Source organism: Eleginops maclovinus, chromosome 5 (assembly GCF_036324505.1).
Source record: "Eleginops maclovinus isolate JMC-PN-2008 ecotype Puerto Natales chromosome 5, JC_Emac_rtc_rv5, whole genome shotgun sequence".
Lineage (NCBI taxonomy): Eukaryota > Metazoa > Chordata > Actinopteri > Perciformes > Eleginopidae > Eleginops > Eleginops maclovinus.
The window spans coordinates 12,318,890-12,723,303 of NC_086353.1; the positions used below are offsets into that span (position 1 = coordinate 12,318,890).

Consider the following 404,414-nt stretch of genomic DNA (forward strand, 5'->3'; position numbering starts at 1 on the left):
CACCATACACAAACAAACAGTATAATTATGTTAGCAGATAATAGGCACCCCCTGTTGGGCCCATGAGGACTGCTCCTGACTTCAGCAGAGAGAAAAAACAAAAGATCAAGCCTCTGAGAATCAGCTGTAACTTCATGTTGTTACAGCAGCAGGAGAGCACTGACACCCTGTGGCAACAACATGGCATCCTCCGGTTTCAGCATGTTGTTGAGGACACGGTGCACCGGTACATTGCAAGTGGAATTCAATGCAGAGATAAAGTAAGCACAGGGGTGAGAGATGCAACTGGAAAATATTCCTCACAGGCAAAAACTTTTTTCTTTTATGCACTTTGAAGTGTTTGGGCTATTTTCACTGAAAGAAAACATAACAAAAGACAAATTTAAGTGTTTATTTTACTAACTTTTTGAAATAATTCCTGTAAAACTGTGCACATTTCTAAATACATTTCTGATAAAACTTGTAATACCATATTTTACCCTTTATTCAGTGTCTCACAGTGGTGAGAGATGCTTCTGGAAAGTCTTGTATAAAATTTGGGCTTATAGGTCTACAAAAAGTCCTGTCAGTCTGTGTTATTAGCTTAAGAGTATGATGCATTAGGCCTTTTCGTTTTTTGTCTTTTTTTCTCAATGCTTTTAGTTCTTTAAAAAGGGTGTTCCAGCAGTTTAGTATACTTCTAAGCTTTGGAGCTCCCAAAAGTCAGATTTTAAATTTTAAAAGAAGAGTGTCCCCCTACACTGAAAAAAATGAAAGGTTGTCACCCAACTACAGTGGGGCAAAAAAGTATTTAGTCAGCCACCAATTGTGCAAGTTCTCCCATTTAAAAAGATGAGAGAGGCCTGTAGACAAAAATGAGGAAAAAAAATCCAGAAAATCACATTGTCTGATTTTTAAAGAATTTATTTTCGAATTATTGTGGAAAATAAGTATTTGGTCAATAACAAAAGTTCATCTCAATACTTTGTTATATACCCTTTGTTGGCAATGACAGAGGTCAAACGTTTTCTGTAAGTCTTCACAAGGTTTTCACACATTGTTGCTGGTATTTTGGCCCATTCCTCCATGCAGATCTCCTCTAAAGCAGTGATGTTTTGGGGCTGTCGCTGGGCAACACGGACTTTCAACTCCCTCCAAAGATTTTCTATGGGGTTGAGATCTGGAGACTGGCTAGGCCACTCCAGGACCTTGAAATGCTTCTTACGAAGCCACTCCTTCGTTGCCCTGGCGGTGTGTTTGGGATCACTGTCATGCTGAAAGACCCAGCCACGCTTCATCTTCAGTGCCCTTGCTGATGGAAGGAGGTTTTCACTCAAAATCTCACGATACATGGCCCCATTCATTCTTTCCTTTACACGGATCAGTCGTCCTGGTCCCTTCGCAGAAAAACAGCCCCAAAGCATGATGTTTCCACCCCCATGCTTCACAGTAGGTATGGTGTTCTTTGGCTGCAACTCTGCATTCTTTCTCCTCCAAACACGACGAGTTGAGTTTTTACCAAAAAGTTCTATTTTGGTTTCATCTGACCATATGACATTCTCCCAATCCTCTTCTGGATCATCCAAATGCCCTCTAGCAAACTTCAGACGGGCCTGGACATGTACTGGCTTAAGCAGGGGGACACGTCTGGAACAGCAGGATTTAAGTCCCTGGCGGCGTAGTGTGTTACTGATGGTAGCCTCTGTTACTTTTTTTCAGTTTTCCCAGCCTGGTGCAGGTCTACAATTTTGTCTCTGGTCTCCTTTGACAGCTCTTTGGTCTTGGCCATAGTGGAGTTTGGAGTATGACTGTTTGAGGTTGTGGACAGGTGTCTTTTATACTGATAACGAGTTCAAAAAGGTGCCATTAATACAGGTAACGAGTGGAGGACAGAGGAGCCTCTTAAAGAAGAAGTTACAGGTCTGTGAGAGCCAGAAATCTTGCTTGTTTGTAGGTGACCAAATACTTATTTTACCGAGGAATTTACCAATTAATTCCTTAAAAATCCTACAATGTGATTTCCTGGATTGTTTCCCCCATTCTGTCTCTCATAGTTGAAGTGTACCTATGATGAAAATTACAGGCATCTCTCATCTTTTTAAATGGGAGAACTTGCACAATTGGTGGCTGACTAAATACTTTTTTGCCCCACTGTATATTAAGTTAGTTGAAAGCAATAATAATAGGTTTAAATACAACATATTAGCTTCAACTTAATATTATTGCGTTCAACTAACTTAATACAATTATGTGAAATTTGTTGACATAAAAAATGTAATTTATGTCAACGTTTCAGTTTTTTGAGCGTATATACCTGTAACGTCTTGCGAGCGGAACAGTTATGACCCAGGTGCAGAAAAATGCTTTATTGACTGTTAAGCAAGGCCAAAAGCCAAAAGCCAAAAACAAAACTTTCTCTCTCTCTTTCAACCTAAGAATTCAACATCAAGGATCTGACAACAACTGAAAGACAAACAGAACTTAAATGCCAGCAAGACTAATCACAAAGACAAGACACAGGTGGGGAGGGAGGAAAAACACAGGAGCACCATGGTGAACAAAATCAGGTAATCAAACAGGAGCGAAACAGTGACACAGGAAGTCAAAACATACATTACTAGGTGGGTGAACACTTTTCAAAATAAAATGGGAAAACAGTCAGGAAAAGACAGATCTTGACATGACAAAATAAATCAGAAAACACAGACTGATCATGACACCACCCAAACTATCAAAAAGGGACTCACAATTATTTGTCCCTCCCGACCCCCTTACAGTCAAGATGGCGGCGAATATAAAATACAGGAATTATCACTGGATTTAAGGTCTCGCCTACTTTTAGTGCATTATAATATCATGTACGGCGTTGATTCAGACCAAACTTTTCTATGGATGTCAGTGTTTGAACCGCGACAGCCTAAATGTGTACCTGAACATGTAACAACAGGAATGAGTTAAGTTCTGTTGTCAATTTAGCCTATGGCCTGAAATGCCTTTTGCTACCTAAGCAGTTTTTGATCACATCCGGTACAAACTGGACAGTAAAACAGTATTTAAAATTGTTTTCCTAAATGTAAATTACCATTACCACAAAATGTATTGACCATGATGAACGATTTTTTTCTTCCACAGCCCTTCACAAGAGTGTTATCTTTACATGTGTAAACATAAATTCATACGTTTCTTTGGAGGTCAAATCTGACTCTCAATCTGACATTCAGAGCTGGGCAATAATAGAGTGACAACTATATTAAAAAAAAGTTATTTATTGACTAATACAAACAAGCATAATCATGATCTCATAGGACACTCAGTGTATAGGTTATGTAATGTCAATGTGATATAGATATAAGTATTTTATATAAAATAATATATATTTGTATAACATATGCAGGAGTTCTCTCTGTCAGTGTGTCAATAATTATAACGTTATTTGTTGACATATCCAAACCAGAATAATAATGATTTTATAGGACAAGCAGTATTATGTTACATTTACGGCATATGTATTTTATATAAAAAATGATCTACGTATATTATATAATATATGCAGGCATGGGTGCCGCCAGGGGGGGGGAAGGTTAGGACGATTCTAAGGGCCCAGCACTGACAGGGGCCCTTTGAGGGCTATCAATATTATTTTAATAGTATTGTCTTGTTTAAGTTTTTGAAATGAAATAAATCATTTGATCTGTTAAAATATATAGATATGTTCCATATATCATGGCATTTTCATTTTAAGGCAACAGTCTATTCAGTGTAATTCAGACAGTTGTGGATTTTTTTATTATTTGGGTTTTTTGGGGGGGGGGGCCTAAATTGAAATCTTTCATGGGGCCCAAGATTTCTGGCGGCGCCCCTGTATGCAGGAGTTCTCAGTGTGTCAGTGTGTCTATCTCTCTTTGAATCAGCTTCAATCCCCCGTTCTTCACTCTCACCCGTCTCCTCCTCACCACCCGACTCCCTCTCGGTGGGGTCCTCCCGGTGTACTGGGCCAGGCTCGCGACCTCTCCTCTAAGGATCTGAGGTGCATGCGCCCGGTCGCCTCGCGTCCTCTCGTCCCCCACCTCTCGGTAGCCGTGGCGACGGAGGAACGGTTCCAGGGTTGCTAGGCGATTGGAGAGCTCCGTGATGCGCTTGCGCAGCAGGGAGACTTCTCTGAACAGGTCGTTGACGGACTCGGACAGAGGGCGCACCCTGCAGGATGAACAGGGAAGGTAATATGATATACTCCAATATCTTAATACTAGTGTGTCGTGACAGGGTGGAAGATTATCATTTATTAGGAGGATTATCAAAGCATTACAATACATTACAGACTAATTATTTTCTTCAAGTATCACTCTCTAGGGTTTAAAGTTGTGCAGCTTTGGAGGAACCAGCAAGAGTATAGAGTTTATGTAGTCTATCCATCCAAATTCACAGTCCCTTCGTTAAGGCCTCTCATCCCATAATGCCATTCTTCCAAAACACATGAATGAGAGAGCATTGTACAGAGAAGTGTGCTGATGTTATAGCTAATGGTAGGCGATGCCTTCGAAGGCCGTTTTTGAACTCAAGGAGTCAAGCTACTTTCCCTCATAGGACGCTTGATGACCCTGACACTTGGCACCAGTCACCTGATTGGACGACTGACTCTACATGGCGACTTGGTTTGACATTTAACTTTTTACATTCCATAAAAAGCTCAGTGAAGTGTGTTTCTGAAAACATTTGAGGCAATTCCTAAGTTTGTCATTACTTTTCCTTTAGTTAACAATTATCGTAAAGTTAATTTGAAGTTTCCAGGGGCAGCCAGACGTTTTGGATGCTCCTTATTTGCATAAATCAGATATCTCAAAATCAAACAAATGAGCAGCCAATGCTATGCTAGTCTCTCGAACCACACCACACCTCTACTTTCTGGATCTCAGTCTCCTTTGACTTTGTATTTTAACCGAAATTAAGGAATTAAATAAGTGAATGCTTGATCTTTTGTGATCAGATAAACCCGCTGGGCAAACATTAACAGCTAGCTTGTGAACCAGATTTATTCACTGTTTTCACCGCTTTAAATCACCGGGTCCTGAATGTTCCCTGAAGAATATACAATGAAGTGGAAATAACCTACAATGCCAGTAATGAGGGAGAAGATTTCCATGATCCCACTCTCCTTCCACTCCTTCACAAAAGCACTAACTACTTTGCTTTATGTTTTCATTTAGAGGCCCCAAGAGGCCGGAAGTGTCATATTGTGTGACCTGGAGTTACCTGGAGTAGTCTGGCAGCAGTGTGTTGGGCTGAGAGTGCAGCAGAGTCTTGATCTCACGGAAGATGCGTTTTCCCCATGCGTCCAAAACTCTGGTCACACTGCGGACTGAGGCCACATTCACACTGTCGGCTGGAACCAAAACACCACACCATCATCACGCTTCAATTTACAGTCAAAACATCCTGACTGAAAAAAGAGTATTATAGGCACATGTACTGAAAACTCATTTTAAGGTCCAAATACCCAACAATGATCATTATTCACAACTTCAATTATTCAACAGGCCTTGTGTCCCTACAACGTGAGGCAATCAAATGAGGCTCGTGATTTACCGCCCTCTCTGTAGTTCCAGTACCCATAATCCAGTTCATTATCCTCGCTGGCTGCACGGGCCCCAGTTACCACAGCAACCACCATGAGCAGCATCAACAGAGAGGGAGGGGCCATGATGAGATACTTCCCCCTTTAAAAAGAAAAAGAGAGAAAAACAATCAGCACAGGTTATCTGTTGAAAATGAACAGAAAGTGCAAGAAACTTCTTGACAGGTTTCTTGCACTTTCTTTCTTTTCTTCTAAACACACTCAGTAATAAATGAAAGAAGTGATGAAACACCGACAGGCTACTTGTCCTACAGCTACTTTTATCTGACAACTTTAGTTGCTCTTTAGTTCCAGATTGTATATAAAATGTGAAATAAATATGGTCAGCTAATGAAATGTGATGCGTTTGATGGTTAAAGGCAGATTGTCTCCTTCTTTTTGCAGCTAATCCAATTAACACTGTTATGCATACATACATGATATGCATTATAATATAAATATATGCATTTATATTTAAATTTGGTGTAAATAACGTTTTAGCATTTTCTTTTTTGATGCCAAATAGCTTGTTATTTTTTAGTTACTTTTACAACTTAAAGTCCTTGTTTGTGTAAATGTACCTGGCAATAAACTAGCAAGTTTTCATGATCAATAGTTTTTGTTTACTTCTATAGACTACTTTTATAGCTTATTTTACACTGGGTATTCTTCGCGTTTACGAGATTTGATACTCCTTCCTCCACTTGCACAGTTAGATGTTTTTATTTATTTAAACATTCAAATCCGTCAATAACAAATACCTGTGCTTTCAATGAATAACAAAGAAATCCCTCCAAAAATTGCACTTACTTTAACTGAAGACCTTTTAATCCTGTGACAGTGAGTCCTGTGCGTCTGTTACGAGAAAAGGATGAACACAGTCTGATCTGCCAAAACAAAGAGAGTCTTTTTTAGCTCTAATCAATGACTCCAGGTGTGTGAGAGGAAAAACAAGAGAGGAGGGGAAATCATGCGACCCAGAAAAGATTTGAAAAAAAGGAAAAGCACGATTGCATCCATGTGACCTAGTCTTTGAATCACACTGGACAATAATAAGCTGGTGACTCATTGTTGAGGTATTATAAATGATTCAGAGGATATGAATTTGGAGACCGACAAAAGGCGCTGGGAAAATGAACCAGGCTATAATCTCCATTTTTACATCCGGACAAACACATCAACATCACTGAAAATCAAGCGGATAACAGTGTCCCTTCTCTATGATGATTGTTTCGTTCTGAGAAATCTTAACTTTACAAACCAAGAGTTCACTTGTACAAGCATCACAAGATGTAAAAATAGAGCAAATGAGCCGATACTCACGACTTTGAAATGATGATGATGCTTCAACTCTCAGCAGGAAGTCCTTCCAAAGTAGTTTGAATACCATATGTTTCTGTTGCCTCTCCACTCTTGACACTGCTCCGGTCTTTTCTTCTTATTTCTTCCTCTGTCTTTCTCTCTCTCTTATTTTCACCCTGGCTCTTTCCCCCTTCGCCTCCCAGCTGTGTTATAATAAGTAGAGTGTGGCAGGTCCAACGCACAGGTTTAAATTCTCCTTATTTGTGGAGAGCTGTCTTATCTTTAAACTGCCACACATGCACAACTCCTACTCTCTATAACTTTGCCACCAACTGCTGCCAGGTGTGTGGCACTTCCTCTTCAGTCTCTTCATATAAATCTCATAATTTTCCTTGTTTTCTCTTTTCTCCTCACCCCTCTGTGGAACCGACAGGTATATGTGTCCAAGCTGTGATTTCACTCTGCTGCAGGATCCAGTTTCTCCTCAAATTTGAGTTATAGATATTTTTCATCTATTCCCTGCTTCCTACCATCCAGCTCCATTTCCACCAGGTCCAGCAATAATATACTGCTTAAATCATTGATAATTATGGAAATATAATATACAGCGTATACAATCTGAGAAGAGGTTGTTACTGTAAGAAGAATTCAGATCCCTTATATCCCTTATAAGTAAAAGGCAGCTGTTTCACATTATAAAAATATTATATTACAAGAAAACCTACTTTAAAACTACTTTTAAGTTGTAAACTATTGTTTGGACGAAGCAAAACTTTTGAAATTATAGCAAGGTGGCGTTTCTTTTAAATACCATATAATATGGAGCAGTTTCACCACATAAGAAACTACTGTTGCAAAACAAACTTTGAGTAAAGTCAAAGTTTTCCCTCTGAATTGGGGTAGAGCCAAGTATATAGTATCAGAAATTTAAAAACCTGGCTTCTCAAAACTGCAGATTGTATAGTAAGGTTAAGTTCCTATTTATTTTCCACCATGTAGACATCAGGGGATATCACACATTTAATCTACAATCATTTTCCCCAATGAAACACTTAGTTTTGATATACAAATATGTATTATCTTAAAATCTGCAGGTGCAAAGATGTTTGTTTTTTTTGCTAAAGGGATCTTTTAAAAACCTTAAGAAAGACAGGAGATAGGCATGCAGGAGACGGGATATGAAATGGAACAAATGATTCTCTATTGACTGGCATCCAGATGTTATTCCAGCTCTCTGTGTCTGTTTTCATGCTGCGGCTAGGGTGAGGTCAGAGTTGGCCACTAATGCAGCCAAGAAAGAAAATGGTAATAAAATCTAGTTAAGAGTGAAGAAAGAAGGAGGCATAAAGTGAGTAGTGGGGGTGAGAAATACAGACAAACAAGCAGAGTTAAAATATAAACATTACCACTGCAGTTCCACATCTGCATGCCTCTCCTGGCAGCGTCAGAGAGTTACTGCTGTGAAGAAGTCCCCACCATCAGCCACATGGTTCACATTAACAACAGGCAGTTTGTCACCTTCAGCTGAATTCCTAACACACACACACACACACACACACACACACACACACACACACACACACACACACACACACACACACACACACACACACACACACACACACACACACACACACACACACACACACACACACACACACACACACACACACACACACACACACACACACACACACACACATACAGAACTATTTTTTCACTCCCTGCTAGAGTCTTTTTTGCTTCTTCTATCTTTTACTTGCCACATGACAATGTGGTTTGTGCTCACATTTATTTCTCCAACACTGTCTCACTGTGGGGGAAGGCCAACATTGCACTTCACTTTTCCAGGAGCTGAAGTCACAGAAGAAATGCAACAGGAACTATTCCCTTTTAACACAATGCAAAGCAAGTAATAATATTATATTGTATTATTATGTGGAAGTAACATTATGCTGTGCATTGATTTCAAGCTTTAATGTTACATGTCTCAGTTGTCAATGCCCTCTCGTTAGGACTTTGGTGTGTCCGCAATGATCACAGAAAAACAGAAAAATTAAGGAAGTGATTTTGCCAGAAACAGGAAACCCAATGCTGCAGTTTATGAACCAAGACAAACTGAAACATTCAATAGATTTGTGGAACAACCTCAACAAAGAAGACCATAAACATCTACGCAAAAACCCAAAGATCAGATCATGGGAGCTCAACAAGTTTGGCATCTTTCTTTCATGTCAACCTGGATATTTGTCTGTTTCTTCCTTTCTGCATGCAGAGGAATGGACGCACCAGGTAAGCCATACAAACTGTTTTTCTGAAAGAAATAAACCTTTGTAAATGACTTACGTAACTATTTGGTTGTTGCTGCCAAAGAAGTTAAGATATGTGTCAACTTCAAATCAAGTACAAACTAATTATTATTCTTATTATCAATCTTTTTTTTCCTATTGTTTCATCTATAAATGTGTCATTGTTTGTAAAAAAAAAAACCAGGTGAAGTGATCAGATTACTAGATTTTGTCCGGCCAGAACACCAAAAGACTTCGTCTTCGATTTCTCTAATGACTCAAAAGAGAGATGAACTGAAAATCCTCACATTTATGAAGCTGAAACCAAAGCCTGTTTTATGCTTTTGTTTAATAATTGATTTTTTGTTCAACCACTACTTGATTAAACGACTCATCATTTCCTCTATGTCCTTTATGGCATGTCCCCTGACAGAACTCAGCCTTCAGAATCAAGTTTTCGTGGGATTAAGAGGCGAAAATCTCGATATTGTCTATCAGTTGAAGATTCCAGTGAACCAAAGCCGTGACACCTTGACCTGCTCCGATTCTCTCCAAAATGAGATATATAAGATTGACATCCAAGAGACTCACATGGCACACATTTTCAAGCAAACATTGAACCTGAAAAACCTGAGCATTTCAGGAGAATACAGCTGTAAATATAAAACAGCCAAAGTGTATTGGTTTCTTCGTGTGAGAAGTGAGTACAAAAAGAAGAAAATGTGAATGAAAATGAAATTGATCATTTTAAATGAGTTAGGATTTAATACCCACTGGATGTGGCATAAGTTTGCTCCTCTTCATTTTTGGTTTCAAAGCACTAGAATAACATAGGATTCAAAATTAATATCAATTTCAAGACTGAGCAGAGGCATGAAAATAGTCATTTAGATTAAATGAGGAGACATTTGTAGTGAGGAAAAGGTGATGTAGTAATGGGGCAGGAAGTGCAGTCTTTAGCAGATGGATGCATGCCAGTGTAAACAAAATAAGGCATAATCAAAGTTTGTCTTGGCTAGTCATAACTCGCTAGAGAACATATTTGACACAATGTTTGCTAAAGCTAACCTCCTACAAATGTCATTTTGTAGGATTTGCTTTTTTCCCATTGAGTCAACATTTGTTTTTATGTCGTACTACTAACTGATCGTTTGATTTGAAGGAGATTTAGAGCCCCACAAAAGCTGCATTTTTAGTATATTTTACAAGAAAAACTCAATATATCTTTTTCAACATATTTTGTTTTGTGTGACAACAAATGTCTTTTGTTATTCTTTAATGATTTTGTGACCTCTGATTTATTTTGTGACCCTCCAGGTTGGAAAGTACTGCACAATTAAGTAATGTAAAGCCATTAGTGGACTAGTACAGATGCTGAATGAAAGTTTTCAGTTTACATAAAAAAAGCCCAAATCTGCCAATTATAAAACCTTGCCGCACATACTGACATTAACTGTTAAATGGTGTTTTGCAGATGAGGGCTTCAGGCAGCAGGTCCTTTTAGATAACGAAACAATCATTGCGGTCACCGTCTTCACGGGTGTGCTGCTGGTTTTCAGTGTGGTCGGGTCAGTGTATGTCTTCAGAGGACATGTGGTAAGAAACAACGTGTTGCAATGTGAGAATATCGCTGTTTGTGACAGGGAGTTTAGTAGATTAATTTCTAAAGTTTAGGATGATGTTGAGTCCTTTTTCAACACTACCTTTTTTTCATCGTTTTTTATGGTTTTAATGGCCAACAAAATCATCCTTAGACTGCAGGACAGGAACAACTTACTCTTACTCAAAGTCACACTCATTGTTACCTCATCTTGTGACTGGTGTTTTCATAGCTCCAGTCTAAAAGCAGGTCCCTATAGTATAAAGCCAGATTATTATGTGCAAATTATTAGATTTAAGCATTTCATTAAGTCTAGTCAAATGAACAAATTAATCATGCGCTTTAGTCTAATTTGCATGTTGTCCAGTTTTGTTATTAATTCTTCTCTTGATGTCTAAAATAACCTTTCTGTAGAAAGATTGCATCACTGAATGTGGCAACCGAAAGCAGGACAGTGAAGAAAGGCAAGAGAGAGAGATGGAGGAACAAAACATCAATGCAATAACAGCTCCTTCTACGTCTTTCTATGCAGTAAGCACCTTGTTCTTCATCAGAATATAGATAGACACTTTTCACTTGAATTCAACTATACCACAATACTATTCTGTCCACTATCTTCAATGCATTCATGTTAATTTTTCTGATTTGTTGAAAATTGATAAATTCTCCCAGAGTCTCGAGACTCGGCCCAGGTCCATTTATGATGTGCTGGACCACTCAGCTGCTAAGAAAGAGCCAAACCAAAAAAAAGCTAAACCCAACAAAAAGGAGCCGCAAGAAAAGGTTAGTTTGGACTTCAGATGCTTTGTCTCTTTTGCTGTTATCAGAGAAAAAACAAGATTTTGTTGTAGTTGGTCACATGTCATGTACTTCCTCCACAGATGCCACAAACCCCACAAGACCAGAATGAAGGCACGTTTGATGCTGTCTATGAGAATTTTTGAATCATACATAAACATGTGAATTGTTGCAATGTTTTGACCATCAGGGCTAGAGTGAATGCATATGTTTTAAATTCAATTGTCATGTTTCAATGAGTTCCTCTCTCAAATGCAGCGGAGCAAAATGATAAAATAGCATACATTTTTCAGCTCTGTACTGCACACTTGTACTACAGAGTCTGATTCTTGCAACGTTTCTTCTTATTTACATGTTTTATGGCTGAAGGAGGAGGAATCTACAAGCCATGTGTGTTCAGAAGTCTAATTTATGAATGTGATTGCAAGATTAATGACTTCAATCATTTTGGGGCTTATTTAACATAAGGTTTAGTGTGTTAGGTTAAGTCAAGTTATTTCCTTTTTTATCCATGTGATTTTATTTTTAAACAGGATTTGTATGTATTTGACCCCAAGTAGTATATTGCATTTTATCTGTAACCTGAGGCTATAATAAAGTGTTCTGATTACAATTTTGACATTTCATTCTTTGATATGGGCTATGGTGACCAATGAAATTGTGAGGTGTCGATACTACGAGCCAATGGCAACGCTCCATTCAGCTGCACTTCCTGGTTCGGTTTGTTGTGTTTTTCTGCGTTAATCATGGCTGCAGAGGGGGATTTTCTGGCGAGATACCGTGCTGTGTCGAATAAACTAAAGAAGTAAGGCGTTGAGTTACATAATTTCAAATGGATAGACGACCGAATATCAGGAAAAGCGTAACGCTACGTGACAATAATGCTGCATATTAAACAGCTACGCTAACAAGCTAGGTTAGGCTAACATCAGATGACTCTATTTAACCCACATTTGTGTGCATGATTGTAGTTGTATTATAATGCTTATATCATGTCAGTAGGTCTTAAGTGCTTGGTTCATGAGTAATAGTGATGATGAGTTATGGCGTTTTTCGACAGCTAATAGCTAAAATCCGGGCTAGCTAACCCTACTAGCGAAGCCTCATTCATTCAAATGTTAAGCACCTTATATATTAGATTAAATGTATTAGTAGAGTTTGCTTAGTGTCATATTTTAGAAAATTGAAAGGCTTTTGTTTTCTTGTCGCAGACGTTTTCTCCGGAAACCCAATGTAGCGGAGGCGAGTGAGCAGTTTGGTAAGTGACAGTTTCTATGAACAACCTCACGCTACCTTTACACTCTAGTCAACATTACAGTATGCGTTCAGCACGACATGACAACAGCTTTTCTCCTTATTCTCCTTCATGTCATCTATAATGTTTACCGCCAGTTTCTTCACAATTTGCTTTTTCCTGTTTTCACTTGTGCTCACAGGTCAGTTAGCAAAGGAGCTGAAGCAGCAGGACTGCCTTCAGTATGCGGCTTTCTGTAACCTGGCCATGGCTCGGTGAGTTTAAACTCATACATTTTGCTGTACTGACCTGAACCACCTCAGTGTCTAACATAATATGAGAGACACTCTATAGCCCAAAGTACGTGTTCATTGTGTATTGCACACAATGGCCTGGTTCCTACTTTACAAGGGCAACAATTTGGAAAATGCCCTTTTCAGTGTTTGCCCTCTTGCAATAAAGCAAAGCCCATAAAACATTGGTTTTCTGAGTTTGTGGTTGAATAGCTCTACTTCCCTAGACACGCTCTGACATCGACCAAACCCAACAGTGTTGACTGTAATCTAGATTGTGTCACCCAACAGCGGCTAACATTATCTTTCCCGTGGCTACAGAGGAGCAAATCCCTCAAGCCAATTTCAACATTTCCTGTAAAGCTTACCCAGAAGAGTATACTTCTAAAGTGTATGGCTTTTGGATAAGATATACAACAATCACATATGGGTGTAATGTTCATCTGTTGTTGTTACCCATCCTGAATGTCTTGACTGCAGGTGTGAGCAGACTCTCTTTAACGCTCCGGGAGAGGCGCTGGCCTTAACCGATGCTGCCCGCCTTTTCCTCACGTCTGAGAAGGAGAACAGGGCGCTGCAGGCCCCGGGCTTCGACGAGCATCTTCAGGCTGCACTCAACTGCTACAGTTTTGCCATCAAGGTGCATTGTGATTCCCATGTTTTCTTAAAAATGCATGAAGTAATGCTGCTTTGATGTCATTTTGTCACTACACATTTATTAATGCAAGAATTCATGATCACAAAATTGGAATATCTATAGAAGGTTTTGGATTTTATCCTCAGCTTTTATTTATTGTGCATTTTGTTTCCTTTATTTACAAAATATTTACACTCAAAAAAGAACTGTAAGGAGGTGGAGAGAGAATCTTTGACCAGTAGTAATACAATTTGTTTTATATTTTATGAGGATTATGTGGTATTCATATAGTATAGTTGTACATACTGTATTCAATTTATGTGGACTACAGATTAATGGTTTGCAGTATAAATTACAAAGTACATTACTGTATTGTTTCCACGTTTAGCGAGAGAGACTGTAAGATAATACTGAGGTATGAATGGTTTACAGGTGCACATTGAGATGAACCAGCCTGTGATGGCAGCCAGCCTGAGTTAGAACTTGGCAACGCACTCAAGGTAAAACTTCGGATCAGAGTTGTAAAAACAATAAAGTATCTTTCTTTGATTTTAACTTTCTATACTGTTGTTCATCTGACCTGTTAACCTCACCCCCTCTGTGGGTTCTACAGGAGATGAACAGACCCGGGGAGGCTATAGTTCATTACCAGAGGGCTGCAGAGTTGCAGACACAGACGCCAATTGAAGCGCTGCTGTCGATGGGAGAAATGGCTACTTGTAAAATTCTCACCCGTGAGTTCAGTTTGTCAAGTTATATGTAGATTATATGTGTTTTACGTGAGCATGTGATTTTAATTGATGTCTCTTGTGTTTTTGCAGGGGATTACGATGGTGCTCTGTCAGTGTTCACAGAGATGCAGCTGATGTGCCAGGAGAGAGGACTGCAGCTTCCAGGCATCAGCACCCCTGTTGGTGAGGCTCTGCATTTATCTACAAGCTCTACCTGCTTAAAGTTGTCTTTATGGGATTCCAGTGACATAGATTAAATGGAGACATGTGGAGACATGTCAAACAGAAAAAAATGTAGCAATAAGAACTTTTGAATAACTATGATAAAAAGCTGGATATTGTATTAATTTCTGTTCTGTATCTTAACTTTCCTTGACAAAAAGGGGCTTTTTTGGACATTGTTGCAAAATGTGAGGTGTCCAGAGTACTACTGCTGATGTTGCTTGAGGTAAGCATGTTGATTTTAAATATAAAGGCAAGACATTGCAAGAAACATCTATGTAAGAATACCACTGTAACTGAAGCAGTGTTGCCACAGTTACCTTGAAAAAGTAATCTGACTACTGATTACTCCTTTAAAAAGTAACTTAATTACTTTACTGATTACTTGATTTTAAAAGTAACTAAGTTATATTACAAGTTACTTTATTAGTTACTTTCTGCAGCTGCCGACAACACCCCCCACCCCCCCACCCGCCGCCACAACATCAAAATGAGTCCCACACACTACCCGACCAACTTCTTCAACTCTCCCCCACTTACTGGTTTTGCACCGGAGTCCAGCTTTTATAGTTTGGGTGGTGGGAGACCTCCTGCTTTAGTCGCAGCTCTCTGCTTCGCTCCACCTGGTGGGACTTGCTCTGTAAGTCTGACTGTGCCGCGCTGCGACTCCAAATGTTTCTTCAAATTTGACGTAGTGTTTTTGAAGCTAGACAGCACTTTGTCTCCAGCACAGTTCGTGTACAACGAACCGTAATATTATCATCTTTAGCTGACACAAACTCAAAATAGTGACTGTATTTCCAGCTAGTAAACGCGCATCTCTCTCCTCCCTCCATTGTTGTTCACGTTTGTGTCCCTGCGTGGTATTACACGCGAGTTGTCCTCATGCTGAAAACGTGACTTAATTGTCGCATAGATGTCACTCCCCGAGACGCAAGAAGAAAGCAAAAACATATCTTTTTACAAAGGAAAATGACAAAAATAGTAACGCGCAGTGACTTGGATAAGTAACTTTAATCCGATGACTTGTTTGGAAATAGTAACACGTTAGATTACTCTTTACTGAAAAAAGTGGTCAGATTACCAACATCACTGTAACTGAAGTATACAAATACAGCCGGAGAAAATAATTGTAGAATGTTTTTAGTATTTTTCACTTCACCTATGATAAACTATGTATTAACAGGGTTTTATTGGTGGTGATTCCTGTATTTTTAACCACAGAAACACAGCTACATGAACACCTACAAATACTTCACTGTCATACAACCATCAAGGAATTACCCCCATATAAGACTCAAATAAAAACATTGCATTACTAATGGAAAGAGTTTTAGTATTGTATCACAATGTTGGTTATTTAGACTAAATCTGTTCATACTCACGATAGCGATGTTCCCGTCAAAATGCATTTGTGCATGCTGTCAGTTATTAGACTTTTAAAGATGTGGAAATAAGAATGGGGCAAAGTAAATTGCAATTTGTTGCATCAATGTTTTCTGGTGCAGAATCACTTTAATGGTCCAATATTTGTCTTCCTTTCCAGCCTCCACCTCAGAAGCTGCTACCAGAACACGCCCAGACCCTAGAGAGGTACGCATGGGAGTCTTTCGACCCTCACAGCCAAGGTAAATGCACCTCACTATTCATACAAGATATTAGAGCAAAAAGCGGTGATTTAAACCACTCTTTTTATTGAGTGCCATGTATTTGAAGTGGTGTAAGCGTGGCTCTTGTCCTCTCCTCCAGTGACCTTCCTGCCTGAGAATGTTTTCCTGCTCCTGCAGTCCGTGGTGGTGAGTTTCATCATTCACATACTTTGGACGGTTCACAGGATTTCCTCACAGAGATAAGGCTGCTCATGTTTGTCTTCCTTTGACAATGAAATTATTATTTGCAGCTTTCAATGTCAGTGTTCAGACTTTAATGTGTCTTTTTAATATGACTCAATTATAAAATATCCAAAGTCCAGATTAATGTTTATTCACAACAGACTCTATACAATGTTAAAAAATGTACTTAAACATTGACAAAACCCTGGGGACTTTTCAAGGTCATCTGATTTTGCAGTTATGGTTTTATTTCTGCGTAACGGTGAATCTGTTTTGCAGATGGCATGTCAGGAGAAAGACACAGAGTCCCTCAAGTCTCTTCAGACTGAGCTATGGTGAGCATTCAAAACGTTCCATCATGTGACAGGGGATTGAGAAGCATTTTTATTGCTTCTCCTTCTTAATTTTCCATATTCATTATGTGTTTTTTCTCCTCAGGCCATTTTTGAGTGCTGAGCAGAACCATCTTCTCCATCTGGTGGTTCAGGAGCGCATCACGCCGTCTGGCCAAGGCATTTAGTGCAGTCAAGGTTTTAGTCACTTCCTCTGGGAGCGGTACTTTATATAACGGAACATTCCTGTTTCTGACTGGGTCTGTTGTAGGGCCTGAAGAAGAGTTGTTTTCAAAACCTCAATGTTGTAACTTGCAGAAATGATTGCAATGCAAAACTTTTGACCTTATTAAGTCTGTGAAAATCCAATCGCATTTTTAAGAAGTATTTAGGATGCTAATTTCGGAGTTAGTTTGAATTAATTTTAATATAATCTTGTGTCCTCTCGAGTTATGACTACTGAATCGGTCCACATTTATTATGTAACAGTGTCTTTGTTGCATTAAGCGCAGTTAAAAAATGAAACATGAAGGCTTTGTGTTATGATTTGTTTTATTAATAAATGATATGGCTTAAATTCCAATGTAATTACAAAAACACAAACCTATTGCATAGTTTTGAATTATGGTGAAATGAAACACCCTTGCCCTCCATCCCTTGTTCACTTTATGTTCACCTGTACACATTGCATGTACTTTTCTTATGATAGCAGCCAACTACACACACGAAATCAACCAAAAACACCTGATACAAAATGTTACAAAAATATAATGGTTACAATGTACACTTAATAACAAAGGATACACTATACTTCAGTTGTAAAATAATGATACATGATTAAACTTGTACTATATACTAAGGCTCGTCTTTCCTGATTTTTGGACAGGAATCTTGTAGTTTGTCCCACCTGCCGTACCTTCACAGATACAGGTTTTTTTCAGTCTCTGGAAATGTGCAGTATTAACAGGCAGCCTAGTGAAGCGATTTAAGAGGGGTACTTTCTACGACTAAATCTTAAAAGAGACTTTGCAAAAACATTGTTTGTGCTCTGGTAATCAATTCTCTTCCTCTCTTGCAGAAAGTTGGACGAAACGATTCGATACCTCTCTTATTTTTGTATGTTAGCAAAAGACTGTCAAAACCATCCACAAACCAGCCTTTCCAACGCTCTCTAGCTTCTTGTTTTTAATGAGCGCTTTACCAAACAAACACTCAAGTTGAAATCAGTCCTAAAACCATCAATTGTAACTGTTTCCAGTCTTTTATCTTAATAAGAATGGCATCCATCTTCTCTGCAAAAGTTCTCCAAACCTGTATGTAATTACTTTATAAAAGAAAACTGATTGATGAATTATTTGATGGTTACACTATTGTGAAATTAGCACTTTTAAAGGTTTCACCATCTAATCCCAACCATAGTGTTGCACTGCTCTACTGACTGAAATATTGCTCTTTAATCTAATAGAAATCTGTGAAGTAATGTTGTCAAGTTCACCCCTTCATGTATTGCAAGCATGACTTCCATTTAAAACAATTCAAAATATAAACAAATGGCTCTTGTAAGCAATTAGACATAACCCCCCATCCCTCCTATTTTCTTAGCTGCAGATGTAGATCAAAGATCTTACGTTTTTTTTCCTCCAATTTTTAAAACAAATCCTTTTCTTTCATTTCCCAAACTCAAACTGGGAACATGATCCCTGGCCTGACCCCCTTCCTTCCACCCTCTTACTCGCTCTTCTTCCGCAGGATGAGGTAGGTGATGGATAAGATTAAGGTGAGGACAAAAGAGATCCAGGCCAGGACGTAGGAGTGTCCGAACCCTCCTTCTTTCTCGATGGGGTGAAACTTGGCCGTGTAGATTGAGGCTGCTATCATTATACACAAGCCTGCAGGAGAGAAAGGAGAGTATTGTCAAATACACCCAGACAGGCTATCAAGAAGTCATTATTTTTCCTATTATGAAATAACACTCAAGGACGGCTTCAATGCAATTACAATTAAATGAGAAACATGACAGTTTCAAATTTCCAATTTCCCTACGATAGTCATTATAAAACGTGTTCAAAGACCATTACTTTTACACTTCAACTATTTGTATATACTAGCAGCAGTGTCCAATATAATCCATCATTAAACCTCTTTACTTTATTATATTATATATACAGATTAGTGTAGTTCATTTAGCATGTTAAATTCTACAAAAAAGCACAGCATGAGATCCTAATGTAATATCGATAAATCAGTGTTATGAATCATTTATTCTCACTATTCGGTTTGAAATAATTTAATGTTGCCGACCAATAATAATCAGTAAGGAGAACATTTCTTTGTCCCAGTCCCTGCAATCTGAATATGATTAGTTTTATTTGTTATGAGATATGCATAAATAATTTGTGCAGCCATTATCAAGTTCATTTACAAAAAAGTCCAGAGAATATCTCACTTGTGCAAATCTCAGCATTTCAAAAAATATTATTTTTGTTACCATCTCAGTTTAACGTTTAAGATTCAGAGGCTGAAGTTTGAGAAAATAATCTAAACATGATGACAGTACAATCTCAACCGCAATCTTACACAATCAATATTTTTGCATCAACGATTAATAGTTGCAGCTCTTCATGTGCCACTAAGGCCTGAGATTCTACTGAGATACTCTACTTCTGAAGTCAGACCAGCTGATTTAGTTTTCGGATTAAACTGAAAACCTGCATTCTCTTGAACCTGGATCTGTATCTGCATCCATGTCTGTTTTTATATAAACATGCTGCTATTCCTAATGTCCTCTAAGAGAAAGTTAATGAATTTCAATATGTTGTGCTGTCAGTCGTTTAACATTTGCGGATAAATACATGTCTAAAAACACACAAGTCAAGCCTTTAGCAAACATCCTTGTAGAAATGAACAAATCTCAGCTAAAAACTGATAAACATTTCTTTCAGCCACAGTTTAGACTTTTCACTCTGGGTTACTTACAGGAGATAAGCTGGAAAATGCCAGAGAAGGTGAACCTCTGGCCTTTGGGCAGGGTGAACAGCTGAGCTACAAACACAAACAAGGCCAGGATGGCAAAAATACAGGCCAGCACTGTCGTGGCCTGCACCGCCTGGAGATAATCTGCAACAATGGGACGACAAAACACAGTCAGTGAAGGACTCACAACACAGACACAAGCACAGTTTAAATGTTACATCAGCTGTAACTGCTCTGCACAATAACATTCACATAATAGTAACTGAAAACGTATTAACATACTGTAGAAGAGTACACATTTTCTCAGCAGCATTTCTTTATCAGCAGTCTTTCTGTTTGTACAGCTTAAAACATTGAATCTCTTTTCAGATCAAGTCAATATATGAACTTTACCCTCTGGGTAGTCTTTCAGGTTGGTGTAATGCCATGCAGAGTTTGCCAGCTCCCACCTGCCCCACAAGTCAGTCGACACTGTTTTAGTGACCCACCAGGCCTGAAGACACACAGGAAGGTAAGAATAAATACATATCATAATATGAAGACACATACAGAGGTTGCATCACGTGTAAAGAAATACAAAGATTTGTTTTTTTGTCCTTCAATTACTTTCCTGTTCAGTGACCCCTTCCATGAGCTCTTAATGAGTTGCCTGTTTGTTTTTTTAAGATGCTGTAAGAGCTGGTGAAAGTCTGTCTGTAGGTTTTGCAACACTGTGTGTGGAAAATTACCAAAAATTAATTTTGACATTTGACTGGGTATTTCCACGTGGTTTTATGACACATGTGCGGCCCTAGGCTTTCATAAATGTATATGATGTAGTAGGGAGTTTGGAAAATTATGCAAGAGCCAGTGGTGGTAGAAGTATTCCCATCCTTGATAAGTGGTAATGTAAAAGTGTAGAAATACTATACTAGTAAAAAAATCCAGCATTCAAAATCTAAAAGTAAAATCAGCAACATTTACACAAAGTATAAAAACTAAACACTCGTTTCAAAGTACATTTTTACCATCTTTGGATTAATATTACTGCTGAATTAGTGCTGCATTTATGGTTGTAGAATGTTGTATTTTTGAAAAAAAGTTTGTGTATGGTTTTCACAGGACAGAAATAACAGTAATTTGAAAAGCAGCTGTCAGACAATTGTAGTTGAGTAATCAAAACACATTATTTCCTTCTAAAATAGAGTTGAGTCCAATAATAAAGTAGCATAAAATACAATGGAAATGTAAAGCACAGTACCTTGAATGTGTAATATGTAATTGCAGTACTTTAGTAAATGTACTCAAGTTACATTCCACCACTGGAAAGAGCCATTTGGGTGGAATTTATTAGCCCATGCACAACCTGCTGTTCTTAATCTGATCTCTCTGAGTGTGATGCATGAGAAAACAAAAGATAATACTAATCCACTTACATTATCAATGGCGGCCACCAGCAGCAGGATGATAGTGGTAATGTGCAGAATAACGATTCCTGCCAGCATCAACATCGTGGCTTTTATGAAAACTGATAACCTGGGAAAAGAGAAAGGGTGCACACCATTATTTATTTTTCAAACACAAACTTATGTTCAAAAGGCTTGTGAGGAAACATCCATTCAAACAGCTGTCACAAATTAAAAGTGTTACTTACTAAAGAAAAAAAAACAACGGAAAGAGAGAGTCGCTGCATGCAAGCTCAAACTCGCCCCAGAAGGACACATATTTGAAAAACGCAAAACTGCTACCAAACACTTCACAGCCACTAGTTACACATTTGTTATTACATTTCTTAAATACTTTTTTCTTGTTTATGTATAACATATGTTGCCTGTCAAGAAAGACAGCCCAAAACAACACGTATCCGTTTGCTTAACGACTTCTTTAACGGCCTTAGTCTGTTTCCGTCGAAAAGAAAGGCGCATTTGTTTAGACGGTGTGAGGACATTCCCAAATGGGTGCCACACACACACACGCACACACGCACACACACACACACACACACACACACACACACACACACACACACACACACACACACACACACACACACACACACACACACACACACACACACAGGCCCTGTACTACAGTCAACAACTTTGAAAAGAGCGCGAGAATATGAGCCAAAATAAACACACCTCTTACTTATACGTACTTTATATAAACACTGTGGACTGATCAACTTTGCATTCACCTACAGAGCTTGGAGTTGTGTGTTCTTTAAAAAACGTTTTGCGCTCAGTCACATCCGCAAAATTCTTCAAAGCGCTTAGGAAAATATATTGTTAACTTTTCTACACAGCGACCAAAACACGCACATCATAAGTAAGAGCGTTTTACAGCGTTTGATACACAAGCCACAATTTAACAAAGTAAAAACAATGAGGATAAACGTTACCTGTAAGTATTTTAACGCGCACGGCACCGGGAGTTTTTGGGGAATGTGAAACAGTGTAGACCCACCCAGTTTTGACTTCACAGCACACACATCCCCCTGTTTTCACTTTCCATTCCCTCTCTTTCCTCGGACCAAGCCACACCCAGAAAGTTTATTTTTTTCTTCCCCTCAATGAAATGTCCAGACGAACCAAAAACCTTCAGGTTGTTCTCCACCCCTTCATTGCCCCTTCATCTCCAAAAGGTGCGTAAAGAGGATCCAACCTAGGATCAGAGTCTTCTAAATCATTCATTGTCATATAGAATTTGAATACCTCTTTTTATCCTGCTATTACCTTCCCTACAGATTATTTATAAATTATTTACCTACCTGGGTGTCCCGTCTTTTTTAGATTCTGGCCTCAATTATTATGATCATTGCAAACACGTTCTGCTTAAATAATGTGCAATATGAATAACAATGTGCAATAATAACTTGCAAATTACGTATCAGCCACTTGTCACCATTGCAATATTGCTCTTCACTATACAGTTTTTTAATGCATTATTGGACCATCTATATTTCTTACTGCACTGTTAGTGTACAGTTTTATTATTATGATTGTTACTTTCTTATTATGCAGCTGTGTTTACTGTATCTTTGTTACTCTGGCACAGCAATTTAAATAAATAATGTCCTATCTTATATCTCTTATCTTATCTTAATAGCTGTCCTGTTTTCTTATGAATATTAAATATGAGTTAGGGCTCACAATAGTTACTGTTTTCACACACCCGTTCATTAAGCTCAGAAAATGACTTCTAAAGATGGGGCATTAAGAAGTGATATAAACAGCAGCACCGACATCAGCGACATCTTCCTAGCAGCAGTTACACTCTGATGGCAAATCTGTTCTGCAGCAAGTACAAATGTAATTAAATATGGGATGGAGTAGATGAAGATTCCATTTGGTGAAATTCAAATCAATAAAAGCCTTCAATAGATAATTCAGTGTGATGACATTGATTCTGCTGTCATTGCAGTAACACATGTCAATTGTGTGTTAAGTGGACTAGAAGCAAGCTGTGCAGGAGCATGGTGGGATCTTCAGTGTGGTCCTCACTGTCCAACAATATGATAATTTCTGAAACAGGACAGTTTTCTCACAGAGACATGTGAATAATTTATTCATCTCATTGAGATGAAAGAGATGTGACTAAACGGTGTCCTGGCAGCCACTACCTCAACCATCACCTGGCCAGCCTAAAGGACGTCATCGTTTTAACAAAGCTCCATTTACTCTGCAGGGATCTTGCCGGAATTCAACATTAACACACTCTGGAGATCATTTTGGAAAAGTACTGCTCTGCAAGGGAGAAAAACTCAACTTTAGTGTCGACAGAGCAGGATAAAAGCAGAGACAGAGATATGCTTCTGTGGAGCATGTTCGGAGAGAAGAGAGAAGACAGTGTTAATGTATGTACTGCTATACACCAAACCAATATCCTTGTATGTAAAATCCTAATTGCCAATAAACCAGATTCTGAGCATGAAATAATCCTACTTTATTTTCCCACTCTTTCTTGCAGATTAAGCTAATATTCCCTAAATTCCCACATGTACATCTACATACCAGAGTAGATCAACGCATTCATTGTGCCCTTACATGAACTCTTAATAATCCAATTCTGAACACTTTTGGTGGAATATATATATATATATATTGACATTCAAATCCTTGGTATTTCCAATTGTTCTTTTTTTTACAAGTGCTGTGAGATGAAGTTTCATTGAATTGGAAATGTCATCCATATAATACCCATAGGAAGCTTTTTCTGACATTTATAAACTCACAAGTTGACTATAAGACATTTAGTTTTTCCTCTGGACATTGGCCGTGAGAACATAAAAGAGTGGCGTGAATAGAAATACTCCTTTACATTATCAATGGTGGCCACCAGAAACAGTAAAAGGTGAATTGACTCTTCCGATAAAGACTAACTGTCATATTTAAATAGATACTGTCAGGCTGGTATTATTATTGTCTGCAGTCAAATAAAACTGTGTTACTATGAGATTACTTTGCCGCAGTGCATATCTAGTAAAGTCTTTATCATCAGTCTCAGATGAGAGAAAGCCTGTGAAGTTATGGGTTTTCTTACTTCTACAAAGAAGCATTACATAAAAAACAGTTAAAAACAAAACATTTACGTATAACGGTATTATATTTCTCCTAGGCCTGTGTCTTATCTCCCCTCAGGCCGCAGACTCCTAGTGAAGACCACATGGAATGAGGAAGTCCTGATCCCTGTTCTACAATGGCTGCTTTATCCCCTGAAGGTGGGATGAGGATGGATACCATAATTACTTCCCTTTGCTCTTTTACAGAGCACCCCCTAATTTGTTGACAGTACAAATTCACTTAGTAACCTGGAAACATACCAGGATTAGAAATTATCCTGACACTTGGGTCATCTGTGGCCGGTAAAATAGTACAGAAACAAGAATGAAATAACCAGGCCCCGGCCGTGGCGCAACTGGCTGGGGCACCTGCACCGTACGCCGGCGACCCGGGTTAGATTCCCGACCCGTGGTCCTTTCCGGATCCCACCCCGGATCTCTCTCCCACTTTCCTGCCACTCTCCACTGTCCTATCCGATTAAAGGCAAAAAGCCCCCAAAAAATATCTTTAAAAAAAAGAAAGAATGAAATAACCAGTTTACATGGCTCACTGCAGAAAGCAGAGAAAGTACAGCATGTGCAGATACTGTGATTGAAGAAAAACAGAAAGAGGAATGTTTATTCTTTGTGGTTTGGCACAAAAGGCTCCCTTCTCATACTGTTGTTTGCTAGAGGGAACATTTGCCACATAAAAGGTCATTTTAACATCATTAGGTATTTCCATAATAAATACTTCACCGAACTTTCTTCTGTGTTCTAATCCAGGAGTCAATGACATATTATTGTTGGTCTTTTTAGAAATCATATGCAAAATATCAACACATTTTTCTGTATGAAAATGTACAAAGAGAATTGGACATCATTATACCAATTTAACAGATTTTCTTTTCATTTGTAAAACTTACTTGAGCAAGAAGTATTGCAATTCTTTACTTAAGTATACGTTGTAATACTACACTGTTAAAGAAAAGACTAACACAAGTAAATTACTATATTTAAAGTATCAAAGTAAATGTCCAAATGTAGTTAAATGTACCCTGTGACTCAAATGTTATCATAGGTTTAGATTGATTTGTAATTTCTTCACCCCAATCGTCAAAAGTCTTTTGGAGAATTCTGAAAATACCTTCAAGAAAAAATGCTGTATCAAAGATTGCCTCGTAGTCCTTTTCCAAGAATCTTTGTGACTCAAATGTAACTCTTTAACATCAGAAGGGGAAACTGGGGAGAGGTATGATGAAGTCTAGTATCTCTGGATGAGACCTATTGAAACCAAATATCTCTTTGAGAGGAATGACATTTCTCACAAGTTCTGTGTTACATGACTAAGTGCAAAACAAAATGGTACAAATAGAGCCACTATTGTAAGTCTGTTTTTAATCATAGTATTCCTGAGATGAAAATCATTTTGAGAGTGTTATTGCCACAGTTTTTAGGAACAGTCAAGGGGAAGTATTTTCTCCTGGCAGTAACTCTGAATAGAAGTCAAAATTGAAACCATTACATCAGACCCCTGATGGTTTGTCATATCCTCACAGTGAACGGTGAGTGGGTGCTCATCTACCACATCTGAGACACTGGAGTTTTCTATTCCCATCGCAACATGTGGGCCTCTGCATAAAGTACAATCTAACATCCTGTGTGCTGTGGGCATTCATTGGAAAGGCATTTTACAGAACTAACTGCTTGTGAAAAGACCTGATTTAAAACGGGGAAATCTTTTAGTAATACATGCTGAAAATAATTCAATCCTTGTGTTTTTTTGTGTACACAATATAGATATTTCTTAAGAAATTCCACATCCAAGTAGACATCTTAGGCTTTTAAAAAATGAAATTACATATTCTTACCTTTCCTAAAGAGGCGTATAACATCATTACTTGAGAAGGGATGGCAGTTTTGGTCCATCACTTTTATCCAGATGGATCTAAAACTACCTGATGGATGGCATGACCTTTTGTGCAGACATTCATGTTTTACTCCCAATCTATCTTGATAACTCATGGCGATAACTTTTTTCCTCTGACATTCATTTAGCGCCATCATCTGGTTTGGATTTCATTTGGTCCAATACTTTGGTTTATGATTGAGGCTGTTTTTAAAATGCCGTACTAACATACTGCATACTGCATACTAATTAGCATGTTTGCTAAAATGCTACTCAAAGATGTTGAACAAGCTAGGCAATATACCTGCTCCTCATCCACATATTAGCCTTGTCATTGGAAGTATGTTAGCATGCTGATTTTATACATTTGAGCAAGGCTCCAAACACAGTTTAAAACACGTTTTCTGAAAGGGAAATTAGTGTACCAGAGGCCACGTGCAGCAACAATGTGCTGAAATGTGTTTTTCCACAACAAATCCCTACTCCCCAGCTCTGCCTTTCTTTGAACTGTCGGTGCACATTCCAGTAACATCCAATCATTGACCAAAGCTGTCACTGCAGACTTTATGTTCAAAAAGTCTGAGCTTTATAGATTAATTTCAGAGACTCTCGTTGCCTCTGGACACCCAGGCTTACAGCTGGTCTACCCCGATACGTCCTGTTGCCAATCTGCAGGGACACAATGACCAAGAAACTTCACCACAGTCACATTTGCCCTCCGACATGACTCATACTGCACTATCCCTTCATTTTTCAGTCCTTTACGTAACAACACTCCTAACACCCCATGACATTGCAGATCGGGCGTCTTCTTCCAGACTTGGAAAAGACCAAATGTAAGTTAACTATAGATAAAAAAAGAGACAGATTCAGTATTTTGTTCTTATTTTAAATAAAATATTTATAATATATAATAATAATAATAATAATAATAATAATAATAATAATAATAATAATAATAATAATAATAATAATAATAATAATAATATATTAATGGGAAAGAAAAGCAGTAACAAAAAAAAACTACAGAGCATATATTGTATTCAGAGTGGATTCTTCTTACACTTGCTTGTAGGTAAATTACATCATCACAACAGAGAAAGATGCTCAGCAGTGTTTATTCAAACTAAAGGTGTTGGTTGCAGAAAGTACTAAAAAGCAGCTTTAATGATGAATGAATCAAATAACCTTAAATCAGTGTAATGTCCAGCAGTGGCTCAGTCAGTAGGGACTTAGACTTTCGTAGGGTCGCCGGTTCAAGTCCCCGAACAGACTTGAAAATATGGAAGGTGGACTGCTGCTTGGAGAGGTCCCAGTTCACCTCCTAGGCCCTGCCGTTGTCCTGCCGTTGTGCCCTTGAGCAAGGTCACGGACACCTCCAACCCCCACTCCCTATTGCTCCCTGGGCGCTGCACAATAGCTGCCCACTGCTCCTAGTACTAGGATGGGTTAAATGCAGAGGACAAATTTCCCTGTGTGTGCTCTGCTGTGTGCATGTATGTGACTAATAAAGAGGGTTTCATCCTCCGATTCTATCTATCTATCTTCATCGTGCCATATGTTGTGAGATTACAGTTAAAACAAGTTATCTGATAGCTCCATCATGACCTTAATATTCACGTCTTGTTTCGTGTTTGTACAGGAGCTTAAATAGACGGCTTCTAAATGATTTAAACGAAATAATTATTCAATATAAATGGGTAAAGTGTCACTGTGATTACCAAAAATGGACTCAAGCGTTTGGGCTCCTTACCAGCCTATCCGTGCAGCTTTCTCATTGGTCTATTGTTGATGACTCTTAATTGATCGCACTCTTGTTCACACGCTGGAGTGCGCATGTGACCAAAAAAGCATTAACAATCCAGCATGTCTTGCGAACAGAGAAGAGGTCATATTACTTTGTTTTTATTTGTTGCAACGCTTTGTTTGTTCACGTTTCAAGGAAGTTTTTCGGTAAGTTTAGGACAAAGAAAGGAAGGTTTACCTGCGTACCAAGTTCATTACAACGACGCCCAGCAGCAGGGCCCAGGTTTGCACAGATCCAACCCACCGGACCTCACTGAGCTTCGGCCTGATTTTGTGGTTTCTCTCGGAGAACCGGACCCACATGTCAGCGCACCGACGCGTCATGACCGCCACTCTTGGACTATCGGAAACATCATAGCGGTTGAAAGGACCTCGAAGTCTGCCTCGAAAGACGAATATCAAGCAGATTTTACAGGTTAAAGACGCCCTATACGTTATTACTTTAAATCATTTAGCAAGTGATGTAGAGTGGGCCTACTGCTGCACATGTGAATTACAAAGTTGTATAAATGTGGCTCCAGAGGCAGTGGCATGAAGAACTGACCTCAAGTAACGTCACTTGAGTCAGCGTCAGCTAGGTTTGGAGGCTGCAAAGTTTTTTTAAAAAAAGGCAAGAGTCTGTGGTCGAGAAATACTGTAAGTGAGTTGAAAATAACTCTGTTGCTCACCATCTCTGTTCGAGGTTAGCAGCTTGAGGCTAAATATGCCGCTACTGAATGAAACACCTGAAACACATTACAGTGGTGGAGTTGCTTTGTTGGTAATGTAGGCCCAAGTTTTTGACCATGAGACCCATTTATCTGAATAATAATTGAAGGATAGACTTAAATATAACCAATGGGGTAACTTATAGGCTATATTGATTCTTAATGTAGTTTCTTTAGATAAATCAGTAATGAAGTCACTGTATTTAAATGTGACTAGTTAAAGGCTAACAAAATAAATAAATAAATAAAACCAACGTTTAAATACTGAGAGCATGTAAAGTGCTTTGACAGGGAGCTGTGAAGTGCAGACTATTCTACAGTATGTTAACATGCTGTTTTATATCCTTTAGGTTTTCATGTGCAGGGAAAGGTGTCTGGCCCCACCTCCAGTCCACATTTCTCTAAGTGGGTGGCTATGAGGCCCTTTCTGAAGTGTGATGATGGTGTCATGACCTTCACCGCCTCTGGAGAAGAATTCACTCACCTGTTGGTGGACAGAGGTAAAATGTATGAAGGTGGTGCACTGCTGTTTGAATGTTTTTCATCTTGGGTGGAATATGAAAATGAACAGCAGAACATATTTTGATGATCTATTTTTTTTTAAATGTACCATTGCTTCAAGTACTCCTATTTTAATTACCTTTCTCTGCTGTTTTCAATTAAATTATAATTTGTTTATCCTGTTCATTGCCAGTAACTAATTAGAGAAGTCTATTACAATTTCCCAGAGTCCTCAAATTGCTAGTTTTGTGAAACCAATGAATGAGATGCATAATTAAAATCAAAGAATATGAAAATCCTCACAATTTAAGGAGATGGCAGATGTTTGGTATTTTGATAAATACATCCAATCCACATTTAAATACATTTTCTCTTACAGGAACAGCTTCTCCAATCTCCCTGTCCCAGTTACCGCCATACTGTGGTTACTTGGTGAAGACGTCCTGGAGTGACCTCGAGATGATGGTGCCTTATGATGCATGTTACATAACACAGGAGGTACCAGCAGCAGCACCTGCATTTCATCTCAACCAGTGATTCTCTTGTCCTGTGTTCACCCCCCCTGTGTGTTTCTCTCAGAATGGCAGTTATGTGCTGCCCATGTTGTGGTGGGGCAGCCCACTGAAGCTCTCCTGTCCCGTGCAAGCGTCCTCCCACTCTGCCCCCTGGGTGTTCTGCTCCCCGTACGGCATGGCATTGCAGATACAGGGGATGGAGCAGGATATACAGATACTGGGAGTTGCGGGTATGTTGGATTAATCGGGGATTAATGCTGAGTTTTCTTACAAAGTACTTGTTTTTGAGTACATGCTTGAATTTTAAATTGTCTTTACTTTGTTTGCCTAGTACTATATATATTAATAATATAATCCACTTAGATAACAAACTAACCCTTTTATTTAATTTGTTCACTGCACATTGTAGAAATTCATTTTTATCTGAAGAATAATTGAGGTCTAGATTTAAATCTGAAAGGGATGTAGCTACATTTAGCTGTGTTTACACCAAACTGTTTTGCTTTTAGTTTCTTTTGTCAGGATTATATTCTTGTCCGCAGTCTTTGAAAAATTATCCATATTTTCATTTTAGGAATTAAAATGGTCATACTTTATGGGTCCACACATTCCCCTAATGAATTATTTTAGACATTTTCCTGAAAAAAATCTGATATGTCAAGGTAAAACAGGCTAGAGTAGGAGATAGTTATTAAGAATCGAAGAATAACACAAATGTTTTATTTAGATCCTTTAAAAAAAAAAAATGTGTACTTAAATATTTGACAGGAATTAAACTAGATGTAACTAACATTAAAAAAAACACATTAACTTCAACTTTTCCTGAAATCACTGCTTATCTTTACAATGTTTTCAATGTGAAATTATGGATTTGTAAAAATAACGAGTGACCGTTTAAATTCTTGCATAAAACTCTACATTCTGTCTCAAGTCATCTCAACAATAGTACCAATATAGTGGAGATATACTGATCTCTAATTCATTATTCATTTTTATTAAAGCGGCCTAATTTAAATTTAGTGAACCAGTAAGGTTATAGAATCCCCCATATTTCCAATACAATACACCAAAGTCTACAGCCCTGAATCTGAACTATTATCGACCTAATGAAACTGTCTCGAAAAACACATGTTCAATGTTTTACAGTAAATGGAGGTTGGGGTCCGCTTGTATCTCAAGAGTGCGCCTACCGTGTCTCCTCCAGTCCTGGGCATTTCGCCTTCTTCATCTCCCACAGTGCTGCTTGTATCACACATGTAGTAAGTTATTTAATGTGAAATGATTACTGTGGTGGGCTGCTGGCTTGTGCTGCTCATATTTTTACGTGATGCTTTTTATTTCAGGGTTATCCTCAGCTCCAGCTTGTATTAGATGATCAGATATACATCCTCTCCTGCCCAGTTAACCCTGAGTTTCCCAACAACCCAGATCCCATTAGCCCTGCAACCACCACCCCTCCTCCTACTACTCCTCATCTTCCTCAGCCTACAACCCAGGAGCATATTGCTCAGCTTCCTCACTTCCCCCATTACCCCTATCCTGGATTCCAGTACCCCCAGCTTCCCCAGGTCTTCCCTCCTGGACCACAACCTGCTCATACCCCTTATCCCACTCCTGGCAGTCCTCCCTGGACTACAACTTCTCCTCCAGTTACCCACCAACCCAAGCATCCAGCAAGTCCTTATTACCCACAGTATTATATTCAGATGCCCTATTATCCTGAACCCACTCCGGCACCAGTGAGCCAGGCACCAGGTCCTCTCACACCCAGCCAGCCATCGCAAAAACCACCTGCGGGAAAACAATACCCTGTCCATCCATTCTATCCTCCCGCTTATTATAATTCGCACCATGATGGACAGTTTTCCGACCCTGCTGTTGGCGTGCAGTTTACTCCTACTTCACATCATACTGCCATCACTAGACCCTCCCCTCTCCCAACTACAATCATTAGGACAATGGTTCCCAAAAAGCCCAACATTCCCAGCTATCCCTTCGATCAGTCTTACCCCCAAAAAAACCTTTATTTCCCACATTTTACAGCTCAGCCGCCTGCCAAAGAGTCGGCTCAGACTGATCAGGAAACTGTGAAACCAGCTACTCAACCCAACACTCAAACGATGTGTGTCCACCCCCCGTATCCCCCGTATCCCTATTACCATCCTCTCTACCCTCCACACCACCGCCTGACTGACCCCCATTATCCAGTGACACATCCTCCAACCACCACTACTATTACTTCTCCTACCACCACAAGTTCTCCAGTTTACCCTAAAGCTGCACCCCATCTCCAGTGTCTGATGGGGACGTTGGTTGTCTTCCTGCCTTTTGCTCACCCAGAATCCATCCAGGTCAGAGGTCAGTGTTTGTGTAAACAAAGGGGCTCTCCGTGTGGGAATGACATGTGGCATTTCAAGTCAGACACCCCAATCAGTGTGCCTGCATCAGCTTTTACTGCTAAAATTAAAGTATATTAATTGCATGTCATATTAACTATCTAACAATCCTTGTTTCTAACAGACGAAATGATGACGTGGCTGTTCGTCTCCAGTGTGTCCCCAGTGTGTAGGTACATGCTGCAGATAGCAGAGGGCTCTGGGGTAATCCTTCACTCTCCTCTGCCTGCCTGCCACAGCCAGCAACAGGTGAGATCTTCCATAATGCCTTGTCTATGCCTGAACATGTCCTCTTTATATAATTGCTTTACTTTAACCATGTCCCTGTTTAGTTTTTTTAAAGGATCTCAATACATTCAGAGCCTTAACAAACAACTATTTGCAATGTAAAGATGTAGAGGAGTGATGTCTACCTGAGCAGAGAATGAAGTCTCCCTCTGTGGGTTTGTAATCTGAGCTTCTCTGTTCTTTGCTTGCATAGCCAGTCCTGCTGCGCTTCGCCATGTTGACAGCTGTACGAGGCCATCCCTTTAATCATAGATATGCTCTGAATATTGTATTCAGAACCTTTTTAAATAAATGTTTTTTTTAATGTCGTTTAGGAATCTAATGACAATATAACCATTTGGGGGAATTATTTGTATCTTTTTGAAGTCCCTAATGAAATGGCTTTGTTTGTGCCTTGATGAAATCAGGATTAATTTAAGAAAAACATTTGAGATGCTCAAGGGTTCAAAGTAGTTCTTGGACATCACAAAGTCTTAGTGACAGGTGTGTAGGATCAACAATTCTTGACTTGCAATGAAGAGTGAAAGTCCTGTTCTTCCCTCTGGTGAAGGTGTTTTTTGGTCCCAAAAAAGAAAATGGTAAAAATTGTCAAGACTTTACATCTGTAATAAGAATTAGACGAACCAGAGAAAGATGTAATTGTGTCGAAGAGGTCATGAGCTGTCCTGTGAGTGTTTATTTGTGGTGGGGATTTTATTACACATTATTATATTGTGTAGTGTTTCATATGCCTCAACAAAGTCCAAAACAATGACACCACAAAGTACAAAATTAGATTGCTGATGCTGGTGGTTTTTTCCTCTTTGGTTGTCATTACAGCGATTTATGACACCAATCCTGCTTGTATAATACAGACCAGCAGCTTTTTCCTCAGTCAGCGGCTCAAATTTACGATTTATCCCATATGGAACATATGCGGCATTAGCTCTGCATGCTTTTGTATGTGGTAGTGTTTTTTTATGTTCTGTGCAGCAAAACTGGTACGAATTCATTCATTTTGTGAGTTGAGCTCAGCTTATAGGCTCTATTTTTAAATGCAGTAGGAAAGGAAACCATGCGTGGTGTGGTGGCTTATACTGACTTTATTGATCTGTTTTTCTTTAGACTCCCACAACTATTTCCTTACCTCTGATGTTTTGGGACCTTTCCATGGGGCAGTATAGGACTCTGGACCTGCAATGTCCGTATCAAACTGCCCCTCCTGCTGTAGTTACCCCATTAGTGTTTCCTACCCCACCCAGCACCGCCAAGGTCAGCCCGCTCCCTGTTGTCCCAAAGCCTAAAGTCTTCTGCTCCTCCCATGAGATGGCTGTGGAGCTCGCCTCCGGTCCCATCTCAGGAATTTATGTTAAAGGTATGTGTGTGTGTATGTTGGAGGTGCATATGGTTGCCATCAGGTCTGCATGACTTGAATTGGTTCAGGGGGGCCTCTCTGGTTTACAGTTAAATGAGGAAAAGGTAGGCTTAGGTTTTTGTTTTGACTTGGCTGTATTTAATTCTTGCTGCCTTGCCATGCTGAGAGCTATAATTGTGCCATTTTAAGGTCTACACAAAAACACAATTGTATTGCACATGTACTTCTTCAGACATCAAAGGGAACCAGATGATCCTTCAGGATGCCCCAAAGGACTGTGGGTATTCTGCAAGAAAAGGCAAAGATGGCAAAATCCTTTTGCGTCTGGAATTGCGCTCACGCTGCCACATGAGTGTGCAGGCAAGTATTGACACAGCTTTCAAACTGAGCTCATGACCTTTTGTTTAATTGAGCATTTGCTGTGCCCATTTAACTCTTGTATAAACATTTTTCACTAAAAGGGTAAACTGTACATCATCACTGTCGTCTACATGACGCTAAATGGGCGACGGGAGGCTCGGCTTTCCTGTCCAGTTGTCATCCCAGGGTCTGGACAAGGTAAATGGATTTTATGTTTACACCTCTGAAAGGCTATTCAATTTGCCAAAGGGTGTTTTTTCCTAGCCATTCACAGTTATTTTAACTGATGCAGCTGACATTTGTCGTGCTGTCCCTCAGAGTGCAACCTTCCCATCGAACAGCGTCTCCCCTGCGGACCCCGCTCTGTATCCCAGCGACAGTGCCTCTCCATGGGCTGCTGCTTCAGCAAGTTCCCCCCTGCCTGCTACTACCCCATGGATGGTGAGTAGTTTGTGTCCCGTTGGCATTTCCAGGCCACTTAGCTGAGTACAGTTTAGCTTTTTTGTGTGTGTGTAATTATTATCTATACAGCAGCTGGATGTTTAAAGAGGCATATTTAGGGCCAGTTTGGCATCTTTCAAACTGGAATGAGAAAAGGGTATAAATACCTTGGGTCTCATTATCAACTGCCTCCTGAGATTACTGACCTTTTGTTCATCTGACCTTTACATGACTGCATGTTTGTGTCCTCCTCCAGAATGCACTATTGACCGCCACTTTGTCTTCTCCGTGCCGGCCTCTCTCACGGACCCCCCTCTTACCCCCGCCATGCTTGTCGCTGCTGGGAACTACACCTGCAAACCTGAGAGAGTAACTTCCGACTATGCCTTGTTCAAGATCCCAATGGACGGCTGTGGGACACACAGATTAGTATGCTTTTATGAATGAAAGTCTTTTTAAGTTTACAAAGAACCTGAGTAGTATATGCATGTCTGGACTATTGATTTCACTAAATATTATATTGATTAAAGGACTTCTCTGGTGATATTATTATTATTATTATTATTATTATTATTACTGTTACTGTATTTATATCCAAATAAACTAGTTACTAGAAGAGCGCTCCAAAGCTTAACGTGTCCATACGTGGCTCATGCTGCACCTTTTCACTGGTCTCATGATGATTGGGCGAGTAGCTTTGCATTATCCTTCTGACAAAAACAGATCCAAAAACTTTTTTTTGGATCTGTTAAAATAGGTAAAAATAATCTGATCCTATACACGTTTCCTGTGTTGCCTTACTGATCCTGGAAAATTAGTATTTATTAATGTCCAAATCATAAATGACGTGTCCTGACAGATGGCGGGAAAAACTGTGATCTACATGGTAGAGATCGTAAACAAGGTTCAGACACTCAGCCTCAACTACGGCACCATCACAAGGGATTCTCCTGTCAGGTTGGACCATGTTGCTTTTTATTATTAGAGTGAAAGTTACCTGAGTTTTGCATTTTGTTTTGACCAAATGCCAAAAAATAGATTTTACTTATTGCTTGAACTATTGTCAGTTTCACTAAACTCTTTCAATAACAAACAAAAGTTGTGAAGATGGGACACGTCATCTTTTAAGTTAATGGAGCAAACTTCTCTGTCATATCCAGCAGTTATGGAGAAACATTATCATTGATTTTGAAAGTTTTGTTTGTGTCCACCTGATAAATCTAAGCCCAGTATGTATCCCTCTTTTAGTTTTTTGGTCCGTTTTTAAACTCTTGAAATAATTGTCTGGTTCTTGTGTGGCTAAATGCTCCGCTATGTTCACTAGCCAGTCCAATGGCCTGCCATGTAATCGAAGCGCTTCTGGTTTAATTCCAGCTTGGGGAAATTGACAAAAACATAAACAGAAGAATGATTTATATGTATTAAGCTCTGTCTCATTTTCAGGTTGTTGGTGGAGTGCAGGATTATGCCTGGCACCGTTCTGAGTGTGAGCTACTTGGTTAAAACTCCCAGTCTGGGACCTGATGTTCAGACACAGGGAATATTTGGAGTCCAGCTCAGGATTGCCAAAGGTAGGTGTCGTTAGTTAAATACTTACAACAGCTTTGTACAGTTAATAACTTCTAATATTGTGCTATTGTGTCTCTGGACACAGGAATAACATATATAATTGTATCATTTGCTTCAAACATATCCTGATCGGTTGTATGAGAAATAGCATGGTGTGAAGTTTGGTTCTCGTATAACATCCTTCCACTCAAACCAACCTCCTCTCGTCCCAGACGCCCAGTACAGCAGCTTCCACCCTCAGTATCACCAGCCCCTGCAGATGCTGCTGGGGAGACCCCTCTACCTTGAAGTGCGGCTCCTCAACGCCCCGGATCCCAGTTTGGTGCTGCTGGTGAACTTCTGTGTGGCCTACCCCCGCTCTGGGAAGGCTATTTGGATGCTGCTTTACAACGGGTATGTCCAAAGATCTGTCAGCAGAACATCAACAACTAAATATTGAGGAAAGGCTTACTGACACTTGCCACAAATAAAGATTCACTGCACACAAATATCACATTTTGAAGTGCGTTTCACTGACATAACAGGGAAGATCAGGGAAGTATAATTGTGATACCTAATGATGCAATATCACTCCATAGGTGTCCCAACCCCTTGGATCCAGCCCTGCAGCAAGCTGTTCTCTCTGATCCTAAGCCACCCTCTCCTCAGGCTCAGACCCGCCGCTTCACCATCAGCACCTTCCAGTTCCTCCCTGACGGCGACATCAAGGACCCGGACGAAGAGGTACGCATAAGCAGAGACCATTTCAATCACTTTTGGCAGGAGAACAAATATGCGTATTTCACCAAATGTCTCACAATGCTTTTAAGCCCACTTCCCCTATAGTTTGTATGTTTTCGAGCAATGGAAAACCTTTAAAACGTTCAGCTGTCTACCTAGGGTGCTTGGGCATCAATGTAGTTTTATCTTAGAGTGGCTGTTGGCATCGGACCTTTTATTCTAGATGTCTTTATTCTGGGGAGAAAATAAATGTAATGTAAAATGATATGGCTGCGTGCCATTTATCATGGGCATTAAGTAGATGGAGAATGAAACCATTGACAGCTGTATCTCTAAATCTCCTAAATCAGCATTCATTGCAAGGACATGTAGCAAGGCCATGTTGTAAACTGCAAAGTATGGCCAAATCTCAATTGGTAGCAGCTGTTATTCATAGTATGCTGCACACTCTCGGGACTGGACTCGCATCCAAATCCTGCTCTTCTATCCCCTCCCTCTCAGATCTACTTCATGTGTTCGACTGAAATCTGCTCGCCACGGGATGGGCCTTGTGTCGAGGGATGCTTCGGCCAGTGACGGTGAGGAAAATGAGCACTCTTTCCTCATATCACCCACCACGCACTTAGAGAACTTTGAAGATCATATGAAAACACACATGAAGAAGCTCCATTACAACCCTTCTCACTGAATACCGCCTGAGAGCTTGAAGTAGCTGCAGTTCTACTTGACAGCAGGGCAATGATTTAGTAATGAGAAGAGTTTTTAATTATTTATCAAGACTGATCCATTTCCTGTTTTTCAGTAATGACATAGAAGGCAATTAAAGGTGGTGGAGATGATGGTCATGATTATGACCTGATATGCACTACTTGTTCATGTAAAAATGTTATTGTTCTATACTGAACACAAATACGCTCTTCTCCTTTTCAGTTCTGGACATCACTTGTTCAACCACCAATAAAAGCTCTCAAAGGACTGACTGAGTGTGTGTTTGTGCCTGACCTTGCAGCCACTAGGTTTTACAGCAGGAAGTGGCACCCGCACAAATACAGGGAGGCAGTATTTTTTACATAAACATGGTTGAGACTTGGAATGCTGTGCTGTTCTGCCCTTTAATGTACAGGTTATCTTCAGCAAAATGTTGGAGCAAGTTAACTAAAGGCTTTGCTATTAACCAGTGTTCTGTAAACAAGGTAGACGACAACAACTGATGCAAAGAATACTATTTTCAATCATCAGAATAAATGAATACTTCCTGGCAAAACGTGCGAGTTGGTTTTAAGGTTCTAATAGGACTATTCAGTCAGTTGAATAAGTTTTAAAAGGTATTGGACCACCCGAAGAGCAGTTCTGTAGTATACATGTTTCTCATAAGGCTGTAACAGCTGCTAAGCTGAGCTAAAACAGTTGGAAACAGCTGGCCTGGTCTTCTGCCTATCATCACCTCTGAAGCCTAAACAAAGCAATTTGTCTTTGAATGTAGGAGTGGATCCAAATGATTAGGCAGATATACACATTGTTTTTCCCTTTATGGAAACGCCATTGGTGGAAGTCTGCGTCATCCAACAGCCATTCTAGTTAAAAAATAGCCAATATGTTGTTTGTTAAAGAACCAAAGTATCAAATTGTTGCCTATTTGATTTACAGGGTGGCAAGGAATGGAAAGTCACAGCTCCGTGAAAAGAAATAGTCCCTCAAATACTGCTAGTAAAAGCACAAATTGTCCTTTTTAAAAGTGCTGCTAAGTGGATCATGTTTTCTTTGTAGAAAAAATGATAGCTTTCCCCCTCACTCCCAGGCTTTATGCAAAGCTTAGCAGATGATCTCCTGGCTGTAACTTCAAATTGATCAAACAAAATGTGAGTGATCTTTTCTTCTAACCCAGAAAAAGCACCTGCACTTTTTCAAAAAGGCTGTTTTAAGCTAACTTTGTAAGGGAGAAAGGAGGCTGCACAATATCCATATAATTGTTTATTTCTCTTTCCAGGGATACGTTTCCATCTACAATATCTTTCTCAGGCAAGAGGAACTAGAGACACACAAATCAAGTGTTTATTTGCAGACAATGTGTGACTTTCTTACTACCCTGCAGTTAAGCATTTTGTGCCTGAATATGAGCATGAACACAAATACTGGGACCTTGGCATATCCAACATAAGATTGGTGTTATAATTAGGGGAGGCTTACCCATTTCATGCTCAAGTCAAATGGGAGACTTTTGAAATCATATTTTGCTTGTGTTAGGCCTATAATTTGTTACAGCAAATTGCGTTTGAAGTATTTGCTTCCCATGGTAGCCTTTGACCACTGGGTGTCATCCAAGCAATAAAAATGCCAGAGGAACATAAGGTACTCCATGCTGCATGACTCACAGCTGTGCTAGTGTGAAGACCTTGGCCTATTGGTTGTGTAATGAGTTAGGAATGAAATCTTCTAGAGCTGGACTTGATAAGCCCAGGCTCTGTTATTCTGCCATGTAATGTGACCACCAAAAAAAACAAGATTTAAAAAAATTAGGTGAACTCAGTTTCATTTAAATATATTATTGAAATGATGTACCGGTAAAAGCGAAATGAACACTTGATTTAAAGGTTTAGGTTTGTTCTGTGACAGCGTGGTCGTATCACTGCCATAAGACCCCCCCCCCCCCCCCCCCCCCCCCCATCACACACACACCTCCCCTCCGTGAAATGTATGGAAGCACTGCGGCACACTGCGTGTATTCTGCAGGCTGCATGGCTGCCTGGCTCAGCGTTCAAAGGGAGAGCGGAAGATAGGAGGAGGGGAAGGACTAAACCAAGAGGGGAGGAGGGAGGGAGGACAATTTCCTTTCTGTAACACACACGCTACAAGATCACACCGGGAAAACGAGAGAGGAAAGAAAATTATAGGCGAGAGAGAGGAGGAAGGAAACACCGCAGCACCTCCGTCCGTTTGGTTGCTGTTTTTTGGGGGGTTGAAATCGTATCTTCTTTTCACGCAGACTTGCGGACTAACATGGGGGGAAGAGAGCGCTCCTGACGCGGATTGACTTTCAGAGAACCTTTGCTCTTTGGTGCAAGTCTGTGGCTAATAGGCAGGGAGGACATGTTGAGGTTTTTTTCGTCTTGAGGTTGCCGTAGGATGTTGATGTGCTCTTAAAAAACAGACGGCTCCTCGTAGAGAAACAAGACGAGGCCAAATGGAAATTGGGCGGTAGGTTATGCTCACGAGCCATTGTTTTAATCCGTGTTTATTTAATTGGCGTGTTGTGATCTGAAATAACGTAGGCCTCTTAGGCAGCCCTGCAGTAAATAAATACACGGTCAGCAAACGTGATACAAAGCTGAAAATTAACCCGACAAACCTGGTGGTATTTTAGGGGGACATGTTTGGATTGAGACACTCTGTTTTGCAGTAAGGTTAAAACAGCGTTTAAGAGCGTTCTGGTTTTTTTTAAACAAACGCGGTGGATGAATTACATTCTTAAACCAGAGAGCCAAAACATTTAAACTCTTCAGGGGGGTCATACAAACGCCCAGTACAGAATACAGTAGAGGCTAATTTGCATCATTATTGGACTATTTTATCTGCAGTGGAACACCTTCCACAAACTGACTTTTAGCACAAAGGTGCACACGATTAGGCAGTCTATTTCACCCCCAGTTTAGCAAAAGACAGGGGACAAACGAAGATTTTTAAATGTTAATGTCTACCGACGTTGCATCCATCATGCTGCCTGTGTCCCGGGGTCTCATGGACCGGGATAGAGAGCTGGACTCCATGGCCGGGGTGCACCCCAACGCCGGCGGCCCTCCTGCGGTTGTCCGGGGCATGAAGCGCGGAGACCCGGAGCCCGACGGACAGACAGCGGCTGCTCTTGTGGACTCGACCGGGGCGGAGTGCAAGCGTCCCCGGATCGACGGCTCGGGAGGTATTGGCGAGGTTGGCCAGGTGAGGAGGATACTCTTTTGTCCAAATACAGTAATGCAGGCACGACTTCTGGGGCAAAAGACAAGCGTGGTGCAATGATATCTTGGGTATTTTAAAGTGAATATCTATTTCCTATGTTTAAGTTGTAATCTGTTCATAGTTGCAGCAGAAAGGCCACCGTAGACTCAGTCCATTAGCAGCACTGCAGGACATACCACCACATTTCACAGCTGTACATGACTACATGCTGATGATTCAATTTTACCAGGGGGTTGCAATAGTAAGCATTTAATCAATGGTGCTCACTTGGCTGTTTAGCTACACAATAGCCTTGTAGCTTCTTGTAAACCAATTTCAGAGGACTTAACAATGCCTTTGCACAATTAATATACACCATGCCGTTCTGATTATTGTCTTTATGTGCGTAGTCTACCAAATATCCTGTTACCTAAGGTTAAATAGAAATTCCAATAGTCCAGAGTATCAATTTGTTACATCACATGAAGTTTTTTTTATGCATTTCTGTTTTAAGAATGTAAATACAGCCCAGGGAGTCTCTGCTGAGGATGGAGAATGTAAACAAACGTGGCCTTTCTATTATGCAAAAAACCCTCTGCCATGTGGCATCATGGGACAACATTTGGTTTAAAATGTAAATTGCTGTCAGTGTTTGCTTGTGTGATCTTTGAGGAAGGGGAGTGGACAGGAGGGGCTACTCGAAGTAAACAAATGCCTCCAGTTTTATTAGAGGCCAAACAGCCCACACCTAATCAACCTAATTACCTTGAATGTCAGACCCCTGCTTTTATCAACAACACTGCTGCAGTGTTTTGCCTCTCGGTCTGTGCTTGAATCAGCAAAAGTGATGGACTCTCTTAACCTATTTTCTTAAAATGTCAGTAAAATCAATTTGCAGGTTTTCTCCCTTTTTTGAAGCCCAACAATGGTGAAATACTTCTTAATGGAGCACTGTAGGAGGATGTCCTGGACATCATAAAGGTGTATTTTTTAGGGTGAGGCACTCTATTGGAAAATGGAAAGCTATTTCTTTGCCATTGAAAGCTCTAGTAATGGAGGTGAAGTGGCCTGTTTGCCTCTGTGTGGAAAACTAAACGGCTGGCTTTACATCCTCATGCTGTTGGTGAGTGCTGACAGACAGGCTTAGGAAGGTAATGCACTTAGAAACAGATGTGAGTGGAAGAGTGCGTATGCTTGTTTGTGTGCGGGTAGAGAGACGTACAGATCAATAGCTTCAACCCCTAAAATGTATTGAATGTGAGCTAGCTGGACAATCCGGAAATGAGAGTGGGAGAGATGCCTCCCTCCCTTCCACCCCCTCTCTCAGTTGGTGCAGGAACAGATTTGCCCTATCACTGGCAGTAAAGAGGCTTTGTTTCCAGCTAATGGGATCACATCTCATACTGGAGGGGGCATTATAACCACACTGATCCTGTGATCCTTATCTAAGGCAAAGGGGTTTATACAACACACATGCACAAATGCAAACGCATACATTGGTATGATCCAGTTAAAGATTATTTATGTTTTTTACTTATGAAATTAAACTAACTTTCCTATTGGAAGGACCAAAAATGTGCTGTTTCCAGCTTATCAAATATGAAGATATCCTGTTTTTAATTGTTACTATTTAACTGTAATTTGAATATATGTTGGACTTACTCAACTTAATTGTGCTGTGCGTTTTCCCTAAAGTGTTATTGACGATTCATCAAGAAGATGCCACCTCAGGGAAACTATAATTGACAATGTATAGATTAAATGATTCATTGATTTAATTGATGCAATATGATGAATATACTTGTCAGTTGAGACCCTCATTTTAATGCTTCATGCTTCTAAAGACTGGCATTCACTTTGTCAGCTCAGCTTTGAGGTTTTAAAATATACCCGTTTGTGTACAGTTAAACACTTTGATATATTTTTATACCCCATAACAGGCTGACTCCATCGATATTCAAGAAGCCAATTGGGTTGAGTGACGTTTAATTTTCCTACTTTAAATCGTGCTTTCAAAGAGGCATCTATAAAAATGCACACTAGCTCTTTATGTAAAGCTAATCTTCAGAGGGGCATAAAAAGATGGAAAATGTTACAGCAAACAGTTTCCTGGCACTCACAAAGAACCATGTGTACTTTCCTCCATCCCTATTCCATTTTGAATTTAATAACGGTATCACGGCACAAGTTGAACTCTGACTTGTAACTGAGGCCAACACAACGGGGTCTGGTTGTGATATAAACCATTTGTAACACTGCAGTCCAATAATGGGATCTTTCCCATTTGGCTGTTGACACTGCTGTTTTTCTCATTAGGGGCATGATGTCAACACAAAGCGGGGGTGGAAATGCTCTGTCGAGTCAAATCTGCAAAGTTTTCGCAGAGCAGCAGTGCATATATAAATCATTGCAGCATGCAGTGGATGACTGAATGCTCAGCTAATACGGGCGAATAAATAGCACTAAGCGCATTCAACAGTACAGGTTTAAATGTTTATGGCTGCTCATAGAAATTAGCTGCTGTGCTGACCTCCTGCCATGGACACTGTGCCTATCCAATAGTATAGATTTTAAATGAATATTAATCTATCTGCTGCACAGGCCACCAGCGGGAGTTCTCCCAATAAAAATAACCCCACATTTTGCATTCCAGTGCTGCTCTGGGGAAGTCCTGCGTTTTACCAGATGGCAGGGGTTTCATAACATAACATTCATAACTCTGCATCTCCATCTCGAGTAAGGTTTGGGGAAATTTTGAAAGTAGGTTGTCCTCTTCAATATCCATCTGCCTTTCTGCTGAGTGGCTCATGTTTTGTTGCCACTCCGGGGCTCTCTCTAACCTAATAAGGTCTTGCCTGGGGTGACAGCGGCGAGGACAAATGACTTGATTCGGACATTTATGTTGTTGGATCACCCCTCTGCACTTTCATCTCAGCCCTGGCACTGAAATAGAAGAAAAAAGTCTCCAAGAAAAATGAACTCTTGCTCTTAGTTAGGAATATTTATTTAGTTTTCGGGACCCTGTTTTTATGTGATAAATTGACACCAGACTGGATTATGTTGGAGAGAGAGAAGCCTTCGTGTTTAGTTGCTCCGCTGGCAGACAGATTGGATGTGCTTTAAGTGTAGCTATCCTCACTTGTCAATTATAATTAAGTGATTTGTTACCCTACAGTGATGATTATGATGCTGTTTATATGCTTATACTTAATCATGTTAATTTGGATCTAAAGCTTCATCCATGCTTAATTTGTAATGATCTTTTGTTTTATATTTGGACAAAAACAATATATATTTGGGCTGGATATCACTGGCTGATCCTTGTACTTTTCAATAAAATATTTGCTGGCAGATCGACATTTTAATGTAATAAATATATAGATCCTCCAAGCAATATAATGAGTTAATGAAAATAAGTGAAGTCAATATTCAAATATGTTGCTGATTCACTAGTTGTTTAATTTTTGTATTTATTTATGGGCAAATGAACCTTTTCCAGCCCTTTTTTGTAATGTGAAAATTAACTCTTTATTTTAACAAACATGACAGGTTCATTTAAACATAATTGATTTTATTTGATCTGGAAACAAGGACATTAACTTGGGTTCTACCTTTTTTTTTAAAGCAGATTTGGTTAACTTAAAGCAAAACAACTTTAAGAAAAACTACACATAATTATTTGTAGCAGTGCATAATTAACATATTGTACTGTAGAGCCCTATGCTCATCAAATCAGGGATTCACTGATTGACCTTTTTCAGACCTAATACCCATTATTAAATGAATAACGTATGTACCGCATTGTATGCAAGCAGCTTGGAATATTCTTATGTAATAAGGAAACGGGTGTGATTTCAACATGATTTTCATATGATTGTAAAGCAAGATCTGAAGAAAAGGTTTAAATGTCCTGAATTGTTATCTATAAAAATATTGAAACCCAATACCACATAGCCTATTGTCACCAAAACCTCATACAGCTATTTGAGTCCTCGTCAGACTGATGTCCGATATCAGTATCTAATTTCAAACAGAAATGTAATAAATGCCAGATGAAATATAAAAATAAACACCAGACATTTCTTTATATAGTCATCACCCTGGTCCCAAAAAGTCCAGCTCAGACTCAGATGTTATTGTAATGATGTTGTTATGGAATAATCATGGAGCGTGATCATAATAGGCAATTATGTTGTGCAGTAAATAATTACATGCAAATGCTAATCTTCCCCAATCAGGTCTGAAATAAATGTGGCGTTTAAAATAACAGCTTTATCTTAACATGCAGATCAGCACAGTGCACCAGTAGATTGGTGTGTGTGTGTGTGTGTGTGTGTGATGCCCAGCCGATACTGCTATATGGTGATTACTGTGGCACAACTGTCAAGCTAAAAAAAAATATCCTCCTCGTCTGCAGCCAACACCGCCCTGAAAAAGCATGTATAGGTTTACTTCAGAAAGTCAGAGGCATGTGAAGTACATTAAACTTCAGATCATCGGCCGACTGTTTGGAGGCTTAGCACATAAGTGCTCTGTGGATGAAATGGATTCACATCCTCCTGAGTGTGTGGAGTGCCCTGCTTTGCAGTTAGGTAGGATGACTCTCGGAGCAGTGAAATGTAGTTCCTCTTCCACTCCTCTTCAAAAGAACAGCAGTCCCAAGGCACGATAGGAATAGATACGAGTCTTGTGCCTAAATTAGACACCACACACACTCGCAAAACAATCGCACATAAACACCTCTCACCACATGTAGTTTTTGGAGAAGAGTGCAACGGGTTTATGTGTAAAATGAATTGTGTTGTGTTAAGGTAGTTTTTAAGGAGAAAGTTGCTCTGCACCATTTGTACATAGCTTGTTCTCCGATTTTATTATTACAAGGTCGGCCCTGTTCCCTCCCCCCGAGCTCGCCTTTCCTCCCCCTCCTCACCATCTGTTGACTTCAAGTCATTTTGTTACTTTCTCCTGATTGCTCACCCGGTCTTCCCCTACAGTCTATTCTCTTGTTTTAGCCACCCAACCCCCTAAAACACCATCACCACCCCCAGACAAGAATAAGCTGTGTTTCATTCGTCATCACAGACAAAATAAAGCATGATTAACTATCGTACAAAGTCGTCTTGCCTCTCATGTACTGTGATAGTGTCTGCGGTGCTGAGAAGGAGAGGGATACACACTCGATTTGAGCAGCCCTCCCTCTCTCATTCCTCCCAGTTCCTTGAGGAAATTAAGCACATGACTCCGCTCATGTATGAGTCATTGTCTTTGCTCCCTCCATCTCTTTTCCCCCTTTGCTGTCCATTTCCCGTTGTATTTCCATCTCTGGTTCCTTACTTAGCCTCTCGCAATATGATTTCCAGATGTGTTCAACTTACTGCCCCATAAGCCTCTTCTTGTCTCTTTATTTTTTTGGTTTGGATTTGATCCTCCTTTACTCCGTACCTCTAGTGTGTTGTGTTTAGAGTTTGGCCTCAGTGTAAAATACGGTTTATACTTTATTCATGTTATTCAAGCCTCTAAGAGGCAATACATTATTTAGAGCTTCTGCCTCCCAAAGCCAGTTCACTAAGTACATTTTTGGCTCTGAGATAGACTCACACAAACTGCTTTTTTTTCGACCGGGAAGATGCTTCCTTCTCCTCCCCTCCCCGAACAAGCTTGGTGCATTTGGAAACATTGTTCTTTGCTTTAACGAAAAGGCCCTGTGGGGTCCAAAGTTAGATGGCTACAGTATTAATCAGGCGAACTGAAGCTTTAAAGCACGCAAAGCAAAGTGTTCCCCCTGAGGACAGAGCAGATGAGGGACATTGGTTTCAGTTGAAAGGAAGATCATGCAGAGGGGGGGTAGAGAGAGAAAGAAGGGAGGAGCTGAGTTGTTTTCTAATCTAGTGATATGAATCCAGAGACAGGCAAATCTGTTTTCCTCCTTCAAACCGTGATGTAATTGCTTCGTAAAGCTCCCTTTTTAATGGAATATTTTAGCTTAAAAGCAAGAACACAGTGTTATGAGTGCAATAAAAGAGAGTTGCAACTATCTCCTGTAATGGGGACATATTTTTTGTAAAATGTTTTGCTTCCAAATAACTCATTTTTTGGGGTAACGTGCCGTGTTAAACTGTAATAACTCCACAGATGTTCGATGTATCCGTCTTTGCTTTACACAGCCTGAACACTGAGAGGAATGTGTCAGGGATTGCATCAGTGCTCATGATGCCGTTTCACACCAACGGGCTTCATGCTCGCCGACACTCCTGACCTATTTATGATTTAAGAGCTGTGGTGAAGGCTCTTTCTTTCTGCTCGTCTTTCATCTTTTGCTTGCATGATCTCACTCGCCCCCGTTATCACGTCTTTACAAGCAGACAAAAGATCCGCTGGGTGGAAAACTCTGGAGGAGATGGCAGGAGTGTGACACCGGGCGAGTTAATTTGATTAAGAGTCAGTAACACCACAGAGCTGTAAAGTCAAATAAAAATGTGTGAAGGAATGGAGTCGCGTGTGAGAGAATGAAACAACATTACCGAGTAATAAAAAAAAAAATGACATAAAGGGAATTTTGCAAATTACTCACCATGTGTCCAAAAATCTGCTCTCCTCTCTTTCAGAACAACGACCCTTTGACCCTTGGTTACCATGGCTACCCATCTCATAGTCAGGTAAGGACTCAAACCAAATGTTTTTCTTTAATTCACCCATGCTGTTTTCTGATATTTCTTTACCATTCAAAACACATTGTTAGGGCTAAATGAAGATCCCTAAACCACAAGGTGGGGGTGTAGATTATCATTTATCAGTCATGTAGAAGAAGACATGCCTCCACACCCTTTACTCCCCTAGTCCTGCCCTCCCACAACTGTCCTTTCTACTCTAAACAAAAAGCTCAGATTTTAATCCCCTTTATCTTTTCAATCCGATGCATTGTTTTCTGTTTTTGCCGTTTAACCAGAGATCTTCTAGTTTTTCCCTCTGCAAATGAATAGTAATAAACACCCATACAGAAGCCTATTAAATATGTGTGCAAGGCAACAATCTGTTTACTGGTGTCTGTATTAGCCTACTGATCGTGTTATTAGACTGTTCAGTTTATGGGGTTAATCCTTAGATCATCCTCCCTTCATCCACTCAACCTCTCGCGCTCTGCCAATAATCTCCTCATCCCTCGCTCTGTGTGATACCCAAAAAACCTCTGGCTGCTTATCTGCACTCTATCTGTCTTAAGCCTTTACTTGTACGCTCTTATTTGCTTCAGTTTCAGAGATTGATTTCTTGGCAGTCTGTTGTGCCATTTAGCGGAAGCCTGGAACCAATTAGCCAGTTTTCATTTCACCGAAAGATGATACATCTTTGATCCGTTTCCTTGCTAATAATAATGTTCAAAGTAGTATTGCCTTGTGCGAGCAATCTCACGCTAGGATGTAAAGAGGTCAGTGAGGAGTTGCTTAAGGGACTCGAAGTATGAACCGTCCTCTAACCAGGCAAAAAAAGTCAGAGAGGAAAAAAAAAACAATGCGGGGCGTTGGAGGCTCCCACAACACCGAGGTGCTAAACTATCAACAGCGGTGTGAGGATGATGTGATCAAAGGCTCCTGAAAGGAAGAGCCTGGAGAGCAGCAGAAATCTGATGTGTGAAGAGAGGGGCGAGCACTTTTCAGACTTGAGATATAAAACTTATCTAGCTTTTTTTGTTTTAAGCTGAAATGATTTTAAGGACGACAAGCATTTTCATTGTGATGGAGGTTAAACCCTGTTTTACCATTAAAGGCCTTCAACATAGAGCAAAAAGAAAAGTAATTGGCTACTATTTGGATAATATCAGTAATTTTTTATGCAAAATAGTGAAACAATTTCTATATTATTTGAGTCCAGACTCTCAAATTAGACGATTTCCTAAGTCATATCATTTTGTAAACTAATTAGTTTTGGCATTTAGACTTCAAGTTAAACCATTTTTTCAAAAGACATCATGTTTGGCTCTGAAGTTGAATTGAATTAGCAGATAAATCAATACATTAAATAACCAGTAGTTGTTTCGTTACATCACAATAATTAAGGACATGTGGGTTGACGGTGAAGAATCTAATTACAAAATAGATTCATGTTTATTTTCTCTGAATATTTAAATCTCGCAGCAAACCCTATTATATCCAACCTTTCGTATTAAAATGTAATTATTTACATCATTTAATATGCCCTTGCTGGTATAGTAGTTTTCATTGTTACTCAGTGAGTTTGCCTTTGCCGTGCAAGATTTAAATTGCCTTTCCATGCACAACAGATTCACAGGAAACAATGCGTGCATCTGTAGTGCTGTTTATGAGTAACGTATTACCATGTTGGAGGGCATGTTGACTGCTTTATTAAAAATGATGTGACATGATGAATCCTCTCGTCCCACGGTTTGTTTGGCTTTGATGCACACGTCGTCCTTTTGTTGAATTTATGTTTGGAATAACTGCCCAAGGCATGTTCCCTGTCACAGTGGTTGATACACCCATATTTAAGTATGACTGAGAAAAGATATCTGGCTCTTTAGCTGCTAAAGGCTCTACTGCACTATGTTCTTCAGCTAGTCGCTAACCTGATGTGTCTGTGGTTTTGCGGACCAGGTAGGGTACACTGTCTTTTTTTTGCTGACGACAGATGTCTTGTGCTGCTTGTAAAAGATTGATGGAAGTGGTCCGAGTGAAACAAAAGAGTAAAGCTGTCAAACCAAAACAATGAGCTGAAATATGCTAAAACGCTTTGTTTGGGGAATTGATCTACAAAGCCCTTTGGTAATATTGATTAGGGTTTCCTGAAGGATTATCAACTTCTTTCCACTTTTAATGGTCCGCAATGGAGCAATCTTTTTTGTATGAAGGCAGATAAGATGATAAAACATACAAAAAGCCTAGGGGACATAAAGAGGAGGGGGGCACTGAGGGTCCCAAACTTGGTAGAAAAACAACTGTTGTCCCAGGTTGACCTTATCATCAGTTCTTGCATACAAGAAAAAACTGCAGAATCTTTCTCTTCAACTATAAGGTGCATTATAACTGAGTGTATTCAGACGTCAGCTGTGCTGTAATTGTTATGGAAACGTTTCTGTGTTGATCTATTTAGAGTGCTGTCATGACTTTTACAGAAAAATGACTTGGGCTCTTATTCAAACATGAAACAAACATGTAAAATGCGAGAACATTTATGTAACAACGAGCATCTCTAAAAAGGGAGAGAGAGAGGAGAGTCTTCTCTTCCTCTCCCAGTGGTGCCAGCAGCCCCAGTTAACTCACCTACATGGATAAAGAGAACAGAAGAAGAGAGAGAGAGGCGAGGGGCGGGAGGAACTGCGCCATGAGAGGGAAACAAATGGGAGGGGAAAGTTTGCAGGTGTGACAGAGGCAGGGAAGTAAGAGGGGGGAGGCGTCAGGCTATCTGGGTGAAAGAGGAGGAGAGGAGGAGGGCTGGAGAAGAGACAGAAGAGATGAGCAGGCAAGGGCACAGCAGCAAAACACAAGGCAGGGTATAGAGGGATAGGAAGGAGCGAGTGGGAGAGGGAGAGAAAAGAGTGAGTGGGAGACCGAAAGAGAGGGAGAGAGAGATAACGTGGGGAAAGGAGAAGAAAGGGTGAAGTAAAAGCAAGCGAGGGAGAGTGACAGGGACAGAGGCCAGCACAGGAGGAGGCGGAGGAATAGGAGGGAGAGGAGGGGGGGTTGGCATGGCAGACAGAGCGAGCGGGGGCAGAGAGAGGGAGATTTTGAATCTGTGAGACAGACAAGAGAGGCTGAGCGGGTGAGGTGACACAGGCTCTGGGAGGGAGAGGAAAGCGAGGCAGCGTGAGAAGAGGAAAGGAGAGAGAGAGGAGCAGTTTGAGTTGTTGCACAGAATACGATGATGGGACTGTACTATCCTTCCGTGTTGTCGGTGAGTGTTTATCGCCATATCTTTTTCATATCGTGTGTGTGTGTGTGTGTGTGTGTACGCGTCTGCTGTATCTCTTTGCCGAGCCTCCACTGTACATGGAACGGCATCAGAGCGGGCTGTCGTGGAGCATGAAATGTTAATTAACTGCTAACAGATGAGGACTCTTCTTGACCCGCTTCACTAGAGTGGTCTGGTCAGGGCATTTCAGACTCTCGTTAGGAGCCCAGTTGCTATGAGGTACACAAACAGAGAAGCTAGCCGAGTAGGCGTAGATGACACAGCCTTGGAGATTGTATCTCTACAATTATATTTGCTACGGTGAAATGCACGAGTGGCGATGGGTTATTGTACGCTGTTGTTGTGGCATCTGTTCTCCTGCCCAGAGCTAATAGCGCACGCACTCTGAACATCAAGAGCTGCCACTGCGAGAAACTCTGCTCTGCCATGTATTATGTATGCTCCGAAGATACATAAAGTACATCATGTTAGTCTGTAGCAGTATGCTGTTTCTGCGGTAAACTCTTTAGACATTTCTGAGTGGAAACAGTAAAGGAATAAGGGGGAGGGAGAGGAACGTAAAAAGTCTTTCTTCTTTATTGCCTCTGCAGCTGTCTCTGCACATCGCTCAAGCCCTGTGAGCGAAAGGGACAGGTGTCCCCAGAACAGTTGTCTCTGCCTTTTTACTCTCTTTCTTTCTCCTCCTCCTTTCTTTCTTCTGCATGTCCTCTATTCAGTGCAACACCTCCTCACTGTAATTTCTGTGTCACACATTTCACAAACACACAGCAGCTGAAGCACACAGTGGGCTGCAAAGTTGGTGCGTGAAGTGTCTCGTTCATATCATTACATTTTGTTTGGTGTGAGTCAGGCTCAATGTGTGCGTCTCTTCCTGTCTTTGCTTGTGCTTCTCTTTCAGCTGTACCTTGGATTCCTGCTCTCTTTACTGTTTGACCTCTTTTCTCCCTCCTATTGCTCTCCCTGGGGCCCTGGCAGCTGTTATCTCAATGTTTTCCTCTAAGAGCCCCTGGAAGAGGGGGATGGGTTGGGAAAAGAGTGAAAGAATGGGAGCGGGAGAATAGAAAATTGATTTTTAAGGTGATGGGACCCCCTCAGGCAATTGCCAGGGAAGCTCATGGATTAAGAAGCTGAAATTTTGCAGAGGTAGACAAATGAGAGGAGTTGAAAGAGACGGAGCACAACAATATTAGGTCAACTGGAGAGAGCTAGTTTTCTCTGTGACGCAATTTCATATTGTAGAGCTGACTTTACAGTTTTGTGTGTGTGTGTGTGTGTGTGTGTGTGTGGTCTTTTGTTGTGTGGCTGAATGCTAATATTTTTGGCCCTTGCTGCTGCAATAGACTTGAAGTAGCACATTAGGTGCAAAAGTTGAAATATTTTCTCAAGCCCCACATAAGTGTGTGGCCCAAGGCAAGGGAGAGACGCCTACCTGCTGCAAAACTACACACACACACACACACACACACACACACACACACACACACACACACACACACACACACACACACACACACACACACACACACTTGATAAACTGTAAACAGGTCATGAGGTTTCATCCCCCTCCTTACCCACCCTTTTGCACCTCCCACCCTCCACAAATCTTGTTATTGATTTTTTTTGCAGGGTTAACAATAATGGTCGGTAAGTGATCCCAATGAGCTGTGTTGCCGTGGCAACTTGCATGAGTCATACATTTTGTAAGGATTGTTAAATGGTTTTAGGATGAGGAAAATGTTGTCGGGAAAGCCATGTGAGGTAAACACCTTTTGAACTATGCATCTATAAAAATGAAAAAATAAGATTATGAAATTGCCCAAACCTGGTGTTAGAGAAACCGTTATGGCTTTTTAAGCAGCTTTTTGCATCTCTAATCACTTTAAAAGCACTCTCAGTAAGGTATCTGCGTGAATTTGAAAATAACCTGCCTTGATAGGGGTTGCCCTCGCTGACTCTTAGCACTGTGCGGTTGACAGTGACAACACTGTCCTTTGGCCGGTTTGTGTGCATTTTTAAGCAACACACAACAAACAGGCGAGTGCTTTTATTTTTACAGAGCCCTACTTGAGCCTAAAACAAGACTAACTCGTTTGATGGTCATACCTAATGTATTGAAAGAGCTGTATCCATGTTTGGTAAACATGTGTCCAGCTGCTAGTTTGTGTGTTCACCTGCACATGTGTTTGTTAGGGGTGCGCGTTGCTTTTAATGAGAATTAAATGTGGACAAATAATGTCATCATCCTTTTGTTTGCAGTGTTTACCTTTCATAAAATGCTGCAGTGGAGCGCAGCGGACCATTGACACAGCTTGTGGAGAGATGACACGGCTAGTCATGCGTGTCTCCCTGCACACTGTATGTTGAAGTGGGGTCTCCCAGAAATGGTTCGTGAGAAAGGGGGCTGATGTGACAACCTACAAGGGAAAGGATGGGGGTTTTAAAGGGAGGAGTTTGTTTGACAAGCAGGCATGTTACCCTATAAGGAGATTGAGAAGCATAAAGGAGGAGGAGCCCAGGCCTCAGCGATATCTTGTTGCTATGAAGCAAATGTTCTTGATTGACATGAGTGGGGGCGGGACGTATGCAAGGGTCCCGTCTGGATTTTATGAAGCGTAAAGAAGCGCAGCAGAGAGAGTGGGAGGAAAGGGAGAACAGCAGCAAGAGGAGCGCAGAAGAAGTGCAAGAGGGGGAGGAGGAGGAGGTTTGACGTGGGATGGAATAATTTATCAAGAGGGTGTCTCCTGGCTCATCGGTATGCCACAGACACGCCGTAAATGTTTCTCCAGCTGTTTGCAGCTCGGGTAGCATCACCACGGTGTCAGAAGCCAAGATCTGAGTTGTGCACAGCTTCTAATACAATTATTGAGCCAAAATGTGAGCTGCTGCTAACGGCATAAATCACATTTTCTACAGTCAAGTTTGTTTGTTGAATTAGGCTACAGACTGATGGCTGCGAGCCCGAAAATGTAATATACTGAAATGCCATTATTCATGTGAAATGACCCGGTGTTGTCCTACTTAGCTATTAGCCACGTTCCTCTCCTCCTCCCTGTCTCCTTGTAGCGCAGTGAGACTGCTGCAGACGGACGATTTTATAACGTGTCTCCTCAGAAACACTTGCTGTTGCTAACTGACCCGAATGTAACCCAGCTACAGCTACCGCTCTGAGTCACTGCCTTTGCCTGGCCAACGCATACACTTACACAACCCTTAATGCCTTAACGCCCCAACGGCAGGGGATTGGAAGCACAAACGCGCACACATGCTGATATGCACACGACATGTACACAAACAATACGTACACAAAGCTGAGTGCTGGCACAAATGCAGAGCTAATACTTTTGTCTACAGGGCAGCACCTTTCTTCAAATTTCACAGGATTGCCCTCCTTCCTCCGCCTTTGTGTTCCCCATCTTATGTGTCCATTTATCCAGCACTTGCTATTATCCGGATGGGAAGCACAAAGGCCGCTCGCTGTCAGCAAAAGGCCCGTAACTTGAGGTTCTGAGAGGGTGGAAAAAAAGCAGGCAGGCACACGCACACTATTTTTGTAGATACTGGGCTGTTGACACGGTGTATCAGGAACAGAGGTATGTTGAGATGCAGCTAAAATGGATCTCCTCTGAAAAGGCCATTCGTCCAACACAAATACAAGGTTGTTTTTGGCTTGTATTCCTGCTTCTATTTTTGTCTGGCAGAAGGAGCGGCAACAGCCGGGGTTGTCCATTCCCCTGCTAGGCTGTAGTCTGTTTCTGTGCGTGAGCAACGACAACAATGAGGAGGATGTTATGATTGATAGGGATATAATCTTCTCAGTGGTATAGACTGTGGATATAATGTATAGTATCACAGCCAAGATTTGAAAACCTCAAGTCCTAAGTGTGCAGTAATAAACATTCAAGTCACTATCATACTGTCTTGGTTGCATCAAAACTTGTCAAGTCCAAGACTGACTCATCAGCAGATGAGTGAGTTTTCTCATGACTCATCAATGTTGGGACTCGAGTAAGACAACAAGGGAGACGCAGCGAACGTTTTAATGCAGAATAGGAGGGTAGTTTTCCCAACAAATTTGATAAACGGTAGAATGTTTTTGCTCTTCGTCTGTTTGTACACAATATTCTCTGCATCAACCATTCAGATCAACAATAAACACATTTGCCCTCCGATATCGGACAACACAAACAAATTCTTAAACATAGCAGTGCTTTGGGAAAAAGCTCATTTGCTAATGTTCAGAAGGTGTTAGGTTTAACAAGTTCGCCGCCTTGGTTAAGCTTATTAGTGTCCAAACATTTTCAAATTAGTATTTAACATAAAGTGGAGCTGGGGCTTATAAATGTCATTATTTTAAAGGTTTTATGTAAAAAGTATTGAAAGCATATTATTTTTACCTGACTTGCTAGATGAAATGTATTCTCAGGGGAGGCATAAAAGCCATGGATGGATCAACATTGTCTTGTTTTTTATTTGTATAATAAGCTGTTTGCCAACATGTTGCGGCAATAACATAAAACTCTCAACACATAGGTATAGTCCCAGCGTATCGCCCTCATTGTACTTTTTTCATTTCAACACTTGAACCAAACCAGGGTGATCAACTTTCCCTTTCTAGCGTGACACAGGAGCAGGTCTAGTTTCCTAATTTCTGTTTGTTATGCAGGGGAGCTCTTACCTGGTGACTTGGCATGATTTGCTTCACAAATGCAGTTAATGTAGGAAGAGCTGATGCAAGACGAAGACAGCAAGTGTATCATTTAGCACATCATGTTTTTACGTCTCCTGCAGTTTAAAGCCCAATCTAATCTGACTAATGTTCAGCTCTCTATTTCTCTCACTCTCAAACATAATGAATTCAGGATGTCTCATCCGAGGATTTCAGCTCATGTGCACATTATTACCATCAGTGATGTAACAGTGTAACAGAGAGAAATCGCTGTGCATATTTACACTTTTCTGGCCTATTTTTGAGCTTTTGTTAATTAATTAGAGCCTAGATTTATAACTACTATAAAAAACCTATGAAAAGAATGGTTGTCAGGAAAGTAGGTACACCTCGAAATCAGTTTCTGACTGACTGTGATTGAGATTTCACAGGTCTAAATGCATATTTACTTGCATGATGATCTTATATCATTAAAACATGTTTAGGGCATAATGAGTGACTATATTAAACAAAATGTGTCTGGAGACTCAGCTATAAGACGCTCCTGCTGCTACATCAAACTTAGTTAGGACAGGAAGGCAAGGATGTGAGGGATGTTATCACGTATCAAATTCTTAATCTGGATGCTTGTGGACAAGATTGGAAGAGGTTCATACAGCTGCAGCATTTAGAGGAGTGGACACAGCTGCTATTTCAAAATGTGAATGCAGTTAAACTTGGACTCTGTGGTCAGTAATCTGGCGGCTGTGAGGCTCGAGTGCTCGGAACAGGAGATGGAGAACATGGTTTCTATTCTGGCTGAGGTGTGGACTCTTCACCTGGTAGAAGAGGCGGTTTAGGTACGAAGCGGGGATGTGTGCAGTGAGTAGGACTTCAGTGCAGATGGATGATGAACACATATTTACTGTACGTTGTCGGGGAGAGGAGGGAGTGAGATAACAGGATTGCTGGTTGTGATTATCCTGCTGAAATCACGCCAGTGCTGCAGTAATAAAAGGTTAAAAGCATCTGATAGTATTCCGTGTTTTCTGTTAAATTTGCTCGGAAAGTGAAATAGACATCAGGTTAACTAGGGTTTCTGATGGCACGATACATTTTCTTTTAATAGATAATAGAGAGCAGAGATTAAATATGTTGGTGATGCACGTATTTTATGTGCCACAGATTTGTGGTGTTGCAGAGTTAAACTGCCAAGAGCTATTCTTTTTCAAATAATAGCTCTTACAGTATTTACTGTCTTAAACATGTATCTGTGTCTTCACTTTTTTTAATTACACTTCAATTTGGGTTATTAGCTTCATAGTTAGTGGTTATTTTTTAAAGCTTGAGTATTGAGGTCTGATTTAATAATAGCTTATATGTACTTAATTGTTGTTAGTGGAAATAGAGTAATACAATAATTAATAGAAATGTTTGTTATAAAGGTTTAGTGCCTGAATCAGGGTTCCTTATATCATTTGTAAAAAAAAATCCTAGTTGTCTTGACTGGCACAGCAAGGGGTGGTATTTTCTAAAAACAAAACAAAAACATTTCATGTGTAATTCAATTGTACCCCAAGCAATGAGTTGATGTTCAAATATAGATAGATACTTTATTTATCCGAAATTGGTAAAAAAGAAAATATGTCAGCATCACTGTCAAGCATTACACAAGTTAAACATGTTTAAAAGATACCATAAGATACAAATGTAATACAAATTAACATTAGCGGTAAATATATATATATATATATATATATATATATATCATGACAAAAGTGCAACTACAGAAATGTCTTTACCTTTAGTTAAGAGATTATTGCTGTAAAGGTACTTATTTTTGATCTTAAAACATAATACGGAAGTCAAGGTTGTATTCACATGTGTGTACCTGTGTTATTTACAAGACAACGTGTCCCTCTCACTGTCGACTTGGTGCAGCTCTGCCGTCGCTGCTCTCGTGTCACAATATCGATGTGATCTGTGTCGACCGTGTGCATCACCGCTTTGTTGCTGAGTCGAGGGGCCCGGCTACCGTGTCACAGGTGTGATGCTGAGAAAGGTCAAAAGCTGGGAGACAGATGGCATGTGCGCGCACACACACACACTCCAACACACTTGTAACACTCCCAAAGGGACAGAGATCTATTGTGCAACTCAGATGGGCATTGCTGCAGCTTGACACACACACACACACACACACACACACACACACACACACACACAAGCAGATGTCTAGTAACCTTTTTATCAGTAGAAAAAAAGCTGAATATTTATTTTACTAATAAATTATTGTTATTATTACTTGTTCCTAGTGCCACCATAAGTACTGCTGCTAATAATAAAATATGTATAACAAAATAATTACGAGTTGGAGTGAAAACGGAAAGACAGAAAGAGCACAATCATAAACAGAAGCCATTGTTTGCCCTTTTTTTTTTACTCAATTATGTAACCTCCCACTATTTGCATCTACACTGGAGTAGCAACCGCTGTCTTTCATGATCTGACTTTGTTTTTTAGGTGTCTTTTTGTCCTTGTATTCTTTCATAAAAGATTTACTGGATTTATAATTTGAGTTTTGTAGTTCTTTATTTACATTTTGTAACACATCTTAATGACAGAGTGTTACATATTGCCAGTGTCGTTTTTATTTAATGGTTGAGCTGTAAAAAACACCGGGGACAAGACACATTTAAACCAGGACATTTTTCTAATTCTTCATAGTATAAAAGCCATGCTAGCTGCATTGAATACTCTTCTGTACAGACATTCAGGATGAATTATAACTCTTCTCATGATGCCATCAGCGGACCAATATTGTCCTTTGTTCATACTTTCGCCCATCATCGTCAGCTATTCCTCGAGTATGATAATTACCTTAGTTTGCTTATCAAATGCCAGCATGCTAACTCCTGAAAGTAAAATGGTAAACATGATTAAATCCAAGTTAGCATGATGATTCATCCTTAATCTCAAATCTTCAGAGCAGAGCAACATGACTGTAGACTTAGTCTTGCTATAAATATATTATAATTCTTGGTCAATAAACCAAACATAAAGATGTTCTCACTACTGTCTTGAATTTATCTGCCATATAGTGCGAGTTATAAAAGGATCTGAGAGACTGTGGAGGTTGGTGTATCTTTTGCAGCCATGGATCAGCGACAGGGTCATGCTTCTTCTATCACTCATCACCTACCATCCCCCCTTTTCTCCCCCGTCCCTCCTGTCTCCCTTCACTCTCCTACTGTTACCATTTTAGGGTATCTATGCCCCACTGCCAACAGCCAGGAATGTGTGTGTGTTATGTCTGTGTCGTGTTTGTGGGTACCGGTATTGTTCCCCTACGCTCTAGAATATAAGTACCATGTTTATTTTCTTGGGGTAAAGATGTTGTTCCCTGTCATGTAATAATAGTGATACTTGGGCAGGCTTCCTCCCTAACAGTTGTTCTTTGTGCAAGCATTTAGGTATGTGGGTGTTTGCGTGTCAAAGGTGGCTTGTGTGCAGAGGCGTTTGTGAGTGTGTGTGCAGGCGTTAGACACTCACCATTGTAGAACATTGAGTATGGAGGCATCTGACCCTCAATAATAGATGTGGCTGAAGTGAATATTTAATAGGTGGGGGGTGTGTGGATACATGCACGCATTTACACACCCGTACGTGGGGAAATGGAAATATAATATCCACGCTTGTATGACTTTTAGACTGAAGCTCATGGGAAAGTGGTCTCTGTGTGGTCGGGTGATGCTGTCTGTAAAAGATACTGTGGACGTTAGCCAGGCGGCTACTTTAGCTTTCACTCCTTCCTCACTCTTCTCTTATTTTTCAAACAGGGCTCTCAGGATAGTGCTGGCGGACAGGAGGGGCTCATACCTCCGCCTTTCTCTGCCTTCCCTCCACCTCCACCACCGCCCCCCCAGAACGGCCTGGCCCTGGATTACGGGGGAAGCCTGTATGCAGCGGGGGCCGTCCAGGGCCCCGTGGAAGCCGGCGGAGCTGTGAACAGTGCTGCCAATGCTGCCAGCCTCAGTGTCCAAGTGAGTGCCAGGCTCTTCCTCTGTGTGCAGCCCACATCAGGTCTTTCCTTGAAAGGTCACTGACAGCGAGAGCGTGGGGGATCATGTTTTAAGGATAACAAAATAGTAGTAATTCTCTCGGATGCACCAATCTGATTCTTCTTTTCCCACCCATAGCGCATGCTAATACGCTGAAGTACCCACACAAGCAGAATAATATAACTGTGACCAGTTGAAATGAGTGCACAATATAAAATGAATACCCAGTATTACAGTAACACAATGCATACACACAATGCGATAAATCTAGTGAATGACTGGCCAATTATTAGAGAAATAATTGTCTGTTGCAGGCTGGAGTGTAAACAATAAAACTGTTCCTCCTCCTTTCTTCCCAGCAGTCAGATGGGTCTTCCCAGATTGACGGTCAGTCAGTTGTTGGCTCAGGAGGAGGTGGAGGGAGCATTGGGGATGATACAGACGCCAAGGGGACGCCCAAACGCCTCCACGTGTCTAACATCCCCTTCCGCTTCAGAGACCCTGACCTACGACAGATGTTTGGGGTATGTAGACCACAATATCCCCCCCTTTTTTCCAATATGCATTATTACATAACCTAGAAATTTCGCTTTAGATTAAAGCATCTAGTTAGTAAAAAGAACGAGTCATAGAACCAATACAGTGATGACAGCACTGTATTAAGTTTTCTTTTTTAACTGTTTTATTTTGTGTCCTTAAATGGGATTTCCACATGAAAAAAGGCTTTGTCCCGTCAATTTCGACTAAAAGTAATTACATTTGAACCAAGAAAGCAAAACCTTTACTTGTATAGCCATCTTGTAGAAGGATTGTGTATGCCAGATGTAAAAATCTGGCCTCATGTAAGTTTTTTTTGTAAGAGGAATGTTTTTAAAATGTGCTGCAGAGGAAAGAAACATATAGGGGGGGAAAAAACTGCCAAAGCTGGCTGAGTGCCAGCTCATCGTGGTTGGTCAGTGCTGACACCCTGTGGCAAGAAGCAGTACAAAACTCACATGGTTGTTCAGTCTCTAAATCTTCTTCACCTTTTTTTATCACAGCAATACGGCAAAATCCTTGATGTCGAGATCATTTTCAATGAAAGAGGATCCAAGGTATGAAGTTATTAAAATGTGAAGAAAAAAAACATGTTAACAGAAATGAGCTCAGCAAAAGATTAACGTGTATTTTCAACCTTCTCTCGCTCTCTCCCTCTTTTCTTTTTTCCATCTCCTCGTCTCCTCTGCTCTCAGGGCTTTGGTTTTGTAACATTCGAGACGAGTGCAGATGCAGAGAGGGCCAGGGAGAAACTTCACGGTACGCTGGTGGAAGGACGTAAAATCGAGGTAACTCACCACACTTGCCCTTTTTTTGAAACGGCAATCATTTTCTCCTCTGTTTCCCCCTTCATGTCCGATAATTAGACTGAGTTTGATCTGGTCGTTTCTGCCACAGAGAAGGTTTCCGGGTGGCTGTATGTGTTAGACTCTAACCCCTCTGGCTTCACTATAGCATGGTGCAGTGGTGCCACGCACACAGACATCTCTCTGACGGCACTTCCTGTCGATGTTTATGCTGTTGTTGTTGTTGTTGATGTTGTGGGCTGTCCATTGCACCTTGATCTTAAAGCTGTGTGGTTTGCAAAGCATGCTGTGTGGAGTGGCTACACAACAGGCATGGCCGGAAAGACATCACTACAACACGGGCACTGTCGATATCCGCTTCTGTAACAGCATGTAGGATCTTTTCTCTTTTATTTGTTTCTCCTGCACCTTTTCCATCACCATCATCACTTCTTTCACGGTCATGATGAGTGGCCATTTATGGTTTATTATTGATGGGAAGGGGAGTTATTAGCCTCTCAGTTATTTTTCCTCTGAAAAAAAAGTGCTTGCTGATGATTGTGAGAGGCTACTCTATGTTGCATGGATGGATGAATAATAAGGTCAGATATCGCCATGGAGTTTTTCACTGTTAACATCACACGGGTGACTCTGGGTAGCAGTCTTTTTAATGAATGACCGGTAAGCAGAGTGATGCATGATGGGAAGCATTTCAGGGGGCAGTTTTTTTTTTGGAATGAGACTGCCGTGAGAAGTGTGGTGCCATTTCTGATGCTTCAAAAAAAGCTGTTTAATTTCAGACGTGCAAGATGGATGGTAAAAAAAAAATGTTTGTTTACACACACACTTGCATCCACCGCTGCTGAAAAGGACACCAGATATCACAGAAGTGCATTTTGTTGTGACATCTTTTATTATTTGTCAGCATGAGTTCGGATTTCAGTTGCAAATGGCCTTGGAGATCAGATACACCATGCTTATGCCATTTGCTCTGGCTCTTAAATTCACGCTTTTATTTTTTAACTTGCCACTAAAGCTCTTCTGCATGCATGATCTCGAAAGTCTTGCACTCCTCTCTGTGTGTGGGTGGTGAAGGATTACAAATATGGAGGGCGGAGAGAGAATGCAATAGATAGCTGTCGTTCCCGCTCCTTTTTTGTTTCCTTTCTTTTTATTGGTTCTCCTCCATCTCTCTCCACTCTTTTTCACCAGGCCAGTCTGTACGTCTGTCTCCCAGTCTGTGTGTCCCCATCTACATTTCTGCTGTCCATCCCTCCCCCCATATCTCTGTCCATTTCCCTGTCCTGTGATGAAGTTAGGTTTGGAGAAGTTTGATTTTGAGTATTGATTTTGTCAGTTATTTGAGTATAATCTGGCCAATAATAACAGGTAGCTTGCCTCCTAAGGTATATATTTTTTATTTCTGATATTTTCTGTTTCCATTTGTTTGCTCCTTTTATCAACTTTTGATCTGTGTTAGTAGTGAGTTTAAACCAGCAGAGGGTAGGTCATAGTCGAAAGGCTGATACTTGTAGGTGACTGTTGACACGTGACCTGTTACATCACTTCCTCTCTACCAAGAAGTGGGGGTTGCTTTTCATTACCTCGTTTTGTTTATGTTTTTTTTTTGGTTCATCATTTCTTTCTTACATATATTTTCTCTATTTCCCTGATGATTTTTGTATGTTGTTGTTGTCAGTCTCCACGGTAACTGCTCGCGTGTCCTCACGCCGTTTCCCTGGCAACGGTAAGTTGTGTACACATGGCATCATCTTTGAATGACCCCTCCCCCCCCACCCCATCCGTCAAAAAAAATCTATGAAATGCACCCAACACCCAAATGACGGCCCCTTTTACTGACGGGAGCCTGATTGATTGACAGAAGCTGATTGGCTAATCCTGTGATTGATTGGGGAGGTGGTGAATGAAACGATTACGAGGTTAGCCATTGATCGCATGGCATTATAAAGGCCACTTGTATAACTGAATGTACTGCATCTATCTGCAAGTGCAACAACTATGACTACCACTTCTTATGCATTCATTCCAATCACCTCTCTAACTGCATTCAGCATTTAATTCCAGAGCTGTATCCTGCATGGTTTACTCTCTTTCTCGTCATCTGTATGACGCCATATAGTACTACGTCATCTCTCTTTGTCATGTGTCAGCCAATAGCTGCATTTCTGCACCTTAGTGGGACAGCATGCTGAAGCATGAGTGCTATGTTAGCTTTAGAGAGAGAGAGAGAGGATACTAGTTGTCTGTATATCATGGTGTACTGTAGTACTTGATAATCACTTTGTACCACTTTGTAGACTGCAGACAGTTGTAGAGGTATGGCTGTTAAGAATTACAATTCTAATTAAAGAGATATATATAGATGAATATTGTGCACCCCAAATAAGATGCTTACCTAAAGCCAATCTACTTTTCATTAGTAATATGTACACGTTAAGCATTTCAGTCCTTTGTAATAAAGAAAAAAAGCTGCTATAAATTCATTTGAAAACCCCATCATAGCAAACCTAAATGCAATTGATTAAGACACAGCAGATTTGTATTTGTTCTGATTTGTGTAAAGAGGTGTCCTTTACTTTTTGATCAGTTTGGTTCTGGATGGTGTGTGTTGGTGGTTGTGTGCTTCGAGGTCTCTCTGGTGTGGGACACTGATCTGGAATGCCTGGCAGTGTTTCACAACCATGAATGATATTTGCATCCCCCATTCTCTCTGTGTTTATTTAGTCTTGTCTCTCTCTGTATTTGTTCTTGCTCCATTTATCATTTCTCCATTGTTGCTCCTGTACAGTTAGATCCAATGTAGGCAAACGGTCGGATGTACTTTTGTATGTGTGTACCGCATCTTGTTGTTTCTGTTTGTTCATTAGAAGAATTGCACATTTGGATGGATTGTTCACTCTCTCTCTTCTCCACATCATGTATGTGTTTTTCTGTGTCTTTTCATGTGGACTGGCTCCTTCTCCTGCATCCCTCTATATTTCTCTGTCGTTCTCTCCCTCCCCTCCGTCCTTTTTCTGTATGATGTGTATTGGACTGGGAGGGCTGCCAACCTTTTTTCGATTGGTCTCTTGCTGCATCTGATGCTTGCTGATTGGCTAGTTTTTGCTCACCTCTGGTGATGTGATGCGCTCTTGATTGGCTGCGTGTAATTTGTGTATGAACTCTTTGATTGATGTTTTTTGCATTGTGTTCAACTGATGGATCTGCCGCTTAATTCACCTTCTTTTCCCTCCTTTTTTAAAGGTAGCGATACAATGTTCTTGGATTTCTTTTTGAATGCTTTTGTTCTGAAATATTTTATTTTATTTGTTCTGTGTGCCAATGGTTGCATTGTTTGTGTGCAAAACTGCCTGACTTACTCACCAGGATCCTTGTTTTCAATGTCTTTCTCCTTTAAAAGAAGTGCATGCATCAAATACCATGGCTGCTCATCAACAGAATTAACCTCTGTCATAAGTAAAAAGAAATCAAGTATAATTCCACCTCACACCTAAAGTACCATATGAGGAGGCTGATCATCATGTGTCGAGGATCTCCCTCATATCTCACAGAATACATTTGGTTAAAGTAAACTATAATGTGATTGGATTCTGCATCATTTGACTAAAATTCCTCACTGCTTGTTTATCTGGTAACCTGAGTTAAATTGGCTCCTGACCATTTTTTCTGGTGTGCAGGTGAATAATGCCACAGCCAGAGTGATGACAAACAAGAAGATGACGACCCCGTACTCTAATGGAGAGGGCCTCGCTACACTGCCATACGGTAATGCAATCTTTACAACCAATTCCAGCTCTGTGTTTTGATGAATTGTGTTTGGTAATATGGCAGGCATTATATAATGATCATATAGATACAAAAATGAGTTTCCAGAGTAATGAAGTTGCACAATAGAACTTTTTAAAATTACAACTACATTTCTGTGATATTATAAACAGAATATTAACACATTTTATAAAATATATTTACAATAATTTCCCAATTTTGCATCAATCCGTCTATCTTATAATGAAACTTGATTTTGATATAACAATAATACAATAAAGTCAGTAATGGCTTTACTGTAAGCAAACATAGACATTAATTTAACTTAAGGAGTATTGCTGCTTTTAATGTAAAAACTAAATGAGAAAACGCACTTTATATTGGAAATACAAATTAGGTTGTTTAATATAAAATACATTCCTAGGTTTGTATTATACTCATTTACATGCAGCAGCATCAAAAGGGATTTTCTAAATGAATGGTGAAGTATTATGATATTAACTTGTCCTGGTGGTGACAGATGTGCTCTATGCAGACAGGAAGCTTCAAATATTCACTCTAAACTGTCCTCTGTGTTTTACTATAGCTGGGTGGAAGTTGAGTCCCATGGTTGGAGCCATGTACAGCCCTGAACTCTATACAGGTGAGACAAAAAGGATCAATAAATGAGTGTGATGGAGAAAAAGCACAAGTAATATAAAAAATCTCAAAGGGATTGAAGACGCTTTTCCTTCCACCTTCTCTCTCTCAGTACCAGGGTTTCCATACCCAGCGGCAGCCACAGCAGCTGCCTCTGCCGCTGCAAGCTTTCGAGGCGCTCATCTGCGCGGCCGTGCCCGGCCCGTCTACAGTGCAGTCAGGGCGGCTGTGCCACAACCCGCCATCCCCACCTACCCTGGGTAAACACACACACACACACACACACACACACACACACACATTTACTAAGTTATAAATAATACGTAATAATCGTGCATGCTGCGTGTTTGAATAGATTTGTTATTGAAAATTGACGTAATTTGCTGAGCTGAAATACCATTTCCTTGTACCGCAGAGGTGATAATGATATGATACTTTAGTGCTCAAATAGAGTAGTATTTTTCTTTTAATAGACATTTGTGTCACGGTAGTATCACTCTAAAGTTGGTGCATATGTATACAAAGAGGTGGTATTTTGTCTTGCATGTTGCACGGTGTGTAATAATATCACCCTTCTTTCTTTTCTCTCTCACAATCTGCCCCGTTTTCTCACCTTTCTCTCCTAAATTGTCACTCTGTCATTCTCTACAATGCCCACATGGTGGCGCATCACACCATCTTTTTGTTTGGACTTTCCACCACCGCTCCTCTTTTCCTTTCCTTCCCTCCTTCCTCTGTCGTCTCTCTCTCAGTGTGATGGCCTATCAGGATGGCTTTTACGGTGCAGCTGATCTCTATGTAAGTATGCCTCTCTCTCCTCTACTGCTCACTCCTCATCTACAATTTCCCCCTCTTGCCTGTGGGTTTTCAAGTGTGAAACGACACGGACCAAACCCATAGAGACGTGTACTTCTGGGTGTTTTGTTTCATCACAGCTAGAGACATTTTTACCCTAACTAAATCTTAAAGGACAAATAAATTAAACTCATCACTTTAGTATTCATGAACCATCTCATATACATTACACAATGCATACATATATAAGTCGCAGCACATTCAGGAGTAGACACCTCTAGGGTTTGTCTCTGTGCATTTGTGAGTTTAGTTTGTACCAATGTGATTATGAGTGTGTGTGTATGTGTGTGCGTGTGTGACCAGGTTGACAATAGCTGTTTCTGTTCTCTCTGTAGACTAGTGTTTCAGGACATTAGTGGCAGATTGCCCCAGGTAGGGTTGACACACTCTTGTGTGAGAGCCAGTGTGCATCCTCCTCGTCTTCAATGACTGCGTGCTGCTAGACATAATTGACCATCTGAGATTGAAATGCCTTCTCTGTCTTCTTTACTAACTCACTGGATTCTGACATGGGTGGAGTTGCGGAAGGGGGAGAAAAAAATTATGTTGAAATCTGAATCACGGAAGAATTATACCGCATAAAACCTCCATTCACAAAAAATCTACAGGAGAGATGTACACCAAGGGTAATTTATGGAGAGGGCTCACAGTTGATATTTTTCCATATTACAGAGGACAATAAATCCAGCTAGCAATGTACATATTGTTCTCGAACTTATCATTTTGCTCAGTATGAAAAAAGACATTTTGTTTTGGTGACACCACACACAAAAAGGCATCTATGAATTGTATACTTCTCATAATGTTCTTATGAAAATACTTATTTACATGACATTTTCATCACACACTTGTATTCTGAAATAAGAAAAAAATGTAGGGTTAAAAAATACTGACAACCCATTTTCAAGGCAGGACATTTTGGTGTTTTTAAATGTAATTAAAAAAACATATTGTACACAAACCTCGCATATGAACAAATACGAGTCCATAAGCTTTATTGCCATGCATTGATACAAACAGGACTTAAAACAAACAATACATAAATACAATATAAAGTTGAGACTCATCCAGGAGGACAGTTTTTATCAGCAGATAATTCAGACCCCTTCCAGGAATCTCCCTATCTGTTTCACCTGTGGCATGCTAACTGAATCAATGTCGGCATGCAGACATATTTACAAGGCTGACTCCTCCCCCTGCCCCCCCTCCCAATATTCCTGCCCGCTTTCTCTTCTCCAACTTTAAACTTTCTTTTTTTGTCACTCTTTATTTCTTATCTCTTCATTCTCTCAGATAATCATTTAAACCTTTACTGTTATTATTCTTTCCTTCCTCTAAGACTCCTCCTCTTCCTCACCTCCTCTCTCTTTTCATCCCTCTGTACTATTCATGTCATTTCCTTCCCCCCCTTCCCCCTCTCCCCAGTCCAGCCTCCCTCCCATAGCAGCAGCTGTGTGGTCCTGAATGCGGGGACTTGGTCTTGACTGATCCTCTAGGGTAGAATGCAGTGGTGTTTGTTTGTTTTTTTAGGGATGTTTGGCCTAATACGCTGTACGTTCTGAGTTTTGGAAAGCATGCTGTGTCTGTCAGTGATTGGTCGCTGGCCCTGTGAGTGTGAGCGTATGCGTGTGTTTTTAATCTGACTGGCTGACTGTCTTCTTACACCTGTAGTTTATTTTGTGTCTGTTCATCAGCTGTTCATCCTCAACATAAATAATGACACAATCATTCCGCCACCCCTTCCCCTTTCTTTAACTGTGTGTTTTTGGTAGGGGAACCGGGGTGGGGCACAGTAATGGGTATGAACTCTCTCTCCCTCCATGTCCAACGCATAGTGGGAAAGTTAAAAGCACTTTAATGTTACACAGGGGAAGGCCACAAACACTGGAACACATAATGTACAATTACAGATGATGTTGATTTTACTGGGTTAGTCATGGAGGGAGAGACCGACAGAGCCTGAGCTACATCCTTGTGAATGCTGTACTGCACCAGATTAGCCAGTTTTGCTGACTGTCTGCTTGTTAATCTTTCGCTCTCTTCTCAGCAGTTTCTCTCACAATGTAACCATTTAGATCAACTAATAGTGATATTGTAAAGAAAACGGCAAACTTTAAACACTAACTTACTCTTGTTTCTGTTCCGTCCCACCTCTCCCTTCATTGTTTCCTCTTGTCACACACACTACCCCCTTCCCTCTCTCCCCTTCATCGCCTCATCACAGGGTGGTTATGCAGCATATCGTTATGCCCAGCCGACTGCGGTAGCAACTCCCGCAGCAGCGGCAGCTGCAGCAGCAGCTTACAGTGACAGGTGAGTGAACACAGAGACGTGTCCTCAGATGATACTCTTTTTCAGGAGTCACTTTATTTAAAAAGCACATTCAAAAAATCTAATTGTATTACAATTTCAACAACCTTTCCTGTAGTTACAGTAATCTTGTCACGTGGTAAAAGCCAAATGCCCTTTATTTCCACTAAAAAATATTATGAGATAACTCATGTATTATGCTTTTGTCTTTTTCTGATAGCTACGGACGAGTTTACACAGCAGACCCCTACCATGCTGCGCTCGCCCCAGCAGCCTATGGCGTTGGAGCAATGGTAAGTTCCCAAAGCCCATATTATGTAAAACAATTAAACAATAAGGCAACGGATATATTATTTGTTTCTTATTGTCAACAACTGTCATGAAAGAGCAAAACCAACAACGTGTTTCTCTCTCAAAACTTTATAACTTCCCTTTCCTGTCTGTAGCACTTCATAAGCACACTAGTATACTGAAGATGTAAATATTTGCAAACAAGTGTAGCTTCGTTTCATGCTCAGTAATCACTTAAATTGAAACATCTTGGCACTTTAGTTATGAGCAAACATTTTTAAAGAGGAATAAATAGTACATTGGTTAGAAGATCTTTTTAGCTGCTAATTATAATGTAGTGAGTGCATCGGTGTTTACACGTCTTAAAACTGGATTACGAACTGCAGAGCATGGAAAAGCCCTGAGGCGCTGAAAGCTTGAGGTTAACTTAATTTAAATGTTGTTTGGGAATGTGTAGCATTCAAAAACAATATCTACGGACCTAATGGAAGAGACGTTGCACAAATAGTTTCATTATTTTTGTCCAAGGGCCCTTCACTAGTTTAATGTGGTTATGACCATTTAGTGTTTATGCAAGATTGGTTTTGAAATAAAATTACAGTAATGTGGCTCAATGATAGTTTATGGACAATAATAGACGTCTGCCAAACAGACGGAAGAGATATATATCAGGGTTTGACGACGCAGACAATACTTGTTGTTTGTGGAGTTTTTATGGAGTTTATTTACAATAAGGATAATATAGATGCCAGAATGATATTTGAATGTGTAAAGTAATTGTGAACATTTGACTAACCTAGTTTTTTTGTGTGTGTGTTTCACAGGCCACACTGTACAGGGGAGGATACAGTAGATTTGCCCCTTACTAAAGACACTACACTTTCCAGGAGCTCCTCTCTTCCATTGATTTTCTCTGAAAGAGCTCCCTCTGTTGTCGTGGAGGTGGACTGCACCCAGTTTTAAAGTGTGGCGTCGACCACAACAAGATATTTCAGATCCCACCCCAGAGCAGTCCCAAGTTTTCTTATATACGCTACTACAGAAATAGAGGAATGCTGTATTAAAGACTGATCGATGGCCTTTATATTAAAACAAAAAAAGAAGAAAAAAAAGGCAATAAATGGCCACCTTCCCTATTGCACGGCTGTATTATAGTCTCCCCTTCTTAATCCCTCGGCACTCAGCAGCACAAGACTTGTGATGGAGCCCAGATGTTCTTCCAAAGGCTGAAGGTGGATAACTAAACAGCTGACAACCAAGTATGAAAAAGAGCTGAGTGATGTGTGGCCTGCACTCAACATTTAAGGAGAAAGAGAGGGGATCAAAGTGTCCATGAAACTTCAGAGCGTTAGAAAGCAGGAAGGTGCCTCGAAAGAGCACCGAAAGAAAAACATTTTGAAGCAGAATGAAGAGTCACTAAAATGATAAAAACACCCACTGATGGATTTTTATAATTCCTGCTTAAGGTGGGCGGATAGTAGTGAGAGGATTTCCATTCTCGCTGTGTTCTGGTGGAGGAGACTGAACATGGCGGCTTGGAGGAAGGATGATGGTTTATAACGCTACAGAAATCACGTCCGAAGGCTGAAGGGAGGGAGGGTTATTAGAGCTGTTCCTTACCTCAAGTTTTCTTAGTATGTGGAAATGGTGAACCTTTAAACTTAAAATTGTTATGATATGCAAAGAAATTAGTTTAGAGAAAAAAGTTACCAAATTATTATTATTATTATTATTATTATTGTAATTATTCTCATTTTTATTCTTATAAAACCATTATTTTGTTTGACTCGGCAGACACTGCTGATGTAGAACATGTAGATCCAACAGTGAACCTTGGGGTTAAAACTGAAAATGAACATCAATATTACAAATATTTCCCCTTTCTGACTATTTGACACAAATATGGTCTTCATCATATTTTTCACCCACAGGATTTCACTACACTCTGTGTGCAGCCACCACTCAAACACTACAAAACTTGCAACACTAAAACATCGTCGTACTTAATTGATTTTAAACCTTAGATCCAAACAAAACCATCCAACCACAACCCTGAGGTTCATGTATTTTGTTGATCCTTTAATGTAGAGATTTATTATTTGGATTTTCCCCTCATGCTCCATCTTTTATAGAGCAAAGTCCAACATTGAATGAGTCTTCCTGAAACATACTTTAGTAGGTAAGTGTTTTCGAGATGCTGCCAGCAGCGATTACTGAGCAAGAGAGAGATTGTGGCGATGAGTTCATAGAAAATATTTAAATGCAAAACACCTTACTATTGTGGATATTTCTATACCGTTGTATTCTATATTTCCAGATTGTGGCTTTTTTTTGGCTTTTGTTTTTGTTCCAAAGATTTGTAGAAAGCACATTTTTCTGCCGTATGTATAAATATATTATCTTTATCTGTTATTGTTATTATCATAATCCTATGGCTGTCTTTATTTACTTATTTTCCATATTCTGTTTGTCTTTTTTTTATATATCTGTAAATGTTGTTCCTTCTCCAAGGTTCAATTTCAAGTTTTATTTTTTCTTCTTTGGAGTAAACATCTTGAGCCGGGAGCGCTTGAGGAAGTGATAACCTAAAGTGTGCATGTGACACTATCAAACTATTGTCCTCTCGTTAAATATTGAGTCAATCTACACACTTTTTGTTTTGTTTGGGTTGAATATAGAATCTGTTAGCATGACATTGATTATATATCGAAAACATTTTTAGCAGGAGACCGAGACATTTGGAATGAATTGCCAGCAAACCAGCTGTGCTCCTTTTCTGTTTGAGTTTTACATTTATTTAATAGTTTTGTTGTTTTGAAGCAGACTCCTTACATTTCAGTGGTTTAATCTGTCAGCCTGACCTGTATGGTCGCTGCAGATTTTATTTTTTTTAAAGATAACTGGTAAACAATGTGTTAACCTCTTTCATTAGTAGTTAATATTCCAACATGGTGAAAAACTAAATGTCATTGTGGGATATGATCTAAGTGGTGTGTAAAATGGGGCCGATGTCTTTTTTTTTCTTTTTTTTTACCTATTAACTTCAAAGCTAAGTTGTTTTTCATTTCTCACATTTGGAAAAACAGGTCAATATGATGTTTTTTTTCTATAAAGTGTGCTGCTGTTGGATTTCATCATGACATTTAAAATTTCTGTTGTAATATTTCAAAATTATTACGAATGTGCTCTGGGTAAAAAAAAAGTTTAAAAAAAAGAAACCTAGCCAAAGATGCTAACCCACAGTCCCCAACACGTTCTCAACTCAAGACGTGCTACACAAAATACACAGACGGACTTACTGAAGCCCTGACGGCATGGACAAACCAGCATGAGCGATACTTGTCAAGTTTAAAAAAGTTTTGCATGAATCTTGTGTCTTTAATATTTGACTCCTGAGCAGCCGAACCCAGTTGCGTTCTTCTTTACCACTAAACTCTCCGGAGAATGACAGGCAGCTAGCCATTTCGAAGCTAGCTAACACAAAGAGCACAGTGCGGTTTGGCAAAAAGGCCTGCTGACAAACTAAATGGCTGCCACATAAAGTGGCACCTACATTTTCCTGTCGCGGTTTTCTTGCCTCTGTATGATAGTTAACTGTGGCCATACTTCATAGTTGCTATGGTTTCTCAATGAACAGTCCTCTCCTCCTGTCCTGTCTATATCCCCCTTGACTGCCATTATGTTTTTTTGTTATTGAATGTCCATATAAAATGTTTTATATAAAAATGTTTTGTTGTGATCAAGCTTTCAGTTTGCTTTCTTTTGGCATTCTATTGTTAGTAAGATGGATGAGTGTCATTCTGTAGGTTATTACATTATTGTACACACAGGTAAGCTTTGATGGCTTATTATTTATAAAAATGTTAATGATCCTCAAGTCAGTAACATTGAGACATGCGGCAGAATTATTTGGTAGTTTAGAAACACACAGGACTTAAAGGGGCCCTATAATTTGTGACTATACTGTGACATGTTTTCATGCTTTAATGTTCAAAAAGGTCTTCATTTTTCTCATACTGCCTGTGCTGCAGCACCTCTTTTCACTCTCTGAAAGCAGAGCCCAGTCTGCTCTGATTGATTCGCCAGCCGGCTCTGTTGTTATTGTTCAACCGCTTAGAGATGTCCCGCCCCTTAACCTATCACATACAATAGTGCCAATATTACATTTTGATGTCACTATGTGATGCAAGTAAACAAAGGAGTACAATTGAGGCGTTTCAGGCAGGGGGAGGAGTGTGTGGGAGAGAAACCCCCTCTGGAGGGAACTTTGGGATTTTATCCTTAGCAGACCATTTACATGCACAAAAAACTATATAACGCACTATAAGAAAGGGAAAACTCCAAAAATCATAATAGGGCCTCTTAATAGAGCTTATTAACACATCCAGCAGAACTCTGGCAACATTTGCAATCATTTTGAGTCTCTGGTTTAACCTTCATTCCACTTTTGCCTTTGTTTTGGTCTCCACCAACTCCTGAGAGAAGTGATGGTGGCTGATGAGAGCACATTGGTTTGCAGGTGTTTAATCCACTGTACTGGACTTCTTTTTTTGGCTAACCATTAAGTTCTACTGTCTGATTAAAGAAGACAACTTTTCTTTGGGGAAAACATTTATTCACATTCTAGTACTTTGTGCACACATACATTCATGGTTCATAAAAATAGAAATAGATGTATATATATAATAAATAGCTGTACATTAAAAAGTAATAGCTCCAAAGAGGAGGAGGGTAGTGGAGCAGAAAAGGCAGGAGTCAGTAGCGAAGGTTTAGTGGTGAAAAACTGCAAAACAGTGATCAAACCTGCTTACAACAGATTCAGTCCATTGTCTCTCAGAAATGCACAAACCAAGTGCAAAGTACGGGGGGAGGAAGTTGAAATTATTGGTCATAGCTTTGACCCCTCAGTGAAGCACGTATAAATAATAATTGTATTATATAACTTTATTTTACATTTGCCAATTTCAGATCAGCTTTATTTAGATATTTGTGCAAAGTTTCCGAATAACCAGGTGGGCCTAACACAACAACAGACATCAGGTCAGGTATTCTGGAAGGTGATGGAGAACAGGGCGAGGTAGGTGGGCCGGGCGAAGGAAAATCAGTGCAGGTAGGTAAAGTGATTGTGGTGAAAACGATGCAGGGTTTCTAGACGATTCCATATTTTGCCAGGTCGCTGAGCTCCATATCCCCGAAGGCTTCCCATGGGCAGACCACTGTGATGTCTGTGCCCAGACCCTCCATGCCGGGGATGTCGTCTCCGAATCTAGAAAAGAAACAAAGTGAGTCTTACATTTCCTGGGAATGTTTGACTTACGATTTATTTGACTTTAAACTGTAACAGACACATTCAGATCCTTCAGAACCACTGGCTTCATTTAATAAGATGTTTGTTGTTATTTTTAAGACAGATCTTAATCTGAAAAATACTTTGTAGCTTCAGCTGTCAGATGCATTTTGTGGAGTCAACAACACAACATTTCAGTACATTTTAGTGGATAAGTTTGAAGGAGCAGAAAATGGAAGGGCTTAAAGTAAACATTGCATTTAAGTACAGTTCTTAAATTCTTTCTTACCCCTTCTGGCCGGGTTTAGGGGCCTTGCTCTTGAAGGTACGAGTGGTCCTCTGCTTAAACTTGGGAGGGGCCTTCTTGTCAGCAGGAGCTGCAATGCCTGCGTCGGCCATCTTTTAAGCACTGAGAGAAAAACAATGTTCTTAGTCTTCATATGTAAGACCTTTCCTCACCTTCTAACCTCTAAGCCCCATTGCTCTATGTTTGGATAATATTACACCTCCATGTCAGGTCACCACAAAGCTCCTTCAGACGCTGTTCCATAGCAGCTTTCTCTATTTTTACACCTTGGCTTTAAGGATTACTCATGGCCAAGAGACCAGAATATCACTAAATTCATGTTATACTTTAGCTTCTCCAGGGTCAGCAAACATACTGTGCCATATGTTTCACGTAATAAACCCTGAGTCTAAGGAGACTTTGCCCCCAACGACTTATTTTCAAACTCATCTAATCATTGAAGTCTTAACTTACAGTAAAGCTCTGTGCTGTGGACTTGTTGGGAAAGTACTTTGACCTCTATGGTGATACTTTGAACACGCAAACAAAACTGGTTGCTTTATTAACCACCTAGTTTGAATTTCTTCCTGATTTAAAGTTTGATCCTGCTTTTATTCAGCCACAGTCAATGATGTTAGCAGTTTGTGTGTGCTGTATGAAAAAGAATTGACACTTGAAGCAGTAAATTGATTACTAAATTGATTAATGAATTAATACAATTTTGTATTTGCGACCAGTCAAAGCACTTTTACAACACAATTCAGCATTCACACATGCATACACATGTACATGCATACAGAGGTAAAAGTTGCCGCAAAATTCATATTAATTCACACACAATTGGATTAGCCATCAGAAAAAAAATTAGGGTTCAGTGTCTTGACCAAAACCATTTCAACTGATAAGGAGCTGAGGCTTGAACCTGAACACCACAATCTGTGGATAAACACTCTACTTCATGAGCAACAGTGGCTCCTTAAGTACATGCTAATTAAATAAGACTTCAAAACAGTATTAAGAGTGGCATACATAAGGTAGAAAAGTAGACGAATAAAAAAACATATAATACAAAAGAATGCAAATTGCACAAACAATCAAATATAAAGTAACACCATGAAGGAAAAGCTGCAGGAAACCATCAGGTTCTCACTGATTTAGCTTAGACTATTGGATACATTTTTTCAAAATTGTTCAAAAACAGCACATCTCAAGCACAGCTTCTTTTGTCTACAAACATAATTCAGGTTTCTACAAATAATAGGTCACATCCATTACATGTGTTCTTCCCCACAGTATCTACCAGAAGCCATGCTTTTTATAACCACTCTTATCTATTCTCCATATTTAATCCTTCCCAAAATGTACAGACATCAAAAGCTGAGTTTGTTCTCACCTGTTATTTGCTGTGGGCTTCTTGCTGATGTCTCTCTGGTTAGTTTATGTGTTTCCCGTCTTTGCCGTGTAGTCTGCTTATATACTCACTCTTCCTAATCCCCCTGAAATAATTTTCTGAGCTCTCGGCTATGAGGTCAAGGAGGAGCTCAAAAAAGTTATGTTGTGCCATGTGAAGACGTATGAAACATTACATAATGCAGAAGGAGGTCTCCACCGGATTTTACTGGAGGCTATGAGTTGTTTTGGCAGCTCAATGTAAATATGTCAATATTGTTTTTTAAATGTGTGCATATAAAAAAAAAATTGTATAATGTTAAATCATATAATGACAACAAATACATTTAGTTGTTAATTAGGACATTTACAATGGACTGTTAAACTCATTCTTCACCTTGTTAGCAATTTGACAGATACATTTAAGCTTAAAATCATTTTACTACCTCAGAGCTTTCACCAACATGTAACAGCCTGAACCAGCTAACAACAAAAGGTAGAAAGACTTCTGTAAATTAAGATTTCCTTTGTCAAATGACGTCATTTTTTTGAGATTTTGGGTCAAATTTTGATTCTCGTTTAACAATGGAGAGTAGCATTAATGTTTAATTCCCCTCAGACATTTCTTTTTATGTCTCAATGATAAATGAATCAGTGATGTTGGCAGATGCTGTCTTAGTATTGTCCCTCTTTAACCCGAGTCCACGCCGTGAGGCCAGGGATTAGAGCTGATTGGTTAAGTGGTCTTTATTTATCTCTGTGATCTGAACGAAGCTCAGGGCTCTGTCCGCACTTTCCGGATCCACCTGCAAGTTATGTGAGGACGAGTTTGTTTACAAATAAAGTCGACGGGTTCCCAATTTTAAGTATTTAAAAAAAAAACCTATTATTTTAAAGTTACTGCTGTATCTTAAGTGATGTCATTATGACTAGGAGTCTTAAGTCTCTACATGGCAGTGGATAACCTGCATACAACTGGAAACTAAATATTAAATACGGTAATGTGTGTTTAACATACTGATGTATGTGACAGACTGACAGACAATGAATATTAATAATGACCATGATGATTCTGATAATGTTCTGGCTTCTACTTTATTGTCATTTTTATTACTATCAATAAAGGACACCTCTATGATGTCAGCTGTCTGCTTTTAGATACCTTTAGATCCTCTACTCCTGTCTGAGCTGGACCAGGAGTGGCCATAGCAGAGTTGGCATATCAAACAATGCCAGAACATCTGAGTGGATTAGAAGCTCAGAGGACTTTAAAAGGCAAAAGTCAGACAGAGACAGAGAGAGGAATACCACACGTTCATCTGAAAAACACTTTGAGACTTCGACAGAAGGTAAGATGAAACTGCAGATTTCTCCGCTCGAGTGATGGACTCAAAAATGTTTAGAGTGTCATTGCTAAAAGATCTGAAATGAGATTTGAGATTCATACTAAAAAGACTTGCTTTGTGCTAGACTTCATTGTGCCTCTTTTTACTTATGACATCCGATAAAGAGGATTTTGAAAACTGGTTGTAGTTTTATGGTTGTATATATATATAAATATATGGATGTTGACATGTCTTTACTCACACCTCTATCTCTATATAGAGGAGATCACTGGTCGAATGTTGGAGAGTAATTGGAAAAGGCAATGCACATTCATTTGTAAACCCCCTTTAAAATAATTTGTAGAGCACCTTCTAAAAGCACGGGCATCCAAAGAGCTGTATATAAGACTTAAAAAGGCATTAATACAATATGTTAAATGTACACAAGACAAAACAATATTAGAGCATACATCTGTGTATGGGATATCAGAAAAATTGCATTTAAAGTTATGTTGCCGCGAGAGACTTAAATAACTTTGTGACAAAGCAGTGGCAAACAGAGACAGCTTTATGACTCAGAGGATGTCATGTTTTTCCCCCACTTTTTCAGTAACTAACTAAAATGGCAGACGTAGCCATTCCCAAAGCCGCTCCTAAATTCAAGCAGAGGGCCATGCGCACCTTCAAGAGCAAGGCACCCAAACCAGGCCAGAAGGGGTGAGATGGATTTAAGATCAAACACATATGCAATATTTAAAGTATATTTCTTGCTGTGGCATTTCAGATTCACTCTTTTAATCATTAAGCACTCATCCAATCTCTTTTGTTCCTGCACTCAGATTCGGAGACGACATCCCCGGCATGGAGGGTCTCGGCCCAGACATCACAGTCTGTGGGAAGCCTTCGGGGACATGGAGCTCAGCGACCTGGCCAAATATGAAATCGTCTAGCCCCGAGTTTTCACAGTTCTCGTAGCAGCTGAAATCTTGTTCATTTAATCTTGTTGGCTCCAGAGAGGCTAGAGCTTTTGATCATTGAAAGGTGTAACCTGAAAACAAAAGTAAAAATCCAGCACTATCTCTTTACTTTAACAATTCTCCATCATTCTCAAAACGAGTGGTGTAAGCAGCTCTGGACCTGAGCGTGTACTTCGCCCAGAGGAAGATAAGAAATTCAATGCAGTACCATTTGTAATATAAAAGAGGTTTTGATATACAGTGGGGCAAAAAAGTATTTAGTCAGCCACCAATTGTGCAAGTTCTCCCATTTAAAAAGATGAGAGGCCTGTAATTTTATCATAGGTATACCTCAACTATGAGAGACAAAATGAGAAAACAAAATCCAGAAAATCACATTGTAGGATTTTTAAAGAATTTATTTTCAGATTATTGTGGAAAATAAGTATTTGGTCAATAACAAAAGTTCATCTCAATACTTTGTTATATACCCTTTGTTGGCAATGACAGAGGTCAAACGTTTTCTGTAAGTCTTCACAAGGTTTTCACACACTGTTGCTGGTATTTTTGGCCCATTCCTCCATGCAGATCTCCTCTAAAGCAGTGATGTTTTGGGGCTGTCGCTGGGCAACACGGACTTTCAACTCCCTCCAAAGATTTTCTATGGGGTTGAGATCTGGAGACTGGCTAGGCCGCTCCAGGACCTTGAAATGCTTCTTACGAAGCCACTCCTTCGTTGCCCTGGCGGTGTGTTTGGGATCATTGTCATGCTGAAAGACCCAGCCACGCTTCATCTTCAGTGCCCTTCAGTGACGTGTGGTGAAGTTCATGGCTGGTGAGGCACTGACGTCATCACAATCAGATTTGAACTGGACTCACTAGCACCCACTGCCATGAGGCAGGAGAACTGCGTGCCTCACCTAGTCTCTCTTCGCAGCGGTTTTGCTCAGCACAAGAGACACGTTACAGACATACAGTTGACAAAAAACACTGTATATTATATACACCAGCTAAAGTATGGAAATTAGTTAATATAGCCAGAGTGTTTGAACATTTTAATAGCGACATACAGACAGACAGCAGTTACAGTCTCACTGTATAGCATGTCAGCAGGTTGGTGCCTCACCGAGCAGCCGTTCTCAGTGTTTGAACGTGAATATGAAAATTCAGCGATTTTGGATCAAAATAATGTAAAACTGGTGAAATTAAAAGGAAAATAACTTTATAATACAAACAACTGGATAAATATGATCATTAAATGTATTTCTTCATTTTACTTTTCATGATGACAGGTGAGGCACGGCCTCACATGCCTCCCCTCACCGCACGTCACTGGTGCCCTTGCTGATGGAAGGAGGTTTTCACTGAAAATCTCACGATACATGGCCCCATTCATTCTTTCCTTTACACGGATCAGTCGTCCTGGTCCCTTTGCAGAAAAACAGCCCCAAAGCATGATGTTTCCACCCCCATGCTTCACAGTAGGTATGGTGTTCTTTGGATGCAACTCTGCATTCTTTCTCCTCCAAACACGACGAGTTGAGTTTTTACCAAAAAGTTCTATTTTGGTTTCATCTGACCATATGACATTCTCCCAATCCTCTTCTGGATCATCCAAATGCCCTCTAGCAAACTTCAGACGGGCCTGGACATGTACTGGCTTAAGCAGGGGGATACGTCTGGAACTGCAGGATTCAAGTCCCTGGCGGCGTAGTGTGTTACTGATGGTTGCCTCTGTTACTTTGGTCCCAGCTCTCTGCAGGTCATTCACTAGGTCCCCCCGTGTGGTTCTGGGATTTTTGCTCACCGTTCTTGTGATCATTTTGACCCCACGGGGTGAGATCTTGCGTGGAGCCCCAGATCGAGGGAGATTAGCAGTGGTCTTGTATGTCTTCCATTTTCTAATAATTGCTCCCACAGTTGATTTCTTCACACCAAGCTGCTTACCTATTGCATATTCACTTTTCCCAGCCTGGTGCAGGTCTACAATTTTGTCTCTGGTCTCCTTTGACAGCTCTTTGGTCTTGGCCATAGTGGAGTTTGGAGTATGACTGTTTGAGGTTGTGGACAGGTGTCTTTTATACTGATAACGAGTTCAAAAAGGTGCCATTGATACAGGTAACGAGTGGAGGACAGAGGAGCCTCTTAAAGAAGAAGTTACAGGTCTGTGAGAGCCAGAAATCTTGCTTGTTTGTAGGTGACCAAATACTTATTTTACCGAGGAATTTACCAATTAATTCATTAAAAATCCTACAATGAGATTTCCTGGATTTTGTTTTCTCATTTTGTCTCTCATAGTTGAGGTGTACCTATGATGAAAATTACAGGCCTCTCTCATCTTTTTAAATTGGAGAACTTGCACAATTGGTGGCTGACTAAATACTTTTTTGCCCCACTGTATTTTATGGAATTCATGTCAACATGCACAGATATCTATTTTGTGTTTTAACTGAATATGTTTGAGAAATATTTATAAACTTTTCAGTAAAACAACCTGTGTATTTTTTTCTTTATTTTTGAGAGAAACAATTCCAGAAACACAATAAATTATTACATTATGTATGTGCCTCGACATGTGGTGTAAATCAGGGGTTCTTAACCTTTTTGACCTTGAGGCCCAATTTTTATAGTACAAAGTGGCCCGGGGCCCATTAAATATTTACACTGTATAGGTTTAATTGACCTCACTCACGGTTTGATTTGTATTCAATAATAAACCAAATCCACTTACAGTTTAACAAGCAAAAACCTTGTCAAATAAAATGACATGATAAAATGGGATCATCACAAAGACTTTTATTAGACATGTGTATGTAAACCTGCACACACATCAAGCCATTGAACAGGCTGATAATTCCTGGCACAAATCAAGGCGGGACAAGAATTTTTTTTAAAGGATCAAGTCAGGCTTTTTAATTAAAAAAGGACTACTATTTAGATTTTACTTATAATAAAAAAAAAGTACAAATATATATATAAATCAATCAATCAATAAAAAGGTGACAAAATAAATACATTCAAATAATATGAATATTTTTTTTTAATGAAATAAACTGTAAATAAAATTGAAATAAAGTGCAAATGAAACTTTAGCCTTATCATCTGTGAAGTCATTTGACAATTGCTTCAGCAGGCATGCAGAACCAGAAGAATCTTTATATCTGACAAATCAACAATAACAACAATAATAACAACAATAATAACAACAATGAACAACAGAAATACAACTCCCTTTTTTATCTTCACCTGTTAATGAGACATTTGGGCCTGCCTCTGAGACATAATCAGATCCAGTCTGGGTGGAATGGGGGAAAGGCTCACTCTCAGAGTAGCCTCCAGCATTGCTCTGAGTCTGTTTCGGGCTTTGGTCTTGGTTGTGGCCACAATGGAGAATCCTGATTCACACAGGTATGTAGTCGTGAATGAGAGAAGGACTTTCACGGCCCTCAGTGCAAGACATGGGTACTCCTTTGAGACAGCAATCCAGAAGGAGCCTAGGTCCAGTTTGCCCCACTGCAACTTTAAAGTGCTGTCAGTGGAAACTTCCAGAAGCTGGGATTCCAGATGTGAGGGCAAAACAACATCATTTTTAGTGGGATCCACTGAAAATGGGTCCAAAATCCACATGTTTCCCTCTCTGGGATCCTCAGGAAAGTAGTTATCAAATTTCTCTGCCAGTTGTGAATGGTGCTGAGAGACTGAGTCACTGATATTCACCTGAGGGGAGTTTTCCAAAATGTCAGACAAAATGGAAACATGTCCATCCTCTTTTCCTGGGCCCTCCTGGTCCACAAAGCAAGTTTCCTCTTGAAAGCTTGAACTTTGTCTGCAACAAAAAATATGTTGCTGTTGCTTCCTTGAAGTGAGATGTTCAGTTGGTTCAGCAGTGAAAAATGTCACAGAGGTAGGCAAGTTTTGCTGTGAACATTGTGTTGGCATAGTACTGTGCAAGATGATTGTTTTTCTCAGTGAGAAAAGAGAAGACCTCATTCCTCAGTTCAAACAAACGCTTGAGGACTAGTCCTCTTGAAAGCCATCTCACTTCACTGTGATACAGCAGCTGGATGTGATCTGCTTCTATGTCCTCGCAAAGCTTAGCAAAACATCTGGAGTTCGCAGCATTGTTTTTAATAAAGTTTATGGTTTTCGCACTTACATCCATCACCTGGTGGAAATCTGGTGACATCTTTTTTTGCTGCAAGGCTTTCACGGTGGAGAAAACAGTGTGTCCATTTAGCTTCTGGTGCACGATCGAGTATCTGTCTGATGACACCCTGATGCCTGCCAGTCATTGATGCTGTACCGTCACTGTAAACCCCGACACAGTTCTGCCAGTCCAGGCCGTTCTCAGTGAAGTAGTTATCCATGCAGCGGAAACATTCCTGAGCCGTGGTACGTGTTGGTAGCTCTCCACAAAACAGTATGTCTTCGTGCAAACTACTGTCACAGCGATAGCAAACAAAAACCAGCAGCAGTGCAGCATTCGTGACATCCTCGTCTAGTTGTAAAGAGAAAAACTGGCTACTTTTTATTCTTTCAAGAAGACAGTGTTAACCCACACTCCACACACTGGGCTCTCGGCACTGCTTCGGTACCTCCGTTTACGAAGCCGTAGTTTATAAAATCGGGATTGTACCGACGCAAAAATGTACCCACACTCCACACTAAATGTAAAAGAGTAAAAGAGTAGATGTTCATAATTTTTCCGTTTTAAAAACTTCTCCATAGTTTTATATATCTATAAAATATATATATCTAGCGTAGAGAAGAAGACAGTCTTCTTCTCTGTCTATTGCAGCTTGTTAAACAACTGACTGATGCATTACCGCCACCACGTGGTCGAAAGCTGCATTGTAACTGAGCTTCTCATGGATAACATATCTCTGGTGTCTCCAGTTGATAACCTATGCAGTCCCGCGGCCCTTGCGGCCCACAGGTGCAAAACTGAAAGTTTTTGGCGGCCCTCTAGGTGGCGCTGGCGGCCCAAGTTTGGGCCGCGGCCCTATGGTTAAGAATCACTGGTGTAAATAATGGAAGGACACAATCACAGCTGGTTTATGGAACATTTATTGATTATTGAATTGTTCCTCTCTAGTGATAAAACACAAGATCGATATCTTTTACTGAAGAGGGAGGTAGATTTTCTCGTAATATTAGATTTGTACTTATAAATATTTGTGCTTGTTAAATTAGCAGCTTTCAGGAAATGTTGTAGAATCATTGAAGAGCAAAACATAACTTGAATTCCACGAAATATAGAAATAACTCTTTCATATTACAAATTGTACTGCATTGGATTTTCTTTTTTCCTCTGGGGAAAGTCCATGCCCAGGTCCAGAGCTGCTGACACCACTCGTTTCCAGGAAGATAGAGAATAGGTGGAAAGACATGGACAGATAAAGTGCATGAGTAAAGAGAGAGTGCTGGATTAATTTTTTCCCAGGTCAAACCTTTGACGTATCTGAAGCTCTCTCCTCTCCGGAGCAAACAAGATTACAAGATTTCAGCTGCTAAATCAACAGTGGGAAAACATGAGGGACAACTGTGATAACTCGGGTAAGGGAAGAGGAGGTGGGGCTAGACGATTCCATATTTGGCCAGGTCGCTGAGCTCCATGTCCCCGAAGGCTTCCCATGGGCAGACCACTGTGATGTCTGTGCCGAGACCCTCCATGCCGGGGATGTCGTCTCCGAATCTGAGTGAAGAAGATGAGAGGATTGGATGAGTACAAACTGAGAGATTAAAGTTTTTATTGCTTGAGAGTAGATCTGAAATGACAAATAAAGAAAGAGACTTTAAATGTGTGTGATCTTAAATCCATCTCACCCCTTCTGGCCGGGTTTGGGTGCCTTGCTCTTGAAGGTGCGCATGGCCCTCTGCTTGAATTTAGGAGCGGCTTTGGGAACGGCTACGTCTGCCATTTTAGTTAGTTACTGAAAAGAAAACATCAAAATATGATATTGGTGCAACTCTCAGTACTTTTAACCTTTATTTTGTTTGCTCCTGCTTTGCAACATGACTGAATGCATTTGGTTTTACTTATTTGAAATCCCATTTATACACCTAATTAACATTGCCTTGTGTATATTTAATATATTGTCTCAATGCCTTTTTAAGTCTTATATACAGCACTCTGTTAGATAGAGTTCTACAGTAAACGTGCATTGCTTCATCAAATTAGTCTGCAACCATTAACCAATGATTTGCTCTCTATAGAGGTATCATTACAGACACCTTTAAACATCCAGACACCAAAGCATAAATATGTTAGGTAGTGATGAAAAAGTCCAACATGAAGACCGGGGCTCCAACAGCATCAACAGGAAGTCCAGCACAAGTCTCCTTATGAAGACTCCTGAGGAAGTATCTCAGATCTTATTTCAGATCTTTTTACAATGACACTCCAGAAAAAAGCTTTAAATCCATCACTCTGTCCATCTTTCTCTTCCATCAAAGCAGTAACAGCCTCTCTGTACTCAAGCGGAGAAAACTGCAGTTTCATCTTACCTTCTGTCGAAGTCTCAAAGTGTTTTTCAGATGAGCTTGTGGTATTCCTCTCTCTGTCTCTGTCTGACTTTCGCCTTTTAAAGGCCTCTGAGCTCCTAATCCACTCAGATGTTCTGGCATTGTTTGATTTGCCAACTCTGCTATGTCCACTCCTGTTCCAGCTCAGACAAGAATAGAGAGGATAAAGGTAGCCAAGTTTACATACAAGGTGCATTAGAAGTGCCTGCAAATCTGTCAAAGGGTCAGTAGATGTTATGTAATTTGACAACACCTATACTTTACCTTTTTTGCATTACATTCAACACTTTTAATTACTGAACAAGTAAGACTACATTTCAATAAAGACACAGGAAAACATGTAAATGTTAATGCAAAATCTTCATGAATACAGCCGCTCAATTCCTCAAAGATGTGCTGTGTCAGCAGCTCCTCCAAAGCCTTTTTATTCATAATAAATGTATCAAATATTCTCTTACCTTTCTGAATTTGAGAGCCCCCGTTTTTTCCTATTTCTTTTCCAGTGTCCTCCTACCTTTGGTAGGATGTAATAAAGGACACTTATTACTTACAAGTTACTTTTTAGATTAAAATGAAATGGCATGCTTATATTATACTATGCAGAACTATGTTTCCAATCTACCCATACTAAGCAATGTTTCTAAAATATTTGGATTTATTGGCAATAAAAACATATTATATTTTATAACATTTGTTTAAGAGCCATTCTTCATAATTTAGTACTTCTACCTCTTTAAATACATGTAATAATACAATCTATATGTCTGATGTTATGGAATAGCTCAACCACACAGAACACGTTGGTATATATAAAAAATACTAAAGTTTGGAAATGCTTTCACTTGTAAACAAACATGTGTCATGATGTTAATGATCTGACAATCTGGAAAGTGCAAGCAGAGCCCTGAGCCCTGTTCAGTTCATCTCTCACTTAAAGACAAATAAAGACCACTTAACCAATCAGCTCCTAATCCCCGGCCTCATGGCGTGGACTCGGGTTAAAGAGGGACAGCATCTGCCAACTTCACTGATTCATTCAAAAATAAGTAATGCCGAATTGTAATCAGTAGGATGCATAATAAAGGCAACATTTTATTCAGTGAAGAAAAGTATTGAAATCTTAAACATAGGGAGGCATTCAACAATAATTTAATTTTATGCATGTAGCAAAGGAAAATATGTTTACAGAAATAAAAAAGGGAAGTATCTTACTGCATTTAAACACAGTGCTTAAAGTTTCATTAAGTGTCATTTGATTAACGACCAGGCCGGTCAGAATATTAAAGTCCCCTGACGGATTGTGTGAGAAAACACTCAACACGAGTGAACACACATTTCTGAAGCATTACAAGTTCATGGCTCAAAAAAAGTATTGATCATATGAGCAGAAGGAATGAGTGTCCTACTCTCAATGCTTTGACATTTTTGAGAGAAAAAAAGGCACATTACAAATAATCATCACACATAAAATGCCTGATTAAAAACCTATACTATTGGATGAAAGACAAACATGTCTTTAAAAGTAAAGAAGATATGAGTTAGCTGTGAAAAGACTGTTGTGTAAAATAATTAATTATATCTAGTGTTTATTGTGTTGTTGTTGTTGTTGTTGTTGTTGTTGTTGTTGTTGGTCTGCCCATGTGCCGAATCATCTTAAAAGGAGATTATCAGTCAGAGGCGACCAGAGCAGTCTGGTTTTTCCTTGAGGTCACAGGTTGTTTTCAGTTTGAAACATGATGGGCAGCTGCTGGTTACTGAGAAGAAGAGGAGTTCACTGATGCAGGTGTGGCATGAAAAAGATGAGAAGAGAAATATCTTATGATATGGTTTGTATTTTTTAAACCTGAGCAACTTCTGAGTGTATTTGGTATCTGGACTAAAATGATCCCCTCTCTGGCTGTAGGATTAGACTTTGCAATGTCACTGAAATCCCATGCACAGTAATCATCCTGACTACTTCCCACGGTGTCCCTTATTATGTGTCCTCATTTTCTTTTAATCTCCCCTCCAAGATAGATTTGTGGCGGTGTGAAACTGCTCTTGCACTTAATTTGCCATGCGTCCTTATAAATTCTTTCTTTTGCAATATCAAACAACCCTTGCAACACCGTCTTATTATACAACAAGTTAAACTGTTTGTTATCTTCTCTATCTTCAAAAAGCAGATAAGAAAATAAGAAAATGAACAAAAGTCCTACTTATTACCGGTTATGCAGAAACTTAACAGTAAGAAAAATCAGGATGCTTTCAGGACCATGCATTGCAACTTCTCCCAGTTTATGTGAAATCATTGTGTACCAAAAGGGTCTCTGATAGGCTTTAAAGAAAAAAAGATGGATATGCGTGTGTGTAGAAAATGACACACTCTTGGAATCGGTAACATAATATATATGAACATACAACGAAGAAACAGGAATTAGCTAACTGTGCCTCAGCCACCGGCATTTGATCAGTTCATCTGCCTTAGAGGTGGTGGTGGGGAGGTCCGTAGGGTCTTGGCTTGGGAACCGAAAGGTCCCTGGTTCAAGTCCCTGAAAGACCAAGGGCTACCGAGGTGTCCCTGAACAAGGCACCTTTCCTCAAACTGTTCCCTGGGCGCTGTACATATGGCAGCGCAGTGCTCCTAGCACTAGGATGGGTGAAATGCAGAATGTAAAAGTGTTCCTTCCTTCTTACATTTGAAGATTAAAGAAATAGTTCTGCTAAACATTTCACATATTTTATAGGGGTATGTGTACTGCAGTGTAGTTTCATTATACTGCTGACTATAAACCAAATCTTTCCCTAAATTGCAACCTATGGGTCCAGAAATTGCCCACAAACTATGGCACGTGTGTATTAAAATACAGACCCTAGAAAGAAAGGGTTGATCTGCAAAGCCCATGTGCTTGTGAGTACAACATGTAGACAAACATCTTATTCCTCCTTAAATCCCAGTGGCAGGTCTGCAAAACAGACACAAGAAAAACAAAAAATAACTCTGAAGGCTGATTGCCTCATACCTCAGGTGATGCCTGTCAGGCACTGACATGGTTTCTGTCCACTTAGTTGTTTGCTTTGACACGAAGGTTCAACTCTTCACTCTGAGGCATGACAGGCTGCCAGCTTACAGGCTGTAATAGGATTGGGACTTGTCCATATGGGTCAGCGCAGACATGCAGCACCTGCAGAGTGCTGCATGTGAGTTTCATCAGTCAACACTATCCTGCTTACCTTGATCTAAAGTTGATCGCTACAAACAACAGAAACATGTTCTGGGTGTTTTTGCCAACCGGGCTATTTTTTTATTTAAAGTAAGAGGGCAAAAACTGATGAAATATGATCATGCCTTAATGATTGGCATCTCTACACAGAACTGAATGCAAGTCTGTGTGCACAGCGAAAAAAGGAAAGAGGTCTGCATGTATTTTTGTTTTATTTATATTTTAAATTATTTGCTTTTATGGCATCCCATGTATTTAAACTAGAACAATGCACATATAGTGGGGCAAAAAAGTATTTAGTCAGCCACCAATTGTGCAAGTTCTCCCATTTAAAAAGATGAGAGATGCCTGTAATTTTCATCACAGGTACACTTCAACTATGAGAGACAGAATGGGGGAAACAATCCAGGAAATCACATTGTAGGATTTTTAAGGAATTAATTGGTAAATTCCTCGGTAAAATAAGTATTTGGTCACCTACAAACAAGCAAGATTTCTGGCTCTCACAGACCTGTAACTTCTTCTTTAAGAGGCTCCTCTGTCCTCCACTCGTTACCTGTATTAATGGCACCTTTTTGAAATCGTTATCAGTATAAAAGACACCTGTCCACAACCTCAAACAGTCATACTCCAAACTCCACTATGGCCAAGACCAAAGAGCTGTCAAAGGAGACCAGAGACAAAATTGTAGACCTGCACCAGGCTGGGAAAACTGAATCTGCAATAGGTAAGCAGCTTGGTGTGAAGAAATCAACTGTGGGAGCAATTATTAGAAAATGGAAGACATACAAGACCACTGCTAATCTCCCTCGATCTGGGGCTCCACGCAAGATCTCACCCCGTGTGGTCAAAATGATCACAAGAACGGTGAGCAAAAATCCCAGAACCACACGGGGGGACCTAGTGAATGACCTGCAGAGAGCTGGGACCAAAGTAACAGAGGCTACCATCAGTAACACACTACGCCGCCAGGGACTTAAATCCTGCAGTTCCAGACGTGTCCCCCTGCTTAAGCCAGTACATATCCAGGCCCGTCTGAAGTTTGCTAGAGGGCATTTGGATGATCCAGAAGAGGATTGGGAGAATGTCATATGGTCAGATGAAACCAAAATAGAACTTTTTGGTAAAAACTCAACTCGTCGTGTTTGGAGGAGAAAGAATGCAGAGTTGCATCCAAAGAACACCATACCTACTGTGAAGCATGGGGGTGGAAACATCATGCTTTGGGGCTGTTTTTCTGCAAAGGGACCAGGACGACTGATCCGTGTAAAGGAAAGAATGAATGGGGCCATGTATCGTGAGATTTTGAGTGAAAACCTCCTTCCATCAGCAAGGGCACTGAAGATGAAGCGTGGCTGGGTCTTTCAGTATAACAGTGATCCCAAACACACCGCCATGGCAACGAAGGAGTGGCTTCGTAAGAAGCATTTCAAGGTCCTGGAGTGGCCTAGCCAGTCTCCAGATCTCAACCCCATAGAAAATCTTTGGAGGGAGTTGAAAGTCCGTGTTGCCCAGCGACAGCCCCAAAACATCACTGCTTTAGAGGAGATCTGCATGGAGGAATGGGCCAAAATACCAGCAACAGTGTTTGAAAACCTTGTGAAGACTTACAGAAAACGTTTGACCTCTGTCATTGCCAACAAAGGGTATATAACAAAGTATTGAGATGAACTTTTGTTATTGACCAAATACTTATTTTCCACAATAATCAGAAAATAAATTCTTTAAAAATCAGACAATGTGATTTCCTGGATTTCTTTTTCTCATTTTGTCTCTCATAGTTGAGGTATACCTATGATAACAATTACAGGCCTCTCTCATCTTTTTAAATGGGACAATCATCTTTTTAAACTTGCACAATTGGTGGCTGACTAAATACTTTTTTGCCCCACTGTATGGTTGAAGCATTTACTGTTGCGTCCTAAGTTAACCTTAATTTTTCAGATTTTGACATTCAGGTTCAGGAGCTAAAAGCATTGCACGACCCATAATGAAGGAAGAAAAGTACCACAACCAGAGAATCACCTTCATTCCATGATTCATTGTCAAAACATGTGTATACATTACCCAACATGCAATATAAACAACGTCAGTTTGGTCAGAGATTTGGTTATTAAGCTGGCGGCTAATGAAAAAATGAGGAGCGAGCAACCAAAGTGGTGTTAGCTAAAAAAGTTAATTAAATTAAATTAAATCAAATTAAACCCAACACCCAAATATTTCTTTTATTTTCTGACTTGTAGTCTTTGGACCTACTCTCTCCCTTTGGAGCAACAAAATGCCTAAACTAATACAACAATTTTGTGCAGCAATATCTTAATATGAGGAAATTGAATAATTATTTGGCAAATGCACCCTAAATATTACAAAGGATTCAGAGATAATAGTTACTTCAATTATTAAAAATAAAAGCCACCTATACATTTCAAGATGTGAAAGCCCAGCACTCATTAGACCTACACTTTTCTGTCTTGCATGACGTTCTCTACAGTCAATAATTTTGTGTTGGGTTTTTTTGTTTGTTAGGGGGCACGTCCTCCTCTCAAGTACATTTTTGCATTTTCAGACAACATGAGTGATCGTTACTTTACTTGCTTAACTTTCAATAAAATCTCCAACTTTTACAATTTTAATTTCATTGAATTTCACTGAAGTTGTGCACATATTACCTGGTGATTATAATTGAACACCTTTAGCTTAGCCTTTAGTTTACAGTGTATCTGATGGTATTTATTTTACTACCATTAATGTTTAACATGGCTCTGCCATCGTCTGTGGATCCCAGACAGATCAATCAGGAATCCTGTAAGCTGTTTCCAACACACACCTGAAATCCATAAAGCAAACACTCCCACACTGCTGACACACTGACCCGCATGATATTAATCCTCCTCCATCATTGAACACTTATATTCATAAACATGATCTTTTTTAGAAGTTACAAAATGTGACTCCTCCTTATTTTTTGTAATTGTATTTAGTTTAGTTTATTTTTTAATATTAAACTGTTTATAATTTAGTTTCTTTTGTCTTTTCTCCAGTACTTTGTTGAAGATACAGTATATTGGTTAAAATTCTTGTTATTCAATATTAAATCTCTATGACAAATAATAATAATTTCAATTTCTATAGTGCCTTTCTAGGTACCCAAGGCCGCTTTCCAAATTGTGAGGACAGAAAAACAAAACAAATAAACAAGCAAAAAAGTAGGGCAAATAAAAGAAACAGAAAAAGTAAATAAAAATAAAATGAAAAAACTAAAGAATGGCAGTTGTGGTAGAATAACCGGGGACTAAGTTGAGTTAGTTGTCAAAGGCTTGTCAAATGTTGACGGTGCGTATTGCATCAGAGACTCATTGGCATTGTGAAGAGTTCAGCATCAGGGTCTGAGGATTTATTTAAGACCTTTACAGTCAGAGGTTGAGTCAAAGCCTCACATGGTTAAAAGTTGTGTAATGGTTTATGGAGACGTGAAAGCTTTAACTTTGAAGCCAGTAATCCCCAAGCCTCATGTTTACCTACATTACATCACTGATTTCACCCACAAACACGCACCTGTCACAATTTCACGAGTACAAACGCAGGTTATGCTCCAATATCTATCCCACAACTATGTGCATGTTTATGCTTATCTAAATGTTCTTTTCTATAATACAATACAAAGATGAATTTAAGTCTTGAAGATCTTTAAATATTGCTATAATTAATACAGAGGAGTTTTCATCTATATTCAATGTTTAACACCTATAAAAGAAGAAATTTAAATAAGGTAGATTAACCCGTTGAATGGTACAAATTATCCTGATGTTTTCTGCCAATGCTTGTATTGTAGTCAGCACTTTTGTAACTACAACCATATGAGCAACTTGGCCATGCCCTTAAACTGAATCTTATCTTGGTCATTTGACCAGAAATGTTGGTCTTTCCCGCCAAAAAACATTATAAGTTTTTGTCATTCATTTTAAATTATATCTCCAATGTTACAGAATATTCTTTCATTACCTCCTTCGGTCGGGATTTACCTTACCGCACATAACTTGCTATGTAAAAATGTTTAAATATGGGATACAAAGCTAATAATTGTGACGTAGTGACCGTAGTGAACACTGCATATCTTAAAAATGTTACAATTAAGTTTCATACACCATAGGAACATTTATGTTGAACCTATTTTTCGGATACCTTGTGTACGCAGTCATTCATGGATTATAATCTAAATCTTTAGCTGTGTCGCTGGAGACAGTATAAGTGTTTGTAAGAAGCTTTATTTTCACCACCTCAGCAGAGCTGCAGCGTCACTGTCACAGACCTCACCTGTGTGAGCTTGCCGAATAAGTCAGTGACGTGTCAGGGTTTCCCTATATCCCATGTGAACAAACATAAACATGTTTTTGTCTGAGGAAACATTTGCTAATGTTGATATGATGATATATACATTTAAAGTTTTCATTATTGTTCTTATCGCTTTGCACAAAACACATTGTGATATTTGACATGTACAGCAGCTTTGGGGGGCTTTTTATCCTCTTTTTCTCAATCCAAATATATATATATTTTTTATCAACTTTTATTTTATTGAGAGCACTAGAGAACGTTTACAGAGTTCATAGCATCCTGTCCTCATGAGTTCAAGGTATTTTTTAGGCATCCAGCTGTTTTTTCTGCAGAAACAACACTTCTGTGGTGGTGTGTGGGAGATGCTGTAAGTTTGTGGGCTTTTTTGAGTTATGTGAGAAAAAAGTTATGTGAGAAAAAATGTTGTATAGTTATTTTCTTGACCAACAGTTTTACATTTAATGGTTGTTTTTCTATTATTGTTTATGGTTCCATGGTAACAACGTGCAACAGCATGGGTTTGCATGACCAATACAAGATCTTATTTAATTTTCATGAATTTGTGAGATAATTTCTTGCATGCACTCTAATTAAAAACGTGATTAATAAACAAACTGTTATTATAATGACACATTAAAAACTCTGTTCTTTGCAACTTAGTATGCTATTTTTTTAGCCAATTTAATTTATTGAGCACCATTATAGATATAGATCTCTAATTCATAAGATTTTTGATTTTAAAACTATTCATATAAATAAATATCAAATACAAATAGTAATAAACCAGTTGCCCATGGTCATTTACTTAAAGCTGCAAGATATAATATGCCACAAAAAACTACAGGTAAAATATGTTTTTAGGATAACAGAAGAAAAAAGTGTTCATTGTCTCTCCAAATGCTATATTCTAAACTCATTTCACATTTAGGTAAAACCTACTTCGCTGTGTGCATGGATATGAATAGGATATAGGAGTTGTGTCCCTCCTGTGGTGAATTTAGCAACAGCAGCTAAGTTGGCTGGTCCTTCCCTGGCCTCTTCACTGGATATCAGCATCCTGCATGTTATCCAGCCTGCTGATTTATGTATTGCACAGCAGCACACATAAAAGTTATTGAGCAACCTGCTGGTAACAAGACACAATAAAAGGTGTCGTATGTTTCACAAAAGCAGAAGTCAAATGGGATCAATGTTGTCCCTCTCAACCCTCAGATTTCCACCATACTAGAGTGCAGTCACACAGTTACACCTGTCCCCAGTCTCACAGTGACACGTAGTCCACCACCCCTACTTATCAAGAGCACCTGGCTGGTTCCCATTGAGCCTCCAATCACATCCCAGAGAAGTCGCAGCAGCCTTTGCCGGCTGCCAAGTGGCGAGCGTGAGAGACACAGCATAGGTGACACGATTCCTAGTACAAAGTCAAAAGCTACAAAGTCTTTGGGACTTTCCTTGGTTTTCTTTCTCTATCTACATTCAGATCAATAGAAACATGCTGATCACTCTGTTTCTCTCCCTCCTGGTGTCGTCTGTCGCTGCCACAGAGAAAGGTAAACTTATACAAGTATTCTTTTTCTTTATGGTTTTATTCCAGAGTTTCTCTCACTTCTTATATTATTTGTTCCTCAAAATGTTGAAACTCTGTACAGTTTTTAGATGTTGGGGCAGTGTTTCACCAGTCTAAGTTGTTATTAAATGTTTTAAGAATGTTTGGATCCACACCTTAATAGTTAACGAGGAAGAATCAAAATCATTTTGGTGACCCTGTCTCTACCCCATTTTTGTAAAATATCAGGAACAACATGTATTGAAAAACATTGCAGACAAGCATGATCCCCAGAGGTTAATTCCTGAACTTTTTTCTTAAACCCATATTCAGATTTACCATACGATGAATCTTTCTAGGTTTCCCTTACCCTTCAGCCCCATCAAAAAGTTCACATTTCTGACGATTCAGATTATACAGATTATTGGATAAAGTTATGAAGTTCGGTACACACGCATCCCTCTCCAGATGAATTACTTTGGTGATCATCATGTCAATATTGTGTTTTATGAATAATTATCGGCAAACTGATGACATGCAGTACCTTGTATATACAGGAGTTCTTGTTAGCCAATGTTAACGAGCTAAAATGATCAAATAAAAATTGAAATATTTGTTAACATTATGCTTAACATCAGCATGTAGGAAATTAAGGATAATTTGTGAGGATTTTAGCATGCTGCTGTTAGCATTCAGCCTATATTTGTGTGGCTGTACTCTTGTTATATTGTTGTAACAATTACTCAGACAGTAAGTTTCAAATACCTTAAATTGAGTGTCTCCTGTCTTTCTTTCTCAGAAAGTGCCCTCCCCAGACTGACTGACACAAAATCTGTCGAGGCCTTCATCGACTCTGCCGAAGTGGTGGTCATCGGTTTCCTGGAGGTCAGTCATGATAATTGCATATACAGAAGAAAAAAACTGTCTGCTCAAATCAACTTTCAGACATCTTTGAAGCCAGAGAGGCTTTTTTATGCCTTTGTTTATTATGCATGCGGCAAACCGGTCATGATCAGACAAATTAGACGAGAGTGAGACTGCGAGAGCTCCAAAAATACAGCTCTTGTTTGCAGCCTGTGTTGGTGATGCTGCTGTCACAAATAGATTTGGAAGGAGAGTACTCTTCCTGTGGCCACACCTTTGGCAGCGCTGTTGCTCCGTGGATGCCGTCCCACAGAGGCGAGCCCTTTGGCCAGGCCCTGTGTGCGGGGGAAGATGGCCGGCCACTTGACAGGAAAGCCACACATATCTGAAGACTTGTGGGATTGGCTTCATTGACCTTCTTGTAAACAAACACAGAGAGAAGGTTCATGAGAAGAGAATACAAGACAGAGCACATGAGGATAAAGCATAGTTGAGCCATGATGCTGGAGGTCAAAGGAGACCAAAATATCGGCGCTGTGACTCACTAGGGAAGAACACATATTACAGGCTGCAAAATGATAAAATGAATAGCCAGAGCTCATGCAATGCTGTCTCAAAAATAGACATGATTCACCTTCCTTTGAGTCAGCTCCATCTCTCTCCTCCTGCTTTGACTTTCTCTATGCTCCCTCCAAGTATATATCTGAGGAACAGGATGGTAACAGGACATTTGTCTTGTATACCTACTGCTGATCTTTAATGAAAAGTAAGAGTAATTTTAAGGAGAAACAATGCATCACAACTCTGAAAAGTATCCTTATATGCCTAACCCTGCATCCATATTTGGGATACTGTAGCAGGCACCAAAAGTGGTTTGTTAAAAATAGAAAAAAAGGAGAGATGGTCATAACAAATAAAAAGTAATGATAAATCTCCTGTAAATTTAAGGTAAGATACTATATTTGAAATGTAAGATATGTCATGACCACTTGTTTGGTAAGAATTGCATTGGCCAACATGGGTTAATACCAATGGAGAACAAACGTTGATTGTAAAGTAACTTTGTTTTACATCTTTTCTATTGTTCATGTTGTATTTTGTATGTGAAATATCAATGTGTAAATTAAATAGAATTTTCGTTTTGTAATAATAATAATAATAATTGTAATAAAGAATATAGCACAGTATTGCAATGTAGCACAAAATTGCTTTGCATATCAGCAGACCTTCCCTTCATTGAAAAGGCTAACCTTACAGCTGAATATTTTAAAGTTTAAGATCATAACCTGTGGATGAAGGCATTCATTTTCCTCTCTTTAAAACAAAATATAATCTTAATGACCTACAAATGTTAAAAAAAAAGACAAGAAATTGTATCAAAGTTTCTACATATCAAGCAATAATGAAAGAAAAACAGCAATAAAACATAAAAGTAAGTCTCTTGTGTCTCAGGGAGAAGAGGGTCACGGCTATCAGGAACTTGTTGAAGCTGCAAAGCGAGTCGACTCCGTGCCTGTCGCCATCTGCACTGAGAAAGAGGTGTGGGCGGACTACAGCCTCTCCTCAGGCACCATCACACTTTTCAGAAAGGTATTTTTTTTTAAATGTTATTACATGAAGCATCTTTTAAACAATAAATGATGTCAGTTTAATAACAATGTGTTGCGTGATCCAGGCAGATAACCACCAGGAGAATCTTAGCCTTGACGAGGCCAAGAAGGTAGAAACTGATGGTCTTTTGAACTTCATCACCATCAACGAGGTCCGATACATCACAGAATACAACCAAGTGGTAGGTCAAACTCACGTCTACATTAATAACATGTATGATACCTTTTCTTTCTGTTGCAGTCTGCCTCTGTCTCAGAAACTGTTATTTATTTCCTGCCATCTATCCTCAAAAGCTTTACTTCTTTCATCATGAAATACAGAGTAAAAAGCAACTTCCCACTAATCAACCAAAGATATTTTACATAAGAAAAAGTAGCAATACCATAGGTCAGAAATACTCTACCTGTTACACTCCTGCGTCTATTAAAAGTACAGTGTATTAGCAACAACATGTTTTTAAAGTATCAAAAGTTAAATTACACAATATGCAGCAGGAAGTCCGCTCTAAGTGTTATTTCATCGTTTATCACGTCATGTTTCAATGTGCAACCAGCACTTTATTGTTATCTTGCAAATATTATTTGAACTTGTTTAAAAAAGGTTGGGTAGTTATTAGTAGGCAATGTTTGATATTTAAAAGTCCCAGGTTTAAATGTGTCAGAAAAATCAATACATTAATATTACAATATTTCCCTTGTACTGGACACAATTTAAGTTGCATAAAATAGTTAAACTCAAGTAAAGTAAGAACCACAAAATTGAACTCAAGAGCTGTGAGTAAACGTAATATATTTATAACGTTGAGTAATTGAGAACAATATAAATATATCTTACATGAATGACAGGTTGAGCAGGACAGATCAGATCAGGGTTGGCCAGAATGTAACTTCTCCCTATTTAATGCTGCTGCTGTTGTCTCTCTCCTCAGACTGCGGTGGGTCTGTTCAACTCGGAGGTGAAGGCGCACCTCCTGCTCTTTGCCAACAGGGGGAGTAAAGAATACACTGAGCTGAAGGAGCGACTGGGAGCTCTCGCCCCCCAGTTCACAGGCAAGGTGAGGATATTATTATCACCTTTCAAAAATGACAAACTGATCTTATAGAAGCTAGTAAGATTTCTGCGGTTACTTAAACATAATGTGACATTTCTTCTTTGCTCCTGTGTCATTGCTGTGGTTGGCTACCAAAAGCTGTAATGAAGTGACTTTTAATATATTTAAAAGTCACATTTTACAGGAGTTATTAGAGATACAAGCATAGCATACAAAAGCTTTTACCTCACAGCCGCTCTGCTCGGTGTGCTGTGGAGAAACAGTGATTTTTTAAAGTAAAACTGTGTAATTCAATGTTTTCTCCAGCTTTACTCACTCCATTTATTTTGGAGAGGATGATTAGTGTGGGGATAGTAAATCTCCCTCTGAAAAGATCCTGATACAATTAAACAATTAAGCTATCATAACCAGGAGACTCATTGTGTTGTTTTGAGTCCCCAACTAGTCGAACATTACATATTGCACCTTTAATATTTTAATAATTTATCAAATTTGTGTTCCAGCTTTTGTTTGTGCTGATAAATGGAGCAGTGAAGTCCAACTCCCGGTCGCTGGGCTACTTCGGCCTTAAGTCTAAGGACCTCCCTCGAGTTGGTTTGTATGACAGTGACTCCGACATGAAATGGCTCCTGCCTGAGGGAGAAATCTCTACAGAGCGAGTTCAGGAGTTCTGCCAGTCCTTCCTACAAGGGGAACTGAAGGTGAGCAGTCATTATGGCCTATCTAAGATAAGTCAATGTGGCTGAATGTGCTTGAGCAACGTCTTTTTTATAAAGTGATTTTTAACAATTTAATGCAGAAAGGTTTTAGTGATTTAAGGAAGCAAGATGAAACAGCGCTTGTTCACTTGTCATGTCCGAAGAAGTGGCTGAAAGGTAAGTGGTAGTGGTGCTGTAAAGTATAGAGACCACACCACAGACAGGAAACCTCACTCTGCTACACCACACTGAGCTGCAGCTGGGTGTCACACAGTCTGAAGCTTTACAGGCCTTTGATAATCTTAGCTTCATGGTATTTCCTGAAGTAAAGGCCTTGAAAACATCCTCTTGACAAAAAACACATGTCCACATTGATCACATTTCCACTCTCATACCTTTTAGATATAGTCACTGTATCGTTCATCTATTATTACTAACTTTTAGTTTTGTTATTATATAATATCCTATCTCAGGATTTGTGGACTATGGTATTATAACAACAAAAACCTACGAAAATATAATAAAACATACAATTAAAATGATTTCACAGATCACAACAGTTTTGCTTCTAAATATAAACATATTAATTATGTTAACTACCTGGTGAAGAAAACATAAATGAAAACAACAGCAACATGGCTTAAAGGCCTATGGAAGAAATGCTGCGCTCTCTTCTTGAAGGTCATCCTGACTTCTGGTCGACTCAATAAGAATACTGTCAGCATACAAAGACCTCTTTCTTTAGACTCTTGTCTTTTTCCTTTAGTCTTTCTTATTAAAGTGTTGAATGTTAAGAGATAAATGATAAAAGTGAAGCAGAGCGAAAAAAAAATTAAGAATTTCTTACAAAGCAGAAACATGGTTGGCATAGAAGAAGCTAATTCCCCAATGAAAGCATTTCTAGAGCCTTCTTCTGAAGCACATTCAGGCTCATTATGTCTGTGAAACGCTTCATAAATACTCCTATGTTAAATATATTTTCCCTCTCTGCTGTATTTAAAGTTTGACGTTTTTATGTTTTCCAGGAGGTGCCGCAGGCAGGAGTAGAACCCAAAACTGAGCTATAGGACAAATGCAAAATGAATGAAAATGTATTAAATCTAAATGGAAAAAGCATCTGATGTGAATTCTTTCTTTAATGAAAATAGTGTGGCTGGGTGTCAGACGGTCAAGCCCTGCAATTCTTTCCTCCAACACAAAAGAAACAAACAAACAAAATGAGCATTTGCATGTGTCCTTCCTTATTTACCTGGTGTTATGTTTATGCAAGTGAGCCCGTCTGCGGTGTGGTTAGTGGACCACAGGTCACTCACTGGCCACAAGTCGCAGAGATCTGGCGGAGTTAGTTAGTCTGTCCACAAAAGTTATTGTCAGTACCACAACAAAACAACCTCAGAGAGACTGACAGTAGGAGAATGGAAGAAATGGAGCAAGGCAGTAAAGTTGCTCATATAATTTATACTGGACAGTGTGTAAATAAAGTCCAAAACATAATCTCTACATGATTGACTTACATAAATAACCCAGTAAAAAAAATCACAGATCAAAGCATCAAGCTCAAAATTAAGATTTAACTCAAATGAATATTGGTATCTAAATATGGATATAGAGAGTTGTTAGCAGTAAAGGCTCTATAAAAGAACAGCAGATGGGTTACATCAAGGGTGAAAATGTCTGGGTTTGACCCAGAAGTATTCTCCCAAGAAACAAGGGAATTTCAAAGCCAAGTCTGGGATCGGTGTAATTAGCGGTGTTGTATTGCCAAGCCAATGCTTCCGGCGGAATTTGGAAAGCCTGGCAAGAGGAAATATAACGTGTGTCGCCTGCCATCCGAGTTTGTTTACAGCTACAATCGAGACACTCCACAGATGAGACATGCTACATGGTAAAATGTCATAGGGTCAGTGAGATGGCTTTATACCTCCAACAAGCAAACTGCGAGATGCATGTGTATCAAATAGTTAGCCCCGTAACGACTGACTTGAAATCATTTTACAATCTCTTTCGTATATGTAAGGTAATATATTTCCCATTTATGTCAGCTTAATGTTTGCATGACGATGCATTATGATCCGAGTTGATCATAAACCAGAGATTTTCGATATACCATTTTTTATGTTGATGTGAGAACTTGAAATAACATTTACTTTGAAGAAGTCATGTCATTTTCTAACCTCTTTTTCAACAGATACTCCTCTATTCAAACTACACACAAAATTCTGCAAAACAGATTTATTCTGGAGATGTCTCGGCCCTGTTCGTCTAAACTAAGCAGTTACACTTACAGTCCCAAAAGAACCTCATAAACCTTGTTCCAGGCAAAAATATGTACTTTAAGGTCCAATGTCCATCTAAATGTAAACATAAAGAACTAAATGCTGTATCTACTTCTTTACCCAAGTTAACAATTTCTAACTCTCTCTTTATTGTGTATTTCTCTTATGTCCCACCTTGCTTGGCGCACACATACACTTTCCTACATCAAGAAATCTCTCCCTGAGTTATGAGCATCCACACGTATACTAAAGCAACGGTTCAAAACAATAAGTCTGGAAGTACGCCGGGAGCTCATTTAAAGGTGGTTTGTTGCAACGAGAGGATGCATGTGTATCATGCCAATGGAGCAAAGCTGACAAGAACAAAGTAAGTACATTTACACAACAAAACTCTTTGACATAAAAGCATTATACAACATATAGACTGTGCTGTGCAGAATCACGTTAAAATATTAACCTGCTGTTGTTACTCGTTTCGGGGCAGTAGACGGGTAACAACAGTGGTGCAGTAGGGCCTTGATCTTTTAACCGAAGGGTCACTGGTTCACGCCCCTGGTTCATGTCCCCGGTTCACTTCACGTCCCCGGTTCATGTCCCCGGTTCATGTCCCCGGTTGTACTGGAGAGGTGCCCTTGAGCAAGGCACCGAACCCCCCCACCACTGCTCCCCAGGCACTGTACAATAGCTGCCCACTGCTCCTAGTACTAGGATGCAGAGGTTACATTTTTTGTGTGTGCTATACTGTGTACTGTACATGTATGACGATAATAAAGAGGGTTTCATCCTCTAATTCTTCTATCTTTTAGATACAGTTGTGTTAATATGGAGAATTATTTGTGGATGAATTTTATTTTTTAAAGCTTAAGTTTAGACTTAAGTTAGATTATTAGGTCTGAGGTCCAGGACCATCTATGTGTCAACTATTTCCAGTGCACAATTCTGTTGATTTTCTATAAGTAAGGAACGAAGGGGAAGAGAAATATGATAAATCTGAAGAAGTGGTTTAAAAAGTACAATTCATTTTTATTTATTTAAACTTTTTTCACACTTTTAGCAGGATTTTCTTGGGCCAGCACTATTCAAAAAGTGTGCAACCCTCTGCAAAAGTTAACATCTACGTATTTATGATACCAAAACTCAATGTAGCCTTTTTACCTTAGTTACATTTTTTTTGAGAGAGATAGTTTAGGCAAATGCATCCCTTTTTCTCCGATATCTGATCCAGTGATTTTGGCCAGTATCGGACCGGTGCTCATACCTTTTTCTATTACTGATATGAGTTTTCAGCAAAGGTCTTAAACTGTCCAGCATATGCACCTGTGCATGTCCAGTGGACAAACAGGAGAGAAAAAAACAAGTCAAAGATGCCATCATTCACTGTCTATATCAAATGATTTCAAAGCCAAGGGAACAACAACAATGCAGAAATGCACCAGATCAACTGTATTTCCTGTCTATTCAGGGATGCTTTGGCAATTGTTTTCTCCGACTGCCTCTCTCCCACAAAAATGGACACTGGACCAGACATTGAAATTACACAGCACATGGTCCAAGATAAATCCCAGACGCCAGGAATAACACTGACACACGAAGGACACCAAGGTCACTCTGCAGCAGCACTGAAGTTCTCACTGAATGACAGATGGAGCTGTTTGGGGGCTCTCTGAGATATATATACACATGGAGTGATATGTGTGCATAAACTTTTGGTTATCTAGACAGTATTTAAGTTGCAATAGGGTTTATAGGACCAAGCTGCAAACTCCAAATACCAACATGAACCGCAGCAGAAGGCACACTTAAATGGTATCGCACAACAGAAAGCTGCATCCAAACCCGCATGCATAGAGCTGCATCCAACACATGGGGGCTGCTTTTATTTATATCCGCTGAAATACATCAAGTGATGCTTTGTATTGGGCCACGCGTTGGTAAGCCATGGCCGTGCCTGAATCCAGCCAGGAGTTGATCCGAGATGGTTCTGTATATAGCGACTGACTGCGGTTCTGGTGGATCTCTGCAACACTGTAATCAAGCTCTGTCGCATAATGAGGCTCACTGCTGTTCAATGTCACTCGATTAGAAGCTTGTGGTCAGCTCGGGCTATAGTTTGGGGTTTGTGGGGGTGGCCGATCACATCTGGGGCAAAGAGTGTAGCAACATAACAGCACTGGCAGAGCTGGCAAAGTTCCTGTTAACAGTCAAACATCCAACAATCTCCCTGATTAAAATCCCATTTACATTCGAAGTGTATTTTTTAGAAATCAGTAACACCACTGGCTTGGAGTCTCATATTTTAGTTTTACTATTTGTACTCCAGTGGTGAGGGATGAGGATTGAAAGAAGATGTAAAAGTTTGGTAAACATACATATGAAAAGGATTTGGTTTGACAGGGAAACAATGGCATTTTTGTAGGAAAAAATATGAGAAAAAGTACATTTTAGATAACCCAAGAGCCAGAGAGAGACACTGTGTCTATTCAGTATTATATCAGTAGCCATTTATCTTGGGTTCTTAAAGGTGATTTAAAATTAAAGGTAATTGTTTAGTAAATATAGAGGGTGTTTTTTGATGTGGGAATCCCCTAAAATATGTTTTTCCCACAGGTCTTTCCTCATGTTTTCCCTTTTTTTTTGTCTTGGATTGTCTCTAATTTCATGTAAAGGAAACATGCATACAGTACATATAGGTTAACATACTGTACACGTTCCGTACGTACAGATGAATGCCAGGAATTCTTGTGGCCGTGTAAGTCTGTGTGCGGGTGAAGGAGTTTTTCAACCAAGTGCCAGGGATGCGTGGGTGTTACGGGAGCTTTTATGAGAAGTGGAAGCGGAAATGTTGACACTTGACTCCCCAACCAATCAGAAGATCATCACTGGTCTGACAAAAGGAGGTGGACTACGGTATATATTGACCTGGAATTGTGCGAAAGAAATAATGCAAGCCATCGAAGGAAGGTTGAGAAGAGCAGGCAACAAAGAAATCAAAGTGTCTACAGCTTGAAAGTAACTTCAAGGCACCATGAAGACTCTGACTCTCCTCTCCATCTGTGCTCTTCTGTCAGTGTGCTGGTCCATGGGAGGTAAGGCAGACTCCACTCATCATTGCTGTGATTCCTGTTCTCCTTGTTTCATGAAATAATGCAAGCCCTTACAGAGTGCATATAAAGTGTAATTTTCTGCGATCCCCAGGTGTTGAACCAGAGGTTGTCGTGGACCCTGCTGACGACACAGCTGATGAAGCTGCACCTGCTGATGAAGCTGCTGACCCCACGGCTGCTGCTGCTGCTTCAGACTCTTCCTCTTCCTCCGAGTCTGATTCTTCCTCTGCATCTGACTCCAACTCTTCCTCAGACTCTTCAGCATCTGATTCCAATTCTAACTCGGACTCGTCCTCGTCCTCCTCCTCTGAATCTTCTGAATCATCTTCATCTGAGTCCTCTGAGTCTGACTCCTTAGCATCGGACTCTTCTTCTTCTTCTTCTTCTTCTTCCTCCTCATCTTCCTCAGAGTCAGCCAGCACTGAGGGTAGGGAACGTTTTTGTCTTTGGAAAGAATCTTTGCACGGTTTAAAATGACTTCAAATGTGTCTTTATTACAAGGACATTCAAGAAAGTTTGAGCTTTGTGATGTTTGTCCCCACAGCGCCTGAGGTGGTTATGACGAGGGACCTGGCTGCTGTTCTCTTGAGAAGAAGAAGAGCCGCCCCAGCAGGAGACCTCTCCCTTCTGCAGCTGGAGAGGTACAGTTATTTACTCTACATGGATAAAACTGACTTACTACAATATACTCTGTACAGAGATTGATTAGCTTGAAGTTTTCTTTTATTAATTTGTCAACTATTCAACCTAAATCATTTATGCACACTCCTAATAAAAGTGAAATACTTATTTTAGTTTGGATATATCCAAGTTAAGTGCAAGAGGTTTTAAAGCAGTTCTAATATGTTTTTTCCTCTCTGCCATCCAGTCTGAAGGAGGTGTGTGAGCTGCACGACGGCTGTGACGAGATGGCTGAAACTGCAGGCATCGTCGCCGCATACATCGCCTACTACGGACCCGTCCCTTTCTAAGAAAAATATTCCTCATTATTCACATAAGAACTGTTTTCTCTGTCATTTTGTAATATAATGATGCAACTTCCCTGAACCAGGACTAGCCAATCAAAGAAAAAAAGTATGTAATGATGCTCAACAGAGATTTTTTAAAGCATAAATCCTTGCACATGTGACCAGCTTTATTGGTCCAGTATGATTAGGCTTCTTCCAGGCTTCAGAGAGGCACATGGAGACTAAGCCTGTGAAGTAACCCTCACAAGAGAACTTATTATTCATGTCTGGTGTATAACGCAACAAATGGTGCTTCCAATGCAGATGTATTGTATGTTAATGTATTGAAGTTGTTTTGTCATGCTTTAGTCATATTTCTACTAGAAGCAGTAGTTTTGTAAGTAGTAGACGTAGTAATGAGGTACTGTAGTTCAGGTAGTAGTGTATTGATAGTGGTAGTGTACAGTGTGTGTAAAATGCACATCAGTTATCTGTAATGACTGTAACCAAACATTGCCTCTGGGTTTCAAAATAATAAATTATTTTGTTTTGTCGAATTGTTGTTCCGTCCTCAATGACCAAATAATATGAGCTGGTAAAAAAAAAAAATCACATATTATGTTTAAACATGCGGAACTGGAAGATAACTTCTGTGGTTCCTCTCTGCAAATAACACCTTTCAGATTTTCAAGTAGACAAGTTATCCATTGTTGAATAAAAATATTAAATATATCTAATTGTGGCTAAAATGTATTTCGTACTCGATTGGTGTTAGATTATCTTTCATAAATTAACATACACAAATGGTACCAGCATTTATACCTCTCCTCATATTTGCCACTAGATGACAGTGTTAGTCAGTCAGATAGATTTGAGCAGTTTTGTTTTAGTCCAAAGTCAGGACCAGGTGCTGTATTTGTTGAAACACATAAAAACTTTCTTTAAGAATATAATATAACATTAATCTAATCATACTCCCTACTGAAATGAAATGTAAGAAAACACAATTTATTTACTTATTATGTTATGGATTGCCCCTTTTAACATAAATTATATTCTGCGCAGAAAATCTCAATCATCCAACTAAGAAAAAAACTTATCCCAGGACAGATAGTTCATTATGCAGTATATAAATTGTTACTATTGTTAATCCTAATGCATTTAGTTTTTGTAGTCTTAATCCAGTGGTTCCCAACTTTGTGGTTACAATGTGAACTTGAAGTGTGATGTTTAGTAGGATAACGTTGATAACGTTCTGCTACACAAAAGCAATTTGTTGAATTATTCAAGTTAAGTAAAATACATACAATTTGATGTACTTTGGCATGTTGACATGTTGGCATTTGATAGTTTCACACCATCAACCTTAATGTACCAGATGGGACGATAACAATTGCAAGCTGCAGTTACGGATACAAGTGACTGTCAGCAGCATTCCTTTGAAAGCGTCATGGCTAAATCATAATTGACAATACTGTCCAAAAAGTGGCAGACATTGTAAAATAAAATTTGCCTAAGTAAAGAGTATTATATTGAGTATATATTTATTTTAGCACAGCTGTCGTCAATATTGATATATTGATTATCAATGTCATGTTGTTGGCAATTGGTTAACTGACATGTGACAGTGACACATCAGCACAACAGATTCCTGGAAAAACAGTCATAAACAGGAGAATTGGAACTGTATTTGAAAGACAGCAATTAGAAAGGTTGTAAAATATTAATAGTGATAATGTTTATGGTACTTGAGATAAGGAGAATGCTGATTATCTCCCCTTTATCATAATTGTTACTCAGAAAAGCAACACCCAGGCTCAGATACACATTAGGTTTAGCTAATGACGGAACATTCAAAATGATGAGTCTAGTGGTTTCTGCCAGGTGAGTGGAAAACACTTTCAATTAGGTATCATTTATTAACATTTTGTTTTTAAATGTTCATATAGATACTATGGCAACACAATAACAAACTCATGATTAAGTATTAAGAGTTACAAACATTTAGTCAGATGCACAGTCATCTAATTTCAAATTTCATATTCCTTGAATACGATTATCTGTCTCAATTACAAAATAATTATTTTACACCTTAAAACGATGTGATAAGGATCTCAATGTCTCTTGTACACAGTAAAAAACCTGTGATTTTGTGCAGCTGTTATTCTGAGATACTGTATTTCCTGTATAGTAGTGCAGAAGGGCCATGGCATCCTCAGAATGTTCACATTTGACTAATATAAAATTTAAAAACACCTTTGCATTGTTTTGCTTTTTTAAACAACAGTTTGTTATGAACTCCAGTTATTGATTTAGCATTAAATACCGGTAACCTAATTTATATTGAATTCATTTAGTAATCTCACGATCTCATCAAATGAAATAACTATTTCAAAAATGTAAAATTGTGACTCACCTATTATAGCTGTCTAAGCAGCAGATTATTCTGCGTATTAGAATAAAGTTAGAAAACCAAATGATGTAGAATAAGTCTGGTGATGTTATTGTTCACAGACCTTAATCATAACATTAAGACATTTTCCCTTTTATTGTATGGCTCTTGATACGCTTACAAGTTAATATTTCTTATTAAACCATTTAATTATGACAAAATAACATATATTTTAAGTAGATTAGCCTGAATGTGTTTGGTTTTTGTGCCATTCCTAATGCACCTCTTTGCATTATATACACATAGTCACAAATATATATTTTAAATCTCAAAGCCTGGACATTTTCAGAATTTTAAGCTCATTTTCCACCTCCTTCTCTGCACTCATTGCAGGATTATCATACACTGCTATGTGTGATTTGCTGTTATTTTCCACAGACTCTTTCTCACTGTGTTTTTCCCCTTCAACAGCAAGCTGGCAGCATTTGCAGCAGCAACAGCATTTTGCGGTACACACACCAACCACTTTGTCCCAGGGCTCAAGGGAGTGGGCCCATAGAGGGAGGAAGTCCCAGGATCGCAGTACTGAAGGCAGGCACCGAGGTTTCCTTTTTTGCAGCACGTTAATCACTATGATGAGGATCAGCATGACTACTAGAGGAACACCCACGCCCACCAGTACCTTCCAGCCGGCCAGAGACAGGCTGAAGATGAAAAGCGGTAAAATGAAGAAGAAGCTGATGATGTAGACGGCAGCAAACCAGCGGTAGGAGGCTGTGATGTTTCCCAGGCTTTTTGCCAACCGGATAGGGATTCGGGTGAAGGGGATTGGATACCACAGAAGGATGCCAGAGATGTTGAACAGGAAGTGTACGAGAGCAATCTGGAAATAACATTAACTCTGTGAAAACAAGCTTCCTCTACCTAATCCTTTTTTTATATCTCCAAAATAAATACAAAACATATGAAAAAGTACTCGTGGTGTATCCATGATCATTTGCTTGTGCAAGTGACTTACCTGTAGAGCATTAGCCAGTGTGTCTCCAGGACTAGCCATAGCTGCCAGGATGGCTGTGGTGGTTGTACCAATATTTGAACCCAGAGACAATGGGTATGCTCTCTCTATGCTGATGACGCCAATACCTATTCAAATAAACAGGAGGCTGATTAAGATACATAATTACACACCCTCCCTTCAACTACCATCACTTTCCATGCCTGTGTAACCAGGAAGTTAGTCAACAGAGGGTTTGTGGATTGTTTTACTGAATAATAAAGATTTACAGGAATTTTAAGCAAAAAACTGTCCATTTAAAAAAAATGGAGAACACAAATAGAGATGAATGAAATGGATGAATGACCTCACCTACAAGTGGAGTGATAGCAGAAGTGAAAACAGAGCTGCTCTGCACAATGAATGTCATTCCAGCGCCGACAAAAATGGCAATGTAACCGGTGACCCAGGCGAATGGAAAGGGAAAATCTGCACACACACGCACGCACGCACGCACGCACGCACGCACACACACACACACACACACACACACACACACACACACACACACACACACACACACATACACACACACACACACACACACACACACACACACATGCAACATGCATGAGTTACTAATCAACACATTCCCATTAATTTCTACTCTATTTGAGTGTGGGGTGCCACTCACCGGTGTTGAGGATCGTCTTGATGACTGAGGCCACCTGTCCCTTCAGCATGGAGTTGAGCAGCTTAACGATGAGTATCAGGCAGGAGCAGAGCACCAGCAGAGAGAGAATGAGCAGGATCAGACCCACCGCCAGGTCCGGCAGATTCACATTAACAAAGATATGCTTACCTGAGGACAAACAAGAACATTGGCGATGACTGGTATCCTTCATGTTTTAAAGCTGAATTTATGTATTTTTGCTGGCCCATTGCAAATAAAGAACTTAACATGCAACAACAAATTGTTAACGTTGATGTAATGTGAGGAAGCTCCTCATCTGTTTCTGCTGGTGGAAATGGGGACAATACAATTGTAACCCTTAAAAACCTAAATATACTGTATTTAAAAAGCTTCACTAAAAGAAGGATGATGTTACACTACCTGAGTAGCTTGTTTGTGCTTTGTTTAAACATGTTTGCCACGTCATGTGGGATGAGGCCAATTTTCTCACAGAGAGAATAATATACATCCATTTAATGGAAAAATTACACCCAAAAAAAGTGTAAACTTTCAAAACTGCTCTTACATTTTTGGAGGTTGTACGTTTCAGAAATGTTTTTCAGTGTAAAGGTGTAGTTGCCATCAACCCAGCACAGGGACGGAGACGTGCAGTTCTCTGGACCAGGAACCGTGACGTTCATTAAGGACTGAAACAAATTGCCAGATTGACAATAAAGATTTGTATCTTTTTAATGTTTTGAATATCTGATATGAAGCTGAAATGTTTTGGTCTTACTGTATTGGTGAAGGTTTGGCACCATTTCTTGATGAGACTCTTATTCCTGGCTGCTGGGTCTCCGGTGGCAATCCCACTGATGACAGACTGGTCCAACTAAATTGAAGGGAAGTAGATCAAAACAATGACTCTTTGGTAATCAAACTAGTTTTTCTCCCTATGATGTAGTTACATTTCTTAAAGTGTTAAGTAGTTTCTTCCCCAACACTGACATTAATGTTATTTAGTGGCGTCTTATATGTCACTGGTGATTTTATTTAAGAGTGTGAAGTTGAGAGGTTCAGTGGACCATGTAGATTACACAAACTATGTGTACTAACTTCCGTATTAGCCCATGTCCACAAGAGTATTTCTATACAGTAATTGATGAATTGTTAGTCATTTTCATGTAACACTTGCAGAAATTCCCGTTTTTAGCCTCCTTAATATGGAAAAATCAGCTTTTCTCTATTATATACCATAACAAATAAGATATATTTGGGTTTTGGACAGAAAAAAACACATTCATAGACATTAACTTGGTCTTTGAGAAACTAAAAGGAACATTTTGCACTATTTTCTGCAAATTTATCACCTATGATAATGATTATAAGATATTTCCAGACACTTCCAACATGCTTATTACAAAAACATTAGTGTTTAATGAAATTCCAAGTGGATATAAGTGCCAGCTAAATTTCAAAATGATTAAGCAGTTAATATACAATTAAAATATTTCTTGTTTTTTTTTAATGGGATAGCTTAAATGAACTAATAACCAGAGGTGGGACCAAGTCACTGTTTGGCAAGTCCCAAGTAAGTCCCAAGTCTCAGCAGTCAAGTCCAAGTCAAGTCCCAAGTAAAGACAGAGAAGGGCAAGTCGAGTCCAAGTCCAAGTAACACCAAAGCCAAGTCGAGTCCAAGTCCAAGTCCCAAGCTTCTTCGAGTCCTGAACAAGTCATCATGTACTCTTCACTTAATAATGCCATTATCAGACTAACGATCACACAATTTCAACATATCAACCTAATCTTCAGTATTTTTTTATACATACAGATTAAACTATGCATATATTTTATATATCTGTATATACGCATGCGCCCAAAGACCTTCAAAGTATTGTGTGTGAATGGTGGGTTAGAAATGTATGAGCACGGAAGGCACCACTGTCATCCTAAAGTTGGTAAAGCGCCTTGACTAGTGAGGCATGGACTGTGTGGATGCATGTAACTGGCATTGATGCTTCAGTGGATGCCAGTTACAGTAGGTCAACATTTTGCTTAAATCACAAAGAAACCTAATATTTCAATAAAACAATGTTTAATCTGCATAACAATTAAGCAGCATGACTACACACAATGAAAGGTGCTGGGGGTAGGCGCTTGAGAGACAGACAGACAGAGAGAGAGACAGAGTACACCTCCCTAATCTTAGTTATTTGTGTACATACCTGCAAACTCAGAAGGGCTGAAAAAGGTGACAAACTAAACCGTTGTAGGGGGGTCTGGGGGGTCTGGGGGCATCCCCCCCCACCCCCCCAGCCTTTGTACACGTTGCCTAGCAACGTCGCACATGCGCATTATATCCTGCTCCGCTCCGAGTTATAGTAGTAGGCTATTCATGGGAAACGCATGAACAGCACGTTAAGATCTCGGCCAAGTCGTAATTAAAAGCAGTTGTTCATTATTTAAGTTAAGCGGCGGTAACGCCAGTGTTAAACACGGTGTTAAACACGCAAATGCCGGTTGGTGTGCGTACGGTACTGAGTGTTTATCGGTCCACGGCCGTAATGAACGTGTCGCATTGGTCCATATGTAATGCGCACGTTCTGTTGTTCCCATTGGCATAGAGCTATTGAACATTAATTTTAACAAAGGATACGGATAACATATCGCCCACGGCAGTTTTGTCATTGTATGTATAGCCTATATTTGTATTACGCTATCATCATTCAACATGTAGAATGAACGTGTTATCTATAGAGTCGATTTACATAGATAATTCACAACCATGAACCTAATCTGGATCTTAAACCTGCCAATTGCAACTGAGAGAGACGCAGACCAGACGGACAGCTCTCGACTAGGCTTCCCTTCCGTGGCACAATTGCATCTTTTCCGTAGATGAAATCCGGGGAAATCGTGAATATTAATGAGGGGAAACCCGGGGATTATCCAATCACGCTGGTTAGGTCCCTGATCCAATCCAAAAAGGCCAAAATCCACCACATGATTGCATTGCTCGCACTTGCCTGCCGGCTCTCTCACTTTGCGGTCTTTGGGGCTTCGCAGGTTCGCATTGCAGGGAAGGATGTCCATGATCAGGAAATTTAGCTTTTGACTCGAGGCATGTCAAGTCATTACAAGTAAAAGAGGCAAAGTCCGAGTCAAGTCTCGAGTTAATAGTATTCAAGTCCAAGTCGAGTCGTAAGTCATGCCGAATTTGATCAAGTCAAGTCTGAAGTCATTAAAATCATGACTCGAGTCTGACTCGAGTCCAAGTCATGTGACTCGAGTCCACATGTCTGCTAATAACATTTGGTCCAGATTTGAACAAAACACAACATAATCAGAAATTATGCAAACCAATTTACCTCTATAATTGACTCAGTGAGGATATCAGTGATCACATTTAAAAGGTCCGGGGCCTCTCCACTCTGAATTTGGAAGGAGTCGATGATGAGCTTTGTGACCTCATACAAATATCCGCTGGCGACCTCCAGGGGAAGCAGAACCAGCACGGAGAGCCAGTTGAAAAAGTCGTGAACTGTGGCCCCTGCAAAGGCCCTGGGTACATTTTGAAAGGAAGTAGATAAATGCAAACTGACCTTCGATCTTTCTAATAGGATTATTGCTGTACAGGAATAAGTCATCTAGTAAGACGGCAGGAAAGTAAAACTATTGATAAAAGATCTCCAATCTCCAAATGTTGTGATTATTTAAATACATTTGAGAATCCTAAATGATAGGTTAAATACAGAATATTAGAAAAAGCGATAGATGTAATTTTGAACATATATTTACATGTAGGTATTGATGATTTCATAGATTGCATAACTGTATGATTATATCCACAACCATTGCCACCAAATAGAAATAAGGCTATTTTCTTTGGACATCAAAGGCTGGTATTTGTTTGGGATATGCTGCACGTGTTTGGTACAGTCTGTTTAATCACATTTTGTCAAACAAATCGCTGAATTTGCAGCTCCAATGCATTTAGTTAGAGTTGACTGTTAAAACATTACCATATAATTCATTGCAGTCAGACAGGTACTGTTTCTTTTGAATGTGATTCAAAGACACAGTTTGTGCTCGATAATATCTGTATGCCCTTGTAGTTCACAGCAGAACACACTGTTCTTGAACATGTTGTGGGCTTGTTGACTGCAGAGAAAGGCAGTAAAAGGAAGCAATCCTTCAAATACAAAATGATTACCTGCGAAAGGTGCTGCGGTCACCAGCCTGCGTCATGGCGACGAGTGTGTTGGTCACAGAGGTGCCGATGTTGGTGCCCATGATGATAGGAACGGCCAGCTGGACGGATAACACTGCCGGAGCAACAAAGGTAATCTTCATCAGGTGTGTGTGTGTGTGTGTGTGTGTGTGTGTGTGTGTGTGTGTGTGTGTGTGTGTGTGTGTGTGTGTGTGTGTGTGTGTGTGTGTGTGTGTGTGTGTGTGTGTGTGTGTGTGTGTGTGAGTGACATGTAGAGGCCCATACTCACATCCAGAGGAGACCATGCTGACCACTATGGAGGAGGAAGTGGATGAGCTCTGGACCAGCAGGGTGACCAGGATACCGATGACCAGACCAGCCAGAGGATTGGACAGAACCGTGTTGTCCTGAAAGATGTCCCCCGCAGTTTTACCTGGGAAAGGTGAACATAGGAGTATGTGCATATTACCTCCTTCAAACATTAACAGCATCATTGACTTTCTGGTATAGCATTTTTCTAAACAAGGTTACAAAACATAGGAATAAAACAAAAAAGGTCAAATACCATACAAATTACATCAATACAACAATGATAAAACAATATTAAGAAATAGAATGAAAATGTATTATAATTGTTTTGATGTTACTCAATTATATGTGCTTTTTAGTAAGCTGTTAAAACGTTGCGTTGCAGTTGCTGCTGTTCTGAGCTCTCCATTGTAAAAAGAGACCTTGAAACTCAATAGGACAAACCTGGTTAAATTAAGTTAAATAAAAAATAAAAAATTGGCAGGTTTAGCTGTGTTTACCTCCAACAAGCTGGAAAGCTGAACTGAGGAGATCAAGAGAGCATATGAAGATGTAAAGGAAACCAAGCAGCAGGATAAACTTCCCCACCGACACCAAAACTCTCAACACCTTCCCTTTGGTATCCAAAGCTGGGACGGAGACAAGACATGAAAGAGACCAAACAAATAATAAACATGGGAACACATTTTTAAAGGTTGCATTTAACTTTCTTGTGTTTGTCTGAGCATGGATAGAAGGAGTGATTATTAAAATAATCAATGGCTCTGCTATGAAGTGGATGGACAATGAAGGTGGTAAAGATAAACAGAGTGCAGCCGTCATTAATATTAATGATAACAGCTGTGCTTTTTCTGCTAATACATGTTAAAATATCTGAAGTGATGACAGTCTGTTACACAGCCCACATGACTCATAGACAAGAGTACAGTATGTTGGCACATGCTGAGCTGTCTTTTTGATGACTACTGTCTTTATTACATACATTATTATCTATGACTTCCATTATATCTTTCTAAGTAATCAGATAATTGACATTCATTTCCTTTATTGTCGACTAATAGGGCAATAATGTCTTGGGCCAACTAATGTGTTTACCTTTCGAAAGTGTTGATGTCTTTATTGTTCAACAAAAGAACATTTAATGTGTTTTCTAATGTCAAAAATACTGTTCTGATGACGAAGGAAAAACTAGTTATCTGAATAATTTGCATATGTGAGATCCATGTTTGTATAAGAAGTTCCCCCTGTTTAATCAAACACATATACAAGTGGTGCAGCCAATTGATTATTAGAAATAAAATACTTTTTCTTAGTTTCAATAATTTTAACATACATAGACATTTAAATTGAGCTTCCACGAAACCAAAGGGTCACTCCAAGAAACTTAGAAATAGCTTCTCTATTGTGAATTATTGCATACCCTTATGTCAATATGAATTTCTAAATGTTTGCATGTCTTGCACTAAACTGTCATACTGTACATATTTGATAAAGTATTTTTAAAGAATCCTCTTCAGATTTTCTTTTTCAACCTTGTATTTCTCCGTTATTTTGTATGTGTTTGTAATTGAAGACCTACTTGGCAATAAACCTGAATGTATAGCTCCTGTGTGGTTGTGTAACTACGATATACGGGACACTATATCACATGTACAGTAAGCTATGCATTCCATTAGTGGGCATGTAAATGTATTACTCACTGGTCATGTACATCTAATCAGGACACACGTTATCCTCCAATAGTACAATGATAAGATCACCTGTCGTATTAGTAATAATTGTTACATTACAAGTCTTTACCTGACCATGGGATCCCTGTGTCCTTCAGCTCCGGCAGGTCCCACGGGTCTATTTCCTCAGGCTCCTTCTCAACCAAAGCCACAGTGGAGTGTGCAAGGCTCGCTTTGACCTCTAAGACAAAAACATTTTTTATTGCAACTATATAAATTACTTTTCCAAAATTCATCAATAGCTTTCTGTTGCTTTTCACACAAAAATAAATACCTTTGCTCTTGCTGTCATTCCTAATATTGTCGCCTTCCTCACAATTGTTTTGAGCAGCCATTGGCTAAAAAAAGAGAGGAAAAATAAGATGTTATATAAGGATTTCCTTCCAAATGATTATGGAAAATGCTCCTCAAATGTTATTTTTCACAAATAAAAAGGTCACAGAGCATACTTTCTAGGAAATGTATTTAAGTATAATTTGAGTTGTCTGAACATATATTATCTGAAAAACACATTTCACTCAAAAAAATCATTACATGTGACACACACATTTGACTTGTATGTGTGTGTGTCACATACTTAGAGTTGTTTAACAGTTAATTATGAACTGTTCGACAAAGTATGTAACACACACTCACACACACACACACACACACACACACACACACACACACACACACACACACACACACACACACACACACACACACACACACACACACACACACACACACACAGACAAACTTTCCCTCACATGCCAGGGTATTGATCTTTTTGGCACGTGGTCTAGCTGCAGTAAAATTCCATTCGCACAACATTATGATCAGTAAGCTATTGGAATGAATGTGTTAACTATTATTACAAATCTTTATCAATATAACCTCTAAAATATAAATGTACTTATATTATATATGTAACTTTCATTTATGTACATCACACTCTGTGAATGTACCCATGTCCATAATAGTATCACAACATTTTTTATTAAACATTTTTATGTTTCAATGGTCCACACAGGTCATCTTTTTCAAGTTAAATGTCAATGTGTTGTCTTATCACCTGATGTGTGATCAATTCCATATTATTATTAATACTATACCAGTATTTCATTAACCTGGATCCCTTTTGTCACTTGCGTTTGGAGCCTGAGCACATATGTTTATAGATATACAAGCTCATGTAAATCATTTATAAAAATGAACTCTTAACATAGAAATATGACTTTTTACAAACTAGAAGATTATCATGTTCATTATGTTACTATGATGAAATATGTTACCATCATAATAGTAACAACATACTTAAAGGCCTCATGTACAAATCTTATCATTTAGTTCTTTAAGTTTAGAAAAACAGTATTCAGGTATACATAATACGATCAATAAAAGCAAGAGCATCATTTTGTGATTAATTTACCGGTAATACATAACATTTATTGTGTTTTATTCAATCTCAGATAGTAAATTAATATGCAACAGTTTATACATCATACAGATCAGTAGAAGCCATGCTTGTCCTCACCTGTGGCAGGCCGAGCGAGTCCATGCTCCCTGACTGTGGTGAGCTCACCTGGGCTTCAGGTTTAGAAATGATTCCTCCACGCAGGTAGAGTGAAAGGTTGGAGGTTGGAGTGTGTGGAGGGCAGAGGAGAATGTGATGTGCACCGTTCACATCATAGTGGAACTTCTGTCACATAGATAAGATGACCACGCCTTTCAAACCTTGATTAGTCTTACCTATAACTGTTAGCTGTAATCTCTCTGCAGATTGTGTTGCAATCCCACTCACATGGTCCCTGATAAGTCTTGTGTTGGTGGTGTCTACCTTCACCTGCACCTACACCTGCTGTTATTACCCAAACACCTGGTTTTAGGCCTGAGATTTATTTAAGGTTATATTGTTTGTTTGTCCTTTTTTCAAATTTGTCCATCCATTTAAAAACAAATTCCTGTATCGTCTTAACACAAGTACTCTACAGCCCTCAGAGGGATGCTGGCTCCAACTGGTGGTCCAATGTGAGAGGAGTGGCATCAAGAATGACTCCCTGGCAAAGGTTTATCCCACTAATAGATAGACCACATGGGGTAGAGAGGGGGTTGCCGGATGTGCACTATGTTCTATTTTTGGCACATGATGAGATTTTTTTGGAGCAATCTATTGATTCTCTTTATACAGCTACCCATTGTTCAATACTTCCAACACATCAATGACTTACGTTTAGCCCAGAAAACTGTTGATGATGGCTCAGAGAACTGAGAGGGACATAAGTCAGCCTAGGCCACATGGATTTCCATGGAAGCTGTGACTGGAAAATGTTTGGTCAGGAAATCTACAATTCAATATGCTTTATTGGCATGAATATATTAAAGAACATATTGACAAAGTGTCACATAACTATAAAGAAATTGATAAAGGAAAGGAACAAATAAATGTCTTCTATCTTTCTGTGTGCACACACATACAGTCCTTATCTCTGTACTTTTAACATCTAAATGCACAATCAAGTTTTAAAGATCAATCCATTATTTGTTAACTATTAACTGAATGTTCAACTATTTTGATAATAGATTAATAATTATGAGTAATTGTTTCAGAAAACCCTTTGATTCCTGTACAGCACTTTGGTCAACGTGGGTTGTTTTTAAATGTGCTTTATAAATACATGTGATTGAGTGATTGATTCCAGTCTTTTTAAATGTAAATATAGTCTAGTTTTCTAATTCCTCTATGACAGTAAACCTGAAAAACCGAAGTATTGGACAAAACAAGACATTTGAAGGTGTCATTGTTAGCTTTAGGAAACACCTCTCAATATATGCAGTCCTGGAGGGATGATGGTTGTAAAAAAAAACTAAAAAAAGCCGATATGGTTCTTGTTGAATCTTGGATTTTTGGAGAAAATAAACTGCACAAAAAGGTTTCTGTTACTTACATGTTCGTTAGGCAACACTATGTTCAAATATGAACTCCAAATGTATCATTCTACATGCATAAACACAACTGCTAGAAGGTTAAAGCTATATTAAGCTCTATATTAGACTAAAAAGGAGCTAAACATGACTTCAAGTCTACCACTACAAAGCTAAGAAAAGTGTGTGGTGGGATAACATACAACCTGCCTCTTTTAAGGAATTGTTAAAAGATTCAAACTTATAATTTGAGGTATTTAATAACATATATCATTAAATGTTGAAAGCTGTTTTAGTTTGTGCTAACCGAAAACTTTTTTTTTTTTTTCATTTTTCTTTTCTAAAAATAACCAAAAACATTTACTTTACGATGAGGGGACTAGACATGCAAAAATGCCGATTATAGTTTCTAAATGTTAGGGATTATTCCAGCAGCACTCTGTCTTAAGTGAGCTCAGCAGGTAATTTGCACCCATTGCCCAAAACATCACACTGGAGACATAATTGACTGTTAGCTCAAGTGACCAATAATTCATCACAGGTGCCCCTCTACAGCTTAAAGACAGCCAATTTTACATTCGATTGGCCCCTAAGAACCAAACTGCTTTTGTCTAGTGCTTTGTGTCATGTCATTTTGCCAGTATTATTGAATGGATGATAACTGGGACAACAAAGGAAAATATACACCTCTATTTTTAGTTGTATCGATAAATGTTAGCCTATTGATTGTGTAGTCACTCATCATCACCCCTCAGTCTCTTCATGTCTGCTTTGCCTGAACAGACACTCCGTTTCAGATACTATCTCTTTCAGCACTAGCATAAAAGATGTGTATTACTTTACTTTAGGCAACCACATGCAGGAGGCAATCAAAGTTTTCTTTGTCAATCAGTATCAACAGCATCACCTAGGCACCGTACAATCTCATTACAAGATTTCTTAACTTCTTGACATTAAAGATTTAAATAACTTGATTTACAGGTTTCTTTTAAATCTGGAAAGGGGGATTGTTGCCGTAGTTTGTAAAAGTGAATCACACATGTTACTGTAGCAGTGTCAGCAAAAAGTTATAAAATTGATACTTAATGTAACTAAAGAAAGTAAATGTGCAAAATATAAAAAATATAAACATAACAATGAAAAGTAATAGTGTAAAGTTATATGTTATGAAGGAAGTCCAGTTGTGTAACTTGTGCAGCAATTAGCCTACAATATAAAGGACTAATTGTGAAAACTAAATACAATATGAATGTTTATAGAATGTTTACTATTACAATAAGTATTACACTACTACTTTGTGTTGCCATCTATTATGCCAAATATATATTCCACTGTTATTCTTTAATTATTTTAGGCTACAACCACTAGATGAAATAGGTCGACAATATCATAACTTTGCAGTGAGACAATGAGAATTTTCAAAACAAAAGACCCAGTTAAACGCCCATTTTTTCTAATTGATGTAATCTTTTAGTATTTTGTGCCTTTATAGTAACGTATGATAACTTTAAAACTAAAAATCAAAAGCTCCGAATATTGTAATGACAACAACACTTTTGACGCTTCACCTTCAAATTATACATTTCAACTTCCGGGTTATGTCAGTGCTAGCTGGAGCAATGACATTGTACCAAACAGGGAACACACGCCGCCAAGTGGCTTACAGTTCGTTACTTCACAAGCATTAAAACATTAAATAGGCCAGGATATTGCCGTCAACATGTCGTCCACCACCGCGGGTTATTCAGAGGATGGGACGCAAAAGGGAGCACGGGTAAACACACTTATAATCACGTTAAGATGCTAACGTGTTAGCTTGCTAGCTTTAACTTTGGATGAACTGCGGATAGTGTTGTCTGCTGTTGAAAGCTTATTCGTTTGTGAGGTGGGATTGTCTTTGTCGCTTGCCAATAAGCCTAGTGCTAATTAACTAACTAGCAGAAGTAAAGCTAACTCTGGTGAGTGTGTGTGTGTGTTTATCTTCAGGAGCCTGTGGGCATTGCGTACATTCCCACAGAAGAGGAGAAGAGGGTGTTTAAAGAGTGCAGCCAGGAAAGCTTTTGGTACAGGTGTAAGTTTCTCTCTTTCACATACAGGTCATATCAAATGTTTTAGGTTGTGTAAAAAACACAGCTAAAATAAATATGTCTTCTGAAGTCTGACTTCAACATGCTTCCTTTGCAGCTGTGCCCTTCTCTATGGTCAGCATGACTGTCACTCAAGCCCTAGTTGCCAGAGGTAATAAAATGCACAATGGAGAGGAATAAGCAACATCCCTGTGAAACAATTATGAACATACCTTAAACTTTCAATTGACCCTGTTTTATTTTTTTTACAGGTGCTCTGTCTTCGCATCCAAAGTTTGGAAGTATACCCAAAGTAGTCTGTAAGTTCATTAGTCTTAGTCTGTTAAGATTGTTAAAGCTGGAACATTTAACATTTTCCATCATGTTAATGAGTGGACTAAATATTACGAACACATCTTACGATAAATAGCACATAACAACACAAACTACAGCGACTAGAAAATAAGGATTTTTAAAGTCGATTGGTCTGGTGTTACTAATATATCGATTATCAGAGTCAATCGACCGACACCTCTCCAAACCAGTTTACTGCATCTGTTTACTGAAAAACTTAACATTGTAAAATGTTTAAGGTAGAAATGGACTGTTATTGGACTGCACTAATTTGGACTGCATTTGCCAAATAATCAGGCAGTTGAGTTGTTATTATTAGTGTGATTTGAAACTGGACATCCCCTCTGACAGCATTAATGTTAAATTAAAGTGGACTGCTACTTGGAGAGGTCCCAGTTCACCTCCTAGGCCCTGCTGTGGTGCCCTTGAGCAAGGCACCGGACACCGCCAATCCCCCCTCCCCATTGCTCCCCGGGCGCTGCACAATAGCTGCCCACTGCTCCTAGTACTAGGATGGGTTAAATGCAGAGAACCAATTTCACTGTGTGTGCTCTGCTGTGTGCATGTATGTGACAGATAAAGAGGGTTTCATCCTCCGAGGCTATCTAGACTATCTAAATTAGGAAATGTTTTAAACTTGTTTTACTAGTCTATGGGTGAGGACTGTCGATACTGTATCAATTTCACTAACAAAACTCTTCTCAGTGATGATATCACCTGCCTCTAGTTTAAATGTGCCTTTAATATTATATTTTTAAAAAGGAGCATATAGTAATGGCCCAAATAATGTCTTATCGAGAGTGAGGTTTTAAATAATAAAACGTTTAATTTCAACTATGTTTGCCTCTCCAGTTGCTGCTTTTTGTGCATTCTTTGCTGGGAAAATGTCATACATGAGAACATGCCAAGAGAAGTTCAAGAGCCTGGAGAACTCCCCTCTGGGAGAGGCCCTCAGAAAAGGATTACCTCCACAAGTGTGAGTAACAAACACACACAACACACACAGTTTTGTGACACTATATGTTTTCATCCTCCAACTACTACTTAACAATGTTTCTATTCTCTTCCCCAGTTCCAAAGCTCCTCAGTCAGAGATGAGTGACCCAGACTCCCAGTCATTTGACACCATGTTCCAGGCAGCAGAAGCCCCCAGCCAGGCGCCCGTTGTCAGTGGTTATGGCTATAATTCGGAGTCACCTGTGCCAATGGGCAAAGCAGATGACTTCAGCGCTCCAGGGAGTTACCGTATGTTTTTCAGTACTGTGTAATAATGACCTTCTTTTGTGCAGGAACCTGTAAAGACAAAATCAGCTTGTCTGGGGCCAAAAACGTTTCCAAATCAATACAATGATCTGTGCATTTGTTAAACAAATTGTTGATAAAAGCCTTATATTTATCAATATAAGCTGATTTAATGAGCCATTCGCAGTTTCACTGTACCGGCCGTGTGTATTTAGACTTGCGTGGCTTAATCTTTGAGACAAGCGTATGCTACTGGCAGGATCAACCATTTATATTTATAAAGATTTCATATTGAAAACAATGAGGGAAAGATTGAGCAATTCATAAATATTTTTGTTTGTTACATTTTCATAGTGATAGAGTTATCTGGTATTTTTCAATTCAAACTGAACAATGCTGTTTCTGACTTTTATATATCTTTCAATAGTCACAGTACATATTTTACTTTTGATCAATATTAAAGAGCATCGTGATGAGGTTTTATGTTTATAATTGAGGCAATCTTGCAGAAGACAATATGAGCTGAGTGTGCTCTTTCAGAGGAAATAACTGAATAGTATTTCTTTAAGATAGTGTATGCTTACTGATGGCACCATAAATGGTTTTGCTTATTCTCACGCCTTTCCATTCCACTCAATTAATCCCATTATAAAATGTGTTTCCTACTTCAACTAAGTTTCACCAGCTCAACAGGGATTCACTTTTCTGTCAACCTCCTAGATAACGCTTTTTGTCCCTGTCCTTGTCCCCACTACTTTCAGTGGAAGATGAAGAGCCCAGTAAGAAGTCCATCCTCTATGAGGACCTGAGGCTCAAGAACAGAGAGAACTACGAAGTCACGCTCACTCAGAAGTCAGAGACACTGCTTAAACCATCACCTGAGAAGGAGCCAGGGAGACCCAGGAAAGACGGTAAGCTTCGGCAGCAGAGATGTTGAAAACACTTGCTGGGTTGGGAAAAGACTAAGAGTTTAAATTATTGCAGCTGGTGTTTTTAAATGATTCAGTAAAATACTTAACTCCTTCTTCTCTTCTCTTATGTTACAGTGAAAAAGAACATCTATGGAGATTCTTGGGAGGAATGAGTCCTTGTGTGAAATAAAGATGTAATTTGTACACTGGCGTCACATATACTGCAGTATAGATGGCAGCCCAGTGGTTATTTTGTTCCAGTTCGACTTTTGTCCTGAAGTTGTGGAGTTTGATGTATATCTTTGCGAAAGAGTCAAATAAACCAAAATACAAGAAGAAGAAAACTGTCATCTGTCCTTAAACACAAACAAATAATATTCAAGCTATTCGAGCACAACTTGGATTGACAAAGACCGATTCGGATGAGTTGTAACTTATATTTTATTAATCTATCAGGGCGTATTGAATATCTTTTTAAATGATCGCTTGACCATAACATCAGCAGATCATAGTTCGTTTTGTGACGTTTTTCTAGTTCCATCAAGTTTTGGAAGCTTCAGTCCAGTTAACATACAGACAACTTAATAGCACTCTTCAAATATATTGGATGTGCAAAACATTGTCATATATATTTTTTTTCTATCAAGACTTTTAATATTTATTTAGGACACAAGTTTATTTGAAGAATTTAGTGAAAATAGTACAAAAGTTGTTTATCTGTAAATGTATGTACAAAAGTTACACATGAACTTCAAACACGTAAACAAATGTCATTAAAATACAAGCTGCAGACAGTCAATGAATAATGTAATACCCTACTGTAAAATCAAGCCAAAAATGAGAGACGCTGCAGGTGCCTGATGGCAAGGCTCATCTATATGGTTGGATTATTGTAAAGCAAACAATTACATAATCATGCTTATAAATGACCATGAGCATGACTATGACCGTGGCTATGGCTGTGGTGGCAGCTTTGGCCAAAACTCTGCTGTGAACCATGTCCGTGATTTGGCCCTGAGCTATGTGCAGAGACTTGGGGAATAAAAGGTGGTTTGAGACCGGAAAGGGCAGCAGTTGAATTCGACCAGCCTTCATAAATATTGGCTTTCATATTGGCTGGGTTCGTGCTGGACAATGGAGCATAAGCCTGGACTGGGTAGGAACCAGGGGTTGGGTTGAGTTGTGGAAGGAGTGTTTTCTTCCTATCCTCTGCGGAAGCAGGGACAAACTTGATACCCCTGATGCTCCTCACCAACCTGAAAGGCATCATCTTCTCCAGAGCACCCGCCTTTTCTGCAGACATATTCAGAAGAGAGAACCATCCTTTCCCATACATCCAACCGATCAGGATGGCAATAATGTTACAGGGGAGGACGCTGTACGGAACGACAGCAGTGGTGATTATGAGGAGCACCCAAGGCAGAGCCATGGTCGGGAAACTGACCCCACACAGGAATCCTTTAGTCGTTTTTGTGTGCATTGTTGTGAGAGCCACACATGCCAGGGCTACAGGAAGCAGCCCCTCGGCGTGACTCTGGCTGCCGTCTTCCTGCATTAGATCCACGAAGCTGTAGAACAAGCCTGTAGTGGACGACAGCAGCAGGAACAACAACAGGAAGCGAACAGTGCCAACACCTTTCTCCAGATTACCGCTGAGAAACACCAGAGCTGTGATGTTCAGGAGGAGCTGAACAGAGGTTTTGTGGTAAAAAGGGTACGCCAAGAGCCTGTGGAGGTGCCCATGTTGAAACACAGTAGCACCAACACTGAGCACTCCCGGACTGAAGTTGAAATATGTTTGCATGCCGAACAAAGCACACGATAAAAGTACCACTATCACAATCCCGCTCGTGAGGTCAGGAACGAAATCTTTGAACACTTGAAAGATCATTTTGAAATGTTCATTTCGCATCATCTTGAAAAACAACTTCAGATATCCCCGGCGAGTAGGCGGAAGAAAGTTCACCTGTGATTCATTTGTTCAAAAACAGGAAGTAACGTTACCGGTATATCCAGACAATTAATTATAATTTAATTATCAGGTTGATATATTCCCTATTTGGATAACTTTAAACAGCGAAAACAATTTTTTAAAATGGGTAACACTTAAATTAAAGTAACGCTGTTCAGTGACAGGCGGTTTCCAGACGGAAGTACGATCGCACTGCTTGAGTGTTAAATGACAACTTTTGGTCAAACGTTTCAAAATAAAATATGTATTGACCAAAATTGGCACATTTCTGTGTGAAAGTTCAATTTATCTGCGTATGAAATCAAGGCCTTTGAGTTGTATCTGAGTTGCAACTGAAATCTCAATATGTATCGTCTGTAGGGTTGAGATTCAGGCTAAATGTAACATCTTTAATGCCGTATTTCGAAGGATTGTCAGAACAACTTCCGCTTGGCTCTCATAAATATTATAATCATCATAATAGATTAATTTACATATAACCAGTTGTATTTATGCTATCAGAAAATCGTCATTAATTATAAATTAATACATTCTGGCAGGAGTGGTGAAAAATAAATATACGTATTTCCTCTTAAGGTGCTGTATTTTAGTTGATTATTTCCTATTGAGTAAACTTGATTTGTAAAAGCTTATTACTTCACAAAATGTGTTTGATTTGTAAAAGTGTTAAATGCAGAACACAAGATATTCTTGACATAATGCATTATTCAGTTGAATTTACTCAGCATTTCATACAAATTGGTTTATAGAAAGTAGTAAACCACTCATACTTACTTCAGTTCTGGTCCAATCATATCTTAATATGTCCTCCTTTTTTATATAACCCTGGTATTGTCAGATGTTTTGTCCTACTGTTAACGTACATAGATTGTCTAACATTTTTCTAAAACACTATAGACAATAATTAAATATTGTTTTAAATCAGGGAAAGGAGTTTGTTGTAAGAATGTATACATTTATGAATATAACATATGTATACTTAAAATATACTTACTGAAGTCATAGTAAAGAATTAAAAATGAAGTAAGACAAATGCTGCATGTTATAAAGCACCCTTCGATCATTTTGTTTTAAAAAAGGAAAAGAATCTGACGTAAGCACGTCCGTCCCCCTTCCGGTGTCTTCCGGTTACTGCGGCGGATGTTGATGTTTTGTTTCGGAGCTGAACGATGTGAACTGTATCGTCTCCGGGACGGGTGGATATTTCTGTGCGGTTGTCTTCACGGTTCTCTGTGTACTCTTTTAACGGTAGCGTTTCACTGTTCGTAGGCATCGTGTCTGTCCCGGTGTCTGTCCCGGGAAGCGCGAGGCCGAGTTGTGCGATGATGGAGGACTTTGACGAGATATACGAAGAGGAGGAGGAGGAAGAAGAGGACGAGGACAGGGCCGCGGAGGAGCAGCTCCTCAAGTATGCTCCGGACCCGGTGGTGGTGCGAGGGTCCGGCCACGTCACTGTGTAAGTACCCGGCGACACTTATGGGCACCCAGAGAGGAGTTTACCGGTACCGTTAAACGATCAGCAGCCGCCGTCTCCGTGATCACTGGCTGTTAGCTGAGTTAGCAGGGTGACTTAGCGCAGCCAGCTACTAAGTTAGCATCTAGCTAACTGGCTATGATTGGCTAATTAGATTGAGCTTTCGTTTTAGCTAAAGTAGCTACATGACAAAATAAATAATTATATACTTTTGTATGTTGTTGTTGTATCTGCTATTTTCGTGTCAGGTAAAGTAGAACTACCAAAGAGCAAGGATGCTCTGTTAAAAGTAAAAGTACAAAAGTATTGGCTTCAACATATAATCAAAGTACTAAAAGTAATACAAAATCATTATGCAGATTGACCCATTTCAGAATGATGTATTTTATAAGTTTTGTTTATAATTATTGATGCATTAAAGTGTTTACCACAGCTGGTAAAGGTGGAGTTAATTTTAACTCCTCTGTATAGTGCAGGGTAGATTGTGGATTTACTCCAGGTGTAACTAGTCTTATTGAAGTGTTGATTCAATTTCATATCAGTAATAATTTATTAATCCAAATCTGCAAAGTAACGAAAAGTATTAAACTAATGCATTGGAGTAAAATAACACTATTTAACCACTGAATTGTAGTGGGGTATAAGTACAGAGTAGCAAAAAGTAAATGAGTAAATGTACCTAGTTACTTAACATCACTGCAATCCCGAGCTGGCATTAGGTTTTAATGATGCATATTTTGCTAAACTGTGCTCACAAATTGGTACTTATACCCTAGAATAAGTAACCACTGTGCTAGATTAGGTGAATATTAATATTGGATGTTGCCAGCCTAAATAACTTACTGGTACCCTCAATAACGTTACTGTGCAGCTAGCTACTTTGTTAAAAAATAAACACAAAGTTGTTGTTACAGTATAAACTCAAGTTGCTGGATGTTGCATCTTGTCCAGGCAGGTAGGGAGGAGCATACAACGTGCTGATGATTCCATACAATTAAAAAACTGTCTTATAAGGTGTCTGTTTCATGGGGCTCCTTGATAAATTAGATGGTACTCATCAGGAGGTTTATCCTTTGGCATATTTCACTTTTTAAAAATAACCCCTGATATCTGCAGGAGTAACCTTGGTGGCCTGAAATGCAAATTAGTGGTAGACTCGATGCCACTTTGCAAGTGTTAATTTTAACAGCATGTTTGCCTTTCTATAACTGAGTAATGTTTTCCCTCTCCCACAGGTTTGGACTTAGCAACAAATTTGAGTCAGAATTTCCTTCAGCACTTACAGGAAAGGTGAGTGTGTTGTTGTAATTAATAATGCATAAGAACCATGGCAAAATTACATTTTCACATCTAAAATATTTACCTTGTATTCTACCAGCCAATCATCATACATAATATATGATGCATGATGTTGTATGTTCTCTGTTGTGAGAAAAATGTTACTAACTATATCACGTATATATCAGGTGGCACCAGAGGAATTCAAAGCCAGTATCAACCGTGTGAACGGCTGCCTGAGAAAGACACTGCCGGTGAATGTGCGGTGGCTCCTGTGTGGCTGCCTCTGCTGCTGTTGCACATTGGGCTTCAGTTTGTGGCCGGTCATCTGCCTCAGCAAGAGGGTGAGATACCCATCCATTTTGCATATGCATCAACATCATAATGAATCTTAATTCTGGAAGAAAGGACAATAATGTAAAGTCATTTTTCTATTGCCTTCCAGACAAGAAGGTCTTTAGAGAAACTTCTGGAGTGGGAGAACAGCAGACTTTACCACAAGGTAAGGATTGAAGATGTAAATGTTTTTGTGTGTACGAGTGAACTTGTTAGAAAATGTCTGATCAATATTTCTCTCTGTTTACAGTTGTGTTTGCATTGGATACTAAGCAAAAGGAAGTGTGAAACAAACAACATGATGGAATATGTAAGTATCTGTTGTGAGACACAATGATAACATATAAAACACAAAGTCTGCTACTAAGATGACATATTTTACAACTTGAAATGTATATAATGGCTTCAATAATTGTATTCTTGTCTAGGAATGACAAAGTCCATGTGGCCTAGTAATCTGCAAGGGAATGTATGCTTGAATGTATTTCATTGTGAATCCAGTGACTAGTGGAAGTTAAGCTTGGCTCAACATTTTTGCTCGAAAACCCTGCATTTCTTTTCTGGGGCCCAGATTGCTAATGTTGGTTTGAATATGGCCTTGCACATACAACATATGATAAGTGGTAACCCATTGATCACAATGTATCGGTTATAATATCATGAGGTCATTGTATTTGTTCTATTAATATTAGTTAGTGAGTAAATAAGTAAGTCTGTTTTTGGATATATGGAGCTGGTGACTGTAAATATTGGCATTCAAGCTCTTGCTCATGTGTTTCTCAAAGACATCTTCACACTTTTACTTCCTCTCACTCGTGAGTTGTTTTCATTTTCAACTTTCTGTGAAAAATGATAATGAATAATCCAGCACATTAATGTACCTGATTTCATTGATACACCCTACGTGTCTGTAAATCTGATATTGCCGTGATTTGCAACGTACAACCTGAGATATTAAAATGATATCCACTAAGTAGAAACGCCTTCCTAATGCTTCCTAATCTCCACCCTAACAGCTTTCTCTCTTATCTCTTACAGGTAATCTTAATAGAATTCCTACCTAAGATCCCCATCTTCAGACCGGACTAGCCCGACTGTGGCGGATCTTCAACGTCCACCGCTGCCCAGATCCGTCATAGAACTACAATGGCTGCCAAGCTCCTGAAGAATTCCCTAATATTTATGTTTACAGGGTAGCATCGATTTCCCTCTTCTCTTTTACCCGTTTCCTCGCACATAACTTCTCTTTACCCTTGTTTACAAATCCAGCATCCCAACACTTGTTAATGGAGTGCATTCACCAATAAATCACGACTTACCGAGCAAGCTGGCACATTGTTAAGCCACGCTAGCCAGCACCAGCCTGGGGATGTCAGGGGAGAACCAGCTATGGGCAGCATTATGGATATATGGAGCTGGGAGACTGGACTCCTAAATTGAGTTTTCTGAGCTATGACTGGAATTGTGGCCGTTGTATGTTCCCTAAACTAAGCACATGGCACAGTCAGACCATGAGAACTCGTTCACGTTACCAACTGTCTCATCGCCAACTTCACCTGCAAAAAATACACCCCAGTGCTTTTGTAAGAGTTGTTTTGGTGCTCTAGATCATTATTTAAGGCTGCGGATGCAACATGACGCAGCACTTTAAAGAAACCTTCATCCAAATCAACTCTGTAGCGGACTGCCTAGTCTTACAGGAGCATGCTGGGCTCTAAAATGTCACTCCTATTCTCCACTACCAGACATCCTCTCGCCTCCTTTCATGTATCTGCATCACCCCTAAGTGACAATCACACAGTCTGACTGTGTTCTCCGTGGTATGAATGGGTCTTTAAGCTGAACAGATTACCTGAAACAACTTGTCTTTGACATTATGTGTGTCCAGGTGATGGGCTGGCTGCCTAGCAACTGCTTCTATAGAGCAGTGGAACAAGTAAGCTGGAAGAAAGCCACTAGTGAAGAAGAGACACTTTTTTTGCTTTCTTTTTTTTTAACATCCAAGTTTTGTTTACTTAAATAGTGAAAGAGAGCAGGCCAATGCTTGCAAAACTTTTCACTGTTATGTGTGTGTCTTTGCGAGAGAGAAACAAGCAAAAAAGAGACAAATCAGACATTAAGAGAGACTATACTCTTTGATGCTATTGTTTGCCATAACAAATCTTTGTTGCGTTTCTTGTAATTTATGAATGCTCGAGTGGGCATTTAATCTGTGCATTTATGATATGGACCTGTTTTGTTTTTTGATAACATATGCCATTGTTTTCTTTTTGTCTTTATGGTCACATGTCAACACTAAAGCACACAATGGGTCCTTAACACCTCCACATGGCTTCTCTTCCTTATCTGCTGACCTTCGCTTACCTTTATGAATGCTCAAGTTAAGGATGTGGCTCTTCTGAGAAATATCATTTGTTAAGATACTATCTGACTAATACAGAGGTCTGGGGTTACCATAGGTGTTAGGTAATATAAGGGTTCTGTATCATGAAGCAGGATTACTTAAATTAGCTTGATAATTGTGCTGACTGTCACCAGACTAATTCAAAGTCAGGAATATCGATATAAAGCTGCAGCACTAATCAGTGTTTTCATATTCAAAAGGAAAATGGCAGCGTTTTCCAGCAGCAGGTAGATGTTTTCACAGAAAAGGTTGTGATAAACCCAGTGTACATTTCCTGCTCAGGAGCACACAACAGACAGACAGAGGTAGCCACAAGCTGGTGAAAACTGTAGAGTGTTTAGCAACTGAAGAGCCAGATATTTCCCTCAGGAGTTAGTGACCAAAACAGAGATAAGAGGACTCATATTTAGCTTTGTTTCATCATTTGGCTGCAAACACGTATCCAAATGAATGTTCATGTTGCTTTTTTTTATTAGTCATTTATCTAGCATCTCATTTGTCTTGCAATCAGTCTTTGTGAAAAAGGCCTAAAACTAATTTTAAACCTTTCCACATGTTATGTATCATAAAGCACATCTGAGTTTAATGAAACGTACAGCTATTTCTCCATAAAGGAGATGGCGTAGATTAAACGTTTCCCACTCGACACACCTCATGATTTATTAAAACATCCACAGACTGAGATTGAAAAAGGCCACTTTGTTTTTGGTCACACAGCTCCAGTGATTGTATGGGTCACTCTCAGGGGATTATACTTATAATAACAAAATGTATTATTGGAAAATCCTACTGTCGGGTTTGTTCCAGAGTTACACTACGGGCTCATGTACAATATACAGATCACACAGTACTTGAATAATCATGAACATTGGGCGTTTGTTGTGAAAAATACCCCTTAAAGTTAAAGAAAAATAACCTTTCTGTGGTCTTCCTGTTCGATAGTAAAGGAAGCACATACTCCATGGACCCACAAAGTGCAGACATTGTGTTGGTTTATATGTTTAAAAACACAAACATTTACACTATTACCCCTGGGTAATGAAGTGATTTCATCAGTCACTTTTCTATATTTCTGATTGTGGTATGTTCTATATGAATCAAGGCATAAGGCCATATGCAGATATTTGTGTGTGTGCGCGCGTATGTGTGTATGCTGATTCAAATGTTCTTCGTAGATCTCAGACTGTGATTGGATCCTGCACAGAAAAAGAGTCCTTTTTTATATAACCCTGAGTGGTCTGTGTGTGTGATTGTGTGTACGAGGGAGAGAAAGATATATGTACATATGACTCATGAGCAGGTGTGCAGATGTACAGTAATAAACTACCAATAAACAAGGCTATGGGCATCCAAGTCTGCATGATTTTTTCCACCCCTGTTTGTTGACATTAAAGTTCCCCTATTATACTCTATTTCAACAATATATTATAGCTCTCAGATAGATGCCAAACATGTCTCTGAAGTGTTTACCTCGAAAAACCAAACAGACCCTGGAGTGTAGCATGCCGTATACCCCTTTGTTTCAGCCCTGTTCCAAAAGTGCTGTAGCTTTAAATGCAAATGAGCTGCTGCTGGCCACGCCCCTACAGAAAACACAATGGTGTTCTAGGAGGAGATTCAGGCGATAAGGTGGGCGGGTGTTATCTTGGTTGGTTGTGGGCTCATGGTTTCACAAGCCAAAAAACACTGTGACATCACAAAGTTGCCACAAATCTGATCAGCTCATTTTCAGACAGGTTTTTATATAAATTAATCAATCAATCAATCAGTCAATCACATTTATATATAAAGCACAATTAAAAACAACAACACAACCTTCTTAATCAGGAAAAAAATTCTGGATTTATGATTTTTTTGTTTCTCTTTACGAATTCTTTTTACATTTTTTGAATGAAATTGTCCATATTTTTTGTTGATGTCTGTTTGTGCAGCAGTTTGGACAGTCAAAATACACTTTTCACATTACGTTCAGTAAATAGTATTAATAATATTTTTGCTTTTGATCGTGTTGACTAGGTCGGAGCCCATGTCATATATGCAATTGGTTAGATTTGTGGCCACTGTGGAGCGTCATCTGGGCAAAAACCTGTGAGGGAGACAATGTATAATGTATTACATTTATTCCAGGGGAGAGAGAATGTTATGGTTTATGAACCATGGACTAAATTTTAAAAGGCACAGACAAAAAAAAATTATTGACTTGTGTGTGTCCATGCTGTGCTGTGTCATGTCAGGTTCAAATCAGTACATTTGTGTAAAATAATGAGATCTAATACAAATTAACTTTGTTGTTTGTTTCCCTGTTTTAGTTAATTTGACAACATGTATTTGACTACTGGCTGCACTGTGTAATGTTTGTGCATATTACACCACAAGTGAAACATTGCTGCAGCGGATGTACAAATGAGGGCTCAGGTTTGTTTGACTATTGAAAAGTACAGGTATATTCACAGATACAATATAACAAACAGAAAACTAAACTTATTTACAACCGCAGACTACACACTGTTGAATAAAGACATATGGCTTCAAAGCCTTTAAACCAGATTACATGTGTGGGAGTTCATACCTGTCTCTTGGTCCAGGATGTTGGTAAATTCACACACTCTGCCTGCCTCTTAAACTCGTTGACGCGCCTCTCCCCTCTTACAACCAACCAAACACTTTTTCCTAAACTTGCCGCTCTATTTAAGCTGCCAGATCTGCCTGCCTCTGCCTCGCTAATGCTGCTGCTGCAAATGTTGCGTCCACGCTGCTGCTGTGTTCACGCTGCTGATGCTTGCCTGCCCCACCACCACCCCAGCTTCCACCCCAGCATCCACCTGTAGGCTCGGGGGGATACTTTTCAGATTATCACTCAATGTACTATGTAAATCTGTGGAGTGTGTCTTAAATCATACTCAGAAGCCGGAGTCCTCTGTGTGTTTTTCCTCCAAAAGTGGAAGATTGACACTAAAAACTAGTGAAAGGTTGTGCTGGGGATACATAAGAAATCACATCAATACATACACAAAGTGATGTTGCAATGCTGGACACAAAGTCCAAATGTGTTTGTGCAGGTAAATGTTCAGTCAAAATGTTTGATACTCACTCAAAAAGAGTTGTGAAAGTGTAGCAGAGGCCAAGCCTTTCAATAAACAGACATTTGAAATTACATTGAATGTTTAGTTTGTTTAATTGGCTCCAAAATCACCTTCATTGAAATAAGGCTTTAAGTTACATTTTTGGAGACCGAATCACATTGATGGTATCACTCTCAGTAGCAGCAGTGATTTCCAGCCTCCCGCTCTCTAGTATTATGTTGGTCAGCAATTTGGCTTCTGGGTAGTCTGTGCTTTCGGCAATGGCCGTCCAATTTCCCAGCAACTAAAACAGACAGTTTGTCCCATAAGATGAGAAATAGTTACATTAAAGCACCGATTAAAATGCATAATGTGATAGTGTGTCTATGAGACAGTGTCTTACCAGCTCTCTTCCACGGATTTCAATCGGATGGATGAGACTCTCACAGCTGCTCACAGGACTGTCCAGCAGACAGAAGACTGAGAACAGCCACAGCAACATGGTCGTAGCTTTGGTCTGGTTGCTATGCTTCAATTTGAGACCTTTATAAATACAGTCTATGGTTTGGATACCCTTTCCATGTTTGTTTTTTTGCTGGTAATGCCGCCATTCACAGCGTTTAAAGAGCTTAATAGTCACAGTTTATACAGTGGAGGAAATATGTATTCGATACCATGCCAATTTAGTTAGTTAACCCACTTACAAAGAACTGAACAGTCTTTAATTTTTATGGTAGGTTTATTTTCACAGTGAAAGACAGAATATAAAAACAAACTCCAGAAATGTACATTAAATATAGATTAGATATAAATTAATATGCATTTAATCGGGGGAAATAAGTATGTGATCCCCTTGCAAAACATGCTTTAGGAGAAGGAGGTTATCAGCCAATATTCTACGACACATGGCCCCCTCCATCATCCCCTCGATGCAGTGAGTGAACCGCCCTGTCACCTTAGCAGAGAAACACCCCCAAAGCATCATGTTTCCACCCCCATGCTTGATGCTGGAGATGGTGTTCTTATAGCAGATCTGTGACTGAGTATAACATGCCGTTTTCTATCTGCAGATGAATTGTATTTATTTTGAGGACTCTGCATGTCTATTACGGGAATCACTTCAGTTTCACTTTCTATGCGACTTATTGTTAATAAAAAAATTTAAAATTGGACCTCTAATCTAAACTTGGAGTTGCAGTTTCTTTGTTACCGTACTATTTGATTTGAATAATATCTCTGGCCTAACTGATTAACTGATTTGTAAATGCTATTATTGCATTTGATTTGTTTTTCATACAAAACTTACTTTAAATCGCTTTCAGACTTAGAAAAAATGTATAAAATATTCGTGGCTACTTTCAAGTAGAACATTCTCTATGTGTGTTAGTTTGCTTATTTGTAATTTGTATAACCGTGTCTTGTTATTTTGTTGTATTGTTAGTGCTGCTGTCAACTTGTGTTTCTTCAATTTTGCTTTTCCATGTCTTCTTGAGGGGTAATTGGGAAAAAAACGAAATAATAAGAAAGCAAGGGAGTTCCTCTATGTTTATTGTTATTACATTTTATGAATTACTTGTGTGTTTCAGGAAAGAAATTCCACACTTTCTTTTACAAAACAAATAGAAAATCAGTTCACAAACTCATCAAAAAAAGCATCCAGGAATCTTGCCAACTGAAGTCCAATCTTTGCCTCTAATAAGGAGTTGAGTGCACTGATCCCGTCTGAGGGTGCAATGTTGTCTGGGCAGATTTCTGTGTACATAAACATCCAGTCAAACAACAAACACTCTCTATAGCATTATAGAGGCAGTGTGTGGCGATAAAAATTCTCACCGTAGTCTGTGTCTGTTATCATGACCGATGGCATCCGTAGACATTCTGCTTGTGCCTTCAACATCTCCACAACATCAGGTGAGACACTCTGTCTCTTGCCTGCAAATAAAGAACATTTCATTACAAAAAGAGTCAGCTGCTTAACTAAGAGTCACCATAATGTTTTAGGACATTGTAAGTGAGATTCTTACTAAAAAGCATAAGACTGGTGAAAGTGTCTCTGCCGGAGATAACTTCTTCATATGCAATCAGACAGTCGGGGCAGTCTGTCGGCAGGTAGACCTCCCTCAGATAGAAAGGTTGTTCTGGGGAAAAAACCACACACACACACACACACACACACACACACACACACACACACACACACACACACACACACACACACACACACACACACACACACACACACACACACACACACACACACACACACACACAGATTCAAAGATAATGTGCATGTTTGAATAACGGTTTTCAGTCTAAATAATATCTCTCACTCACCAATTACCATCGTGCTGTTTTCAAAGGTCGCATTGTATATCAAGCTGGAACATTTGCCATGTCTGCAAAAAAGGGAAATAAAGGCTGCATCAGAACAAAATATCACGATGGATTCTTCGGTAAACTACGCCTAATGAAGACTTTAGATGACATGTGTAACAACTTCAGCTGATAATATGTTAAAGGTTGTGTAAGAGCTGGTTTGCACTGCCCTCAAGTGGCAGAAAAATAAATAATGCAAAAACATCAACCCAAGAGCTCAATCGGACTTTACAGTGATGTGATAAAAACCAGGAACACCTTTGTTAGTCTCCAGACATACAATAGATTTAAAATGCTAAACAAAGATATGCTAAAAAAAACAAAAAAAACAGAAGGTCTGCAAACTGACAATGAAGCATGTGTATTACTTGGACACTGTCAATAATACCATGTGGCAAAAAAAAACTACTTCAATAACAAGAATGTATCTTTATAAATCCCAAGGGAAGCTTATCGGTTGGAGAGGACTAACGTCTCAGGAGACACTTCAGCCCTGTGGTGGTGTGTGTGGAGATTTACATTCTCTGAGTCTGAATGATGTTGAGGATGTTGCTCTGGGAGGTTGCAGTGATGTCCAGCCAGACACTGGACAACAGACGACCCAGAGAGCGACTTCCAGGGAGGTCCGAACTCCCCCCGATGTACAGCCACTTTCCCATCATCTAAAACAAACCAAAGATCCTCAATATATGTCGTGTCGTGATTTGTCAGTGTTTAGTGACATGTTTTTAAGGGCTCAAGGGAGGGACATTTTTGAGACAGATTTGTTTGAATGTAAAATTTCCCCTCTGTGGGATGATCAAGGGTTCCTTCTTCTTCTCTTCTTCTCGATATACTGTGTGAAATATAACTTTAGTGTTAAGATAAACAGTTGGAGTTCCCACAATGCTCTTGAAACTATATAACAAAATGATACAATATTTAAGTTTGGTAAAGCTTTGTATCACAGGTCTACATTCAAGGTTTGGTCTGAAAAATGTCCTAAAAATCTTTTTTCTTTGTACCACATCATTCTTTCCAGGAAACTTCCTAGGAAGTATTGGGGAAATGAGGACATGCAGGAAAAAAAATGTTTGCTTCAGTTATAAGTGCACTACACTCATTGCTATGGCCCAGAAATGTGTGGGATCTAGAACGTTCATTGACCATTACAGAGAAACCGTGGCATACACCACATCAATTATCTTTGCAACATGTGTTGGGAAAGGACAGAGGAGTAACACTGCAGGTTACTGCCGTTCCTCAGAATACAATTGTAAAGCAAAGTCGTATTTTGGGCTTTTAACTTTATTTATTGTGGTTTTAAGTGAAAAATAGTCTTTGACACCAAATTAGTTGCTCTTCTTTTGTGTGATAATTAAAATTGATTTATTGTTCTCACAAAATGGCTTAAAAAACATAAAGGTGAGTTATAGTTCCAGTTTTCCATCACTAAAAACATATATTTCACCAGTGTCTTCAAACGTAAGTAGAGGTTGTTAAGCTATGAGAATGTGGATCATGTATGCGTGTCCTTGTCAAATATTAGCCTGAAAGGCAAAGCAGCAGTGCACTTACGTATTCATTGCTGACAGTGATGGGTTTCAGCAGACTCTCACAGCTGCTCAGAGGAGCAGAGTGTCCCAGAGAGAGAAGACTCAGCAGGACAACAACAGAAACACACTTCATCCTCAAGATGGCTCGTTTGTTGTTTTTCTCAAGTTTTCCTTCTGCGCCTCGTCCTACTCGCTCAGCTTTGCTCTCTTTATAGTCTCCCCTCCGGATTGTATCTCCACTTTTTGTGTAGTGATGTAAGCAAACAGCCCAGGGGACAGAGGGAGAGGAGACTTTAGCCCTGCATTTAAATCCAATCACATAACAGCAAAGGTTCAAAGTGTAAACCAAAACATTTAGTAAGCTGTTCCTCGCACCTTCACTGTTCATGTTTTGTTTTTTAAAGGCGTTTTTTATATTAGTTAAAGCCAGTTAAATGCAAAAAGCAGTTTTGATTTAATCTCATATTTGTCCTGTGTTGAGATTCAGGGACATTTTTGTTTACATTTTCAGTTGCACACGGATCTCGCACAGGCTTTGTTTGGTTTTAATTTACGTATGTGTTGTAACGTGTACCCCCTTTTGTTCTCTCTCCACTTAGGGGTTCCTGATCTCCACTAATCATTAATACTAAGGAAGGCTGGAGGAGAAGGAGCCGTCACTCTGCTGCCACACTGCAGCACTCAGTTGCCCTCAGTTTGGGATTTAGTCTTATTTTGTCATTTCTTTTAGTATGGAGTATCTGTAGTTCTAGGTCCTGAGGCCCATGTAGTGGCTTGCCCAGGCTTCTTCCATATTTTTTTACATTTTTGGCCAGAACCCCAGACATGTATAGTTTGAGTTCAATTAAATGTTGGTTTAAATAAGTGTTTTTTGTAAACTCCCTCGGGTTTGGTGTGTGAAATTTACTTTGAGGGTCACAACCTGAGCAACAAATGTTGTTTTTATGCTGTGGCCCTAACAGGTGTGTCTTAAAATGTACTTTATGCAAATTGCTTGGCACATATTTACTTATTGTTGTATTTTTGTGTGTGCAAAAATGTAACTATTAATGCTCAGAAAATGATTATTTATGAAATCTCAACAGCTACTGAGCTACAGCTGAGCTTGTAGATCAAATGAGCCGATCACTTGATTGAAACATTAAAATGAAATCAACATATTAATACTATGAGCTGAAGCCAAGTTTGAAAAAAAGATGGGTCATGAGTCCAGAGACCCCTTAGTTTGCAATATTTGTAAATCAAACATTAATTTGTAGTTTACTTGAACTTCGCCCTTACCTCCTGATAACCGCGGCTATGCGCTACCTATTGATCCCAACAGAGAATTGTGAGCATTTAAGAATGTGTTGGAATCGCACAGAAATACTAAACTGCTTTAATGTGCAGAAGAATCTTTAACGCGTGTTCTACAAAAACCCTGCTATGAGTATTTTGTAAATGACATCTACTCTTATCTCGACCTACATTATACATTTATTTTTGGGGATGTTTTTATATAACTGCTGGAAAAAAGTATCTTTTACTGCTTATCTTCCCGGTTATAGTATGTATGTAAATCACTATTGGAAAAACTGGAATTAGGTTAATTGAACTTGAAAAAAGTCACAAAACAGCATCTTATCAAAAGTTTTTTTTAATTGAACTTAACAAACTGACAGCTCTCTATAGATGCCTTCATACAGGACACAAACAAACAAATGACAGGAGAAAAAAAAAGAAACAAGAGCTTAATCTGATGGTCCTCCTGACTATACACTGAGGTCTCTGAGCATGACCTATTCGTCATCGCAGTGCTCTGAGGGGGATGAAGACAAATTGATGCCGTGTTGGGTGGGCTAGTGATGGAAAGACGGATGTAACAAGGACGACCATCTTTCCTTCAGCAACTTTCTGCTCCATCCATTCTCTGCCTGAAGTGATGGTGAGGTGACCGACAGCAGGATGCAGGATAATAGAGATTGATGGAGAGGGAAGTGACAGGACGCATCAATCACTCTGCGACTTCCTGGTTTTGCTGGTCTGTGCTCATCTTCTCCTTTTTCCTCTTGGTGGAGAGACAAAACCGGAGAGACAGGACAGTAGGGGGAGAGAGGAAGACAGGAGGTGGTGATCACTACTCCATGCCCTCCTGGTTCTCTTGGTCTGCACTGATCTCCTCGCCGGCATCTTTGCCCTCCTTGCTCCTCTTGCTCTTCTTATGTTTGTGCCTCCGGTGGCTGTCGCCTTCCTCGCTGTCGTGCCTCCTCCTGCTACTGCTGCTAATCGAAGGAGAAGGACCGAAGTGTGGAAAGGGCAGAGGAGGTGAGGGGAGGTAGAGTAAAGGGCAGGGAGGGAAGACAATAGGGGGAGAGAGATAAAAGGTTAGGCATGAGCGAGGGATAAATAGAGACAAGAAGATCAATGGGGGAATGAAAGAAAAGGTGAAGTGAAATGGAGATGGACGAAAAGGGTAAAAGGTGATGTTAGGGAAATAACAAAGCTAACCCAGTGCTTCACCGTCAACAAACTGATCAAGATTTCAATTTTACATGTCCTTTCTCTTTCATATTGAATTAAACAGAACACACCTTTTATTTCCATGTTCTAGATTCCTACAAATGTACAAATATTTGCATACTTCAATAATGAAGTTTTTTTCCCCCGCTCAATTGCAGCAGAGGTTTCTACTGCTCATTATAAATGTCAAAAATGCAGCTGATGATGTGCATTTGATGCAGTGCTACAATTGACCATTTGCTTAACTCTAATTCCTTTTTTAATTTTAACTTTTATTTGGAGGTTGACAAAAGCAGCAGTGACCGAACACAAAGGCAAAGTCTGCTCTTGTAGGCCTACAAGTCGCTGGCAGATTTGAGCCCTTTAGGACAATATAAAAAGGTAATAGATATAACACTTAATGGCTACACACATGGTCACAAGTATGACCAGGAAGGTACTATTGGTAAGTAGTTACAAAGCTATGATTTGACAACCACTGTTTTCCCTTTTTAACAAGCAGGTTTTGTGTGTTTACGTACCTGCGAGAGGACTTGTGGCGTCCCTCCTCTTTCTCTCGGTGCCGTCTCTCTCTGTGTCTGTCCTCTTTCTCTCGGCTTGAGCGCTCACGATGTCGCTCTGTTCCATAACCGCGCTCCTGGTACTCACGGTAACGATACCTCTCCTCCTCGCTGTGGAAATACAACGAACAAGGGCTTTTATTTTACTGTTTGTATACGTTGCATGAGTAAATTAACTCGTATTTTATCGATCTATATGCATAAATTAATCAAAGCTTTAAAAACTGAAGATAAAATCGGATGATCACTATTTCAATACCTCAACTCGGGATATCTGCCATTACCAAATACCACTCTGATATCAGTCATCTCTTTTTACTTATTTTATAATCAAAACATCTCAGTTTGATAAAACTAGCACTTTCTCCATGCCATATACAGGTAAATGTTTGCTGTGGCAGCTATACAATTCTGGCCATTTGTCACTATAGATTCAAATACACAGATATTAAGGCTACACGATAACCCCATTTCAGATTTTTGGAACGACTGATTCAGTGTCTACTATATTCTAAAGAACTCAGAAGGGACAATACAATTGAACGTAGAAATGTGAATTGACTTCAGATTTATCAGATTGGCAGACCCATAGAATGAATCTGTGCTTGGTTTTTTTTCCTGTCCCCATCACCTGGTGTAGCCCATAGCTGACGGGCTGTGCTCCCTCTCTCTCTCCCGCTCATGTGTCCTCTCTCTGGGCCGTTCTCTCTCCTTCTCTCTCTTTTCTTCTCGACGGGGATAGTAGTCCCAGGGCTTGGATTGGTCCATCATGGGGGGCCAAGGAGGAGGCACACTTCCTGCCATGGGTGGAGGGTACGCACCTGAAGAGGTAAAGAGGAAGGGAGCCGAAGACTTGGTTACTTAAAGTGTTTCCTGGAAATGAGACTTAAATCTCAATAAGCAAACTTTCAGGCAATAATGCAAATTAAAATACACTGTCAAACATGTGTTTCCTACAACACTAAAACCAACAAAAGCTAAAAAAGATAAGAAAAAAAAAATCTGGTGGGATATTCTTTTTACACTACTTCAACACATTTTTGATTATTTTCAAAATATTTTAAAACAGATCCCTGATTCAGAAGTTCAAACATTTCTGTGTTGGTGATTACACAGACAGCTTACTACCTTGAGGGAACGGGTAGGGAGGGACAGAGCGCCCATCATAACCTCCAGAGTGACTGTGGAGAGAGACGAGAGGCAATGTGTTACAGAGTGAGACAGTAAGTGAGTGAAAGAGAGTGAGTGAGCGAGTGAGAGTGTCCTTTCATCACAGCACATTTTTTATTGTGATCGAAGATGAAGTCCAATGAAAGTGTCGATATGTAGGTGGAAAATGAGAGGCTCTCAGAACCTGATCTGTTTCTCGCACATTAAACAACTGTGATTTTGTCAACAAGGGCAAACTAAATATGTATATGATGACAGAATAATACTAAGAACATAATTACAAATGTGTAATAAAACACTGTTTAACCAGTAGGTACCTTAAACCTGAATATAAAATCATGTTTATTGTGGTAAAACATTCATACGAGTGATTTCAAAATGATCCATGCCGTCCACAGCTCCTTTTCACTGTGTCATTGAATTAAATCATTACATTTATGCAGCAGGACAGACATTCTTAATCTGTAGCCTATTATACCCAACGTGTGTTTGTTGTGTGTTACCTGTCCAGAGTGGGGATGATTGCAGGAGGGGGCCCACTGGGTGGAGGAGGAAAACCAGGTGGAGGGACAGTAATGGGCAACCCTAGGAGTAAGAAAGAGAAGGAGAGAGAATAAACACAAAGAAATAATATAAAGCAAATGTAGTGCACGGTATTATAAGTGCTTGAAATTAAAAACACCAAGAGACTAGCTGAGAAGAACTTACTGGGTGGGGGGATGAGTGGGGGTGCAGAGTTGACGTTGGGTGGTGGAGGGAGGAATGGAGGTGGAGGTATGTTCGGTGGAAGTGACCCAGGAGGGAAGAACGGGGGAATCTTAGCCGGCTGAGTCGGCTCAGAGTCTGTGTTTTCAGCGATCACCTGCAGACAGCACACAGGATGACCACACACACTCAGTGCAGATTCTTACAACAGCCGTTTATCCAGAGACACACATATTCACACCATATCAAAACAATTATATAGAATAAATGTCTTTAAAATGAGTGTCTGTGGTGCCTGTGTGTACCTGGATATTGTTGCCTTCAAGGTTGTGTCTGCGTCGCCCTTCAACCCTGCTGATGGTGGCCGTTCCTCCTCCGATCACATCTATTGTACCACTCGTCTTCCTGTGAAAAGAATATATATCAAAAATAATAATCCATGCACTCAGCCTACACCCTGTCTACTTATATAAATATAATCAGAAATCAACCTTAACTCAAGATTAACCTGAAAGTCATTCTAGTCTTTAACAATGCAGTCCTTGCTTTCCACAGGTGCTTAATTCAAATGGGATGAGAACCATTGAGCGACACCGAAAACAAATGACTTTTTTTTATAAAAAAGGGCTCAGACGTTTATTCATAATGAGTAAGTGTTACAGTTTAATAATGATTTTTCAGGGCTCTCTGATTTATAAAATCTGTCAGTGATACCATGTCTAAATGACCTTAAATCTTCTTAAGAAATTCCTTACGGCAGTTTCTATAATATATACACCGCTACCACTATATGCGCAACGACCCAACATCTCGATATATTGGTGGCCGATTTATTAGTCTAAAATCAAATTTAGATGTACTTTTTAGGTCTGATAAGTGATTTTACTTCAGGCTTTTAGAGGTCTTTAAAATCCGCTTTAGTGCCTGAACCAAAGGTGTCTCTAAAGATAGATTTAAACACCCAATAAAATGGTGACCTATGGATCCTAAATCCCTTTATGTTGCACCAGTGTGTCTCTCCAATGGAAACACTTCTTGCCCTCTAAAGGAGAAATATCTTATAAAGAAGTTAAGGATGTCGTTAAAGGGTTTTATCTTTTACCAAATAAATGACGACCCTTTCGGTAAGGTAGCAACTTTCTGTCAAAAGGACTGACTAATGTGGAGCATGTAACTCTCATACTAACCATCATCAAAACTCAAGGGATGCTTTTCTTGTGTCTCTTTAAGGTCTACCTTAAGTTACCTTCCTAAGTTATGAAACATGCACAACTGCCACCACAAAAGAAAGAAAGAAATATCTTCGGGGCCTTGGAAGTGGCACCGGGAGCTTTTCCTGTTTTCATGTTTCATGGTCAAGAAAAATGCCAGGCCCCGATTTAACATCAACACATTTACCATCAGACCCATTTCACCTTGTAGGGACCACGCTAACTTACGTATAATAGGACATGTCCTGAAGAGGCGGGCCAGGCCACTGAGGGGGAGAGATCCTACCATTTTGAAAAGAACAAAGGAGGTAAAGTAGATCAACATCGGCAAAAACACAACATACAGCCAATGGGGAGACCTGTTGTAATCACAGGAACACTGGTGAGGGCCGGCTGGGGTCGAGAAGGTAAAACAGGTCGCATTAAATCATCTCACAAAACTAAGGAAATAAATTCCAAGGGATTTGTCCTAATAAATACATTTTAAACAAGGTTGGCGGTTTGATCCCCAGCCCCGCTTGTGTTGTGTAAATGTCTTTACAAAACAAACTCTTGCTGCCGTACACACCACCTGATTTTAACTACATGTTTCCCCTCCTCTTAATCCCACGAGAGTTATTTTCTATATCTCAACCTAGCATTTGGCAACTATTTTTTAAACTTTTTTTCACTTATCATTGTAAGTCATGAAACATGTTGAGGGGAAAACATTACATTTTCTACTACATTTCTGTACACATCACTGCAGGGGCGCTAGATATTTCAATAAGTGAGGATAAAGCAGAAGCGTTACCTGGGGACCTGACTGATAACGGGCTTGTACATGTTGATAGGAGATGTAAAGTCTGGTTTGGAGGTGTGAACAGGTAAAACGGATATGTCCTTGTCATTGCCTGTCCTGCCTTGCTGAACCTAAGAAAGAGGCAAAGTAAGCTTGTTAATATAATGCATTCTTCTGAGCTTAAAAAAAACATTTTATAATATGGAGTTCCAGGTTAAACCAGATATAAAACTGCTCTGATTCCAACTAACTGATGAAATGGAGGGTATTGTGAATATAACAGCTGCTGAAAAAGGCCAGAGTAAGCGCTAGTCTCTCACAGTGATCTTGCTCGCCACAGAGCTGACAGTAGAGACCTCCAGGCCCATGCGCAGCCTCTTCTGTTTTTCACAGTAAGACTTCCATGTGTCTTCATTGAAGCCGTAGTTAAAATAGTCTGACAGATCCGCTCCTACAAACACAAACAAACAAACACACACAGTGAGATACTGTAAATATTTGGCATGACATAATAACAAATGCCAATAATAATACATTTTAACGGTGCCTTTAATGTCACTCGAGGATGCCTTACATCACACCAACTCAGCAAGGAAAAACATTCCATTAAGAACAGTAATAAACAATAAAACATTAACTATGCATCAGATCAAATTAATTATGTAAGGAATACAATGCAGTTAAAATAAGTGAATTATTTAATGTTTTAAGAGTTGTGTTGAATCCTTTAGTATACATATCTTTACAAACAAAAGCAAATATCCTGAAAATTAACAATGCTGTTCCAAAAGGAACAGCGACACATTTTTCCTGGGTTGGTTTTTTTGCTACAAACACAGACCTGGCTTCCTCCAGGGTTTCTCTTCAAAGGTCTCCATATCTGCCTCCAGCACTGGAACCCCGTTTATGTTTCCAGGTCCATCCAGATCCACTCCTTTCATCTTGGAGGCTACAAAAAATAATAAACATAACTTGTTAACTGGACAAAACTTTTTCCTACTCTATTTATGTATACATTTTCACTGTTTTGAACGGAAGAGTTCGGAAAACAGGAACCCTTTCACAATACCTTGTCCATAAGGTCTGGAGCCTGACGTCTTTATGTTGAGATTGACAGGTGGAGCTCCATACGTTCTGGTAGGGAAACAAATACAAACATGTAATAATATCACAAGGTCTGCTCTTAATTAACAATAATTAACACCACATTCATGAACATTTACAAGTTAAGAATAGGAGCAGTGAACTCTGTTGTTAATGAACTTCTTAATCTGCACAACACTTTAAATAAGACCTACGTGTACTGTGGTGCTCCAGTTTTAATGTCTCCAATTGTGACGCGGACGTCGTCGTCGTCATCATCACTGTCGCTGTCACTGTCAACATCCTCGGTTACTCCTTCACCCTCCACTGTCGCCTGTGAGACAAGGAAAATACTCAAAAAATTAGGCATGAGCAAGAACAGAACAGAAAACAACTATGAGAGGGATGAATATGTGCAAGCAAATAAATAAAAAAACAAGAAAAGAATAAGTGTGCATGCACGTTCCTACCTCAGAGGCGACTCCATTGCCTGTAGCGTGTTCAGCAGCATCCTCTGTTGAGGCATCAGCAGGTGCACTGTAGATGTAATAAATAATTAAACATAAAAAGACTTTGAATTACACAAAGCACATAATTAAATATTCTAATGTCCTCAAAGAATGCTAAAATAAAACCTTATTTTAAAAGAAAAATCAAATCCTGTTAAACTTTTAACAAATGCTTTTATAGCATAAGTGGCAAATAAAAAATGACGTTGAATATCAACACTTACATCTTTTACTTCTAAATATAAAGTTAAGTTATATATATATATATATATATATATATAGCATATCTAACATAACATATATAAAATAACACTGCAGTTTAACACAAATGACACAATTTTATACATTTTTTTCTTTCTTCAGTTGTTGGAGTTGCTTGTTTATGCAATACAAATAATGTATATTTTTGTATTAATCTGAAAAAGTATTTGATAACATTAGGGAATATAACTGCAATGTGTATGAGATGTGTAATGGTTTTATGATTATTTATGGTTTATTAAACATGTGCTGTTGGGGAAGGCAACTCCTCCTCTAGATGTAAACAGGTGTCCCTCTGTCACAGGTGAGAGGGTATAAATAACTTTCACAAATCCAAATGTGTTTCATGGATAATGATACGTGTTAAATACCTGACAGCAGCATTCAGTTTGGCTTCCTCGTCCTCCTCTGTGCCCTCGGGCTCATCTAACAGATGAAAACACAAAGTTATTACAACCATAGCAACAGAGGCCATTCATTAGCCTTCCCATGTTAGCCTACTCCTAACACAGAACTAAGAAGGAATTGTTTTCCACATTTTAGGTTGAACACTAGCATGTTATGTAAAAGAGACACATTTTACCACTTTTTTCCCTAGCACTTTTTCTCAAGGCAAAAGGCTGCAAAAGGCCGGGAATTGCAAACAGGCGCTGATAGCTTAGCTTCCATGCTAACTCTCTAATCTCCTTAGCATTGTTGTTGAATAGCAGTGGATTTAAACAGCAGTACACACACTGATTCACATCTCGTTTGGTCAAAATGAGTTGTTTCTGTGGAAAGCATGTGTGTTTTTTGTACCTCCATACAGCCATTCCTCCTCCTCATCTCCACCGCTAGCATCAGTGGTGCCTGTTTTGTCCGCTTCCTCCGCAGACATGTTCAGAAAGCACGGAGCTACACCAGCAGCAGCAGCAGCAGCAGCAGCGGCACAACAACAATGTTTACCTCGGCTTCTAAATGCAGAAATACAGGCTCAGTTGTATCCCTTCAGCGGGGGAAACGCGCTATTGTAGAACAAATTATGCCTTCATCTGATTCATCTCCAACGACTGCGAGTGAGTGTGACCCCGGAAGTGGTTGTTGGCGTCCCGCTACGTGAAGGTGTCTCTGAAGAAATCACAGCGCCCCCCGCCGGATGAGGGCGGTCCCGCTGCATCCAGGCGCAGCTTTGACCTGTGGGTCCCTGCATTTGGGCGTTTCTCATTTCAATGATGCAGCATGGATTCTCGACCAATTTTACTGGGGGGAGGCGTACTGGGGGGAGGCGTACTGGGGCCAGTTATTTTATGAGGGTGGCACATTTAATGTGGGAAAAAAGTTACAATGACAGTGTTTGAAGACATAGCACACAAAATAAAGAAATACCATTGTTGTTGTTCAAAGGTTCAAAGGTTTTATTTGTCATATGCACAGCAGATACAGCGTATATGTTGGCAATGAAAATCTTATATCCCAGGCTCCTCCAACAACTCAACATGCATAGTGCAAAAAAGATAAATAAAATAATGCAAAAATTAGACAAGAATAAACCAGTGTAAACAGCTAGTGCAATAACGTAAGGTGCAATACCAATAATAAAGATGTAAAGATGTAAAATATATACATATGTAGAATGAATTGAGATTATTTAAATATACTGTACAGTAATTTAAATACTTTACACTGTTGTATGAGGAGGTATAGACAGATGCATATATTACATATAAACAGATATTTATGGCAGATATGTATAATATATAGATATGTGTACTATACAAAGATGTGAGTAGACATTCACAGAACTCAGGAGTTATAGCCTTATAGTTATTGTGTCTTATAGCCTGTGGAGTAAAACTGGCCCTGAGTCTGGTGGTCTTGGTCCGGATGCTGCTGTACCGTCTGCCAGACAGCAGTAGACAGAACAGACTGTTGCTGGGGTGATGGGGGTCCTTTAATATCCTACCGGCCTTCTTCCTACACCGCTGGGTGTAGAGGTCCTCCATGGACGGCAGCTCCGTCCTGGTGATGTGCTGAGCAGTTTTCACCACCCTCTGTAGAGTCTTACGGTTGAGGGTGGTGCAATGGCCATACCAGGCCGTGATGCAGCCAGTCAGGACACTCTCGATGGTGCACCTGTAGAAGAGTATCCTGGAGTCCATGTTGAACTTCCGCAGCCTGCGGAGGAAGAAGAGCCGCTGTCGAGCCGTCTTGGATATGACCCTGGTGTGATGTGTCCATGTCAGGTCCTCACTGATGTTTACCCCGAGGAACCTGAAGCTGCTGACTCTCTCCACAGGAGTCCCGTCGATGGTGATGGGTGTTTGCCTCTCTCTGCCTCTTCCTGTAGTCCACAATCAGCTCCTTTGTTTTGCTGACGTTGAGATGGAGGTTGTTGTCCTGGCACCAAGATGTCAGGGCTCTGACCTCCTCTCTGTACGCTGTCTCGTTGCCGTCTGTGATGAGGCCGATGACGGTCGTGTCGTCAGCAAACTTGATGATGGTGTTGGAGCTGTTTTGTGGCCTCCGGTGTTGAGGGTCAAGGTGGAGGATGTGATGTTCCCCATCCGCACTGCCTGGGATCTGCCCGTTTGTGTTAGAAACAGAATTTTTGTCACTGACTTGGTTGCAAATTTTTCATTTACATAATTTAAAAGAGGAAACATTCTTGTTAGTTTTGGCCCAAGTTACAGCATAGTATTTGTTACAAAACTATCACAAATAGTAGAGAAAATGGATATGTTGGGGACAGCGAACCAGTAGAAGTTATTGAGGACAGGGTGGTCATGGGTGATTCTAGCATGAATCACGTTTAGCAGCAGAGAAAGGGAGTGAACGACAAATCAAAGTTATGTTTTTTTGGTGATCTGATTTATGTTGTGTTTTAAGTATTCTGTGGGTTTTTAGTGCCGTCACAAAGTATTCTAAATGCATTATTATTGGTTGAATGTGCCCTATAATGCACTTCAGATGTGCAATGGAAGTTACAACTTTAAAAAAAAAAAACCTTGAAAGTGGTTACACCAGCTCTAAGAATGCAATGCTTTGTTCCTGTTAAAAAATATATATTTCTGCATTGATTTTGAAAATAATGTTACTCCTCTAACATCAATTATACTTTATAAAGGTAAAGAGCTAGAGATGTTCAGCTGAGTGAAAGGTTGCAGGGTTGTATCGCTGGACTGCCAAGGAAATAAACAAGGCACTCTTCTCTTCTCCAGTGGTCAGCATTAAGACTGTGGTTGTTGAATTTACTGAGCAGGAACGAGGTGTAATAATCTATATACTGCAATATGCAATATATAACATTAGCTGTGCACCCAGGGTAGGGCATTGCTGGAAAAGAGAAAACATCCTCAACATGTAACATACAGCCAGGAGTTAACTGTGAGTCTTGTCATTAACTGTAAGAGCAGTTATTTCTGTTGACCTTAGTGTGACCCCTTGCATGTATTGGCTTAGTAGGTCTTTGAGTCTATCCATTTGTGCCTTATTAGTGGTTGTCTATTTATTTTCTATTTAAAAAAAGACTTTTTCCAATGTATATGCAGAAAGCTACACATTCTTCCCATACAATATGAGATTGAAATGTATTTTTATTTAAACTCAGTGACAGTCATACTGCATCCTTTTATATATTTATGAAGTCAAGCAGCAGCTGCAGCCTCATCATCAGCAAACTGATTGCTGCTGTGGTTCTGTTTGCACAAGAAGTTGCCCCCGTTAATGCAAAGAGGATTTTTAATGCATTTATGGCCTTTGACCATTTAAATGGAAGCCACTTTAGCTTTTCAGTAAATGGCAACACAATCTATGGATTGTCTTGCTCTCTCTTTTCTCCACTGCTTCAGCTTTTCTTACTGGTGGTCATAAAGATGTGTGGACAACATTCACACTTACTGTGAAGTATCTGACTGAAATTAAATCAATGCAAGCAAGCACACACACACAGTGGTAGTTTTATAATTGTGAGTACATTGAGTGAATACGTTTCTTTTACCTCGATGAAAGAATTACACATGGGGTTCATGTAAGAATTAGCTACTGTATCACATCAGAGCTTTTGTGTAGATCTCCATATGCTCAAACACACACATACACACAAACAGACACATAAACACACACAGTAAAGAGAGAGCGAGATACCAATGTCTTTCAGTGAGACGAATCATGATTTGTTTTGTTATTTATTTCACTCCACTGACCCCCTTCATCCTCCTTTGTCTTCTACTCCCTCTTTCTTTTTTCTCCTCCTCTTTTTTCTCATATCATTTGTTATTTCAATCTTTTTATATTTGATCATCCCACCCTCCCTTTTCATCATTTGGAGATCATGTTATATGGGCACTTACTATAAAATCACCCCGGTTTACTATACTGAAAGAAAAGGTTTATGTAAACAAATTGAAAAAAACTACAAAACAAAGAGACATTATGACATTTGTGAAGTAAAGATTAATCATCAGACTTTTCAGTTAGACTTTTGTTCCTAATAAACTGGCAACTGCACAATTCGACAAACAGTTCGGTACAGCCATTTCATGTAATGGTGAGATCCTTTCAAGAAAAGAGCGCAATAAAAGGGGGAGGCCTATTTTGAAGGAGTTCAGTACAGTTTCACGTGGTGCTCCTCTAGTTTTCCCTCAGGCTGTGTCCTGCTCTGACGTATTTTGCTGCCTCTATTCATATTTTTCCATGACCTTTTACTCCACCCCAGTAGTTTACCCCTCTGCTCCCCATCCTCTTGCACCATGTTTTCTTTTATTTCCCTTTTCTCATTCCTTTGCCATTCGCCCTGTTTCACTGTATCATCCTGTCTTGTGTTGGGTCTGTGCTCCTTCCCTCCCTCTCTCCCTGCGTACATCCTTCTCTCATAACTGTGGATTAGGGTATCTCACAGCTTAGTCGATGCTAATCAAGTTTATCCACACAGAGGGTGATCATTGGGCTATCAGTAATTACACACGCAGATATTAGCTTACTAAGATAACTGCTTTGGCACATTTTCAATCCACACCATCTCTTTGGATTTAACATTGGTTATCTCTACACTGTGATGCCATACATGACAGCTTAACACAGCAGTTTCTGCTCTTTTGTTTTGTTACACAAAGATCCATCTGTTGTGAAAAAATGCACTTTTGTTTCAAGCTAAGGCCTTTGGAATAGGAGATAATTGTTGCAAATATGATTACAGAAACTGTATTCTTTCTTCTAATGTGCAATTATGATTTGAGATGATAAATTATTGTTTTTGTCCTTTTGTTTCTGCAAAAGGACAATTCAAAAAGCCACATAGGTAAGAATATCCCTCTATTACAATGTTCAAAGCAAAAGAGAAACAATGAGAATTGAATCCCTAGTTTCTGCTTAGATTTACATGACAACATTGATATCACTCTCCAGGGGTGTATGGAAAACAAATTCAGCCTTACACCCTCCTCACAAGGGAGAGGTTAAACTTGTTAAAAGTGTTTTCTGCAAGAAATGTCCTTAAGATAGGGCAACAAATTGTGGTTTTAGTGATAGTTTGAATCTTTGGAGTGGGTTTGTGAGGTACTAGTCCATAGTTAGTTTATTTCCTTTAAATGACAGTCAGTATTGACGGTACAATAACTGACAGATAAGACAGTGGTCAGAGTTTCATATTGGCATCTAATGTGAACAAAAAGCAGAAAGTCATTTTTCACAATATATATGCAGTGATATTAATCACTGGTTTTAGTTGTAATAAATGATATCCATGAAATGTAAGTTTACCTTGTTTCTCTGAGGAAAGGATCTTTTTTTTTCTTTTTTTCTTGCCCACCTCTTAGTCTGAACTGTTCAATAGGTCATAATTGATATGTGCAACACCACAATTGAACCATGGATGGACACTCAACAACCACATAGAGTGGGTTAAAAAAAAACAACCCTCCATAGCACTGACTGTATTAAAGGGGAGGGAAGACAAATGGACACAGATATCAGGTTTATAATGTCCAGTCAGCAGAGACAGAACAGTGTTGGATTGCATCAGGGGAAAAAAAGGTTGTATGCGCTTTTGGCCAATCATTGAAAGGAGAAACGGTGAGGGTTTAAATGTGTGAGTGCGTTTAGAGGAAAAAGCCATAGAAGGTGTACGTACGTGCCTGCCTGAGGGTGTGAAGATCCATTTGTAGGTTATTGAGTTATGATGTGTGTGTGTGTGTGGGGGGGGGGGGGGGGACGAGAGAGAGAGAGAGAGAGAGAGAGAATGTTTTTCATTACGCAATCTAATCTAAGTGGTTATTTTTCTTGTATAAAATCTCCGTCGCCCTCCATGAGACCGCTGTCCTCATCTGTCTAAAAGCACCGGGTGAGTCACTGTGGATCCATACACACACACACACACACACACACACACACACACACACACACACACACACACACACACACACACACACACACACACACACACACACACCAAGTGATAGTGAGTCAGCCCATATCTGCTATAGATGCTCACTTAAATGATGAATAATGAAATAGGGAAAGGCACATAAACTGCTCAAATGACATGTGAACTGAGTGGACAGTGGACATATGGATGATCCTGATAACCACAGTCTCACACTAACAAACTAACAATGACATCCTCATTGAGCGTTAGGGCAGCTGGACTATGGGCTGAACAGGTGTTTGGTACTATGATACCTTGAGGTACATGTTTCCTTTGTTTGCAAGCAGATTACTCAACAAAAAAGTATGTTGTTGAAGTCAAAAATGTATTCACATTTTGAAAATAGAACGAAATAGCTAGCTTTTCCTTGTGGGATACATTTCACTGACTAGAGCCTCTAAAGTTAACTAATTAAAAAGTGTTATGTTGTTTGTTAAATCCCTACACAAACAGAAGTTAAATAGCACAATGTTTCTCGGTTTGCTAATTGCTGTTTCGTCCTTTTTCAAGTCTTTTTGCTAAGCTATTTGCTCATTGCATTTTTCACTGAGGCCAAAACCAATATAGGAGCTCCACCTATCAGATCCCATGTCCTTCAAATTAGGTGTGTTTCCCAATTTTTTGAAGAAAAACTTTTAAAAAGTCCAAAGGCTGGGTCTAAATGGGTGTCTGTTATGAGAGTTTGATCACCACCAAAGTTGTTTTCTGATGACATTCTAATGAAACCATTACTTGTCATATTTTTTCCGGAGAATTATACTGCAAAAACAAACTAATTAGGTACGAAATTAAATTAAAATGTAGTTCTGCTTCTGTTCTAGTTTGTTTAGCCCCATCCTGTCATCATATGCTGAGAAAGGCGTAATTAGCTGTGGGGCGAAGCAATGAGGTTTGAGATTAATCATGTGTGTAAGAAAAAGAAAAAAAAACACAACGGTCCCAGTGTTCTTTCTTTTCCTAGAGCAACAGGAAACCCACACACACACACACACACACACACACACACACACACACACACACACACACACACACACACACACACACACACACACACACACACACACACACACACACACACATAGACCAATAGATAAAAACACACAAAATCCACTCATAACCAAACCCATGCAACACACAAACACACTCTTAAATGCAACACTGGCCCTGAGGCATTAAGTGAAATAAATGGCTTCTCAGCCACCAGGAGGCTCTGATAATATGCAATGTGTTTCTCAGGAATTAATCATTTTTCTTGGAAATAGAATGAATGAATCTCATTCTATCTGATGTTTCTTCGCCATTTGTTTTTACATATCTTTACATTCATAGCCCATTAAACTGTCCAAAACATAGGCCTTATTATTACTGAGCTTTAGTTTGTGGGATTGGAAATGTTTGGTTTTGCACACATCATGACTGTTAAATTAAGGCCATTTTGGGTTATGAAGTTGATAAATCTGGGAAATATACTGTCATACTGATTAGAACTGGGAAATGTGAGACAGTTAAGTGCATCAGAAACTGAATGGGGATATCAAGGGAATCTCCTGCCTGGTGAGAACTGTCATATAAGGACAGGAGACCAAGAAAATGTTGTCACCAGAATTGTTGTCCGAGATAAACATTTAGAGTCATACTATTGAAAATATTAATTTGTGTTTCAGGGACTTTTTTCCTTTACTGGGAAGTTCCTTGGCATTCATTTTCTCACAATGACTGCAAAAAACGTTTTAGATGTCTGGGATACAGGAGCGTGTTTTTTCTTCCCGGTAATAACCGACTCATCACCTTGGCCCGGGTCCAGCCAATGCGGGACAGCAAGGAGTGGTAGGGATCCAGAGCAGGGAGGAAAGGCGCTGTGTCTTTAAGCTCCAGTGAGATCCATCAGGGGGAGTCTCAGCACACGCGATCATTATTGTGTTAGTGCGTCCAGTACTGTGGAGGGACCTGCTCTGTGTGCATGTGATCTGTTGTTTTGTAAGGCACAGGATGGTTATTCCTGCACTTGTAAAAGGCTTCAACCCTGCCTAATCATGAGATGCCACTGGGTTGTCTTTGCCTCACATTTTGTTTTGCTGCCACTAACAGGTAAGAGAACCATTTAAATCTCGCAAATACTGCTTCATGAGGACTCGTTGTTTTCTTGATGTATAACTTTATAGTGACCTCGTTTCATCTCTTCACCTCACAATAGTTTCAGAAATCATGTTTTAATGCCAGCCTTTTCCAAAGCACGTTAGACAATGCTATGTCTTTGGTGAAGAGTTTAAAATGGTCGTAGGCAACTTTATGCGTAAAATTGCATATTTATAGCATTTGTGTAAGAGTATGTGTCTTTTCAGAGAGTTGTTCTTATTTCTCCACTTGTTTTAGTGTAAGTATTTATGGTCCTTGTGCACTTAATTAGACTAAATTCAGGTGTGAACAGAAGTAAAAGGCTGCATATCGTTGCACAGATTCTCTTCCATGAACCTGATACTGAATTTGGTGCCGTGTCCTCAATGTTAAAGGTGCTTGATGTAAAAGAAACACAAGTGTCGTTTAACGGTTCAGGGTGATCAACCTGTCAGCTCTTGTCTCAAGATCATTTCATTTGCATACTACCATGTGCAAGGTACGTAGGAGATGCGTTTGGGTTGCCTTTCCCGGCAGGCAACAGGTGCGTGTGTGCGTTTGAGGACGATTAATTATTTATAACACCGAAATAAAAAGGATTAGGTTGTACGCCTGGCATGGCACAGAATGAACAAAGAATAACCAGAAACACATCTTTCAACAAAAACCACACCCAGCAGCACCTTGACTTTTAACCGCTCTTGCAGCTGTTATGATAGCTTTGTGTTTAGTCACACAGCCTCCGGATTGTTTGAAACCTTATACTTACTCAAAGACCAACTGCGGAGCACACACTCTTACAGATAAAAGCTACAAAACATGCACTTAGAGCCTGCGAAAACACAGATATTGATGTTTTTCTAAAGGGGAGTCTATCTGCACACATGCTTCTTGCTTTCTCAGCCCCTGCTGCCAGGCCTGAAGGCACAACAGTCACATGAAAATCCTGAAATGGCGCCTATCATGTGGAAATCTGCAAAAACATACTGTAAAAATAGGGAAGAACAGTTGAGGGGGGTTGGCTGGTGGAGTCAAACTAAATATACAATTTTAGCTTAGTGCGCTCCTGTTAAAGGAGTGGATATATGGGCCTTAATGCATGATTACTCAGCAGGTGGACAGCTCATAACTATTGATTGATCAATTGAGCCATGGTGGTTTGATAGCACTCTGTCCTACGGGCCCTTTGCCAATCATAACATCCCATTTAACCATCACACTGTGAACATCTTAGGTTTTAAGAAAATGTGGTTCTAATTAATGGATACATCCATGAAATAATATAAAATCTACTGAGTTATGAAAGTTACCTGTAGTGGTTTTGGAAAGTATTTTTACTTTACTTGAGTATTTCCATTTCCTGCTCCTTTATACTTGTGCTCTTCTATAGTTCAGAGAAAAATAGTGTACATTTTTTTAAAATCATTTGTTGTTATAGGTAAAGATAAAACTGTATTGGTCCCTTTATGAAATATATATAGTATGATGAACACATGAAGGCAACAATAATTATAACTAAATATTAAATGATTCATTGTGCAGAATGAGCACTTTTCCTACATGTTGATGCTAAAACTTTTATACTTTTACTTAAGTTTAATTTTAAATGCAGGACCTTTACTGAAAAGAAAGTATTTGTACACTGTGTTATTACAACTTTTACTTTAAAAAGTCTGAGTATTTCATCCTTGGCAGTTTTCAAAGCTACAGTTTCTTTCCTTTTGTGCTGGATCTTTACTCGAGCAGATGTCAACCATTATATATGTGTTTGTTTCAGCGTGGTGCCAGCCAGTGATCTCCCCCGGTGGACCTCACATTGTTGTTCCCAAGAGAGGGAAGCTGGAGCTGAGTTGCCATGACAATGCCACAATGTCTGGTACCCCGTCCAGGTTGAGGTGGCAGAGGGAGCGTGCTCGCCGACTGGAGGGAGAGGTGGAGGAGGACGGAGCGGCTTATGTCAGGGTGTCAGCAGCGCAGGCCTACCACATGGGTCGTTATGTGTGCATTAACCACAGCACGCTGGAACACAGCTCCATCTATGTATATGTGAAAGGTCTGTGATAGAGCTCTAGGGGGGAGAGGCAAGTAATTGTGTGTCCATCTAAAAACATTGATCAATCCAAATCTCCCTTTCATCTCCTCAGACCCCCAGAATGCCTTCCAGCGCACCATGGTGAATGTCATCCTGGTGCGAGAAGGTGAAAACTGCACCATCCCCTGTCTTGTGACCGACCCTGAAGTCACCCTCTTGGCTTTGGAGATGTGCGACGGACGACCTTTGCTCTCTGGAATGAGCTACCACAGCAACCACCAACAAGGCGTCATTATCAGCAATGTGAGAAAGGAATATGATGGTTGCTTCGTATGTGTGGGGCAGCTTGATGGAGCCAAAGTGACGTCTATCCAATACACTGTTGATGTACGACTTGGTAAGTGAGAGATATGATGGAGGGCTGTTTCTCTTTTTTCTTCTGATTTCTGAAGACGCATCATCATAGTAGTTAAGAAAAGGAAAATACATGATGTTGGCTTCTTCATGTTCTTCGCACTGGAGGACTGAAAAGCAAAATATGGGTTTATTGCTGAGGAATTTTCTTTGGTGTACTGATTTTGGTTCATAAGCATGAAACAAAAACATAGATGACTTTCTGATGTTTAATAGATACAATGTTTATAACATTTCCCCATCTTACTTCTTTTAGCATGCTAATTGCTAACAAGCAGTAAAATAAATAGTTAAAATGTCGTAAATTCTGATGGGGTTTGGTCATCAACCAAATATTTAGAACATTTAATCACCAAAATGAGTAGCCACTCCAAAACTTCATGGTACTTCATCCAAAAGGCCTTGTTGTTGTGATATTTCAGTCTGGACCAAAGTGGTGGCTAGACAGACCAGCAGCACGGCATAAATCTTCATAAGAGACCATAATGCATCCTGGCAGGGATCAGCAAATATCCACATTGCATATGTGTCATGGCAAGAGACAGTTTTTCCTCTTATCTTCTATATAAATAGAAAAGGAACCATAAGAGCATATTTCGTCAGAGGAAGCTGATCATGTTTCTATTTATCCCTGCACTGCATCAGCATTTATAGCCTTGCCTGCAGTGCAAAGAAGACTCAACAAACACAAGCTGGGAGGGGCCGGGGCATAATGTCCTTTTGACTGATGGAGAGAGGGAGTGAGAAGATAGAGGTGAGGGAGGAGCAGAGAGATTACATTCCCACACTGAACAAAGCGTTGTAACGGTGCATGAAGGCTGTGTTTGGGTAAATAACACGACCTCAGTCCTTGTCAAACACAGCTACCAAAGTTAAATCAGCAGGCATATAATGTCTGGAATTAATCATCCGGGTTATACGCACAAAGCCTACGCATATATTGTACTGTTGTAGTTTGTATTGTATATCTAGTGAGTGATTGTCCACTGATGCATTCCCTGACACTAAGCAAAAAGGAGTTATTTTTAAGATTATGGATTTCAGACTGGCACCCAATAGTGAGTGTTAATCAGTTATACATGATTCATGCTATCTCTGTTTTGCATCTATTGATCCAGTGCCAGAGGTGCCTCCGGTGATCACGCTGTCCCACAAAGACACTGTTATCCTGAGAAAAGGAGAACAGTTTAAGATCACCTGCAGCTCCTCTAACGTCAACACAGACTTCAGTGTCAAGTGGGATTTCCCCTCCACAGCGGTGAGATTGATGAAGAGATTGACTGGCTTTTCCTGAGTTTCTGTGTCAGGGCAACTGCCAGGATGTGAGAGTTAGTGTGTTTATATCTGGCGGACTGTTTTTTTTTAAAGGCTTGCATTCACAGGTTTAAAGGGGTGAAATATAAAATAGGATAATCTGTATTTGTTTCAGCTAATGAGTCCTTGGCCGGAAAAATGTAGGAGACCCCGGCTTTAAAGCACATTTACTGTAATAATAATAATAATTTAGGGGATTTTGCAGGTTTTGTGACACAAATATTAGTTAACGTTTGACACATGTTGGGTTTTGTTAGACAGATTGTAATATTTCTCACACTAAGTATTTTAATAATAAAACTATTTTGGCAATGCATAATAAACATGCCAGTCCAAGCAAGACTTACAAATGAGTTTTAGGATTTCTTTATATACTTTGTTAATATTATTGAGTTTGGGTTATAGCAGAAGTATTTTTTAAATCATGGCAACAACCCTGGACTGTATTGAATGTTAAGTCAGCTGTTTGAGATTAATGTTAAAACGCTCACCTTTACCAATGATGTCTTGCAGCATCCCGAGGAATTCCACTCCTCACACATCCTGTCAGGTTCCAATGGTGTCGACCGTGTGACCATACTGTTGATACAGGATGTCAGCAAGTCAGACTCTGGGACTTACCGCTGCCATTCCCACAATGAGAAAGGCTCCACTGACACCGTGCTGCAACTGGATGTCCAAGGTGAGTTTTTACAAAATACTCTCTCTAACAAAGGAAAGTGTTTGTGTCTAGATGGCAAACCTCTATTTTCTAAACATTTACAAAAATGTTATTTCCTTTGCAAGTCCTAATGTAATATTTCAACATTAAACAAGAACATTATATATCTACATAGCTAATATATGTTGCATTATAAGAAATGAGTTAGCTGGGTCATACACATACTTACGTTTAGGTTATCCTATCAAATGTATAATGTTAAAGATCTGTGTTGCCATTTGAAAGTTTGTTACATATAATCCGACCCATTGGTCTCAAAACCTGCAATTTTTTTTACTGATTTGTTTCTCTGAACAATGACATTAATACAGGACCCATTCACAATATTAACAGTAATATTCACTCTTGATCACAATGGGAAACAATATAATAAAATGTAATTTTTTCTAAAAGTATATAAATTAATTTGTAGTCAACTTAGCCCTGGTGGAAAGAACTATCATTATGCAAAGTGTGATATTATTACAAACCAGTGAGAATATCTGTAGTTACGCAAGACGCACTTGCCAGACCACAACACAATGATTTGTTTTACTCTGTGGATTTGTTTTGTTCATGAGGTTTCAGTTACATGACTAATCACAAATAAAATATTATCATATTATACTGGGCATACCAGGGGAAAAGAGTTTGGCTCTCAGTGAAATGTCCCTCAATAAATAACAATAAAACATGGATCAAGCTACAGCATTTTACTTTTAATTGTCTGCGTGTCTGTCTTTATTTATGCCCCATATCAAATTGTCTTTGTGGATTTATAAAGTTCTTATGTATTCATGTGTAGCTAATATATCTATGTTCAGTATCCCAGGTCTCAACAACAATTTAAGGTGGGCTTTTACTTTAACATTTCCTGATGCTCTTCAGATCAAGGCTTCATCACCATGTTAGGCAGCCCAGCTCCAGTGCAGGCTGATGTCAAAGAGGGGGAGAGCCTCACCCTCAGAGTTGAACTCAATGCCTATCCTGCTCCACGTTCCCTGTCCTGGTCTTACAATGACAAGCGGCTCCTCAACACTACAGAGCACGTCATTACAATCCATCGCCGTAAATATAGGTACAGCAAGTATACATTTCACTGCAAATACCTGTGCGTGCACTGCATCCATGTACACACACGGGACCTAATGTTTGTCTTGTCAGACTCCTCAGCGAGCTCAGACTGGTGAGGGTCCTCGGCTCGGAGGGAGGGATCTATAAGTTCTCAGCGAGTCATGAAGACGCATCTGTAGATCACCCGTTTCATGTGTACGTCAACAGTAAGTGGCCCTCACTGTAGCACTCATGTACTATTTCAGTGTTAAATATGTTTAATATGTCTTTTTTTCAATCAATCTGCCGATGTGTTTCTCTACAAGGCAAGCCACTTATCATCGCCCAGGAAGGCCCTGTTGATGGACAGGTGAGATGCGTTGCCTCTGGTTACCCAGTCCCTAAAATCAGCTGGTACTTCTGTGAGCTGCCCCACACAAGGTACATGTATGCTTCAAATCTATTGCACTACTTTCATTCAAACTGTTTGTGTCAATTTATTTTAAGAGATCAGAATATGACTTATACACTACTATACTATATTGATTTAACATGAGCTGGATGTTAACCTTTGATATCTTGAATGTAATACGACTGTTTTGTCTGAAAAATGAGATGTTAAAGGGCGATCTCGTAATGTACAAAGAGGAAACAGATAAGAAGAGTTATCATGTAATCTGAATTGGTTCAAATTAAGCATTGTTTGGGATAAATCGCTGCGTCACTTTGGGTGTTATAACATAATTTTACATTCTCCATGTAAATATTGTTATATAAACAATAAGATAAGAAGAAATACTTCAATGCTTTTAAATGAACACATTCATATATAATTCAGAACTTTGGACTCCTTAGCCTTTATGCTTCTCATATTAAAAGCTGTAACCGAACAGCAGTGCGATTGCAGACCATTTTCTTCACCATTATCTCCAACACCTTCTGTTGTTTGGTCTGGCAGTCCCTCTGAGAGCAAGAGTGGCTCATGGGAGATGAAGAAGTTGGTTTATGTCATGTTATACTCTCATTCGCATTCAAACCAAAAATGATTTGGACTCTTGGTCATCACAATATCAGCAAGACATTTAGAGCTCTGTTAAAATAGGCATTAATTGTATAGGCTAACAGTCGGGTTTATTATAAGACAAATTCAATAGTACAGAAGCTCTAAATGACCAAGGTTGAAATTACTTTATTATTGTGTTAACCCCTCAATAGGTGCTCACACCTGCCCAATGCCACCCAATGGGAGACTCCGGATGTCGCCATGGTGACAGAGTCTGTCTTTGGTAGAAGTGAGGTGGTTAGCCATCTGAACGTGAGCAAGGAGCACACACACTATCCCACCCTGGAGTGTGTGGCGAGTACGGAGGAGGGGGAGGAGGCCTACACACTGTTTTCCATCAGTGGTACGACACAAACAACAAACACGTATATATGTATATATTTATGAATATATAAACTATACTCATTGCCCCTCAGTCTACAGAGTTGTGTGTTTACTGGATGCAGATTCAATAGGATTAGTGTATTATGACTGTGCGGTTCGGGATTATAAAGTGTGACTCAATCTTCAAACAAACACCACTGCTGCAGCAGCTGTCAAACATATAAATCTGCTTAGTGTCTGTGCCACTATTTTCAAAGTTCTTATAAGGGGATCCCAATTGACATATCTCCATTATGTTTTATATAACTAATATATTTAATGTAATATTATTTGTATTTTACAGTAGGGCACGCATTTTAACATAAAGTGAAATCCTGAATGTACACTATGCTTACATCCCTTCTTAAAGTTGGGCAAAATATCAATCCATATATACAGTCTATGATATCAATATTGTGATATTAGACACGATAATATATTTAAATGAACACATAAGCTTCTTTTCCTAGTTTATAAAAATTCTAGTTGTGCTGTTACTTTGTTATTAAAGCCAAATTACTGCTTATTAGTTTAACAGAAGTATAATTGTGTAAATATTTGTTGATCGCACCAATGGTCAACCCTTAATTCTCTCTCTATTTTTTTAACCTTTATTTATTCAAGTCATCATATTGGAGTGCAGGGTTTTATTCTCAAGAAAATATTAATGTTGAGGTAATGAATAAAAACCAACAATCGGAAAGAAATGTAAAAAGAACCATTGATTGATTTTCTCCATATCACCTAGTACTTTCCTTTCTTATTTTTCCAGTGTGCTGCTCTTTTGTCTTTCGGCCGTTGCTCTTTTTCTTAATTTATTCATTCCTCCACACCTTCACATTGACCCCTTCCCGCCCTTCATATCCCCCTAGAGCCCACTCATTCACAGAGTACATTTCAACCAGGAATGTAAAGTAAAGATGAACAAAGGGTTGTCTCACTTTTTTATATACTTGTGATAAAACACATACATGTTTCTGATTACTCTGATGTGTGTTTCCTCTCAGAACGAACCGTCCCCCATAAACTCTTCACTCCTCTTCTGACCGGCATGGTGGCCACTGGTGTCTTCCTCAGCCTCATTCTGGTGGTGCTGCTCTATAAATACATGCAGGTAAAACAGAGCGTAAATCATACATTACAATACCATTACTGCAATGAAGAAATAGTATTTAATCTGAGTGCGAGAGGGTCATAAATCTCTCATATGTCATCAATCAGAACCTTTTTCAAACCCTGTTTAAAATTCCTCGACTTCAATGTGAGATCAAGTTCATCTACCATCATTGAGATGCAGTTTGCAACACAGAAAAAATAACTGGCTGTGGGTTTCTGGCAAAAGGCCAACCCCCATTTATTAATGACTCATTCCTCCATCTTGAGTATTGTATTTTAAAGATCGAAGCCTATTTCTAAAATCAGGCACATTTTTATGCAGGTTTTGGAAACGGTATACAGCAGATAAGAGTGTCCTTTTAATCAATATGAATGTGCTGTAATGAATTTGAAATGAATCTATCAGCCATTCAGAGTGCAGACAAGCTGTAGTTAAAGGCTTTTTTGACACTGCGATGATGCCATTAATGTGCATGCTGCTCTTTTCGCACTCAGATGAGTCAGACTACTTGAGAACAAGGTTATGAATTCACTGTGGGATCATCAGTTCTGACTTGAGTTGACAACTGAAGTGCATAGAGTAACATCAAATTAAATATAATCACTTTTTTAATTTCAAACATTACCAGAAACCAAAGTTTCAAATCCAGTGGAAGGTCATCGAGAGTATCCATGGCAACAATTACATATATATTGACCCCACCCAGCTGCCATATGACTCCAAATGGGAGTTTCCTCGACAGAAACTACGCTTCGGTATGATATCCTAAAGTTACTTCTTGTTGTGATTACTTGACTTTGACATTTGAGTTTCACTGTGCAATATGATGTATGTGAGTGTAAAATAATTATTTTTGGCTGAATAAGGGAAAATGTAGATGTTCCCACAGGTAAAACTCTAGGCTCTGGGGCTTTTGGAAAGGTAGTGAGGGCCACGGCATACGGACTCTGCTCTGCAGATACTGTGACAACTGTCGCTGTTAAAATGCTGAAACGTAAGTGTGTGTGTGTCTCTGTGATCATCTGTCACTTACACATTTTTTATTAACAAGATTATTCTCCTTAATAGACTCTAGAAGTGGTGGTCATAACTCATTAGTAATGCAGTAAAGGAATATCTTTTAACTAATACAAATCATCTTTTCTTTTATAGACTAGCATCATTATGAACATCATCATTACCTATTGATTTATAACCCATTATTTGCTACATGGTTTACATTTATACGAATGAATACAAATGACTTTTTATATTTCTCAAAAACTCAAATGAAATGGTGAATGATAATAACAAAGCACTGAGAGGCAGCCAGCCTGCGTCTCAGTGTTGTAGAAACGAATGAGACGCTGTAAGAGGTAATAAATGTCCTGATGATGTCATCGCAGCCAACGCTCATGCTACGGAGAAAGAGGCACTGATGTCAGAGCTGAAAGTGCTCAGTTACCTTGGAAACCACGTGAACATTGTTAACCTGCTGGGAGCCTGCACTGTCGGAGGTGAGAGAGATTTTGGGCCTAATTTGGTTGTGTTTTTTGTTGGGTGAGGACGCTATAACCCTCTTGCTTTAACATGTTTATTAAATATTTATAGACTGATTTATGGTATTGTTTTTGATTTATATGCTGACTAGCTGTGTTCCCAGTCAATATTGACCTCATATATTGGAGAGTCAGTATCATTCGACTCCAATATGGAAACATGCTGCATATTTACTTGTCACAAGTTGACGATGCAGTGGATCAATATTATCTACCTGTCTAGACCTAAGCATTGATCATAATGCAGCATTTAGGTTAAGTATGCACAAGTGCATATAAGGAAGTAAACATTTAGACTTTAAAAATCCTATGGCCACATATTTGTTCAATATGTTTCAACACAAGCATAATGATAAATGCTTTTGAACATACATATTGTCACATGAAACACTTCTTGTTGGCTCATTACTCAAGTTCTTTGTTCATTGTTATCTGATTTCTTGCGGTTTTAAAATCAACGAGTGAGGTTTCTTTTTTTATCTTTGCCAGGCCCAATTTTGGTGATCACAGAGTACTGTTGCTATGGCGACCTCCTTAACTTCCTGCGGAGAAAAAGAGAGTCCTTCCTCAACTCCCAAGTTGGTGATGGTTACTATCGCAACGTCTCGAACCAAACAGAGCCTAAAGCAAGGTGTGTGTGTTTGTGTGTGAGTGAGTGAGTGAGTGAGTGAGTGAGTGAGTGAGTGAGTGAGTGAGTGAGTGAGTGAGTGAGTGAGTGAGTGAGTGAGTGAGTGAGTGAGTGAGTGAGTGAGTGAGTGAGTGAGTGAGTGAGTGAGTGAGTGTGTGTGTGTGTGTGTGTGTGTGTGTGTGTGGTATTCAAAATGTGATTGCAAATGCTTAATGGCTACCGTGTCAACATGTAATATTTGTGTCTATGTGCAGTGGAGATGTGATTGGTACAGAATATATGCCCATGCGTCCCTCTGAGAAAGAAAGGGCTTCCCAATCAGGTAGGAAGTCTCTCAGTCTACATTTCTTATCACACATAAAACAACACTGTTCGTGTCTGTGGAAGTCTAACAGTGTGATCTTTATCTAGCGGATATTGAGGAGCTGTCTCTGGACGCAGAGGATCTCCTCAGCTTTTCCTACCAAGTGGCCAAGGGAATGGAGTACATTACTTCCAAGAATGTAAGGCTTTTACAGGGCATGTGCTTATTTACAGGGTTGTTACAGTAGATAATGAAAACCGCTGCTGCTAGTTTATGAATCACTTTGGCTCAGGGCCAGCCTGCTTTGTGCATTGCTGTCATCTACAATAGTTCATAATCGGAAGGAAATATTGTGAAGCTTCATCAACATCACATCATGGTCTTCTTCACTCCTGTAAATAAGCTCCTACTCAGATGCTTTAGATTGTGTATAAAAAAACCTTGTTTTCCTGATTCAGTTTAAATAAGCCACTGTAGGAGCATTATTTTTCTGAATCAATACTCATTTCTGTGTGTGTGTGTGTGTGTGTGTGTGTGTGTGTGTGTGTGTGTGTGTGTGTGTGTGTGTGTGTGTGTGTGTGTGTGTGTGTGTGTGTGTGTGTGTAGTGTGTCCACAGGGATCTTGCAGCCAGAAACATTTTGCTGACTCACGGCAGGGTGGCTAAGATCTGTGACTTTGGGCTGGCACGAGACATCACGACTGATGCCAGCTATGTGCTTCGGGGCAATGTGAGTCTGTCACTTTTTTTCTCTGAATCTTCTTCCTCCTCCCTTCCATTCTTCCTTTTTACCTTTTTTCCTTCACTACTTTCTTTCTTTCTTTCTTCTGTCTGGGATTCATAATTCCAGAGAAAAGCTATATGTTTCTTGGATTGAAAGACAGGCAAACGTACCGCTTTTGTAATCATGGCACTCCCTCCTGCAGGCTCGTCTGCCGGTGAAGTGGATGTCTCCTGAAAGCATCTTCGACTGCGTCTACACCTATGAGAGTGACGTGTGGTCCTACGGCATTCTGCTCTGGGAAATCTTCTCTCTGGGTAACATTTCCAGTTAGAGCTGCACTGTTGCATCTGTTGTCTAAGCCGTTATTAGCATCCATTTGAGCTGACTGGGGCCTTTTTATAGGCTCTAATAATGCTCCCAGGGAGCAACATCACTTAACCGGGTGAAACGGACAAAATCATATTATCTGTGTAACAGTGTAGCTCCAGAAACCAGTATCATAGTATGAACCTATTATTTCTTGTCCTTGAAATCTGAGGCGTGAATGAAACGAAAGGAACTTATTTGAAGTGTGTGCATACTGTTTGTTTGTGTTACAGGTAACAGCCCGTATCCTGGGATGCAGGTGGGCTCAGTATTTTACAGGATGATTCAAGATGGAAAAAGGATGAGCAGGCCTGAGTTTGCTCCCATTGAGATGTAAGTGTGTGTGTGTGTGTGTGTGTGTGTGTGTGTGTGTGTGTGTGTGTGTGTGTGTGTGTGTGTGTGTGTGTGTGTGTGTGTGTGTGTGTGTGTGTCTTTGTGAGAGTGAGTGTTATAACTAGTGCTTTCAACTAAATGTTTTACCTATGAGATGCCAGATTGTGACAAGAAAAGTGACAAAATTTGAAGGAGCTGAAACCAAACCATCATGCCTACAAATCACTGTTTACGCATCATTCGATTATTTTAGTTTTTCGTCACATTTCTCCAAGTAGAAACTAATGTCAGCCTCAACTCTGCAGGTATGACATGATGTTGTCTTGTTGGAGCCACGATCCTTTGAAGAGGCCTTCCTTTAGGAAACTGGTGGAGAGGACTGAGCTACTGCTGTCAGAAAATACCAGGAATGTGAGTTAAAGGAACCATAAATGTAATTTCTTTATCTTTAAAAACATAAGGCATATCTCAGTATTGGTTTAGGAATTGAAACAGAAAGCCTGAATTACAGTCAGGAGAAAGATTGAGATTGATCATGATAATGGTATTTTTGGAGCTTTGACATTTCTAAGTAAAGAGACTTTTATTTTTTTGTTGTAACAAAGTAGTATCATCAGAGCCGCAATAAACCAGACCTTTTTTAAATTTTGTTTCTTAGGTGTATCTGAGACTGAGCAACGCTCCAGGTCATCCCGAGCAGCAGAGGGCGCCAACGCGGCGGCTGAGCTCAGTCTGCAGCACCACAGCACCCACTCAACCTCTACTGCAAAGCACGGCTGATGTCTTCATGGACTATGTCTAACAAACACACCTGATCATGGTCACCAAGAGCCAAATGCACTCTGTAAACTAACAACAACACACTCAAACTAACTGTCATGTGCATCTCTCACTCACACTCACACTCTCACACACACACACACACACACACACACACACACACACACACACACACACACACACACACACACACACACACACACACACACACACACACACACACACTGTACATATATATTATATATGTCCCTGCACTGGTCTCTCAGTATTGTGCTCTATCTAATCTCCCCATTGTTGTATTGATCTCTGCAGGTAGGTATTTCAGGTGCAGTCTATATAAAGCAGACTCCAGCATTAACCGCCATCAGATACTTACAACATCCCCCATCAACAGCAAAGGGAGTTTGGCTCACATTCAGCCTTAGATTGCATCTTAAAAAGCTTTGGGGAAAACAGAGACCTTTGACTGAGGAAAAGATAAGCACAGTTGGCGCTGTGATTGGTGGACTTTATTTTGTGTCTACGTTTTTACAGGAATATTTTTGTCAGTTTGGGTTATATAAATGAATACAGCTTTTTTTTGCAGAAAGCAGTGGTTTCCAGGACACCTTGTTCGAAACCTTATTTAGACTTGTTTTGCAAATTTTATTTTGTTCTTAAGAGTCTTAACAAGTTGTGCTTATGCACATGTTTACTCATTGTACATATACAAGAGCCAGGCTAGCAGTTTCCCCATGTCTTCAGTCTTAATGCTCTACACTAACTGACTGCTGGCTCCTCCTGCAAATGTAATTGTTATCATCCAACCCTCTGCAAGAAAGCAAATAATATCTTTCTTTTAAACTCTTAAAAGTCTTACTTTACTGTTAGAGTCACTAGATTAACATGAGTTGATGTCTGCAAGCCTTACGAAAACTGGTTTTAATTGGGCTTGTAAGACAAAAGATGCCTTATAGTACCTGAAGCCGCTTTTACATTATAACAAATGAGCCATAGCTAGGTGGCGTGCAAGCGATAACTCCTAAAAAACAACATAAAGTGACCATAAGTCACAGAAACACTGATTCCCACCTGTGCGTTGTAGGTTGAATACTGTGACTAACTGGTGTGTTGCTGTATGTATTCTACGGTTAGCTTTAGTTTAGTCTGTGGCCAGGCGTTTAGGACTGTTTGCTCTTTTGACTGGATTTATGTCAAACATGTATGCAATGTAAATATAATAGAGATGTGCCTTTAGGTTCTTTTTGTGAAATACTGAATACATTTGATTGTGACACTGTTATTGTCAAGAGCCAGGATAGTTTCTGTATGCTGGTTTTGATACAGTTGGATTACTTGTAATAAAGAAAGTACCTGTGATGGTAGAAACTTAAAAGGTGTCCCTCTAATTCTTAATTTTCCTAATTCTGTAAAACATGAGTAAGCAGCTCTCTAAGACTGCAGTGGGCATTGTGGTGCTCTGAGCTGAATGCTAACATTAGCTTGCTGATATTTAGCAGGTACAATCATATACATTATTAGTTGAGCATGTTATCATGTAACATTTGTTTACTGGCCCTTAACAACACTAAGTACAGCTAGGGCTGATGGAAGTGTAATAAGTATTCCAGATATTTGATTTTCAAAAAAGGACATTCACCAAAGTCACTAAGATTCTTCCTCTGTTAACCATTAACCTCTTTACAAACATTAATTGTAATTCTTGAGCCACTAATGTCTGGCTCCAAGGTTGCTAATAACAGACTAACACACGTAACAAAATTGCAGCAGACATGTGTCACGTATAATATTTGCAACTGTATTTATTTTCAAATTGACCAATAGGGTGGGGGGAGGGGGGGGGTCATAATTATAGCAAACATTTTGCTTCAAAATTTTGATTATTATTACATTTGACTTTTGGGTAGATAAAAGGAGCACAGTTCAAGAGCAGAAGAAGGGATATACATACATACAGTACAGGTAAGCATAGCACCGTTTTACACTGAATACTGGTGTAGGTGTACAGCTTTGTGTAGGTGTACAGTTTAATACTAGAACTAGGACTCTTGAACCAGATTGTGTAGTGTAAAGGTGATCTGTGTATCTGAGGAGGAGCATTTCAAATATCCTACACTTCATCTTCCAACACCTTTTAAACTCTTTTTCCCACAAGAAATGTTTGAAATAGTGAAACATTCAGGGGGTGGTTTGAGAATGCAAAACCGGTCAATGAGATTGTGTTTCTTTTGTGTAGATCATTGTAGTGAGAAACAGGATTTTCTTTCACAAGTCATTTTCTTTCATCACTCAGCCCGCCAAAGGTTCTCTATAACCAACAGTCACAACATCCATTAGTCTCTTTAAAACACCTTTACATTCTTTGGGCTGGGTATTAGTGACACAAACTATAAATATTTCAACATTACCCTTAAGAGTGATGCCTTGAACACATACTAGTCTACAGAGGATTTATATCTTTTATGTGAAGGGTGGAAGACCTGGTTCAAACAGTAAGACCTTCTAAATCTCTTTCTTTCAGTCATTATTTGTAGACAAAGTAAAGAGAAGCATTTTCCCTGCTTTGTCACAAAAATTGTCAATCTGCTTCAAAAACGTAATCTCAGAGTGTAACCATTTGAAACCTGTCGGATGTGTAGCTGTCGTGATAAGTGTTGGTTTAGCAATCTCTCGTTGTAAAACAATAACACTGCGCATTTTTTTTCAAAGCCCGACAGGTGATACATCCATTTTTTCCCAGTCACACATCTGTTTCCATATGAAAATATAACAGGTTACAGTGACATGCACACTAACTTTCTTTCACACAAACATGTTTTCAAGTTGAGCTGTCCCACACACGGGCTTGCAGAACACTGGGCCCAACCGGAGAGGAAGTTTCTTGAATATTACAATTATTTCTTTTTACTGCAACGCAAGAACTGATTGGCAATCGCAAGGGGAAACCAGTACTGACCCCCCAGTGATACAAGAAGTAGAAGACGCTAATCACAGAAGTGCACACACACACACACACACACACGCACACACACACAGTCTTAACTACAGTCAAAACAACAAATTCTAAATGCTCCACTGCCAACCATTACACTTCCTCCAATCCAAGGCTTTTCTGTTTGATATGGCTTACAGCTGTAGTAGAGGGGCTGAGCCCACCTCCATCCATGTATGGATAGGGGCCCAGCTTTGTTTTACCAGAGGAGTGAACTGAACTGCATGAGGGTTTCTGAGGCCTAGGAAGAGATAGAAGGAGAAACATTGATGATACAGAAGACCACGAGACAGTGAGAAGAAATGCTGGTGCTATGGAGTCAATCTATTCCAATCTGGAGGAATAGCTGAAAATCCCTTTTCTATATTTCTAAACTGTCATATCTTATCAACAGAAAAGGATCAAGTTTAAAGTCAGATTTTTAGATACTGAAATAACAGGATATTCTTACTGTCTTTAAGACTTTTCCCTTCATACTATTTGTATAAGGAAATGAGAAGGGAGAAATCTGGGACGGATTTTACTAGCACCAGTCGCACTTTTCACACTGACACTTCTTGGTCTTTGCAGCATCAACGTCTTATCCTTCCATGTCTGGTTCCAGACTGAGGCAGAAGCAAAAAACTTTCCATGTTCCTGAGAATACAAGTACCATCCAGCAACTTCACCCTTACTAAGTCAAATATCGTAAGACACAAGGGGCAACAAGCATACACACACACACACACACACACACACACACACACACACACACACACACACACACTCTCATGCCCACTCATGCACACCAAGATTGTATTCCCAAAAGCACACACTAGCTCACAGAATCACACCACAGATAACAAACAACTAGGTCTTGACAGTGATTTACTGTACACAACCACATCAAGTGCTAAAGTTTCAGGAGGTTGAGGATATACCGTTTGTTACTTATAGGGCTCTCTGACTGTTAAAAAATAATCCCTACTATATACACACACATTAACTTTAATAGGGGTAATATCTTGTTGGAAAATATATATACGCCTTTGAATAGTCTGCTTTAAAAACAAAAAAACATTACTGACTATGTTATTGGCACTTGGAATCACTAAACCCGTTATACGTACAGTGATCATTCTGCAAACAGTCAAACTGTGGTCTTGTTTTTTTTTTTTTTGCCAAAGATAATTTGTACTTACAAAGTTAAAAAGAGCCATTTTTGTCTCAGAGACACAGTGTTTAAAAACACAACTTCCACAAAAAAACCCAAACCCAACCAAACTGCAGAACTTTAAAGCCGTGTTATTCCGAACCGTGTTTTTTTGTTAAGAGAAGGGGGTGGGAGAAGATTGACAGAGCATGTCATTGCTCCATCTTTGACCAGAAAACACTTGAACAAAGTAAAAATTCAATTTTCAAAAGCGACTAATAAAAGCTTACACAGTTTTTCTTTCCATGCAATCATATAAAATACTACATTTCTGTTTTTCTGTTAGGCTATATATGATATTTACAAGTTTTTCTTTTATCATACAGTAAATCTCTACAAGGTCACAGTCCACTTTGACACACCTTCGAAACAATCTGTTGTTACCATGGCGATAAGGTGTTCTTTGTATTTTTGTCAGGTTTCCACGGAGACTGGATCTTCCTTCACAATTGGTGGATTTGAATCAATCCTGTTGCCATGGTGACAATCTATGGTGAGTTCCTTGAGGACTCACGGGCTCTCCTCTTTCCTATGATTAATTTCTTTCAGATGGAGGAAGATGGGACGACACATTTTTTGGGGAAAATGGACTTTGCGACAGCCAGGTGAACAAAACCAATATACGCAGCAACTCCCCTCCGAGTTCTAAATCCCAATGTTTTCTCCTCCAGACTTCACTGCGGCTGGCTGCTGACACTCTCAGTCCTGTGCGACGATGGGGCTTTCTGCGGTTTCTGGGGCTGAGGTTTCAGCTGCTGCTGGTGCCTCTGGTGGTGGGATTGTTGCTGCTGCTGCTGTTGCCGTTGCTGCTGTTGTTGCTGTTGTTGTTGTTGCTGCTGTTGTTGCTGTTGTTGTTGCTGTTGTTGCTGTTGTTGTGGTTGCTGTTGATGAGTTGCCTGTGTGAAAGTGCCCTGTTGTTGGAGTGGGAAAGCTGCCTGCAGAATCAGCTGGGTAGACTGGTTACTGTGGAGAAGACGAGTGCCCTGATAGAACAACAGAACAAGGATTAGAAAACATCACACATGCCATTTTATTTCTGTATGCAACATAAAACAGATTGATAACTTCTTTTATCTGTCAAGATGTACAGTATATTCAAACTGATGGTATTTGCTGCCCTCTTCTGATACCTGTAGGAATTGCTGTTGTTGCTGCTGCCCCTGCTGCCCGCCCTGTGCCACTACAGTGGTCTGGTTCTGGCCATCAGGCTGACCTTGGGGGGGCTGGGCTGGTTGCAGGGTCAGGGTCTGTGTCTGCCCCCCCTGCTGAGAAGAGACAGGAGTTATCACAGAACAACAAAGGTATGAAGTGACAAGTGAAACAAACAAGAAATTGTGTTTTCTTTGGAATATTGTACACAATTGTACTGCTATACCTACTATATATTCTTATATCCTGCATTGTTTTATTTAGGCTTTAAGGACATGACAAAAAAAATATCAATTTGAATCTCTCAGTCTCATTTTTCCAGGCTAGACTTTTCATTTTAAAACATTGTTACTTTCTTTGTGTAGTTTTAATTTTCATGATCTTCTTCATATCACCAAATAAAAGCATCCAATACAAAACATGTTGAATAACTTAATTTATAAGGGGGGGGGGGGGGACATTTGCTGATCAAACAAGCCAGTTTTTACATATATTTCTAGTTTTTCATTTAACACTTTCACACTATTACAACTCTGTCAGGAATGAGCAGCTGGGTGCTTATGAGCATCACACATGGTCCATTTGATTATACTCTATGTAAAGCAGTGTTGTCTGGTCTGAGATACAGTTATTGAGTTGCTCTGAGACTCAAAAGGGCTTTGCCCGTACCTGTTGTCCACCAAAGGGGTTGTAGGCAGTGACCACCTGCCCCATGAACATGGAGGTGGGCACCATCACTGCTCCACAGGCCATTGGCGCCGTCACCAGCTTGGTCACCAGCTGCTGCCCTGCTGGGAAGCTGGGGAGCGTGAAATGGAGAACAAAGGTTATAACAGTAGCCATGTACAATACTGGATGTATACTATACAAATCTTTAGACAGCTTGGTTTCAGACAGGAACTCTGCTTGGTATGTAGCAGTACTTTAACAAGGCTATGCTACACACGCAACATACACACTAACAATACATTTTGGGATGCACATTTGGGGATTTTTCCCACCTATTTTGGCTGATGTCATAGAGGAATCTCTGTGGTGGGGTTAACATAATATTATGACAGCCGTTATCGTCCTACTTACCGGATCTGTCGGTCTTGTGTGAAGGTTGCCACCGCGGTGCCTTGCTGTGTGTTGGTCTGCGGCAAGCTGGTGCTGATCTGCAGCACGTTGGGCTGCCCGGGCTGGGAAATCATCATGGTGTTGTAGAGTGGAGCAGAAACGGAGCCCTGGGCCTGGGGCTGAGCCTGCGGAGGTTGTTGGGGCTGACGCTGGGGCTGGAGAGTGGTAATGTGGGGAAGGAGGGAGGGACATGATATGAATTCCTTTAAAAACAGAGTTAACTGTTAGAGTACTTTTGAGGTCATTTTGCTTCTTTCTCCCACAACAGATCATAAAGCCATAAATGAATGTGTCTGAATAAAAAAAGTCCCAGACTGGGTTGTATTAAAACTTTGGTAAAAAATACCACACAGCTCCTATTGGGTTATAGTATGCCTTCCTTTGATGCAATATATATAAACATCTCCTGTAATGTGTTGCTCTTGTTGCCCTGGCCGATTAAAATGGACTGTAATAATAAACAACAAGATAACTAAGATCAACATTACGAAATACCAGAGGATACGAGCATATGTCTAAACGAGGTAGATATGATGCTTTGTTTGTTCTATAGCTCAGCATTCTCTCTCACTGAGTTTTTGAATTCTCAGGTGATTGAACAATATCAGCGTGCCCTGAGGCTCTTCCTTCCAAGTTTCATGAACACTACTGTGTTTGTGGAGTTTGTGAAATGCAAATACGAATGACATATAGTCTGAACAGTTCACACAAGGTCATTGTTCTAGCTATCGTGTTGGATCTTTTCCCTTAAAAATTGCAGACAGTCTGTCTGAAATGTGTGTGTCCTACCTGTGTGAGTGCATTGGTCTGCTGCTGTTGCTGTTGTATGTTCTGCTGGGGGGGCGGGGCCTGCTGCTGGATGGTGAGCTGCTGTGTTCCTGAATGGACGGGGTTAATTGTTGTTTGCTGGACCTGGTTGGTCAAGTTGGCTGTTTGTTGGACCGACCCCATCTGAGGGAGCTGCACATTCATCGCTCCTCCCTGCTGCTGCAACAACATCTGTCAGGATGGAAACACTCAATACCAGTTTGTCCAAATTTCACTGTAGGTACTTGTTATTGTACATCCATCTGCCAATGCTAACCATGTGCCTATTTTTATAATAGAATGAAATTATTTAAGGAGTACGTAGTATCAGGGTACACATGCGGGTAGTGAAACCGCTGTTTCCTCTGAATAGAACAAAAGTAATTCATAATGCATGATTCTCCTCCTGATCTAGGTCAGATATAGGAAGAGACAAAGCACCACACACCTACTGATCTTTATAAACAGAAGGGGTTGCGTGCTAATCTTTTTCAAACAAGATGAAAGAAAACTAATGCTATTCTAAAAGGTTAAAGTGCCATTATTCTGAGAGTAGGACAAACCCTTTCAATAAACTGAGGAATGCTGTCTTGTATATTGTTTGAAAATATATTTTGAATATAAAAATGCCCTCACATTTAAGAAATCTAAATAAAGTCTACATATAAAAAATATTAAATGGGCGTAGTTTACCTAAATATAACAACTATATGTCTAAAGGCTACATTATACCACCATCATGTGTGTGAATCCTACCTGTATGCCCTGTCCCTGCACCCTCTGCAGCTGGTCTTGGATGTGTCTCAGCTCGTCCTGCTGCCGCTGGATGTTGGCTTGGATTAGTCTTGTCCTCTGTTCCAGTTGATCCTTCAGATGCTGCATGGCATTCACCTGCGCTGAGAACTCCATCACCGGCTGTGGGTGGAGAAAAAAGGTCACCTTTGTGTACATGCGGTTAGCAGCAACTGATGTTTTATTTTCATTACGAAACACTGGCAAATGAACATCACTAAGTCCACAGTGGAGCTGCAGCTCATTTTTAGTATTGATTTGTCTTACTATGATTTTGTATTTCTAAAATAGTAGAGAATAAAAATCGAAAAGCTCCATGTACCGTCACCAAATGTTGATTTTTAGCACAGGCAATAACTAACATTCAAGAACACCTGCAACCCCCAGATGTTTATTTTTTTTAAACTTGAATCAGGAAGTCATATTGCAATACAAACAACTCTCTTAAAAAAAGACACCTGGCCAAACAAATACATTAAAATACAACATTTGAAAAACATACACAGTGGCCTCTTAAGAGTATAACAGCCACGCCTCTATCATGGTTTCTTGTATATTATTCCATGTGCAAGGTGCATAGAAAGAAAACGCAGTTTCTACAGGATACCTTAAAAGACAACCCCTTGAGGAGCATAGCTGGTATGTAGCAGAGGTAAGAACAAAAAACGTCTCCCCAAAAAACAGTTAATCTATTAAATATGAATCTATTATTGATCTGGGCAATTAATCAGCACAACGTTTCTAGCTCTAAACCATAGAACATTATGATGTCATGCAGTGAAGCCCATTCTCACCTGTACGTTTGCCTGTTGTGGCTGTGGCTGTTGCTGTTGTGGCTGTTGCTGTTGTTGTTGTTGTTGTTGTTGTTGTTGTTGTTGTTGTTGCTGCTGCTGCTGCTGCTGCTGCTGCTGAGTGATCATCCCTGGAGTTACACTCTGGCTCGTGGTCTGAGAGCTCATCGACTGCAAACATACAGATAATTAAGATAATTATGACACCTGATGTGTGAGATTGTGTTTGTTACTTGTGGTCACAATAATAAGTTAAAGAAGTCCCAGTTTGCTATTTGTGTAGGTTTCTGTCTAATCGTGTCTCACCTGGCTGCTGATTGATGAGCGCCGCTGTGACGTCATCACCATGGTGGAGGCCATGGACTGCCGAGGAGGTGTGGCTGTGTCCATGTGTAGCTTAGAGGCTGTTGCCGCAGAGACAGAATCATTGATGAGTAAGTGTCACAATATCGTATCATCTCCCCGCAGGGCTTTTCATCCCATTAGACTCCCGAAGTGATGCGTCACTGACTCGTCTTACGTCAGGGTATGACTGATTAATATGATTATACTAAGGCTGGAAAACAACATTGCCTCTGACCCCAATCATGCCCTGAACAGCTAAGAGAGATAATTGAATCAAATTGTAATTTAATAGTGAGCCATATTCCAAAACAAATGTACATAATGGTTTTGAATGTAACGATTATAATGGTGTCTTTTCTTGTATCAATTATTTTGGCCTTAGTTTTTTGCAAATGGAGCTGCTGTGATGAACGTCAAAAATTCTGACTTCATCTGAAAAGTGAGTATAAACATCATCATATTATTTATGTACGCATGTTTCCTTACAGGTGCAAGTGTTGTCAGAGACATGCGACGAGGACTTCCGAGAACTTCGTGAGGATGTTGAGGGCGTTCGGCTGCGATCAAATCGCTCCAGAGCCTCCTTGAGGCTGGAGGTATTCAGCTGTGACTCTGACTCCGAGTCCTGACTCTAAAAACAAAGCAACAAAGAAAAAGTAAACTTGGCATCCAATCCTATAAAAATCTAATTCAGACTGCATAAAGGGGAAAATAACAGGGCGGATGTGTAAAAGAGCGGAGCATTATTCACGATAAATACACATATACACACAATACAATATTTTACCCATACATACTAATTATCAGCTTTTAGATGACAACTTAATCAAACCAACATATAGTAAAATATGACTGAATGTGAGATTAACAACCGTTACCCTATTGTTTAGAGTCTGATTTACAATACACGTGTTGTTCTCAGCTTGATTTTGTTACTAAAGAAAAGGATTGAGATAATATAGATAACAGTCAATTCATTAGAGAGTTGTTGTTTTTTGAATACACTGTGACAAGTAAAAGCTAAATTACACTACTGATTTTATTACTTAGGCTTAAACAACAACTCTACTAATTCAAACACAACATTTTTAGTTTTTTATTAAAATACATTTTGCCTTCACACGTTATACACTGCCTGGTCTAGGTTCAGCAATGTTATGTGCCCAAAGAATGAGGTCAGCTGACTACCTGAATATACTGAAGTTATTCCATCAATGGATTTTTTCTTCCCTGATGGCACAGGCATGTGCCAAGATGACAATGCCATGATCCATCGGGCTCAAATTGTGAAAGAGTGGTTCAGGGAGCATGAGGCATCAATTTCACACATGGATTGGCCCCCACAGAGTCCAGACCTGAACCCGATTATGTGCTGGAGAAGACTTTGCGCAGTGGTCCGAATCTGCCATCATCTATACAAGATCTTGGCGAAAACTTTATGCAACTCTGGACCGAAATACATGTTGTGACATTGCAGAAGCTTGTGGAAACGATGCCACAGCGAATGCGTGCCGTAATCAAAGCTAAAGGCGGTCCAACGAATATTAGAGTGTGTGACCTTTTTTTTTGGCCGGGCAGTGTATATTGTAATACCTTTTATTATTGGGTTCAAGCACAGACAAACAGATTTCTAGATGTAATTCCTCACCTTATTCACAGTCCCTTCCGGGTTGGACTCTTCAATGCCCAGCTCTCTGCGCTGTTCGGCCCTGACCTCTGCATAGCTGTATTTAAGACAAAAAAAAAAAGTCTTAAGGATAACCGAACAAAGAAGCATAAGGCTGTGTGCATAAAAGATCTGATGAAAATTTGCAAAATGCGGTGTCACTAGTAAATGAAGCATAGAAGAGCATCTGAATTGTCAAATGACCTGAACACAAAATGTCTCTGATATTGTACCACCAGTAATGAGGACTGAGGAAGCTGCAGTACCTGACTACTGTGTGCGTACAGACGATAAACTCAGGTCGAGAGTTCCACTGGTGATAGGTGATGTAGTAATGCGTCTGAAGCCAGATCCACTGTTGACCTTTAGTCAGGAAACGATAGTAGCAAGACTTTCCTTTACCGTACTGCATCACTGAACAGGAGAGAGACGAGAGTTGTTAGAAACAACAAGAAGATCAATGTTTAAAAATCATGACTGAAAGTGCGTCACATGAGCCCTCACAGTGTTCGTGACACTTGGCTAATGTCTCCAGGTCGTCCACATGGTAATAGTCGTACCCTGATGTTCCCAGAACCTCGAACGGCAGGTAGCCTATGATTGGTGGAGCTCTGAAAAGGAGAAATTGTATCCTTATAATTCGCTTTCACAAAAAAGCTGAATGCAGGCTTCACAAAGTAAGAGCACTAGACCAACTAAGTGCTTTTAACTTTCAGTAAAATGTAACCAAAGAAGACAAACTTCAGTAAAAAGTGTTTAAAAGCATTACTCCTCTTCTAGTCTCTGAAATGCTAGACATCAGAAAATTGCACCGTGGATTCACCATCATTTTATCACAACACACTTTAATTATACCGATTTTTACTTTAAGTCCAAGGCTGGTCAACATCAAAGTATATTCAAATATCTCTAATGTTACAATTATCCCCACCTGTGTGTGTGTGTGAGTGTGTGTGTGTGTGTGTGTGTGTGTGTGTGTGTGTGTGTGTGTGTGTGTGTGTGTGTGTGTGTGTGTGTTTACCTGTGGTCTAAGAAGAGGAACTTCCATTCTAGGCTGTGCCTCGAGGTGAATTCTTCATTAGGCTCTTCCACTGTACACATTTCCTATGTTTATAAAAATGAAGCGAGGTTATGTTCGATTAAATGATTTATAAATGACTAATCATTTCGTTTTTGTTTTTGAGAGTGTGCCCTAGGCTACCTTGATGAACTGAGGTTTGGCCAGCCGAACTGTGGCTACGAAGCACACCTGGTCGTCGAACGCAGGCTGCAGTGAGCGCTGTAACACCCCTGCTAGACCATTCCTCGTCACGTTGGGAACTGCACACCACAGAGCAGAGTTGAAAAAGTTGTTTACTCTGTCAGACAAAGAAACATTCTTCACAGTGTTTACCTCTAATTATAACAAGCTTTACACAGCCGGCTGTGCTGAAAGCTATTTGAGTGACATACCATTGTTGAGGGACTTGAAGTTGCCAATGAACTTGACATACTCGTAGACGGGCGGTTCTTTGGGGTCAATGGCCCCTCGCAGCATATGGCAGCAGAACTCCATGTGGTTCTTAGCTGGAGAGAATAAAAATAATAAGTCAATATAAAAGTGTTGTAGACGTTGTGTTAATGGATCCATAAAGTGTGACTGGAGTTGTTAAGGATAATGAAAACCAGCCTTTTTTTTACATTAACTTTTATTTACCTTTTTTTATCCAAAGACACAGAGTGCTGTTTGTGTTGCTGCACTAATAACTATCTGTCTTTCACTTTAAATCTTCCAATGTGGTACCTTACATACAAGACGAACAGGACAGGATTCAAACTGAACTAACTAAATAAGTTGCAGTAATGAAAACTCTTTCTGTCAGAAATACATTCAATAACTTTCATCATAGTCAATGGGAAGAATATTTGTTACTACTTTATCTTAAGCCGTTTCTATATCATTTTCTTTGGATATTAAGGCCTAAACAGATCTAATAATTTTAAAAACTTGTAACAACAGCAAGAAAGATATAAATATTAAACTGAATTATATTCCCTTTAAACCACGATACACATTACAGTTGTATTTTAATCATTCTAAAACAAGTAGAAAGATGTAGCATGTCGTGGGGAGATACTGACTCTTTTGGTAATCGGAGCTAAGGTTGTCGTGGTCGGTGGGGTGTGTGGACAGCGCCTTGTACACATCAGAGTGTTCCCCGAGTGGCAGGAAGTTTAACAGGTTCTGGTCCACCAAGTCAGTCTGAGGGACACACACACACACACACACACACACATGCATGAGAACACACACATAAACAAGAAGAACGGCCAAACCCTTTTCTCGGTACACACAAAGGTCACCCTAACATCTGAACCACATGGATGAAAGCTTGGTCTATAGCAAAAGTGGATGACTCATGCGACCAGGCAAAGAAAGAGCCAGTGTTACTCACCGGTAGATGTTCAAGTAGTGAGGTGACACTCTCAGAGACGTAGAGGATGTTCCCATCAGTCATTATTGCTATAAAGAATCCATCCAGAGCCTGATAATGCAAGATAGGATACGGAGAACAACCGTAAATGTTGGCCTACAGCAGTAGAAGTAAAAGCTCATTCATTTCTATTAGGAGTATAACAAACGGGGAGATAAAAAATGAAAGGAGAACAGTACAAAATGTTAAATATCTGACCTCCAGCATGAGCTGGGTGAACTCCTCATTGCTGAGAAATGGAGGCTTCCAGTCCTGCCTGATCTCACTCGACTCCGACTGGGCTGCAATCTCTGGTGGAGGAAAAAGAAAAATCGAATTGTTAAGAAGAAAACAGGGTAAGTCTTACGGGAAAAAGTATTGTAAGGAAAACATGAGGAGGCGACGAGACCAAAAAGAGACTACACAAAAGAAAGCAGGCACAATGAGAGAACAGGACCAGTAAAGTGGCAGCTAAATTAACAATCACAAACAACAATGAACAGAGTGAGGAGTAGAAAATTAACACGCCCAAACACATTCAATATTTCAGCCTAAGATAATCACAGTATTCAAGTAGTGATCAACTAAGATACAGTATAGTGAAGTATCTCTACATGAGACACTTAAGTGGTTAGAGTATGAAATTACTATTGATCATAATGATTGAGGTGTGACATAAGTCAACTTACGCCTTCGAAAGGCAAGTCTCCTAAAAGGAGCAATAAGCTTTAGCAGTGAGAGTAAACAAGCACAGACAACAACAGTGTGTACACAAGAACAACTAAATATAGAACAAGAAGTGTCCACCCTGTGCCGTGCCCTGACCTTTGTGTTTACACAGGAAGTCAATGCTTTTCTGCAGGATGGTGGACTTGTCCATCTTCCTGGTGTTGCCCGGCAACATCGTGCCGAGTTCCTTGATGAGGACATTGAACTGGTCTCTCCGCTTCTTCTCAGACTTGTTACGGGACACGCTGCGATCAAAACCAGAGTTATAAAATTGATTGTAAATGTCAAGATTCTGACAAAAAACAAAAACAATCCCGACAATAAACTGGTATAAGCATTTTTTAATGAGACTCTATAATGTATAATGACTTAAGGAAGTGTGGCTGCTGTGTATGCCCACAATAACGTCAGATTAGACATGGTATATTCCCTGTAGATAAAAATGTCCCCAGGTAGGACTTTCAAAAAGTGGAGATTTAATCCTTTAAATATCATGGGATGTTTTATAAAAAGGACTGTTTTATTATTATAAATATCAAATACAAGTAGCACAACTTCAGTGTGTTGCTCAGCTTTATATCTAACTCACCGTTTTGCTTTGTCCTTTTCATCTTCTTCCATCAACCCATCAAAGATGCTACAATCATCCCTAAAAAAGGAGAGAATAACATTTGAATATTTTCCCGTCTCACGTTGTGTTTTCCTGTGTGTGCACGTTTGTTGGCAGCTTGAAAGCAGATACGTATTGTTAATAATAGCGAATGACGGATGTTGGTAATGAGAGGATTCCTACATGCCAGCAGCAGGTTTATTTTGGGGTCAGGGAAAGACAGAGTGAGAGACGGAGAGAGGGAAAGACAGAGTGAGAAGGAATGTGTTGTGCCTGCCAAGAAGATTACGAGTGCACTTGTGAAAAAGGGCGTGTTCTCTCGAACATTTCTACTAAAATAGGTCAATAAAAATGCTTACGTTTTTTATTTTAATAAATGTAACTTTGTTTGGAGGCACATCATGTCATGATACAAAAGGACCATTTTGTCTGTGTGTGTTGCAGCCTACCCTATGCTTGATGTCATGGTAGCTGCTGATCAGGCCTGTGGCTGCAGTGATTTGCTCTTTAGGCGTGAGGTAGGCATTTGGAAGACCACCTGGAGAGACAGAAAAACAATTATATTATTTGCTTAGGTGCCAGTTAGAACTTACATACTGTAAATAGCATTTCAGTGGACTAAAACAACAGTGACTAAATGTTTTGGCACACATGGTACAGCAGTTAAATTGATGAGATTCCTGTTAAATCTCATCAATCATGATTCACTTTGGACTTATAAAATATATTCTGATTATTAAATATATTCTGAATTGTATCTTAAAGATTGAAATCAGACCAAAGTGCATTTACAAATGTGTTGCAACCAAAACAATTAATTGCAGACACAGAATAGCATACTCATCTTGAAAAACATAACTGTTCAGGCTAGTAACGGAGACCATTAGATTTGTGTTAACTTGATCAAAGCAAGAGCTGATTGGCAAATAGGTGTTATCTATGCATGAGTAAATAAACAGACAGGTATGGTGCATCTTTTTTTTACCCATAGTGTCCTTCACCAACATTTATCACATTATTAACATGGGGCATTAGCATGAACAACAACATAATTATAGTCAACTAAGCTGATTCCCGAGTCATGGCAAATAAAAGTAATACATTTTTTAATAAAAATGGCATATTTTTATATTACATATTTTAGGAAACATGCAATGTCTAATATAGTGTATTTTAATTGATATGTGATAAGTGATAAAAGATGCAGGAACAACCTGCAGTGTGTATATGAGTGTGTGTGTGTGTGTGTGTGTGTGGTCACTTCTTACCCCAACACAGCTTATGCACGTGGTCACTGAATGTCTTTTCTCAGGGGTCAGAGAAAGGGTAGGGGGTCAAAGCTGACTCTATGGTCAAAACTGCTGTTGAGGTCATTGGGGTCACGAGAGGACAACGGGCCACAGGAAAGACATGGCGATACCAAACCTGCAGGAGAAATCACAGCAGAAAATTAGGGTCATGAGGGGTCATTAGGTCAACTTAAATGTGGCAATTTTTGCTCTTGCAGCTAACCAATATGTTTTTATTTGTCAGACTTGGAAGAAGTCCTCAGATCTTAGCAATACTACAGTGTAGAAATACTCAGTTGTAAAAGTCCTGCATTCAAAATGGCTCTTAAATAAAAGTACAAAATGATAAGCATCAAAATAAGGTTAAAGTATCAAAAGTAAAAGTACTCATTACGCAGTATGACCCTTTTCCTAAAATTATAATATTATTATAATATATATATATATTATAATTATTTTATATATTATTGTTACAGCTGGTAAAGGTTATTTTAATTACTTGATACAGTGTTGAGTAGCTTAGCCTAGAATAATATGCCATAGTTTATTGGTTGATATATTTGTATTAATAGTTTAATCTGGAAAGTAGTTAGTAACTTAAGCTGTACAACATAGGTAGTGAAGTATGAAGCAACAAGTAAAGTACACCAGTACCTCAAATGTGCTCAGCTCACCACTGAAATATATAAAGTCCTAAAAAGGGAAAAAATACTCTTGTACAAGCTATGAAACCTCCATACAAAGACTACAACAAACAATACAACCCAACATAACCACAGCATACTACTTAAAATAACAATAATTTCATAAATAATCACAATTCAGTTTTATTTACAAAAGATTATTTTATTACTAGAATGTATCAAATCTATTTTTAACTACACCCTCAAAACTTGTTTTTACTCTTTTCAGAGAGAATTATTCCAGCACCAAGACTTTAAAGTGCAAATAAAATCAGTGCAGCGAGGAAATCCTGGAATATTCAATTATTATGCTTACATTAATAGTTCTTCAGTAACTTTCAGCACAGTGACCTAGATACGAAAAAGTGTTAAGAAGGTGTTTTGTAACTTACTTTCTGGAATGTGAAAAGCTAATTAAGATCCTATCCTTCCAGGCACTGACAACTCTTCATGGGTGAGCCACACCTCACCTGCAACATAAAAACCCATACTCATTCACAAACATATCAGGGGGCCAGCCTGTGTTCACTATTTACCATGCATGCAAATTCTAAAGGCCAACAACCAAAGTAAATATGTTAGTTGTTTCAAGACAAAAACATGAAACAAAGGCTGCAACTAGGGCTTGGTATTAAAGGATATATATTGTTTGAAAACTAAATAAAAATAAACCATCATTTGTATTTTTTTAAGTATTGTTTCTATAAATAGAACATGAGAGAAGATGTTGGCCATAGTGCCCAAACCTAGCTATAACCATCTAAGCCAATCAGTCCAAAACCAAATATATTCATACTACTAAAAGATTAGGGCAGCAACTGATAGTTTATCAGTGTGTATCTGCCAATTTCTATTTTTAATAACCGTTTTTGTTCAGTCTATAAAACAGTCGATTCATTTAAATAACCAAAAAAAAGGAGGTCAAGATTGGGTCTGTCCCTCAATCCAATAAACAATGTATTACGTTTTTGATATAAAGCTTATATGATTAAACCACAACACAGACAACCAGTATATCTTCACAATTGATGGAAGCTTGATATCTAACTAATTGAACCAAAGATATTTAGCATTTATCAATCAAAAAGTTGATCATTTTCTGACAATTGACCAATCCTACGAACTACATTATCCCCATGAACGGATTACTTTCTCAGTAATGTGGTCTACAAATTGTGAAAATGTGAAAGTAGCAATGCCGACTTTCCCACAGCCTCAAGAGGCATCTTCAAATACTTTGATGTATTGCTAAGAAGCCACCTCATGAATATCATGATACTATCACAAAAGATAAAGAAAAATAAAGGAAATCCTCAAAATTCAGAATCTGCAAATCTAGGAATGCTGTAATCATTTGTGGAAAATCACATTGATTACTTTGTTCATGTCTGGGTGAATAAGCTAACAATTAAGTTCCCGCACTAGAGATTTAGCTGCAAGTTACAACTATCAAACCCAATGACATTATCACCCTGCTAAATTATGTATTGCATTCTCTTTTGTGGGAGATTTAGGCATTTTGTTAAATCATCCGGGGTTGCCCCATGTGTCTCTACCAGAGGTGGGAAAAGTACTCAGATCTTTTACTTTAGTGAAAGTAGAAGTACCAGACTGTAGGAATACTCTGTTAGTAAAGTAAAAGTCCTGCAATTAAATTAAATGTTACTCAAGTAGAAATAGAAAAGTATTGGCATCAGAATATATTTAAAGTACAACAAGTTAATGTACACATTATGCAGAACGGCCCATTTAATATATATATATATATATACCACATGTTTTGATTATAATTATTAACGCATTAAAGTGTTCCAAAGCTGGAAAAAGTGGAGCATGATTTCATTATTTTGTAAACTGCAGGGTAGCTTGTAAATTTTACTCCAGGCATAACTGAAGTCATATTTAAATGTTGTTTATATTTCCCATCAATAATCCAAATTTGCAAAGTTAGTAAAGGTATTAAATAAATAGAGTAAAAGTACACGATTTACCTCTGAATTGTTGTGGGCTAGAAGTGCAAGTAGCCAATAAGTGAAGCCTCATTACACTGAGCTCCTTCATTGGAAGAGTCTGCTCACTGTACACCTTTGTCAACGAATAAACACGCTTAATGACAACGTAGTACATGCAAGGCAGTCAAACAAAACCACAATTAGCTATCAGATATGCACGGTTGTGATTTTAATTCACCTTTTAGTCCACAGGTGTTCGTTATACAACCCAAAGAGAGCATCCCATAAAGCTAGCTAGCAGGCTAACTAAGCTTGCTACCGAAAATTGACCATTTAACCCAGAGATTTAATGCTCTTACTGGCCCGCATCTCACGCCAGATTCACAAAAACTCAATGACACAGTTATGACAGGTAGACCCGGTTGTGAAATAAACAGCAGGAATGATCAGCCTGTGCCATGGCAAAGCTGCCGCCGAGCCTCAAGCTGTCACGCAACAACTGACATTGAAGACAAAATAATCTCTAAAAATGTTACCGTGTGTCCTCACACCCAGCGCGGGGAAAGGTCCTCACCAAAACAGACCAAAACATAACAGTCGGCCGCGGAGAAATGTCTAAAATCAGCGATGGTGATAACATTTTCGCGGCAGATGTAATGTACACAGATACACGGTCCCCGGGCACACACACTCACACATACACACACACGGAGACGCGCACGCTCGGCCACTCGTGCACATAGACACTGCTGGCTGCTTCGAATGTGGGTCACTGGGCCTTGCTCTCCCTCGAGCGTGCGGAAACAGTCCCTACCCCTCCTCTGCAGTCCCACCGCTAAAACACACACAGTTAACGACCACCGCGGCCGTGCTATTCCATAACAACCGTTTGCTTTGAATATGCATTTAAAATAAAGCTTACCTTCCTGAGTAATCGTCAGCAGCCTCCGTGTTTTGCTTACTTGAACGTTGCATCGAGTCGGTGGGGGCTCGGAGGACTCCGGGTTGGGGAGAAAAACAGGAGGCCTACTTCATATTACGACGTACAGTCATGCGCAATGGAGACAGTAGGGCGCACTATTTTGCACAGTACAGTAGCAGCAAAACTGAAGGGATCGCTGTGTGATCTTCAGGGAGGAAATGACTCGGCTTGTTTTTCTGGCTTTTCCAGTCGGACCAGTAGACTGTCAGTGCCATCTAGTTTTTAAATCATATAAAATAAAAGCAAGATGGAGATTGTGCCTAATGGCTTGCAAATGAATGCACCTAGAGCGAGAATGGCGGATACTATACCGAATAGGAAATATCCCTTTAAATAGATGTACTACAAAGAATGTATTAAATGCAACCTTTTTTTTATTTATATTGACAATTTTAATAATATGCATTTTTAATACCACCGTATTATTTGTCAGGAAACACATATGTTATAGTGAGTGGGCTTTGAATGTGACATTGGACTGTCGCCAGGAGGTTGCAGCGCAGGGTAAGGATGGCCCTGCCTTCCGGATGGCAGGGGGTTTCCCCTTTCATTGACATCCAATCAGTAGCTCTATAGACCGTGACGTTGCACCTATACTGTGTAGAGGTTCCCCTACATTAATATTATTGAACTTATTGACCTTTATAAACCTTATTCAGTACGATGGTCTAATCCATCCATGTCGGTGGAAAATGTGAATTTCACATTCTATTCAAACAACCATGTGATTTTTGTTGACATGCATTATATTGACGTGAATGATAAATACATGTGCATTATTGATTAGAATTAGTTAACAACATATTTCTGGAAAAATGCTAATTTAATAGTAGGAGTCTGACCAGGTACTGACAAATCCTGATCTTAAAACTAAATCCAAAGCAATATCTTAATTGTTGCTAAATAGGTGTATAATACACGTTGAGTGTTTACCTGTGACAGCTAGAGTAGCATCTTATTACATCAGTGCAGCACAATGTGGCCACTATCTGCTCTCAAAAAGAGGAGTTTGGGAATATAATGGGAAAAGTGATCTCATATGATGAGGAACAGTACAATAGCTAGTAATAAATTGTGACTAACTTTTTGTGTAAGTGCATTTAGAGTCCTTTGCTCATATTTTATGCATTAAGATTGAAGTATATAGTTCAGGGGCTTCATTACTGAAACGTTTAAGTCCATAATCCCTTCTTGTGAGATCTAAATAACATTCATGCATACGGGTATAACAGAAACATGTCTCCTAACTGCATTTAGGAAAACATTGTCATCTCTTTTTAGGAAAGGAATAGTTATCACAGAAATGTCCTTATTCAGGAATTTCAAGACAAGTCAGCAATCCAAAATTATGATGGGATGGCTGGCGTTATTGCTACTGGATTTGGCATCCCCTGTGTCACTTTGGACCAGGATGGTCATAATCTTAACGAAATTTCACTGGTGTTAATTATTTCCTTTAGTTTAAGCAAACAATATAATTTTACTTTGGATTCATGGTGTATACAATTAAAGAGTGCTTTTAAATCTGGCAGAGCTGGTGTTATGTCAGCTGGATTTGTCGCCCCATTGTAAATTTGGACTACCATATTCATGCTCTCCTTTAGTTTAATTGTATAACAGTGTCGTCATTATTTCTGTACTCCTGCCTGGATCCATAATTCCTCAGAATCTTTGTTTTTTTTGCTAATTCTTTATCCTTTCTTCTTTATTTTTCATCATCTCATCCTTTTCCTTCTTCCCTAACATTATCCATCCTTGCAGTGTTACTCAGATCTTCATTTCATCCTTGCTGCCAGGTTCTCTGACTGATAGCCCTCCTCTTAATAATTTTCAAATCACATTTCTTCTCTTTCTAAACCCCTCCCATATAGCCTTTTGTATTATAATTGCTGTTCGTTTGGTTTTCATAGCTACTCACCTGCTGGTCTAAACAAAGTCACGGATTATTGGAATGCTTTATGACAAGCACACCATTCTCTAATAAATACAGTGAAGACTTACCATTGCATACAAATAGAATATATTCCAAGATATTACAACACTACTCGTATGCCTATTTTGGGATTCCTCCAACTATTGTAAATAAGAAATCCTTTTAATGCTCATGAACATACATACTGGGGTTGAAGATGAAGTAAGTACAATAAACCTCATGTGTTATTCATGAGATTCAACACTTGTATATTTCCTCTGCTCCCTACTTCCTGCTCATCCGCTCATCTTTCCATCTCAGAGGCATAAAGCCTTTCAAATGAACACCCGCAGAAACCATCAACAACAACAACAATAAAGCACTTAGCTATGGAGCAACCCATCTTTGTTTTCCCAAATGTGACAAATCCAATGGACCCACACTTTTTCCTTCAAACAAATCAAATCAGAGCTTTGGTGTGGTTCATTCTGAGGTTTGTTTATGGAAAAGTATTCCCACATTGTTTCAATCCTCTCACAAACTGATTTTTTTTTTCTTCTATCTGTAATTTTGTGTTATTTTTATCAGTACATTTAGCATATTTGTTTCATGGAGCCATGGTCCCTAAAGAAGTGAACTTTATGTGCTTGTAAAATCCTTCCATTGAAGTGCTTCACCCCACTTGTACCTGTTCTCAGAGATTGAATTACTACAGGGTAATGGAAACCATGCAGAGTGCTGTGGGACATCCTTTTCCCACACAACAACATTTAATCACAGGCGAACATTGGGCGCTTTGCCACATTATATATCAACATCTACTGTATATGTGAGTGAGTGGCGACAGAGAGACGGAAAGAAAGACACTATATGTTGTGAGGAAGACTATAACTACATAATACCAGGATAAATTACTGTTTGTGTCTTTATTTGAGACACTCAAAAAAAGTAAATACAATATCAGGACAAAAATCCATATTTGCAGGAAACAACAGGATCAGCCTCTTAATGGATCTTAATTGAAGCAATAAAAGAGTAAGATGATGAAGCGATTGGACTTTGTTTGCTCCCTTCCTATAAAGTCCCTTGTGGGCCAGTTGTTATGAAGGCAGTACTGTAATGAGAGATTAACATAAAGCATAAAAAATTGACCGCCCAACAGTGAAGTGTGTGTGTGTGTGTGTGTGTGTGTGTGTGTGTGTGTGTGTGTGTGTGTGTGTGTGTGTGTGTGTGTGTGTGTGTGTGTGTGTGTGTGTGTGTGTGTGTGTGTGTGTGTGTGTGTGTGTGATAGAGGGAGCTAATTTCACACACAACCACATACTTTTCACGTGGTCTGACCGGAGGAAACCACCTCCCATCCCACCGCTGCCAGGTTTCAGTGATCTTTTGGATTTTCTCATCTCTCTTGTTTCTTTCCTGCTTACTGCTTGTGTTTCTTTTTTGAGCTTTTTCCCACCTTCTGATCTTTATTCTACTCTTCCTCCTTCCAGTGATGTCGTCTCTTCTGAGGGAGGAGATGCAGAGAGTTTTATTCCGACCTTCAAAACAGAGACTGGTGGAGTACATTGAGATTGAAGAGCCAACACACGGAAGACATTTTCTCTGTGTCTCAGGTAAACAACTTTCTTTTTTAACAGGTACGCTTATGAAAGCATTTTTAACGGGTCAACCAGTGGAATTTACTGTTACAAGTTGTACAGAACATCATCTTGCTGTGTATAATCTGTAGGGGAAATTTACTGAATGTGTCCTTTGCCCAGCCTATGAGGCCTGACAAGTCAAGGTTATACTTTTGCTGCAGATGGACTGTCTGGTGCTGCAGCGATCATATTTCTATGCAAAAATACCAACAAAAACCTTTGTTGTTTTCCTTTTTGCAGTTGCTAAAAACAAATTGGTGCAGTTATGTATAGTGCGATGTCAGATATCTCAGACGGCCCTGAAGTCTGGATCCAAAGGGTCCCACACCCAACGCTCCAGCATACAGGAGTGCTATAGGAAGGCGGAGGTTTGGTCCCTGCAGGACCTGACTCTTGTTGACGGACGGGATGCTGATGTGGTAATTAACTATTTTATTACATTTGCTTTTCATTGCTCATTTTTGCATTATCTGCCATTGTTATCTTTACAAATGATTACTCTTTACAATCATAAAAGACTTGAAAAATGCCTACATTTCAAATAATTTAGTGCTACCTGCTGTATATTCTTATGGGTTTTTATTGTGTGGACCCAAAAATGGAAAAATCAAGGGGTGTCTCTTTCGGATAACTACAAAATAAACAAAATCTACAAGTAATAATGATAGTGACAACACAGCTCTATATATGCAACATCACCAATTATCTTTATTTTAAGATTGTGATCTTGACTTGAAAAAAAATTCCTAACTCAAGGTCCATATAGTTTTAAGTTTCTCAGCTGGGGATCAATTAATGACATCTCCGTAAAGCCTTTGGAAGAACGTAAAATTGTTTCAACATTTAGTTTTTATTATTTAATCAAGATTATCGCAAATGTATGCTTTCATTGCCAACTTGCCCATTCCCTTTTAAAAATTGCATGTTGCCAATAGTTTCTTGTCACATTTAATTGCCTTTTTTTTAAATGTATCTTTTCATACAGCTAATGCCTTCTCATTTTGTGTCTCTGTGTCTCCAGGATGACCCCTGTTTCCTGCTGCACTTTGACAAGATCCGTACAGTGACGGCTGTCAGTTGCTCGGCCAAATATTCGTTTGTGCGTGCCCTGGTGGTTCTCAGCGACCAGCACTGCCAGAAGTCACTAAACCTGCGGAACTTTGACTGGGCCTACATCAAGCCCACCTCCTTCTACTCTAACAGAGGCGACTGTGTTGTTCTGACACAGATCTGCTTCTATGCATTCAACTTGGTTTGTCTGTCCATGTGTCCCGTGCCTCTGGATGCATAATGGAATGACACAATGATTGTGTGTGTGTCATTTCAGGTGTGTGTAGTATGAAATGGGTGTAGTATTGTGGCTTCGGATATAACAAAAGGGCTTATCATGAAATGTCTGTTGCATCAATACTCTTGCTGGCAAATGCAAGTTTTAACCTGCTAAGTGTTTGTTAACAGTATACTCTTCTATTGTGATAATTTCATGACTTATCCCTGAAAGTATTATATTCTCAGTGTTATTGTATACATTTCCATTCAAATGGACAACAAATAAAAGAACTGCACATTTCTTACCTTTCTCTGACTTTAAAATAAAATGGGGTTTCAAATGAACGATTCAGTGTTTTATAAAAGGTTTAGATTTTTTATCTGAGTCTGCTGATCTGTTGGAATTATCTTAATAATCGAATTGCTTTAGTGCATTTAAAAATGTATAGTTTTATATATTCAATAGGAATCATATATGTTTAAAATTTGTAAATAAGAAATATGAATTGATTACGTTTGTTTCTTCTGCCGAGAAACTGGGATTGTTAGACATGACTAATATAGCAGTCTGTTACACTGAAAAAATGAAACATTGACTTTAAATAAATGTATTATGTCAACACTTCCACATAATTGTATTAGGTCAGTTGAAAGCAATAGTATGAAGTTGAACCTATTATTTTTACTTTAAACTTTGAATGTAGTTTGAAAACATATTTTTTCGTCAACCTGTGGTTCAGGTTTCTACCTACAGATGGCGCCAACACATTGCTACACAAAGACAAGGAGCAATTAGAAGCCTAAGATATGCCTGTCGGAAATAAATTTAAATATACATTTAGATACAAGTAGGTTCATTGCATATTATTTTTGAACTGCAAATCAGTCATGCAAAAATATTGATCCTTACATTGGTAATGTGCACAAATCATGTAAAGATTGTTTTTTTCGTCCCGTCGCCGGCACCGAGAGGACAGCCTAGCGGGTCCATACCTGCCGCCAAAATTCAAGTGAGAAGAGAGAGGACCGAGTTTTCCTGTTGACGGTTGTAAACACTAGGCAGTTTACCTGGTGATTCACTTTTAAGTTACCCATTTGGTTTTCAAACAACCGCAAGTCTTTCCACCGGAGTGTGCGGGGATAATAAATCCTAAAGATGCACATCAAGTCTATTATTCTTGAAGGATTCAAATCCTACGCACAGAGGACGGAGATCAACGGTTTCGACCCGCTGTTCAACGCCATCACAGGACTCAACGGCAGCGGAAAGTCAAACATTTTGGACTCGATTTGTTTCCTTTTGGGTATCACCAACCTCAGCCATGTAAGTGTGTTATCGGATTTAAAGTATTTTATTACTATGCTAAAAACCACTGAGTTTCGGCCGGGTTGTAGGGTTTGGTTTGGCAGTAGTAGGATATATTTAATCTTACTTTGAAGCTACTGTACTGTGTTGATATATTCAGTAAATGTGTATATAAGAGTAAGTATGAACGTTCAGATACGCCTCTGACTAGGAGTATTTTTAACTATCAATATATTTTTGTATTGTATTACATTTTTTAAAGTAATTTTGTAATTCCAGTATTATGACTTTCCAGGGAATTTCCAGCTGTTTCTTAATTTGCTCTTTTTATATTGATATAAAAAGTAAGAATTCCAATTTTCTTTTTTCTATGTACTACTAAAAAGTCTAAATAATACTTTTCTTTCATTTTGACTTGATAGGTGCGAGCCTCCAACCTCCAGGACTTGGTGTACAAGAACGGACAGGGTGGCATCACCAAGGCAACTGTGTCTATTACCTTTGACAACTCCAATAAAAGCCAGAGTCCTCTGGGGTTTGAAACCCATGATGAGATCACCATCACCAGACAGGTTGGCAAACAAATGGATACAAAATGCTTTGTAATTGGTGAACACGGTCGTTGTCGGCACATCTAACACAAACACTTTGTAATAAATCTTCCTTTAAGGTGGTAATTGGTGGCAGGAACAAGTACCTTATCAATGGAGTCAATGCCAACAACACCAGGGTGCAGGACTTGTTCTGCTCTGTTGGCCTCAACGTCAACAACCCACATTTTCTCATCATGCAGGTCAGTCTTGTGTCTGCGGCATGGTTGTGTTCGTACTTTGTTGCACTTCTACAGTATTTAATATCATGTGATGTTTCCAATAATTTAGGGAAGGATCACCAAAGTTCTAAACATGAAGCCACCAGAGGTAAAGCATATACACGTTGTCAACAATCTCACCATCTGTACTATTCCATAACATTTTCCAGCCTTTTCCAAAGTTTTCCAATAACCACTTTTTCTCTTTCAGATCCTTGCCATGATTGAGGAGGCAGCGGGAACCAGGATGTATGAGTGCAAAAAGCTTAGCGCTCAAAAAACCATTGAGAAGAAGGAAGCCAAGCTGAAGGAGATTCAGACAGTATGTCAGACATTCTTATTTTTAAACATTTTATCTCTGTTCCTCCCGAGAAGCTGCAACAATTATGTAAACGGCTTGATAGCTGTGTATTTAAAAATCCTCTTTTTTCTAATCATCTTTTCATCTTTCTTTACTCTTAAGATTTTGGATGAGGAAATTACTCCAACCATGAACAAACTCCAAGAGGTAGGTTCATTGCAATACTGTATGTGCACATGATGCATTATCTAGGAAACGTTATGTTGTTTTTTTTTACATAGCTTCTCTCTTTTCTAAATCTTCCTCCCTCTGCAGGAGCGATCATCATACTTGGAGTACCAGAAGCTCATGCGTGAGATCCAGCACCTGTCTCGGCTGTATGTGGCCTGGCTGTTTGTGTGTGCTGAGGAAACCAAGGTAAAGTCAGCCGAGAATCTGAAGGTGATGCAGGACAACATCACCAAGATGCAAGCAAGCATGGCTGAGAATGAGAGCAAAGTCCAGGAGCTGTCAGCCCAGATTCATGAACTGCAGAAGAAAAAAGACCAGGTAGACTGATTAGATTTTTAACATTAGTCCCACGTTGATTTGTTGAACTTTTGAATCTTTCTCCTGAGTGAACGTCTTCGCTGTAACATCCGTTTTTAAAGAAGTGTTCGAAAGGATCTGTAGCTCATCAAAATTCTGAAAAGTACATTGTGTCATTGCTTAGTATTTGATGTCTGTTGATTGTAGGAGGTGAATGGGGTATTGAAGTCCCTGGAAGAGACTCTAGCTGATATGCAGCGTGTGGATGCAAAAGGTCAGAGTGCACTTGACCTGAAAAAACAAAATGTCAAAGATGAAACCAAGAAGAGGAAGGAACTTGTCAAGAGTATGGAGGAGGTACTGGGACAATTTTTATTTTGTTCCTATGCGTTGTCTTTTCTTTTAGCACACGGAAATCCCTTGCAACAAAGGGTATCTGCGAAAGTGAGTCCATGCTCTTGATCAGCTGTTTTCCTCATCCTTAGGACAAGAAAATGCTTGTGGTAAAAGAAAAGGAGGTTTCTACATTGAAGGAGCAGCTTAAGACGCTTCAGGATGAGGGTCAGAAGGACAGTGTAGCCCTCGAGGCGGCTGAGCAGCACTTCAGGGCTGTGTCCGCAGGCCTCTCTACCAATGAGGATGGAGAGGAGGCCACACTGGCCGGTCAGATGATGACCTGCAAGAATGACATGAGCAAAGCAGATACTGAGGCCAAGCAGGTGAGGAAAGAACCTAATCATATCTGCTGGGGAAATGATGTTTCAGGTTTGGTTTTCCAGGTTACCTGTTTATATTCTACAGTAGGTTTTTAGTACAGACATTTATGCTCTTCAGTGTGGATAATTCAGCACAGGCCTGCTGTTTCTAAAACGTTTGGTGTTGAGAAAGTACAATTTTTTTAGCAGTTGATTCCTAAGATTGTTCAACTGTCTTTTCTGAATCTTTGTTTCGTCCAGGCTCAGATGACCCTCAAGCATGCCCAGGCTGAGCTGAAGACCAAACAGGCGGAGGTGAAAAAGATGGACGGTGGCTACAAGAAGGACCAGGACAGCATGCAGGCAATCAGAAGCAGCAGGGAGAAACTAGAGGCTGAGCTAGCTAAACTCAACTATGAAGGTACTGTGCGATTATGTGAAGAGCTGTGCATGGAGGCAACCTCTTCTACTCATGCAGCTAACACACCTTGTGTTTACATTTTGTAATTTTTGCTGACTGTGTTTGCATTTCTGTCTTTATGCAGAGGGGAAAGAGGAGAATCTGCTGGACAAAAGAAGGCAGCTGTCTAGAGAGGTTGCTAAACTGAAAGAGACCTACGAGAGACTTGTGTCTCGCTTCCCCAACTTGCGCTTTGACTACAAGTAAGGATTTGAACGATGAATTGAAAAAATCTAATCTTAATTAATTCTCGAGAACTGACACACTGTTTCTGAGAAACAAAACAAGTAGAAAACGTGCTTATTTTTATGGCCCTTATAAGAGTTTGAGCTTTTAACCTTTATTAAGTATTAATGTTTTCTGCTTTCCTATAGGGACCCAGAGCGAGGCTGGGACCGCAGCAAAGTGAAGGGGCTGCTAGCTAACCTGATCACCGTCCGGGACGTCTCTTACGCAACAGGACTAGAAGTCGTGGCGGGAGGACGGCTCTATAACATCATTGTTGACACAGAGGTGTGTGTTAGTGGTTATGTCATTTCATTGCAGTAAGGTTAAGGTGTTTATATTATTTCATATTAACCTGGTTTGGTGTTTTTGTCTTCTCCAGGTGACAGGTAAAAAGCTGTTGGAGAAGGGGGAGCTGCAGCGGAGGTACACCATCATTCCCCTGAACAAGATCTCAGCCAAGACACTCAATGACCGAGTGGTCCACGCCGCCAAGAGCCTGGTGAGAGATCTAAATCCCACCTGTTTAAAAAAAATGTAATAAACATGACTTTAATGACGCGCTGTAGATTCCTATCCCGTCCTGACTCTTCTCTGTCCCCATTCTGTCAGGTCGGAGAAGACAACGTTCACACAGCCCTGTCCCTGGTGGGCTATGAGTCAGACCTGCGTAAGGCCATGGAGTATGTCTTTGGCTCCACACTGGTGTGTGACACCCTGGACGACGCTAAGAAAGTGGCTTTTGATAAGCAGGTGATGACCAAGACTGTCACTCTTGGAGGTGACATCTTCGACCCACAGGGAACTCTGAGTGGAGGTGAGAACACGGGGGCACCTTATACTAGATTGTGTCATGTGCAGTTACAGAAAGTATCCTGGACTACAAAATGTTTTATGTATTGCTTATAATCATGTTTGCCGTTGAACATTATACCTGTTGTAACAGTTTTGGCTTGCATGACTCAATATAATGACGCAATATGGACAATTGTTCACATGCATGGACTTTCCTCTCCGTTTCTGCTCTTCCAGGCGCTCGCTCCCAGTCAGCGTCAGTTCTGACCAGCTTACAGGAACTGAAGGAGGTTCGGGACAACTTGAATGGATACGAGGCCCAGCTTCAGGATATTGAACGACAACTGGCCAGCCTGAAGGGAACTGCGGAGAAGTATGCAGGCTCGCATGACCAAATGAAATGAAATGATTCTGAATACAGCTCTGCTAAATCTCACGTAGGCAGATAAGTTATGAAATGATTAGTTTGTTCATCAGATAGTGCTGACGACTGGATTTTTCAGTTGGAATCTTGTTCAATAAAATAAATAAAGTGAAAGTTATCCAAGGCATAGTCTATCATATGCAAAATAAATTCCACAACTTTCACAGCAAACCAGGGCCTTTTGTTTTCTGCTTTATTCACTGCATTTTGTCCCTCCAGGTACCGACATCTGAAGCAACAGTATGAGCTGAAGGTCGAGGAGGAGCAGATTCTGCAGACCAAACTGCAGCAGAGCTCCTTCCACCAGCAGCAGGAGGAGCTGGAGAGGCTGCGCAAGGCCATTGGTAAGAATGCTAACATTTACACAAACGCACAGTTTAAAATAACTGAATTCAACAAATATACTGTACACAAGCAAACATTAGATTTGTAACGGGCTAATGGGAACTAAAACAGTCCATCGATCCAGCTTTAATCTTCTTCCTTTTTTGCTGATGCGTTTGCTTAAACAGAAGAGAGTGAGGAGACTCTGCGTGTCACCAAGGATGTTCAGAAACGGGCTGAAGAAAAGTACAATGTGCTGGAGAACAAGATGAAAAATGCTGAGGCCGAGAGGGAGAAGGAGCTGAAAGCCGCTCAGCAGAAACTCAATGCTGCCAAGGCCAAAGCTGATGCCTTCAATAAGAAGCTGAAGCAGAAGCAGCAGGTCAGTAGTTCTCTCCAGCTACTATCTGCTGATGCTCCAAGTGAATCGGTGCACTGACTTGTGTTCTCTTGCTCATTTGCGCAGGAGTCTGAATCCGTGGCTCTGGAGCTGGAGGAGCTGCGCAGGGAGCAGGCTGGCTACGAGCAGCAGATCCAGGCTGTAGATGAAGCCACAAAGGCCATCCAGGAGCAGATAGACAGCATGGCGTGCACCGTCTCACAGAACAAGGTATTCCCACAGTTTGGTGTACATGTTAAGTGGATTAATGTTCAGAAGAGTGATCAAGTCATATAAAATCTCTATTTGGGTCACCGACAATATCTAGTCAATAATTCAACACGGCTCATAAGTAGGCGCTCAACTACTCTGAAGCCATTTCCTTTCCCTCTTTCACGGTACCTCATTCTCTGTCTCTGTGCAGGAGGCAGTGCGTACAGCCCAGGAGGAGCTGGCCAAACAGAAGGAGGTGATCATGGCTCAGGACAAAGAGCTCAAGGTGACTGCAGTTATTTTCCGTTAGTGCTTCGGCTGGTAGTGTTTCATTGGGACATGGAAGGTCTTTTTATTACTACAGTTTTGAGCTTCCTCTCTTTCACTTTCTTAAATGTAGGGATGGGTACCGAAACCCATTTTTAGAGACTGTGGTATTGATGAGCTCCAACGTTATCGTTTCTGTTGTCGGTACTTCAGCAATAATAAATATGTAAAACACATTTCATATTTATTATTGCTACATAAACATTATCTTGCACATTTTATCCAACCATCTCTGTTTTAGTTTGCAATAGCATTATTTCCACTGTCTTCACTCCAGAAGAGTTATCGATCTCTTGTCTGTGTGCGGGGGGGCAGGGCAGTTCATACTTTGTATACTGCAGGGTAGCTTGTGAATTTACTCCAGGTGGAACTAAAGTCTTATTTAAGTGTTATTACATTATTAATACAAATCTGTAAAGTAACTAACGGTATTTAATAAATGCAGTGGAGTACCTCTGAACTGTGGTGGAGTAGAAGTACAAGTAGAATTGAAAAGTAAAGCACAGACCCCCAGAATTGTGCAGTACTATACTATCATTTATATAAAGCAATGTTCATTTGGTTTCCAATTTGTTTAGTTGTGTTTTTTTAAATATACTGTTAAAGCAGTATCAATAAGAGTAGTAGTTAAATATATAGTGCAACTTGTTTGATAATTGGTATCCAATTAAATGTTCCAGGGTAAGAGCTCAGAGGCCAATAAAATAAGAGAGCAGAACAATGAAGTCCAGCTGAAGATCAAGGAGCTGGAACACAACATCAGCAAGCACCGCAAAGACAGCCATGAAGCTGCAGACAAGGTACACTCTCACTCTCACTCTCACTCTCACTCTCTGTCTGTCTGTCTGTCTGTCTGTCTGTCTGTCTGTCTGTCTGTCTGTCTGTGTGAATGTTTAATCTTTTCTTGTATGATCAGTCTCCTCTTAATGTTTCTTCCTCTCTCTCACCCTCGTCGTACGGTCTTCTCCAGGTGACTCGGATGCTGGAGGAACATGACTGGATCCGGTCGGAGCGCCAGTTCTTCGGCCAGCCCAACACCTCTTATGACTTTAAAACCAACAACCCCAAAGAGGCTGGACAGCGGCTGAAGAAGCTGGAGGAGACCACCAGCAAGCTGGAGAGAAACGTCAACAAGAGGGCTATGAACATGCTGAACGAGGCCGAGGAGAGGGTGAGGGCAAACGCAGAGACCTCAGGATATTGTTCCACCAATGCAGAAACTACCTTTGCAGATATGAATGTCTTGCATCCAACCCGCACACGTGTCTCCCCTCTTGCAGTATAATGACCTGATGAAGAAGAAGAGGATCGTGGAGAACGATAAAGCCAAAATCTTGCAGACCATCGAGGAGCTGGACCAGAAGAAGAATGAGGCTCTCAACGTGGCATGGCAGAAGGTCTGCTCTCTTTTTTTTATGTGTGATATGGATTTCGCTCACACTGATACCTAACTATTCCCTGCTTTCATTAACCAATACTAATTGAATACCTGATACCTGTTTGTTCATAACTTGCAGTTTATAATCTGCTGAGACTAAAAAGGCTGTTAATGCAACACAAAACAGAGTAGTTCTGACTCTTCAATACAGATTGATTTCATGAGTAAAATCATCAAGAACGTGGCTCTTTAGTCAGAATTTCTTTGTCTGGGATATATCATGCATTCCTGAACATTTCCCCTTCATTTCCTTTTCTTGCTCTTTCATTTGATTGTGTATTTAGAGACAATAGACAGGGGGTTGTCAGGTTATGAGGTCCACTCGATTCTGATTGGTCAACTCTGACATTTCAGAGGTTATGAATTGCTGTACATTAAACCTCATTTCATGTTTTAAAATGAGTCACTTATAGTTGAAACTTAAGTGTTATTGTTTATTTTGAGTCATGTTGTTGTTTATCCTCACTGTTTTGCTGTTTGTTAAATGTTTCCCTTCCCTTGCAGGTTAACAAGGACTTTGGCTCTATTTTCTCCACCCTGCTGCCGGGGGCCACTGCTAAGCTGGCTCCTGCCCAGGGCGGGGGTGTCTTGGAAGGTCTTGAGTTCAAGGTGGCCTTGGGCAACACCTGGAAGGAAAACCTCACCGAGCTCAGCGGGGGGCAAAGGTCAGCAACAGTACTCTAATGAAGGGGCAACTATTGTGTCTATTCAGGTATTACAGGTACGGGTATAAAGGAAGTCCCTTTAACTGAGAGCCTTTGTGTTTTCAGATCTCTGGTGGCTCTGTCTCTCATCCTGGCCATGCTGCTGTTCAAACCGGCTCCCATCTACATCTTAGACGAGGTGGATGCTGCCCTGGATCTCTCGCACACACAGAACATCGGGCAGATGCTGCGCACACATTTTAGACACTCCCAGGTATGTTGACAAACACAGGCATGTTCTAATGCCCTTAAAATATGAATTGCAAACCGTTAAAAGCAGATTATGTTGTGCCTTGTGTATTATCAACTAGATTACACATGTTTTAAAGCATTTGAATAAATAATGCATTGGAATTTTGTGTATTAATACCATCAACAATAATCTGATCATTGTCCATTTTCTCCCTGCAGTTTGTGGTGGTGTCCCTAAAGGACGGCATGTTCACCAACGCCAACGTCCTCTTCAAGACCAAGTTTGTTGACGGCATGTCCGCAGTAACACGGACCGCGCTCAGCCAGAATGACACCAACCTTCCCTTGAAAGGACAAGACAAAGCTCGCCAAAAGGACAAGAGGAGCAAACCGCTCATCAGCTAATCATTGAACTGAAATATCTGCAATCAACAATGTATCTGCCAACCCTGAACTGTGTATACCATTTCCTCTGCCACGCATTGCTCTTTTCCTTATCTTAAGAGTTGTTTATAGGACTGTTTTAGTGAGTGTCGTCCTCTTTGTTCAGCTGTAAGTGTGTCTTCACATCTTTGTGTTTTTAAACCTTTTTTTAACTGTACATTTCTTCATTTCTCAACTGTCCTTGGTTATCCTGTCTGTATTCTGTTTCATACCCTTCTGCACATACGCTCAGCTTCATATGCAGCTTGAACGTCCATATTTTAAAAATAAATAAAGCAGGTCAAATAAAAACAGACTTTGTTTTCTACATCGCCATGTCTCAAATCATAATTGAATTTTAGATAAGAACCAATGTGTAGATTTGAATTAGTGTTCTTTAAAATAGTTTATCGTTTTATTAAATGGTTGTTTTTATAACAATTTATCTTTGACTGCTTATGTATGCATACACAAATACACCAAGGGAAATTCATGGTGTTAATTAGCAATAAAGCTGATTTGGTAGCATTAGAGGTGAATTGCTGGTGCCCCCTGCTGGAAGATGGGTTTAACCGAAACCATCATTCTGTGAGTAATGTGAAATGAAAACTGTTATTGTGACACCTCTTGTGTTAGTGTAAAACAAAACAGGGAAAAGCACCGGGTACCAAATGTGAGAAAGATGATGTAACTGAACCAAGCAGTGAAAAGGAGCCATAGTCTGAATGAAAACAAACAGTCACTTGTCCAAATAGTCATGGTAGTTTTATTTCATCAGGGACAAATTCAAACAGCTATAGCATCACGTTCAACTTTACAGCAGGTTCTTTTATTATTCTCAAGACTTCACAAAATGGGCTGTTGTCTCGCTCGTTCACTTTGCAAACAGGAAGAACATCATTCACAGGAGACAGAGAGACGCATCTTCAATGGCTCTGCTATTCTACTACATCTCAGCAGCTGTGATTAAACAGAGAGGAAGAGTCCAACCCCACCGTACGAGTGCGACTGAACGAGAGTCAACCTTCTGTTAGCCAAGCTGGACCACCTGCTGTTCTGATATTTAATAAGTAGGCAAACCCACAACAGTAGTAAAAGTCCCCATTTTGGGGCTATAGATATACAGCATCCACAAACCCCACACATTGGTTTATATAGCATTTATTATTATGTAACTAAATAAAACTTGACACGTTACATTAATAACCTCGCCTTTCCCTTCTCACTGTGAGCTCATTCTCTCTTTAAGATCAAGCTTGATCAGCCAATTAATGTGAATCAGTGTGTCAAAGCCCAAAGGTAATATGGAAAGGAAATGTAGGAGAGGGGTTATCTGAATCAAAGTGGTCACTCAGGAGAGCAGTCAATGATCTGTTTCACTGATAAAGTGAAAACGAGTTGATGCTCTATGTTTCCGGCTGGCTTGGTGGGTTGTGTGCGTGTGTGTGTGTGTATAAGAATGTGTGTGTGTATAAGAATGTATATGTGAGAGAGTGTGTGCACGCTCAGGGTTGGCTCTGGATATGTCTGCGCAGCTCCTGGGCCTTATCCCTCAGGTCCACTCTGCTGTCTGCCTGCAGCGTGGAGAGGGAGCGCTGCAGCTGCTCCCGGCTCTTCACACACACACAGTCCCACTGATCGCTCTCTGGAAGCGACACACAGGAACATTTCATCAGTGACACTGAGGATTCCCCCCCCCCCAACCATAAATCTAATCCTTTAAAAACAGATTTGTACTACAGTGCATTTCCATGGCACTCAGTAAATTTAATATGAGCGATAACAGCATTTTATCTTCATTTTTATCAATGTAACAAAAGAGCATATTTACAGTTACTCTCTATACTTTTTGGCATTCTAATGGACTCAGATAAATACAGTACTATAATATTCCTACAGGGAGTTAAGTTTATAGGGACCATTATATTCCCTTATAATACATTTGGTTTTACACATTGTATCAATTGATTCAGGAGTATGTCACACAGAAGTCATGCTGTCTTACACATTCATCCATTGTTTGACATATTCCTTAATGTATGTGTTATTGTTATTTTGCTTAAAAATAAGGGTTGAATTCCCAGACATAAACTCTTCTCAGTAATATATTAATATAATAATATCTTTTTAAAAACCCTGGATTGAAATGAAAGCTTTAGGTTAGCAAATGAAGCGAATGTAGGACTAAAGTATCATGAGCAAATTTTACTTAAGCATTCCATCTGCGCGGATCAGACGGTAAGGTCTATCAGTTAGTTTAACGTTGTGGAAACACTGAGCAGAAATACGCCAGCTTTAAGTTTGCTCATAATGGGGGATATGGTGCCATAAAACTGCAAAATTGTATAAATAGACTTGAAGGGAACCTTTACTCATGAAGAAAAACAGGGCTCAAGTTTGGTTTTCAAAAACAAATGAGGAGCAATACACTTTATGAAAATCTTAGTAGGAGTACCTCCAGTTCTCTTTACGATCAGCTCCACAACGGACAAGGCCTCGGTCCTCACAGAGGAGTAACTTTTGTTTTCTGGGAAGAAAAACAACACAAACATGGTGATGAAATGCAGAGTATAAGACTATAATATAAAACACCCTGAGATTGGGAAGCTCTTACCTAGAGGGTGAGTGAGAGCAGCACACGTCTCTGTGAGGATCTGAGACAATGCATCAGAGTCTTCACTCCCCTTCTCCAGCAGCAACAACCTACAGAGAAAAAACATTCATAACCTTTAGTTAGAAATATTTAATATGAACACACTTTGGTCTGCCTGATTTGTTCAAGTGTCAGTTATTAACATGAGCAATGACAAGAACATGTGTGTGTTTGTTTGGTACCTACCCCTTGTAGTATGCCTTCATGGACTGCAGAACACCAAGCTGAACTTTCCAGGTGCTTAGCTTGAGCTTCTCACACATCAGACTGCACACCTCCACCTGGAAGCGAGCTACAGACACACATTATGATCAGCACATCATATAACCATATCATAACCGTTCTGCCACTGAGCTGCGCCTTTGAGGAAGCAGTTTTGAGTCTCTAAACCAGGGGTGTCCAAACGTTTCACCGAGGGCCACATACAGAAAAATGTACGGATAGCAAAGCCACTGTAGAGTTGAATATCGCTTCATAAGTTAAGTTATAAGTTAGCAAAGCAAATCAAATGTAGGTGAATAATGCGCAATACTTTCAAATGGTTTAAGGAAAAAACAGCCTACATCCCATCTCTCTTTAGGGTTTCATTTATTTAGTTGGCAGTTCATTCCTTAAAACAGAAGCCTCAGATTGCTGATAATAAGGGTGAATATGAAGGTTACATTTCAAGTTTGTTGTAGAAATAAGTTATTGGTTTTTTAAAAATTATAAACTAAGATTTGTTAGAAAATGTTTTACATTTTAAATGACTGAATTTATTTGAAAAGTGGGCTCATTAATATATTTCAACATATATATTTATAGAAGTACAATATAAGACAAGCAAAAGTTTAATTTGTGGGCCATATCGCATTATACTTTTAGAATTTGCTGAGGGCCGATTCAAAATGGCCTGCGGGCCGCATTTGGCCCCCGGGCCGTAGTTTGGACATCCCTGCTCTAAACGTTAGGAAATATTGTCCCTCGATCGGAGTAGTATTAAAATCTTTCTCACGTAGTGCTCTTAAGTGTGTAGGATTTATATTTCCACCCTACAGAAATAACAATTATAGAACAAGTGCAGTTGGATCATTGGTCTAGTCGGGGCTGTGACTTACCCTGAGTCTGAGGGTTTCTGGGCCAAGCCTTTCCTAGAGTCTCAAAAGCACAGAGCAGAGCTTCAGTCTGCAGCTCTTTCTCCTTCACATCTTTATCATCATCATCCTCCTGCCGAGACCTCAGAGACGCACGGCCGCTCTCTGGGCAGTTCTGTTGGGATTCGGGAAGATACTTGAGATAGGACTTCTCAAATGCAGTGATATCTTAAAAGATGGCACTATAATAACAAACAGGTCATATCAGATGGAGGATGTGATGTAACCTTTTTGATCAGAGGGAAAATGATCTCCGCCATGTCGCTGAAGCGGTCCTCCTGGCTGCTGTGAAGCACATCTCCGGCGCAGCGCAGAGCAGCCATTTTGTAAACCAGACTCTCCTTACGGCATTCCTTCAACACAATCTCCAGAACCTCAGAGATGGTGGGCTGGCCTGCGCAAGGCTTCTTCAGCTCACCGCTGAGGGCCAGAAGAACAATCGAAGCAATTTAGTATAACAGAACAGTAAATTAAAGGAGTGTCACAATTCAGATTTTTAAATGAGAGTGTACTGGAATGAGCGTTTATTATTCCAATCCTTCAGATCCAAAGCTCAAGTGACAGCTTTCCTATCTCTCCACCCTGCCTACTCACTCGAATTAATGATGGAATCGAGTCCTAAAAACGAAATTGTATTGTGGATTTGGAGAATTGTGACACCCCTGTTGTATTAATGTTATCCATTTATAAAAACATATTAGATGAAAAAGTTATGCAAGGACTCTCACCTGCATTTGGAGACAACTGATCCAATGGCTTTCAACAGCTCCTCCTAAAACAAGAAAGAAAACAACAGGAAAAAAACTAAATTAGGTTTGAAACAACAATCTCCCTCCTACTTTTCATTTTACTCTTGTGTCGACAGTTGTTACCTTGCCAGCCCATGTGCGTCCAGTGAGTCCCTGCATTAAAGCCGTCAGCACCATGCCAAGGTGGGGTGCCACCAATGAGCCAGTCTGTTCCTTGGCAACGGTGGCCATGGCAGCTGCACCCTGAGCCTTCATCTTCCAGGACTGGGACTGCAGGGCCTTCTGGGTAATAGCAATGAGCTCGGTCATGTAGAGTCTGATGCCTCCGAAGCTTCCTAGAATTAAAAAAAAGAAGACAATTCTTAAGTTAACGCAAAGACAAATATAGATGTGGATGAATGGACAGTTCGTGCCGATATCCCAGATGTCATATCCAAACGTCGAAGTCTTTGTCTTCTCTATAACATCTATATACGGTTTGAGTAATCCTCACCTGGGACATTCTCCTGCCACACCTCGGCCCACAGGGTGGCGTCATGGCTCTCCCCTTCCTCATCTGGCCCTGGAGCCTGATGCATCCCCAAGAAGGCCAGTGGCAGGGCCACTCCTGCGTGGCCCTTCAGCACATCAGGGCTGTAGTGGCTGATGGCGTGCATGGTCAACGCACTTGATGACTTGTACACCGGCTCTGGGAGAGAAAGAGTAGAAGAGAGAGGAGCATTATGTGAACGAACAGACAGAAACATTATGTTTTCAGGAAAGATTTCCTGACGTTTTACCTTCTTTCTCCAGGTACCAGCCTGTTGAGCTTCAGTAGGAGTTTCTCTACACTTGTGTCTCTGGCTGTCTGATAATAAAAACAATCACAATAACACATGCTTACCAAGTCAGCCTTTGGTGTAATTATACAATACGATTACTTCAGAAGTAGTGCTTACCCTGACAAGGTGTCCCAAAGCAAAGGCAAATGCTTTCTGTACTACAGAGCTCCTGTCATGGATACCGTTCAACAGGGCACTCATCAGTTTACCTGGAAACAACAAATAGTTGTTAATTCACTTGCACCAAACAGAAACACACAACAACAGGGTTAAATTGTGCTTTACCTGAGTATGGGGTGAGGTCCTGGGGGCACTGCACTGAGAGGGACACTATTACACTAGCACAGCCGCCCTGTGCCGGAAACAGAACAGAAACATTAAGGGTGTCTCAATATATCTATAACAGGTGGCTTTAAATCTATCAAAGTATAAACAATGTGCAAATTAGTGACTACAGACGCGCGTCTACCTTGGTGCCCAAGCCTACTCCACTCTTGAGCAGCTCACAGAGCCTGGGAACCAGCTCTCCAAGCACGGAGACATCGAGGTGCTGCAGACACTGAGGACAGGGACACGAGATGGATCTTTACACAACAGATCTCACTTTCTTTTGGCATGTTTCGTCAAGTTAAAAAAATCTTGCTTTCTTTGCTGTGACACCTTGAAAGTGGCACTAAAACCACTAAAGGTCAAGAAGGTTAAACTAAGTATTTATGATGTTATTATGATTAAGGATGGGATTTGAAATTCAGCTCCAAATTGTTCTAAAAATCACTTCAAATATATTAATCAGGAATCCATCAGAGAATAAATAGACAGTCAAGCAAAGTCCATAATACCATTGGTATCAATGAAATGTTTCCAACCCTAGTCATACAGTGTGTCTCTCTTACCATGTTAACAGTCTCCATCATTGGAGAGGACTTGGCAGCACTCAGCCTGGCAGCGTCCATGGCGCTCTAGAGAAATAGAAGAACACAACTCATGAGCAAGTAGAGTCTTACCGGTGATAAAGCGTCCAGGAGTTGTTTGCCGTACTTTGGGCAAAGATGGAGTTGAAGACTGAGGTTACCTTTTCCTGCTCTGTGGCTCTGAGACTGAGGTAGTTGAGGACCTGAGGCTCCAGGGTGCTGAGGGCCTCCAGCAGGGCGGGGATCAAGCGGGCAGCGTGGGGCTTTAGTCTGGCACCGGCCGTCTTGCTAATCTTCACCAGGGTCTGGATACTGGCAGGGGATATAACAGATGGGTTTTATAACACAAACGTGCAACCTGCTAGTAATGTCGCATACAGACGGAAAAACGATCCGCTTAACATGTTATAAGAGCTTTGTGGCAATTTTGATGAACAAGGAGTTTAATACCATCTTCACCAGGAGACTATGCTCCAATTAAAACACTGAGTAAGTGCATTGAACAAATCAATGACTGGATGAGTCAGAACTGTCTCCAATTAAACACAGACAAAACTGAGGTAATTAATTTGGAACAACAGAGGAACGACAAAAAGTCAGCGCTGAACTTCAGTCAGCAAAGTTCAAAATAACAGCTAACGCCAGAACCCTAGGTGTAGTCATGGACTCTGACCTGAATTTCAACAGTCACATTAAAACAATCACTAAGTCCGCCTACTATCACCTGAAGAAGATATCTAGGATTAAAGGACTAATGTCACAGCAGGATCTAGAACAACTTGTCCATGCTTTTATCTTCAGTAGACTGGACTACTGTAGTGGTGTCTTTACAGGTCTCACTAAGAAATCCATTAGAAAGCTGCAGCTGATTCAGAATGCTGCTGCTCGAGTCCTCACTAACACTAAGAGAGTGGATCATATCAGTCCAGTTCTGAAGTCTTTACACTGGCTTCCTGTCTGTCAAAGAATTGATGTCAAAGTTCTGCTGCTGGTTTGTAAAGCATTGAATGGTTGAGGCCCAAAATACATTGGTGATCTCCTGCTACATTATGAACCATCCGGAACTCTCAGGTCTAATGGAACGGGTCAGCTTTCTGTCCCCAGAGTGAGAGCTAAACAAGGAGAAGCAGCGCTCAGTTATTATGCTCCAAATATCTGGAACAAACTCCCAGAACCCTGCAGGTCCGCTGCTACTCTTACTACTTTTAAATCCAGGCTGAAAACCTTTATTTTTGCAGCTGCTTTTAATTAAACTGTTCTTATCTAACATTGCACTGTGACTTTTATTCTGCACTGTAACTTTTATTCATGTATTTTATACCTGTTGTGTTTATTTCATTATCTTTGCTCTTAAATGACTGTTTTTAAATGCCTTTTTATAATGTGTTTCTGCTGCACTATTTCTTAATGCTCTTGATGTCTTTCATGTTTGTAGAGCACTTTGAATTGCCTTGTGTTGAAAGGTGCTATACAAATAAACTTGCCTTGCCTAATGACTTAAAACTACTTTTAGGATGTCTTAAAAATACGTGTCAATATAAGCAAAGTAAGAGAAAGACAACAAAGACAACATTTATGGAGGGAGGCGTTACCTGAGAGAGCGGACCTCGGAGACATTGCTAACGATGCCTTTTTCCAGCAGGGTGGGCAACAGCACCGCCACAGTTCTCTGGGCTGCCGAGCCTGTAGACTCACACATACGAGTACACACCTGGACAGAAGGAGACAGACCCGGGTCATACACAGAAAATGAGCAATACATACACACAGGCTATTATAGTGCCGGACAGCTTTACCTTACTGAGGGTCTTCAGGGTCAGGTCTGCTGCTTTCCTCACAGATTCCTGAAACATGATGACACATTGGAAACAGTGAAAGCTCTGTACCGGCAAAGGCTTTATAGTTTATCTGCAAGGTCTGCTCTACATGATGGTAACTATCAAATCATGAGTTCCTTCTTTTTCTTGGTGAATAACAGAAACATCGATTGAGATCATTTCCTGCTCACCTTGATGTCGTCAAGGACTCTGAACAGTGTCTCCCAGATTTCTGCCAGGTGATCGATGAGGTCGTCAGCTTGGCGGCCACGAATCAGGTCATTGAGGGCCAGGCAGCTGATGGGAAAATATACGGATCAATGACAGATTTTTTTGTACAGGAGTCTAAGGTCCTGTACCTACAGTACTATTATGTGACTGGGAAAACACAACATTAATGTATACGATTTTAAAACAATGTAATACTGTTTTAATACCGTTATACTCTCTGATATATGTGAGTTAAATCCCAGTTCCTGTACTAATACTGTGATACCCATTTCATCCACCTACAAGAAAAATGTATACAAAATAAATGAGAAAAAAAATTTAAAATCTAAAAAGACAGAAAATGCATTTTGGAATCTTAGCCTTTATTATACAATCAATTACACAAGGTAAATACAATTAGAAGAGAACATTAAACAGTCCAACTAAACTTCATTTTCAGGGGTTTGCGGTTCAGTGTAATTCTAAATGTACCTGGACTCTCGCACTCTCCAGGTGTTACTGGTTAAGTTGGAGATGACGTCCTGCAGGATCTCCTGGAGATACTTATCCACCTGAAACAGAACAGACAGGCATGCTCACATTACTGCCAATAATCACACTTTTTACAACTGTGTCTACATCCATTTATTTGTACATGCATGTGTATGTTGCACTGAAACTCCTACCAGGGTCTTATCAGTGACCAAGGCGTCCCAGATGCTGGTCATGGCCTGACGGATGCTCAGGTTGGGGTCAAACTGGTAGCGGTACAGGCGGGGCACGATCTGGGGCAGGAACGGGGCCAGCTGCTCACCTGCCTTAGACGCGATCATGTTGAAACCAAAAGCTGCTCCCTGATAGGAGGAGAGGTCAGAGAAAAGGAAGAATGAGACAACTGCAGACAGTTATGATAAGAAGTACATGTGTTGGACGGGGAAAGAGGATGATACCTTGCGGGAGTTCCACATGGCATGATGATTGGCCAAGTTCATGAACTTGTAGACCAGGTCTGGTTGGTTCAGGTCGCTGGCCAATGAGCAGAGCTCCTTGTATGTGGTCAGGCCGTGACTGCCAATGAGAGATTGATTTCATTTTCACGCAAAGAGTTGTTAGCATTTTTATTCCAATTGGACAGCAAGACAATATCTAATATTGGTGACATGTGACTCACCCATCAGGTGTTTTCCCCAAACCTTCTCCTTGGAACACCTCTGTATCTTCTGAAACAGCGTGCTTCACTCTGTAGCAAAGATATAAATAAGAGAACAATCCTGGTAATCTTTTCCCTTGTTTGACTCCTCCTTCTTTATTTAACCACCCACTCACCTTTTGCCGGTCATGAGGGTTTCCACCAGGGTAGACACCAGCTCCTGCTGATCAGCCTCCCCTCCCATCTCATAGACGAGGCCCAGACCTTTAGACGCCACATCCTGACTCAAGTCTAGATAACATAAGGAAAGAAGAAGTAAAAAAGTGATGAAGAAGCGGGAAGGATAGAGAATTTGTTTTGTTCTGTAATGTTGGACGGGTACATTTTAAAAGCCCTGTAAGTAGTGAAGAGATCAATGCAACAGTCACTGTAAGCCAGAAGTATCTTCTTACCGTCAGGGTCAGAGAGAACAGAGATGAACGCCACCTGGATCTCCTTCAAATGGGACTGTTGGAGTAAAGGCACATATTAGTATTACAAACAAAGAGGGACTTGAAATGCACACTAAATTGGAATTTTACAAGCGTACTGGATGTATAAATCTACCACTTTTCCTTCTTTCCTTCTTCTTTGAGTCTATAAAGCCACATTTCAGAGGTATAAAGTTGTACCCACCGTGATTTCCTTGTGCTGGCTGAGTTTCTTCACCATGGAGAGCAGCCATATGCAGGCTGCCTGCCGGACATGGGGGTTCTGGCTGGGTATATACCTGGCCAGGACGGAGTTGAGGACCCAGGGAACCACGTCATTATTTTTCACATCTAACCAGGAAAGGAAGAGAGAGGAAATGTTGAGGGACATACATTTATATTTTTATACCGTCAGCCTTTTTTTCAGACTCCAACTGTTGTCCGTTTGGTTGTCATGACCTTGCAAGTAATTGTCTTCCTGTCACTGTTCCACTTTCACATCCTCAAAGTGGAGAGCACGGACAAACACTCAATTGAGTTCAATAAAACTGAAAGGTCTGCAGAGTTATGTGAATGCAATTTCAGGACACTGAACAAAATTGAAGCTGTAGCTGGCTGCCAGTGCAAAGTATATAAAGTGGAAACAGTCTGTAGTTTTGTTGAAGGGGCATTTCAGCTGCTCGACTGACAGTGTCTTTCATGGTCATGCCTTGCTCAACACGCCTACTGGAAAATCTATAAAATGTGTGTTAAATGCTCCATGAGTTCTTATAATGTTTTAGAGTTGCACTCCAATCTGTACAAAAAAGGTACAATTACAGTCAAGTACATTTAATTAGAACATTTATATAGCCCAATACTACAAATCACACATTTGGCCCACAGTATTCAACCCCCTCTGTCCTCAAACCTTCCAATTCCAAAGCCTTAGGAAGAGCAACTGGCATGAAAGAGCTGCGTGTACAGAATAGACCAACACAGAGAAGATAAACAGGAAGCCCTCACTGTTTGGCGGGTTGTATTCTTCCTCGGTGCAGGTCCACGGGTCTCTGGCAGCTCCAGAGCTGGTGCCTATAGCAACGCTGGTTATAGCCTCTCCCACTGTGAACTGCAGCTCCACCTGTTTGGCCTTTAGAAAAACAAATGAGAGCGATATTGTCACTAATGAGACACACCCCACAACAGCTTCAGATGGGCATCATGTTGATACATGTTAAACATGTGCCAGTGCAAAAGAACGCCACCTCTGCCAACACTTAAAGGCCTGATACATCAGCATGAGAAATCTAACGATGTTTCTGAATCAGAAAACACAACTTCAACATAATGAAGGTTTTACTACAACCATCAGGCAGTTTGAGCCTATTAATACTAAGGCTTTTAAACAATTTGTTTTGATTACTTTTGTGGTTGCCGGTGTAAAGCCCTGCATTACGATTGTTAACGGTATTGTCAGTCAATATGTTTCGTACCTCTACAGAGTCCATGAGACCCTGCAGCAGCTTCTTTTGGTAAGGGAAGTCTCCATCTCCCACAGGAAGGTAACCCAAGGTCTGGATGGATCGCTCCTTCATCTGGACCACGTGGATACAAACAAGATAATTAAGATTAGTACGACTGAAGATCTGAGGCATCTTTAATACACGGGTGCATACTGATGGTCTCTGGACAAAATATCTCAGTATCCACTTCCTTTGGTGCAGTCCCTGGTTACCTTTGAGCTCTCCTTGCCAGAGGGGATGCGAGCCAGCAGGTTTTCCATGGCTGACAGTTTGGTGAAGCCAGCTCCATCATCAGGGATCAGCAGGGCGCCGTTGCGGGCAATTTCCCCAAGAGCTGTACACGCTGCTACAGCCAGCAGAGCACTGCTGCTGTCCAGGAAGGAACCTGGGTGGACACACACACAAACACACAGATGCACACTCATAACGTGGATGACACCAGATAGAAATCAATTACAAATAAGTTACAGGATGGAAATAAAGTCACAATCTAGGCAAGTAATGGCATTTCTACATCAATGTATTGCACTGTAACAGTGATGGTTAATGCCTAAAATGGAGGAAAATATGGAAATAAACAACATACCAATTGTCTTGGTGGCCATGGCAACAAGTTCATCATCTCCTTGGGAGGTGATGCACATTTGCTGCTCCATGTTGTGCGTAGAGTTCCCGGAGGTGACAGCTTTCTTTTTGCTCATGTACCTTCCCACCATGTAGCCGAGAGCCATGATGGCGCCATGCTGAGTCTCAGGACTCTGTGGTTTAACAAAAACCATTAACATTTACACAAGGTACCAAATGCACTCTCTTAAAATGTTAAGTGTTCTGAAGAGACCAAGTGACATACGTGGTTGTCTTTAGTGATTTTGAGCAGGTTGTGCACAGCCGTCTGCAGCTCGCTGCCAGTCATGGTGGAGACCACCACCGCATACAGCTGGGCTGCGAGCTCCCTCATGTCCTCCTTATTTGTGTTCATCAGACTCTGGAGGGGAAAACATCTGTTATTACAGCTGAATGCACTCACAGTGTTAGGCTTAACAATAAAACAGGACAGCTAAGTGATTGGACTACTTGTTCGGTGGTGATGAGATTTGTCTCACTAATGAATTAGAGCACAACACATCTCAATGCAAAGTGAAATACTCACTTTAATCCAGTCGATTTTGTCATTGAATCTGTGAGCCAGTTTCTCAGGGCAGACAGAGACCGTCTCCAGCAGACAGTACATCACTGGGATTCCTGTTGGGAATAATGAAGGCGATGCAATAAACAACTGAGTGTCCAACTACGATGTCATGAAACCTATTCTGTTAATCACAACACTGCACCATAGAGATGAATATATAATGAAAATCATTATAGACTTTCAATAATCAACAAAACCAGGGCTTTTTTTACTAATGGTAATGGGTCTATAGAAAGAGCACGTTAGCGTGGCTCACCCCCGACAGCAGACAGCAGCTGCTGCAGCAGATCCATGTAGACATGAATAGGGTTCGTCTCAGAACCCTTTGACTGAGACTCAGAGGACAGCAGTGTGTGCACGTAGCGTCCAATGGCTGGAGCATCATCCTGCATGTCTGCAGGGCGTGTGGACATGGGCTTGACCCCGGCACTGTGCGCTAAACACATCCTCAGGTAGAGCACGATCTGAGAAGACAGGGGGAAGTTAGGTGCCTGTGGTAAAAATACTCTTAAGTTTGCAAACATATCCCACGTTACAATTTCTGCATGTCACAGGCAGCATCCCTAATTCATATTTACCTCCCCAAATGCAGATGGGTTGAAAGGGATAGTGTAGGTTCCAACAATGTACTTAGCTGGGGTCTTGATCCTCTGAGCAGCCTGACAATTACCAGACACAAAGGTTTGAGATTAACAATTTCTTTTAGCAAAAATAGGTGTTTTACCTCAAAGAGAATGACAAAAATAGGCGCAAAGATTTACCTTCTCCTGGACATAAGCCACCATGTCAGGAAAAGAGGGCATTGGCTTTGGTCCCTCCTTCTCTGAGCTCTTGGTAGGGAAAGCTCTCAGCACTTTCTTGGCCTCTGCAGACACCTCCTCTCTCCTAACGCATGAAAAACAGGTCATTTTAACTTCTGCACCCCTCAGGAAAGTAAAGCGTTAACAGCCTTATTCAAGCTTTAACCATCTTCCATGTTACCTACTTTTTTTTGGTGTAAGAGAGCTGTACCAAATGTCTTATTACATTTTTTATTCAAAGCTCTTCCAGATGAAGCTTTGAACATTTGTCGTCATATTTTATGATGCAATATCACAACTGTGTTCACATAATTGGGATTTACTGTGATGTGAGATTGCTTCTAGACTACTCTGTTAATACAGGTGTGTGCCTCCTGTTGTGTACGCAAAACAGGAGAGTAAACTGTTTTTGGAATGCAGGAAAATGTAAATGCCAAAAAATACAGATAAAGAAAGAATATTTTGTTGGATAAAGACATGTTGCATCTGATTATATTTATCTTGTTTCTATATATTCTGATTTGTGAAATTTGCTACAATTGAAAGGTTTGGATAACATAAATTGGAAACAATTGCAGCAAACACTGTAATCCAAATCTATAAATAGTATATTAAAAGTTATAGGTGTAGAGGTAACTTCAACTGTGCAGGAAGAGTGGTTTCAAACAGAATGAATACACAGCACTGCATCAGAGTGTAGCTTTAGAAATAGAATGTCAACATTAAGAATGACTGACTAAGAGGATGAGGTTTGTTAGGGTAAAAGTTTGTTTTGCATCGACTTACGGGTCTCCAGCAGCCAGTAGCAGCAGGTATCTTGATGGCACGTGATCAGCACCAAACACTGTGCTGGCAAACTTCATGGCCACCTGGCGCACTTGCACCTCCGGCTGCCACAAAAAGAAGAGTCAAGAGTTATGTTTTGCCTCATGGCTACTTCCTAAACTAGCCAACATCAATATTCCATGTTTCTTTACAAACCAAATGTGTTGCCCACATAGACTCACCTTGCCAATGTAAGCAGCCACCAGGGCCTCCATTAGGTTCAGCAGTGCCCCCTGTAGGTTGGCGTAAGCTCCGACCATCATGGACAAAGCTTCTTGGATGGCAAGACGGACATCAGACTCCTCCTAAAGATTACACAGCATTTGGAAATATCCATATCAGATACATTGTTGTGCTAATCTTAGAATTAAAGCTAAGAATCTTTGATTAAATATTTAGAGCGATCTTTAGAGATGTTGAACGTACCTTGCACATGGACTCAAAGAACTGCTGTACCAGTGCGATGTCCTTTGTGAACAGCTGTGGCATGCGGCTAGAGGACGAGATACAAAGTGTGGATTTATTTTTCAATCCTAAACCAAGATGGCAATGTTCAAGCAAAAAGAGTGATGCTATTTCATTATACCTTGAAAGCTTTCCAACAGCAGAGTAGGCAACACATAGTAACTTAGGATCCTGCAAGGACACATTTTTTTTTAGTAAGCATATTTAGATAATGGAACAATAAATGCAGTTAAATGTGTTGTAGTTTTACCTCCTTGTACTCATTGATGAGCTTTGTGAGACCATTTAGCAACATTAGTCCCAAAGGTTTATTAGTGTCAGGACATCTGAAAAAAACATGAAAAGCCCATTTATATATTTCAAATGCGAACAAAAACACTTTTTAAAATAAGAAATGACATACGGATGTGTCTAGAAAGTACACTTGTCTTACATCATGCAGATGTGATGGACAAACTGCAAGGTGAGAGAGAGCAGTTTGTTGTTGGTGTTGGCTCCAAAGAGACCATCATACACAACCTACAGAGAAAAGGAATGTGAACTTTTGTACAGTAGTATATGAACAGACTCTTTGAAAAATGTATACACAATTGTACCCAAAGGCCTGGACAAAGAGCCTACCTGGATGTTAGCTGGAAAGCACTCTGCAGCCAAGCGTGATCTCAAAAGATGTGGCAGGATCTTCAGCTTGACTCTTGTGCTCACTGGCTCGTGTTTCAGCTCTTGCTTTAAATTGCCTCCCTAGTGCACATAAAAGAACAGTATTATATACCTAAACTTTTTTTCTTAATCGCAGGTTAGTTTTGAAAGTAGAATGTCAGTTTTACAAACCTTTGATTTAAGAGGAACATCCCCCAGATACACCTTGTACATCTTATTGATAATTAGAGGATTGTTCCAATCAATGATACTGAAAGATAATAGGACAAGAACATGAATACAAGTTTGTACTTTCAGCATTTTTTTCTAATAGTTTTAGCAACCAGTCTGTCAAGAAAATGTGAATGACTTGATCATTTATAAACTGTGGACAGGATATGACTCAAACTCCTCCACCTACCTCTGTTTGCTCTTCAGCTCCAGGTCAGCGGCAGTGGCCACACTGTGTCGGGTGTCGCTTGACGCCACCACCAGGTGCACCACCGTCTCCACCTCTGGGACTTGCTTTGCCTCCATGAACTTCACTATGCCCAGCTTACACTGTTATCACAACATAGGATAAAAAGGATTAAGAGCAATTTTATAAAATATGGCAACCTTTATTAACTCCATCATTGCATGCTTGTTTGCATTGTCTATTTTCACAAAATGTGTGTTTATTAAGACTATTATATTGTGGTTTAATGTAGCCTTTGTCTCTAGTGTTTTAGTTTTTGTCTGTGATTTTCTAACATGGCTCTCACCCGGCGTGAAGCCACTTAAAAAGCATACACAAATATATACCCTTCCCTAAAAGCTAAAAATATAGTTACTACTCATCCTCCGGCTCAGTAACTGTACCTGCTCTAGCTGCTCAGCACTCCACTGGGCCTCTCCAATCACCCTCTTGGCAGCGTAGACACTCATCCCAGGGGGAGGCTGGGGGAGACCCTGACCACCTGCAGCACCTTCTGCAGGACCTCCCTGGGAGGGAGGAGCAGGGCGAGTCGGGGATTCATTCAGCACAAAACTAGAAGTGCCAGAAAGAGAACAAGTCAACATTCATGTTCAAACGCTTTGAGTAGGGCCATACAACCTGACAATAATCAAACACATCGTATAAACTCACCCATAAGGCATCAGTAAAACATCCAACATGAACTCCAGCAGCAGCTGCACCGTCTTTGGCCTCTCGGTTAAGTTAAATGGAGTCGCAACCTTGGAGATGCCAGCAGGATACTTCATATGGTAAAGGGTGGGGATCAGCAGGTGCATCAGGCTAAGAGGAGAAATAAATAGAGAAGTGAAATGAGATTACTTTTTACAAGGAATAGATGGTCAGCCCCAAATAAAGAGAAGTGAGGCAGTGTGTGTGTTTGATTATATCCATGTAAAAATCAAGCACAACTCAAGTGTATCTAAAGAACATTCTTTTTTTAGGCGGATATTGTGAAGATAGTAAATATTCTTGTGCATCATAAGGCGTTTTGTGGCCTCACCTGTCCTGCTGTGGCTGTGGCTTGCCTTCCATGGCAGTGAGAAGGGTGGGGGCCAGCTCGCACTGCTTTCCTACCTCCAGACGTGGGTAGCCCATTTTGATGTAGATGATGGTGAAATTCTACAAAGTATACATAAATATTCATGACTGCTTTTCGCATTATACTCTCAAAAGGGATTGCTCTACACCTACAAAACGGCTTCACTTCTTAGTGGATTATGAATGTATGTTTAACTTCTGGCTACATAAAAACAGTACTGAATATGTTATTCTTACCGTCACAAAGGAGGCAGCCGAGGGATCTTGGTACTGTACCAACAGTGTTTCTACTGGTAGCTGAATCTTAGGTCGGCTTTTTATCCTCTTATTCAAGTGGACCAACAACTCCATTACCTGGCAGAGAAAAAACAAAGTCATTTGGATGTTTAATAAACAAATGCATAAATCCACTAAAGCGGAAAAAACAGAAAATACAGGCTCCTTAGAATCAGGAGGTCGTATGTCTGTAGCTATGCAATTGAAGTGTTATGGTTTTTTTTCTGAAGTTTTGGTTAACATAAACGAATATACAAGGTGTATGTTCTCCTGGCTTAAGGCTAAATTTATTTCACATTTTTACGATCAATAGATATACAGAGCACACACTCATGAGTCATTGTAATCTCTTCAGGCACAGATAAAGAAAACACCCGTCTTACTTTCTTTCGCACACCCTCCTGAACGCTGGAGAGCTTGAGGAGCACAGGGGGTAGGAACTTGGAGATAATGTCCTGTAGTTGGTCATCTGTTTCTGCATGGCCCAGGCGAAGGAACACCCGTTCCAGTTGATCTAAAGAAGAAAAAAAAGGAAATACATTTGAATCAAATTTATTTTTATTATACAATTAACCTTGATTCCAATACAGAGCATGAAATCGATGTGCTTCAAAGAGTTTACAGCCTTTCTTGTGCCTAGATTTTACCATGTAAAATAAACATACATACACAATAAACATACCTCAATATAAAAACCGAACACCTTGGTAACTAACAGTACAATTATCCAAAGCAGCTCTGGTTTGCAGTTAGTTATAACTTAACTTTTGTTTTAAAAAATAGTTTATTTTTCATTTGATTTCTGTTTTAAATTAGTTACAGGATTGACTTAGGGAGAAACACCTTGATCAAGTCTTGTATTTCATTTTACGAGTGATATTCTCAAACATAACCCCTGAATAAACACTAAACATGGGAGCAGTTTTAAGCAACACTTCAGCTATAATTAATTTGACATCAGCTTTCTATTCAAATATGGAAGTATCACCTATTGGGAGTAGCAACCACAATCAAATCCATTCTGTGCGACCTTTAACTTCAAAGAGAGGCACTGAGGCAGTAAATCAAACAATATTAAAACAGTGAACTAAAAACATTCAGTCCTAGTTTGGCTTAAAGGCTCATCTTGTCAGCTGCTGAGGTGGTGCAACCATCAGCCAGCCCTGCCTTCTTTCTCCTAGCATGGTTCACCAACCAGCTAACTGACAGACTATCAACGCATTTCATGTCATTTTGACGCTTTACCACTGGCTTTACACAACCACTGACACTCTGCTACATTCACCCTACAGCCTCTTTACATTCCCTTTGAAAAACCAACACCTCAATAGCTTGATTAATAGCAATATATGAATAGACTGCGTGATAGTTTCATTTTGAGCATGACTGGGCACACGGCCTCCTGACGTTAGCATTCTAGCTGTAGCCGAGTAGCTAGCTCTCGTTCCTGCACCATTTTTTACTTAAATTAGCTTTTTTGTCAGTGTAAAAAACATCACATTCGCTATAATGAGGCAGGCCAAGTATTCATATCTGTTTTTAAAACAACAAATACAACACTTTAAGAGAAATTAATCACAAGAAACGCAGAGAGAAACTTACTGAGTTCATCCTGGGCAGCCATGTTTGCAGAAAGTCATTAGCGCCCCACGCAGGTTACTAAGTGTCACTGCACCCTATGGTGCCACTCCTTCATCACCCATACAGCAATGAGTTCTTCAAAGTTAGAGAGAGTAGGACCCATATAGGCTCTTATAGTCATAGTCTAGTCATTCATTAGTTTCCACATTAAAATCCCCCCCAAAATTGTTTTCAAGGTAAGTGTTGTAGTATAACCAACAGAAGGCCATCAATGTATGAAGTGTTTTTGATAGCTTTATTGTATAACATTGGAGTTATTTCATAAGTGGTACAAGTTGAGTGTCAAGTAATTTTGGTACAACTTTTCTTTCTGAAAGGGGAGTTATTTATTATATTTGTTTTATCATTTTGTTGCACTGGTTTAGGAAAGAAGGACAATCGAAATGAAAGTATACATAGACTTACTAGGCTCTTCCTTCTGGTTTTTGGATGCATAGAAGACAAGTCTATATATCTATAAGTCAAGTTAGATTCTAAGTATTAACAACATGCTTAATAATGAACCTAACATGTTGGAAAGATTTTTAAACTCCTGCTCTGAAAATGTGGAGGGCACACATGATGACATTGGTAAAGGTGCTCTGAAGATTTACATTGAACAATGATGTCTTTATTAGATCTATATCCAGAGAGATTAACTTTACTTTGACAAAAACCTAATGTTTGAAGTTTTGCCATGTATTTATATCACATTATTGTAACCAAATGCCTCTCTAATGTCAATATCTGTAACATATTACATGTGTGTGTTTTTTTTATCACGCGTATTACTTTTCTTTAATAAATGCACAACTAAATAAAAAATGTTTTAAAAAAAATGTTTCAATCAACAAATGCAACATATTTTCTTTATTGCAAGAGTTTACACAAAAGAGCATAAAGAAATCAAGACAAATACATACATTTGATGTGTATGTGCAATAAAAGAGTTAACGCTGGAGATGCAATGCAATTTAATTCGCTGTGTTGTTTTCTTTAAAAACTGTATTAATCAAGAGTAATCTACAAACCTGTTAGCCCCTTATTTCCAGCCAAAAGCATTGATTGCTGCAAAAAGTATAGATAAAATAAAATAAACAGATACCATCTTACAAAAATAAAAATGACAAAGCAAACAATCATTGATAAGCCAAACAATGAGAAAAGTTTCTGGGCCTTTCTATCCTTAATGCAATTCAGTGACTTGACAAAGATTTTAAGCTTCTTCTTCCATCCAGTGATGTGGAGCTTAATATTTGCATTCATGTATAAAGTGCTTGCTGATTCAGATCAAATGTCTAACCCGAAATGTAATAAATACTCCATCTTTGATTGACATTAAATTAATAGGGTGTATTGATAAACCTTTGAATTGAAACCAACTCTGTCGTTGAACAGGTTCACACAACATTGGCTGTGCTGCAGTTCTTCCACTCTCCTGCTGATTCGCAGATCTCACAGTGCATGGATAAATCCACACCACCACGGTCTGCCTCTCATCGCGGTGGTTCATGTTAGCACACTGGCACGTAGTTGTGGAGTAGAGGCGGTCTTGAACATGGTTTAATCTCAATGCAAGAAGAAGCAGCAGCACCAGCAGCTGTCATGTGAATCAGCTGGACGGACAAGGAAGAGATAAATAACAACACGGCTCTGTATTTCTAAATTAAGGTAAAAAATACTCTTTGCTTTTATGGAAACAACATGTGATATACCGGCTAAAACGGTGCATGTAAGCTAGCTCTGGTCCAGATAGACAGAAAGCGGTGTGCTGCATTTCGTGACTCTTGTGCAAAATTAGCCAAGCTACATATCAACAGCTAACCGTTAGCATTACCAGCCTAAGAAGTTGGCACGCGTTCATGCCAGTGGACATCTCGGACTATGTTTTTCATTGTTCGTATGTCTATTGCCAGACGTCTTTTAATTCGATATAATAATGTATACACGATACAAATATCACAGTGAATCCTCTATCACACAAAGTCACAGAGCGAAGGAGCAACGGGCCTCTCTGCAGCTACCTTGCGAGGGGCATTTAAACCCCATTCACTTGTGCATTAAGAAGTTAGCCAGTGTGCTAGCTAGGTTAGCTAAACGGCTACATATGCATTTCTTTTCTACCTGCTAACCGCAAGTGCTTTATATTCAGGTACCATGAATCAGTGATCAACATTCATATCAGAGTGCCCAAGGATTGTAACATCTTAATATAAGCAAGCAAACCAGCAAGCTAAGCTAACAAGCGGTGCTAGTTGTTCAGCCATTACTTTGCATCATAACAAAACGTAGGCTAGTTGGCTAGTTAGCTGGCTTGATAGACAACAAAGCTCAGCCAAGCCATAGACCCAAATTCAGTTTTTAAAGCGAAACAACCTCTAGGGATATTGATCTATTCCAGTGTTTTAATGTGTTGATTTCAATTAATGGTGGCAGAATAAGCCCGATTTAGGTTATCTGTGTCTTTAAATGATTGTTTTAGTACTTATAACAGGAGTAGGGCTGTTAACACATTGTGTCTGAACACTGTTGCTGATTTATTTCAGAAACTTGTTTAAGCTTGCAATTGCCTCTTACATAATCGTGTTGAATGCCATTACAATATGGTTTGCGGTGAAGTAGCTTCATGAAGAAATATAAGGTTGAAAATCACAATAGCATCACTCGGGCAATGTGATCCTTTGTCTGATGAACAATAAAGTCAGAGTTGGGAGTGGGATGGGTGGATGGGACAAAAATCTGAAATGGGTTGTTGTCATCAGAAAGGATCATAGGATCAAATCGACATTTTTTGAATCTCTACCTCCATCTAGCGGTGCACCACCATGAAACACTACCTTTTAGTCAAGTTTTACACCTGTGCATTTCAACCGTAATGGTCTATACACATTTTATTAAGTCATTAAATTGACTTGTACCTTCACTGGGTATCACAAAACTGTAAAGTAAATTAGCTGATTTGAAGTAATTAAACACACCAGATGAAATATGACCATCAACTTTACAATATACAGTACTAAGCCAATATAAATTACTTTTCGGATATATTTACATCTGGAAATTGGTATTTTAACTAATCTAAACAGCATCACCATTGTACAATTTAAACTATTACATATATGTTGTTTGATCACATATTAATTAAAGTCATTTTTTTCTTCTTCCAGGTTATATCTGGTGAGGCGGCAGGATGGCGGGGGCAGAGGTGTTTACCCCTGCGAACCCCACCTGCAAGATTATGACCTTCAGGCCCACCATGGAGGAGTTCAAAGACTTCAACCAGTACCTGGTTCATATGGAGTCTCAGGGTGCACATCGCGCAGGTCTGGCTAAGGTAGGGAGCATTTTTTAAATCTGAGCTAAGACACAGTTTACATGTTTTTCTGTCTTACCTGTGAGTTATAGACTCCATTATGTCCACTTAGTTAGTGTGTCAAAGTTCCCTCTAATGTGGACCTTCAGTTTCTTTGCAGAGTCTCTATTCATTCTTTTGAAATCAAAATAGTTAGATAAAAGAGAAGAAGTTCATTAACACATGTAATGCAACCTAATTACATGTTAACAATAGGATATTTAGATTAAATCTATGATTTTAGGGATTGCCTCCACATGGCTTTCAACCTGGTGACAGTTAAGCCAGTGGCAAGCAGCTAACGGTGTTAACAGCAATACCCTACTTGTATTAGGTTACTCCACTCCTGTTTTGTTTTCAAAAGCATCCTCTCCTCTTCTGTTTGTCCCCCAGGTGATTCCTCCTAAAGGCTGGAAGCCCCGTCGTACCTATGACGACATAGATGATCTAATGATTGATGCTCCCATCCAGCAGATGATGGCGGGCCAGTCAGGGCTCTTCACTCAATACAACATCCAGAAGAAGCCTCTTAGCGTGCAGGAGTTCAGGCGATTAGCTAACAGTGACATGTGAGTACTAAAAATCTACATTTTATGCAGGAAGTTATGCTGCTGCCCTATTTGCCCTAAATTAAAGAAAACTTAACTGTTCATAAAAAAGTCAGAAATTGATAAAAGAGAAAATAACTTAAGGCCATGTGTACATTTCCAGTGCTAGTATTCCTAATCCCACATCCGATTAAAGATGGGAATTGGATTAACAAGTTAAAAGTGCTGAGGTTATACATTTAGCTGCTATGTGTTATGTGCTAATGTTTTCTACAGAATGCTATTTTACAGTACCTAATGTTACTTATTTCTCCTCCACAGGTATTGTACACCACGCTACCTGAATTATGAAGATCTGGAGAGGAAATATTGGAAGAACCTGACTTTTGTGTCCCCCATATATGGTGCTGATGTCAGTGGCAGTCTCTATGATGAGGTAGATGACCGTTCTTGTTCTTTTGTTGCTTTCCCTCGTTTTATTCCCACATTTCAATACATGTGTTAATCTCCGTGTGTTTATTTGTTAAACAGTAGAAATGACTTTGGTTGACTTAACATCATATCATTTTGCCTTAAATCTAGCATTTTGGTTTTTGGAACAAATCCAAAGTTTGGAAACAAAGATGAATTGACTGAAAACAACACATCCCCAGCTTTGATAAAGTAGGCCACTAAAGCTCAAATCCAGTGTTTTACCCCAAATGAATTTATAAGCAGAACTTTAGAGGCATGAAACACACGATGGACATCCAGATTATAGCGATAGGAGGGGATTTGACAGCTGGCCAACTATTAGCACAATGAGTAAAATCTTCCCTGATGTAGCTGATAATGACTGGATTTAAAAATGTCATTGTCAACCACAATACTAAGCTGCTGGATCCACTTATGACATCCAATTGTTTGTATTCTTCCAGGACGTGGAGGAATGGAACGTTGGCCACCTTAACTCTATCCTGGATGTTATCGAGGAAGACTGCGGTGTGTCCATCCAGGGGGTGAACACTCCATATCTATACTTTGGCATGTGGAAGACTACATTTGCATGGCACACCGAGGACATGGACCTGTACAGCATCAACTACCTCCATTTTGGAGAGCCCAAGTCATGGTAAGTATGGGACAGGGGGAGAATGAACAAAGAAGCAACAACTGTGAAACAGTATGACATCCAGTGCAACAATACCACATAATACAGCCTGAAATATTCAGTAATCCATTTTACCCTGAAGTCTGAAACAAATCCTCAATAAATAGTGTGATAGGTAAAAGCTGATTGCAACACATCATTTACTAACTGAAGAAGTCATTTAAGTGTAATTTTTTTACCGCCCCGGCACTCATTCCACCTCTGTCTTCCGATGTCTTAATTTTCAGAACTTTAAAATTGAGCTACAGTAATCCATAAGGATTCTATAAGGGAATAGTATGGGTTTTCCTTTCACTAAAATGAAATTGAAATGCCAATATTCCTTGTAAACTAAAATTTGATGATTATAAAAAAAAGATTAAGATCCAAATAAAAAGTAGCTGACCAAATAATCACCCTGTCACAGAGAATACAAAGGTTTATTTGTTTGTTTTAATAGAAGAGAAGCTGGGTTCTAAGAAGTGTCGGTTAAAATTATAAAGTGAAAGTTGAAATGATCAGGTAGATCAGAATGTAGGTTCCTTTTTTATTTCTTTGTCAGCTTGGCTTGCTCCATTTCTCTCTCCTCTCCTCCTGCCCTGAAGGGAGCTCTGCTCATTAGAGCAGTGAGCCCTGCAACCCACATGGATCAGTGTCACAGGCAGACAGTGACACACACACAGAGACACACACACACACTCGGCAAGGAGCAGCCTGATGATCCAAGAACACACACACACACACACACACACACACACACACACACACACACACACACACACACACACACACACACACACACACACACACACACACACACACACACACACACACACACACACACACACACACACACGCGCGCGTCGGAGTACATTCTTTCATCATGCTTCTATTTTGACATCTCGTCCCTGGAGTGGAGCGGTTTTAAGATGCACCTCTCTCACCTCTTCTCAAACCTCCCCCCGGCCCCCACCTGCCATGTCACCTCCACCTGAGGTTGGCTCTCCCTCTCACTGCTCTGTTAAGCTGACAGGTGATATGATATGATAGAAATGCCACAGACCTGAGGGCGGATGCTGCTATTCAAATGAATGCCTCGTCAAGCCTTGGGGAGTTCAGTCAGGCTCCCCGGGTTTGTCACCGGGAAACATCGGGAATAGTTTCACTTCAATTGCGTCAGCAGTGTAGCGCATGAAATAATGCAGGATAACACCAACACGAGAGTAACTCTTAACTTAACAGCAATCGTTGTTTTGTCCCTTTTTAGAAATTGAATTAGAATCCATATTGAAACAGTTTTGCAAAGTCAAAGACCAAATGCTTTGGCTTTTAAATTGTCAAGGCTCAGCCCAGGTTATTGGAGGGTTTCTACTGTGCACCTGAATACACTATTCCAATAAGACATAACATTTCTGTCCCATCAGCCTTCTTACAAATTATTCATTCATCCACCACTTGATGGCAGTCTTGAAATTGTAAAGGCTATGCTTGAAAACTTGTATTATACAGTGTAGGCAAAATGAAGAATGCATGTAGAGAATTTCACCTACACATTCCAAAGTATTTCTGTCTGCTCCATATTTATCTCTTATCTCTAATAGGTATGCAATCCCCCCTGAGCACGGGAAGCGACTGGAGCGTCTGGCTACAGGTAAAAGAATCATTTATATTCTCTTTGTATTCTACATATGAATTAAGGCGGGAGAAATAATTAAACAGTTATTAAATAATGAATGCAGCATACAGAACCAGGTCTGCATTAAACAATAAAGAACAGTACATAAATTAAACTCTGAAATGAGAGGACACAGTAGTGGTAATGGCAAAGCTACAGATACAGCATGCTAATGAGCTGGGAATACAAACGGGCAAGAACTGCTATTAGTAGATATGTAAATGCAAAAGGAGGTTTAATGTAGTGACGAACCACTTTAGAGAAATCCATATTGTAAGGCGTAAGTAGACTAAATAAACTGTAATGCATATGATTTATTTTACAACGTAGCCATTATTAAAGTGTTGGAAATGTAAAACCGGCTATTAGGTCTAAGATTGCAATGCTGATTACTTCACTGGATAAATGGAAATCCAAAAATCTGAAACTAATGATAAAAATCACAGTAGAATCATATATAAAATGAACTATATGTAAAAAAGAAATGTACTTAGATATATTAAGGTCAATTATTAGGTATAGAAAGTCAACTTTTCACCGTTAAATATTCTGAAAATATGCTGCTTTTGTGATTGACCCAGTATCATTGTACATTTAAATATGTTAATTAAGTCTGTAAAGGTGGAAAAGGTTACCACAGAATCGCTTTTGGGTACACTGTTTAGTCAAGCTTTTTATTATTCATGTTACGGTCTGTCTCTCCGCTGCCTTACACTATGTTAATGTTGTGTTTGTGCATTTTTATTCTCAGGTTTCTTTCCTAACAGCTTTAAGGGGTGTGAGGCTTTTCTTCGTCACAAGATGACTCTAATCTCCCCTTCCATACTGAAGAAGTATGGCATCCCCTTTGATAAGGTAGGCTCTCATCCCCTTTTGAATCCCCTCTCTTCTTGCCATTTACACTTCCTTTATTTACCAACTTCTTGCCAGTGAAAAAAGCAGTGCTCATTTTGAAATGTCGAAATCTGCAGGAGCTTATTTAATGGATTTTATTCATTCTCTTTTAATTTCTAATTTGGAAAAAAAAAATGGGAGGATAGTTCACAGTTTTCTTTACTCTTAAAAGTCTTACTAAGCCAATCTCTTCCCCTATGTCTTTGGTGAATTGCCAGATTACTCAGGAAGCTGGAGAGTTCATGATCACCTTCCCTTATGGCTACCATGCTGGCTTCAACCATGGCTTCAACTGTGCGGAGTCCACCAACTTTGCCACTCTGCGTTGGATAGACTATGGCAAAGTAGCCACACAGGTAACTTTCACACTTCAATTCTTGGGAATATCCAGCAAAGTGTCTCAGAATACAATTAATTTCATGCTTAAAAATCGTGGTCATACAGTATCAAACAGAATATATTATAATTGTGCTCACAGGGGACCACTGGAATGCCTCTTTATGAATTTTCAAAAGCAGACAGAATATTTAAACTCATGTTTTTCTTCTAGTGCACTTGCAGCAAGGACATGGTCAAAATATCCATGGAACCGTTTGTGAAACAGTTTCAACCTGACCGCTACGCTAACTGGATGGTGGGCAAAGATTCTGCACCTCTTGATCACATACTCGCCACTCCCAGTACAACACCGGAGCTGCAGAGCTGGTTGCAGAGGAGGCGCAAGAACAAACCTACTAATAAAGGGTACTGTATTCATACTCCAACAAAGTTCCTTCTGCTTTCTACGCAATACTGTTAAAGGAAAGAGTCTACAGCAGCTGATGGTGCTATTGGGAGTAGAAGTGGTGCTGTTTGTATATTTATTCATAGACAGTCCTCATTCTTGTTAATAAAGATCCCCTTTAATGTTAAGTCACAAACTTCCACATTTGCTTTCATTCCTTTTCATTGTTAATCAGGATTTTGGGCTTCAATCTTCTTTTTTCTTGATCCTTCCTCACAGCAGCACCCACTCTCGTATGCGATCCAAGCGCCTCAGAACCACTGAGGAGCCCATTGCCCTGGATGGTGGCTCAGCGTTGACCAGCAGCAAGAAGAAAGGCCTGGGGGGTGCACCCGGGCCCAAGGTGCGAAGGTCTGCCGCCGGGACAAGCTGCAGGGAAGAGGAGGAAAAAGAGAAGAAAATGGAAGCCGAGTCAAAGCACAAACAGAATCAGAACTCTTTACAGCTCTCTGGTACGAGACCGGAAGTATACGTGTGTTATTGAAACAGTTTGACTGTGCTGATGTTTTTTATCTATGAAAATATTTAAAAGTTGCTGTTTACCTTGTGGTACATTATATTCATTTTTCCTTATCTTCAACAGGTCCTTGCAGACAGATGTGTGTGGTCAAGGTAAATCGTGTAGAGAGTAATTTAAGTCTTTCGAATAACTCTTACTGCAACACCATTCCCCCCCCTGCTGCACCAGTGAAGAATGACCTAAAAGCAGAGACGGTCACTCACACTGACCCTCAACACCTCTCAGGGTCACGGGTCACGAGCAGGACTCCCGAAGGACTCACACGAGGGCCTGAGGATACCCGGGTGCATCCGGAAACTAATGAGTCAAGTTGTTGCTCTCCTGAACCACAAGACCTCTCACCTTCTCAGGACTGCAATACCAGGGTCTCTCCCCTGGAGACTAAAAAACTCAGCTCATCTTCCCACACAACAGACAACTCTACTGAGACTGAGAGGAGCTTGTGTCCGCCTGACTGTGAATCTCAAACCTCGATTTTGTCATGTCAAGAAGACACTTTAAGGCTTTCACCAAACACTGACACTAACATGGACACGGGTACTGAGAATTACACTAACAGCATTGCTAAAGCAGAGAAAATAAACACAATTGTTGAAACAAAACATACCAATCCACACTCCACTACAAAAGCACTTTATGATCTTAAACCTGAGCCAGTAGAGGGGGGTAGTTGCACATCATGTTGCTCCTTTTCCCCTTCAGGACAAAATAGCAATTCGGAGAAAACCCTCACACAGGAAAATCTTTGCCCTCCTCTTCTGCAGAGGAATGCAGTAGATATGCCACAACTCACTCTGGAGCCCGCAGATAAGGTTGGAATCTGCCCTTTGCCACCTGTACTGATCCAGGAGATGCCCTCGCTCACACCGGCTGATGATGGGGTAACCATTGTCCCAAAAGCTACATCAGGCAGTCACCCGGTTGCACCTGTGCTTCAGCGGGAGACGCCAACTAGCTCTCTGTCTTCAAATGGAGCCAAACGACAAGAGCTAAAAGACGACTTAACAATGTCAAAAGAACCTCTCACTGTAGAACGTACCAACAGCTGGAAGCCAGAGTCTTCATATAGTTGTGACGGGGCAGCAGTGTCAGGTTCAAAAGGAGACATGGCTCATATAACTACAAATGCTGTTCACAAAATAATATCTGGTGTTGTCCATGAAAAGCAAAAAACTGCAGAAAAGGAGCATATAAAGCTGGAAAATGTTCCCCCTGATGCTCCCCCTCTCCAGCTAGTTCAGAGCACTGCACCTCAAACAGAGCAGCAGTACAGCCTAGCAGAGTTAGCAAGTAAAGGTAGCTCAAAACACTCTGCTCATAGGGACATTGTATTCAGTCTGAACAATGGTGGGCCTTTTTTTACTGATACCTCAAACAATAACCCCCGTACCCTATTATGCACTCAAGGTGACTCGGCATTACAGCTGCACCACCACACTACATACTCCCCTTCCCATTGTACTTTTGAGAACTCATACATGGAACCCAAACCTTTCTCCAGCAGTATTTGGGGAAACTTAAATTCCCAGGGTCCTGCTGTACTCATCCAGAGTCTGCACCCAGAACTCCCTTCTGACTTCACCCATGACCCCCTGCCTTACACCATGTGGACCGAACCTCAGTGCAAAGAAGTGACAGATCTGGAGGACGCGGAACAAGACCTGCGTGAGTCTGAGAACCAGGAAGAGGAAGGGGGGCCTCTCACCTGGGCCCAGCTCGAGCCCACCTCGCTAGTTTCAGTGGGTGCTGTTGAGCCCCTGGGCCTCTGTGGGGATTATGAGCTCCACCGAGGGGAGACGGATGTTTCTGAAGCCCTCTCCTTGTGCAGGGAGCTGGGGAGACATAGGGAGACAGATGAGAGTCTACACTCCAATGGTGCTGTTACACCTCTGAAGATGGCAGGAGGTGAGCAGGATGGGGTGTCTGACATGGAAGAAAGGGGATCTGATGGCGAAGAGGTGGAGCAGCAATGTAGTCTGAAGGGAGAGAGCAGTAGTGACTCATCTGATGAGGAGGAACAAGAAGAAGAGGAGGAAAATGATACAAGTAACTGCGAGTGTGATGAATCAGGCCTGGAACCTGGGGAGGTTTGTGCAGTGAGTGCTCTTTTACACACAGTCATACACATTCAGTCTTTAGCTCAAGTTTGAATCAAATCCATATTATTTTCACGCTAATGCCTTTCACTGATGCCTCTCCATGCCAGTACCCTGCCCTGTCGGTGAAGAGGACCACAAAGAGCTGGCGTCACCCACTCAGGAAACCCATGGCGAGGGCTGTACCCACGGCTGTCAAACAACAGGCTGCAAGTGATGATGGTGGGTACTCACGCACACATATACCTCACACAGTTCATGGAAAGGTATTGCAAAGGTCAGGACTTATAAAGTGACAGTGACACATGTACATGCTTTAAGCCAAAAGACAAGCTCATTTCAATAAAAACCCCGGGACATTTCCTGTTGTGGTTTGAGCTGTGCAGTGGGTTGCACCAAGCCATAAACCATGATCCTTTGACTTCTACTGTTTGCATTGCAGTGAACTACAGTGGGGCAAAAAAGTATTTAGTCAGCCACCAATTGTGCAAGTTCTCCCATTTAAAAAGATGAGAGAGGCCTGTAATTTTCATCATAGGTACACTTCAACTATGAGAGACAGAATGAGAAAAAAAAATCCAGGAAATCACATTGTCTGATTTTTAATGAATTAATTGGTAAATTCCTCGGTAAAATAAGTATTTGGTCACCTACAAACAAGCAAGATTTCTGGCTCTCACAGACCTGTAACTTCTTCTTTAAGAGGCTCCTCTGTCCTCCACTCGTTACCTGTATTAATGGTACCTTTTTGAACTCGTTATCAGTACAAAAGACACCTGTCCACAACCTCAAACAGTCATACTCCAAACTCCACTATGGCCAAGACCAAAGAGCTGTCAAAGGAGACCAGAGACAAAATTGTAGACCTGCACCAGGCTGGGAAAACTGAATCTGCAATAGGTAAGCAGCTTGGTGTGAAGAAATCAACTGTGGGAGCAATTATTAGAAAATTGAAGACATACAAGACCACTGCTAATCTCCCTCGATCTGGGGCTCCACGCAAGATCTCACCCCGTGGGCTCAAAATGATCAGTAGAACGGTGAGCAAAAATCCCAGAACCACACGGGGGGACCTAGTGAATGACCTGCAGAGAGCTGGGACCAAAGTAACAGAGGCTACCATCAGTAACACACTACGCCGCCAGGGACTTAAATCCTGCAGTTCCAGACGTGTCCCCCTGCTTAAGCCAGTACATGTCCAGGCCCGTCTGACGTTTGCTAGAGGGCATTTGTATGATCCAGAAGAGGATTGGGAGAATGTCATATGGTCAGATGAAACCAAAATAGAACTTTTTGGTAAAAACTCAACTCGTCGTGTTTGGAGGAGAAAGAATGCAGAGTTGCATCCAAAGAACACCATACCTACTGTGAAGCATGGGGGTGGAAACATCATGCTTTGGGGCTGCTTTTCTGCAAAGGGACCAGGACGACTGATCCGTGTAAAGGAAAGAATGAATGGGGCCATGTATCGTGAGATTTTGAGTGAAAACCTCCTTCCATCAGCAAGGGCACTGAAGATGAAGCGTGGCTGGGTCTTTCAGCATGACAATGATCCCAAACACACCGCCAGGGCAACGAAGGAGTGGCTTCGTAAGAAGCATTTCAAGGTCCTGGAGTGGCCTAGCCAGTCTCCAGATCTCAACCCCATAGAAAATCTTTGGAGGGAGTTGAAAGTCTGTGTTGCCCAGCGACAGCCCCAAAACATCACTGCTTTAGAGGAGATCTGCATGGAGGAATGGGCCAAAATACCAGCAACAGTGTGTGGATACCTTACAGACTTACAGAAAACGTTTGACCTCTGTCATTGCCAACAAAGGGTATATAACAAAGTATTGAGATGAACTTTTGTTATTGACCAAATACTTATTTTCCACAATCATTTGAAATAAATTCTTTAAAAATCCTACAATGTGATTTTCTGGATTTTTTTCCCCCATTCTGTCTCTCATAGTTGAGGTATACCTATGATAAAAATTACAGGCCACTCTCATCTTTTTAAATGGGAGAACTTGCACAATTGGTGGCTGACTAAATACTTTTTTGCCCCACTGTACATTAGAGTTGCCATTACATGTTTTTTTATATTGGAAAACCAAATCCAAATTTGCAGAGTTCTTATAAAACAGGACATTTTCATTATTTCAAAATGGGTAAACTAGGAGGAATGGAATTTACTTTTACCGTTAAAACAAACTTTTACATAGTAAGCAATGTCACGTAACATTTGTGTTATCCCACAGCGTAGCTTTTTGTAACCATCGTTTCATTCCACTCTGCGGTCACTTCTCCCTATTCTCATTTTTCACATTTTATTTTTCCCCAAATGATTCGACTGACGTCAATGCACACATAAACGGAATGGACGTAACTCTCAGGCCTACCACAGTAAAAAGACCTAGTAATAGACACTCTATTTGTTTTCATGGTTTTTAACAGGGTCGGTGGGAAGGGGGGACCCTCAATTAAGAACTACTAATGCACACTCACACAGTCACATTCATTATCTCTATGGCTGTGAAAGGGATGAATAATTCAGGAGGCATTTTAGTTGTTTATCCCTGAGAAATTACCATGAAATGACCATGGCTGTGAGGAGCCTATTTTATGATGATGAGAGCTCTTAATCATTTTGGGTAATTTTATAAAATGGCAGGCCTCTGTTCATTGAAAATGGTTTTCAAGTCACTGGAGGGGATTGTCACCACTGTGGATAGATTAGATATGACTTTACACCACATCAGGCGGTTTGGCGAAAACACACTTCCTCCCAGTCATCTGAGTGCGGGTAGTGCGCTTGGGCTGGGAACTCTGGAACAATGCAGCGGTGTGCGGCAGAAAAGCTTAAACTGACAAAAAATGTTGAGAAACGCTGCCCGATTTCATATTTCATTGGTCACGTAACCAGTTAGTCGGTGAGAAAGTACAGTAAACTTTGCTTTCTCTCGCTGCCAAGGGGATGGGGGCAGAAAAATATTTTGTACAAAGTTAAGGGTAAAAGAACGCAACACAAGCACTTAACCCCAACCGCCCAGAAGTTTGTGTAACAGCTGACTAACTTGATGCTGGTTTTTGCTATCCTGTTGGGAATTTGATAGCGTTTTTCCTGCTAACAAGCTACAGGACAAGGCACAGTCCCTCTATCTTCTCTGGTCCAGCAGTTTTCAAAAGAATAGTTAGGCCTTAAAGTGTGAAGCCAAACAGTTCTCTGGTGAAAAATAATTGTGTAATAAAAAGTGTACTTGTTTCACATTGGAGTGTTTAAGTTCACATTATGATGTCTCAAGTATGGGCAACTCAGTGACATACCCGCTTAACCCTAGAGCTAATGCCAAACCGCATGATTTGGTGTGAATTTCGCCTTAGCAGCAAATCTATTAAGTCAGCCGTTAGCAGAATGGATGTTATGTTTTTGATGTTTAGGGCACACAGTTGTTTCAGATTGGGAACAGGCTTTTTTGAGAGATATGCACTCCGTAGTTCATGAATCATCATCTGGGATATAGAAGAAAGGTTAAAGTGGAATAGATAAGTGCTCTCAATGTTGTAGCTTTGTTTTGTCTCCACTTAGAGCCCCCTGAAGCAAGCTTGGCAGAGGAGGAAGAGGAGGAGGACGAGCAGGAAATGGAGGCGTGGGCGAAGCCCATCATCTACCTGTGGCAGAACAAAAAGAGCTGCTTCACAGCAGAGAGGGAGTACAATGCTCATGCAGCCAGCATGCAGCCACACTGTGCTGTGTGCACGCTCTTCATGCCCTATTATCAGGTAAAGTTCAACAAAAATATATAATCTGTGTTGCATGTTTGTTATAACACTGTTAAAGATACAATGGCCTTAATTAGGAAATAATACTAATCCCGCCTGTGATGAATGTGGTTTTCCCGCCGCTTATCATTGTCTAATGTTAGACCCAGCTCTTATAATTTGCCATGGGCTAAAATGCCATTCAGAGCGACAACCTTAATTATATAGCAAATTAGTGGGGAAATATTTTATTAACCGCCTCTTAAGAAGAACATGAAAATCATGCAAATTATTTTTCAGGTTGAAGACAAAGCAGAGGACGATACACCTATCACAGCCATGGACACCTCCAAACCCTCATCTCCCATGGAGGGCCACACATATCCCTGTAGTGGTCTCAGAAGAACCAAGCCCCTTATCCCAGAGATCTGCTTTTCTTTCCGGGAGCAGAACTGCCCCCCAACTCCCACAAACCCTCTGCTGCAGGAAGACGGCACCTCCCCTCTGCTCTACTGCCAGGGCTGCTGCCTGCAAGTCCATGCAAGTACGTATGCACAACGCAAGAGAGGGGTGTGAAAGTGAGCGTGTGAAGCTTGGAACTGGTGTTGTGGATACTTCACCAAACTGCATTGTTTGTTTTTATATGCTGTGCTTGTTTTTTTTCATGTCATTGTGATAGGGTCGTCGGGTTTGAGTCCTGTCTCATTGTTCCATCCCCTCTCTGTTTCCCTCTCTTGCTCTCTCTGTGGTTGGGAGTATTTTATTTCCCCCGTCAGCCGAATGAGTGTGATTCCTCTGTCTTCACCACACATACTTCCTGTCCAAAAGCCCCAAGCCAGTACAACAAGGCCTCACAAACACACACTTAAGAAAAACCAAAAACCCACAGCCTTTCTGTTCCACTGGACACACAGCCGCAACACTCGGTACATTATCTTAATCCCACATTCGCACACTGAAACAGCCCTAGGACTCGTTCTCAAGCCATGCATGTTTTGCCAATATCTTAAGCTTTCAGCTGGTCTTTTTTCTACAGACTCATGCAGATACGTGCATACATTCATGCAGGCACACACACACACACACACACTTGTTAAGGTCTCACACACTGTCGGGAATCCACAGCTTTAAAATGACATTGCTTCTCCCAGCCACTTTCAAACCCTTATACTTTCCGGCCTGTAGTGTTGATCCCACCTCACTTATGTGCTGCGTGTGCTGCGTTTGAGTGTGTGGGGGTAGGAGCTGAAGAGTATGTCATTTGAAACTGATGAAAAAGCCACAAGTTTAGTTTGGAGAACCGACTGTTAATACAAGTTGATGTAGATTCCATCCCCCCTACTGTTATTTGAACTTGCGAAAGGAAGAGAGGTGAGCTTAGATTTTATGTTTGGTTTGTTGATGGATAGTGGGGGGAAAGAACTGAGACATGCACATAAACAGGCTTTAAGTGTTTCTTACAAATAAAACAATCCCCCCAGCTTATATGTCTAAAACCTCTAGGAATGGACTTTAACCAGCTGTCAGCTTTGAAAAGAATCACATTTGTCTTGCTTATAAAGTCAAAATGCTTTTTTGTTGGAAGCCACAAGCGTTTATGTTTTTTTATAAAACATATGTTTCTCTGCCACAGCAAGAGCACAGACCAAAACTTAGAAGGGACCAATATTTACTAAAAGTGGCTGATTCATACTGCTGTGTATGTTTTGGGGTTTCTGTCAGCCATGTCACACGGGTTATAAAGTGTCTGAAACTAAGGCATACTGTCACGCCAGTGATGCATTTCCAAAGAAAGATGCATTTCCAAAGAAAGATGCATAGATGTAACTGTCCCTCTTTTGTTGTCTGGATTTCTTTCTTCCCTTACACTCAGACACACATAGAGCTGTCCATTTACACTTTGTCTGCAATACTTTGCATTTCTCCATGATGCAATACCATCGGTTAAAAATCATACACAGCATTTCATTCTGTTATTTGTTAGCGATTATAGACTTACCATTAGCTTTTTAAAACCATGCCGCCAGGTTAGAGTGAAGCAGTTTGGCGGTATTTTAGCGAGTGATCAAGATTGAAATTTTTCAAAGTTATATCTTTACCCGTTATCAATCACTTTCTCCTTTAGGTTGCTACGGTGTTGCGCAAGATGATGTCGGTGAACAGTGGTCATGTGATCGCTGTACAGAAGGAAGCTTTACTGCAGTAAGACGATTTTTCTTTTATCATTGTGATTTAGATGGAATGTTATTAAACGCACCTTACTAACAGATGCACTGCTATTATAAAGCAGCATTGATCGCAAAGACCAACATTTGAAATGTAGGTTTGATAGAATGACTATGATTTATGCCGCACTGTTCATCCAAAAAAAACGTTTGTTGCTTAGTGAAATTACATTGTGGTTTCGTGACTTGGTCTGCGTTACCTTGCTTGACTTAGAAGAATGAACACACTGGAAAATGTTTCTTTAAGATGCAGTCGTTTAACTGCAGTTACATTGCAGTGCCTTTTTTGTTCTTTATAGTGTAAAACATACGACTTCGCATACATTTGACCTATTTCCCCACACAATGCAGGTGTTATATGTGTAAGATTATTGGTGTGTGAAATAATACATTTACTTTCTCTCTTACTACAATTTCTGTTTATGTTTTTTCAGGAATGCTGTCTCTGTAACCTCAGAGGTGGAGCTCTGAAGAAAACCAAAAACGACAAGTGAGACAGGCTTTTGTTCTCAGATTAGCTCATCACTGATCTCCACAGCTCTGATTACGAATTGTCTGTGCGTCTTAATCATCGTGATTAATTGTGTGTGTGTGTGTGTGTGTGTGTGTGTAGATGGGCTCACGTGATGTGTGCAGTGGCACTGCCAGAGGCAAGGTTCAGAGACGAAGCCAAGAGGAGTCCTATTGATACCAGTAGGATCCCCATGCAGCGGTTTAAACTGGTGAGGACACACGCACACACACACACACACACACACACACACACACACACACACACACACACACACACACACACACACACACACACACACACACACACACACACCCTGATGCAGTGCTGGAATTCCCCAGGTCCTTAAGGACTGGCTCAGTCCAATTAATGAAGTGTTCAGAGTTCTAATTAACAATGTGAGACGAACATGCCCGCAATCAAAGCTAGATAATTAACCACTGGTGGGTGGGGGGGGCGTATCTAGGGCTGTCTGTGTGTGGGCGTTTGTCTTTATATGCTTGGTTGTGTGTCCTTCTGCCTGTATCTTAGTGCATGCATTTGTGTATCTATTGTGTTAATGTGTGTGTTTGCTTAATGAGAGCTGGAGTGTGTCTCAGCAGACCTGACATGTTGCCACTATAGTTAGCTCTCTGCTGCAGGCACCATGATAGCTCAGCAGAAAACGCAGGGCTGGAGAGGAACACCGAGCACAAGATGGATAACAGAGACGAAAACTGCCTCCCCATTCCCTGCTTACACTATTGTTTCAACCGAAAGTATTGCATGTAAATGAAAACTTCAGCTTTTTAAAGAAACATATATGATTCATCAAGGAACGGGTTGGGAGTTTGTAAGACGTAGCATTGATTTACCGACAATTCAATGGGATATACCGTGCCCTGCTACTTCACAACTTTAACGTTACTGCTTCTTTCACACTCACCAAAACACATACCTCTAGGCGTGCAATACCATAGCAGAAACCATCACAGAGTAACGTTATGCCAGGCAGACATGCATGTGACAACCTTGCAGCTGAACTAATTGACAGCAACTGAAAAAGACATTTAGACCTTATTATTATTTGATCATCAAGGTTTTGTAAATGTCAACTCAGTTGCCTGCCTGACTGATTTAGACAGGTGTTGATTCACCTCTAATAATAACTACTTCGGTGAATGTTTGTGGTGCTGTATTACATTCTACTTAAAGGTCTCTTTAGTAATCAACACTTCCTCTCAAACCTCATTGCCAGTGTGTGTCCTGGTGGAGAGGGATTAGTCCGAGGAAGTGGATCCCCTTCTTCTCGCCTCATTTGTTTTTATTGCCCCTAATATAAACTAATAACAACATTCCAACCATCATGAACAAAAATGGAGTGTAAAGTAATTCAAATTGATATTAAAACACCTCCTAAAAGTTACATTTGGCAAGGTGTACATGAGTGCATCCCCAAAATAGTTGAAAGGATACTACTGCATTTACTGAGGGTGAATACAGGGACATTACCCACAGCACAGGGAATGTACAGGGATATGGTTCCTATCTGCTCATACAAAGATATGAGGCTCATTTCAAATATGAAAGCACAGACCACAGTGTCAGAATCCATACCCAGGGGCAGAAATCTGAACAAAATGAAAAGTGTAGTCCAGACAGAAAAGGGCAGGACGCTCATAAAACTCCTGTGACATTAACCTGATGATTGCCAAAGTGTCTCAGATATTGTAATGATTAGAATTCTTTCTTTTGGAAATGTTTCTTTCGTTTCGCTGTTTGATGCTATGAAGTTTGTCGCTGTGCCAATCTTAGCTTGACTCCACAGATTACACACTTTCTACCTATGCAGCTAAAAGCACATGCTTTGATGTCGTGATGTTAGTACACACAGTTATTTCCCGTGGAAGATGTGTCTGATCTGAAGATGCAACTAAGACTGCGTCTTTTTTTCTTCTTTCAAAAACGTCATGACGCCAAATCTTTTATTTTTAGTGCCATTTTTCACTAATGAACATGCTGTCACAAGCACTCTTTGGACAGACGCATGCATTGGTTGATAAACCAGATGTCCCCTTTTTTCAGCAAACTCTTTGACATCTAAACTAAGGTAAAAATATGATAAACCCCACAGCATGCTTGAATAAATAATTAGCCCCTTCACACCTAATTTAACAGAAAGACAGGATTTTAACTTAATTAACATTTTAAATTAAGAGACTTTATTGGTCTTATAACTTTTTGCTTTTGTTCACTCCATCATTTCTGAGTTAGCACCGTGAGCCATGAGTTCTCATCGGACCCGATGCCCCAACAGCAGCCCAGTACATTTATTATTCAATACCGCACACACACAATCTCACACTGAACACATTCATAATTTACTGTGGGAATGTTCTTAACGCATGGCTCAACACAGGAACCCAAATACACCCCAGAGAAGGCTCAGGCATGGGGTAAAGTGGGTTAGGCTCACACAAACTCACACACATTGAAACGTAAAACTATGCTGTCATCAATGTATTACAGTACTTTATGTTTTCACACAAAGTGAACACTGTTTACAATAGTTTTGTTCCCCGAACAAGATTTAAAATAGTTGTTTCCCATCGATAAATGTAATGTTTGTAAATACACACACACACACACACACACACACACACACACACACACACACACACACATTCCCACTAAACAGGTTGTCTGGCTTGCCAGTCATGATCTTGTCATGCTGGCATCGGTAGTTGGAGGAGACAGTCAGGCCAGTTCATCAGCAACACACTGTTGTCTATAATGGAAGAGATATGGGAAAGGGCTTTATGAAATGTAGGCCACGTTAGTCACCGAGAAAAGCACTGAGAGAAGAGTTCCTGAGTTCAGAAATAGAGAAACTGTGAAGCAATAGAGGCTCTGTTAATAATTATTAAAAAAGGTATAGAAGGACTTATTTCCACCGCTCATTCAAAATTAAGCATTGCCTTTATGTTTGAAAGAGGACCGCTCATTACACAATACCCCCTGATCCTCAACTGATATCTGATTTAAGGAAGGCTAAGCTGATAATTGTAAAGGAGCCTAGGTCAACTAATTAGATCAGCTATTGATTTTTCAAAGAAATTAAAAAAGGGCACTCATTTCAGAGGCTTAGCTGGTAAGAAGAGTGACTTTCAAGAAAGGTTTAGCATTGGCACATCATCACCTTCTTATCCATCCAACAGAGGCTATGCTCTTTTACCTGGGGCAATGCATATTTCCCAGATATGCACCAGAGAATTCAAACATCAGGTCCTAATTAATAATGAAACATGTCCATACTCCTCCCACACATGCTGTTTAGACACATGATGTTCCTCCGTGAGGCTGATAAGATATTGATATGACAGTCTTCATGTCATCAGACTCTTCTTATAGGCTTTACTTCATATTTACAAACCAGGTAATTCCCACTCTGACTGACTATCCGCTGAGGAACGTCCTCTAAGGAGTTTGTCTATACGTGGGCTTATGATCTGACAGCATGTGTGGATATTTCAGTATGGATTCCTAAGGAATTACATTAATGAATAAATTACCTTCAAATAGATGTGAAGCCGCACCACAAGAGAGAGGAAAACAGGGCAGGGAAGCGGAGCGAAAAAGAGAGCGTAGATGGATGTTTTAGTAGGAGGAGAGTGGAGGAAATGGAGTGAGATGGGAGGGATGCAAAAGGGGTGAAAGAGGAATGGGTACGAGTAGGGTTATAATGGGAGGATGTCGTCATTCTTTCCCTTTAGTGGAGGAGATGAGGATTTGTGGGAGCAGAAGAGAGGGGGCACGCCATAGCAGAGGAAATGGACTTGATGGGCTGTTGGGTGCAGAAAACCGAGGGGTAGTCTTAAAAATCTAGTGTGTTTGTGCATTTAGGCATGGCAGTGTTTGTGTGCAGGATATGTTTGTGTATGATGCCCTTCACTGTGCACTTGTGTACTGCTCACAGACCTAAAATGGGGGGGAAAGTACCAAAACATAGACATTGCCACACTTCAAATGATGTCATCTGATTTGGACCATTTTGAGAGTTCCCTTGTTTTGCAGAAGAGAAATAACATGTTTATGTTGACTGGCCTCATTTTATTCTCTTGTGTCTTAGTTTTGTTTACTCCACCCTATCCAATAACAGTGTATGGAGTAGTTTTACAGAAATGTTTACTCCGAGGACATAATGTTTCTAAATGATGTTCAAGGTTTATGGAACAACCCAGCTGTAATTCACTTCACAGCCTTTTTTCACACACTTGAGCACATATTCAAGGTCTCTCAAATTTAAATAGCTCCAATTATTTTTTACCGCTTTCCAAGGCTACATTAGGTTTCCTTCAGGGTAATAAAGATACCCAATCACAATTTCTCTTTATGTATATTTCCAAGGAAAGTGACAGGATTAGAAGGAAGGAGAAGATGTGTCGTATGGTCTTATACTCATTCTATTCTACATTCATATATATTTTATGTGCTGCATTTAACATACTACACAGTTGGGTTTAAAGAATGTATTATTCATCATTTACACTAAACTGAAGTTTCTCTTATAATCCTTAGATATTTTGTTTGTTTTGCTATTTTCATTATGTTTTCATTATCTAACATCCAAAACATTTATATGAACGGTTCAATTACAAAATGACCTCTGACCAGGTTGCTGGTATGGGACTGACAGGGGGCAACACCTTACTTTTTTACCAACATTTTATTTTCTAAATGCTAATGTCACATACTGTGTGAGGCTAAGGGTGAGGCTTTGGTGTTGATGGTTTTCTCCGGTCTGTGTTTACAGAAGTGCATCTATTGTCGTAAGCGCTGTGCGGGGAGGCGGAAGGCAGGTGCTTGCATCCAGTGCTCATGTGGCCGGTGTCCCACCTCCTTTCATGTGACCTGTGCCCATGCTGCTGGGGTAGTCATGGAGCCTGATGATTGGCCATATGTCGTGTCAATCACCTGCCATAGACATCAGTCGCGGAGTTCGTCAGCTGTAAGTTAAAGGACCGGTGTTTTCCCGAACTGTAATAAACCAGGTTGTGCTAAGTGAGAATGGACAGGGCAGTGTGTTGGCACTGTGTATAAACTTTCCTATAACTTGTAAAAGGAAATGGGTACTATTTAGTGTAATATCTTTTCTAAATAATTTACAAATGACACTTGATTGTAGATGGAAGTTTTTTTTGGGAATGTAAATAATTGTCACATTGGAATTTATTTAGAAAAGATATGAGGGTATAAAATGTATTACTATTAAATAATTAATAAAAATAAAACCGGATTCTGTGGATTACCTAGAGTAATCTGTTTCTGGAAAGACTAAAATTTTAGAATCTCATTATTTTGTAATCTTTCTGAATGAGTGGCACAATCGCTGGAACAAACAGAACTATCTGCATGGCTAAAGGCTATTTTAAAGAATTGAAAATGAACTGCAGTCATCACTCACTATATAATGATAGAATACCATAGGAGTGTAAGTTGGAAAGTTACTGTATTGTTGTCCTAATTGCTCTCTGTCTGTACTAGAAGCAGCGGGCATGCCAAGCGTCCATCTCTCTGGGCCAGACAGTGATCTCCAAACACAAAAACCTTCGCTACTACAGCTCAAAGGTCACCCAGATCACCTCCCAGATGTTCTACGAGGTCATGTTCGATGACGGCTCCTTCTCCAACGATACCTACCCGGAGGATATAGTGGTGAGGATATGTTTAATTAGAGGCCCCGCTCAAGAGGTCACCTCCCAGTTGGACAAGGTCATATCCGATATTAATACCCTCTCATTTGAAAGGAGCTTCTCTTTTCAAGCAGGATTATTGGTTCTCTAAATTGCACGAGGGATTACATATAATCTTGTTTAAATGTCTTACTGTAAGGTGTGCCACTATGAACCGTTCCTGTAATTGTTATGAAACGACACGGATGTGTAACCGAGGCCAATCAAATGAAAATTAAATAAAACGGGACTGCTATGTTGTCATGGTAGCACTAAATAATCACTGACATGACTGTTCTTGAAGAGTTGCAATTAATTGATTTGTTTAAGTGATTATAATAATGATTGAGTCTCACTGGGTGAGCTGAAAACTCAGAGGTAGCTGTGAAAGAAACATCTGTGTGTTACAGGATCAGTGAGATTCTCCTTATTTCATTCAATACTGAACCCCAGCCTTAAGTCTTCCCCAGATGTGCAGCACATTTTTATTCTTATTATGATGTGGAGACTATAATGAAATCAAATACGCTGTCGAAATATCATATCCTTATTCATGTTATAGTTACATGTTTAAAACATAGACTATTCAAATTTCAGATGTTAGTTATTGTTGAAGCTTTTAACCAGAAATTCATTTAAAATCCCGACTCCTGTGTTTGTCTTTGTGGAAAATTTAAAGGAAATGCATGTAGAGAAGCAAGTTTTGTAGTGTGTTTTCAGTGACTAAAAAGTTACACATGGTTTTGTATTGTCTATATATTTAGATCATACACATATGTGAAAAATAAGGTGTTGTAATTATTGGCTATACATTGTTTTTTTTTACCAATATTCAGGTTAGAAGCCAGACTCGAGTGTAACCATACATGTACCTATTGTAAAACTATGAAGAACCCCCTTTTCTTTGATCAACGCATTACATTTTAATGACTTTTTTTCGGAGAGCTTTTTGACTCGCGCACTCTTACACAGAACAACCGTTATTCTCTTGTATCTTTAGAGCAGAGACTGTATGAACTTGGGTCCTCCGGAAGTTGGGGAAGCTGTTCAAGTGAAGTGGCCTGATGGGCTGTTCTATGGTGCCAAATACCTTGGATCCAATGTATCCTACATGTATCAGGTACACACAAACACACACACACTGTCACACACAATCATGAGAGATAACAAATGTATGAGAGAGACGTATGACCCGGTTTTGCAGATTTAATCATTTTTCTATGAATGTTGAATTAAATTGCAAGCTAAGCTGTGGGTCAAAGCGAGACAGCGGTAAACCTGTTGAACTCCCTCAACTTCAGAATCATGGAGAATCCTCTGACGTTGGCAAGGTCCCGAGAGGAGAGAAAAAACATTTGTTAAGTAGGAGGACATTTAAGTGGCATGGAGATGAGTCAGAGGATGAATAGAGATGTATAGGAAGCAAAAGCTAGTCAGACACAGTGGAGGCAGATGGGGAGAGATGGAGAGAGCGATAAGAGGAGGACGAGAAGGAGGTGACAATCTGCATTATTCAAACTCACTGAAATATTCACCAGGCTAAGTCATGCAGCTTCCACTTAAGGCTTTATTTAGTCGAGCTGGGCGTCAACCATTAGTTATGCACAAATGCGTCAGTGACGAACACACTCACTAAAAGATGGGTAAGATTTTATAAAAAAGCTTAACAAGAACCACACAGCGAAGAAAAAAACTGAATACCTCGAGCAGAAAATATTTATTTTGAGAACAGCCGTAACATGAAAATGGCTTCTATTTTAAAATTGAGTAAAAGCTGTTTATTTTCCAAAATTCTGATGCATTAAACATGTTTATCCTGGTAATTTATGACTAACAGTTTATGGTATTGTATTTTTTGCATAGTATTTAATAGCCAGTGTTGTGTTTGCACTATGGTTGATTGATGTTCAATTCAAACACCTTTTTCAGAGACACAAATAAATTTAAATCTGACATTTTTGAAAAGTAATGTCAAAATTCTACCCCTTGCGCTGTGTCCATAGATGGGGAAAAAAAGTCAAATTTTGAAGCGCTAAATAGTTGCATTCTATTAATTATATTTAGATATGTTTAAAGAACTGATGATCTTTTTCCTGTATTTCCAGGTGGAGTTTGAGGACGGTTCTCAGGTGCTGGCAAAAAGAGAAGATGTCTATACCTTAAATGAAGACCTGCCTAAAAAGGTGAAACGTAGACTTGTAAGTATTAGACTTACTGGGCAACAGAAACTGTAAACCACACGTTTGATAGCTTCTCATTGACACGGTTAGAATAGTTCTCCCACCTGGAAGGCCTTCTTGCTTACTCATTCGGTGTTTTCTCATGTTTAATTTTTGCAGTCCACGGCCTCAAGCATGCGTTTCCAGGACGCTTTTTTCACCACGCAGGGGGAAAGGAAAAGGCAAAGAACGCCTAATTCACGTTTCCAGAAAGACTATGTGGCCCTGCCAGGCCTCCGTACAACTGCCAAAAGCACATGGGAGCAGCGCAGCCACAAAGGGAAATGAAGTCATGGAGAAGGATCGATGACAAATGAATGCTATGAATTACCAGTGGATGTAGAGGGAGGCTGTTGGGTTGTGTGCGTGTGAGAGGATGCTTGCGTGTTGGCATTTTGGACTTTCATCTCAACTTATGCCCAAACAACTTCCCTGCAACTAGATCAAAGGAAACAACGTTATGGGAATGGGAGGTTTGTGTGAGATGGATGCTAACTTGCGTGTGCTTGTACATTAATCATCAGTGATTGGACAGCTGGACTCTCATAGAACGGGATGACAGAGGACATTGCCGCCTCAGTTGCCTATTGCTTTCACATCCGTCAGGGAAAATAAACGTGACTTACAATGGTCACCTCACCCTTTTTTTGAACACTCTTTTTTCTTTGTACATGAAAAATTTAAATGTGAGATTTTTCTAAATGGCTTGACTATGGTAGCTTTTTTGGGGTTCTGTTGTTATTGTTTTTATTTTGAATAGTTCTGCTTGTATTTTCCTCATGTCTCACTGTTTCTGATCGCATGATAAACATCGTCTCCTAACTGCTCCTGCTGGAGTCCAGTGACACTACAATGGCTTCCTCTCCGTCTGTTTTTGGACAAACTATTTACAAGTTGTACTACTTGAGATCGGAAAATGAATAATGGATGAACAAAGAAAAGTTCACTAAACGTTAAACCCTTCATAAGGTTCAGACAGGAAGCCATGCCTTTGTATTGGATTCTGTGCACTGTTCACGTGAAATGCTACTGTTGCTCTGTTAAATGAAACACATTGTTGAAATAATTTAAAATTTGTATTTATTTTTGGCTTGCTATAGTTAAAATATTGCTAACTGCTGTAAGGAAAATAAATGAAAAATGACGTATGTTTTCTTATGAAATTGTCAAGTTATTTCAAGTAAGTTATCATTTTAATTACAGCCGTTGTGAAAAACACGGTTTATGTGTCTAAATACATTTCAGCAGTACATCACGCTTATAATGGAAATTGGAACAATATATTTGAACAATAAATGGGGCCAATTATCCATTATTTTGTATTCTCTAAAGATATTTTTGCAATTAACTTGACCAGTAAAACCTTCAACATCAAGTAAAAATGTTCTAATGTGGATGAAAGATAAACTGAATAATCAGAGCTACCAGTAAACGTCTGCCTCGGGCTGAATGATAAGGAGCATAGTGTTTCAAGCTGATTTGTAGGAACCTGGCAGGAAGTAAAATCCAGGAGGTATCTTAAGTGGTCATGGCGAGGCTGCAAAAAGCATTGTACTCCCTTGGAGACCACGTCACAGCCTGCTTCAGACGGCCCTTTGTGATATAGAAGCCAAATTAAGAAGTGGTTCTTGGTGAAAATGCAGAACAAACACGCCACATAGAAAATCTTATTCCCCTAAAAGCAACTCAATGATTTTCAAGTGAACAATTCCAGTACTTTTAAGAAACTTCTCCTCGTGCAATTCACAGCCAAATACTGCATTTTTATTACACGTCAGTTAATTAGCAGATTGAAATTAATAGTACAAATTATAATCAACACATAAATTGATAAATAACAGATTAAGGTAAGACTACCACAAATACCCAGCAGAATATCAAAGTTAACTAACTGTACCTTTACCAGATGCACAGTCCAAGTGAGGTATGCATTAATGATAAAATCCAAAAATATAAAATACATTAAATGTGAATAATAATAATGTTCTGCATTATAGATAATTTTTACCTTTGATACTTCAATCACATGTGGTTGCTAGTACTTAGTTTTTTCACTCGCCACCCAGTAGTCTTTTCTGGAGCTCTATTGTAATAAACCAATGTATCTGTTAAGTTTCACTTTGACCAGTAAAAACAACCTCATTCCCTTTTCTCAGCGAAGCTTTGTCTGTAATTGTATGTGCAACAATGCAGTATTTCCATCAGGAGGCTGAATATTGCTGCTTTACTTTGCCTGCTATATCATTCTCTAGTAAAAGTCATTTGTTTCTCATTGACATTGTAATTGAGGACCATAACACTTAATTTGCACTGTCTGTGCTTGCTCACAAAGGCAACGTTTATCCCTGAGCTTCAACAACAAAAGTGATGCTTTTCATACAGAATGACGCAGCATTGGATCAGGATTTAAAAAAAGTTGAAAAGCTTATGACTTTGAAAGTGAAAACAGTCGAATGGAGGAAAATGTTGAAGTGTTGAAAACTGAGCTAATGACACAGCTCATGGCAGAGGCAACAGAGTTTCAGAAGCTTCTACTGGGAGAAGACGACTGATCTGAAACGCTCTGCTCGACGCCCAGAAGCAAGAAGCTCTCTGCAGCCTGGATGAGACGTTGGAAGATAATTTGCTGAGCCTTTACAATGACAAGACAGGCATTAATGCCCTTTTAGCAGCAAATCTCCACTCACTGCAGACTGTAGCCTCCATCTGTTTTCCAATATGGATTTATCAAGAATAAAAGTTTTTAGCAATGCAAGAAGCCCTGTGAGGCTGGAACGTTCATTACGCTGCCAAAAAAAGTTTTGAAATACTGGATGATGCTTGAATAAAATAGAGAAATAGAGCTGTTATTTTTAGTGACATTGTCATATTGTTCCTAACTGAATCACTGAAACTGCACTTTTACAGGAGGTAAAAACACACAAAGCCGCCAAAGAGAAATTCATTTCCTATAATTATAAAATAAACTTACAGATCATTTTTACAAAGTCCAAACAGACTGCCGAAGTAAAGTTAATCTCCATCGTGCCCCTTTATTTCTTTGTTTGGAGATGATTTGCCACAGGTGACATGGCCCAGAAGGCTCCAGACACACAGGAAGAGCTTTGAGTGCATTTTGTGATAATACTATATATATTTTTTGTGATTAACCTGTGGCTTTTTAGAGTTTTTAAATGACATACTAACATGAGTTTTAATTACATTTCCAATAACAAAAAATACTTTACTTCAGTATGTCATGACATATTTGGTGACATTCTGTATTATGACCTATGATTTTTTTTTGTTTATATTTTGGAAAACACAAATGTTGCAATCGCAAAATCATTCAAGTAGAAGCTAAAAAACAAAACATATAAACAGACAGCTTGGAGCTTGTTTCAATGGCTTTGAAAATTTGCAAAATCATAAAAAAACTTTAAAACAGAACACAGTTTTGCCTATATTTGTAAGCCAAAATTCACTTACATGTTATCTTAATCTGCTTTAAATATAAATAATAATAACTGAGAAGTATTGTTATTAAAAACGACAGCCATAGTAATCATTTCACTTGAGTTTATTTGTAACAAATGAAACTTGTGTCGACAGAGAACAGAAATCCATACATAACTGTTTTTCGGTTTTCACGCGCTCCGAGAACCAATGTAAGAAAATAAAAAGCACTTGTTGACTCGGAGCAGAAAACAAAACAAAAAAATAAGTTTACATTTACAGACCAGTTAGAGGTAATTGGTCCAAGTAACACACCATATTTTCGTTTTTATACAATTTATAAACTCCAGTTTTATCCATCTACATGATACATTTGGGGGAGGGGATAAAATAGAACACTTCTTTGTGAAACTTCTCTTTTGTGGTACAACAAATCCACAATGTGATGTATTGCACATACTGCTGTGCCATAAACTGTGATTTCAGGTGCAATCCTTTCAATATATCACTCTGCATATCTGATAGATTCTTATTCACTCTTCACCTTAATCATTTATCTATTTATTAATTTATTTATGCAATATTCAATTACTCTCTGTGATTTGTGTTATTTACATATACACAACCATGTGAGCATTACAGGGTCCATCTTTACCGAGTTCAAGTAAAACTCCTTTGGGAGGGCGGAGGGGCTATCAGAGATAATAGGATACTAGTATTAGTGCATAGTACAAAGAGAGAAAGTGCAAGTCTTCCCATAACAGGTGTGACCAAAGGGGCATCTCAAAAGTGGTACCATGCATACAAAACGACAACAGGGTTACTGTAAGAGGGTGAAAAACTGTTAACGATCTCTTAGCCTATATGGTGAAGCATTAAAGAGCATAAAAAAAAAAAAGATGATGTCGGTTTTGTGTTGTTGGAGATGTAGCACCTGATCTTCTTTCAGCCTTTGTCATTAAAGGAAAAAAATATATAACTGTAGACATCAGAATGAAGAAAGAAGCTGCGCAGTTTGACTCATTTAAGTGTAGGGCTTCAGGTGGGATAGGATGAAATCCATGTTTTGTTATTTAGCTTCTTCTCCAAACTGACAAAGATTGCCACTGCCTTTCAGCTTTTTATAGATTTCTAAATAGCTATGGAAGTACGAGTTCTCTGAGCCAGCTCACAGTCGGTGCCAGAGTCGCCAGTATGGCCAACATTTCATAGCAGCCAAACTGAAGTCGGAGTGAAGGAAAACATACACAAAGTTTCTGCAAGTGTCCCAGGAAAGAAAAGCTGGAAAGCTGTCGATATACAAACTTTTTTCTGTCCAAAATAATCATCCTGCCGATTTTGAAACCACATTTTTTCTGTCTTTAGTTAAGTCTCATGTAAGATATTTATTTAGATTTTAAGAGATATGATATTATTGTTGCTGGGTTGAAATTGATGAGTACACCTATCCAGCCCTCGCAGAGCCTTCCATACAAAATTTCACAGCCAAAAACAGACCACACTTTGACATACCGTAACATAACAAAATAATATACACAGACATTCAGGTCACATATGCACGAGCATACATACATAAAGTACACAAAAAAAACCTTTAAAGTAACTTTATCAAAATAGGCGTGTAATATAAGGCACTAGAAATCTAAAATAAAAATACTTATTAGATGCTGTTTGAAGTATGAGTTCGATCATTCGTTGGTTGCCGTGACACACAGAAGGATGACATCATCTACTGGAGTTGTGACATAGTAAAAGATCTACTTCCTAAGAGGTCAGTGATGGACCCTCTGTTTGGACACATTGAAACGGTGGCGAGCATCATATCAAGCGTAACATCTTTGTGTCTCGAAAATGATGCACCATCATCATCATCAATATCATCGTCATCATAATGGCATATAACTGCAGTTAGTGACTTGACACAAAAATATATAAGACATCTACTTATTGCACACTGAATCAGACAGAGAGAAAAATCATAGGTGAGCATTCCAGTGAGAAAATTGTTCCTCCCCTGACCCACTCCTCCACCCCACCCCCATTTCTCTACATCCCTTCCTGCTCCCTGCTTGAGAAATCTTTGTGAAGCTTATTTGGACACATAAATATTTTTTTAATACTTTTCTTTCTGTGCATACTCTCTGTAGTTTCTATCTGTCTTCCTCTGAACGTGCACACAGAAAAACTTGGCAAGTTTATTCTCGGGACGTCCTGGTATCAGCAGGGGTAATGCTGCACCTTTGTCGGCCCCTGGAAATTATTCTCTGACACCACAGGCCAGATAGAAATGAGGTTGAGAGTCCTGTGTGCATGCGAAATGCGTGTGTTGTCAAAAACAGAGTGGGTAGAGAATACAGGAGAGTGACACTCAATGGTGGTGTTTCCATAGAATTGTGAACATTTTCCACACTAGTTTTGATTGTACACTTTAAAACAGTACTGTATCACTTAAAAAAAGCTACAGCTCATTGGATTACACAGATAAAGAAATACAACTTTGCTTTTGTATGGTCGGTGGGGACAAAATCAGAAATCTGTAAAAACAAAAAACAAAACAAAAACGTGCCATAAAGTAAAAAAACAACCCAACATAGTCACATATCTATATTTTATTCTAAAAAACTAAATGAACTTTTTACTTTGTGGTATGCATTTTAAACCGCTTTGAAGTTTCCCTTATCTTTAACCGTGAAGCATAAGGTTGAACTGGTGGTTTTTATTACTGTATGGTAGAAATATCTTCTTTTCATTCAAAAGAAACAAGAGTCTGTTTCCAAAACAGAACAGAAAAAAACACTTCTTGGTGCCTCTTTTTGGGATGTGTGTCCTTTGTCTTTTTAATACTGTGTGCTCTGTGTTTTCAGTCTCCTGTTGACAATTCTCTGGTGCTCAAAAGTCCCAGTTCATTCAGTCCACATGGCTTCCATAACATGGATTTGTAGACTCCCTCAAGACAGTCCTCAAAATAGAAAAATCTAAATTTCCTGTGACAGCTAAATACTGTAGCCGGTTCCTATATTTAGGTTGGTGATGCTACACTGGTGGTGGACGAGGTGAGAGTTCCACACCCGAACAATGTAAAGCAATCTGGGTGCTCACAAAAGCACTGAAACAAATAGAAAAAAATATTTGATCAAGTATTCTGATTGGAACAGTGGTTGAAGTTGCTTCTTCAGACTGACCAATGGGTGTGTTTGGGCTGAGGGTGCAAGGAAACACCCTTGTCAAGCAGGTTGCTATGGCTCAGTAAGAGGTGCTGTTTCTGGGTACGGGATAAGCCGATGGTCCCCCTTCACTCTGCATGTGGTGGCAAAAATCTTCATAGACACATCGCAGCCTAGTGCATTAAATCAGGCCGCATGTGACCTAAGAAAAGTGCACTGGGTGGGATGTGGCATGTGAGAGATGACCACTCGGGTTTATGTTGCATAGTGATCAAAGCTTCCCAGGTACTCCAGACTGGCCCGGTAGCAGAACTGGTACTGGTCCTGGAGGGAGGCAAAAAAAAGGGAAAGTGTTAATAGGAAAAGGGCATGATGTAGCAGGGAACAGAATGACAACAGTGCGAGAGCTCACCTCTGTCTGAACGGTGGCAGGTCTCTGGGTGCGCAGCATCTTGACGGTCTGGAAAATGTCCACCACCCCCTCGTACCTCATCCTCTCCAGCACGATGCTGAGGGTGATGAAAACACCGGTCCTCCCTACTCCAGCACTGTGGGCGGACAGATGGAAACATATTTAGAGCTGGATATATTTGGAACTGTTAAACCTGTAGCCATGCATAATAGACTGAATTGCCATGTTCACAATCCTATATAGATGCTCCTCTCAACGGCTATATGAGCAGTGACATCATTCCGATTCCTTCTACACTTATCACGTGTACAGATGGGGGACAAATTAAAGTAAAACAAATAGAATTAAGTATCTTAGTAAGATGTTAGGCCACCACAACTCTCTTGAGCTCGACTGAAGTCATGAAAACCAATCTTCCAAAAATATGATCCCTCATTTGGTGCTTTTTATGAATGTAGTAAAAAGTGCTTTCTCAGTCATAAAAAAACAGTTAAGTGAGATCATTCATTTTATTTTGATTCTTTTCTGCATTCGTTATGTTTCTCCCCTCAATAAAGGGGTTATTAAGAGGAATAGGTCTTACCTGCAGTGGACAGTAATTGGACCATCCTGACCAAATTGTTCTTTAGTTTTGTGCACCTGGCCAATGAAATCAATGAATCCCTCCCCTGACTTTGGCACTCCTTGCTCTGGCCAATCAGTAAACTGGAACTGACGAACTGTCCGCGATTGGCCGTCCTGGAGGAAGAGAATGTGTTTGATTATTTTTAATCAGGGAGATAATGTCAAAGCAGTATGCATGATGTCTTTTAATCACATGAGCACAAACACAGACAAACCAATGACTCACCCTGGCATCAGTGACTTTGAACTCTCTGAGGATGTACTGCGGCATATTGTACTCAGCCATGGGATCCACCACAAAGTACTGGTACCTGGCTGAGCGCTCTGCAGGCCAGTACTGGTGGCATTTCTCCTGCAGGAGAACAGCACAGAGACTAACGTTCAGAGCTTCACATCATGTCTGAGGGATTCACTTTGTGAGAGGAATAATTTCTAGATACTTTGTCATGAAAATTTCTTCCTGACTGAAATTCATTATTCACTTGGAGATAGTCTTGTGCCAGATGAGATATGATGTTCATGAAATATAACTCAGACAATTATCTCTTTCGCACTCCATCACTGTGTTGCTTGCATTTTTAACGCTCCATATGCTGTTTTTAATAGTTACGACTCATCATTTTGTATTATTTTCAGATCCAAAAATAACTGCCTATTATATCCACCCCAACAACGGTTTCCTGTAAAACTGATTACACAAAAATGTGTGTCTGTATATTTGTATTCGTACCCGTCCCATTTCTCTCAGTTTGGTTAGCATGACAACTATGGTGGAGTTGTGTTCCCACAGCATCCTCCAGTAGTCCTCTGTGGTCTCAGCCAGTGGGCCTTGGGTTGCTATGTAGGCCTTTTGCTGCCTACAAACACAAATAGGTAAATTAAATACTTAACAATACATATGCACTATATTAAGTCATTGTAGTCCAAATGAAGCTGTGCAGAGTTGACAAAACACGGACGACAGTAACTGAATAAAAAAAAGCAAAGTAAACATTGAAATAGTTTGGATCAGTTTATTCTGACCTGTATCCATCGATGAAGCTGGCATTGATGTAGTCAGATCCTTCCACTCCTCTGATTGGCTGCAGACAAACACGTGTGGTCTCGTAGGGCATGATGTTCACCAGCCGGTTCTTGAACTTGTTGCATGGCAGGTTGGCACTCACAAACCGAGATGTGTGGGCCTTGGCACTGGCCAGACGCTGAAACAGAATCAATATTTCCCTATATTACACTGACATATGAAGAAACGTTCATAGGTATGTTGATATGGACCTCAGAAGTAGTGTAATTGTGGTGGAAAATGAAGAAAGCTATATGGGGAATAATGGAAACACGGAAGGATGAATTAAAGGAAGGAGGAAAGTTTAAACAAATTTGAGGTTTAAAATGTAGTTAGCACAAGCCCTGTTTTCCGCAGGCATACTGGACAACTTAGATTAGAAAATCAGCTTGACTTGGCAGGCCTGAGGATAATTAGTCGGACGTCTTTCACTGAATAAACAAAAGAGGGCCAATATAGGGGGACGATGGAAGCAGTAAGGATTGGGAGAAGAAAATATAATAAAATGAACTAGAGGAGGAAGAAGAAGAAAATCAAGAGTCGAAGGGCAGGAAACCGCAAGGCCCCACACTGTCTCAACATACATATGTGAACCACAGTTGATCGTTCCCCAGCAAAGGGGGGAAAAAAACACTGGAACACACACATTGGCATGGATACATGCAGACAGACAGACAGACAGACAGACAGACAGACAGACAGACAGACAGACAGACAGACAGACAGACAGACAGACAGACAGACAGACAGACAGACAGACAGACAGACAGACAGACAGACAGACAGACAGACAGACAGACAGACAGACAGACAGACAGACAGACGTTAGCACACACTCTACACTCTAGCTCACACTCGACCATTGGATGACATGGCTTAAAAGGAAAGACAGAACAACAGGGAATAGGCAGCGGGGAAACCGCAGACTCGCAGTGGGAAACAATGGGGTCTCATGAACTGAGCCTCGACCATCGGTGGCTACCGGAGCGCTGTGGGAGAAACAGCAGAAACTTATTTTCTTACAGACAGACCAAGCTGGAAAATCCCAGAGCAACCGCAAGTTCACCAGTTCATTTCGGTAGTCTGTACCGAAGGTTCCAGTGCCAACAATAGTAATTCTTCATTTGATTTTGTTTCAAATGGACTGAATCTTATCAATAAAGTCTGGCACAGACAAAACATTTTTGTTGCTTTTATACATGGCCATTATATTCACCATCTGTTAAACTTGGATGAAATCGTGCCCTGCTGACAACCTCTTTAACCTCCGTAGCAAACTCTCTGTGAAAAGAAACAAAAACAGTGTATCTACAGTAATAGGGTGTTGGATTACCAAAACCTGCCAAAAAAGCTTAAAATCTCTCTTTTCTCACACATGCTTTAACTTTCTTTTATTTGAGGGATGCAATGCTTGCTCCTCTGTGAGAAATTCCATCCATTTGTTTATTTGTTGATGAGGTTGGAAAGTTCAGTTTCTGTCTTGTACATGTCAAAGGAAGATGTATTCTGATGACTGGGATACCCCTGGCACATGTTTTGGATCAATATAGCTGAGTAAACAGCTCTCAGTTCATTGTCTTTCTGAGAAGGCTGCTGCCATTAGATCAGGAAAACCAGAGCATAGGATGAAGGAGATTGCCCAGAGAGGCTTTGTGTTTACTTTGCCCTCTGAGCGTCAGAGCAGACATAAACCATTCCAGGAAAATAAACCACCTGCTTTCAATATATATCTGACTGGGTAAATTCTCCATTAACCCAGCAAAACCAGACATTTCAGCTGAAAACTTGTCTGGCGAGAGGTAAATATTACAGCAAAGAACACTACTAGAGTAAAGTGAAAATAGCACGACTCAATAATACTCCCTTTTTGCACTCACCCTTCTTGGTGATTCTAATCAGCGACCTAAATGCTTGAAATCGGTCGTATGACATTTTATTTTAAACTGCAACTTCCTGGCCTACGTAATTTAGTATTTCTGTGTCAAGCCATCAAATGTCCAAAACTACTATGCTCTCTTAAGTCTTCTGTAGAGCTCTCTTACCTGAGATACAAACGCTGCAATCTCAAAAATCCCCTTCAAATCCAACTATCCATCCTGGGTATATGAAACTCTCAGAGGGGGAATGCTAACAGCAGCATGGGAAAGACGCTCAGTGACCATCAAGGTCAGGAATTGCAGGTTCATAAATACTGTATGTCCCTGTGGAGAAGCTTGTTCTCCAGCTGAGAGAAAACCACCTTCCTATGTGAGCATGTCCAGCAAAAAGGCCTTTCTGACTCATCCCAGTACGAAACACACAGGTGTAAATAAAAGACTCTATTATCAAAAAACGTACATTTACATCCCTTGGGTGAATCTGATCTAACCAAAGTCACCAAATGTCAAATGTGGTCTGGTTTCATTTAAGAGAGCATAATTATGGCTTCAGTTCCCAGTCAGGAAGGGATGTCTGACGATGACGTCAAGCGATAAAAATATTCTAAATGCAGCATATACTCAAAATAATATTTATTCTTTTAGGTTGCCCTTTGTTTGAGGTGTAAAACATAACCACACACAGCAGTAGATTGCATAGCTTCTGTGGTATTCTTGTCCAGTCTCTCCAAACTGGGGGCTTGCCGATAGCCGTCTACTGTAGGTAATACACTGACTATGGATAAGTACCTCATAAAACCCCCCTCCAAAACATCCAAACTATCCCATTAACAACCTCCACAGCTTGTTTTTCAGTATCCAGACTCACTTCAATCCCCATATTCATGCCTTTGATGTTTTATATATCAAACACAGTCTAACTGCACGTAGAGAGCCCATCTGTAGACCCTGGTTTATTCTTAAGTGTGAGAAAGGACTGAATATCTACAGAACAAAATTCAGTGGAGCTATTCTGTAGCTTACCCCTTTGTTTGGCCTTATGTATTATGAGGGTCAAGAAATAGCTGATTCTCTCTGAGGTTGAGAGAGAGACCAGTGGAGTGTCACATCATTATTTTTAATCGGTTTTATGAACCATCATAAATCAGATGGACCAAATTTGACAACTTTGAAAGACATGACGTGAAGTGTCCTCACCTTGAACTCCAGTTCCATGCCGGTTACATTCTCCCCTGGTTCGATCTGCGTCAGCCTCTGGATGTAGGAGTACAGGTTCCTCGCTGGGACCTCGGTGTTACCGCAGGTCACGGCCTCCAGCAGTGCATCATGAATGAAGATGTACTGATCCTCCGTCTGGACCATGTAGTTCCTCTGGGAGCGCATCAGCGTGACATGGCCGTAGATGTCGAGGGTCTTCTCATGCTTGATCCTTTCGGCCATGCCGTCGATTACTATGAAGCAACCTGTGCGACCCACTCCAGCACTGAGCCAAAACAAGGGGGGAGAGAACACATGGTGATGTAATACTCTCAAACAACCTGTGGGAGATAAATTCTTGTGCAAATAATTTTCCTAAGTGCTATGCCTTCACATTTGGTCTAAATGTAGTCCTGTTACATATTGCAAAAGCTATAACATACTGTGCCTAAATCTACTAAGTATCGCAAAGATGCCAGCAAGCAATATTTCCAACAAAGGACGTGAAAACTGACATCAGCGATGAGTCAGCATCACCGTCTGACTGGCATTAAGAAGATATCCTCTCCTATCGACATACAATCCAGAAATATAATACATTTAGCTGCCCACCCAAACACTTCACATTTCTGCTGTGCAAGTACCTAAATGTTGAAACACCCTGACCAAGCAAGTTCCTGCAAGTGAATAAAAACCTCTTTATATGGTTAAATTAATATCAGTGTGTGTGTGGGTGTGTGCACACTGGCTTGTGTGTGTTGTTCAGGTGAAATGAGATTTGGTTCTTTGTTTGATACAGAGGCTGGTTGATATGTTAAGGCACATTATGATGGAGTCTTTCCGGGATAATTACATTTGACTGATAATCCTGTTAGATACTCCATCTGACTGCTACGGAAGATTAGGAAGAGCTCTTCTCCTGCCAACCTTTTCACCCCCCTCCCCTCTCCCCCCAGCCTCATCTCTCTTTATCTTCTCTCCAAGTACCCTTACAACACTCTCACACCATCCCCACCACATTTTCCCTCCCGCATTTTTTTAGACTCCATTTTCTCTCCACCTTTCCCTTTCTTTAATTCATCATTTCAATTCACTGTGTCCTGTATTTGACCTCACCTCCTCTCTCATTCTGCACATAACCCCTCCTCTAACTCCCAGTCCCTTGCCAACTCTCCCTCTCAATCATTCCTCAATCCCCTTTTCTTCACTCTCGTCTCCTCCTTCCACCATCTTTACCTCACTAATTCTCCCTCCCAAGAGCTTCTGCTCCATATTCTCTTCCTCTGATACCCACTTTCTTCTCTTTCCACTCCCTGGTAAAGCAAGCAGGACTTGGGCCCAGCTCTGAAGATCAACATTGTACCAAGAATGCAATGACAAGTTGACAAAAAATGTTTTCCAACCAGCACACATGAGCCTCCTGCTGCTGAGACGGCAGCTCATTTGAATATAAACTTACGAACCCAGATGTACCATCAGCTTAAACTGTAAATAGAGAACACTAAAAGCTACTTATGGAAAAGGGGGTAAGCATGGCGGCCGCTGTTGTTGAGATGATTGAAGTTGTTAAGTGAGGAATGTGGGTGTCCAAGCCAGTGAGGATGGTTTGGGGTTTGCATAATGGCAGGTCAATCTCATTTCAGCTCAGGACCTATGAATGATTGTATACAAGTGTTCTTGGACTTTTCACAGACTCCTGGGGATATGAAAGAATGACGTTGCCAAGTAAAACCCCAAATAACACATAAGTGTTTCATGAAAGCCCACACAGAATCAAGAAAATTGTAATTTATTTTTGGTCATGGACCACTGGATTTTTTTCTTGGTGATTTTAAGAATTATTTTAGTACAGTGAATTATAAGACATTTCTAAAGTAAAAAAAAACGTGACTAAAGCACTGATAAAAGCACACACACACCTGCAATGGACGACCATGGGACCCGCATCTGGTGGGTTGCAGGCCTTGACCCTGCGTAGGAAGGCCAGGAAGGGGGTGGGATGTTCAGGTACGCCGTGGTCTGGCCAGGCAGTAAACTGGAAGTGACGAACCTCACGCTTCTCATTGGAGCCGCTCTGGACAACAGAGAAACAAAAGCGTTTAAGATAAAGCTGGAATAAATCTATATTTGGGTTATTGTTCACAAACTAAATGGCTCTTACACATGGTGTCTGACAAAAAACAAAACCCACAATGTCTCCATCTGTCTTTCAGTACTTTTCAACTTCCATACCCTGTCTGTGGTACTCAGCTCTAGGCACATTTGTTCCTACTATGAATGTTGTTTATGCTAAAAAAGGCAAAGTCATTTCCTAAAACAGCTGGAAAACATTGCCAAACAAAAGTTTATTACTTGAGGTATTTCTAGTCATGGATTAATATTTGTTTTTGTGGCAGAATGAGTGTGAGCACTGACTAAAATCAGGCTTTGGCTAAATGACCAACACTTGTAAGAAGGATCAATTCATTGACGGTTTGGCTTTTGGGCTTTGGCTTGTTTTTTTGGGGTATTTGTTGACAACAAAAATAATCTAGAAGACTGCAAGACCAATCCTTTCAAATGTACAACAGTAATTCATGGCTAACATGTATATATGAACAAAGCAGTCAGTTTATTGATCCTGACAGGGGGTCCATTGTAGGTGACATGAGTGATGTATTGCTTTAACCTCAAATGAAATCAATATCGTATGAAACAGTATTAAAAAGTGTGCTTGTTCTCCATGCTGGGTCACAAATGAAACTGCATATTTATGTACAAACCGTGACATGGCCAGAGCATAAAGCACAAACACACAAACTACTAAGCATGAATATTTCAACAGATCAATACACACGACCCCATTACACTCCACTGCACATGTCATGTTACCTTGTAGAGAGCGAAAGTCCTGACAGAGTAGGTAGCCAGCTCCACGGTGTCCAGCAGAGTGACCTGGATGAGGCCGTAGGTCTCTGTGCCCCTCGTTGGCCAGTACTGATCACATTTTACCTACAAGGGGAAGAGGTAAGAAGCTGTGAGAGATGCAGAGCATTTTGTTTATGCCTGTACACATGTTTGTAAAACAATAAAAGAAAACAGTTGACTTAGGTGCGTGTGCTTGTGTACAGAGGCAAAAAGGAAGGGTGTTTTGAAGCATATCGGTTAGTTTTTGCAAACGCAGACAGTAATATTTGGAAAAAAATTGCATTTCGCGACAACCCAGTGTGAAAGCGGTTTTAGTAAGTTTGTGGGGTGAAGAGTGACAGACAGAGAAGCATTGGAGAGAGAGTTCTGCTTTCTGGGTTGTGATCATGCATAAGTTGTGCTTTAAATACTAGAAAACTGTACTCAATGTGAATGTGTTGTTGTTGCCAAAGATCTAACACAGAGCTGGAAAAACCAACTGGCACCTGAAGTTTAGCCATTACATATTTGATGCCATACATCGAACTACATTCCAACCTCACAAATCCCTACAAAAATACTTCCTGCACAACAAATCCCAGCATCCATGACCACCATGACACCAAGGCTTCCCTTTAATAAAGCTGCCATATTTGTAGTTCTTCGCCTCAGCTTCGTAGACCACAGAGAAGATAGGAAAATATCCCAGAGGATGGGGAAAGGGGGAGGAGGGCCTTGGCAGAATCAGGCCAAACCAAACGTTATGTGCTGATCCCTCCAGTCCTCACATCAAAGACAGCAGGGAGCTCAGCTCAGCTCGCTCTGCATTCCACTGCTCCAGACTGGGGATTATGCGTTTTGGCCTGGGACGCTCAGGCTGTAATTACAGCTTTTTAACTGTTGTTTTCCCACTAGACCTTGAGACACTATGGGGACAGGAACGGTTGTCCACGTAGGGGGGGCCAAACCTTGCCAAACACTAACAGGATCGCAGTAAATGCCTGTTCTGAAGACTTTATTATTCATTGGTATATTTGCTTAGAGGAAAACTGCGCCTTGCTTTGTTTTGTTTGATTGGTGCTAAAAGGAAGGATACTGGCAAGATTCCCACTGTGGGACCATCTGTGATCATCTCTGTTGTTCTGTAATGCGTAAACACATAATGGCGTAATGTTGAGAGGTGTTAGATTAGATTAAATCATTTTCTCCAACAAGCAGCTCACTCCTTGTTCAAACAGTAGATATAGTGGTACTAGGCGCATAATAAACAGCGACAATTACAATACAATACAATTACATTGGCTATTTCTGCTGTTGCATAATGTTGTAACTACGTTATTGACTTTAGAGAATTTAAAGCTTAGCAGTCATTCACAAACTAAAGATGAATCATTTTTATGAGACAGTGGCAGCCTGCAGCTTACAATTAGGTGATTTGCAGTCCTTTATTATGTACTGAGTCTTTCTTTAATGGCTAAATCCTATTCTGCATAACCACCAGGCAATGACATAGAAATACAGTTGTGCACGTGAACATGCAAACTATAGACACTGATGTGCACTGTTTTTGACCTGCAGTGGTTACAATAAACTACATTTCCGACCAAGTTAACTGAGTGCCTTTTTGTGAGTTGAAAACAATCCTGCATTCTTACTCAAAACATTGGTATTAGGAGAAAAAGGGTAGAAAACATCAGAAAAAAGGGCACTGAATAGGAATAAAAAAGGTAAGGAAAAAACCATGTGAGGTGAGGTTGCATTTCAAAAGGGATTAGCAAAGGAGAGAAAGAGAGGTCTTGCCTTAGAGAAGAAATAAGAGGGCATCTGAGGGTCAAACAGACACAACAGAGACAGTTGGAAAAGGTTGAAAAGGAAACAGAGTTTAACACAAGACACAGGTTAATAGGGAAAGAAGCACAGATGAGAGGAAAGGATCATTTTCTGAACACGGCTCTGGACATAATTGGTTAGCGCTTAATCATGATTCACACCTCAAGCCATTCTTGTTCATTTTATTCTAACATGACATGCTCATTACATTGGATTTTTACTCAAGTGCATATTCTGTTAACAACAGAAAAATTCCTTCAAGCTAAATGATTTTCTAATTCATTACCTACCCCGGTTTAATTCTTCTTGTAATCCCCCTAGGTCTTGCTCACCATTCTAATCTATTATATTGTACTGTACTCTGTTCTATTTTTGATTAACTACATGCCACACTGGCTATCCTATAGGCCGGCTCGAATTTCTTACTTAACCCCTGCACTTTAAGGTTGGTCATCATGTCGGTTGTTTTTTTGGTTATTTGTGTACTTTATGACACGTCCTAGTCTTTTGTCTCACTCCTTTTCTCGGTTATCCTGTTCCTTGCTACATCTTAAAAAAGTGTAATGTCTTTCCATGCCACATACCTCCTCACTGCTTTTAAACCAACCATATCCAATCCTTTTCTAGCCTTATTCAACTCTAAACTAACTGTACTTTATTTCTCTTACTTTACTGTAATTGAACCTTCAAAATGACTGTCTTCTCTATTTTACTAAATCAAGCTGAACCTGACATCCTTCTTCCACAACCCATCCTGTTCTCTTACACACATTATCTTACCCTTCTGTACGCACGTCTTCATTTTAACATACTTTTCACTTTCCTTTCTGAATTACCATGAATCCTATCTCACACTAACAGTATTACTCTACACTGCACCTTCCTCACCCTTTACTGTGCTGACTGTGGGATGTCCGGCTGCATTTCACACTACATGTCACTGCTGACATTTCCTCAATCATCTGAAAAGCAGAATGCTGCAGGCAAAGCAAATAAATAATGGATTGCATGAACAGCATGTAGCCAACTTGCTTGCTGATGTATACTGGCACAGACCAAGGATATAAATGTGTGCCACGCTGACTTCTGTCGGGATTTAAAGAATGCAGTAGTAGTACTTTTAGCCTTTTGACATTTATTGTAAAATATTTAGTGTTCACATAACGGTTCACTTTGAATCTTGCAAAAAAGTTTTTGCTAAAAAACATTGTTTAGCAACCTAATGGACCTTTTTCTGATTGTTTCATCGAGTGTATAGCTAACCTGAACTGGTAGTAGTACTTGATGGCTCAAGGAAACCCTTACATTGACCTTATCCTAGTACATGTATACCTTATATACTGTATACCTGGTTCCCTTACCGTATCCAACACAAATGCCTCCTTATGTCTTCACATATTTTTACCAAACTGGCTTGTGTTCTGTGCTATTTGTGCAAATCTTTCCATACCATTCAACCAAGAGAAAAACCTACTCAATATTGCATCCTGACATATACTCAATTTCCAGCCTGACCTATCTTCTCCTGCTCCTCCCTATTCTGCCTGATTCTGTTTTATGACATCCTCTTTTTCCTTTTTCTTTTCTTGAAAATCAGTATTGTGGTATCGCATCGCAGTGCTACCCTGTCCTTGCTGTCCCATATTCCCATATTATTCCATCCCTCTATTTCTTACCCGTGATTTCTCTTCCAGCTTGGTCATCATTATAATGTTCGCTGTGTGCTGCTCCCAGACCAACCTCCAGAAATCCCCAAAAGTCTCAGGGAGGGGTCCCTGGGTGGCGATATAGGCATTCTGTCGGCGGTAGCCATCAATATAGTTAGCATTGATGTAGTCGCTGCCTGGGACACCTGCGTAATGAAGAAGAAGTGGAAGTTAACGGGGAATGTTGGACACAAATATGTGTGCAAAGTGAGGAGAGGAATGATTTGTGATGAATCAAGGTTGAATAAAGAGAGGGGAACAAGTGTGTGAAGTTGATGCCACTGATTCTGAAATATGCATCAATGTCTCTGCACTGCATCATATGTATTATGAATGACATCAGGGTGGAAGGTTTCTGCACTGATCACATGAAGATTGTATTTGTCTGTGTAACTTTCTTTACAGATGAACCTGATTCTTATTATGATTTATGGTGAAATAATATATATGGATTACTTAAAGTCTGCTGCAATGAAATCAACGTTTATGTCTCAGTAATAAAAGGTGCAGATCGTCTGAGGTCATGGCGGGGAGATTAATGTTTCCACAGGGCCCAGCGTCATTTGGTGTTGGATTGTTCAGCCGTCTTGTTTTATAACACATGCTAAGACGATCATGGGCCTAATCTGAATACACTCTGGATGTGTCGCTTTGAATGGCAATATGACTGTAAGGCTGTCTCTGTGTAAGACTCAGCTGACACTGCTTGTCCTGGAAGGGATTGTGTGTAAGTGTGTGTGTCTTTGTGTGTGTGAGTGTGTGTGTGATGTGAGAGACCATCTGTGTGTGTTTGATTTAGGATCAGTCCTGCTCATCTGGGGCCTAATACCATAATCCCAAAAATCACTGAGTCACAGCTCAAACATGCACACATACACAAAAACACCAACGTACACACACAGAGATACACACAGACGAGGACGCGTGCATTCAGCCGTGACCCGATTCTGCCGAAGCGGGACACAAAACTCCTTTTGAATCGTCTAATAGCAGTTTACACTTAAAAAGAGAAAATTCAATGAGCAAACAGTAGAATCCCGACAGGAAGAAACTCCTGCAGCTGATTATTTTCTCGCAGCTTAATGTATGAGCAAGACTCAGTACAATAGTTGAAAAAACCCCACGTCTCACACACAGACACATACACACAAACAAGCAAACACACTTAAATGACAAAGGAGTACAGGGTTTTTACACAATTTATTTTAAATGGGATGAGGACAGACGGTAAGACGAGCTTCTAACATATGTTTATCAGCCTCAGTCTATAAAAGACAGCTTTGCTAACTGCTCTGATGTGCTGCAACTTTATTGCAAGGGACTACAGCAGAAGCACTGCGCAGATAAAACACACACACATACACACACCCTTCCAGTCCCTTGGTGGTTACCTTGGCTTGGCAGAGAGTTTGTGTTCATGCAGCATGTGTGGAGGAGACTGGGAGCAAAAGTGCATATCTGTGCTTGTGCAAATCCTGGGCATGTGTTTTAAATCTATAGAAAAGTGTGTGTTTATGTGTGTGTGGGTTGTGTGTGACATGCTCAAGAGTATATGTTTTTTCTAAGCGGAAAGAAAGACAGACAGCCAGGGCTCCAGGACAGGCGGGGGTGGAAGGACTGCTCACACATGCTCTGCCCAGATAAGGCTCATCTGTTTGGGCTTGGCCTCCCACTGCCTCCCTCTCTCCACTTTCGAGCTGCCAGTTTCTCTGCCTCAGGTCTTTCCTAGCTGAGGTGGGTGAGTGCGCATCAAAGCGCACACTGAGACCAAGACTGAGAGTTTTTTCTTGTTTTAAAAGACCAAATTTAGACGAATGGGCATACCGTGAAAATATATCAGTAAATACATTAATAATAAAATGTGAGCTCATTTATCTCCATTAACATTAAAATGGTGAGAGACTGCATCAAATATATGATGTGGTGGCAGTTTCTATCCTGAAATGATTATTTTATGGCTGATGAAGTTAAAGTCTTTTGTGTGAAAATGAGAAATGGCAATGAAATGCATCTTTGGACTATTAATATCGCATTTGTCATGGATAGCAGCTCGCTCACACACACACACAGACACACACACAGACACACACACACACAGACACACACACACACACACACACACACACACACACACACACACACACACACACACACACACACACACACACACACACACACACACACACACACACACACACACACACACACACACACACACACAGTGGTATACGGTCAAACACACATGTGCTTCTATAATTGTGATGGCTCTCATTGAACTAATGCAATCCATAGCCTCTTTTTCCAACCCTATCACAACGTCATGACCAGTCTAAACCCTTGGCCTAACATTATCATGAAACCATGTCATAAACCTCAAAAAGCCAGTTTAAAAAGGCCACCATGCTGTCACTTCCTAATAATGACCTCATGCACATGCACGAGCACACACACACACACACACACACACACACACACACACACACACACACACACACACACACACACACACACACACACACACACACACACACACACACACACACACACACACACACACACACACACAGTGTTTCTTACCCTCAATGCTGGAGAGTATGACTCTGGAGTGATCATAGGCAATGACGTTAGCATAGCGGTTCTTTGGTTTGTTGACCTCCAAGTTGGAATTCTCCCATGTGAACTGCTGACCGGGGTCGATGGACTACAACACACAAAAGACAAGGTCAAAGAACAAATAGCAAACATCAACAGTAAATAACAGAAAGTACCTCTTCTAACCTCTGGTATATTTAATTTAATTCTCTACTAATATGCATGTACATGCTGTATGCATAACTGCCTAAAAAGTGTGTGTTGGCAAGGATGTTGTTATTTCTAAAAATCTGCCTTGAAATTCAGATAATGGCATCTAGAACAGCCAGAACCAAATTTGAGCTCACATACATTGTCCAATGTTGCTGTAGCAAAACACCACAGCATTAGAAACCAAGTACAAATTGAACATTAACAAGGTATTACTCAACTTCAACAGGAATGTCGGCAAATATGATATACCATTTCAAGAAACACCAGCTATGTAGGGACTTTCCGCTTTCTCTACCAGGGAAAGATGATAAAAGCACAATAAATTCCTCTGGGAGAGAAAGGATGGTTGTGTTAGACCAACACATTAAGTTCCTTGAGGGTAATTACAGTGTAACCATCGCTGTTAGCTGGAAGAGGCAGACATGAGGTCATTATTGGGCTGTCAATGGAGAGGGACGAAGAGGAGAGAGCCAGAGCAATTTAGCAATTTAGAATATTTTACGACACATAATTATGGTTTGGTTAAGGAAAAAATGGACCAGAGTGGTACTGGTTGAGTGCATGCGTGTATGTGTGTGTTTGAGACTGCTTTCCGCGCGCTACCCAACATCATGTGTGTCTGATTATTACACCACAATTATTTCTGGCCTCTCTCTCTCTCTCCCTCAATGCTTCCTCCATCCACCCCTCTCGTTCCCCCATTGAGGGTTCAGCACTGAACAAAGCACACAGTCATGCAGAGAGAATGTGGGGCTCAACAGAGTGGTTCAACTCACACCACAATTACAGACACTGTCCCTTCCACCCTCCTTTATCCTTTTCGCCCTAAAACATCCTCGCTCTGTTTGTCTCCTCTGCATAATGTGTTCTTGTCTTCATTTATAAACATATCTCTGTCACCCACTATTTATCTTTCTCTTATCTTGGCCAATTAGACCCTTAAGCCTGCTTCTTCACTTAAAGGCCGTTGGTCTGAAATGATTTTATTTTATTGCAAAAAGAAAACCTTTTTACCCTTTTAATAGCTCTCTGTGGGGTTCATTGCAACGTCAGTACAATTTGTTACACAGTCAGCAAGTTGGGAAATATTTCCACTGATGTGTTTTTGTTATTTAGTCCATCAAGTTCAAGCACATTGTTATCTCTACGTACATGCCTTTTTTGTCCCAAACTAACTGTGCGACAAGTTGGAGGGAACTAATCAAAAAATGAGAAAACTGGCTTCATGTATCTCTTGGTGAGTGTTCTCTCTCCAACGGAAACTCTTTATGTCTATCTCTATTGTCCCTCCACCAGAGCGTAGAAATAAGGGCTAGATAACCATCTGGCTTTAAGCAAACTCTCTCTGAGCCTGCAATTTCAAATTTCCCCCTTATATATGTATAGATTACAACAAAATGGCAAGGAGAGGAAAATGTGTGTTATCTTGTATCGTTCAATGAGGATGAATCAAAGTGCAACTTCACTTTGGACACTACATGAGGCTCAATCTACAGCACTGACTGCTCAAATCAAAACTGTGCTTAAAAATATGATGAGTTGACAATTAATATGTGTTTGACTGCATCAAAAGCAGATGAATTCTCCAAGTTAAAGATATTCGGGGACAGATAATCAGCATTCCTACCTCGTACTCTTGGGAGAACTTGAGATTGTCGTTTGCCTTGAGGCGCTCAGTGTGATCTGCCAGCTCAGAGATGGGGACAGGCGGGTGACTTGCCATGCCTGCCGTGCAGAAAAATAGGAAAAAAGGAGCCTTTTAGATACATGTACAAAAAAAGTTTTTGGAGGAAAATGTTAAGAGCAAGGATTCTCAGAGGTGGTGTTGTTTAGTGTTCTGTCCACAGTCAGCGGAGGAAGCAAATGGAGGTGTATTTTTTTGTTAAGTGACCATTTTCTCTCCAGGCGGACAGAAAGAACAATGTGCGTGTTCTGAAAGTTACTGAGGCACAATAACATGTCCTCAGAGTGAATGCACACTGCTGGTGAAGACAAAAAAAGACTGTGACACAGGCGGTTAAACATTTAGCATGAAGGTTTTTTTTAGGGTTTTACAAAGAAATATTCCAGAGGCATTTTGATGAAGTGTTGTCAATTCAAGCAGCTTCATCCTATATGGGATGGAAGGTTAGTTAGCCTGATAAATGGGAGAGTAAGAAAGAACTTAAGAGATAAAATGAATATGGTAAAAGTAAACAATGACAGCAGAAAGAAGATCTATGATCTATAGCGGACTAAGACCAACTAACTTGACAAACGGCGATAACCGCGGTACACTGATACACGGTAGGCTGAAAAGGGAAACAACACCACAGTTAATCTTATAAAAACAACTAATATGTCACACATCTAACTCCAAACAGTGTCAGTATGTGTATTACCTGGAGTCTGGAAGTTGATTCTGCGAAGCTCCACAGGATCAGTGGGATTGTGGGACGACATGGCTTTGCTGCAGGGGAAACTGGCCTTCCTGCCTTCAGCCTCGGCCCTTTTCCTGGAATAACAGAAAAGCACGCAGCGTTTACACGTACCTCAAGCTGAGGAATTGAAACCTTTTACTGCACAAAAAAAACGGAATCAAGAAAATTTGGGACTTGATACTCTTACGCATAACCTTAAATTATTGGGGAATTTTGTTTGAATAAATGCACCAGAGCAATGAATACCTTACACTTTCCAGAAAAGCTGCATAAAATTGATCCTTTATCAATTCAACCTAAGCTCAGGTTGACTGCATGTTTAGTATCGCTGTTTGTTCACATGACTATGACTGTGCTTGTTGTCTGGAAAGAAGGTAGATTACGTACACATACACAATCCCGGAGTTAAAAATAACATCTATTTCAATATTTCTTTTTATGCGAAAATCACAGACATGAACAAACTCAGGGAGAGCATTTGTCTATGTCTTTCACTCTGAATACTTTTCACTTTTATGCCTTCTTTCTTTTTCTTCAGTGCAGGACACTATAAAATCATCAAAGCAACATCAAGGTAATCCTGACTCTACTGGGATCTATTATCCAAAGCATTCTTTGCAAAGGCTTTTCAAGGAAAATACCCCTGTAGGACAGAGGAAATGGTAATAGGCAGTGTTTGTTTACCTGTCAGGTTTGCTGGATCCAAACAGGGAGAAGAGGAGATAAAAGGACAGACAAGGATGAATAACATTAGTCTCCTATCAGAAAAACATCAGGGACTGAGGCTGAACTCATTGTTCTCTAATTAAAACTATCCACTTTCACGTTACAATGTCAGATAAGTTAATTGCACCTCCTATTGACACAGAGATGACAGCGAAGTAGATCTAAATGACAACAACTCTTCCTCTGATTTCATAAAACACTGCATACATATTAACACACCCTTTTACCGTGACATCTAGTTTATAATATATCATACGAATAATATGTTACAAAATGCAACTCAGCCACTCGTGAGACATTAATGACCGTTTACACTTTAGGGCTTATGAACTTTAGAATATTACCATAAAGGTTTATACTTTTGCAATGCCACAGTCACAGCAATTATTTATGTGCAGTAACAAAGCTCTATCCAGCAGAACAGATGATTAGCATGAATAATGCTAATGAGTGCTAATGGTATTTACACCTATCTGTTTTGTTAGCACAATTTGCTCCCTGTACATAGATTTTAAAAACAAATTATAAAAGAAACATGCAATTAAATGTACACGAGAATTAGGAAACAAACCGAGAGTGAAGTTAATTGTGTCGCCTGCAGCAACGCAGGAAAGCAATAAATAAACCTGTTTGTTTCATAAATAGTGGGAACACATAATGAAACAGCTGGGCTTTGTTCAGTCTCGGCTCGATTCTGAGGTAAAACAAAAATGTTTTGCCTATAGTGGAGGCGTAGGTCAAAACTATTTACCCATTAAAGCAGAGGTTTCAAACTGGGTGGGTTTGAAGGAAGAATCACAAGAGTAGTGATACAAATAAATGAATATGAACTTTTTCCATGTCTCCAAATCAATATTTTTTGACATTAGAGTACACTGGAGGTGTTTGGGGCCCACACTGTCAGACTTTGAAAAACCCTGCCCTAAAGCAATAATCTAGACAACTTTAGTTGAGGGAAGGAAAATAAATTGGGCGGGCCTGTGTGAGAGATAACTGACATCCTTATTTATTCCTATGACCTTGCTTTGTCTAAGGTGATTTAAGAACTGCTGATTGAGATGGACCATTCTAACTACAGGTAATGAATATATTAAAATATAAATAAAAAATATATTCGCTACCATAGTATCCCACAAATATTCTAATATTCCGAGTTGAATACACAGAGCAGCCACAAGCCAAGTTGAAATAAAAACAAGTAAATTCCAGTAGACTATCTGTTGCCCTTGAAGACAAAAGCTAACTTTGTAATAATTTTCCTCTTCTCGTATTCACAAGAACATTTAATCCTTCACCCTGTCTCTTTTGAATTCCCTTGCTCCTTCTCTCCCTACATCTTCCTGCCTCCATGATGCTGTCCTTACCTCTTGAAGAGGAGAATGGCGATGACGATGCAGACGATGAAGATGACAGCCAACACAGGCCCCACCACCCACAGTAGACCCTCTTCCTCGTCAACGATTGGCTGAGGGTCCACATCTGATGAGGTTACAGGATCCGAATAGGGGCTGGTGGAGTACATAGTCTGGAGGAAAGAATGGTTTTATGCATTTATAGAAAACTGCAATTAGATGGTCGAACTGTGGGGTGTGATTGTGTTTTCACTCACGTTCTCAGAGAGGTCTAGCAGTGCAAGCACAAAGAAAACATATTCCTGTCCGTTCTGCAGTGGACGGTTGCGGAAGTCACCGTAGTTTCGTCCATCTCCTAGTGTGAACTCCAGTGGGAGGGTCTTAAAATGAGCACTGACATAAGCTCTAGGGTCTGATTGGCCAGCCTGTCTTCGGATGCGGAGGGCTCGACTGACACTGGTCCTGTTGATCTCTTTCAGGAGCTAAAGGGAAGACAGGGATAAAGAGAGGAGAGGGATTAATGTAAAGATAATTGATACAAACTTTTAAAGTACAACAAAGTTAATAAATGAAAGAAAATGGGAAAATAACATATTCCTAACTGTTTATATAAAAAAACATGTAAAAAAAAGGACAGTTTTGGCAATTTTCTCAAAACAAAACCGTCATCAGTGGAGGAACAAAGGGCTGTAAAGAGCTTTATCACAAATGCCTTCATCATCATCTGAATTGCTATTGAATTTATCTATCGAGACAGTCGGACACATAAAACCTCTATTGAAACTCATCTCACACACATGAATGTGCTTTCATAACAGCGTAATGGGGCGAGGAAGTCTTTAGAAAATAGCAGGGAGTAAAATTAGATGGAAAATATTATGCGAAAGTATTGTTTGGATTAGACAGAAAATGGATGGCCAGGTCATCGACCTTCGCATAATAGGACACAAAGGGTCTGATAAATAGAGTGGAAAAAACCCTGCCAGTAGACTCAGCACTATTATTTGTTTTCCTGTTTGTGACTTGAAAATTCAAATCAAAATACTTTATTTATCCCTTGAGGGGAAATGTGTAATTCTGCAAGCAATTGTACAAATAGACTTCATTTACACACGCAAAAAAACCCCAAGGATTAATGGTATTGAAAATCCAACACCATCGAGGCATAAGTCAAACAATGTCCTTATCACATTACCCTGTTCATCATCATAAGTCTGCTCAACGGTAGCGTTATCTTATAATAAGTTCTTTAATGTGATCATTTTTTAGTTATTTAGTAGAACAGCCTCTTTTCTGCTGCATGTCTCACCTCATCCAGGTTCATCTGGTCGGGCTCTTCCCAGGGATTCAGGAACTTCCCGGCTCTCTGCTTCTTCAGTGGCACCACCACCACGTAGTAACCCCTAAAACACAGCAGGTTCAGGTTTAAGGATAGTTCCACATTTACAGTACAAATCTGTCACTTAACCATGAAATCACAGTTTTTCTATTTTGTATTAAAATGTTTTCTTTGCCACAATTTATTTGTATTCTTATTTGAGATTTATATACCTCCTATTGTTTATGTATTTGATATTAGCCACTGGGGATCCATAAGGGTTTATTCTATCTAATTTTCATATTTAACGTACACACATGAAAGAGGAATTGATTTTGCAATCTAACTCTCAGCGGGAAAATTAGTTAAAATGGTTCCCAAAATGTCCAGCGATTCCTGTTCTGCTTTAAATGACTATGTAGAATTGTATCATTAATACTGTATATATATCGCTACAGCAGCAGCTGTGACACCACTCTGAATCTAAATAATGTGGCTGATTTTGGAACAGAGGGCCATGTCTGAAGTCATGTGCGAGACAAAAACAATAATACCACTGGGGTCGGGGAATTTTTGAAAGCAGTCAGAACATAAGCACATTCCGAGCTATGAGGGCACTGACACCAAACTCATACCAGTGTCCTCAGGTGACACACTGCATTGCAATGTCGAGTGGTACAGTAAAGAAGCTTATTTATGTATGTTTGTTAAAGCTTTATTTGGCATTTAGGGAGGTAACAGATTTACGACAATATAATAATTTTCCCCAAATGAAAAATGTTCGCAGTTGTTTTTTACAGTGTGTATAACTATCTTGAATCAAGGCATCTGTAATGGGAAATGCTTTTGTGTCTGTAGACAGTGAAAGAGCAAAATGCTGTTTGGGACTCCAAGAATCCCCCAAACACTTCTGATGAGACAGGTACAAACTGCAGGAACGTGGCTGTGAGAACATGTCTGTTGCAGAGGAGGGAACCAGGTTGTGCTTTAAGGCTCAAGGACTGTTTCCACGTGATATCTATATTTGCTATTGGTAAAAGAGATGAGATTATCAGCTTTGTGCTTTCATTTGGCCTGTTGTGGGAGTTCTCAGACTTGCTTTGCTGCCAGCTCAGAGAAATCCCCCGTGACGGACCAATAAATGGAAAGCAGCAGCAGCAGGAGTGAAATTGGAGTAAATTCTGCAAGGCTTACTATTAAAAAATACTCCCATCCAATCAGTATATTAAAAAATAATTTCTCCTGTCACACTTAGTGTCGTTAATCATCCCTACCTGACTTTAGCGGTGGTCTGCACAGTGGGCAGCTGCACTGTCACCATGCCGTCTGCATTGGTCTTTCCCACCACCATGGGTTTGGTTTTTAGGATGTCTGGGGCGGTGGTGGCGGTGACCCGGTGCTGCAGCCCCCCAGCGCTGTTGGCCCGGTTAGTGAGTAAAAAGGAGTATTGTGTGTCTGGCTCCAAGCCAGTGATCAGCTTCTGGGTCAGCTTCCCATCCACTTCCACAGACTGGCCCTTTCCATACAGGATCTACAAAAGAGGTAGGTCACACAGTTTGAGAGTTAAATTGAATACAACACAGGGTTAAACAAATTGTAAGTTCTCAAAAAGCTTCCAAGAGGTGGCTATTCATTTTTTATTTTAGCTGTTTTATTTTCATATTTTAATATACTTTAGTACAAAGTCTCCATGTTTTTTCCTGTAGTCTTGTAAACATCTATTTATTTTAGATCAAAAGCGTCAGACTTAATAATTGTCAATCAGAAAACGTTTAGTTTGTTTTCCAGCAACACAGAGAAAAACGAGCATTTGTTTGTACATCATTTCAAACCTGTCCTATTTGTAATCAGTTTTTTAGTTAATAAAAGTACATCTACTCACAGTAAATGGCTGGGAAGGGTTCTTGTCTCGGATCTCCCAGGACAGCAGAACAGAGTTCTTCATGGCAGCTTTCACTTTGAAGTTGGTGGCAAAAACTAAGGTAGAAAAAAAAGGAAACTATTAATATGATTCAATTCTCAGTTAATCTGTCTACTGAACCAGAATTAAAGCCTTACCTGTGTTCATTCTCTAGTACTAGGCTCAAGATAGCTATCTGCTCTGAGTGTGACTGGAAAGGGATACTTGTTCAAGACTCTTACCTTGTTAAGCAAAAGGACGTTAGGTCTAAGACTACAGTGACAAGACAACGAGAAAACGACACTTAGGATGGTGTCACCAGTGTTTGTGTGCAAGTGGAGTTTGAGTGTGCAGAATGTATGCATCAATGTGCTGTTAGGAAGCATGTATTGCATCCCGAGCAATGATGATGGGTTGTTAGAAAGTGAGTCCTACCTTGGTCTAGCCGCTGCGTCCTAAACTGGACGCTGGGGCTATATGGCCCAGGGCCAACAGCTGTGAACGCGCACAACCTGACATCATACACAGTGTCGGCACTCAGACCCTCGAACAAAACACTCGACCCTGGAGCGGGCACCACAACTTCTGAGGCGTTCCCTCGGCTGTTTATATCCTTGAACAGCACTGAGTACTTCATGATTTTCCCATTTTGCTCAATGAGTGGGACAGATTTCCATGATAGTCGGAGTGAGTTGGCAAAAGCCTCTTCTAGGATAATATTTTCGGGGTATCCACTTGGCGCGTCTTCTGGAGTGGGCAATTCCTTTACAGCCTCCTCTCCGTAGCCCATTTTGTTACGGGAGGAGAGTCTGAACACATAGTTGGCTCCCTTGTGGATATCCTGGGCGGTGTAGCTGTTCTCCTTGGTGGGGAATTCTACAACGGTTAAGGGAAGGACATCGATGCGTCCGAAGGTGAGGCGGTACCCAAGGAGAGGGGTGGGCTGGTTGGGAGGTGGGTACCACTGAAGCAAAGCATTACCTGAATCAGTGGCACTCACCGTCAATTTGGGTTTTTCAGGCACTAGAGAGAGGGAAACAGGAAGAGCAGAAGAGAGAGAGAATGATGAAAAGATAATTAGAGGATAATTGCATATCACATTATTCATTGCCTCAAGCAAAACTGCTAAATATGATTAATGTGGCGACACCACATGATTGGCTTCATTTTGGCATATAAAGGTGTTACAGAGTGAGAAATATAACAATTCAATGGTTCAATGGGCTCTAATGATCATTAGAGATGCTTTATTCTCAAAAATCATTACAAGTTATGTGTGTTCTCATTCTAGCTCTATGCCTGTCTGTACGTCTGCGTTAAGAGTCGGTGTTGACACACTTACATGGCAGGGCGCTACAGACAGTAACAGGTTTGCTGCGAGCGCCATCGCCCTTGGCAGTGTAAGCCCCCACTGATACAGAGTAGGCTGTGTCTGCCTTCAGGTCTCCAAGAATCACCTCCTGCAGAGCAACAGAAAACACTGTCAGCTTCCAACGGCGATTTCCCTGTGCACTCAGAACAAGGAGCAATGCTTCAATTTAATAACAAATCTGGGTCAAAAAGTAACAATTCTATCCTCTTGGTCTGTATCTGTGTAGGGAGATATATTTAGCTCTTTTCTAAACCAACCACACATTAAAATAAAAAATAAAAAAGTTCTCCAAATGTAGAGTTGATAAGGTTTGTGAAAACTCAAAACAGCTTTATTAAATTATACATGTTTACAAGCAACCCAAAATGTGATTTAACTACAAAGACACTCAAAATTCATTTAGTCTGGTCTCCATCTACGCACTGAACAACTATATTTTCTTCTTTTTTTGGCCTGGGGAAACCATTAATATCTTGGTATTTTGGCAATACCCCAAAGATGACTCATATCATCACTTATCTGTGTGTTTTTCCAGGATCCTTTATTAAAAATCCTGGAGAACACACACTGCAGAAATGAAAAAAGGGGCCTTGTGCTCGATTGTAAGCCCTCACTCTGTTCATAGGAGATTTAAAATCTACAATCTCATATAAATGACTCATCTACTCTCTGTGTTTTGTTATCAACTATTAAATAATAGACTTAACGGAGGGCTTACTCACATATTCAGCTGAGTCATCATATTCCCACTGAATGATGTAGGGAGGAGACAAATAGGAGAGAGAAATACAGTTACAATTAATAATCAGGATATGAACTAAACTACCTCGTACTCTAGTCAAATGCATATATGCTGCCATCAAATATACATTTAAACTCTCTGCCAGAAGGCAAATAAGCATACAGTATTTCCTGGATTGTCAAAATGATTTTTATAGAAGGTTTTTATTTAATTTGTCCGTTTATTTTGTATAATACTTCATCAACAAAGACTTCAATATTATAATTACTAAATATATAATACAAATATATAAATATAGCTACTACAACTCAGATTAATACTTTTCTTTATACCATATACCTAGATGATATTATTCTTGCTCAATATATCCATGCAAACATATATGCTTAGAACTTCACTTTGAACTTAATATGATCCTTTATAATTAATATAACTGTATTAAAAAATGGGGTTCAATTAAAATATGGGTTTGAAGCATTCTTAAAACAATCCTATAACAGTTAATTAGATCATAAGGTGTCAGAGGGTCTGTGATAGTGTTACCTGAGAGTCCTCTATGAGGATGTCCTTGATGAACGGCTGACCCTGAGGTTCTCCATTGTTCATCCTCACATAGTGGACTTGGTAGCCTCGGACCTGACCATGCTGCCGTTCGGGCGCCGGTGCTCGCCATTTCACCCTAACAGCCGAGGCGTTCACAGTCTCTGCCTCCACCCCTCGCGGAGGACCACTTGGAACTATAAATGCATTTATAGAGGTCAAGGGTCACAGATGATGGGCACTCAAACCTCTCAAGCTAAGGCCTTTACTTTTTCTAATCAAAAATATATTGGTTTCAGGGGTAGATGGAAAAAGAAAAAAATACCCAAAACTAAAAAAAATGTAAAAATACAACCCCTCCAAAAAGTCTAAAACTGCCATGATGTCTGGGAAAAAGTCAAAATAGTAAAAAAAATGAGAGCTTGAGAAAAACATGGAGGAAAAAAGCAGCTGAGGATAAGAAGCAAATGTAGCGAAAGATAAGAATGGCAGATAGAAAAGGATTTGTTGCCACAGGCTGATAAACAGTGGCAAGCAGAAAAGAGAAAAAACTGTTATCCAGAAAAACCTCTCTCATGCTGCCAAGAACTATAGTTCTCCCACAGAGAAATATAAATACATATTGCCTCCAAACTGGAAAAATGGAGGCATTGGGTGTATGAAATATTATGATTTACAAAAAAATGTCTGAATATATAAAAAATGACTCAAGACACAATTAAATATTGCATAAAGATATTAAAATAATTGGAGCGGGATTGGAGGAGCTGACAGTAAGTTAGAAAAGCCAAGGTGGGGAAAAGCCAAGGTACAGCTACAGCCAAAGGGTTTGCTCTGGTGTTGTTAGTGGAAAATAAAGGGGGAAATCCCATGAATCCATACACCCCCAAAAAAGGGTATTTTATAAGAAAGGGAAAAGTGTGGAAGAAAAATGCTGGTTGGGGATCAAAATGTCTTATGGTGAAAAAAGGGTTGCTTTTGACAAGAGAAAGCAGTGGTGAGGGAGAAGCAGGAGGAGGTTTCCGGATGTTGGAGGTTTCTGACGGGTATGCAGGAATAAAGGAGAGGTTTTCAAAACTGGAGGGTCGGACAGTGGTTCTTAAAGGCATCATCCAACTCAAGGATAGACAAAGTGCCCTTAATGGCCAGTGAAAGAAGCTTGATGTTAGTTTAGGGTGCTTTATAATCATTAGAGCTGTGTTAGTGAGGTAGCCATTGTTAGTGGAGCGGACCATCTTAAGATAGGCATGGGATTTATTTGGGAACATACCATCTTCCTCGGTGCGGATAAGCAGCTGTAAACTCTCTGGTCCATCCCCAGCTTCCGTCTGAGCCCGTACAGTTATTCCATACTCAGTCCATTTCTCTAGGTTTCCCAGTAGAAACGAAGAACTTTCCGGAGGAATTCCATCAACTCTTTTAGACATTTTGTTGCCCTCGGTATTGGAGTACTGGATGGAGTATCCGGTAATGACACCGTTCTGAAACTCCAGTAGAGGTGGGGCCCAACTTACCAGGATGCTGGTAGAACTGGGACTGGTGCATGTGATGTCCTGGGGAGGTGCCGAAGGAACTGATTGGCCAATTTCGAGGAAGCACAGTAGGGGTTGTTTGGGTAAATGTGATTTTGTTGTGTGTGCAAGTTGTAATTGGTGGATGGAGAGGTGAGGGAGTGAGGTTTGCCGTGAAGCAATGGGGATGAAATTGACGAGAGACAAGAACAAAAGACAAAGAAAACATAAAATGAAAACAAAACACTGGAGAACAAAAAGCTCTTACGAGAAAATGAACCTGTGACTACAAAAGTAAGATGGCTGAAGAAAGATACTGAATGATGGGTGTCAATTTCTGTTTGGTAGAAATGTTGGATTCATGAAAACGAGTAAATGACTTAAAAGAGATGCAACACAAAAACACTGACTAGAGCTTCTACACACAAACATACCTGCCCAGAACTTACTTGTCCTTACAGCCTACCCAAGCCTCTGTGATCCATGAGGGAGTTCTCATCTCTATCTACAAACCTCTGTCTTCTTACCTTGTTTTTACTCATTCTCTTACAGACCTCAGATTGGTAGCCAACAAATTTTGTATAATTTACTTTGTCAATTATTGCTAAGTAAGTACTATATTGGCCTGAATATTTAATGTAGGATATACTTCTGGTATTTATTTGATGATATATTTGCTGAAATATCAAATCTGAGGTCAGTATAGGACTTGATTCATGTCGGCCCCTTTTTGACAATGCATAAAAAGTGGCAAACTGTCAAATGTCTCTTTCCCACACACACACACACACACACACACACACACACACACACACACACACACACACACACACACACACACACACACACACACACACACACACACACACACACACACACACACACACACACACACACACACACACACACAGCAGTAGTTGTGGTTGGACCTACGCGTCTGTGGTGTCTCGATGGACACTTCGTTCGTGTACGCCCCAATTCCATGCTTGCTCTTTGCAGCCAGCTGGAAGGTGTAGGTGGAGAAAGGCTTCAGGTTCTTCAACAGGTAGGAGGTGACAGGCTCAAAGCTTACTTTCTTCTGAAAGGACATAAGGACAACAGGACAATGGGAGAGACAATCATGTTACGATAAAAACAAACAAAACCGGTCGTATTTATTATTTCCACAGGGTGTTAAAAAAGAGCATCCTTTATTAATGTAACTGTAAATATTCATACAATTGATCTGCTGTTTGCCTGCCCATCCATCTATTCATAAACCCTTGCTTTCATTTGTTATCATCCAGCCAACCATCCGTGAATGAATTAGCCCAGCAACACAGTCCTCTCAGCTACCAATCTGTGTCTCTCTCCTTCTTTTCTTACCTCCTCTGTGTCGTCAGCTCGTCGGTACACCAGCTCATATCCTGTGATCTGGTTGTCTGGGCCACCCTGAGGAGGGGCCACCCAGGACAGCAGGATACTGGTCTCAGACTTTGCCTCCCCCTTAAAATCTGATGGTTGGGATGGAACTACAGAGCGGAGGAAAAACAGGATTGCAGATTATAAGTAAAGATAATAATAACAATAATGATAATAATGATAATAATAATAATAATAATAATAATAATAATAATAATAATAATAATAATAATAATTTATATTATAACATTTTTAACATTTGAACCAAATAATAATAAATGCATTGGTATTTATAAAGCACCTTTCCTACCACTAGATCTTTAACACTACATGCTAACAGCTACCCCTTCACACACCGATTAGACACTGATGGCAGGCTGCCATTCAAGGTGCCAAATCTGGTATCAGACTGTAATCTAATTATCATTCAGAACTCACTCACACACACTGATGGCCATGCCCCACGGGAGCAATTTGGTGTTGCCCAAGGCCACTTTGACATGTGGACTGGGGAACAAACTGCATACCTCCTGAGCCACATCCATACAGTGAGTAATAGTACAAATAATTGACATCAAAATCTCTAAATAAATATACAGTATTTAGCCTAATATAAAGTGGGATATTACTGAGCTACATAAATGTATTTAGTGCAGTTTTATTATAATCCCCACAAAGTCTTTGACTAATTAATCACATTCTTCTTCATTTCTGGGGAAAGACCCCTGTGACTCCCGCTGTAATTGTACTCAAATAATTGTTGGCTTGGATAAGTTTATGCGTTTTCAGAATAGCATGATACAGCACTATCTTTCTTCCTGTCTCTTACCTCCAGTCTTGGCTATAATCTGCAGGTCCTGGGACAGAGGTCCGTCTCCTACAGAGGTGAAAGCCAGCACTCTGATGTAATACGTCTTGTTAGGAGTCAAGCTCTGGATGGTGATGAAGTTGGCGCTGCGCACCATCTGCTTCTCCCACTGCACAACACAAGACACAAAGCATGAGTGCAAGTAGACACCCAGGTGCACCCTTGTGAATTTGACAAATGCAGACAACACAACTTGTCAGGTGTGATTTATAAACAGGTACCTGGTTGACTGGCAGCATGTTGTCTGAGGTGTAGTAGACTCTGTAGCCCACCACCTGTCCGTTGGGCTCTTCTGGTTCATCCCAGTGGATAATTGCTGTTGTGGTGCTAAGCATACGACCTCTTACCTGCAAGGCAAACCGAAAGAAGTTCAACAAAACAGTGCTGGTTCAAAATGAACTCTTATTAAAGTACAGCAAGTCTTGTTGAAGTGTGAAATGTGTTCATTTTTTAAGTTCTAGTGTTTAAAAGTTGAAAACGCATTGAAAAAACTTTTATATAACACACTGGTATGACTTAAAATAATAGGCAGGTAATTAAACTGTGCTGTATAATGACCACGCTTTAAGTGACGATGTGCTTCAAGAAACAATAACAATAGACTGCAAAAATCAACCTTCTTCCGCACTGAACCCAAAAGGGCAAAGGAAAATATATTGAATATATATATATCAAACCTGTCGGGGAGGTGAGGAGGGGGCCTGCTCGGCTGTGCGAGCCTCCACCACCTCGCTAGAGGGGCCCTGGCCGATGGTGTTGACAGCCGCCACCCGAAAGTCGTAGTGGGAGTAGGGGCTGAGGCCGCCCACGCTGTAGCGGGTTGTGGCGATGCCATCAATCTCTTTGTAAGGGTCCTCAGAGCCTTTGGCACGGTGCTGGAGGAAACAAGAGAGAGACAGAGAGAGCAGAGTGAGATACCATAATGACTTCAAGATGCATTAGCCTACTTTTACAAAGGAAAACCATTTAATATACATAGCACATATAAAACCCTGACCTGCTGAGGAGATATATATATATATATGTAGTCCATTTTCACACACAAATTTAGTTCATCATAAGCTCTGTGTCTCAAAAAGCCTGTGTGCACATGCAGTAGAGCTTCTGTGTCTGTTTCACACCTGTATTATGTAGTAGGAGACAGGCTCAGGGTTTCCAGAATCCCAGGTGAGTGTGATGCTGGTTGCAGTTCTCTCCGTCACCACAGGGCTACCAGGGGCCTTCGGCAGAGCTGAGAGAGAGAGAGAGAGAGAGAGAGAGAGAAAGAGAGAGAGAGAGAGAGAAAGAGAGAGAGAGAGAGCGAGAGAGAGAGCGAGCGAGAGAGAGAGATTTAACAACATATCCCTTTAGAAATAGAAACGGTTGGATAGATTTATAACATCAGATTTAAAATCTGCGTTTTAAAACAATTTAAGTGATGAGACCACCTCAATATCCAATAATTAAACAATTCACATATTCTCTATACAGTAATTAAACTGCCTGAATAATAACATACTCCAATGAATTACGAATGTAATGATCATTAGTTGGTTACTGAAACGAGTCCACATAGAAAACAAAGTTGTAACAGAAGAATTACAAATATTTGCCCAATGTTACAAAACTGAATACAGGAATCTCTTAAGGAATTCCAAAAATATGATTCCATGAACATTATCTGATTAACTACAAATAATCAAGCTTTTTCTTCACTTTCATCAAACAAACATACAAATTAAGACATAAAAAGGCTCATGTTGCAAAAATGGCTGGAGGGAACTGCTGTGATAAAGCAAGACATGTAATGTAATAATGTTCCTTCTTTCCTCTTCTTGTTATGAACATGTGTAAGATATCAGTGACTAATTATAGATTAGTTTTTACATAAATACATTTAGCTAATATGAAAACAGAGCAAAAGTAGTTACCAATTACAAGCTTTTTTCAATCTTCCGTGGTGGTTGTCAGAAAAGACAACCTTCACTGAGATTTGTCCTCTTAAAAATACTCTCCTCTCACGGCAGGCAAGGTCACAGCATCTGTTGCTCACATGTTATCTTCTCCTCACACCTCATATACATTCTGATAAATCCACAAACCTTTCACAATAATCTGTGCCACCGCCTCAATCACGCCAAGTGTCGACATGGCGACGCATGTATAGTTGTTGGACTGGCGCACATCGGTCAGTTCCAGGACGTTGCGGCCGATGGGCATGTCATCCTCAGGCGTCAGATCTTCTGCTCCCAGCATCCACTTCACATATGGCATTGGGGAGCCCACAGCCACGCAGGTGATGTTGACGTTGCCACCTGGCATGATCTCGCTGTCTGCTGGGGGGATGGAGAAGCGAGGGGGGACACGACGCACTGGACCAGGCAGCAATGGGAGCAGGGAGGCAGGAGAAGAGAGGCGATTAGAAATTCATGACTGTGATGCTCAGCAAAGTGCAGAACATCAGTGTCTTTCCACTGAATGGGTTTTATTTTTTTGTTCCATGTTCTCTTAGATGAAGTTTTATGGCATTCAAAGAAGACTGCAAGCATTCATACAGTCTAGTACATCACCACTAGGGTGCATGTGATATCAAAATGTTTTATTCATGGAGTTTTAAGGTGTGTTCCATCAAATATTTTATGAACTGAAACACAAAAGATACTCACAAAAAAACTATCTCACAGCAAACACACACAGGGGGAAAGGAGAAAAGAGGAACACAGGGTACAGTATATCTCAAAGGAATAAACTGTACAGGCGGGTTTAAACCTTCAGTACCGCACATAAAACAGCCAAAAACACACAAACACCAATGGCAGTTTAATTGAAGAAAAGAAAATATACACGGGAGAGACTGAAAAAGCCACACAGTTGTTACTGTACCAACCTTCTCGCAGCTCTGAAGAGGGAGGTAGGACAGAGCACGGCGGGAGGAGGAGAGAAAAGAGAGGAAATCAGAAAATATAAGAGAAGAAACAGGAGACACAGAGAAAAACAAGTTAGACAAAGGAGCATGGCAAGGTGGCAATAGAAAGAGAGATAGAAAACAGCAAGAAAGAAGGAGAGGGGGAGAGCAAAGAGAGAGAAAAACAGAGTCCATAGATGGCCGGTGTGTCGGTGAAAGCCTGTTTTTAAAGCAGCCTCCACAGCCGGCTGTCTCCATAGACCGCCTGTCAAACACTCACTGAGCAGCACTGCAAGATTTTACTGGCCCTGCAAGCACTGTTAGACGCACATCACTGCCTCTGCGCCGTTTGTGTGTGTCTGTGTGTGTATGCATGTGTGTTTATAAATTTTCTTTTGGTCTAGCATAGATATGTGTGCTTCCAGTCGTGTGTGAGTTGGTTTCGTATCCCTAGGAGTAATGTTGGACTCAGAAAAGCATGCTACACTCTTTAAAGCCTTTATTTATTTATTTGATTCTGGGTAGGGCGGACAACAGAGCAAAAGGCCACACGAATAAAAATGTCTCCAAGACTCAAACATTTGGAGGGAATGTGTGTGAATGTGAGTTTGGGTCTGTTGAAGGAGACAGTGCCCGGGGTGCTGAGATGCCTGTCAGATTTGGGGAGAAACACAAGTCTTAACCAGACAATGATTTGTTTTTTTCTCAGAGGTCTAAAGGCTAAGAAGGGAGGGCAGAAAGATTAATAGCCCGAGTGAAACATTCTGCCCCGCCTGAGCAGATGTAAAGGAGATGTAATTTAAATTCATCCAGTTTTATGACTCGACGGCTAAGAATTTTTTTAACACATCAGGTTTAATAGCGTCATATCACATTAATATGATAAAAGCACATCTCTAGCAGAAGACGTCTATGTGAAAAAATATATGAATATCTTCTAGGAATAGATGTCATAATCTGAGCATACATCAATCGTTAAATGTAAGTGCTCTATTCTGGTTTATATCCCTCTTACCTCGGACATAGAGGTTAGCTGGTGTGGAATAGCGTGTCCCATCGCTGTTGGTGGCAACACACTCATACTTCCCCTGGTCAGACTCCTCACTCATCTCTATCTGGAGGGCACCTGGATTCGTTGAGGAATAGAGAGGAAGAGTAGAATATAGAGAGAGCGGAGAGGGAGTCACACAGAAAGATAGTGAGGAAGAAAGAGCAATTACACAAAAGTGGAAGACATCAGATAATTGGGTATAGTCCATAAATACACCAACATAGAAATGGTAAGAACTGCATAAAGTGTAAATGAATCTGAGGGAGTTTTCAGCAAAAACAAGCTGAACACAGGGATAAAAAAAGGCCCAAATCTATTAACAAGTTTCTACCACTGTCAGCAAGAATCTGCCCAAACAAGGGTCAGCTTCCTGATTAAGAAATGGGAAGAAAACAAAAAACAAAAAAAAACACTGATACAAAGCCTAAAAAAACCGAGAATGTAGTCTTCATGCAAGGCAGAAAGCAACAAACCAAGCAACTAAAATGTGTAGAAATCCAGTCAAAAATCTTGGCTGGAAATCAAGATTGAGTTATATCAGGGAGCAAATCATGTTTCAGTTTTCACGGGAAAAAAGGTATTGCCATGTCAAGAAAACATCCCCAACCCTTACAGATCCACCAATGGGATCAGGAGTGTGAAGTCATTTAAAAAACACACCCAATAAGGAGGTAAAGACACCAATTGACCTCCATCAAGGCCACAGATAAAAAAAAAAGGAACGACATACGCAAAGCCTTGGGAAGGGATCGACGCTTTCTCGCTCCCTGGAAACAGAAAAACTGTCAAAAAAGTCAACCAGAGGTTCTTTAAAGATGGGGTGGTAAGGCAAAAAAGCGCCCAGAAAAACTTTATAAAAAAAGTGGTTGTTTGGGGCTTTTTATCGGTAATGAGAGAGAAAAGAGAAAGTAATGGTAAAAATCATGGAGTAAAGTGTGTGTGTGACTGTGTGTGTATACACGTTTGTGTGCTTATGTGTGTCTAAGTCTCTGCCATCTGGACTTTTCAGGCTGAACGTATAACAGCTGGGAGGGAAAACAAAACTAGGGCATTTGATTGGGCAAATAGAGACAAGGTAGAAGGAGAGGCTAGGTCAAGCTTAGGTCAAGACCCAGCCGTAAAAAAAAAAAAAAAAAGAAAGAATATAAGGTCACAAAGCAATTAACTAAGATAAAATGATACTAAGTTTTGTCACCTCAGTCTAATCAACAAAAAATAAGTACAAGTTGTAAACAAATCATGCTTTAGACTGAAAACAAAGTAGATGTGAAGAGCTGGAGAATGATGTTAAACTGGTGGATACAAAAGAAAGATCACAATATGGTGGGCAAGGAAGCGATGGATTCTTTCGTATTATAGAGTGATTGTGGAGGCTGAGATGGGATGAAGAGAGGATGGGAGACGAGAAGAAGGGAAATGATTAAAAAGTCAGAGTATAATGAATTGCTTGCTTAATTCCAATTTCTCCCCTCTTGCACCTACTGGAGATCTGATGCAGCTGGATGAGCGTTACCAATATGGAAGTCTTTTGGACTGAACATCTATTCATTAATCCACCCAGAGCTGCTTTTTTCAGATCTGCAAGTCAAGTAGGAACCAGGGGTGGAAAAGGAATCAGGCCACTGTGTCATGTTGGTCCTCCCAGCAGTCTTACCTCGTATGGGCGTGCCACCTGAGTGGGCAATGAATGCACGAGATTAGAGAAGGAGAAGAAGAAGAAAATGTTAGTACCACAGGAGGAGCAGGGGACAAGGAAGGGTGGGACTTGGGGGAAGTAACTTGGAAAGGAGAAGAATTAAATTAGAGAGGAAGACTCAAAATATAGATCCTTAACAGAGTGAGACGAAGAGAGAGGCATAGCAGTAAAAGACAGAATAAATAAAGACAGAGTAAGCCTGAGAAGAGAAAGACAGAGACTAGATAGACAGAGTGACAGACAGTGACAGAGCTATAAGGAGATGGGTTATTGATTTGACTTCATTGACTTGCAGCAGGGGCAGAAGTGACTGCAAGGTAGTGTCTGCGCTGCACTCATCTGAGGTCTATAAGAGGTGGACTGGGACTCTAAGTACACTTAACTGCCCTGAGACGTAACCTCCACGTAGATCAAAAGCAGGCCTATCCTTCTCGTAATAGCTTTAGTAAATATATTCAATATATGTTTCTAAAGGCAAAAATCCACCCTCCAATACTCTGTAAAAACATGGCTGAATTCCTACGTTATACTCAGATTAATTTTTTAATCGTATTTCTTAAAACAGAGTCTGATAGCAAGGACATTTTCAACAATCTAAAACATCAACAGTACATGTCAAGTTGATGTCTCAACCCTTCAGAATCAAAGAGTAATATTGTGTTTCTAGACCTAACATCTCATACCAAACACCAACATACATTTACTGTAAGAGGGGTCTGGTGCAACTAATAATTGATTTAATATTGGATTAATATGCCAGACAGGTGATTATGTGGTTAATCAATTAATAAAGAATACATAAATAAATAATTAAATACAATAAAACAATAAATAAATACATCTTTGTTTAAGCTGTTGAGGTGTGAACGCACACACTTGATAAATGGATAATCAAGGGAATGACGTGTCAGTGTAAACAAAGAAATGCAAAACACAGCACTTTGTAGCAAAATCACCATCATTAACGTCAAAAAGTGATTTATATGATAGTGGAGAGTATTTAAGAGTGGATTTTCTTTCACTACATTATTTGTCTCACTCTATTAAGGGGAGTTTTAAACTGCATGTGTCCATTCACTACCTCTAAGCATAAGTAACCAGGTTTAGTATATACACAAACTACACTGTACAGGCAACGTCTAGAAGTCTGTAACCTGGTCACCATTGATTTCTTACAGTGGCTCCACCAGAGGCCTACCTAATAGCCATCCACAGCTGATGGCTTGTTGACTTGTAACTCTATACAGCAGAGTGGAGAGAGTAAGTGGGTGAGTGAATGACAGAGTGAGTGAGTGAGTGAGGGAGAGAATAATTGAATAAGTGGAAAAGTAAATAGGTGAGTGTGAGGAAAAAGTTATTGTAATTATTTGGGTGTGGAAAGGCTGCAGGTGCACAGGTGAGGGTGAGGCCAGCTACCTCTAGGGTGACAGAGATATGTGTGAGTATATATATATATATATATGTATGTTTAGCATTATATATGTGTAGATATATGTTAATGCACATGTATTTGATTCTGCATCCTATTCATGGCATATAGTATGTGTCTGTATCCAAAGTGATGTATGGGTGACTGCCATGTGTTTATTTCTGTGTGTGCATCTGTGTTCATATTATCTTTGTGTGTGGCTGTTAGTTAAATACATGCCATGCATTTTAATAACACTTCAGTGTTGTAAAGGTGAGCAGCAGCAGCAACAGAAGCAGCATTAGTGAACAGTATATAGAAAAGTGGACAGTGAGGGTGTGGGCCTCGGAACAGAAGCACTTACCAAAGGACTCTGTAGTTAAAAAGATATAAAGAGAAAAGAAACAGCATAGACATGGCATTACAATCGGACCATTGGATACACAGAGGAGTTGACTTAGTAGAAACACCTTGAAAAGCAGTGAAACTCCCAAAAGAAGCCAAATATTGTTTATCTATACATAGTTTGTTTTGTAAAAGTATTTTGTAATCATCACATAGAAGAAGCAAGGCTTACATGACAAATATTTGACATTCTAAGGTCTAACAATTCTGTAACTGCTTTTACTTTAATATATTTTTATATTAAATAAAGGTCAAAAAGGGAATTTGAGCAGGGAGTTAAGGGTTGAGCCAGAGAACTAAAAAAACACAATTTGGGACAGAAGCAAAAAGGTTGTTATCCATAATGAAGCCAGAGAGTTGGGTGTCCAATCACAAGAAAGGTTTTTGGGTCCAGAGGGTCCCTGGAAGCAGAAGGAGGACTGAGGAGGGAGGGGGCTTTGCTTAGACAAGTTGGGATTTTACACACTACTGTGGCTATAGAAACGCTGATTGAGATTGAGTGCCTCGACTGGAAAATAATTAATTCTCTGTATATTTTCTCCCAGTTCTTATTCTATGAGTTTTACAAATTCTATCAATGTTTTTACTCAAATAAAATGCAATGTCTGTGAGTCAATTTCACACTCACAAAAGACACATGTATTTCCATAATATGAGGAAAAACAAAAGGTTATTTGTTGGTTTAGTCACAGCAGTGAGCCATCTGAAAGAGGACATTCCTTCAGTGCAAGCCACCAACATCTGGGTTTTACCTTGCAAATTAAGTCAGTAGAGAACATTTGTTATGACTAGAGACATGGTGCGCACTGATGCGTGATGTTGCAAATATTTCATAATGTTTGTACTAAGTGAAAAATTAAACCCTTCGTGGTGGTGATTTGCACAGGAAGACCTCAGAGGTTTGAGAAAAGCGGAGAGAAGTTGGGAGTTTACTGTTTAAGGCTTTGAAGAGTTTAGAAAAGTTGGCAACCACACACAGTCAACCCATACCAAAGCAGCAGAGAAACACAGCCAGTAACCACGGCAGGAGGAGTGGGAACAGCAATAAGAAAAGGGGTGAACGAGGGCAAGAATAACAGACATTTTGTAGGAACAGAACAAAAAAAAACGGGTCGGGGGAAAAAGAAACAAGGAGGGGATATTGAAAGAGGGGTATAAAAACAAAGTGAAAGGGAACAAACCATAAATAGAAATAAAAGCATGGGATTTAGGGCAAGGGTAAATAATGGAGTAATACAAAAATTGGTTACCTGAGCGGAGCTGCTTGATTCGTCCGTTGTTATTGGACGTGTTGACTGGCAGGAAATCCTTGAACCAGGTAATTTCTGGGTCAGGGTTACCGCTAGCAGCACAGAGCATAGTGGCGGTTCGAGAACGCTCGACCACTTTCAGCTGGGGACCCATGTCAATGGTGGGGAACCCCGAGGGCAGCTGGTCTTCTACAAAGATCAAATACACAAGTTAAACAATGTTGGAAACAAATACTACACCTTCATTGCTATCTATATCCGTCATGTTTCAATTGTGTTATTTTGAATGGATTTTAAACAGGACGGTTTTTTTTTCTTTGCATGATATAATATATAGAATTGTATATTGTTACAGTAGTTTTTTTTTTTACAAGACACAGATACAGTGCATTTATTCAAATCTGCATGATTGTATATTGGGTGGATTTTTTTACTTTCAGTCGTGGCCAGGCTAGATGTAGTACTGCTGCTGGCTGTAGCTTCATATTTAACATTCATATTAGAGCAGTATCAGTTTCTCTCCTAACTTCCCAAAGTATCAATCAATTTTAATTTGAGTCATTTTGTGACATGGCCCTAAAGCAGATAGATGGTTCGAAACAAGACAAAACATGATTTTTAATACACAGCTGCCTTCAGCCCTGAATTGACAACGAGCAGGTTGAGGCAATGGTCCAGAGTGAAAAAGGAAACTGGCTGGTCAAAATTAGATTCAATTTAGAGCCAAACATTTTTCCATCTGGCCAGTAGCCCGGAGGCAAGACTTTAGAGGAATATATAGTAAGGTCAAATATAATAAGTAACATTTCATTCCCCCCTGACAAATATCTTCAAAAAGCTTTAGGCAATGGCTCTTCAAATATGAATCAATTGAGAATCAAATACTGTCTATTCTGCTGGGACTCAGTTTGAGCTAAACTTTTTGTCCTGTTCAGTCTACTGCACATAACCCTCTCCGGAAGCACTTTGCATGAATCAAATAGGAGAATCAAATAATTATGCATCCACTGGGACTTTCACCCTTTTGGGATTGGCAAATCAAATGTGAATTCATAGACATCGGAGGCAATTAGATCAAACATGATGAGTCCTTTCACTGTGAGAACACAAATCTGAACTTAAAAGAAAACTTAAGGAAGAGGAGGGGACAATGTTTCGAGGAGGTGGGGGATCAAAGACATCTATACTCCGTTTAGGTGGAAAATGTACAGTATTCACCCTTGGGATCGAACGTGTTCAGAGCAAATACATTTGAAAAAACAAATTCTTTACTTTGTTCACAGGAACAGTTTTTAACTGCGAGGTAAAATGTCAGATTCATGAGTCATCCATAATAAAGTGGATAAAGATAGACATGGTGAAAAAGACAGATGAGCTAGGAGCGTACGTTCCTGCATGTGTTTGCATTTGATCTGGAAGGCAGTCTATTTTCTCCCATATTTTTTTATACCAAGAATCCCTTGTGACTTTATCCCTCTCAACCACACAGAGCCTCATTAACGGGAAATCCTAGCGCTGAACCTTGCCAAAGAGATGCTAATTCTGGTACTTGCCCATCGAACCATAGCCGACGGGTCGTGAGACACTGGCTTTGCGAGTGCGTGTGTGGCCTTTTAACAGCTTTGGTTTCAATCAATCAGAACGCCCGACAAACGGAAACATGGACATAATAAACCAAGAGAACAAGATCAGAAGGTGTTTGTGTGTACTACTGTGTCTGTGTGGGCGGGTGGTGAAAGAGGGCAAAATTGCAACAAAAAAAAGAGAGTAACAATGAAATACAGTGAGACAAAAAAAGGGTGACGGAGAGGAAAACAGAGAGAGAACAAGACAGTGGGGAAGAGAAAAACAGACAGAAAGGGAGAGAGAACACAAGGGACCCATACAGCATAACAATCCTGACTCTCTCCGCTTTCATTATGCAAACGCTTACTTCAAAGCCAGCCCCTCGTAGGCAGGAATAACGCATTCTATTTCATCTACCTGGGGTGGGACACTGCACCGAACGTTGACGATGCACAGTTAGAATGCTACTCCCTGAGATCATGCATCTCTCTCTGCCCCTCTTCTACAACCACTCACGGGCGCAAAAAAAGCAAGAGTTGCAGATATGCATAAGCAGGTAGAGGTGTGTGCAAGAACCTGCAACCAAAAGCATAGAACATTCTTTCATATACGTACAAAAAAACCCACAAGGTTCTTTAATTTAAAGCTGACAAGTTGTGAAGTACATATAAGGGAAAGCGTTTGAGGGCTGATTGAAAGGGCTGATGCACACACATGTTGACGCATGCACATACTGTTACCAGCTCCCCACCATCCATCATGGGGACAGGTGTAAGCAACACCAACACGTGATTGGGACAAAGCTGCTCCAGTGTGTGTGTGTGTGCGCCCTGCAGAACAGTAAAGTACCCCCTGAGGTCAGAGCAGATGCGAAACCCTACACTCCCTTGTTGACGGAGCCTTCCACACATCCCACTGTTTCCTTTGGATGTGCTCCCACTTCAGTGTTTCCACTGTGAGAGATCCAGATAATTTCACAGCTCATAGCAATGCCCGGTTTCCCAATCATGGGAACTACCGCGTGAACACTTTCCTCTTTATACAAGGCCCAAAAAGTAATCCACACACATAGCTCACTGGATTTGTCATCTGGAAATCTGGAAAACCGCAGGTCAGGTCTGCTCTTACAATCATGAGAACTATATTAGAAGCTCATTTGTAATATCTGCACCTGCAAACAAACCTGTTTCTGTCATTCATTTCTGACCCAGGGGACAAACAGGATAAGTAATGGATACAATAACATTAACACTTACGGACTGCTCCATTACTTTGTGATTATTACATAGCACATTTTTTTGTGTTGATATAAGTCCGGTGAAGTTTGTGGAGCCACAGCTTGTTACAGCGTGTGGATGGTTTAGTTTTGAACTTATGAGACTGTGTGTGTGTGTGTTTGAGAGTGTCATTATGGCAAAATGTGCCCCTACAGATTATTACTGTAGCAGTTAATACTGCAGAATTAGTTTAGAGTACTTTTCCAGATGCTAATATTTCTGTCTGTGGTCAGAGTCGCAAAGGGTTAAGATATAGTCACAAACAGTTTTTTTAAATGGGTGTGGTCGAAGCAAGGGTGCAGGAAATGGCGGTGTAGGAAGTAGTCCCTTGGAACGATTTGGTGTTGCGGCTGGTGTTGTAAACTGGTTATTTTTATGACTCTCATAAGGTTGTTTTGTAGGCTGCACAATATTTTGTCGCAGCTACATTGTGAGTGAATTCAGCAGACAGAAGTTTTATCTGTTGTGAACATGAGCTACTGTTTACCCATTTTGTTGTTCAAATTTCAATTATATTACCATTTTTCTGCTGTACTCACATTCTTTTATCTTTAAATAAAGGTGTCTACGCACTCTCACTTCTCTGATAACCTGAGCACTCAAGTTTCTTGCCATTCAGATTTTATGTTGATTTATAAGAACTTAACGGCTTCACTTTGCAATTTTTGGACTGTATTACTTTTTCCGAGACTCATTCATTAATTCAAACAGACACACGCTCCACTTTTACCGAACCATGAATTATACAGTATCGGACTGAACACTGGATCCTAAAGCATATAATTGCTCTCAAGTTCATTATTATTTCAGACATTGTCAATCACGGCCGTTTACTGGAAGCCAAGATTTCAATTAGCCCGGTTCTTATCCTCAGTAATTAAGCCGGCTGACCTTAACACCGGATCCCTCCTGTCTGACAGACAGACAGTCAGCCAGTGGAGCTATGTCTTTACAGAGCCAGTGGAGCTATGTCTTTACTGGTGTGTGTATTCTCACATGTGTGTGTACTCTGCAACTGGCATTTGCACTGACAGTGTATCAGGGGCTATTAGCAGCTCCCAGGTGGCCTCTTATTCATCCACAACACAATGACTCCTCAGAGGAGCAGAAAGAGGATAACCACTACATACAGACTGACTGTCTCAGATTGAGGATAGGTTTATGTGTGTTTGTGTGTGTGTGTTTTTGCCTATGTGTGCGTGCATGAGTGGTTACGTTTTCGATAAAGATTAGACACGAGCAGATAGTTTCCATCAAGGGAGGAAGGAAAAATCAAAAATAGATGTGGGGACACACAAGCAAGAGCACATACAGATGCGCACCAATACACACAGTACAAGTACGAAGACAACCACGTGAGACAAGAACGATTCTGGATGGATGGAGCGGAACGGCAAAGAAGATGCAAAGAGTGGACTGATGTGAATAATTTAGAGGTTGCTGTGTAGTGGACCTAAGAGCATATGGAGGGAGAAAGAAAGAGAGAGACGGCCAGAGAACGTGAGAGAGAAAGGGAGAAAAAAGGAACAAAGTGTATAAAAAGTCGGAGAGAAAGTGGAGAGTGAAATAAAGCGTAACAGGGAATGAACTTTAGAGACTAAAACACAGACAGATGAGACGGAAAGAGAAGAGAGTGGAGAGGAAGAACTGTAGACTATGTTATTACCCCTCAGAGAGACAAGAGGGGAAGAGCGAGAAAGAGGGAGACGAGATGGTAGAACAATAGGCTGCACGTCCTTTCCCCACGAGCATGTACTGTAAAGGCAGGCGATGTGATTATCTACACTTGAGCAGCTTCACTCACTAAGACATTCTTGAGCTTCAAACTACCGGTACATAATGTTCTCCTAATGGACTCCACTAACACTAACATCACTATCTGCATTAATGGACTCATGCTAACACTAACATCTACTGCAGTGGATCCAGGCTTGCACTTGCATTTATATATATCTTCATCTGAGAAAAAAAAAACAAAGAGACTTGACTTCTTCTCCATTTAACTAAAAGAAAGAACATACTTCAAAATGTGTATAACTTAATATACACCACCTTCTTTATTTCTTTAGTTAATATTTATGCAATCTATTTATAACATCAAAGGGATGTTCATTTGTTGTAAAAATACTATTTTTTATGATTTTGTTGATGATTTACATCCAAGAATTATGCTTTGATGTTTTCTTCGCAGTCTTGCGTTTGACATCTGATAGGAATCACAGCTTGCATGTAGTATTTTCACACTGACCTCGTAGTACACTCAGTCGGGTCGAGGCAGTGATTTCTCCTGCAGAGTTGGAGGCGTGACATTCGTAAATAGCCTCATCTCTGGGGGTCCTTAGCGGCTGGATCCTTAGGACCGAGCCGGACCCGTCGTCAAACTCTATTACCTGTTAGTGAGAAAATACATTGAAGGAGCTCAAGTCAACATAACATATCTAACAATGGATCAAAACATACTGTATAAGTGTTTAGTTATCAACATACGGAAAAGCATCCCCTTATTATGCAGTTACTCCTTTTTATTGCATCTTTAAGATTATTTTTTTGTTTTACCAGCAGTTTTGGTTAACTTTTGGCTGCTGGCGTTTTTATTTAGAGTGAAAAGGTTTAAAAACTCACCTTACACTCCCTTTCTAGGGCAAGGCAAAATACAATGTAAGCTAATAGCTGGTGAACACAATATAGCATTCAATAGCTACGGAACCAAATATTTATCAGATGTTAGAGACCAAAAAAAAGACTGAATATTCGACCAGCATTCATCAGGTGTACAGAAACAAAACTTCTAAGGAATGCCAATGCCGGGTGTTTAAATGGTAAACTGTTCGCCCTAACTCTTGTATACTGATATGTGATATGTTAATATTGTCTTTAAGAGATGTATTTGCTGCGTCCAAAGTGGCAAAGAAATCATTAGGTTGACCTACTTTACATTTTTTATCAAGCTTTAAAATATTGCATTTTGGTACAGATACAGTATTGACAGGTTGTTAAAGCATCAGACCCTGGCTTCTGTGGCTGTTTGGTTTTAATTGCATTTTCATTGCTGTTCGCACCTTAATGATAATGGTAATTTTCATATTCATATTCCAAAAAGACAATTTCCTAGTTTTTCTCTTACAAAGGGGATCTGAGAGGGACAAAGCCTAGCAAAATGATTTTTTTTAAATGGAAATGAGATAGTTAAAAATTCATTATATTTTATGTTTATGTAATAAGTAACAATATGACATTTTCTGAAATAAGGGGTTGAACATTTTGAATGCCCTTGCATAAGTTTAATACATGCATGTATCAGATTCTGAATTCTGAGAAGGTTTCTGATGACTGAAATCCAATAAAAATAAATCCCTCAACAACTGCAGGCCAGCAGGACAGAAACAGTATCTCCTGGAGTGATTTAATCACAAACAGGGGGACACCAAGATGAACTCAAACCTGGGAGGAAACTCGACTTATTAAATTGAAAAAAAAAAAAACCCTGTGGGCAAAGAGTGACACTGAGTTGGGGGGGAGATGCAACAACTCCATCTGAGATTGACTTGTGAGGAGGGGGAAATAATTCAAAGGTTAGAGCCTTCAGGGAAACTAATAAGGCTGATCATATGAGAATCTCATATACTGTAGCCCACGGCATCATCTGACATATGAAAGTGTTGGAGCAGATCAGATTTCACACACTTGTATAACCTTTGCAGTACAATCGGAGAAAAGCAGTTAACCTGATCAAATCTTAAACAGTACAACTTTAGGTGTTCAACCCCACTCCCTCCAGAAATTTGTTGCAAAAAGTACAGTGCCACCGATACACCTTTCTCTCCATGGGCACTCTGATGGGTAACTGTTACCCTTAATGACGTCTTTGACCACTTTTGGAAATTCACGTGAGTCAGCGTGCACAACACCAGGGCCCTGAACCAGGCTATGAGTTAGCCGTTTATTTTAAACATTCAACTAAATATTATTTTCATTATTGATTTATCAGAGGATTAGTTTTTTGATTAGTAGCTTATTTATTTGGGCAGAAATGGCACAGAACCCAATGACAAGTCTACATCCAACGTTGGTTATCACATAAGAAAAGAAAGCAGCAAATACTCCCAAATGGAAAGCTGCAACTAATGAGTGTTTGGCAATTGTGCTGGAGAAATCACTTTCCAGAACCCGAAGAGACAGCAATTAATTACCTCTCAGTGATCCCTCAATCAGTGCAATACTAGTTTGACATTCTGAGAATCAATCCTATTGCCTTCTTGCAGGGAGTTAACTGAGAATATTGACTCCAATCCTCAATTTGTCTCTTAAAAATAAAGCTACAGTTTAGGTTCTGTCTAAAGGTTAAAAAAATAAAAACGTTTAGCACAAATACTCTCAAACACACACATTAAATATTGTTTGTTCAATTACAACAAAAACGTTTTTGAAGTTAGTTGGGTTGTGTTTTCTTCCTGTAATCCACTCTTGCCTTACATGGCAAAACCTTTTTCATTCAGTCATTAATTTCCTCATTTTACTCTCAGCAAAAATAGTAATTGTTTTCCCAAATGTCAAACTATTCCTTTCATGATTCTTTGATTAATGCAATAATTATTCCAAATGTGTTTGTTTTGATACAGTATTTAATAATCCACACCCTTGCCAATATTATTACTTTGAGTTAAGACTTTCTTTTACCAGTTAAAGGTAACTGGAGAAAAAGGCAAACAAATACAATTAAACAAACATGAGATGAGTCAGTCTGCAGTGAACCTGAGTTGTGGTTCAGTATTTCCATACAAACCCAGTCCTATTTCAGTTGAAAGGATTTCAGCATGAGAAGCATTCAGTAGGCTTTTATCATGCAAACTCCCTAACTGAACTTCCATCATTTGTTTCTCAGGATCATACCTCAAATCTCTGGTTGCTGACTTTTTTGCCTTTCTTGTTCCAGACAATCTTGGGCTGTGGTTCCCCTGCCGCCTGGCACACAAAGGAAGACACTCCACCCTGGACTCCTGTTTGATCTTCTGGGGTTCGTGTGAACTTTGGGGGTGCTGTGTGCAAAGAAGTAAACAAAAGTTAAGTGAAGTTCAAACCCAAAATGTTGCCGTTTGTGTCAATGGTCCTAATGTGATTCACGTTTCCACTCATAATATTCTGACCAGCATTTACACATACATTCACTATTCCTCCACTGGGTTATTTTGATTTTCTAAATGCACTTATTCAACAGGTATTCATTTATTATACTACTTGTTTTTTATTTTACATACTGCATGTGTAGGTCTATTTGACTGATCATTGAGACCCTACTTGTAGTCTTCATGCACCGATATCGGTCTCAGTGTAAAGTAGTTGTTCATGTGGTTGGCTTTGTGTCTGTGTGCATATCCTCCATGTTTTTCCCTCTGTCCCTGAAACACCAAAGAAGCTTAATATTTCTGTGCCATAAAGGATTTATGAAGACTTACTTCTGACATGACCACTAAAGCCCCTCATTCCGGGGACGCCAACAATATCATAACCACAGCCTCTGCTGGATTGTGACATCACGACATCAAAAAGATTCGGCATGTCAGCCACGGCACGTCACCGCCAGCTCGCCTAATGGCATTCCAGCCAAACCAGAAAATCCCTACTTAAGGGCTTGCCGCCAACCACCCTGACAAAGGGAGAGAAATTGCTTTTTGCTGTTTAAAAGGAGGGAGGGAGAGAGAGAGAAAGGCTAAGCTTTTGAGAGAAGGAGAGAAAAAGAGAGAAAGTGTGTGTGTTAAAAAGAGTGGGGAGTACTGAACAGAAGAGTGAGGGAGATAAAGGGAACTAGCGAGAGAGACAGATGGAGAGCAGAATGGGTAAGGAGGAGACTGCATGAACGGCAGAAGTGGAGAGGGAGAGAGAGAGAGAGGAATAAGAGCAGGAGTTGGACAGGAGAGAGAGGAGAGAGATAGGGTGAGATAAAGTCAGCGAGAGTGAGGGAAGAAGAGCCAGATGTACTGCAAACATGGTTGGAGAGCCCCAAGCTGCCCAATCACCTCTACACCTCACTGGCTTATGGCCAAATACACCTCAGTGAATCGAGCAGTGTATGTGTGTGTGTTCGTGCTTTCATTTCTGTGTCTGCTTACTCGCAATTGCATAAGCCAACTTAAGTACACATACACAAACTCTGCACATAAGTCAGCATGCCTGTGTGAGTTAGATATGTATAAGCGCCTGAAGGATTATTCGATTCAATGAATGGGTGATGAACTAACAATTACTGACAACAATTCTGATGAGTGATAACATTTACAGACTTTCATAATTCAAATATTTTGGGCAGTTGGTTGAGCACAACAAGCGAAATGAGGATGTCCGGCGGTGTTTTGCAAAATTGTAACTTTTTTCTAATATTTTGCATCAAAACGAGTCATCGGTTAATCAGAAAAATACATCAACTGATGATCATCTAAGAATGGAAATAATGCTAAATTGCAGCCCTAACATATTCATTATAAAGTTGCATGCACACAATTTCTAAATCCATGCCATTGAACTGTACATGTGTGTGTGATGCTTGAGCGAGTGACCAAATGTGCGTGTGCCTATCCGAGAGAGAGAAAAAGTGATGGAAAAAAGAGAGGGAAACAGAAAGAATGAGGAGCGGGAGAATCGCTCACTTAATCCTTTTGCTAATCTCTCCCTCACAAAACAAATGAAAAGTGTAAAGCCAGCAGAGCCATACTAAAAGGCACGGTAGATCTTTCAATTGCTTTTTTATCTTTCCCCCTACTCTTCATCTTTCTAGCACGATCCCTCTCTTCATATATCGCCTGTTTAATTGTCTTATGTTCTCTCTTTCTAATATTTCTCCTATCTTTCTACCAGCTCCTAATTCTTTGCCACTGAATCACTTCTTTCCCCCCTTCACAGCTGCTCTCCATGCTCCCTCTTTCATCCTCCTCCTTGTTACTCTTTTTCCATCTCCTCCCTCCATCTCTGGGGTTTTACATAAGTCTTCCTGTCACATTGACTGACTTAATGAAGAGGGGTTGGGGGTGCAACCGTATGCTCTACACTTCTCCAAACTAGCTCTTGCAATTTCTCTTGCTTCTTATTTGTTCTCCTCCCCTCTCTTTATGGGCTCCCATCTTTCATTTCTTTACTCCTTGTCTAACTTCCCCTGCTCCAAAAAAAATAGACTTGGAAAAATTAGTATAAGAACTTGTGGTGGGCAGCAGTCTCATGCTTAGGTGCTCTTGCATGCCGCCTTAGCCCTCCTTTTTTCCCTCAATATGACCCTAGATGGAAATGTGGAGAAACTCTACTGAGTGGGTCTGCGGAGAGAGATTAAGATGGAATTAGACAGTGCCAATCTTTTCCCTCTTAGTTTGTGTGTGTGTCTTTGGGTTGGATGGAGAGTGGCCTATATAAAGGTCACCATACAGTAGGATCTGATCTAAACAGCAGATGGCAGGGATTACAAAGTCAGCTCCCCTCTCGGGATCACTTTCGAGTCACGGCTGGAGACGTGTGACAAACTTTGTTTCCAGGGTTAAAGACTATATTTGTGTCATGTTGAAAAAATAATTGATTGCATAAATGGTATGGACTTGCTCATTCACACAGTAAAATATTATAAATGCAACAGTTTTCTGCGATAATCCCCCTTAAATTAACATGCAAACTGTACTGGGGCTATTGAGGTTCACTGGAGTAGAACAAAAGACATATAGCAAGATGAGATGAAGCTAATGACACTTTGTAGGAAGTGTCAGGGACACAGTGGCAGATGCTATCTTAACCTAGAGGCACAAAGCGATAGAGATCCAGTTTGTAAGAACAGATGTTAGCACAAACCTTCAGGGAGTATGATTTACGAATATAGTGTTTTAAGATTTAAAATATGTGTAGATAAAATAATTTAAAGACATATTTAGAAGTAAAAGCAGATGCATGTCTTAGTTTATAAAAGATAAAAAGTATATAATATTGAACGTGATATATAAGAGGTTTCTATGATGCATGAAAGCATTAAGCATCATATTCTAACAAAGCAAATTAACAAACACAATGGACGCAGGGGCACAAAATGGACCTACTACTGCAGCTATTGAGGCAACAAATTTGGTAATACTTTGAGGTACTGGATAATAAACTCAGCGTAAAATCACAGATACAAATAAGCTTTTGCTAAAAGAAGTTGATGTTAACGGTAGGTTATTTTGCGCTTGTATTGAGCTGAACGCAGAGCTTTTTGGGCATTGTGGTCGTTAGCATAATAGTGGATCATCCCTTTTGTACAGTATAAAAGGTTATTGAGCTTCATGATAAGATACATATCAGACGCATCCCCTTCAGACACTTTCATAGATGAACCTGGGTGTTTCTGCGTTGGCGTGGACACGTGTTTGTGTGGATCAACAGCTTTTGTGAGTATTCATGTCTGCATGTTGTAAGTTTTGATCACATCTGAAAAGCTTGCTCTGGATGTTGGTACAACTTGCCAAGCATATGTGCCTGCACCTCACATTTTCCTGCATATGTGTGTGTGTTCATGTCGATAGTTAAGCACGTAATGAGTAATTTACAGCCCTTGCCAGGGAAAGATCATGCTGCATAGTGTGGTGGTGGGCGGTTTGCTGATGTTAGAACTGAGAACTGAGTCAGGCTTGTCAGACACGTTGAGGAACGAGGCCAATATCAGAGCCTGAGCCGGGGCCATGATAGTCAGCCTCGAGTGTGGGTGGGCAGCTAGCCAGAAGCATAACTTAAAACAAATTATAATCAAACCAACAGATTATCAAAAGAGCAATTATCAACTGCTAGCTTTTGTCCTGTAATTGCAATTGGATTTCTATAGGGCCAATAAACACAGAGAGACAGTTATCATCCTTCTGCTCTTAAAAGTGGTAATGGTAAAACATTTGGAAAAAGGGGCCATTTTAACATTGGAAATTTGATTATACACAATTCAGTAGCTTACTTTTTTAACTCTTGATAATACTTTACATTAGAGAGAAGGTGAGTCATCAAGTTTAATGAATGTCCATCGGTACCAGTGTCACTATAATCTGAATTTATTATTTTGCTGTCAAAAACTGTTTTCTTGTGCAAGCTCATTGATTGTTCCTTGTCACTTCTCTGTATGCATATAGATCTGCAGTTGTACGGACAACTTTTACAATGATGCAATAGCAAACAAATAAAATTCACTTTACTGCTGATAGTGATGCATTTCCAATTAGCATGCCACTTACCCACCATAGCTGCCCCTGGGCCAGGCTAGTGCCGAGTTAATCAGGGTTAATTTGTTAGAAACACAAGGGGGAGGATTTAATCAAATGGGGTCTTCTTTTATACTGGTACACAGATCATTAGAAACACATGGCCTACCCACTGGGTGCACAACTTTACTGGGTCAGGGCTGGCTTCCCACAAAGATGAACAGAGGGTTTTTCCTCAGTGCTGGTCACAGTGTATTACTCACAGACCACTGCACTGCTAAGTTAGAGCTAAGCTGAAGCTATCCAGGCCTCTTCACAGACGGGTGCACCTGCTAAGCTAATGCTAAGCTAACGCTGGTCACATCCTTTTACTCGTGGATGGATGCACAGCTATGCTAGCTGCTAATAGCCTTACTGCTGTGGGGCGATGACCCAGAACACTGAGAAGCTTCAGCAGCTGAACGGCTCCATTCGCTTTCAAATCAACATGGACTCTTCTTCTCTCTACCATTTTCGCTCATGGATTGACATTTCAAGATAATATTGGAGAACTTTTTGGGAGTCCAAACGCTCACCGTGCTAATGAACTCAGTATGAGAATATTATTTTAAAGTATATTATGTGTCCTCTATCCAGGATATAAACAGTAGCTCTAAATCTTGCAGAAAGCAGTTGGCATTTTCTGTATATGACTTCAGATTTTTTTATGTGACCCATTTCTGTCACCTTCTATGGAGGGTTATTTGCAGTTGATGGAAAGAGGTCATTAAGCATTTAAATTAGCCTTTATTTTAAAAGTTTAATGCCATATACCAGATGAGCATAAGCTGGCACATTAATTTGAATACAAAGCAATATAGTATTCTAGAAAGACAGCATGAATTATTTAGATAATGAATCAAATTAATTTGACAATAAATGGGAAGTTAATTAAAAATAAAGGAAATTAAAGTCAATTGTGGGAGAAATGTTATGCTCATTTCTTCTATTACTTACTCAACATCACTGAAGTCTTTCTGCAAATATCTTAATCATCCCAATGTATTAAGGGTAGAACATGTCTTGTTTATTCTTTTAATAGCAGAGAAAACTAAATTTGTTTTATTTTTCAGTATAAATTTTGCCTGGCCTTGAAGTCAATCATCTGCCTGTTTCATATAAAAACTGTATACTATCAAGTTACAAATATTGTTTTTGGGTCTCCTCCTGCAACTATAAAACTCACATTTTCAACGTATATCTCATTGGTTTAATATTTACAGTCATTCTGTGTAAACAAACAAGAAGTAACATAGTAATGGATCAAATTGGACATAGACAGGCAAGCTGTTTCCCCCTGTATCTGTAGGTTTAAACTGCTGCGGTTCAAGCCTCATTTTGAAGGAACAGATATACACATGAAAATGATCTTAAGGAAGTCCCTACATTTAAGCGCAATAGCATATTATATATTAAATGTTGATGTAAGTCTCAAGATATCTCAAAATGATCTATGCTGCGGCACCATCACAAAGTGTCTGTAGTCATTGTCCATGCATTTAAAAACGTTTAGAAAATCCTCCCTAGGGACTTAAGTATGTTGACCAATGCAACACTTGGTACCTTTTGATCATTTCATCATCACTTCCCAGTCCACAGGAAAACCCCCCTAGTGCCTCCATCGTGATCTAAACTGTCAACTGATGTTGACATTTTGTCATTGTGTGCAATTATGTCAGATGGGATCTTGCCTTTTCTTCACACTTTCTGTGAGTCAGGCAATATCAATCAATCACAGAAAAGAAACACAATCCGTCTAAGAAAATAACTGCTTGACTGTGTTTCTCACCCTTAACTTATCCCCAGGGGCCAAAACCTTTTACCTCTGTGACCCTGCCGCTTTATCTCATGCCAGTGAATCCTGACAGTGCCTTATCCATCAGCAACAAGAAGCCATGAAGCACGCACAAAACTTGATACTTATGGCAATCTAATCTCTTTTTTACTCTAAGCACTACACATGCTTGTTGACAACATTTTTAAAATCATAACTACAAATAAAACGTGTATGTGGCACGACGCAAATCTATCTCTTAATGAAAAGCCAAAACTCACAAATCTTTGACATGCACAAAGTGTAAAACTGCTCGACTGCCTCATTAAGAGTCTATCAAAGGGGAAAAAGGAAATCTCGATCAAATTTAATTATGTATTACCCAAAAACAGCCATGATAAATTTGCCGAAAAGATTTGTATGGTATCTTTTTCGAGTATATCAAATATGAAAAAGAAGCCATTCTTTTTGTATGGCTTTGCCGCAAGTATAGGGAGTTGTTTTAAAAAACAAGCCTGCCACGTGTTGTGAAAGAACATGTTGCTTTTTAATAGCAACTTAGACCTTTGAACTTAGAACCTGAGGTAAAAGCTGAATGACATACTTAAAGGTAACCAAAGAAGGCTCCTGTCAAAGCTCTCACTGATCTGTGCCTCACTCAAGGGCTTCCAAAGTAAGCAAAAGTAGCGGTGCTGTCATTGTGGGCGATTGACCCAACTACCTCTCAGATTCCAGTCAACCTCAAGGCCATGTGAGTGCTGGCAATACGGTAGGATGCTGACAGGTCAATCAGTCAACACATGTGCAAGTTCTGTCTTTTCAGTGCTGCACTCGTGCCTTGTCATGTTTGAAAATGTCATTGACAGAATCTGGGAAAACAGTTTTTTAATGATGTGTCTGTTGTAGTTTTTTTTCCTTAGGCTCGGTGGAAAAAGAAATTGGAATTGCACCACACATAAATGACGTGATGCAAACAGAGGCTAAAGAGTTTCACTTTACCAAGAGCCTCCTTAGGCAGAATCCTAAACCACTCTCACTTTCAAAACGTACAGTCGCTTACTAAAGCACTGGGTTGCAACTCAGCATTGCTTCCCTTACAGTAGCCTCTGAAAAAGGATATTTTTTTCGTTCTGTTCTGTTACACACAGGCGCACACACACAAACACACAAGTTGTACATCAGCTGGAATTTGTATTGCCACATCCAAGCTGCAAGGGGAAGGATGACAGCTTGTTGGTTTTGGGGCAAACAAGGGTCAGTCAAAAGAACCCTTTTGTTGCATTGTTTCTAATGGCCCTGGATGACGGGTGGGGATATGCAGTTTCTCTCACAGGGAATCTCACTGCGTAGAATGGAGCGATGGCCCAGTTTGCGACGGGATCAGGGCATTACTCTTAATCCACCAGATAGATGTCATATGCATGCACGCGCACACAAACACGCTGAGAGACAAACATGGTGGTGAGAGAGAGAGCCTGAGACACAGGGGGGAATAAAAGAGGAATTTGAAAAAAACGTGCATTTAAACACGCAAAGCTCAGTGGGCCTGTATTGTTACACCAGCATTTGTGTGCAGATGGCACATATGATGCAGTGTCATGCAAGCTTTCCAACTATGCACATGGGATACTGTTCCATCTGATTGCATCCTAATACCCTCAGTCTACTTATGTGTATGTGTGTAACTTGTGTACACAAGCATGTGTGTTAATGCTTGAAATTATTTTAATTTCTTTGGCACTGAGTTTTAGGACAGATAAGCACAAATAAAAGCAATTTTGCATGTACATTTAACATTTCAAAACATGTCAGCAAGCCACTAAGATGTCAGGGTCCTGGAGCCTCTGTTAGATTTCTCAACATTCAAACATCTTAGTCCAAATGTTGATATTAAAAGGGGCATTGTATGTCATACACAATGAGATGAAAAGAGAAAGGAACAGGCTTTCGTCTCTTTACCCCCCTAAAGCCCTCTGTTCCTCCTTTCTCACCAGATTATATGGATGTGCAGAGAAGAAGTAGAGAGCGAGCAAGAAAAGAGCAATGGAGAAAAGTCACAGCGAATGAGACGAGGGCACGGGAAAAAGAAAAATATAGACAGAGGAAACAAAGTAGGAATCATTTCCACCTTCTGTGAGTCTACGCTGCTCTCCTAACTGCTATTGTGAAAGTCTAGGGGCATCATCGTTTTGATGGATGACTGGGCCTTTACTGGCCGACCCTGGAACTCACACAGGGGACAAGAGGGCAGGAGGCTGAAAGGAAAACAAGAGTGGTTTGTGGATGTGTGTGCTATAACTTGGGTTTGTGTGACAGCGAAGTTTTAAAACTTTGCAGGGCGGAATGGCTGCCTCAAGCTTATACTAGTGTGCATGTGTGTGTGTGTGTTTGTGTGTGTGTAACAGCGTGGTGATGATATATGTCCAGCATCATACAACCACACGCTCAGAGCTATGCTGAATTTTCCTTCCAACAAACAGAATGCACCAAACATGCTGCAAATGTATCTGGTTGACATACATTATTCTTACAATACTTGCCAAAACATATTGACACTTATGGAGCACACACTTTAAAAACAAATATGCAAATCACAATTCTCCTAGACACCACTGTTACCGAGGCCTCAAACAGGATTGCTCCCAGATGTTAACTGTCTGCATGGTGAGCTTGAATGACCTCCTCTTTCTATTTCAATATTCTTTTTCAATCTGTCTGATCTTTTAGTTCCAAATTCCCCATCTGTCTTTGTTTCTTTTATCCTTTGTCTTACCCGAAATTAGGCAGTTTCATCACCACTGCTGGGAGATTCAAAGCTGCATTTGTCAACTGACAAATTGTCAGAGACGCAATGCCTGGCCTAGACACAGGTAGACACCCAGTTTAAACACACACATACACACAAACACACTAGTATCCAAGAAATGATCACGTTTTTGGAATATCTCTTTCATCAAATGCTAGCTTCACGCAGATAAGGTCTTTCCTATAGTTTTTATGGGGAAGCTGAACGAGATGGCTGGTCTTCATGCTGGAAACATCTGGCACTGATTTAATGGGGGATAAACTAATTATCGCTTGTCGGGATTGTCTATCATTTATCAGTAAATATTAATGCCGCAAATAAAACCAGCATACAACTCACAACCAGAATACTAATGCTCATGTTCCAGAGAAATGCAAGACACAGAACACACACACAAAAAATTATCTGATTTGCCATATGCGGACTGTCTATCCGCCAAGCCATCCAAGTAATACTGGATGGACAAAAACAGCTGGCCTCATATCAAAGCTGCAAACATACACACACTCACTCACATACAATAGCAATATGATCAGGAGTGGAGTGGTTTGTAAGGGAAAATCCGGTCATTGCACGCCTAAGTGTGCCTGGGTACATTCAAAAGGTATTGAATGCATACTGTATGTAAATGTTTTTCTTTTTGTGTGTCTATATCTGTGAGTAGGCATGTGAGGGAAAATAAGTGTTTGGAACTGAGTGCGAAAGGACTCACAGTCTGCATCAGCGAGGAAGAGGAAGCTGAGGAGGAGCAGGCCTGGACTGGCAGAGTGCATCATGGGATATGTCGTCACATGCATGCTGTTTCCACCGTGAGCTCACTGCCTCACTGTACAACAAGACGATAGAAACAGGCCCTCACAACCTGGCGAGAGAAAGAAACAAGGGTTAAAAGAAATGCAGTCATTAAACACGTTCCAAAGTCCAAATTAGTGAGTTTCAGACTATAATATAGTCTGTTTGCGCACACACGCACGCACGCACGCACGCACGCACGCACGCACACGCACACACACACACACACACACACACACACACACACACACACACACACACACACACACACACACACACACACACACACACACACACACACACACTCACTTGAAGTGTGTGATTCCCTCTAGGCTTTATACTCCAGTTATGCAGCTGCCTCTCCTCTTCTCGCTTCATTAGGACCATACACTCATTGCCGGAGGTGTATTTTGGTGTGTGCGTGTCTCGGTGTGTGTGTAAAAAAGAGTTCAGAAAGTAGCTGATGAACTTCAACTTATGGCAAACATTTTGCTTTAAAACATCAGTCTGCTTCTAAAGTTCACTTTTGATCTCCGAGTAAGCAACTGATTCTTTTTTCTCTGCTTTAGCTTTTGCCCTACAAATCTACAAAGCAGACGTCAATACAAGATTTATAACCCAATGTACGTCAAAGCGGCATGATTTCATATTGATGAAAAGGAAAGAATGGCTTAAAGATGGACGGGTGTAGAAGATTGAGCGAGGGATTGATGGTTGATGGAGAGATTAAGGTGGGAGGAGACTGATCTGCTGGCTACGTTGCAAACAGTGTTGGGTCAACATACAGCTCAATGTCTCTATCTGTTCATCTTTACCTCCCTTCTCTTTTGGGCTCTCTCTATCGCTAGTTATTTTGTCCCCTGTCTGTCTTGTTTTGCAGTTGTACCTTTCGCTTCTTTGCTGTTTGTTGTTTCCTAAATATTCACAATATTTCTTCATTACATCTCTCTTTCTAGCACTGATTTTTTTCATTTCACTTTCTCTCTCAGTAACTCTTTCTGCCCAGCTGTCTCTCTGCCATCTGCAGTGCCTGGTATGAGTGTCTGGCATTAGAAGAGACAGGCGTCACTCTGTGCCGGAAATCTCACAGCTCAAATCACACGGCACAATGGGACATGGCAGAACACTGCTGCTGTCCAAAGACTGACAAGGTTGAGTGAGAGACGGTGAAAATGAGCAAGGGGCAAAAGAAAGAGACGATGCTCACATGTGTAACATGCATATTTGCATGAATGAATGTGGGGACTGACACTGTTTGTGCATGCATATGGGTTAGCTCATGCATATGGTTATGCCTCCGTATGTGCATGTATGTGAATATTCCCGCAGACTGCCTGTGCTGCTACAGTTTATAAGCGCGAGTATTCATGTTGCAGCTGTGTGGTCCTGTGCTATGCATTCGTGCATGTGTTTGTGGGCTTTCCAAAACTGGACAGAGTCATCAGCAGCAGCAGTCTTAATCCTCTCCACTCCTGAACAAGCCATCTGATTAAAACAGGCAAGGGGGGGTAGGGGTAGAAGAACGCTAACATCCCTGCAGCCAAGGCAGCAAACAACTAAACCCACACTGGATTTTCCACTTGGTTTGGTCTGAAACAATTGCTTTGGGATAACCTAGATCTCTCCCTGCACAAATTAAGTCCTGTGCACTGTGATTTACACCGCTGCAGTAAAAATGGGAAGCCAACCATGCAGTTTACCTTGTGCATCCACCCAAAACACAGGGAAATTACAGTCTTATGTATACATAATTTACAGCTTTCATGGGGGGCAATTACCAACTTGAACTTACCCGTTTGACTGTAGTAGTATTTAACAAGTTAACTGGAGTTTTTATTTCTAAATGTTTAACTTATTTACTCAACCCTTTTACTGTAAATTGTACTGCAAATGGTACTCTTAGCTAATAGCGATGCCATTTTGGTGGCATACAGGTACAATCAGTTGTCTAAGGGTCCAATATTATTATTAAAAAAACACTTTTGTGCTGCAAAATATATATCAATATACAAGGTAGATTTCTGTTTGAAAAAGGCATCTATCCTGGTTTGTTGGTGAGTGAGTTTGTGTGTGGGGATGTGTGTGTGGCCACTAATCACTCTGCCTGATTCAATGTCACTGGAAAAGCCTGCATTATTTAGTATCTCACTTCACAGCATGTCACATTAATTAAAGGCTAAGATAACGGCAAGAGAAAGGGAGGATCAAAAGGTGTGTGTAGTGAGGAGAAAATGTAGTAGAGTGGCAAACAGAGCAATTAAGCAGAAAAGAAAAAGAGACACGGGATGGAAGAAGAAGCTCACCCTAAAAAAACACACATAGGTAGATACCAGATAGCAATCTGGGTGGCTGTTGTTGCTGGTATTACGGAGGGCCTAGCAGAAAGCCTTCCTCGGAGCCTGAGTTTCTGTCACTGCTGTGGATCACAGTCGCTCTAAGCTATTCACTTACATTAGTCCCTATCACTCAATTATACACCGTCTGTCTGACTGGGCCTGCAGCAATCCGTCACACTTATCTCTGAGATAGATTCTGACAGAACAAAGACGGACTCAAACAGTGACACACTGGCTTATGTTTTTTCACATGACAGACAGAAGGACGCATGTGTAGGGGATGAAGATGAGGAAGGAGGAAGGTGATAGAACAGAGGAAGAGGAGGAAATGAGGAAGGCAGAAAAGTTGGTAAGTAGGACTTCAAGACATTTTTGGAAATTCTTATTTAATAGTTATCTCTTAATTTAAATACACTGCCTGGCCAAAAAAAAGGTCACACACTCTAATATTCGTTGGACCGCCTTTAGCTTTGATTACGGCACGCATTCGCTGTGGCATCGTTTCCACAAGCTTCTGCAATGTCACAACATTTATTTCTGTCATTCCTTTTTCGCCAATATCTTGTATTGATAACGGGAGATTTGGACCACTGCGCAAAGTCTTCTCCAGCACATCCCAAACATTCTCTCTTGGGTTCAGGTCTGGACTCTGTGGGGGCCAATCCATGTGTGAAAATGATGTCTCATGCTCCCTGAACCATCCTTTCACAATTTGAGCCCGATGGATCCTGGCATTGTCGTCTTGGAACATGCCCGTGCCATCAGGGAAGAAAAAATCCATTGATGGAATAACCTGGTCATTCAGTATATTCAGGTAGTCAGCTGACCTCATTCTTTGGGCACATAACGTTGCTGAACCTAGACCAGACCAACTGCAGCAACCCCAGATCATAGCACTGCCCCCACAGGCTTGTGACCTTTTTTTGGGCAGTGCAGTGTATATTCATAATGCTTGAAACCGGAGATTACATCATAAAGAGGCAACATTAATCAATATTTATCATATATTGTGAGTGCTTTAATGGGAGGTTTATTAGATGAACAGCTAATTTATTTTCCAACAATCAAGAGGGTAATTTTATTTAAAAAACAACAAGATGTTGATACATTTGCTACTAGTTATCACTACACACAAAGCACAAGAGACAAACTATTTAACAGGACATGGAACTGAAGTTCCGAGTCGGGGAAAACTTACATTTATTAAAGAATAAAAGAATAAGATCCATAATGCAAAGAAATTAAAAAGGAAGTGTGGGTCTGGGATGAGAGAGGGTTCAGGGTAGACTTTAAAGTGAAGGCGCAGTACAGCTTGAAGGGACATTAAGAAGGATAGAGATAAAGACAAAAGACAGATCCTAAAAAGCATCGCTTAAGGCAAACCGTGTGCCATGAAAAAAGAACACTGACTATCCTAATTTCATTTGATATTCCCAAAGCTGAGCCACCAAATGTAATTAGACATACTAATTAACTTATTCCATTTGGCCTGTTGAAACAGTGGCAGACTGACAGAAATGTCAATGGAGAGACAATTTGTAATTGTTGCATCATAGCACTGCACGGAAAAAACAAGATAAGCTGAATGGAAAAAGCACATTTTGCATCCTGCTTCTTTTCCACAGAGGATGGGGGTAAGCTTAAGCTGTAAAAGTTTCCCAAAATGTTGGTGCGTTTGGGCCGCCTTACATTGCCATGGAAATAGATGTGTGTTGTGTAATACAAGTCTATAAGATGTCTTTTTATTGTCTTGTTGGAGCAGTTCAGTCTTCACTATTCATTTTCATGATTAGGTATTTCTTTGTGAGCACATAAGGTCACGTAATGTTCCTCCGAGAGACATTTTAAGAAGTCCATATTTTAACATTTTTCTTTTTGACCGGTTCCAAGTGTTTGGTATCACAGCATTTTCTCAATCTTGACCAGGGGCTAAAGCTTTTTCTTATTTATTTTGAAAGCTGTTGCACTTATGTATGGCCATCATGTCCCATTTCTCAGAGTGCTGTCTTTTGTAACCATCTTGTAAGGGAGCACTAGAACGCTTTAGCTTTTCAGAAATAAGGCAAGTGTGTACTGTAAATTCTTCTAAACTCACTCTCTCCTCTTTCTTCATTTTCAACTACACACTTTGATTATCTATTTAAGAAACCAAAGAAGTTGAAGATGCCGCAAACTCGCCAAAGATAGAAAACAAGCAATATGAAAATTAGATCTTGCCAGCAATAGAAAACATCCTATAGCAAAACAAACAAAACATAGCTAAAATTTGCTTGAAGGGAGAGGGTTTGATGTATATGACTATTGAAATCATGTCTACTGTACACACACACACACACACACACACACACACACACACACACACACACACACACACACACACACACACACACACACACACACACACACACACACACACACACACACACACACACACACACACACACACACAGGCATGAACACTTGGATTACCAGTGATTTGTCATCTCCCTCGGCTCAAACAAACACACTCCCTAAAGAACCCCTGTGCATGTTTTCAAGAAATTTGCCGATCTTTAAAGCCACACATCTCAGTGTCTGTGGGGACAGCTGAGAACATCATGCTGTGATAAGAGATTTTTGCCTGTATAAGATGACTCGTCTACTTGAAGCACCCAAGAACAACCACTGTGTATACTGTTTTCTCAATATTTGTGTGTTGACATGAAATATTGCTTTGTTAAACCACTACTTTAATGTTCATGAAAGTGAGTCAAATGCTGGCTTTGTTTGTTGAAAAACAGATACATTAATCAGCAGTATTTTCTACAAATACATATGCATATATGCAACAATTTCCATTCACAAAAAAATGAGCCTGTCAATGAACTGTTTGCCTCCCCCACCCTCTGGAATTCCTTCCCCAGTCACATCCACAAGGCCAACTCTTGCATCCTTCGAAAAAGCCCTGAAAACTCACATACTCACTCTGGCTTTCAATCTCTAACCATCAGCTTTATAGTTCACTGTATCATTCGAATTACCAAAATTGTACCCTCACATTGGCAGCCCTGGAAGATCACAGTTTGACATGGAGGTCAAGTCTGTGAGTGTGTAGGTGTGTTTGTGTTATTGCCAATTGTGAAAAAGGGGGCATGGCAATGAGAGTGCCTTATAACTAAAGATGCATAACTTCGAAACAGATTCACGTTCCAGGGTTTGTGAGTTTCGACCAAAGTCAAACTTATGAACTGATGACAGAAAGAAAGGACTGACATGGCTTCTATGTTGAAGAAGGGCATACTATGTGGCAGCTAGTGCTGTTAGCAAGGACTTTCTCCACCTCAACTTGCTCGTCCTTTCTTTAAACTGTACTATATCCATATTAGAGATGTGCACCTATAGTTGACACTTTAACTCCAGCTAGTCTTAAGTTATTAAACAATTTCATGAATGGGTGGCTAGTGTAATTTGGCCAGCACTAGTTTCTCCCTTAAAACACAGCCAATAAAAGTAGTTTATACGTAAGGGCAATGTAGGAGAAAGGGCTGCTACATCGTTTGCTGAAGACTCCAGTGATCAATTTACTTCCTTTAGCAGTGAGAATAAATGACCAAAGAGTAGTTTTCAGAGTTAGATGGAGTCCCAAAAACTCAGAGTAGTCATTTGAGTCGGGCTTTTAGGACACTAGCTGAAACAAGAAATCAATAAGACAAACTGAGAGGAGAGGAAGGGGAAATGTGATTGATTGAGATGAGGATTAAGGCCGTATGTCTGTGCTCAACTTATCACTTCCTCTGGTTCTCCATCCCTCTCTCCCATTCACTCTCATTTCATCCTCCCATCAGCCTGACTCACCCTTTTTTCTTCCTCTGTTTTCCCACCAATCCGTTCCTCTGAATGTTTATTTCACAGTCTTCCTTCCTATCTCCAAACTGTTGTTTGTTTTTATACTTTTGGTCATACCTATATTTTGTTTCTCTCTTGAATATGAGGGACTGGAATGTCTATCAAATATCCTATTTTGGCGTGTTATTACATTCGTTGAATTCATATATATTCAATACTAATTTCACAAATTCTTTATACCATACCAAGGTCTAGTCATATTAGATAGTAAGTCTAGCTTCCATTACCATCCAGAATACATCTTTCATTTTTATTTCAAAGTTCACTTTGCAGGCATTACTCTCTTTCTCTCTGTTCTTTTTCCTTGATGTTTCAATAAAACCTTTTCAGTCCTCACAAGAAGAAGCCTTTTCTTTTTCAGCAGCAAGTCACATGAAAGCGGCCTGGTCCCAACACATAAAAGATGAAAATCCACATTGTTAAGACATTGCTGAATAATGGACAGACCTTGACAATGGCAGAATGTGTGAGCCTGCCTGAATAGATGATGTTGAATAGACATTTATCTATCATGGTAAACGTTGTTATTGTTGATTTAACCAATGAGGACAACCCAAAGACAACGCGCTTGCATCAATTCATTTCAGCAGCGGGATATATATTTTTCTTTTTTCTTGGCCTCAGCAGACAATGGCACAATAAAACCTTCCATCCACTCACAGACTGCCTGTAGACTGTTGCCTTCAGGCATGCAATTGATCGCTTCAATAGCTGATCTCTGATTGTGTCAGTTACTCAAAAAGTACAAATCCCTCCCACTACTTCTTTCCACCTGTCACCATTCATTGCCCCTTCTTGTCTGACGTTATCTGAAACCGCCAAAGTGTTCAAAACAACTGGACCTGTTTAACATCTCTTTAAACAGCCATAATTTCATCAGCACTTAGCCAGTGGGTGGTTCCAGTTTTCCCATTCTGATGACAGTGTCCCGGATAACATAACTAAAGTGCAGGCTGAAAAAAAACTGTGGACTAAGTGCTGAATGTTGCCAATCGAAGGGTTAAGCCAGCTGTGACTAACAGGCGCACGCTGGGCCTCTATTGGACCATTTCTGGCAGCCATCCATGATATTGAGAGAGCAAGAAGTAGAGGGAGAGAAAGAGCAGGAGGGAGGTACACTGAGAGGAGTGGAGTTGAGTGGATTAGCAAGAGGTGGGGGGATGACAACATGTAATTACCTATTTACCCAGCCCTTAGTGGAAAACCTCATCGAAGGCTAATTGAGCGGTGCATTAGTGAGAGGGTCGTAAAGATAGCAGCAGGACTGCAGAGGGAGGGATGGAGGGGAGAAGTGAGAGGAAGATGAGATATGAGCACCAGCTGAGGGGCAAAAAGGTTAAAAAGAGGGATACGGAGGCTGAATGGTAGAGTAAGAAAGGATGGGTGGGAGGAAGGAGTGAGAGAATGTGAAGTTATGTGGTCAAATGTGGTGACTTATTTGTCACTGTAACTGGGGCTCTAATGCAAGTTATTTCAAGTTGCCAATAGAAAAACCAAGATAAGATCTGCAGTCAAAGAATCATCAGGGAGTTTGATAATGTGAGCTTCTTAAAAGGTGAGAATTTGGACAAAGACAAAACAATCAACTTAAAGATGACCCCTGTGGCACAAGTTGTTGTTGTGTTAATGTTAAAGATATATTTTAATGTTTTGAGTCAACAATATAAATATACAAAAGTATAAATGTAACGGGATACACACTACAATATTCACTGTGTACTGTAGTGTAGTAAAATACTTCATTAAATTGACTGAAATAAAAGGCTTTGGAGTAAAATACCAATAAATAAAAACTGCACTTATACTCTGCTATTGTTGTGCACGTGCGCTTGCATGTGTATTTGTGTTTGTGATTGTGCCCATGATACACCCTGCCTCCAGCGGCATACAGTAGAAAGCCTTTAGTGCTGGGGGAAAGTGGCACATCGGAGGCAGTCAACTCTGTAATGTGTTTTAGTACATGGGTGGATGAAGGGAAGGATAGATCTATGGATGGATGAGCCTGCAGTATGGTTACGGTGTGACATGCTGCACATACTACTGTGTGCTGCAAGGCTGGACACACATCAGGACGAACATGTGTGCTGACACAGGCATGCGCACACACAAAAACACACACACACACGCACACACCTACCGATCCAGCTGGCTGGGTGACCTCCACAGGCAGGTGGAATACAGCAGTAATAATTTACAGGCCTTGAGCGGCTCTCACATCAAATAAAATATGGATTTCCTCTAGACCAGAAGCAGGCTAAACCTTCAATAACTGGACCTTTTATCCACACAGTGCTCCAGTTAAAACCCATCTCCCACATCATTTTCTAACTAAGACCTTCTTGACTCAGGCTTCAATAGGTGGTGGCTCTTCAGTTGGAATAGGCAGTGAACCTTTTTCCCTTCCTCATTTTGCCCTGACAGGAGTGTATTTAGCGGAGCTCTTAAGCAAGAAGTAAGCATGCACCTGTTCACGTAAACAGCCACACACACATACTGCGCCCTGCGGTGACTGAGTGGACCTCCTGTTCTCTTTATCAGAGGAGGAGGAGAGGAATGAGGAGGAACCACGCAGCAGTTCATAAACCCTGCTTCATGCATTCATTGAATTCCAAAGTGCACCACAAGTCAAATGATGGCCTTCCAATTGTGAAAGAAAAACACTTTCCTCTCCAATGAGCACTAAAAGGTCTGCTGACTTATGCCAGATAAAGAAGATCTCTGTGGGAATGTAAGAAGCCACACTTCTTTCACACCTCCTTCAAGGTGATTTCACATGGGCAAATTAAAGCAAAGCCTCATCACTCCTTTTCATCTATTCAAGTGCAAATATCCTTACACCAATCTATTGAAAATTGCAAAAGTAAGAAGCATTTGTAGCAACACAGGAATGGAGCCAAAATGAATTTGACAAGGCAACTAAAGCATAAAGAAAAAACCACAAGAGCTCTTGAAGGTCAAAGGGGAGGCGGTGGACAATCGAGCCAAAAATACATTCCTTGATCAATCTTCTCCAATGTCATGTTAACAACGGCTGAGAGAAAAAGGATGGGGTTACACAACCCTTCTCCTCAAATTGATTTTGGCCAGCAGAGGAATGGGGGTACATGAGAATGACTCAAAATAACATGCAGGGAAATGCAAAGACGCAAACACTAGACATGGATTTTTGTATGACTGCAATGTTTCCTGCAGTGCATGGCAACATACAACAGAATCCTTGCCAACTCTATAATCAACCATAACTTTCAAAATTAGGAAGGCAACATGTGCCTGAAACTAGATGATATCTTACGGTGCTGCAAATTTAAAGAAGGGGTTTTTACTAAGAAGAACTGATAAATGATTCACTAGATCCTACATTTCCTATATACTGTATATTATCATGCATTGTTCGAGGAACCTGGAACTTAAGTTTTTCATTACCATATCTACACTGTAGCTACTGTGCATATGAGAATAACACCTTTGGTCTTGAATCTTGAATGAGCAAACAAAATATATGCTAATAACAAAACTAAAAAGATCACCAAAACAAGCCTTCTTGGGCTGTGATTCAGACATTTAGACACATACAGTAGATATATTTTCACATATATCATGATTTTCTGCCACACATACTGTACACACAACCTCATATTATCCATTGGTGGTTACTTTATATGAATTCTGTTGCTTGTCATAAAAGGACAGAGTACTGAATGCTGGGGTGAAGAAGGAGAGAAAAGAGACAGAAGAAAAGAGAAGGTCTCACCCCTCCGAGTTAAAAAGAGACACAGGACAGTGAGGAGGAGGAGGAGAGAGAGAGAGAGAGAGAGAGAGAGAGAGAGAGAGAGAGAGAGAGAGAGAGAGAGAGAGAGAGAGGGAGAAAGAGCTATACCCACTTCCCCTCTGGCTCCATAATTAAGACTGGGGACAATAAATATGTAATGGGGGCTTTTTCCACCAAGTGCGGCTGCCTCTCCTTCTTGGAGATGGGACCACAGGGAGACAGGCCCAGGAAGAACGACTAAGTACATTGGTCATTAAAAATGGATGCAAGGAACACCGGCCCTGACTGGCCCCGTCAACCAACCACCCAGAATGTTGTGATGGGAGTTGCCGTGGTTACAGGGCTCCCAAATGGTCCTTGGTTGTCAGGGTGAATCAAATCAGACGTCCGAGCACTAGAGCCAGCGCCTCCACACTTCCTAGGCTTGCTGCCGCTGGGGGCACCACAAACTCAATGATGTCATTGAGGAAGGAAGTTTGAATTTGCAGTGTATGTTTGAATTTTGAAGATGTGTGTGTTTGATTTTTGAGAAGAAGAAAAAAAAAAGGGAAAGGGAGACAGGAGGAGCAAGACAGGACAGGAAAAAGAGATGGAGAGACTGACATGATTTCCCAAAACAGTCAGCTAAAAAAGTTCTGGTAGCGCCTGTCAGAGCTCCATCATGCTGCAGCATGTTATATAACAGCAGGTGGCTTTTTTGGGGTCCATCAAAGAGACTACTGTAGCAGATTTTAATCTCAATGTTGATCTACTTCAAACTAATATGTCCTATATTAATCTATTAGTGATGCATATTAGTGCAAATGTGTTTAGAGACTTTACATAGAAAGTGAATTAGAAAGTAAAGGAGGATATAGTCCAGAGAGAGCAGTTGTGGAGGAAGTTCTCTGGCTTTTATTTAAAGCAATAGGAAATGTTTTTGTTCTCTGGTGTAGGTAGATGAGAGGATTGATAACACTCGCATTCAATCTAGTGTGTTTAATCAGTAAAGAAAGAAAAATGCTTGAAGGAATTGCCTGGTAAGTGCTGTCAAGATGTTGTTACCAGTGAAATAAGCCAGTCTGCTTCATTATGCCAATAATGTATATGCTCTGTAAATCACATGACCTCTCGCAAAAATCCAATCTTGGATCCAAACAAAAATATAAAAATGTAGAGTAGCATGAAGTAGAACTCCTCAAGTTAATAACAAGGACCTCAACACTGTGCTTAAATAAAGTACTCAAATTATTGGGGCAGATTGAACTTGAGAAAGCACTAGAGATACAGAACATTGTGGGATGTGTGATGCTGTGCATGCATTCTGTATGGACCATACTGTAGGTGCATGTGTTTCTTCCTCTCTCTGTGTGTGTGTGTGTGTGTGTCAGCTCGATCTGAAGGCCTCAGATGAGAGAAGCCCTGTATGGGGATGTATATCTTATAATGGCTAGCGACAGCAATCCAGAGCCTGTCTTACAGTAGAGGGGACTGGGGCCATGGAGAGAATACCGACGAGGAGTAGCCCCCCCCCCCCCTCACACACAGATATGTGACATATATTGCAGTAGACCCATCTTCTTAGTTGGCCATAACAAGATACTTCTATGATAACAAAGGCTATAATGTTGCATGGTACCACAAACACATGCAAGAAAAACATTTATGTGGATAAGCCGCTGTCTATCAGAGGGTGTCCTCGTTTCTGTGTTTCAGTGATACTTAATGACGTGCTCTATAGCATGACACTGCACCATTGGAGGGGATTTAGGGGTCAGGGTTCAGGGAGAAAGCCTATAGGCTGAATAATACCAGCAGTGAAACACAGAACACATATACTGTAAATACTCTCCACTCGATAAATTATTACCACAGAAGGTCAAACGACAGCTTCATCACTTTGACTGGTTGAGCTGTGCATTGATTGTGGAATTAATTTCAGGTTTAGCTTAAGAAAATAGGGCTTATGTTTCATCCAATAAAGTGCTGAAACTGACGCTAAAGGCGTTACATTTGACGCATTTTCACTGCCATTGCTTGTTTTTTCCAGAGTTAACGATGAGGTATGACTTCGCAACATGCAGCAGCTGCATCCAGATATTTTAAAACACTGCACCTTGAGGCTAGAGAATCAGTTGTTTGATGTGCGGCTCATGGTCATTCTGTATAGGTTTGAAATACACATTTCTTCAGAGCGGTTTCTGAAGCCACAGAAAAACAGGTGACTCAAATCTACATCAATATAAACATTCAAAGCCTCTTACTGCATGCCATCATATCAATGAAATCTATACCACGCAAGAGATTATAATAATACATGGCAAAAATGAACGATTCAGCTTAAACAATGCAAGTCTTTTGCATCCATTACATCAGTTTCTCATCACAGGATTAGCAATGCTTGCCACTACGGTTCACCATGTGTTCATTAAGACAATATTGCTCTGTCCAAACTGGTTAATATAATGGCTTGTGTCATGGGGAGCCTGAAAAAAAATCACTTATAATCAATGAAGGACTGAAGTAAAACAAACATATTGTATTAAAGGAGGATTGGCTGTGTGGCCACACAGCCAATCATACAATGCAAATCAAAAGATGTTGGTTTTATCTTACCTTCACTAAAAATCAATTATGGCTATAAGAAAGTCCTACCAAATGAGCAAATGTCATCATCAAGCATTCAGCCGAAGAACAATCCTTTGCAATGTAGCTTAGGTTTTTGGAACCAAACTTGTACTTTGCAGTATTTTTGTTAACCTGAGTTGCAGAATGAAGAAGATGAGGCATCTAGTTGGAACATGCTGTTTGTATCTGCAACTGTGTAATAGATTTCAATCATATAATTATTGTATCCCTTCTTTAAATAAATGATTGAAATCAAATTTCAGTGTCTTCATGAATCAAAGAATTTCTGACCTTACTCACCATTTTGCACTAATGTATGACTTAGCTGGTGGAGAAACTCTAAGGTCATGCAAATGTGTTCACTTCAGATTTTTCTCCTTAAAGAAAGGTTACTTATGCACTGGACTTTTCCTTCGGAGATGCTCTTTATAAAGACCAGAGTAATCTCCTTTTCACTCTCATGGAAGTACACAATGAAATAGGCCTCGTAAATAACACAATACAAACTTGCCTCAGATAAACACTAATATATTTATATAAAAACAAGAGTCATAATCATAAAGAGACATAATGATCTAATCTGTCACTTCCTCAGAGTCTGATGGGACAATACATCAGCAGATGAAAAGTAATCTATCACAGAGCAGCAGCAGGCTATGGCAGTGTACTGATGGATAGGAGATGTGGATTGAGAGGATGACTGAGTTGCCCTTGTCGGAGTTACGAAAAGGTGAGGGGAAAGGAGAGAAATGGGTGGTGGTGGGGTGAGGGGGGGAGATGCAACGACACCAAAATGTGTTCTGAACAGACTCGTTTGTCACGCTTTGTCATCGAGGGACATCAAGGCAGTAAACAGCCTGTGTGTATTTACAGTAGAAAGTGTGTCAATAAGACTGTGCTTGTAAATGTGACAGGGCGTAATGAGTGTTAATCAACGCACTGACTGCTCACGAGGAAATAAAATTAGCTTACAGGAAAAAAAAACAATGTATAAAGTGATTCCCTATGTGTGCGATTGAGCTCCCATTCAGGCGTTGGTCCATATGTGTTGTGGAATCTCAAGCATTTGACCCCAATCTGTGTCTGCACTATTTATAGTCCGATACCAGCTTCCCTTTGTGTGGGTTTTTCAAAACTTGTCTGAGAAATCGAAGTGTGGGAAAAAAAATAATAAAAAAGGAGGAGAGATGACAGCACAAGTGGGAGGAGTATTCGACAAAATAGCACTCTCTTTCTTTCTTTTTCTCTCTCTCTCTCTATTGGCAATCTCAACAAATCACATCAAAAGCAGTACGGCTAATTGATTGCTTTGGACCTTTCTATAGTTTTCCCAAAAGAGTTTAAATGGTTTGGCTTATAGTTAAACTAGAGCAGAATTTTACTGAGAAAGCAGTTCTCACAAATTGCAGCACTGTACACACTATGCACTTCACAGTCCCCTCTCTCTTTATATCTGGCATACACACACACACACACACACACACACACACACACACACACACACACACACACACACACACACACACACACACACACACACACACACACACACACACACACACACACACACACACACACACACACACACACACACACACACACACACACATCAGTCCCCTTCCCCGGGCTTGGCTGGCAGGGCAACAGTGTGTATCCTCAGAGACCTGCTGGGACAAATCAATGCCAGCCAGCAGCCTTCCACAATGAGCGCCACCATTTTACTGGCTGCCACCCAGCGCAGCAGAGAACCAGCTAAATAGTCTATGAGGAAAGCAGAGCGGCATGGCTAGGCTGCTTACAATGAGCACACGCCACAACAAGGAGAAAATATCGCTGTGTTGCAGTGTAAGTGTGCGCTGGGCAGCCAATTTTTGGAGCAAGCTTGATGTATGCTGCTTGTGTGGTTGTGTGAAGTTGTGTGCATACATGAGTTGGGCAGTCCATTTAGGGTAAGCAAGCTTATCATACACAGCCTCTGTTTTGTGTGTGTGTGTGAGAGTGATAGAGTGTGTGTGAGAGTTGAAGCCAATATGGAGGGTTTGTAGAATTGTAATCAGAAAGATGTAGCTTTGCATTTCTCATTCGGATGATTGTTTTGTTTCATGTGGTATTGCGGATGGCATACGTTAAGCTTTCCTTCCAACACAAACACTTTATCTGTCATTATGTCTCTCTTTCTCTCTCTCTCTCTCTCTCACACTCACACACACACACACACACACACACACACACACACACACACACACACACACACACACACACACACACACACACACACACACACACACACACACACACACACACACACACACACACACACGCTGCTGGCATGGCTGAATGTTTTCTAATCGGTGAATCATCATATCAGCCAAGACAAGTCAGATTACGTTATAATCCTGCGTTTTAGTGCCTTTAACTCTGTACACATATATGTGTGGGTCATGGTTTTGACACTGGCCTATTTTGTCTGCCTTTATTTGAAAAGGGGAGACAGACACAAAAACATAGGAGCCTGCATAACCACACACAAAAAACCACCCTTGCACAAATGCACACGTTCACTAGGGAGCAACAGACAGTTTTCCGGTCAGGAGGTGATGGAGTGTTGTCGAGGGAAGGGGGTCAATCAGTGCTGTCACTGAATTCTGAAACTGACTTATGTATAAGGGACTCAAAAAAAAATAGGGCCAATTAAATGTATATAAGAAGCTGCTTATTAAGCTCTCATTGTGTCTCCTTTAATGTCTCACATAAAAGCAAAGACTTTGTGTTATACATAAATTCATTGTTCAGTTTTGGGGGTTTGAAAAGCAAAACAAAGCGCCGAAGCTGATGTAGAGATATTTGCTATAATTCAAAATTTGTATGAACCAAGTATTTTTTTATTTTTTTATCCTGGCTACACAATTGTTTTCCTTTTTTCTCTATTGGTTTTTGTTTACTTACTTTCTTACATAAAAAGCGGTAAATGATTTGCAGTAATGAATTACAAGGAAGACACAGAAACTCTTTGACACCGACCTCAGCGTCAAGATGTATTCTGCATACATGGGAAAGAAGTAAAAAAGAACACAGGTCTATTGAAAGACACTCTATAGTTTATTGATGTTCAAGCCGAGACAGGAGCAGAGCCCGTCTGTAACTCTAGAAGACAACCTTGTTATTTTCAATAAACCTATTACAGGAGCTTCTTATGAAAGGCACGGGGGAGGCCGGTAGTTGGTTAGGTGTCTCTTTGCTTTGGCCGGGAGATTCAGAGGATGCTCGGGGAAAATGATGCCAATCTCTACACCAGGGGATGTATTAAATGACAGGTCTAATTTAATATTGCAATATTGAGAGACATGCTAAGGCACTTCCTGTGTCTAAAGGCCATCCAGGAATGGAGTAGTTGGGGAATAGCAGAGTAAGGGGTTTGGGATACATTAGAGAGGAAAGGAAATTATTTCATAGTGCATGTTAACAAGGTAAAGGAAGGGCACATTATGCAAACACTGTCTGTTGGTATGTTCATATATAATGCATTGCCTTGTCTTAAGTCTTAATTGTTCTTTAGATTTGTATGCATTGATTATTGCATTACGACCAAGTTTCCACAAAGACAATCACAACGTTGCACATTTTCCAAGAGACATAAACATGTGCAGAGTATGTGTGCTTCACTTATACACGCTGTGCATTCTAAGACTCAAATGCATGAAACACGTACACTGAATCGACCAGGTACAGAAGGACATTTCAGGTCAGATTTGTAAATTTGCATTCAAGCCTGTGGCGTCCAGTCATCTAAGGATAGAGCATGTCTAGTAATTTCAAATGTTTGGTGCTTGTAAAGAGATTATTCATCATCATGCACACACATGTACGCGTGCACAGGGATGGTATTATGTAGACACACAAGCGCTCGCAAATGCCAGAACGACAAAGCTATACTCACATCCGGCAAACCTTTAAACCTTATTGGCGGTCTGTCTTCCCTGTGGTCGTTACGCAAGGCAAGCATTCTGACGATCAAGACTAACAGTAAAGGCTGGGAAAACTACACACACTCATATATGCACTCACGGCACACACACACACACACACACACACACACACACACACACACACACACACACACACACACACACACACACACACACACACACACACACACACACACACACACACACACACACACACACACACACACACACACACACACACACACACACACACACACACACACGTCACTTAATCCCAGGTGCCTTAGGGAGGCTGAGGGAAATAGGGATGCAGAACATAATTCCTGAACACGAACAACAAGAAATGGGATTTGTGTTGGGCTCTCAGCCCCCCAGAGAGAAGGACAGGGGAAACGAATAACATCAGGATGAAGGATGATGAAGGGACACAAGATAAAGCTCAGCTCAACAGTCTTATCCTGATTCAATAGGCAAAGACAAACAAAACAGACAATCAAAGTCATTAATTACAAATCTACAGACAAACAGTGGTGAGGACTAATCCTGGACAGGCAGAAAAATAAGAATCTGTGAGAGGCTAATAGAATTAATGTGTGGTTGGATTCATTTTAATGTGTCCAGTTCGCGCTTGGCCATGGTGTTGTATATGGAGAGGTTGTGAGACTCAGCCAAGGACCGAAGCTCTGCCACGGTAAAGACTCCCACAGAGAATAAAGAGCAAACACTCTTGACTCATACAATGGACTGGATCATTCCTTGCTTTAGCATGAAAAATGTAGCTGTTCATATAAATGTCTGTCTTGCTATTCCATTGTTGATTGATATAACACAGAGTGACTCATTCTGGGTTCACATAAAAGGCATTTACATTTATTGTTCTTAACACCTCGAGGAGTTTTGCTCTTTCCAAGGGAAAATAATGCCCTAAAAGATCCTTCTCCAGAGAGTAAAGATTAGCAGTGATAATTACCACACCTGAATAAAGTTGATGAGCTACAGAAGTATTTTCAAGAGAATTCGACAAAAAGAGCAGCCCATGACATTTGGCCGACACGTAATCTCTGGGAAAATTCCCCAGCAGTTACCGCTTGGCGCCATTGATTAAGCGAAAAACTAAAAACGAAGAACAAAAACAAAGTTTGGGATGACTGCCAATTCGAGTGAATAAAGTTACATATTCTGTCACTTTAGAAATTGGAGCAAACACTGTCTGAGAGCCCTATCTTTGGATCTGCACGCAGTAGGAAAAAAGCAACCCATGACAGCGATTTCACAGACATCAGCTCAGTTTTACTGCTGCGTCGATGGGACAGTGATTAAAGGAGTGAATAATCAGATGTAATGCAAACACGTGTCACAGAGGCAGCAGTGTGTGGAGAAGGAAGGAGATAAGAGAGGGCATAAGAGGAGAGGGTGAAGCCAAAACTAAAGGAAATTAAAATGAATATGTTATCAAAGACATAAATGGCTTTAGTAAACGGAGAAGACAGAGGACCTAGGACAGAGAGGACCAAAAGAGAACGGCTGTAAACAGCAGCAAATCCTCTGGCAGAGAGAAAGAAGTGATGTGGAAGTCCTGCAGCCGTGCCACTAAGCCCCCACTGCAGATTAAACTGTAAAGTAAGGCGGGGGGAAGAGAGGGAAGGGGGGAGATGGATAGAAGAAGAGAAAAAGAGAGAGAGTCAGAAAGAACAGGAGAAAGAACTGCAGAGAGAAAATAAGGCTTTGTGGTTTGGCACTGGTTTTGCTATGTCAAACCATGCCATGGGGATAGACGATAGGGGAGAAGGGAGCATAGCCTGGGTGAGAAAAAGAGAAAGGGAGATGATGATAAAAGAGGTAAGAGGGCAAGGACAATGGGAAGAAGACACAAAATGTGATGAAGAAAGTAAGAGTAGGAGGGAAACACTTATACACAGGTTATTTGAAGACTGAATATGTTTGCCTCAGATTGTGTGTGTGTGTGTGTGTGTGTGTGTGTGTGTGTGTGTGTGTGTGTGTGTGTGTGTGTGTGTGTGTGTGTGTGTGTGTGTGTGTGTGTGTGTGTGTGTGTGTGTGTGTGTGTGTGAGAGAGTTTGTGTAAGTGTGGTTGGAAAATGTAATTGTTGCGGTTGTGCCTGGCTCCTTCAGAGTGTCTCCCTGTGATTGGAACATGAAGGAGGGGGGGCAGGGGGCTATGAAGCGATCACCCCAACCACAAACTCTGTCACTGTGTGTCTTTATTTTTATTTATCTCTCCCTCTCTGAATCCCCCCTTTATTGTATCTGTTTGTCATAACACACTCTCACACACACACACACACACACACACACACACACACACACACACACACACACACACACACACACACACACACACACACACACACACACACACACACACACACACACACACACACACAAACTAGGCTTAAGCATTATAATGCTAACAGTCTGTAAGCAAAAGTGTTTCCTTTCTACGTACTTTCATTATAACACACTGATAAATAAACACAATAGAAAACAACAACAAAGCAAAGCAGTTTTCTAGTGAGAAAAGGAGAGACAAAGCGAGCAGAAGATGGAGAAAATGAGAGCTACATGAGAACAGACCAACAAAGGAGAACAAACCCGCCCTGAGTGGGGAACGGATGAAGTGAGGGAAGTCTTAAGTTAAATTTTTAATATCTCACCATATGCTCATCACCACAGGTGAAGAATTTTTGGCTATTAATTAAAAATTCACAGCTTGTATGTGGGTGGGATTGCATGATGGATACTGTATATGAAATGCAAAGAAAGGGTTGAGTGACAAAGGACAAAAAGGCAGTGGTAGGCAAAGAAAAAGTGATAATTAGGCCTAACATGAACACACAAATCAAGCAGCGAGATGACAAGATACACCCAATTGATTAGACCGGCTGTTGGGGAAGTATGGTAAAGTAAGAGCAAGGGGCGATCTAAAAGTCCTGATGAAAACGATAGGAAGGCTGAGACACAGAGAACTGATGGACAGATGATAGGGATGAGACAAGATGGATTGAAAGCTGTCCCCTCCTACTGCCAGGTAAATCAATAGCATCACTGTATGTCCTCCTTCGCTCAGCTGCTGGTCCATCTCGTTCTCTCGTCTCAGCTATACTTCCTATCACTTTTTCCTATCACGCAGCTGGATGTTGGCTAACTGTATCTTAAGCAGGAACCTCCCGCCTGCACACTCTGACTGTTACAACCTGTTTCACCACAAGGCTGTCTCTCAAAATAGCCTTTTGAAAACGTTAACATATACATTTTCTCTTGAGAAATGACCATCCAAACTACAATCATTGCACTAAATAAGGAAAAATGAGGGTAGTTTTTCACCCCTCAGTGATCAGGCCACAAATACTACCTTTGATCAGGCCCCAAATAAGACAAATGCATGAGACAAAAAAGACCAAACTTTTGTTTTTGGAGAATCAGTTTTTTTTCATAGTCAAGTTATTTTTTGTCGTAGGAAAAGTTGTTGACCTGCTCATGCCTTCCTAGTTTAGACTGTGTTGGCCTGGTCCGTGGGAACTGAAGGCGCAGTCTCTATAATTACCAACCAAACTCATAACATCTCTGACCTTAACATCACCTCCCCTAACCTGACCCAACCCTCAGGGCAATGACAAAATATATGTACAGGCGCAGGCACATAGCTATACAGACATGCAGAAATGCGCTGACAAACACATGCACACAAACACACACATACACACTCACATACACACAGCTGGCTCTACAGACACTGGCATCCATCACATCTTGTGAAACCTAATCTCTCTGAGAGGAGGAACAGCTGCAGTAGCACGCAAACACACAACACGCAACACGCAACACACACACACACACACACACACACACACACACACACACACACACACACACACACACACACACACACACACACACACACACACACACACACACACAGTGGAAGATCAGTTGAGGTAAAGCACAGAACCACAGACTGGCATGTGACAAGGCACCTCTGACCTGAGAGCAGCACACTATGGTCGTAAAACAGGTCGCAGTCCACTCGCCTGATGTACCCAAACTCACCAACAGAGTGTAGCAGAAGAAGCGCTTGTGATAATTTAACAAATATGTCCACATTTTTACACAATTTCCCTAATATCATTCATTGGTATTTTAGAATATAACTACATTATTAAACCATTATCATTTCTTAAATGTATATATATATATATATATATATATATATATATATATATCACCAAGACGATGCACCATACCAATATTCTCAATGTAGATCAATCGTGTTGGTAATTCAAGTAAGATAAGATCGGAGAAGATGCACTTTATTGATCCCAAATTGGGATATGTTTTCGTTGCAGCAGCATAAAAAAAAAAAACAGTGACCATGCATATCTCCAATTCTGGAGACATATACTGAATAAACATATACTAGTATGGCATAGCTTCACTTCATTTGGAGGTACTCATATTAAAACTGTATGCATACAATGTATAGGAATATCAGGCAAACACATAAAGGTGAAACTCTGGCTCGATTTCCATACAGTATATGCATGATTGATTTGTTAGCTAGTGAGGTCTGTAATGCTGCCATAGACAGTGTTAGAGCAAGACTGTTGACTACTGCCAAACACATGTACACACAGCAATTAGAGCACATTATAGCACATTGCACTCGTTGAGTTATCAAGTGGCATGTCACAACCCATATTCAATCATTACCCCTCACAGGTAAATGTAGACCACATAGATCGATCAATTTTGCAGGGACATCAATGAAAATGTGTATATTTCCAATAAAATCTTTCAAATGTGTCCAAAGGGATTGGGTACAGGCTGGTAGAGTACAACCCACAGACACCCACCCATATAATCCACTGTGGCCTATTGGAGTCTAAAGTGTTCATGGAGATTTGCATACACTCACAAACAGCCCACTCAAATCAGGTTGAACTGACTGACAGCCATTAACAAATCCTATTGCTTTATGTCTGCATGTACCTTTAAACCTCCATCCAGTCTGCTTTGTGCCGGTGGCATCGGTTCAGTCGTGAGAAAATACCTCTGAGCATGGTTTGAGGGGGAGCACCAAACCCCAGTGAAAACCAAGCGGTTTACAGCCTTCTTAATCTCTCATCAGCATTAAAAAACTAATTTCAAGAGCCGCCCTGTAGCGAAAAGATCAGTAATAACCTCACAGTCGAATTGTTAAGGATACAGCCCAATAAACACAAAACTGTATATACTGTATGTTAATATTAGCATGACACCACAGGAAATTAAGAACTGGATCTCATACATATTGACATATTGTGCTGTAAACTCCGATAGGAACAACATCATGATGGCATGGCAGATAATAATAAACTCTATTGATTAAGCTCGAATCAATATGAACTCTCTATTGACTGCCCCGACACGATCCAAGTCCTAAATATCATAGAAATTTCACAGCAATTTTCCACGAGTCCTGATTCAAAGGCAAGGCGACCACCTGAAACAGCGCTAAAATAACTAACAGGTCATGCTGGGTAAGGAAAGACAAGGCAGATATTAGGTGTCAGTCATATGTGTTTGATACCGGGGACAAACTCGCTCACATACAGACATCTGATCGGATAAACGCAGATGTGTGGAGGCGCTTTACACTGGAATATATGATCGTAGGAAGTTAGCGCTCTGTTGTGCTAGTCAACAACAACAAAACTACACATAAAATAACCGGAGACGCGCTCACCATATCAGCATCCTGCCCGGCGCCGTCGTTGGAAAAACTCGCAGTTTGAATAGATTCAAGCTCTCCGTCTGTCGTCTGCCTGTGTAACATCCACCGTGGCTGCAGCCGCTCTGCCCAAATAATCCAGCACCGTGCGTCTGTTGTCCTCTCTCTCTCTCACACTCCCTCTCTCTCCCTCCCTATCTCGCTCTATCTCTCGCTCCAATAATTTTCTACCCGGCGAGGATATGACTGGATATAAGGTAGCTGCTAAATCCCCCGGTATGGTGGCTGGAGTGAAGTTGGGGCAGATTTAAAGCTGTAGGCGCCGCGAGTCATGCCTGCGACATTATTTTGGGTAGTCCAAACCCAGTGTGGAGCAATCTAGAGTCGCCAAAAGGCTGTGGTCTTTTTTGTCATCACTCCCTCGCCCGGTAAAACGTGAAATCGTCCCAGTAAACGATTGGGAACGAGGTGGATTATTCAAAATGGGATATAGAGTCAATCCTGGAAGAGTTGGTTAACTGCATTATTCTTTTTCAATAATTGTTGATAATATTTTATGGTAACATAAAATGTTGCTGTTCCACCTGTTAAATTATATTCTATATCAAGGTTTATGAACTTAAGTTTATGTTTAAAGGTGAAAATGTGTTTGTCTTTGGTTCAAATTGAAACTCAATTCAGGTTTAAATTTCTGTTGACAGACTTAATGGCACTAATGTTGGGTTTCATCAAAGGCACACTATCACTGGAGTCATATCTCCAGTGATGAGCAGCTCTTTGATAAAGTAGGATACTGCCTAAACATGAGACTAACAGCTTCCAAATTGTACTCAGTATGAATAAAGTAGAAGTCATGGATCATTTTTAAAAGGTCTACCATAAAGAAATATTGAACTCCTTTTTTTGCAGAATATGTACTAAGGCACTAAAAGAGTAATTTTATTCAGTTTTACCAGATGGGACGGCTTGGAGCGCCGAGGACACTCAGCGTGATTATGCGAGAGATGCATGCAAGTGATTGAGCTTAAACTGTGTATATTTCTACCTCATGAGTTTTGTTAACATTTTAAACATTACAGTGTTTAAGTCTTATTCTTGTTTTTTTAATATTTATTGCATGATCACATTGTGAGACAATATTCCAATAAATAGACATATCACTGGATTCACTTGTTCAGACAGCACAGGGGCTTCGAGACAATGGGTGTATGTGTCAATTTCAAACAGGGCAAAAGCTGCTGATGTGTATATGATGTGTAAAAAACTCAGGAATGAATAAGAGGCAGGAAGTCGGCAAAACATGGAAAAAATGAGAGACTATGGGCTTTAACACCAACTTTAAGGCTTTGAACACATTCTTGCACCAACCACCCACCCACACACACACACACACACACACACACACACACACACACACACACACACACACACACACACACACACACACACACACACACACACACACACACACACACACACACACACACACACACTAACTTATCTGAGTGTGCTGACCTAGAACACCAAACACAATCATTGTTGCAGCAGATTCCCATCAGCGCAATGTAAATGAGATAGAGGAGTGTAAACGTGCTTTTGTTGCAGAAACTCTTCAGCTCAGTGAGTACAAGAAACACAACCTCAGGGTGCAGACGCATGCACATGTACACACGCATATACATACGTATGCCAGCCCTCACAGACACACACCAGAGACATGAGTGTATGCCCATACATACACAATAGGGTTGTGCACACAAACACAGTCTCACACACACACACACACACACACACACACACACACACACACACACACACACACACACACACACACACACACACACACACACACACAATTGCTCAATGGACTCGCGAAGGGGCTGAAAAGCACTTTGTTTTCACTTTATGTAGAGGTTTTAAACAAAAAAGTCAGATTTTGCAAATCGCTCTGCATATGATGTGGTTGTTTTTGTTTTGTGGCTTCACACCCTCGCTCTTTTTGTTGACACATATCTACACTAGTAGCTCTCGATTAAATATTCAAGTTATCCACTGATAAATATGTATGGATATACTATAAGGGTTGAAAATTCAATGCGTGTGAATGCATGGATGCTTTCTGTATGTGAAATCACACAACTGTCCACACACATGTTCACTCTGGTTCACAAACTCCCTGCATGCATAAAGCACTGGGCTGTCAACCTACTAATTTATCAGTTTTCAATGTTTTTGTAAGTCATGCATGAACTCTGCCATTCCATGGCATACTTTGTGTACTGTCACTAAACCAGCCCAACACTTCAGTGTTTCTCCAAGCCTGAATTAATCAGAAACTTGGGCAAGGGACAAGTTTAAGCTGCCTCTCTACTTAATTGGAGATAACAGGGTTACCATGTAGGCTTAATAAGATACTCCAGGCTGAAGAATGAGAAATGAATATGACTTTAGAGTACATGCCTTTCATAGGATATTTAGAGCTAAGTTATGGATTCAATCCTTTGAATTTAAGATAGTAAGTCATTTGATTTACATACTGTATCACACAGCAAGCAATATATGGGCCTTCAATTCTCTAATGTTCTATAAATAGGTTGCGAGGGAAATCAAAAACATGTCAACTATTTCTTTGTTTGTCAACCACTTAGCATGCAATTTTAAAAGGAGAATGTTGGAAACTTGTTGACTTGCACGAAGCTTGAGCCTTGAAACTGGAAAACCTTCATGACCTTTCTATTTATTCCTTGCCAGAACAAAATGGCTTTGCCTGTACAAAAAGAAGGTTAATTGAACAACACTTTCATTGTTCACAAAAAAAACCCCACTTCACTCAATAATTGAAACCGGGGGAATAAACTATGACAGTTCAAAAAACTATGAGAAAGTATTCCTTTTGTGTTCATCATCTGCCAGAGACTGGGGTATTTCAAATAAATACAAAATAATTAACGAAGATAGCAATAAAAAAATGGTATAATTAATACTTAAAATAATTAAGTAAGTGATGACTTAAAAAAAATGTTAGCCGGGTATTAAACTGCGTTAGTAGATCTATAAGGGACACAATCAGCAGGATTACTAATAATGAAAATGAGTTGCTTATTTTTTACTGTGCAAAAGGAAAGTGGGCTAACAAATTCAGTATATCATCCCGAGTGAAAAAATGTTTGAAAACAGAAAGACTCAGCACACAGCTCCTTATTTCATCACCTTGAAAGTTCAACTCGTGACTTATGAGAGGGGTTCAGAGCGGCGGCCCATTAAAGTCATGACATTTCAATAATTGCCTCTAATCTCAGCATCATAGAGAGCCACAGTGCCTCCCACTTGCTCCGACACACACACACACACACGCCTTAATCATCGATGCTTAATGATTAATGCTGCGCACATACACTTGACCCCCCCCCCCACTCCCACTGAAGCTTAACCCTACCCCCATACACACATAATGTACAAAGAAAAACCTTCCTCCAGCTTCAAAGATTGATGACTTTATTATAGACACTCACATCCTTTCTCTTACTTCATATGACTGCACACACATATACACATGCATGTATTACACACACACACAAACACTCCACATCATTATCCGTTTCTTCCTTTAGGCACTGACTTGGCTTTTGCCAGTTCTCCAATCATTTCTTTGCTTCCCAGACACGCAAGTGCTGCAGTGGGCTGCCTACCATTAGTGCCTTGGCTGTTATTTGAGATGGCACCCTCCTTAGTTGCACCTGCACGATTACATCCTTAATTTCATAGGGAGACACTAATTTAGTTAACAAGGAGGGCGCAAGCAGAGTGAAGGAAAGGCTGCTGTTGGTTTATTCCCCATTAAGAATGCTAAATCCTAAATCTTCAGTAAAACATCTGAATTACACGAGGATAGACACAGATACCAACATTTCTTAAAAGGTGGATTAGCTTCACACCTTCCTTTCATAATTTCTTTGCTTTTCAGGTGATTAAAGTCTCAGATTCAGTCTTTTTAACTCGTCTAGTAATCATTTAGATTTTAGCTCCAACAATTGCAATCCTCCTCTGGTCAAGACGTGTATAAAAATTGAAATTCGGAGCATTTGGAAGGGTGAAATGATCATTGATGTGTGTTAAAAATGTGTTTTTATCTACATATTACTGTAGAAAAAATCTCCATCACATCAATTGATGTTCACTAACACAATGCAAATCAGTTCAGCTGGGCTGAATTATAGGCTATAGGCCCAGAATGTTAAGCAGCATTACAAAGAAACACCAAGGGAACATGCTGGGATACACACTTTTTCATGCACAGGAGACGGAGCAGCTGAGTTCCATAAAGAAGCAGGAGTGTGTGCGTGTGCAGAGTCAGAAAGGGTGAAAATGTGTGAGTGACAAAACATAAAGAGCACAAGAACGTGCAGCATAGCAGTCCTAAAGAAGCTTTTTATTGAACACTAAGAAGGGAATATGGAATGATGAACATCCCGCCTGCTCTTTTCACACAGAGGAAATTGCATTTGGGAACATTGAGCTGGCTAGTATGATGAAGTACACAACTCCTCCTTTACACATGTACGCAAACGTGCACGTTTTCATGGTAGCACGTATTAGCAAGACAGAAAAGATTATATTTACAAAGCTGCACACACACATTACATGCACAGAGATCTCATTTAGTCTGGATGCATGGGTTGGATGATCAATCCTTACTATTGAAAAAACGGAAATGAGAATCGGGGCAAACAAGAAGAGAGAGAAAGGATGAGGAAAAACAGCAAGAGCAGAGGAAGTGGTGGAGAAAGATAAACTGAATACAGAAGCAAGGAATAAATGAGGGAAGATAAAGGGAAAGAATGAAAAAGCAGAGACAGAGGGTGAGCGGGGGAAACATCCTTCATTGGCACGGGGCTGTTATTTTAAAGGCTGTCGCTGATGCGGCTACAATTCATCCCACCATCAAAGAACAGATCAGGATTATTTTACAGATAAAAAAAAGACATGATCCGTTTGGAGCAGTTGGAGTCAACAGGTTCCATACAAATGGCGAGCAGACAGACCATTAACCAGGGCTGCTGACTCCATCAAAATGAATGACGAGTGTTGAGCTAAGCAGCTATCACATTAGTGGAGAACAGCAAGGCTGCATTGTGTGGGGCTGTGGATCCTCTAGGCATGTATAAACCCTGAGAACGTAAAATGGGAAGCACTAAGTGGTAATCTTTCAAAAACAAGGACATTTTACCGAGGTTATACCTGTGTGCAAGCCTAATAAGGAAGTGCATCTGTAGAGAAATGTCAAGCATACACACATAATGATTGAGTAGATGTTAAAACGTGGTGGATGTTCATGTTCTATGTGCGTGCACAGAAACAAATACTTACCATATTTTTGAATAGCTTATTTATGTTTACATAAATGCAACAATGACAGTGATATAAACTACAAAGAGGGCTGTCAGTAACATATTCAATGCGCTTGACTGGCAATTACATCTATACACAGAGCAACAAAGGCAGACAGAGAAAATCAGTGCGTCACACACATTCAGATAGTCATGCTCATGCACACACACACACTCTCATGTACACACACGGGTCATGGAGAAGTGGCTGTCACTGTGATTGGTTCCTGCTGCCGAGGGCTAACCCACAATAGCCAATTATCTGTCATTATACACCACAGCAGCTCTTGCGGTCTGGATGCCTCTGCATGTGTGTGTATGTGTGTGTCATAGTGGGAGAGATTGGCAAATTGCTGGTTATATATTTCAGCATACTGGAAAAAAGGAGCAGAAATGTGGAGGAGGAGTAAGAGAGGTTTGAGGAGGCCGAACAGGAATATGCAGGGTGAATATTAAAGGAAGGGAATAAGAGATTGATGATTATATTTGACAGTTGGAAAGAAGATGGGAGCACGGGGAGCCACAGACCTCCAGTGAGCTGCGTGCTGATGACAGATGTCTGGTGACCGAGACATGCCTGATGCAGCAGGCCGAATCACGGTTGCCACAGATTGAGGCACTCAGTCAGCGTATGACTAGCACTCCATCATGTATGAGCAGTGAGTGTCCAAGCTGTGACCAGGTTTTGAAAAATGGTATGGCAACGTCTGACATTACAGCATCAGTTGACATTTTATCTCCAAGAACACACAGCAGGGCTTATGTACTACAATACATCCGCTCTGATTCAAAGCGGTGCATTGCTTTCATCAACTGAGGAAATGTGTTTAAATTAATGAGGTGGGAGTTAAAGAAGTGAACTGTTCCCTCTTATTTTCTCATGTGGGCGTGCGTGTATGTGTTCACCGCATTCAGCTTTTACAATATGGTTTACGGTTGGTTAGAAAGTCCATTAGCCATTATGAATGCTAATCTGGCCACAGTGATGGCAGAAATCTTTTATGAAAATGAGAGGTGGATATTTAACTATTTTTCAGTCAAAGCTAAATAGAATGAATTCATATTTTCCAGGGATTGTTGGAACAGTGAGTAATAAAGACCGATCAGTGACTGTAGTCAATTGACTTTCATACTTTTTAACTTCCATTACTACTGACATTCTACTATTCATATCTTACTAGCTTTTACTATTTAACTAGATAAATTGAAAACTGTTACAGTTACTGTGGATTATGCAGAGTAGGTGGCACGCACAAATTGCTGTTGAATTTTAAAAAATAGATTTGTCAGCTACCTGAAATCAACAGCACATTAAACTAAAAATATGTGGTTATGTGTAACACTAATCTTATCTTATCATGTAGCTGTATTTTGATATAGGTGAGCTTACAATTAATACTGTACAAAAACAGGGTTAAAACATAGAAAAAGTAAGCCTCATCTAGATGCTTGATATTCTTTTTGTCTCCTTAACTACAGAAGGAAATATTGAAACCCTCTATTGTTCTCTATTCTCGACAACATGTCGATCCTACCTCGATTGAAGTTCATTCAAACTCGCTCTTCTGCAAAAGTGAAAGATTGGTTTTCTTTTCAAACTTAGTCGATCTTAGCAGTTGTGATGTGCCAAAGGCAGCAGCCAAGCTATCACTTCTCCTCTAACGCCACCATGAGTTTGAGTATAGCGCTACCTTATATATAAAGGAAATCACTTCTATTATGATCGGTTGTATAGGCATGAAACTTAAAACGCTGATTCATTTTGCCTTAATGACAAGCCCTAGCAACTTTGGGAAACCCTTACATTTTAATCTAGTGCCATAATAATGTAACAAACTCTGCGGTACTTTATGTCTTCCTAATTTGCAAGTCACGTCTAACACACAAATTTAAGATTGTGAACATGGTAAACATGCTAGCATTCTCATTGTGTATTAAGAGAGATGCTAATATAGCTTCAAACTCTAGTAATTAGGCATTTTTAGGTTCGCCAGAGCTGGGAACCCCCCCTGGGCTCTCCAAAGAGTGCTACGTTCTAAGTTGCTAAGTTCTCCCCCCACTCACATGGCTTCAGATACTTAAACTGGTGCTGAAGGGGTTTTATTTGTGTACATCACCTGCGTTTTGGAGGTTATGTGGTTAAGACATTTTTACTTGGCCAAATTTTAAGGTTGTTTTTAATTGTATGTTATGGTAGATTAGATTCTGGATATAAAACAAAAACAGCATTGTCACATTTTAACACCTTATTCTCTAGAGATTCTCTCTCTGCAGGTCATTCATTTGAAAATGGTAATTCTTTACTGTGAGCATTATAAAAACTGTTTTAATACAGACATGACATCTCTGTATCTTTCAGTTCCGGCCATTGATGTTCAATTATTGATTGCCAAAAGCTTTGTTGCTGCCCTATTGAGCTATCATTCTATTTTTGCTTGAATAGTGCTCAATCACGACGCATGAACGTACATCATCATACCATCCACCTCAGAATAAATCCATTTTACTCTACGCATCCAGCATGTGAGTGTTTTGAAGTATAACACTGATCTGTCTCTGCCTGTGTTACAGCTATGCTTCCATAATCCCCATCCTAATCCACTGCCTCTATGTGCATCAGTGTGTGTATGCGTGTGTGTGTGTGTGTGTGTGTGTGTGTGTGTGTGTGTGTGTGTGTGTGTGTCTGTGTGTGTGTGTGTGTCTGTGTGTGTGTGTGTGTGTAAGGGAGAGAGAGAGAGTGGTGTCTCTTCATGTCTGTGTATGTGAGGCATGGTATTTAAGCTTTTGGCTTTCAGAGGACCTCTCTTTCCCACGCCTTCCACACTATATGTAACGCCATAGATAGCCCTCCAGTCATCCACTTTTCTCCATCGAACCACTCAACACAATGGCCTGGACAGAATCCCTATGCACTCTGCTGTCAATATCTCCATTACCATTTCCGTTGAAAGAATAAACACAATGAAAATTGAATGGTTATGGGTGATATTAGTTTTAAATGAGCTGATGAAATGTGTGCCGCGATAGGAGAGAGGCAGAGAGTGGAATAGATGGAGAGAAGTGATTATGCCTGTGCATCTAAAGGATAAAAAAACAGAACAGCGGATCAAAGTTACTTTGCTCACTAGCTTACTTTTTTGTCATTACTTCATTTTATGCCTTTTCTATTTATCAAGGATCATTGACTAGCTGTCAGTCTAACAGCTAAAATGGTGTATATATGAAAAACCTACATGCATACTAAACACAATTTTGCTCAATTGCCTAATGTACAGCTTTCAAAACAACATTTCTAAACAGTCTTTATTGCACAATTAGTTTTAATTTGACTCCGGTTCTTAACCTGCAGGCTCAGGATCCTAGAAGTGTTGACTAGATGATTATCAAAAAGCAAAAATAGAAAAAATAACATTTGAAATGAGGGGAAACAGACATGCAACACGGCTACCCAGCTACAGACATCAGAATTACATGGTCAATTGCTTAAACCCCCAAGTCCCCAAGATGAACCATTGGGTTTTAACAACATAACAACTCTGATGTGGATGTACCAAACTGATTATTAACAACAGATAGGAGACACCTAGATTGAGAAAGAAAGAAAGAAAGAAAGAAAGAAAGAAAGAAAGAAAGAAGATATCATATAGAAATAATTGGTTCTTTTATGCGTTTCAGAATTGTGCTTATGAAGAAAATAGAGAAGAGTAAGAGGTTGATGAGGGGGCCCCTCAGCAATGATAATCCCATTAGCACTGTACTGCATGTTAGGCTCTCGACTAATGACTGATGTGTGTATGTGTGCATATGTGCCACATGTGTAAGCGCCAACAGTGTGTGTGTGGCTGAGTCCAGTTTGGACCGTCCTAATTATCAGACGTGACTCACGTGAGGGTAATTAGAGCCTCTGAGACAATGGGAGCAAGGCTACGAATGACCCAGAAGTCTACAGGCTAATGAGACGATAAGACACACACTCTTTTTCTCTCTATGACTCGCACCCACCTCACACAGAGAGAAAGGGACAGAGCGAGGGAAAGAAAAGACAGCTCAAACGACAGAGCGCGGAACAATGTTTCCCTCAGACTACATTAGAGACAGTAGAGAGATTTGGGAGGAGCTGTAAAGAGACGCTCTGTCAGGCGGCTTCAAGCTCAGCCGTCTTCCGAGTATGAACTAATCTGGCTGCTCTCTGTTCTCTGTCATATCTGGCCACGGCTCCACAGCACTGTGGTCCGCTTCCACAGGCGCGGATTAAGGCTTGGCTATCCGAGACTAAATTCTCTATTGAAGAATCATCTAGGTGTAATCCCTGTGTGAAGCCAGCCCTGTATGGTACAGCGCATTATAGTTCACACCATGACTATTATACACAGCAGGCTGCACACTCAGGAGATACAGAAGGACGGGAGGATGGTTGGCTGTGTACTGGTAGCAGAGCCTCAGTTTTGCTTTATTTTTTTTAGGTAAAATCATATTGGTTAACTTGAGGTGCCCCCCCCCCCCCCGGGAACACATTAACTAATTCAGAGCTCTGATGGGATGTTTTTCACCTTAGTGATTAACATATTTAAATTTTAATACACCCTGTCACATATTTCTTTAATAATCCCGTCTCGTAGGTTTTCATATTTGCATTAACATTTAACATTTTTGCTCTTTCATACCTTTTCTTTTGTTGAATTTTCAGGAAAAAAAAAAAAAATACGCACACACACACACACACACACACACACACACACACACACACACACACACACACACACACACACACACGTATATTTATATAAATGCATATTTTTTTATTAATTGGCATTTATATATATATATATATATATATATATAAATGCCAATTTAACCAAAACAATAAAATGCAGTCTTAACACAAAAAAAGATAAAGGAAAAACAACATTCCTGCCACTCAGAAAACACAATATACCTGCAACAGTAGTAACCGTGTATCTTGTACCTCTGTTATGTTGTAAACTTGTCACAGTTTAATGTCATGACAGAATTTTCTGTCACATTATTTGCTACATTTACTCGGTTACAACTGGCCTCCAACTTTGACTTTAGAGTAACAGCAATTCCTGGCCTTATGATGTCTTACATAATAAATATTCAAAGAAGTTCCACAGAGTTAAGAATACAGTTTTTGTATTTGGATTCAAGAGAGAAATAGTTGAATACCATTTCAGAAAAACTACACAAAGCATGCCGAAAGAGCTTGAAACAGCATGAACTTTGACCCCTTAAAACTGAACTTTTCAGCGGCCTGAGGTTGTTAAACTGTTTGGTACTCAACAAAAGAAGTAGTCTCAAGACCCCTCAGGTTTATCGGACAATCCCTTGTCGGAGTCTTGACCCTTGGGCTGATAAGCACTTTCACACAGGTAAACTGAACTTGAGCCATGTTCTTAAAGCCGCATGGTGCTTGAAATCACACCGTTTTACAGCCCGTGTGCTCTCAAAAGCAGAGGGCATTTCTCTTGCTTTTCACAGTTTGTACAAAAGGTCTGTTGAAGCCGCAATTTCAGTGATAAGTGACACAAAGTTCTCAACTCGTGATGCTGGTCTGTGAAGCAGAGCAGGGCACCCACAGCCCTGTGGAACCCTGTCTCTGTGGCACCTACGCAGACTGAACATGTTTTTATGTGTGTGTGTGAATAATTCTGTGAGTGAGTTATCTTGATCATATTCCCAATTACACAGACGAGTGTCTCTTCAATGCTGTGCTCTTTGAGGAAATACACAAACAAGCAGGCATAAACATCTCATGAATGCACCCACTCCTGAACATGGAAATAAAAACACACACTCACACACAGGCCGGAGGCACCAGACACTTCATTTGCTATTCCACCCCCTCTCCTCATCCTCGGCACCCTCATATTCTACTCTGGCCTCCCCAACATTCAACCCACAGTCACTATAGCAACCTCACACAGAGCTATTGGCAGCCAGAGGGCTATTAATGTTGTTACAACATCTGTCAGAAAACCCTCACACCTTCAAACATTCATACAACTGCTTATACATGCAGCATCACTTGGGCCCATATGTCCATACGTCCTTGCAAATAGATTAAGACCTGAATCTTTACACACTCATGTGTATGTGTCCAGATCAAACTCAGAAACAGGCATATATGTAAGGTTACATTTTACTTAGCTTATGTAAAGTGAAAGTGTCTTACCTTTGCTCATGGTTCATCCTGGAACATGAAGTTTGAAAGTGGGAGCTGAAAAAGGAAAGGACACAATTCTTCATGTAAGTTCTTGATCTATCAACAAAAATAAACCATATTGATTTTTCCATTGTTTTTCATGGCCAGGAAAAACCATTTGCTTGACAACCTGACAACGACAGATAAATGAAGTGGGACCTACATTGCTGGTAAAATGGGCCAATAAAGTCTGCTTTAGAAACATGCCTGCTGGGTATGTTGCTCTGCTGCCACCTGTAGGTCAGGCATGGTATCCCACCCTCAAAAGTCTAAGGAAAGTGACCTTAGAAAAAACATCCAAATCCAACTTTTTAAATAGAGAGGATAAGATGTATAAAATGTGTTGTTTTTGAGGTATTAGAATAAAGATATTGCTGCACTCAATCGCCATAAACCTGCAGTCTGATTTAAAATCAATCCCCTCGACAACATCTCACTTCCTTCAGTGTACAGTAAATACGACTCCCAAGGAAGCACTCCACTTGCCTCAGTATACTCTGTGCATCATCTAAGAATACTTTCCAAGAGTACAATGAAATCTATTTTATTTATTTATTTTAAGTCTGCAGAGGCTTGCTACCAAAATGAGTCACACAACCTCAACACAAAACTCCAGCCAGCTTCAGAAAAGGAAAGTGTCACTCGGTGCAACACACATAGCCAATGTGCAGCCCCTGCATCTTTTAACAAACCGAAGAGGGTTGAGCGAATGCTTTATATTTAGAATGGTGACGCTATGTGAACTAACATGAGAGGAAAGCTCAGCGATGCGTTGGAGAGCTGCATATTCAATAATGTATCACAGGCAGCGTTTTAAAAACAGCTGGGGATCGTCGCTCTGTCTTGTCCTGTCTGCCAGTCTGTCTCTTTGCATGTCTCTCCTCAAGTCTGTCCACTGCAGATTTGCCACTCTTGTGGGAAGGTGAGGTTTGGTTAAACTTTCATCCTATCGACAGTCTCTTAAGTTGCTTTTTCTGTCCCTCAGGAAATGTGCTTTCTTCACTTTCTTTCTCAGAGGCAGGATTCCACCCTATCTCTTACTCAGTGGACATGGCACAGCCTTTTAACTACATAAATCATACACCATTGTGGCCCAGAACAAATCTACTTTTGACAGCAGGGGGGAGGAAGATGTATGTGTGCAAATGTGTTTGTTTGAAGGTCATCGTGATTTTCAGTACGTACCTGTATTAGTGCACAGGTCCACTGCACTGCTCCATACTTGAGGAATGAAAGAATAAGAAATCTCCCCAGAATTCTCCTGAAAGAAAGGAGGGATACAGAGAGAGCAAACAGGGATGGGGAATGGAAGAGGAAAAGTGGGAAACGGATTAGGAGCAGAGTCTTAGCCTTTCAGAACTTAATACTCTTAAAGCCGACCCTGGGTTTCAACTAAGTTCCCTTTGTCTTCAGTTTGAATTTGCCTTTGTATCAGTGTGTATGTGTGCAATAACTAGTCAAATGTCAAACATATCGGTATGACATAAACAGAATTAATGGGTAGTTAATGTTCCAAAAAAGCATGTTTGTACCAATAGACAGCCCTGGCTCAACGTCTATATTGGGGCCTTTAAAGGCTTTTATACCAGCTACGTATATACGTGCTGCGAGGGAATGAGGGGCTGAAAAGTCGGAGTAGGAAAAAAGCATTCAACCCCTCAGTATGATAAGTACACACTCCCACAGATCAAAGATGTTGCATTAGGACAAATGTGTCAATACTAGCACAGAGGTGTGTGAAACATAAGCAAAGAGAGAATCTATAAGCACACACACTACACACACACACACACACACACACACACACACACACACACACACACACACACACACACACACACACACACACACACACACACACACACACACACACACACACACACACACACACACACACACACACACACACACACACACACATCCAGACAGACTTGATTCCATGGATGGTATTCCATGATTTGTGACTGCAATGACCCAGTGCTGTCAACCACAATTATTTTGCCATCTATGTGCAGCGTGTGCACTAAGTCACAGCAAAATAGAATTTAGCTGGTGGTTGCGTCTCAAAGGATCATGTGCAGTTGCAATTATTTTTTTAATGAAATCCATCCCGTTGAACTTTGATCCATTGGACAAATAACTTTGTAAAGTAGTGCTTTAAAATACCAACTGCAGTATACGGTTTAATGTTTGTAAGTGTTAAATGTTAAAAATCCCATCCAGGATTCTTGTTTGTAAGGCTTGATTTAGAGCATAACACACTTTGAATCAGACAAGTTGAAGCAAGACATTCTTCATGAAAATAAAGGAAAGATTACACCATCTTTACAATAGAATATTGTGATTGTGGATAAAGAAGTCGTAACAAAGAGTCACCACTAGTCTGTGCTGTTACACCACTCCTGTGTTTGTGCTGCTGACCGACTTACTGAATAAGGGCAGACACGATGATGGCAGAATACATTAACTGCAGCATCTGATGATACGAAGATCCTGAGTTCTTTAATTACAAATGAGAACTAAGATATTTATCATTGCTGGTACAACCCTGGACCCGTTAACATGTGTTCAGGTCATAATGGCTCAAATCTGACATAATATCACATAATGAGAAGCCACTTTGAAAACTTTACATTCTTAACATCAGACAGATTTGAGTGCTACCCATGTATGCACATATGCACACTGTGGCATATGTTTGTGCACTGTGTGAAAACTAGTATGCACTTTATTTTCAGTGGATGTCACATTCCTTGGATTCCTCTCGACTTGCACCATGTTTCGTCTGTAACAATCTGACAATGGCTGGTGAAATCAGTTGGGTGGGGGGTTATTATAAGCATCAGTTACTCTCTATTGTGGGCGCCAGTTTTTCTCTCCATCATGTTGTTTTCCTGTTGGGTTTCAGTGCTCCCTGGTTGGAAACCACCTTGTTAGGGAGAATGTGCTTCACCTGTGCTGGCCCAGAAGAAGTAATTAAAGCCTTGGCAGTCTCGGCAGAGGAAGAGTTTGGAAACTAGATCATTTGGAAAGCTCATGTTGGTGCAAGCAATTTCAGCTTACAGGTCTTGCACAATAAGCTAGGACAAGTTATGTTTGTCCTATTTTCTGTGGACACGGCATTGCTGTAGTCTTCCCTAAATTTTGTGTGGTAAAGTGGCACCCATGGTGAAAGTCTTTCTGCAAACCCTTTTAACTGCTTTCAATCTCTGTGAGGACTCCCATGGGAGCCCTTCAGAGCAGCCTTTGAATCCTTTTCATGTTGATGGCTGAAATGACTATTCCGTGAGAGTCAAATGTTGAGTAATTTGAAGGGAATTCAACTCCAGCTGCTCCGTCTGGACATCACCTTAAAGGTTTTTGCTAGTGGCGAAAATGATTCAGGGGAAAGCAGCATATTATTTAGGTCACTAAAGTGCTTTCACATCTCCTTTTCTCTCCATGAACCAAACTATTTCTGCACTTATCTGCACAGCAATGGCCCAGATAATTTTTTGATGTTCAACCCTAACCAGGGCAGCTCAGTGGTTTACTTTGGTTAGGCTTCACTCAGCATGTGTGAAACACTCTTCTTAGGTTCCTGTCAAGTGGACTCAACATCAAGGCAAGTGTGGTAGCAGGGCAGCAGAGTGGGCGTTGGAGGTCCATCTCATAAGCCCTACTTTAGTGTCACAGCACGGCAATGCATAACACTGACATTAATACCTACAAATATTATCGCTAGACACAACCCTCCTCAAGCTGCACCATCACATGTGTTCCAAAATCATTTTTCTCATATTAGTTTGAATTTCTAGAGAAGATATATGCAAAATTTAACTTTGTAAACATGTTTACTCTTTTGAGGTGTGTATGAAGCACGGATCAAAGTCTTCTCAAAATGTTAAGGAGGTTATTGCAGGTCAAGTTGGCAAGCAGGGACCCTCAGAGCGACATGACACAATCTTGCGTAAACAACTTGAACTTGTTTACAACTTGTATGTGTGTGTGTGTGTCTAACGTTTAAGAGCTTACAGAGAAGGATAGGCAGCCCGCACAAGGATGATGAAGCATTTCTGGAAGATACATGATGCAGAAATCTGTGCCTAATTTTACTTAGCTTAAAAAGCACCTGCTGCTCTTGAGCCTCATAAAATAGAAATAGGATTATTATATTCTCATCCACCAACCTGTACAATACGTGTAATGACAAGATAACACAGAGACAGAGAAGAGACGCACAGTAGAGGTATTCAAGTCACACTTTAATCCTAAACTACATAAATAATTAGCTCCTCTTAAAACCTAATGCAGGATAAGTACAGCCTCGTCTGGCATTTTTGAATCAAGTCGGATTACAATGCTCTAGTGTGCATTCATGTCTTGATTCAACAAATGCAGCCAAACTTCTCTAGAGTTAAAAGTTTGACTTAAATCTCATGCATTAAGAGCATTCTCCAGCAGACATTTATTCAAAGCATTCATGGGAAAAAGAACTATTAGATATTCATCGTAAGAAATGCACAACTTAATGTTGACCATAATATATGCTAAATCAAAAGTTTAGATGTTGGAGTTATGAATTGTGTGTCCAGCTGCATCAGGCAGCAGTTTTCAGATTTATCTGTCAATGGTTAGACTTGCTTGAAGTGAATATATCTGCACTTTCCTTGTTGTTCGGAGTTTGATTCTCTATGTTTATTGCACTTATTGTATGTTGCTTTGGATAAAAGCGTCAGCCAAATGAAATGTAATGTTATCAAGAAAACCCACTGCACACTACTTGCCCTGCACACAATGGCATTAGAGAGAACATAAATACAATGGCACGACATCCTTTGTGTTCTGAAAATCAACTAAATGAACTTTTTTAAGTGATAAATCAAGGTTTAAATTCCCATGTTTTAAATGTAAGAACAACATTACAAGCAGTTCACTGATTTAGCATTGCAAGTTGAACAACTTAGAGACAAAAGTGGTGGAAACATCATGACTTGTAATCTGTAGTATCTGGGTCAAGCTCTGTTTTACAATCCCAACAATGCAAGGACAGAATCCATGCTCCATGCCTGACAAACGCCTACGTCCTTCAAAATCTACGTCCCCAGGCGTCAAAACTTACAAACTTTCTAGTCTCCAAGTGCAAGTCGAGATAACCCTGACGATATCACTATGTTTTTTTTACTCAGAAGTTTCAACCCCATAGAAGACATTTCACAACAATGTTTCAGGCTAAGTAGTACTTAAGGCTAGTAAACTGACCTTCATGTGTAAAATTGTTAGAATGTCCCTGAAGTTTCAAGGTCTTTCAGTAAATCATTTTAACGATTGCATGGCTGCAATGAACTGTTCCTGTCTGCCAAACCACTTCATGCTGTCTATACTACTCCGCACCAGCACGGAGAAAAGGGTTGAAATTTAAGGAAGTTTTCTCTTCATGCTTGCTGGAAGGAAGAAAACCTGCAGCAGAGGGTGGCTGTAAGCAATCTACAACACAGTACATTCTAAGTAATGACAGTGTAATGATGCCACTTACACAAAGGACACCAGCAGCCCCGCTGTGAAACGGTGTCATGTCTTTGTGATATAATCCTATTTTTTCAAATTCCATTTAACACTACAATTGCGAGGGAATCACGATGACTGTTCTCTTGAGAAGCAGATGCTACTGTGTGCTTGGGGTGGCCCCGCAGTCATGGATATATGGTGACAATTCTGAATTATCATTTGGTAGGTGCAACAAATTACTCAGTGCTGTCCTACTTTTAAAGACATATTAGACGCTACTGTGCTCCGGGCCAAGAGAACAGATGACGGAAGGAGGGAAAAAGTGAAAGAAAGTGTCTACAACACAGAGGGGAAGCAAGACAAATGAGTGTGTTTGGGTGTGAGGAAGAGAGAGGTAGATAGGGAGAATTATAGCAAATGAGAAAGGGTAAATGAGATATAAGAGGGAGAAAGAGATTCTAAAGTGGAGACACCTGAGAAAGTTTTGCCCTCTTCCATCTGCTCAGCTATCATCTTTTAAAGGCAGAATTACACAGTACATCTAATTTCCTTGCACAGTTAACATCAAATTCTTTCAGTGCTAACATCCTTATTCTCTCAATGGCAAAGATAATGTGTTCAGCTTTTCTTACTAAGACCATGCAAAGATCTGAATTAGAAATACCTGACATTCTTCTCTGAAGGCGAATGTTAATATAGGCAGAATAGATAGAGAAAGGTGGCTGACTGTCACAGAGGAGGCGGTGGGTGAGACCAGAATGACCTGACACCTGCTTATTTCTTGCTTTTGACGAGGTCACGGGTGTTAGGCTGATATTGGAATCCCACGAGTTCAGAATGGGAATGCTGGAGCAGAATTAGAATTGGCCACAGAACGACAGCAACGGGTTTCCTCTCAGTCCCTGTGCCAAAGTGACCCATTTTCTCTCTCTTTTTTTCTCTTCCCCCTCTCTCTGCTACCGCTGCCCCAAATTCTTCACAGGGAAAGAATATGCATACATTTAATTAAAATGGAAAAAATTATTGGAAAAGATTTTTATTTCCCCTTTCTCTGAACCGTTAGTCCTTGGGTTTGTTGAACTCTAGCGGGTAAGGAGTCTGACGGGGTCACTCTTCATTCTCAGGAGAAAATGTCACCATGGAGATGGTAATTTACAACAACACAAATTAACTTTCACATTAAAGGACACGATGGGACTGAAAATATGTTTTAACTGTCTCTGTGTGTGTATGTAGGTGTCTAGGATAAAGACCATCACTATTTTATTTTTGTTGTCTCATACCAATCCTAAAAATAACTTCCTGGTTGCTGTTCTGGACTGCTCTTTTTCCCCATTTATGTTAAAATGCTAATAGTTTCTAAATGATCAGCAAACCTCTTTGGTTTGATTGTTCTGACACAATAGCATCATTTTAGAATAATTAAAAAGAGTAAGGAGGGTTTATAAGGTACAAGAGTTGGGACTGGTCCAAATTGCAAACCCTTGCAAGAAAGCAGGGGATTTTGTTAAATATCTTGCAATTACAAAAATTCCCTGGAGCGACTGATTATGCAGCACTCAGACACCCACTTTATAAGTGAACAAGGTTGTTAGCTGAACAGAAGACGATCTGTTTCCATGCTTTTCCAGAGGTGCTGGGGAATACAAATCTGATCTTGAACTGGCAGAGTGAGCTTATAATGTATCAAATCATGGCATCTGGTACACATGCTGGTATTGTTGTTGTTGCCTTTCAATTAAACTTTTCGTTCAGCAGACAGACTGATTAAGTAGGTAGTGTACAGAATGTGCTAGCTTGGTGCAGGGGATAGACATGTGGAGTTAGTTTCAATGGTTTGCCTATGGATGCTTTAAAAATGTACAGACATCTTCGAGGGAGCTAGGTAGGCTAAGTAAGAAATGTCATGTAAAGTGCAACCAATTGCTTTTGCGGTTGAGTAATTAGCAGTAATGTGATTACTTCTTCACTGACGTAAACGTTAAGTTTCTTCTTTTATCTGACAATTTGCTGTAAGCTGTTGGTTTTTCGTCACTGATGCCATTCTCTGTTCACATGAGGAAACAGGAGCAGAACTCTCCTGTCATCGCCCCGGTGTCTGTATGAATGTGCAAGTGTGTGTGTTTGTTTCTTCCCAAGCATCTGCCGTCATCCTGCTGCTGAAAAACGAGGTGCATATAAGTCATCCAGTGAGAGGTAGTCACTAATAGGATAGAGGCTGCTCCACAGGAATGAGCTATGGCCTTATTACCCACCTCACTTCCTTGCAGCCGGGCGTCCTCCCGTAAAAGCCCAACAACACTGTTCCTATCGTCTCTCCTACACATGCTCTGTCCATACATCTATGCATCCTTCTGCTTCCTTCTCTGTTTCATTTAGTCCCCCACCTTTTTTGAAACTCCCCATCCGTCCGTCTTTAGTCCCCCCCCCCCCTTCTTCCGTCTTTTTCCTCTTTACCTCCTTCGCTCCTTTGCTCCACAATTCCCATCGCCTCCCCTCCCCCCTTTTTTGCAACATCTTCTCTCCCCACCTCCAGCCCTTGATTTCTACCCTGCATTAAAATAACCTCTTCCGCATCACTCCCGTCAGCAGAGCACCTACCTGATTTACTCGGAACTCTTCTTTCCCCATATCTCCCCCCTCCTTTCTCTCTTCTCCAATCCTACCTTAACCTGACCCATCCCTCTCCTTTCTTTTCATTTCCTTCCCTTTCCTCTCCATACTCTTTTAAACTTTCATCATATGCCTCCCCGCTTGATCTATTAATCTCTCTCGGTTCTCTCTTAGTCTTCCTTATCCCCTTGGCTCCTTTCCTCCCTAGCTCCCTCCCTCCCTTCTTCTCACCCCATTTTCCCCACCTCTCCGAGCCTCAGCACCTGCTCCTGAAGCTGTCTAGACTTGCAATGAATAGAGAATAGAGAGAGAGAGGAGGTGAAATACAAGAAATAGTGCAGAGATATTGTTGGAGGGTTTGTGATCTAAAGTGGAGCTGTTCATTTTTAAAAGAATAGAAATCCCACTACTTCTTAATGGTTGCTTTTGAGTTGTCAGGTTTTTTTTTTCTCGCGCTCTCAATTGTAGGAGCACAACAGCGATCATTTTCTGTGGTTTACTGCTTCACACCCACTGAACACCTCTGTCCACTTGTCTGTCATTTCATTTTTCAATTGCGGCCCATTTTTCAATGTGATAAACCTTCCTAATTCACACATTGTACCAAAGTAAAAAAGTAAAAGCAAAAAAACGTGATTCAAAGGGACTCTGTCTGTTTCGTCCTTATAAATGACGTCAAACATTTAATTTGTGGCACAAGTCCTGTCATATTGTGAATATGTCTGGTGGCAGAGGGAGGAGGGAGGGAGGGAGGTAGGAGGAATTGAGCTGAGAAAAAGGAATGAAGGCCCCAACCGAGCGATGAGGCAAATGAGGACGAACAGATGCTAGATTACATCTTTATATGACAGACACACACACAGTGTGTTTGATGGTCTGCTTGTTTGTGTGGTTCAGAGAGTGTGTGTGTGTGTATGTGTGTGTATATGTGTGTGTGTGTGTGTGTGTGTGTGTGTGTGTGTGTGTGTGTGTGTGTGTGTGTGTGTGTGTGTGTGTGTGTGTGTGTGTGTGTGTGTGTGTGTGTGTGTGTGTGTGTGTGTGTGTGTGTGTGTGTGTGTGTGCTTGACAGGATGAGGTGTCCTGTCTGTCTGAAACAGGATGTGATAATTAACCTTTTTCCTGCTGAGCGGAGCTATTAAAGCTAAGGCTTTAAACACATTTTATCACAAACACAACACATTACACACCTTAGGTTGTTCAGAGCTGTTGAACACACACAGGGACATTGTGCACCAAACCAGTTATTCTAGGGGTTATTCTGCCTATCTATGTCTATTTTTATCTTTGAATCTTGCCATCCATAAGTTGCTAAAGATGTTGGTCAAGGAGGAGCCAATTTCACCTTCTTTAAATACTGTGTGCTTTAGCAGGTTATTAAACAGTGAACCAGGTAATTAACTTAAACAATAACATATCGTTTTGCTTAGGTGCTCAAGGTTGTAAAATAAGTACCTCATTACTATACCTAGGCAGATAATTGTAAATGTACTGAGTAACCTTCAACCACTTCTAAGATGCACATGCACAGAAAAACAAACCTTAGATTCTCAATAGAACCAACACGGCAGATGGGCCAGCAGTAGAGTAACATATGACTTTGTGCCCCCAAGTAAGTCTCCAGTAGCAGCGGCCAGGCAAACCTTAGCCACTAATGAGGCTCTACACACAGTCCCACCGAGCCCACTCCAAACACTGGGAAGCAGACACACACAAGGATGGAGACAGAGACTGTAGACGTATGCCCTCACGCACACACACTGGCAGACAAGCACACATACATCAAAGAAATGTTTAAATCTGAAGCACAACCTTGGGCACCAAAGCAAACCATAAGGGACACATTAGCATGCAATGTGTTTGGAAAAAAGCCTTGGAGATACAATTGTAGTGCACTTTTATGTTTTAACTTCTTTGGCATCTTTTTCTACTAATCATTGGTTCCGAAGTAGGTATGGGTGATTTGGACTAAATTCAGCTATAATTACACTATCATAGCTAAATGGATATGTGGCAGAAAAGTTTAACAACCTTTTTGAGCCAAATGTTTTTAATTGCTGTAGCAAACTTATATTGCATTTTTTGATGAATGTATGGAGCTCTAACTCTACATTAAACTATAACAGTTAAATACAACCTTTAAAAACCTTTAATATTACACTTAAGTTTAGATATTAAACTAATAAAATAATGTGTACGTGGATATGTTTTGAATAGTCTTCTATCATATTTCAGGTTGTTGTTATGTTGGCAGCTTTGGGCTTTCATGTATCATGGAGGCCTTTAAAACATAACGTTTTGTTTTTCATTTATTTTGTCAAAAACAATCACATAAAAAACTATAAAAACAAAGTGAATTTACAGTTTGCTGTTTTTTGAAGATCCATGGAAAAAAATATACAAATTAGGGGTTATTTTAAGTTTTTCACAGCATGATAGCTAAAGCTGTTAGATAAATCACTGAGCGTTAAACTGAAAAAGATTTATTATCAAAGATTATATAAAAAAGAAAAACACTCCACAAGATTTGCCCATGCTCACACTGATACACTGCAGTCAGATAATACACAAACAAACTGCATGCCCAAACACAAGGTCAGGCAAAGTTGTATGGCTGTAGCACATTTCATTTTCTTCTGAGAAGCATTGTGAGTCTGCTGATATTATTAAAGAGCACCCCAGTCTGAAAGTAATAAGTTGGAGATATACTAAGGCTAAAACCTTTAATCCACAAATAAACAATAACTGTGGCATTGCCTTTTAAAAACTATAAAGCACATTTTTTTTATCCTTTTTTTTTTTTTATTTCCCAAACAGACCCGGTTATGACTAACAGCTTGTGACAGGATGATTCACTTCCAAGGCAGCGTGGAAGAGGATTTACTGTATATTATTACTCTTTGTGTGTACTGCGCAGAATTACTACACAGCGCTTTATATATCTTACTGATTTAAAGCATTTAATAACTAATGGAAGGATGTAAATGTATCGCATATGCTGAATCATACCCATATAGACTGTCCTGTTGGCTACTGATTCAGGTCTGTGCATTTCTGATCATGGCTTTACCAGGGGAGTGCAGTGGGAGTGTTACCCAGAGTGTCTCTTTGTTATTTTAACACAATGTTATTGTGTTTCAGTGAGCAGGATCTTGAGCCAAATAAATTTTGAGGACGCAGATTGTTCCGTGATACACATACTGTGCCAAGTGCTGATGGCATGCTGTGTTTTATGGGAAGAAAATCAGAGAAAGAAAGAACAAGACATGAAATGAGACTCTCTCTTACCTTAAGAAGCACTTCAACACGTCAAACTGCAAAGAAAAGGAGCAAAAGAAGGGGAGAGGGAGAGGAACGAGAGGAAAAGAAGAGAAAAGAGATTGAGATTAGTTTACCGTTGAGTGCAGTAGGGGAACAACTTTCAAGACACTTCACAGTAGAAAGTGCGAGGTCAAACAAAAGAGATTTCAAAGTTCTAGAGTCAAACTCATCTCGCACACAATATGTGCTTTTAGCTGCAATGTCTTTCCCTCTTTGCCCATAGAAGTACCACTATTAGTATACAGGTTGTTAAACTGAGTAAAAACAAAACCCATTCTATTTTCCTCTATTCTATTATTAGATAGAAGAAAATGTGTAATATGATTAGTCATTCCTTAGATCACTTATCTATGACACAGAAAACAGACATGACATGGAACGACATATTTGTACATATTTTTAAGCCAGTCCAGGTGGTTTTTGACAGCTTTGAATGGAAATGTGGAGTAGCTCTACAAGAGGAAGCAAAGCGAAGCACTTTCTGCTGCACTGAATACCATTTGACAGTTTCATCATTTAAAAACAAATCATAAAAGAGGCTGCTCTTAAATCTGCTTTTGAGTGGGCTGTTTTAGAGAGAACTTGCAGAGTTTAAATAAACAAACCAAGAAAAAAAACATTCTAGAAATAGCCCTCATGGATTTGTTGAATCTCTGGAACATTCTCAATATTTATTCCTCTCCTCCCTTAACTCTGCAGCACCAGACTTTATCAGACCCCAATAGAGCGGAGCAGGAAGTGGGGAGATAGTACTGGTTTTTTATCCCTTGCCAACCAGTGACCTACTGTACTTCACACCGCTATGCTCTCCTGGCTGCAATATAGGCGGCCTTGGAACGAGACAATGCAAACACCCTGAAGCTGCCAGTATGCTCATCAGAAGGGCTTGTCGGATGGTCGAATAGCTTCTGACACCCCTCCCCCGACATCTCTATTCAGTGTCAAAAAGACGGGGGCTGTGTCCAACTAGTTTGGTTTCTTTCCAAAACTGTCATTCACACCCACCTCACGTTGTGATTGGCCAACTCTGTGCAGGTGAGAAAGGAGCCAGGGTTACAACTCTCTCTATTAGTCTTTTTTTTTGTCACTGCAACACTATGAATGTCTTCCAGGCGACACTGTTTACCGTTATCCCTGTATTTAACAAATATCACATCTCTGCTCTTTCTGTACAATTGCCGGCTTTTCACCCTGCCCTCCCGTGCGGCTGTTCATTCAATCGATCTATACACACATTTGATAAGGACAATGTATTTCTTAGTTTTAATTGAATTACTTACACATATCCTTACACACACACCCATAACAAACTGTCAGAAATAATGTGCTTTCGGATTGGTCGATGCTACCTAAAATGCTTATAAGTAAAGGCCAAGCAACCAAAGGATTCTCACTGGAAAGAAATAGCAGGATGAACGACGCTGTCCCCACAATGTTACTAGGTGAATTCCGATGATTTATTTTGTGGCACAACTTTTAGAGATATAAGAAAGGTATACAAAAAACAGCTAATGTATACGGTTTTGGCTTTTACAGAAGAGATAAAGAAAATGAACATGGCAAGAGTAAGGGGTAAAAAAACGATCAACTCCATGGCCTGCATTAAACTGGTGAGCTTGAGATCACACAAGCGTCTGAACCAGGCCAGCATGATGTTCAAGACATCGATATTTCGCTTTTTGCTATCATTTAAAACAAAAGCAATTCATACATTTAATGCCTTTGAGTGATCATTTTGGGTTGTTGCACTCTCACTAGCTGTGCACATTTGGTATTGGTATTTTAGCATGAGGCTTCATAAAGCATTCTTCAACAAAAAAGAGATGAAACAGCCGCAACATCCTCACCTGTCAAAGACAATTAGTCTCAACTATAACAATACTTTGGTAAAACTATTTCAGAAAAGGGTGCTGACAGAAAACAATGTGTTGGAATTAAAAAAGTGACGGCCAAATTAGACAATCTTACACATCTGTGTCGCCACTACCTTTCTGTACCATGGTTCTTTTTTTGTATTTGTGGAAGCATCTTTATACTAGGTGAAGGTGCTATTTCATTTATATTAACATCGTGTTGTATAATAAGATCTGGCAAAATAGGGCACGTTCGAAATCCAAGTTATCTAGCTCTGCAAATGTGTGGCTTGAACACAATTTAGATAAAGTCTGTAATTAACCTAGGAACAAATAACAAGACACTATATCCATATGCTCTAGACAAGATCTGACACCCGTGGATGCTCAAAGAAATGAATACCCTAACACCCACACTCGACACACACACACACACACACACACACACACACACACACCAAACACACATACATACAAACACACACACACACACACACTGCGATCAGAGTGTTTCATTAGTGAGGAGCAGATAGATTACCCTCCCAAAGGAGACATTGACCGAGAGGCCATTGATCTACTGAGCTAAGCCAATCCGCGTGTGTGTGTGTGGTTTTGAAATGTGTATGTGTAAGTGCTTGCATGTGAAAAGTAGCCTACTGATGGAGTCTTTAAGTTGTTAAAGTAAGCAAGCACAGTAAATGTAATCCAGTCGTGTTTAATGAAGAGAGAAAGAAGCAGGCAGTTGACACACTCATTACGTCCAATTACTCTTTCCAATCACTGCCATTTCACTCACTCACCAGATAGAGAGGGAGTGGGAGAGACAGAGAATCAGCATTATTTATGTCTTGGCAAACCACCATGGGAAAAAGATTGATAGTACTTGAATGATGAATAAAAAAGAATGTATTCCTCTTATGGAATGACAATATGGTGCATAGGCGGTATCTAATATAATTTGCTCTCACTCAACCCCATCAGAGTACTGAAGTGTAAATCAATCTGGCTAAAGCTGTAATTACTCAATTACACAGCCTTATTGATGATATAATAAAGAATGTTGGGCTCAGGGGTTGTAATCATGACTTATGGTAATAATACAATGACACAACCATATTTCCCATAATGAGCTCGTTGTAAATACTAACAATCACAAACAAAAACAAGAACATTGCTATTACTGGTGACATATTGTCTGCCTAAATGTGTGTGTGCCTCCCAGTTACATGTGTGGGACTTGTAATTAGCTCCCTAGCTCGTTCTCTTACATTGGATGTGAAGGTAATTGGGGCTTTTGGACACTCGCTCTCAATCTCTGTCAGTGTGATTGTGTGTGTGTGAGTGTGCGTGTGTGTGTGTTTGTGTAGTGTCTGTATTCTGGAGAATGGCCAAACCATTACTGTGTGCTCAGCCTGCTCTAAAGCAGCTTGTGATTCATTAGTAATGGCTCCATTTGCAAACTAAATGAGTGTTTGAGTGGCGAACGGCGATGTGTGTGAAAATTGTGTCCACCTACTTTGTGAAACATATAAAACTCACTGCCTCTCCATCACACAAACACATACAAACATAATTGCGTTTAAAATGTAAAGTATGTTTGATGTGTGTTTACTCAGCCAGCTCATGTGGTTATAATGAAGTCACTGTGTCATTAATTACTGTTTTACACCTGCTCATCTCAGCTAATTAAACATGCTGACACAAACATGTACGCGTCGCACACACATGCACACTTCATATAATCACACGTTTGCAGTTGTGCACACGCAGGAACATATATTCCATCACACTCCCGCTCAAGCACGAACTTCCAGACAAGTTTTTTTACACCGACGAGTCAAAAATACATTCTCATTTTCACTTTGATGAAGGTGAGATGTCACCGCTAAACACAGCACGTTTTCGAGTTTCTCTCTCTCCCCTTCTCCCTTAGTCTCTCATACAAACATGTCTTCGTACACCACCTTCCTTTATCACCCCATCATTCTTCCGTGCTCACACTCCTTCGTTCCTGCAAGCATTCGGTTCCCACTGTCTCTCGGTACACTGTACTGTATAGTCTATTCCCTGCTTCATTCACACCACACACACTATCTCCCGGTCTTTAAACTCTCTCTCAGTGTATGTGTGTGAGTCACAGTATGTGTGCATGTCTCCTCCCAGCCCATTTTCTCAACAAAGGCCACAGCTGCTGCCGGTTTGCTGAATAAAAGATGACAGAGCCATAATATCAGGAGATTACCAGCTAACGAAACAATGATTTTGTCCAATTTAAATAGTGACATCAGTTGCATCACAAGCACTTCGCATGTCAACTGTGATATCATAATGTTTGAGCAGATGAAAACAGTTTTCATTTGGTAGAAAAGAGACTCCCTGACTCTGTCTCTCTCGTCCTTTTGTTCTCTCACTCACTATCTCTCCCTCTCTTGTGCTTTTACCCCACACATTTACTCTGGCTCTCTCGTCCCTCCCTCTATCTCTCGCACGCACGCACGCACGCACGCACGCACGCACGCACGCACGCACGCACGCACGCACACACACACACACACACACACACACACACACACACACACACACACACACACACACACACACACACACACACACACACACACACACACACACACACACACACACACACACACGTAGAGCATATGGCTATTTCTCTACTCTTTGAAGGGTTGCTTTGAAGCTATGGCACCCGTATCGATTGGCGCTCAGATGAGCTCGCTTCGCCAGAGCCCTGCGATTATCTGTCGCTTTATTTCAAACAGAGCACGAGAGAGGGGGGCTTACACACCCATCACTCACTCACACTCTCACAGTTAGTTATACACTCATACATGAAGCACAGACAAACACACACACTTACACACACACGCGCGTCCACACACAAACGGGGATAATGAGATGAGCTTACACGTTGAATCCCGATACTTAAGGCAAGCTGCGCTTCAGAACTGAAAAGTGAGTGGTGAATGTTAAGAGAGTGAGGACATAGTGGGAGAAAGAGATCATTAAGTTTGGCAAAGTGATGAAACTTATGAGAAAATGTTCCACCTGCGGACGTATTCAGATTTAAGAAATCAGTTCCTGTTGTGGGAATTAAGAAAATTAGCCTTTCAAATTGCCAGGTTTGTGTGCAAAAGGTTAATCTCAGGGTCAAGGTTAACAGCTGTATGTTTAACTATTTAAACAACAACAATTCAAAAATAAATAAATCCAAGATGTCAAAGAACAAAGCATTGCCACGGTGTTTTGCTTTTGCAGACTGCAGCAGGGATTATTCAAAGAGGGAAGTTCTGCCTAATGCCCATAGGAGTGAAAAGAGAGTGAGCCAGGGTGACATGAAATGTTAATGGTCTGCCCAGAGCAGCAGAACTTCATAAAAGACTTGATTTAGAAACTATCAGTAGCTTTCAGGAACAATGAATACTGTCACATTGCACATGGAGACGCACACACACAGACACACACACACACACACACACACACACACACACACACACACACACACACACACACACACACACACACACACACACACACACACACACACACACACACACACACACACACACACACACACACACACACACACACACACACACACACACACCACTTGTGATATGATCAAAACCCTAGGCTACATTGCAGAGTTGTTCCTGAGAATAAAGATTTTTTTGGTGTGTAATTTGTGTGCTAAAGAGTATTAAACAATAGGAGACACAAACATTAGCAAAAAGATGGTTCACAATACAATGCATATTGTAGCAGCATCAAAGTCAAAAAGGTAAAATAACAAACACTCACATGCTGATCCAATCCTTATTACTATTTGCGTCAATCACATGGTTTACTCTTATGAAATTTTAACGGATATAATCATCAGCTCAGGGTTAAAAAAATATGTGTGACATTCCTTGGAGCGACTGAGTGAGGACACACACACCAGATGCAACCACCTGTGAGCACAAACAGAAAAAGCATATGTCTTATTGGGGTGTTTAATGTGGGGGATGATCGGGCTGTGAACATTGTGTTTATCCGTGATATTAAGGCAGGGAAACAACGAAGCTGACATTTAGTCTGTGTTCAAAGCTGTGCATCGTCTATATGTACTTTTATCACCAGCAAATCTTGTGAGACTCCCTGAGCTCTGAGTTTCCCAGAGGTGAAGGCAGGGATGATTAACTCAGAGCTCAGAGACAGTGTCAAAGGTCAGCAATAGCTAAAGTTTATAAATATATATTGTGATATAATGTCCTGTTATTGTTTAACAAAAGTGTGTTGGCAAATGCTGCCAGGCAAAACTGTAACTAAAATAAATAAATACACATTTTCACATTAAAAAGAGAATTTTGGCAATTTAGTTTTTGCACCCACTTATGCTGCAATAAAAAGAGAGACACAAAAGACAAGAGTCTTCATTCATGCTATCTCTTTGAGGCTGTAAGGCTAATTCTGAACATGTTTTAAGATAGATACTCAGGACCTGGACACAATCTGACCTATTGATAGAAACTGCAAACTACAAATGTCAACCTACTGGTGGCGCTATAACTCAGTGGATCACCAGAAGTCATTAACAGACATCATTCAGGTACCATAAATGTCTGTAAGTGAAATGTGTGCCTCTTCATCCTGCAGATGTTAAAATATAGTTTGCTGCATAAGCTGAAAGTGAGGCTGGAGGAATAGAGAGGGAATCACCAACGTCAGCAGTATTCATCCCCTGAGGAACATGAATATCCGTATTACATTTAATGACAATCCATTTAACAGTTGTTGTTGTTGTTGTTGTTGTTGTTGTTGTTATAGTAGCTAAATATTTCAGCCAGAAACAAAGTAATTTGCAGACACATTTAAATAACTGAAATCATAATGCTATCGTGGCTGAAAGACAAGAATGGTCAAAATTGAAGCTGCAGAGTCTGAAGATAGGAAGACATGCTCTAAAATACTAGGTTTTAAATTTCCTTTAATGATAACAACATGTTTTTGTTACATAAAACCATCTGAGAAACAGTCATAGTTTGTTTTATTGTTTTGGAAAAGGGCATGCACTGTAAAAGACACTTGGCAGGTGATTGGATGAACCTTTTGTCAATCGAACTCTTTCTGAAGCCACTTGAGAGAAGAACAATAAGATAGTTTCCATTGAGAAAAATCTTAAGTGCTGTTCATTTATCTTCTTTTAATAAAGAATAGTCTGCAGTCTGTAGAATAGCTGGTGCTAACAGACTTTACGCTAACCTCTATGCTGCCATTGTTGTTTGGTATGTTTGTTTGTGTGTTGTTAGATTCATGATATGGCGAGAACCCAGCTGCTGTGCAGTCTAAACAGGAAACTCTTTCTAAGGTTTCCCTTTAAAGTCGGACTACTATTCGGACATTTGTTCATTCCTTTTTATAGTAAAAAAAAAAAAATGTCACGTTCTCTTCACTCTTCAAGACCTAGGTTTTTTTCAAGGGTTTTATCTGATGTAATGCTTGAAACACAGCTGTAGTGACCCTGGGAAATGTTCCTGGGCGCACTTAATGGAGTTCATTTTTTCTCACAGCTGTTTCTTACCAACCTGTTTTCTTTCTGGTAAATCTGTTATGTAAATTGTATGTTAATGTACAGTATGTAGCAGTGTGTATGTTTAAAGCTCATTCGTAACACTGTCAAAAACAAAAGATAGTGACTGCACCTTGCACCTGCCACCTGCCTGGGTATATCGAGCTCATGTGTGTGTGTGGCAAATGTGAGTATGTGTGTGAGTAAGAGAGGGAATTTTGGGTGAGTAAGTTTATTAGCTGAGGTTGGAGGTTTATGTGCATAAGTGCACCTATGAGAGCCTGAAAGAAATGAAAGTGTGTGTGTGTGTTGTGTGTGTGTGTGTGTGTGTGTGTGTGTGTGTGCACGTGTGTCTGAGGGCGAATATGTGTGTGCATGCACATTTGAGGTGTGTACTCGTTAGGTTGGTATCCAACCATTGCAATCAGCGGTAATCCTGACTCAGCATCAATAATGACCCCATTAGTCACAAACCCCTACTGGTGTACACACACACACGCACACACAAACTTAAACACACAAACCTTCAGATGGACACTTCCTCTCATTAGCGTGTGTGTGTGTGCACGTGATATTTAAAAAAACAAGACATGAATGATTACAACATGTAATGTAAGAACACATCACATCTCCTTCCATTAACACAAGCTGCTTGGACGGATCCGTTGTCACTACCAGAAATCAGAATCATAATCAGAAATACTTTATTCATCCCGAACTGGAAAACTTTTTTTGTATGCAGTTGATAAGCTGTGTTGATCAAAAAAAATGATAATATTTGTGGTTAAATGCAAAAATATCTCAGCAGCTAAATGTTTTCTTTACCACTTAGAAGTCAAATTTATTATCACATAGTAATAAACCTATAATAAAGGCTTGTGTTTTTTATTTTAGTTTATAGCAGTATTTTATGCAAAACATTATCTCTCATTTAATATGCACAAATGTGTCCTTTGGTTTTGATCTTGCCTTTCAATGGATATTTTTAACTACATGCAAGCATAAAAGAAAATTCACTTGATTTTCAAACTGTGAGAAATACATTAACAGAAAGAAAAAACAATTACAATTGTCCCCTACAGTGCGCCTTCAAGGACACAGGAAATGATATTCAAATATAATGCAATTTCAGAACTAATTTGAAGCCATCATTTAACGTTATTATGTGTGTGTCTGTCTGTGTATCAGAACAACGTCCCGTGCAATTTTATGCATGTTAATCACTAATTGTTTTAAGACATTGAACACGCAGAGACACGCAGAGACACGCAGAGCACGCACGCACACACACACACACACACACACACACACACACACACACACACACACACACACACACACACACACACACACACACACACACACACACACACACACCAATGTGAGAGAAAGGTCCAGTGAGGAGATGTATTGCTGACAGTGTAAAGGTCAAAGGTCAAAGGTTAAGGTTAAGGTCCAGTCAGCAAGAGTGTACCCCACAGGAGACCTCTCCTGTAATGGCCCCGCCTCCATCTGTCTGTGCTGTTAGTGTGTGTGTGTGTGTGTTTGTGTGAGAGATATCGTAGATACAAAACGACACTCCTAGGCATATACTGTATGCGCACTTACATCATATTTTCTATATTGCAAGAATGTTTGTTCGTCTTTCACAAAACTCACAGCAGGTATGTTATATTCTAATTGTGTGTGTGTGTGTGTGTGTGTGTGTGTGTGTGTGTGTGTGTGTGTGTGTGTGTGACCCTGTGCCCTACATCCTGACAGGAAGGGCCAGTGGGCTAAGAGAGGAGCGCCAGACCCCGAGGTGTCAATCACAGACTCAGATTGACAGACGAGTTAGGCAGCGTTGCTCTCACATTCACCCACACACCCTCCCTCTCAGGATTGCACTCTGTCACTCTTTCAGGCTTGCTGTCTTTCACTTCCTCTTCCTGTCTCCTCTCTGTCTCTAGTCTGGTCTGACGCTTCCCCCCTTTGTCTCTTTTTTGTTCTGTCTCACAGCCCTTGTCTGTACATCCACATGCTGTTTGCAGTTTGTCAATCCCCCCCCCTTCCCTCTCTCAACAACTCTTGTCCTTCGCTCCTCTTTTTCTCTGACAGATTGGTGCCTCAAACCATCTCCTTTTCTGCTCTCAATACATCTTAGGTTTTCTCCAAGGCAAATAATGCGGCCATTCATGCATGCGCACGCGTTTATCATGTTTTTGTGTTGAACATCTCTATGTGTAAATGTGTTTTTGTTTGACTGTTCTTGGGAGAGAAAATCAATGAATAAAGATTATTAAACTAAATATTAATCTTCGTCTGGTTTTTGCAATAGGAACGCAAACATTGAAGTACAATGACAACATTTAAGTTCTATGGGTTGAATTAAATATATAATATTTTAGATCAAACGTTTGGTCCACTAATCACAAATATGTATTTAAAAGCAAAACAAAATAATAATTAACTGTACGACTTAACTTTTTAAATGGAAAAGAAAATAAATAACAGTTTGAAGATCAAATATTAATTAACTTAGAGTAAACAATATTTAAGTTTCACACAAAAACATTGGAGGTCTCGACTGAGAACAGGCCTATTGTTTCAAACAAGCATTTGAGTTCAAACTAAAAAATAAACCAAGGCTTCTGATAAATCTGAAATCCTAAACTGATATACTGACTTTTGAGATACACTTTTCTATCTGCACATAATACACACACCTTAATAATGCCTAAAATGCATCAATTGTTATGTAAAAAGTGTTCATTGAAAGCAGGAGCATTCTGAAGATGAGTCATGTTTTAACAACATGAGGTGTCTGGTTTGTGCCGGCATCGCTGCCAGCAGCGCTGTCACTGACACACCAACATAGTGTGAACCTGACCACCAGCGCCAGAGCGTAATAGCCCGACAATAAATTCACCCCGTTGTTATCAGAGGGCCACATTTTAATATTAAAAGTCACTTTTCAAAAGTCTGTTGCAGTCACAAGTTTCATAAATTGGTGTTTTGATACTGTATTCCTCCCTCAAAGGAGTATAAAGTGCTCTGCAGTGTGTTGTGTGATAAAGATTCAATCTGGACTTCCTGGTTTGTATCTCAACTTCTCTCCAGTACCTGCAGCCTCACGCCCACACCAGCCCCATGTGTTGTTTTGATGCAGGGTTATTTTTGGTCTTACAGGATATGGAGCAGTTATGCCTTATGAGCAAATTCTTGATAGCACAGATAATATAGATCTATGCAGTTAAATATGAACGTGAATCTGCAAGTGGATTTCAATAATGTTGTATTCATATAATGTGGAAGTTGTATTTGAAAAAACAGGATCTTCAAATGTTATTGATTTAATATGTAATAGCCACATGATGTTTATTTTGTAACAATTCGTTGTATGGTGAATGAATACCTTTAGTATTACATTTTCCCACTCCCCACCATATTGAAATGTTTATTTATTTTAATAATCTAGTCCAATAAATTGTTGCCTAGAATCTATGTCAACAGTCATAGACAATAGTATTTCCCAACAAACTATATAACCACAGGAAAATTCAAGAGTGAGTTACGCAACGGTTCATCCTGATTTGGTTCCATAAAGGTTCATCCGGCAGTGGCTAAATCTGTAGGGACTTGGCCTATGAACTGTATGGTCGCCGGTTCAAGTCCCTGAAAATACCTAAATATGGAGTGTAGACTAGTACTTGGAGAGATCCCACTTCACCCCTGCTATGGTGCTCTTGAGCAAGACACTGGACACCCAACCCCATTGCTCCAGGGCGCGGTACAATAGCTGCTCACTGATCCTAGTACATGCAGAGGTCCTATTTCACTGTGTGTGCAGTGTGTGACGAATAAAGAGGGTTTCTTCCTCTGTTAGTAATTTCTAATTCTATTCTCTATGAACAGATATCGTCACGGACATCCTTGCGTCTGTAGATAGCGTGGAAGTAATTTGGCATCCGAAGCGTTATTTTTTTGTTGTGTGTATTTGCTGTGAACTAGGAATGTAATTTCTGTATTGTTTGTATGAGTTTTCATTTATTTGGGAATTCATCTTTTCAATCCAATTTAAATGACATCGTCTTAACTTATAATGTTAGAATTGCAGCACAAATGCAATGTGCAGATAGCCCCCACAAGCACAGTAAGAGAAATGTGCGTCTGTGTTTGCTGTGAATAAATGTTCTCTGCTGAGGCAGTCAGCCCGATCTTTGAAGATGTATGTGTGAGTTTCCTCTTGGGAGCCATTAAAGAGTGCGAATGGACTCTTAGTGGGTTAAACACATTCACATTGACCCTTCCGCCGCAACTTTAACCCTTCACGAGACCCCCTGAGTTTAACCGTCAGGAGAGTTGGGTTTAAAGCAGAATGTGAGATCTGCAAGTCTTCACATTTACCATGGAAGGCAAATTGGTTTCTGGTCAGTGTGAATGCAAGTTTCCCCTGGAACTGACAGCATGATTTCTCTTTCTTGTTTCTGTGTCTGTCTGAGTTTGTTAGTCTGTTAGTGTTTATGTTTGGGGAGAAACTGATAAAGGGAGTATGAGAGAAAGGAGTTATGTCTGAGAATACAGCAATTCTGCCAAACTATATCAGAGACTGTTTTAAAAAATCATATGGTAGCTCTCCTTTATATGCTATACACCGTTCACATTTCTCTTTCTTTACCTCGTTCGATTTACCCCTGCATAATATTCTCTTTCGCCCCAATTCTCCCATTCCATTTGCTTCCCCTTTCTCCCTCCATCATCTCCCTTTGTACTGCTCTATCTTCCATCTGCTTCTCCCTCTCTCGCCCCCTTCATCGCTTTCCTTTCGTCTCGACACCTGACAGAGACAGGATCCAGCAGTAAATCTCCTAAAGCACAGTCATCCACCATCGTTCACACACCAAAGCTGGAGAGAGAGAGAGTGAAGAAAGACTGGAAGACCGGAGAGGGAGACACTGTTAGTTTGTAGAGGAGGAGAACAAAAGATACAAGATAACAAAAAGACAAACAGACACAAAATGGCCCGAGACGCAGGCGGCGGTGAGGGGTGAAACAGACACTGATGGAGGTGATAAAAGAGTGATGGAAGGGAAGAGACAGTGAGGGAGGAAGATAAAGACACAAGCTTTCACATAACTCACACACATAGTGGACGCCGGTACTCCATCCAAACACACACACACACACACACACACACACACACACACACACACACACACACACACACACACACACTTAATGGTGGCGGGATGAGCAACACGATGGAGATCCCCCCTGGGCCAGAAGACATCCTTCCTGCCCAGGCAAATGGGGGCATGTTGGGTGAAAAGCCTCAATTTAAAGAGGACAACCACTCAGCCCATAACACCTCACATGTGATTGTGTGCATGTATGTGTTAGCATGTACAGATATGCATGTGTGAGCCAATGTGATAGCCATAGCTCTTATATTTGTGTTTGCATTTGTGTCAGTTTACACACATCAATCTGTCCATTTGCACAAGTCTAAACTTCATTTAGAATATTGGTGTTTTTAGGATTGTGTGTGTGTGTGTGTGTGTGTGTGTGTGTGTGTGTGTGTGTGTGTGTGTGTGTGTGTGTGTGTGTGTGTGTGTGTGTGTGTGTGTGTGTGTGTGTGTGTGTGTGTGTGTGTGTGTGTGTGTGTGTGTGTGTGTGTGACAGCGAGCCAGGCACAGTGTCCGTTGCCGTTGGTTTATGACTGCTGAGGTCTGATTACATCGGTGTAACTCGAGGGGTGAGCAGACTGGTGGTTCTATCTGTCTTCTGTGTGGCTGACTGAACAGACACACAGCGAATGGAGATGGCTAAGCCAGAGACACTTGGCCTGCCTCCCAGAGATCTCACAGGGATACAGCCACATAATGGATTCACACACAAAAAAAGCACCCAATTCATAGTTGATTTGCTAGTTCCATGTCCTTCATTGAATTTGATCATTCTTTAAGTTGAATCCCGGGTGTGTGGATAGTATTGCACTTTTTTTTTCTTCCATGTATTATCACATGAAACAATGAATGTGTCCAGTGATCTCTCAAAATCCGGTTAGAAAAATCTTTGATATAACAATAATTCATCATTCTGCTCATACCTGAGTGTTTTAGCAGGCTGCCAGTATTGTCAGAAGCAGATAAGTCCTGATTTATGCTGCTGATCCAAAAGGACATGACCTGAATGTATTTATTGTGGAATTACATTTCACAAGTAAGGACGATTGCACAATATATATATCCTACAAGTTAAGAGCTCCCACTAAAACTTTTGTTTAAACAGTATAAGACCTTCAAAGCGACTGTGCTCTTCAATGCCTATTTTATGCTTTTTAACCCGTGCTATCCAATCAACTACCCATGTTAATCAGATTTTTTATAACTGGAAGGAACTGATAAAAAGAGAAATCGAACACTAGTCATTTTTTTCTTAATGAAATTCTTTAAATTATCAAAAAAAGGTAGCACAGTTATTGCTGCAGCCTTAAACCTTTTTCAATTTGTGTTATTTATTTTATTTGTGTTTGTATTTTTAAACTACATTATTATATCTACATTTTTATTGCACTGAAATGTTCTGTTTAAAATGACTGTGAGGTCATTTCTTCATTATCAGTCAAATTTCAGGGATCTTTGAATTCTTTGTGATTTGATGATAAGTATTGTTTGTATATATTAAAATGTTTGTCAGTTTAAATACATATTTTCCCATTAAGTATCAGAGAGGTTAAAGTAACATTTTCACTTTTAGAGAAAATGGATTCTCAGAAATCAAGTCACTGAGCCAAACTTTTAAGTATTGAAATGACATTTTCAAAAGTTGTTGAAAGGTTGAAATATACTGTATTTCACATCAGGAAAATGCTTTGTTCTCTTGAAGTAGTTATGGAAGTTAGTTTGGTACTTTTTAGTTTGTTTTCATGATATCCTTGTATGTTTTTTAGGCAAACTATGAAATCTTTTAAATCGTCATCCTTGAAAATATCATTCCAGGCTGATTTCTATTCTAATTAATTCAATGTATTGCTTTATAGAGAGTTTGCTCTTTATATAGAATGAGCAGTGTTTTAAGGTGTTCTTCCCTAATGAAAACCACAGTGTTTTTTACATAATACTCAGAGGGATAGGGCAGAGGTAGCGTGCTTTATCTTGTGAGTGTAAGTGTGCACTAGTACGAAGCCCGCTGAGAGAGGGAGAAGTGACAGAGAGAGGGGGGATTGGGGAAGTATAGATGGGGAGGGAGGGGGTATATGGCAGAGAACAGGAGGCTAGATGTTGTTACATTTATTGAGAGGGAGCTAGGCCCTTTGTGCTATGGGAATTTGAAGAGGAGAGAGGATAGCGACAGAGGGGCTGTATATGGGTGTGCATGAGACACTGACACTATGAAAGATGTGACTTAAGAAGGAAAAGAAGAAACAATAAATAGACACGAAACTCAGAATGATTTAGAGCAGGGTGGAAGATGGAAAAGAGACAGCAAGAGACAAGAGAAAGAGGTGGAGAGTAGGACAGTGATGTATAGGTGTGCCGGGCAGTCAGTGCATACAGCTCAGAGTGACTCCCAAGTGTGTGCCGTGTATGGAATTAGAGAAGAACAATGTGGCGTAAAGCGATTGGGGAGTCTCTGATGCCTGATGTTCTTCCTGTTCACTTCGAGAAGATTCACCCTCTGGCGGACACTATAGTGTCTGTTTGTGTGTATTTAAGAGATATTAAAACCCAAAAATAAAAATGGGGAGACGAAGAAAGTAAATGAAGATAATGAGGGAGAAAGGGGGAGGGCTTTCGTGTGCATGTGTTGACGTGTGAATTCATGTGTGCGCACTCACGTGAGTGTGTGTGTATGTTATATCTCAGTGTGTGTATCTGATGTTATGCGAATCCTAAATGTGGATGAAAACCAAGGCTTTCAGCCCCATCTGAGCACTGTATGGGGACTCTGAGAAGCTTTCATGTAGAGTTTCTTTCTCTCACACACACACACACACACACACACACACACACACACACACACACACACACACACACACACACACACACACACACACACACACACACACACACACACACACGCACACACACACACACACACACACACACACACACACACACACACACAGCATCCCCTCATGCCTTCTGTTCTAAATTTACACCTAACATGAGAACAGAAGAACGGGGGAGGAGGCAATGAGGAGCAAGGCAAGGTAAAAAAAATGAAAAAGGAGGGTGGAGGATGAGAGGCAAAGGACAGAAGTAAGCAGACAGCGGGTGGTGCAAAAGTAGAAGGGGGTGAGAGAAGCTGCACACTAAAGGAGCACAGGAGAGGTGATAGTAGAAGTGGCGATAGTAATGAGGAAGAGGCTAAACTAAAAGAGTAAAAGATGAGATGAGAGGAGAGGAGCCAAATTTGATTTAAACAGCAGGCAAGAGAGATGGAGAGAGTTAGACAGATAGGGAGAGAGGGAAGGAGGGGGAAGGACAGCGGTATATTAGTCAAGGTGTCCAGTCTATCTATTGCCTGCTGTGCAATACCACCCCTCTGATTTACTCAGCCGAGTGACTGATGAGAGACAGAATGAGAAGGAGGGATGTAGGGATGAAGGGATGAGAGAGGAGGGAGGTCTCGCTACGAACGTTTAGGCCAAATTAACGGCACCTCATAAATTAGACTAACAGCCAAAGTGGAGGGGCTGGTGGGGAGGGGCTGTGGATGTGTGTGTTTGTGTGTGCAAGTGTGTCTTTGTGTACACAAGTATGTATTTGGTGGGCATGTATGTGAATGATGACATGTCAAGAGGGAACAATTTGAACCAGTGCAAACAGATTACTCTCTGATAAAGTAGCGATATCCCACCGTTCACTCATACAAACACAATCTTCCCTTGATTACTGCACGCGCTGAAGCGTTCCCTCCTGCATGATGCGCTCATAAACTCAAGCTGCAGGGAGATTTTACATAGTTTTAAAGGGTTTGCTAAGGCAACTAGTTAAATAAAAAGGAAATGAAAGCAAAATGTGAATGCTGACTAGAGACAGAATTCATTGATTTAAAAAAATATGTTCATAATACCACAACCTTCCCCTCTTAACAAAGGGACATAGCAGCCTAAACATAACAACATGTGGGACACAGGACACACATCCCACTCTAGAGTCCTGTAAGCTTTGTATGGCCAATCATCCCCCTTCACTCCTCTCTTCGAAAATTGGAAAAAAAACCTGACTCCAATCCGGGCAGAATTACATTTTCTCCATTTGTCAAAGCAAATACAATGTTATATTAATACTATGTTTTGTAGAAGGCACGGATACTGGATGAGGAAATTCATTTTTGCTTCATACAAATTTCATTCCCTCTGAGACAGCTCTTTATGTGTATATTTTGTTACCGTTCAAGCTACACGTAGCACAAATCCCCCCTGTGGACATTATTTATGTTGCTCCCTTTAAATTCCAAAGAAATGTTAACTCTGTCAGAAGTGCAGGCACTTGGCGATCGCCGTGTGATTACAGCAGTGCTTGACTGAGTGAGATACTAATACAAACACACACACAAACACACACACACACTAACTCACCCGCACACCAATCTTGGCAGTGTAGAGTTGATGCTCAGAGTGATTAAAGTGGCGTGCCTCTGAGTGTGTCACCTGGGTGCTGCTGTATCTTAAATCAGGACAGTGGGGCTCAGATTGGGTATTGACTGGCCTGCAGAAGTCTCCATCCATCACGCTGAGAAACGATAGCACAGAGGCAGCCCTGATGTACCCATATACCACTGATGTTGCTCACTGGTTTGCTGAGGTGACGTAAGGTTAGGGTTATGGCACAAACTGTTATTTATGTTGCTTGGTAAGCAGGCAGATGTGGACTGACAGGCAATGCGTCTGCTGTCAAGATATGGATAAACCCACGTTCAGAAGATAACACAAAGGCAGACATACCTGTGACAAGCACTGGATGACAGACACATATGCTCAGATGTGCAGCACTTATCGCTAGAGATAAGACTTCCTTTGCACACACACACACACACACACCCACAGACATACCACTCTGTTTGAGGGCCTGAGCAGCATCTTTTGACTTTGTGCCTAATGATAATAAATGAGCCATCATGGGTGGGGAGGGAGACACTAAGTCATCCCCTTCATTGACAGGAGTAAGACTGGGAGCCCCAAGGTCACCCCACTGTCAGCATTACTCTCCCTAACGACTCCTTGCTCGCTCACATGCACACATTCATACATGTGCACATACATACGCAGACAAAGAGGCAAAAAGTGCACCATGCCATGTCCAAACTTAAGCACAATTGCATATACATGCACACGCCAGAGACCTACTGGCGAAACCTACTTCAAGAAACTTGATGTATTTATTTTCAAGATAATCTTCACATTTTGTTGAAATTTCAACCAAAGGTTTATCTCTTTCTGGGGCAAAAAAAGGTTTTAAAAATTGCAGTATTTAACATAAAAGCGAAGCTAAACTTAAAATCAGAAATAGTTTTATTGCACATATTTTTAGTTTTGAATTATCCTATCTGTTGCTCATCATCCTTCATATTTACCCCTTTAGGTTAGAAACCTGTTTTCTAATTTGAATTTTTTATTTTGATAAAGGAGAAACCCCACTTGAAACCATCAATCAGAAATGATTTGCGTGCACTCGAAACATAATTTTTAATACATTACCAACCCCTAAACTCACCCTGCACAGTTTACAAATTATTATCAGCCAACCTTTCCCTTTAGCAAAATAGAACCAGATCAGATCAGCTGAGGAAGACAAGCATAACAGAATCATGTCTTTATAAAACCCTCTGACCCTCCTGATTTCCGGCCCTCTCCCTAATGAGCTGCCACACACTGTCATCTCTCAGAGGCACAGATCTGAATTCAAAGCCTGAAAAGGGGGGCCAAGTAAATTCCTCCAGCCAAGAGACACAAACTAAGTCCAACCAGTGAATGTTATTAATGCTATACTAAAAATGTAAGTTTGTGGGAGAGAGGAGGCATCGGAAGATGCGTTGAAGAAATGAACAGGAAGGTAGCGCGTTCACTTTTAACTGTGGGAAATATTTTCACACACACACACACACACACACACACACACACACACACACACACACACACACACACACACACACACACACACACACACACACACACAGGTTGCAAGTTTAGACTGTAGCTGTAGAAAGCTAATTTGCACCACATTGAAATGCATCTCAATTAAAGAGAAACACATCGAGGTGCCAGGGGAGGAGAGAAGAGAGAGATGTGAGAGAACGGGAGGGAGGAACGGGGTGTGAAACAGATAGTGTGTGAGAGTATGAGAGTAATAGAAAGGCAGGGGGATGAGCTCAACTGTATTTGGCAAGAAAGAAGGGAGGGAGAGAGAAAGAGAGAAGGAGAGAGAGAGAATGTTTTCATCTCCCCCTCTTGGAAAAACATCTCATTTTAGGATGAATCAGATTTAGAAAGGGTGTTAGGAGGTTGAGGCACAGCTAAAATCCTAACTAACTTCAACCTCGTTATCACTAGCTCTTTGGTTTGATGCCAGCACACCAGGGCTGTCCCTCTAAAACTGTGTGTGTCTGCGGGTATGTGTATGTAGTCAGATATTTTTAAGCCCAAGGCCGTGTACTGCATGACAGAATGGGTGGATACAAGACACAATAGGGTTTCACCTGAGTAAGTAGGCAAGTGTAACGGCAGGTCTGCACTAATGTGATTTTGGTATTTTGAGAATATGTTGAACACTTTGTCATGTAAAAAAAAGAAAAGAAAAGAGTACATTAAGTGTGTAAGTGCTTGTTATGTTTGATTTTGTAAGTGTGTGTCTGAGAGAACAAATAACAACCGGAGGAAAGAGAACACACACACACAGACACACACACAATCTGTCACATGGAAAAATCAGGATTGGCTTTGTATTCTGCTACCATTTTTCACGGACTGTCATGTTCTTAAGACTGTGATGATGCTGCCAGCCCACCATCTCAACAACACCAAATACAAGTCGATTCATTCTTTCAAGCTGTCTAAAGATACTCAACTTGTCTGCTTTTTGCAAAAGCCCCTTAACCCAGCGTTTGCCTCTGTTCCATTATAAGCCAAGCAGCTCTTATAGTGAAGAGCATTCTGGGAAATGAAGTCCTGTTGATATTTTTCTTGTGGACACAGCACCCTGTTCCTGACTACAGTGAGTTTGTATCAACAACATTACATCATTATCATTATGATGTAGTGTCCCTTATCAGTTGATGTAAATATCATTTTTAAGAGCCAGATCACTGTCCTCATCATCTTGACTGCCATCAGCGACACCATGTCAGCACATCATCTGAGAAGACATCACCTCATTTTCACCTGACAAAAAGCTGATGGGGTCGTCTAGGCTAAATGATTACTCTGTTGCCTGATTGCCTGGCCATGCCAACAATGAGATGCAAATCTACAGTAATTTGTGAGAATGACAGACTGAAACCCTTCTGAAGAGAGTAGAGCTGGTAAATTGAGAAGGGCACTTGTTGTTTAAAAAATAATTTCTTTTGATATGTAGCTACTTTTATATTTAATATAGCTAGAAAAATCGGATAAATTATGTTTATTAGATATCTACAGCTCACCCCACTGGTAGTGCATCATATTTTCCTCCACTCTCACCCTTAGCTTTTTGGACCACTGCAAAACCAAGCAGAGAAACAGTACGGTATGATCGACCCTCAACTGTCGTACAGCAAGATTCCTCTAATGTTACCTGAGTTATGAGATAACCTCATTTGCACTAAGAAGCTGGTCTTGTTAGGTCAATCCCCTTAGGCTCCCCTTGTTTGTCTTACAGTTGCATAGCTAGACCCAAAAAAAGCATTGTCCTTCTTTTATATAAATCTCAGACTGGTGACAAGCATGTCAAAGCCTGAAGAACCTACTGTATCAGTGAAGGCCCTGACAGCTAAATATATAAATATATAAGCTAAAAGAAAAACTGCTTACATGGGTTTTCCTCTTCCTCCAATACTTTGAGTTAGCATAATCTCTCCCTCTCCCTTCCTCCCTCTCTCTGTCCCTCTTTTCTTTCTGCTCACTTATTCTTTACTTGCATACACATGACTGAGCAAAGCTGGCACACACAAATACACTTACTCACACACACACACACACACACACACACACACACACACACACACACACACACACACACACACACACACACACACACACACACACACACACACACACACACACACACACACACACACACACACACACACACACACACACACACACATTCCTGGGTACATGTTTCACAATGACAGCCCCATACTGTACATGGACAATAAAACACATCAGCAAACTACTCAGACATCCTCCACAAGCACTTTCTCATGTCCTCTCTTTCTTAACAGCGTCTCAATCTGCCCTTGATGACACTGCTTATGAGCCTTAAAGCAGCTCTGTGTTGTGTGCTGACTGATCGAGTTGTCATTACATTAAGTAGGGACTCTCTATTAGTGCAAATGGTGGCACATAACCAGATAATCGGCTGTGGACAGCAAGTGTGGCTATGTGGGAGGTGAGATGCTAACGGATGGTGTGTGGGAGAGTAATGTTTTATGTTGAAGGAAGTGTGAGATCTCCATTATAGACAAGCTTAATTGATAAACAGGACAATAAAAGCATCAAATGGCCCCATAGATTTCTGCCTATGGCACAGCCAGCAGTACTGTAGGATTTCAGTAATACTATAAATATGATGGGGAGTAATGACACTGATTACAATAATAGCACCTCAAGTAGAGGATTAAGAACGATATCAGATAATGTCATCATTGAAGCGAAATAAAAGAGTAATAAAATCCCTCTCATAAAATAAGGGGAGCAGAGCTTCCCTGAGGGATCCCTCAAATGTTTCTTTCTTCTCACACTCCTCACTCCTCTCACCTATAATCTCTCCCCAACTCCCCCTCCACGGCACGGCTCTACTTTACTCAATTCTCCCTCCGTGATAGGAATACTGACTGGTAATTGTCACAAATGGCCACGTTTAATTCCCATGCATAATGAGCACGAACTTCGCTGCCATGGGCTAACATTTTAAAGAGAGGAGCGAGAAAGCTCAGCCACTGTGCAGTCTTTCTTTCAGCTCCGGGCTTTGATAGGCAAACAAATCATGTAACGCTATTTTAAGTGTGTTACGGTGATTTAAAAGAAGACAAAAGTGCCCGGGTCTTTTGGATACGCCCGTTTCAAATCATTAAAACAAACCACATGGGACACTTTACCGTTTCGCAGATAATGCAAAATGATTAAACAACATCAAGATACAAATTCGGCAAAAGTGTGCTCACCAGAATGTCCGGATCAGAGCTCGGTGTACGGAGAATCCCGAGGAGTTTCCCTGTCTTTCTTCACCCCAAGTTGAAGGCAGCGATCACACGCGCTCCCACAGTCCCGACTGAACTGCAAAAGGGAAAGGTAAGACCACATTGAGAGAAAGCACGTCAGCCTCTCACATCCCGGGCGGCAATCGAGGTCAACCACCCAAAAAGTACATCAATAATTACACACGTTTATCCCACTAATCCGGGACTGTACCTCTTAAACGCACCGGGATGACCACCATTTAACGAGACGGTAAAAGGACCAGGCAAGGCAGCGGCTGTCAGATTTGACTTCAAACTGATGCTGACGATGCGCACCGAGATAAGCTCCGGAGGAGAGGAAGAAGGGAGGGGGGAGGGAGAGAGAAAAACAGAGGGATAGAGAACAGGGGTGCAGACAGATTTAGAGAATTGAATAAAACAATCCAAAACTTAAAAGTTATTCAACTAGGTCAAGCTATAAAACACAAAGGACTTATGTATAAGATAAATTATACCACATAAATTCATCATACAATTTGTGGAAAAAATCCTAATTTTATTACAATGTTTTAGGCTGCTTACTAACATCAAGAATAAAGATCATATGAACTTAAAAATGGGAAAAAGAGGGGGACCGGATGATAACTTCAAACAACATTTACATTTATGCTTTTCAAAGTAGCATCCTCAAAGATGCATTCAAAAGATGACCATAGACGTTTTGGCTCTTAGCCAGACTTACAGTACCTCAGGTGGTGGGGAAGCTCAAGAGGCTTGCATCATTTGCAAGGCTTATCATCCATACATTCATTTGTTGAAAACCACAAATTCAAGATTCCTTTTGATAAATGGACAGCTACAAATCAGTGACTTAGTGAAAACATAAATGCTTTTAAGGTTTCTTTTGAAAGCATGCTGGACCACATTTTTCTAAACAAAAAACATTCTTCGGAAATATCTTAGAAATGAACACACTTTTTGGATTAAAGTCTTTATCGGTATAGCAGTCAGAACAGATGTTTTGTTTTACACAAGAATTGTTATATTTTTATTGCAGGGGCAATTGTTTAGGCTAATAATTTATTAATTAAATTGAGATGCGTTTACATCTGGCTGGCTTACCACCTCGGCTATATTATTACCATGAGGGAAACCCTTTGACTATATTATAAGAATGACGGACAGATAGAACATGTGTGTGCGTTTAACAACATACACATACAAAACTTTGTATGATGAACTTGTGCTGTAGTCAACATCAATATGCAATGTTAAGGACACAGGGATGTCTGAAAAATTCAACTCAAATATGAGAAGGTTAAAAGGTACTACCAAAAAATGTTTTTGTGAATATTTGCTTAAAAATAAGCCATAATACCAACCACAGAACTATTTCATTTTAATTATTTTTTTTAAAATTTCACTTTCAAACCCATCCTTCAGGCAGAATGTTCTTGTCCCACTCTTTAATATCGTCTCTTTCATTACCTGCCATCTTGATGGCTTGGTAAATGCAGCGACTCACAAAGTTAGTGGTGGCAGGCTACTGGACAATCTCCTACCCGACACAATAGAACAAAGATATATAATATTGGAGACAGAAGAGAGAAGAAGGATGGAGTGAGTAGAAAAGGGGCAAAGGTCAGGGTGAGATCTGTGTCCTTCTTGTGCTATCTTTGCGGTGAGAGTAAAAGAGGAAAACAGAGGAGGAAGAATAATTCCAAGTGCTGGATCTTTTCTTTTCATATCTCATTCCTGAGTCACCACTTCATCTGTCCACCTACCCCTAGCTCTCCTTTTCTCTCTCTCCCTGTCTTCGTCCTCAATGTCTCTCTACCCATTTCTCACATCCATCCCTGGTCTCCCTCTCTCTTCCTAGGAGCATCTCTTGTTTGTTCATGCACCCAAATGTCTGCAACATCCTGCTCTCTATTTACAGAGCATGTGGGATGAAATGTGTGTGTGTGTCATCTTTGTACTTGTGTATCTCTCTGCATCCGTCCGTTTATGTATGTGGGTTCTTTGGAGTGTTTTTTGTGATAAGTTGAATTATTGATCTGTGCATTGTATGGTATACATATCTATGTTTAACACATGAAACTGTTTACTAAAAGAGACAACCCAGTCAAAAGATACTTGCCCTAAATGAATCAATAAGTCAATTGGTCAGTTAGATAATTGGTTAATCAATCAGATCGTTTTCAGATTTCATTGCAAAGGGCAGACAGAGGAAGTCAAAAGGAAGGGCAGGAGTGAATATCATAAAGCCTTTATTTCTGGATTTAAAGTTTCAGACTTTCTTTGTGAAAGCTATGTTGGTTTCAGAGCGGTTTATTTAAGGCTCTCTGGGACTCAACACTTCAGTAGATTTAGGTTTAAACCTGGATTTCAAGGTGATGAATCTTATTGCTATGCACCGGCTGTTCTATCTGTATCCATCTGTCCATCTGTATTCGCCTTCATGATTCACCCAAATAATAAAAAGAAAATTAGTTGTCTATGTCTTTATGCAGGCTCTGCAATGCAGGCAGTTCTCCTTTGGTTAACTGTAGAAAGCAGGTGCAGACCTAGGAGAATGGTAGAATCTATTTTTATAAACGGAAAAAAAAAGTAGAGTTTGCACTTATGAGGTTACATGAGCTGGCATGTTGAATGGCTCATATAATATGCAATTTTGAACAGATCGCCATTTTTCTGTTCTGGATAGTCCTGAGTTTGTAAAAGTGTTAATGTCCTATACGGTAACACTAAATAAGTCCCATTGGAAAACTATGGAGGCAAACTCCTCTTCCTTTTGTCTTAATTACCCATCCCCTGGGCTGCCATCATTAAGGCAAGCCAGACACTAGGACATATTTGGCATTATATTTTTAATGCTACAACAACCGGCTCAGCAAAAAACCACCACAGATTATTCACAGCGTGTGTCTTGGCTGGGCTCCATATACTGTGACACATTATTAGACTCTGTCTAGAGGAGGCTCTTCCACCTTCTCTTCCCCTCTCCTCATCTCCTCCTCTTCCTCTCCTCCCTTCCTTCATGCTCCCTTTCCCTCCTCAGATGCTTTTCTACCTCTGAAGAATTAAAAACGAAAAGAACCAAGCTTCTTCAAACATGTTCTGTCGATTCACTTATAAGGTCTGTATTGCCGTTTGTGTGCTCTGCAAGTGGGGCTGACGGTGCATTGTATGTGTGCCGGTTGTTTGTGTGCCTCTGTGTGCAGCAGGAAATTCAAAAACTAGGCCATATAGACCACCAAGGGGTTTGAAAGCTCAGGGGGTACCAAAGCAACATGGTTTGAATAAGGAAAAAAAATGTGTTTCAAACGCCATGAAGGGGGAAAAAGACAACGCATATCAAAATGATCACACCCACAAGTATGCATACATGCAAACACACGCGCACACAGACCGACAGACACGCAGACACACCCCTCCCATCTGAGAAACCCCTGGCTCACATTTTGTTCAAAGAGTAACATTAAACACTTAATCACACACATATCTAAATAAATCTTATCCTGCTTGATAAACATCCATGTTTCATTTATATGTGCCTCATCAGCCTGCACTGGTGGCCAGCCATTTTCCCATAGATTAGGGCTTCCCCTGCTGTCAGCCCCAGAGCGATGAGCTGCAGACCTTGTCACTATCGATCCAGTTCAGAGCATAATGGATATGAATGGGATCAGCTCTGATTGGTTTTGAATTTTATCTCAGAGGTGGCGGTTTAACTCACCTTTTAACCACATCAGTGGTTTGATAGGTCAAAGGAAAATATTTCAGCTGTGCTCTTGGTTTAAAAGGGATTATAATAATAGGATATGGTTACATGGGGAATTAGTTAACATAAAGAAATATGTTTCAGCTTTAATCAGACTCTCATTTTCAAAGTTTAAATGTTTGAGAAAGCAAAATATACTTCAAGACTATTAATCGAAAAAATGTACAGTCTGTGTGAGAGACTGTGAAGTAGGTTTGGATTTAAGTTTCTTTCTTTCAAGATGACTTGGGCTATCAATAATGCCATTAATATTACCCTATATCCTCTTTTGCCACTACAGGTCATCCCCCTTCCCAACTGTGTCTCAATTTAGACATTGATTATGTCCTTTCACTTTTGACCTTAAGACCTTAGGCTCCCTCGTCGCAGAAAATAGAAACCGAATGTAACCTCACACCATAAGGTCAAGTCACTATGCTGGGTATTGGAGGTTAAAGAAAAAATATTTATGATACTTTCTATTAAGCAGGGGGACTCACAAACCAAACATACCTCCATTTTGTTATTTGAACACCATGGTGGTCTCTAAATGCTTCCTTTGAAATACATAAAATATAACAATTAGAGCAATTATATTCAACACATTGTCTACTAATCATGCTTCTACTACTACATAAATTTAATATATCATACAGAATGGTTGAGTTCCTATTGTCACAGAAATACAGTGTAAATGTACATATTTAGCACAACATACTGTAAATTAGGTGGTTAGCTTGTTTAAGTGGCTAATGTTTTAGGGTGCTTTTCTCTTCAACAATGGGTTTTAGAGGAATTACAAAATCATGCCTTTTACACAGCAGACAATTTTAAAAGTTACAGTAGGAAAAGCACAGTTGGGGATAATTAAATTCCAATTAGTAGCTACAGTTCCATAGTCCAGGTAGTGTGTGTGCTGCCTAACTACTACAGCTTACCGGGACACTTAAATAGAACAGCGTCATCATTAAGATTATTGGGTCCACCTGTTCTTCTACGATAAGTCATAATGTCTGCTGTAAAAAATAGGGCCTATCAAAAAGCACATGTTTGATAGCTCAAAAGGTTAGGTTGGGTTGTGGATTGGAGTAAAGCTTTGGAGTAGATTTTCCAGCAAACATTACACACAATCAAGCAAGCCTGCCAGTTCAGAACGCTTGAAGTTTAAGTAAAACTTGCAGCCATTGATTTAACAGAGAAGTGAATGACTTTGAGCAGCTGTACTTGCAAACCCCTGCTGATAGATTAATTATTTTGTGCAAAAAGCCAGAGAAATGTTACTGATTGTAACAGACAGAAACTTACTATTAGGAAAAAGGGATTACTATTGTTTTTTTCTCTTGCAGAAATACAAATTCCTAGAGAATGCATTTGAATGTGCCTGCACATTGTTGATTCCACTGTAGACATACAATGCATTTGAATATGCCTGCACATTGTTGATTCTACTGTGGACATACAATGCATTTCCCTTCATTATCAGCCCTGTTGCCCTGTAAGAAACACTCCATATATGATCATTCTGCAGATCAAGATTTATATCCAATAGTGTCTAATGCCAATGCATGAGCAGTGTAGTGTGTTATTTTGAGTGGTGAAAGCTGTAAATGTCACACTTGCATCGGATAGTTATTGTGTTTTGAGTTGAGCTTTTGCTGGCCAGGATCCATTCCTATGATCATGATGTAAATTTACTTTGGTTGAAATATCTTTGTAGGAATACTTAATGCTGAACACAAGTATTGGTATAAGTATTGAATATTGGTTGTAAAAACAAACAATATCAACAACATGTTTGGTAAAAAGATTGAGCTTGTTGAGCAAGCCTCTCCATCCATCTGAGTGTCACTTCCTGTGCACATAATGTACATCTCACTTTCACAGTATATGAAACAGGGTGAAGTTGTTTTGCAATGAAATGATGACTACAATGTTTTCAAAGGGAGTACCTTAACAAATTGCATATTTATTGAGCTCACTCAGTAAAGTACGACCTGGATTCAACTTACACATTTCTAATGGTGAGCCTACAAGCTGAATTTGTACAGACACACACCAAGGGCAAAACACTTTCAAAACGTACTTAATTACTTTTAGCAGTCTCTGAAATAATGACAGTAATACTACTGATTGCAAATTATGATTTTGTCACATAAAACTAAAATTTGAAGCCTAGGTGTAATTTTGCCTGCTTCATGTTTTTTTTATGCCCACCACAGGCCCCGAGACATTACCATAGTTAAATCTCCACACCTGCCATGTTGTCAAAACAGAGTACATGTTAGCAACATACCGGGATAGCTGTGCAGATGCGGCTCACCAACGTCTGACATATAATATATATATAAAAAGAAAAAACTACTGTATAAACAGCAATACACTCAAACACAGGAAAGGTTTCAGACGGAATCTCAGAAATGAATCATCCCTTTTCTGCAGAAGAGAAACACCATTGAAGAAATATAGGAAGGGAAAGAAGAAAGTACAGGAGAGGGAGCAGATGAGCACACTGGAGCCTGTCTCTGTGGCTTAAGATGTTATTCATTAATTCTCTAAGGGCCTTGAGGTCCCAGTTTCCCATGTTAATTGATATCCCCATTAAAGAGATAAGTAGGCTTGGGGAGGAAGAGAAGGCCAGAGAGCAGAGCAGTTACTGCAGGGTGTAGTCCAACAAGAGAATGAAGAGGAGGAGAAAGAAAACAGGATGGTATGAAGAAGGAAGACCCAAGACAGGAGAGGGCGAACAATGCACCAGTGAGCTGCTGTGAGATTACCGTCAGTGTTTTAGGGTTGGTTTTGGGAAAAGGTACGATAACTGTCTCAGTGAATGTCTCAGTAAATACCCTATGTTTGTTTATGTGTGTTTGAGGGACGGAGAGGAGACTACAGTGAGAGGAAAGAGTGCTTATTGGCCGTCAGACCTGCTCTCACCTAGTTTCGGATGAGTCACAGTTCGCAGAGCCGTTAATTACGGCGACTGCTGAATCAAAACTCGGAGAACGAGAGCAGCTGTCTGCACATTTACATATCACACAGCCTACATGGAGAGGAAGGGAGGGAGGCATGAAAGATAAAGAGAGACAGAGGGAGATAGAAGGGGAATTGAAATGGAGGAAGGAAAAAAAACAAAAAGTGAAGAGGGACTTAAAAGGATTCAAAGCTCAGGGAAAAAATGCAAGGTAAAGAATCAGGGCAGGCAGAAAGGTAGTTGAAGGGAGTTTGGGGTGCAAAGAAAGAGTGACACATCTGAAGTGATTAGAGTGAAATCACATCATCTGAGGTACCAGTTGTGGGATTTTGCCTCTATTTTTGTGTTTGATTTTGTCTTCAAATCTCTTGTTTTTGCATGATGAAGTCAAAGTTCTTTACAACTTTGGTCGCCCGAAAGTTTTTCCATACCAGTCTAGCTGGAACTATGAAAGTAAAAACTGTCTTTGATAATTTAGTTTCCAAATGACTTTCTGACAAATGAATCTTACCACATTTTTTTCAATAACTGAATTGTTTTTATTGATACATTTGTTTCTCACTGGATTCCTACAACTGGCCGCCTTAAGGCCAGCACTGACCAGAAGAAGACTTGCTTTGATTTCCAAATCACAAACAAGTAAAGCTTTTAGCATACAGCTGCCAACAGGCTAGCCTGCAGCTGCACATAAACCCTTTCCTTTACTTCTAAAAACAAAGCAGCAAAACAACGAGAAAAGCACAACACCAAACTGAGTGCCATCTATGCGTTGGTTATTCATTTTGAAAAACAAATCAAGTCAGATTTCTATCTAATGCTGTAACTGGGACTTGAATTACAACTAGTTTCAAAACAAGACTCCAAAAAAATGTGTTGACATGAAGCTTTCTTTCTTTTCATTGATAAATGTTCTTTCCACAGTGTTTTTGGAGATGATGATAGTGCAGACACAGAAATGTGTCTTGTAATGGATCAATCTTGAATTTGGTGGAAAAGGTTTGAATGAACTGATTTCCCCGTTTTCTAACACATTATCATAAACAATATGACAATCCTGCTGACTTTTTGTTGTTGATTGATTTGATTTAAAACATGCTCACATACCTAGTCACTGTGAAATAAGGCTTATTTTGATATGATTGCAATTCATTATCCTTGAAATTACATATCATTTTTACCTTTAAACACGTTGTTTTTGAGAGCTTCGTGAGCTTTTGAGGAAGGATGAGAGAAATTTAAAAAAAGATGATGATGATAAAGACAATGAAGTATAAATAAATCACATTCTAGTATCTCTCACGTATTGGAGGAGAGCTCTGAGTCAGTGACGGCTGCTGTATTTTGCCGATGGGAACAAATTTAATTGAGGTAATTTCCAACTCAAACTCAAATTTAAAATGTTGTTTCTGGGAACACTTTAAAATCAAGTTTATGATCTGCTCATCAAACAGACTAGGTCACTGCTTTTTGGCCGCAGTGTTTACTAGGCGTGAGGGGAAAGCAAATGAGATAGTTGTGTCAATCACAAAGACTTCGTTCATGATAAGCAGGTGGCTGCGGTGGTGTTGCTGGTGTGTGTGTGTGTGTGTGTGTGTGTGTGTGTGTGTGTGTGTGTGTGTGTGTGTGTGTGTGTGTGTGTGTGTGTGTGTGTGTGTGTGTGTGTGTGTGTGTGTGTGTGTGTAGGGTCTCTAGTGAACAATCTCTCTCAGTTTTAGTCATCACAGAAACTGCACTCAGCTAAATTAGAGACAGAAAAGCCAGGAATCAATGTCAACAGACATGCATCTTTAAAACAAAATTGTTGTTTTCACAAATCATGTAATACATAAAACATTTACATAGTACAACTCTTTTAGTCTATCACGTGGATCCTTGTTTGTTTTTAACATTTGGTTCCAAAGGGATATTGGTTTGACAAAGTTTTGAATGTGGGGTCTTGAATTTTTGTATCCAAATAATCTCCATTTTTAACAAAACAGGAACATGATTCACTAAGTTTTACAACTCACATATTTCACCACACTGTGCTTGAGTGAGAAAAATCAAGCCACCTCTGCAAACTGTTAAGCACAAGAATAAACAAACACATGAGCAGATAGGAATAGAAAATCAAATATTCATAAAGTATCTGGTGCACCTGTCAATCGCAAATGACACTGGAGCCAAACACTTTGTTTTCTGATATCTAAGCGCGTTTAAAGAAAACTACGTACTGTATACAACACATGTACAGCAATACTACTACATAGTCTATGAGTAAATTTTATTAAACATGTCAAATCATCGCAAACCTTAACACACTCTTGCTGTACATATACTGTATATAAAAACATAATGTCCAACACCATGTCAATAGACAGATGAAGCTCTAGTCAAAATACACTAATACACATAATCTGAATTTGAATCACACTTTTCTGTCAAGTCGCTCTGGAATATTTGCAACATTTTTATTTTTTATATGGAAGTGAAAAAATAGAAAGCAAGAAAAACCATTACTTCAACAGTGTTGTAGACATATAAAAAACAATTCAGCTTGATCATACCGTAAAGAGTATCTTTCATTGATACAGCCACCGTAAACACAACCAACAGTGATGCACATGTGTTATTGATTCTCTCATCTAACTCTTGAAAATAAAATGTAACCATTCCTTTGAAAAATGTTACTTGTTGTACATGTTATTATTCTTTCTCAAAGTGTCTCCACAAAACAAAAGAGCTGTGCCAAAAACCCGGTAAAAGCCATTCCGAAACACACATGCAACATGGCTGGAAATGGAACCCATACGAGGATTATACGATGTACCAGCACTGTAAACCAAGAAATCAAAGCTGCAGCTAGTGTATATCGCAAAAGCTCGTACTTCAGGAATGTCACAGGATGTACAATGGCCAAATATCGCTCCAAAGAGACACAACTCTGAAACATGAGGTAGGTCAAAATCTTTTGACATTTGGCATTTGACCCTAAAGTATTTATTATGATTAGCGAAAAAACATTTGATATAAAGGTGGCAATTTCACACACAGCCTGGTTGAAAGAAAATACTTCTGCAGCTTTACCTCCTGGCCCTGCCAATATTAGCCAGATCACACCAAGAGCGATATTGATTATGAGTGGCATCTGGACATCTGCACAGAGGATCAGATGAGATACAACTTAAATTAGACTGTGATTTCCATCCACCTTGCGATCTAGCTGCCCTAAGAAGGATCAAGGATATCATTTAGAATATCTTTGGGCAGGGCAAGGACTTTAAAAATAAAGATTAGATTAGATATTATAATTAGATATTTTACATTTTGGTAAGAAAGCATAATTCATTAACAAATAATATGTCTGTTTAATTGCAGTCTTATAGTATTGCAGGTTATAGCACTTTTGTCATATTATAATCACTGTTAGACCATGGTTTCATTATTGAAACAATGAGCTGTTTATCCCTTTAAAAAAACCTTTACTTTACTAATATATAAAATCAAATCCCACCAACAGCCACTGTGGAAATATTGAGAAAAAATTCTGGCCTGTTTAACTTTGCAACCAAGATTCACCTTGCCTACAGTGTAGCATCAAAACAAACATCAAAAACAAATCAAAACCCCCAAAACTTCTGTCATACTTACCAGGGCAAAATATTTATTCTTGGTAAAAACTTGCTTTCAAAAAAATCGACAATACAATACCAGATGACTTTTGGCAGCGATTTTGAGCATTAATGCACAACACTAACGTTTTCTGAAAGACACTCCATCTGTTCCAGGGGCCTTCTCAGCTGTTTGAAACTGGAGTGCTATTGTAAACCCTTTTGTAAATGATATGCAAACAAACACACAAAAGTCCATGAGCTATAGTGAGGATTCGATGGTCTATCGCCGAACTGTTTGCTTTGAGTAAATGTGAGATACAGTGAATCCTGCTGTGTTTAGGTGTAGGGTTGAAACAAAACATGAATATATAATAATAATTGAGGCTGCATCAAATATCATGGAGGTTTGATACTCAGACTTACGTCATGGCCACTTGATTAAAGGCAGGTTTCCATCTTTAGCAGGACCAGCCAATCCCGGACAAATCTTTACAAGGCAGTGAAGATGTAGCACACATTAACGATGTTCAGAAACTGTTGATGTGTAAAATAATCTTTTAAATGAATTACAACCCCCAATTGGGACATGTGAGAGGATAACAGATATGATTATGATCAATATTACCCTAAGAGCCTTTAGTTTTATGTAGCTCATCCAGCTCTCTTTTCCTGACTATTTATTTTAGACAAGACTTTTTCCAAGCCTGAATGTAGAAATACAGCAGTAAAACTTCAACACGCTGTGAAAACGCAAAGCGCCTGAGCCAGAAACTGTTGTCGACGACCATGATTTCAAAAATCGCCTTGTTTAGAGTATAGAACTCCAAAGTGATCAACTGTCTTGATATTATCAGCTGCAGGATGTAGATATTGACAGGGATTAGGAGGGCAGGGTAGCTGAGTATCACTGTTACATTGGTAGTTAAGAGGTTGACAAGAGCAGCAAAGAGTTGTGTGTTTTTCATTCTGGAGGCTTATGCAAAGAAAATTACTTAGACCTTTTTGGTATATCTGGGAAAAATCATTTTTGCATTTTTAGTGGCAGCAAGAAGTAGTTTGATATTTAACTGGAACTTTACCGGTGGGACATGTAGCAGTCAGTTTAAAGACTAATGCAGTTATGCATTTTGATTCACATTTACAGACATATAAAGACTGACAAATTCAAACATTCAGGCCTACTTTATTCATTGTGTAATCTGATCAGTGATTTCAAGTCTAAATCATTATACCCTGTCCAGGTAGTGATGGAGTTTTGTTATTTTAGTAGCATATATTAGATATTGTGATCACAGTAAAATCACAACAATAATACTAAATATGGACATGAGAACAGACAATAGAGCAAAGACATAGAGATGTTGTGAACAAATGAATCTGCACCAGTAAGATAATGACCAATTATCAGAGATATTTTAAGAATTGTAATAACATATCCATTGCCAAACCTGTTCTTTGTGGGCGTTCTCTCTCTCTCTCCTTGATTATACTGTATGTTCCTCTGTTTTTTCTTTCTCATATGTTATCCAAACAGACATATTTTACTTTTTGCAACTCCATAAGTTCTGAAACATGAGATACACACAGTAAATGATGTGCAAATTCTTAGGTAAATGGGCCGTCACCTTTCAAGCAATTGATCACTATTTGGCAGCACGTTGGTGGCCATACCAGGACATTGTAGAGGGACTACTTCATAAAGTTGATCATTTGAGTGGTAAGTAGTGATTTAGATTGTAACACAGCGTCATACAGTATGCTGTTACATACAAATGAGATCTTGTTATTCAGAACGAAACAGCAAGAGAGTCTCATGACCAAAACATCATAGCTCAATCTTGGCAATCTAAACAAAGAAATGGTGGGTCACTAAAGGTTAGCGTAATCAATTCTGAATCTTTGAACCAGGCAGACTAAACAATAGTGAAGCAAGCCACTCACTGCAGATGTTCACATACTCTCACTCCCACCTTTTTGTCGTTCTCCCAAGTGTAACAGTATAGGCAGAATGTGATTCATTTCCAACCAAACAAGCCAAATAAAAAATTGATTGTACTACATTTTTGATGTGGAACTCTTAGCAAACCATTGACATACAGTACGTGTTATCTTGGGACACCTTTAAAATATGTGTACTCATATAATTGCAAAATCATTGTTACAGTCATGTGAATACGATGCAACACGATAATACTGTATTGTCAGATCAAGTCTGACATTGTTCTTACATCACACAATAAATTGCGCATCAATTATAAAGCGTGTTGAAATATCCGTCAAAACACAACCATTAATGGGATAAAGGCAGAATTGATAACAGCAGAGTCTGTGACCGGTTAGGTTAATGTTTAAGTCCTACCAACAATGTTGTTCACAACATAAAAACACCTTTGTAAATGTAAATTGTCCAAAAATGATTGGCAAAAACAATGACCCGCATGTTTGGTGTAGTGCTAAACTTAACAAACATAATTTTCTTACCCTTCTACTTCAAAACTAAGCAATGTCAATGCTTAGGAAAGTTCATGAAAGAACAGGTGGATAGACCTCAGGAAGCAAAACTTTAGATGAGCGGCACAGCACTCAATAACATTTACCATCCACTCACTTGGCTTAATGGATGAACAAAACCTTTGAGTCTTTGAATAAGATAACTTTCTCTTCATAGGCCTCACTGATCACAGTGATAGAAGAGTTCCAGTCGTTTTGAGGTAGAGGAGAGGGTGGAAAAACACGTGGTAATAACAAATGCAGGGGCCAAGTCTCTTGAGATTAATGCCCCCATAAAAATAGGAATGAGTGATCACAATTTAAGGAATGGAATTAATCAGTGCAACAAGGGTTATTCAAATAAGGAAACTGACGAACATATTGTTAATCATTCCTCTGTCCTCATTGCCAGAGCAGAAATATTTCAAAGCACTTGGAGAAGCCTACCCACTTTAGTAAAGTCAGTGAACAGTTACTTCCTGTGTATTGTGATGGAAACTTCTGAAGCAATGGAGACAACCCGAAGGTTTATTCTGAAGTTAACGGTCGGAGAATTGACAAGACACTTGCTGTGCTACAAGCTAACACAGCGGTTGCCGACCAATTTTAAAGATCTCTACTACAATACGAGGTTTTAACCAGTTCAGAGTATAAAATCAACATTCTTCATCAGTGAGACTAGAAAAATATGGACCCTGGATCTAACTAGAGCTGTCTCACATTGGAAAAGAATGTGTGCCAGGGAACCTACGTTCCAGATAAGAAGGGCTTCTAGATGTCCCTGAACAATAAGCTAGCTCATGGCAGCTTGTGCTCGGTCATAGACTGGCATCAACAATGCGCCCAAGCTGCCCCTCCTTAAGGGAGACTACAGCAAACGAAGGCTGAAAGACCTATGCCTTGAGAACTCAGACAGAGGAAGGAGAAAATTATGAGCTGTGCCAAAAACTTTCTAACATGTATGATTTTTGTATGAAATATTTGACTGCACTTGAAATTGTCTTTGATATGGCCAGGTAGGTGGTTAAGGAAACAGCTGAATCATAGCCGTGATCTGTTATTTAAAAATTCCTAGGTTAAGGTTCACCATCTTGTTGATTGTCAAACAACCCCAACCTCCTACTTCCTGCCGACAACTGTATTTTCCTATAACTTTAGAGAACTTCCTTTTTTAGCTCCCCTAAAAAATGGAATAAGCGAACAATAGGGTCTGTCACACATATGTATTATAAGAACAATAACCCACACTTAGATCTTTTAACATGCTAATCAACTATATCAATCATATCCAAATACTGTATTATGGTATGAAATACTCCTACCTTGATTCAGTTTTAGCATTCATACACCCTAGGAGTCAATCCGTCTTACAATTAGTAAAATATAACTAGAATAAATAGCAATATCACAAGTTCCTTAGAGAAGGAATTTACCATTATTAAGATGAATGAAATAAATCTACCGCAAAATCTACTAACGAACCCAGAGGTCTATCAGGAAACAAAAGTAACAATTACTGACTTCTGAAGGGCTGGGTTTATTATGCATGAAACTGTGTCAAAGAAAAGGAAAAAAAAAATCGTAACAATGGAGCTTGATAAGACATCCCATCTGTATTCTGTTTTACCATTCACTCTCATTTATCAATTCACACTGTATGCTATTTCTGTGACCCAGAACTGTCCAAACATGTTCTGTGTATAGAAACATCTTCCCAAAGCTGGGAACCGAGACTTATCTGTATGTCAGACAGATGTACAGCCTTAAGCTGTTCAATAACACTTTTGTTAGACACTTAAGTATCTTGCCTTAATGTCTATAACCCTCTGTTGTAGTAGTGTTCTTAGTTCACCCCAGTCTGCAAAGATGCATCATAGGTACTGTCCATAAAGTTCTAACAAATACACTAGGAGTGTCAGATTTAAAAGTGTGGGTTACTTTATACGTTATGAATAGGTCTTAAACAGATGGCCTGTTTTGCCTAATGGTACTGTACAGCTGCCATTCAATCTTTGACTTGTTAAACGGTCTCATAAAGCCAACAAAAAAGCTGTTATGAATTATAATTGTATCGTGCTTCAGTGTGAGAGAGACGGTGTAAGAAGTAATATTCTTGTGAGGAATGTGCCTTTAATATACCTTATCATGACATTTGCCTGCTCCGATAACTACAACAACACACATACACAACTTACTAAATGAATGTTACAAGCAGTAACAATATTCAATAGTCTGTTGTGTATGTACTGTGCTCGTTAAAAACAGGCTAAATATTGTTTGCCTTGTCTGTAAAAAAGATCATGTGACATAAACTGACTGACTTGGAATGTGACAAATGTATAAATATTGACATATACTTTTGACTTAGAATTATGATCTCTGTGAGAAATGTCTATAATGATTGTATGAACTACAGCATTGGCATTTGAAACATCAATTTATGAAAATCTGAAACAATATTTTAAACACCATTTAATTTCCTGCTGTTGTCACCAATTACCATTTTATGAAGTAATAATTAATGATACATTTAGAAATTAAAGAATGAAAAGGAAAAGAAGTTAACGCACACATGCTGAGTGGGCAGAATGAGAAAGCCTTCTCTTGTGGGAAGCAAGTTTCACTATTTTCATGATTATTATTATCAGTCAGGCTTTTTTACTCCTACGTATTTCTTTTCTCCAGATGACACTTTGTATTCGGTGGCTATGATGAGCTACAATTCAGTTGAATCAACTCCTCATTGTGTTCATTTTGATATGTTGTCAAAACATTTCCTGCAGTGTTATATCATTACAGGTATAATCACAAGCAAATCTGTTGGATGCAATAGATGATCCTCTTGTGCAAACTGGAAAGGACTCATTTGCAAATCTGTTTTGGTTACTCATAATAAAACCAAAACATTGCAGATGTAATGGACGTTTTTACCTTTGGTCTGTTTGTAAATAAAGTACCAGGCAACATAAGCCATACCTGTTTCCACCAGAACTTTCCAATTTGTGCTTGCCTACACAATCATTACAGAAGCTGTTACTGGACCAAATAGATCTGTTACACAGCACACATTTTGACTTGTCATAGGAAAAGGACACATGGCTGTTCCATTTAATTCACCCAGGCCCAAAACCTGCACACAAAAATGTAATGAAGCTATAATTTATTAATTAGATTAATTAGACATGTCCTGTTTTGACATGTTGTTACACAAAATTACACAACACATTTGTGTAATTGATCACACATGACATGTCTGCTATACAAATTGTATATTAGATGCCTGTACAGCACATTTCCTCTGGTACGGCAGCCCCACAGTGCTGGATATGTTTTTTAATAAGCTGACCACTGTCACGCGAATGTGAAATTGAAGGTCCTGCACACACAGGTGTTTTCAATTATTCTGGCTAATTAGACAACCACACACACACCCCCAACAAACAATCATAATCTGTATTCTTTGTGTGCAATGCAGGCAAAATAAGTAAAAACAGCAATTTCTTGGCAGCCTAGGCAGTTATATGCAAAAAGCAAGGCAAGTTCAGGTAGAAGGTAGCTAGGTAGTATCCCTTGAAAACATTTTCCGTTAATGTGCACGGTTTTTATAGCACAATTCTGTATTAAGCTGTGTTTTACCAACCTAGATCAAAACCAGGGCTGGCAGGACCTTCTCAGTTGTTGCACCTAAACCCTCACAACCCTACCCAACTATGTCAGATAGTCAAACGCATATTTTCTTTTAAACAAGCCATTCAAACCCACATCTTCATTTTGCCTTTTAGGGATGAGATAACTTGTCAGCATGGCACCAAAAACATTAAATATATAAGCAGCTAACTGAATGAACCTGAACTCTGGAAGCTACACATGTACAACAGGTATTACTCTACAAAGAATAATGGGCCAATCTTAATCTTAATTAAGATCTGAAAGCTGCTGTACACTGATGCTGATTAATATTGTGGAATACAGCCTATGTGCAAAAGTCTTCATACACATTACAAAAACCCACAAAACCCTGTGATGTGAATTAAGCTGTTAATGGTCTCTGAAGCTGTTCTAATGGGAATAACTCCCCTTTCTGCTCCACTTGTATCAGACACAAGATGTAGGCACTGGTGGGAGGACCCCGCATTAAGCAAAGACAGTAGGCAGTGAAAAACTACTTGGTGGGTCGCATGTAATGCTGCAGGAAAGTTTCTGAGTGGGAGAAAGTTGTGCTGTTGCCTGAAGAGATGCTCATTTCAGCAGCCATTAAAATGTTCCTCGGGTTCTGTAATCTTCCGATTTGTGGGGCTCCTGGAGGCGAAATGGAGCGAGAGAACTCAACACTCAGGGATCCCAGAGGCAAGACAACAACCAGAGAACAGTGTAAGTACATGAATCCCATTAGATGAGGATGTGCAACACTCAATGGCCGGAAAATCATTATTAATTGTTGTAACTGTTATTCAAGAAATGTTTAAGAGCTGTTTTCTTTCTATATTGGACGTTGTTGGCTTGCGTCTGCCGGCCTCCAGTTTGACTTGAATCAACCATTATGAATATTGAAATTTGAATAACATTATCTTCTTATTTCTTAGCGCCTTTAGGTTGCTGAAGTTAAGAACACAACACTCGAATGTCTCACTGATACTGACTTAAGTTTTGACTTTTGTGTTAAAAAAACATTTTGTTTATTTGTCCTGATACATTTTGCTTACCAAAATCCAATGGACTTATTATTAAAAGGCAGTTGAACGCTTACGTTGAAGTGTTTCTGCTAAGTATTGAAAATATATTAAAAATGGACATGAAACGACATTTCTTTAGATAAAGCAACCTTAAAATGAACTGCACATTGCTATGCAGAACAAGGATAATTAGAAAATAATTGTTAACAGTTTTAAATAGTTTTGTTTTGAACATCATTTGTGAGCTGTCTTACTAACACTTTCAAAGGGGAACAATGCAGAGAAAGTGTGACGCCTGTCATACGATCTGTTTCTCACCTTTATACAGATTTCCCTTTTCGCTCCTTTGCGCCTCTGTGCTTTCCCGCCCTCCCTAGCACACCAGCAGCATTACATCTTTCATCTTCACACCTAGCATTTGGGAAAGCACTCATTTTGTTCAAAAACATATATTAATTAAATATTATGTTATCTAAAACGTAGGCCTATTCTCAAATATGTATTTGTTTATTTCACAAAGTTACATGTGAGATGAGCCTTTGAATTGTTGAAGTTGTCATCTGAGGATGACAGCTAACTTGTTTGGTACTTTTAATATGTAGTAAGACATCAGGGATGCTAGTCAGATACAGCACAGAAACACATGCACCAACACACACACACACACACACACACACACACACACACACACACACACACACACACACACACACACACACACACACACACACACACACACACACACACACACACACACACACACACACACACACACACACACACACACACTTTTGCAAATACTATGCAACAAAGATGCTGTAGGGAGGAGAGCAAATAACTGATTGCTTAGTTCTTTTTATCAGGAATTTCTTTAGAGAGAAAGAAAGCAGAAGAAGACAAGAACCTGTCATCTGTCCTCTTCTGGTGATGGGATATAAATAGCAAGTAGGTTCTCTTAAAATTCGAGATGAAAACATATGCTTTGTTTCTAGTGGGAAGCTGTAACACAGCTTTGAAACCTGAAGCAGGGAGAAGACGCTCCTTCATGTCTCCCTCAGTAAGCCAGAGAATAACGAACAAGAAGAAGGCTCCTCTGAAATGCCTGACCTAATATTTGACAGATAGTCAAGACATATGTATCCAGGGACCAAAAGCAGATTTAAGGGAAGATGAGCTAATATTGCATTTTATTGTACATTTTATTAGGTTGCTCTGGCTGAATCACAACTCAGAAAGGAAAACTTTTTTTTTTTCTAATATCAAAAGAAATTCTAGAACATATTCACTGATGCTGTGTGTAATCTTGTTAACACATGGTGGGAAACTTTATGTATACCCCACAATAAAGACTGCCATCGTGACATTTTAAAATACGTAAAGTTCAGTGATTAGTATTCTAAGTTTGTATTATAGCTATGATATAAGATTTTCTCATTTGCTCAGGGGTACCCAAAGGCTGACTTATATGATGCTCGCTATCCCAACACAGATTATATGGGTTATCGTCTGTCAAAAATATGGGAAAACCTCTGAAAATAAAGAGCTGGTGGACATCGTAATGAGGAATTATATTCATGAGATCCATTGGAGTTTTCTTATCATACTCCCTGTTGTGTAATTGACTAATCAACATCCTCCAATGTACACAGTCTTTGTTCTCTGGCTAATGCATTCTGATGCATTCAAAAGCGTGGAAAACAGAGGATGTGCAAGTGAGAAAGCACACATTTGAGAGTGTGTCTATGTGCAATTACACGTGTCAGGAGACCAATTACATTTCAGAGTTGTACTTCAAATGAGACACGCCGAACTCCATGCCGAGTTACATAAGGTCTTCTCCCTGCGATGGCAGCTGCTTTGCTTAGCAGGTGAGGAAGTAACACAAATATTGATTCTGGACAAACAAATAGCTACCGACTCACTGACTGGGCAGAACTTGCAAGTAAACAGAATCAAAAATAACAATATTGATTCCATCAAACAAATAGCCACCAACTGACAGACACGGGCACAACCTAAATAAGTAAACAGTATAGCATGATTCAAATTTGGAAAAGAGGAGGCATATATGAACAGTTTGTTATGTATCGATTTAGATTTGCTGACTAATCCAAACTCCATCGGTTTCTGTGTGTGACCCAACTCTCTGTTGGTAATCTCACTGCAAGTCATCTTTAAGATGCATGAACATGGAGTGCCGCGGTTTCAAAGCACATATAAATGCATGAATATACATGCTGTAGTGTATCCATGCATCCATTAATCCTTGGTAGTGAGTAATCCCCGTGTGTTTATGTTCAGGGCTAATCTCCCTCTCTCTCATGCTGAGGGACTGAGAACTCGGCTCGCACTCCCAGGTAAGCCTCATTCCCATACCTCGGCCATAACCGCTAATCCTACTTCCAGATAGAGAGGAGGAGAGCTGGAGAGAGAGAGAGAGGGCTTATGTGCAGTTGTACTGTATCAGTTTGTTTGTGTTTCTGGCAAGTATACAACACAGACATGATCTAATCACCTATCTCAACGACTTCTGTTACCAGGTCAAGACCTCACCCTGTATGCACTGTATCGTTAGACTGAAACATTATTTTTTTCTACCTAAACACCGAGGTCAAAATCTGATGGCGTCATTGGTTTGTGAACTTAGAACTCTTTGAATCGGTTTCGCAGCTGTGTGTGAAGCGACTGCAATGGGGATCAGCACCTCTAAATCTGAGGACACGGTTCTCAGCAATAAAAATATAGACTGTCTACTCCGAGTGTGAATAAGACCTTACCCTAAATGAAGGATTTCAAGTATCTAGGGGGTCTTGTTCTTAAAGGAGGGGTCAATAGAGTGTGAGATGGGCCGGAGAGTTGGAGCAGCAGGGGCACGATTGGAGTAGCTTTACAGGACTGATGTGATGAAGAGAGAGCTGAGCTAGAAGGCAAAGCTCTCATTTTACTGATCCATCTTCGTTCCTGCTTTCAGCTGTGGTTATGGAGGGTGGTTCATGACCGAAAGAACGAGATTGTTGATACAAGCGGCTGAAATTGATTTTCTCTGGAGGGTGGTGTCATCTCCCTTAAGGAAAAACTGATAAATTCAGTCATCCAGGACGGACTCCGAGTAAACCGCTGTTACTTTGGGTATAACAAACCAGTTGAAGTGGTTCGGGCACCTGGTTAGGATGCCACCTAGCCACTTCTCTAGGGAGCTGTTCAAAGCATTTGTAGCTGGGAGGAGACAGAGGGGCAGACCCAGGACCAGGCGGTGGGGTTATATCTCCACGCTATCCTGGGAACGCCTCAGAATCCCCGAGTCAGAGCTCGTTGTTATGGCCAGGGGAAGGGAAGTTTGGGGCCCTCAAATGGCTCGAGCTGCTTCCTCCGCAACGAACTCCAAGCGATAAGTGGTTGACAATAGATGGATGGACGGACACAGTAAGTGAATGATGACAGGAGAAAAAGAGCTCTCAAACAAACTTTCTGAATTCAAATTGAAGTGCTGCATCTGCTTTTAGTTGTTTGTCGGGATGTAAGATTTTCTTTCCTGGATAGTTTAGTCGAATATTTTTTTTTAATATTTTGGGGAAAATAAAAAAAGTGGTAAAATATAAATATATATTTAACTTTAAAACACTAATATTAACAACAAATCCCACGTAATTATATTTATAATAGATGATACTTACTAGATATATCTGCATATGTATATATGACAGTTTATTTTCGCCGCCATGTTGCAAAAACTACATTATAACCTAGAGATCTACACAGCCACCAAAACATCTCATCAGTGACGGAAACTTTGTCTAAAAGGTTGTTCTATTTGACGGTTCTACGAATCCAGGTCAGTGCAATTTTTCATCAAATGTGAAAAAAAAAAATGCATTCCTAGAATTGGCAATACCTGCCTACAGTATACTGCAACCCGAAAAGGAAGCAATCTAGTCGCTCCATTTCTATAACACTTCACCAATATTGTAACTAGCCACAAAACTGGAATACCAGTATATCATCTCGAACCTCTCTCATATAATAGCGAATATATATTGGCACAAGGAACACAATCAAGCTCATCTTTAAAATGAATGATTACTCATTGAGGTTACTGTATAAAGTGCATGCACATGCCTATTTCGGTGTGGTGGGAGGGACATGAGGGCTTTATTTTCAATTTATTTGCCTTTTTCAGGGAAAATACCTACTCTAACGCATTACACTATCGTGAAAGGTTATTAAGTAATGTTCCCTCAACAATGGCAAAAATAAACCAACTAGCTTTAATGGAAGTTTAATATTGAATGATTTCTAAGATATTTTCATATAATCCTATATTTTATGAGATTTTAATAGAGATGGTTGATAGTTTATACTGTAGGTTTATACTCACAATGGGATTTGTTGTTCTAGATGGTTCCCATTTGTAAATCTTACTCTCTTTCCTAAAATTGATTGATTGTATCTATTTGAATTTTGCAGATTAATTTGGTTGTCAGGTTTTTGTTATCTATGTTTTTTGTTTTTCATTTCCATGCTTATGCCCACAGCAACCCTGCTGTGGGCTGTCTGCCATAAATTGATGTGCTGTGCTTGTTCTTCTGCAAGTATTCATGTAAATAATTGTTTATGGTTTATTGTCCAATCACAAATGTGCATGCAAATTACAGTTTACCCAGAAGTGGCAGTGCCTTTTCTGGTTTCTTTCTGGTTTCTTTCTTCTTTAATGTAAACACATTTGAATAAGGAAACATCACAATTTGCCTTTCACTCACAAACATTCAGTCACAGTGGGTTACTGTTCCATGCAAGGGGTTGTCTGTTTGACACGTGGACAGGAGGAGTTATTGCTACAACATATTCTAATGTTACATGTATATTGACTATACCTATTATTTCTTAAGAATTTAGCTTGTAAACATACAGTATATAGACACTGTATGTTTTCATTGATTGATGCCTAATATACAAAATATCTGTACTTTTTTTTACACATACAGTACCTGTATGTAGCTGCACAAGTGATGCATTTATCATTGACAATACCCATTCTGCTTTGTTGTTTTCGTTTTAGCAGTATGTCCATTGGCACTCATGTCTATCTTTCTGAAGATTGGTCTTGGAACTGTAACAGGAACTCAAAAACGGTTGCTTGCAGAACAGACTTGGACTATAAAGCTGATTGTAATATGGCAGTAAAACACACAAAACAATGTACAGTGGAGGAAATAAGTATTTGATCCCCTGCCAATTTAGTTAGTTTACCCACTTACAAAGAAATGAATAGTCTGCAATTTATATGGTAGGTTTATTTTAACAGTGAGGGACAGAATATCAAGAAAAATAATCCAGAAATGTACATAAGAAAAAAGAAGAAAAATGTATTGCATTTAATTTGGGGAAATAAGTATTTGATCCCCTTGCAACCAGCAAGAATTTTGGTTCCCACGGACCGGTTAAATAAGTCATCTCGCTTTATGAAAGTACTTTAAGATGTCAACTCGTTACCTGGATAAAAGACACCTGGCCACAGTCAGTAAATCAGATTACAACCTCTCCACCGAGGGCAAGACCATAGACAGGTCTTGTGATCATGGTGGAATAATGTGTAGGACATCATGGACAAGATTATAGACACAAGGCACAAGGCTGGAATAGAAGACAAGACCACCAGCAAGCAGCTTGGTGAGAAAGAGACAACTGGTTTGATTATTAGAAAATGGAAGAAGCACAAAATGACCATCAATCGCCCTCGGTCTGGGGCTCCACCATCTAAGATCTCTTCTCTTGGGGCATCAGTGATCATGAGAAAGGTGAGGGATCAGCCAAGAACTACACAGGAGGGACTGGTTAATGATCTGAAGGCAGCTGGGACCACAGTCACCAAGAAAACTATTGCTAACACACTGCGCCGTAATGGATTAAAATCCTGCTGCGCCCGCAAGGGTCCCATGCTCAAGAGGGCACATGTACAGGCCGTCTGAGGTCTGCCAGTGATCCTCTGAATGATTCAGAGAAGGTTTATGAGAAGGTCATGTGGTCAGATGAGACCAAAATCAAGATCTTTGGCATCAATTCGACATGTCGTCTTTGGAGGAAGAGAAATGCTGCTTATGACCCTAAGAACACCATCCCCAGCGTCAAGCATGGAGGTGGAAACAATATGCTTTGGGGGTGTTTCTCTGCTAAGGGGACAGGGCGATTCACCACATCGAGGGGAGGATGGAGGGGGCCATGTATCGTAAAATATTGGTTGATAACCTCCTTCCCTCAGCCAGGACCCTGGAAACGAGAGGGATAGGTCTTCCAGCAAGACAATGACCCTAAACATACGGCCAAAGCAACTAAGGAGTGGCTAAAGAAGAAGTCCATTGAGGTGATGGAGGGGCCTAGCCAGTTTCTGGACCTCCATCCCATAGAAAATATGTGGAGCGAGCTGAAGCTTCCAGTGGCCAAGCATCAGCCTCCAAACCTTAAGGATTTTGAGAGAATCTGCAGAGAGGAGTGGACCAAAATGATGTGATGTGAGATGTGCGCTAACGTGGTGACCAACTTCACGAAGCATTTGACCTCTGTGCTGTCCAAAAAGGCTTTCTCCACCAAGTACTAAGTCATGTTTTGTAAGGGGATGAAATACTTATTTGCCCCAATTAAATGCAGATTAATTTACGTATATCTTTTTTTTAAATGTACATTTCTGGATTTTGTTTTGATATTCTGTATCTCACTGTGAAAATAAACCTACCATACAAATTACAGACTGTTGGCAGGGGATCAAATACTTATTTCCTCCACTGTATATGTTTTTAATAACATTACCAGTGTTGTGCGTGAACGAGTTCAAAAGAACGCGTTCATTGAACACGCTCATTTTTCCGTGAACGTTGAACTGAACGCAACACATTTTTCAATAAAGAACTTGAACGTGAATTAGTTCACATTATGTGTCATGAACGGCAGACATCACTGTAAATGAACGTTGGCATTTGTTTTCCATTGAAAACTGAGTGACATCTGTTTTCTCTTTTGAAACGCAACGAGAGAGAAAGTTCCTCCCTCCTGTAGGTGCCGCTTAAATCATGTATCAACGCAGAAATAGTTTTGGCACTGTATGCGCAATGCATTGCGGGCAACGTAGTGTCCGGCTGAGAATAGTTGAGTTGAATAGTTGAAACGTACTGGCTTCCGCACGACGTTACCCATGATGAATTGCAGTAGAGCGGTTTAGGCATAGCAACGCCGAGAGCGCGGAGGGCTGGAGGCTCGAGAGAGAGAGATAGAGAGATACAGAGACCAATGACGAGAGTGGGAGAAAGCGCTGCGATTTAAAAAAAACAAAACAAGATGGCTAGTGGAAGTGATGGCACGGAGACGGACTCCGATTCTCCTCACGAACATTTAAAACAATTTTACACTCTTGCAAACCAAGACCCCAACGGCAAACATCTTTCCTTCCTGTGTAAGATGTGTCCACCTGCGCAGCAAAAACAAGTTAGGACATCGACAACGTCCTTCTCGAATTTGAAACGGCACATTGAATTAAAACATCCATCCAGTGTGAATGCAATTCAAGAGTTTTGCTCATTTCATACACACACATAGGTATATATAATATCATATATATCAAATAATATATTCATATTTCATATTATATATTCTTTATTTAATTGAATGCTAGTAGATTTCATTGCACTAAGTGTAGAACTGGTCTATCTGGTCTATTGCTACAAGTTTCAGCACCTACAATAAACCCACAATAGCAGTGTTATGAGCAAATGTCTACAATGAACAGTTTCAAAGAACGTATAGTGATTTCTAGCTCGTAGTGTGAAAAAAAGTATTTATTTGAATATCTCACGAAAAAAGTGAAATGAACTGAACTTTGAACTAGTTCAGAATTAAAATTGTGAACTTTGAACGTGAACTGTTCACTTTGAGCATGTATGAACTGAACTTGAACTAGTTCAGAAAAGCTGTGAACTGGCACAACACTGAACATTACTATACAAAAGCAGAACAAATCTCCCTAGTGTATTTATTAGTCTGTGTGTGTGTGTGTGTGTGTGTGTGTGTGTGTGTGATTGTGTGTGCATGTGTGTGATTGTGTGTGCATGTATGTGTGTTTGTGTGTTTGTGTGTGATGGAGGCAGGGGGGGACGAAACAGACGTGTGTGTGACTTAGACAGGGATCCACAGAGGCCAGTCTTCCTGAATTTAAAGGCCCTGGGGTTTCTGACCTATTTCTACCTGGGAGTAGCGTTTCATCAGAAAAAGATACCAGCCACTGCACCTGGATGTTGTGTGTGTGTGTGTGTGTGTGGGTGTGGGTGTGTATGTGTGTGTGTTTAGAAGACACACCCGGTGTCTCTAAGGTATTACTGTACAGCTCTGTTTGGTGCTCGCTGATGTGAGTGCACACTATCTCCCTCCTCCTGTCCTTTTCTTTAGTCTCCATCTTTTCATAGAGTAGCATTTTCCCACCACACACACATACACACACATGTTTCTATCTCAATCTCTCTCAGGTGCTGCCTGCTGCGATGTCCAGTGCTGAGTGTTGCTGTATCTGCGTTCACAGCAGGACATGCGCACGCGCGCACACTCACACAAACCCACACACACACCCACACAGATCCTGTTACACTAAATGTGTTCACAGCAGGGTAAACCTGATTCAAACAGCTAGCGAGAAAGTCTAATGATTGATGATAAGACTGGAATATCCGCAGCCACAGCAAAATCACACAAACAGGTTATCTGGGACCTCCAGGCACTGAGCTGCTTTCACATGGCAGAGTAAGAGGGCTTGGGATCATTAGCACACACACACACACACACACGCGCACACACACACACACGCATGCGCGCACACACACACACACACACACACACACACACACACACACACACACACACACACACACACACACACACACACACACACACACACACACACACACACACACACACACACACACACACACACACACACACACACACACACACACACACACACACACACACACACACACACACACACACACACACACACAGCTGCCCTGTCTGTACCTGGGCAGAGAATTATAGACAAAGGCCTGTACAGTTCATGCCAGCAAATTCTCATGGTGCACACCAACTCACATTTCTGTGCACTCTACTGCTGCTTTTTTTCTCTCCGTCTCTCTCGTGTACTTTGAGACAACTTTGTGCTGAACTGCTGAGGAGGCAGGCAGGTAAGCAGGCACATCAGCAGTGGGGCAGAGGTGCATTTAGTCTGATGAGCAGTAAAGCTGTCTAGAACACCAGAATAGATATGAGGAGCTGCAATCGCTTGCATGTTTACCAACCTAAAATCCACTCTGCACTGTTACGTTCTTCTTTGCGCTGCAGTTTATTCAACATCTTCAGCTCATGCAATTCAACCTTCAAATCATGTTATGTGCAGTTAGTGGTTTTCAAATCTCACCAAATGTCACACATCTTCTGCAGTGATAAGAGCTGTTAGGACTGTATTTTTTGTTGTGTTATAGCATGATGAAGGTGTTGCTCCTGTACCAACAGTTTGATTGGAGTCTTTCCCACTGACGTAAGTCGGAGAGGAGTATTCTCATACAGAACAGTGATGTAATGGACTGTGAAGGTACTAGTCAGGCTCCTTTTCGTTCCCTCCTCCTCTCGGTCTCCCTGTTTCACACTCCCTCCCCCTTCTGTTCCCATCTCTATGTTTTTCCTTTCTTTCTTTTTGGTCTTGGCAGGCTACTCCTTCTACTCCTCTGGGTTAACTGAATTAAAACTCAACAGCTCCCTCGCTTGGTCACAAAAAGGAACTGCATCTAGAGAAGTCAGCTGATGCTTCCATCTGCCACCATCTCTCCATCTACTTCTGTAAATATGGTGCACACTCCTCCCCCCTTTTCCTCCATTTGCCTTGATGTTATTCAACTCAGTAGCCAGTCACTGCTACAATACCCAGGTCGGTCCTTGAATGGTTTGTCGGATACTTTCTAGACACAGACATTTCTTTTGTAACATAAATTGTCAGAAACGTAAAACATTTATTCGACTCAAGTTCCCACTAAGGAGTCCCACACTAGTGCTCCTCCTTCTGGTTTTCTTCCTATTTTTCTCTTCTATCCTTGTTCTCTGTTTTCATCAAAGCAGAACAACCAGCTCTCTTTGCCCCAGGGAGACAATACAAACCAGACAGATGAAACCTCCCAGCTCTCTTGGCTACTCTACTTGACCATCCCAGTGTGAGAAAAAAAAAACACATGCACACATAACTGCATTAATAGCAGCACTGTTCCATCTGAGACATGCTCTATCAGTCTTGACTTTTTCCTGTGGGGGGCCCTCCTTGACTTTTTATGTTAACAAGGGCTTGAACTAGGTGAAAAATACCAACACACACACACACACACACACACACACACACACACACACACACACACACACACACACACACACACACACACACACACACACACACACACACACACACACACACACACACACACACACACACACACACACACACACACACACACACACACACACACACACACACACACACACACACACACACTGTATATACAGCATACTACGAGTATACACACATGCAAGGACACAAATACCAAAGTGCAATGGGGGTTATGAGGGAGGAAGCCCACAACATAAATATCCAATTACCAAACACATCAAACGCACAGAGGATGAAATATTGATAACTTTGAGACATTTATGTAATCCACAATGGTGCCTTATATAAGTGCTCCATTTTACAAGGAGAAGCAGAAATGTGCAGGGAGGTATTGTTTTTGTTTTTAACATAACAGAAGAGGAAATAAATTGTTGTATGTTGGCAGACAATAGTGTGAGAGTAGTCTGACAAATGGGCTCCTTCTCTTGCTTCATATCAAGCTATCTTACATCAAGTGATCACATAGAAGAAAACATGCATACAAACAACCAATGTAACAGGCACGGTTGCGGATCGGTCTGTGAGAAACCTTAAAATATCATTATCATGTTTTCTAAACAACAACACCACCGATGAAAATGAAAGCAAAATGAGCCATGACTTAACGGCTCTGGGAGTGCTATTCTGGTGTTGGATGTACATTTATGAGGGGGAGTGACTGGGATGTTTTATTTGGCACTTCTTATGCGGCTGTCAATCGTTCAGTGATAAAGGCTGTTCCAAGCATATGGAGCTGATGGGGGAGGTTTTGGGCTTCTGTCTTCACTGCTTTGCTTTGAGCAGCAGATCATAGAGCCTTTGCAAAAGCATAAACAAGCGAGGAAATATGGATTCTCTCTAATTAATTGTAAATTGTCACCGCTCTAAGAGAGGATGCAGAGTGATTTGTGCATGTAAAGTATGTGTTTTTGTTTTAATGTGTGAGAGAAAATAAGAGGGGAAAAATAGAGGGGAAAACTGAATAATTTGACTTAACTTTCATGCCTTATCAACAAGCCACTCTTCATGGTTTTTCCTTTGAAACTGCTGTTCCCCACTAAGGCCGAATAAATTAGAAGTCTAAATAGGAATAATAATGAGAGCATACATTATTTCTGTTGTTGGTACTGTTGATGTTGTTGTTGTTGTTGTTGTTGTTGTTGTTGTTGTTTGTGTTGGCAGGAAGGCTCAGATCTCCATATATGCAAAAAAAGGTAACTTCTCTGCATGTTTTATAAGTTTGGAGGATCATTTTAATGGTGACCCAAAAAGATGTCCTAGATATTTGGGGAACATCCTTTTGAGAAATTCCTGAAACTACAGACAGAGAAACAGAGTGCATGGAAAGGAAGAAAGAGATGAAGAGAGAGACAAGACAGACAGACAGGGAATAGACAATAGGGAGAGACAGAGAGATGAAATGGAACTTCTGCCTGTTTTTGTGAATGGCATACAATTTTAAACATATCTCTGCTGTATCAATCATGAAGCAAACTCTCTTATGACAACAACATGTTAAAGTAATCAGTAATTTATTTATCTATCTATCTACAGTTTATTCTTTTATCCATCTATCCATCCATCTAAAACTATAATTTAGCGTACCTGCAATTTTCAATTTTCTGTAATCTTTCTTAGTTAATAAACAAGGAATTTCAATGCTCTCCTTATGCCTGTTCCTCAGCCCTGATGGGCTAATTGGATCTGAACAGTGCTACATGTAACCTGCAAGGATGAAAAGACTACTAGAAAATTATACTCAAGTAAATGCAATCCTATTAATGCACTTTTCCTAATCGCAGCAGATGCCAACATTCAGACACATATTGATAGTGACAGTGGATGTCATGAAAAATGCAAACCTGCTAATCAAGAGTGGTTTTGGGTTCAGTGTCATGCTTAAAGGACACTTTGACATCTTGAAAAACTGGGAACTACATTATTTTCACATCTACAGACTGGACTCTGTTCAACTGATTATCAGTTATATGTCTATAATAGCCATGCTATTTATAGACAATCTAATAAAATGACAGACAATAAAAAGTATGAAAACTCTGCAGCGGGGGCGACAAGCAATATTGAGCTTCATACATAACTTGACATTTCTTATTGGAATGAAATGTACTAAAACATCACCAGGATAGACAACATGGAGCTGTATCATCAACAACAAATCAACAATGGATTGGCTGAAAAACACATATTTATTACTTTTGTTTTGTGCAGTGGTTGTTGACACTCTCATCTGAAAGTGAGCTGAGTAAGTGTATTGTAGTACTCACTGTTATGAGCGTCAGATTGTAAGTTGTGTGCACTACAAAGTCTTCCTCTGGGTCAACCTTTCTTCTCGTTCATTCTAGAGGCATAATACAACCAGTCCACTAAGCCTCATGCAGAAGTCACCGCTGGAGGATCTGCCATACATGCATTCTGCAAGCCCTAGTGTACACCTGTTGATGACACCTTCACAAATGACTAGAATGTAGAAAAGAAAATGGTCGGGTTACATTTTGCAGGTTTAAAATGTGAAACATAAAACTAAATATATGCACCCAAAGAAGCTACAAAAAAACATTTATTTTTATTATCATTATTACCCACATGTGGCACATGTGTCAAGACTGCAGAAGTGATTACTTTCCTTGCCAGTAGATGGCGCACATTAGCATGTCTTTACCTGTACCTTTACTCTGTTAATACTGATAGTTTGCTGGCCTAGAAAGTGGCTTAAGTAAGATCGGAACGGTAAATCTAGAAATGCAGAATCCTTTCAGCGTTAAAATCCACAAACGTTGACATCATCATGAAACACTGGTTTAAACAGTTTTAACAGTAATCAATCCTCTTGGAAATTAACAAAATTCTTTGATCTTGCATCAGCTTACAGCAATACAAAAGAAGACATACCCTTAAATATTTTATTTTTACATTTTTTAATCAATGTTGACTAACTTTCATTTGAACAAATTTCATTTTTCCTCATATCAAGTTTCAAATTGAAATATTTCCTACGTGTAATGTCTTTAAATACTAATATTCAAAGTGACAATATGCCATGTTTTTCAGTTGTTAATGTTGGTGAGTTTGGACAGCGCACCAGGCTAGGGTTGATGTTGGTGTTGGCTACTCCTCTCCACTGCTCTGTTTTCACGGAGAGCTCATCTGAAATTCCAACATTGACACGTGAAATACAGACAGCAACTCCTATGGCCTCACAGCACTACACAGGGAGCTGCTCCTCCCAGCACTAAACATAGACCAGGTTCAGAAGCTACAACCACCAGTTTTAATGTCACAATCTTCATTTTGATTTATTAAGTAACCTATAAACCCACCACTTAGGTGCTGTAGGAAAACCTATTACTTAAGAGAAGGACTAAAGAGACTTTAGAGATTTGTTTTACTGTGAACGATCAGACATGTAATTAAATCTAAGAAAGGTTTGTGTGTGAAACTCACTTTAATATAGTTTCCAATACTATATAGTGTGTATACTAAGAGGTCCTGAAGACTGTGTGTGTGTGTGTGTGTGTGTGTGTGTGTGTGTGTGTGTGTGTGTGTGTGTGTGTGTGTGTGTGTGTGTGTGTGTGTAGCCAATATACAGTATGCATCAGTGTAATAATCCCTCTTTTCCAGCCCCAAGTAAACCCTTTAAAAAGTCTATTTTTACAAAAATTACTT

At 40.1% G+C, this 404,414-nt stretch overlaps 22 protein-coding genes and 2 long non-coding RNA genes across 46 annotated transcripts; 12 read left to right on the forward strand and 12 right to left on the reverse strand.

Annotated features, from left to right (window-relative positions):
* Window positions 1–3,229: 3,229 nt before the first annotated feature.
* si:ch211-243a20.3 (uncharacterized protein LOC100151507 homolog) lies at window positions 3,230–8,394 on the reverse strand. Of its 3 annotated transcripts, none has more exons than XM_063883008.1 (5): window positions 8,299–8,394; window positions 6,401–6,477; window positions 5,563–5,693; window positions 5,230–5,359; window positions 3,230–4,176 (listed from the first exon to the last, which is right to left on the reverse strand). In XM_063883008.1, exons 3-5 carry the CDS (start codon window positions 5,675–5,677, stop codon window positions 3,855–3,857), a joined length of 567 nt encoding a protein of 188 aa, XP_063739078.1. In that variant the 5' UTR covers window positions 5,678–5,693; window positions 6,401–6,477; window positions 8,299–8,394; the 3' UTR covers window positions 3,230–3,854. The 3 variants fall into 3 exon arrangements, with proteins under 3 accessions (XP_063739078.1, XP_063739079.1, XP_063739077.1); XM_063883009.1 differs by lacking the exon at window positions 8,299–8,394 and adding an exon at window positions 6,914–7,642 and having other exon boundaries at window positions 6,401–6,472; XM_063883007.1 differs by lacking the exon at window positions 8,299–8,394 and adding an exon at window positions 6,914–7,635.
* A 314-nt stretch (window positions 8,395–8,708) lies between these two features.
* Window positions 8,709–17,719, forward strand: f8a (coagulation factor VIII associated). The gene is given in 19 exon segments (XM_063883362.1): window positions 8,709–8,804; window positions 8,908–9,184; window positions 9,614–9,880; window positions 10,655–10,776; window positions 11,195–11,311; window positions 11,453–11,563; window positions 11,662–12,383; window positions 12,790–12,836; window positions 13,015–13,087; window positions 13,586–13,745; window positions 14,175–14,214; window positions 14,217–14,242; window positions 14,356–14,476; window positions 14,564–14,656; window positions 14,857–14,921; window positions 16,242–16,323; window positions 16,445–16,491; window positions 16,807–16,862; window positions 16,966–17,719. Coding segments are annotated over 13 exon segments (951 nt in total). The 5' UTR covers window positions 8,709–8,804; window positions 8,908–9,184; window positions 9,614–9,880; window positions 10,655–10,776; window positions 11,195–11,311; window positions 11,453–11,563; window positions 11,662–12,324; the 3' UTR covers window positions 17,048–17,719.
* Window positions 17,394–22,350, reverse strand: emp1 (epithelial membrane protein 1). Its single transcript, XM_063883363.1, has 5 exons — window positions 22,213–22,350; window positions 21,248–21,347; window positions 20,226–20,325; window positions 19,836–19,976; window positions 17,394–18,748 (listed from the first exon to the last, which is right to left on the reverse strand). Exons 2-5 carry the CDS (start codon window positions 21,320–21,322, stop codon window positions 18,588–18,590), a joined length of 477 nt encoding a protein of 158 aa, XP_063739433.1. The 5' UTR covers window positions 21,323–21,347; window positions 22,213–22,350; the 3' UTR covers window positions 17,394–18,587.
* Window positions 22,351–28,136: 5,786 nt separating this feature from the next.
* LOC134865052 (uncharacterized) lies at window positions 28,137–38,110 on the forward strand. The gene is made up of 18 exons (XM_063884440.1): window positions 28,137–28,481; window positions 29,124–29,273; window positions 29,654–29,772; window positions 29,854–30,019; window positions 30,936–31,048; window positions 31,133–32,147; window positions 32,310–32,434; window positions 33,578–33,827; window positions 34,060–34,187; window positions 34,289–34,385; window positions 34,506–34,628; window positions 34,885–35,057; window positions 35,488–35,585; window positions 36,072–36,199; window positions 36,410–36,590; window positions 36,776–36,920; window positions 37,419–37,495; window positions 37,848–38,110. Exons 2-17 carry the CDS (start codon window positions 29,189–29,191, stop codon window positions 37,491–37,493), a joined length of 3,021 nt encoding a protein of 1,006 aa, XP_063740510.1. The 5' UTR covers window positions 28,137–28,481; window positions 29,124–29,188; the 3' UTR covers window positions 37,494–37,495; window positions 37,848–38,110.
* Window positions 38,111–39,755: 1,645 nt separating this feature from the next.
* On the forward strand, window positions 39,756–72,416 carry rbfox2 (RNA binding fox-1 homolog 2). Of its 5 annotated transcripts, none has more exons than XR_010165854.1 (13): window positions 39,756–40,850; window positions 47,453–47,503; window positions 59,253–59,456; window positions 59,834–59,998; window positions 60,515–60,568; window positions 60,707–60,799; window positions 64,495–64,582; window positions 65,169–65,225; window positions 65,334–65,481; window positions 65,974–66,019; window positions 66,412–66,448; window positions 68,301–68,389; window positions 68,607–68,654. XR_010165854.1 is itself a non-coding variant. In XM_063883738.1 (13 exons), exons 1-13 carry the CDS (start codon window positions 40,599–40,601, stop codon window positions 69,544–69,546), a joined length of 1,365 nt encoding a protein of 454 aa, XP_063739808.1. In that variant the 5' UTR covers window positions 39,756–40,598; the 3' UTR covers window positions 69,547–72,416. The 5 variants fall into 5 exon arrangements, 3 of the variants coding, with proteins under 3 accessions (XP_063739808.1, XP_063739809.1, XP_063739810.1); XM_063883738.1 differs by lacking the exon at window positions 66,412–66,448 and adding an exon at window positions 69,502–72,416 and having other exon boundaries at window positions 68,607–68,679; XM_063883739.1 differs by lacking the exon at window positions 65,974–66,019 and adding an exon at window positions 69,502–72,416 and having other exon boundaries at window positions 68,607–68,679.
* An 872-nt stretch (window positions 72,417–73,288) lies between these two features.
* On the reverse strand, window positions 73,289–75,738 carry LOC134865288 (retinal cone rhodopsin-sensitive cGMP 3',5'-cyclic phosphodiesterase subunit gamma-like). Its single transcript, XM_063884783.1, has 3 exons — window positions 75,644–75,738; window positions 74,254–74,373; window positions 73,289–73,943 (listed from the first exon to the last, which is right to left on the reverse strand). Exons 2-3 carry the CDS (start codon window positions 74,361–74,363, stop codon window positions 73,826–73,828), a joined length of 228 nt encoding a protein of 75 aa, XP_063740853.1. The 5' UTR covers window positions 74,364–74,373; window positions 75,644–75,738; the 3' UTR covers window positions 73,289–73,825.
* A 1,162-nt stretch (window positions 75,739–76,900) lies between these two features.
* Window positions 76,901–78,049, forward strand: LOC134864898 (retinal cone rhodopsin-sensitive cGMP 3',5'-cyclic phosphodiesterase subunit gamma-like). Its single transcript, XM_063884226.1, has 3 exons — window positions 76,901–76,988; window positions 77,575–77,681; window positions 77,804–78,049. Exons 2-3 carry the CDS (start codon window positions 77,587–77,589, stop codon window positions 77,937–77,939), a joined length of 231 nt encoding a protein of 76 aa, XP_063740296.1. The 5' UTR covers window positions 76,901–76,988; window positions 77,575–77,586; the 3' UTR covers window positions 77,940–78,049.
* A 7,985-nt stretch (window positions 78,050–86,034) lies between these two features.
* Window positions 86,035–94,606, reverse strand: LOC134865289 (uncharacterized). Its single transcript, XR_010165921.1, has 3 exons — window positions 94,295–94,606; window positions 94,074–94,113; window positions 86,035–86,219 (listed from the first exon to the last, which is right to left on the reverse strand). It is a non-coding gene; the product is annotated as an uncharacterized LOC134865289 (long non-coding RNA).
* On the forward strand, window positions 93,308–98,867 carry LOC134865287 (endoplasmic reticulum resident protein 27). The gene is made up of 7 exons (XM_063884782.1): window positions 93,308–93,533; window positions 94,329–94,414; window positions 95,846–95,983; window positions 96,069–96,185; window positions 96,933–97,058; window positions 97,559–97,756; window positions 98,779–98,867. Exons 1-7 carry the CDS (start codon window positions 93,476–93,478, stop codon window positions 98,818–98,820), a joined length of 765 nt encoding a protein of 254 aa, XP_063740852.1. The 5' UTR covers window positions 93,308–93,475; the 3' UTR covers window positions 98,821–98,867.
* A 4,111-nt stretch (window positions 98,868–102,978) lies between these two features.
* On the forward strand, window positions 102,979–104,637 carry bglapl (bone gamma-carboxyglutamate (gla) protein, like). The gene is made up of 4 exons (XM_063884357.1): window positions 102,979–103,115; window positions 103,225–103,560; window positions 103,678–103,774; window positions 104,002–104,637. The coding sequence occupies exons 1-4, from the start codon at window positions 103,055–103,057 to the stop codon at window positions 104,102–104,104; spliced, it is 597 nt and encodes a 198-aa protein (XP_063740427.1). The 5' UTR covers window positions 102,979–103,054; the 3' UTR covers window positions 104,105–104,637.
* Window positions 104,638–105,631: 994 nt separating this feature from the next.
* Window positions 105,632–116,057, reverse strand: LOC134864789 (sodium-dependent phosphate transport protein 2B-like). Its single transcript, XM_063884033.1, has 13 exons — window positions 115,908–116,057; window positions 114,663–114,726; window positions 114,459–114,569; window positions 113,159–113,287; window positions 112,639–112,782; window positions 112,353–112,464; window positions 111,508–111,700; window positions 108,936–109,031; window positions 108,726–108,846; window positions 108,161–108,328; window positions 107,839–107,955; window positions 107,491–107,615; window positions 105,632–107,355 (listed from the first exon to the last, which is right to left on the reverse strand). The coding sequence occupies exons 1-13, from the start codon at window positions 115,929–115,931 to the stop codon at window positions 106,801–106,803; spliced, it is 1,959 nt and encodes a 652-aa protein (XP_063740103.1). The 5' UTR covers window positions 115,932–116,057; the 3' UTR covers window positions 105,632–106,800.
* Window positions 116,058–118,889: 2,832 nt separating this feature from the next.
* Window positions 118,890–122,230, forward strand: LOC134865164 (OCIA domain-containing protein 1-like). Its single transcript, XM_063884610.1, has 8 exons — window positions 118,890–119,069; window positions 119,282–119,366; window positions 119,480–119,533; window positions 119,634–119,681; window positions 120,568–120,691; window positions 120,788–120,960; window positions 121,719–121,868; window positions 122,004–122,230. Exons 1-8 carry the CDS (start codon window positions 119,016–119,018, stop codon window positions 122,039–122,041), a joined length of 726 nt encoding a protein of 241 aa, XP_063740680.1. The 5' UTR covers window positions 118,890–119,015; the 3' UTR covers window positions 122,042–122,230.
* Window positions 122,231–122,291: 61 nt separating this feature from the next.
* On the reverse strand, window positions 122,292–124,042 carry rhbdd2 (rhomboid domain containing 2). Its single transcript, XM_063884609.1, has one exon. The coding sequence runs from the start codon at window positions 123,781–123,783 to the stop codon at window positions 122,788–122,790; it is 996 nt and encodes a 331-aa protein (XP_063740679.1). The 5' UTR covers window positions 123,784–124,042; the 3' UTR covers window positions 122,292–122,787.
* A 929-nt stretch (window positions 124,043–124,971) lies between these two features.
* On the forward strand, window positions 124,972–130,685 carry chic2 (cysteine-rich hydrophobic domain 2). Its single transcript, XM_063883982.1, has 6 exons — window positions 124,972–125,296; window positions 126,550–126,604; window positions 126,781–126,936; window positions 127,038–127,094; window positions 127,179–127,238; window positions 127,967–130,685. The coding sequence occupies exons 1-6, from the start codon at window positions 125,163–125,165 to the stop codon at window positions 128,015–128,017; spliced, it is 513 nt and encodes a 170-aa protein (XP_063740052.1). The 5' UTR covers window positions 124,972–125,162; the 3' UTR covers window positions 128,018–130,685.
* Window positions 130,686–132,488: 1,803 nt separating this feature from the next.
* LOC134864209 (uncharacterized) lies at window positions 132,489–132,908 on the reverse strand. The gene is made up of 2 exons (XR_010165800.1): window positions 132,798–132,908; window positions 132,489–132,698 (listed from the first exon to the last, which is right to left on the reverse strand). It is a non-coding gene; the product is annotated as an uncharacterized LOC134864209 (long non-coding RNA).
* A 1,017-nt stretch (window positions 132,909–133,925) lies between these two features.
* LOC134864208 (uncharacterized) lies at window positions 133,926–136,587 on the reverse strand. Its single transcript, XM_063883017.1, has 6 exons — window positions 136,328–136,587; window positions 135,290–135,432; window positions 134,729–134,790; window positions 134,419–134,532; window positions 134,228–134,326; window positions 133,926–134,146 (listed from the first exon to the last, which is right to left on the reverse strand). The coding sequence occupies exons 1-6, from the start codon at window positions 136,436–136,438 to the stop codon at window positions 134,022–134,024; spliced, it is 654 nt and encodes a 217-aa protein (XP_063739087.1). The 5' UTR covers window positions 136,439–136,587; the 3' UTR covers window positions 133,926–134,021.
* A 1,338-nt stretch (window positions 136,588–137,925) lies between these two features.
* On the reverse strand, window positions 137,926–146,178 carry fip1l1b (FIP1 like 1b (S. cerevisiae)). 4 transcript variants are annotated; one of them, XM_063884612.1, is made up of 16 exons: window positions 145,883–146,178; window positions 145,456–145,510; window positions 144,785–144,851; window positions 144,530–144,648; window positions 144,301–144,365; window positions 144,073–144,180; window positions 143,552–143,682; window positions 143,244–143,362; window positions 142,679–142,732; window positions 141,545–141,644; window positions 141,243–141,396; window positions 141,038–141,119; window positions 140,493–140,545; window positions 139,996–140,185; window positions 139,326–139,475; window positions 137,926–138,566 (listed from the first exon to the last, which is right to left on the reverse strand). In XM_063884612.1, the coding sequence occupies exons 1-16, from the start codon at window positions 145,959–145,961 to the stop codon at window positions 138,422–138,424; spliced, it is 1,671 nt and encodes a 556-aa protein (XP_063740682.1). In that variant the 5' UTR covers window positions 145,962–146,178; the 3' UTR covers window positions 137,926–138,421. The 4 variants fall into 4 exon arrangements, with proteins under 4 accessions (XP_063740682.1, XP_063740684.1, XP_063740685.1 ...); XM_063884614.1 differs by having other exon boundaries at window positions 137,926–138,563; window positions 145,883–146,177; XM_063884615.1 differs by lacking the exon at window positions 142,679–142,732.
* A 7,209-nt stretch (window positions 146,179–153,387) lies between these two features.
* Window positions 153,388–167,702, forward strand: kitb (KIT proto-oncogene, receptor tyrosine kinase b). Of its 2 annotated transcripts, none has more exons than XM_063882756.1 (21): window positions 153,388–153,572; window positions 155,377–155,652; window positions 155,744–156,028; window positions 157,164–157,303; window positions 157,873–158,041; window positions 158,948–159,137; window positions 159,224–159,339; window positions 159,439–159,553; window positions 160,328–160,518; window positions 161,546–161,652; window positions 162,284–162,410; window positions 162,533–162,649; window positions 163,041–163,151; window positions 163,683–163,824; window positions 164,076–164,143; window positions 164,233–164,324; window positions 164,732–164,854; window positions 165,051–165,162; window positions 165,448–165,547; window positions 165,853–165,958; window positions 166,206–167,702. In XM_063882756.1, exons 1-21 carry the CDS (start codon window positions 153,518–153,520, stop codon window positions 166,347–166,349), a joined length of 2,886 nt encoding a protein of 961 aa, XP_063738826.1. In that variant the 5' UTR covers window positions 153,388–153,517; the 3' UTR covers window positions 166,350–167,702. The 2 variants fall into 2 exon arrangements, with proteins under 2 accessions (XP_063738826.1, XP_063738827.1); XM_063882757.1 differs by having other exon boundaries at window positions 162,545–162,649.
* Window positions 167,703–168,104: 402 nt separating this feature from the next.
* Window positions 168,105–185,935, reverse strand: LOC134864825 (circadian locomoter output cycles protein kaput-like). Of its 7 annotated transcripts, none has more exons than XM_063884114.1 (24): window positions 185,819–185,935; window positions 183,337–183,414; window positions 182,241–182,397; window positions 181,422–181,510; window positions 180,952–181,011; window positions 180,459–180,607; window positions 179,853–179,944; window positions 179,616–179,705; window positions 179,302–179,422; window positions 178,633–178,746; window positions 178,382–178,500; window positions 178,202–178,284; window positions 177,685–177,791; window positions 177,447–177,594; window positions 177,163–177,238; window positions 176,001–176,145; window positions 175,476–175,573; window positions 175,173–175,340; window positions 174,343–174,501; window positions 173,569–173,763; window positions 172,741–172,934; window positions 172,330–172,459; window positions 171,642–171,776; window positions 168,105–171,494 (listed from the first exon to the last, which is right to left on the reverse strand). In XM_063884114.1, the coding sequence occupies exons 4-24, from the start codon at window positions 181,436–181,438 to the stop codon at window positions 171,186–171,188; spliced, it is 2,709 nt and encodes a 902-aa protein (XP_063740184.1). In that variant the 5' UTR covers window positions 181,439–181,510; window positions 182,241–182,397; window positions 183,337–183,414; window positions 185,819–185,935; the 3' UTR covers window positions 168,105–171,185. The 7 variants fall into 7 exon arrangements, with proteins under 7 accessions (XP_063740184.1, XP_063740183.1, XP_063740178.1 ...); XM_063884113.1 differs by having other exon boundaries at window positions 171,642–171,773; window positions 173,569–173,778; XM_063884108.1 differs by having other exon boundaries at window positions 173,569–173,778.
* Window positions 185,936–186,252: 317 nt separating this feature from the next.
* On the forward strand, window positions 186,253–190,971 carry exoc1l (exocyst complex component 1 like). 2 transcript variants are annotated; one of them, XM_063884688.1, is made up of 4 exons: window positions 186,253–186,382; window positions 189,281–189,403; window positions 189,671–189,849; window positions 190,452–190,971. In XM_063884688.1, the coding sequence occupies exons 2-4, from the start codon at window positions 189,283–189,285 to the stop codon at window positions 190,719–190,721; spliced, it is 570 nt and encodes a 189-aa protein (XP_063740758.1). In that variant the 5' UTR covers window positions 186,253–186,382; window positions 189,281–189,282; the 3' UTR covers window positions 190,722–190,971. The 2 variants fall into 2 exon arrangements, with proteins under 2 accessions (XP_063740758.1, XP_063740757.1); XM_063884687.1 differs by lacking the exon at window positions 186,253–186,382 and adding an exon at window positions 189,099–189,162.
* Window positions 190,972–191,725: 754 nt separating this feature from the next.
* smc2 (structural maintenance of chromosomes 2) lies at window positions 191,726–200,558 on the forward strand. Its single transcript, XM_063884804.1, has 25 exons — window positions 191,726–192,023; window positions 192,428–192,577; window positions 192,676–192,798; window positions 192,887–192,925; window positions 193,028–193,138; window positions 193,280–193,324; window positions 193,433–193,666; window positions 193,853–194,002; window positions 194,131–194,364; window positions 194,602–194,761; window positions 194,886–195,003; window positions 195,175–195,313; window positions 195,408–195,527; window positions 195,638–195,842; window positions 196,058–196,193; window positions 196,464–196,588; window positions 196,757–196,950; window positions 197,035–197,178; window positions 197,372–197,446; window positions 198,168–198,287; window positions 198,458–198,658; window positions 198,768–198,884; window positions 199,430–199,590; window positions 199,696–199,843; window positions 200,041–200,558. The coding sequence occupies exons 1-25, from the start codon at window positions 191,856–191,858 to the stop codon at window positions 200,224–200,226; spliced, it is 3,603 nt and encodes a 1,200-aa protein (XP_063740874.1). The 5' UTR covers window positions 191,726–191,855; the 3' UTR covers window positions 200,227–200,558.
* A 429-nt stretch (window positions 200,559–200,987) lies between these two features.
* On the reverse strand, window positions 200,988–219,021 carry ecpas (Ecm29 proteasome adaptor and scaffold). The gene is given in 50 exon segments (XM_063884159.1): window positions 200,988–201,889; window positions 202,700–202,771; window positions 202,859–202,947; window positions 203,084–203,189; window positions 203,995–204,145; window positions 204,258–204,450; window positions 204,759–204,802; window positions 204,903–205,114; window positions 205,273–205,467; window positions 205,559–205,577; window positions 205,579–205,626; window positions 205,718–205,809; window positions 205,886–205,952; window positions 206,070–206,159; window positions 206,494–206,559; window positions 206,673–206,823; window positions 208,104–208,222; window positions 208,308–208,355; window positions 208,520–208,625; window positions 209,031–209,110; window positions 209,225–209,392; window positions 209,489–209,606; window positions 209,710–209,778; window positions 209,865–209,979; window positions 210,141–210,195; window positions 210,364–210,509; window positions 211,164–211,287; window positions 211,631–211,732; window positions 211,873–212,045; window positions 212,247–212,418; window positions 212,511–212,645; window positions 212,811–212,902; window positions 213,106–213,313; window positions 213,428–213,508; window positions 213,611–213,734; window positions 214,436–214,539; window positions 214,657–214,779; window positions 214,901–214,967; window positions 215,061–215,110; window positions 215,190–215,265; window positions 215,373–215,458; window positions 215,561–215,680; window positions 215,771–215,849; window positions 216,000–216,139; window positions 216,440–216,608; window positions 216,708–216,857; window positions 217,078–217,196; window positions 217,353–217,469; window positions 217,775–217,905; window positions 218,994–219,021. Coding segments are annotated over 50 exon segments (5,523 nt in total). The 5' UTR covers window positions 219,016–219,021; the 3' UTR covers window positions 200,988–201,749.
* A 1,418-nt stretch (window positions 219,022–220,439) lies between these two features.
* On the forward strand, window positions 220,440–245,579 carry kdm4c (lysine (K)-specific demethylase 4C). 6 transcript variants are annotated; one of them, XM_063884296.1, is made up of 22 exons: window positions 220,440–220,682; window positions 222,179–222,345; window positions 222,757–222,932; window positions 223,233–223,347; window positions 223,829–224,022; window positions 225,642–225,691; window positions 226,467–226,570; window positions 226,828–226,965; window positions 227,160–227,353; window positions 227,613–227,845; window positions 227,977–230,009; window positions 230,120–230,231; window positions 233,578–233,771; window positions 234,051–234,294; window positions 235,876–235,952; window positions 236,410–236,465; window positions 236,589–236,697; window positions 241,279–241,473; window positions 242,010–242,180; window positions 243,198–243,317; window positions 244,303–244,395; window positions 244,537–245,579. In XM_063884296.1, the coding sequence occupies exons 2-22, from the start codon at window positions 222,202–222,204 to the stop codon at window positions 244,702–244,704; spliced, it is 4,920 nt and encodes a 1,639-aa protein (XP_063740366.1). In that variant the 5' UTR covers window positions 220,440–220,682; window positions 222,179–222,201; the 3' UTR covers window positions 244,705–245,579. The 6 variants fall into 6 exon arrangements, with proteins under 6 accessions (XP_063740366.1, XP_063740370.1, XP_063740368.1 ...); XM_063884300.1 differs by having other exon boundaries at window positions 244,303–244,380; XM_063884298.1 differs by having other exon boundaries at window positions 242,013–242,180.
* Window positions 245,580–247,960: 2,381 nt separating this feature from the next.
* Window positions 247,961–373,147, reverse strand: ptprdb (protein tyrosine phosphatase receptor type Db). The gene is made up of 40 exons (XM_063883861.1): window positions 373,035–373,147; window positions 372,788–372,899; window positions 350,984–351,009; window positions 340,784–340,859; window positions 339,569–339,613; window positions 305,622–305,771; window positions 295,993–296,138; window positions 293,351–293,492; window positions 288,260–288,448; window positions 283,465–283,575; window positions 281,647–281,916; window positions 280,687–280,796; window positions 280,243–280,440; window positions 279,787–279,912; window positions 279,527–279,674; window positions 278,662–278,807; window positions 278,230–278,374; window positions 277,056–277,358; window positions 275,789–275,982; window positions 275,226–275,252; window positions 274,474–274,591; window positions 273,567–274,154; window positions 273,114–273,208; window positions 272,506–272,762; window positions 271,223–271,316; window positions 270,171–270,395; window positions 269,926–270,086; window positions 267,797–267,909; window positions 267,043–267,140; window positions 265,188–265,311; window positions 262,581–262,756; window positions 259,060–259,179; window positions 258,108–258,262; window positions 256,189–256,474; window positions 253,075–253,253; window positions 252,782–252,908; window positions 252,278–252,403; window positions 252,011–252,165; window positions 251,428–251,563; window positions 247,961–251,339 (listed from the first exon to the last, which is right to left on the reverse strand). Exons 6-40 carry the CDS (start codon window positions 305,704–305,706, stop codon window positions 251,271–251,273), a joined length of 5,742 nt encoding a protein of 1,913 aa, XP_063739931.1. The 5' UTR covers window positions 305,707–305,771; window positions 339,569–339,613; window positions 340,784–340,859; window positions 350,984–351,009; window positions 372,788–372,899; window positions 373,035–373,147; the 3' UTR covers window positions 247,961–251,270.
* Window positions 373,148–404,414: the final 31,267 nt, after the last annotated feature.

What these genes read in the sequence shown, in the direction of transcription:
- si:ch211-243a20.3 (XM_063883008.1), bottom strand. Translation starts at nt 5,677, where the DNA reads ATGGCCCCTCCCTCTCTGTTGATGCTGCTCATGGTGGTTGCTGTGGTA. An exon ending in CTGGAACTACAGAGAGGGCG is followed by an intron (nt 5,360 to 5,562) that starts GTAAATCACGAG and finishes TTTTGGTTCCAG; the next exon opens with CCGACAGTGTGAATGTGGCC. An exon ending in CTGCTGCCAGACTACTCCAG is followed by an intron (nt 4,177 to 5,229) that starts GTAACTCCAGGT and finishes TTCATCCTGCAG; the next exon opens with GGTGCGCCCTCTGTCCGAGT.
- emp1 (XM_063883363.1), bottom strand. Translation starts at nt 21,322, where the DNA reads ATGTTGATGCTGGCAGGAATCGTTATTCTGCACATTACCACTATCATC. An exon ending in TGGTGGCCGCCATTGATAAT is followed by an intron (nt 20,326 to 21,247) that starts GTAAGTGGATTA and finishes GTGTGTCTTCAG; the next exon opens with GCCTGGTGGGTCACTAAAAC. An exon ending in CCTGAAAGACTACCCAGAGG is followed by an intron (nt 19,977 to 20,225) that starts GTAAAGTTCATA and finishes CCATTGTTGCAG; the next exon opens with ATTATCTCCAGGCGGTGCAG.
- LOC134865052 (XM_063884440.1), top strand. Translation starts at nt 29,189, where the DNA reads ATGAGGCCCTTTCTGAAGTGTGATGATGGTGTCATGACCTTCACCGCC. An exon ending in CTGCTTGTATCACACATGTA is followed by an intron (nt 31,049 to 31,132) that starts GTAAGTTATTTA and finishes TTTTTATTTCAG; the next exon opens with GGTTATCCTCAGCTCCAGCT. An exon ending in CCTGCCACAGCCAGCAACAG is followed by an intron (nt 32,435 to 33,577) that starts GTGAGATCTTCC and finishes GTTTTTCTTTAG; the next exon opens with ACTCCCACAACTATTTCCTT.
- rbfox2 (XM_063883738.1), top strand. Translation starts at nt 40,599, where the DNA reads ATGTTAATGTCTACCGACGTTGCATCCATCATGCTGCCTGTGTCCCGG. An exon ending in GTATTGGCGAGGTTGGCCAG is followed by an intron (nt 40,851 to 47,452) that starts GTGAGGAGGATA and finishes CCTCTCTTTCAG; the next exon opens with AACAACGACCCTTTGACCCT. An exon ending in CAGCCCTGAACTCTATACAG is followed by an intron (nt 65,226 to 65,333) that starts GTGAGACAAAAA and finishes TCTCTCTCTCAG; the next exon opens with TACCAGGGTTTCCATACCCA.
- LOC134865288 (XM_063884783.1), bottom strand. Translation starts at nt 74,363, where the DNA reads ATGGCCGACGCAGGCATTGCAGCTCCTGCTGACAAGAAGGCCCCTCCC. An exon ending in CCTAAACCCGGCCAGAAGGG is followed by an intron (nt 73,944 to 74,253) that starts GTAAGAAAGAAT and finishes TTTCTTTTCTAG; the next exon opens with ATTCGGAGACGACATCCCCG.
- LOC134864898 (XM_063884226.1), top strand. Translation starts at nt 77,587, where the DNA reads ATGGCAGACGTAGCCATTCCCAAAGCCGCTCCTAAATTCAAGCAGAGG. An exon ending in CCCAAACCAGGCCAGAAGGG is followed by an intron (nt 77,682 to 77,803) that starts GTGAGATGGATT and finishes TCCTGCACTCAG; the next exon opens with ATTCGGAGACGACATCCCCG.
- LOC134865287 (XM_063884782.1), top strand. Translation starts at nt 93,476, where the DNA reads ATGCTGATCACTCTGTTTCTCTCCCTCCTGGTGTCGTCTGTCGCTGCC. An exon ending in TGTCGCTGCCACAGAGAAAG is followed by an intron (nt 93,534 to 94,328) that starts GTAAACTTATAC and finishes TTTCTTTCTCAG; the next exon opens with AAAGTGCCCTCCCCAGACTG. An exon ending in CCCCCCAGTTCACAGGCAAG is followed by an intron (nt 97,059 to 97,558) that starts GTGAGGATATTA and finishes TTTGTGTTCCAG; the next exon opens with CTTTTGTTTGTGCTGATAAA.
- bglapl (XM_063884357.1), top strand. Translation starts at nt 103,055, where the DNA reads ATGAAGACTCTGACTCTCCTCTCCATCTGTGCTCTTCTGTCAGTGTGC. An exon ending in AGTGTGCTGGTCCATGGGAG is followed by an intron (nt 103,116 to 103,224) that starts GTAAGGCAGACT and finishes TGCGATCCCCAG; the next exon opens with GTGTTGAACCAGAGGTTGTC. An exon ending in TCCCTTCTGCAGCTGGAGAG is followed by an intron (nt 103,775 to 104,001) that starts GTACAGTTATTT and finishes TCTGCCATCCAG; the next exon opens with TCTGAAGGAGGTGTGTGAGC.
- LOC134864789 (XM_063884033.1), bottom strand. Translation starts at nt 115,931, where the DNA reads ATGGACTCGCTCGGCCTGCCACAG. An exon ending in GCCAAACCTTCACCAATACA is followed by an intron (nt 108,847 to 108,935) that starts GTAAGACCAAAA and finishes AATTTGTTTCAG; the next exon opens with TCCTTAATGAACGTCACGGT. An exon ending in CACTGGCTAATGCTCTACAG is followed by an intron (nt 107,356 to 107,490) that starts GTAAGTCACTTG and finishes TGTTATTTCCAG; the next exon opens with ATTGCTCTCGTACACTTCCT.
- LOC134865164 (XM_063884610.1), top strand. Translation starts at nt 119,016, where the DNA reads ATGTCGTCCACCACCGCGGGTTATTCAGAGGATGGGACGCAAAAGGGA. An exon ending in GGACGCAAAAGGGAGCACGG is followed by an intron (nt 119,070 to 119,281) that starts GTAAACACACTT and finishes GTTTATCTTCAG; the next exon opens with GAGCCTGTGGGCATTGCGTA. An exon ending in CAGCGCTCCAGGGAGTTACC is followed by an intron (nt 120,961 to 121,718) that starts GTATGTTTTTCA and finishes CACTACTTTCAG; the next exon opens with TGGAAGATGAAGAGCCCAGT.
- rhbdd2 (XM_063884609.1), bottom strand. Translation starts at nt 123,783, where the DNA reads ATGATGCGAAATGAACATTTCAAAATGATCTTTCAAGTGTTCAAAGAT.
- chic2 (XM_063883982.1), top strand. Translation starts at nt 125,163, where the DNA reads ATGATGGAGGACTTTGACGAGATATACGAAGAGGAGGAGGAGGAAGAA. An exon ending in GGGTCCGGCCACGTCACTGT is followed by an intron (nt 125,297 to 126,549) that starts GTAAGTACCCGG and finishes CCTCTCCCACAG; the next exon opens with GTTTGGACTTAGCAACAAAT. An exon ending in TCATCTGCCTCAGCAAGAGG is followed by an intron (nt 126,937 to 127,037) that starts GTGAGATACCCA and finishes ATTGCCTTCCAG; the next exon opens with ACAAGAAGGTCTTTAGAGAA.
- LOC134864208 (XM_063883017.1), bottom strand. Translation starts at nt 136,438, where the DNA reads ATGAAGTGTGTTTCTGTTGTTGTCCTGCTGAGTCTTCTCTCTCTGGGA. An exon ending in CACCAGTCTTATGCTTTTTA is followed by an intron (nt 134,327 to 134,418) that starts GTAAGAATCTCA and finishes CTTTATTTGCAG; the next exon opens with GCAAGAGACAGAGTGTCTCA. An exon ending in GATAACAGACACAGACTACG is followed by an intron (nt 134,147 to 134,227) that starts GTGAGAATTTTT and finishes TTATGTACACAG; the next exon opens with AAATCTGCCCAGACAACATT.
- fip1l1b (XM_063884612.1), bottom strand. Translation starts at nt 145,961, where the DNA reads ATGTCTGCGGAGGAAGCGGACAAAACAGGCACCACTGATGCTAGCGGT. An exon ending in CCCACTCATCCCCCCACCCA is followed by an intron (nt 141,120 to 141,242) that starts GTAAGTTCTTCT and finishes TCTTACTCCTAG; the next exon opens with GGTTGCCCATTACTGTCCCT. An exon ending in TCAGCTATGGGCTACACCAG is followed by an intron (nt 139,476 to 139,995) that starts GTGATGGGGACA and finishes GTATTTCCACAG; the next exon opens with CGAGGAGGAGAGGTATCGTT.
- kitb (XM_063882756.1), top strand. Translation starts at nt 153,518, where the DNA reads ATGAGATGCCACTGGGTTGTCTTTGCCTCACATTTTGTTTTGCTGCCA. An exon ending in ATCCATCGCCGTAAATATAG is followed by an intron (nt 159,138 to 159,223) that starts GTACAGCAAGTA and finishes TTGTCTTGTCAG; the next exon opens with ACTCCTCAGCGAGCTCAGAC. An exon ending in TCGACAGAAACTACGCTTCG is followed by an intron (nt 162,411 to 162,532) that starts GTATGATATCCT and finishes GGGAAAATGTAG; the next exon opens with ATGTTCCCACAGGTAAAACT.
- LOC134864825 (XM_063884108.1), bottom strand. An exon ending in CTTCCTGTGTAAACACAAAG is followed by an intron (nt 179,945 to 180,458) that starts GTCAGGGCACGG and finishes TTCCTCCACCAG; the next exon opens with AGATTGCAGCCCAGTCGGAG. An exon ending in CGGAAGGGACTGTGAATAAG is followed by an intron (nt 176,146 to 177,162) that starts GTGAGGAATTAC and finishes CTTTGTTTTTAG; the next exon opens with AGTCAGGACTCGGAGTCAGA.
- exoc1l (XM_063884688.1), top strand. Translation starts at nt 189,283, where the DNA reads ATGTCGTCTCTTCTGAGGGAGGAGATGCAGAGAGTTTTATTCCGACCT. An exon ending in ACATTTTCTCTGTGTCTCAG is followed by an intron (nt 189,404 to 189,670) that starts GTAAACAACTTT and finishes TCCTTTTTGCAG; the next exon opens with TTGCTAAAAACAAATTGGTG. An exon ending in ACGGACGGGATGCTGATGTG is followed by an intron (nt 189,850 to 190,451) that starts GTAATTAACTAT and finishes CTGTGTCTCCAG; the next exon opens with GATGACCCCTGTTTCCTGCT.
- smc2 (XM_063884804.1), top strand. Translation starts at nt 191,856, where the DNA reads ATGCACATCAAGTCTATTATTCTTGAAGGATTCAAATCCTACGCACAG. An exon ending in CAGATACTGAGGCCAAGCAG is followed by an intron (nt 194,365 to 194,601) that starts GTGAGGAAAGAA and finishes TGTTTCGTCCAG; the next exon opens with GCTCAGATGACCCTCAAGCA. An exon ending in ACATCATTGTTGACACAGAG is followed by an intron (nt 195,314 to 195,407) that starts GTGTGTGTTAGT and finishes TGTCTTCTCCAG; the next exon opens with GTGACAGGTAAAAAGCTGTT.
- kdm4c (XM_063884296.1), top strand. Translation starts at nt 222,202, where the DNA reads ATGGCGGGGGCAGAGGTGTTTACCCCTGCGAACCCCACCTGCAAGATT. An exon ending in CTGCCTGCAAGTCCATGCAA is followed by an intron (nt 234,295 to 235,875) that starts GTACGTATGCAC and finishes TTTCTCCTTTAG; the next exon opens with GTTGCTACGGTGTTGCGCAA. An exon ending in CCTACCCGGAGGATATAGTG is followed by an intron (nt 242,181 to 243,197) that starts GTGAGGATATGT and finishes TTGTATCTTTAG; the next exon opens with AGCAGAGACTGTATGAACTT.
- ptprdb (XM_063883861.1), bottom strand. Translation starts at nt 305,706, where the DNA reads ATGCATGTGACGACATATCCCATGATGCACTCTGCCAGTCCAGGCCTG. An exon ending in CATACTCTCCAGCATTGAGG is followed by an intron (nt 262,757 to 265,187) that starts GTAAGAAACACT and finishes TTCATTACGCAG; the next exon opens with GTGTCCCAGGCAGCGACTAC. An exon ending in GCATGGAACTGGAGTTCAAG is followed by an intron (nt 253,254 to 256,188) that starts GTGAGGACACTT and finishes ATTCTGTTTCAG; the next exon opens with CGTCTGGCCAGTGCCAAGGC.